At 33.3% G+C, this 557,422-nt stretch overlaps 1 protein-coding gene and 1 long non-coding RNA gene across 2 annotated transcripts; both read left to right on the forward strand.

The window, feature by feature from the left end:
- The first annotated feature begins 8,658 nt into the window (after nt 1–8,658).
- On the forward strand, nt 8,659–483,578 carry LOC118186924 (monocarboxylate transporter 10-like). The gene is made up of 7 exons (XM_085827308.1): nt 8,659–9,646; nt 364,154–364,311; nt 373,133–373,308; nt 375,941–376,217; nt 453,385–453,766; nt 475,213–475,414; nt 483,137–483,578. Exons 1-7 carry the CDS (start codon nt 9,235–9,237, stop codon nt 483,546–483,548), a joined length of 2,019 nt encoding a protein of 672 aa, XP_085683434.1. The 5' UTR covers nt 8,659–9,234; the 3' UTR covers nt 483,549–483,578.
- Nucleotides 483,579–541,356: 57,778 nt separating this feature from the next.
- LOC146994418 (uncharacterized) lies at nt 541,357–545,793 on the forward strand. Its single transcript, XR_015043873.1, has 2 exons — nt 541,357–541,493; nt 545,648–545,793. It is a non-coding gene; the product is annotated as an uncharacterized LOC146994418 (long non-coding RNA).
- Nucleotides 545,794–557,422: the final 11,629 nt, after the last annotated feature.

The raw sequence follows: 557,422 nt of genomic DNA on the forward strand, positions 1-557,422 counted from the left end.
CAACACGATCAGTGAGTCAAAAAACCATGATAATATTAATTAAGAAACAAAAAGTTTATAAAGTGCAATTCTGAAAAAAAAAAAGAAATTAATGTGTCATGAAAACAGCAAACTAAAGCTACAAAAAAGAAATGAATTGTAATTAATCGATTTAATGTATCGTCAAAACAGCAAACTAACGCTAGAATAAAGAAATCAATTGTTACAATCGAACGTTATTTGAAAACAAATAATAATATCAGTGAGTCAAAAAAACCGTGATTAATTAATTATAAATAATTTTTTTTAAATTTTTCTAATTCAAAAATCGAAAATCGGGCTTCGAGGTCTGGTGGCCAGCCCCTTTGTGCTTCCGTATAAAAAATTCCAGGTCCCTGCGTGCGATAGATTTGGCTGGAGAGCTCGGTCAGACAGACAGACAGACAGACACATTACACTTGCTTTTATTATTATAAGAATAATTTTTTTAAAATTTTTCTAATTCAAAAATCGAAAATCGGGCTTCGAGGTCTGGTGGCCAGCCCCTTTGTGCTTCCGTATAAAAAATTCCAGGTCCCTGCGTGCGATAGATTTGGCTGGAGAGCTCGGTCAGACAGACAGACAGACAGACACATTACACTTGCTTTTATTATTATAGATAATGTTCTTTGCACTTAAACCATAAAATGCATTTCAACAGCAATATAATTTAAAAAGAGCATATCTTTAGAATTTCCGATACACCAGTCTCACACGCTGGAAGTAAAAATGCTTTCCCTTCCCCGTACAGTGTTGCCATTGCTTTGAAATCGTCGAGTTTGTTAATCAAAATTCTTTAATCTCTGAAAAACTGTTAAATAGATAATAAAACAAATTTCATATTCAAAATTAGGGATTTCACAGGCCCATATTCGGTATAGGATTACGTTATTCAAATTTAGATCGCCCTAGGTACCGTTGTTTTATCACAATGCGAGAAACGTACATACATTAATGCAGATTCTGCATTATTTATTTAAATATAACACAGGGCGACAATATTTGGTGGCAACAATTTGAAAAGTTAAACGGACATTTAAAGTTTTCTGCGCAAAATACCAAAACGAAATTAATAGTCCTTCTGGGCTAACACCTTTTTGGTCTAAATAATTATGAAAGATTTCAGATTTTATGTTACGTCCAAAGGGACCTTTTTTCAACGTTTTTTGTGTTACCTTTATTTATTAAATATCATGCATGTTATTCGCACTCCAACCATAAAATTCAATTCAACAGCAATATCAAAAAGTATTAAAAAAGAGTATATCTTTAAAATTTCCGATACACAGTCACGCGTGCTGGAGATTAATTTTTTTTTCGGTACTGTATTGCCATTACTCGCTTTGAAATAACGAAATCTAATTTTTACTGCAGTCTCCTGGTTCCTGTACTTATATTTTTGAAAGTTTTATGCTCTTTATCTAAAAATGAAAGGGCAAGAAATTTGATTCCCATTTCATAAATTTGATATCATTTTCGACTTGCCTGGAGGTATTGGTAAATTGAGTTAGAATAATTCGAGGAAATAAGTATAAATAAAGTGGAGGAAATTTGTGTATAATTTAATCGGCCCTTAGCGGAAAGACATATAACGTCAACCATCAGACCTTACCTTAACAGTTTCATATTTTCACTTCCACACGGAAAACCGTTTGAGGTCAAATAACCAGTCATTTAAGGGGGCTTAAACCCTTTTGATCTTCGAATATGTGACCGTTGGAAGAATTAGGATGTTTTATTTATTTTAAATGCAATTACTTTTACAGCTGACTGCATAATATACGTGCTTTGGAAACTTGTAACAAGAAGGTTTGTGTTGCCGCAAATATTTTTGTAATTTAATCCGCTTTGTGACCAAATAATTCGTCACTTTTCCACCTTGCGCGCATGATATTTTAAAAATGGCTAAAGGTACATACTTGAAATTGGATGGAATTCTTTATATGGGCAGTATTTTCTAACTGAACCAAAAATCTGATGAATATTTTAATAATAAAAAATTTTATGCACGAAAACATTGCAGATTTTTTTAATAAAATACATTTTATAAACTCAACTCCTAATAAAATAAAAATTCAACATGAAATTCTTAGAACTTTTGGTTCATAGTGGTTTCCAAATGTTATAAAAGCTATATATTAAATATGGAATTAAATTATGCAACAGAATGTTTTAAATTGTGCGCGCAAGATGGAAACATGCCGAAAAATATTTTCACAATGCCGATAAATTATAAAAGTATTTGTGGCAACACAAACTTTGTGATTATTGTTTCAGAAAGCAGCTATATTATGTAATCAGCTGTATAAAGTTGGAAGTAATTGCTTTTAAAATAAATAAGTTATCCTAATTCTTGCAACAGTCACATATTCGAAGATCTTATGGGTTTTAAGGTTATGAGTCCCCCTAAACACCTGGGCAACGCAACACAATTCTTATCTTATTGTTTAATATCCGTTTTTCATAAAAACAGAAACTCTCTCAATAACTGTACCTAATTTGGGAGACTTAAAATAAATTATGTCAGTTTTCGTTGCAATAATGCAGATCCAATTATTAATATCGAAGTTTTTATTTTTTTTTCACCTCTACAAATCATGTATATTTTGACAAAATAACGAACAGTACTTACGGAAATTACAAAGAGTTTTCCGTATTAAACGGATATGAAAAGTTCGCCGCCTGTATATTTAACAAGCTTCTTTTGTTAGAAGGTGAATTAAAAATATGAATACGACGATTAATGAAGCTTTTGGGAAGGAACCAGACTCGTTTTCAAGTGAATAAGTTACTACAGTTCGTGTTTTATGAACATAAAGTAAAGTGCTCTTAAGTTTATATGCTGTTTCTTTGTTGCCTTGTTCTTTTTTTTTTGCTAGCAATGTTTTTCATTTTATTTTTTCGGTGTTGCAATAGAGCTTCTTTTTTTTCGCTGTTCAAGGCATAATTTAACCGTTTTCTCTCTAAGATAATCATTTTAATGCATGATAAAGATAATATTTTCAAATGGTTCATTCATAAATAAGACAATTGCTAATCTAATTCACTCATTAAAGCGATGTTTAATTAAAACTAGGGAAAAATATCATTTAAATAAAAACCAGTGTTGTACTTCATACTCCATGTTATTATAAACGATAAAACATAAACGTATTTCCTCGAATCTCATAGATACATTTCTCATTCAACTAGAGAGATTAGTTATTGTATAAGGTATTTTTCCCACCTTCTTTGCATGCCTTCGTGGTGTGGTGGTCTGCACGCTCGGCGCGTATTCCAGAGGTGCGTGGTTCGATTTCCGGCGAAGGCGTTGCTAATTTTTCATCTTCCCCGCTTCCAAAAATACCTAATGTCTCTACCATTCAATTATTCAATTTCAGAGATACATTTCTCATTCAATTAATTCAGTTTTCGCGATAAACAAAAATACATAAAACTCAAAATATCTTCATTAAAAATTGCAACATAGAGAAAAACATGAAACACCAAATACAGTTAAAACAGTTGTAAAACAATTTTTTAAATTAAAGTTTCTACGCAAGAACTAGCGATTCGGTGAGCGGGCAAGGAGGCGGACTTTTCGGTGCACAAAACTGAAAGTTTGACACTAAAGAAAATGGACTTAATTCACCATTCTATTAAGAGTTTCAAATGTAAACAAACGCCGGTTCATTAGGCTTAACTCGCCACTTCTAAATTGTTGACAATTCTACAACTATTGCATGCAGATTAACTAAGGGCATAAAAACCTTAATCTGAGCATAAAACCAGCACTTTGAAGCAAAAAAAAAAAAAAAAAAAAAAAAAAAAAAAAAAAAAAAAAGCACAATATACCAACATATAAGAACAAAAATACTAGGCAGGTAATAAAGTAGGAATATATATCTATGGATATATAATCTTAAATTAACTTAGTGCGAAATTGAGTTATTCTACTACTTGCGCAATTGCCGCAAAGTAAGCTAATAATAATTTATTTACTAAAGAATATTGATTATATTATGTCCTAAGATTAATTTTAGTAGAATTATCTGGAAGGGTGAATCCGTATTTAGTATATTCAATTTCGAAAAATGTTAAAAATGTAACGGGGACTTGAATTAAATCATGAATAACAAAATTTCAATTGTAAAAAGAAATAAATTAAAAGCAAGTAGTTAAATTAAATGCGAGTAATCATTGCCATTGATCGGAAATTAGTTGACTTTTCAAGGGGAACAAACCAACTCCCGTTCAATGAACAATAATTAAAAAATAAATACGAAGGTGTTTCGTCCTTTACTCGAGCAATAAGGCGATGCCAAACCGGCAATTCAAGCTAGGCCAAACATTTCCTTGAATAGAAGGGATTAAGAACTAATGCAGAGAACCAAAGAACTCATTCCGATTAAGCATTTTAGCTAATTCAATTTTGAGTGAAAAACAATTTCTGCAGTAAAATTGATATCGCTTGAGTATATTTATACACGATTGGTATAGCCGATTGCAAAGAAAAAGGGAAGTGCATAGCTACAATGTTATAGCAGTTCCAAATACTAAATTTTAACGTTCTATGGCTACTCATTTTTGAGTTAGGCTACTCGTTTTAATATATATACATACACACCTAAGTACAGACTTGAAGAAAAATTCTCTTTTGAATCCATTTTAAATCTAGTTTACAATCATTTTTAGCAAAAACACGTACGTACAGATGTCACACGTACGTACAGATGTCCGTACGTACAGATGTCAGACAAGAATATCCTTCAAATGCTTTTGAGAGCAGTTCAAATGGATATTTTCGTTGAAATACGATACCCTGAATATTTCGCCATTATAATACTTCCTTTAGTTCTTACAAGGAAGTAAAAGCAATATTAAACATTTCCTAACTTCGTTTCGTGTTTAACGATATATTACGGTAGTTTTTACGGCAGATAATCCTCGTGTGTTTTACCGTAATCTGCTAAAAATGTCTATTTTTAGCTGCAAGAGATTTTTGACTTCCTTGTACGAATTAAAGGAAGTACTGTAATCGCTAAAACTTCGAGTATCATATTTCAAGGAACTCTCGCGAACTTAACGAACTGAAATTTGTTCAGAATTCTTTATAGTTCTAAATTAGTTTATATAAATTTTGTATTATAGAATTCTATAAAAAATCCAATTTTCTATAAACGGAATCTGATATTTTTTATAGAATTCTATCAATTGATTTTAGACATACTACAAATTTTTATACAGTCAATAAATATAAATTTTTATACAATTTCTATACTGCAAATTTTTATACAGTCTCCGAGCAAATCTCTAGAGAAATATATCTTCCTATAGCTCTAAAGAATCCCTATGTATAAATTTGTACACGCTGTATCTAAAATTTTCCAAGTTTACAATTTTACAAGGGAATTACAAGCTGTATCTAAAATTTTACAGCAGATCTCACACCTAGTTTATAACAAATTATTAAATATTCTATAGGATTCTAATAAAGTTTAAGATCAGACTTTCGTTAGGAAATTCCATTGGAGATTTTTTAAAGAATTCATTGCCACTTAACAAATGTAATTAGTTGTATTTCATATTTAACAACAAGCTTATCCACTTAAAAGAACGGAATTTCCACGCACCAACGTGTTGTTATTCGGCAAAGCGTAAGATATTTAATTTTTTCTTCAAATTGAATCTATGTTATTGATAACAATCTAAGAGATTTAAAAGCTATAAAAGAAGATTCATTTCAATTATTATTAGGTACTAGCAGGCTAGCCTACCAGATGAGCGGGCTGCAGCGAAACAAAATTTATAAGTTCTATGTACACCTGAAGTGAAAATGTGTAAAAACATTTCAATATGAATGAATTTAGTTCAGTCTTTCCAAGCAACAACCAAGTCGTAAATTACTTTTTTTGTTGCCAAACCAGGAAACAAGAAACATCTCACACTTAGGTTAATAACTATACGTATGATGTTATGATTTAAATTTAATGTAATATAACAACCTTTTCTCAATATCAATAAAAGAATTAAGGTGGCGATAACATATCGTCTCAATTATCCTAACCTGAAACATAAAAGTTGCCGACAGCAGCTATTTATTTAAAATGCTGACATTAAAGAAGAATTTTAGATATACAATGACGTCACATGCAATTGCGTGCTTTCTTCAACGTCAGAATATGACCTTATAATGTTTAATGTTTGGAAATGCTATTTTTATTTCATATTTTGTAAAACTTACACATTTTTTATTAACAAACTCTATGGTTTGAAAGCGAATAGTGGCAACACTTTCGAAATAAAGCATTTTTATTTCCAGCACGTGAGACTGTTGCCATTCAGAAAAATGAGTGGGAAATATAACATTTTCAGAGTTTTTAATTAATATCTCGGATGATAAAAGTCGGACGAAGGTGAGAGTAGTCGAAATGGTTTCCCGCGAATTTTTCGAATCCGAAATAATATATTTAATGTTTGGAAATGTTATTTTTATTTCATATTTAGTAAAACTTGCAAATTTTTTATTAACAAACTCTACGATTTGAAAGCGAAACAGTGGCAACACTTTTCGAAATAAAGCAGATTTTTATCTCCAGCGTGCGAGATTGTTGCCACTCGCCAAAATAAAGAGAAAAATTAGCGTTTTCAAAGTTTTTAATTAATATCTAGGCTGAATAAAATCGTACGAAGATGAGAATGGCCGAAATGGCTTCAGATGATACCATAAACAAACAAACAAATAAACAGACGCGCATAGATTTTTTTAATAGCATATATTAGCTGAATCAGTAATATGACACTAGCTGGGTTCATTAAAATCATAATATATATATATTTTCTTTTTTTATAATTACTATTGAAGTGGCTAGACGAGCTCGCTGCTAGTTCGTTTTGAAACGAATTATGATAATCGTTAAATTATGTAACAAAAGAAGTTATAATGGAAGTAAAGGAAAATATATTTTCTTTAACGTTTTAAAGAATTATTGTTAATAATAAATTGCTTTGAAAACTGGCTGAGAAATATTTAACTTGTAGAGCATTGACGTAGAATATTTGTTAGTTTCTCCAAGGAGCAACAGAGTATTTGTATTTTTCATCTGTGATGTAATAACTATAATCCACCGTTAAGTTTAAGAAGAATCATCCAGCTGTGAGAATTCTTCCACCAGCTAACAACACAATCGGCCGCTGAGGGCGTTACGCTCTCTCTCCGCAAGCCCGACCACCCCTGACTCGCGTGCAAGTCGTCTGCCGCCTCCAAAAAGTCGTCTGCTCCGAACCAACATCGATGGCTCATACTCACCGCCCTAAGAACAAACACATTGGATTTTTCTTCTCTAACGCACGTGGCTGTAATTCCTGCAGACGATTTCTTGCTACTCCCGCTGTTTCTCTCAACTCCACTTTTGTATTCTCAGGATAAATTATTAGATTTATGTGCTTTTTTTTCGAAGAATATATAAAGTAAAATTGTTCTAAATGGCTTGTTTATACGCTTATATATTCGCTGGTGATGTAATTGCCACGTAAGTTGCACTGGATTACTTTATAAGTGCTCTGACCAATCAAATCAAAGGGTTTGTGATTTATTTACTCATCTACATAATAGCTGAGATACTGGAAGTGAGATTTTGCATTCGTGTTTTGATTGATTCAGTGATTTTTTTCTGGCAAAGTTTTAAAGAAAATAATGGTTTGTGAATATTTTAGCGAAAATGGAAATTTAATATTTAAAGCACTTTATAAGAGGTCAGTTTTAAGCGCTAGATTACTGATAGAATATTTGTTTGTGGAAAAAGAATTTCAAAGTGATGAAGTTATAAATAAGTTTACAATTCAAGAAATTGATTAAATACTTTTTTTGCTGAAGAAAAGCTTTCGCTTAATATTAAACACGACATTATGAAATAAAAGTAATATTTTTATATTGATTGATACTTGGAATACCATGAGGATACAAAAGCAAAACGTTTTAGCTTCCTTCTATGAAACAAACTTATTAAACGGTATTTTTAATGTTTTTTATTGTAATAGACTAATAAATGTAAATAATTAATGCGGAATTTTAATTATTTAATTAAAAGAAATATATTTATTAAAACTTCTAAAACAACTTCGTTTCACTATTCTTTGATTATTTTAACTATTTAGTTAATGTTGTTTTGTTTATTTATTAGAATAATATTTTTCGATAAAACACTTTTATGTTTATTTATTTATTAATGAAATAAAGATAATATAAGTTTTAATATTTATATATTAAATATTTATTGAAATAAAAAGAGAAGTTTATTGTTTTGATAGTATATATTTACGAAATTCTATCTATTATACCTGTAGAAATTAAACTAATTTCGTAGATATTTGGAGGTTTAATTTATTGATATTAGCTATTGGTTTAGATAGTTAGCTTTTTAAATTATTAAATTAACTTTAAAAATTGCATTTTTTAAAAACATTTATAATAATTAGAGGCAAAGCATGCATTTAATTTAAATTTATTTCTCGCTTCATAGTGTAGAAACTTTCAGAATTTTATGCGACATAGAGTGTTATATTTTAAATTTATAATTTTTTTATTAATAATGATTATTATTAATTATTAATACTAATTATTTATGCATTTTAAAGAAAACATTGAGTGCGTGAATTTTATTGTGAAATTTATTTTAAATAATTTAGTTTAATTTAAATATAATATTATTTTTTGGTTTTAAAAAATTTAGCTGAATAGCTTTTATGCCAAAGAGAAAATGATATGTTTATTTTTTAAATAAAAAGACTGAAAAATAAAATAATTTTACATCAGAAATGAAGAGGAAAAAATAAAATTCAAGAAACAGAGTTAAAAACTGCAATTTTTAAAACAAACGAAAATTTTTCAACTAATGCAGAATTTTCCTAACAATATTTAACGATGAAAAACTATCAACTTTTAGAAAATTTGCGAAATGAGCACTGAATAATCTGTTCTGTACATGAAATGAAATCATACAATTCATGTTTTATTAATAAAAAACAGGTAAACTATGTGGTAAATATCAGTGAAATGCAAATAAAATCTGTCTTTACCAGTGCTCCAGCTGTTAATAGAACAACTGACGAAGTGCCATTTTGTTTTGATTTAATGCTGCCAAAACTGATTGCAAAATAATTATTGCCATGTGCGTCAATCATTAGTTTATGCAATGTTAAACAAAATGTGGTTCATACACCACGTGATGGGGAACAATGAGTGACGTCATAGCACCTATTGTTGCAGACACAGATGAACTGTCGTCGGGAGATGCTCCAGGGGCTGGATTGGCAGCTCTTGGTCAGCCACAAGAGGCCCCCAATGGGGCCCTCACCGAGAAGGTGGAACTATTGGACAGAGACCAGAATGGAGGGGCTCCAGTCCGAAAGATGCGATCTGGAGCATCCAGTGCCGGATCTTCCACAAAGCCTTCATTGTCCAGCAGGCTGGACAATCTGAAAATTTCCACCATCCGGCAGCATTATTATCCTGAAGGTGGTTGGGGTTGGGTCATCTGTGCATGTGCTTTTGCCATCAACTTGCTGACAAATGGATTATTGCTATCTTATGGTATTCTTTACCAAGAAGTCATCAAGGAATTTGGAGAAGAATACACCGAGCAAGCGAGTAAGTGATTGATCTTTTTTTGATTGTAAATGTAGCTTCGGAATATGTAAAATAAGTCAAATCCATAAGCGTCTTAACGTAAAGATTTGAATAATTTGATTACCAACTAGTATTGTAGCTTCAGAAGATGTACGGTCAGTCAAATCTTTTCCTGATTATACTTAAAAATTTGACTTCTGATAGCCGAACAGTATGTTTATAAACTATAGCTTTAGAAGATGTAAGATCAATCAAAGCTATGACTAATCTGATTACCAAACAATTTTTACAAGCAATCCTATAGTCGTTTTAACAAACAGTGTTATATCTATAGTAGATATAAGATCAATCAAATCTTAAGTGTCTCTGCGTAACGATTTGACTAATCTGACTACAAATAGTATTTTATAAAACGGAGCTATAGCTTTAGAAGATATAAGATCTCCTAAAGGTCAGTCAAAGATCTTACTAATCTGATTACAAACAGTATTTTAATAAGCAGTACTACAGGTTCAGAAGATGTAAGCTCAGTCAAATCTTTTAAGTGCCTCTACTTATTAACTAATCTATTATTGACTATCTATTATTGACTGTATTTGACTAATTTGACTTCCAAATTGTATTTTAAAAAACAGCGCTATAGCTTTAGAAGATATAAGGTCAGTGAAAGATTTGACTAGTGTGACTACCAAATAGCTTCTTAACAAACAGTACTGTAGATTCAGAAAGTGTACAGTCAGTCAAAGCTTTTAGCATCTCTACTTAAAGATTTGACTAATCCGATAACAAACAGTATTTTAACAAGCAGTACTGTAGGTCCAGAAGATGTAAACCAGTGAAATCTTTAAATGCCTCTACTTCAATATTTGACTAATCTGTCTGCTATACAGTATTTTAAAAAACAGTGCTATGGCTTTATAAGTTTTAATGTCAGTCAAAGATATAGCTAATCTAATTACCAAAGAATATTTAAAAAAAGTACTGTAGATTCAGAAGATGTGCAATCAGTCAGTTCTTTTGGGATCTTTACTTTAAGATTTGACTAATGTGATTACAAACGATATTTTAACAACTGTTCCTGCAGGTTCAGAAGATGAAAAGTCACTTAAATCTTTAAGTGCCTCTATTTAAAGATTTGATTAATTTGACTGCCTAAAAATATTTTAAAAACAGTGCTATAGCTTATTAAACTCAGTAAATATATAAACTGAGTAACTTAAGTAGCTTATTAAACTCAGTAAATATATAAAACTCAGTAAATATATAAACTGAATAGCTTATTAAACTCAGTAAATATATAAAATATATAAACTCAGTAAAAGATTTGACTATTCTGATTTGAAAACAGTATTTTAAGAAACAATAGTGTAGGTTCAGAAGATGTACAGTGAATCAAATGTTTTAGCGTCTGTACTTGAAGATTTGACTCATCTGGTTAAAAATAGCGTTCTAATCAAAACTGTAATTTCAGAAGTCGTAAGATCAATGAAACCTTTTAGTATCTGTACTTGATCACCAAACGGTAATTACAGAAGTACGATAAGACAAAAAATGGTTCAGATTTTTAGTTAAAGAAAGGCAACTGTTTTACCAAATGAATAGTTTTTTTTACAAAAAAGGATGTATACGTTATCGTTTTAAGTTTTACGTGTACTTTTTATAAACTGAGTTATTTGAGTCTAAACGTTCGCTGATTCTTCAGTTTTGGGGGACATAAACTTACGATTTATAAAAGAGTTCAGACTTTACTGAGTTCAATGACATAAAGGTTCTCAACCTTTAGACTCAACCATCTAAACAACAATTGAAAAAATTTAGTACCACTATTAAATTTTACATTGATTATCCTTCAGTTTCCGAATAACAATGTTAAAAAAAATCTGATATGTAGACCACATGACTTCCTTGTACGGAATATTAAATTATACGCATTTTTTCTTGCATTTCATTTAAACTTATTGGATTTAATTAAATCTACTTCGCCGACAGCGCATAAACCACAATAGAATAAATGCATTCTTTAAAATTTACTCTAGTATTTGTTTACCATAGCGACACTCTGGTGCTAGATTCACTTAACAGTATTATATTTCGTTCATATTATAACTCACAATGCACAAAATTTATATCATTTAAAGAATAGAATTATCTAATCGTTGCCACATGTTCTATTCAAATACTATAATAAAGCTAGAATGATGTATAAAAGAAATTAAGCAAACAAAACAAAAAAGAAACAGTTTTCACAGACGATTGAGTATTTCTCATTCAATTAATTCAGATCTCACTTAGCGAGAAGGCAAAAATGCATAAAAATTCAAAATGTCTATATTAAAAATTACGAAGTAAATCTTAAACACTGACTTCCTCCAAAAAATTCCAGAAAGGATTAAGCATGATTTAATTGGCAATAATAAATGAAGGCGTTATCCTTGTTGTTGCGAAGTTAAGTTTCTCTAGATTGGCAACAAATCCACTATTCTGCTGTTTCAAATGTAAACAATCAATGGCCGCCATCATAAAAAAGGCTTAGTGGCACTTAAAAAACTTTAAAATTGTTGATAATTCTAAAAATATTGCATACAGATTTACTAAAGGCATAAAAACCTTAACCGGAAGATAAAAACAGCATAATTCAATCATTTTTAAAGCAAAAAATGTACAATTTACAAACATATAAGAGTAAAGAAACTGAGATCACTGAGCCGGGTAACGGAGTGGATATATATATAAATATATTTATATACGTTTGGTGCAACCGATTGCAACCAAAATACGAGGGGCACATCTACATGTTATAGCAGTCCTATATGCAAAATTTCAAAGTTCTGAGGCTATTCGTTATTGAGTTATGCGAGATACGTACGTACATACATACGTTCGTACAGACGCCACGGAAAATTCTCTTCAGAATTAATTTTAAAGCAGTTTTATAATTTTTTTGGAGGAAAGGAGTCTTTTATTCTGTCCTTACGTACGGATATTACGCAAAAACATCGTTAAATTACATTCGATAGCGGTCAAAATGGATATTTTCGTTGAAATATGCTGCCTGAAACTTTTCGCGATATCAATACTTCCTTTTTACTTCGTACAAGGAAGTAAAAAAAGTATTTTGCCATTTGCACAACCTATTGGCTATTTGTATTAAATGTGCACACATAAAAATATTAGATTAAAAATTGGTTACCATTTTAATTATCAGAATTTGAGTTATAATATTTAATTCTGAAAATTTAGTATGAAATTTGGTTGCCAGTTTAAGAGAGATCATTTTCTTTATGTCTGGCCATATTTCCGTAAAGCTTTAACCGTAAATTAGGATTCACTTTTAATTTTGTTCTGTACTTTTTTTTAAATATAACATAAAAAAAAAATTCTTGTTCATACATATAGGTTGTGCATTCTCTACATATAATAAAAGAAAGTGTCTGTGTGTGTGCCTTTTGTTTGTGTTGCGCGTAAGATAATAGACCCAGGTCTACGAAATTTCGTATATAGGTATATCTAGACAAGAGTCAGTGCCCTTCGAAGCGATTTTTTCAAAATTCGAATCAGATTTTTTTAAATTTTACCTTTTTTAATGAAATTGCATCATTTTGAATAATTTCATTCTTTTAGAAATGTGGTTTTGGCAGCAGTTTTTCATTCAATGTTTTGTATACTGGACTGCTGACTGTTGAAAATAAGAGATAAAATATTATTAATTATACACGCAACACGCACATAGTAATCTTCTTATTCTGACGTGCATGTATCTCGCGACGCACAACAGAAATAATTTCTTTTTTTTTTTCTCTCTCTCTTTCTCTTTATTAGCTAATGGCAAAGAGATTTGTATATTATGAATTATGTCATCCAGAAAGCGCAATTTTGATTGGTTATTGCTTTCTGATGATAATTTCATTCTTTTAGAAATCTAGTTTTGGCAACAGTTTTTCATTCATTGCTTTGCATACTCGACTGCTGACTGTTTTCTCTTGAAAATATCATATTTATTGCGTATTTCATTGTATTTTTTATATTATGTTTTAATTATATATAATTTTAATTATATAAAAAGTTTTGCACGATTGTTTTAGGAAACAAAGTCTTTAACTTTCTTTATACCATTTGAATTCTTCAGATTCTGCAACGTGAAGTTGGTTAATTTATTTATTAGGATAATTAATATTTGTGTTAAGGTATATTGCTTATTTCATTGTCATGTTTTTACATATATAATGCATTTCTATTGAAAGTTCTGTTTTACTTTTTTTTTTTTAATAAAGTTATTCTGCAGAGTAAAATTCTGTGCAGTTTTTAAATTTAATGTTTGGTGCTTTCTTTAGGCATTTTTACGTTACATTCCGAAGGAATTCAGGAACTTTATTCCAAAGTAACTTTTTTCCGAAGGAATAAAGTTACTAGTCATTTTGCCTTCATTCACTATAAATGTCGGTTCACTTTTCAAATTGTTGCAACCGAATATTAGAGCTGTGTATTATATTTAAAGAAATTAAATAACGAAGAATCTGCATAAATATATGTATGTTTCTCGTATTGTGATAGAATAACGCTACCTAGAGTTATAAAATTTTAAATATTGAACCTTTCTACAAGAATATGGGCATCTAGAAGCCCAAATTTGTAATTTGTAATTTGTTTTATTATCGATTTCATATTTTTAAAAGTTTAACGGATTTTTCGTTCAGAAGCTCAACGATTTCGAAGCAAGCAATGGCAACACTCTGCGGAAAAATTATTATCTCCAGCGCGTGAGATTGTGTATCGGAATTTCTAACGATATGCTCATTTAAAAGTCTTTTGTGATATTGCTGTTCAATTGAATTTTATGGTTTAAGTGCGAAGAACATGATATTTAATAAATAAAGGTAACACACAAAAAGTTTTAAAAAAAAAGCTCCTGTGGGCGTTTTATAAAATCTGAAAACTTTCAGATTTTTATTTACTTATTTATTTATTTTTTAATTTTGTTGACCCCTTTGGGAGTTTTACTATTAAAGCGCCAACTTTGAAAATATTTTCCCTATTAATATTATTCGTCCGGTTGGGGAGAAATGACCTAATTGTAAACTTTCTTTTCGTGATGTGAAAATTATGAAAAATTTCATTTAATTATTAATTTTATAAAGATCAGATATATAATTCCAAATTTTACTGAATAGTATTTCGAGCGTTTTTTCATCAATTAAAGTATTTTTCTTCGAAGTTTTCATTAATTTTTCCTCCCGTTTTTAATTTTTGAATCTTAACTCATATTTTTTCGCACTCTGTTCTTACCTGTTTTTAAGATTTACATCAGTCCCAATAACAACATATAATAATTATGTATACAAAACTGTACAAGAGGAATTATTTTTAAATAAAATTTATTGTATATTTTCTCATGCACTAAATAAAATACTATATAAAATAATATTTTCTCATGCACTAAATAAAATACTATATAAAACAAACTAAGACTATATTTTACAAATAATTTTACTAAGCGTAATGCAAAATGGATAAGAAAAATGTAAAGTGTAATGTAAAAGCGAAGTCGAATGTTGTATAGAATATCAGCGAAACGTTGTACAAATAAAAAAAAAACACGCATTGTTGTGACTTATCTCACTTGTCTGACAATGACATCAGAACAAGCCTACCAAATTCTTCGTGTCAAGGAGTGCAAGATTGCACCTGTCGTTGGCAACAGTCTTGAGCACCATACAGGTATGACTTTGCTCAGTCCCCCCCCAGTTTTGATGGGCATCAACCAAGGAGAAACGGGATTGAGGTTCTTCCACCCCTTTTCCACTACCACCATTTTCTCGAGGAGACTTTTGGCTCGTCGCATATTTAGAATGCTCCCATGTCGAACAGAGTGACTGGAAAAATGTCCATACGAAAAATGCTCACAGATATAAAATCTCACAGGAAAAAAGCCCACATGGAAATATGCCCGCATAAAAAAAAGCTCGCACAGAAAAAAACTCACATGAAATATGTTCACATGGACAAATGCTCACATTAACCTTTTCAAGAGTGGTAAATAAAAGCATGAAAACTGTAGAGAGAGATTCGAATTCCAAAGAGCCCAGATTCGAATCCCGGTGTTCGACGGTTCTAGGAAAAAAGCCCACAGGAATAATGCTCACAGGAAAAAAGGCCCACAGGAAAAATGCTCACAGGTCTAAATGCTCACAGGAAAAAAGCCCACACAGAAATATGCCCACATAGGAAAAAAGCTCACATGGAAAAATGCTCACTTAGAAATATGCTCACAAGGAAAAAAGCTCACATGGAAATAAACCCACTGATAAATAATTCACATAGGAATATCCTTACATTAATGAATCAATAATTAATCGAATTGAACATCGTTCACCTACTTGAATTTTCTAAAGAAAAATTATTTAAATTACCAAAACATTTATGGTATACTATATTTCAAAAACTTTATAACTTATGTGTAGATTCAGTTGCTATATAAGATTAACAAATGGGCCGTTTTGAATTAAGAAAAGAAGAGGAGAAAGGAAGTAAACATGAAACAGAATTATTGTGAAAAATTATTACAATTTTAATTGTTAAAAAAATTTCAAAAATAATAAATATAAGTTACACATTTTATAATATAAACATATAATAAAGAAGAATAAAGAATGAATAAGAATTTAGAATGATTATTTTATTTAAATTACGTAAAAAGTTTATTTTTAGCATCGATTTCATCATAGTTTCTTACATGATTCACGATTACCAAATGTAAGTTTTCATGTTTTCTTTTTTTTACTTCAGTATATCGTGTATTTACATTAGCTAATAACAAACGTTGAGAGACTAAATCTTTTTTCAGACCGTCAAATAAAAACCATATACTGAGATGGCTACAATTAAATAAGAATTTAGTGCGTTATGAGAGCCTTCGCAACAATTTGTGAAAAATGTTAAATTTATTTCTAAAATTTTAAATTTCTGCAGAAATTTTACAACTTTTTTGGCTCCAAACTTAAATAACTACACTCAAACGTCAATTTCTATCGATACACAACAAAAGTATGCAAAAATAAAGTGAAGAAACAAAATTTAATTATTGCACTTACAGGAAAAAAAAAATGTCATATAGGGGAAGTGGCATAAAATATTTCAGTACATGCAAAATTTTACTACAGTTTTCATGCTTTTATTTACCACCCTTGAAAAGGTTAATGTGAGCATTTGTCCATGTGAACATATTTCACGTGAGCTTTTTTCTGCGCGAGCTTTTTTTTATGCGGGCATATTTCCATGTGGGCTTTTTTCCTGTGAGATTTTATATCTGTGAGCATTTTTCGTATGGACATTTTTCCAGTCACTCTGTGCGACATGGGAGCACTCTAAATATGCGACGAGCCAAAAGTCTCCTCGAGAAGCTGGTGGTAGTGGAAAAGGGGTGGAAGAACCTCAATCCCGTTTCCCCTTTGTAGGGTTTATATTTATTTTAACTAACATTTATTTTAAATTTAAACTATCTTTCCTCTCAAGCCTTACTTTCCCCTGGAATTGCCAATGCCAGAGTATGTAAATTTTAGTAAAACGCGCAAGGATTCAAAATAGTCAGCGGAAGTATTCTGAGTTAAATAGAAGGGAAACGAGTTCGAAAGTGTGCTTTCTTGCTTCACGAGCGTGGAGGTGGCTAGTTAGAAATTGAAGAACCACGCGTTTCGGCCTGTGTGCTTGCGTCGGCAGATTGTTAAATCGTTCAACGTAATATTCAGAAGTTTGCTGAATTATCAGCGGTATTTTAGAACGCGGTGAGGTTAGTTACGTTTAGAGAGCCTCGTAGTTAGTCACTTGTTAATATTCTTTTCTTAGTTTCTTATTATTATTTTACCGCCGGGTCGGCGTAGTTTGTGAGCGTCAAGAGCACGCATTTGTAATTTCTAAAGTTGAATAAAAATTGATTTAAACACTTCTCAAGATTTTGTCTACTTTCCAGTTCTTAGCAGTCACCACTATTGTTGCGTGCAGGTTGGAAGCGCGCAACATCACACCTTGATTGATAACCATCAAAACTGGGGGGGGGATTGAGCAAAGTCGCACCTGTATGGTGCTCAAAACTGTTGCCAACGACAGGTGCAATCTTGCACTCCTTGACACGAAGAATTTCGTAGGCTTGTTCTGATGTCATTGTCAGACAAGTGAGATAAGTCACAACAATGCATTTTTTTTTTTTTTTTTTTTTAATTTGTACAACGTTTCGCTGATATTCTATACAATTAGTGTCGCTACACACTCTCTTAGTTGGGCGCTATTAAAAAACATATAGAACACGTATAGTTTTTTTTTTTTGGTTGTTGTTTTATTTGTTCAAAGTAAAGCGCTCGAGGGTTATCTGTCTAAAGGAAGGGATGTCTTCGTGGAGGACTTTTAAGTGGAATTGGCTCGTATACAAGTTACACATAGGTAAAACCACGAAAACGCCCATGCAAACAGCGCTTTCGCCGGGATTAAAAGCTCACACGGACAGAACTCCCAGTGTTCAGCGACTTTACCGCTCGGCGGCTAATGAGCAACAAGGGCATAATATAAGACGCAGTAAATCAATTTTTAATAAAGGGGAAAATTTAAATAAAGATAGCTTTAAATAAAACAAAACTTCGGAAAAACGGAAATCAGATTCCCGACATGCTATGATTATGCGCGTACTTTTGACCATCTTGTTTGAGCATTAAAATAGTATTACCAGTTTCTGTGCTACAAAAAAGGATAGTGTTTCCTATATGGCTGGTATTTTCCACCAACAACGCATTTCTTCCTTACCAATCGTACCGCCGAAGTGGTGACCCGGACGTAATCAGCAGGCTTACTATGTCGTTTATTGAAGCTATTTATATTTATTGATAAGCTTGCAGTGTCATTAAGTTATTTTTGAAGCAGAAGATGTGAAAAATGTGCAATGCCCTCACCGGGACTCGACCTTTGGAGCTCTCGAATACGCGTCGAGTATGCTTCCAGTTACACCACCAAGGCATGCGGAAAAGAAGGACAAAGTGCCTTATATACTCCCCCTTTTAAAGGGCGAATGGGGACTTTTAGTTCGGGCGCCACTTGTCCACTCATTAGGGTTTTCGAAGCAAAAGACGTGATAAATGTTGAGTGCCTTCGCCAGGATTCGAACCTGGATTTCTCGAACAAACACCGCGCGTGCTATGCTGGACGGAGGGAGAAAATACTTATAAGCTTTCATGGATAATACATTTGATACTTAAAATAAGGCCTGTATGATTTTGGTAATTAATTGTGCTAAGCCAAATTATTTTCTCACCAGATGGCGCCACCTTTGCAGTGCTCATTCTTCGCCCAAGTGTTTGAGAAACTTTCGCTTTAAGTTTTCCTTAACGCTTCATTTAATTTCTTTTTACTCTAGCTCTTCCTTCCGTTTTAAGTTAGCAATAGTTAGTACTTAAAATTCGGTGGATTTTAGTTAAATAATAATTGAATTTAAAGGTTTAAATCAGTTTAGGTCAACAATCTATAATAATAAAAGCAAGTGTAATGTGTCTGTCTGTCTGACCGAGCTCTCCAGCCAAATCTATCGCACGCAGGGACCTGGAATTTTTTATACGGAAGCACAAAGGGGTTGGCCACCAGACCTCGAAGCCCGATTTTCGATTTTTGAATTAGAAAAATTAAAAAAAAATTATTTATAATTAATTAATCACGGTTTTTTTGACTCACTGATATTATTATTTGTTTTCAAATAACGTTCGATTGTAACAATTGATTTCTTTATTCTAGCGTTAGTTTGCTGTTTTGACGATACATTAAATCGATTAATTACAATTCATTTCTTTTTTGTAGCTTTAGTTTGCTGTTTTCATGACACATTAATTTCTTTTTTTTTTCAGAATTGCACTTTATAAACTTTTTGTTTCTTAATTAATATTATCATGGTTTTTTGACTCACTGATCGTGTTGCTATTATTTATTTTCAAATAACGTTCGATTATAACAATTGATTTCTTTATTGTAGCGTTTTCTTCAGTTTTTGTAATCATTCTTCTGTTGGTTGCTTAACTTTTGCTTTTCAGATTTTAGAAGAAATATGCCGCAGCCACCTCGAAAAAAGAAATGTTTGGAAAATAAAAATCGACAAGAGAGAGAAAGAAGTCGAAGAAGGAGACAAGAAGAAACCACTCCAGAAAGAGAAGCAAGGCAGCGACATGACACAGAAAGAAGTCGAAGAAGGAGAGAAGAAGAAACCACCCCAGAAAGAGAATCAAGACAACGACAGGATGCGGAAAGAAGTCGAAGAAGGAGAGAAGAAGAAACCACCCCAGAAAGAGAATCAAGACAACGACAGGATGCAGAAAGAAGTCGAAGAAGGAGAGAAGAAGAAACCACCCCAGAAAGAGAATCAAGACAACGACAGGATGCAGAAAGAAGTCGAAGAAGGAGAGAAGAAGAAACCACCCCAGAAAGAAACTCAAGACAACGACAGGACGCAGAAAGAAGTCGAAGAAGGAGAGAAGAAGAAACCACCCCAGAAAGAAACTCAAGACAACGACAGGACGCAGAAAGAAGTCGAAGAAGGAGAGAAGAAGAAACCACCCCAGAAAGAAACTCAAGACAGCAACAGGACGCAGAAAGAAGTCGAAGAAGGAGAGAAGAAGAAACCACCCCAGAAAGAGAGTCAAGACAGCAACAGGTGAGAGAAATTCATCAAAGAAGAAGAGAAGAAGAAAACATCCCAGAAAGAAACTCAAGACTGCAGAGAGTTACAACTGCAACAACTACTGCTCGAATGCGTCTCTGGAGGCATTTAGAAAATGCGGCATTCGATGAAAATGCGGCCAGAAGAAACAGGAATCCGGTCTACTGATGCTCTTGGCCGTGTCTACACCGTCCATCCCAACAACTCCGAATGCTTCCACCTTCGCCTATTACTACATGAAGTTAGAGGCCCAACATCATTCACGGATTTGAGAACCGTTCAAGGAAGAGTCTGCAACACTTTCAAAGAGGCCTGCCAACTTCAAGGACTTCTGGAGAATGACGAACACTGGAACACGGCGTTAGAAGAAGCAGCTGCATCTCGATCACCCAAGATGATGCGTAATCTGTTTGCTGTAATGCTTCAAACGTGCTCCATGTCGGACCCTGAACAGTTATGGATGAACCACAGGGAGAACCTGTCTGAAGACATACTGCATCAAGCAAGGATCCAGCAGCAGAATATGGACCTGGACTACAATGACGACATCTTTAACAGAGCCCTAATCTACATTGGGAACAAGATAATATCTCTAGGAGGATTGAACCTGAAAAGCTTTGGACTTCCCCAACCTAACAGAAACAGCGATTCTGCCAATTCCAGTGAAGTAATTAGAGAACGAAGTTATAACATGGATGTGCTCGCAGCTTATATACAGGAGAATGAGCCTAAATTGGTCCAAGATCAAAAAGAAGCCTTTGACAAGATTACTAGAGCAGTTTTTGATAGGCAAAGGGGTATATTCTTTTTGGATGCTCCAGGCGGAACCGGGAAGACGTTTCTTATCAACCTTATTTTGGCAAAGGTGCGGCACAGAAATGAGATTGCCCTGGCTGTCGCTTCATCCGGCATTGCTGCTACACTCTTGACAGGTGGTAGGACTGCTCACTCGGCGTTCAAGTTACCCTTAAATCTGACAAGCACAGAGACTCCAACGTGTAACATCCCAAGGAATTCAGGAAAGGCAAAGGTTCTACAGGATTGCAAGCTCATCGTTTGGGACGAGTGTACCATGTCCCACAAAGCCGCATTCGAAGCATTAGATGTCACCATGAAAGACCTCAGACGGAACAATGACAGAATGGGAGGCGTCGTAATGGTTTTGGCAGGCGATTTTCGACAGACGCTACCAGTTATTCCGCGTGGAACGAGGGCAGATGAAATGCAGGCCTGCATAAAATCTTCTTACATCTGGAATGGCATTCAAACACTTGGATTATCGACTAACATGTGAGTTCATCTCAACGGTGATCCCTCTGCCCAGCAGTTTGCAAATAATCTACTGAAACTAGGAAATGGAGCCCTTACTTCAGAAAATGAAGATGGATATGTAGCGATGCAAGGCATTGGAAGGATTGTGACTACTGAAGAAGAACTGAAAGAGGCTGTGTTTCCGAATGTGATTCACCACTTCACTGATCACGCATGGCTGTGCGAAAGAGCAATTCTTGCCCCAACAAACGAAGCCGTCAGTGTTATCAACAAGGAACTTTTACAGAACTTACCCGGAACTCTTCATATTTACAAATCTATAGACACGACATGCAATATTGACGAGGCTGTCAACTATACGACAGAGTTTCTCAACAAATTAGAGCCACCTGGAGTACCCTCCCACATATTGGACTTGAAGGTTGGAGCACCGATAATTCTCCTCAGGAATCTGGATCCGCCTGCACTTTGCAATGGAACAAGACTTTCTATCAAGAAACTGATGCCAAATATTATAGAAGCCACCATCATGACCGGACATGCTGCAGGCGAAGATGTGTTTATTTCAAGAATTCCTATAATCCCTTCCGATCTCCAGTTTCAGTTTAAGCGTCTACAATTCCCTGTTCGTTTGAGTTTCGCGATGAGCATTAATAAGGCACAAGGACAATCTCTCAAAGTTGTAGGGCTCGACCTCCGTAAGCCGTGTTTCTCCCATGGTCAACTGTACGTGGGTTGTTCAAGAGTTGGTAATGCCGATAATCTACACATCTTAGCTCCGAATGGAAGAACATTAAATATAGTTTATCCCGAGGCTCTCTAACGAAAAGGACAATCTAACGAAAAATTATTGCCACTCTCCCAAACTAACTCTGACTATCATGCTTTAAATAGTGATGTTATTGTTTAGTGCTCTCTTGAGAGCATGAGCAATAATCCGAATGGTGCTGCCGTACCAACAGACATTAATCGGTCAGGGTCCCTTGCGACCCCAGCCCGAGCTCCACAAACATACACAAACACTCTCCTCTTCTAATTCATTGTCATCTAAATTTAACTTACACTTAAATTAAAAATTTAATTGGTTCTTAACTCCAAATTTCCTGTAAGCAGGATGTTTTATTTCATCCATGTTTTCGTTACTTTTTATTTTTTCTGTACTGTACTCTCTATCTTTCCCTTTCAACTCTTTCCTATCTTTGATTTTGAATTTTTTATGTTTACTTTTCTTTATACTTCAGACCAATGATTATAACCACATGACTACGGTTTCCTAGCATGTGCTAATATGAGGTCTGTTCTCATTTAAACTAATTTTTTAACAGATGGCTCATGGTTAGGATATATTGTTCCTTTTTATCGACGGGGAATGTTGTGTATGTGGGGGGGGGAAGAGAGAGAGACAGTCTACATGTCCTACACTACTATTCCTGCGCTATTCACTTATCTGCATTTTCTAAATGCACGGGCAACGCCGGGCGGGTACAGCTAGTAAGTAAATAATTAAAGCAAACTCAGAGGTTTATACTGTTTAAAAGATGATAACAGAAACTAACATTTTGCTTTATTGCAAATCGTAAGGCATATATTTGGAATTGAGTTGAGTGGTAAAACTTGAATGCAAAAGTAAAGTTGAACTGTATAAAACAATTGTTGAGGAAAGTTAAAAGCAAAGGCACGGTAAGAACTTTTGTGATTAGAATGTATATATATATATTTGTAATAATAAAATTCCATAGTCAAGAATACACTTAAAATTCTAACTGTATGTTCTTTTCATTTTTAATGGCGACGTTCTCTTATTTGAAAGGACGTGGAATTAAATCCACAGCCCCGTAGTCAAGTTGTTTTTCCGCCTTTTCTACACGTACAGTTATAGAATGTTCTGGAACTGTTTAAAGCGAACTGGATTGGCTGACGAGGCCGACGTCATTTCTTGGAAGCTCCGCCTTTCCAGAGGCTATAAAAGGACTCGCAAAGGAATATCGGGGGCTTTTTCTTGAATGTCACGATGCAGTAAACTTCATAGAAAAAGTTATTAGTAATTCTTTTTATTTACTCCGGATATCTGATTTTGTAACTGCTATTTCTCCTGAATAATAATAAATGGATCCTGTTTTTTAAACTTATCGTCTGATAATTTAAGTTACGACAAAAGCTGGTATATCATATATATATATATATATATATATACTTTGTCCTCATGCGGTCCTTAGGCTCACAACCATTTGGTGCTGGACACATATATACTTCCAACTACAAAAATGTTTTTAATGCCTAAATATTCATATTCTGGCATTAAGAAAAATTGTAAATGCTACGAAATCTAACTTTTCATGCGAAACCATGTAGTCGAGGTCGAAAGTGTTCGGCATTTGCTAATAATTATCAGATATAGGCGAAAACTTAGTAGCAAAAACATCGCTGAGAAAACAACACAAAGGGAAAACGTCGCGTGAGAAAAGAAAGAAAGGAGACAACATCGCAAATCTGAAACATCGTCGGAGAAAGCAACTGTCGTTCCGAAGGGCCTGCGTTCGAATCCCAGAGATGGCATGAATGTTTGTGAATGCATATAGTGTCTGTGCGGCATGGGGTACTCTAAACATGCGGCGAGCCGAAAGTCCTCTAAAGAGGTTAGCGGTAGTGATAGAGAGGTGAGAGATCTTCGGGCCCGTCCTCCGGGGGTTGCTGTCTCTCAAAATTGGAGGGGGGACTGAGCTAAAGTCGTGCTGTCACCTATATGATGCTCAAGGCTCTTGCGTTAAATTTTGTGATTAAATTTGAAATATAAATAACTTAGCTCTGCCGAATGGCAACGTATTGCTTTTAAATGACGGAGTTTGGTAATCAAGATTGCATTAATTTGATTTAATTATTAGTCCAAAGGGGCAATTTGCCCGGAAGGAATATTAATTTCGTTTTGGCATTTTGCGTTGAATCACTACAAGCGTTGTTTCACTTTTTCAAAATGTTGCCACCAAATATTATCACCCTGTATTATAGTTGAAGAAATTAAATAACGAAGAATCTGCGTAAATGTGTGTATGTTTCTCGCATTGTGATAAAACAACGGTACCTAGAGCCATGCAATTTTGAATGACGTAATGCTGCTGCGATTATGGGCATCTAGAAGCCCAGATTTGAAATTTGGAATTTGTTTCATTATCGATTTCATATTTTGTGAAACTTTAACGAATTTTTGATTTAAAAACTCAACAGTTTCAATGCAAACAATATCAACCTTGTACAGAAAAAACATTTTTATCTCCAGCGCGCGAGACTGCGTATCGGAACTTCTAAAGATATGCTCATTTTAAAATTATTTTGCGATGTTGCTGTTGAACTGAATTTTATGGTTTCAGTGCCAAGAAATGATGTTTAATATATAAAGGTAGCACACAAAATGTTAAAGAAACTCCCGTTTGGACTTTATTTAAAATCTGAAAAATTTAAGTTTTTTTACTTCCTTGTACGAAGTAAAAAGGAAGTATTGCAATCGCGAAAAGGTTCAGGCAGCATATTTCAACCAAAATATCCCATTTTGACCTCTTTCCAATGCAATTCAACGATGTATTTCCGTGATATATGTACGTAAGGACAGAATAAAAGACTCTTTTCCTCCAAAAAAAATTATAAAACTGCTTTAAAATGAATTCTGAAGAGAATTTTTCGTGGCGTCTGTACGAACGTATGTACGTACGTATCTCGCATGACTCAAAAACGAGTAGCCTCAGAACGTTGAAATTTTGTATATAGGACTGCTATAGCATGTAGATGTGCACCTCGTATTTTAGTGGCAATCGGCCGCACCAAACATATATAAATATTAAATATATCTTAAATATATAAATATATTTATATATATATCCACTCTGTTACCCGGCTCAGTGATTTCAGTTTCTTTACTCTTATGTATTTTTAAATTTTACATGTTTTGGTTTTAAAATGATTCAATTATGTTGCTTTTATCTTCCGGTTCAGGGTTTTATGCTTTTAGTAAATCTGTATGCAATATTTTTAGAATTATCAATAATTTTAAAATTGTTTAAGTGCCGCAAAGCCTAATTTAATGGCGGCCATCGCTCTTGTTTACATTTGAAATAGGTGAGTAGCAATTTGTTGCCAAACTTAGCTTCGCAACAACAAAGATAACGCCTTCATTTATTATTTAAATCATGCTTAATCCTTTCTGGATTTTTTTCGAGGAAATAAGCGTTAAGATTTGCTTCGAAATTTTGAATACATATATTTTGAGTTTTTATGTATTTTTGCCTTGTTGCGAAGTGAAAACTGAATTAATTGAATGAGAAATACTCAATCGTCTGTGAAAACTGTTTCTTTTTTGTTTTGTTTGCTTAATTTCTTTTATACATAGTTCTAGCTTTATTATAGTATTTGAATAGAATATGTGGCAACGATTAGATAATTCTTTAAATGATATAAATTTTGTGCATTCTGAGTTATAATATGAACGAAATATAATACTGCTAAGTGAACCTGGCGTCAGAGTGTCTATATGGTAAACACATATAGGGAATTTTAAAGAGTGCATTTATTCTACTGTGGTTTATGCGCTGTCGGCGAAGTAGATATAATTAAATCCAATAAGTTTAAACAAAATGCAAGAAAAATGCGTATAATTTAATATTCCGTACAAGGAAGTCATGTGGTACACATCAGTTTTTTTATATATATTTTTTAATGATTTATTTTAGTTAAAATATGGAATAAGTCAAGAAAAAAAACAAAATCGAATTTTTTTTTTGTTCTAAATGGCGCATTTTTTTTCCACAACGCGCGGCTTGTGCATACAGACTCTTGATTACTTCATGATAAAGAAAACGCATTGGACAAAACTCCACTTAGCTCATTAAGAATCAAAAATCTCGTGTGAGGAAACAGATTGTTATCTAAATTAAGGCAGACAAAGATATGTCTCCAGAACACAATGGAAACAATGAAACAAATGTCGCGGATGTTAATGTCAAACCTTAATACATATCTATGAATCTTAAGTCATTCCATTGGTGTGTTTTGTGTACTAAATATACATGAAAATACATTGATTTGTTGGTCTTGTTTATTGCATTTTATTACTTAATCAGATGTCATGATGATCTATGCGTATCATGCTTTAGGATGATGTTTTAATACCTGCATAAGAATGATGTTAGCTAACGAGCCAGGATAGTGGTTAGAGACGTTAACTGCTAACTAAGGTTTGAACCCCAGAGAAGGTATGGATGTTTTAAATGTATAGTGTCTGTGCAGCATGGGGACACTCTAAATATGCGGCGAGCCGAGAGTCCTCTCGAGAGGTTGGTGGTGAGGAAGAAGGGTGGAGTGGAACTGAGTTAAAATCGGGCTGCCACCTATATGATGCTCAAGGCTTTTGGCAACGACAGGCGAATTTGGCTCCTTGCCAAGATAAATGTCATGAGCTTGCGCTGACAGTTGTCAAACTAGTGATTATTAACAGCAACAGCAAGTGAGATTGGTTAACAAAATGATATTGAAATTATATCCGTTTATCTGAATTTTTAGATATTGGAAACTCCAATCATCAGCAGTCAGAAAATCTAATGAATCGACTTGACATATCCGAACCCCAGTCATTCGGATAATGAATCGACTTTACATATCCGAACGCCAATTGTTCGGATAATGCATCGATTTTACATATCCGAACGCCAATTGTTCGGATAATTGACCGACTTCACATATCCGAACGCCAATTGTTCGGATAATGGATCGACTTCACATATCCGAACGCCAATTGTTTGGATTTCTTATACCCAGATTAATTATCTCAGCTCCTTAAGTTCGAAGCTCAAATTATCCAGATTTTGCATATCCGGAAACTCTGTTAGCTCCGGATAGCAGCTTTGAAGCTCCAGTCAACCGGATTCGATACTTCTTAACTAATATAATTTTGAATGAATCCCCGTATCCGAACCTCTAATCATCCGGTATTCTACACGTCCGAAAATGCAAGGTTTCGGACTCCACATATCCGAAACTCCTTTATATCTCGATTTTAAGCAGCCGAATCCCTAATTATTCGGATTCCGTGTTACGAAATGTCAATTATCTGCATTCCATTTATCCAAAACTCCAATTATCAGAACTTGAAATGCTTGAAAGCTGAAGTATTCGGACATTCTATACATTCTAAAGTTTTCTTATCTCGGCTACGAAAAACCGAAATTCTAATCATTCGGACTACTCAACCTCACATAGTCAAAACTAAGGGCTCCCATAAGCCTCAAAATTCAATTACTTTCACATATCCATAATTCTAATTATCCGAATACCTGTTTTTTTCTTTTGGTGTTAAGTTGCTAAGTGAAATTAAACTCGACCTTAATTTGTTTACATATTTATAATTTTTTTGGCTGAATTAAATAATGTAAAATGATATATGTTTGTTATACAGTGCAACATATTTTTAAAGAATATATTAATTTAATTTCGAAATATACGTACGTACAGCAAATGCGTAGTGTTTAAGCATTAATATACACTGGTGTGCAAAACTTAAGCAACAGATGTTCTTTTTTGCATAACTCCACGAAAAATCATCCGAGAGACATGAAATTCGGAATAAAGAGACAGCATTTTGTATTTAAACGATGACAAAAGCATAATTGCGCTAAAAATAAATACAATGCATACAGTAGGAAATCAAACAAAAATAGGCTTTATTGAACACATAGTATCGTTATACATGATTGTCCGTACAAGAGGAAAAGCAACAAGCAGATGTTTCTTACTGCAATGGTTGCTTCGAACGGTCTCTACCCAGCACCAGATTGTCCAACAGATCTTGAGGTAAGACGGCTCATTCCTCAATCAGCATCTGTTTCAGTTGCTGGGTGTTCCCCGAAGAATGTAATCTCCCCAAAGCATCTCACACATGTTCTACGGGATTTAAATCAGGGGAGCACGCTGGGCAATCCCTTCGAGCGATATCTTCACTTTTCAGTAGCTTCTGAACAGCAGGAGTCTGGTGTGGCCGAGTATTGTTATCCATAAAAACGAAGTCTGCTCCAATGACACCGCGGAACAGACGCACATGGGAAAGGATCACTTCTTGACAATAGCCATCTCCGGTTACAGAACTTCTGTCGAAAACGTGGAGCTCTGTACGCCCGTTCAGCGTCATGCCTCTCCAGACGAGATCTTCAGGACACCGTAACGGTCTCTTTCCGTGATGTTACTGAGATTAAACCGTGTCCCGCCCTCTCTCCAAATCAATTTGTGTTGAGAATTGTTTGTGGCACTAAAGCGATTCTCATCCGTAAAAAGGATACGACTCCATTGATAAGATGCCCAGTTTTTGCGCTTTGCTGTAAACGGTGACACCGATGGCCAACTTTTAAAGTGATGCAGCATTCAGGACGGCAGGCGAATAAGCCACCTTTTTGAAGGTGTCTGCACACAGTAAACCGCGACACTTGTCGCCCCATTGCTGTACACAGTATGGAGTTTGGTGACTGGTTTCGGGCTCTTTTTGCCTGCAGGACAATATATCGGTCATCCACTGCAGTTGTTTTCCTTGGGCGGCCATCACCAACCTTTCTAACAGCCGTACCTATGGTTTGTAAGGCTTTCCAAGAGCGCAAAAAGACACTTTTGTTGATTCCGAACTCTTCAGCTATACTGGTCACACTTCGCCCCTTCTCCAGATTTTCGATCGTTCTTCCACGTGTGAAGTCATCCAGATCATTTCTTCTAGCCAATATTTCACGAAAGAACTTCTTGCACTTGCAATTGCGTCTCCATCCTTCCTTTTATGGTAGTCTTGAGTTGAGCGCGCCGACTGTACGCGTTTTGCGTACGCTCACGTAGCCTGTGACGTTTTTTTCTTGACATTTTCATACGCACGACCTTTCTATTGAATTGCGTGTTCATTGTAATGAACGTATGAGCCCCTTTTCAACAATTTAATGGCTATCTGATTAAAATTTACATTGTTGCTTAAGTTTTGAACACGAGTGTAAAAGCAGTCACACATTGTACTAGGCATGCCGTTCATACTGATTTTTACATCAATTTTCGTAACAGCATGATGTTATGAACAACATTTCAAAAACATTATTTTTTAAGTAGCTTCTTAAATAACGTGTAAATGGTTAAGACCGCTGAATATTGGGAATGAGACCTGGCAAACAAGTTGGCTGTAAGGTTAGCTTTCGTGGTTTTCCCCCGTGTAACAGGGAGACGAACAGGGTTGCCTTAGAAAGTCCTCCACGAAGGCATCCCTTTCCTTTGACAGGTTTTGGCATGTGCTGAGTTCTTTATTGACCCGCTTCTGATGGATTTTATATATGAGGATTTTGCTTGTTGCGTTTCGAATATTCAGTGCATTCATGATATATAAAATGGCGGTTTGTATTTTATTTCATATTTTAATTAGAACGCTTTACATTTAAGGAATTAATTGAAATAAATTGTAAGGATTATGTTAATTTTATGAACAGTTAAATTTTAAATTAAACTCCCTTTTCTATCGCTTCTTGATTTCAACTTACCACTTCCGGCCAGAACGTAGATTTAGAATCACGTCTGAATGCTAATGAGGAAGAGCGGTATTTAACCGTGAAATTCTACTGTCTTAGAGAGAGAGAAAGCAGATATTCTGGCTGCACGCGTCCGCCTTTTTAGCCTACTCTCTCGCAAGCTATTATTACGCTCGGCCGTACTTTAGGCCTTTGATAGCTTCGCAGTCAATTAGCGTTAAAGGGCCAACTCTGTTAGAATTTGGATAGCTTCGGCCATATTTCTTTAGTTAAGATTAGTTTAGTTTAAATCTTAGTCTCTTAAGTTCAAACCCAAGTGTCGGCTTTATTGTACAACTCCAAGATGGAGTTCTGTTACACTTGATTGGAATAATAAAGGGTTATTTTACCCTTCTATCTTGTTGTTTCCTGTTACAAGAACTCAAGCAATTATTCGCTTATCAGTTCTTAAGATTTTTCACTTTCATCTGTAACTTAGAAGTACACAGTGGAGAATTCTACAAAATGAATATCGAATACCATCTATAAATATTTTTTTGCCTTATATCATAAAGCACAATTATTTTCACAGTGTAGCACCAATTTAATATCTTTAAAAAATTTAATATCTTCAAAAAAGTTAGAGGAGAAGGAATGAAAACGGAATTAAACGTGCTGTTAAGAACGAAATAGAACATTAATTTTTATCGAATAAAAATTTTCTCCCTCCTGCATGCCTTCATGGTATGATGATTAGCATATTCGGCGCGTATTCAAGAACTCCAGGTTCGAGACTCGGGGAGGGTATTACACACGACTCTACGAATATATTACAAGCTTTGTTATAAATAAATAAAAAATAGTTTACGAATTTGGTATTTAAAAAGCTAATGTTAGTTCAATTATAAATTAAATGGTTTTATTTCTCGCGCAGTGAAGCGCGTGACGAATATTAAAAGAAAGCTAAGCCGGAAAATTGAAAATACATGAGCGCGTGCATTAAATAAATAAATATCTCTTTTTGATTTCGAGAAAGTGCTGGAAAATTCTAGCGCGTGATTTTAAAATCTTATAAAAGGAGGAAAACATCTCAGTTCGTAGTTGTTGCTTAGTTTGTTGTTGTTTAGAAAACTGCTCTTGTTGATTGTAGCGAATTCGCGGATTAGCGTTCTTTAGCTGTTTTGAATTACGTTCTATTGGACATTTGAGTAGTTAAAAGATAACTACTCTGAGATATTGTAATACTGAATGATAATTTGAGAAAATTTAAGCATTTTTGTTCTGATAATAATAAATTTCTGTTCATTTTTCATCGTACTTGTGCATTCATTTCTTAACGAACCCGTACGCACGCAACAATAGCTTTTGGGTTTAATTTTGGTACAATATTGTTCGAAATGTACAGGAGCGGTAAGATATAGCTTCCCGCAAAGTAGGTTTAGGGTTGCCATAAAATGGCAATTGAAGGTAGGGTTGCCACATTTGGCGAGAAATCGCCCATTTGCCGACAGTTGGCGACAAAATCGGCGATATGCCATGGACGGATGGAGAACCTTCTGGAACGAATTCTTACCGGTTTAGCCCAGAATGTTCTTGAAAACAAGCCCAAAAGCTATATAAACCCTGCTGGTCCTCAGTCAGTGTGTGTCTCATCTAGCGAGCTGGTAGTCAGTCATTGAGCGAGTGTCTCGAAGTCTAGCGCCGAGTTGGTCGTCGAGTGCATCCAGACAGTCTTTTAGTGCATCGTCGAGTTTTGTCTTAGACTGTGCTGAGTCGAGAGCTATACTCTTGTGTATCGTCGAGTGCATCGCGTGGAGAGTCTCGAGAGTACGTGGAGTTCCGAGAACAACCAAGCAGAGTTGGAAGCTGGAGTCGGGTGCTTTGCAGTGAAGCTCTCTCCACCGCTATTTTCTGACAGTGCGAAGGCTGTGTCGCTGAAGGTGTTAGCGTGTTTATAACAGTTCGACGACTGTAAAAGTGATTTTGGAGCTGTCCTGAGAATATTGGCTAAATAAAGTGTGTTTCGATACTTCATCTAGTTTCGTCGTTATTCACTCCAAATCTACGAACCCCGTACGAACGCGAAGGAAGAAAATAACGCAACAATATTCATAAAACGATAATAAATATATGTAAGAAAACTGCAATTTTCAAGACTTTAATGTGCACGAACAACTCTAAGAATTTATCGAGAAACATTTTCAGAATATTAAAAATTTTAAAAACTATAAACTTGCAGAAAAGTTTTATAAAATACTTCAGTGACTTAACAAAGCTACAAATGTTCATAAAACCATCACTTAGATAAATGATAAATTACAGAGCATTATTACAATACATCACAACAAATTACAATAGTGTTGCGTGCTTACGGTTTCGTAATAGATTGAATGCACACATCCGCTAATAGGTTAATAAATTTTATTTTTATCAAAAGAAATATACCAGAACTCTGGAATTTTTCTCAGATATTCGTACAAGTGTTCACAATATCACGCATTAATTGTTGCCATCAGTAGTTATCTTCAAACTACTAAAAGCGTTAAACACAATGCAATGCAAAGCGCATCTAAAGAGAAAGCTCTTAGTTCTCGCGGAACTGAACAACTCGCAACAACAGTAACTCAGCAAATGAGCTGAGATGCTCTCTGTTTGGCTTTTTATAGATTTCAACCTGTCGCCAGAAATTTCTAGAACTTTCTGCTTCTCGAGATTTCTGAAAAGTAAAAAGAGGATGGAATTACGGTTACAGACAACATAGTTGTCAATTACATTTATTCAATTCGAGTACAAATTACCGAGATATCCATTTAATAAATATTAAATGCACATTGCTCCCCCCCCAAAAAAAGGGACAGTTTGGTAATGTATAATAAATTGATTAAATTTTAAAGATAATTATTTTATTGTTTGCTGCTTGGCAACACTTTTAAAATTCTATGCGTGTTGTATGCCACGTAAAAGACAAAGTTTTTATGTTTTAATGCCCTGGAAGCATTAATTAAGGCTTAGGCATGAGCTTTTCGTAACTAGACGTAGAATATTTGTTTAGGATTTGCGTTGATATATCAATTTTCACTCTTCAAAACAAAGAAAACAAACAGAACAAAAACAGCAGCAACAACAACAACAACAACAACAACAAAAAAAAAAAAAAAAAAAAAAAAAAAAAAAACTGAAAGGTTTCAGATTTTAGATTACATCCAAAGGGGCGTTTTTTTGAACATTTTGTGTTAAATATTATTACGATTTTATATGATTTATTTATTATTATTATTAAATATCATGTTCTTCGCACTTAAACCATAAAATTCAGTTCAACAGCAATGTCAAAAATAATTTTAAAATGAGTATATATTTAGAATTTCCGATACTCGCGCGTTGGAGATAAAAAGTCCCCATCCCCCCCGTAGAATGTTGCCATTGTTCGCTTTGAAGAATGTTAAATGTTGCCATCGCTCGTCTTTTGAAGTCGCTGAGTTTATTAATCAAAAAATTGTTAAAGTTTTGAAAATATGAAACCGATAATAAACCAAATTCCAAATTTCTAATTTGGGCTTTCAGATTCCCATATTCGCAGTAAGATTACGTCATTCAAAATTCGATAGCTCTACGTAAGTTGTTTTATCACAATTATGATAACGTTTTATCACAATGCGAGAAACATACGTACTGTTATGTTATTTTTTTCTTCTTCTTGACGTTACGTACGTTCGGCGTTCGTGTGGATTTGGAATGAATAAACACTTCTTGATGACGTATCGAAACACACTTTATTTAGCCAATATTAATCAGGACAGCTACAAAGTCACTTTTTACAGTGGTCGAAGATCTACTGTAAACACGCTGGAACAATCAGCGACACAGCCTTCACAATGTCAGGAAATAACGGTGGAGACAGCTTCACTGCAAAGCACCAGAGTACAGCTCCCGACTCTGCTCGGTCGTTCTCGGAACTCTACATACTCTCGAGACTCTCCACGCTACAACTCGCGATGCACTCGACGACACACTGAGCGTAACTCTCGACGCTTCGGTTCACTCGTTCCCGGAGCTCAACACACTCTCTCGACGATGCACTAACCGCGATACACTAAGAGAGTCTTCGATGCACTTAACGACCCACTCGACACTTGCTGCCCGGCTGTCAACTCGATCGACTCCGCGCGGATTGACTAACTCGAGACTAATTATCTCGCACTCTAGACGAGGCACTCTGACTCGCCCTTTTGACGAGGCACACTAACTGACTGCGGACCAACAGGGTTTATATAGCATTCGATTTGTGTTCGAGAACATTCTGGTCTAAAACGGTAAGAATTCGTTCCAGAAGGTTCTCCATCCGTCCATGGCATATCACCAATTTTGTCACCAAATGAGCGATTTCTCGCCAAATGTGGCAATCCTGCGTTCCTTGCTATTTTATGGCAACCCTATAACTGCTTTGTGGGGAAGCCATCTTACCGCCCTTGTACATTTCGTAACAATACATTTATGCAGATTCTTAATTATTTAATTTCTTCCAATATAGTACAGGGCGATAATATTTGGTGGCATTTGAAAAGAGAACCGACTTAAAATTTTAAACACAAAAATGCCAAAACGACGAATTTATGTATGCAAAACGAACGAATTTTTATTGGGTACCGACGCCAAACCGGAAAACGAAAACAACAGTCCTTCAGGTACAAAGCTCCTTTGGACGAATAACGCTTCATATATTTTTTTTCTCTATAAAATTTACTTTGCTAACGAATACCAGAGATATAATTACCAAGCAAATGGAGCACTCGGTATTATTCTTTAATAGTTAAATTTCAGTTTGTTATAAGCTTTCAAATCTGGCACAATTTTTTATTCACCACTATACGAATAAAAAAAATCTGATATGTACACCACATGACTTCCTTGTCCGGAATATTAAATTATACGCATTTTGCCTTGCATTTCATTTAAACTTATTGGATTGAATTAAATCTACTTCGCCGACAGTGCATAAACCACAATAGAATAAATGCATTTTTTAAGATTCACTCTAGCATTTGTTTACAATAGCGACACTCTGGCGCTAGATTCACTTAACAGTATTATATTTCGTTTATATTATAACTGATAATGCACAAAATTTATATCATATAAAGAATAGAATTATCTAATCGTTGCCACATTTTCTATTCAAATACTATAATAAAGCTAGAATGATGTATAAAAGAAATTAAGCAAAGAAACAAAGAAGAAACAGTTTTCACAGACGATTGAGTGTTTCTCATTCAATTAATTCAGTTCTCACTTCGCGAGAAGGCAAAAATACATAAAAACTCAAAATATCTATATTAAAAATTACGAAGTAAATCTTAAACACTTATTTCCCCGAAAAAATTCCAGAAAGGATTAAGCATGATTTAATTCGCAATAATAAATGAAGGCGTTATCTTTGTTGTTGCGAAGCTAAGTTCCTCTAGATTGGCAACAAATCCACTAGTCTGCTGTTTCAAATGTAAACTAGCAATGGCCGCCATCAAAAAAATTATTAGGCTTAGGAGCACTTAAACAACTTTAAAATTGTTGATAATTCTAAAATTATTGCATACAGATTTACTCAAGGCATAAAAACCTTCACCGGAAGAAAAGAACAACATAATTTAATCCTTTTTAAAGCACAAAATGCACAATTCACAAACATATAAGAATAAAAAACTGCGATCACTGAGCCGAGTAACAGAGTGGATATATATATATACATATATATATATATATATATATACTTTAAATTTAAACAGCTTTTAAATTGTTCATAATTGTAAAAATATTGCTTCTAGAATTACGAAAGGCATAAAAACCTTAACCGGCAGATAAAAACAACATAATTCAATCATTTTTAAAGGAAAAAATGTACAATTTACAAACATATCAGAGTAAAGAAACAGATCACTGAGCCGGGTAACAAAGTGTATATATGTATAAATATATTTATATACGTTTGGTGCGGCCGATTGCAACCAAAATACGAGGTGCACATCTACATGTTATAGCAGTCCTATATACAAAATTTCAACGTTCTGAGGCTATTCGTTTTTGAGTTATGCGAGATATGCACGTTCGTACAGACGCCACGAAAAATTCTCTTCAGAATTCATTTTAAAGCAGTTTTATAATTTTTTTGGAGGAAAAGAGTCTTTTAGTCTGTCCTTACGTACAGATATCACGCAAAAACATCGTTAAATTGCATTCGATAGCGGTCAAAATGGATTTTTTCGTTGAAATGTGCTGCCTGAAACTTTTCGCAATTACAATACTTCCTTTTTACTTCGTACAAGAAAGTAAAAATGTCCACAACAAATTGTAATGTTTTTTTTTAATGCACCACTGTAAGTATACAAAAAAAGTCCAGGAAAAAATGAGCGTAGACACAATATAGGCAGCGGTAGTGAATTATAGAAGCATTATCTGTGATTAATCATTAGATGTTATCCATGCTATAACCCTTAGATAAAAACGAAAACAAATAAAAAACCAGCTCTGTGATTACAAAAATGTAATGGCTTTCCTTTGCCACTGAATGGCAGACGAATGACTAATAGTAATTCAATCATAGCAGCTGTCTACTGTTCATTCATCAGATATAGGTTAGTAATTTCGTTTTGGGTCAAAAGAAGCCTTCTTGTGGGCACTTATAATTGCAGTTCTTATTAAATATACAATTGCTGCAATCTGTTGAATTATCCAAAATAAAGATAAATGTATTGTGGAAAATATTATATATGAGACTTAGTTGCAGGTATTGATAATATAAAAATGAAGCAAAATCTTTTCTTCGAAGTGTAGTATTTATTCTCTGGTAAGATAATTTTTCAGAAGTAGAAGGAAGATAATTGTTAAGGAAAATTTAGAAGAAGATAATTTAAGAACAATAATTTAAGCGACTGTAGAGAATATTTTATTATTATAATTATTATTTGGTTTCTTTTTTCTTTACAAAGACGACGAAAAAAGTGTAGATATGTTAGCTATTTTCAGAGCTGATTTAATGATTTCTGTTATAATTCTTGTGCGTGAGTATATTTTCTTCCATAAGTTAAAAATATCTGATGTGTACACTTAATGACTTTGCTGTACAGAATATTAAATTACACTAAATTTTCTGAATTTATTTAAACTTATTGAATTGAATTACTTCGTCGATAGCGCATAAACCACAACAAGAAATGCATTTTTTAAAATTCACTATATTTGTTTACCCAAGCGACACTTTGGCGCTAGGTTCACTCAACAGCGTTATACCTCATTCATTTCATAACTCAGAATGCACAAAAAATATATCATCTGAAGAATTATTCTAATCGTTGCCACATGTTCTATTGAAATGCTATAATAAATCTAAAACGATGTATAAAAGAAATTAAACAAATTAAAAAGAAACCGCTTTTCACAGACAAATCAGCGCCGCTTACCTAATGCGCATGCACTGCTCGTAAACATTCTCATCTGTTTACGAGCAGCGCATGCGCATTCGGTAAGACTAATATTTGCTGGTAATGCAAAACACTTATTTCTTCGAATTTCCTTAGAGATATATTTCTCATTCAATTAATTCAGTTCTCACTTCGAGGCAAGGCCAAAATACATAAAAATTCAAATTATCTTCATTAAAAATTGTAAAATATAGAAAACCTAAAACACCAAATACAGTTTAAAACAGTTAAAAGGAAGTTTGACAATTAAAATTAGAGTTTTTAAGCAAAAACAAGCAATTCGACCGGCGGGCAGGAAAACATGGTTTTGGTGCACCAAACTGGAAGTTTACTTTGGGTCCCACTCGGCAAAAATACACTGAACTTGGTGCAGAAACTGTCTTAATTCACTCTTCCAGTAAGTCTTTTAAATGTAAATAAATGGGGGCTTCCTTAGGCTCAGAAAGACTTACACAGCTTTTAAATTATTGATAATTCTACAACTATTACATGCAGATTAACTAAAGGTATAGAAGCCTTAACCGAAACGTAAGAAGAACATAATTCAATCACTTTTAAAGAAAAAAAAGCGCAATTTGCTAACAAATAAGAATAAAAACACACAGAGAGAGCATATATATATATACAGTGGATGGACAAAAATAAGGAAACATTTTGTGAAATGCATGTTTGAAAAGAAAGATTGATTTTAATGAAATATGTAGGCGGCGCTGGCATTTTTGACTACTGACGCCACCTATACAACTTCGTAAATGTGCTAAACAGTTCAGTTGTTGTCGGAGTACTGTTATGTGAGGTTGTCATTGCATTATGTCAGAGTTAACAGACTTCGAACGTGGGCAAATTGTTGGATCACGTATGGTAGGTGCTTCCGTAAGCAAGGTAGCCGAGGTGTTTTGTGTTTCAAGAGGTACTGTATCGAAGATTTATTCCGCATATTTGAAAAGCGGAAAAACATCATCTGCTAAATCACAGCGCGGATGAAAGTGTGTCCTGAGTGATCGTGACAGACGATCATTAAGGGCAATTGTGACGAAAAATAAGAAGACCACAGCTGCAAAAGTTGCTGCTGAAATGAATGTTGTGTTACCGAACCCTGCGAGTACCAAAACAATTAGAAGGGAGCTTCATAAACAGGGAATTGCTGGCCGTGCTGCAATTGAGAAGCCACTCATCAGTGATGCTAATGCCCGTAACAGGAAAAGGTGATGTTTAAGTCATAAAGCCTGGACTATAGAGCAGTGGAAGCGAGTAATATGGTCTGACGAGTCTTCTTTCACATTGTTTCCTACTTCTGGCCGAGTTTACGTCTGGAGAACGCCATCTCAAGCCTATAATACAGACTGCTTGTTGCCAAGAGTGAAACATGGCGAGGGTTCTGTTATGGTTTGGGCAGCCATATCGTGGTTCTCTGCTAGCCCCATGATAACTGTGTCAGGGCACATGACTGCCAAGACTTATGTGAACATTTTGGCCGATCAAGTTCATCCCATGGTACAAACTTTGTTCCCCGATGGTGATGGTGTCTTCCAAGACGACAAAGCCCCTGTTCACACAGCTCGCATTGTCCAGGACTAGTTTTCTGAGCACGAGGATGAGTTGTCCCATCTTCCCTGGCCACCACAGTCACCAGACCTGAATATTATCGAACCTTTGTGGTCTACATTGGAACGGAAAGTGCATTCTCATTATCCACCGCCAACATCGTTATCTGAACTTGCCACCGTTTTGCAGGAAGAATGGTATAATATTCCCTTGGCAAACATACAGGAACTGTATTTATCTATTTCGAGAAGACTGCAAGCTGTTTTGGATGCCAACGGGTTTCCTACACCATATTAAGCAAAGAAACATGTTTTTTTAAAGGTGTTTCCATATTTTTGTCCAACCCCTGTATATACAGTGGTGGCCAAAATGTGGACACTTTTGGAAATTTTTATGTTTTTGAACTTTGTATGCTTATAGAAAACGTTACGTTTCACAAAATACAAACTTGTATATATCATTTTAAAGAGAATTTATTACTGAATTCAATACAAAATACAAAATTCACTTATTTGCAATACAAAAAAAGCTAAGCGATAATAGTTATGGATATACATTAGATAGTGATGATTGCAGTGAGTTATCAGTATTTAGTAGGGTAGCCTTTATTTTTGATTACAGCTTCACATCGACGTTTCATTGAGCTGACAAGAGTTTTAAGCTCTTCTTTCGTTATTACATGATTCCAGGAAACAATTATAGACTCAATTAGTTCCCTTTTATTTGATGGGCGCCTCATTGGGGAAAGAGTTTTCAAACGGTGCCACAAATTTTCGATAGGATTGAGGTCAGGACTGTTTCCTGGCCGTGACAACAAGTTAATGCTCTTTGTACGAAACCACTCTTTCGATATTTTGGCCGTGTGGCAAGCAGCAGAATCCTGCTGAAAAATAAACGAAGCATTGTTGGGGGAGAGATCTCTGATGGAAGGTAGAAGTTTTGGTTCTAGAATAGTGTCAATGTATTTTCTGGCATTCATTGTCCCATCGATGACATGAAGGCGACCAATACCATCTGCTGACATGCATGACCAAATCATAACACTAACTGGGTTCTTCACAGTTGCTGGAATGTAGTCAGGATGTAGCTCTTCTCCTATTCTACGTCTTACATACTTTCGCCCATTACTACCGAATAACGATATCTTAGTTTCATCACTCCATATAACTTGTGACCACAGATAATCTGTCCAATTAATGTGTTCCTTTGCCAACTGTAGTCTTTTTTTTTTTCGTTGCTGAAAATTAAGATAAGGCTTTTTTCATGGAATTCTACCTCTCAGTCCAACATCTGTTAACCTTCTCCTGATTGTTCTTGAACTGACAGAAACACCAGCATCATTCAGATTACTTCTGATGGCCGCTGATGACATTTTTCTATCTTGGAGACATAGTCTTTTTATGCTTCTGTCATCAATAGATGTGGTGCATCTTTTTCGGCCTTTTCCTTTTTTTTTTTTTTTTTTTCTTCTTGAATTTGTCTCCTGATATCGGAAACAAAACTTTCGGACTCCAGATGTAGTCACTGAACCACCCACCTGTCTTGCAATTTCAGCATAGAAAAGACCACTTTCTCGTAACACAGTATTACATCTCTTTCTAGGTGTCCAATCTATTCTTTTATTTGATGTCATTGCTTCTTGATTAAATATTACAATTTTCTACAAAAATTTCTACTTGTAATTGCAGTGTATAAGAAACAGATCCTCCTTCTACAGAACAAAGGAAATTAATGAATTGTTTCAAGTGTAAACATGATGTCAGCTTCTATTGGCAGTTACTAATATTTGATTGGTTCTCAGAACAAGAACAGTGATTGGCCAGGAAAGCTAGACATTACAAACCACTTCATAACTATGTTTTTTATTTCTATTAAAGTACACATAACTTTTTTTGTATTGCAAATAATTGAATTTTGTGTTTTGTATTGAATTTAGTAATAAATTCTCTTTAAAACGATATATACAATTTTGCATTTTGCGAAACGTAACATTTTCTATAAGCATACAAAGTTCAAAAACATAAAAATTTCCAAAAGTGTCCACAATTTTGGCCACCACTATATATATATATAAATTGTAATAAGCTCGCCTAAAAGTTACCAAGAGCTGCTGTTCCAAAAAGTTTGTAAGGATCTTAAGTTTTACTAACGTTTATTTTATTTTAAATCTTTACTATCACTTCTTATTTTCTACTTCCGGCCAGAATTATAAGCGTTAAAGTATTTATGCAAAGTTTGTCTGGCGAACGCCAAGTACTTAAGTTGTGGCTTTTTGCCAAGCGAGAGAGAGGAAGCAGTTAGTCGAAGCAGGCCGCTTACCTTAGAAGTTTACTCAGTTGCTGGTTGCCTTCCAGGCCAGAGGTTTTAATCCTCTTGATAATTTTTAAACGTATTGTAGTGTTCACAGTTCTCTGTACTACATACGGCTTCCTGTTAATATAAGGCCAATCTTCCACGTTATTAGTTCAAAGTTAAGTTAGTGTTTGGTTATATTTTTTATATTCTTACGTTTAGACCACAAGTGGTGGGTCATTGTATTTCGAAGTACGGAAATTATTGTAAATAGAGAAAAATAAAGGGTTTTGTATACCCTTCTTGTGTATCCTGTCTACTTCCCACAGTTTTGAACATAGCTTTAGTAAGCTCTCTGTTCCGAGTCAGGTCCTTGCATGTTCCCGAAGAAGGAAAAGACGGAACATTGAACCTGATAGTGGCCCCCAACGAAGAAGAATAACCATGGCCGAGTTTCAAGAAGAACCTGTGCTGCCTGCAGAAACGGCTCAGAATCCAGAAATGCCAGCTGCCGCCCTGGAAGGATTTGGTTACATCGTCCAGACCATGCGCGCTTCGATGAAACCAGAAGCAACATTTAATGGAAACTTACCGGTAACCAGTTTTTTGGAAAAATTGGATGACCACTTCATGCTCTACCCCGTGCACGAATTTCAAAATGTTACCTTAGCTACCAGCGCTTTGAGGGGCCAAACGCTTAATTGGTTCAAATGTATAGGCAGAAGTCTCTTGGGTCAAGCAGGAAGTCCCACTTATACTTACGAGAATTTCAAGACTGCCCTACTAAAAGCCTTCCCTGTTGTAAGGGATCGTGCGAAATTAGAAACGGAACTTTTTAGTATATATCAACAAAGAATCGAAAACCTCTCAAGCTTTATTTTAAGAAAAATTCACGTCTTCAAGCTCGTATGGAAACCGTCCGGATCCTGAGATAATTCAAGTGATTTTGCCGAGGTTACTGCCCCAAGTGCAAGACTTTATTGAATTAAAAAATCCCACTACACTGGAAAAGTTATTTGAGCTAGCAATCCAGTTTGAAAGTAGAAGAACGGCGGACGTCGAAAGAAGACGCCAATATCAACAGCGAAACCAATTTGGTACGCCAAGACTACAGCAAACTCAAGCACACGGCTACGGAAGCAAAGCAAATCAGTGGGCAAGGAAACCCGAGCATTCAAAAACAGCCGGCGAACGTCGACAGTTCAATAGCAATCCAGGAAAAATGTCTCAAGGCCAGTGGAAAAAGAAGGAAAGCACGGAAACAAAAAAGGATTTAAACTAAAACGGATTTCTGCTGACGGGAGGGTGCGGAAATCCGAAGGCCAAGAAAATCCCTTTTTCTTTCAAGTTAAATACAGTAATGGTGAAAAATTTGACTCTTCCGAAAATTGAAGTGTTGGTGAATAATATCCCAGCCACCGCACTCCTGGATACAGGCGCGCAGTGTTCCTGTGTGGCAGAAGATTTTTTTAGGAAGTATTTTCGGAAATACCGCATATATAATTCGGATAATACGACAGTGTTAGCGGCGCAAGGAGAAAAATGTAAGTGTATAGGTAAAGTACCGCTTTATGTCCGTATCAAGGACGAACAAGTAAAGGTGATGTTTTTTATAGTAAAGAATCTGCAAGCACATATAATTTTAGGAATAGATTTTCTTTCAGGCGCACACGCAACGCTGGATTTTAATGAAGCGTCCCTTAAGCTGACAATGAAACCAGTTCGTGCAGAAAAGGCTGAACCGCCGATGTTAAATCTTGACCACCTGCCTAATGACGAGCAAGGAAGAATCCGACAAGTGATCTTTTGCAGGATCCGGCACGGCAGACACCGCAGGCACAAGCTCCAGAGGTGGAAAAACGACAAGTACAAGGGCAAGCTATTAAGAGGCAGGAGCAAGTGAAAAGAAAGTTTCCCCGCGGAAAAATTGAAGGTAGCAAGAAAAAGAAGCCGTTCCACCGTCCAGAAAAGAGAGCTAACGATCACCCCCAGAATGAAGAAGGGAGAAGGACGACGTATGCAAAGAGAACCAGGAGAAATGACGGCAACTATAACCCGGCTCTAAAACGGAAGATCTACTCATCCGACAGGACTCTCCGCAGCAAATGTCGCCGAACTGCGGAAGGGCCATCAGCGACGGAGGAAAAGTTACAAGGAAAATTTGAACGGCCAGCAACGAGGTCCAAGCAGGAACACGAAAGAAGTTTCCCGGTTCCGCCAAGACCAGCTGCCATCAAACGGCCAAGACCACAAGCAGAGGAGAAAAAGAAGGTATTCAAGGGTGACCGAACTGGTGAAAAAAGGAAGCTTCCAGAGGAAGGCACTGAAGGGCGAGCCCGTACAAGAAGGAGGATAAATCAAACAACTATCTGCACTACCTTTAAGGACTGGGCCCAGAAAAGAATGTCCGAATATCACAAAGATAAGTAAAATTTTATGTTACTTTGCAAACTTAAGTTAATCTTTCATTCTTACTGCAAATGGCAGATTTCAAGAAGTTTTACCTCATGCGAGGTCTACCTTTATCGCCAAAAGGCCGAGAAATGAGTTGTTACCGATTTTGGTATTATGTTTTTCAATTACTCGCGTGTAAAACTAAAGTTGATGTATAATAGCGTTGTGTAAAGACTTAAATATTGTAAAATGTTATTGTATAAATATTATTTAAAACATTCTGGCAAGAAAGAAGTGTTAGTCTGAAAGACTTTTTGAAATGTATTATTTCAATGTAGAAAGAATTGGCACTTGCTTTGAAAAGAATAGAAGTTAACAATGTACTACTAATGTATGTTTTCAAATGTATAAAATTAACGGCATGTTAATATGTTCTTATATACAATGTGAACTGTTATTTTAAATGTTAAGAAATACCGTGATATGGTAAAAGTGAAAGTAATGTTAAAAAAATTTTTTTTATTCGTGTGACTGTAAAAGACTAAATCATGGTGAATATGTGTTAAAGGTTGAATGATGTAGTTAGGCTCTCTGACGCTACACTTCAGAGTTAGCCACTTTCAGAATAGTACCTCAGGGTTTAGAGTTGAAATTAGGGCGTGTTACGAGGTCTTGGTATGTTGAATTTTAACACGTTAGTGTTTTGATTGTAGGAGGAAGTGTTGAACACGTAGACAGACGAAAAACACATTCGTGTAAAAGAAACCAAAAAAGAATTGTTTGGTATAAAAGAACACCAAACACATTCGTGTTTGGTGTTCTTTTACAACACATGTCAGAGAGCACGGGGAGAGATAACTAAAATAGTCATGAATGAAATAAGAATGTTAAGAGAAATATAATTATACATGTTACTTGCCATTTCATTGTGTAACATTTCATTAAACTAGTTTTCCTTCCAGATCTCTGGAAGGAACCAGATTTGAATAAAAGCTCCTGTTTAGATGCAGTACAGATGAAAAAATTGTGTCCTGGGAGCTGCTATTGTAAAAACAAATTTCTTTCTTTTAAATTTCTAGTTTCTAGCGAAAAATGTTTGTAAAAGATTGGCCTCGCGTTAGATTCTAGAGCTAAAAGTTTTCAACAAGGTCGTTTTAGACCTCAGTTTCAAACTAATTAACTCTGGCGGGAAGTATGTAAGGATCTTAAGTTTTACTAACGTTTATTTTATTTTAAATCTTTACTATCACTTCTTATTTTCTACTTCCGGCCAGAATTATAAGCGTTAAAGTATTTATGCAAAGTTTGTCTGGCGAACGCCAAGTATTTAAGTTGTGGCTTTTTGCCAAGCGAGAGAGAGGAAGCAGTTAGTCGAAGCAGGCCGCTTACCTTAGAAGTTTACTCAGTTGCTGGTTGTCTTCCAGGCCAGAGGTTTTAATCCTCTTGATAATTTTTAAACGTATTATAGTGTTCACAGTTCTCTGCACTACATACGGCTTCCTGTTAATATAAGGCCAATCTTCCACGTTATTATTTCAAAGTTAAGTTAGTGTTTAGTTATATTTTTTATTCTTACGTTTAGACCACAAGTGGTGGGTCATTGTATTCCGAAGTACGGAAATTATTGTAAATAGAGAAAAATAAAGGGTTTTTATACCCTTCTTGTGTATCCTGTCTACTTCCCACAGTTTTGAACATAGCTTTAGTAAGATCTCTGTTCCGAGTCAGGTCCTTGCATGTTCCCGAAGAAGGTTAGACGGAACATTGAACCTGATAAGTTCAACACGTTTTAAAAAATTAATACATATGAAAATCAACCCATTAAACATGTAAAACATTAAAAAAACAGAATCAGATAAAAAAGTAAGCGGAAAATAGTAAATTAGCCCAACTCGACTTCCAAACTGGCTTTTCAAGGGAAATTTAATTTATTTGAACGTCGAATCAAGCTAACCCCATTACGGGTTTCGCCGAAACAGTGGATATCAAACGAAGTTCATCCAATTATCATCTTTATTTCCAGATATCCAGGCGCACTAGAATACTTTCTCGTAGACAGCATACTCCTTAATAATACAATTACAATAGTTCTTTATACACATTGTTTTTTTTTTTTAAAGAATCACTCAGGCATTTTAAAGAAGCGAAGTGAGAAGATATTTTCAACGTAGAAGCTAGCAGAATAATGACGTAATTAGCTCGCCAGAGGTATTTATACCAAAGTACATGCGATTCTAAAGACAAGCTATGATTGGTTAAAATTAGTTTAAGTTGCCATTTTTCAGTAGCGTTACATAATGTAGATAGATTTCAAATTTGGGAGAACAGATGAATTTAGGGACAGATACCAAATCTAGAATGTTAATTTTGAGGTAGCCAATTATTTTTAAAGCAGCCATCGTATTTTGTTTATATCTCACATATTGCTAAAGTAAGAAATTTAGAACTAATATTTCACAAAAACTAGAAATTTAAATACATAATTAATAAATTTCGTTTTTACTTGCTTTGAGGAAGGGCCAGAATTTCCGGGTGAACTATTATAATTAAAATACATTGAAAAAATTCTGGATACAGAAAAGCAAGGATTCTTGTAGAAGAGAGATTTCAGTTGATTTCAATGTTCCTTCCCTCTGATGAAGTGGCACTGAGGTTGATTGAATTCATCTTATGTTTTTTTTTTGTTCATTTTTCTTTAAATTTCCTTAATTTTTGAAATGGGATTTTGCTTGTTTGAAATGTTTCCGCTCTAACATTTTCAAATTCTTTGTTGCATTTATATAATTGCTTGAATTGTATAAATTATGAATTTCAGTTTTCAGTTTCTGGTCTTTGTGAAATATGAGTTCTAAATTTCTTACTTTATGTCTTGAATGATAATTTTTCTGCAGTTTTTAATGCCCGAAAATGCTAGGGATGTTATTTAGATTGTTACGAAATGTAAAGGCGCGGTGAGATGGCTTCGCCGCAAAGCAGTTTTAGGGTTTCCATAAAATGGCAAGGGAAGGCAGGGTTGCCAAATTTGGCGAGAAATCACCCATAAACCCTGGTGGTCCGCAGTCAGTTAGTGTCTCCGATTGTGCCTGAGAGAATGTGTGAGTGTACGAGAGATTTATTCTAGTGATTTTTTTCATATTCTATAGTTATTTTTATTCTATCTTATTTTATTTATCGTTTGCATCTATTTCTGAGTCTTTTCGTTCTATAAATTATGAAAACAAATTATGTGAAATAGAAATAAATATTCCAGTTTCAGCTGGAAAGTTCGAGTTCAGATTCTTTTTTTTTTTTTTTATTTAGGGGGAGTGGGTCTATAATTTTCTATAGATTTACTCCAGTAATTTTTTTCATATTCTATAGTTTTTTTTTATTCTATCTTATTTTATTTATCTTAACATTATTTTATTTTCATATTGTATTTTATTCTACACTATGTTTTATTTTTCTATATGTTTTTCTATTTCATTTATAATTTTTTTCAGTTTTATTCTACTGTTTAGTTTATTATAGTTTATTTTTTCTCAGTCTATAATTTAATTTTATGAGCTTTAAAAGAAATTATACGAATTCTGAGTAAATGTTCGCATTTTATCTCAATAATACTAGTTCATATCTTTCTATGGGTCCCTTTATTCTATAAGTTATATAAAAAAGGAGTTGAGAATTTTGTGTAAATATTCCAGTTTTCGCTATATAACTTCAATTCAGGATGTCCTTATGATATTTTGTTTCATAAATTATAAAAAATAACACGAATTTTGAATAAATATTCCCGTTTTGGGTATAAAACTTATATTCAGAATTCCGTTGTTGGTTTTTTTGTTGTTTAAGTTACCCGTTTACTAAAAAAAATACAAATTTTATGTAAATATTTCCATCGTAGTTATAGAATCCAGTTCAGAATCTCTTTACTTTTTTTTTTAATCCCAAAGGGCGCTAGCCTAGAAAGGCTATTAATTTGTTTTATTATCGATTCGATATTTTGTGAAACATTAACGAATTTTTGATTAACAAACCGAACGATTTCATAGCGAGCAATGGCAACATTGTACAGGGGAAAAAATTATCTCCAGCGCGCGAGACTGTGTATCAAAAAATTCTAAAGATATGCTCATTTTAAAATTATTTTGCGATATTGCTGTTGAACTGAATTTTATGGTATAAGTGCGAAGAACATGATATTTAATAAATCAAGGTAACCCACAAAACGTTAAAATAACGTCCGTTTTGGGCGTAATGTAAAATCTGAAAGCTTGCAGATTTTTCTCTTTTTAAATCTAAAAGTTAAAAAAAATAGCTGTGAATTCAAAATAAACGTTCTCGTTTGAGCTATAGAATTCAATTTCGAAATTTCGCTGTTTTTATGTTAGATAACTCTACTCCGAAGAAATAAAAAAAAGAATTTTATATATTCACATTATAGCTATAGAATTCCAGTTTGTCGTTCTTTTTATGCTAACCCGAGAACTATAAAAAAATGACATAAATTTAAAAAAAAATCACAAATCGCGTTTTTTGCTCTTGTATTTCAGGTTAGAATGTCTTTATCGCAATTGCATAGAATTTGTATTTGTATTCGCGAAAATTTAGAATTTGTTCCACCTGTAAATTAAATCTAATTTTGGTAATAAATTACGTATAAACAAACATACGCACTTCAGTCGTCCTTATATTTCTTCTGTCAAATTTATTTAAACGACAAAGTTTTAGTTTTATCAGCCAGCAATACTCGATTTTGTTTTTATTTAATTTATTTTCCCCAGTCATTTCGTCTGCTAAAAGAAAACTGCCGCGCCGAGCGGGATCGTGTAAGCCTTGTTCGAACCGCCGAGTGACAGACAGCCAGGACAGATACGTATCACCGGCGACCGACGAAAAGAAGTGCCGCGTTCATCCCTAAATCGTCTGCGGAGAAGAAACGCTGTCCTGTTCACGGAAAGAATACGCGGAACTGGGAAGAACTTCCACGTTCGTTCGTGTAGAAATGAAAAGTGATTTTGACAGTCGCCTGACAGTTTAAATATGTCGAACGTATGCCCGACCGCTCTGTATTTTCGCCAATATCAGTAATTATCCTTGAAACAACGAACTAACTCGGTGTTCGTCTGACAGTCTCATTAACGATATGTTGGTTCCGAAAGGAGACCACCTTTAATTTTTTTTGACAAGATAAAACTCCTTGTCAGTTTGAATCGCTGACAACAACTTCGGGTTAAATATTATCTTACCATTACGTTTTCTTTTAAAAGTATGAAAATTCTTTTATAATTATTGATACCTAGAAATTAATCGAAAGAAAGTTTTTGGTGATAGCTAGTGTCCCTAGGGATGTTAAATATGCTGATTAAAAAGGCATATTATTAAAATCTGTGCACGTCTGTTTATCTGTTTGCTAGTTAGTTTATTTGTTTGTGGCACTGTCTCCTTCGGAACGGCGGGAAGTTGAGTAAGGTATACTCCAACTGCGCGAATCATAATTTCTCCCCCCCCCGTCTTGGTATACTCCAATTGCGGGAATCAAAATTTCTGCCTACGGGATTTTTTCTGTTAATTATTAAAATTCTGGAGGTGCTCACAATTATCAATTTATTAATTAAATGTGAGTAAGGAATTAAATGTATGCCAAAGTACATCAGGTAGAGTAACTGGAAAACAGAATAAATATTTAAACGTTTCCAATATTAAAATATGGAATTTGTAAGAAAGTTAAATAACTTTAAAATAGCCAATGATTAAAAATGGAAAGCTCAATAAGGCATATATTGCAATAATATTAGTGTGAATTTAGAACCACGTACGAAATCCAATTTTTAGATTTAATAAAGAGAATTGCTTAAATTAAATTAGACCGGTTTACCTAAAATGGTGAATTTGAAAGTTAAAAACATTCTGCTATCTAAGAAGATTTGTTAATAAGTATCTAGACCAGAAAACTTATTTAAGGTCCGCAACAAATCCGATATTTGATAGGTTGATTATGCATCAGTTTTATGCATGTCATTAATTAATCTATCAATTTTATTATTCAAAACTGATATATATATATATATATACACATGTAATAATAAAATTCCATAGTCAAGAATACACTTAAATTTCTAACTGTATGTTCTTTTCATTTTTAATGGCAACGTTCTCTTATTTGAAAGTACGTGGAATTAAATCCACAGCCCCGTAGTCAAGTTGTTTTTCCCGCCTTTTCTACACGTACAGTTTTAGAATGTTCTGGAAAGTTTCTGACTTACACCGGTAAATGTCGACATACACCATGGTGAATGTTGAACATATAACAATATATTTTCTTCTCCGTAATTCAGTGGCCAAAAAACGCACTCGAGACTTAAAATAAGAACTTAGAACATAGAACTTAAAACACACAGTACACTCAGAATGAGAAAGGAAAATAATAGAAGCTAAAAACTTACTAAATTATGTGTTCCAAATCTTATTTATTGCAGCAACTTAAACTATTATGGCACTTTGAATTGCACAAGAGGCCCTTACTTTTACCACTGCATTTATTTGTGGAACACTTCCTTTTGCAATGACAGCGTGTACATACACTCCTCTCTTTTCGACCTACACCAGAGCATATCTGTGATTGTCGACATACACCGGTGAGGGTCCGAATGTAAAAGAATGTAATACAATATTCGATCTATCACCGAAGTATTTGGTGAATGTTGACGTTCTCCGGTGAAAGTCGACATTCTACAATTTCGGTCTTTCACGGTAACATATATATATGTGATGTACCAGCTTTAGTCGTAGCTTAAATCATCAGACGATAAGTTAAAAAAAAAAAAAAACAGGATCCATTTATTATTATTCAGTAGAAAATAGCAGTTACAAAAATCAGATATCCGAAGTAAATAAAAAGAATTACTAATAACTTTTTGTATGAAGTTTACTGCATCGTGACATTTAAGAAAAAGCCCCGATATTCCTTTTGCGAGTCCTTTTATACCCTCTGGAAAGGCGGAGCTTCCAAGAAATGACGTCAGCCTCGTCAGCCAATTTAGTTCGCTTTAAATACTTCTAGAACATTCTATAACTGTACGTGTAGAAAAGGCGGGAAAAACAACTTGACTACGGGGATGTGGATTTAATTCCACGTACTTTCAAATAAGGGGCCGTCGCCATTAAAAATGAAAAGAACATACAGTTAGAATTTTAAGTGTATTTTTGACTACGGAACTTTATTATTACATATGTATATATATATATATATATATATATATATTATTTGCGCATTTTTTGCTTTAAAAATGATTGAATTAGGTGTTCTTATCTTCCGGTTAAGGTTTTTTATGCCTTTAGTTAATGTGCATGTGATAGTTTTAAAATTATCAACAATTTAAAAGTTGTTTATCTGAGGCTAAGCCTAATTTTTTTTTACCATAGCAGCCATATTTGATTACATTTGAAACTTAGCAGAATAGTGAATTAAGTCAATTTCTACACCTTTAGTCTCTTTTCGCCGAGTGGGGACAAAAATAAACTTTTACTTTTGTGCACCTAAAAAGCTGATTTTTTGCGCGCTGTTTGAATTGCTCATTTTTTGCGTACAAACTCTAATATTAATTGTAAAAATTACTCTTCTAATTCTTTTAACTGTATTTGGTGTTTTGTGTTTTTCTATAATTTACGACTTTTAATGAAGATATTTTTAGATTTAATGTATTTTGAACTTGCCGTGAAGTCAGAACTGAATTAATTGAATGAAAAATCTATCTCTAACGAAATTCGTGGAAATACGTTTAAATGAAAGGCAGCAAAAATGTGTATAATTCAATATTCCGTACAAGGAAGTCATGTGGTGTACACATCAGATTTTTTAATTATATAATACGAATATTTCCGTTTGGCAAACACAGAAATATATGCATGAATCCACAGCTTTTTTACATGTGATATTTTGAAAGAAGAATAAATTTAAAAGGAGCAGACGATATTTCTCACTTCAAATAATAAGCTACTGATAGAAGGTTTCATTCTAAAACATTTGCTTTTTTAAAATTTTCGGTCAAAATCGTTATAGAAATGTGGAAACAACCTCTGCTGTGTAACGCTTCACACAGAAGTACGCTTTAAAAGCATGTAAATTCGTACGTAACGTAATTTATGAATAGTATATATTTGAACTGTCCAATTAAAAGGGTATACTGTTCATGAACTCCGCTTGTAATTTTGTGCGGAAGAGTTTCTGTACTTCATTCAAAGTGGAAAGAAGAGCAAAAGAAAACGTGTATGTCTGGAAGGTGCGTGTTTTATTATCCGGCTACTTCTAGTAAACTGGAGTTAAGAGGCTCGTAAACTGGAATTAAGAGAGAAGTTACTTTCTCATATAAAAGCTCATTCGTGTGCTCGTAAAGTACAAGAATGCTGTAGGAAGATTTGCGCCTGCTCCAATCAAAGTCAACTTCCTTAAAAACAAAAATAAAAATGAAATAAATAAATAAATAAAATATTAAAAATGCTTGAACAATAAATGTAAATTCATCACAGCTTTGTTGCCATATTGTCATATGCGAATCGAGGCATATCAGATTGCGATAAAGATGTTAATTTAAAATAATGCCGCGTTGTTAAAGAATAAACGTCGTTAAAGAACCGACGGATTTTAAGTACCTACACAAAACAAAATCACTACACGCTTACAAATATTCATCTCCGGAATTAGGACCCGGGTAGGTAAACTGTAATCATTTGCAAATTTTTACTTTCATAATTTTTTTTAAATAACAAAAATTTGGGATTATCAGATGGCAGCAGTGAATGTTACTTTTAAATCTACCATTGCCACCTTATAAAAGGAACTATATTTCGTTCATAATTTTTAGTCCAAGGTCTTTTTTTCTCGAGATGGGATTTTGCGTCCGTTACTATAAACCGCGTATCACTTTACGAATTGTTGCCACCAAATATTAGAGCCCTGCGTTATATTTAAAGAAATTAAATAATGAAGAATCTGCATAAATGTACGCATGTTTCTCGTTTTCCGATAAAACAACGCTACGCAGAATCATCCAATTTTAAATAACGTACGTTTCCATCCAAATATGGGCATCTGGAAACTCAAATTTGGAATTTGTTTTATTATCTATTTCATATTGTGTAAAGCTTTAACAAATTTTTGATTAACAAACTGAAGGATTTCAAAGCGAACAATGGCAACGTTGTACAGAAAAAACATTTTTATCTCCAGCGCGCGACACTGCATATCGGAAATTCTAAAGATATACTCAATTTAAAATTATTTTGCGATATTGCTGTTGAACTGAATTTTATGGTTTCAGTGCGAAGAACATGATATTTAATAAATGAAGGTAACACAGAAAATATTAAAAAAAGTCCTTTTGGACGTAATTTAACAGATTTTCTTTTCTTTTTTTTTTCCCTAATTATTATTTTTATCTTTTTAACTCATTCCGCCACAAAGTGTTTTTAAAAACATCATTCTTATTTGCTTTTAAGTTGAAGTTTATGTTTTGCTTCTTAAAGATGGTAATGCTTAAGTGGTGTTTAGGCGTAGTCAGAATTTAAGTGCCAGTCTTTTCAAACTTGCTACGCTTTTAAGAGTCCCACCTTGTTTCTTTCATTAAGAGATCTTAATAGCAGATTAGAAAAAAAGTGATTTAAAGACATATTGTTATGAATGGGAGTGAAATGTCATTTTAGTGACGTACGTCGGTTTCTAATGCTTAGCTCTTTTTTTTTTTTTTTTTTAGTCCAAAGGGATTTGAATCCCGAAGGACTATTAGTTTCGTTTTGGCATTTTGCGTCGGACGGATAAATGTCGGTTCACTTTTCAAACTGTTGCCATAAAATGTTAGAGTCCTGCATTATATTTGAAGAAATTAAATAATGAAAATCTCCGTAAATGTATGTATATTTCTCACATTGTCATAAAATAACGGTACATAGAGTCATCGAATTTTGAATAACGTAATCCTCCAACGAATATGAGCATGTGGAAGACCAAATTTGAAATTTGAAATTTGTTTTATGATCGATTTCCTATTTTTTAAAACTTTGACGAATTTTTGATTAACAAACTCAAGGATTTCAAAGCGAGCAATGGCAACGTTGTGCAGAAAAAACATTTTTATCTCCAGCGCGTGAGTCTCTGTATCGGAAATTCTAAAGATATGCTCGTTTTAAAACTATTTTGCGATATTGCTGTTGCACTGGATCTTATGGTTTAAGTGCGAGGAACATGATATTTAATAAAGAAAGGTAACACACAAAATGTTAAAAAACGCCCCTTTGGACGTAATTTAAAACCTGAAACATTTCAGATTTTTTTTTTTTTTTTTTTTTTTTTTTTGGTCTTTGTTTAAGGAGTGGGGATTAATTGAAGAAGCATGCAGAGTGCAAATCTTTGTACACGTGAACAGTTTTTGAGACGTTTTTGCATTCACTTTTTACGTGCAAATAAAATTCTGTAGAGAATTTATATTTCATATTTAGATGTATTTTGGGGACGTTTGATTAAAATGTAAAGAGTACTATATTTTTTAAAATGTAAAGAGTACTATATTTTTTAAACGTGGCATATGATAGCCTTTTTTACTTCCTTGTACGAAGTAAAAAGGAAGTATTGTAATCGCGAAAAGTTCCAAGCAGCATATTTCAACGAAAATATCCATTTTGACCGCTATCGAATGCAATTTAACGATGTTTTTGCGTGATATCTGTACGTAAGGACAGAATAAAACACTCCTTTCCTTCAAACAAAATTATAAAACTGCTTTAAAATGAATTCTGAAGAGAATTTCTTGTGGCGTCTGTTCGAAAGTATGTACGTACGTATCTCGCATAACTCAAAAACGAGTAGCCTCAGAACGTTGAAATTTTGTATATAGGACTGCTATAGCATGTAGATGTGCACTTCGTATTTTGGTTGCAATCGGCCGCACCAAACGTATATAAATATATTTATATATATATCCACTCTGTTACCCGGCTCAGTGATCTCAGTTTCTTTACTCTTATATGTTTGTAAATTGTACAATTTTTCCTTTAAAAACGATTGTATTATGTTGTTTTTATCTTCCGGTTAAGGTTTTTATGCCTTTAGTAAATCTGTATGCAATATTTTTAGAATTATCAATAATTTTAAAGTTGTCTAAGTGCCGCTAAGCCTTTTTTTAATGGCGGCCATTGATGTTTACATTTGAAACAGGAGACTAGTGGATTTGTTGCCAATCTAGAGAAACTTAGCTTCGCAACAACAAAGATAACGCCTTCGTTTATTATTGCCAATTAAATCATGCTTAATTCTTTCTGGAATTTTTTCGAGGAAATAATTGTTTAAGATTTACTTTGTAATTTTTAATATAGATATTTTGAGTTTTTATGTATTTTCGCCTTCTCCCGAAGTGAGAACTGAATTAATTAAATGAGAAATACTCAATCGCCTGTGAAAAACTGTTTCTTTCGTATTTTGTTTGTTTTTGTGTTTTATACATCATTCTAGCTTTATTATAGTATTTGAATAGAACATGTAGCAAGGATTAGATAATTCTATTGTTTAAATGATATAAATTTTGTGCATTATGAGTTATAATATGAACGAAATATATAAGTTAACTGTTATATAATTATTGGATTATATAACAGCTAACTTAGTTTCCGTTATATAATTATTATATAAGTTAACTCTTATATAATTATTAATACTGTTAAGTGAATCTAGCTCCAGAGTGTCGCTATGGTAAACAAATACTAGAGTGAATTTTAAAGAATGCATTTATTCTATTGTGGTTTATGCGCTGTCGGCGAAGTAGATTCAATTCAATCCAATAAGTTTAAATGAAATGCAAGAAAAAATGCGTATAATTTAATATTCCAATACAAGGAAGTCATGTGGTGTACACATCAGATTTTTTTATTGTAGCTCTGCACAGTGATTACTACACACACACAAAAAGGGGACTGTTTCTAAAATTTACGGGGAATAGATTTCCGTAATCCATCAGTCGTGGTGGAATTGCGCTTGGAAAGTTCTCTCTTCCTGTCTGACATTAGTTGCTATAATGTCTGCTGTTTATTTTTTAAAGTATTTCTACTCGGACGTCAATTGTGTGAAACTTTAAGCCCTCGTGTTCTAACTCAGCGGAAGGCCCATTTGAAAGTCTGGACTACTGTTGAGATTTGAAACAGGATCTCTAAGAACTATTATAAATGTTCCCTTTTTCTTGGTCAGAAGAAGTAAACTCGAATGATTCGACCTTGATGAGGCGACTTCTGTAACGTTAATGATTTAAGTACGTATAAACGGGACAAGAAGGTATAATGGTTGGAGAAGGCTACTGCGAAACCGACGGGCCCGGGTTCGAATCCCGGAGAAGGCATAGATGTTTGTAAATGTATAGTGTCTGTGCGGCATGGAGGCACTCTAAATATATGGCGAACCGAAAGTCATCTGGCTTGGTTTGGTGGCAGGGGAGAATGGTGGGAGATCCTCGACCCCAGGCCGTGGTGCTCTCCTTCAAAACTGGGGTGGAAGTAGAAGTCCAACGTCCCTGATGCTTTGGTAACCGTTCTTCCATGAAATTCGTGGACAAGATAACAACAACAACTAAATAAGATGCGCGCCACGCTATCTCACATATTTGTCATTTTCTCTTCTGTTAAATACAGTAAATGGAGCTATGATATTTCATTACTTGGGCAATGTAACAAAAACCTCCTGAAGAAAGGAGAAACCACCATTATGTCTCTCGAAATGCTCTACCTATTTCAATTTGAGAACGGTGCTTGAGTTTTGGAAATAAAGAAAACACTTGTTTAAATTAAAATATTTCAAATTAAATTATTAAAACGTATCTTGAATTCCAAGTAATACTAAGAAGTAATAGTAATCGAAATAGTAAAAGAAAACTGTAATTCAGAAAACCGAGATTAAAAATTGTGTCGTATAAAAAAGGATAAATATTACAGAAACGACAACTAAAACCATAATATTAGAACAGCGAATCATCAGTTAAAACAATTCTCAACATCCCTGTAACCGTGTCTTCGAAGACAATATAAAGGTAGCAAACTAGAAATGTTAACGTTTTAAACATCACTTACACGCCTCTTAAAACTGCATAGAGGAAGGTTTTAACCTTTCTGACATATTTTGTTACCTACCTCTCAAACTTTGCGAAGTATCAAATAGTTTGACAGATAATGTCATAGATTCAACAAAGTTCCAAGTTCTTTTTGAAGCGTGTCATTTTGAAGCATCAAACTTTTAGTAACTATTCGTTTTGGTGCAGATAAGGCGTTTCCTTAGACAAACTAAATAAAATTTTAACGGTTTTACTTCATTTATTTATATTTTGAAATAAAATCTTACCGAATTTATTATTATATATTACCCCAAAGAGCGTTAGTCCAGAAGGGCTGTTAATTTCGTTTTCACATTTTGCGTTGAAAACTTTATATGTTCGTTTCACTTTTCAGATTGTTGCCACAAAATTTTATCGCCCTGTGTTATATTTAAACAAATTAAATAATTAAGAAGCTGCATCAATGTATGTATGTTTCTCGCACTTTGATAAAACAACGGTTCTTAGAGCAATCGAATTTTGAATAACGTAATCCTGCACCCAATATGACCATCTGGAATGCCTTTTTGGAATTTGGAGTTTGTTTGATTATGTATTTCTTATTTCGAAACACTTTAATGAATGTTTGACTAACAGACTCAACGTTTCAAAGCGAGCAATGGCAATACTCTATGGAAAAAAAAAAAAAAAAAATTATTTCCAGCGCGCGAGACTGTGTATCGGAAATTCTAAAGATATGCTCATTTCAAAATTATTTTGCGATATTGCTGTTGAACTGAATTTTATGGTTTAAGGGGTCTCCAGAAATCCCTATACCGACAATGTTAAATTGGCCATTTTCGATGTACCTTTTCTCAAAATCTGCGGTAGATACAAGCTTGAAATATTTTCTGTAATTAAAGTATACCTATCTGATTATACTGAAATGAGCTTTTGAAACAGTTTGAATTTTAGAGTAAATTGCAGAATATTTTGTTAGGCATAGTAAAATTTAGCACTTTTCTCACACAAAAAAATTTAAAAAATTCTTTTTCTAAGTTTATTACAAAAAGCTCATTTCAGTAAATATTAGGGCACCTAATAAATAAGCCATAAAAAGTTTAGATACCTGTGAGCAGTAGTTCCTGAGAAAAGGTACATCGAGTATAAAAAAATCGCGTTTGGAGAAAAACGCGTTTTTATGTAAAAATCCTCATTGATGAAAGCAGTAGATGACAAATTAAAACTAGATTTTTTTACAGTTCTAATTTTCATAGAGATTAAAGAATGGTATTTTTAGAAAGATAAAAGTGTAGAGAATTTGAAAATGCAAAAATCCGAAATCGCAATTTTTTGAAGATTTTGGGGTTCCAACACCCCTTAAGTGCGAAGAACGTGATATTTAATAAATAAAGGTAACACTCAAGATGTGTTAAAAAAAAAAAAAAAAAAAAAAAAAAAAGAAGCCCCCCTTTGGACGAAATTTAAAATCTGAAACCCTTCAGATTTACAGATTTAATCTTATCTTTCTTTTAAGTATTATTGAAGACATTTCGTATAAGATATTTCTAACTCCATATTCTATATCTGGTACAAAACGATTAGGACTTAACGCATTTCCTGTTATATTCTGCTGAATAATTTACTATGAAGCAGTTTTTTGTGTTCGAATACTATGTTTAAGAGTAGAATTTTAGCCCAAATTAAGTTAGAAACGTTTTAAATTCTAATCGTACCTTACTAAATGGTACTCTGGTCGTGTTATAAATTACAGTTTAGCATTATCTCTGTGTAATTATATTCTTATTACTCATGAATTTAGCATTACTCTATATTGTAGTAATCTAGTTAGAGTGTGAGAAGTATCTTAGTTTTGGCAGTTGGACAGAAATTTGCCAACTTAACCCGAAACTTGTCACATTACTTGTGACAAACTTCTGTCGCGTTATACTTTCTTCGTCGTTACTCTCTCAAAACGGAATCAAAAATGAATGAAAGGCGTAATAATTTAATGACTTAAATCAGATACTTGGCACGAGGGGTCACCTTGATGGAATTCCTCCTGTTGCCAAATCCAGGCGAGGAATTCACGTTAACGAAGTGTGAAGTTCCGATTCGCGTTTGAGGAAGCTCCGCAGACGATGAGAAGCATAATTCGAACGTTGCCGGAGGGAGGGATGAGAAGCATAATTCGAACGTTGCCGGAGGGAAGGATTTTACCACTCCTACTGTCGCCAAATCTAAGAACCTTCTGTCTGTTGTAAAAAAGGAAAAAAAAAAAAAAAAAGTGAACTGAAGATTTTAGATAATTGAGATTCTAGAAGAGCAAACAACCAATACCCCAATTTATGATGACAGTAGAAATAAAAGATTTTAAATGTGCAGATTAAGTTGCAATCTGCATGCAAAAGTTGTACTATCTCTAAGTAAATTCTTCAGTAAAGTTTTATATCGGAGTTTTATATGGGACTGCTTCCGAAAAAAAAAAGTGGTACAGGCTGCACTCTAAAAAAAATGGGACAGTTCTATATCTCCAGCATTACTGGGTCAATTGACGAAATTTAACATGCGTTTTTCATGTCTCGAAACCACGACTTAGGATATATATTAGATTTATTTATAGTATTGTTCAAACGTTGGTAATTTGGCACAAAATTGAATTTTCTGGGAAATAACATACCAGTTGTTTTTACATATTTCAATTTTACGATTCAAATTATGTCAGAATATCAAATGCTGTCAAATTTACAGAGTAATATCAAAATTTATCTTGGCGAATTTTTTTCAGTTTACGCCAAGAATAATTCACTTGACGAACTTCTCAATTTATAGCAACCTATTTTCCTTTGCCTTTCTTTATTGCGCACAGGAAAAAAAAAAGTTATCGTTCATATTTTCAAATAATTTTAACAAAATGCGTAAATCACAGGCCGATTTTTTTTCCATAGTTCGATTCTAAGAATCATAGTATGCCAAAATATAAATATTTGTAAATATTGCACGAGTAGTTTTTTAAAAAAACTGCCTCTCAAAATGTTAGCACCTCTGTGTTAATTGAATTGGAGATATATTTATTATTAATATCTCATTTTTCATTAAACTTATTTGATTCCTTCTTTCATAGTTCGATATTTAAGCTCAATCAAAATAAAATTCGCAGATATTTTCTGATTTAATTTTAAAATTTGTATTTTTTATTCATTTTTATAAATTTTTCGAAAACATTTTTGAATCGCTTGTAGAGTTCCTCAGTTTGGAATTTCTAAGTTAATGTTGGAAGTGAAGAATCTAAGAACTGATAAGCGAATAATCGCTAGAGTTCGGTGACAAGAAACAGCAAGATAGAAGGGTAACTAACCCTTTATTATTCCAATAAGATTTAACAAAACTCCGCCTGGGAGTGTACAAGCAAAGCCCGCACTTGGGCTTGAACTTAAAAGACTAAAAATTAAACTGAAACTAAGATTAACTAAAGAAATATAGCCGAAGCTATCAAGGTTCAAACTGAGCTGGCCCCTTAACTTATTTGACTACGAAGCTTAGCAAGGACCTGAGTACGGCCGAGCGTAATAACAGCTTTGAGAGAGAGAGAGTGGCCAAAAAGGCAGACGCGCGTAAATCAGAAACTCTGATTCTCTCTCACTCAGTAAGTAACTTCGTGGTTTAAATACCGCTCCTCCTCATTAAATATTCAGCAAGATTCCAAAACTACGTTCTGGCGGGAAGTAGTAAGTTGAAGTTAAGAATTTGATAGGAAAGGAACTTTAACTTAAAATTTAACTGTTAATAGAATTAACATAATCCTTACACACTACTTACACAATTTCTGTCATCGCCTTAAAGTAGGTAAGTAATTATTGGCTTCCCTGTTCCGGGAACTAAATCCCACTACAGGTCTACTCCCCCTTTGGGCACGTCCGTGGCGGTTCAACCTCCACTATTACCCTCCAAGGGAGCAGCGCACCACCTGGATATGAAACCAGGCAGCACCGGTCGTCTAATGCTCCTACCAGTCGCTTGGGCCAAAGAATCTCTAAGGAGAAGTAAAGGTTTCCCGGGGCAAATGTGGCTCCGTCAGACCGAAGAGACACATTATGTATATCCCTGAAGCTTACTTTAAAGGGGCAAACCATTCCAAAGCTATCCACCCTCCGTACCTGACTGCGCATGTGCGAAATAACATCAGGAGGCAACAAAGCAGCATCAAAGAATGCAGCATGCCGTCGGCCATGTTAGCAATCTTTTACCACGTTGTTCGAAAACGTTTTTTGTTGTTGTAGTCAGAGGTACTTGGTTTTAGCTATGTGAAATTCTTTTAAAGACTTTTTAAATGTAATGCTGTAAGTGAAATGGTTTTGGCTATTGGGTGAAAACTTTGCTCTTGGTTTTCACAATGGTCATTCCAAATAATTGTCTAAACGTTTTCATGGTAATTTGTTTTTAAAGTTGTTGTCGGATAATTATAATGTATTTCAGTGTTTTCAATTTATTTAGGGGTGCCTTTAATTGTCTTTAAATATTTTTTTCTGTTTAAGTTAGTTATTGCAAATTTTGGATCCATAAAAATTTATTACGCTTTGTATGGCATGTGTTTTCCCCCCTTTTTAAGTTTACAGAAGAAAAGAATTAAGAAATTTACTTCATTTAAATTTTGTCTTCCTACGGCTCGCTGTTTAAATTGAAAGTAAAAATTGGACAGGATTTCTATAATTCGCCCCAAAATTCCAACTAACATCCTTTTGCTAATAAAACTCCAGAAATGTATGAAAATAAAACATTTTGAGTTATTTCAAAGTAAAAAATTTACTATCTCCTCGAACTGCGCTGTTTAAATTTCACCCTGCGCTGGTGTTTCACTGTATAGCCGTGGCTCTTCGGTATAGCGGCGCAGAGGCGAAACAGGTTTACATTGCGTCTATGGAAGCTTTCATTCTTCTCCTTAGAGATTCTTTGGCTTGGGCGAGCCCGTCGCAGCGGGACATTACCCAGCGACCCCGGGGGAGACCCCCGGGTTACTAGAACCACGCCGCGCTAGGACGTGCCAGACTCCGAGGCCGGCCAATAAGTGACCTTTCCCAGAGCCTTCAGAACCACCAACTTCATAAATTTTATACTCCCGTGGCCGAGACTGCCTAGGTACAGATCCTAGCCAGTAGCTTCGCAGAGTTCTCTACGTCGACCCTCGGGGGAGGCATATGCCGCCCCCCACAAAATAGAGTTTTTTTTATTAAGAATTTCCGAAAATATAAGGGAATTTATATATTTGGCGCGTTTTGAAATTTGGCGTATCTGTTATAACTAGTTTATTATTAATCCGTACCGCAATCTCATAATCTACATATACCGCAATAATATACCGCATAATCTATCGGTACCGCAATCACACTAGTCTCACAACCGCTCCTAATCCCAACTTAAAACCTCCATATTAGAGAGAAGGTGTATCTATCAGACGTAAACACTCTCTGTGATGGCTGAACTCCTCTAACGGGGTCACTATTACTGTCCCCAGAAAGTGCGGCTCTGTAAGCCTGGAGATTTGACTGGTCGTCAAAATGCTACCTGCCAGTACTATGCGGGACGTCTGATGCCCCACTGGTCTTACAACAAGCCTTACATCACCTTGGTCTGTGGGCCACTCGAATAAACCCGATCAGGACATCTGCTAATACCCCCAGATAGCGGGAACCGCCAGGTTCGTGATTTTATTTCCCCGTAGCCGAGACTGCCTAGGTACAAATTCCAGCCAGTGCCTTCACACGTTTTCCTACGTCGACCCCCGTGGGGATATCTGTTATAAACGATAATAACGTCAATATTTTTTACGCACTTATTAAAGTTATTTGAAAGAATGATGGGGGTTACTTTTTCCACTTGTGCGTAGTGAAAGGGAAAGTAAAATAGGTTACCATAAATTAAGAATTTAGCCTAGTGAATTACTCTTGAAAAAAAGTGCGCAAAGATAGGTTTTCTTCAATTGCTCAGTAAATTTGTCACCAAATTTTACTTAATTTAATATTTAGGCGTATTTTGAGTCGTAAGATCAAATATAGTAAAAAAATCGTTTTGCCATTCCAGAAAAAAGTCCGATTTTGTTTCAAAATACCCATGTTAGAGCAAAGTTATATATAAATCTAATGTATATCCTGATAATAATATATAAATACATGTTATATATAAATCTAAAATATATCCTAATCTAATCTAATATATATTATGTAAGAAAAGTAAAGAATATGTAAAAGATTAAATTCGCAGAGAAAAATAATTCTCTTCTGTATTCTAAAAATAGTAACCTCTATATGCACTGCGTCATTTCGAGAAAAATCTGTCATATGACTCTTCCATAATTCTGATGATGTGAATGAAACTAAAACTCAAACAGCCAATAGTAAATTTACAGCATTTTTAACCATCCAATCAAAATGCATTGAGAACGAAAACCAACTCAGTCTGAATTAAGATTTCACTCTGAACATAACACACTAGCTTTCAACGCTTTGGCTTAGCTAGACTGCTGTCTGCTAATTCATTTTTACTGCAAATTTATCAAAAATGTAAGTTTTTTTTTTTTTTTTTTTTTTTGAAATAGGCACAATAAATGTGCCAACTTGATTGTGGCCACAACATGTTTACTGAAATAGAAGTTAAATTAAATATACCTTGACTGCCAAGTTACCAAGTTAAATATACCTTGACTGCCAAATTTCTTAATCCTTGCGGATCGGCATTTCAGCATTCTACAGCATCAAAATTCTATCTATTATTTTCTTTATTTTGTTCATTGTGGATACAATCACCTGCGTTCTACTATAGAATGTATTACAGCAAAGTCGACAGGATAAAAAGAAGCTGACAAACATTATGCAGTTTTTTCAATGAATATGGTTCCATAATAAGTTTTGAATAGAAGATGTTTAATATTTTTGCGGGGAATATCTTTTCATATAAAACTTAGAACATATAAATTTATGCATAATGTATTACGTGCATTCATTCTTCTCATCGTAGGTAATTAACAATGCATTGACATATTTTTAAGTAATTTAAAAATTCAGTACAAAACATTACGATATAATACTTTTTACTTCCTTGTACGAAGTAAAAAGGAAGTATTGTAATCGCGAAAAGTTTCAGGCAGCATATTTCAACGAAAATATCCCATTTTGACCTCTTTCAAATGCAATTTAACGATGATATCTGTACGTAAGGACAGAATAAAATACTCTTTTCCTTCAAAAAAATTATAAAACTGCTTAAAAATTAATTCTGAAGAGAATTTTTCGTGGCATCTGTACGAACGTATGTACGTACGTACGTACATATCTCGCATAACTCCAAAACGAGTAGCCTCAGAACGTTGAAATTTTGTATATAGGACTGCTATAACATGTAGATGTGCACCTCGTATTTTGGTTGCAATCGGCCGCACCAAACATATATTTATATATATATATATCCACTCTGTTACCCGGCTCAGTGATCTCAGTTTCTTTACTCTTATATGTTTGTAAATCGTACATTTTTTGCTTTAAAAATGATTGAATTATGTTTTTATCTTCCGGTTAAGGATTTTATGCCTTTAGTAAATCTGTGTGCAATAATTTTAGAATTATCAGCAATTTTAAAGTTGTTTAATTGCCGCTAAGCCTGTTTTTAATGGCGGCCATTGATGTTTACATTTGAAACAGGAGACTAGTGGATTTGTTGCCAATCTAGAGAAACTTAGCTTCGCAACTACAAAGATAACGCATTCATTTATTATTGCCAATTAAATCATGCTTAATTCTTTCTGGAATGTTTTCGAGGAAATAAGTGTTTGAAATTTACTTCGTAATTTTTAATACAGATATTTTGAGTTTTTATGTATTTTTGCCTTCTCGCGAAGTGAGAACTGAATTAATTAAATGAGAAATACTCAATCGTCCGTGAAAAACTGCTTCTTTTTTGTTTTGTTTACTTAATTTCTTTTATATATCCTTCTAGCATTATTATAGTATTTGAATAGAACATGTGGCAACGATTAGATAATTCTATTCTTTAAATGATATAAATTTTGTGCATTTTGAGTTATAATATGAACGAAATATATACGTTAACTGTTATACAATTATTGGATTATATAACAGTTAACTTAGTTTCAGTTATATAATTATTATATAACTGTTATATAATTATTAATACTGTTAAGTGAATCTAGCGCCAAAGTGTCGCTATGGTAAACAAATACTAGAGTGAATTTTAAAGAATGCATTTATTCTATTGTGGTTTATGCGCTGTCGGCGTGATTTAATTCAATTCAATAAGTTTAAATGAAATGCAATAAAAAATGCGTATAATTTAATATTCCAATATAAGGAAGTCATGTGGTGTACGCATGAGATTTTTTCAATTATGTGAAAAAGATCATGACTAATCATGATCATGGCATAGTCAACGCTTGTAAGCTATATCCTGGATGTTTTTCTTCATGTCTTTCCTCATACTTCTTGCTCCATTAATGTACTAATGCTTTGCTCGCCCGGACTCTTGTTTTGGGGGGGGAGATGTATAATATAAAAAAACATGATGGCTGAACAAGCAACCGCTAATTAACTTTCCGCAATTTCAGGATCTCCCCCCCTAGTCCAGTACTTTCGAGAACATTCGAGCCTATTACGTAACCGCTTCTTTAAATAGAGGTTACTATTTTTAGAATACAGAAGGTAATTAATTTTCTCTGCTAATTTAATCTTTTACATATTCTTTCTTTCTTTATTTTTTTTACATATATTGCTGTAATAGATTCTGTAGTAGAAGGCTGTTTATTGTGATTATATCCACAATAAACAGCTAGAATTTTGATGCCGTAGAATGCTGAAATGCCAATCCACAAGGGGCCAAGTCAAGTTGGCACATTAATTATGCCTATTTCCAAAAAGCTTGCATTTTTGATAGATATGCAGTAAAAAAGAAGGAGGTCCAGCTAGGCCAAAGCATTGAAAGCAAGTGTGTTATGTTCAGAGTTAAATCTTAATTGAGACTGAGTTAGTTTTGGTTCTCAATGCATTTTGATTGGATGGTTAATATTGCTGTAAAATTACTATTGGCTGTTTGAGTTTCAGTTTCATTTACATCATCACAATTATGTAAGAGATATACTCATCTCTATACCTGACTTAAACGCCCTTAAAGAGCTTTTATTTTCGCAGTTGTTGGCCACAGTCAGAAGTGTTTTAAGACGAAAATATTCGTGATACTGAAGAAATAAATGTGTTACATTTATTTATTTAATATCACGTTCTTCGCACTTAAACCATGAAATTCAGTTCAACAGCAGTATCGCAAAATAGTTTTAAAATCAGCATATCTTTAGTATTTCTGATACAAAGTCTCGCGCGCTGGAGATAGAAATGTTTTTTCTGTACGTCCTTGCCATTGCTCGTTTTAAATTCCTTGAGTTTTTTACTCAAAAATTCGTTAAAGTTTTACAAAATATGAAATACATAATAAGACAAATTCCAGATTTCAAATTTGGGCTTCCACATGCCCATATTCGCAGTAGGATTACGTAATTCAAAATTCGATGGCTCTGTATGTACCATTGTTTTATCCCAATGCAAGGAATATACATACATTTATGCAGATTTTTTATTATTTAATTTTTTAAAATATAATGGAAGACTCTAACATTTGGTGGCAACAGTTTGAAATGTAAAACGGACATTTATAGAAAGCCCTTTTAGACTTAAAGAAAAAAAAAAAAAAAAAACTCCAGCGCGCGAGACTCTGTATCGGAAATTTAAAGATATGCTCATTTTAAAATTATTTGGGATATTGCTGTTCAACTGATTTTTATGGTTTAAATGTGAAGATCATGATACTTAATAAATAGAGATAACATACAAAACGTTAAAAAAAAAAAAAAAAAAAAAAAAAAAAAAAAAAAACCCGCCGCTTTGGATGTAATTTAAAATCTGAAACCATTCAGATTTTATCTGTCTTAAATTTTTTTTCGCAATGTACAAGTATAGTCGTTAATATCAAAAAGAAAATTCTTCCAGTTTTTAAAATTCTTTCCTTAGGACCAAGTCTCGGAATTTTGTTTAAAAGGTTTTCTTATATATTCTTTGTTTATCTTTCAGCAGCATGCAAATGAGTTAAAAATACATATTCAGAACTGTATTCTTCTGCACCTTTAATATCAGATGCAGAATATAATAATTAAGCTACTTATTTAACCCTTTCAGAAATTGACTCCAATTGAAATTGCCACCCAGTTATTTGATAACAATACCCACAATCATATCTGCTAAGTTATCGATATTGAATCGTTTATAACTGGGGTAATAATGGCTTCCAGTCTAATTATCATATTTCAAGTCTTCTCCACCTTTTAATGAGCCTGTTATAAAATGTCTCTTTCCAGCGTTAAGTAATGAAGACGTACTGCACATTTAATTTTATCCCTATAGTTATTGCATATATGTAAATTCATGTAGTTGTTGTGCACATGTATATTTCACATGTATTTATTGTGAAGTGCTGAAAAGTATACCTATCAATTCATTGTTTTAGTAGTTCAATAATTTTCACATCCGAGTTTGTTTTCTTTTTTACTTCCTTGTACGAAGTAAAAAGGAAGTATTGTAATCGCGAAGAGTTTCAGGCAGCATATTTCAACGAAAATATCCATTTTGACCGCTATCGACTGAAATTTAACGATGTTTTTGCCTGATATCTGTACGTAAGGACAGAATAAAAGACTCTTTTCCTCCAAAAAAAATTATAAAACTGTTTTAAAATGAATTCTGAAGAGAATTTTTTGTGGCGTCTGTACGAACGTATGTACGTACGTACTTATCTCGCGTAACGCAAAAACGAGTAGCCTCAGAACGTTGAAAGTTTGTATATAGGACTGCTATAACATGTAGATCTGCACCTCGTATTTTGGTTGCAGTCGGCAGCACCAAACGTATATAAATAGATTTATATATATATTTAATCTGTTACCCGGCTCAGTGATCTCAGATTCTTCATTCTTATATGTTTGCAAATTGTACATTTTTTGCTTTAAAAATGATTGAATTATGTTGTTCTTATCTTCCGGTTAAGGTTTTTACGCCTTTAGTAAATCTGTATGCAATATTTTTAGAATTATAAACAATTTTATAGTTGTTTAAGTGCCGCTAAGCCTAATAATGTTTCTGATGGCGGCCATTGCTTGTTTGCATTTGAAACAGCAGGATAGTGGATTTGTTGCCAATCTAGAGAAACTTAGCCTCGCAACAACAAAGATAACGCTTTCATTTATTATTGCGAATTAAATCATGCTTAATCCTTTCTGGAATTTTTTCGAGGAAATAAGTGTTTAAGATTCACTTCGTAATTTTTAATATAGATATTTTGAGTTTTTTATGTATTTTTGCTTTGTCGCGAAGTGAGAACGGAATTAATTGAATGAGAATATACTCAATCGTCTGTGAAAACTGTTTCTTTTTTGTTTTGTTTGCTTAATTTCTTTTATACATCGTTCTAGCTTTATTATAGTATTTGAATAGAACATGTGGCAACGATTAGATAATTCTTTAAATGATATAAATTTTGTGCATTCTGAGTTATAATGTGAACGAAATATAATACTGTTAAGTGAATCTAGCGCCAGAGTGTCGCTCTGGTAAAGAAATACAGTGAATTTTCAAGAATGCATTTATTCTATTGTGGTTTATGCTCTGTCGGCGAAGTAGATTTAATTCAATCCAATAAGTTTAAATGAAATGCAAGAAAAAATGCGTATAATTTAATATTCCGTACAAGTCATGTGGTGTACACATCAGATTTTTATCTATAGCAGTTTTTAATTAACATGAGAAAGGTACCATGATTCAAATAATTGACAATTGATATAAAAACAAATTTATAACAATTGATATAAAAACTAAAGGAAGTATTGTAATCACGAAAAATTTCAGTATCATAATTCAACGAAAATATCCATTTTGGCCACTCTCGATTCCCTTTGAATGATTTTTATTACGTGATATCTGTACGTACGGATGGACTAAATGCCCGTCTCGGTTACCTCAGCATTTTTCTTCTCATATGTTGGTATATTGTGCATTTTTTTTTTTTTTTTTTTTGCTTTGAAAGTGGTTCAATTATCGTATTCTTATATTTTAGTTAAGGTTTTTATGCATTTAGTTAATCTGCATGCTAACAGTTACAGAATTATCAACAATTTAAAAGTCGCGCTAGGCCTAACGTGGCCGCCGTTTGTTTACATTTGAAACTCTTAGTAGCATAGTGAATTAAGTGAATTTTCGCACCAAATTCAGTGTCTTTTTGCCCTTTGGGACCAAAATTTTAGTTGCAGTTTTGTGCACTGGAAATTTTATTTTCCTACCCTTTAGACGAATTGCTTGTTTTTACATACAAACTCTAATTTTTTTTCTAAAATTTGTTTTTTACACTGTTTTTAATTATATTTGGTGTTCTAGTTTTTTCTGTTTTTTTTTTTTTTTTTGTAATTATTTTAAGGAAGATGTTTTAAGCTTTTGCGGTTTTCGCCTTACCGCGAAATGAGGACTGAACAGATTGAATGAGAAATATATCCCTAATGAATTTCGAGCGAATAAGTTTATACGAAGTTCAGCAAAAATTATATATAATTTAATTGGCCGTCCAAAGAAGTCAATGTGGTGCCCACACTATCAAAGTCCTTTTAGCAAAGCTTTCCCTCAATGCATAACTAGAAACTGATTCAATAAATAAAACGCAGGTTCAATACTTAGAACAAAACGATGAAAAGTTGACGGTGAAAAATTTCTTAATATTGTTGGAAAAAAAAAAAAAAAAAAATCTGAAAGGTTTCAGATTTTAAATTAGGTCCAGAATTGCGTTTTTTAACGTTTTGCGTGGTAGCTTTATTCATTAAATATCATGTTTATTGCACTTAAACCATAAAATTCAGTTCAACAGCAATGTCGCAAAATAATTTTAAAAATGAACATATCTTTAGAATTTCCGATACACAGTTCCGCGCCCGCTGGAGATGAAAAGGTTCCCCTCTCGTAGAGTATTGCCATTGCTCGCTTTTAAATCGCTGAGTTTGTTACTCAAAAATTCGATAAAGTTTTACAAAATACGAAATCGATAATAAAACAACTTCCAAATTTCAAATTTGGTCTTCCAGATGCCCACATTCGGCGGAAGATTACGTTATTCAAAATTGAATGGCTCTAGGTACTGCCGTTTTGTCCCAATGCGAGAAACAAACATTTATTTATTCAGATTCTTCATTATTTAATTTCTTTAAATATAAGACAGGGTGATAATATTTGGTGGCAACAATTCAGAAAGTGATTCTCCGTTTATAGTGAATCGACGCAAAATGCCAAATCGAAATCAGTAGTCCTTCTGGGCAAACTGCCCGTTTGGACTAATAATATTATGAAATTTTAAAGTTGCTAAAACAACATAAATATTTTCGTGGATAATTTATCTAATCTTCATTTAACTAAAATGAGAAAGGCTACGTATATGGATTGCTTTTATTTTACATAAATTATGCACAACGGGACGGTTAAGTGGGCGGGGGAGAGAAAAAAGAAGGAAAAAAACTCCGGTTCTTTTTACCGTTGCCACAAAAGACAAATACCAGCTGAAAAATCGATTCCCTACTGGTATTATATGTCATCCTTAATGGCAAAATTTCCTGAGAAAAGAACACGCCGTGCATTAATGAAAGTTGAAAAAGTTTCTACTCGAATTCCCGCCTTCCATTATGAAGCCGTAAATGAAAACACTGAACTCGAGTGTTCTAAAAATGGTGGAAACACGTAGAAGAATAAATTGTTTCCCACAAGTCGCCGAACTGTCGACAGATATTCGGAATCAATTTTTCAAACAAAAGTTCGGGTGCTAGACAATCGCTACGATTCATCAACCCGAAATTTCGAGGTTTGGAACAATAACGCCATTCGTCACTAAACTGTAATTATTTTTTACGACTTATTACTCACATCGCCGAATACTTTCCAGCTCTTAGCGAAAGAAAAATGGCGCAGATGATAAAAATAAAAAGCTGGGAAACAAAAATAAAAATGAAAGGTTTTGGATAAAAAGTAACATCATTTAAAGGCTTAAGCCGTGATGTTATAATAGGAGACATTTTTTTTCTCTTGTTGTTATGGTAACAAGGATTTATTTCTGCAGACGATGGCATCTTTTTAAAAGCCTTCCATCTTCCTTTCTCATGTTTTAATTTCATTGTTTCAGACGCCATTTTTCTTTTTCATTTTAAAAATGACAAGAAGCAATGTTTTAAACTTAGTTTTTTTTATGCATGAAATTGGTTAATAATTTAGAAGAATATTTATTTAAATGAAATGTTTTTATGAATTCATTTCCATTATGTTAAGGATACATAGACTTCTGAAAGTTTGAATAAAGGATCAGTGAATAAGTGAGTCTTCATATTCTAAATTATATTTTACTTTCCTTGTGTTTTTTAATGCCGCTTTTGTTTAAAATGCTAATGAAACGCTGTAAATTTCAACTATTAGAGTAATTCTAAAAAGTGAATATGCAGCCATATTATGTAGAATTCTTCTTAAAATTATTGATTGTATATAATAATAACTGAATTGAAATTAAAATACCAGTTCTATATCTGTTTCTTGGGTACAGTGTCTCACAAAAGTGATGGGACACTTGTGCTTTACAAAAGGAAACTGTAATAAAATAAATTTAAAAAACATGTAAAAATTCTTTGTGGGTGTGTTTCATACTTAAATTTAGTAACAATTATTACATAAGATACATTTTCTCAAAATATTAATTTAATAAAAATACAATTGTTCAGAACGGAGCAAAAAATGGCTCACATAAGTGATGGGACACCATTAGATACTACTACGTACTACAATAAAAATATTTTTGGGGGTTTTTATTTTTACTCAAAAGCAATTGGCAATAATTTATAAAATCGTTTGCAGTATTTTTCTCCAGTCTGTTTTGGAATTTTTGTGTGTTTTAGCTCTGTGCAGCCATGAATGCTAAACAAAAAGAAACTTTGCCTGAAATTCGAAAATTAGTTATTAATTTGGATATTGAACGTGGAAAATCTATTAGAGAAACTGCTGAAACAGTTAACGTGAGTCATTCAACAGTTTTCAATATCATTAAACGATATAAAAAGAATCATATGATTCAGGATAAAAGAAGACCTGACCGAGCATTAAAGCTATCCAATGGAATAAAGCGAATTATCGTTCGAAATATTAAAAAAAAATAAATAAAAGAATGAGTGCTCCTAAAGCTGCTGCTGATTTACAAGCATTATATGGAGTAATTGTTAATCCTGAGACTATTAGAAGAGTAATTCGATCTGCTGGATATCACGGTAGAGCAGCCAGGAAAAAATTCTTCGTAAGTGAAAACAATAGAAAACTCAGACAGGTCGCAAAATCCAACATAAATAAGAATTCTGATTACTGGAATGAAGTTATATTTGCTGATGAGAGTAAATTTAATACATTTGGTTCTGACGGTAGAATCTTGGTGTGTAGAAAACCCAGGGAAGAATTTCGCAAACAGAACTTGGTGCCAACATAGTGGAGAAGGAGTTATGGTATGGGGGTGTATGTCGTCCGCTGGAGTTGGTAATCTCGTTTTTATTGACAGTATAATGTATCAATACAATTATATTGACATTTTAAATCAAAATTTGAAATCTTCAGCACGAATATTGAACCTTCATAACGATTTCAAATTCTACCAAGACAATACCCCCAAGCACACTGCTTTGAACGTTAGACTCTGGCTGCTGTATAACTTTCCTGAAATAATAAAAACACCACCACAATCTCCAGACTTAAATCTCATAGAGAATATTTGGCAAGAATTGGAATTAAGAATTCGCAAACACACCATTTCTTCAAAGCAACAATTAGAATCGGTGCTTCAAGAAGAATGGGGTAAAATCGCTCCAGAAATCATAAAAAAATTAGTCGAATCCATACCAAGAAGATTAAATCATGTTTTAAAAGTAAAAGGAAATCCAACAAAATATTAAAACCTTTTAAAAAGTAAAAGTTTTGGATAAATATGTGATGGAAAAGTAAGTGTCCCATCATTTATTGTATTTTTATTAAATTAATATTTTAATATTTTGAGAAAATGTATGTTATGTAATAATTGTTAGTAAATTTAAGTATGAAACACACCCACAAAAAAATTTTACATGTTTTTTTAATTTATTTAATACAGTTTCTTTTGTAAAGCACAAGTGTCCCATCACTTTTGTGAGACACTGTATATGCTGTAATATTACAATTGCTTTTCGTTAAAAAAAATATTCTGCTTTATACTGTTTTCTTCTTTACAAGGAGCATATATTTGAAATTTAAAAATAAAAATGTGTGAGATTATTTAACATGTAGCATGAAATCACATTTAATAATTATCAGAAGCAATTTAAAGCAACCTCTTTTTTAACTTGTCGAAGAATTATTATACTTTTTTTTGGTCCTAAATGACAGCGTGCAACGTTATTGCCAGTTTAATAAAGTATTTCATTTATTTTTTAAATATACGTAAGGATTTAAGAAGTTAACCTAGTGTAACATAAATTACATGTCAAAATTTTACCATCTCTAAAAGGTTGTTGTTCTTTCCATTTTTAATAACATTTTACCTGACTTAAATAAACGTTGCAAATGGACGATGGGAGCATTCTTTCATTTGTCTTCAATATTATAAAACTAAATTTACTGAATGCAGCTTTAAATTAATCATTTAAAAATTCATATTCATTAAACTTCTTTAAATAACATTTTTCGGCAATTTTTATTTTACACTATGAACTTTAAAAAAAAATTTAAAAAAAAAAAAAAAACGAGATTCTGTCACTATATTACAAAATTTCTACTTTTACTACTTGCGTGCATTATCGTCTGTTATAGAATAAAGTAAAATGTTTATGGCAGATAATACATAGTCTTTATACGTTATTCTTTGTATACTTGTTTGCTTATGTTTTCAAATATTAAAATTTTTGCCATTTTTTTTTCACTGAAAAAATGTTTTACCTATTTCATTAAATAGGTAACGTTTTACAAAATATGAAATCGATAATAAAACAAATTTCAAATTTGGTCTTCCACATGCCCATATTCGTGGTAAGATTACGTCATTGAAAATTTCATATCTCTATGTACCGTTGTTTTATCACAATTCGAGAAGCATACATATATTTATGCAGATTTTTCATTATTTAATTTCTTCAACTTTAATACAGGGTGATAATATTTGGTGGCAACAATTTGAAAAGTGAAAAAGAATTTTTAGTCCAAAGGAGAAATTTTCCAGAAGAACTATTAATTTCATTTTGGCATCTAGCGTTGATTCACTAAAAGATATGTTTCACTTTTCAAATTGTTGCCACCAAATATTATCACCCTGTATTAAAGTTGAAGAAATTAAATAATGAAAAATCTGCATAAATATATGTATGCTTCTCGCATTGTGATAAAACAACGGTACAAAGAGATATGGAATTTTCAATGACGTAATCTTACCACGAATATGGGCATGTGGAAGACCAAATTTGAAATTTGTTTTATTATCAATTTCATATTTTGTAAAACGTTAACGAATTTTTGATGATCAAACTCAAGGATTTCCAAGCGAGCAATGGCAACGTTGTACAGAGAAAACATTTCTGGCGCGTTAGACTGACTGTGTATCGGAAATTCTAAAGATATGCTCAATTTAAAATTATTTTGCGATATTACTCTTGAACTGAATTTCGTGATATTTAATAAATAAAGGTAACACACAAAATGTTAAAAAAATGCCCTTTTTGACGTAATTTAAAATCTGAACCTTTCAGATTTTCTTTTTTAAAAAACAGCACTTTTAATTAAGAAACGTTGTAGATGTAACTGCATGTTGTAAATATATAACCCATATCACTCTCACAGTTTTGCCATTTTCGTGAAACATAAATTTAACCTAATTGGGTTTCTATCTTCTTTCGAAACTGAGCAATTTAAAAACAATGAATAACTTTTGATAATTCAGATCTTTATTCTACTTTTTTTGAATAATTTATGAGACTAATTTCAATTTATATATGTGTACAATCGATAACTTTTATGAACATTTGTAAAATAATTAATCAAAAATGACTTTGTAGTGGAATGAAACATTTAGTGTCTTATTTTCTGTCATTGGCTTGCTCGGATTAGAATTTTTAGAACAAAATTTTGTTGATGCCGCTGTCTAAACTGCAACCGAAAAATAAATGAATTAATAAAGAATATTTACAAAGCAATCAGAATATGTAAGGGTAATAAAAATTCGGCCCCAAACGCTTTACCAGCAAAAAAAAAAAAAAAAAAAAAAACTAATTTACATATCCCTATACACATGAAACTGATAACTTAACGTAGACCTTAAATTCTTTAGCTCCGATAGACATGTACGCTTTATTTATGAATGCGGAAACTCCAGTTAATCCAAACATAAATCACCGAACTATCTGAGCTCTCTTCAAAAAGGTGACGCAAGCGCCATAAATCTGATCGCTATTCACGACCTCTTTCAGGCGCATGCGCATTAATGTCACTCGTCAAAGAGAATTGCTGTGCGAGAGAGCGCACGGTGTTGCCACATGGTCGAGCAGAAAATCTACCAAATATATTTACAAATAGCTCCATTCATGACCATTTGTAAAAGAGGCTATCGAATATGTCTAGATAAATAAATATTCGCTTGGATATTTCAGATAAATAAGAAATGCATTAGCCCTTTTATTCATATCGTTTTTCAGAAGATTCTCGGAATAAATATATTTGTGCATGCAATACTGAATAAGTTTTAAGAGGTTTAAATTATTTTTTTACTCATGGAACAAATTTTTTTTTTTTTTTTTTTTTTTTTTTTTTTTAGGTATCGTCTGCAGTCAAGATGGCGCGGAGCTATTCAGTTAAAATAGAGAGAGAAAGAACAAAGTATAAACAGAGCTTTTGAATTTTTAAAAATAAGATAAAGAAAGAATAATTGCATTGTGGTTTTATAGCGTAATACGAAAACATATACTAGGAATTTTGCCAAGTGCTAAATTTACGTACTGGAACATTTCTTTTTTAAGACATTCTGTTGTACTGGAGGCAGTAAATATTCTTAGTCTCTTCTTCTTTCCGCGTAATACACTATAGATAATGCAAATTTTGACAGTTAATATTAGGGGAAGATTTCTTTGACCTTGTATTTTATTATTCTGGCACATAAAACGTAAAAATATTCGAAATTGTTTGGCAATTTTCCCTTTTGCTTTAGAACATAAGAAATTCGTCATGCATATGTTTTTAATCTGTGTAATATGTAACATTTTTATTAAATCTGTTTAATGAATAAAATATTACAGTCACACACATTTATTTTCCAACGCTTGTTATTTTCGCTTTTATTTGCAAATATAAATTGCTAACTATCATTGAAATGACTTTATTTTTCTTTCACGTATATTATTGATGATCTTTCCTAAAATCTGCTTCTTTTAAAAAGGTTTTTGATTAAAAAAGTATTTTTAAAGTTTTGAAAATGCCCTCAGATAAATATTCGGAAACTTTGAACAAACAGTTTATATTTAACAAACACATGAAAATAACGGATCATTCACTATTTCGTTGGATATCCTTTAACTATAATTACAATTTTCATGCGATTTGTCATGTATTCAAGTAAGTAATTTTTTACTTCCTTGTACGAAGTAAAAAGGAAGTATTGTAATCGCGAAAAGTTTCAGGCAGCATTATTTCAACGAAAATAACCATTTTGACCGCTGTCGAATGAAATTTAACGATGTTTTCGCGTGATATCTGTACGTATGGACAGAATAAAAGACTCGTTTCCTCCAAAAAATTATAAAACTGCTTTAAAATGAATTCTGAAGAGAATTTTTCGTGGCGTCTGTACGAACATATGTACGTACGTATCTCGCATAACTCAAAAACGAGCAGTCTCAGAACGTTGAAATTTTGTATATAGGCATGTAGATATATATAGCATGTAGCATGCAGATGTGCACCTCGTATTTTGGTTGCAATCGGCCGCGCCAAACGTATATAAATATATTTATACATATATCCATTTTGTTACCTGGCTCAGTGATCTCAGTTTCTTTTACTCTTATATGTTTGTAAATTGTACATTTTTTGCTTTAAAAAGGATTTAATTATGTTGTTCTTATCTTCCGGTTAAGATTTTTATGCCTTTAGTAAATATGTATGCAATATTTTTTGAATTATCAACAATTTTAAAGTTGTTTGAGTGCCGCTAAGCCTAATAATTTTTTTGATGGCGGCCATTCCTTGTTTACATTTGAAACAGCAGACTAGTGGATTTGTTGCCAATCTAGAGAAACTTAGCTTCGCAACAACAAAGATAATGCCTTCATTTATTATTGCGAATTAAATAATGCTTAATCCTTTCTGGAATTTTTTCGAGGAAATAGGTGTTTAAGATTTACATCGTAATTTTTAATACAGATATTTTGAGTTTTTATGTATTTTTGCCTTTTAGCGAAGTGAAAACTGAATTAATTGAATGAGAAATACTCAATCGTTTGTGAAAAACTGCTTCTTTTTTGTTTTGTTTGCTTAATTTCTTTTAAACATCGTTCTAGCTTTATTATAGTACTTGAATAGAACACGTGGCAACGATTAGATTATTCTCTAAATGATACAAATTTTGAGCATTCTGAGTTATAATATGAACGAAATATAACACTGTTAAGTGAACCTAGCGCCAGAGTGTCGCTATGGTAAACAAATAGAGTGAATTTTATAGAATGCACTTATTCTATTATGGTTTATGCGCTGTCGGCGAAGTAAGTTTAATTCAATCCAATACGTTTAAATGAAACGCAAGAAAAAATGCGTATAATTTAATATTCCGTACACTGAAGTCATGTGGTGTACACATCAGATTTTTTATATAAGAACAATCCATTTTTGTCCATTCTTCTATAAGAATTAGTTTTAGTAGAGCTTCCGAAGAGATTTTATTCTTCCTTATTATTTTTTCCAACTCATTCCATACATGTCTAAGTCCGGAGAATATGGACCGGGTTTTGGACTGTTTGTGGTATAACCTGCAGACGAACTGAATGTTTCTTTCCAATTATTATAATTATCATACAGCTGAGTGTTTAGGATCGTTATCCTGGTAAATCTTGGATGTGTTGGGCATCCCAAGTTTTCATTATGGTTTTCCCGGCATGTAACGTGTATACGAGCCAGGTTTCCTCAGAATGTCCTCCATGAAGGCATCCCTTCCTTAAAGCCCTCGAGGGCTTTACCGTAATTAAGTAAACCAAACCAAAGTCAAGCGAGTTTTCATTAGGGATACTTATATAGGTTGTCCCATAAATATTGGTTGAAAGTTTAAGGGCAAGTTTTTTTCAACCCTTCAAAAGACTTGCGAATTGCATAGAAAACCATGATCGTCAACATCATTGTACGCCGCTAGGTGGTGCTGTTCACGATATTTGGGCTGGTTTGGTCTCAGTCAGTGTGTACTCTACATTTCATTTACACTTATTTCCTCGAATCTCATTAGAGATATATTTCTCATTCAATTAATTCCGTTCTCACGTCGCGGCAAAGCAAAAATATATAAAACCTCAAAACATCTTCAATAAAAATTGTAAAATGCAGAAAAACATAAAATACAAAATACAATTAAAAAAAATTCTCCAATTAAAGCTAGAATTTCTAAGCGAAAACCAGCAATTCGCCCAACGGGCAAGAAGGCAGATTTTTTGGTGCACAAAACTGAAAGTTTAGTTTTGGGGCCACTAGGCAAAAAGACTTTGCAGGCGCAGAAAGTCGCTTAATTTCCTATTTTACTGAGTTTGAAGTGTAAACAAATGGCGTTTCGTTAGGATTAAATCTCCACATAAATTTTAAAATGCTGATAGTTCTACAACTATTGCATGCAGATTAATTAAAGGTATAAAAACCTTAACCGGAACATAAAAAACACATAATATAATCACTTTTTAAAGCAAAAATTGCACAATTTACCAGCATACGAGAATAAAAACTAAGCTCACCGAGCCAGGTATCAGGGATATATATGTATACATACATAATATATACGATTGGTGCAGCGGATTGCACCAAAAAAGGGAGGTGCACAGCTGCATGTTATAGCAGTCCTATATACAAAATTTCAACGTTCTGCGTCTACTCATTTATGAGTTATGGGTATGTACGTATGTACGTACGTACAGATGTGAAGAAAAAATGATGTTCTGAATCCATTTTATATCGGTTTTGGTAAAAGCAGTCCTTTAGTCTGTCCTTACGTACAGATGTTATGCGAAAACGTCGTTCAGATGCTTTCGAGAGTCGGTTTGAAATAGATATTTTCGTTGAAATATGATACCCGAAATTTTTTGCGATTACAATAACTCTTTTACTTCATACGATTAAGTAATAAGGCTATTCAACGATTTATATTTCTCATCAGACAACAGTAATTTTGTTTATTGAACAATTCACGGAACTTTTCCGTGTATAAAGAAATTAATTTTAAGTTCAAAGGAAATGACACAAATTACCATTAAGTGAATAACTGTAAACGCTTCATTAAGGATAGGAAATTTTATGCGTTTTCGGAAAAGAGAGACGGGATGTATTTAACAGTCATAAATTACTAAAACAATTAGCTAGAGATAATTGGCGTTTCATTTCTACGTACACAGGAAACTCTTCGAAACAGCTGACTCGGAAATGATTACAGCTTTAAATTCTCCTGGTGTTTAAAAGGCATCTCTATCAAATTAGCGTAGATAACTCCATCCGAAATTGCAAATCAAATAATTGAAAATAATGGCCTTTGCGTTTTATTCTCAGATGCTTAAAGAAAGTGTAGAATTTATGGCTTGGTTGTATTTCAAATTTTTCAGGAGAAAAGTCCAAAATTTATTCTGAATCCTTTTCCCTAAATATTACTGCGTATGCACGGGTTTGTAGTAGATTGAATACACAAGTCCGAAAATAGGTTAAAAAAATTTATTTTTATCAATATATATATATATATATATATTTCAGAATTCTGTAATTTTCTACAGAAATATTCCTACAAGTGTTCACTGTATCACACAGTACGATCAGTTAGTCGTAAGTCAGATCAGTAGTCAAAACACTAACAGCGTTAAACACAACGCATTGCAAACTGTATCTGAACACAAAGCTAACTCGGTTACCTCAGTTCCTGCGGAACTCAACAACTGGCAATAACAGTAACTAAGCAACCGATGCTGTCTCTTCAGCCTTAAATAAATAGTGTTCAACCGGCCGGGAGATATTTCTAGTACTTTCTGCTTCTCGAAATTTCTGGAAAGCAATAACAGGATGGAATTACGATTACAGCTAACATAGCGGTCAATTACATTTATTCAATTTCGGTACATATTACAAAATAAGTCGCCAAAACTGTTGTCAGCTTGGAGATATAGCGCACCAAATTATCGAGATACCCCATTTACTCAATATTAAAAGCACCTGTATTCTTATTTTCCCGGCATAGCTTTCTCTTAAAATTTGTCTCGCGCTGCATTGCACGATGATATACGACAATTTTAATTATAATTCTTACAAAATTATCTATTTCAGTACAAAATTCGTAAAAATATAATTATATTTTCCTTTGATTATTTCCCAACTGCAGGAAATTCAATTTAATCTTAAAGCTTTTTACCTGTTAAATATATTAGTATTTTACCTAGCAGTCTAATTAGCAAATTGTTAGAGTTTTCGTTTTTACGAGAAACATTCGATATATTAGCCACCTTACAGGGAAGCCGCCTAAAAGTAAGAACAATTTTTACGGAAATGAAAAAGTCTGGAAACTTGTACGGCCTAGCGCCCACCAGCGGCCGAGCGGTTAAGTCGTTGAACACTGGTAGTTCGGTTCGAGATTTGAATCCCACGAACGGGCTGGCTGCATGGGTGTGGTTTTCCCTATGTGTAACGTGTATACGAGACAGTTTCCCTTAGAAAGTTCTCCACGAAGGCATCCCTCAGACAGATAGCCCTCGAGGTTTTGCCGTAATTAAAATAACCTAACCTAACCTTGTACGGCCTATTTAATTTTGCACATTTTTGCAGCATTTCATTTAAACTTATTTCCAGGAATTATTCTAACTTAATTAACTGGCAAGCTGAAAATGACATCAACGACTGAAAATTTTCAAATTAAGTATTTCAGTCAATTTTTGTTGTACGGAAGTAAACTTCTTACATTTTTTCATAACGAGTATAAAACGTTCTCAAACATAACTGTACGAACTGATAGACCGCATAAAATGTTCCATTCCGTTATTTGTGCAAAATTAATATTTTTAAAAATTCGACATCCCCAAAACATGAATACTTTTGTTATTTAAAACACTTGAATAACACTGGAAGTATATGAGTACGACCAAGAATTGCGAAAATAAAGGCTGTGTAAGCACTTTTAGCCCCGGTAAAAGGGTGGATGATATATATATATATATATGTGAGATTTATCTAAGACATTCTCAAGACAAGAGTTCTCTAAGACATTTTTGTAAGGGCTAAGTTTGCAGTTCGTAAAGGTTCATTTCCTGTAGTCGGTATGTTCTTCTTTTCTTAACCAACCCAGACAATGTGTTCTTCAGTTTGATGTGGCTACTTCAGGATATTGACACACGTATCTGCCAGACTAATTAGCATTTGCTGGAAATTTACTGGATTTTTGTTTTCGGGGGGTGGTGAAATTTGTATTGAAGTATTTGCTGTCCCATTAGGTAAGTATTCTTTTTTTTCTTTCGTTGTTTGACTTCGGAATGCACACCTCTGTTTAACAGTTTGTGTATTACTTTAGATAGAAGCAAATTTTTTTTTTTTTTTTTTTTTTTTTTTTTTTTTTAGTTCAGTGTAAAGAAAATAAAATACGTGAATATTAGTATGTTCGTGTGTAATTCACTTTTGTGTAAACGTTTTAAAATTGATTTTATGATTTTTTTTATTTTTTGGATTAATTAGTTAGGAACTTTTTTAAAATCAAATAACAAATATTTCATCTTGCAAGGGAGGTTTTTCCTTGTTATTTTTGCATTGAGTTCATCAACAGTATTTAAATTTCAATTTTAGATTTGACAAAGTAAATTATCAAACATATTGTTTGATAATTTACTTTGTCAAATCTATAATTAATAAATCTATAATAAATAAATTTTAGATGATGAATTATTTCATTTTTTATAATTCGACTAGCAATTTTAAATTAAAAAAATCACGTGCTGCAAAGTATACAGGGAATTCATGAAATATTTTTTTTTATTTCGCTTAATAATTTATTATTTGAATTTCGAGTTTTAAATTTTATCGCAAGAAAAATATGTGATGGGGACACCATCTGACTTCATTTTACGGCCTATTAAATTATGCACATCTTTTGCTGCACTTCATTTAAACTCATTTCCTCGATTTTCATTAGAAATAGTAAGTATCTGATTCACTTAAATCACTTCTCACTTCGCTGCAAGGCAAAAGTGCATAAAAACTTCATTAAAAATTGTAGAATACAGAAAAACGTAAAACACCAAATAGCGTTAAAACAGTTAAAAAGACCATTTTTGCAATTAAAATTAGGGTTTGTACTCCAAAGCAGTCAATGCGGACAACAAGTAAGAAAACCAAATTTTTGGTGCACCAAACTGAAAGTTATCGTTTGGTCCCACTGCGCAAAAAAGACACCGCATTTGGCACGCCAGCTCACTTAATACACTCTTCTACTAATATATCACATGCAAACAAATGGTGGTCTCATTAGGCGTAGCGCCACTTAAATGTTTAAATTGATAATTCTACAACTATTGCATGCAGATTAACTAAACGCATAATAATGTTAACTGAAACATAAAATCAACGTAATTCAGCGACTTTTAAAGCACAAAAGGGCAATTTAACAATATATAAGTACGTTTGGTGCGGAACATTGTAATAAAAAAGAGGAAGGTGCACAATTCGGTGTTATAGCAGTCCCATATACAAAATTTCAACCTTCTGCGGGGAATAGTTTCTGAATTGTGTGAGATACATACATACGTACGTACGGTACAGACATGAAGAAAAAATATTGTTACGAAATGTACATGCGCGGTAAGATGGCTTCCCCGCAAAGCAGTTTTAGGGTTGCCATAAAATAGCAAAAGGAAGGTAGGGTTGCCACATTTGGCGAGAAATCGTCCATTTGGCGACAAAAATCGGCGATGTGCCATGGACGGATGGAGAACCTTCTGGAACGAATTCTTAACGGTTTAGCCCAGAATGTTCTCGAACAAAAGCCGAAAGCTATATAAACCTTGCTAGTCCGCAGTCAGTTAGTGTGTGGCCTCGTCTATGGTGCGAGATAGTGTGTCTCATCTAGTTAGTCCGTGCGGAGACGATTGAGTTGACAGCTGGCCAGCGAGTGCCGAGTGAGTCGTCGAGTGCATCGAAGAGTCTCTTAGTGTATCGCGGTTAGTGCATCGTCGAGAGAGTGGGTTAAGCTCCAGGAACGACTGAACCCAAGTCAGGAGTTGTGCTCTGTGTATCGTCGAGTGCATCGTGAGTTGTAGCGTGGAGAGTCTCGAGAGTACGCGGAGTTCCGAGAACAACAGACCAGAGTCGGGAGTTGTACTCTGGTGCTTTGCAGTGAAGCTTCTCCACCATTATTGCCTGAGAGTCTGAAGGCTGTATCACTGATTGTTCCAGCGTGTTTACAGTAGATCTTCGACGACTGTAAAAAGTGACTTTGGAGCTGTTCTGATTAATATTGGCTAAATAAAGTGTGTTTCGATACTTCATTATCAAGTGTCGTCATTATTCACTCCAAATTCACACGAACCCCGTATGAACGTGAAGGAAGAAAATAACGTAACAACTGGTGTCAGAAAAGGAGGAAAAAACGCAACAATATCTTCTGAATGCGTTTTAAATGCATTTTACAATCCGTTTTGGTAAAAATAGTCTTTTACTCTGTCTGTACGTGTCGGCATTATCCCACACTGCGAAGATTATGTTGACGTACATACAGGCTCCGTATTATTTATTCTCGCTTGTGAGAAGGAAGTATCGTAATTCCGAAAAATTTCGGGTATCATATTTCAACGAAAATATCTATTTTGACCTCTCTCGAATGATCTGTAGATTCAGAAGAAATTTTTTCTTGCCATCTGTACGTAGGCATGTACGTACGTATGTATGTATCTCAATTAATTCATAAACGATATTAGCCGTAGAACGTTGAAATTTTGTATATAATATCTAATTGTGCACATCCCTTTTTCGCTTCAAAAGACTGCCCCAGTCATTAATTGTCTTCAGACTTATGCTGTTACTAAAAAAATGGGCCTATTTCATAATCTTTAGTCTGTCAAATAGCTCTTTGACAGAGAAAATTCCTTTTTTCCTTTTCTTAATTTTCTTAATTTCTTAATCGTTACGACACGGCAATTAGCCAGAAATTAATTAATTTACATTGAGTAGTATTTTTAAAAACATTTTTTACAGACGGTTTCACTCAAATAAGAGCTCCACAACATATGTCCCTCAAGAATTCCTAGTCCCTCCCACTACCATAAATTACTTCACACAAGTCTTATCGACTGATATATAAGCCCCCGCTGCCGATAAAGATTTCGGAAACACAACCCTCCTGAGTCGGACGCGGAGACAACACTTTGCCCACTCCCCACTAGACAGAACGTAAGTTAATTAATGCTTTTTCTGGCCTTTATATTTTCGTGTATATTCCCTTTTCTTATTATATATTAAAAAAATTAATTTTTAATTTGTTGTTGCAAAGATTGCATTATTTTTCTTATATTTTGTTAATTTTCTAATGTTTATTTCAATTACTTTGAATTCTATTTCATAATGCCAATTTCCAGAGTTTAATTTGTACAAATAGTTTTGAAATAAAATGCATAAACACGAGGGTGTCGGGGGACAGTTACTCGAGCCATATCAATTTTACTGCAGAAATTGCTTTTCACTCACAGTTGAATTGGCTAAAATGCTTAATCGGATTATGTTCTTTGGTTCTCTACATTAGTTCTTAATCCTTTCTATTCACGGAAATGTTTGGCCTAGCTTGAATTGCCGGTTTGGCATCGCCTTATTCCTCGAGTAAAGGACGAAACACCTTCGTATTTATTTCTTAATTATTGTTCATTTATTGTTCATTGAACGGGAGTTGGTTTGTTCCCCGTAAAAAGTCAACTAATTTCCGATCAATGGCAATGATTACTTGCTTTTAATTTAATTACTTGCTTTAATTTAATTTCTTTTTACAATTGAAATTTTGTTATTCATGATTTAATTCAAGTCCTCGTTAAACATTTTTAACAATTTTCATTCAAGTTACTTTAAAACATTTTTCGAAATTGAACTTACTAAATATAGGTTCACTCTTTTAAGATAATTCTACTAAAATTAATCTTAAGAGATAATATAATCATTATTCTTTAGTAAATAAATTATATATGTACATATGTTACGGTGAAACACCGAAATCTGGAGAATGTCGACTTTCACCGGTGAATGTCAACATTCACATAGTCTCTTGGTGTATGTCCGAAATATTTTCCAAATACTCTTATTTCTGACTTACACCGGTCAATGTCGACATTCACCATTTACTGATGGTGAATGTTGAACGTATAACAATATTATATTTCCTTCTCCGTAATTCAGTCGCGAATAAACGCACTTGAGACTTGAAATAAGAACTTAAGAACATGAGAACCTAAAACACACAATACATTCAAAATGAGAAAGGAAAATAATAGAAGTTAAAAAATTTACTTAATTATACAGTACGTTCTAAATGAGAAAATAAAATAACAGTAATAAAAATCTTACTAAATTATGTGATTCCAATCTTATTTATTGCAACAACTTAAACTATTATGGCACTTTATGACCTCTCTTTCCGACTTTCACCAGAGCATATCTGTGATAGTCGACATACACCGGTGAGGGTCCGAATATACAAGAATCTACTGAAATATTCGGTCTTTCACCGACGTATTTGGTGAATGCTGATATTCTCCGGTGAAAGTCGACAATCTCCAATTTCGGTCTTTCACGGTAACATATGTTTATATTCTCCACCTTGTTACCCGGCTTGGTAAGTTCCGTGTTTTTATTCTCATATGTTGGTAAATTGCACATTTTTTTTTTTTTTTTGTTTTAAATGGGATTGAATTATGTTGTTCTTATAGTCCGGTTAAAGCTTTTATACCTTTAGTTGATGTCCACACAACGGTAAATGATTTATGAACACTAAAAGTTTAAGTTTCGCTTGGACTAACGAGGCGACGATTTGTTTGCATGTGAAACTTTTAGTAGTATAGTGAATTAAGTTATGTGGTGCACCAACTTCAGTTTCTTTTTGCACAGTGGGACCAAAATTTAACTTTAAATGTTTGCTCACTGAAAATTTTGTCTTTCTACCGGTTGGCCGAAATACTTCGTTTGGCTTAAAAACTCATAATTTTTAAAACTGCATAATGTTTTAAAGTGTATTTGATGTTGTAAGTTTTTCTGTGTTTTGCAAGTTTTAATGAAGATGTTTTGAGTGGTCGCGAAGTAAGAACTAAATTGATTGAAGGAGAAACATATCTCTAATGAAATTCGAGGAAATAAGTTTAAATGAAGAACAGCAAAAATTGCGTATAATTTAATAGGCCATATTATAATGTAATGTAATATACGAGTGTGCTACAACGCTGCTGGCTGATAATAATCGACCTCATATTTAGCGCAGCCCACCCAACACAGACAAACAAAAATACAGTTAAAAGATTAAAACAAAACAAAAAAAATCTGATGTGTACACCAAATGACTTTCTTGTATGGAATATTAAATTATACGCGTTTTTTCTTGCATTTCATTTAAATTTATTGGATTGAATTAAATCTACTTTGCCGACAGCGCATAAACCACAATAGAATAAATGCATTCTTTAAAATTCACTCTAGTATTTGTTTACCATAGAGACACTCTGGCGCTAGATTCACTTAACAGTATTATATTTCGTTCACATTATAACTCAGAATGCACAAAATTTATATCATTTAAAGAATTATCTAATCGTTGCCAAATGTTCTATTCAAATACTATAATAAAGGTAGAACGATGTATAAAAGAAATTAAGCAAACAAAACAAAAAAGAAACAGTTTTTCACAGACGATTGAGTATTTCTCATTCAATTAATTTAGCTCTCCCTTCGCGACAAGGCAAAAGTACATAAAAACTCAAAATATCTGTATTAAAAATTACGAACTAACGCTTATTTCCTCGAAAAAATTCCAGAAAGGATTAAGCATGATTTAAATAATAAATGAAGCCGTTATCTCTGTTGTTGCGAAGCTAAGTTTCTATAGATTGGCAACAAATCCGCTACTCAGCTGTTTCAAACGTAAACAAGAGCAATGGCCGCCATCAAATTAGGCTTAGCGGCACTTAAACAATTTTAAAATTGTTGATAATTCTAAAAATATTGCATACAGATTTACTAAAGGCATAAAAATCTTAACCGGAAGATAAGAACAACATAATTCAATAATTTTTAAAACAAAAAATGTACAATTTACAAACATATAAGAATAAAGAAACTGAGATCACTGAGCCGGGTAACAGAGTGGATATATATATAAATATATTTATATACGTTTGGCGCGGCCGATTGCAACCAAAATACGAGGTGCACATCTACATGTTATAGCAGTCCTATATACAAAATTTCAACGTTCTGAGGCTACTCGTTTTTGAGTTATGCGAGTTACGTACGTACGTACATACGTTCGTACATACGCCACGAAAAATTCTCTTCAGAATTCATTTTAAAGCAGTTTTATAATTTTTTTGGAGGAAAAGAGTGTTTTATTCTGTCCTTACGTACATATATCACGGAAATACATTGTTAAATTGCATTCGAAAGAGGTCAAAATGGGATACTTTCGTTGAAATATGCTGCCTGAACCTTTTCGCGAATACAATATTTCCTTTTTACTTCGTACAAGGAAGTGAAAAATTAAAACATTGATTGGAACAAAAATGTAATTTAAAAAAGTCAAGCCAAAATGCCCAATATTGTTGTTCTATTGCAATTTATAAATTACAAAAAATCTTTTGCAAATCTAAACTCTTTCTTGTGGTAAAAGAAATCCTTCTTCTTGCATAATTTAATAGACCGGACAAGGCAATCATGTGATGTCCACAACAAATACATTTTTTAAAAATAAATCATGGCGGCAACATTTGTTGGCTACAATTTGAAAAGTGGTTCGCAGACGAATGCGATACGAACATAAAGTGAGTTTCGAGGTAATAGTACTTCTGATGCTAATGATATATTAGTTTTTTAATATTACGCTCTTTTTATAAAAAATATTCCACCTTCTGAAGTGTTCAGTGTTCAAACTAGTAGGGATCTGTTTTATTGATATATGGAAAAACACTTAACAGTATTATAAATTAAAAAAAATTAAAAAAATTAGCAGATATATAATTGCAGTATTATTTGCATGTTGCTTGGTAACACCAAGGAACCAAATATGACATTTACCAACAAGAAATTGATTTTTCATTCTTTGTTGCGAAATATTTTGACGAAAATTAGAAAATGTACTTAGCAAATTGTATTGAGACGTTTTTCTTGGTTATTGATTTATATAAAGGAGCAGTTATATCGTATTCCGTTATTTGGAATTTGCTCCAGAAATGGTCGCTATGGCAGACATATAAACAGGTTCATATATTATTGAAAATTCATCTTACCGTGTTCATTTTGGCTCATTCGTAATCGAAACTGTTGAAATCAATCAGAGATATCGAGTTGATAAAAAGCGAATGATGCATTAGCAATTGACTGTCAAGGAACGCTTTTGTCATAAATTTACACAGTGCTATGGATTTCGCTCGACCTACAGGACGAAACGTGAAAGATACTTGCAGTTCAACCACAGAATCACCAAGAACTTCCCTCTGGCCTTCTTTCTTATTTTTCTACGTTATTGGGTTACCTGTCCCGTCTGGAAAAGCAGTTGTATCTAAATCTACTTCAAGAACTATCCAAAAAAGTGCATTTATTGTTCTTTTTACAATGCTTACCTTAACCGTAGTTTTAATCGTAATTTTTATGTACAAAGCAAAATTAGCAGCGTCTGTAGTATTCCAAATAATCTGGGAAATATTCATTCTAAATTCTCTTTATAAGAAACAGAGACACATTCTAAAATTTAACAGAAGACTTTCTGAAACGTGTGAAAATCTCCTGCCTGCGGATTACTTGACAAGACTCAACCACCGTATGAAAATCGTCACATTTTGCATGATAGGATACGTTATGGCGAGGATTGTTCTTCATGTTTTCGTAACAACAAAAATCATATTCAGAAATGAATCGTCAAAAGGAAGTTTAGCGCAAGATGTTCATAAAGTCGGTCCTGGTTATTTAATAACGGTCGCGCTACTTTTTCTGCGGCTGCGGTCTGTATATATAGAACTACTTTTCGGGTCTCTTGTTATATCCTATTTTTACTGCTGCTGGATTCTTGTAGACCTTTTTAGGAACCTTAAGGTGTTCCTGCAGTGTTTTCGTACGGTAAAAAGGCAAAGACATTTGTTTCAATTTTATACAGAAATTAATAAGCTGTTAACATCGATGAACAATCTGTTTTCTTTTCCTATATTTGCAGTTATTTTATGCAGTCTTGCTATATCGTTTCGTCACGGATATCGATTTTTAACAGCAGGCCAATTCAGTTTGAGTTACGTTATGTATATTTCATGCCAGCTGCTTTATTGGGCATCGCTAATATGCATGCCCATCATGTCCGGATCTGCGGTAAATGAGACATCCGAAGAAGTCAGCATCTTTTTGCAAACCTTGCCGGGTCGACTACCGAAGCAACACGCGGAACTGAAGATTTTTTTAAGGAGACTTCCAATGAAACCGACGGCGTTAAAACTGTGGAATTTGTACACTATCCACAATTCACTTATTGTCGCAGCTTTTGGATCACTCTTGACTTATGGAATTCTCATAGCAACTTTGGCAAAACCGCCAAGTAAATAGTAGTTGTTCTCAAGCAATCATAAACGAAGTTAAATGAAACAGCAGTTGTGTCATGTCTTTCGGGAAACCTCTGGACTTTTATAATAGACCTTTGCAATACAGATGAACAGATCCCTCGAATTGGATCTTTGTTATTTAATATTATGCCAGTTAATGACGCGTACGGAATCTTTGTTACTTAATATTATGCCAGTTAATGTCGCGTACGGAATCTTTGTTACTTAATATTATACCAGTTATGTCGCGTACGGAATCTTTTTTACTTAATATTATGCCAGTTAATGTCGCGTACGGAATCTTTGTTACTTAATATTATACCAGTTATGTCGCGTACGGAATCTTTGTTACTTAATATTATGCCAGTTAATGTCGCGTACGGAATCTTTGTTATTTAATATTATGCGAGTTAGTCTCGGGTATGGAAGCTTTGTAATTTAAAATTATGCCAGTTAATGTCGCGCACGGAATCTTTGTTATTTAATATTATGTCAGTTACTCTTGCGTACGGAATCTTTGTTACTTAATATTATGCCAATTACTCTCCTGTAGGGAATCTTTGTTATTTAATATTATGCCAGTTAATGCGAGTGCAGAATCTTTGTCATTTAATATTAGACCAGTTAATCTCTCGTATGGGATCTCTGGTATTTAGTATTATGCTAGTTAACGTCGCGCATTGAACTTTTGAAATTTAATATTATGCTTGTTAATCTCGCGTACGGAATGTTTGCTATTTAATATTACTCTAGTTAATCCCGAGTATGGATCCTTTGTCATTTAATATTATGCCAGTTAATGTCACGTACGGAACCTTTCTTACTTAACATCATGCCAGTTAGTCTCGCGTACGGAATCTTTGTTATTTAATATTACGCCAGTTAATGCCGAGTTCGGAATCTTTGTCATTTAATATTAGACCAGTTAATCTCTCGTATGGGATCTCTGGTATTTAGTATTATGCTAGTTAACGTCGCGCATGGAACTTTTGAAATTTAATATTATGCTTGTTAATCTCGCGTACGGAATGTTTGCTATTTAATATTACGTTAGTTAATCCCGCGTATGGATCCTTTGTCATTTAATATTATGCCAGTTAATGTCACGTACGGAACCTTTCTTACTTAACATCATGCCAGTTAGTCTCGCGTACGGAATCTTTGTTATTTAATATTACGCCAGTTAATGCCGAGTGCGGAATCTTTGTCATTTAATATTAGACCAGTTAATCTCTCGTATGGGATCTCTGTTATTTAGTATTATGCTAGTTAACGTCGCGCATGGAACTTTTGAAATTTAATATTATGCTTCTTAATCTCGCGTACGGAATTTTTGCTATTTAATATTACTCTAGTTAATCCCGAGTATGGATCCTTTGTCATTTAATATTATGCCAGTTAATCTCGCGTATGAAACCTCTTTAATTTAGTATTACGCTAGTTATGTCACCTACGTAATCTTTGTTCTTAGCCCAAAAGGACAATAGCCAGAATGGGTTCTTATTCTCAAAACGGAATTTTGCGTCGTCCATTATAAACGGTGAATCATTTTTCAGATTTTTGCCACCAAATATCACCACTTTGTATTATTTTTTGAAGAAATTAAATAATGAAGAATCTGCATGTGTGTGTGTACGGTTGCTCGCATTGCGAAGAAACGACAGTACCTAGAGCCACTAAATTTTGAATAAAGGTGTAATAATTAGGATTAAATAAAACAAATAAATAAATTTAGTCTCTATTTATAATCACAGCATAAATAAATAAATTTAGTCTCTATTTATAGTCAAAACATAAATAAATTTATTCTCTATTTATAGTCAAAGCATAAATAAATAAATTTAGTCTATATTTATAGTCAAAGCATAAATAAATAAAATTAGTCTATATTTATAGTCCAAGTGTAAATAAATAAAACTTAAGTAAAGCATAAATAATAAAGCATAAATAGATAAAGTATAAATAAAGCATAAATAAATTTAGTCTTTATAGTCAAAGCATAAATAAATAAATTTAGTCTCGATTTATAGACAAAGCATAAATAAATAAATTTAGTCTCTATTCAAAGCATAAATAAATAAATGTCTCTATTTATAGTCGAAGCATAAATAAATAAATTTATTCTCTATTTATAGTCAAAGCAGAAATAAATATATTTAGTCTCTAATTATAGTCAAAGCAAAAATAAATAAAGCATAAATAAATAAAGTATAAATAAATTTAGTCTCTATTTATAGAAAAAGCATAAATAAATAAATTTAGTCTCTATTTCATGTGGGTTTTAGTATGGAAGTCTTTTGCTGGCAACGCCTAGACTTGTATATTTCACAACCGCTGGATTAAACATAAGGTTGTTGGTCTGCCTAAATTTGTAATTAATTAATAACATCATTTTCGGGTATCGAACCACTTACAAATAATTGTTACACTCGTATAGGAGCGTGCACCCAAACTTAAGAGTAAAAAAACTGCTAACTATCTTCGACATAAAGAAGGAAATATGCGATAATTACTAATCCAAAAAAGAACCCGAGTAGAAACGTAGGAAGCTTCCATAATTAAGAATTTCTACAGCAGGGGTTCTCAACCTTTCTTGCTCCATGCACCCCTATCACCGCATGCTAAACGATCATTCCCCCCTCCCTCAATCCCAAATTTGGAAAATACATATGCATTTATTTAAATTTTTATTATTAAATTATTGTAACGAATTTTGTATTTAGATAGGTAATATTAGTAGAACTATAATTAAAATAATTGTAGTTTCCCGTGCAATGCAGCGCGAGACAAATCTTAAGAGAAAGGTAAAAGGAAAAGTAAAAAAAATAAATAAAATAAAGGGGCGTGTGCATTTAACATTGAATAAATGGTTATATCAGTAATTTGTATTGAAATTAAATAAATGTAATTGACCACTATGTTCGCTACAACCATAATTCCATCCTGTTATTGCTTTCCAGAAATCTCGAGAAGCAGAAAATGCTAGAAAGATCTCGCGATCGGTTGAAATGTATATACGGCCGAAGAGAGAGAGTCTGAGTTATGTTGTTTAGTTACTGCTGCTGCATCTTAAATAGTTGCCTATGTTCATAAAACAAAATAAAATGCTTAACAGATAAATAAAAGACCGACTATATATCACCCGCTGAAACTATGAAATTCGCCTCTTGGTTGAGAAACTCTGCCGCAAGTTTTTTTAAACTGAAAAGTGTTTTTTGTTTTAATTTAATTATTGTTGCGAAACAATATCATGAGTCCAAAAGAGAAAGGAAAATTACGGATATAATAAAAGACACGCGTGTTTCTCTTTTGTCAGTAACAATAGAATTGCTATGAAGAACGACCCCATTAATGTGTCACAAGAATGATAAAAGGAAAAAGAGGGTTTCGATAGTATATGATATCTAGGTAGACAATTTAGCTACGGATTTCACTTTAATTTGTAATGTCATCTCCAAGCGATCTCCTATCTTTGTTCCAAGAAAATAAAATCTAATTAAATAATTTTCTTCCATTTTTTATAACAACGTTATTAGCATACCTGTTAATGAAACGTTGTACCTATAAAAGCAGAACTTAATACAACTAAACTACGGCGCGGGTATCAAACCTAACATTCTTTTAATGAAAATAAGCAAAGTAGGACTTTAATTATCCGAATCAAATGGAACCGGACCCCATTCGGATAATCAAAAATCCGGATAATTGGATTTTTTCCGAGGAAAGGGCCTACGTACACCTTCATTAATTACTGTATATATTATATAATAAAAATGGGAGAAAATACATTTTTAAAGAAAAAGAAGTTTTAATTAATTAAAATGGAAAGGCAACACATTTACGTACATGTTATATAGCGGACTGTACAGTACTTATATAACGGACTGTATAGTACTTACAAGGGCTTTGACTAGTGATGGGCAACTTCGGTACATTCTTGTACCCGGTACGAGAGTAACGGGTACAGACAAGTACCCAGTACAAAATACCCGTTACTCAAGTAACCGTTACTTTGAAAAGTACCGAAAACCGATTTCAAGTACCGAGTAACCAAGTAACGATTTGGAGTACCGAAGTAACGAAATACCGGAGTAACGGTTTGCTGTACTGGAGTACCCTAGTAACGATTTGGAGTACCGAAGTACCCGGTGTCCGCCGATAACATCGCGGCAAAAACATCGCGGACGAAAACATCGCGGAGAAAACAACGCAAGGCGAAAACGTCGTGGGAGAAAACTTCGCAAAGAGAAAACATGGCAGTTCTAAAACATCGTGGTACAAAACATCGTCGTCGAAAATAAAGCCGTTCAAAAACTTCGCAACATCGTCGTTGAAAACATCGTCGTCGAAAATATCGTGGTAAAAAATAAAGTATCTACAAATCATCGCATGACGATAACATCGCAGACATGCTTTTTTTTTCAGGTTTTAATAATTGTAAATAGATATTCCCATAATGATTTGTGAGCGCAAGGTATAAAGAAGGATAATTTTTACTTTCACATTTATTATTAACCAATAAATTTTTTGCTGAAAAAGTAAGAAGGAAACTTAAGTATAGAAAATTAAATGCAAATTATAGGTTATACTTTTCATGAAAAATTACCAGTAAAAACTTCATAAAAATGATTTATTAATGGCCTTTGTTAGTTAACTATGCCGATTTAAAATTCTATTAAGGGGACTCATACACCTTAAACCCCTTATGATCTTCGAATAGGTGACTGTTGCAAGGATTGGGATATTTTATTTATTTTAAAAGCAATTACTTCCAACTTTTTACATCTGACTACATAATATAGCTGCTTTGGAAAATAGTAACCAGAAAGTTTGTGTTGCCACAAATATTTTTGTAATTTAATTCTCTTTGTGACAAAATATTTCGGCACGTTTCCACCTTGCGCGCATGATATTTAAAAACTGGCTAATGCTACATGCTTGAAATTGGATGGAATTCTTTATATGGGCACTACTTTCTAACTGAACTAATAATATGATGAATATTTTAATATTGAAAAATTTTATGGTCGAAAATATTACAAATTTTGTTAATAAAATACATTTTATAAACTCAACTCAAAATCAAATAAAAATTTGACATGAAATTTTTAGAATTTTAGGTTCACAGTCGTTTCCAAATGTTATAAAAGCTATATATTAAATATGGAATTAAATTATGAAACAGAATGTTTTAAACTGTGCACGCAAGTTGGAAACATGACGAAAAATGTTGCCACAAAGAGGACTAAATTATAAAAATATTTGTGGCAACACAAACTTTATGATTACTCTTTCAGAAAGCAGCTATATTATGTAGTCAGCTGTAAAAAGTTGGTAGTAATTGCTTTTAAAATAAATAAGTTATCCCAATTCTTGCAACAGTCACTTATTCAAACATCATATGGGTTTTAAGGTGTACGAGTCCCCTTAAGTGCTATAAGTTGCATTAATTTTCTATGCTTAAGTTTCCTTTTTATTTTCTCAGGAAAAATTTATTAATTAATAAAATATATGAAAGTAAAAGTTATCCTTCTTTCCATCTTGCGCTCACAAGTCATTATGGGAATATCCATTTACAGTTATTAAAGCATGTCTGCGATGTTATCGTCATGCGATGATTTGTAGATACTTTATTTTTTACCACGATATTTTCGACGACGATGTTTTCAAACTGCGAAGTTTTTGAACCGCTTTAATTTCGACGACGATGTTTTGTACCACGATGTTTTAGAACTGCGATGTTTTCTCTTTGCGATGTTTTCTCCCACGATGTTTTGTAGGACGACGTTTTCGCCTTGCGTTGTTTTATCCGCGACGTTTTCGTCTGCGATGTTTTTGCCGCGATGTTTTCGGCTGTAACCTAAGTACCCAAGTAACGATTTGGAGTACCAAAGTACCCTAGTAACGATTTGGAGTACCGAAATATGCAGCTAACGATTTTGCGCACTGAAGGAACTCTGCCACGTCACCACGTGTTTGATTTTATCTGTACGGAGTAAGATTTTGAATATCAGAAAACATGTCAACTACGGAAGTGTCTGAGGAGCAGACCATTCATGGACACAAGGAGCGCATATCACCATTTCGCAAATACAACCAGATACTACTGACCTCGTACCAAAACCGAAGTGAGCTGAACCCTCATCGATCCTCCAGTAACGAATACCGAAATACCGAGAAGAGACGCATATTTTCGTTACAAAGTAACGAATACCGAAAAGCACCCGTTTCGGTACAAAAGTAACGAATACGGAAAAGTGCCCGTTTCGGTACAGAAGTAACGAATACCGAAAAGCACCCGTTTCGGTATAGAAGTAACGAATACCGATAAGTACCCGTTTCGGTACAGAAGTAACGAATACCGAAAAGTACCGATTTCGGTACTGAAGTAACGGGTACTTGGATGTACCGATTTTTAGTACCCGTTACAACTAAGTACCCGTTACAAAATACCCGGTTCGGTAGTACCGACTCATCACTAGCTTTGACTAACTGATGGTCCAGTGTATGCTTCATCTTTGACATTAAGGTCCCCTTCTTCCTCGAAACTTTCTTCTCTCACATTTTCAATACCTTCATCATCATTTAGAATTCGAAGCACAGGGTCTGACGAATCACACACCTACTGCATCCTCAGCACTAAGTTCTGAACATTCAAGAATTTTCAAAAGGATATTTCTTAATTTCTCAAGTGACACCATCTTCTCATCATCTCCTGTCTCTTCCCTTTACTTTTCTTGAGTATTTTTTTCCTTTTCTCATTTCTTTCTCTTCTTCAGTTGATTCTGAAAAATTCTGAAATTCTGAAAGGGATTCGGATAATCAGTGATTTGGATAGTCCGAGCTCGGACAACCGGAGTTGTAGTGTAGTTGAAAAAACACCGAACTTTAAAAAAAGCCTCTGTTCGTGAAAAGGAGTAGTTGAAAAACAATAGACTTGTAAGAAATATTCTTTTAATAAAAAAGTAACTTAAAAGTTACGGAACTTTATGTAATATTCCTGCAATGAGAGGAAATAGTTGAAAAGCAACACAACATCATGAAATATTCTTTTAATAAAAAATCTGATGTGTACACCACATGACTTCCTTTCACGGAATATTAAATCATACGCATTTTTTCTTGCATTTCATTTAAACTTATTGGATTGAGTTAAATCTACTTCGTCGATAACGCATAAACCACAAAAGACTAAATGCAGTCTTTAAAATTCACTATATTTGTTTACCATAGCGACACTCTGGCGCTAGGTTCACTTAACAGCGTTACATTTCGTTCGTATTATAACTCAGAATGCATATAAATTTATATAATTTAAAGAATTATCTAATCGTTGCCACATGTTCTATTCAAATACTATAATAAATCTAAAACGATGTATAAAAGAAATTAAATAAACAAAACAAAAAAAGAAACAGTTTTGGCAGACGATTTAGTATCTCTCATTCAATTAATCCAGTTCTCGCTTGGAAACAAGGCAAAAATACATAAAAACTCAAAATATCTAAATTAAAAATTACGAATTAAATCTTAAACGCTTATTTCCTCGAAAAAATTCCAGAATGGATTAAGCATGATTTAATTCGCTATAATAAAAGTAGGCGTTATCTTTGTGGTTGCGAAATTTAGTTTCTCTAGATTGGCAACAAATCCGCTATTTTGCCAAGTTTAAAATGTAAACAAACATGTCCGCCATCGCAACATTAATTAGGCTTAGCTGCACTTAACCAACTTTTAAATTGTTGATTAACTCCACAAAGATTTACCAAAGGCATAAAAAGCTTAACAGAAAGATAACAACAACATAATTCAATCATTTTTAAAGCGAAAAATGCATAATTTACAAACATATAAGATTAAAGAAACTGAGACTACTGAGCCGAGTAACATAGTGGATATGCAGATATTTATATACTTTTGGTACGGCCGATTGCAACCAATATATGAGGTACACATCTACATGTTATAGCAATCCTATATACAAAATTTCAACATTGTAAGGCTACTCGTTTTTGAGTTATGCGAGATATGTTTGTACAGACGCCACGAAAAATTCTCTTCAGAATTCATTTTAAATCGGTTTTATAGTTTTTTTGGGGAAAAGGAGTCTTTTATTCTGTTCTTACGTACATATGTAACAATCTTAACGCAAAACCATCGTTAAATTGTATTCGGTAGCAGTAAAAATGGATATTTTCATTGAAATATGATGTCTCGAAATTTTCGCGATTACAATACTTCCTTTTTACTTCGTACAAAGCAAGTAAAAATAGTTGTTGAAAAGACGCAGACATTTATAAAGCATTCTCTTGAAAAAGGAAGTATGTGAAAAAAACCTCAGATTGTTTATAAAACATTTATTTTAATAAAAAGCGCTAGTTGAAAAGCCACAGAACGTTACAAAGTATTCTTTTAATGAAAAAAGTAATTGAAAATTTGCGGAACTTTATATAATATTCTTGCAATAAGAGGACATAGTTGATAAGCCACAGGAATGTTATGAGCATGTTTCCTCACCCTGTTCATGATTTTGTTTTCCTGTGCTATGTGTTGCCACTGCAGCGCTAGGAAAGAGTTTTCCCCCCTGCACTGCTGTGTGGTTGTGCTATGCTCTAGGTTACTCTATCTCCCTTGAAAATTTGTATTTGATTTGATAAAACATACCGTATACAAAACTCTTAGAAGGATAATACTGAATTGTAATCAAATTTTAAAATGGTTGATATGTACACCACATAACTTCCTTGTAAGGAATATTAAGTTATACTCATTTGTTTCCTGCTTTTCATTTAAACTTATTTTCTCGAACTTCATTACAGATATGTTTCTCATTCAATTAATTCAGTTCTCACTTCGCGGCAACTCAAAAATGCATAAAAACTCACAATATTTTCACTTAAATTTGAAAGATATGAAAAAAACATAAAGCACCAAATACAGTAAAAAACAATTAAAAGAAAATTTTTTTACAATTAAAATTACAATTATTATGCAAAAACAAGCAATTCGGCCATCACGCTAGAAGGCAAATTTTCGGTGCACGAAACTAAAAGCTTCCTTTTGGTTCCACACGGCAAAAAGACACTAAAGGTGCAGAAAGACTTAATTCACTGTTCTGCTAAGTTTCAAATGTAAACAAATATGGGTGCTATGGTAAAAAAGAGGTTAGTCTTAGCCGGACTTAAACAGTTTTCAAATTGTTGCTAATTCTACAACAATTGCATGCAGATTAACTAAAGGCATAAAAACCTTAACCAGAAGAAAAGAACAACATAATACAATCACTTTTAAAGCAAAAAAACCGCACAATTTATCAACATATAAAAACTGATTTCACTGATCCGAGTAACAGATTTGGTGCTGCCGATTGCAACCAAAGAGGGAGGTGCACAACTACATGTTATAGCAGTCCTATATATAAATTTTCAAAGTTCTGAGCCTACTCTCTTTTTAATCCGCGAGATACATACACGTACGTACAGATGCCATGAAAAAAATCTCTTTTGAATCCATTTTAAATCAGTTTTATAATTCGTTTGGTGCAAAAGAGGTCCTTTATTCTGTCCTTATGCACAGATTTCACGCAAAAAATCGTTAAATTTCATTTGACAGCAGTCAAAATGGAAATGTTCTTAACCTACCCTATAAAGTAAGGCTTAAGTAGCCCGATTTTTTTAAAAAAAAACATCAAATGGGAAATTTGAAATAGAACGTAATGATTTTCGAGGCTTCAGGGAACATAAATTAAATCATATCGACAATATTTGAACAACAAAAATCTCTGGATAATAATTGCATGGTAACATACCGTAGCAAATGCAGCAGGTTTTTAAAAAAGTTTTTTAAAAATCTCTGCTAAAGGATGTTTCTCATGTCAAAAACATACTAAATAATTTCAAAGCTATTCCTTTCTTCATAGGTAGTCGGTGACGAACATTATGAATCAACAGCTTCTATTTTTTACGTTCCTAAAATATAACGGAAAATCTTCAAACTCTTATTTACGGGTATACATTTATACCTATTATTATCACTCCTCTTAAGCTTGTTTTGGTCACTGCAATTTTTCACATGGTTAAATTGAGCTGTAACTGCACATTCGAGTACATTAGTCAACCAACTTCCGCCATTTTCCTAACTATCGCGCCAGTCAAGAAAACTTCAATCCATTTTAATCTCGCGGAACATTTTCTTCTGTCTTCCTTCTAATACATGAACTTAGCCATCAAACCTCCTTAGTCTTTACTATATGATTATTATTATTATTATTTTTTTTTTGTCGGTTGCCCCTTTTGACTTGAACCTGTGCTTAGCTGTAATGTGTAATTATCCACACCCAGTGCAGCTATGAAAAGAGATTTTGGCTCGCGTCATATCGAGGAAGAATAGTAGTATATTATTACGCACGGTTGAATGGCAACACACCTGTTGTTGAACAAGAACTAGCATAATCTCTTTCATTTGAGAGAGATACGGAGATAATGCAAACAACTTTAAGGGTAGGTTGTAAAAATTACTTTTGAAGTGGCCCTTTTGGGTTTAGCTTCCCTCGTTGTCACCACTCCTTCGGTGAATTTGAGTTGCCCTTCCTTCGTTTAAACATCCGCCCACTTGGAAGCTTTATTTGCTTTGTTCTATTGTTTTTCGAAATGCGGTTTGGGGGTATTTTGCTTTATTTTGTTTTGGTTTATAACTTTTTTTCTTTACGGGGTACTGAAACCGAAACAGTATTTTATTACGCAAGTAATAATTTCCTAATGCAGATGATAATTCTAGCAATAAAATTTCATTTAAAATTAAAAAAAAAAATGATATTAAAAATATTTGAAAAAAATCTGCAGCGTTTCAGATTTTAAATTACGTCCAAAGGGGCATTTTTTAAACATTTTTTTCTGTTACCTTTATTTATTAAATATCACGTTCTTCGTACTTAAACCATAAAATTCAGTTCAAGAGCAATATCGCAAAATAGTTTTAAATTAAGGCTATCTTTAGAATTTCCGATACGCAGTCTGGAGATAAAAATATTTTTTCTGTACAACGTTGCCATTGCTCGCTTTGAAATCATCGAGTTTGTTAATCAAAAATGCGTTAAAATTTTACAAAATATGAAATCGATCATAAAACAAATTCCAAATTTGGGCTTCTAGATACCCATATTCGCAGCAGGATTACGTCATTCAAAATTCGTTGGCTCTATGTACCGTTGTTCTATCACAATGCGAGAAATATACATACATTTATGCATATTTTTCCTTATTTAATTTCTTCAAATATAATGCAGGACTCCAACATTCGATGGCAACAGTTTGAAAAGTGAAACGGGCATTTATAGTGAACCAACGCAAAATCGCTAAACGAAAACAGTAGTCCTTCAGGAACAAAGCCCCTTTGGTTAATAAAAAAAAATCTGAACACTTCTGAAAAATCTGAATCTTTATTTTACACCCAGACGAGCACTTTTTGACTGTTTTCTCTTGAAAATATGAAATTCATTGCTTATTTCATTGTAATTTTTCTATATTATGTTTTAATTATATATAATTTTAATTATATAAAAAGTTTTGCATGATAGTTTTTAGGAAACAAAGTTGTTAACTTCCTTTATACCTTTTGAATTCTTAAGATTTTGCAACGGGAAGTTGGTTAATTTATTTATTAGGTCGTGGTTTTGGTGTTCATGTGTTGAGTTATGGCTAAAGCACACGAGGGCTATCTGCCTAAGGGGAGGGATGCCTTCGTGGAGAACTTTCTAAGGGATACTGGCTCGTATACACGTTACACATAGGGAAAACTACGAAACCGAATATGCAGTCGGCTCGTTTGCGGGATTCGAACCTCGGACAGAACTACCAGTGTTCAGCGAATTTACCGCTCGGCCGCTGGTGGGCTTTGTTTATTAGGTGTTTGGTGTATTTAATTATGGCAAAGCACACTAGGGCTATCTGCCTAAGGGAAGGGATGCCTTCGTGGAGGACTTTCTAAGGGAAACTGCCTCGTATTGTTTATTAGGATAATTAATATTTGTGCTAAGAGGTATTGCTTATTTCACTGTAATTTTTTTTATATAATATATTATTATTGAATTTTCTGTTTTTTTCTTTTTCTTTCTTTCTTTCTTTTTTTTTCTTTTTTCTTTTTTTTTTTTTTATAAAGTTTGTTTTGCAGAGTAAAATTGTGTGCAGTTTTTAAATTGAATATTTGGTGTACCCTTTAGGCATTTTTCTCGTACATTTAAAAGCCAGACAAAAGCTGGCAGTATAGCGGCTAATAGGTAATAAAACAAATTTCAGATTCCAAATTCGGACTTTCAGGTGCCCATATTCAAGTGGCAGACTACGTTATTCAAAATTTGGTAACTCTAGGTACCGTTTTTTCACAGTGCGAGAAACATACATACATTCCTATAGATTCTTCATTATTTAGTTTCTTTAAATATAACACAGGATAATATTGTATGGCAACAATCTGAAAAGTGATTCGGACATTTAAAGCGATTCAACACAAAATGCCATTTTGAGACTAATTGCCCTTCTGGGACAATGACCATTTGGGCTAATGAAGAATTGTAACATGAACCATCGTCTACGAATAAATTATTTGATTCATCGGAATGTTTTAGTAATATTTATTTTTCAGCAAGTGAGGTTTAAAACGAAGAAAAATAATACAGAAGGCCTTTACACATTAGAATATTCTTTACACATTTTTAGAACGATTTCGAGCAGTTTAATTAATTTAAAATATTCTACCCGACCACTACTTTTCTGAACTTTTAACTTTTCGCCTTATGTTTACATCGTTTAACTTAATTTTTATCGTGATTTCCACAATGGAATTGCTTTTCGGGAAATTTCCAGGGTTTTCGATTTCCTTTTCTCTTCCATTACGTTCCAGAGTCCATCGAATGGGTTCGGTTTGCGCTTAGAACACTTTTCAAGAGATAAAAGGCAAAATAGTCCACAGGTGAAATTTCAGGAAGATTTAGCATTTTCCCAGGAAGTTGGGACATATATGTCCTCGCGCATTCACTACTTTAAATGTTTCTTAAAGAATATTATTAGTAAATTATGAACATTTAAAATTTACTCTTTAATAGTGAGTAGGAAGGAAAAGACGCTGTTGATTTGTTTTTATGCTTCTTCCTCTTAAAGTAGCTGACTAAATGGTCCTAATGAATAAATAATTGGTCCCATAGCTCGAGGGGAATGGTTAACAGAGACGTTGAAAAGATATATGCATGCAATACCTTTATCAGTTTTTCTTTTGTGAAGGAATGCAGTGGTGCTTTCCGAACTATGACTTGTCGCTTTATCTTGAGGAAATTTCACTTTTTGAAAGTCACTGGGATATAGAAACGGAATTTCTTCTGTAAATATTGGGCGTGGGACATATACCTGCTTACCTTTGTCAGACACCAGATGTCCCCGTTCTTCGTCACCTCTCACCTGTAAATATCGGGCGTGATATTTTCTATTGATAATTCGTGGAGCTGATGTTAGCATTTTTTTTTTGCGCTCTCCTTATTTTTCATTTTCCACTGTAGGAGAATCGTAGGTGATCCCATGCTTCATCAAGGGTTACAATGTAGTTCCATTTGTCTCTTGCTAAGTAGTTTTCATATAGCGTTCTACAAATTGTACTGCGATGAGCCGCATGTCTTGGCAGAATTTGGTGAACATAATGTTTTTTAGCTTTTATAAGCTGTAAATCTTGAAAGCGGAAGAGAAACACGCCAAGTCAAACATAAAATTAGTAACACAACAGCATTTTGGAGTAGATTTAAGTCGAGTTCTCAATCGATTTCAAGGACAAACAGGCACAGGTCCCTCTTCATCAGGAGCAAAGAAATCTGCAAGGGACGTAACGGTCGGATTTATACTCCACACTAAAGCGAAATGAGAAGAGCGCCATCTATCGGCAAAAATAGTAATTTGTATAAATGTATTGTAAGTTTTGGGTTATTATTTTAATCATTGTTGCTACATATATTTAAAGACTTCTCAACTGACTTTTACGGCCGTGGATATTCCCTTATTACCAATGATTTAACTTTAGAAACAGTACGTACCTTTTTCGGGTATTCGTTTCAAGTATTCTTTCCATATAAAGGTGCAGTTGAGGGTTTTTCCTTATCCGGTTAAAAATGTTGCTTATTTTGCACCTAGAAAATTTTAATATCATGCATATAACTATGTTTTCTAATTATGAAATAGGAATATTTGCCTTAGAGAGGCGCGAAATCAAGTTCTTTAATCCGAAGCTTGCTTGCATGCAGCATTTTCATAGAAAAATAAATTTGAAAGTAGCAGACGATAGTTTTCATTTCAAACAGTGAGTTGTCAGAAATTCCTATTCAAAATATTTGCTTTTTAGACCAAAGGGGCGTTAGACCCAAAGAGCTATTAGTCTCAAAATGACATTTTCCGTCGTGTCACTTTCTGCGTTGGTTCACTTTTCAAACTGTTGCCACCAAATGTTATATTCATGTGTTATATTTAAAGAAACTAAATAATGAAGAATCTGCATGAATGCATGATTCTCAGAATAGTCAAATTTTGAATAACGTAGTTCTCCAACCGAGCATGGGTACTTGGAAGTGCGAATTTTAAATTTCGAATGTTTTATTACCTATTTAAAATTTTGTAAAACTTTAATTAATTTTTGATTAACAAACTCAACGACTTAAAAGCGAGCAATGGCAACACTGTACGAAAAAAAAAAAAAAAAAAAAAACATTTTTATCTGCGACGCGCGAGAAAGTGTATCGTAAATTCCAAAGTTATGTTGTGTTTAAATTATTTTATGATATTTCTGTTGAATTTCATTTTATGGTTTAAGTGCGAAGAACGTGATATTTAATCAATAAAGGTAACAAACAAAACGTTAGAAAACGCCATTTTGGGGGTAATGTAAAATCTGAAAGCTTTCAGAATTTTTTTTCGAAATCGTTCTAAAATATGTAAACTCCCTGTACATTTATCGGAAAATATTTATTTTCATGTTTTTATTCAATATTTAATATCTGTGATTACGAAAACATCTCAGTGACTAAAAGCGATCATGAATGAGAAAACAAATTATGAATCGCTACTGTAGAAAACTGCCTCTCTATAAAATTCTATGAAAATTTTACATAACCAGAATTCTATAGAAAGGACGGTTGGAAAAATCAAATATTAACTATATAAATATCTTACGTTTTATGGAATGGCAACATAGAGTGCATGAAGGATAAAAATATTATATTTTTAGAAGTGACGGTACATTTCTTTTAAATCTCTGAATTATGAAAGAATGTGCTTTGCCAATTCGGCAACACACTTCTTTTATATCGTTGAGTTTTCTGATTTAATTTAAAACATGAATTTCTTACGTTTTTCTAAGTGGCAACACATTGCTTTTAAAATCCAGAGTTTATTAAAGAAAATTTCATTAAATTGACACAAAATATTATATAATGGCAGTAAACTGGTCCGTGGATTGATAAAACTATTTTATAATTTATTGACAATGAACTTCTTTTAAATCGCTGACTTCTTTTATTAAATTAGAAAGATAAATATCTTATACTTTTTGGAGTGGCAGCATACTTTGGAAAAATTGAGATTTCTGATTAAATTTGAAAGAGGAATATTTTACGGTTTACCAATCACCAAAAGACTGTTTTTAAATCACCGGGTTTGTTAATCAAAATTTCGTAAAGTTCCAGCAAAATGTGAAATCAATTAAAAACAAATTTTTGAAATTAATTAACAGGTGTCATTAAAATCAAATCAAACCTGATACCCACCAATATTGCATAATCTATTTTTCTTCGCAATTTAACTTAATAATCCATTTATCTTGGCAAATATGTGCAACAACCATTTTTGCGAAGATAAATGGAATGAATATAAATGCGCGATACCATACCGTAAGATAAACTATAATCGTAGCGTAACATTTTTTAGAATGACCAAATTTTTAGGATGTTTTGACTTTCTAATCTAAGTAGATTTTTGACATCAGAATACGAAAATACTTAAGATAACCAGTTTGTATACCGCCGTAACATAGGCAATTATGTAAATGTTTTAAACAAACACAGTTAATTATGATTACGTATTTTAAAAAGCGATTCTCATAAATATTAATATAAGAAGGTTCCGGTAAATAATTGCTGTATGTTAAATGGATATATGTTTTGTTTTTAACTGTATGTGCGCGGATGCTGACGTAAAACTTCACGTAGCGTCTAAATTACTTTCGTCACGATTCTCGTGGTGTCTTTATTGTTATTTTCTTTAATTTGTCGTTGCCTAGCAACGTTTCGAGGGTTTTTTTTATTAAAAAATAACAGTTAATTCGAAATAGGATTTTGCGTTGGTTCACTACAACGCCATGCCACTATTGAAATTGTTGCCACCAAATATTTACCGCTCTATATTATTTTTAAAGAAATAAAGTAATGAAGACTCTGCATGTATGTACGTATGTTCCTCGGAAAACAACGCTACTTAGAGCTATCGAATTTTGAATAACATAGTCTTCCTCTCGAACATGTGCACCTGGTAGCTAAAATTTTGAATTGTTTAGTTTTTCCGATAAAGTGATGATGCTTTGACATACATTTTAATATTTCTTTAAATGTTTTTACTTCCTTGTACGAAGTAAAAAGAAAGTATTGTAATCGCGAAAAGCTTCAGGCAGCATATTTCAACGAAAATATCCACTTTGACCGCTTTCGAATGCAATTTAACGATGTTTTTGCGTGATATCTGTAGGTAAGGACAGAATGAAAGACTCTTTTCCTCCAAAAAAAACTAAAAAACTGCTTTAAAATGAATTCTGAAGAGAATATTTCGTGGCGTCTGTACGAACGTACGTACATACATATCTCGCATAACTCAAAAACTAGTAACCTCAGAACGTTGAAATTTTGTATATAGGACTACTATAACATGTAGATGTGCACCTCGTTATTTGGTTTCAATCGGCCTCGCCAAACGTATATAAATATATTTATAAATATATCCACTCTGTTACCTGGCTGAGTGATCTCAGTTTCTTTACTCTTATATGTTTGCAAATTGTACATTTTTTTCTTTAAAAATGATTGAATTATGTTGTTTTTATCTTCCGGTTAAGGGTTTTTTGTCTTTAGTAAATCTGTATGCAATATTTTTAGAATTATCAACAATTTAAAAGTTGTTTAAGTGCCGCTAAGCCTAATTTGATGGCGGCCATTGCTCTTGTTTACGTTTGAAACAGCTGAGTAGTGAATTTGTTGCCAATCTAGAGAAACGTAGCTTCGCAACAACAAAGATAAACGCCTTCATTTATTATTGCGATTTAAATCATGCTTAAACCTTTCTGGAATTTTTTCGAGGAAATAAGTGTTTCAGATTTACTTAATTTTTAGTAATTTAATTTAGTAGAGATATTTTGAGTTTTTATGTATTTTTGTCTTGTCGCGAAGTGAGAAGTCAATTAATTGAATGAGAAATACTCAATCGTCTGTGAAAAACTGTTTCTTTTTTGTTTTGTTTTCTTAATTTCTTTTATATATCGTTCTAGCTTTATTATAGTACTTGAATAGAACATGTGGCAACGATTCGATAATTCTTTAAATGATACAAATTTTGTGCATTCTGAGTTATAATATGAACGAAATATAATACTGTTAAGTGAACCTAGCGCCAGAGTGTCGCTGTGGTAAACAAATAGAGTGAATTTTAAAGAATGCACTTATTTTATTGTGGTTTATGCGCTGTCGGCGAAGTAGATATAATTAAATCCAATAAGTTTAAACAAAATGCAAGAAAAAAGGCGTATAATTTAATATTCCGTACAAGGAAGTCATGTGGTGTACACATCAGGATTTTTTCAGTTTGTCATATCAGTATTATGTTTTCTTACAAGATGGCTTTGTGATACTTTGTTTTATACTGCTGCGGGAGTACGTGTTCGTAAAAGATTGAATGCACAAGTCCGATAAAATATAAATAAATTTTGTCTTATGACATAACAAAACGCTGGAGTTTTCTGAGATATTCGTACAACTACACAATATCACGTAATATAATCAGTATTTATTTTCCAAACTACTGGAGGTATTAGACTTCGACGCAATGCAAAGAGAAAGCCAATCCGTTCTCACCGCGATTTCGCTGCAATCAGCAACAACAACGCTTTAAACAACTACTAAGATGAGATGTTTCTTTCCTGCCTTTTAAAGCTTTCAGTCATTCGCGAGAGAGTTCTAGTAATTTCCTTTGCTTCTTGAGATTTCGGGAAACTAAAAGAGTAGAATTATGGTTACAGCTAATACAGTAGTCAGTTACATTTATTGAATTTTAATATAAATTTCGAGATAAAACTTTATTAAATGTTAAATGCACGCGCTCGCGTGTTTTTTTTTACTTTTTCGGCGGAGCTTTCGGTACTATTCGGTTTTGAGGGCCGTAAAATATCGCCAAACTCTTGTTGATGCCAGTGCTGCCAAAAATAACTGCGGCAACCCTAACGCAAGAAAGGAAGTCTAATAGTAAATAACTAAGATTGATGTTTTAATTTAGATGAAATGTTAATTTCGTATAATACTTTTTTATTATTATAATTTATATAAAAAAGGCTAAACATGACTGAATGGATGACTGAATCGCTATTTCGCTACAGAGTTATCGCTAAAGCATCATTTCATCTCGTTGGTTGTTCAAACATAATTTTCTATAATGAATGATGCCTTTTCTATGAAAAATCTGATGTGTACACCACATGACGTCCTTGTACGCATTTTTCTTGCATTAAAATTATACGCATTTTTCTTGCATTAAAATTATACGCATTTTTCTTGCATTTTATTTAAACTTATTAGTTTGAATTAAACCTACTTCGTCGACAGCGCTTATTTCCTCGAAAAAATTCCAGAAAGGATTAAGCATGATTTAATTTGCTATAATAAATGAAGGCGTTATGTTTGTTGTTGCGAAGCTAAGTTTCTGTAGATTGGCAACAAATCCACTAGTCTCTTGTTTCAAATGTAAACATCAATGGCCGCCATTAGAAAGAGTCTTAGCGGCAATTAAACAACTTTAAAATTCCTGATAATTCTAAAAATATTGCACACTGATTTACTAAGGGTATAAAATCCTTAACCGGAAGATAAAAACAACATAATTCAATCATTTTTAAAGCAAAAACTGTACAATTTACAAACATATAAGAGTAAAGAAACTGAAATCAGTGAGCCGGGTAATAGAGTGGATATATATATAAATATATTTATATACGGTTGGTGCTGCCGATTGCAACCAAAATACGAGGTGCACATCTGCATGTTATAGAAGTCCTATATACAAAATTGCAACGTTCTGAGGCTACTCGTTTTTGAGTTATGCGAGATACGTACGTACGCACGTACGTACATACGTTCGTACAGACGCCACGAAAAATTCTCTTCAGAATTAATTTTAAAGCAGTTTTATAATTTTACGTGCAGATGCCAAGAAGAAATCTCTTTGAATAAATTTTAAATAAAATTTATAATTTTTTTTGAGGAACAGAGTATTTTATTCTGTCCTTACGTACAGATATGACGCAAAAACATCGTTAAATTGCATTCGATATCGGTCGAAATGGATATTTTCGTCGAAATATGCTGCCTGAAACTTTTCGCGTTTACAATACTTCCTTTTTACCTCGTACAAGGAAGTAAAAATTCTCGGTAAAGTGCAGAATCGCCCACTTATTTGTTTGCCGCTTTTTACAAGGGTCAAAACAATTGGATTTTTGTCAATTTTCTTTTACTTTTTAAGTGAAAATAGGTCGATGTGTACATAGATAAAGTCAAGGGTGTGCTCAGTGCCATTATTGTGCAATTCTAGGATTTTTTTTTTTAAGTGAAAATAGGTCGATGTGTACATGGATACCGATTATGTGCAATTCTTAAAAACTCGTCAAGAAGTGGATGATTCTGCACTTAACTCAAAATTCTATTGCCAAGTTTTCGTCGTGGGCAATTCCCATATTGTTAAATCCATAGGACATCAAAAAAGGATTTAAAAGTTAAACTAGTATTTCAATGGCGTCTTAAGAAATATAGAATTATATAAACTTACGCAATCTGAAACCAGCGTGTACGCTAGATTTGGCGCGCTGTTAAATGGGCGCGTTTGCTAGATTTGGCGCTTTTGCGCATACATTTTCGCTGCAATTTTTTAAGGTCCCCAAAACGGAATAGTACCGAGCTTTCTCTTAAAATATGTCTCGTGCTGCACTGCATGGGGAAATAAAATAAATTTAATTATAATTGTAATAAAAATATCTAACTAAATACGAAATTCGTAACAATACAGGATGTCCATAATTAAACTTGAAATTTGCGAGAATTCTGTAGCAAAAACTGTACAGCGGAATTGCATGAAAATTGGGAAATGGCAAAATGAAATGATGGGAATTTTATCGATGAAAAAAAAAAAGAATGAGTTAAAAAAACAACCCTAATTGGCGTATCATAGCTTTATTGAGAACATATAAATAGTCTACAAAAGTTTACAAAACATGCTCGATATGATGTCCACTATTGTCTGCTACCATTTGAAAGCGTAAGGTTCGATAGTATGGACAATTCTGATTCCACTCACCAATTTTTTATTAGATGCTTGTTTTTTTTTTTTTTTTTTTTTTTTTGTTGTTGTTGTTTGTTTGTTTCGTTTGTTCTTTCTTTTTTGTTTGGTTTATCTGAGAATAAAGAAAAAGAATTTAGAATGCAAATGTCGATTGTACTGTGTTTGAGAAGAAACGTAATTTTTTATACAGGACACAGTCGTCTAATTTTATTTGCAACCTAATAATGCACTGGACAAAAAAAGGGTTATGCAATTTTTAGAAGACAACAATATCCATACGGATAAAGAGAGATAAAAACTAGCCAAAACAAAACTTCCTCCCGCTCGTTTCTGTTTTTAACGCTTTAATTTGAGTAAGTGAATTGCATCATTCAACTTTTTCTTTCTTTTTTAACTAAAAGTTCTTAGAGAGAAACATTTGTGAGAGCGGTAATTTGAAACTTGAATGTATGTTATAAAATTTTCATCAACATTTGGGTGTACTCAAAGGCAGCCTTTATCGTTTCCCTGCTTTTGCATAATAGGTTAAAAGTTTTGCTTTTCATCAAAACCGCGAGCAGCGAGATGGGGGGGGGCAGAAATGAGCGTTGCTAAAAATATTTAACGGTACAAATGTACCAGTTTTTAATACAATTTTCCCAAGTTTTTTAAATATTTATATTTTTAGATTAAAAGGGACTCGAGTTGGTCTCGAAACGCCATTTTGCATCGATTCACGATAAATGGCGTATCACTTTTCAAGCTGTTGCCACCAAATATTATCGCCCTGCATTATGTTGAAAGAAATTAAATAATGGAAAATCTGCATGAATATACCTAGAGGTATCAAATTTGAATAACGTATTCCTCCGCCCGAACATGGAAGACCGAATTTTGAATTTCGAATTTGTTTTATTATGTATTTCACATTTTGTAAGAGATTCCTAAAGAAGATTTTCTAAAGACCGGAGATTAACCGAAAGATAAGAACAACATAATTCAATCATTTTTAAAGCAAAAAATGTACAATTTACAAACATATAACAGTAAAGAAACTGAGATCACTGAGCCGGGTAACAGAGTGGATATATATATATATATATATGTGATGCATCAGCTTTAGTCGTAGCTTAAATAATCAGACGAAAGTTTAAAAAAACAGGATCCATTTATTATTATTCAGGAGAAAATAGCAGTTACAAAATCAGATATCCGGTGTAAATAAAAAGAATTACTAATAACTTTTTGTATGAAGTTTACTGCATCGTGACATTTAAGAAAAAGCCCCGATATTCTTTTGCGAGTCTTTTTATAGCCTCTGGAAAGGCGGAGCTTCCAAGAAATGACGTCCGCCTCGTCAGCCAATCCAGTTCGCTTTAAATATCTCCAGAACATTCTAAAACTGTACGTGTAGAAAAGGCGGGAAAAACAACTTGACTACAGGGCTGTGGATTTAATTGCACGTACTTTCAAATAAGAGAACGTCGCCATTAAAAATGAAAAGAACATACAGTTAGAATTGTAAGTGTATTCTTGACTATGGAATTTTATTATTACATATATATTTATATATATATATGCAACCAAAATACGAGGTGCACATCTACATGTTATAGCAGTTCCATATACAAAATTTCAACGTTCTGAGACTACTCGTTTTTGAGTTATGCGAGATACATACGTACGTACAGACAGCATGAAAAATTCTCTTCAGAATTCATTTTAAAGCAGTTTTATAATTTTTTTGGAGAAAAAAAGTCCTTTATTCTGTCCTTACGTAACATCGTTAAACTGCATTCGGTCAAAATGGATATTTTCGTTGAAATATGCTGTCTGAAACTTTTCGCGATTACAATACTTTCTTTTTACTTCGTATATGGAAGTAAAAACAGGAGCTGCAAATGTTACAAAATTTCAGTATTTTGAGGCGAATCGTTTCTTGTGTTATGCGGGATACATGCGTACATACATACGTACAGGCATGAGAAAATCCACTTTTAAGCCGTTTTATAAAAAATCTGATGTGTACACCACATGACTTCCTACGGAATATTAAATTATACGCATTTTTTCTTGAATTTCATTTAAATTGATTGGATTGAATTAAATTTACTGCGTCGACAGCGCATAAACCACAATAGAATAAATGCAATCTTTAAAATTCACTATATTTGTTTATTATAACGACACTCTGAATGCACAAAATTTATATCATTTGAAGAATTATCGTTGCCACATTAATACTATAATAAAGCTAAAACGATGTATTAAAGAAATTAAGCAAACAAAACAGAAAAGAAACCGTTTTTCACAGACGATTTAGTATTTCTCATTCAATTAATTCAGCTCTCACTTCGCGACAAGGCAAAAAAAAAAAAAAAAAAAAAAAAAAAAACCTCAAAATATCTGCATTAAAGATTACGAAGTAAATTTTAAACACTTATTTCCTCGAGAAAAGTCCAGAAAGGATTAAGCATGATTTAATTCGCAATAATAAATGAAGGCGTTATTTTTGTGTTGCGAAGCTTAGTCTCTCTAGATTGGCAACAAATCTACAATTCCGCTGTTTCAAATGTAAACAAATATGTCCGCCATGTTATTTAAAACTTAACCGTACAGCTTTTAAATTGTTGATAATTGTACAAATATTGCTTCCAGAATTACGAAAGGCATAAAAACCTTAACCGGAAGATAAAAACAACATAATTCAATCATTTTTAAAGCAAAAAATGTACAATTCACAAACATATAAGAGTAAAGGACCTGAGATCACTGAGCCGGGTAACAGTGTGGATATATATATAAATATATTTATATACGTCTGGTGCGGCCCATTGCAACCAAAATATGAGGTGCACATCTACATGTTATAGCAGCCCTGTATACAAAATTTCAACGTTCTGAGGCTACTTTTTGAGTTATGCGAGATACGTACGTCAGGGTTCGTAGCGGTCCTTATAAGTGCTTATAAGTCCTTATATTTGAAAATAAAATATAAAGGCCCTTATAGGTGCTTACTTTTTCTTTAAAGCCCTTATTTTTTTTGCTTTTAGTGCTTTTTTTTTTTTTTAATGAACGCGCTATTTTCCCCCGTACCAAAGCCGAAACTAAATAAACAACTTTTCTTCCTAATATGGAATGTCAAATGGTGAGTCATACTCCCGGAAATAGCTTTTCCCCCTTTCTCTGCATTAACATAACCTTTCGTGTGCACGAAGAGTACAGACAGGTGCCCGTCGTTCTATTGGTCAAAGAATTGAGAAAGCAGTAAAAAATTCCGCTACATTCGGCATTCTTTTCCCTCCACCCAAATACTACACACGTTTGAATTTCTGTCAAGATCTTAAAAATTCGCATTCTCGTTCCGCTTGGTCAGTTCATATTCGTGTTTATTATGATCGTTATGCTTATATTATGAGCATATGTATGAATGTTTATAATAACAAAGTTGCAGTAACTGCTGAAGTATAGTAAACTTCCAAAAATGGTTGTGTTTTAACACAGATTAGCTTTCTAAGGAATAATATTCGGAATGGCTTAAATAAAGGGAAAGTAATCGAATAGTCAAAATAATTTCATTTTTTTGGCCAATACATTATACAGTACGAAGGTTGGGAGGTCTCCCCTTTCTCCGCAAAATCATGAATATTTAAACTGTTACAGTTCGCTGCAAAACAAGCAACGGACCTTTTTTTTTCGGGGGGGGGGTCACTTTCCAATCTGGATTGAATAGGACTAAAAGTTCTGCGGTCTACCAAACCAAGCGAAGAATGATTCTATTCCGGAAATTTAACGCCGTCTGTTTAAAATTAGAATGAAAAACACCCCAGTTATTTAGTTCTTTATTTTCCCAATACCGGCAGTTTTTGATTCCGATTGCGTAATATCACGTAGGGAAGAATTACGGCGCACGTATTGCGCAATAACGTTTGCGATATTTTGCAGAGATAATTAATTTTAATGTGCAGTCCGAGATTTGTTTATGAACACTTGAGTTTTACTGTGCTTGCTAAGCAGGATATTTTTTAGTTCCGTTGGTTTATTTTTATATGATGCACATATTGAAATGTCAAAAGCATTTATTTAGCGGAAAAATCTAAAGAGCGGCTACAGTCTATCTCCCCTTCGCTCCATCAAGTTACGCTCGACTGTCCGAATATTCGCCATTTCCAAGTATGCGGGTTAGTTAAGCTTTTACTGTTAAAGATGACTGCATGAAGCAAATTTCTGTCTTCTGATTTCAGAAATGTTCCTCTTTCTTACTTAAATTGCTTTGCTTGCAATATCTGTTAAGAGAAAACTGATATACAATGAAAATTTAGAAAATGTTCAGAATTTAGATTTAAACTATTTAAATATCAATATGAGTGGAAAAATAAATTGTATTTATCATTAGGTTCCAAGCGAATACAATAAATATGCCTTATTATTATTTATTTTCTCTATTTTAAACTGAAATTTCATCATTAAATCTTGTAATATAGTTTAGTTCTTCATAGTTTTCTTTCTTATCTCATTGTAAACTAGTTCAGTAAATTGAACTATTATTTAAAATAATAATAAAAAAAAAAAGTAATTATTTTCCATGGTTGAGGTAATGCTTGTTCTCTCTTAATAAGTACTTCATTTCTCATTGTGTATGATGTAATAAGACAGGTGCTTATTTTTTTTTTTCTTAAAATGTGCTTGAAAAGTGCTTACAGGTGCTTATTTTTTTAACTAAAATGTGGCTATGAACCCTGGTACGTACGCACGTACGTACATACGTTCGTACAGACGCCACGTTACAATACTTCCTTTTTACTTCGTACAAGGAAGTAAAAAAAGTCCTTTATTAAGTACCTACAGACGTCATGCAAGAAAAACGTCCAAATAGATTCGGGAGTGGTCAAAATGGATATTTCCGTTGAAATATGATACCTGAAATTTTTACTTCGTACAAGGAAGTAGTAATGATTCGAGAAAGATCACTGATGATTATGATTGGTGTGGCGGTCTACACGCTGGGGGCGTATTTATGAGGTTCGTAGTTCCATTTCCGGCGAAGGCATTGCCCATTTTTCACTTCTTTTGCTTCCAAAAAATACCTGTTGTCTCTACAGTGGCACCCGAACTAAAAGGGTGGTGGATGATGAAATCTCTACAGCCAGAATTTGGCGATTGGGTTTCCTAAAAAGCCCAGTTGCTCTTTAAAAAGGGGAGTATATAAGGTATTTCTCCCGCCTTGTTGGCATGCCTGCGTCGTGTGGTGTCTGCACGTTGGGCGCGTATTCGAGAGGTCCGTGGTTCGATTCCCGGGGAAGCCGTTGCTGATTTAAAAGTTGCAGTCCTAACTTTATAATGTGTTTCGAAATTTATTGAGTGAGTGTGAATTCTTCAATTTTAATTTAAGCAATTTTCGTTTTGTCTGGCGTTACTAGTAAGTGACAGAACAGCTGAAAAATAGTTAATTTAACACCGCAGGAAACAGCACCTCAGTTTACTCCCACTATAAGGATCTTAAGTTTTACTAAAGTTTATTTTTATTTTAAATCTTTACTATCACTTCTTATTTTCTACTTCCGGCCAGAATTAAAAGCTTTAACTTATTTATGCAAATTTGTCTGGCGAACGCCAAGTACTTAAGTTGTGGCTTTTTGCCAAGCAAGAGAGAGGAAGGAGTTAGTCGAAGCAGGCCGCTTGCCTTAGCAGTTTTTACTCGGTTGCTGGTTGCCTTCCAGGCCAGAGGTTTAATCCTCTTAATAATTTTAAACGTATGGTAGTGTTAACAGTTCTCTGTACTACATACGGCTTCCTGTTAATATACGGCCAATCTTCCACGTAGGCCCTTGTTTATTATTTCAAAGTTAAGTTAGAGTTTAGTTAATATTTTTATATTCTTACGTTCAGACCACAAGTGGTTGGTCTCTGTATTCCGAAGTCCGGAAATTATTGTAAAGAGTGAAAAATAAAGGGTTTCGTATACCCTTCCTGTGTATCTTGTCTACTTCCCACATTTATTGAACATAGCTTTAGTAAGCTCCCTGTTCCGAGTCAGGTCTTTGCATGTTCCCAAAGCAAGTAAGGAGAAACACAGAACCTGATACCACAACCAGGAGCTCACACACACTCACACACTCGTGCAGTATTTGAACTTTTTACACATTGTTCGATCCGAAACAAAACAACAAACAAAACAAAAATCAAATAAAAATGTGCAAAGCGAAGAAAAACAAAAACAACACTGAATGTCATAACGCTATCCAGTCAGCAGTTTATGGAATACACCGATCCTCTGTTCCTTCGTTTAAAGTAACAAAAGAGAGAAGAAAGAAAAAAAGAAAACAAAAGGAAGAAGAAAAAAAAAAAAAGAAAAGAAAAGAAAAGAAAAAAAAAAAAGTAAATACTACTACGGAAAACATCGAAGTTCTAATGGATTTGGGTCGTAAATCTGATCCAACAAAAGGGCAAAAAATAAACAAGCAGGAAGAGTTATAAAACGGACAGGGAAATGAAACGAAAATCGCCATTTTATAGCTCTAATGGACACAAATGTTGCCATACTTAGAATTCAAATACAGTGTTTCAAAGCAGCTATTCTTGGGATTCGATTATGATGATTACGATTTGAATGCATCGTTATAACAGATTAAGGGGCGAGATTGTTCTGAGCAAAGTAAATATGCTTCGACTTCTTTTATTTTGAAGAGTGAGTATAATTTAGTTATCTGCCAGTAAACTTTACAACAAATCCTTTAAGTTTACGAAATGTGTGTGTTTTTAAGGCATTAAATAAACTTCATAAACAAGCGATGCACTTCACAGTTATTTAGAAAATATAATGCAAAGAATCATGGTAATTATGAGACTAATCAGCTATGATAATCATCTGATAATTATAATCATTAGAAAACATCTATAAATTAATATTTCTATTTATCTTGCTGCCTTAATTTACGCTACCACAGTTTTGATCATGTACGATCGTCAGTTTTAGAAGGCGTTGCCAATCCACGCGCACAAAGTTTTAAATTTATATTTTCCTTTGTAACAGTGCATTTCTCATCACGACACAAAATACGAGCACTTTAAATATAATACCTTTTTAATACCACCGCTGCCAAGAATTTTTTAATAATAATTCTAATCTCTTAAGTTTTGGCGACCTTTGTGAAGCAAATTTATTATTCACGCAGCTTGGGAAGAAGTGCGACTCAGAGACACAATATGTTTAATTTATCTTGAGTTCTACAAATAATCACTTTCCAAACGGATGCCATTCGACGTGAGATATGATCTTTAATTTTTCTTTCAAATTGTAATTGCTTAAATTTGGCGATTTGTTAGAGATAAGTGCATTTCGTATTAACTCAAGTGTTTACATTGTTACGGTTTTTGTATTTTTTAGCTATTTTTAGTAGAATTTGTAGTTAAAATTGTTTTATATTCCCGTACAATGCAGTACGAGACTTATTTGAAGAGAAAGCTATGCCGGAAAAATTAAAATTCAGGAGCACTTGCATTTAACATTTTAATAAATAGATATCTTTTAATTGTATCCTTTTCCTATCCAGAAAAATCGAGAAAATACGTGAATATTCTGTTACATATTTAAAAAGCTGCATCAAAACATCTCAGTTCAGTTGTTTAGAAAACTGTTGTTGTTTACTGTAACGAATTCGTGGTGAATTCGGATTACCTTTCTGTATTTTGAAATAAGTTTGTTGATCGTTTTAGTTAGTTTTAAAGATAATTGTGAGATATTGCAATACTGTACGAATATCTGAGGAAGTTTAAACATTTTGTTTTATTTGTTGGAATAATAATAAATTTTGTTCACTTTTCATCGGACTTGTGCATTCAGTTTGTTACGAACCCTCATGCATGCAACAATATGTATTGTAATTATTAAAATTTATATGTATTGTACTTACGGTGTATTTGTATAAAACTGTGCACAAAAACATTTTAAATATCATTTTATATGAAATGTTTATTAAATTAAATGAAGTTATTAAACTAAATTAAATCAACTTAATAAAATACGGCAAGATATAATACACTCATGTTATAAGGTATTTCTTCCCGCCATTTTGGCATGCCTTCGTGGTGTGGTGGTCTGCACGCTAGGCGCGTATTCCAGAGGTCCACGGTTCGATTACCGGCGAAGGCGGTTGCCCAATTTTACATCTTGTGTGCTTCCAAAAAATATCTAACCTCTCTACAGTGTAAAGAAAAATATGTCTTGACGGCGAAACGATCACGGTGATAATCCCATTCCCTACGTACGTGCAGACGCCTAGGAAAAAATTTCTTCTGAATCCTTTTTAAATCAATCTTACAATCCTTTTTGGCAAAAAACAGTCCTATATTCTATCCGTACGCACAGATTATTCTGGAATTTTTCCCGTTCGTTTACTTTATAAAAGGAAGTCAAAATTTGGGGTTAAAAACTTCATCTGTTAAAACACATCAACAAAAGTTTGAAATGTTCGAACTATTATATGAATTGCAGACTAATACGTTTTGAATGCATAATCTCGTTACATAGAATATTTTGGTGATAATGTTTGGCAGCAAGCATGGTTTAAAATAGAGAAAAAATAATGTATTAAGAAAATATTTAGTGTTTATATTTCAATATTTATATTATGAAATGTATGCAAATAAATTTCAAAGAACAAGTTTCCGAAATCAAATGTATATTCATATGTTTGTAATTTGTATACTCATATTCACAAAAGCAAACATATTTTTTTTTACTTCTTACTTTTTAAATATTCTGTTTCTTATTCTATTTACACAGCTGCGAATAGTTATTGGTGTTAGGTGTCTATAGATGTACAAACGAAATGATCAATCAAACGTTTTGATTTGCTATTTTTTTTTTTTTGTAGTTTTTCTGCTGTCAAGTCATTTAACAGAAATAATTTTGGGTGTTTTCGTGGTTTTCCCCATGTGTAACGTGTATACGAGCCAGTTTCCCTTAGAAAGTCCTCCACGAAGGCATCCCTTCCCTTAGGCAGATAGCCCTCGAGGCTTTGCCATAATCACACACACACAAACAGAAATAATTCAAATGCTAATTAATTTCTTATCACTTTAGAGGTGAATTTTTCTGCTTGCACTTTTGATGTAATTAATGTTTTCGACTTTACCGTACTCTGCTTGCCGTTATTTAACAATAATCACTAATTAACTTGATTTTTTTAATATTATTGTTTTCTTTGTTGCGACCAATCATTCCTAATTCATTTCTTTTGTCGTCTACATTTCAAAATTTTTTCTTCTACTATCGCAGTTGCCAAAAATATAAGAAAAAAAAAAAAAAAAAAAAAAAAAAAACAATTGAAATGTTTCAGATTTTAAATTACGTCCAAAGGGGCGTTTTTTAACATTTTGTGTGTTACCTTTCTTTATTAAATATCATGTTCCTCGCACTTAAACCATAAGATCCAGTGCAACAGCAATATCGCAAAATAGTTTTAAAACGAACATATCTTTAGAATTTCCGATACAGAGACTCACGCGCTGGAGATAAAAATGTTTTTTCTGCACAACGTTGCCATTGCTCGCTTTGAAATCCTTGAGTTTGTTAATCAAAAATTCGTCAAAGTTTTAAAAAATAGGAAATCGATCATAAAACAAATTTCAAATTTCAAATTTGGTCTTCCACATGCTCATATTCGTTGGAGGATTACGTTATTCAAAATTCGATGACTCTATGTACCGTTGTTTTATCACAATACGAGAAATATACATACATTTATGCAGATTTTTCATTATTTAATTTCTTCAAATATAATGCAGGACTCTAACATTTTGTGGCAACAATTTGAAAAGTGAACCGACATTTATCCGTCCGACGCAAAATGCCAAAACGAAACTAATAGTCCTTCGGGATTCAAATCCCTTTGGACTAAAAACTGCTTTTTAGCCCAAAAAAGTTTCGTCGATTCGCTTTTTGCGCTGATTCACTTTTCAAACTGTTGCCACCGTCACCAATTTCGCATTAGAAATGAATGTACTGTATATATTTCTGAGCTTCTGTGTATTAATTTTGCAATCAAGTGGATAATTAGCCAGAATGGAAGTTGTTCCAGCTACTTAATCTGTACGGATTCACTCTCTTCCCTGGAATCTCTTAAAAATACCTCTTTATGTAATGATATTATTGTCAATATACAGCAGTCTCTCGGAGATCTGGAGAAGAGGGGTATTTCAGTGTTTTTTACATTTGTCCGTGGTCATTCGGGTAATCATGGAAACGAGAGAGCTGACTGGCTTGCTAAGAATGCAACTAAAAATGATATTAACGTTGATGTAAATATTCCAAAATCTTATTTAAAAAAACATTCCAAGCTAAAATGATCGAGCGGTGGAACTGTGATTATATCTCTTCTGATAAGGGATCTGTTACAAAAACATTCTTCCCAACTATTTTTGAAAGACTGAAAAGTAAGGACATGTTGCTCAATTTTAAAGTTACGCAGTTTTTGTCTGGACATGGTAAGTTTAATGTTTATCTTGAACGATTTAAGCTGACATCTTCCAATTTGTGTAATTGCAGTCTTAGCGTTCAGCAAAGTGTTTTCCACCTGCTTTTTGATTGCCCACTGCTTGATAAAGCAAGAAATCTTTTGAAATGTAGATTGAAATTCATTGGAATTCATTGGCCGCCGAAATGTTATGATTTTGTATCCTCGACTTCGGCCTACCGAGCTTTCAACGATTTTGTTGACTTTTATTTTAAACACTGTTAATGATTTCTTTATACATTTTTATACTTTTGTATTTACTTGTGTTTTTTTTTTCCTTGTTATGATTTCATTGTATTGTTGAAAACTGATGATATTACTTACTATTCTGCCTTTTTTACTTACGATTTGTAAGTCTCGTGTGATACTTTGTGGTGCACGAGGATTTCTTTTTATTTAAATAAATAAAATAAAAAAAAATAAAATAAAAAAAAAAAAACTGAAATTTTTCAGATTTTAAATTACGTCCTACCTTTATTTATTAAATATCATGTTCTTTGCACTTAAACCATAAAATTCAGTTCAAGAGCAATATCGCAAAATAATGTTAAATTAAGCATATCTTTAGAATTTCCGATATACACAGTCTCGCGAGCTGGAGATAAAAGTATTTTTTTTATATATAACGTTGCCATTTCTCGCTTTTAAAGCATTGAGTTTGTAAATCAAAAATTCGTTAAAGTTTTACAAAATATAAAATCTATAATAAAACAAATTCCAAATTTGGGATTTCAGATGCCCATATTCGCAGTAGGATTTCGTCATTCAAAATTCGATGGCTCTATGTACCATTGTTTTATCACAGTGCGAGAAATAGACAATCATTTATGCAGATTTTTCATTATTTAATTTCTTCAAATATAATGCAGGACTCTAACATTTTGTGGCAACAGTTTGAAAAGTGAACCGACGTTTATGAGTCCGACGCAAAATGCCAAAACGAAAGCAATAGTCTTTCGGGACTGAAATCCCTTTGGACTTAAAAAAAAAAAAAAAAAAAAAAAAAAAAAAAAAAAAAAAAAACTGTTGCCACCAAATATTATCGCCCTGTGTTATATTTAAAGAAATTAAATAATGAAGAATCTGCGTAAATGTATGTATGTTTCTCGCATTGTGATAAAACAACGGTATCTAGAGCCATCGAATTTTAAATAACGTAATCTTCCACCGAATATGGGCATCTGGAAGCCCTAATTTGGAAGAGATATGCAAGCGGTATGGGGCGTAGCATTATCTTACTGGAAAATGCCAGGCCATGAAGGGTAGCCAGGATAACGTGCCATGAAGAGTAATGCAACCGGCCGCAGGATGGTATCTACATATCGTTGAGCTGTTAAAGATGTACGGAGGATGACTAAACCTGCTGTCATAAGAAATAGTGCCCCACGCCAGGGGTTATGGTTGTATTCCTTTGTAAAACAAAGGCTGATTGATACCTCTGTCCCCGTCCTCTCCAGACACGAGCACGGTGGATCATCTACTTCAAGACTGAAGCGGGATTCATCGCTGAACATTATACGATCCAATCTGATGGCAGCCATGTTGATCGGCTGCAACACCACTCTGGACGACTCCGACGATGTTGTGGGGTCACGGTCGCCTCAGCCAAGCGCCGTGAGATGGTGGACGGTACCACGGGAGGTATAGATGTGGCTGTAGGGCGTTGAATAGTCGACAATGATACCGTTGGGGCAGTTCGGGCATGGCGAACAATCGTCCTATCTTTCCTCGCATTTGTGCTCCTTGGCCATCCAGAGCTTTGATTTCGTCGGCAATTTCCTTGTAGCAACCATTGCTGCCAACATCTTTGCACAGCAGTGTCTGTACGCTGCAGGTGGCGACCTGTTGCTCGGTATGACCACTCAGCTTCAATCAATCCTACAATGCGACTACGTTCGAAGTCGTTTAGTTGTCTGTAAGGTCTTCGATATCGTCATAATGCCATCTTTAGTTGCTTCTTTACGGAATTACAATGGCAGCAACAAACTTTCCGCCTCTGTTACTGGTTTAATACTTTGCGAATTGCGCACTAGAAATGCGCATTATGATAGCAATTCCTGTTCACTTGCCTTGAAACTTTGATCATTTGCATGTTCGATGAAGATGTTTTTTGCATACCAAATTTTGTCACTATCGCAAAAGTCCTTCTTTTTGTTTCGATGTTTTTGCAAAAGAGTGTATTTTAAAACAGGCACTTCAAGGTCCTAGCTAAACTTTCTTCGTTCACGATCGTCGCTTCTGTCGTCATCACCACGAAGAGGGAATTAGGCGATTAGCAAATTAGAGAATTCGATCTTTTTCCCAAGCAGTTGTTCCTATAGTTAAGAGTTATAACCTGAGAAGCGAAGGGAAATGACCTTGAAGTGACGATTCTAAAGTAACAGACATTAATGATATTACTAGTAAGTTTGCAATATACTAGCTAGATTGTAGTAAGAAGTTTTGTTGTATCTGTTACTGGTAAGGCTACCCAGTACTTTTCTGAAAAAGTCCTTCCTAGAACTTCAAAAATGTGCGTTCTACAACATTCCAGAATTGCCAAATGTCGCCAAACTGGCGACAGAAATTGTCTTTATACGTTTCTGCCTATATTTTAGTTTGGAATTGGGCTGTTTTCACATTATAAATGTTCACTGATTTCTAATTACAAGCATAATATAAAAAATAACATTGCCAAACGTAATACAAGGTCACAAGTTAAATTAAACTATATAAAAAATTACATAATAAAAAAAATAAAATGCAATCAAAAAATAAATAAATAAAGATGTGTAAATTTGTAGAAACATTCGGCTATTTCAAAGCAGGAGATGTGAAAAATGAGCATTACCCTCGCCGGACCTCGAGCCACGGACCCCTCGAATACGCATCGAGCGTGCTGACCACTGCACCACGAAGGCATGCTAAGAAGGCGGGAGAAATACCTTATATACTCCCCCTTTTAAAAGGCGACTGAGGTTTTAGGGGACCCAATCGCCAAATCCTGGTGGTGAAGAATCATCATTCACCACCTTTTAGTTCGGGCGCTACTGTAGAAACGTTAGTCTATTTCGAAACAGGGGATGTGAAAAATGAGCAATGGCCTTACCGGGACTCGAACCTCTCGAATACGCGTCGAGCGTGCTGACGTCACAAAATTTCATAAAATCCAAAAAACAATCAAATAAACACAAATGTTTACATAAACTTAAAATATCATGAAACGCGTTATTGCGTTGTTCATAAGTGAATCCAAATTTAATAGCTGTTTTCGTACCGTTTTTTCCTCTTTAAATAAAACGTCACAGCATTTTTTAAAGTCTATCTTTATCTATTATATCAGCTCTGCTGTAGAAATAGCCACAATGTATTTTATTATTATTCTTTAGAATGGTATAAATCTTAAAAGCATTTTAATATGCAAAAGAATAATTCAAAATCTCCTCTCAAGCTGATAATATGATAAAAAATGTCCTTTTATTGGATAAATTCTCTTATGCAAAGGAAGCCCTTTACATCCATGCTTACTTATATAAATAACTGTTCGAACTCCGACAATATATTGAAAAAAGTATTCCAAACGATCATAAAAACTAAATGGTTTCTTTGATGTCCAGCTATGTTTAGAACTACATAGAAATATTCTCTAAACTTTATTGTGTATGCATTTCAGAGATACTAAAATTTCATAAACTCTGTGCCTCATGCAATTTGATCCTAATGGTTTCGGCTCGTAAATTTCATTTACCCAAATTAAGTGCTTCCTGGAATCAATTTTACGATAATTCATGAATCCTTTAATAAATTTATCAAAATGGCGTCGGAACTTCAACTGCCGCATTTACTCATTGGCGAACGAATTAATTGATATTGCTATCCCGTGATGCTTCATTCCGTGGAAGTTATCCGGAGTCGTAAAATTCGGAATGTTTCGAATATGTTATGCGCATAGTTTTGAAAGATTCTTCGGAATTTTGTTTGACATTTCAATTGAGCGCATATTTAGCTAATGTATATGCATATTAGCTAGTTTTCTTTATTTGTGTTGTATAAAGGTTTAGAAATTTCATTCTTAGTTAGGGAATAGTTAAGAGTGAACTAATAATACAGTGAATAAATGCTTTCATAGAATAAATATGCATTTATATTAACACAAGCAACTTATTTCGCTAAAATTTAAACATAATTGGTCTTATATGTTTAGAATCCGTTACCAATTTCAGAAAGATATTTTTTTAAAATTATACAGTATTACCCTTTATTGTCAGACGACAAATTAAAGGCTTCATTTATTATTATTTCATTATTCATTTATTGTTATGTTATTCATTATTTCATTTATTGTCAGACGACTTTTGTGGAAGCTTCTGGAAAAGGCTTTTCCAGAACTTCAAAAATGTGCTTTCTGGAACATTCCAGAATATCGCCAAATTGCAAGAGATTGCCAAATGTCGCCAAATTGTCTTCATAAGTTTCTGCCTATATTGTAGTTTGGAATTGAGCTATTTTCATATTTTAAATGTTCACTGATTTCTAATTACAAGCATAATATAAGAAATAACATTGACAAACATAAAAAAGGTCACAAATTAGTAGTTTCGAAATAAGATTTTATGTTAATTCACTATAAACGACGTATTACCTTTCAAATTGTTCCTACTAAAACCCATCCCTGTATTATTTAAAAAAAAAAATAAAAAATGAAGACTCTGTATGTATGTATGTATGTATGTATGTTTCTTGCATTGTGATAAAACATCGGTACCGAAAGCCATCCAGTTCTGGATAACGTAGTCCTCCACCCGAACATGAGCACCGGGAAGCCGGAATTTTAAATTTAAAATTCGTTTTTTTACTTAATTCCTATTTTGTAAAAATTTCATGAATTTTTTTAAAACAATCGTTACGATTTGAAAGCCAGCAGTGGCATCACTTTTCGAAATACAGTAGGTTTTTTATTTCAGCGCACGAAACTGTTGCCACTCGGAAAAATGAAGGTTTTTCAGAGTTTTTAATTAATATCTCGGCTGATAAAAGTCGTGCGAAGATGAGAATAGCCGAAATGTCTAGCAATGAAATGTTGGAATTCCGAAGTACCTCTCTGAAAACTCCGAGATAACACACAAATATACACACAAACATATACACACAAAAGAAAAACGAACAAACGGACAGACAAACACAACTTTTAATAGTATAGATTATTTCAGACAAATAACGAAAATGAACTTTGACTAGAGTGTCCCGATTTCTATACCTGTGTTTGGGAAAGATTTATACTCTTTGAAAAAGAAAGTAAAAATACACCAAACTTGACTCCCCTGCAACAAAAATGGACCGATATTTAATTTCACATTTACAGTTTTTGATGTTCTTTTCAACTTGCCATCAGGAATCGGATAATTAAGTCAGAATAATTTTACGAAATAAGTTTAAATGAACTGCAGAAAAAAAAATTTATATAATTTATAAGGCATGCAAAGAAGGTCATGTGATGTCCACAAGAGATTTTACTTGCTTGGTACGAAGAAAAGGAAGTATTGTAATGACGAAATATTCCAGGTACAATATTTCGACGAAAATATCCATTTTGACCTCTATCGAATGCAACTGAACGATGTTTTTACGTGACACCTGCACGTAGGGACAGAATAAAGAACTCTTTTTCCCGGAACGAATTATAAAACTGATTTAAAATGGTATCAGAAGAGCGTCTGTACGTAAGTAAGTAAGTATCTCGCATAACTCAAAAACGAGCAGCCTCAGAACTTGCAATTTTGTATATACGATTGCTATAATGTGTAGTTGTGCATCTGCCTTTGTGGTTGCAATGGGCTCCGCCAAAACTATATAAAGATAAATATTAAAAGTAAAAACATATATATATATATATATAAACACACTCTATTATTTGGCTCAGTGTGCTCAGTTTTTACTTCCTTGCACGAAGTATAAAGGAAGTATTGTAATCGCGAAAAGTTTCAGGCAGCATATTTCAACGAAAATAGCCATTTTGACCGCTATCGAATGCAATTTAACGATGTTTTTGCGTGATATCTGTACGTAAGGACAGAATAAAAGACTCGTTTCCTCCAAAAAAATTATAAAACTGCTTTAAAATGAATTCTGAAGAGAATTTTTCGTGGCGTCTGTACGAACGTATGTACGTACGTACGTATCTCGAATAACTCTAAAACGAGTAGCCTCAGAACGTTGAAATTTTGTATATAGGACTGCTATAGCATGTAGATGTGCACCTCGTATTTTGGTTGCAATCGGCCGCTACAAACTTATATAAATATATTTATATATATATCCACTCTGTTACCCGGCTCAGTGATCTCAGTTTCTTTACTCTTATATGTTTGTAAATTGTACATTTTTTGCTTTAAAAATGATTGAATTATGTTGTTTTTATCTTCCGGTTAAGGTTTTTATGCCTTTAGTAAATCTCTGTGCAATATTTTTAGAATTATCATCCATTTTAAAGTTGTTTAAGTGCCGCTAAGCCTAATAATTTCTTTGATGGCGGCCATTGCTTGTTTGCATTTGAAACAGCAGACTAGTGGATTTGTTGCCAATCTAGAGAAACTTAGCTTCGCAACAACAAAGATAACGCCTTCATTTTTTATTGCCGATCAAATCATGCTTAATCGTTTCTGCAATTTTTTTCAGGAAATAAGTGTTTAAGATTTACTTCGTAATCTTTAATATAGATATTTTGAGTTTTTATGTATTTTTGCTTTCTCGCGAAGTGAGAACTGAATTAATTGAATGAGAAATACACAATCGTCTGTGAAAAAGTTTCTTTTTTGTTTTGTTTGCTTAATTTCTTTTATACATCGTTCTAGCTTTATTATACTATTTGAATAGAACATGTGGCAGCGATTAGATAATTCTATTCTTTAAATGATATAAATTTTGTGCATTGTGAGGTATAATATGAACGAAATAAAATACTGTTAAGTGAATCTAGCGCCAGAGTGTCGCTATGGCAAACAAATACTAGAGTGAATTTTAAAGAATGCATTTATTCTATTGTGGTTTATGCGCTGTCGGCGAAGTAAATTTAATTCAATGCTATAAGTTTAAATGAAATGCAAGAAAAAATGTGTATTATTTAATATTCCGCATAAGGAAGTCATGTGGTATACACATCAGATTTTTATTCTTATATGTTGGTAAATTGCGCAATTTTTTGCTTCAAAAATGATTGAATTATGTTGTGTTTATTTTCCGGTTAAAGTTTTTATGCCTTTATTTAATCTGCAAGCAAAATTTTTAAAATGATCAACAATTTAAAAGTTGCATAAGTGCGGCTAAGCGTAATTTTTTTTACCATAGCAGCCATATTTGTTTACATTTGAAACTTAGCAGAATAGTGAATTAAGTCAGTTTCTGCTCCATCAGTATCTTTTTGCCGAGTGAGGCCAAATTATGCCAAACTGCTACGTTTTGTAAAAATCGCACGAGCAGTTTTTCAAAAATTAGGTCTCAAAGTTTTGGCTCCTGAATGTTAGTTCATTTTGTATATATTTGTTAATCTCTCTTTTCTGTTAAACTTATTTTATTCTTTCTTACACATTTGGAATTTTAGATTTTTCAGATAAAGTTAGCTTTTTTTAATTATTTATTTTTTGAAATTTTTATTTTTAAACAATTTAAATAAATTTTGCGAAAAGCATTTTGAATTATAACCTATAAAATTTTTACCATGATCTTAAAGCAGATGTGTTTCTAGACGCACCTACAAAACATTAGAGTTTTTCATTCAAAATTTCCTAAGATATACGTAAATTTACATATTGGTGTGGTTTGAAATTTCGCATATTCGTTATAAGCGATAATAACGCTACATGTGGTTTACGCACTTTGTTAAAATTATTTGAAATAATGAACGCTGACTTTTTTCCACTCGTCTGCAATGAAATAAAGGAAAGAAAAATAGGTTGCCATAAAATTAAGAATTTCGCCAAGTGAGTTATTCTTGGGGCAGACGGAAAAAAAGGCATTTTGCCATCGTAAATTTTAAATTTATCCGTAAATTTCGCACCAAATGTTAGAAAATTTAATATTTAGGTGTGGTGTATTTAATTATGGCAAAGCACACGAGGGCTATCTGCCTAAGAGAAGGGATGCCTTCGTGGAGGACTTTCTAAGGGAAACTAGCTCGTATACACGTTACACGTAGGGAAAACCACGGAAACGCCCATGCAGCCAGCCCGTTCGCGGGATTCGAACCTCGGACCGAACTACCAGTGTTCAGCGACTTTACCGCTCGGCCGCTGGTGGGCCAAATTTAATATTTAAGCATAATCGAAATATGGATAAAATGGGCACGCCATTTCAGAAACAGTCCAATTTCATGTTAAAATACCTATGTTGGAAAAATGCTATATATAAATCTAATACACTGGTGTGCAAAAATTAAGGACGAAGTCGAAAAATTAGCATATCAGCTGAACGAAGAGGCAGAGCGGACAGAAAGACCAATCAGGAGATTAAGTAAGGTGATGTACGATAGCACATGCGCAGATATACAGGTAGACGTAATGGGGGAGTGTCTGAGTAGTATAAAGCATGTTGTCGGTGTAAGATCAGTATTTCTGGCAAAGAGATTGCACGCCGTATAGCAGTTAAAATCACACCGAGTTGCTGCCTCAGCGAGAAATGGCGAATAATCAATCTGTTAGACGACATCTGGATGCTTTTACCCGAGGTCGAATCATTGGGAAGTCGGAGGAAGGCCGCAGTGTAACAAGTGTGGCTGCAGAGTTCGGAATTGCTCACAGCATCGTTTCACGACTTTGGAGACAATTTCAAACTACAGGAACAGCTATCCGGGGGTTTAGTAGTGGTCGTCCACGAGGAACCACACCCGCAGATGACCGGTATATTGCCTTACAGGCCAGAAGAAACAGGCGGCAGACAGCGGGAGAAATCGCTAGACACACGACACAGGCGACTGGACGACCGATATCGCGTTTTACCGTGGCCAGAAGACTGCACGGTGGTGGTCTGTTTGCACGACGCCCTGTACGGTGTGTACCTCTAACGCCTGCCCATCGGAGAAGGCGTTCTCTGTGGTGCCGGGAACACCGGAATTGGAGAGACAATGAATGGGGACGAGTACTCTTTACAGATGAGAGCAGATTCAGTCTGAGTAGCGATTCTCATCGCATACTCATCTGGAGAGAGCGGGGAAGCCGCAATCATCCCTCGAACATCATTGAAAGGGACAGGTATGGAGGTGGCGGTATTCTCGTTTGGGGAGGCATCATGCTTGGTCGTCGTACAGACCTTCACATCTTCGACGCAGGTTCAGTCAACGGGACCCGTTATTGTAACGAGATTCTTCTTCCATATGTGCGTCTTTTTAGAGGCGCTATGGGTCCGCAGTTCGTTTTCATGGACGGCAATGCACCATGTCATCGCACAGTAGCTGCCAAACAGCTCTTAGAGAGTGAGGATATTGGACGTATGGATTGGCCGGCACAATCTCCGGATCTCAATCCCATCGAGCATGTATGGGATTTTCTAGGCAGACTCTGGGCAGCTCGTACCTTACCACCAGTAACGATTCCGGAGCTTCGATTGTCGCTGCAAGACGAATGGGCAGCAATGCCTCAACAACTGATTGACACCCTCATTCTCAGCATGGGCAGACGCTGTGAAACCTGCCTAGCAGTCAGGGGAGATCATATCCCCTATTAAAGACCGGATGTTTCTTGCTTGACACCCATCACAGGGATGTTTCGGCCTTCAGTCGCATTGCGCTCCATGCTACTTTTTCAATAAAGCTTCTTTTTATCCCTCTGATTTCTCTTTTAGTAAGTGTTGCTTACATTACTCATGTCTTTACGTATTGGGGATCTTACGGTATTAAATGTGTTGATTTGGAAAGCTTTTATACAAAGTTATATTGAAAAAACCGTCTCGTTTTTAATTTTTGCACACCACTGTATATATATCCTAAGTCGCGCTTTCGAGACATGAAAAACGCAATTTGAATTTCGTCAGTCGGCGGAGTAGAACGGAAGATATAGAACTGTCCTTTTTTGCGCAATGTACCTTCCTCAAATAAAGAAAGGTTTCTCGACTTCTTAAAAATTTAATACCATTGATACGTAAATTATACATTTTCATTTCCCCCTACAATTCTCCAAAGACTCGTTTTGAACGGCGTTACTCTAACTTACCTCCGAAACGATAACAATTACCGTCATCGTCATCTTGCTCTCGAGAATTAAATAAGAAAAAACGCTAGCAACTATCACGCCATAATTATCGATTATGCAACCAAACGCGAACCTATTTTTCATAAGTCTCAGGGTAATTACGATCTGCTCCTTCAGTGAGTCGATTTTTCCGAAATCGTGAGTAATTACGGAAAATAACTACCTTTGATTTTTCTATATTTTCCGTAATGGTGTTATTATTTCCTAGGATACGGATATCGATATTAGTCATCAGTTATGGAATTTAATAATGCTTGAATGGCAAATAGGAAAACGCTGTGTTTGTATATCATTAATTAAGTCGTTATAGTATGTACAGTATGCAATCTATAAGCAATTATTTCATCGTTGATTTATGTTTGTTACCTAATTAAATAGACGATATATTGTTAGCGTTTATGTTTTAAAAATAAACAAATATCTAAAGCGAATGAAACACCTTTTTTCGTACCAGATGCTAGATGAGATATCTCTTATTTATTCGACCACTTTCTGATAATTTTCAGCAAGAATTCTACACCAATTAATTTCTCACATTTTTTAATTCGGTTGTGTTAATATAATATTGAATTAAATAATTAAAGCAAACTGCGTTGAAAATTGTGTATATAGATAGATAATTTTTGTAAAATTAAATGCGAAATTGCTTTAGTTTTCTGTATAATGTATCATGAAAATCTAGATGAAATCATGTGTATCATGAAATACACATAATTCACAATAAGGTTTTTATGAATTAGCTACGTCATCAATGTTGTGACAAGTCATGTGATATGGATTGTTAAAGAAATGACGCAGTCCACAAATAGTTATAAGTATTTTATGTATATATTATATATAATTATTTATATGTAATGATATTTCATCTAGATTTTCATAATATAAGCCAGCTTGGCGATTTGGCGAGATATCGCCAAGCTGGCAACGGTTTTGGCGACAAATTTATATCACCAAATTTGGCGAGAAATCACGAAAAGTCGCCAAATTTCCGCTTCCCTGTAATATATATCATCCTGTATATTGTAATTGAGTAACTGACATTGATGTTCTCCGTAACTGTAACCGTATTCGGCCCTCATACGCCTTCCAGTAATTTCGAGCAGAAAGTACTAGACATTTCTTGGCGGCCGGGTAAAAACTATATAAGAGAGGTCAGTTGTTTAGTTGAGCGTAAGTTCTAAGTATTGAGATATCTCCGTGTTAGATTCGCTGTTTAGATGCACTATGCAGTGCGTTGTGCTTAACGTTTCTAGTAGTTTGAAGTGTAAATACTGATTACTTATTACACTCTGTGATACTGTCAGCAGCTGTGGATTATTTCTGTGGAACGTTCCAGAACTCTGAATTATTTTTTTTAATAAAATAAATTTTATCAATCTTCGATCATCGAAATTGCGTGCATTCAATCGATTGCGAACCTGAACGTACGCTTGTTTAATATAATTTTGAATGAAGACTTAAAACAAACTGTCACTCTTATCCAAAGTTGAGTACTTTATTTCCCACTATTATACCATTTTTTTAAAATTTATAACTTTGTTTATTTAATAGTTTTAATTTAAAAATACTTCAATTGACTAGAGTTGTAATTTTCTTTCATTAACTATTATATATTGTTGCGAATTGATCTCAGGTTCTTTACTCTTATATGTTTGAAAATTGTACATTTTTTGCTTTAAAAATGATTGGATTATGTTGTTTTTATCTTCCGGTTAAGGTTTTTATTCCTTTAGTAAATCTGTATGCAATATTTTTAGAATTATCAACAATTTTAAAGTTGTTTAATTGCCGCTAAGCCTGTTTTTAATGACGGCCATTCATGCTTACATTTGAAACAGGAGACTAGTGGCTTGGTTGCCAATCTAGAGAAACTTAGCTTCGCAACAACAAAGATAACGCATTCATTTATTATTGCCAATTAAATCATGCTTAATTCTTTCTGGAATTTTTTCGAGGAAATAAGTGTTTAAGATTTATTTCGTAATTTTTAATATAGATATTTTGAGTTTTTATGTATTTTCGCCTTCTCGCGAAGTGAGAACTGAATTAATTGAATGAGAAATACTGAATCGTCTGTGAAAAACTGTTTCTTTTTAGTTTTAGTTGCTTAATTTCTTTTATACATCATTCAAGCTTTATTATTTATTATAGTATTTGAATAGAACATGTGGCAACGATTAGATAATTCTTTAAATGATATAAATTTTGTGCATTCTGAGTTATAATATGAACGAAATATAATACTGTTAAGTAAACCTAGGGCCAGAGTGTCGCTATGGTAAACAAATAGAGTGAATTTTAAAGAAAACATTTATTCTATTGTGTTTTATGCGCTGTCGGCGAAGTAGATTTAATTAAATCCAATAAGTTTAAATGAAATGCAAGAAAAAAATGCGTATAATTTAATATTCCAATTTTATATTCCAATACAAGGAAGTCATGTGGTGTACACATCAGATTTTTTGATTTGAAAATCCACAAGAGCTGTTAATCTCGAACTGGAAATCATAAGGGTTTTAAGGTGTATGAGCCCCCTTAAGTCTTTTTATTTTATATATTTATTTTTTACAATAGAGTGGAAATTTTATTGTTACTCTTTAAGAGTAGAGAACAAATAAAATGAAACAAACAAGGATAGAAAAAGGCCTTTGTTGAGGAACTTGGAAAACAAACTTTCGAGATTGAGGCAGAAATTGTAAGTCCCATGTTGCCCATCTAACTCTCAGTTTAGCACTCCCGAAGTGCCTGTGGCAATGTGTTGGCAGATATATATGCTTCTTACATTTTCTAAGAGTATCGAAGTAATAAACGAGTTGAAACACATTTCTTAAAAAAGGAAGACAACACTTCCCTAGATTTGCGACCGAAAGCTTTTCGAGTTTGATCAGAAAAACGTCAGATATATTCTCGAGATTTTTTAAATCGTCATTCTAAGTTTAATAAGAAAATGCAACAATTTGTTTCGAGAAGAAAAATCCCATGTTTTGAGATATTCATAATTATTGCCCGTTATTAAATAATGAAGAATGTGTATATGATTTCCCCCGGAAATGTTAAAAAGTAGCACAATCTAGCACCACCCCATTTCGATGTCCTCCTTTCGAACATGTGTGCCTCCGGATCTCGAATTTTGAGTTTCAAATTTGCTCCTTGTTCATTTTATAATTTGATGAACGTAATGAACTTTTGATTAACAGACTCTGCCACTTAAAAGAGATGTGTAATTATCACTCGAAATGGAATTTTTTACTTCCTTGTACGAAATAAAAAGGAAGTATTGTAATCGCGAAAAGTTTCAGGCAGCATATTTCAATGAAAATATCCATTTTGACAGCTATCGAATGCAATTTAACGATGCATTTCCATGATATCTGTACGTAAGGACAGAATAAAACACTCTTTTCCTGAAAAAAAAAAAAAAAAAAAAAAAAAATTTATAAAACTGCTTTAAAATTAATTCTGAAGAGAATTTTTCGTGGCGTCTGTACGAACATATGTACGTACGCACGTACGTATCTCGCATAACTCAAAAACGAGTAGCCTCAGAACGTTGAAATTTTGTATATAGGACTGGTATAACATGTAGATGTGCACCTCGTATTTTGATTGCAAACGGCCGCGCCAAACGTATATAAATATATTTATATATATGTCCCTCTGTTACCCGGCTCAGTGATCTCAGTTTCTTTACTGTTATATGTTTCTAAATTGTACATTTTTTGCTCTAAAAATGATTGAATTATGTTGTTCTTATCTTCCGGTTGAGGTTTTTATGCGTTTAGTAAATCTGTATGCAATATTTTTAGAATTATCAACAATTTTAAAGTTCTTTAAGTGCCGCTAAGCCTAATAATTTTTTTGATGGCGGCCATAGCTTCTTTACATTTGAAACAGCAGATGGATTTGTTGGCAATCTAGAGAAACTTAGCTTCGCAACAACAAAGATAACGCCTTCATTTATTATTGCCAATTAAATCATGCTTAATCCTTTCTGGAATTTTTTCCAGGAAATAAGTGTTTAAGATTAACTTCGTAATTTTTAATACAGATATTTTGAGTTTTTATGTATTTTTGCCTTGTCGCGAAGTGAAAACTGAATTAATTGAATGAGAAATACTCAATCGTCTGTGAAAAACTGTTTCTTTTTTGTTTTGTTTGCTTAATTTCTTTTCTACATCGTTCTAGCTTTATTATAGTATTTGAATAGAACATGTGGCAACGATTAGATAATTCTTTAAATGATATAAATTTTGTGCATTCAGAGTTATAATATGAAAGAAATATAATACTGTTAAGTGAACCTAGCGCCAGAGTGTCGCTATTGTAAACAAAGGGAATTTTAAAGAATGCATTTATTCTGCTGTGGTTTATGCGCTGTCGGCGAAGTAAGTTTAATTTAATCCAATAAGTTTAAATGAAATGCAAGAAAAAATGCGTATAATTTAATATTCCTTATAAGGAAGTCATGCGGTGTACACATCAGATTTTTTATTTTCTGAGCGCCAGTGTGTTGTTCTTGCTGTCGTGTGTTTTAAATAAACACAGGGGTAAATGTCGTTCACATATAACAGGTAGAGAAGGGGTCTCTTTCGGCTACTGGAAGAGAAGGGGTCTGTCGCCCAACCACTATAGTGGTTAGCGTGGCTAGTCGTGCCGGAGGGCCCGGAAACCAGTCCTGGAGAAGGCATGGGTGTTTGTAAATGCATAGTGTTCGTGCTGCATGGGACACTCTAAATATGCTGTGAGCCGAAAGACCGGTGGAGAGGTTGGTGGTAGGGGAAGAGGGATGGAAGACCCATGGACCCGTCCCTCGGGCGCTCTCCATCAAGATTGGTGTCGGAACTGAGCTAAATCGCCCTGTCACCTGCAAGTTGCTCAAGGCTGTTGCCAACGACAGTAGTAAACTTGCACTCCTTGCCACGAGGCATTTCGTGGACTTGGGCTGAGCGTAGGTCAGACAACCGAGCATTAGCAACAAAAATAACAGCAACAATATAGAAGAGGTATTAAAGCAGAACCCTGCGGAACACCTGCAAGTAGTTTCTTGCTCTTGGATAAACATTCGTTATAGTGTGCTTTAATTTTTGTGTCCCTCAAAAAATAATCTATAATCATCTATCATCTACAATAAGATCATTTCCTCCAATACAATAATAATGTATGTGTTTCTTTCCCCACACTCTATCAAATATCCCAGAAAACATATCAAGAACGCCATAGTTTTATTGCTATTTTTCTGTTGCCATTCGATAAGTGTAAGATATTTAATTTTCAAATTTAAACTCTCTGTTATTGATTAGCAAATTAAGCCATTTAATATCTCTGATTTTAGCTTCTTTTTTTTTTTTTGAAAAAAATGTGGACGTCGACATTTTCCAGGACCCAGAAAAAAATCCTAGAAAGTTTGGTGACGATAGCTGTAGTAGTAACTGAGTTATTAGCGAACAAACACACAGACTTTCTACTTTATATATATATTATATAGTGTAGGTAGAAATATTTTAAGGTTGAGCAAAGAGGTTTAACTACTAAGAACATTTGATGCTTGAGGAAAGAGGGGGGGGTGGAGAAACAACGTCGAAAACTCAAAATTAATTACTGTCTTTTTTACTGAGCAAACCTTCCATACCACTTTTAATTAATAATTGAGACATTCTCAGTGCTTTTTTGAGGTGCGTTCGACCCACAGCACACACAAAAGTTTGATAAAATTTTCAGTTGGTAAACGATCCATCAGAACTGCACAGAGCACCACCCTCTTTTTTCCCCCGAACTTTACTTCCTAAATAACAACACAGATCGCATCTATCAAAATGGCGAACAAAAATGTTGGCGCAACCACAAATCCGCTTTTATTAGAAATAGCACAAAAATAAAATGGCTGAAACACTTAAAGCCGGTTTGACAAAAGAATAAACTGTTCAGTAAGAAGTTTTAACATTTGGGAGGGCAGATGGTAATGGATTGACGACATACGTTTTTCTGACGGCAATATTGAGATTTTCTGCATGATTGAAAGCGCATGCTTTGTCTTACGCCTCCTCGTTTTGTTGGGTAATTTATTAATATAGTTTATTGCCTTCCTTGTGGCAACAGCTTAAAAAAATTCCATGGGAGGAATACATTTTCAAAATATATCCGCCAAGCGCATATCTTCAGTGTATGAAAGTTTGGAAACAATTAAAACATTTAATGTTAAGAAATATTATTATTAGAATAAAAGAGCGTTAGATCAGAAGGGCTATTAATTTCCTTTTAGCATTTTGCGTTGGTTCATTATAAAAGTCTGAATCACTTTTCAAACTGTTGCCACCAAGTATTAAAGCCCTTCATTATATTTAAAGAAATTAAATAATTAAGAATCTGCATCAATGTATGTATGTTTCTCGCATTGTGATAAAACAACGGTACCTAGGGCCTTCCAATTTTGAATAACGTTCGTTTCCACCCGAATATGGATATTTGGAAGCCCAAATTTAGAATCTGGAATTTGTTTTATTATCTCTTTCCTATTTTTGAAAACTTTAACGAATTTTTGATTAAAAAACTCAATGATTTCAAAGCGAGCAATGGAAAGTTGCGTCGATTCACTTTCTGCGCTGATTCACTTTTCAAACTGTTGCCACCAAATATTATCGCCCTGTGTTATATTTAAAGAAATTAAATAATGAAGAATCTGCGTAAATGTATGCATATTTCTCGCATTGTAATAAAACAACGATATTTAGAGCTATCGAATTTTAAATAACGTAATCTTCCACCAAATATGGGCATCTGGAAGCCCTAATTTGGAATTTGGAATTTGTTTCATTATCTATTTGATATTTTTTCAGACATTAAAGAATTTTTGATTAAGAAACTTAACGATTTCAAAGAGAGGAATGGCAACACTGTAAAAAAAAAAAAAAAAAAAAAAAAAAAAAAAAAATTATCTCCAGCTCGGCGAGACTGTGTATCGGAAATTCTAAAGATGTGTTCATTTTAAAATTCTTTTGCATATTGCTGTTGAATTGAATTTTATGGTTTAAGTGCGAAGAACATGATATTTAATAAATAAAGGTAACACACAAAACGTTAAAAAAAAGTCCCATTTGGACGTAATATGAAATCTGAAAGCTTTCATATCTTATTATTTTTATTTATTTATTTATTTGTTGCAATAGTTTTAATTACGTCCGCAACTGGAAATATAAAATAGTATTACAGTTTTATTCTTTTGCTTCATGCCCGCATCTTCAAAGAAGGAGATTTACTAATAAATAATGGGATATTTTGAGCTTAGAAATTTCGCTTTAGTAACATTTAAATAAATTGTAAGGAAGGAATATATTTGAAAACATGCATGCAAACCATTAATCTTTTATTACTTCCTTGCACAAAATAAAGGCTGTAATCGCGAAAGATTTCGGGCATCATATTTCAAAGGAAATATTCATTTTGACCCGTTCTGGAGTACATTTGGAAGATTTCTTGCATAATGGAAAGCATAACTAAACCAACTTTTTTTTTCTCCAAAACGTAAATTGGATTGGGCCCGCCAGCGGCCGAGCGATGAAGTTGCTAAATACTGGTAGTTCGATCTCAGATAAATATTCGGAAACAAACAGTTTATATTTAATAAACACATAAAAGTAAAGGAACATACAATATTTCGTTAGATATCCTTTAGCTAAAATTATTACGATTTTAATGCCGTTTGGCATGGATTCAACTACATTTTTTTCATGTAAGAACAATCCATTTTTGTCCATTTTTCCATAAGAATTAGTTTTTAGTAGAGCTTCCGAAGAGAATTCATGCTTCCTTATTATTTTTTCCAACTCATTCCATACATGAGTCACGGACTTAAAATCCGGAGAATATGGACCAGTTTTGATAATTTAAGGACTGTTTGTGGTATAACCTACAGACGACCAGCGAACTGAATGTTTCTTTCCAAGTATCATACAATTTAGGATTGTTATCTTGGTAAAGCTTGGAAGCATTTTGCACCCCAAGTTTTCATTATGGTTTTCCCCATGTATAACGCGTATACGAGCCAGTTTCTCTTAGAAATTCCACCACGAAGGCATCCCTCCCCTTAGACAGGTAACCATCGAGTGCTTTACCTTAATCATATAAACCAGACCAACCCACAATGGATTGTAAAAGGGGATTTCAAGTAGATTCAAAAGGGATTTTTTCCCCTGACATCTGTACATACTTATGGGGAAAACCACGTATGTATAAATCGCGCATAAGTAAAAAACGATTAGACGTAGAATGTTGAACATGAGACTGATATAGTATCTAAAGCTTTATATTTGACTGCTAATAGCATCTATCTAAACATTCCCTTTTTTGCTGCACTCGGCAGCACCAAAAGTACATATATTTTGTTACCAAAATGCCCAGCTGCGGTAAGATAGCTTCTCCGCAAAGGGCGATTAGGGTTGCCAGAAAGTGGCAGGGAAAGGCAGGGCTGCCTGTGGCGCGAAATCGCCCATATGGCGAAATGTTTTAGATGGAGAGAGAATACTCTAGAACTCATTCTTAGCGGGATTCCTCTGGAATGTTCTCGATACTTTGGTGTTTTTCCTCGCATTCAGCAGGATGATTCGTTCCTGCTCTTGCCAGTATCCTCAGAGACTGGCCTGACATATGATGAAGTCCGAAGATGAGAGTTGTCCATACGAGATAGAATTGAAGAGGTGATTGAATGTTCTCTAAGGTGGGTTAAAGCTATATATAACCTGCCTGGACGCGGAGAGAGTAGTGAGTATGCTGAGTTCAGTAGTAGTGTCCTGAGTTCCGAGATTAGCTCGAGAGCGATTGAACTGAGTCGGGAGCTGAACTTAAGTGCTTTGCCGTGAAGCTGTCTTTACCGTTATAGCCTGATAGCGTGAAGGCTGTGTCGCTGATTGTTTCAGCGTATTTGTCGTAGTTTTTCGACGAATGTAACGCGTCTTTGAAACTCTTCTGTGTAATACTGACGAATGAATTGTGTTTTGAGCTTTCATCAAATGTTGTCATCAATCACACCAAATCTACGAATCCATAGAACGCAACATATAGGTACTTTTCTATAAATTCAAATTTTCATTAGTAGAATTTTATTCTACAGAACTAATGCCCTGGAAGAGTAATGCTTTTTGGTAACACTTTAACTGGAGGCTGCTGATTGATGCCATTCCATGAAAGCATAATTTTTGACTTAATCACATTCAAATTTTCAATTACAATACACAATGCCTAAAATAATATGATTTTATTAACTTTATATTCCTTTAAGGCTTAGAAAACAACATAAATAAATTCGCTATTTTGTGCAGTCATGAACATAATGTGTTCATTTTTTCCGAAACCAATAAAATTTCATGTGTCTTATATGTAATTACTTTCTGCGTTACGCAGAGAAAAGATTAATGGGTACATGTTATATGAGAAAGCGTTATTAGAGACGGGAAAGGATCATTATCATTCTAATTCCCGAGTTAATTATAATTAATTGTCGTAGGTTTTCGCGGTCACAGTCAACATTAGTAATCATAAATCCTGGGCTAATTTGCCGCGTCGTTTGGCTAATGTAGAATTTCTCAAAGTGTGTCCGGTTTCTGGTTGTTGCTTAAGAAAAAGAATTGAAGTTCAAGAGTTATTAAAAAGATCTTATTATCTTTCTAGATTTTTATCTTTTGATTGAGTTATAAGAATGAAAGAGTGTAGTTATTCGATGGAATTATAAAGTGATCACGGTAATCTGTAACAGCATAGAATTTTAATCCATCTTATCTTTCTCAATAGCATGATGATAATAATTATAGATAACAGGCAAGGTAACCTGAAATTTATAAATAACAAAAATTGAGTATTAAACTGGTACTCGTTATATACGAAAGCTTTACAAAATCTAAAGGTTAATATTTTAAAAAAAAAAAGAATTCGAGTAATTTTCCATACGATTATTGACAGCATTTATAAGTACATCATCTTAGTCTTTTCTTAAAGTGTTGCCATAATTTTTTTATAAATTTAAATTCACTTGATTGCGTTGTTGTTTTTGTGTATTCTTGTAATATTTTGTATTGTTTTATTCAGCAGTTTATTCATTTGTTACCTTATTTCTCCCGCCTTCTTAGCATGCCTTCGTAGTGTAGTGGTCTGTACACTGGGCGCGTATTCCAGAGATCCGTGGTTCGATTCCCGGCGAGAGCGTTGCTCATTTTTCATCACTCCTGCTTCCAAAAAATACATGATGTCTCTACAACCTTCTAGGGTGACAGTTTTGAGATTTATTTCGTATGTAACTGAATTTGTGGTCACATGTTTCGTACATAAGTGTTTGTGTCTTATTTGTAAGTATAGATTTGTTAAAAAATTTTAATTACTACAACTTTTAAATGATGAAAATAATGAAATAGAACGTGAGGTATGGATAAATATACTCTGAGGGACAATTTCTGTTGGCAAGTTAGCGGAACTTGGCGACTTCTCGCCAATTCAGCAAGAAATTGGCGAAATTTTGGAAGATTTGGAAAAGCACGTTTTGGAAACCTTAGTACCGATATTTTTTCGGACGCTTCCAGAAGCTTGTGCTACACCATACCCATGCATTATGTGTATGAACCTGTTTTATGTGTTCTCTGTTTATGCATTTTGCGCTTTGTGTATTATTTGCTTATGTGTATTTATGTGTTTTTTATGTGTACGTCTTATTGTATTTTTAGTTTAACTACCTACCATCTGTAACACCACAGCCTGTATCTTCAATCTGTTATACAATCCTACTAATGCCCTTGAAAGGCCATGTACTTCTCTTTGACAACCTCAATAATCTTCTGATGCAGCCTCGTAGGGCTCCAGGGAGCTTTTGCTGTAGTTAGAGGGACCTCTGTTATACACCAGGCGTTCCAGTTCTCCGTAACCTATATACCTACCATACCCGTGCCTATGAAGCACTATGTAAATATGGCTCCAACAGTTAATCAATTGGAGACAAAACAACTCGATGGCTCCGTGTCTATGGGGAGTGATGCTTCATGGAGGAATTTCTAAGGAAAACTCGATGCATGACTAAAACTACGAAAACGCCCGTGCAGCCAGGCTTTCGCCGGGTTTGAAGCCTGGTCGAACTACCAGTGTTAAGTGACTCTACCGCCCAGCACACCCGAGAGAGTTGTTAATCACCTACGAGATTGATTTAGCGGATCAAGGAGCTGAGTCAAGGCCTGAGTTGCTCAACGAGCTGAATTGGTATTTAGGGTTTACTAAGAGATCTATTTTGGGAAATAACGATATTTTTCGTGTGCTAAGGTAAGACCGCTTAATATCTGCGTTCCTTTTGCGCTATTTAATGCGCTGGGTGCCCTGAATGTTTGTTATATATTATCGAATGGTTACTGCTTACTTGGAGTGTTTATTTAAGGAGATATCAACAAAAATCATATGTCCATAAGCTACCGAGTCGTAAGATCGCTGAACACAGGTAACAGGACTCGGATTCAGATCCTAGCGAACAAGCTGGTTTTCGTGTTTTTCCTCGTGAGTAACGCAAAAACGATCAGTTCCTTAAAAAAATCTTCCCTTTCGATGGTTAGCTTTCTTTAAATACACTCATGTCCATAAATTAAGGATAATTCGGAGTCACGCGGAAATCGAACTCTAAAATAAATATATCACCTGTAAAATCACTACACACATCTTCAAGAATCATATGCAAATTTCAGGAAGTAACCAGATTACACCAATGGTACGTCACAATGACGAGAGTGTAAGAGAGTGATATATAAGGAATACGGGCAAAGAAGTAAAATTGTTCGCAGGCGCTTTATAAGTATTTCAGTGCAATAACCGAATAATTATGACACAAAGGACGCATTTGGATGATTTTTTACGTGGTAGAATTATCGGCCGTCTGGAATGTGGGCGTACCCAACTGGAAGCATCAAACGAACTTGGAATTGCCCAGAGTGTCATCTTTAGGCTTTGGCAACGATTCCAAGATGATGGTAATGTGAGTAGACGTTACAGCACAGGTCGCCCCGGAGTTACAACGCCGAATGAGGACCGGTATTTGGCAAATACTGCCAAAAGAAACAGGCGGAGCACAGCCTCAGACCTGTCTCGTCAGCTCTCTTCAGCCACTGGTACGACAATTTCAAGGCAGAACGTGTACAGACGCTTAGGGCAGATTGGTCTATATGCTCGTAGACCTGTCAGATGCGTTCCACTTACTGCAACTCGCTGTCGCCTGCGGTTAGCCTGGAGCATGCATTGTGGACACCGCAATAGTGGGCTTGTGTGATGTTTTCCGACGAGTCCAGGTTTAGCTTGCAGCAAAACGATGTTCAGATATTTCTTTTGTGGAAGACAGATTTCCACAGACACTTTTGTTTTATCAGTCCATATTGGTGAACCATATTGTCCATGGAATATTGTCCGTGGTATTGTTCATTCATATTTCTATGGAATCCCATATTGGAGTCAATGTTTTACATCCATATTGTACACAGAATTCCATATTGATGATCTTTCGTGAAGGTAAGGTATAATACACCTCTTGTTCCTGAGAGACAAGAGGTGAGCTGGATATTTTAAAAAACATACCTCTGGAAAATTTAAACTCAATTAATCATGTGGATCAACAGTCGACCTTAATTTCGTGCAATTAGCGCTGCCAGTTTACAAAAATCTAAATTTATTTACATATATTTCTTGCCTCGTTTCTACTAGTTCAAATTAGAATGATGCTCCCTCTTTGAGTTCAGTGTCGATACAGTACTGAAAACCTCTTCAGGAATTTGCACACAATATCAGTGTACATCCTCAGAACATCCCATAATGCCATTGATTTTCCAAATGGGCCCTCTTGGGTGTTTAATGTCACATCTTTTGAAGTCCCTAGGACATAGCCCCTCACTCAAAGAAACATCCGCAATAGCCTCTTCATATTCCAAATATATCCTCTTGGGTGCTGAATGTCACATCCTGGAATGTTCTTAGGACTCCCTCTTTAGGTTTCCCAAGCAACAGGACATCCGCCATATCCTCCTTGTCTTCCAAAATGTATCCTCTTGGGTACTTAATGCCACATCTTTGGATGTCTCCAGGACTTTCTGGTTAGGCTCCCCACGCAACAGGACCTGGCAATATCCTCCTGATTTTACAAATGTATCTTCTTCGATGCTTAAATCCTTGGATATTTCCAGGACTTCTTCGTTCAGTTTCCCACTCAACACGACATTCGCAATATCCTCTTGTTCCATCCTATCATAGCTTGGGACCTCAGCACCTCCTCGTGAAGTCGCCACGCAACGTTTTATTAAGCAAAACAGGTGCATTTTAACTAAATTATCTGCAAGTGTTAAATCAATGTTACTTCATGCTGAATTCCTTGCAGTTTATGGTAGAATGGTTCTCACAAGACAGTATTTAATTATACATATAATTGAAAAGTGATTTATTCACGTGACTTTTTTTAATGACTATGCATAGTAAGATACACAGCTAACTAAAATATAAAAAATTGCTACAAACTTTAAATAAGATTAGATATCTGCCATATTCATTCAGAATTTCTTGAGAATGCAAAACTCTCAGTTGTGATTGACTGACAAAATGAACCAAAAATTCTGGCACAGTCACAAACACTCTTCCAATATCCACATGATAAAAATAATGCAGCAAAAACGTCTCAACTTTGCTCTATTGAAGAGCAACTTAATAAATATGAAAAGAACAAAACTAGAAATGCAGATGATAATAGATTGACGACACATGGTTTTGTGACGGCAATATTTGGATTTGTGCGTGATCGAAAGCGCACGCTTTGTCTTATGCTTCTTTCTTTTGCCAAGCCAATTTATAATGTTATTTCTTTCTCTTGGCATGGCAACAAACCAGTGCGGTGCCTCGCTGGAAGAATGAGTCATTTCATGCTGGCTTAATCGTTTATCTTTACAACAGACGATCATGTATCTAAGGCTCGAAATGCTGTGGAAAAAATCTCTGATTATTTTAGATGACAAATTGCAGATAAAATTTGGGCATAGAAGATATGTTGATAAATATTTGAAAAATGTATTTTTTTGTTTTATTTTTGTGTGTGTTTTGTTTTTTGATTTTGAGTTTTTTCCTTCGTAAGTGTTTGTTTTTTATTTTCTGCTTAATTTTGCTTGAAGAATCGGAATTTTTCTCTGGTGAGATATTGCATGCGAAGAGAAACTGTTTGTAGAAGAATATCTCTTAACTTGTTTGTAATTTGGCGGATATTATAAAATTCTTGATTTAAAACTATTCGTTTGGTAATTGAATTGTGGAATTTGTAGTGATAAAAGGTTTTACGGTAAATTGTTATTATACTAGTGCAGAAATTTGTAATTACCATTTAAAATTTGTTAACTCGTTTATCTCTCTGATACTTCCTCGTACGAAGTAAAGGAAGTACTGAAATCGCGAAAAACGTCGGGTGTCTTATTTCAACGAAAATATAATTTTCGACCGCTCTTGAAACCATTTGAACAGTGTTTTTGCGTGCCATCTATACGTACGGGAAAGTACTGTTTTTGCCAAAACGGATTTAAAATGCATTCAGAAGACATATTTTCTTGATGTCTATGCGTATCTCTCATAAGTCAAGAACGCGTAGTCGTAGAACGTTGAAATTCTGTATATGGGATTGCTACAAGATGTAGTTGTGCATCCCTCGTTTCCGTTGCAATTGGCTGCACCAATCATATATTAACTATATATATTCTCCCTCTGTTATATCTGGCTCGGTAAGCTGAGTTCTTTTATTCTTATATGCTGGTAAATTGTTCATTTTTTTTTTTTTTTTTTTTTTTTTGCTTTAAAAGTGATTGATTTAGTTTCTGTGTTCTTTTAGTTAATGTGCATGCAATAATGCAATAATGTGCATGCAATAAAGTTTTTATGCCTTTAGTTAATGTGCATGCAATAATTGAAGAATTATCAACAATTTAAAAGTTTAAGTGGCGAATTAAGCCTAATAAACCGCCATTTGTTTACATTTGAAATTCAGTAGAATAGTGAATTAAGTCAGTTTCTGCATCTTCAATGTCTTTATTCCGAATTCGACCAAAAGTAAACATACAGTTCTGTGCACCAAACAATCTGCCTTCTTGCTCGCTGGCCGAATTGTTTGTTTTTGTATAGAAATTTTAATTGTAAATTGTTTTGACTGTTTTAACTGTATTCGGTGTTTATTATTTTTCTGTATTTTACGATTTTAAATGAACATGTTTTGGCTTTTTATGTACTTTTAGCCTTGTCGCAAAGTGAGAACTGAATTAATTGAATAAGAAGGATATCTCTAATGAAATTCGAGGAAATAAGTTTAAACGAAGTGCAACAAAAAATGTGCATAATTTAATAGGTCGTACAAAAAAATTATGTGGTGTCCACGTATTATATTTTAGTGCAAATTAATGGTAATTTTAAAATAAATTACTAATCATTATCAATCAGTAATGAATCAAATTAGTTAATAATTTGTAATCCAAGCAATAGCGAATTCGAAGACATGTCTATCTTAATCAGTGCTAAATTAATTCAAATGCTGTCTATGCAAAATCCAAAGCATTTTAAACAGATGAAGAGATATTTTGTCATCAGTACACTGAACAAAATTCCTAGGGTAATTTTAAAGTACGATGGAAAGGTTGTAAAAATGTAGCTGAAATATCTGTTAGCGAAGCAATTTCGGGAGACACAAGTAGCTATGAATATGCAAATGGTATGAACAGATGTTGCTGACAAAAATGTTTTTTTAAGCTATCCACATTGATTATAACATTTTAAATACATACAACATAAATACAAAAATAAAAATGACACTTTTATGAGCAGCTGTGTTAAGGTATTCGTAAAGTGTTTATTTTATTTTTTACTAGCGGAAGTACTCGACACCAGTTAAGTTAAATTGAGTGTGATGTATCTAACAACAAAGAGCTGCAATCTTTCTCTAATAACGATGCAAAATATACGATTCATAGTCATACATTTTTCAATATGATGCGATATGTAACCACATTTTTATGTTGATTATGTGTTTAATGTCCATAAAAAATAAACGAATTCTCTCTCATTATATCAGCAAAAATGACACGCAGTTTTTAATGATTTTCGTCTTTCTAATTAAATGGTCGTAAAAGCTAAAGTTACATTCTATATTTTACCTATATTCAATTTTAGTTGATTAAATGTGGCAAAAAATCTTTATATATATAAGCGGCTAAAGTGTGTGTCGCTGATAGTTTATTGTTGCCACTCGGAAAAATGAGCGCATAAATTAACGTTTCCGCAGTTTTTAATTAAAATCTCAACCGATTAAAGTCGTACGAAGATGAGAACGGTATCGATGGATTCGGAGAATTTTTTGGGATCCCAGGATACGCGTCTCGAATTTCAACTCGGCGCCGTTCCGCAGATATTCGAGAAAAAATAATTTGGCACGTAGCCAAATCCTTCTAATAGGGAAAAGCCAAGAACGAAAGTGGAAAATGTAGGGAAAATGTAAGGGAAAATTAGTTTTTTTATTAATTTCTCGGTTATTTAAAGCCCCAAGAAGACGCGAATGGTCAAAATGGCGTGTCACGGACCTGCGGAATCCAACGGTGGGCTTCGCTAAGCCCGGAAAGCAGCTGTTTCGGAGGAGATGATGTTACTTCACCCCATATATATATATGCCGCTTAGGTGTCTGTTTGTCGCCGATAATTTATGTTTTGCTTGCATAACTGTACCAGCCAATGGGGTGAAGTTGCCACGGCACAGGGTTGCCGTTTCAATTGAGACGTAGACAATTTCCTGTAAAACTTGCCTTTGCTATGACCATCCATAAGTCTCAGGGCCGAACGCTTAAGCGTGTTGGCATTTTTTTTACCTGAGCCTGCATTTGGACACGGTCAACTTTATGTTGCCTGTTCAAGAGTTTCTGAAAGAACGGACGTAAAATTAAAAATATTGGATGGTCCTCTGCAAGACGAGGTTAAAAATGATGGTAAGATCTACACAGACATGTTGTGTACAAAGAGAATTTTTGACGTGTGAATTAACATTTTATTATTTAAATCACCTTTGTTTATTGAGCTTAAGAAATGTACCGTTAGTGATTTCCTTCATTGCACTCTACTTTAAGCAGTTAAGCAAGTAGAAGGGAAAACCCCGTGGGGCAGTAAGCAAAGGGCCTGCCTGGGTAATTCAGTTTAAATTAGCAGACATCTTTGCACAAATCATTTTAAGTACAATTTATAATATCTAGAACAGCGGTCATTTCGTATGACCGCCGGGCTTTCTAGTTGACCATAATTGATCAGAATTGTCAACAACTCGAACAAGCAAACAAACACACTAACAGGCATTCTTCTTTACAAAATCAGTTTTACAAAATCATCTCTCTCTCTCTCTATATATAATATATATATAGAGAGAGATGATTTTGTAAAACTTACAAATTTTTTATTAACAATTTCTACGATTTGAAAGCGAGCAGTGGCAACACTTCTCGAAATAAAGCAGATTTTTATCTCCAGCTTGCAAGACTGTTGCCACTCCGAAAAATGAGGGCGAAGATTAGTGTTTTCAGAGTTTTTAATTAATATCTCGGCTAATTAAAGTAATTTTAGCCTCGAAGGGGGTTCTAGCCGTGAATTCCTTGACAGGGAACTGGTCGGTAAAAAATGGGCCTAAATGCGAGTTAAAAGGTAAAGAATGAAACCATTTCGCTTTTCATCTGTTTTCTGTTGACAGTGGAATTATTTCCCTTTCCCTAATGGCATCTTGGCCACTGGGTGGTCTGCAGGAACGGCGTTCGCGATGGCTGCCACTAGTCGTTATTAATTCGAACGAGTAGTTTTTAAAACATCGGCTCTTTAATATTAATTGAATTTTTCCTATATTTATGAATCTCTCTTTTTTATTGAGCTTAATTGATTTCTTCTTTCATAATTCGGAAATTTAGGTTCAGTCCTAATGAAATTCGCAGATATTTTCTGATTTATTTATTTAAAGTTGTATTTTTTAGTGATTTTTATTTTGGATTATAAAAACCATATTTTTTTTTTTGAATCATTGAACGTGGATGCGCATTTTGAAATTTAATATATTTCTTCTGACCGATAATAACACCAAATGTGGTTTGCGCACTTTGTTAAAATTATTTGAAACTGGGAAAGAAGCATCTTTTTTCCACTCATGCACAATGAAATAGAAAGGAAACTAGGTTACCATAAACTGAGGGAAATCAAGAATATTTTACCATAAATTAAGAATTTCGTTAAGTGAATTAATTCATCTTGGCGCAAACTGGATGTGTGTGTCAAGACAAATTTTTTATTTTCTTGGCAAGTTTCTCACTGAATATTACAAAATTTAATATTGTTACATTTTTTTTGGCTTCTGTTCACGTTCATAAGTACGGGTTTGTGAGGATTTGGAGTGAATAACGACGACACTAGTTGATTAAGTATCCAAACATGCTTTATTGGCCAGTATTCTTCAAGACAGCTCCAAAGACAGTCGTCGAAGAATTACTATACACACACTGTAACAATCAGCGACACAGCCTTCAGGCTAAAAGGGTGAAGACAGCTTCACGGCAAAGCACCAGAGTACAGCTCCCGACTCTGCTCTGTTGTTCTCGTAACTCCGCGTACTCTCCAGACTGACCACGCTACAACTCGCTATGCACTCGACGATACACTAGAGTACAGCTCCCGACTCTTCGCTTCAGTCGCTCGGAGCTGAACACACTCTCTCGACGATGCACTAACCTCGATACATTAAGAGACTCTTTCGGTGCATTCGACGACCAACTCGGCACTCACTGACTGACTATCAACTCGATGGACTCCGCACGGACTGACTAGCCGAGACACTTAACTAACTGACTCTTCGCCTACTAGCAGGGTTTATATAGCTTTTGGTTTGTGTTCGAGAACATTTTGGGCTAAACCGGGAAGCATTCGTTCCAGAAGGTTCTCCATCTGTCCATGGCATATTGCCAATTTTTTCGCCAAATGTGATAACCTTGCTTTCTCTTACCGTTTTCTGGCAACCCCAAACCTGCTTTGCGGGGAAGCTATCTTACCGCGCCTTAACATTTCATAACAATATTTAGACATAATTTAAGTCTTAGAATCAAAATATGAAAAAAAAAATCCGTTTTGCATGAAAATACCTATTTAAGAAGAAGATACTGTGTAGCTTAAAAAGAGTGCAGTTGGCAACAGCTATTTTGGTGACGTCATCCCACACACCCCATCTATCCACGCGGCCAGTTTCAACTTAATCGACCACGCCAGTGAGGAGTACTGCGTCATTGAGTGAACACGTGCAACAGCATTCTGCCGGAAAAAGGGTAATGCAAAAATCGAATAGCAAATCAACATTAAGTTTCTTGTGAAACTTCAGGAATCAGCCACGGAAACATTTCAAATGTTAACTGAGGCGTATGGAGATGAAACTTTGTCTCGTGCACGTGTGTTTGAATGGCATAAGCGGTTTTCAGAGGGAATGGATAAAACACGCATGGCAAAATCAAATCTCAAGGCAATGCTAATTGTCTTCTTCGACATTAATGGAATTGTAATGATTGAGTGTTTTCCCTAGTGATCAGATTGTTAATCAACACTACTACATTAAGTACTGAAAAGATTTCATGAAAAATTAGGGGAAAACTCTGATGGGGCATCCTCCTTATTCACCTGATTTGGCTCCATGAAACTTTTATTTTATTATTTCCTAAAGTTAAATCTTGCTTAAAGGGAAGTCATGTTACCTCAGTTGAAGAGGTTCAGGCAAAAACGGAGAATCTCCTGAAGGGCTTTCCAAATACCCCGTTCCAGAAGTACTACCAGTAAATTGGAGCAACGAATGCTGAAGGGGACTACTTTAAAGCTGATAATGTCACGGAGATTTGATTCTGCAAGTATAATGATTTATTGGAGCGGTCTCCTTCGTGTGTGTGTGTGTCACACCTCGTATAACGTAAGTAGCGGTTTCTAACCATGAAAAATGCAAATTAACTTTCGTGAATCAGCCCAGGAGCTTACTTTAAAGTTAATGTCACGGAGAATTGATTCTGTAAGTATAATGATTTATTGGACCGGTCTCCTTCTTTTGTGTTTGTGTCACACCTTGTATAACGTAAGTAGCGGTTTCTAACCATGAAAAATGCAAATTAAATTTCGTGAATCAGCCCAGGAGCTTACTTTAATGTCACGGAGAATTGATTCTGTAAGTATAATGATTTATTGGACCGGTCTCCTTCTTTTGTGTTTGTGTCACACCTTGTATAAAGTAAGTAGCGGTTTCTAACCATGAAAAATGCAAATTAAATTTCGTGAATCAGCCCAGGAGCTTACTTTAATGTCACGGAGAATTGATTCTTTAAGTATAATGATTTATTGGACCGGTCTCCTTCTTTTGTGTGTGTGTCACACCTTGTATAACGTAAGTAGCGGTTTCTAACCATGAAAAATGCAAATTAAATTTCGTGAATCAGCCCAGGAGCTTACTTTAATGTCACGGAGAATTGATTCTTTAAGTATAATGATTTATTGGACCGGTCTCCTTCTTTTGTGTGTGTGTCACACCTTGTATAACGTAAGTAGCGGTTTCTAACCATGAAAAATGCAAATTAAATTTCGTGAATCAGCCCAGGAGCTTACTTTAATGTCACGGAGAATTGATTCTTTAAGTATAATGATTTATTGGACCGGTCTCCTTCTTTTGTGTGTGTGTCACACCTTGTATAACGTAAGTAGCGGTTTCTAACCATGAAAAATGCAAATTAAATTTCGTGAATCAGCCCAGGAGCTTACTTTAAAGTTAATGTCACGGAGAATTGATTCTGTAAGTATAATGATTTATTGGACCGGTCTCCTTCTTTTGTGTGTGTGTCACACCTTGTATAACGTAAGTAGCGGTTTCTAACCATGAAAAATGCAAATTAAATTTCGTGAATCAGCCCAGGAGCTTACTTTAAAGTTAATGTCACGGAGAATTGATTCTGTAAGTATAATGATTTATTGGACCGGTCTCCTTCTTTTGTGTGTGTGTCACACCTTGTATAACGTAAGTAGCGGTTTCTAACCATGAAAAATGCAAATTAAATTTCGTGAATCAGCCCAGGAGCTTACTTTAAAGTTAATGTCACGGAGAATTAATTCTGTAAGTATAATGATTTATTGGACCGGTCTCCTTCTTTTGTGTGTGTGTCACACCTTGTATAACGTAAGTAGCGGTTTCTAACCATGAAAAATGCAAATTAAATTTCGTGAATCAGCCCAGGAGAGAGGGAGATATAGAAATGTCCCCCTTTTTTTGGGTGTGTGGAGAGTGTGCGTTGCAAACTGAATTGTTTGAATTCCACAATAAAACGTTACCTTAGAATTATGACAATATATCGGAAAATGAGCAGCGCAAGTTTAAAATAATGAAAAATATCTCGGAATGGTTTGTTGCTTCTAGCTAACGGCGTTTCCAGCTCATTATCCTGAAAAAAAAAAAAAAAAAAAAAAAAAAGGGTCGATTTACCTCTTGGGCCTCATTATTCCAGGTTAAGGACCTTAAAATAAGCGAATTAAAAATGGCTGTTTTGAAACATCTAGTCAGTGTTTCGTATTCGATTTTTAACTTGTGTTGTGGGCATAAGTGAAATAATAATTAAACATTTCTTATCATCATTGCGATTTTTCATCATCATCGGGTTAATCATTTTTATCATTATTGGGGGTTTCATCAGCATTATTCCCTGCTAATTTCTCTCTTTATTAATGGAGTCTACATGCATTAAAATTAAATAAAAGGTAACAAAATTAATTTTAAAAAAATCTGATGTGTACACCACATGACTTCCTTGTACGGAATATTAAATTATACGCATTTTTTCTTGCATTTCATTTAATTTATTAGATTGAATTAAACCTACTTTCGCCGACAGCGCATAAACCACAATAGAATAAAGGCATTCTTTAAAATTCACTTTGTTTACCACAGCGACACTCTGGCGCTAGGTTCATTTAACAGTATTATATTTCGTTCATATTATAACTCAGAATGCACAAAATTCATATCATTTAAAGAATTATCTAATCGTTGCCACATGTTCTATTCAAATACTATAATAAAGCTAGAACGATGTATAAAAGAACTTAAGAAAAAAAAAAAAAAAAAAAAAAAAAAAAAAGAAAACGAAAAAGAAACAGTTTTCCACAGACGATTGAGTATGCGAAGCTTAGTGTCCCTAGATTGGTAACAAATCTACAATTCTGCTGTTTCAAATGTAAACAAATATGTCCACCATGTTATTTAAAACTTAACCGCACTTTAACAGCTTTTAAATTGTTGATAATTGTACAAATATTGCTTCCAGAATTACGAAAGGCATAAAAACCTTAACCGGAAGATAAAAACAACATAATACAATCATTTTTAAAGCAAAAAATGCGCAATTTACAAACATATAAGTGTAAAGAAACTGAGATCACTGAGCCGGGTAACAGAGTGGATATATATATAAATATATTTATATACGTTTGGTGCGGCCGATTGCAACCAAAGTACGAGGTGCACATCTACATGCTATAGCAGTTCTATATACAAAATTTCAACGTTCTGAGGCTACTCGTTTTTGAGTTATGCCAGATACGTACGTACATACGTTCGTACAGACGCCACAAAAAATTCTCTTCGGAATTAATTTCAAAGCAGTTTTATAATTTTTTTGAAGGAGAAGAGTATTTTATTCTGTCCTTACGTACAGATATCACGCAAAAACATCGTTTAATTGTATTCGATAGCGGTCAAAATGGATATTTTCGTTGAAATATGTTGCCTGAAACTTTTCGTGATTACAATACTTCCTTTTTACTCGTACTTCGCACAAGGAAGTAAAAAAGGAGTAATAAAATCTGAAATGTTTCAGATTCACTGGAAAGGGTTTGTTAAGGTTTTCTACACCCTCACTGAGCCCGCTGTCTACCACTCTGTTCTTACACTCACTTCTACTAATCTCCCTCCCTCCTTTTTGCCTTTTTTGCTTTATTACTAAGCATCATTTTCTTCGCACTTACGCCATATACAGCTAGTTCAACAGCAAAATTGTAAAATTTTTTAAAGCAACTTAGCAGTATATATTCAGAATTCCGGATGCAGCGTTGAATGTAAAAACCGAAAATGTTGGCATACATTTTCGGTTTTTACATTCAACTCAATTCTACTTCTTTCAACTCAAGTCTACATTCATTTCTCAATTCAACATGTTAGTGTTCAGGTTTCTTACTAAGATCGCTTTACAATTTTTTTTTTGTCTTTTAATTTTAAAGTTTTAATTCTTTACTTTATTTATTAAATATCACGTTCTTAGCGTGATAACTAACTTTTTAGGGGAAACTGGCTCGTGCACACGTTACACATGGGGAAAAACGGGAAAACCCCCACGCATCCCGCCCTCTGGTAGGCCCTTCGGTACGTGGTAAATTTTCCCTTTGGTCAACGTAGCAATGAAATACCCGTGAAGCGGATTTTTTTCCCAAGGTCTTCCGATCTATCCAATGATGTAAGGTTACATAAAATTCAATTAAATTTCAGTCAGATTTAAAAACCCGATCTCGTCGCTTATTAGAATTTTATACCTGATAACAATATATATAACAGAGTTGGCCAAACTTCATGTCAGTAAGAGCCGCATGTTTGAATTCAGGAATGTTCTAGAGCCGCATCTATATTCTCTAAAAACCACAAGTTCATATTTACATCATTGTAGAAGTACTGGAGGAGGTTTTAAATAGAAAGAAATCCATGATAACTTTGTAAAAAGAGTCTAAACTTGTAGGGTTTATATTTATTTTAAGTAACATTTATTTTAAGCTATCTTTCCTGTCAAGCCTTTAGTTTCCCCTGGAATTGCCAATGCCAGAGTATGTAAATTTTAGAAGAACGCGCAGAGTATTCAAATTTTCAGCAGAAGTAATTTTGAGTTAAATAGAAGGGAAACGAGTTTGTAGGTGTGCTTTCTTGATTCACGAGCGTGAAGGTTGCTAGGTAGAAATTTAAGAACCGCGCGTTTCGGCCTGTGTGTCTACTTCGGCAGTTAGTTGAATCTTTCAATTTCTTATTCAGAAAGTTTGCTGAAATCTCAGCTGTATCTTAGAACGCGGTTAAGTTAGTCACGTTTATAGAGCCTCGTAGGTAGTGACCTTGTTATTTATTCATCCTGATTATTTATTTTTAGTTGTACTTTTCGATTTTTAGTTAACCGCCGGGTCGGCGTAGTTTGTGAGCGTCAAGTGAACGCATCTGTAACTTCTAAAGTGGAATAAAAAGGGAGTTAAACCCTTCTTAAGAGTTTGTGTAATTTCCAGTTCATAGCAGTCACTACTACTGTTGCGGGCAAGTTGGGGCCACTCAACACCACAAACTAATTAATTACTTCTTTTTGGACACTGAACAGTTTTAGTTTTTCATATTTCATACATATATTTTAAATGCACGAGCCGCACAAATTGACTGCGAGAGCCGTATCAGGCTCGCGAACCGCACTTTGGCCCACCCCTGATATATAATTATATACTTCATAATACATTGAAAGAAAAAATACGTTGAAAATTCATCCCATATTCAATTCGGAGTGAAGAACATAGAGGGAAAAAAAATCCAGAAGCACAGTGCAAAACTGAAACAAAAAAGGGGTTAAAATATGAAAGAGTCAAAAATGAAAATGAAATTTATATCGTTAGCTGTGTAATCCCCCAGCGGCAAAACGGTAAAGTCGCTGAATACTGGTAGTTCGACCGGGCTTCGAATCCCGGGACGGGCTGAATGCATAGGCATTTTCATGGTTTTCCCCATGTGTAACGCGCATACGAGCAAGCTTCCTTTAAAAAGTCCTCCACACAGATATCACTCCTCTTACTCAGATAAGTCTCATACTCTTTGCTGTAATGAAATAAATCAAACCAAATCACATTTCGCCGCATCGTTAAGGGGACTCATACACCTTAAATCCCTTGTGATCTTCGAATATGTGACTATTGCAAGAATTGGAATATTTTATTTATTTTAAAAGCAATTACTTCCAACTTTTTACAGCTGACTACATAATATAGCTGCTTTGGAAAATAGTAACCAGAAAGTTTGTGTTGCCACAAATATGTTTGTAATTTAATCCTCTTTGTGACAAAATATTTCGCCACGTTTCCACCTTGCGCGCATGATATTTTAAAAATGGCTAATGGTACATACTTGAAATTGGATGGAATTCTTTATATGGGCCCTACTTTCTAACTGAACCAACAATTTGATGAATATTTTAATATTGAAAAATTTTATGGACAGAAACATTAAAATTTTGTTAATAAAATTCGTTTTATAAACTGAACTCAAGATAAAATAAAAATTTAACATGAAATTTTTAGAATTTTAGGTTCACAGTAGTTTCCAAATGTTATAAAAGCTTTATATTAAATCTGGAATTAAATTATGGAACAGAATGTTTTAAACTGTGCGCGCAAGTTGGAAACATGATGAAAAATGTTGTCACAAAGCGGATTAAACTATAAAAATATTTGTAGCAACACAAACTTTCTGATTGCTATTTCAGAAAGCAGCTATATTATATAGTCAGCTGTAAAAAGTTGGTAGTAATTGCTTTTAAAATAAATAAGTTATCCAAATTCTTGCAACAGTCACCTATTCGAACATCTTATGGGTTTTAAAGTGTATGAGTCCCCTTAAGAGGGGTTGGTGCAAAGAAAGAAGAATATAAATAAAAAAAAAAAAAAAAAAGCCTCTTTCTGGACCGATGAAGCTATACAAATTAAAGTTTAAAATTTGACATTTTTAAATAAAAATAAGAATAAGAATAAAATAAGAATGACAGATGTCTTATTTTGTCTAATAAGAATTGCTGAGTAAAATTGTAGTTTGCAAATTAGTGGCTCTGCAATCAGAAGATCTAGTAGAGTAATAAAATTGTAATAAAATTAGTAATAAAATTGTATGTTTGAAAGAAAGCCTGCAAATTTCGCTGTGATACTGAGATAAGAAATTTGGAACAGCCATGAGCATTTGGAATGTTCCAAATGTTCTTGGCTGTTCTTGGCTGTTAGAGGTATCATCTGCTCTAAAAACAACATTCGAGAGCTATTAGAAGACTAGAATCAGAACAAAGTCAGAGAGAAATGACTAGATGGCTAAATATGAGTCCTTCTGTGGTTCATAAACAATTCTAACCACGAACGACGAGGAGGACCTTTCTAAGCAGAAGGTTCAGCCAACGAGATTTATTATACCTGCTTCGTCCAGTCTGAAGACTATAAACTTGGCACTACACGGCCAATCCCACCCCTCAGAACATTTCCAGTGGTTCAACTTGGTTCTTCGCTCCTTGGAGAGAGAGGCACTAATTCGCCGTACGGCGACACTGGTCGTCAATTCGCTACCTGCCAATCGCTTGGGCGGCCCGTCGCAGATGGACATTACACAGAGAAACCGGCACCCTACCTCCCGGGCTACTAGAGCCACCCTGCTCTAGGAATCGCTAGACCCACGGGGTTGGCCAATAAGTGACCTTTCTGGGGCCTCCAGAACCACTAGGTTCATAAATTTTATACGCCTGTGGATTGCCTAAGTACAGACCCTAGCCAGTAGCCTCTCTGCGTCGACCACCGGGGGGGGGCGGAGGTTCAGCTAAAGACGACTAATCGCTACGACGAGCGCTGACGACCGATATTTGTTGTTATGAGTATGGAGGAATAGAAACTTATCTCCGACTCAAATCAGATCTTCCCTTGCTTCAGCCACCAGAAGGCTGGTGTCAACGTCCAACCTGCGTAGAAGACTTCACGAATGAGGTCCATACTCGAGGCGATCAGCCATTTGCGTGACGCTCATGCCATGTCATAGAAGTCGTGTCATGTTGACTCCATTGGACGGCTGATCAATGGAGGGCTGTTCTGTTTACGGATGAGTGCCAGCTTTAGCCTCTAAAGCGACAGGAGCGTTATTTGATTTAAAGAGAACATGGAACCCATTATCATCCATGACACATCTGTAAAAGAGATGCACATGGAGGAGACAGGTGTATGTGTTTGGCGTGGCATCTCTTTGTGTGCACACACAGACCTCCATGCCTTTCCACGTGTAACCGTGAATCCTCATACCTATTGAGATGGCATCCGTTATGCTTATTACGTGGCAATCGGTGATGATTTTCTGCTACAGGACGATGACGCTACATCGTACAGAGCTCGCATCGTGGATGATTGATTATCTTCAGCAGCAAGCAATCTAGCGCATGGAGTAGCCAGCTCGATTACTGGACCTGAATCCTATCGAGCATGTTTGAAATGCTTTAGGAAAAATGTATAACAGTTCTTAGTCCTCCTTTCTTCAGACCGTTGCCACGCTTGCAACTGCTTTATAAAAGCAATGACTCTCACTTCCTACCGAACGAATAAACCGCATAATTAAGAACATCACACATCGCTGTATGTAGTACATTGCTGCTAGGGGCCATCATACTCCATGGTGAAGGTAATTTTTCTGTACCAAACTAACACATCCATATTTGTTCATTTTATACATATGCTAATTTTATAATACCATAACTGCCTGTTAATTTCTTTTTATCTTACTTTATAGCTTAGTATGTGCTGTATTCTGTGAGTCAGTTTCACTAAATTCTACATATAACGTTTAGAGTAACTGCCATTTTTGTGATTTTTCCTTAATGATAACCAGTGCATGTTAAACGGAAACTACAAACAAAAAATAATACTTTTGAATTTAACTATTTTATAACAAAGGGAGAAAACAGCATTGCTCATTCATATTAGTTTAACCGACAGATCAGAAATTGATCTACTACTAAGGATGACCTCTTTGGGAAACCTAAATACTCTTAATACAAACGTCAGCCCTTTTCCTGTACCACAGACAGCCAATTTGCTTAAAGACAGATTGCTGTGGAATAATTACAACACCTATAACAATCTGAATATTAAACCTATTTCTTATATATTATTCCGAGGCAGAAGGGTTAATTGTAATTCGGGCAAACTAGAATTATGCTTTGTAATAAATGCTGAGGAATTTTGAAATATTCTTAATAAAATATTTGCGAGAAATGCATTTATACAATCAGTAAAGTGTTTCTATAGATTCTTAAATTACAAAAATAAATCATAATTTGATCTTCTAGCAATAATTAAAACATCAGCATAGGGAGGATAAAAAATATCCTTAATAAATTATTTCCGAAAACCCCTTTGTGTAATCAGTAGTGTTTAAATACATTCCCAAAATACGACTACAATTGCCAGCGTGAATCATTTGTAAACAAGAAATTTTTAAGCACAATTGACAACACAAGACCAGAGAAGTGGGGAGGGAACATTTATTAGAATCACAAGCTTAACAACATGTGACGCTTTCTAGGTAAAGTCACCTCTTGTAACTTTGCAGTTTCGCGACCACCGTGATCTCCCGATCTGACTTCGATGGACTTCCGGTTCTGGGCATGATTGTTGTCAACAATCTCCCTTACGCAATGCGTTGTCATTTGCGGAGGTGGGCATGTTCTTCTCCTCCCTTGTGTTGTCATTGGTTCTTTGCACATGTTTTACACCGGGGATTGTCCTACGTTGTACCGTGTCAATGTCATTTACCGTTTTTCAATGCGCTGATGAATTTGGGCAGGAAAAAAGTACATACTGCCGTTCGAAAATTTCAAAGTTTTTCACTCTAACCGTAGCCGTGAGTATTCTGTTATAGGGCTGCTAGGGGTTCATATGTTGTGGAAGTACTGTTTATGACTACTTTGTGTGCTTTCTACGAGTTCGTGAATTTGGAGCAATTGATGGTAACACTTGATGAAGAATCAAAACGCAATTTATTCGTCAATATTACAAAGGACAGTTCCACAAACACGTTTATAGTCGTCGAAAAACTACGGTAATCGCGTTGAAACAATCAGCAACACAGCCTTCAGGCTATAACGGTAAAGACAGCTTCACGGCACAGCACTAAAGTACAGCTCCCGACTCGGTCTATCGCTCTCGAGCTAATCTCTGAACTAAGTAACTACTACTAAACACAAGATACTCCTGCTCCGCTTACAGGCACGATAATATAGCATTAATTCAACCTCGAGAACATTCTCAGGAAAACTGCTGAGAATGAGTTCTAGAATGTTCTCGCTCCGTCTATGCCATATCGCCAAACGGGCGATTTCGCGTCAAATATGGCAACCCTGCCATTTCCTGCCACTTTATGGCAACCGAAATCCTCCTTTGCGGTGAAGCTATCTTACCGCAGCTGGGCGTTTCCCAACAATGTATTATTAAAACTTACGATTTTTAGAATAGAAAAAGGGAATACCCAAATTTAAATTAACGATATAAGGGCTGTCGCCAGTTAAAATCAGAAATTTCCTTTTTAAAAATTTTTATCTTATATTATTGTAGCTTCTCTACATATATATATGTATATGTTAGATCTTAAATTCATTTAGTGCGAAATTAAGTTATTCTACTACTTGCGCAATTGCTGCAAAGTAAGTTAATAATAATTTATTTACTAAAGAATATTGATTATATTATCTCCCAAGATTAATTATAGTAGAATGATCTGAAGAGAGTGAATCCATACTTAGTAAGTTCTATTTCGAAAGATGTTTTTAAGTAACCTGAATGTAAATTGTTAAAAATGTTTAACGGGGACTGGAATTAAATCATGAATAACAAAATTTCAATTGTAAAAGGAATAAATTAAGAGCAAGAATTAAATTAAATGCAAGTAATCATTGTCATTGATCGGAAATAAGTTGACTTTTCAAGTGGAACAAACCAACTGCCGTTCAATGATATATATATATATATATATATATATATATATATATATATATAATATTCAATATATATATATAATGAGGCCAGCTCTTGTCATTTCCAAGATCTAGATCGTGATTAGTAATAACACATATGAAGAATTGTGTTTTTTTGCTTTGAAATAGCAGTGGCGCGTGGAAGATAAAAATATTTTACATCGGGCAGTGGCGACACGTTTCTTTTCAATTACTGAGACTGTTGACTGAATTTTCTTGAGCTTTGGCAACACTTTTAAATCGCATACTTTACTGATTATTTTTGAAACATGAATACCTTGCATTCTTCCAATTGAAATTCCATTGCTTTTGCATTTTAAGTCTGATTTTCAAAATTTAATTTCGCACGAAATACGAAACAAATGATTTAAAAAAAATTTCAGATTTTACATTACGTCCAAAGAGGCGTTTTTTTTATTCGCACTTAAACCACAGAATTTAATTCAAGAGCAATATCGCAAAGTAATTTTGAAAGGAGCCTTTCTTTAGAATTTCCGATACACAGTCTAACGCGCTAGAAATGTTTTCTCTATACAACGTTGCCATTGCTCGTTTGGAAATACTTGAGTTTGATCATCGAAAATTCGTTAAGGGGGCTCATACACCTTAAACCCCTCATGGTCTTCGAATATGTGACTGTTGCAAGAATTGGGATATTTTATTTATTTTAAAAGCAATTACTTTCAACCTTTTACAGATTACTACATAATATAGCTGCTTTGGAAACTAGTAACCAGAAAGTTTGTGTTGCCACAAATATTTTTGTAATTTAATCCTCTTTGTGATAAAATATTTCGCCATGTTTCCACCTTGCGCGCAGGATATTTTAAAAATGGCTAATGGCACATACTTGAAATTGGATGGAATTCTTTATATCGGCACTATTTTCTAACTAAACCAAAAATATGATAAATATTTTAATATTGAAAAATTTTGTGGACGAAAACATTACAAATGTTTTTAATAAAATACATTTTATAAACTCAACTCCAAATAAAATAAAAATTCAACATGAAATTTTTAGAATTTTAGGTTCACAGTATTTTCGAAATGTTATAAAAGCTATATATTAAAAATGGAATTAAATTATGCAACAGAATATTTTAAACTGTGCGCGCAAGGTGAAAAACATGACGAAAAATGTTTTCACAAAGCGAATTAAATTATAAAGATATTTGTGGCAACACAAACTTTCTGGTTACTAGTTTCCAAAACAGCTATATTATGTAGTCAGCTGTAAAAAGTTGAAAGTAATTGCTTTTAAAATAAATAAAATATCCCAATTCTTGCAACAGTCACCTATTTAAAGATCACGAGGGGTTTAAAGTGTATGAGTCCCCTTAACGTTTTACAAAATATGAAATCCATAATAATACAAATTCCAAATTTGGGCTTCCAGATGCCCATATTCGCAGTAGGATTTCGTCATTCAAAATTGGATGGCTCTAGGTACCGTTGTTTTATCACAATGCGAGAAATATACATACATTTAATGCAGATTCTTCATTATTTAATTTCTTCAAATATAATGTAGGACTCTAACATTGGGTGGCAACAGTCTGAAAAGTAATTCGCCGTTTATAGTGATTCAACGCAAAATCGCAAAATGAAAACAATAGTCCTTCAGGGCAATTTGCCTCTTTAAAATAAAAATTCAAAAAGGGAAATTAGGATTGGGGGAGTACATATTCGGGTGGAAGAATACGTGGATTCGAAACTGGGTGACTGTTAGCTGCCGATATTTCGACACAGTGCAAGAAAGATACGCACACAATAGTGTGATTAAAATTAGTTAACAATTTATGGCTCTTTCGAATGCGACATAGGTGATGCCACAACTGTGGTTTATAGTTACAAATATATACTTTTTTATTCTCGAAGAACATGTCTCATAAATATGCTTTTGTTATGGTCTCAGAAATATCATATCAGTACCTTTCGAATAACACGCAAATGTTTCGTTTAATTCTCACCTTCGTGTTATGACAGCAAATAAGAAATAACTCCTTTTCCAAAGGACGTGTTGCTGTCAAGACATTTTTAACTTCCCGATTGACAACGTAACATGAATCCCGATAAGGGGCATTGTGTCCAAGCAAAATCTAGACACTTTTTCTTTTGTTTCTTCTTCTTTGCGGGTGAATAAATTCAGACATCGTCCGAGTTTCGGATCAAGGAGTCACGTGACTCCATTTCGACGTCGACAGCGAGCTTGATGAATGGGTGTTACGTGAGGTGCCAAGCAACCGGTGTCTCTTCCACCACCCCTTTTTTTCCGAAGAATATAGCGTCCAAGTTGACGCAGCATGAATCTCGCGTATCCTTTTTGCCGGAAAAGGTGATCTTGTTTCTCGTTTAATGAAATCAGTGCATGATTGAGAAATTGGAATTCTGTTATTGTATTGGTTGGGAGAGACTAGCAGGTTTTTATACAGGGGGGAGGCTCTTGTCGATTCTAATCATGTATAGATAAACTGTATTTCCAGTAGTCATTATAGCAGACATGATGTTGACCTTGATGGACACCTAAAACTAAATTATTCTTTTATACGTATTTGTTAAGAATTTAAATTTGTTTAAATTTAAATTTCATTCCTTGCAGCAATGGCGCAAAGAATATTTAATTAAATATGTATTTAAATGTAATTTTTTAAAATTAAATTAAATTTATTCTTATGAATAAATAAATATATATATATATATATTATTTATTCATAAGAATAAATTGAATATATATATAGATGTAAAATATAAAAAAAAATACGATGACTTTGCTCTTTGCGAACCAGCAACCTTTAATTAATTTTCTGCAATTCAGGATCGTCCCCTAACCCAGTACCTGCTAGAACATTCACGCCTATTACATAACCTCCTCATATAAATGCTGCGTCATAAGTTTTCTACATTTTTCTAGAAGCTACTCTGTTACATAACCATTCATATAAATGCTGAGTCATAAGTTCTCCTAGACAGATGCCTTCTCGCCTTCGTCCTGCTAACGCTTCCGCTATGCTCCTCTTTCTTTGTTAGAACGTTATGATGTATTAAACGTATCTAATAGTTCAATTACTGAATAAGTTATTTGATTAACTTCATCTGGAAAAAGTCATCTGCTATAAATTAAAATAAAGATATGCTTGCTGTTAAAAGTGAAAAGTCCTGAGTCGTCATTTTTCTCCGTGATTCAATCATCCCAGCTTCGTCAACCATCTGCCAGAACGTGTAATGGAATAGCCTCACCATTCGCCCACGATGTGTTGGAATAACTGAAAACATTACAGTTATTAATTAGCCGGTAGGATGTATCCTCTACGTGGGAAAAAAGATCCTGTATTTATTAACGCTCTTCTAAATTCAACAGTGGGTCAAGGACAGTGTGTGATCGTCTGATGCTTGTGCTTCTTTTCCGGCGATTCTTAAATACTTACCCTCGTCTCCAAAGTTATGCGTTTTATCAAGTGCTTCTAAAGTTATTGATTTTAGTGTTCAAATTGATGTGTATGCGAACTCTTAAATTCAAGATTTTGTGATTGGAATGTTAACACGCTCAAAAACGGCAAAAATGTCAACTGATAAGAAAGAATCCGTAGCTATTGTGGATACAATAAAATTCCAATTTCCTATTTTTGATGGCACAAGTACAAATTTTCCAATAGACTATAATAGACTTCTATTGTTTGAAGAGAAATGTGCCGCAAAGAACATACCAGAAAAAGAAAAGAAATTTGTTTTCTCAGAGTGTATTAGAGGAGAGGCTTTAGCCCTCTATTTACGTGATTGTTTAGATAAAGACTGGGACAACATAAAGGTTATTTTCGAGACATACTTCACAACATCGGAATCTGTTACTTTTAGTGATTTTGTGTCTTTAAAATACGAGAAATTTAATAATATTGATGTTTATTTTCGTAATAAGTTGAAATTAGGAGCCAGCTTGAAACTAACAGATTCCACAATGGTGTAAGCACTTACGGAAGGACTTCTTGAGCCTCAAAGAATGCTGTTAACAGTGCAAAAAATAGACACACCGAAAGACTGGATTACTCTTGCTAGGAAACTGTTTCCAGTTAAGATGCCGTTAGATGGTCTAGAAAATAGTAATTACCAATTTGTTTCTCCAAGGCAAACTGTTCCGAAGTGCTATTATCCCAGACCAGTGCAAGCCACTCCTTATCAAAGTTTTCGTAGTGTGAGACCTTTTAATTATCAACAAGTGCAATACCGACCTCTACAGTATGCGTATCGGCCAATTCGATATCCACAATTACCTGCTATTAATTATAACACGGTTCCTAAAAGAGAAGTTAAAAAATGGTATTACTTTAAAGTGAATGTCCAAATTGGACAGGAAAAAATTCCCAGTATTATTGATACGGGATCGCAAATTAACGTTTTACCGTTAAAAAGTTTTAGTAAAATTGGTGATAAATTTAGAGAAATTTCAGTGAAATCCCATGATAAAATATTTTCAATATCTAGTCAAGTCCATATAGAGAAAATAATCAAAGTAAAGTGTAAAGTAGGTAAAATAGAAAATAATGTGATATTTTATGTAGTAGATTCAAATTTGAATTATTTATTGCTTTCATCACCATGTGTTTCATTATTTAAATTACAATTGAATTTTCATAATTATGACGTGTATCAGTTTGGAAAACAGGTAAGTAAAAATGTTAAAGTAGACAAGTTTTTCCAAAATAATTATGTATGTAAAAATGATATCAGTGCTGAACAATCTAGTAAATATTTTGATAATAGCGAAAATTTTGTATGTAAAAATGATCTTAGTTCTAAAAATTGTGGTAATTATTTTGAAAATAGTAAAAATTCTGATAGTAAATTACAGAAATTGTTGAATGATTATAACCATATATTTGCAAAAAGTAAATATGATGTTGGTTGTATAAGGGTTGAACCTCCCAGAGTTATATTAACTTCTGAATTACCAATAGCCTATAGACCATATAGGGCATCTCCTAAAGATAATAGTGAAATTAAAAAACAAATAGATGAATTGTTAAAAGCTGGAATTATTAAACCTTCTTATAGTCCTTATGCTGCTCCTGTAACTTTAGCTTATAAGCGAGACGAGCAGTCCAGAAGCAGATTGTGTATTGATTTCAGGAAGCTTAACCAAATTACTAAAACTGATTCTGAACCTATTCCTAGAATTGATGCTGTATTAGATCAATTAACAAATGCAAAAATCTTTTCTACATTGGATTTGGCATCAGGCTATTGGCATATAAAATTAAATGAAAAGGATACTGAAAAATTGGCATTCACTACAAATTTTGGACTGTATGAGTTTACTAGATTACCTTTTGGTTGGAAAAATTCCCCAGCTGTTTTCCAACGCGCTCTTAGACAAATTTTAAACAAATATCAGATTCAATTTGCTTTAAATTATTTTGATGATATTATAGTATTCTCTCCAAATTTTGATGAACATTTAAATCATCTTAAAATAATATTTGATATATGTGAGAAAGAGAATATAAAATTAAAACAATCTGAATGTAATTTTGCTAAAGAAAAAATAAATTTTCTAGGATATGAAATTCAAGCAGGTAAATACCAGCCCAGTAATGCAAATATAGAGGTTATTAAGAAATTGCAACCCCCTAAAAATATCAAAGAATTACAAAGATTTTTAGGAAGTATTAATGTTTATCATAAATTTATTCAAAATTATGCTAAAATTAGAGCCCCATTAACAAATTTACTTAAGAAAGATACTCCTTATAATTGGACTGATGAATGTCAAAAAGCTTTTCAAAAATTAAAAGATGCATTGATTTCTAGACCTATTTTAACTTTGTTTAATCCTAAATATCCCTGTCATGTATTTGTTGATGCGTCCAAAGAAGCTGTTGGTGCTGTTTTAAGACAAGAACATCCTGATGGTAGTTTATATCCAATTGCTTTTCATTCTAGAAAATTAAGATCTTATGAACAAAATTATGCCATTACTGAGCTGGAATGTTTATCTATTATTGATGCAATTGATAAATTTTATTATTATTTACATGGTAACCATTTTACTGTACATACTGATCATGCTGCTTTAGTTTGGCTTAAAAATATAAAACACCCTACTGGTCGTCTATTTAGGTGGTCTTTAAAATTATCTATGTATGATTTTGATATAAAATATAAAAAAGGATCTACTAATGTTGAAGCTGACATGCTCTCTAGAAATCCTATGTGTCAACATTTAAGATTGCAAGTTAATTTATTATCATTAGAAGAAATAAAAGAATATCAAAATTTAGATAATGTTTGTAATACTAAGTATAGGAAAATGAATGATGTCTTAACTATTAAAAAACAGGGATTGTACAAAATTGTGATACCCATGTCTCTACGTACGAAATTACTTGAAAAGGCCCATATGCAATTTGGTCATATTGGTGTATCATCTATGCTAAATTTGTTATCTCCACAATATTATTGGCCAGGAATTGTTCAAGATGTTAGAAATTATTGTAAACATTGTGAAGTATGTCAGTTTAATAAGAAAAGTAAACAAAAGAAATTTGGTTTAATGCAAAATTTACCATCAGTTAGTGAACCTTTTGACATATTATCTATTGATACTGTAGGTGGTTTAAATTATTATAATTCTACCAAAAAGTATATTCACATAATTATTGATCATGCAACTAGATATATCTGGACTTTTGCTTCCAAAAGTGTAACTACAGATACTTATATAAATTGCTTAAAACAAATTTTCCAAATTCAGGTCCCTAAAAAAATTTTAAGTGATAGGAACACTGCTTTTACATCTTCAAAATTTAAGCACTTTTTAAGGAATCATAATGTAAAACAATTGCTAACTACTGCAAATAGACCCCTAACTAATGGTAAAATTGAACGTGTTAATCAAACTATTATAACTAGATTAAAATGCAAACTAAATTCTTATCACGGTAATATAGCATGGACAAAATTATTACCCCAAGTAACTGAAGAGTATAATAATACCCCTCATTCTGTAACAAAATTCCCTCCATCATATTTAATGTATGGAAAATTACCTTATGATTCCTTAATTCAAAATCAAGAATTGTATCCGTCAATAGAAGAAGCCAGAAAAATAGCTCAAAAGAGATCTGATGATTATCATAATGTAAATAAAGAAAGATATGATATTCATTTTAAACCTAGTAATTTTAAAATTGGTGATTTAGTAATGTATGAAGAATTTCAATATCCTAATACACGTAAATTATCTCCTCCATTCTCAGGACCTTATAAAATTTTAAAACAATATTCTGAAGTTACTTATGAAATAGATAAACCTAATCCTTTAACTAAAAAGAAATCAGAAATTGTTCATTCAACTAGATTAAGACCTTTTAATCCAGCAAGTGAGTTTAAGTTAACTGTCCGAAATAGTAGAATTCCTATCTCTGTTCAAAATTAAAATTAATTTTTTTTTAAAAATTCTCTTTTAAACATTTTCCTGATTATGACCTTTAATACCTGATTTAGACTTAAACCCTAACTATGACAAGTTATTTTCCCGACTATGACAAATTATTCTCCCGATCTTGACCTTTTATATCTTTCACATAATTTGAAATATTTTGTAGCAAAAATTTTCTTCTTATTGTAGGATAATATTTGTTTCTACTTTACAACATTATAAAAAAGACTTTAACTTGATTATACAAGTTATCTGTCTTATGATTTTGATTTTATATGATCTTTTATTTTTCTAAAACCACTTTGAGGTAATGTACAATGCCAAAAACCAGTTACCTTCTATTAGGCAACAGAGGTTTTTCAATATTTGTACTTAGCACCCCCCAACCATCAGCAACTAATCACGCTGATCTGTTGGCGAGGACATGCTATAGTTTTAAAGTCAAAGTGTTCATGTTCTAGTGTATAATTGTATTATTTATATTGAATTGTTTTTTGAATAAGTATAATATTTTGTATTGAAGTGTAAAACATGTCAATCTTTACGATGAGAGGAAAGAATGCATCATATTTATGAACTATCTGGCATTTAGAGATTTTACCAGATATTTTCATTCTATTCGAACTCTTTTTATGAAAAAGACTAAAAAAAAAAAAAAAAAAAAAAAAAAAAAAAGGGACATTTTTTAACAAAATTGAGGAGTTTTGTAGTTATAATTTATTTATTTATCAGTATTCCATATTTATTATGTTATAGTCTTAAAATTAGTCATATATTGTATATTTATTTATAACTCATTGTTTTAATGTTCAAAATTTCATATGCTATAAAGTCAAAATTTTATATGAGAAAGTCATGAACTATGATAGGCCATAGTTAAAGCTTGTACGCTATGTTCTGGATGTTTTCATGTCTTTTCTCATACTTTTGCTTCACTCCTGTACTAATGCTTTTCTCACCCCGGCCTCTCGTTTTGACGGGGGGGGGGGAAGATGTAAAATATAAAAAAATACCGATGGCTTTGCTCTTTGCGAACCAGCAACCTTTAATTAATTTTCTGCAATTCAGGATCGTCCCCTAACCCAGTACCTGCTAGAACATTCACGCCTATAACATAACCTCCTCATATAAATGCTGCGTCATAAGTTTTCTACATTTTTCTAGAAGCTACTCTGTTACATAACCATTCATATAAATGCTGAGTCATAAGTTCTCCTAGACAGATGCCTTCTCGCCTTCGTCCTGCTAACGCTTCCGCTATGCTCCTCTTTCTTTGTTAGAACGTTATGATGTATTAAACGTATCTAATAGTTCAATTACTGAATAAGTTATTTGATTAACTTCATCTGGAAAAAGTCATCTGCTATAAATTAAAATAAAGATATGCTTGCTGTTAAAAGTGAAAAGTCCTGAGTCGTCATTTTACTCCGTGTTTCAATCACCCCAGCTTCGTCAACCATCTGCCAGAACGTGTAATGGAATAGCCTCACCATTCGCCCACGATGTGTTGGAATAACTGAAAACATTACATATATATATATGATGTACCAGCTTTTGTTGTAGTCGTAGCTTAAATTATCAGACGATAAGTTTAAAAAACAGGATCCATTTATTATTGGTCAGGATAAATAGCAGTTACAAAAAATCATATTTCCGGAGTAAATAAAAAAGAATTACTAATAACTTTTTGTATGAAGTTTACTGCATCGTGACATTTAAGAAAAAGCCCGCGATATTCCTTTGCGAGTCCTTTTATAGCCTCTGGAAAGGCGGAGCTTCCAAGAAATGACGTCAGCCTCGTCAGCCAATCCAGTTCGCTTTAAATATTTCCAGAACATTCTATAACTGTACGTGTAGAAAAGGCGGGAAAAAACAACTTGACTACGGGACTGTGGATTTAATTCCACGTACTTTCAAAAAAGAGAACATCGCCATTAAAAATGAAAAGAACATACAGTTAGAATTTTAAATTTATTCTTGACGACTATGGAATTTTATTATTACATATATATATATATAAATAAATAAATAAATAAATAAAATTATTATTATTATTATTTTGTGGAACTCCTAAAGATAGAATCTTTTTTCCCCCAAAGGGACAATTTTCCCGTAAGAGCTATTAATTTAGTTTTGGCATTTTACGTCGTCCACTATAAAAGCCTGAATCATTTTTCATATTGTTGCCACCAAATATTACAGCGCTATGTTATATTTAAAGAAATTAAATAATGAAGAATTTGCATGAATATCTGCACGAATGTATGCATATTTGCAGCGCTGTGAAAAAAACAACGGTGCTAAGAGACATCAAATTTTGAATATCGTAGTCCTTCACTTGAATATAGGCATCTGGAAGCCCAAATTTGGAATTTGTTTTATTAATTTCATATTTTGTAAAACTTTAAGGAATTTTTTATTAAGAAATCAACGATATCAAAGGGAGCAATAGGAACTCTAAAAGAAAATATATTTTTATCTCCAGCGCGCGAGACTGTGTATCGGAAATTCTAAAGGTAGGCTCATTTTAAAATTATGTTGCGATACTGCTGTCGAACTGAATTTCATGGTTTAAGTGCGAAGAACATGATATTTAATAAATAAAGGTAACACACAAAATGTTAAAAAACGCCCTTTTTGGACGTAATTTAAAATCTGAAATTTTTTAGACTTTTTTTTTTTTTTTGTGTGTGTGTGTGTGTGTGTGTGTGTGTGTATTGATAAAATTCTTAAAACTATCATTTTCTTTTAAGAAGCACCTAAAACTATATTTTTTATGGAACACGTAAAAAACTAAATTGGAATTTTTTCTTACGAATTCCTTAAATCTGTAACTTTCTTTAAAAAGAGCAATTGTAATTTCCTTTTAAGAAACACATACAACTAATTTTTTTTTCCTAATTTAGCCGTTAAAACTTTAATATCTTTTAAGGAACTCCTAAAACTATAACATACTTTTACGAATCTGTAAAATTATAGAAATTTCTTTTTTTAGAATAACATAAAACCAAAATTTTCTTTTAAGGAACCTCTAAAACTGTAATCTTCTTTCTGAAACCCCTAAAATTATAAATGTTTTCTTGGAATCAGGAAAATTACGAGTATGATCAGGCGCACCGCCAGTCACCGAGCGGTTAAGACCACTGAATACTGGTAGTCTGACGTGGTTCGGAAAGGAACAAGTGTACGTGTTGGCCGCATAGTTGGTTTCCGTGGATTTTTCCGTGCGTAAAAGGAACATGCGTCCCTTTCCCTCAGGAAGTCCCTTATGAAAGCACTCCTCATCTCAGACAAATAGCCTTTACAGCTTTGCTGTATTTAGATAACCTAACCTAACCCAAATTATTATGGTGAGAAAATTAAATATACGAATTAAATATACTGAAAATATACGGATATTACGTGCAATTTATAATTTGGTTTGGTTTTCTAAGGATTAATGGATTAATGATAAATATGCTATATAAAAATAATTAAATCATATTGGAGCGGTAAGATAGCTTCCCGTAAAGCAGGTTTAGGGTTGCCATAAAATGGCAATTGAAGGTAGGGTTGCCACATTTGGCGAGAAATCGCCGATTTGCCGAGAGTTGGCGACAAAATTGGCGATATGCCATGGACGGATGGAAAACCTTCTGGAACGAATTCTTACCGGTTTAGCCCAGAATGTTCTCGAACACAAGCCGAGAGCTATATAAACCCTGCTGGTCCGCAGTCAGTGAGTGCCTCGTCGAGTGCGAGTGTGTCTCATGTAGTTAGTCCGTGCGGAGACGATCGAGCTGACAGCTGGCTAGCCGGCCAGCGAGTGCCGAGTGGGTCGTCGAGTGCACTGAAGAGTCTCTTAGTGTATCGCGGTTAGTGCACCGTCGAGGAAGTGTGTCAAGCTCTGCAAACGACTGAACTGAAGATTCGGGAGCTGTGCTCTGTGTGTCGTCGAGTGCATCGCGAGAGCGTGGAGAGTCTTCGAGAGTACGTGGAGTTCCGAGAACAACCGAGCAGAGTCGGGAGCTGTACTCTGGAGCTTTGCAGTGAAGCTGTCTCCACCGTAATTGCCTGACAGTGTGAAGGCTGTGTCGCTGAACGTGTCAGCGTGTTTATAACAGTTCGGCGACTGTAAAAGGGATTTTGGAGCTGTCCTGATTAATATTGCTAAATAAATTGTGTTTCGATACTTCATCAAGTGTCGTCGTTATTCACTCCAAATCTACGAACCCCGTACGAACGTGAAGGAAGAAAATAACGTAACAACTGTTGTCAGAAAAAAAAACGCAACAATATTATTTTAGGCAGTGTGTATTGAAATTGAAAATTTGAATGTGATTAAGTCACAAATTATGCTTTCATAGAATGGCATCAATCAGCAGGCTTCAGTAAAAGCACTGCTAAAAGGCATTACTCTTCCAGAGTATTTATTAGTTCTGTAGAATAAAATTGTAATAATGAAAATTTGAATTTATAGAAAAAGTACCTATATGTTGCGTTCTATGGATTCGTAGATTTGGTGTGATTGATGACAACATTTGATGAAGGCTCAAAACAAAATTCATTCGTCAGTATTACACAGAACAGTTTTAAAGACGCGTTACAGTTGTAGAAATACTACAACAAATACGCTGAAACAATCAGCAACACAGCCTTCACGCTATCAGGCTATAACAGAAAAGACAGCTTCACGGCAAAGCACTTAAATACAGCTCCCGACTCGGTTGATCGCTCTCGAGCTAATCTCCGAACTCGAGACGCTACTACAGAACTCAACATACTCTCTCCGCGTACAGGCATAGTATACATATATATATATTTTTGTATATATATATATATAGCTTTAACCCACCTTCAAAAACATTCCCGAGGAAACCCGCTAAGAATGAGTTCTAGGATGCTTTCTCTCCGTCTGTGACATGTCGCCAAACGGACAATTTCGCGCCGCATCTGGCAGCCCTGTCTTTCCCTGCCACTTTCTGACAACCCTAAGCGCGTTTGCGGAGAAGATATCTCATCGCAGCTGGGCATTTTGGTAACAATATACTATATGTTCTTCGGATACTGCCGAGTGCAGTAAAATAGGGGTTGCACGACTAGATGTTATAGCAGTCCCATATATAATTTTAACTTTCTGCCTCTAATTGTTTTTGAATTATGTGCGATTTATACATATAGATGTCATGAAAAAATCACTTTTGAATGTACTTGAAATCCATTTGGGCTAGGTTTGGTTTATATGATTACGGCAAAGTCTCGAGGGCTACCTGCCTAAGCGCAGAGATGCCTTCGTGGAGAACCTTGTAAGGGAAACTGGCTGGTATACACGTTTCACATTCGAAAAAGCGCGAAAACACTCATGCAGCCTACCTGTTCACGGGTTTCCAATCTCGGACCGGACTACCAGCGTTCAGTGACACTACCGCTCGGCCGCTAGTGGGCCTCGTGCAGTTTACGAAGAAAAAGGAAAAGAAAATATTTATTTCATTAATATTTTACTCAGAAAAGTAAATTTCCTTTCTATTGTTTTAAGCAACACTAGACATGATAGACACTAGACCATAACCTTGTAACTTTGCGTGCCTCCAACTTACACGCAACCACGAGGTGACTGTGAAAACTGGATAAAACACAGAGTCTTGTAAAGGGTTTAAGTCCCTTTTTATTCAACGTAATAAATTACAATTGCGTGCTCTTTACGCTCACAGACTGCGCCAACTCGGCGGTCAAATAAAAATAATAACCTGAAAAGAAACTAAAGACAAGACTCTAACTACGAGGCTCTCTAAAATAACTAACTCACCGCGTTTTACAATACCGCTGCTAATTCAGCAGACTTGAAGCTCACTTGAACGATTAACACTACTTCCCGCCAAGCACATAGGCCGAAACGCGGGGTTCTTCAATTTCTCGCTAACTACCTCCGCGCTCGTGAAGTAAGAATATCACACACCGAACTTGTTTCCTTCCTATTTAAATCACAATACTTCCGCTGATAATTTGAATCCTTGCGCGTTCTACTAAAATTTACATATTCTGGCATTGGCAGTTCCAGGGGAAAGTAAGGCTTGACAGGAAAGATAGTTTAAACTTAAAATAAATGTTAGTTAAAATAAATATAAACCCTACAACCTTTTGTTTAGTTAATAGCTTCAGGCGAATAGGTTTGTTGCAAATCCCTTGATATAGTACACACACACACACACACCAAAAAAAAAAAAAAAAAAAAAAAAAAAAAATTTATATATATATATATATATATACCCTTGAAAAGTCAACTAATTTCCGATCAATGACAATAATTACATGTTTTAATTTTTACTTTTACAATTGTAATATTATTCTTCGTGATGATTTAACTCCAGTACCCGTTAAAACATTATTCACATTTTGCTTTCAAATTACTTCAAAACATCTTTCAAAATATAACTTACCAGTATGGATGCACACTTTTAAAATAATTCTACTTTAATTAAACTTAGGAGATAATATAATCAATTAATCAATACTGTTTAGGAAATAAATTATTATTAACTAACTTTGCAGCAATTGCGCAAGTAATAATAACTTGTATTCGCACTAAATGGATTTAAGTTCATACAACATTATATATATATATATATATATATATATAAAATCTGAAATGTTTCAGATTTTAAATTACGCCCAAAGGGGCGTTTTTTAACATTTTGTGTGTTACCTTTCTTTATTAAATATCATGTTCCTCGCACTTAAACCATAAGATCCAGTGCAACAGCAATATCGCAAAATAGTTTTAAAACGAGCATATCTTTAGAATTTCCGATACAGAGACTCACGCGCTGGAGATAAAAATGTTTTTTCTGCACAACGTTGCCATTGCTCGCTTTGAAATCCTTGAGTTTGTTAATCAAAAATTCGTCAAAGTTTTAAAAAATAGGAAATCGATCATAAAACAAATTTCAAATTTCAAATTTGGTCTTCCACATGCTCATATTCGTTGGAGGATTACGTTATTCAAAATTCGATGACTCTATGTACCGTTGTTTTATCACAATACGAGAAATATACATACATTTATGCAGATTTTTCATTATTTAATTTCTTCAAATATAATGCAGGACTCTAACATTTTGTGGCAACAGTTTGAAAAGTGAACCGACATTTATGAGTCCGACGCAAAATGCCAAAACGAAACTAATAGTCCTTCAGGATTCAAATCCCTTTGGACTAAAAAAAAACACGAACACTATGGTAAAGTTGTGGATTTCTTCGAATGTTAAATATATGAATCATTTCCATGGTTTAAAGTTTTTCCAGTAACATAATTTCACAATCCAATCATCTATTTTCCTTGACGCCATAATCGCGAATGTTTGATTCATTATTCATACGAAGGAGAATAATTTATACCAAGTAGCTGTTGCCTTATTTACATAATTTCTAAATGAAGAAGAACATTTAGAATTTTAAAAGAAACATGAACACGGTCATTTTTCATTCAGAGCTGTCTCTGTTTACGAAACTTCATGCCTCTTCCTCTTCTTTGTTAAATGCGGTAATAAGTACAGCCTTTAACTGTGGTTAAATTGCAGTAGTAGGTGCTATAGACCTACCATTGCAACAGACCAACAGCAGTTATAGACCTAATATTGGTCTATTGCAGTAGTAGACCAGGTAGTCTAGGATATAGAATGAAAAGAAGAACACAAAATTACATTTCTTTAAAAAGCTGAAGAAGGTGACGCTAAGTAAAATCTAAACCTTAGACCTGGGATGGTCAACCGTTTTAAGAGGAGTGGCACTATCTGAAAGAAAAAAAAAAAAAAAAAAAAAAAAGAGCTATGCGTGCCACTTCCAACTTTTCCAACATACTCACAAATATTAAAAAGCGAAAAAAGTGTTATTTATTGACCGATTATGAGATTTTTATGTAAATAGCACATTTTTCTATGTACGTGTGAGTAGTGGACATTTAAAAAATAATATAATAAATAAAACAAACGTACGAAGTAGAGTTTCATGGTTACTAAACATTTCTAAGTATTCAGTCAGTTAAGTTATGTACAAAATAAATATCTGATGTGGACATCACATCAACTCCTTGTATGGCCTATTAAATTATACACACTTTTTTCTGTATTTCATTCAAACTTATTTCCTCGAATTTCATTAGAGATATATTTCTCATTCAATGAATTCAGTTCTCACTTCGCGGCAACTCAAAACAACCTCTTTAAAAAAATGTAAAATACGGAAAAACATAAAAAACCAAATACGGTTAAAACAGTTAAAAAACAATTTTTATAGTTAATATTAGAATTTCTACGCAAAAACAATCAATTCAGCCAGCGGGCAGGAAGGCAGATATTTCGCTGCATAAAACTGACAGTTACCATTCGGCGAAAAACATCGAAGGTATAATTTATAATACCTTAAATTAATGTATAATTTAATAAGAAACTGTTTTAATTCATTATTCTGCTAAGTTTCAAATGTAAACAAATCTAGCAACTATAGTAAAAAAAATGTGGCTTAGCCGCACTTGAACAACTTTCAAATTTCTGATAATTTTACAACTATTGCATGCAGATTTACTAAGGGCATAAAAACCTTAACCGGATCATAAGAACAACATAATTCAATAATTTTGAAAGCAAAAATTGCACAGTTTAACAACATATAAGAATAAATAAAGCTAAACTTATAAGGTATTTCTCCCACTTCCTTAGCGTGCCTTCGTGGTGTAACGGTAGCACGCTGGGTCGGTATTCCAGAGGTCCGTGGTTCGATTCCCGCCGAAGGCGGTTGCATATTTTTCGTCTTTTCTGCTTCCAATTAACCTAATGACTCTACAAACTCACGGTGCCGAGTAACAGAGTGGGTACACACACACACACACACATATATATATATGTTTTTGGCGTTGTCGATTGCAACCAAAAAGGGAGGTGCACAACTACATGTTATAGCAATCCTATATATAAAATTTCGACGTTCTGAGGCTATTCGTTTTTGAGTTATGCGAGATACATGCATACGTACAATCGTTACAAAAAAGTCAATTCTGAGTTCAGCGTTCTTCTATTCGTTTTTGAGTCATGCGCATGTGTATGCACACTGCGAGGGGGGGACAGGGACAGTTCTGTATCTCCCGTTCTACAGGTCCTATTGACAAAATTCAACAGAAAACTTGCGTTTTTCATGTCTCGAAAGCGCGACTTAGGATATGTATTATACTTATATATAGCATCGTTCTAATATGGATATTTTGACACAACATCGGACTTTTTCTGAAATGACATGCCATTATTTTTGCCATACTTCGATTCTACGACTCAAATTATGCCAACTCGCCAAATTTTGTAAAATTCGCACCAGTAGTTTTTAAAAAATTATCTCTCAAAATTTTAGCTCCTCAATGTTAATTCAGTTTGGTATATATTTATTAATTCCTCTTTTTTATTAAACTTATTTGATTCTTACTTTCACATTTCAAAATTTAGGTTCATTCCAAATAAAATTCACCTATTTTTATGTTTTATTTAAAAAAAAAAATTTTAAATAATTTTTATAAATTTTTCGAAAAACATTTTGAATTATAACCTATAAAACTTTTACCATCATCTTAAAGTAGATGTATTTCTAGACACACCTACAAAACATTAGAATATTTTATTCAAAATTTCCTAACATATACATACATATGCAAAATTCCTAACATTACATATTGGTGTGTTTTGAAATTTGGCATATTCGTTATAAGCGACAATAACGCCACATGTGGTTTACGCACTTTGTTAAAATTATTTGAATTAATGAACGATGGACCTTTTTTCCCCTCGTGCATCAATGAAAAATAAGGAAAGCATGTAAGTTATTATAAATTAAAATTTCTGCCAGAGTGAATTATTCTTGGCACAAACTAAAAATGTAAAATCGCCAAGATAAATTTCTAATATCTCCCTCAATTTTTCACCAAAAATTACAAAATTTAATATCTAGACATAATTAAGACACAATAACACGCCGAATAAATACTAATTCAGAAGTCAAACAACAAATTGACAACTATTGACAGGGGCTTTTCACCCAACATTATTAATCAAGCAGTTAAAAAATTCTCATCTCAACACACTAAAAGCCACACTCTTATTTTAGGAGATTATAAAAATTCTGTTGTTATTCCCTTCTTTCCATCAATTAGCTATAAAGTTGCACATATTTTGCAGAAATTTAACTTTCGGGTTGTTTACTCTCCCATCAATAAAATTCCAACTTCTGTACTCAAGGACCCCATTCCGGATATGAATTCCTGGGGTATTTATAGGATTCCTTGCCAGTGCGGTTTAATTTACATTGGCCAAACTAAGAGAGCCTTAAAATTTCGCGTCAAAGAACATGAGGCATATGTTAGAAAAAAGGAAACACAGAAGTCTTCTGTTGCTCAACATTGTCGTTCCGAAAATCACACTTTCAATTTTTCTGCTGCCAAAATTATTCAAAAAACATCTTCCATTGGAGAACTGGATTTTCTAGAGGCATTTCACATTCATAAAAATCTTTCTGTTCTAGTTAACGATCCTAATTCCAATCCAAATTTGCCTTCGGCTTTTAGAGAAATTATGTTTTAGTTCTGGTTTCGCCAACAGATGGCGCCACTTGCTTATTCTTGTCCAGGCTTTCTTATCTTATCTAAACATTATTTCCTATCTTGTTCATTTGCGGTTTTGCAGCTGAAGATGATGGTTCGGTAAAACCATCGAAACTAGTCCTGTGAAAATTTTGTAAATTAACGCTGATTTTTGTTGTTTGACTTCTGAATTAGTATCTAGACATAAGTTGAGTCGTGGAATCGAAATATGGAAAAAAATTGGTATTTTTTTTAGAAAAAGTCCGATTTTGTGTCAGAATACCAATGTTAGAATAATGCTATATAAAAATCTAATACATAATCCTAAGTTGCGCTTTCGAGGTATGAAAAACGCAATTTAAATTTTGTTAATCGGCCCAGTAGAACGGGAGAAATCGAACTGTCCCAGTTTCAGTGCAAAGGGGCAATTTGCCCTGAAGGACAATTAATTTCGTTTTGGCATTTTGCGTGGAAAACTTTAAAAGGCTGTATCACTTTTCAAATCGTTGCCACCATATATTATCCTCCTGTCTTATATTTAAAGAAATTAAATAATGTAGAATCTGCATCAATGTATGTATGTTTCTCGCACTGTGATTAAACAACGGTGTCTAAAGCCATCGAAATTTGAATAACGTAATCATCCATAGAATATCGGCATGTGGAAGCCCTAATTTGAAATTTGGAATTTGTTTTATAATTGATTTCATATTTTGTAAAACGTCAACGAATTTTTGATTAAAAAAGTCAACGATTTCAATGTGAGTAATGGCAACACTGTACGAAAAAAGAAACATTTTTATCTCAAAGGCGGTAGATTCTGTATCGGAAATTCTAAAGATATGCTCATTTGAAAATAAATTTGCGACATTGCTGTTAAACTGAATTTTGGTGTGGTGTTGGTGTATTTAATTATGGCAAAGCACACGAGGGCTATCTGCCTAAAGGGAGGGATGCCTTTCGTGGAGGACTTTCTAAGGGAAACTGGCTCGTATACACGTTACACATGGGGAAAACCACGAAAACGCCCATGCAGCCAGCCCGTTTGCGGGATTCGAACCTCAGACCGAACTACCAGTGTTCAGCGTCTTTACCGCTCGGCCGCTGGTGGGCTAAACTGAATTTTGAGTACGTAGAACATGATATTTAGTAAATAAAGGTAACCCAAGAAACGTTAAAAAACGCCCCTTTGGACGTAATTTAAAATCTGAAACTTTTCAGATTTATTTTTAGTTCAAAGGGGCTTTGTCGCTGAAGTTTGTATTGTTTAGTACTGTTTTCGTTTTGCGATTTTGCGTGGAATCACTATAAATGTCCGTTTCACTTTTCAAACTGTTGCCACCGAATGTTAGAGTCCTGCATTATATTTGAAGAAATTAAATAATGAAAAATCTGCATAAAAATATGTGTAACTCTCGCATTGTGATAAAACAACGGTATATTAGAGCCATCGAATTTTGAATGACGTAATCCTCCTACGAATATGGGCATGTCGAAGCCCAAATTTGAAATTTGGAATTTGTTTTATGATCGATTTCATATTTTGTAAAACGTTAACGAATTTTTGAGTAACAAACTCAAGGATTTCAAAGCGACCTATGGCAACACTCTGCGGGGGGAAAAAAATACCTTCTCATATCCAGCGCGCAGAACTGTGTGTCGGAAATTCTAAAGAAAGGCTCATTTTTAAATTATTTTGCGACATTGCTATTGAACTGAATTTTATGATTTAAGTGCAAAGAACATGGTATTTAATAAATAAAGGTAACTTACAAAACGCTAGAAAAACGGCTCTTTGGATGTAATTTAAAATCTGAAACTTTTCAGACTTTTTTTTTCCGCAGTGTACATACATAAATACAGACGTCACGAAAAATAACTCTTTTGAATCCATTTTAAATCCCCATTAGATTCCGTTTTGGGAAGAAGTGTCCTATATTCTGTTTCGCACGTACGAATGTAACGCATAAAAGTCATTCAATCGAAAGCGGTCAAAATGCCTATTTTGGTTGAAATAGGATACTCAAAATTTTTCGCGATTACAATACTTCTTTTACATCGTAGAAGGAAATAAAAGGGCTTGGCTCATTTCTTCTAATTGCAGTCCCGAAAATAATCTCTGCACATCGGAGAAATCATTCGAATTATTTAATGATTTCCAGAAAAAGAAGGGACCAATTTACTGTGTTATGAGTCAGTGTGTATTAAACCTTAAATTAAGGGCCACCTCGCTTAGTTTTACTTACAAAATGCGGGTTTTGTGACATCCAAATTCTGTAGTTGATTGGATTGGATGTAGTTGATGAGATTGCTCAATTGATTGGTTGATTGATTGGTTCAATCAATTGCTCAATTGATTGGTTGATTGGATTGGATGTAGTTGATTGGATTGCTCAATTGATTGGTTGATTGATTGGTTCAATCAATTGCTCAATTGATTGGTTGATTGGATTGGATGTAGTTGATTGGATTGCTGTAGTTGATTGGATTGCTCAAATTATGCATGCCATTTTTTGTCGACGTTGATCATCATAGACGGTGCAGAATGTCTGCAAAAAACTGCTCACGAATGATTGGATCATTAGGTTTCATTTGTTGACAGGTGACAGGTGACGGAGGACGGAGGACGGGGACGCCTGGCGTATAACATAGGTAAACAGGCATATGTCCCACGTCCTCCACTATCTCGAAGAAACAACTCGCTGGAGCCCCGTGGGGCTGCACCGGGAGTTTACATGGTCATACAGGGGCTAGAGGTCAAGTAGATTTTACACAGGACGTTGTTTATAAAACAAAGTAACTTAAAAAGAATGTAAAGGATAGCATTAAAACACTAAAACACACACACATATAAGCTGAAACACATAGATATACAAAATTAAACGTAAAAGCATAAAAACACACTCGTAATTACGTAACATAAAGACATAAAAACACACACGAGAATACATAACATGACACATAGAATACATACGGAAACACGTAGAGCACATAAATGCAAATATTGCACACAGAAGAAACATATGAGACACAGTAAGGTGTGCGTAAAGCAGAAGCGCTATGCGGAAATATGCTCAGTACCCATAATACATAACGTACATACTTTCATTAGAGGCTTCTGTTGCATGATTTACGTATTTCGTTGCATACACTATATTGGTGCATTGTACGGATATTATATATTTCGATTTGGGATAATTACAGTTATGCAATTCTGGAAGGATTCATGGTTACATTAGAGACATACAATACATTGGATAAATACACTACATTAGAGACATAAAATACATTGGATAAATACACTACATTAGAGACATACAATATATTGGATAAATACACTACATTAGAGACATACAATACATTGGATAAATACACTACATTAGAGACATACAATACATTGGATAAATACACTACATTAGAGACATACAATACATTGGATAAATACACTACATTAGAGACATACAATACATTGGATAAATACACTACATTAGGAACATACATTACTTCATTAAACACTTGCATTGTATTATTTACATATGTTACTTCATTTGTTGACAGATACGCAACTTATAAACAGTCAGTTTCAACTGCTCATGAACAACTTTATGAATATTCGACTTGGGAATTACTGTTCGCAGGGTGGTACGAGGGATGGATTTACTGGAATTGCACACAAACTCATCTCAACATTTTCAGCGCTGACGCTTCGCGTATCCCCATTCCTTTAATTCTTTGAAGGGCGGTGGTTATCTACAGTAACCACCTTTTCTATTGAATGTCTTACTCGCTCGTGTGAGTGCTTTTCAAGACTGGCCGTTTCTGAAGTTCCCTTTTAGCTCACTAGATGCAATCAAGAAATATAAGCCCATCAAGAAACGTAAGCCAGTACTTGATGCAGCAATTCGTCTTCAAGAAAATAAGCATCAGCATCGAAGACAACATCACCACGATGTTCACTCTGCAACACCAAGAAAGCGGCCTGTAAGAACAGTGTGGGAATGCAGTACGTGAAAAGTTACACTGTGCTTGAAAAACTGTTTCCATGAGTGTTACAGAGACTGATTTGTAGGGATGTGTTTTGAAGGCGGTGGTCACTGGCGCTAACCACCAGAAGTGGCCATTTTTTTCACGCGTCTTGTACAAAATATATGTAATTGTCGCAAATAATTTCATTATAACACCAGGTTTTATTTACATAAAACAAGAGTTTTGCTGAAAAAGTTAATTGCCTTTTTCTGCTCCTCAAAGAATTAAGCAAAATATGCCCGGTCTTTAGAAAGTGTTTTAACCGTCTTTAGCTAATCGTTCCATTGGTGGATAAATTGATAAGGTATTTTCTACTTCCTTCCAGCATTCCTTCGTGGTGTAACGGTAGCAGACTCGCCGCGTATTCGAAAGGTTCGAGTTCGAGTCCCGACGAAGGAATTGCTTATTTTTCACGCCTTCTGCTTTAAAAAACCCTAATGAAACTACAATGACGCCCGAATAGGCGAGGTTGTGGATGATGATTCTTCATCACCAAGATTTGGCGGCTCTTTGATACAGAAGTTATACAGGGGTTCTACTGGTTTTGCAGTACTTCCCTGTAAACCTGAAGTAAGTCCACAATGGGCATGGTGATGACAAAATCCTGAGTGAATCCCATGGAGGGCGCAGTGAAATGGAGGAAAAAAGATGTAAAATCCCCAGTTTGCCCTTTCAAGAGCTGGCGAGAGAGTGGGAAAAAAGTCCAGAAGGCGAACGGGGTTGAAATCTTCGTAGCTCGCGTGCTGCCATCTATTGGTCATTTCTTAAGTAGGCTCAAATCTTGGATTTAGGCTGAGTTGACGATTTCTGTGGCGCCATCTGTATTTGACGGCCCTAATTCCTAGTCGCCCTTTAAAAGGGGGGATATAAAGTACCGGGTGGCCATAATTAAACTGACAGTGCTCACAGTGTTCTGTAGCGCGATCTATTTGCGAGAATGACGCCACATTTTGTAGAAAGATTAAACAAGACGAGGGACGAAGGATTCCGCGAAAAAAAATTTAGTTCTAAAAGTCACCGCTAGGGGAATACTTGGCGCTGTGTAATAGAAAATAGAGTGTTAACAAATGCAAATTAATGCGGAATAAAATTTATCGTAGGTCCATTCTTATATAAGAACATTACCTCGACAGGACCGGAAACCTGTTGTGTTACCGGAGAGAAATATCGCCACATGTTGAACAGCTTTGTCATTCCGGCACTTCAGCAAAGACAATGACTGGGGGAAATCACTTTCATGCAAGATGGAGCCCCTCCACACGTTGCTGTACGGTTGCAACAGATGCTGCGACAGTAATTCACAACAGAAAGAGTCATTAGCCGCTACTTTCCAACTGCATGGCCACTTCGGTCGCCCGATCTTACCCCATGCGACTTCTGGCTATGGGGTTACCTTAAGTGCAAGGTCTATCAAGGAGTGGTCCAGGACCTGGCTACGTTGAAGGATAGCATATCACGGACTGCACGGGAGATTCCTGCAGACATGTTACTTTCTGCTGTTGTGCATACTGTGCACAGAATGCAATATGTGGTCCACAACAACGGCAGCCACATTGAACCTCATTCGAATGGTAATTTCCGTCTTCATTTGCATTTGTTAACACTCTATTTTCTATTACACAGCGCCAAATATTCCCCTAGCGGTGACTTATGGAACTAATTTTTTTTCGCGGAATCCTTCGTCCCCCGTCTTGTTTAATCTTCCTACAAAATGTGGCGTCATTCTCGCAAATAGATCGCGCTACAGAACACTGTGAGCACTGTCAGTTTAATTATGGCAACCCGGTATTTTCTTCCTGATTTCTGCATGCCTTGGTGGTCTAACGGCAGCACATTCGAGAGGTGCACCAGGTTCGAGTCCCGGAGAGGGTATTGCTCATTTCTGACGTCTCCTGCTTTAAATAATTCGAACGACCTACAATGTTGAAATCGCTTCTTAAGTGTTTTCGGAGATTTCGTTTCTTATAATCAGAGAACGTACATCGCTTTTCTGATGCATGGTATATTTAGTCCGTAAAGAAACAGGTTCCCAAAGTGTAGTTATTCCCAAAAATTAGAACAAATTCCTGAAAATAAAGATTCCTTGAACTAAAACTTAGCTTCATACAAATTATGCTCTGCTGTTTTGTAGCAATTTGTTTCAATTTAACTTTGTTGTCCGGGGATAAAATTAATCACCCCGTGCACATATAGAGTGACTGGGGTCAACATTCTGAAGAGTTTCCCCTCCTTCTCCCCAAAAGTCTAATTTCTTGCTAGATAACTAATTTCTTCTTCAGAAACATCACTGAAGTATCATATTAAAAGCTGACGCTAGCAATTATTTATTACAAGGCACCGCTCGTAGGCGAATGCATGTTCCAATTAAGTACCTATTACCGGTCCACAAACCGAAGTCACTTAACGTACACCATCTACTTAAATCGCCGCGCGCACCCGTCACTCCTTCGAACGCGAGTTGATGAATAGTGACACATCTTCTGTCAACTTACCCTCACAAAGAACTGACATTCGCAGATCTGGGAGGGCCTAACTGGCTTAATGGATCAAGATCTTTCCTCTTGGCTTCTTCTCCTGACTCATTCCCCTTGACAACAAGGCTTGCCGTATCCACTTTAAGAAATGCAAATTGAAAAATCGGATTTCTCCATGTTCTTTGTAATTGCGCTTTGAGCAATCAGCTTTGAAGACTGGAATTTTTTTTTTTTTTTTTTTTGAAGAGATTGCAGTTTGGACGGAGGGATTTAATTGAAATTCGGGTGTTTTTGACGCTTAAATAGGTAGCATGTAATTTCGAAGGCATTTTTTATTTCTTATGATCTAATTTTCGTTTGTATATAGAAGATGCAGAATGGATTACCAGAAAGGTGAATTGATCGGTTTTGAACTGTTTACATTTTCGTATTCGATCAAATATCCTTAATTGGATAGGAGGGTGTGATATGCATTATAATTCTTTTTCTTGCTTGCTTGTTATGTTTCATACGAAGTGAAATTAAGTATGGGTATTTGGTTTATAAATACCCATACTTAATTTAGTATAATTTAGTAGTAAAGAAAAGTCGTTTGTTAAAACCAAAGAATTCTCTTTGAATTATACACCAGGAGTGACCACACTGCAGGTCAGTGAGAGCCGCATGTTGCAATTCAGGAAATTTCGCAAGCCTCGGCTAGAGTTTCAACATTTTGAAAACAATGAAATAAGTTTCAAATGAAAAGCAACAACAAAAGCATTTTTAAAGCAGTGAAATAGGCTTAAAATGGAAAGAAACTTCTGATTAAAGCAACAACAAAAACATTTTAAAAGCTGTGAAATAGGTTTAAAATGGAAAAAAATCGTTTGATTTAAGCAACAACAAATATTTTAAAAGCAGTGAAATAGGTTTAAAATGGAAAAAATCGTCTGATTTGAGCAACAACAAAAACATTTTAAAAGCGGTGAAATTGGTTTAAAATGGAAAAAATGTGTTATTTAAGCAACAACAAAATCATTTTAAAAACGGCGAAATAGGCTTAAAATGGAAAGAAACGTCTGATTTAAGCAACGACAAAAACATTTTAAAAGCAGTGAAATAGGTTTAAAAAGGAGAAAAAGTCTGATTTACGCAAAAACAAAAACATCTTTAAAGCAGTGAAATAGGTTTAAAATGGGAAAAAAAAAGTCTGATTTAAGCAACAACAAAAAACATTTTAAAAGCAGTGAAATAGGTTTAACAAAAACATTCTAAAATCAGCAAATAGGTTTAAAATGGAAAGAAATGTCTGATTTGAGCATCAACAAAAACCTTTTAAAAGCAGCGAAATAGTTTTAAAATGAAAAGAAACGTCTGATTTAAGCAACAACAAAAACATTTTAAAATCAGCGAAATAGGTTTAAAATGGAAAGAAATGTCTGATTTGAGCAACAACAAAAACATTTTAAAAGAGGTGAAATAGGTTTAAAATGGAAAGAAACATCTGATTTGAGCATCAACAAAAACCTTTTAAAAGCAGCGAAACAGTTTTAAAATGGAAAGAAAAGTCAGATTTAAGCAACGACAAAAACATTTTTAAAGCAGTAAAATAGGCTTAAAATGGGAAAAAAAAGTCTGATTTAAGCAAAAACAAAAACATCTTTAAAGCAGTGAAATAGGTTTAAAATGGGAAAAAAAAGTCTGATTTAAGCAACAACAAAAAACATTTTAAAAGCAGTGAAATAGGTTTAACAAAAACATTCTAAAATCAGCGAAATAGGTTTAAAATGGAAAGAAATGTCTGATTTGAGCATCAACAAAAACCTTTTAAAAGCAGCGAAATAGTTTTAAAATGAAAAGAAACGTCTGATTTAAGCAACAACAAAAACATTTTAAAATCAGCGAAATAGGTTTAAAATGGAAAGAAATGTCTGATTTGAGCAACAACAAAAACATTTTAAAAGAGGTGAAATAGGTTTAAAATGGAAAGAAACATCTGATTTGAGCATCAACAAAAACCTTTTAAAAGCAGCGAAATAGTTTTAAAATGGAAAGAAAAGTCAGATTTAAGCAACAACAGAAACATTATAAAATCAGCGAAATAGGTTTAAAATGAAAAAAAAAAAAAAAAAAAAAAAAAAAAAAAAATTCTGATTACAGCAACAACAAAAACATTCTTAAATCAGCGAAATAGGTTTAAAATGGAAAGAAACGTCTGATTTAAGCAACAACAAAAGCACTTGAAAAGCAGTGAAATAGGTTTAAAATGGAAAGAAAGGTCCATATGTACAACATTTGAAAAGCAGTGAAATAAGCCTCAGATGGAAAGAAACGTCTATATTGTTACGCGAGTGCGAGTTCGTCATAGATTGAATGCGCAAGTCCGATAAAAGGTTAATAAACTTTATTCTTATCGCAAGAAATTTAACAAAACGCTGGAATTTTCTCAGGGATATTCGTACAAGTACACAGTATCACGCAATATAATCAGTAGTTATTCTCCAAGCTACTAAAAACGTTAGAATACAACACAATGCAAAAAGAAAGCTAATCCGATATCACCGCGAATTCGCTACAATCAACAAAAACAGCTTACAAAACAACTAGAACTAAGATGAGATGCTTCTGTCTCTGGTTTTGTAAAGCTTTCAATAGGCCTCGAGAAAGTTCTTGTAATTTTCTTTGCTTCTCGAGATTTCTGGAAACTAAAACAGTAGAATTACGGTTACAGCTAACATAGTAGTCAATTACATTTATTCAATTTAAATATAAATTACGAGGTAACTTTTATTCAATGTTAAAGGCACGTGTTCGTGTGTTTTTACTTTTCTAGAGTAGCTTTCAGCAATCTTTCCGCTCGGTCAGGGGCATTCTGGTAGAGGCTACGGGAAGAAGAAGAAGAAATTGTAGGAAAGGTTCAAATCGTAAACAACTGTTGTATCATGCAAATCAAGTTTTTCAGAATTTTAGATCCCGACCCTACGTTACGTTCTTGCTACAAGTGTGTTTCATCCAAATGAAGTCTTACAAAAATTTTTAGATCTTTGCATCATGTTACCAAATTTGTGTCATCCAATCAAAGTCCTTTAAAAAAGTTAAAGTTTTAAAGTTATATTTTCTGCTAGCAAGTATATATTATCTAAATTAAGTCTTTTCAATGTTTGAGATCTTTCCATCACGTTACACTATTAAGTGTATATCATCCAAATGAAGTCCTTGCGAAATTTTAATTTTGCAACTTAGATTACGTTAAGCTGTAAAACAAGTATTATCTAAAAAGCATCTTTCCCAAAGATCTTTACATCGTGCTACCAAATACCTGTCATCCAATCAAAATCCTTTAAGGGAAAAAAACACTCTTCGTTACGTTATGCGACAAAGTATATACATTATTCTAAATGGAGTCTTTTCACATTTGAGATCCTTAGATAAGTTACACTACCAAATATCTAATAATCCAATCTAAATAATTATCCAATCTAAAGAATTTCGTAAAGTGCAAGCACAATTACACAAGTATCTCCCATTTTTGAGATCTTTACATTACGTTACGCTATCAAGTGTATATCACTCAAATGAATTCTTTCCGAAATTTTAAGTGTTTAAATCATGTTAACAAGTATGCGTCACCCTTTCGAAGTTCTTTAAAATAGTCAGAGCTCTACGCTACGTTACGTTACACTGTCAAGCGTGCATCATCTAAATAGAATCTTTCCGAAGCTTTAAAACTTTACATCATGTTACCAAATATGCGTCATCGAATCAAAATCCTTTAAGAAGGGAAAAAAACCTTCTCCGTTATGTTACACTGCAAAGTATATATTATCTAAATGGAGCCTTTTCCATATTTGAGATCCTTACATAAAGTTACGCTACCAAATATCTAATAATGCATTCTAAATAATTATCCAATCTAAGTAATTTCATAAAGCGCAAGCAGACACAAGTCTCTCTCATTTTTGAGATCTTTATGTTACGTTACGCTATCAAGTGTATATCATCCAAATGAATTATTTCCGAAATTTTAAATGTTTAAATCAGGTTACCAAGTATGTGCCACTCTTCCGCAGTCTTAAAAAAATTAGAGCTGTACGCTACGTTACGTTATGCTATCAAGCATGGATCATCCAAGCGAAGTTTTTCCTTGTGTAAACGGACTGGTGCAGGAGCCTCAGACGTCAGGAGAAACTTGCTTGGCAACAAGTTGCCTTTTACAAATCTCTGCTTTTGCAGGGAAATGATTCAAATTTCTTATTCACTAATGAAGTCTTCAGCTGGAAAAGAATTTGATATGGTCTTTATATATAAAAATGCCAATCTGGAAAAAGTGCGCTCAGCTATAAGCCCTGAGAAATAAAACATGAAGAAGCGCTGTTGATAAAAAGTTAGAAGAAGAATGGTAGTTATTACAAAAGTTTATGAAAATTAATGACCTTTTCTTTCAGTCAGACAGAAGAACATATTTTAAGGTAAAGCAAAATTATCGCTTTTAGTTTGCCGCTCGATGCGTATATATTTATTTGCAATACTAGTACTTAGTTTTAACTCTGGTTTTTGACCTGCAGTAATTTGTAGCCAGTCTAGAAAGAGGAAATAGATACTTTTGGGGAAACGGATACTTTAATATTAATTCCTTAGGATCAGCCATAAATTCAACACTAGATCTTTATGAAATTTATGATGTCTAAGAGTTTTACTTGTCACAACAAAGTTGCAACATATAAGGTCTAAAAACGTATCAGAGAAATATTTTCTTTTCTTTTTTTGTTGCCGTTCTTGTTGCCACAGGCAGTTTAAAATCTACGTCTTAAAAGTGGCCGATTAGTTAAGACCGCTGAATGCTAAGAGTTTCACCCAGATTCATTCCTAAACGAATGGGGGACTGCTTAATTGGTTTTCGTGGCTTTCTTTGTGTGTAATAAGAATACCAGTTAGTTTCCTTTAGAAAATCCTCCACGAAAACATCCAACAGATGGCTTAAATACAGCAAACAGTTTGATTAACAGTTTAGTAAGTGTTCAGATTAACTTTAATTAATTAAACCATTTCTTATGTTAAGTTCCATCGTAACACCAGAACGACGCCATTAATGGGTACTTTTGCAGCGATAGGTGAATTTCTCAAGAAATCAAAAGCGATATTTTTTAGTGAAAAATATTTGGCATGTTTAACATGTAATCTAGATATTTATTAATTTTGAAATAATTAAATAATGTATTTTTGATATTCAGTTCTATCGTAACACAACGACAACATTAATGGGTATTTCTGCAGCCAGACATAGGCGAATTTCTCAAAAAAATTAAAAGATACTTTTTAATCAAAAACATTTGGCACGTTTAATATGAAAACTAGATATTAATTCATTTTAAAGTAATTAAATAATTTATTTTTGATAATCAGCTGCATCGTAACGCGTAAAAGACGCCATTAATGGGTATTCCTGCAGCGAGGAATAGGTGAATTTGTCAAAAAATCAAAAGACATGCAAACTATACATTAATTAATTTTCAAATAATTAAATAAAATATTTTTGATATTCAGTTCTATCTTAACACATGAACAACGCCTTTAATTGGTATTTCTGCAGAAAAAAAATGGGTGAATTTCTAAAAAAATCAAAAGCGACGTTTTATAATGAAAAATACTTACCACGTTTAATATGCAAACTAGACACTAATTCATTTAAAAATAATTAAATAAATAGTAGTAATATTTTTGACAGTTAGGTCTATTGTAACATCTAGAACGATGCCTTTAATGGTTATTCTTTCAGCGAGAAATGGGTGAATTTTTCAAAAAATCAACAGCGGTAATTTTTTAATGAAAAGTATTGTTACGGTTTTTGTAATGATTTACGTATTTTTAAACGGAATTAATCAAAATTGTTTTATATTACCGTGAAATGCAGTACGAGACAGTATGAAGAGAAAGATACTCCGAAAAAATTAAAAATACAGGAGCACGTGCATTTAATAATAGATATCTCGTAATTGTACTCTTTTGGTATCTAGAAGAGTCGAGAAAATAGGAGAAGGTTCTCGTGCGTGATTTAAAAAGCTTATAAAAGGAGGAAAATATCTCAATTCAGCAGTTGTTTTATGAGTTGTTTAGAAAACTGTTGTTGTTTACTATAGCGAATTCGTGGTGAAATCAAATTAGCTTTCTCTATTCTGAATTAGATCTGTTGAACGTTTTGGTAGTTTAAAAGATAACTACTGCGAGATATTGTAATATCGTAAGAATATCTGATAAAATTTAAGCATTTTGTTTTTATTTGTTGTGATAAAAATAAATTTTATTCACTTTCATCGGATATGTGCATTCAACTTATTTAGGAACCCATACCCACGCAACAGTATATACAACGTTTGATATGCAAACTAGATACTAATTAATTAAAAAATAATTAAACAAACTATTTTTGATAGCCTTTTCTGTCGTAACATCTGGAACGATGTCTTTTAATGAGAATTTTTGCAGGAAGAAATGGGCGTATTTCTGAAAAAATCAAAAGCGATACTTTTTAATGGAAAATGTTTACCATGTTTAATATGGAAACTAGATGCAAAATCAAAAGCCATAATTTTTAATGGAAAATGTTTACCATGTTTAATATGGAAAATAGATGCAAAATCAAAAGCGATACATTTTAATGGAAAATATTTACCATGTTTAATATGGAAACTAGATGCAAAATCAAAAGCGATACTTTTTAATGGAAAATGTTTACCATGTTTAATATGGAAACTAGATGCAAAATCAAAAGCGATACTTTTTAATGGAAAATGTTTACCATGTTTAATATGGAAACTAGATGCAAAATCAAAAGCGATATTTTTTAATGGAAAATGTTTACCATGTTTAATATGGAAACTATATGCAAAATCAAAAGCGATACTTTTTAATGGAAAATGTTTACCATGTTTAATATGGAAACTAGATGAAAAATCAAAAGCGATACTTTTTAATGGAAAATATTTACCATGTTTAGTATGGAAACTAGATGCAAAATCAAAAGCGATACTTTTTAATGGAAAATGTTTACCATGTTTAATATGGAAACTAGATGCAAAATCAAAAGGGATACTTTTAAATGGAAAATGTTTACCGTGTTTAATATGGAAACTAGATGCTAAATCAAAAGCGATAATTTTTAATGGGAAATGTTTACCATGTTTAATATGGAAACTAGTTGCAAACTAATTCGAATTCAACCAACAGACTGAAATACAAAAAAGTTGAAATCACGTGCAGAATACGAGAGAGCAGAAATAATTTCAAAATTCGGAAGAAGTTTTATCTTTCTCCTGTATGAGCATTTACTATAATAAAAGGTAAAGAATTTAATTTTTTCATTTACCCGATTTTATGTCAGAAAAGATTACGTAATTTATGGGAACCATTAGGTAGTATTTGTGAGTAAATTATGAGGGCTTAAATGTGCTTTTACTATGACCTGAAACAGGGATCTTCTGTTTGTTAGTTGGATATGCTAACCACTCTCAAAGCACACTGAAGGAAATGTGATAATTCCCTAAATGTTAAAAAAGTATTTTTTCCCACTGAAAACTAAGCACGAAACCAACCCTTTTCACGAAATCAAATAATGAAATTATTTATTTATTTGGACGCGCACCATAATTTTACCATTCTGTTCAATACATGTACCAGAAGGGCAGATATTTTACATTCACTTTGAATATTCATTTAAATCTTTGGTTTAGAAATTATACCACTAAAATAATGTAATGTACCATTAGTGGTACATGTACATTAAACTGAGAAACTCTACAAGGTAATTTATAATAATTTTTATTCTGAAAATAGCTTTTAAAATATTGTTACGTTTCTCTTTTCTGACACCAGTTGTTATATTATTTTCTTTCTTCATATTCGTACAGGGTTCACGTGGATTTGGAGTGAATAATGACGACACTTGAAGTATCGAAACACACTTTATTTACCAGTATAAATTTTGTCACCAAATGGGCGATTTCTCGCCAAATGTGGCAATCTTGCCGCACCTTTGCTATTTTATGGCAACCCTAAAACTGCTTCGCGGGGAAGCCATCTTTCAGAGCCTGTACATTTCGTAACAATACATTACATACAATACATTACATACAATACATACATACAATATAACAATACATACATTACATACAATACATACATACAATACAACAATACATACATTACATACAATACATACATACACTACAACAATACATACATTACATACAATACAACAATACGTACAATACATTACAATTTTAAGAAATTAAAAACAAATTCGGTAAATATAATGCTAAATTATATCTCAATTAGTTTCGAAAGGAAAGCTTAGCTGAAGAAAACAAAATTAGCTTTGACATGTTTGGAAAACGAAACTTTTATATTTAATAAAGCTTTAAAATTTGGAGAAAAAAGAAGGAACTTTAATTGTAGTTAAGCATATCAATGCATTATATTTTTTAATCGAAAATATTAATATTTGATTGGACAATAAATATAAAAAAAATAATAAATAAAGTAAATAGGTGTGGAACGGAAAAATGCGGAACGGTTTTACCATTCTATAAAAGCAATATTCTCTACTGAACTAAAATGTAAACACAAATAAACTAAGAAATGAAAGAACAAATGAAAGAACAGCATATTCAAATTTGACGAGCTTGCAGCTTCTGTAAAATTAAAATTTTATAGCTTGCGAAATTCTTCTAATAATCTGCAAGATAGGAATATTTATTCTCTACCCTTCTCCCCTCTGAAAGTAATACTTTTTAATAAAAAGACTACTTTTCCCACAGGGGATGTGGATTCTCGTATATTTTTACGGCTTTTAACATCGTAAATTGCAATTTAATATTCGATATATTTAATTATGCACTTTATGTTATATCTGAGAGACAGTAATCTTTAAGAAAGTAAAATAAATGACAGTTTTTTTTATTTAATTGGTAAGGAAGATAGTTTTCAATGATTTATATTTACGAGTTGTGTTATCAGAAGCTTAGCTTAGGAAGGAAAAATGTATCAATTGTTAAGGAAAGTGAAAGAAAAAGAATTATAAAATGCTTCGAAGCTCTTTGCGGAAGCTATGAATATTTGCTTCACTATTTTATGCACAAGGAGGTAAATTTTTAAGGATTTATCGAAATTGACAGACATAAATTTTGAGTGCTGAGGCAGTTTTTAATTGCTATATTTTAGTAAAATAACACATGTACACTGCGGGGGGGGAGAAAAAAAGGGACAGTTATTTTGACATGAAATTGGACTTTTTCTGAAATAACACACCAATTTTTTTTACATATTTCGATTCTACGACTCAAATTATGCCTAAATATGAAATTTTGTAAAATTTGGTGCGAAATTTTAATGGAAAGAAATTCAAATTTTGAGAATTCATAATTTGAGAAATTCAAAAATTTATTTAATGTATTTTATATCAAAAAAAATTTTTTAAACAGTTATTCGAAAGAAATCATGTAACTTAAACAATTAAAATGAAATTCGAAAAAGAAAAAAAAAATTAAAATAATAACAATTGTAATTAAAACTATAATATGAAGAACAAACATTATTTGAAAAAAGGAACGATTGTGTCTTTTTTTCCGCTCACGGGAAAGAAAAATAGGTTGCCATACATTAAGAAGTTCGCCAAGTGAAGTAATCTTGGCGCAAACTGGAAAAAAAAGCGCCAACATAAATTTGTGAATTTCTCCGTAAATTTCGCAACAAATTTTACAAAATTTCATATCTAGGCATAATTTGAGTCGTGCTATCGAAATATATAAAAAAATTGGTACGTTATTTCAGAAAAAGGTCGATTTTGTGTCAAAATACCTAAGTTAGAATATAGCTATATATAAATCTAATATATATCCTAAGTCGCGCTTTCGAGACATGAAAAACGCAATTTGAATTTAATTTTGTCAATCGGCACCCCCTCCTTTTTTTTTTTTTTTTTTTTTTTTTTTTTTTGCTCAGTGTACTTTTAATTAATTTCTCTGATCTTATACTTATGTTTCAAGATTTGTATCTTGATATAAGTGTTACTGGTATTTTAAATTTAAATTTATGTTCATGTTTATGTTTATGTTCAAAATTATGTAAAAATATACAGGATGTCTCTAAAATCTTGACACATTTTAAAAACTTCATACGTTTTTGGTTTGGTTTGGTTTATTAGATTACGACAAAGCACTCGAGGGCTACCTGCCTTAAGGGAATGGATGCCTTCGTGGAGGACTTTTTAAGGGAAACTGGCTCGTATACACGTTACACATAAAAAAAAAACTTCTTAAGAAAAGTGCGGTTTACACACAGACTTTTCACAGAGGAGGGGGACGTTTTATAAGTATAACATATAGTTTAGCATAGATTTTCACAGATAAATGACGTTGTGCTGTTAAACGGGGAAAATTTGAAATTTCCAGGCCTTTAAAATGAGATGGGCGATCGAGATTTTATGAATATGCTCAAAAATACAAAGGAATAAATTCTGCAAAGTTTCAAGTTTTCTCATTCGGTTTATACGGTGTAGTGTATTCAATTCAGTGTATTTTATACACGTCTGAAAAAAAAATCTGAAGGGATTCAGATTTTGATGGTCACGCAAAGGGTTTGTTAAGGTTTTTTACGCTCTCACTGAGGAGCTCGCAGTCTATTAGTCTGCCACTTCACTTCTCTCACTAACCGTTTCTTTTTGTCTTTTTACGTTTATTAAGCATTATTAGTAGTATAAAAATGGGGATTCTGCGGTACGCAGTGTCGGCGTGGTCACTGACGTCACACAGAGGGCGGGGCCAAAGGCAACGTCATCACACTAGGAGGCGTGGTCACGAGTTGAGTCGAGTTGTTGTTAGACTGCTGGTTGAGTTGTAAACCTCCTGCTTTTCATTTAAAGTTAGTTTTTTAAATTGGCAACGGGGTATTATTGCTCATGGCGTCCTCTAGGGATGAAAAAAGAAAATAATATATTTTGAATAATAGAACATTAAAAAAAAAAAAAAAGAAACTTCTGAAATAGATTATTTTCTTTTTTCGTCCCTAAAGGTCTCCATGAGCATTTTCAAAATATACTATTTTCCATTTTCATTCCTAGAGGACGCCATGAGCAATTGTACCCCGCTGCCAATTAAAAAAAAACTACCTTTAAATGAAAAACAGGAGGTCTACAACTCAACCAGCAGTCTAACAACAACTCAACTCAACTCGTGACCACGTCTCCTAGTGGGATGACGTTGCCTTTGGCCCCGCCCTCTGTGTGACGTCATTGACCACGCCTACACTGCACACCGCGTGCCGTAGAATCCGCATTTTATGCTACTATTATTTTCTTCAACTTACCATACATATTTCAGAAGCAAAATTACAAAAATTTTAAAAGCAGCATCGCAGTATACGTTTAGATTTCCCGACGCAGCTTTATGTGTTGGCAAACATTTTTTTTAACAAAATTATTTTCTCAGTTCATCATATCACTGTTCAGTTTCCTTACTAAGATGGCTTTACAAAACCTTTTTTATTCGTCTTTTTATTATTACCGTTTTGTGTGTTTACTTCATTCACTAAATATCACGCTCTTGGCGATTACGCCACATAAAATTCGATTCAACAGCAAAATTACAAAATATTTAAAAACAGCATATCTTTAGAATTTCTGATACACAGTCTCGAGCGCTGGAGATAATTTTTCCCCCCGTACAGTGTTTCCATTGCCTTAATAAAAAATTCGTTAAAGTTTTAGAAAATATGAAAGAGGTAATAAAAAAAATCCCAAATTGGTTCTTCCATGTGGACATGTTCAGGTGGAGGACTACGTTATTCAAAATTTGATAGCTCTAGGTACCGTTGTTTTCTCGCAATCCGAGAAACATCCATGAAGATTCTTCTAATTGAATTTTTTTTAAATATAATACACGGCGATAATATTTGGTGGCAGTAGTTTGAAAAGTTATACGCCGTTTTTAGTGATTCAGTTCAAAATGCCCTAATAATGTTCCTTTGGGCTTAAAAAAACAAAACACTTCTGGGGTAAATCTTTACATGCTAACCGCATTTTGACTCCTCCGTTTTGCTGAAAGTATACAATATTTAAAAATTCTTCCAGATTTATAGTGCACCTTGTATATGTATCTAACTTAATTGCTTTAATATGTGTTTATAAGATCGTTAGCGCCTTAAAGAGAGGTTCTTATTTCTGTTCAATGAAGGGAAAAGAAATAACATTCAAATGAGAAAGCTCAAACTTTTTTTAAAGCCAAGCTGGCGGCCATTAATGACCACGCCGAAATAACAATATGGAAAGTGAATAGAAGTAAAATTCTATTAGAAAGTTTACCATGAAGCATCTTTTACTCTAGCGAGAATTCCCATAGTGTGTTTTTCCTTAACCGAGTAATTTAATTCAGTTCAGTTTCTCATATTTATAACAGTACCTTTTTTTAATCACTGGAACTGTACATTTACAAAATTTCTAAGTACTTCAAAGATATATTTGTTATTAAGCAAATTTAGAGACCTAGTGTAATTTAAAAAAATAAAAGGTCATTTAAGAGAAATATTTCTTTCAAATCTCCTACGCAAGCGATCCAGTAAAATATAGGCACAGCTATATTTTTTTTTTATAAAAACTCAGTTCTTTATTAAATAAATGTACGAATCTCCACGTGACGGTTTTTGATGCAGTGTCACAAATTAGTAAAAATGTATTAAATATTTATTCTAGCATATTTATGTATTGCTTTTTTTCTGAAGGATAAAGAAGATTTTAGAATATTCTTTGATTATTCATTAACAATTTGCTCTACATTACAGTTGTTAAATCATAAAAATTTATTAAATATTCAATGTGTACTGATATTGATTCTGATGCATTTTAGAATTCTTTATTCTTTACAGAAAGTTAAACATTTGAATTCTCCAAAGCAATAGCGTTAGTTTATTATTTATGCAAAAACCATTTTATTTTTCTAATTCATTCGCAAGCACACAAACCATTACAGGGAGGGAGGGAAAAAAAATCAGAAACCATTTTTTTTTTCTTTTTGTATAACAAACATTACTCGAACGGAAATAGAAGCTAGGAAGATGAACAAACCCGAAACAAAGGGAAAAAAAAAATAGTAGTGATGCAGACGATCTTTTTTGTATCTTCTTACACCGGACTTCAGATACAAGATCCATGAAAGCGCATTCCATTGCTCATTTTATGTGTTTTTCCGAGCGAATTATTGACGCCCTCTTTGGAACAGTAATTCTTTTATCTAATCCCGAGTGCCTAAACAGACAGCTTTTTTTTTTTTTTTTTTTATTCATGCTTCAGTTGAAGTTGCAGTTACGGCATCGTGTTTCTTTACTTTTCATTTGTCTTTGTTTTTGAAGAAGATTGTTGTTCTTTGATCCTATACTGATGGCTCTGGTTTGAAGTGAATGTATGCTTTCATTTCATAGCAATGAAATTTTGTTTCGAAATGCAAACGAAAGCACATGAACATTTTCGATTCATGAATTTAAATCTAGTATTGATTCTGAATTAACATTTCTTTTTCATTCTTTTTAACTTGGTAGCTTGATTTTTATTCCGGAACTTATGATCTTGTCAAAGAAATGTTCCATACATAGACGTTTAAAGTTTAATATAAGAAAGTTCTAAAATTTTTGGACCATTACGTTACGTTATAATGTATGTAACATAAAACTGATTTTGGTTAATGTTATAACAATTCGATGAATATTAATTTAAGTTAACTTTTCATTCGCATTCGCGTGATGGTATTTTGCGAAACGGGAGGTTTTTTTTAAATTTGTCTTTCGAATTTGATCAATCAGTATCTATTTAAAAAACTGAGCGATTTTAAATCAAAAACATGTATTTCTTTGAGTATTCCTATTCGGTAAAAATTGAGAATTTTCAGATATTTTTCGAATTTCATGTTAGTCCTTATGTGTTTTAAAAACTTGAATAATCTAAAAAAAAAAAAAAAAAAAAAAAAAAAAAAAAAAAAAAAAACTGAAAGTTTTATATTATGGCCAAAGTGGAATATTTTTTAACCTTTTTGTGCGTTACCTTTATTTATTAAATATTCTTTATTAAATATAAATTATAAATATTTAATATTTAATAATATTAAATATTATTAAATATTAAATAAATTAATTAAATATGAAATATTTAATAATATTAAATATTATGTGTTCTTCGCACTGAAACTATAAAATTCAATTCAACAGCAAAATCACAATATAATTTAAAAGAGCAAATCTTTAGAATTTCCGAATACACAGACTCGCGCGCTGGAGATTAGCCCAGAAGGGCTATTAATTTCGTTTTGGTATTTTGCGTTGGTTTCCTATAAATGTCAGTTCACTTTCCAAATTGTTGTCACTAAATATTAGAGCCCTGTAGTGTATTTAAAGAAATTGAATAATAAAGAACTTGCATAAATGTATGTATGTTTTTCGCAGTGCAATAAAACAGCGGTATCTAGAGACATCGAATTTTCAATAACGTACGTTTCCACCCGAATGTGAGCATCTGGAAGCCCAAATTTGGAATTTAAAATTCGTTTTATTATCTATATCAAATTTTGTAAAAACTTAACGAATTTCTTATTAACAAACTCATCAACTTCAAAGCGAGCAATGGCAACACTGTACGGGGAAAAACATTTTTATTTCCAGCGCGAGAGACTATGTATCGGAAATTCGAAAGATATGCTCATTTAAAAATTATTTTGCGATATTGCTGTTGAACTGAATTTTTATGGCTTAAGTGCAAAGAACATGATATTTAATAAATAAAGTAACACACAAAACGTTAAAAAAATGCCGTTTTAGGCGTAATGTAAAATCTGAAGGCTTTCAGATTTTTATACTTTTTTTTTGTTCCGTACAGTGTTGCTACTGCTCGCTTTCAAATCGTTGAGTTTTTTAATCAAAAATTGTTTAATATTTGAGAAAATATGAAATGGGTAATAAAACAAATTCCTTATTCTTATAATTTGGGCTTCCATATGCTCATATTCGAATGGAGAACGACTTTATTCAAAATTTGATTTCTCTAGGCAGCGTTATTTTTTCACAGTGCGAGAAAAATACATAGATTCCTGCAGATTCTTCATTAGCCCAAAGGGGTTTTATCCCTGAAGGACTATTGTTTTCGTTTTGAGATTTTGCGTTGAATCACTATAAATATCCGTTTCACTTTTTAGACTGTTGCCACCAAATGTTAGATTCCTGCATTATATTTGAAGAAATTAAATAATGAAAAATATGCATAAATGTATGTATATTTCTCGCATTGTGATAAAATAACGGTACATAGAGCCTCCGAATGTTGAATGACGTAATTCTCCTACAAATATGGGATGCGGAAGACCAAATTTGAAATCTGGAATTTGTTTTATTATCGATTTGATATATTGTAAAAGTTTAATGAATTTTTGATTAACAAACTCAAGGATTTCAAAGTGAGCAATGGCAACACTCTACGGGGGGGGGGAACCTATTTATCTTCGCGCGGATATTCTAAAGATATGCTCGTTTTAAAATTATTTTGCGACAGTGCTATTAAACTGAATTTTATGGTTTAAGTGCAAAGAACATGATATTTAATAAATAAAGGTACCACTTTACAACGGCGTTTACACTGGGTTGATATTTGCAAATAAAATTGAAAACACAAGTGTACGGAAGCAAATGCAAGTTATTGTAAGTGTTAATAAGCTATATTGAACTGCTATATGAAGCATGAATTTATTCTACTAAAATGTATAGGAAAATGTTGCTACAGTCTATTCTTTGCTTGAGTAATGATGGCAGAAGAATTTCCATTACTTTTGCATCCATACGTATAGAGTTGATAATATTTATACACTTGCATTTATAGTTATTGATACAAAAGCGCTAAATAAATCACACGAAAACTGTAATTTATTTGTGTTTCTCATTAAACATTCTTTTCGTACACATCACGCAACACTGAATCGAAAATAAATGAAGAAGTGGCAGACAGAATTTCTTTAACCATTTACAAGTTTTAACTTTCTTTCTTTCAAACTACACATTCAGATTCTTAAATTCAACAGCTGAAAAATTCGATTAAAAATGCATCACTAAAGCAAACAAGTTTAGTGATAAAAAAAGAAAAAGAATAGTAAAATGAATTACAAATGATCTTTGATTTTATTATTCCCCTGACGCCTCATGTTTTTAAGAATAATTATGCCGCTTTACAGACTGTTCTAAGTATTCTCACATGAAATATTTATTGCCATTACCTTCCTCAAAACTTTGATTTCATTCCAAAAGATTCCCGCTCTATGCGATGAATTTGCATCATAGAACTATTATGCAAATCAGAGCCATCATAGAAGAAAAATTTTGCATCATTGATCGCTGCACATCTGGGAAAAAAAAGTTTAAGTTTTGAATAGAAACAAAAACGTTAAATAAATATCAGATCAATATCGCTTAACTTGGCTGTGTTCACTTTATTGCTAGGAAATTATTCGCTCTAGGCTCTGTTTTGTATCAAGATAAGTGGTTCCGACAGAAAACAATCGTCTGCGACTTCTGTGGAGGGCGTGGCATCGTATAAGGGACGTCATTAAATCGGCTATGTGGGAACCAATAAGGTTTAATCCCATTTTTGTTTAATGGCGTTATGAAGCACGAAATGCTATTAAGTGTTCGGTAGTTATTATTGATTGCATAGCCCTCGATCAATTAATAAAAGTTCGATTTCGTGGCGAAAAGTAGTTGTAAGTTTCACAAGTAAACAGCTTTTGATCAGAAAACCTGAGACTTTTTAAAACTTTTTTGTCTATTGCAAAGAATACTGAAGCCACGTTTGATAAATGGTTATTCTTTACAGATGAATTATGGGTAATGATGCTATTCGCAGTAATTGTTTGCATGTTTTGGCTTTTGGTGTTTGATAGCATGGCATAAAACAATAAACTATTAATTTATTAAAATTACAGCTTTTAATTTTTTGAACAAGTTAGAATGGGTTTCTGACTTTGTATTTCGAGTTTTAAAGACCGTAGAAATTCGAATTAAAAGCATAGCAATTAATTTAATAATAAATCAAAGTAATTGAATAATAAGTTACCGATATTAGTCCTAAACATAATTAGTGATAAAGAGAGATGAAATAATAATATAGAAATCAATTTAGCGAAAATACGGAAGAATTAGAATTATTACTGACTTTCAATAAATACTGCTTATTAAATTTAAGTAATTACTTAATTAATTTAATAATTATAACGGTATCTAATTTTTTTACAATTATACATTATTATATTTTACATTATTTAAAAATGTATTTAAAACAGTATAATATAGTGTTATTAAAATATAAAAATATGAATACCTAAATACGTATTAAATTTCGATAAAATATTTTTAAAACATTTACAGTTTTTATGTTTGTTTAAGAAATTATAAAAAATATTTTCTGTTTACCACGCAAAATATTCTCTGCGTATCAAGCAAAAATAACATTTTTGATTATTAGTAGTATTTCTTGATAAATGTTAACAACTGGATTTCTAAGATAAATATTAATATTCAGTCAAGTTGCCAACTAATTTTTAACTAAATATCGATAATGAGCATTTGAAAAAGAAGAGGATAAGAAATAATTTTTGATTTTGTGGTAACATATGTTAAGTTTTACTTTATTAAACGTATATAAAAAAGACAGGAAAAAAAATCTGAAAGCTGTCAGGTTTTAGGCACAAATGAGCCTTTTCAAATTTACAGACACATACACGTTTCGAGATCAATTGCTCTAACGCCTCACTGTGCTGTTAAAAATATTTAAAAACAGCATATATTTAGAATTTCCGATCGACAGTCTCGCGCACTGGAGATAAAAATGTTTTATTCCCTACAGTGTTGCCACTGCTCCCTTTGAAATTGTTGAGTTTTTTAATCACAAATTCGTTAAAGTTTTATAAAATATGAAACAGACGATAAAACAAATTCCAAATTCAGGTTTGACTGAAGGACTACGTTATTCAAAATTTATTTGACTGCAAGAGAATGTCATATAAATATTAAAATTCGGTTTTCATGGCTATTAAATTTTACTTGATAAAACTTAGATAATAAAAACATTTGGAACTGTAGAAGATAAGCATTAATTTTCAATTTTGATGTAAAATGAAATTTACTTGATTAGACATAGATAATAACACTTAAGAATATCAAGGATAAATATTAAGTTTCAATTTTCTGTCCAATTAAATTTTAATTGATTACAAGAGAAAGTGAGATAATCATTAGCATTCGGTTTGGTTGCCAGCTAAATTTTACTTGATTAAATAATAACATTTGAAAATATAGCGGGAAAACATTAACTTTCATTTTGTTTCCAACTAAGTTTTAGTTTAAACATACATAATAACATCTGAAAATGTAGTAATATTATTCTTAATTTCAAGTATTTTATATTTTGTATGTGTTTAGTTATTTCGTAAAATTAACTTAAACTTTTCGTTGTTAATATTCATATTTATATTTCTTTTATGCCGGGTGGCAACAAGTAGTTATTCATATTTGTATTTATATTTGTTTTATGCTGAATGGCAACTAGTAGTGATTCGTGATTATTTTGTTTTTGAATGTTGATTCTGTTGTTATTTTTATTCAATTAGCATTTAATTTTGATAGTTAAAAAATGAAAGCATTAAACTTAGCTATTCGTTAGTGTTTCTTGCTGTTTGTAATTATAATTTAACTTAAATATCTGTAGGCAAGACTACATATTAAATTTGTCTTCTATGCATAAATAAAAATACATAAGCTGTATGTAAGTAATTATAAACTTGTTTTATTTTCGTGTAAAACTTGATATTTTATGGCATTCTGATTCTGATAAAGCTTGTAGCCTTTTGGAGAGAAATTACTAGAAATGATCAAATTCTAGCAATTTCTAGAATACTGGAAATTATTCATCCACTCAAGTTCAAATACATTTTTTTAAACTTGTTAGATACGACAGTAAATGTACACCATTTGGTCCATTCAACTCATTTCTACCTAAATAATCTCTCAAAAATTTAAACACATCCAAACAAGTTTATTCTACCAAAATAATAATGTTTTACAGCTGTTGCCACTCAAGCAAATTACACTGGTTGAATGCAGATGAACAATGCTATACTTTAAACTTGTAGTGGATGACACTTGATGTTAATACCGTTTTTCACATATTAAAGATAATTAAAATTTAAAATTTCACATATTAAGACTTACAAATAATGACCGTTTATTAGGAATTCTCACGTGCTGTAAAAATTAATTTTATAATAACTTGTAAATAATAGTACATGACTGTGATAAATGGGATTGTAATAGTTAACAAAATAAGTGGCAACAGTGAGACAGAGGTTCTAAAGATTTTTAAAGTGTATGGAATTAAAGAATTGTAGTTTTATAGAGTTGGATGAAGCGGATGTAATGTCCCATTATGTAGCGAAAATTCTCATAAGTAGGAATTGATTTAAATTTTTTTTATATTACTTGTTAACTTTCATTTGTGAACATAAAGCTGTTCATATTAATTAATTAAGATAATTAATAATTAAGAATTAAGATATAGGTTATAAAAGTTAATAAAATCTGTATCTTCAAATCTTTGAATATGATTTATATTACACTGTAAATTAATCCATGTATATATTTTTCTGGTAAGTTTTTCATGTTCGTATTTAATGGCAATGAAAATAATATAGACACAGACTTCAGATAACTAAAATATTGAAATATTTATGACACTATATTGCAACAAACGCATAACAGATATGTCTTCTCGGACCTCACAAAATTGTTTCGGGGATGCTAGGTTGAGACCATAGAATGTCCAAAAAGCCACAGTTTTGAACCATGAAGTTAATGAAAGAGCTTACAGAATCTTTGAATCAAATTCATAACCGAGCCCAATCCTTTCTCGTAATTTCCAAACTATCATGAACCCAATCCTTCAGAAATAACAATTAATTCCATTGCCCATTCAGGACGTAAAGCCAACAAGTGGGCTATTCAAACATCATCCATTAAGCTTTCCCGGCTGAGAAAACACCAATCTGTGGAGCAAGTCTTGACCTCAAGCGGCCAATACATCATAATCAATTATCCAGTTAAAAATCTCAGTCGTCAGGGTTGTCAATGATATTAATGAACAGTTAATAACTTTGTCCATGCAAGTGTGGTATTCTCTGCCATGTTCTTGGTTTTTTTAACATCCAACCTGCCATGATGGAAATGAGATATTCCATCAAGTGAGACTTCATCGATGTTGTCTTAGGCCGTATCGGTATATCTGACGAAAATTACTTCCATATGACAACAAAACGGCAAGAGGGGGGGGGGACTAGCCGAAATAAGATGTGACAACATCTGGGAGAATCAGTGAAGATGATTGCGGGAAAAAAGACTCGTGGAATGCTATCTGATTGAGTATTGGATGGAAGTTCGTGTCGTAGATTGCTATCTGGTGGAATATCCTAATTGGTGTGGTGTTTGGAACAACACAATGGCGAGAATACGCCTGAGGCGGGTTTGGCGATCATGCTTTTGTTACTTGGCGATGGCAAGAAAGTACTTGGCGAAAGAAAATTTGCAATTGGCATTAAAGAAGATGTTGCTTTGTTTTTCATTCCTTAAAAGTCAATAATTGAAAATTTTGCTTTGAACTTCATGTTTTGGAACTTAAGAAAGACCAGTAGAAGCAATCCTTGGAAAGGTTGCAACTAAGAACCTTCATAACATTACCATATACTGTCCAGAGGAGCTAGCGAGGATGTTCTGAGGATATACTGGGAAATAACATTAAACATTCGGTGGATGTGATTATGAAATTTGCGGGACGTTCCAGACGGAGCGCTGTAGATCATGAGATCAATTTCAGGATATGCTGGAGAGATTTCTCCGCTCCGCTTTCTGGACGTGCGCTATAGCAGGAGAACATTCTCAAGACATTCTGGGAAGATTCTTACGTTGCGTGGATGAACGCTAGACATAAAAACATTATCAGGACATCGTGGGGAGATTTTTCTGCTGTGCGGATGTACGCTTCGACATGAGGACTTTCTGAGGATATCGTGGAAAGATTTTTTTTTTTTTTTTGCTATGTAGATACACGCTACATTATGAGGACATAAATGTCAGTATACAGTGAATAGCGGCATAGAACATAAAGTACTTATATTTAGCAGCGGAGCATAATCAAGAGAGGGGGGAGAAATGGTTAAATTATCATTTTTAATCATACCTGACTATAATCAAAAAACCAGATTTAAGCTGCCGTGTTCATCGTGTGCCCGCAACGAATCTGGCAGTCTTACACGGTTTCAACCCTACATTTCCTTCCTCTCAAATATTGCTAACCATTCCCCGTTTAAAATTTCCTTCCCTAAATTAATATACGACCCCCTTTAATTTCGTCAGTCATTTGGAATTAAACGGGACCAAGCATGAAAGAGCTGCATCAAAGAAGAAAGCCCCTTCTGAATACAGCCAACTATAAACGCAAAACCGCACGAGTTTCGAGAAATGCACCTCTTTATGAGGTGTAACGCAACACGCACGTGCAGGTGAAGAAGTAATTGCTTCCGAGAGCGGCACTCCGATCTCTTTCAACTCCGTTTCCTTCTTAATTTGTCAGTTAAATTTGAGGGAGGATTCGAGTTTCATTTTTGGCCGCACAGCGGTAAATACAACTCGGGTATTTTTTCTCTTCATTCTCCAGCTTTTTCAGCCAAGCGTATCTCCTGCTTTTACCGTCTTTAAGAGTGAAACAGAACTTGTAGAAGAACCATCAAAAATCGTTTCCTAAAGTGATTATTTAAATCTAAAGCTAGAATTTATTTCCAATCTACAATCTCACGGACTTTATACTGTTGCAAATTTCTTGTCGATATCATATGGCACTATCATTGTACGGTACTGTAGACTACTGTACTTAGAGACATCTTTAAATTTTACAAGATCGCAATTTTGATTTCATTAATTTTATGATTTTGATTTCATTATAAACCTTTCCAGCGATTAGGGACTACAATATAACCTTTAAATTGTAAGAGAGTATAATTTTGAGTCTTATGTGGTTTTTGCCAGTCAATGAGGTACCTTTTGTGTACAAAGAATAACTTTCAGTTATATAAGATTACAATTTTGATTTCATTGTTAACTTTTCCATCAATCAAGGTATCTAATGTCCTACAAGCAATATCCCTTAATTATATAAGAATATAATTTTTAATTTATGATAAGTCTTGCCATTAAGTCAAGGTACTTGCTGTCTATAAGGAATACCTTTCAATTATATAAGATAGTAGTTTTTGATTTCATTATCAACCTTTCCAGCATGGTAGTACCTGTCTACAAAGAATAACTTTCAATTATATAAGATTACAATTTTGATTTCAGTGTTAACCTTTCCAGCAATCAAGTTATCGAATGTCCTACAAGCAATATCTTCAAATTATATAAGAATATAATTTTTAGTTTATGATAAGTCTTGCCATTCAGTCAAGGTACTTGCTGTCTACAAAGAATAACTTTCAATTATACAAGATTACAATTTTGATTTCATTGTTAACCTTTCCAGCAATTAAGTTATCTCATGTCCTGCAAGCAATATCCTTAAATTATATAAGAATATAATTTTTAGTTTATGATAAGTCTTATCATTAAGTCAAGGTACTTGCTGTCTATAAGGAATACCTTTCAGTTATATAAGATAGTAGTTTTTGATTTCATTATCAACCTTTCCAGCATGGTAGTTCCTGTCTACAAAGAATAACTTTCAATTATATAAGGTTACAATTTTGATTTTAGTGTTAACCTTTCCAGCAATCAAGTTATCGAATGTCCTACAAGCAATATCTTCAAATTATATAAGAATATAATTTTATGATAAGTCTTGCCATTCAGTCAAGGTACTTGCTGTCTACAAAGAATAACTTTCAATTATACAAGATTACAATTTTGATTTCATTGTTAACCTTTCCAGCAATTAAGTTATCTCATGTCCTGCAAGCAATATCCTTAAATTATATAAGAATATAATTTTTAGTTTACGATAAGTCTTATCATTAAGTCAAGGTACTTGCTGTCTATAAGGAATACCTTTCAGTTATATAAGATAGTAGTTTTTGATTTCATTATCAACCTTTCCAGCATGGTAGTTCCTGTCTACAAAGAATAACTTTCAATTATATAAGGTTACAATTTTGATTTTAGTGTTAACCTTTCCAGCAATCAAGTTATCGAATGTCCTACAAGCAATATCTTCAAATTATATAAGAATATAATTTTATGATAAGTCTTGCCATTCAGTCAAGGTACTTGCTGTCTACAAAGAATAACTTTCAATTATACAAGATTACAATTTTGATTTCATTGTTAACCTTTCCAGCAATCAAGGTATCTAATGTCCTACAAGAAATATCCTTAAATTAAAAAAATATAATTTTTAGTTTATGATAATTCTTATCATTAAGTCAAGGTACTTGCTGTCTATAACGAATACTTTTCAGTTATACTTGACATTATATTGAGAGTATAGTTTTAAGTTTACTGTTGGCTTTGCTACTGAGTACGAGACTTGCTGTCTTTAAGAATTATCTCTAAATTGAGCAATTCTGATTTTTTATGAGACATTCTAACGAGTAGGGTGTCTCATGTCCTAGATGAAGTACCTTTCAATTATGTAAGAGTATAATTTGGAATCTGTCGTGGACTTTGCCAGTGAGCAAGGCACTTGCTGTCTGCAAGGAATACCTTCATATTATACAAAATTATACTTTTCTTTTCATTATAAAACTTTTAATCAGTAACGTGTCTAATGTCCTGCAAGGAAATATATTTTAATTGAATAATTATGAGTCTATTGTGTGCTTTCACAGTGAGCAAGACACTTGCTGTGTACAAGAAATATTTTAGATGATGCAAGATTAAAATTTTGATTTTATTAAAAACCAATCATAAAAACTTATCATAAAACTTATCAAACTTATCATAAAAAATATTAAACTTCATTCTATAAAATCTTTAAAATAAATGAGAGTATAACTCTGTGCCCACTATGAGTATACTCAATAATGTGTAAAGCCCTTGTTGTCTATGAAGAATGTGTTCAAATTATCCAGACTTATAATTTTGGTTTCTTCCGACCCTTTCCAGCCGGTAAGGAGTTTGGTTTCCTGCAAGATATATTGTTACATTATATGATAATATTGCTAAGAATTTTGTATATATGTAAATAATTTTAGTAAAATTATATTTCAAAGCACTGAAGATTGAATTTTAGCCAGAAAAATAAAGTTACAAGGGCTATTTACCATTACTATTTACCATTTAAGTAAGTAGATACACCAAGCTGGCAATGGTTTTGGTGACTAATTTTTGTCTCTGAATTTGGCGAGAAATCGCCAAGTGGTCGCCAAACATGGGGACCACTTGGCAACATTTGGGTCCACTTGGCAACATTTGGGTCGTGTCCCTGTGTAACTGCAATTGGTTCCGCAATTAAGTAATCGTAATTGATATCAATTGGTAATTGTAATCATTTCCGGCCTTTATACGTATGTAACTTTAACCGTATTGGCGTTCTAGTAATTTTGAGAAATTGAATGTCTAGAATCTTCTCAGCGGCCGGGAAAACCTATACAAGACCGGACCGGAGAAAGCATTAGTTCTCAGTTTTAAGTTCAGAGCAGACATCGGAGAATTGAAAGGTTTCTGTGCGATCTTAGCTGTTTACACGGTGTCCTCCTATAACATCGCGGCAAAAACATCGCGGACGAAAACGTCGCGGAGAAAACAACGCAAGGCGAAAACGTCGTGCTACAAAACATCGTGGGAGAACACATCGCAAAGAGAAAACATCGCAGTTCTAAAACATCATGGTACAAAACATCGTCGTCGAAAATAAAGCGGTTCAAAAACTTCCCAGTTTAAAAACATCGTCGTCGAAAATATCGTGGTAAAAAATAAAGTATCTACAAATGATCGCATGACGATAACATCGCAGACATTCTTTTTTCAGGCTTTAATAACTGTAAATGGATATTCCCATAATGATTTGTGAGCGCAAGATGTAAAGAAGGATAATTTTTACTTTCATATTTTTTATTAAATATTAAATTTTTGGTGAGAAAATAAGAAGAAAACTTAAGCATAGAAAATTAATGCAACTTATAGCATTTAATAGAATTTTAAATCGACATAGTTAACTAACAAAGACCATTAATAAATAATTTTTATAAAGATTTTACAGGTAATTTTTCATAAAAAGTATAATCTATTAAGTTGCATTTAATTTTCTATGCTTAAGTTTCCTTCTTATTTTTTCAGCAAAAATTTATTAGTTAATAAAAAAATTTGATTAGTTTTGATATTTTGATTAAAGGCTTTTCCTTCCTTGTATAGGGTGGCCCAGAAGTCACTTTACATTTTGAAAATTAAATAACGTTTTCTTAAATTATTTAATTAATTCTTTTTTATTTTTTGCTTATTCACATGTCCATTCAAATGGAAATGAGCTTCATCTCCCATGATCAACTTGTGAATAAACTCATTGTCATTTCTTGCAGTTCTCTGAAACCTGACAGCATAATTTACTCGTTTCTGAAAGTCTGCTGGTTTTAAAGATTGCACTAATTGAACCTTGAAAACGCGTCACTAAGTTCCTTATTGCAGGCCTACTAGGGGGATGTCGAACATTAAAATGGCGCATATAACGATCTTTGCGTTGCAACAATTGACCGTCCATTTTCAAAGTAAAATTCAATTATCTTCACTCGTTGTTCTGTTGTAAACTTATCCATGCCAAAAATTTCCAGGGATTATATTTTTTAATTCTGAAAAGAGAAAAAGAAATATATTAATAGAAAAAAAGTTATTTAATTTTCAAAATGTAAAGTGACTTCTGGGCCACCCTATACGAAATAAAGGAAGTATCGTAACCGCGAAAAATTTCCGGTATCACATTTCAACGAAAATATCCATTTTCACCGCGCTCGATTCCACCTAAACGATGTTTTGGCGTAACATTAGTACCTTCGGACAGAATAAAACGCGCTATTTCCCAAAACGGATTGTGAAAGGGATTTAAAATGGATTGAGAAGAGATTTTTTTCTGACGTCTGCGCATACCTGCGTACGTACGTACGTACGTATCACGCATAACTCAAAAACGAGTGGCCTCAGAACCTTAAACTTTTGTATATGAGGCTGCTGTAATATGTATATGTGCATCTTGCTCTTTCGTTGCCATTGGCCAAACCAAAAGTATAGAAATATGTATATCTTATATATATGCGGCTTAAGTGTTTATTGGTTGCTTGCGTAATTGTAAATTGTTTTATTCCCCATGCAGTGCAGCGCGTGACGAATATTATAAGAAAGGTAAGCCGGAAAAATTAAAAATACAACAACACGTGCATTTAGCATTAAATAAATAAATTTAACATCTATATATAATAGAATTCGGAAATATGCAACCGGTAAAAAACAAATAAAATGAAATAAATAAATATCTTTATTATATGCGGCTTAAGTGTCCGTTTGTCGCCAATAGTTTATTGGTTGCTTGCGTAATTGTACTAGCCAATGGGGTGAAGTTGCCACGGCGCAGGGTTGCCGTTTCAATTGAGACGTAGACAATTTCCTGTAAAACTTGCCTTTGCTACGACCATCCATAAGTCTCAGGGTCAAACGCTTAAACCTGTTGGCATTTTTTTACCTGAGCCTGCATTTGGACACGGTCAACTTTATGTTGCCTTCTCAAGAGTTCGTGAAAGAACGGAAGTAAAATTAAAAATAATGGATGGTCTTCTGCAAGGCGAGCTTAAAAATGATGGAAAGATCTAAACAAGAAATGTTACGTACAAAGAGATCTTTGACATGTGAATTAACATTTTATTATTTAAATCACTTTTATTTATTGAGCTAGCGGTGGCTTTTAAGAAATGTACCGTCAGTGGTTTCCTTAATTGCACTCTAAGCAATTAAGCAGGTAGAAGGAGGAAACCCTGTGGGGCAATAAGCAAAGGGGCGTCCTAGCCGCCTGCCCTGGGTAATTCAGTTTGAATTAGCAGACACCTTTACACAAATCATTTTAATTACAATTTATAATATATAGAGCGGCGGTCATTTCGTATGACCGCCGGCTTTTCTAGTATATGTATATAGTGGATGTATCTATCTATCTCTATATATGTATATATATGCAGAATATATATACCCAATTTGTTACACGGCTTGGTGAGTCCAGCATTTTTATTCTTATGTTGGTAAACTGTGAATTTTCTGCTTTAAAAAGTGATTGAATTATATTGTTTTTATGTTCCGGTTAAGGTTTTTATGCCTTTAGTTAATTTGAATGCAATAGTCATAGAATTCAGTAATTTAATATTGTTCAAGTTCCACTAAGCCTAACGCCGTCATCATGTGTTTTACATTTGAAACTTGGTAGCATTTGGAAATTAATTCAATTTCTGCACCAATTTCAGTCTCTTTTCGCCAAATGGGGCGAAAAGTTTTGCGCATCGAAAAATCTGTCTTTTTGTATAATTAATTTAAACTTTAATTTTAAGTGTAAAAATTGTTTTTTTGACGGTTTCTAACTCTATTTGGTGTTTTAGTTTTTTCTGTATTTTACAAATTTTAATGGAGATTTTTTTATTTTTTAGGCGTTTTTTCCTCCTAGCAAAGTGAGAACTGGATTGATTGAATGAGTAATATATCTCTAATGAAATTCGGGAAAATAAGTTCAAATGAAATGCAGCAAAAAGTGTGCATAATTAAATAGGCCGTACAAAGAAGTCATGTGGTGTCCGTATCAAATTTTTGTAAATATTCACAAAGTATTATTAGGTAATTAAAGAATTTTTATTAATGCCCTATTAGTAGCCATATATTAATTCTCCAATTTTGATATAATTGGTTGAATAATTCGTACTATACATTATTACAAACATTTTTATTCGCTGCAGAAATTATATAAATCTTAGTATAATCAAAGTAGCTTGATCTACACTCATGTCCATAAGTTAAGGCTAATACAAAATCAGGCAAAGGAAGAGTTAGAAGCAAAACAAATTTGACTTATTTGTAAAGCTTATATATTAAACAAAAGAAGGTAAAGAGCAAAAAAAGATGCTATATCTTTGATATTATTAAAAAAATTAGCGATTTTTTCTCCCTGGAACAAATTACAAAAAAAAAAAAAAACCTATTTACAAAAAAACCAATATTACATGGTTGGTATGATTGTTAATACATTGTATGTCTCCCAGACGATGCAATACAGTCTGTACAACGCCTAGGCATGCTGAATATCAAATTATCGATCTGATCTTGGGGGATATTACACCACTCCAAAAGCAATGCTCTCCGAAGTTCCGGTAGACATGTAGGAGGAGGTTGACGGGCTGCAACTCGTCGGCCAAGCATGTCCCACACGTGTTCTACTGCATTCAAGAATTGAGAATGCTGGCCAGTCCATACGGGTGATATCTTCCGATTGAAGGCATACGCTTACGATGTTCGCACGGTGAGGACGGGCGTTGTCATCCATAAACACAAATTGTGCGCCCATGGCGCCCCGAAACAAACGTACATGTTGTTCCAGAATGACATCCCGATATATTTGGCTTCTCATGGTTCCAATTTGAACATGCAGGTCAGTTCTGGAACACAGAATAATTCCATCCCAAACGAGCACTCCTGCACCACCGTAACGGTGTCGTTCAATGATGTTTTCTTGGTGGTAACGGGTACCATATGAAAGTCCGGCGAGAATCAGACTGCAAGCTAAACCTGGACTCGTCGGAAAACATCACACAAGCCCACTGTTGCGGTGTCCACAATGCTTGCTCTCTACTGCAGGCTACCCGCAGGCGGCAGTGAGTTGCAGTAAGTGGAACGCATCTGACAGGTCTACGAGCATATAGACCAATCTGGCCTAAGCGTCTGTACACGGTCTGCCTTGAAATTGTCGTACCAGTGGCTGAAGAGAGCTAACGAGACAGGTCTGAGGCTGTGCTCCGCCGGTTTCTTTTGGCAGTAACTGCCAAATACCGGTCCTCATTCGGCGTTGTAACTCTGGGGCGACCTGTGCTGTAACGTTTACTCACATTACCATCATCTTGGAATCGTTGCCAAAGCCTGGAGATGACACTCTGGGCAATTCCAAGTTCGTCTGATCCTTCCAGTTGGGTATGCCCACATTCCAGACGGCCGATAATTCTACCACGTAAAAAATCATCCAAATGCGTCCTTTGTGTCATAACTATTCGGTTATTGCACTGAAATGCTTATAAAGCGCCTGCGACAATTTTACTTCTTTGCCTGTATTCCTTATATATCACTCTCTTATACTCTCGTCCTTGTGACGTAAAATCGGTGTCATCTGGTTACTTCCTGAAATTTGCATATAATTCTTGAAGATGTGTGTAATGATTTTACAGTTGGTATATTTATTTTAGAGTTCGATTTTCGCGTGACTCCGAATTATCCTTAATTTATGGACATGAGTGTATTTTTCAAAACAAAAATAGAAGTATTTGTATGATTGTACAAAGCGTTTAATAAAAAATTAATAAAAGAAAGAAAAAAAATCTGAAAACTTTCATATTTTACAATACGCCCAAAGGGGCACTTTTTTAATGTTTTGTGTGTTACCTTTATTTATTAAGAGTTTTTTCTACTTAAAGCATAAAATTCATTTCAACAGCAATATCGCATTTAAAATGAGCATATCTTCAGAATTTCGGACACACAGTCTTGCCGTCTGAAGATAAAAATGTTTTCTTTTCCCCGTACAGTGTTGCCATTCCTCGCTTTGAAATCGTTGAGTTTATTAATAAAAAATTCTTTATTGTTTGACGATATATGAAAGAGATAATAAAACAAATTCCGGATTCCAAATTAGGGCTTCCATATGCCCATATTCGCTGGAGGATTGATTACGTTGTTCAAAATTGGATGGCTCTAGGTACCGTTGTTTTATCACAATTCGAGAAACATACATGCATTTATGTAGATTCTTCATTATTTAATTTCTTTAAATATAATACAGGGCTGTAATAGTTGGTGGCAACAACTTGAAAAGTGATTCACCGTTTATGATTTTCAACGCAAAATGTGAAAACGAAATTAGTAGACCTGGGCTAACGTCCTTTGGGCTAATAAAAGTTTTTGCCCAATTTGACTGAAACTTGATATAATACCATGTTCCTGATTTTTTATTCATTATATATATTAATGCTGAAACTGCTTAAAACGTAACTGATATTTGCAAACAATTTGTTGCCAAATTTCTGAAGCTAAGTTTTTCTTCTGTAATGTTTACGTTTGATAAATAAAAATGCAAATGATTTATTGCTTAAGTAGATATATCCAGTTGCCACTAATTTTATAGTAACTTTACAGCTTCTTTTATTTAAAATATTTGACATTTAAAAATACTATCACACTATAGACATTAATTAAGTCAGCAATTTATTACTCTTCGTGCAAATGACGAAAAAATTACTGCACGAAACCAAAAGTTCATATATCAAATATTCCATTAATAATTTTGATGTCATTATAGGTATCAAAAGATACTATTAATAAATATTTCATTTTTGATAGCGGCTTTTGTTAACCGATAAGCAACGTGCTATAATAATTCGAAAGTTAGATCAAAGTTTTTTTCGCGGAGATTAACAAAACGTTATTAATAAGAGCTCCGCCAATTAATCTTGACGTGTCGTGTTGTTCGTGTCTGAAAAAACAAAAGTAGCTAAAGCTGTTTCTAGATTCACCATAACAAGAGATGTATTTCCTTTGAAAAACCTTTCTCTTTACGTTTTAAAACGAGCAGTTAAAATCAAAAATAATTAACAAAAATTCTGATGTGGATATCACGTGATTTCCTTGAACGGCCTATTGAATTTTTGCTGCGTTTAATTTAAACTTATTTCCTAGAATTAGTCTAAATTAACAGATACCTCCAGGCAAATTGAAAATGACACCAAAAATTGCAAATTTTGAAAATAAATATACCGTTTATCGGTTGTAAGGATCCTAAGTTTTACTAACGTTTATTTTATTTTAAATCTTTACTATCACTTCTTATTTTCTACTTCCGGCCAGAATTAAAAGCTTTAACTTATTTATGCAAATTTGTCTTGCTAACGCCAAGTACTTAAGTTGTGGCTTTTTGCCGAGCAAGAGAGAGGAAGGAGTTATTAGAAGCAGGCCGCTTGCCATAGTAGTTTTACTCGGTTGCTGGTTGCCTTCAAGGCCAGAGGTTTAATCCTCTTGATAATTTAAAACGTATCGTAGTTTTAGCAGCTCTCTGTACTACATACGGATTTTGTTAAATAACGGCCAATCTTGAAGTTAGGCACTTGTATATTAATCCAAAGTTAGTTTTAGTTAGAGTTCTTAGTTAGTATTTTTATATTCTTACGTTCAGACGACAAGTCGCCTCAAAATACTGAAATTTTGTAACATTTGCAGCTCCTGTTTTTACTTCCATATACGAAGTAAAAAGAAAGTATTGTAATCGCGAAAAGTTTTAGACAGCATATTTCAACGAAAATATCCATTTTGACCGAATGCAGTTTAACGATGTTCTTGCGTGACATCTGTACGTAAGGACAGAATAAAGGACTCTTTTTCTCCAAAAAAATTATAAAACTGCTTTAAAATGAATTCTGAAGAGAATTTTTCATGCTGTCTGTACGTACGTATGTATCTCGCATAACTCAAAAACGAGTAGTCTCAGAACGTTGAAATTTTGTATATGGAACTGCTATAACATGTAGATGTGCACCTCGTATTTTGGTTGCATATATATATATATAAATATATATGTAATAATAAAATTCCATAGTCAAGAATACACTTAAAATTCTAATTGTATGTTCTTTTCATTTTTAATGGCGACAGTCTCTTATTTGAAAGTACGTGGAATTAAATCCACAGCCCCGTAGTCAAGTTGTTTTTCCCGCCTTTTCTACACGTACAGTTATAGAATGTTCTGGAAATATTTTAAGCGAACTGGATTGGCTGACGAGGCTGACGTCATTTCTTGGAAGCTCCTCCTTTCCAGAGGCTATAAAAGGACTCGCAAAGGAATATCGGGGTATTTTCTTAAATGTAACGATGCAGTAAACTTCATACAAAAAGTTATTAGTAATTCTTTTTTATTTACTCCGGAGATCAGATTTTTGTAATTGCTATTTCCCTTGAAATATAATAAATGGATTCCGTTTTTTAACCTTATCGTCTGATAATTTAAGCTAAGACCACATCTGTGATTCTTCACCAATCTATTTATTCCGGACAAAAGCTGGTACATCACACACACACACACACACACACACACACACATATATATATATAGCTTCTTCGCAATCAAACCATAAAATTCATTTCAACAGCAATATCTCAAAAGAATTTTTTAATGAGCATATCTTTAGAATTTCCGATACAGAGACTCACGCGCTGGAGATAAAAAAGTTTTTTTCTGTACAACGTTGCCATAGCTCGCTTTGAAATTGTTGAGTTTGTTAATAAAAAATTCGGTAAAGTTTTACAAAATAGGAAAGCGATAGTAAAACAAATTCCAAACTTCAAATTTGGGCTTTCAGATGCCCATATTCGCAGGAGGATTAAGTTATTCAAAATTGGATGGTTCTATGTACCGTTGTTTTATCACAATGCGAGAAACATGCATTCATTTATGCATATTTTTCATTACTTAATTTCTTTAAATATAATACACGGCAATAATATTTGGTGGCAACAGTTTGAAAAGTGAAGCAACGCTTGTATTGAACCAACGCAAAATGCCAAAACGAAGTTAATAGTCCTTCTGGGTAAACTGCCCGTTTGGACAAAATAACCCACCTAATGACTCTACAAGCGATGAAATAGGAGGTGTAAGAAGGTGAAAAACCAGGGTTATTAATAGCGAAAGAATTAATAGCAGCATTTCCAAGTTGAATAACGAAGATTCAGAATGGAAAACGTGCACAGAATACAAATAAATACCGCAAAGAATACCGTTCGTATCCTGCGAGCCACAGAAACGCAAGTATCTTCAGACACAAAAGAATTATTACATTTCTGTGAAATTATTTTAATTTAGCTGTAAAGAAATTCACAAATATGTGGAAAATCGTCTGCAATTGCCAGTTCTCCCGAGCGAAAACCGTCTCCAATGCAAAGCGTTTAAAACATTCAATAAATATTCTCTACACGATTATATAGAAGTACTTTTCAGTGATTTCATATGCAAAATTGCTATAAATAACGGCAACTTTGCATCTGCCATTTAATGTACAAATAAGAATTAGTATAGCATACACATATTATCGCTCTATATTAAAGGTAAAGAAATTAAATAATGAAGAATCTCTATAAATGTATGTATGTTTCTTGCATCGTGATAAAACAACTGTATCACATCTGTTAAATTGAATTTTATGCTGTTCAAGTGAGAAAAACATGGTATTTAATAAATAAAGGTAACACACAAAGCGTTAAAAAATGTCCTTTGGGGCGTAATATAAAATACGAAAGCTTTCAGATTAAAAAAAAGATTTTGTTTTACTTTTTTTTTTCTTCTATACCACTTTCAAGTAAAATCTTTAACTACTTTTGTTCGAAGTTCAGTATTTAGCAAAGCAGAATATTTTCTAAGATAGAATTGAATAATTATTAAAAAATGTCGTGCATTATGAATGTTTAAACGACTTCTGCGATTGAAGACATCTTGCACAAAAAGTTCATTTGTCATAAAACCTGGCAACATGCTAGCAAAACTCTGTTTCTGTGTATGATCACAAAATACCAACTAAAGAAACATCACATTTCAGGTAACTATGCCTTGAGGGCCATGTACTTGCGAAAGATCAGGCATAAAGCGCCGACAACAGACATTGAAAAACTGAGTACCATTTCTCACCGCGGAAAATTGTTCTCTTTTGGACGTTTAAAAGTCTAATTTATAAAGGCTAGGTCATGATCAAAGAGAGACATTTCCTTCTTCCTTGACTTAACGGTATTAATGAAGCACTATTATGTAAAAGTTTAAGTAGAATAACATTTAAGATGTCTCAATAGCAAAGTGAAGTAATGTGCTGCATTGATTCCAAGGCACATCCAGTATATAATTTAATATCTTATGCTACACCATTTGTGTGTCTTCAGGCCTCAGGCCTTCTACCTGCGTTTTCCTAGTGTTAAACAGAAAACATCCAAACAAAAACATTCCGAACGGAAAAGCTCAAGACGAAAACATTTACGTATAAGACATCGTTTTGCAAAACTTCGTCTTCGAAACTAAAGCGGTTCTAAAACTTGGCAACTTAAAAACAACGTCTTCGAAAACATCCTGTTGAAAAAAAAAGCACCTACAAATCATCGCATGGCGATAATATCGCAGCAGTGAATTTTGGAGACTTTAAAAGTCGTAAATACATATTCGCACAATGTTTCTTGAAAGCAAGAAGGAATGAGGAATATTTTTACTTTTACATTTCCTATTTTTGAATTGAGTAAAATATGTTTCTTAAAAGTAAGAAGGAAATTCAAGCATTTAATACTTTAAACTTGCATAGTTTAATCCCTCGCCGGGACTCGAACCTCGGATCTCTCGAATACGCAGCAAGTATGCTGATCATTACACCGCGAAGGCATGCAAAGAAGGCGAGAGAAATACCTTATAAGTTAGCTAATAAAAGTCAATAAATAATTAATTAATAAAAAGTATATAAATAATAGTCAATAATAGTATATGAATTATAGTCAATAAATAGTATATGAATAGTCATTAATACTACATTAATAATAGTCAATAAATAATTAATCAATAAATACTTAATCAATAAATAGTATATGAATAATCAATCAGTAATGATCAATAAATAATTAAAAATAATTAATCTCTATTATCAAGTTTAATTGATAATTTTTTATGAAAAATATAGTGTTTTCTTGGTGTATATTCATAATTTAACCTTCTTATTTTTACGGTTTTATCAACTTCTCAAGTTAAGTTCGTAAAGTTAACTTTGGTTCCCAAGGTAAGGGTACCCGGTTTTAGGGGTATTTGATGTGGACACCACGTGACTTACTTGTACAGCCCATTTATACCCATTTTTTGCTATAGTTCATTTAAACTTAGTTTCTCGAATTTCCTAAAGATATATTTCTCAGTCCATTAATTTAGTTCTCAATTTAGGGTAAGGAAAAAAATACATAAAAACTCAAAGCTTCTTCATTAAAAATTGTAAAATAAAGAAAAACATAAAACACCAAACATGTTAAAAAAGCAATTTTAAAATTAAAATTAAAGTGTCTACGGAAAAATTAAAAAAATAAAATAAAATAAAATAAATAAAAAATAAAAATTGGCCAGCAGGCAGGAGAAGAGACTTTTCGGCGTACAGAAAGTTAACTTTTAGTATCAGTGGACAAAACGACACTGAAGCTGGTCGCAAAATAAATTAATTCACTATTCTATTAAGAGTTTCAAATTTAAGCAAATGGCAGCCACGTTAGGCTTAGCACCACTTTTAAATAGTTTATAATTTTACAGCTATTTCATGCAGATTAACTAAAGGCATAAAACCCTTAACCGAAACATAAGAACAAGATAATTCAATTCGTTTTTAAAGCATAAAATGCACAATTCATCAAAATATAAGAATAAAAAACACTGAGCTCATGTTACATGTTATAGCAGTCTCATATAGAAAATTTCAGCGTTCTAAGGCTATTCGCTTTTGAGTTATGCAAGATACATATATACGTACGTACGAATAGACGTCCCGAAACAAAATTTCTTCTGAATCCATTTTAGAATCCGTTTTGGGAAAAAGAGCCTTTTATTCTATACGTACATACAGAAATCAAGCAAAACTGTTGCTCAAATGGATTCCAGAGCAGTCAAAATGGGTATTTTCGTTGAAATAGGATGCCCGAAATGTTTCGCGATTGCAATATTATAAGGAAGTAAAAAAATAAGATAATGAAGCTAAGTAACTGCAAAAGATTACTTCTATTAAATTTGTTTAGTTAACTATCGAATTATTTTTCTACCCCTTTGTCAATGTGGTATTCTTTTAGTGAAAATTAAATATTGTTTTGTTTCAGTTTATTAGTTTTTTAAAGCGTCATTAACATTTTTACAATCTTATAAAAGATATTAATTGATTAATTATCTTTATTGTTTTAAAGTTAATTAAAGTTTCATCAATTATCTTTATTGTTGTAAAGTTAATTAAAGTTTAATTAATTATCTTTACTATTTTAAAGTTAATTAATTTTTCATTAATTATCTTTATTGGTTTAAAATTAATTACGGTTTCTTTAATTATCTTTATTGGTTTTATGTGAGTTTAGAAGTCTGTTAACTGCTATAAGTAGCTTTATTTATTTATTTTTTTTTATTTATTGCCAGTTTATGAACGCTTAAGTTTCGCACTACATTTTCGGCAAAACAATTTTAGTTAATTAAAAAAATGTGAAGTATGAAAATAAAATTAATCTTCATTCTTTCTTGCGCTCATAAATCATTACCATTTACGAATGTTACAGCCTGAAAAATGCACGTCTGCGATATTATCGTTATGCGATGATTTGTAGGTGCTTTATTTTTATCATGATCTGTTTTACTGCGATGTTTTCGAACTGCTGTATTTTCGACGACGATGTTTTATATCACGATGTTTTCTCCTTGTTTTCTTTTCTCTCACGATGTTTTGTACGAGGAAATTTTTGCCTTGTGTGTGAAATTTTGGTTCGTTTTCATCATTAACAGCAAGCTTTGTTTTCATTCTTCAGCCTAGAGTTTGCTTTTCGACAAAGCAGATTCTCGATTAATCGATGAAATACCAAGAGCATAATCGATATTAATCCAAAGTCAGGGTTAATCGGGCAGCCATAAGCCAAAACAAATATTACAGATATACAGAACAAACATACAGAAAAATAAAAATATTTTGTTAGATCGTGTACCATCCTTCCCTTGCAACCGATGTTGAACAGGATATTTTTTGGCTCTTTTATTCTCTTTTTAGTAACGTTTTAGTTTGTTTTCCGTGAGCTCTAGAAATTTTAATTCTTGTTCCTGGCTTCATTTTTTTGAGACATGGCCGGGTCGCTGATGCCTTCGTTTGTCGAAGACTTTCTTGAGTGGCCAATTTAAGGTCACATGGTCGTTGAGTTGACCAAGTGGACCGGTCCTCTCTGCACTTGCACTTGAGCCTCTTTCATTAGTAAATATTGAATTACTAACATTTGATGATTTTCGAATACTTGAAACATGTTTCGCGATAGCTCGTGATCGATTTTTTAAAGTTTTTATTTGTCTATTTATAAGACAGAGAACTTCCTATTTGTATAGCGCTATTTCTATGACAGAGAGATGAAGTTCCCAAATGAAATAAAAATAAAAGAGTTTATAATTAATTAACTTTAGAAGTTTGCTTGCATATTTTTTATTTTACACATTCCCCCTTTCAAAAGAAAAAGGCACAGCGACGAGAAAAAGCATTAGAGCAGCAAAATATGAGGTATAATATAATTTTGAAATTACCAAACAAGTTGTTGAAGTAATAAAAAATTGTAATACGTAAAATTTTGAGTTCAATAATAATTTTAAGCAGTATAATTCTTTTAAAATAATTGCATACTTTAAAATTTATTTTATTTTTAAATTTTTGCCTTTTAATATTTGAGTCCAATTTGTACAAAGTTATTGTTCCTTGAATATTCACATCACCATCACAACTTTGATACTTCAAGGAAGGATTTAGAAAAATTTTTGCATACACAATATCACAATTATAAAAACTTTATATACCCATTAATTATTACGAATAATCATAAATCTTAAAATTTTCCACCATACTAACTTTCACATTTACAAGTAATATTTTATCATTTGTGATAGCATGATTGAAATCATAGTTTTTACTTTTATTACTATATTTTACAATTTTCTTATTTTACTTAAACTGGAAGACCCCACAGCATTTTACCAGCACACACATACTCAGCTATTTGGGCATTTGGTTTTATCACACACACACACACACACACATATACTATATATATATATATTTGTAATAATAAAATTCCATAGTCAAGAATACACTTAAATTTCTAACTGTATGTTCTTTTTCATTTTTAATGGCGACGGTCTCTTATTTGAAAGTACGTGGAATTAAATTCACAGCCCCGTAGTCAAGTTGTTTATTTCTAACTGTATGTTCTTTTTCATTTTTAATGGCGACGGTCTCTTATTTGAAAGTACGTGGAATTAAATTCACAGCCCCGTAGTCAAGTTGTTTAGTTCTAACTGTATGTTCTTTTTCATTTTTAATGGCGACGGTGTCTTATTTGAAAGTACGTGGAATTAAATGCACAGCCCCGTAGTCAAGTTGTTTTTCCGCCTTTTCTACACGTACAGTTATAGAATGTTCTACACGTACAGTTATAGAATGTTCTACACGTACAGTTATAGATAGAATGTTCTACACGTACAGTTATAGAATGTACAGTTATAGAATGTACAGTAATAGTATGTTGCCACATACTCAAAAAGAAGAAGTGACAAAAAAACGTAGCAAGCTGAAAACTCCAGTTCAGGTTTTCGACAAGGAAAATATACGATACAGGCGATGACAGAGTTTTAAAGGAAACTTAGGTTTTGAAAAAAAAATTATAGCTCTTGTCATCTAAATTATTTTGAAAGAAATAGTTTGAGGTATTAAGATATTTAAAGCAAACTGGAGTGGCTGACAAGGCTGACGTCATTCTTGGAAGCTCCGCCTTTCCAGAGGCTATAAAAAGATACGCAAAGGAATATCGGGGTCTTTTCTTTAATGTAACAATGCAGTAAACTTCATACAAAAAATTATTAGTAATTCTTTTTTATTTACTCCGGAGATCTTAATTTTTGTAACTGCTATTTTCTCCTGACCAATAATAAATGGATCCTGTTTTTTAAACTTATCGTCTGATGATTTAAGCTACGACTACATCTATGATTCTTCACCAATCTATTTATTCCGGACAAAAGCTGGTACATCATATATACGATTGGTGCAGCCAATTGCAACGAAAAAAGGAAGATACACCATTACATGTTACAGTAGTTCCATATACAAAACTTCAACGTTCTACGGCTACACGTTCTTGAGTTATGCGAGATATGTACGTACGTACGTGCAGACGTCAAGGAAAAAGTTCTATTCTGAACCCATTTTAAAATCCTTTTATCAAAAATAATCCTTTATTCTATCCATACCCAAGTACTTCGTACAAGGAAGTAAATACTTGTAGAATAGTAAAATACCTTCATTTCGTACATTTTTGTGGCATTTGGAGAAAAATATCATGTTTGTAAATTTTTTAGAATATCTTAATATTTGCCAAGATGATCACAAGAATTAAGATCCAGATTAATCACAGTTGCTCCTGCAACGTAAACTTGCAATATAAATTACATTACACGAATTTAGATGCAAAACAAGAGGATTAAAAACTCTTGATTAAATTTTCAAAGACACGGATACTAGAGTTAATTGAGTATACCTTTAACCCATTAACCGCCAAAAGTACAAGGAATGTTACATTTATAACATAAATTTACATTGAAAATAAAATAAAAAAAAAATCTGAAATGTTTCAGATTTTAAATTACTTCCAAAGGGGCGTTTTTTAACATTTTGTGTGCTACCTTTCTTTATTAAATATCATGTTCCTCGCACTTAAACCATAAGATCCAGTGCAATAGCAATATCGCAAAATAGTTTTAAAACGAGCATATCTTTAGAATTTCCGATACAGAGACTCACGCGCTGGAGATAAAAATGTTTTTTCTGCACAACGTTGCCATTGCTCGCTTTGAAATCCTTGAGTTTGTTAATCAAAAATTCGTCAAAGTTTTAAAAAATAGGAAATCGATCATAAAACAAATTTCAAATTTCAAATTTGGTCTTCCACATGCTCATATTCGTTGGAGGATTACGTTATTCAAAATTCGATGACTCTATAAACCGTTGTTTTATCACAATACGAGAAATATACATACATTTATGCAGATTTTTCATTATTTAATTTCTTCAAATATAATGCAGGACTCTAACATTTTGTGGCAACAGTTTGAAAAGTGAACCGACATTTATGAGTCCGACGCAAAATGCCAAAACGAAACTAATAGTCTTTCGGAATTCAAATCCCTTTGGACTAAAAAAAAATGTTCTTACCTGTGGAAAAAGCGAGTGTTGTGTTCGCGCAACGTCAGCGGAATAAGACTACGGATGTTTAGTGAGTAGGATTGTACTCGTGTGATGTTTCTTTTAAGTGGAGCGCAGGATTACTTTTTAGCTGTATAACGTTTTATAAATCTACAAATCACTTTACTTGTAATTAATTTAATATTAAAATATACATTGTATTTCTTTTACAAATACAGATTATTTCACTTGAAAGATTCAAGCATGAAAAGCTTGTTTACAATCATGATGTAAAGCTACATTACATACTCTGCATCTATAAACAGTCTGGCTATGGTACTCTTTACAACAAAGTCTTTTGTTATCAACGGACTTTACGATAACATGTCTACCATCTCCATGCAATGGTTTCTGAATGCTGAATTTACTAGGTCTTCTTGTTGCTGATCTATTTCTGGCTAATTCTACACTCTCAATAGGAGTTTGAAAAAGGAATAACGCATTCTCGAGTCTGGAATCTAAAAGTTTCAGTAGTAAAAAGTGGTGATATTTAGTAAGTTTAGATACGTTCTCACCTCATATTATTTATCAGTACTGTAAATTTGAATTTTGTCAAATGCAAATTCTGCTTCATATTCCTGTACAGCAAACGTGATATCAATTCACGTACTTTTCTACAGGAACAGAAATGTCCTTATCAAAAGACCAATACATTTTTTCTTGAGGTAAAGAATGATATCCTGTAAGCAATAATATTCCAATAAATCTTCTCATATAGGCTTCAGAAGCAATAAATTCTGGGGATTTTTTTCCTGAGCGTATATATTTGTCTGTTCGACGAGAAGAGAGGAAATGTCTAAATCAAAAAGAAAATCGAAAATCTGTGCACTAGTTTTACCTTATCTTTTGTCTTTTATAATTTCTATTCTATCTCTTTCTTCTCATGTTCTTCCTGAGACATAACTAACAGTTCCTTTTTTATCCACTTCAAGATTTCAGTTTTCTGCTTTTTAAACTTTTTAGTATGACTATAACTGCTTTTAGAAGGCTGAAACTTACTTCTTACGTGAATTTCAACTTCCCCAGCAGTATCATTTGGTAAAATATCATTATCATTATTTAAAACATTGCTATCCCTTTCTTCTTCGTCACTAGCCTCTGCAATTTCTGGGGGAACAACAACAATATCAGTTTCATTCTGGTCATTATTAACATTATCATCATCTGTTTCTTCATTAAAAAAATCTTTGAAGGGCTTCTTCTAATGTAAGATACCTCGTTCTAGGCATTTTTAAGCAACCAGAACATGAATCAGAACATCGAAGAGAATGAGTGAAAAAGGACTTTGACTACCCGTTTCCTGCTGACGTTGCGTCAACGCAACACCTGTTTTCCCTCCCTTCCCAACACAAATATAGAAATGTGACTGATGTAATGTTCTGATAAACGGTGACCTTGACTAAAAATAGATCACTCATAAAGACGGCAATTCTTTCGTTAAATATTTTCAGCAAAAATACGCGGTCGAAAATTTTGCTTCAAGTATGAGATTAATTATTATAAACAAAATGACTGCTAAAGGCAAATATTTTTTTACAGAAATAATCTTCATAATATTCCCCACACAAAATTATCTGCTGGTATAAAATATCTTAGGTAGTTATATTTATATACGCATTTATTTTGACCGTTGCGTCAACGCAACACCAGCGGCTAATGGGTTAACTCGAAATCAGACACTTGTCTTTATCTTCTGATGTTGCCACATACTCAAAAAGAAGAAGTGACAAAAAAATGTAGCAAGCTGAAAACTCCAGTTTTTGAGTATGTTGCCACATACTCAAAAAGAAGAAGTGACAAAAAAATGTAGCAAGCTGAAAACTCCAGTTTTTGACTATGTTGCCACATACTCAAAAAGAAGAAGTGACAAAAAATGTAGCAAGCTGAAAACTCCAGTTTTTGAATATGTTGCCACATACTCAAAAAGAAGAAGTGACAAAAAAATGTAGCAAGCTGAAAACTCCAGTTTTTGAGTATGTTGCCACATACTCAAAAAGAAGAAGTGACAAAAAAATGTAGCAAGCTGAAAACTCCAGTTCAGGTTTTCGACAAGGAAAATATACGATTCGGGCGATGACAGAGTTTTAAAGGAAGCTTAGGTTTTGAAAAAACAATTATAGCTCTTGTCATCTAAATTATTTTGAAAGAAATAGTTTGAGGTATTATTATTATATTAAAGTACTGTAATTGTCAAAATTTTTGACTGGCATTTTTCGGCAGATTTCGAAACTTTTGATCTTAAAAAAATTAAGAATTTTTTTTTTAATTTTATTACTGCCATTTTTAACTATTCTATTTTTTTATGTCTTTTAGTGTTTCCGCTAATAATGCATTTGTGTTAATAATTAGTAACCTGAGAATTGAAGTATTTCGGGTAACATTAAAGCAAAATTCAGCAATTATGGATAATTGTGATTTTTATAAATTAGAGGATTACGTTTCTGACGAAATATCTTCTATGGTTATTATAAATGTTGCGTTATGTTTTACGAGTTGTGTAAATAATGATAGGTTATCAAACAATCGCAAAGTCCGAATGACAGTTTATCAGATAATTAATGTTACCAGTCTCCAAGATTGACAGCTTATCAGTTAGTGACGTGACCGTTATAATTGAAAAGCTATGTAAGTAACATTTCATCTTACCTTCCGACAATAATAATACAGGGTAGCTGCAAAGCTCCCGAAATATTTCTAGATAGTTAAAGAAGCTTTTTTTTGTTTTCGGACATTCGCATTTTTGAAATGTATTTGCCTAGATCGTGTAATAAATGTTGAAATACAGATTCCAAATGTTATTCTAACATACTATTTTTTTCTCAGTTTTAAGCCTTGCATGTTACAGAATAAAAGTTGTTACAATATTCCATATGACAAAATAATTTAATCAAAAAAAAAAAAAAAAATCTGAAAGGTTTCAGATTTTAAATTACGTCCAAAGGAGCTTTTTTTAACGTTGTGTGTTACCTTTATTTATTAAATATCTTCTTTGAACTTAAACTATAAAATTCAGTTCAATAGCAATGTCGCAAAATAATTTTAAAATGAACATATCTTTAGAATTTCCTGCACACAGTTCCGCGCGCTGGAGATAAAAAGTTTTTTTCCTCGTAGAGTGGTTGCCATTGCTCGCTTTTAAATCGTTGAGTTTGTTATTCAAAAATTCTTTAAAGTTTTACAAAATATGAAATTGATAAATAAAACAAATTTCATATTTCGTCTTCCGCATGCCCATATTCGTAGGAGGATTACGTCATTCAAAATTCCATGGCTCTATGTACCGTTGTTTTATTACAGTGCGAAGAATATACATACATTTATGCTGATTTTTCATTATTTAATTTCTTCAAATATAATGCAGCACTCTAACATTTGGTGGCAACAGTTTGAAAAGTGATTCGCCGTTTATAGTGATGCAACGCAAAATCGCAAAAACAAAAACAATAGTCCTTCAGGTAAAAAGCCCCTTTGGACTAAAAATCTCAAACCATTCAGATTTTACGTTACCTCGAAAGGGGCGTTTTTTTAACTTTTTGTGAGTTACCTTTATTTATTAAATATCATGTTCTTCGCACTTAAGAGGACTCACACACCTTAAAACCCATAAGATCTTCGAATATGTGACTGTTGAAAGAATTGGGATAACTTATTTATTTTTAAAGCAATTACTTCCAATGTTTCACAGCTGACTATATAATATAGCTGCTTTCTGAAATGGTGATCAAAAAGTTTGTATTGCCACAAATATTTTTATAATTTAATCCGCTTTGTGACAAAATTTTTCTTCATGTTTCAACCTTGCGCGCCCAGTTTAAAACATTCTGTTGCATAATTTAATTCCATATTTAATATATAGCTTTTATAACATTTGGAAACTACTGTGTAAGAAATTTATGTTAAATTTGCATTTTATTTCGAGATAATTTTATAAAATGTATTTTATTAAAAAAAAAACCTGTAATGTTTTTTCGTGCATAAAATTTTTTAATATTCAAATATTCATCAAATTTTTAATCCAGTTAGAAAATAGTGCCCATATAAAGAATTCCATTAAATTTCAAGCATGTTGCCTTATCCATTTTTAAAATATCATGCGCGCAAGATGGAAACATTACGAAAGATTTTGTCACAAAGCGGATTAAATTACAAAAATATTTTTGGCAACACAAACTTTCTGTTTATTAATTCCTAAAGCAGCTATATTATGTAATTAGCTGTAAAAAGTTGGAAATAATTGCTTTTAAAATAAATAAAATATCCTAACTCTTGCAACACTCACATATTCGAAGATCATAAGGGGTTTAAGGTGTATGAGACTTCTTAAACCATAAAATCCAATTCAGCAGCAATATCAAAAGTTATTGAAAAACAGCATATCTTTAGAACTGCCGATACACAGTCTGGCGACCTGGAGATAATTTTTTTTTTTTTTTTTTTTTGAAATCGTTGAGTTTGTTAATCAAATCTTCGTTAAAGCTTTACAAAGTATGAAATTGATATTAAAACAAATTACAAATTCGGGTTTCAGATGCCCATAATCGAGTGGAGATAAACGTTATTCAAACTGGAATGCTCTAAGTAGCGCTGTTTTATATCAATGCGAGAAACATACGTACAATTATGCAGCTTCTTCATTGTTAAATTTCTTTAAATATAATACAGGGCTCTAATATTTGGTGGCAACAGTTTAAAAAGTGATTCCCGTTTATAGTGAATCCACGTAAAATGCCAAAACGAAATTAATAACCATTCTGTGCATATGCCCTTGGGCTAAAAAACGTGTTAAATAAAACTCATGTAAATAACTCGCAAAAAAGTTTAATTGAAATGTTGCAGAATACTGTATTTCTTATCAAACATTTCACTTCCTTGTATGAAGCAATGGAAGCATTGTAATAGCAAAATATTTTGAGCATGAATATTTCAAAGAAAATATCCATTTTGTTCGCTCTCAAACCCAAAATCTCGAATTGTAAATTTAGATTTACCCAGGTGAAAAAGAAATGGTGTATGTTAAATGAAAGCAGAATTAACTACGCGTAAATGATGAAAATTTGGTGTCAAAATCAACTCTTGGCAACGAAAATTCTAAATAAACACTTAACTTGACTGAGGAAAATACAACACGGTCGGTATTAACCATAAAATTCAATACTCTCGTCGGCAGATAAGCGCTAAAACGCGTAATCTCAAATCAAGATGTTTGAGGAAAGCTTGACAGACGAGATATTCAAAGATTTGATAAATTACTCTCTTTAACTTTAATTGCTTTTAATGAGAACATAATTCTTTTCAGCAGTGTTCGCTTTGAAACGATATTTTTATATCTTCCAAAAACATAAGGAAAATTACATTTAAATGTAGGCAAAAAATGACATTTGGTTATTATGAAACGAGATAATTATGTGTTTAGTTTTACCGCTTATGTTTTTAAAAAATCTGATGTGTACACCACATGACTTCCTTGTACGAAATATTAAATTATACGCATTTTTCTTGCATTTTATTTAAACTTATTTGATTGAATTAAACCTACTTCGCCGACAGCGCATAAACCACAAGAGATAAATGCATTCTTTAAAATTCACTTTGTTTACCATAGCGACACTCTGGCGCTAGGTTTACTTAACAGTATTATATTTCGTTCATATTATAACTCAGAATGCACAAAATTTATATCATTTAAAGAATAGAATTAGCTAATCGTTGCCACATGTTCTATTCAAATACTATAATAAAGCTCGAAAGATGTATAAAAGAAATTAATCAAACAAAACAAAAAAGAAACATTTATTCACAGACGATTGAGTATTTCTCATTTAATTAATTCAGTTCTCACTTCGCGAGAAGGTAAAAATACATAAAAACTCCAAAATATCTGTATTAAAAATTACGAAGTAAATCTTAAACGCTTATTTTCTCGAAAAAATTCCAGAAAGGATTAAGCATGATTTAAATAATAAATGAAGGCGTTATCTTTGTTGTTGCGGAGCTAAGTTTCTCTAGATTGGCAACAAATCCGCTACTCCGCTGTTTGAAATGTAAACAAGAGCAATGGCCGCCATCAAATTAGGCTTAACGGCACTTAAACAATTTTAAAATCGTTGATAATTCTAAAAATATTGCATACAGATTTACTAAAGGCATAAAACCCTTAACCGGAAGATAAAAACAACATAATTCAATCATTTTTAAAGCAAGAAATGTACAATTTACAAACATATAAGAGTAAAGAAACTGAGATCACTGAGCCGGGTAACAGAGTGGATATATATAAAAATATATTTATATACGTTTGGTGCGGCCGATTGTAACCAAAATACGAGGTGGACATCTACATGTTATAGCAGTCCTCTATACAAAATTTCAACGTTCTGAGGATACTCGTTTTTGAGTTATGCGAGATACGTACGTACGCACGTACGTACATACGTTCGTACAAATGCCACGAAAAATTCTTTTCAGATTTTTATTTTAAAACAGTTTTTTAGTATTTTGGAGGAAAAGAAACTTTTATTGTGTCCTTATGTACAGATATCATGCAAAAACATCGTTAAATTGCATTCGAAAGCGGTTAAAGTGTATATTTTCGTTGAAAGATGCTTCCTGAAGCTTTTCGCGATTACAATACTTCTTTTTTACTTCGTACAAGGAAGTAAAAATGGAAACCTAAATTTAAAACGAGGGAAAATCGCTTGTTTGATATTTTTAACTACTTAGAAATTCAAACTTTATAGTCCGAATTCAGGGAAAATGTGTTATAGTCAACATTCAATTTTAAAATATTACTTAAATTAAAGCAAATTTTTAATTTTTCAATAAATATCTGAAAGGTTTCAGATTTTAACGATTGCCCAAAAGGGTTTGTTAAGGTCTTTTATGCTGAGTACGCAATCTCGCACTCCGCTGTTACACTCATTCCTAAAAACTCATTCTTTTTTTGTCTTTTAAGCTTTATTATTAAACATCATTTTCTTCGCACAAACACCACATAAAGTCCAACAGAAAAATTACAAAAAATTCTACAGCAGCATAACAGTATACTTTTATAATTCCGATGCAGCGTTGGCATACTTTTCCCGTCTTTTCTTTCAGGCTTTTCTCAATTCATCATATCAGTGTCCAGTTTTCTTAGTAAGATGTCTTTAAAAACGTTTTTATTGTCTTTTTATGATTAACGTTTTGTGTGTTTGCTCTATTTATTAAATATTACTTTCTTGGCGCTTAAGGCATAAAAAATTCAATTCAACAGCAAAATCACAAAATATTTAAAAGCAGTATATCGTTAGAATTTCCGCTCGCACGCTAGAGATAAAAGTGTTCTTTTTTTCTTTTTTTCGTATAGTGTTGCCATTCCTCGCTTTGAAATCGTTGAGGTTTTTCATCAAAAACTCATAAATGCTTTACAAAATATGAAATAGATAATAAAAAAAATTCCAAATTTAGGTTTCCAGATGCCAGTATTCGGGTGGAGACGTACGTTGTTCAAAACTAGATGCCTCTAGGTACCGTTGTTTTATCCCATCGCGAGAAACATACATACATTTATGCAGATTCTTCGTTATTTAATTTCTTTAAACATAATACAGGGCTCTAATATTTGGTGGCAACAGTTTAAAAAGTGATTCCCCGTTTATAGTGAATTAACGCAAAATGCGGAAAGGAAATTAATAGCCCTTCTCAGCAAATTATTCCTTTGGTCTAAAAATTAATATTCTTAACAGCTGCATTTGTTGGATTTTAATAGTTTGTTAATCAAAAATAGGCAGACTTTATATGAAAGCATAATACCTTACGTTTTTCCAATTGCAGTTGACTCGAATGAAAATTGAAATACAACAATTATGTGAAGAAACAATGCAAAAATCGTATTTTGAGTTTAATAGCCGTTTTGGACTTTAAAAAAAATATTCATCGTATCATTTTGAACTACTTAAAAATAACTTTAAGCAAATTTGCAATTTTTTGGTTTTATAGAACTTATTTTTTTGCTACTTTAAGTCATATTCCCCTCAGGGTAAAGATATTGCCAAGTATGTCTTATTTTCAAACGGCAAAAATAAGAGTTTTTTTCGATGAATACTACAATATCCGCATAAGGACTTTTATGTGGACTTTATTTTCACTTTTGTAATGCAATCTGTAAACATTTTGGGAAATGAAAAGAAAAATTTATAAATTCATCACGAATAAGATAAAATTTTCCTCTATACGAGCTCAATTTATTAAACGTTCTGTATATGGTAAAATTGTATTATTTGGATAGAAAATAAAGAGCAAGATAAAGAATTCGAATCTAATTAAGATAAAGCAAAAATTAAAGCATTTTAATCTGTAAATTCAACAAAATAAATTTTAAAAAGTTGTAGCGTGTTAGCATAAATGAATTATTAAAGAAATACATTCTTCAATTCTGATTTTACAACACAAGCATCATAAACATCATAAATGAAAATGACAAATGGAAGAAACTTCAAAAGTAGACTAAAAACAAAAAAAAAAACAAAAAAAATCATTCTAAATAAATAATTTTAGAATTGTACGCTGATTTAATGGTACATTACGTAAAGAATAATAAGTCATGTTAAAAATCTATTAATGTTCTGTATAATAGAATATCACACTCTAAACTGGAAGTTTAAGAACAGTAATAAATGCTCTACCAGATCTGCCACGCTAAAAGCGTGGCAAAAAAACGCAAGCTGCGTGACGGAAAGATAGATGCAGAAGGCGAAAAAAATAATGGCGGAAGGAACAAAAACAAAATGGCATAGAACAATCTATCAAGCTGTGTCATTTCCGGTGCTGAAACCGCACCTCTCTGCTTCCTTGCCAAAAACGTTTAAATTATTTTATTTTTTTTCCGAGTGAGAATAGGGTATTTCGACGTTTCTGAAAACTTCAAGCTACTGAATCTGCAAGGTGTCAAAATGATGTTGAGTTAGAGCTATTCGTTTAAGCTTTCCTAGTAAAAGACATTTGCAGTGACAGAGATTCATTGTTTTTTAGTCACAAAGTTATGTCCGCCTTTTTTAAAGAAAAAGAGAATGTTGTTGGCGCATTATAAGGCAGGTTTTAGTTTGCTTTTCAAAGAATTAAGACATTTTAAACGCTTTTGAAGATGATTCTCTCTCACTTAAATATCAGCTTGTCTGGAATTAATTTTAAATGCCATACTAGATGAAGGTTTACAAGTGAATAATAAACTACGACATATTTTCTTTCTACGAACTCAACTTTAAGATGTTCTTCAAAATTTCAAAAATAAGTTTTGATTTCAGAAACTTTCATTTTCCAGAAATTTACATGAAGTATTGGCACTGCTTGAAAATAATATTTATTATTTATATTCCATGCCGTTTCTTGTTCAGCCAGTTCTCAGAATGTTGCCATTCGCTAATGGGTAAACGTCTGATTTATCTTTCACGGTTGGTGAACCTGTAACTGCCTAAGAAATGGAGCTTTTAAAAAGCAATAAACGCATCTCCGAGTAATTTAAAACTTTACTTTATTTCAAACTAGCGGAAGTACTTGATGCTAGTCAAGTTCGATAGAAAAATAAACTAATTCTATCTCATTATATCAACAATAATTGCACGCAGTTTTTAATGATTTTTGTCTTTCTAATTACATGGTCATAAAAGCTCAAGTTCCATCCAATATTTCACCTGTTTTCAATTTTAATCGATTATAGGCTCCTGGAAGTCCGAATTTTGAATGTCAAATTTGTTTTATTATCTATCCCTTATTTTGTAAAATTTTAACGAATTTTCGAATAACAAATTCAATGATTTGAAAGTGAGAGTGGCAACACTGTACAGAATAAAACATTTTTATATCCAACGCATAACACGCTCTATCGGAAATTCTAAAAGTGTACCGTTTTGTGATTCTGTTGTTGAGTGGAATTTTACCTCGCATTAGTGCCAAGAACATGATATTAAATAAATAAAGTAAAGACTCAAAACAATGAAGTGAGAAAAGACTGAAAAATAAATAAATAAATAAAAATCTGAAAGTACATTACACCCAAAGCGTCTTTTTTTAAAGTTTTGTGTTACCTTTATTTATTAAATACTATGTTCTTCGCACTTAAACCATAAAATAAAATTCAGTTCAACAGCAAAATCGCAAAATAATTTTAAAATGAGCATATCTTTAGAATTTTTGGTACACAATCTCGTGCGTTAGACATAAATTTTTTTTTTCGTATAGTGTTGCCATTACTCGCTTTGAAATCGTTGAGTTTGTTAATCAAAAACTCGGTAAATTTTACAAAATATGAAATAGACAATCAAACGAATTCCAAATTTGGTTTTCGAGATGCCCATATTCGGTGTAAGAGAACGTTATGCAAAATTTGATGGCTCTAGCTACCGTTGTTCTGTCACATTGCGAGAAACATACATACATTTATGCAGATTCTTCATTATTTAATTTATTTAAATATGTTACAGGGCTGTAATATTTACTGCCAACAATTTAACGTGAAAAGTGAACCGACATTTAAAGTTTTTAACGCAGAATGTCAAAACGATTATGCTGCTTTTAAAGTTTTTGTATTTTTGCATTTAAATTGCATATGGCATAAGTGCGAAGAAAATTAGGCTTAATTATAAAGCTAAAAAGACAAAAAAAGATGTGTGTTAGGAGGAGCGAACGTAGCAGCAAACTGGTAGACTGCGAGCTATACGAGAGTGTAAAAAACCTTAACAAATCGTTTTGGATAACCATTAAATTCTGAAACCATTCAAATTTCTTTTAAAATTTAATATTTTTATTTGTTTATTTGAGCTACCTTCAATTACTATCTCGATCTCTCTCCAATTAGTTTAATTTCCGAATTCTGTGTTAGGAAGACTCATTCTCCATGCTTACAGTTTGGTGTGTTTGTTTTCCACACACTCTCGCGCATAGTGTTGAGTGTGCTTACGAGGGCACAGCTATGCACGGATAATACGAAAACCGGATAAGTCGCACTCGGATAATCCAGAGTATACTACACATTAAAAGCGAAAGTTTTCTACATCTATGAGTTAATACATGTTACGTAAATAAATTAAAATCTAAAAATACACATATCATATCTATCTCAAGCACAGAGAAAGACACCAAAAGTACTTGCATCCATGTAAACAATATCCGGTTTTAGAAACATCTTTTAGTAATTACGTTATTGCGATACCTATGTTTTAGTTTACATCAATTACGAATATTATCTAACATATGTTAACGTGAAAGACCGAAATTGGAGCATGTCAACTTTCACCGGAGAATGTCAACATTCACCAAATACGTCGGTGAATGATCGAATATTGCTTTGCATTCTTGTACATTCGGACCCTCACCGGTGTATGTCGACAATCACAATTATGCTCTGGTGTTGGTCGAAAAGAGAGGTCATAAAATATTGTGCATAGAAAATTTGGTGTTCCTGTCCATTGCCCAAATTGCTTGTTTTGGCTTAGAAATTCTAAATTTAATTGTAAACAAAATCTCTTCTAACTGTTCTAAACAGTATTTGGTGTTTTAGGCCTTTTTTATTTTACAATTTTTAATAAAGCTGTATGTTTTTTTGCCTTTCCGCGTAGTGAGAACTGTATTGACTGAATACTAAATATATCTCTAATGAAATTAGAGGAAGTAAGTTTAAATAAATTGCAGCAAGAAACGTTTAATTTTATAAGCCGTCAAAGAAGTCATTTAATGTCAACATCAGATATTTTCAGTTCTTCGTATAAGAAGATCCATTTGAGTTTATATTCTTTATTGTTGCCACACTCAATTTGCTAAATGTAAATATTAATAATTATTTGATTGTAATGTTATTTCAAATTTTATACGTTAAAATTATATGGAATGATCTGAAAACTTTCTTGTGAATGTGATATTTTCAGTAAAAAATTTATGCATGGAATTGCATGAATTATTCAACAATTATCTGAATAAAGAATTTTTTTTTTCATTTCTTGTAAGACGATTCCTTTCATCTTACAGCCTTTATTGCTGCCGTACTCTAATTGCCAAATATAAATATTTATAAGTCTTTGAATTTATCTAACATTATTTCAAATTTTAAACGTTAAAATTATACTGAAAACTTTCTTGGGAATCTTATATTTTCAGTAAAATATTTACGCATGGAATTACGTGAATTATTCAACAATTATCTGAATAAAGAACATTTTTTTAATTTCCTCCTACAAGAAGATTCTTTTTGAGGTTACAGTCGTTACTGTTGCCATGCTTTAATTGCTAAATGTAAAGTTTATAAGTCTTAATTTTTTTGAACGTTATTTCAAATTTTAAAAGTTAAAGTTATATCGAATGATCTGAAAACTTTCTTGTTAATGTTATAGTTTCAGTAACAAGTTTACACATAGAATTACCCGGATTATTCAGGAATTATATGAATAAAAGATATGTTTTGTTTGTTTGTTTTTTTCATTTCTTCGCATAAGAAGATTCCTTAGAGTTTACGGTCTTTACTGTTGCCACACTCCAATTGCTAAACGTAGATACTTCTGAATTTTTTTTTATTGTGGTTTCAGATTTTATATGTTAAAGTTATATCGAATGATCTGAAAATATTTCTTATGAATGTCATATTTTGATGATCAAATTTACAAATAAAATACCTGTGGTATGTGTTACTAAATAACGAACGTATTTTTAGGAAGATGCCATCCATAAACCGATTTTTCCCCTCTATTGCCACATGCCAATTGCCAATTTTAAATTTTCAGCAACTGTGATTAGTGTTTCCACTTACTGCAAGAACAGGAAGTTCAGAACAGCGTTATAAACTTTGCGCGTTCATTGGGCCGAAATACTAATAGAACTGACCAACAATTAACTTGCAATTCCGTGCGTCGAAGAACTACCCACCTAATTACAAAACAGGAACTACCAGACATTTTCAAGGCGTGGCAACACCTTCTAACTTCCCCTGACACCAATCATAAATCTAAAACGTTCCCTCGTCCGGACGCAACCATTTCATCATCCTTAATCCAAATCCTATAGCAGAGAGCGCAACGCTTGCACAACTTTCGACGTTGCCATCTAAATGGATTTTCATGGATAATTTTTGATTACGTGATCGGACATTGATCTCTCTGACAGAGCTGGTACAGTGCGGTTAACAGTTTTGCTGGGAAGATAATGAAATGCTTGTTGAGTGTTAGGTGATCGGTAATAGGTTTTTCTTGTCGAACCCTCAACATGTTGAGTTATTTTGGTAGCTCAGCTGAGTGATCAATTAAAGTGCCGTGATAAGAAATTCGATGAAAATTTAAAAGATAATCTTATTCATAGTTTTATTTATTTATTTATTTATTTGCTGTAAATTTATAACAGGATCATTTTAATTAAAAAACTAAGGGACCACCAAGGTATTTGGCTGTTATGGTATGCTAGAAAAATTTTATTTGTAGAAATTGCTGGAATAGCTTTTGAGAAAATGGGAAGCGGAGAATCTGGGGGCCCCAGGGCAACTCCTTTAAGGGTTCCGCATTTGAAAGTAAAATCTGGAAAGAAATGTTAAATATTATGCGGATTATACAGTGGATGGACAAAAATATGCAAACACTTTGTGAAATGTATGTTTGAAAAGAAAGATTAATTTTAATGAAATATGTAGGTGACGCTGGCGTTTTTGACTACTGATGCCACCTATATAACTTCGTAAATGTGCTAAACAGTTCAGTTGTTGTCGGAGTACTGTTATGTGAGGTTGTCATTGCATTATGTCAGAGTTAACAGACTTCGAACGTGGGCAAATTGTTGGAGCACGTATGGTAGGTGCTTCCGTAAGCAAGGTAGCCGAGGTGTTTAGTATTTCAAGAGTTACTGTATCAAAGATTTATTCCGCATATTTGAAAAGCGGAAAAACATCATCTGCTAAATCACAGCGCGGACGAAAGTGTGTCCTGAGTGATCGTGACAGACGATCATTAAGGGAAATTGTGACGAAAAATAAGAAGACCACAGCTGCAAAAGTTTACTGCTGAAATGAATGTTGTGTTACCGAACCCTGTGAGTACCAAAACAATTAGAAGGGAGCTTCATAAATAGGGAATTGCTGGCCGTGCTGCAATTGAGAAGCCACTCATCAGTGATGCTAATGCCCGTAATAGGAAAAGGTGGTGTTTAAGTCATAAAGCCTGGACTATAGAGCAGTGGAAGCGAGTAATATGGTCTGATGAGTTTTCTTTCACATTGTTTCCCACTTCTGGCCGAATTTACGTCTGGAGAACGCCATCTCAAGCCTCTAATGCAGACTGCTTGTTGCCTTAGAGTGAAACATGGCGGGGGTTCTGTTATGGTTCGGGCAGCCATATCGTGGTTCTCTGCTCTCTGATAACTGTGTCAGGGCACATGACTGCCAAGACTTATGTGAACATTTTGGCCGATCAAGTTCATCCCATGGTACAAACTTTGTTCCCCGATGGTGATGGTGTCTTCCAAGACGACAAAGCCCCTGTTCACACAGCTCACATTGTCCAGGACTGGTTTTCTGAGCACGAGGATGAGTTGTCCCATCTCCCCTGGCCACCACAGTCACCAGACCTGAATATTATCGAACCTTTGTGGTCTACATTGGAACGGAAAGTGCGTTCTCGTTATCCACCGCCAACATCGTTATCTGAACTTGCCACCGTTTTTCAGGAAGAATGGTATAATATTCCCTTGGCAAACATACAGGAACTGTATTTATCCATTCCGAGAAGACTGCAAGCTGTTTTGGATGCCAACGGGTTTCCTACACCATATTAAGCAAAGAAACATGTTTTTTTAAAGGTGTTTCCATATTTTTGTCCAACCCCTGTATATAAGCATATTAATGAGCACAAAATATATGTATTTTAGTTAAATTTATAAAATATATATAAGCGTAAAATTTTTAAATTAAAATAAATTAAAATTTTGAACATATATTTTATAAACTGATGTTATAATATGTAATGTGTAAAATTTCTTGTTGAAAACACAAGAACTTAAAAAACTAATTTTTAAAGTTCACCGTCCCCTTAAATGAAAACCAAATGCCTTTGGGTACAATATATATAATGCCTATAAAGAAGAATGCGAATTTGACCGTGTGTTTGTTTGCAATTAACTCAGTCACTACTATAGCTATCGTCTGCAAACTTTCTACAGTTCTTTTCTGGTCCTGGAAAAGGTCGACGTCCATATTTTCCCCCAAAAAACAAGATAACTAAAATCAGAGATATTAATTAAAAGCTATGAAAACACTTATTACTTTGCGAAAGATCAAATTTTTAATATCGTAGTCTTCCATCCAAATATGGGCACTTTAAAGACCGAATTTTGATTTTCTGATTTCCTTTATTATCTCTTTCATATATAGTAAAACTTTAACGAATTTCCGATTAGCATACTCAACGATTTCGAAGCTAGTATTAGCTATACTATACGGAATCAAATATCTATAGAAAATTCTGAAGATGCTGTATTTAAATATTTTTAGCCCAAAGTGGCGTTATCCCAAATGCTCTGGAAACGCTATGTGTGTTAAATGAAAAACAAATGCCTTTGGGTATAATATAATTTCTGAAAGGTTTCAGATTTTTTAGTCCAAAGGGTCAATGCCCAGGAGGATTATTAATTTCGTTTTGGCATTTTGCTGTTGATTCACTACAAGCGTTGTTTCACTTTTCAAATTATTGCCACCAAATATTATCGCCCTGTTTTATAGTTAAACAAATTAATTAATAAAGAATCTACATAAATGTATGTCTGTTTCTCGCATTGCGATAAGACAGCGATACCTAAAGCCATCCAGTTTTGAATAACGTAATCGTTCTGCGAATATAACCACCTGGAATCCGAAATTTGAAATTTGGAATTTGTTTTATTATCGATTTTATATTCAGTAAAATTTTAGCGAATTTTTTATTAACAACCTCAAGGATTTCAAAGCGAGCAATGGCAGTAGTGTACGGGGGGGGAAATTATCTCCAGCGCGCGAGACTGTGTAACGGAAATTCTAAAGATACGCTGTTTTAAAAATTTTGCGATATTGCTATTGGACTGAATTTTATGGTTTAAGTGCGAAGAACATGATATTTACTAAATAAAGTTAGCACAGAAAATGTTAATAAAAGACCCTGTGGACATTATTTAAAATCTGACACCTTTCAGATTTTTTTCATCTTAATTCATTTTTTAAAAATTATATTTCATATTTTGTAAAACTGATGGATTTTTAAAAAACTCAATTATTTGAAAGCGAGTGGTGGCAACACTGTACGGAATAATGTATTTGTATCTCTAGCATGCAAGACTATTTGTCGAAAATTTTGAAGATATGCTTTTTTTATACATTTTGAGATTTTGCTGTTGAATAGAATTTTATGTGGGGTAAGCCTGAAACATCTGATGTTCAACAAATAAATTTTAAACAGAAAACGTTAATAATGAAAATATAAGTTTTGGAAACGATCTTACTCGGAAAACTGTTCACTAATCAGATAATCTGAGAAAAGATTGGAAAAAAAATATTAAAAGAATAAATCTATCAAATCAAATCTGAAAGCTTTTAGATGTTACATTATGCTCAAAGCGGGTTTTTTTAACGTTTTGTGTGTTACCTTTATTTATTAAACATCATGTTCTTTGCACTTAAAGCATAAAGTTCAATTCAACAGCAATATCGCAAAATAATTTTAAAATCAGCATATCTTTAGAATTTCCGATAGCGCGCTGGAGATAGAAATGTTTTATTTTTGTACAGTATTGCCATCGCTCGCTTTGAAATCCGTGAGTTTGTTATCAAAAATTCATTTAAAGTGTTTACAAAATATGAAACCGATAATAAAACAAATTTCAAATTCCAAATTAGGGCTTCCAGATGCCCATATTCGGGTGGAGATGTACGTTATTAAAAACTGGATGGCTCTAGGTACCGTGGTTTTATCACAATGCGAGAAAAATCGTTACATATATGCAGATTCTTCATTATTTAATTTATTTAACTAAATTATTTATAACAAAATTTATTTATAACAAATGGCTCCAATATTTGGTGGCAACAATTTGAAAAGGGAACCGACATTTATAGTGAGTCAGCGCAAAATGCCAAAACGAAATTAATAGCCCTTTTGGGCTAACGCACTTTGGGCTAAAATAAATGCCTCTACTTCATGGGAAATTCTAAACTCTTTAAATTCTCTTTTAAAATGTTCTCTTTTAAACTTATTTTCTTTTAAAATGTTCTCTTTTAAACTTATTTTCTTTTAAAATGTTCTCTTTTAAGCTTATTCTCTTTTAAACTTATTCTCTTTTAAACTTATTCTCATTTAAAATGTTCTCTTTTAAACTTATTCTCTTTTAAACTGTTCTCTTTTAAACTTATTCTCTTTTAAGTTTATTCTCGTTTAAACTTATTCTATTTTAAAATGTTCTCTGTTAAACTTATTTTGTTTTAAAATGTTCTCTGTTAAACTTATTCTCTTTTAAAATGTTCTCTTTAATCTTATTTTCTTTTAAAATGTTAAAATAGCCCTTTTGGGCTAACGCACTTTGGGCTAAAATAAATGCCTCTACTTCATGGGAAATTCTAAACTCTTTAAATTCTCTTTTAAAATGTTCTCTTTTAAACTTATTTTCTTTTAAAATGTTCTCTTTTAAACTTATTTTCTTTTAAAATGTTCTCTTTTAAGCTTATTCTCTTTTAAACTTATTCTCATTTAAAATGTTCTCTTTTAAACTTATTCTCTTTTAAACTGTTCTCTTTTAAACTTATTCTCTTTTAAGTTTATTCTCGTTTAAACTTATTCTGTTTTAAAATGTTCTCTGTTAAACTTATTCTCTTTTAAAATGTTCTCTTTAATCTTATTTTCTTTTAAAATGTTATCTTTTAAGCTTATTCTCGTTTAAAATTATTCTATTTTAAGCTTATTCTCGTTTAAACTTATTCTCTTTTAAAATTTTCTCTTTTAAACTTATTCTCTTTTAAAATGTTCTCTTTTAAACTTATTTTCTTTTAAAATGTTCTCTTTTAAGCTTATTCTCTTTTAAACTTATTCTCATTTAAAATGTTCTCTTTTAAACTTATTCTCTTTTAAACTGTTCTCTTTTAAGCTTATTCTCTTTTAAACTTATTCTCATTTAAAATGTTCTCTTTTAAACTTATTCTCTTTTAAACTGTTCTCTTTTAAACTTATTCTCTTTTAAGCTTATTCTCGTTTAAACTTATTCTCTTTTAAAATGTTCTCTTTTAAACTTATTCTCTTTAAAAATGTTCTCTTTTAAACTTATTTTCTTTTAAAATGTTCTCTTTTAAACTTATTCTCTTTTAAAATGTTCTCTTTTAAATTTATTCTCTTTTAAAATGTTTTTAATTTTGCTGTCGGAATACATATGCTGTATGTGCGAAGAAAACGATGCTTAATAATAAAGTTAAAAAGACAAAAAGAAATGGGTTAACAGGAGCCAGTTGAACAGCAGAGTACTAGAGTGTGAGAGCTAGAAAAGCATTCGCAAACGTTTTGGGCGATCGTTTAAATCTAAGGCCATTCAGATTTTTTTTCTTAAATTATTTGTGAATTTTATAAAATTATTTAATGAGCCTTTGGCGGGCCGTATTGATTGTATTCACGGGCAGTAATTTGCCGGCCTGTGACGTTGAACACTCTCAATGAATTGAACCTAAATGCAATCGTGTTGCAATATGAGACTTTCCCTCATTAGCAAGTGAACCAAATATCATATTTTCTGCTTGTTGACATCGAAGTAATTACAAGATAAAAAAAAAGAAGGAAATCATCAAAATTAATCGACTTTTCACCACAATATCAATTACCTTTATAGCCCAGATTTTAGTATGCACTAAATTTAATTGATGATCACAGTTTGAATGCATGGGAATATGTGTTTTGCTTGCTAATTAAATAGGTTAATCGAACGTTAATATTCATTTACTGAGTTGATTTGTGCTTCTTGTAAGTCACTTGCGTACCGTGACTGTAATGTTAAATGCTGTGTAATTCGAGATTAATGTTTTCCTTGTGGATAAGTTCGTCTTTCATATCGCTGCCGTTGGTGCTGTAGAATTTTAGATGACGTACTTGTATTAAAACGGTTACGTTCCGTTGGCTCCGCCCCTTGACTTGATTATGGCCAACCTATTTTACGCGTATTTCTATTTCCCGTCGTTACCCGTTATGCAGTTCATTAGCATAAAATTAAGAAGATCATTTTGTATTCAAATTATTGCAGGATAGATTTAATTTTAGTTATGTTTCATTAGTTAAGAGGTAAGAGCTGTGGAAAAAAACTAAAGTTTTTATCCGCTTTCCATTCGCAGTATAGTATAGAACAGGGCTTCAAACGTTTTTCAATCGCAACCCCTCTTTTATCACTGAGATTTTTTTCGCGACCCCAGGACCCCCATAATATTTACGAAAATTTTGGGGGACCCCATAAGCATTGCCTAAATCCGGCAAAGCAAATTTTCTCGCTTTAGGTCATTAGCTTTAATTTTTAATTTTAAGACACTGAACAATGGGAAAATTTTAAATAAGTAGCAGATAAAATAACAGCTTCACGTCCAAAGCAAGTAAAATGAAAGTTTATATTATAAAAAGAATGCATCAAAACGTTTTCGTTTTTTCCTTTGTCTGTATTGTTTTATCTTTATCTATTTTCAGATACATTGTTTTAGATACATATTTGGTAATTGTAAAATTATTATAAGGTAAATTGGAAAATTGAAAGGGAAAATTGGTTGCCATTTATTAAAAAGTTCGCCGTTAAAAAGTAAAGCCAAAATTATTTGGAAATAGGAACGGTGTGACTTTTTTTTTCGGTTATGCACAATGGAAGGGAAAGGAAAACAGGTTGCCATAAATTAAGAAAATCACCAAGTGTATTATTCTTGGCACGTTCTTGGCGCAAACTGAAAAAATTGCGCCAAGATAAATTTTTGAATATCTCCGGAAATTTCGAACCAAATTTTACAAAATTTAATATCAAGCATAATTTGAGTCTTAGAATCGAAATATGGAAAACATTTGGTATGTGATTTTCACTATTTTTCAGTCCGATTTTGTGTCAAAATACCTACGTTAGAACAATGCTATATGTAAATCTAATATATATACTAAGTTGCGCTTTTGAGAAATGAAAAAGGAAATTCGAATTTTGTCAATTGACACAGTAGAATGAAAGTTATAGAACTGCCACCCCCCCTTTTTTTTTGGCAGTGTACATAGACAGAGGGCAATTAAGCATTTCAGCGGAAAAATTTTCATTATTTTATGCAAATTTGAATTTTTCTTTCTAAAAATATATCCGAAGCCGGTTACAGTTGAATTTTAATTCCAATTAAGTTATTATCATGCGAAATATGCTGAAATATTTACCAAAATATTATTTATGCTATTGCTCCGGGTGCGTGTATTTGGAATAACTGATGGTTAACACTTGATGAAGAATCAAAACACAATTTATTCACAGCGAACACTGTTACACAGAGCAGTTCCAAAGACACGTTACAGTCGTCGAAAAAGTACGACAAACTCACTGATACAGTCAGCAACACAGCCTTCTGCCATTGTATCCTCTGATTCGGTGTCGGGGGTTTCAGCTATTTGAGTTTGCAATAAAATGCTCAAGGGGAAGAATTGCTGTTCTTAAATGCGCTCAAAGTTAAGGAAATACAGTGAAATATTGAGATAAATGTTTCTAACAACGTCCAAAGGTAAACACTTCTGTTGGAAAAGAGAATGTGCAGACTTTCTGGAAGCATGTAGACAAATATAGGGGGATAAAAATGGTTTCTTCTTTCACAAGCTTACTTTTATTCTCAGCTTACGGATCAATCCTCGAATTCGAGGCCACTATTTTTCCCTTGTAACATTATGTTTGATAGCTAGAATTATCGCAGCACAGGCTGGTGGTAAAACATTATTGGATTCATTTTCTCTGTTTGTTTTCACACCTACATAAGTCAAGTCTTTTCTAGCTTTCATATTGTTTCTGAATTTATTTCTATTTTCATTAGTGACGTTTTGGTCGTTTTGACTTTCCTCTTTGATGTACCGAAAATCAAATTATTAATTACTATATCCAAATTAATCTAAAAATTATATTATCCAATACTAAAAATTATTGGATTCATTTCACTGTTTGTTTTCCCACCTGCACATGTCCGTTCAAATTTTTCTAGCTTTAACATTATTTATAAATTTGTCTCTATTTTCATTAGTGACGTTTTATTCGTTTTCACTTTCCTCTTTGATGTACTCAAAATTAAATTATTAATTAATATATCCAATACTAAAAATTATATTATCCAACACTAAAAATTATTGGATTCATTTCATTGTTTGTTTTCCCACCTGCACATGTCCGTTCAAATTTTTCTAGCTTTAACATTATTTATAAATTTGTCTCTATTTTCATTAGTGACGTTTTATTCGTTTTCACTTTCCTCTTTGATGTACTCAAAATTAAATTATTAATTAATATATCCAATACTAAAAATTATATTATCCAACACTAAAAATTATTGGATTCATTTCATTGTTTGTTTTCCCACCTGCACATGTCCGTTCAAATTTTTCTAGCTTTAACATTATTTATAAATTTGTCTCTATTTTCATTAGTGACGTTTTATTCGTTTTCACTTTCCTCTTTGATGTACTCAAAATTAAATTATTAATTAATATATCCAATACTAAAAATTATATTATCCAACACTAAAAATTATTGGATTCATTTCATTGTTTGTTTTCCCACCTGCACATGTCCGTTCAAATTTTTCTAGCTTTAACATTATTTATAAATTTGTCTCTATTTTCATTAGTGACGTTTTATTCGTTTTCACTTTCCTCTTTGATGTACTCAAAATTAAATTATTAATTAATATATCCAATACTAATTATATTATCCAACACTAAAAATTATTGGATTCATTTCATTGTTTGTTTTCCCACCTGCACATGTCCGTTCAAATTTTTCTAGCTTTAACATTATTTATAAATTTGTCTCTATTTTCATTAGTGACGTTTTATTCGTTTTCACTTTCCTCTTTGATGTACTCAAAATCAAATTATTAATTAATATATCCAATACTAAAAATTATATTATCCAACACTAAAAATTATTGGATTCATTTCATTGTTTGTTTTCCCACCTGCACATGTCCGTTCAAATTTTTCTAGCTTTAACATTATTTATAAATTTGTCTCTATTTTCATTAGTGACGTTTTATTCGTTTTCACTTTCCTCTTTGATGTACTCAAAATTAAATTATTAATTAATATATCCAATACTAAAAATTATATTATCCAACACTAAAAATTATTGGATTCATTTCATTGTTTGTTTTCCCACCTGCACATGTCCGTTCAAATTTTTCTAGCTTTAACATTATTTATAAATTTGTCTCTATTTTCATTAGTGACGTTTTATTCGTTTTCACTTTCCTCTTTGATGTACTCAAAATTAAATTATTAATTAATATATCCAATACTAAAAATTATATTATCCAACACTAAAAATTATTGGATTCATTTCATTGTTTGTTTTCCCACCTGCACATGTCCGTTCAAATTTTTCTAGCTTTAACATTATTTATAAATTTGTCTCTATTTTCATTAGTGACGTTTTATTCGTTTTCACTTTCCTCTTTGATGTACTCAAAATTAAATTATTAATTAATATATCCAATACTAATTATATTATCCAACACTAAAAATTATTGGATTCATTTCATTGTTTGTTTTCCCACCTGCACATGTCCGTTCAAATTTTTCTAGCTTTAACATTATTTATAAATTTGTCTCTATTTTCATTAGTGACGTTTTATTCGTTTTCACTTTCCTCTTTGATGTACTCAAAATCAAATTATTAATTAATATATCCAATACTAAAAATTATATTATCCAACACTAAAAATTATTGGATTCATTTCATTGTTTGTTTTCCCACCTGCACATGTCCGTTCAAATTTTTCTAGCTTTAACATTATTTATAAATTTGTCTCTATTTTCATTAGTGACGTTTTATTCGTTTTCACTTTCCTCTTTGATGTACTCAAAATTAAATTATTAATTAATATATCCAATACTAAAAATTATATTATCCAACACTAAAAATTATTGGATTCATTTCATTGTTTGTTTTCCCACCTGCACATGTCCGTTCAAATTTTTCTAGCTTTAACATTATTTATAAATTTGTCTCTATTTTCATTAGTGACGTTTTATTCGTTTTCACTTTCCTCTTTGATGTACTCAAAATTAAATTATTAATTAATATATCCAATACTAAAAATTATATTATCCAACACTAAAAATTATTGGATTCATTTCATTGTTTGTTTTCCCACCTGCACATGTCCGTTCAAATTTTTCTAGCTTTAACATTATTTATAAATTTGTCTCTATTTTCATTAGTGACGTTTTATTCGTTTTCACTTTCCTCTTTGATGTACTCAAAATTAAATTATTAATTAATATATCCAATACTAAAAATTATATTATCCAACACTAAAAATTATTGGATTCATTTCATTGTTTGTTTTCCCACCTGCACATGTCCGTTCAAATTTTTCTAGCTTTAACATTATTTATAAATTTGTCTCTATTTTCATTAGTGACGTTTTATTCGTTTTCACTTTCCTCTTTGATGTACTCAAAATTAAATTATTAATTAATATATCCAATACTAATTATATTATCCAACACTAAAAATTATTGGATTCATTTCATTGTTTGTTTTCCCACCTGCACATGTCCGTTCAAATTTTTCTAGCTTTAACATTATTTATAAATTTGTCTCTATTTTCATTAGTGACGTTTTATTCGTTTTCACTTTCCTCTTTGATGTACTCAAAATCAAATTATTAATTAATATATCCAATACTAAAAATTATATTATCCAACACTAAAAATTATTGGATTCATTTCATTGTTTGTTTTCCCACCTGCACATGTCCGTTCAAATTTTTCTAGCTTTAACATTATTTATAAATTTGTCTCTATTTTCATTAGTGACGTTTTATTCGTTTTCACTTTCCTCTTTGATGTACTCAAAATTAAATTATTAATTAATATATCCAATACTAAAAATTATATTATCCAACACTAAAAATTATTGGATTCATTTCATTGTTTGTTTTCCCACCTGCACATGTCCGTTCAAATTTTTCTAGCTTTAACATTATTTATAAATTTGTCTCTATTTTCATTAGTGACGTTTTATTCGTTTTCACTTTCCTCTTTGATGTACTCAAAATTAAATTATTAATTAATATATCCAATACTAAAAATTATATTATCCAACACTAAAAATTATTGGATTCATTTCATTGTTTGTTTTCCCACCTGCACATGTCCGTTCAAATTTTTCTAGCTTTAACATTATTTATAAATTTGTCTCTATTTTCATTAGTGACGTTTTATTCGTTTTCACTTTCCTCTTTGATGTACTCAAAATTAAATTATTAATTAATATATCCAATACTAATTATATTATCCAACACTAAAAATTATTGGATTCATTTCATTGTTTGTTTTCCCACCTGCACATGTCCGTTCAAATTTTTCTAGCTTTAACATTATTTATAAATTTGTCTCTATTTTCATTAGTGACGTTTTATTCGTTTTCACTTTCCTCTTTGATGTACTCAAAATCAAATTATTAATTAATATATCCAATACTAAAAATTATATTATCCAACACTAAAAATTATTGGATTCATTTCATTGTTTGTTTTCCCACCTGCACATGTCCGTTCAAATTTTTCTAGCTTTAACATTATTTATAAATTTGTCTCTATTTTCATTAGTGACGTTTTATTCGTTTTCACTTTCCTCTTTGATGTACTCAAAATTAAATTATTAATTAATATATCCAATACTAAAAATTATATTATCCAACACTAAAAATTATTGGATTCATTTCATTGTTTGTTTTCCCACCTGCACATGTCCGTTCAAATTTTTCTAGCTTTAACATTATTTATAAATTTGTCTCTATTTTCATTAGTGACGTTTTATTCGTTTTCACTTTCCTCTTTGATGTACTCAAAATTAAATTATTAATTAATATATCCAATACTAAAAATTATATTATCCAACACTAAAAATTATTGGATTCATTTCATTGTTTGTTTTCCCACCTGCACATGTCCGTTCAAATTTTTCTAGCTTTAACATTATTTATAAATTTGTCTCTATTTTCATTAGTGACGTTTTATTCGTTTTCACTTTCCTCTTTGATGTACTCAAAATTAAATTATTAATTAATATATCCAATACTAAAAATTATATTATCCAACACTAAAAATTATTGGATTCATTTCACTGTTTGTTTTCCCACCTGCACATGTCCGTTCAAATTTTTCTAGCTTTAACATTATTTATAAATTTGTCTCTATTTTCATTAGTGACGTTTTATTCGTTTTCACTTTCCTCTTTGATGTACTCAAAATTAAATTATTAATTAATATATCCAATACTAAAAATTATATTATCCAACACTAAAAATTATTGGATTCATTTCATTGTTTGTTTTCCCACCTGCACATGTCCGTTCAAATTTTTCTAGCTTTAACATTATTTATAAATTTGTCTCTATTTTCATTAGTGACGTTTTATTCGTTTTCACTTTCCTCTTTGATGTACTCAAAATTAAATTATTAATTAATATATCCAATACTAAAAATTATATTATCCAACACTAAAAATTATTGGATTCATTTCATTGTTTGTTTTCCCACCTGCACATGTCCGTTCAAATTTTTCTAGCTTTAACATTATTTATAAATTTGTCTCTATTTTCATTAGTGACGTTTTATTCGTTTTCACTTTCCTCTTTGATGTACTCAAAATTAAATTATTAATTAATATATCCAATACTAAAAATTATATTATCCAATACTAAAAATTATTGGATTCATTTCACTGTTTGTTTTCCCACCTGCACATGTCCGTTCAAATTTTTCTAGCTTTAACATTATTTATAAATTTGTCTCTATTTTCATTAGTGACGTTTTATTCGTTTTCACTTTCCTCTTTGATGTACTCAAAATTAAATTATTAATTAATATATCCAATACTAAAAATTATATTATCCAATACTAAAAATTATTGGATTCATTTCATTGTTTGTTTTCCCACCTGCACATGTCCGTTCAAAGTTTTCTAGCTTTAACATTATTTATAAATTTGTCTCTATTTTCATTAGTGACGTTTTATTCGTTTTCACTTTTCTCTTTGATGTACTCAAAATTAAATTATTAATTAATATATCCAATACTAAAAATTATATTATCCAATACTAAAAATTATTGGATTCATTTCACTGTTTGTTTTCCCACCTGCACATGTCCGTTCAAATTTTTCTAGCTTTAACATTATTTATAAATTTGTCTCTATTTTCATTAGTGACGTTTTAGTCGTTTTAAGTTTCCTCTTTGTTGTACTGAAAATTAAATTATTAATTACTATATCCAATACTAAAAATTATTGGATTTATTATTCTGTTTGTTTTCACACCTACACATGTCCGTTAAATTTTTTCTAGCTTTCATATTCTTTCTAAATTCGTCTCGATTTTCATTAGCGACGTTATAGTTGTTTTACCTTTTCTCGTTGATGTACTGAAAATTAAATGATATTAATCTTGTGTCTGTTATTCTTGGAAATAGAACATTGTATTGTATATACGGGACATAAAACATTGTATTAATATATCATTGTATTACATATTCAGTATGTAAGTAACTCGTGTAAGTAATCTTAATGCTATGTAAATTAGCAGCAATCCGCTAAATCATTAATGTTCTTTGTAAAGGTAGCATTAGCCGTATTCTTCTTATATGCATTTTTTTCACATGAAATAGGTTAATACTGAACTAAAAGAAAGCATAAAAAAGTTTCACTGAGAAATGCTTTCATTTAGTTTATTATTAACTAAATTCGTCTACTAGAATATCGGAATGATGACTCGTTCCATTTAGTTAATGAAATGGCTTCGTTAATCTGCATCTGAAGCTGGAATTAAAGTCTCCCATTTCTGTGATTACATTTAAACGTGCTGTGCCAATAACGATGATCAACAAGGGAAGTTTTAACAGTTGTTGTCAGTTTTATGGTTTCTTTTTTCATTCACGCAGACACGCTATGAAAAAATGGTTTCATAGCGAACCATTTATGGTGAAGATTTCACTTTTTGAAGTCAAAAACACTCGAATTTCCCAAATGTATTTTATTTATTTACTCGAAAGAGCGTTATCTCAGAAGGGTTATTAGGCTCAAAATGGTATTTTGTGAAGTTTCACTATAAACGGCGAATCACTTTTTAAATTGTTGGCACCAAATATTATCTCCCTGTATTATATTTCAAGAAATCAAATATAGAAGAATCTGCACGAATTTATGCATGTTTCTCGCATTGTGAAAAACCAACCGTACCTAGAAACCTCCAATAACGTAGTCCCCCTCTCGAATATGGGCATCTGGGGGGGGGGTCCAGATTTTGGAATTTGTTTTATTATCTATTTCACATTTTGTAGAACTTTAACGAATTTTTTATTAAGAAACTCAACGATTTCAAAGCGAGCAGTGGCAACTCTGTACGGAAAGAACAAATATTTTTATCTCTAGCGCGCGAGATTATCTATCGGAAATTCCAAGGTTATGCTGTTTTTAAATATTTTGTGTTATTTCTGCTGAATTGAATTTTATATGGTTTAAGTGCGAGGAACATGATATTTTATAAGTGACACACAAAATGCTAATTTGGGCGCAAAATGAAATCTGAAATTCCTCCAGTTTATTTATTTATTTATTTATTTTGGTAATGCTTTGTTTTTGTTTGGTGGTAATGCTACTTTTCTAAATTAGATGTTAGTTTAATTATCTTTCTAAACCCTGTCATGCATTATGTGCTTTACCTTTTTTACATTGTCTAACCTTTTTTACAAGATTTTACCTTCTAAATTCGGTAAGAGTAGAAACTTCAGTTCTTTTTTTTGCATTTAAAACGCCTCTTTCCGGAGGCTAAGCAAGCAAAGAAAACACAATCGCCCTTCAAACCCACCGATCGATCTCCGTGCCCACACCACCTACTCAAAAATGTCGCTATTTCTTCTAAGCGACTGGCAGCACCGAAAGGCTTGCCGTAGTGATTTATAGAACAGAATTTATTGCCAATGCTCGGTACCTAATTGGACATACATTACAAGCAGCAGCGCTTGCGGCGACCGGGAAATCCGTAGCATAGATTCTAGCTTCATTTGCAAAGTGATTAAATTTTGTATGACGCCTCTTATTCCATTAAGTATTTTGCGAGTTATCACTTTTCTGTGAATCTTTACAATGAGGCCTTGTGTTCCATCAGTAAATCATGCAGGTGGTGAAATGAGATTTATATTGTGTTTGTTCATTGAATGCCTCAGGTAATGATTAGATGTTCCGCCTGTGATGTGGAAGGCTGTGCAATGAGCTGTCACGATTTTATGAACTTCTAGAGACCCTTAAAAGAATCGTAAAATCTGGATAATGGCTATAAAAATGTACAATTTCAACTCACATGTTGGAGACTGTAAAAAACATGTGTGTTTCTTCTCTTGACTACACTGATAAAATTCTACGTAGGAATTCTACACCCCTTTTTGGAAAGTTCAGCTTTGAAAGGAAGCTATTGTACTTTCAAACAGCAGTCGCAACGAAACTTTCGCAAGTGGTCAAGACTGCAAACAAAAACAACAGCTGTGATTTATGGCCTTTCTCAACAGCTGGCAATTCTCTGAATTTAGCGCATAAAGTATGGTCAGCGCCTGCTGTATTTGCAGCTGCGGACTGGGAAATGTAATGTAGGTTACGTGAGAGTAGGTGAGGTATAAGGGCGGGGGCCAGCTGTTGCTAACCTTGAGTAAGATAAGATAAGATATTGGCTTCCCTGCTGCGTGAGACTGAACCGTAGTACAGATTCTCTCGCCCATCAGAACCAGGCACAGAGGTTCAACCTCCAGCCTCGTACCTTGCAGAGGGAGATGCACCACCTGGGACACGTTGCCCAGCACTGGTCATCGATTTGCTGCCTGCCAGTCGTTCGGGCTGTCCGTCGCAGTGGGACATTACCCAGCGAACCCACCCGAGGGTGCTACCCCCGGGCTATTACAGCCACACAGCTCTAGGACTTGCCAGACCCCCGGGCCGGCCAATGAGTGACCGTTCCGGAACCTTTAGAACCACCAAGTTCATAAATTTTATACCCCCGTGGCCGAGCTTGGCTAGGTACAGATCCTAGCCAGTAGCATCGCAGAGTTCTCCACGTCGACCCACGGGGGGTAACCTTGAGTAAGTGCGTAAAGGTTCTTTACTCTAGCTATCTAGATTAACATCACCTTCCTGGGGCCCTCGGCCTAAGTAGCACATGTCGTAGCAAAGACGTTGCAAACTGGTCCGAGGGGTCGTGGTAACGTCTTTGTTACGTCATGTGCTAGTTGGGGGTGTTGTTCTACTACTGTTTCCTGGTTCAATCGACATTGTAAGCTCCGCCACAGCTGATGGTATCACTTGCTGTCCCGTCTTATGGGTGGAATATGATCTGGTCTTATTGAAACAATTATGGTATAGCATTTGCATTCAGTTGCTACGTAGCTGTAATATGATTCAGATTCCACCATTGCAAATTTGATCAGATTGGACTTTTTTAAATGAAACATATGTATAAGACCGTGATTGTTTGCTGCATCTTTGTTGTATGCCAGTGATTACTGCTTGAGTAGTGTCTCGCAGGACAGGGCGTGTTCGCTCACTAAGGGTTGTGAAGCAATAAGTAAGTTGTACCAAATGGTGTTGTGGTGCAAATATCAGGGAAATCTCTCAAAGTAATTGCATATATTAATGCTAATGCTCATAATATGTAGGTCCTCCGCACAACACATTACTCAGAACGGTCTAGTGCCAAGTACATTACTCAGTCTCACATAACACTTAATCTGACTTAACGTTTTCGCATCGAAGTCGCCCCAAACGCCCAAACATTCAGACATCGGCTGGACGCCCGAAACGCCTGAATAATTTCCTACCCAGTGCTTTCCCCCATCAAGTTACTGCATTACTCATTGTTTTCAGGTGTTGTTAAATCACGTGTCAATCATTCTTTTGAAGCTACTAAAAGTAGCTTCCTTGTTTCCTTTGTTCCTTCCTTTCCTTTGTTTACTGTCAGTGTTTAGCTTTTGATGCCCGAAGTTGCAATCCCGTCCCAAGGGGGAACTTCACACAGTGTCAAAGCGTCGAAGAAGGAAGTTCTCGCTTTACTTAAGTAAGGCTATTGTTAGCGCTGTAGTATTCAACTTGTCATGGGGGAAGGAAAAGCATTCCAAGAGAAATTCTTAGATCCGGGCGTTTTCTATGTTTGGGGAATTGAGATTTTGCCCTCTCTCGATGCGAAAGAGTTAATCTGTAACGTGCGTATTTTATTCGTGTAGTTTAAACCACCGTTATTTTATAAATAGTATTGTTGCGGTTTCGTGGAGTTGGAGCGATTGACAAAAACATTTTATAAAGAATCAGACACAATTTATTTAGCCAGTATTACTCAGAACAGCTCCAAAATTACGTTTACAGTCGTCGATAAACTACTATAAACACGCTGAAACAATCAACAACAAAGTTTCAGATTATAACGGTGAAGACAGCTTCACGGCAAAACACCAAAGTATAGATGCCGAATCGGGTTTGGTCGTTCTCGGAACTCGACGTACTCTCGAGACTCTTCACGCTACAACTCGCGATGCACTCGACGCTAAGCACTAGTACAGCTCCCGACTTTGTTCAGTTCGTTCTCCGAGTTCAAGACACTCGAGATAAAACTCGACGAGGCACTAACTCGCGGTCAACTCGATAGACGAGACACTGACTCGCTGCTAGACTAAGAGGCACTCACTCACTCACTCACTATTAACTGATTCCCTGCGTACCACCAAGGTTTATATAGATTTTGGTTTGCGTTAAAGAACATTCTGGGCCAAACCGGTAAGAATTCATTCCAGAAGATTCTCCATCTGTCTATGGGATATCGCCAATTTTGTCACCAAATAGTCACTAATATATGTCACTAAAAGATATCGGTTTGTGTTGGATCATGATGATGACTGCACAAAACGATATTATGCAGCAGAAAGCAGACGTTTGCCAGAGAGGTACCTTTGATCAGAATCGGTGTTACAATTATACATCACTGAAAGCCATTGGTTTGAAATGGATGATGATGAAAGCTGCACAAAGTGATGTTATGCAATACACAGCAGACCTCTGCCAGAAAGGCATCTTTCACCAGGGTCATCAATGATACAATTGTACGTCACTAAAAGATATCGGTTTGTGTTGGATGATGGTGAAGACTGCTCGAAACGATATTGTGCAGTAGAAAACAGACCTGTGTCAGAGAGGTATCTTTCATCAGAATCGTATTAAACATCACTGAAAGCCGTCGGTTTGAGCTGGATGATGATGAAAGCTGCACAAACCGATGTTATGCAATACACAGCAGACCTCTGCCAGATAGGCATCTTTGACCAGGATTGCCAATAGTGGAAAGACTTCCGTTTGTATCGGAAATTGATAAGAGGTCCACAGGACAATTTCATGCAGCATATAACAGAATTCTAACAGAAATGTATCTTAAACCAGCATCTCCAACCATGCAATTCATTCTACGCCAATGAAACGTACCAGTTTGAGTGACACAATGAGAAAGACAATACAGAAAGATATCATGGAGCAGAAAACAGAATTCTTCCAGAAAGGTATCTTTAACCAGGATCATCAACCATGCAATTCATTCTGCATGAATGAAAGGTACCAGTTTGAGTGACACAATGAGGAAGGCAGTACAGAACGATATCATGGAGCAGAAAGGATCTTTAATCAGGATCATTAACTATGCAATTCATTTTACATCAATGAAAGGTACCTGTTTGAGTGCCACAATGAGGAAGGCAAGTACAGGATGATATCGTGGAGCAGAAAGCAGAATTCTTCCAGAAAGGTATCTTTAACCAGGATCATTAACTATGCAATTCATTTTACGTCAATGAAAGGTACATGTTTGAGTGGCACAATGGAGAAGGCTGCACAGAACGATATCATGAAGCAGAAAGCAGACTTCCATCAGAAAGCCATCTTTAACTAAGCTCGTCAATATCACAAATTTATACCTCTTAAAAGCATCGGTTAAAATCGGACGTTAATGAAGGCTGCATATGGTAATTTTATGCAGCACAGAGCGTATGTCTGCTAGATAGGTATCTTTTAACCAGGACCATAAATGGTACAATTACTTTAACCCTACCAAGCATTTTTTTTCCAGAACATATTATATACGTATATCAAGCTTTGAATGGAACCTGTTTTATCTCCGTCACTCTTTCATAGTCTGTATCAAAAATGTTTTAAAGACTACCATTTCAAGATAATGCAATGCCATTAAACCGATAACGGATTGAAAACTGTACAATCATATATAAACGTTAAAAGCTAAGATCGTTAGTTTTCGTATGGCGTTCAATCTGAAAGAATGGTTCCATTTCCATACATTATTTTAATGGCAAAGTATCTGAAGGTCACACAAAAGGTCACGGGCGCCCAAACTGACAGACTTCCAATTAATCACAAATGCAAAAGAAGAGACGATAAAGAAGAGAATGATGAATTGTTGCCAAATATATGGAACTATAAAGAAAGAAATTCCGATAATTACCGTAGTTGGAAAAAGAAGTAAATGAAAAATTATAAAAAAAAGTACTAGCTGTAACACACCTGCAGCAGCTTCCGCGGAATAGAACGTTATTTTGAAGTATTCATGGGTCACACGGATGCGGTCACAGCGGTAAAATTTATTTACTTCTCACAGCGGGAAACGAATGCAGAGGAAAAAAGGGGATTTATTCTCAACCTCTCAACTCTCCTTCATTGTTTGAACTGCTCTGCACGATTCTTGTTAACAGTGATGAATGTGGCTAAACTTCAAACGGATGCAAAGCAACTCTCAGACTGCCTATTCGGATGCGAAAGTGATATGTTTAACTGCAATTTTAATTTTGTTGCAGTCAGCACGAATTTTGCTTTTATGTGTTTATCTTTAGAGATGAGTAGAGAAATATAGGAAGGAATTGTGCTTCAAGAACAAAGCTAAAATAAAATATCGGAAAGAGGGTAACTCTTTTCCTAAATTTCAGCATTCACACATCTAACGATAAAAAATTTTTAAAGAAATTAATATTTAAAATTCATCTGTAAATTTTTGCGCTGACATATTTAATGAAAAAAACAAAGAGCATTCGTTTTTCTTTCTTAACAAATTTCGTAATTTTCTCTATTATTTACCGAATAAATTTTAGCAATTAACAATTTATTGATTAAAAAACAAGTATCACAATTGGTTTTCTTTCATTTTTTCTGCAGAGTAAAATTCTGTGCAGTTTTTAAATTTAATGTTAGGTGTTCCCTTTAGGCATTTTTCCGGTACATTTAAAAGCCAGGCGAAGGCTGGCTTTAAATGATAAACTGCGTTATTCCTTTATAACTCACCATTTAATTTCAGCAGTTAACAATTTAGTGATTAAGAGAACATCTAACAGAACTTATTTTCATTCATGTTCAAAGAAACTGGTTTGCAATTCATCTGTATTTACTTATTCCGAAGATAAAAAAGAAAGGCATTTGTCTTTCGTCTTCATCGAACTACGTTATTCCTTTATTATCCATCACTAAATTTCAGCACTTACAATTTAGTGATTAAATTGACTAAGAACAGAACTTGCTTTTTGTCACTATTAAACAAATTTCTGGGTTAAAATTTAGCTGTAAATTTCAAATATATTTATCGATAGAAAGAAAGGTATTTGATGTTCTTCCTTATTAACGTAGTTCTTTATCACTCACGAGTAAATTTTAGCAGCTAAAAATTTAGAAAGGAAAAGAAACAAGTCTTTTATTTTCAAATATATTTTTAGTTTATAATTTATCTGTAAATTACAGCGTTAGGGTATTTAATGATGAAAAACAAAGTTTTTTTACTTATCCAATTTTGTTATTTCTTTATTATTTACGAATAAATTTTAGCAATTAACAATTTAGTGATTAAGAAAATAAGCATCCAAACTTTATTTATTTCATTTTCAAACAAACTACTAGTTTGAAATTTATCTGCAAATTTGAGCTTTGAGATATTTAATGATAAAAAATAAAGAAATTTTTTTTTCCTTATCAAACTGCGTTATTCTTTCATTTCTTGCCTTTAAATTTCAGTAATTAACAATTTAGTAAATAAGAAAAGGAGCAACAGAACTTGCTTTCATTCATTTTCAAACAAATTACTAGTTTATAATTTATCTGTAATTTTCCGCGTTAAGACATTTAATGATTAAAAAAACGAAGGCACTTGTTTTTCTTCCTTATCGAACTATGTTATTCTTTTATGACTCACCATTAAATTTCAGTAGTTAACAATTTAGTGATTAAGAAAACAAGTATCAGAATTTGTCTTCTTTCATATTTAAACAAATTACTGGATAAAAATTCCTCTGTAAATTTAAGTGTCGAGATATTTAATAATTTATTTTTATCAAACTATGTTATTTTTGTATTGTTCAACATTAAAGTTCAGGAGGTAAAAATTTAGTGATTAAATAAACAAGCTTGTTTTCTCTCACTTTTAAACAGGTTACCGAGTTAAAATTCAGCTGTAAGTTTCAGACTTAAGATATTTCATGGAAAAAAAGGTATTTGTCTTTTTTTTACTTATAAATCTACGTTATTTCTTTTTTACCTATCACTAAATTTCAGCAGTTACAATTTAGTGATTAAGTAAACCACCAGAACTTATTTTCTGTCACTTTTAAACAAGTTACTGGGTTAAAATTCAGCTGTAAATTTTAATGTTTAATGATAAAAAAAGGAAAGGTATTAATTGTCTTTCTTCCTCATCAAACTACGTTATTTCTATATTACTCATCACTAAATTTTAGCAGTTACAATTTAGTAATTTATTTTTCTAAACTGAGTTAGTGATTTATTTATTTGTTTAAATGTGACAGAAACCAAACAACAGAACTTGTCTTCTCTCACTTTTATATAAATTACTGAGTTAAAATTCAGCTGTAAATTTCATAGCTAAGATATTTAGTGCTAAAGAAGGAGATTGTGTTTGTTTTTCTTTAACAAAGACATTAACATTAACATTTTTTTTACGCTCCTTAACAGGGCCTGATATCTGCATGAGCAAATGAAGCACAGGCCGCTGGCCTCTGTCTTATGGTTTTCAAATGTAATATTGTAAGCGGGAATGAAATGGCAAAATTCATGTTTTTGGTAATACGTATTTCGTAAAGTTTGCAAATTCTCTTTTTATATGAACTTGTTGTATGGTAAATTTTCTTATTTATTTTTAAATGAACTTTTATATTTGATTTAAATAATGCTTAACTTCTGAGGGAAACATGTACAAAAGTGAAATATAGATGTTTATTTAAAATTAGATATTATTAAATTATGATTCATAGTAAGAAAGATAATATGAATATTTAAACATTTCTAAAACTAATTCTTAAATTTTCGGGTATAAATACTGCGGAATAACGAAGCAGAAGAAATATGATTTTTTTTTAAATTATTGTTATTTTTCATGTTGGGGGTGGGAACTTAATTTTTTTAAATTTACCTTTATTTTTAATTATTATTATTATTTTATGTTTGAAAAAAACTAATTTTTTTAAATGATTTCTACATTCTGTTCATATATCTAATTATAAATTTTGTAAATAGTTTAATTGCGCTAATTAACTTAATTGTAATTTTTAGTAAAACTTGAGGAGAGATAAAGGTGTTAGTTTTCAAGATGTAATATTACACAACACATAGTAAACTTACAGCTGAAAAACAAAACATGCAAAAAGATTAAATGAATTTTTCCGTTTAAATAGCTCTGAATGAAAAATGTTGAATTACACAATTATTTCACGACATGAAAGAATAATTTACTGAAGTACTTGCAATTCTAAAAATTGAATTAGTACATTTTTAAAAATTCAATTAATACATATTTCATTAATTTGGAATAGTTTTTCCACATGCACCATTGATTTTCGGTTTGGTAACGACTCAACAATCAGTCAGTGTGTTTAATATCTTAAACCACACAGTGTCAGTGTGGTTTAAGACATATCGGCCAAACGAAAAGAGCGTTGAAGTTTCGTATCAAGGAACATGAATCTTATGTCAGAAAAGGCGAAATTAACAAGTCTTCAATAGCGTATCATAGTTAGACTTTTAACCATAATTTTGATTTTGGATCTGCAAAAATTATCCAAAAGGCTTCTTCCATAGGTGAATTGGATTTTCTTGAGGCTTTTCACATTCACAAAGATTTATCAGGTTTAGTTAATGATTTGAAGTCCAATCCAGTCCTTCCTAATGCCTTTAAAATTCTACTATCATAATTCTGTTATTTTTGCCGATATATGGCGTTACCTCTTCGCGTTTGGTACTACCAGAGGGTATAAAAATTCGTTCAGTGATTGCTTTCCATTATTTGAAGTTCAGATTTTGAGCGTAAGGTGCATTTGCCCCTCGCTCCCTATTTTAACTTCGCTAATTTTTCATGCTCGATCAGACAGCCTGGCTCAGTAAAAGTAGGCGGCCAGTGCAACTCTGATTAAAAATCCAGTTATAACCACGTGCAGTGCTGATAAGGACCACGTGTTTCTGTGACTCCTTCTCCTTTATTTTCTTTCTAGGTATTTCTTTCTCCTGATGAGGAGGGACCTTTAGCTGCCCTCGAAATCGATTGAGTGTTTCATTATACCTACGCTAAATACAAGGTTGTTTTTACGATTTTGATTACTCAACAATCTCTCAACTATGGATAAAATTGTGCCTCAAGCATATTTGTTTTTCTGATGTTACACTCTGTTAATTTAAATTAGAAATAGGCGCTTTGAGGTCGCACCAACTCTTCCTCATTTACGATATCGTAAGGTATGTCATCAACATCGCACAGAATGGATTAGAGGATTTCGGCAAATTAGAGAACACTAGTAGCAGATGTTAATATGGTTACGAGGCAAGTTAATTCGGGGGGTGACCTTGAATTACCTAATCTAAAGTATTGCACTGTAATGAAGTTTTCTATTTATGCCTTATGACACGTTCATATACAAGGTAACCAAAGAAGTTCTTACCTTTTCTGATATGACATTGGAAGAGTGAACCGCAACATAAAAATAGTTGCCAAACCTAGCGATGAATTGGTTAGGATGGGATTTCGGACATTGACTTATAAACATTGACTATGACATTGACTCGGACGTTGACTTCAAGAATATAAAAACGCGTTGCATCGGTACTTCAAACATAACTCACACAGCGACTGATTGAAATGGACGCCTCAAAGGCGCTCGTTCGGGGTTGTTTGCTGTATGATTTTAAATTTGGCCTCTAAGCAATAGAAACAAGTTGCCGAATTTTCCTAACCTTTGGTGATGATGCCGTTAATGAACGAACCCTTAGGTAATGGTTCCAGAAGTTCAGGTCAGGGAATATGTCTCTTAGTAATGCACCACGCAGCGGTTGGAACGTGTGCATCAGGCACTGATGCATAAAGAGCCAGCATATAAAAGGTCAATCATAAAAAAAGCAAAGGTCGATAAGGGTGTACTCCTCCTCTATGACAATGTTCAATGGTAGAGGAACGGTGCCCATGTCTCCCGTCTCTCACTCACTCCATGACAATCCGAAGCCGAATGTGGTTCGGGAGGATTGGGACACTATCCAGAGACTGGGCTGGAAGACACTACCCCACCACTATACTCCCCAGACCTCGCGCCAACAGACTACCACATTTTCCATTCCCTGGACAACCATCTTCGTGGGACATCCTTCAATCACCGGCCTGAAAAATTTCCTCACGGACTTCTTTGCGTCCAAGACTCTTGAGTTTTAGCGCGATGCATCGGACAGCTAGCCCCTCGTTGGCAAAAGGCACTGGATACCGATGGTGATTGCTTTGAGGATTAGCTGTGACTATTGTTTGTGTTATGACATTTTCTTTCTGATTGTCCAAAACGGCAAGAACCTTTTTGGTTACCATGTAAAGGCTTTGCGAGCCTCAAGAAGCATAAGACAAACTGAGCGAAAACAGACTGTTACGCCATAAAAATTGGTGTGAAGATTTTGTCTAAATAGTTTGAACTATTGAACTTTACCACATCTTAATATAAGAACTAACCAATCACAGCGAAGCGAATATGAATTGGCATTCGATGTACGATCTTCTCGAATCAGCTGCATATTCACCCATGCGCAGCTTCACCTTCCGATTTTAACCTTTGTTAACGAAGCTAATGACCTAGGAGTATGATAATAATGATCGCCAAACCATCCTTTAAATGTTTCTATATGCAGTTTGTACCTCTAAGTCCTCCTATGAACACTACCGTAAGGTCTTGTTGCATAGCACCGAAGTTCAGATTATGCCATTTTTGATCGTTAAAACGTATTGTTAAACGCTTCCTTATATAGGACATTAGCAATAAGAGACACAACTATATTTTGAGTATCTAGTCAAAATAGCCCAAGACTAAATAGCTAAACAAAATAGTTCTGAAGAAATAGTTCGAGGCTTATTAGCTCGACAAAATAGCCCAAGACTCTATAGTTCGACACAATAGTCTCCAAGAAATAGTCCAAGTCTAAATAGCTTGGAAACATACTCCCGAAGAAACAGCCCGACATTAAAATAGCTCAACAAAGTAGTCCTCAAGAAGTAGTCCAAGACAAAATAGCTCGACAAAATAGTACCGAAGAAATAGCCGAAGACTAAATAGCTTTTATCTAAAAGAATCCGACAAAACAGCGCAAATTCTAGTCCTAAACGTTTATTGAAAAACTTATTTTAAGAATTATAAATGCTAATATAGAAAGCTCGGATTTCAAGATTATGTGAAATGTACGAAGAAAATCCGCATGTTTCATGCTCGCATAAATTTCCATTAATGCTTCCAGGCGTCGATTTAGTTTTGCTTGGATCTGGGAACATCCCTGCAGTAAGGGAGCCTCCACGAACTTTCACCACATCCTGCTGTTCCTAAAAATGGTCGATGAGTCTGTGGACGGATGGATTTTTGCAGTCGCTTGTTTTCTAGAATGCCCCATGCCACGCTACTACCGAATTGTTTGTCCTGGAACACCCTTACATATCCTCTCTTTCCAGAAATGGTCGATGTGTTTGGTTGACGGATAAATGATGGTAGTACACACTTTCATGGAGTGCCCTATGCCACGCTTCTATCGAATTGTTTGTTCTCGAAGACTATTCCAGATCCTGATTTTTCTCGAAATGGTCGACAAGTTTGTTCATGGATGAATGCTGGCATTCGACAGTTTGCTGGAATGCCGTATGCCACCCTTCTGCCGAATTCTTTGCCCTCGAAAATCCTTTTGTATCCTGCTCTTTCCGGAAGTAGTCGATGAGTTTGTTGAAGGATGAAGGATGGCAGTCGGTAGTTTTCTGGAATACCATATCCCACCCTTTTATCGAATTGTTTGTTCACGAATACTATTCCCTATCCTACCTTTTCTAGAAATGGTCGACAAGTTTGTTCATGGATGAATAATGGCATTCGACAGTTTGCTGGAATGCCCTATGCCACCCTTCTGCCGAATTCTTTGCCCTCGAAAATCCTTTTGTATCCTGCTCTTTCCGGAAGTAGTCGATGAATTTGTTGAAGGATGAAGGATGGCAGACGGCAGTTTTCTGGAATATCATATCCCACCCTTTTATCGAATTGTTTATTCTAGAATACTATTCCCTATCCTACCTTTTCTAGAAATGGTCGACAATTTTGTTGATGGATGAATGCTAGCATTCAACAGTTTGCTGGAATGCCCTATGCCACCCTTCTGACGAATTCGTTGTCCTCGAAAATCCATCCATATCGTATCTTTCCAGGAATAGTCGATGAGTGTGCTGAAGGATATGATGGCTGTTTACTGGAATGCCCTATACCACGCTTCTATCGAATAGTTTGTTCTCGAAGACTATTCCACATACTGCTTTTTCTAAAAATGGTCCATAAGTTTGATGATTGATGAATGACGGCATCCGATAGTTTGCTGAAATGCCTTATGCCACCCTTCTGCCGAATTCTTTGCCCTCGAAAATCCTTCCGTATCCTTCTATTTTAGGAAATAGTTGATGAGTTTGTCAAAGGAGGAATGACCGGAGTCGGCAGTTTTCTGGAATGCGACATCCCACCCTTCCACCACATTTTTTGTTCTAGAAGACCATTCCATATCCTGCTCTTTCCGGAAATGATGGTCGAATTTGTTGATGGACGGATGATTTCAGTCGGCAGTTTTCTTGAATGCCCAACACCGAATGGTTTGTCCTCGAAGGCCTTTGACAACGCACTCATGAACATTTTATACGCATATTGCAAACAGTGGTTGTAATCGGAAATTACGTCTTATTCGTCACATATATATATCTTCCTAGTAGGTTTTACAATTTTAACTGAAAGAACTATGGAAATGCATTCCTAATTCCCTTCTTTTTAAGTGAAATCTTTCGAAACTTTACCGCCATTTAAATGTCAGCGCAGCCGTTGATAAGACCGGCTGGGACGATTTTATAATATCTGCAGTGAACCATTATCGCCTATTGTCTGTAATAGTAATTATTTTCTCTTTCGTAATGGCTGACATTAATCTACTGTTGCATAAAAGCCGTTAGTATTCTCTAATATTATTAAGCAATAAACATTAAGCCATTTTATTGGGGCTCTTTTGGCACGGGCAAGTCTTGGGCTGTTCGTCGTCAGGGCTTTTATGACTTTCGACAGTCAGGGCTGGCATTCGACAGTTTGCTGGAATACCCTATGCCACCCTTCTGATGAATTCGTTGTCCTCGAAAATCCTTCCATATCGTATCTTTCTGGGAATAGTCGATGAGTCAGGGATTTATGACCAAACTTCTATCGAATAGTTTGTTCTGGAAGACTGTCTCACGTCTTTCTTTTTCTAGAAAGGGTCCACCAGTTTGTTGATTGTTGATTAACGGCATCCGATAGTTTGCTGGAATGCCCTATGCCACCCTTCTACTGAATTTTTCGCCCTCGAAAATCCTTCCGTATCCTTCTATTTTAGGAAATGGTCGATGAGTTTGTCAAAAGATCGGAGTCGGCAGTTTTCTGAAAGGCGATATCTCACCCTTCCACCGAATATTTTATTCTAGAAGACCATTCCATAACGTGCTCTTTCCGGAAATGATGGTTGAATTTGTTGACGGACGGATGATGCCAGTCGGTGATGTTTAATACCTATTTTGACGTGCCCCGATATATTTTGTTATTTTTCATACCTGTTTTGTTCACTTTTAAAATCATTTCCTCTTTAAAGCTAGACTTTTATTAGTTCTGTAATAATGAGATAAATGAGGTTCTGTCGTTTTGATACTCTCCACCAGATGGCAGAATCACGGCTAAGAATTTGAATGAATTCAAAAGAACAGTAACCCATTTTCCTTTCTTCATTAGTCAGAGCGAACATCGTCTGCACTGACTGACAAATCTATGAGAGGGGTAGGTAAAAATAAATTCGGTTACGGTTAAGAAAGAAGCATAACTTACTTCAAAAATAAACATTACTTTTACTCCGCTTTCCGCCCCCCTTCTGTATTTTCAAACGAAAGCTCTCCTCCGAAGAATGAATTCTAACCCAGATAATTAAATCTCGTTAAAGAATAATTCTGCAACTCATCCGTTTGTTGTCTCGTTATCGCTTTCTTGTGTCATGACACGCTCTCACTGAAATCGCCAGAAAATGCAACTCATTAAGAGTTAAAAAAAAAAAAAAAAAGAAATTCAGAAGAGTTTTAAAATAACTCAGCAGTGTTAAATATGGGGTCGTTCACAGCGCCTCACTGAAAGCAACTGATGCCACCAGAATAATAACAAAAAAAAAAGTTTTTCCCTTGAGTATATGGTTTTGCTTAATGAGTAACCTAGTTTTAAACCATATTTTTTTTCATCTTTTGTTCTTTTCTTTAGGGGGTGTGTGTGTAGAATGTATCACGTGAGTGAAAAATTGGCCAAAACAAATACAAAGTAGATGATGGTTTCATATTTTTTTTTTCGTTGTTTTGTTTATTTTGAAATGGTGCGTTAAAATAGTTGGTAACATTACTGTCTGCAAAAGTAAAGTGAAATGAAGAGATCGCTTGAAAGAAAAATGGTTTCGGCTTTTTTTTCCCCTTCTTTATTTTTGTGTATTTGTAGTTGATAAGAAAATCGTTCAAGACCAACTCGATTCGGTAAGGAATTTGACATGTCAAAACTGGTAAATAGAAATTATATTATTGGTAAAGAAAATCACTAAAAATAGCTTAAAATTATTTTCGTAAATTAGTATTAGTTTACCGGTAATTAGCTAAGTAATATATATCGTTTGATCCATATATAGATGTATAAATACATCTATATATGATTTGTTATTTCTCAAACAGTGCGCTAGAAAAACTTAAAAACGTTTAAATTTTGCATATTATATTGTTGTGCACCTCCCTTTCCTTCAATCGGTAGGACCACAAGTATATATATATGTATATATAATGTTGTATGATCTTAAATTCATTTAGTGTGAAATCAAGTTATTCTACTACTTACGCAATAGCTGCAAAGTAAGTTAATAATAATTTATTTACTAAATAAAATTGATCATATTATCTCCTAATATTAATTTTAATAGAATTATCTAAAAACAGTGAATTCATATACATTTGTGTGTTGTGTATATAGTATATATGTTACCGTGAAAGACCGAAATTGGAGAATGTCGACTTTCACCAAATACGTCGGTGAAAGACCGAATATTTCACTACATTCTTGTATATTCGGACCCTCACCGGTATATGTCGACAACCACAGATATGCTCTGGTGAAAGTCAAAAAGAGAGGTCATAAAGTGACATAATAGTTTAAGTTGTTGCAATAAATAAGATTTGAATCACATAATTTAGTAAGATTTTTATTACTGTTATTTTATTTTCTCATTTAGAACGTACTGTGTAATTAAGTAAGTTTTTAACTTCTATTATTTTCTTTTCTCATTTTGAATGTATTGTGTGTTTTAGGTTCTCATGTTGTTAAGGGGACACATACACCTTAAAACCCATAAAATGTTCGAATAGGTGACTGTTGCAAGAATTGGAATAACTTATTTATTTTAAAAGCAATTACTAACAATTTTTTACAGCTGACTACATAATATAGCTTCTTTCTGAAATAGTAATCAGAAAGTTTGTGTTGCCACAAATATTTTTATAATTTAATTCGCTTTGTGACAACATTTTTCGTCATTTTTCCAACTTGCGCGCACAGTTTAAAACCTTCTGTTTCATAATTTAATTCCATATTTAATATATAGCTTTTATAACATTTAAAAACTACTGTGAACCTAAAATTCTAAAAATTTCACGTTAAATTTTTATTTTATTTTGAGTTAAGTTTATAAAATGTATTTTATTAACAAAATTTTTAATGATTTCGTCCATAAAATTTTTCAGTATTAAAATATTTATCAGATTGTTGGTTCAATTAGAAAATAGTGCCCATATAAAGATTTCCGTCCAATTTCAAGTATGTACCATCAGCCATTTTTAAAATATCATGCGCGCAAGGTGGAAACATGGCGAAATATTTTGTCACAAAGAGGATTAAATTACAAAAATATTTGTGGCAACACAAACTTTCTGTTTATGATTTCCCAAAGCAGCTATATTATGTAGTCAGCTGTAAAAAGTTGGAAGTAATTGCTTTTAAAATAAATAAAATATCACAATTCTTGCAACAGTCACATATTCGAAGAACATGAGGGGTTTAAGGTGCATAAGTCCCCTTAGGCCCCGTTCAGACGAGGGCGAAATTAAGTTCTTATTTCAAGTCTCAAGTGCGTTTTTTCGTGACTGAATTACGGAGAAGATAATATAATATTGTTATATGTTCAACATTCACCATGTCGACACCATGGATCATTTAAGATCATACACCATGGTGAATGTCGACATTGACCGGTGTAAGTCAGAAATAAGAGTATTTGGAAAATATTTCGGACATACACCAAGAGACTATGTGAATTTTGACATTCACCGGTGAAAGTCGACATTCTCCAGATTTCGGTCTTTCACCGTAACGTATATATATATATATATATATATATACACGCACAAACCCACCTCTTATCCGGCTTAGAAGTCCTTACCCGATCTTTATTTTCGCAATCGTTGATTGTAGAAATATACTTCTAGTTACAGAAGTGTTTTAAATGACGAAATTATTCGTGTTTAGCAATCTGAAATATATATAAAAAATTATTTTTTAAATTTACAATTTTTGACGCCCGTTTACACTCTTCTGGAGAGTTCGGTTAACTTGAGAAAATAATTGAATTAATGAAAAATGTGTACAATTTAATAGAAGGTAGAAGAGAGTATCGTTGGTCCCACATCAGCTATTTTTACAAATAGTTTTTGCGAATCTGAAGCTCACACTTATACAGTTTTGCAACTTTCTTTTAATGGATGACTTTACCTTAAAGAAAAACTGAAACAAACATAGGAAGAATGAAAGTAAATCAATAAATTCCTTTATTAATCCAAAAGGGCTTTGTCCCTGAAGGATTATAGTTTTCGTTTTGCGATTTTGCATTGAATCACTATAAATGTCCGTTTCACTTTTCAAACTGTTGCCACAACATGCTATAGTCCTGTATTATATTTGAAGAAATTAAATAATGAAAAATCGGCATAAATGTATGCATATTTTTAGCATTGTGATAAAACAACGGTGCATAGAGCCATCGAATTTTGAATGACGTAATCCTCCTACGAATATGGGCATGTGGAAGACCAAATTTGAAATCTGGAATTTGTTTTATGATCAATTTCATATTTTGTAAAACTTTAACGAATTTTTGATTAAAAAACTCAAGGATTTCAAAGCGAGTTATGGCAACACTCTACGGGAGGAAGAAAAAACCTTTTTATCTCCAGCGCGCGGAACTGTGTATTAGAAATTCTAAAGACACGCTCATTTTAAAATTATTTTGCGACATTGCTACTGAACCGAATTTTATGGTTTAAGTGCAAAGAACATGATATTTAATAAATAAAGGTAACACGCAAAACGTTAAAAAACGCCCTTTTGGACGTAATTTAAAGTCTGAAACCTTTCAATTTCGTTTTCATTAAGTTTATTTTGCTATAAAAATTAATTTCTTCTTTATAATTGCTTGTGTAACAAGCCTCACGTGTTTCCCTCACAGATAGGAGTTGTTTTCCTTCACAGGAAATTATCCCCCCCTGAAACTGGCACTAATGTTGTTAATTAGTTTGAAGGTCTTGAGGTATAAATCTTAAAGCATGTATTGTTACGAATTTGGTATTTAAAAAGCTAATGTTGGTTCAATTATAAATTAAATGGTTTTATTTCTCGCGCAGTGCAGCGCGTGACGAATATTAAAAGAAAGCTAAGCCGGAAAATTGAAAATACAAGAGCGCGTGCATTAAATAAATAAATAACTCTTTTTGATTTCGAGAAAGTACTGGAAAATTCTACCGCGTGATTTTAAAATCTTATAGAAGGAGGAGAACATCTCAGTTTGTAGTAGTTGCTTAGTTTGTTGTTGTTTAGAAAACTGCTGTTGTTGATTATAGCGAATTCGCGGATTAGCGTTCTTTAGCTGTTCTGAATTACGTTCTATTGGACATTTGAGTACTTAAAAGATAACTACTGTGAGATATTGTAATACTGCATGATAATTTGAGAAAATTTAAGCATTTTGTTGTGATAATAATAAATTTTTGTTCATTTTTCATCGGACTTGTGCATTCATTTCATAACGAACCCGTACGCACGCAACAGTATAAACAACAAAGAGGCTGACAGATTTTAACATGAGCGGTTGTAAATACTTTTGGACTTTCAAGAAAATTTCAGTCAAGAAGAATTCAGCTTTAGGAAAATGGTTTGCAAAAGTCGCGTGATGTTGCAGAGTAATGTCGCCTGCGTTTCTAAAAGGCGATAATACGAATGATCTTTAAATGTCCTTCACAATCTCACAACCCCAGTTTAACATTTTGTCAATAACAGGGTCATTTCTTCAGTTTTCTACGGCAACGTAATCAATTTTGAATGCAAAACTGATGCTAAAAAACTTCATTTCATATGTCTTTTTACCATTTATACAGTCATATCTTACATATATGAAGATAGAGACTTGAATTTTATATTCAGAATTAAAAAGAAGTGCCCCTAGTCTTCGAAATCTCTAGTATAGTGAGGTTGGCAAGAAAGTCGGAAAAATTGTGGTCTTAGCCTGTTAGGAGAAAACTTTAAGTTTACAGAAAAAAAAAAAAAAAAAAAAAAAAAAAAAAAAAATTGCATGCTTTAAAAAATTTAAATAAATTATTTCTGAGAATGTATGATTCAGAAAAGAGGTATTTGAAAGTGTTTTTTACCCTGATATTATAAATTATTAAAGATATCTCATGTGGAATCACGTGACTTCCTTGTACGGTCTATTAAAATATGCGCATTTTTTCCCTGCATTTCATATAAACTAATTTCCTCGAATTTCATTTAGAGATATATTTTTCACTGAGTCAGTTCTGTTCTTCCTTCTCGGCAAAGCGGAAATACATAACACCTCAAATAATCTTCGTTAAAAATTGTAAAATAAAGAAAAATATAAAACACCAAATACAGTCAAAAACAGCGAAAATATTCTACAATTAAAATTCGAGTTTCTTCGCAAAACAAGTAACGGGACCAGTGGGCAGGAAGACAGATTTTTCAGTGCACCGACTTAAACCACTATTCTGCTAAGTTTCAAACGTAAACAAATGTGGCAGCTATGGTAAAAAAATTAGGCTTAGAAGCACTTAAACAAGTTTTAATTTAAGATAAAATAACTCGCCGAACAAGTATTAATTAAGAAGACAAACAACAAAAAAATCAGCGTTATATTTTCAAATTTTCACAGAACTAGTTTCGATGCTTTTACCGAATCATCATCCTCAACTGCAAAAGTGTAAATGAATGAGATAAGATATAATGATTAGATAAGAAAGACTGGACAAGAGTTAAGCTACTGGTGCCATATGTTGATGAAACGAGAACTAAAACATAATTTCCTGGCTTAATGGCTGAAGCCAAAGATGGATTGGAATTAGGGTCGTTAACTAGAACAGAAAGATTTGTTTGAATGTGAAATGCCTCTAGAAAATCTAATTCACCAATGGAAGATGTTTTTTGAATAATCTTGGATGCAGAAAAATTGAAAGTGTGATTTTTGGACCAACAATGCTGGGCAACAGAAGACTTCTGAGTTTCCTTTTTTTCTAACATCGAAACTAGTCCTGTTAAAAGTGGAAAATATAACCCTTGTTTTTGCTGTTTGACTTAAATTTTAAATTGTCGATAATTCTACACCTATTGCATGGAAATTAAGGTATAAAAACTTTAACCGGAAGATAAGAACAACATAATTCAATCATTAATCAAGCAAAAAAGCACAGTTTACCAACATATAAAAGTAAAAAAACTGAGCTCACGGAGCTGAGTTATATATATCCTTTTAGTGCGGCGGATAGCGACCAAAAAGGGAGGTGCACAACTACATGTTATAGCAGTCCTATATACAAAATTTCAACGCTCTGAGGCTACTCGTTTTTGGGTTCTGCGAGTTACACACATACATGCCATACATGCATACGTACGTTACGGGGAAAAACTCTTCTGAATCCATTTTAAATCTTTTTTGCAACCCGTTTTGTAAAAGAGTCATTTATTCTGTTTGTGTCTACGGATGTCACGCGAAAACATTGTTAATGCCTCTAGAAAATCGTTAATGCCTCTAGATTATCCGTTATCCATCGTTAATGCCTCTAGATTTTCTAGAGGCGAACCTGTATATCTTCAAACACTTTTTTTTTAAAATTTTTAAGTTTGTGAACTTAATTTTGGCTTTAAAATAATTAATGATGAAAAAAAATAAAGAAGCTGAGTTATTTAATGACTGTTAATTTTGTATTTTTGGAGTAAAGTAAGAAAACAAGAAAAAAACAGCAATATTTACTATAAATTAGAAACACTCTGATGAAAAACGTATAACATATTTTCATATTTTGTAAAATGCAAACCCATCATAATGATATTCTCAAGGAGGTAGGCTATTATTTTAAAGCTAGGAAGTTATTTTAAAAAGTTTTAAGCTAGAATGTGTAATATAACAAAGAAAAAGCATATTTTCTCATTAAAATTCATGTTTAACACGTAATAACTTTATACAAAATGCATTTATCAACTAGTAAATAGACTATCTCCTTACATGATGTGTTCTAAACATTTATACCAATTTGCATTTATCAATTAGTAAATAGACTATCTCCTTACATGATGTGTTCTAAACATTTATACCAATTTGCATTTATCAATTAGTAAATAGACTATCTCCTTACATGATGTGTTCTAAACATTTATACCAATTTGCATTTATCAATTAGTAAATAGACTATCTCCTTACATGATGTGTTCTAAACATTTATACCAATTTGATTTCAATCATAATGGTTAGAGATATTGTGTTTCATATTAGCGTTAAAACACGAGAAATGAAAAACGAGATAAACGCATTTAAAGAATTCAAACACTGGATTACATACTTTTGATCAGTTTGTAAACTTAAAATTCCGCTGATTTATAACTAATGTCTTCTTTTTTTTTTTTTTTTTTTTTTTCCCCCCCAGAATATACATTTTTTTTTTTTTTTTTTTTTTTTTTTTTTTTTCTTTCCAGCAGCTTTTAAAAGTTTTCTGTGCTCTTTAAAGCCAAAACAGGGAATGTCGTTTTGCATTGTCGATACGGTTAACATCAAACCTTTCATACTCGTTTGCAGTGTAGTAACCAGTGTCTATACCTAATTTACAATATCTATACCTAATCTATATCAGTATCTATCTATACCTATAAAAATTAATGAATATTACTTTTTTTATATTATATAAGCGGCTAAAGTGTGTGTCGCCAATAGTTTATTGTTGCCACTCGAAAAAATGAGCGCGGAAATTTACGTTGCCACAGTTTTGAATTAATATCTCAACCGATTAAAGTCGTACGAAGACGAGAACGGTATCGATGGATTCGGAGAATTTTTTGGAATCCGAGGATATGCGTCTGGAATTTCAACTCGGCGCCGTTCCGTAGATATTCGAGAAAAAGAATTTGGCACGTAGCCAAATCCTTCTAATAGGGAAAACCCAAGAAAGTGGAAAATGTAAAGAAAACGTAGGGGAAAATTAGTCTTTAATTAATATCTCGGCTAATTAAAGTCCCAAGAAGACGCGAAGGGTCAAAATGGCGTGCCACGGACCTTCGGAATTCAACAGTGTTCTTCGCTAAGCCCGGGAGCCAGCCGTTTCGAAGGAGATGATGTTACTTCACCCCATGTATATATGCGGCTTAAGTGTCTGTTTGTAGCCAATAGTTTATTGGTTGCTTACGCAACTGTACTAGCCAATGGGGTGAAGTTGCCACGGCGCAGGGTTGCCGTTTGAATTGAGACGTAGACAATTTCCTGTAAAACTTGGCTTTTCTATGACCATCAATAAGACTGAGGGCCAAACGCTTAAGCGTGTTGGCATTTTTTTTTTTTTTTACCTGAGCCTGCATTTGGACACGGTCAACTTTATGTTGCCTGTTCAAGAGTTCGTGAAAGAACGGACGTAAAATTAAAAATAATGGATGACCCTCTGCAAGGCGAGCTTAAAAATGATGGAAAGATCTGTACAAGAAATGTTGTGTTCAAAGAGATCTTTGACATGTGAATTAACATTTCATTATTTAAATCACATTGATTGATTGAGCTAGCGGTGGGCTCTTAAGAAATGTACCACCAGTGGTTTCCTTCATTGTACTCTACTTTAAGCAATTAAGCAAGTAGAAGAGGGAAACCCGTGGGGCAGTAAGCAAAAAGGCGTCCTCTCCGCCTCCCCTGGGTAATTCAGTTTAAATTAGCAGACCCCTTTGCACAACTTGGTTTTAAAATGCAATTAGATAAAGTTTTAAGCCCCGAAAATAAAAGTAAACAACTCTGACACACCCTCTTCGGCCTTTTAAATACTTACATCTTGTGCAGTTCTGGTATGCTTTTCGAGGATAAGGTGTCAAATAAAGAATCATAACTTCGGTTTAAATGAACGTAGGAACAAAATTCAAACAGTTTTGGAAACATAAGAAATAAGACTTTCATTGCGAGTAAGAAAACGAAAAGGAGTTTTTTGACCAAAATCTCGGTTTCTAAGGTATACAGCCCCCTTAAATTGTATTCAATAGAGGTCAAATTGGATATTTTCGTTGAAATATGATACCAGAAAATTTTCGTGATTACAATACTTTATTTACTTCGTACAAGGAAGTAAAAATGAATTCTCAAAAAGCGAATGTGAAGCTCTCTATTTATCATTAGCCACTTACGTTATAATTTAGATACTTAAATTAGCATTACATAATTAAAATTTTCATAAAATTGCTAACGAATCCGGTAGGCTCTAGCTTCAAACATGAAAAGAAATTACAGTTAAGATTAATGTTCTATGAGTCGGCCTGAAGCCTGAAGACCGTGCCCATAAACTGGACGATGTTTTTTTTATCCTTTCCCTTATTAACCAATCATATTCCAAGTCCATTTTTACATATCTAAGAGAAAGAGATTTTATTTCATATTTTAAATGCATCTCCATTTTCTTTCATAACAAAACTCATGCCATCCACGAAACACAAATAAAAAGAACTCCAGCAAACGATAAAAAGAAAGAAAGTTCATGCGTTTTGACACAAAAGAAATAAGTTACTCGTCAACAATATTCCTTTATAATTAATGGCAACGTGTTAAAGGTGGAATTGGTTGGGAGAGGAGTTTTGAATACGGGAGTTTTAATTCTAATGAAGCTTGTTGACGTTGAAGAAGAAAGTTGCTTGTTATGGATGAATATTATTGAAGGATTTGTCTTCTTAAGCAAGCTGTTAAATTGGTAAACATGTTTAATCTCACGCAACGAGCTAATTTTAATTAGCAAAATCTCATATTTTTAAATGCTATATTAAAATAGCATGTTGTTTCACGCAACAATGAAAAGGAGGACTTTCATAAAGAAGGCATGTTTTTGTATGTGAAAAAGCATTTTGGATGAAATTTTTAGATCTGAAGGTTCATAATCTGTTGCAAGTTCGACAGTGCAATGATCAAGTCAATTTTTCAATGTAATTAATCACCTTAATATTTCTGATAAACTTATTACTAATAATTAGTTATGATAAAGCTCTAGTTAGGCTTATTTTCATGAAAAGTTTTGAGTTTATTTTTTGAGATTTTGATAAATGTTTCGAAGAGCTTGTAAAATTTTTAATTTTTTAGGCTATTAGTCAACTCTGATTTAGCAATGTAATTGCAGGGTTTGCTAAATAGATGGTAGTTAAAAAACATAGGAAACAAGAATAATCTGCTGTATTACATTTAACAGCAAAATGCTGCTAAGTATTTATATCTTTTCAAGCAATTTATTCTGGAGAATTATTAGATGAAATTGCTTTATTAAATTAAGTCTGTATTAAAGAATAATAATTAACAATTTTAGAAATAAAAGTAAATAAATAAATAAAAATATTTAAAAAATAAATAAAGCATGAGAGGTTTCAGATTTTTTAAACGGTCGCCTAAAACGGTTTGGGTCGCAGTCTACCCTCATATTTACTTCTAATAAGGCATTTTTTTTTGTCATTTTAGCTTTATTATGCCGTTATTGTTGTTGTTGTGACTTGTCTCATTTGTCTGACAATAACATCAGAACCAGCTTACGAAGTTCATCGTGACGAAGAATACAGATTGCGCCTGTATTCCTTGTCACGATGAGCCTTGAGCACCATAGAGGTGACTGTACGACTTTGCTCTTTTCCGCCCCCAATTTTGATTGGGGGGGGGCGGAAAGGAGCAAACTCGACCCAATTTGATTAGGGTGCGGAAAGAACACTTCGACCCGGGGGAACGGCTCGAAGTGTCTGCCAAACGTCTTTCCCTACCAGCAACCTATCCAAAGGACGTTCGGCTCGCTGCATATTTGGAGTGCACCCATGCCGCTGTTTGGGATTCGAACCCGGAACTTTCGGTACGGCATCGCAGCATCGCTAACCCCTATGCCGCTTGGGCTGCTAGCTTTATTATTAAGCATCAGTTTCTTGGCACATACGTCACATATTATTCAACATCAAAATTACAAAAATTTTAAAAGCAGCACAGCAGTAAATTTTGCCTTCGTGGTGTAACGATAGCACACTCAGCGCTTATTCGAGAGGTCCAGGTTCAAGTCCCAGAGCCAGCATTGCTTATTTTTCATGTCTTCTGCATATATATATATAAAGTCTCTACAGTGGCGCCCAAACTAAAAGGTGGTGAATGATGATTCTTCACCACTAGTATTTGGCGACTGGATCCCTTAATCCCCAGTTGCCCTTTAAAAGGGGACGTAAATAAGGTATTCTTCCCCTTCTTCCAGCATGCCTAGGTGGTGTAACAGTCAGCACACTCGGCGTGTATTCTAGAGGTTCAGGTTCGAGTCCCGGCGGAGGCATTACCGATTTTTTCAGTTTCCTGATATTGAAATATTCTAAATGAACTCTACAGTGGCGTCGGAACTAAAAGGTGGTAGATGATGATTATTCACCACCAAAATTTTGCATTTCGGCCCCTTAATTACCATTCGCCTTTTAAAAGGGGGAGTATATAAGGTATTTTCTCCCTTCTTCCAGCATGTCTTCGTGGTATAACGGTTAGCACACTCGGCGCGAATTCGAGAGATCCAAGTTCGAGTCCCGGCGAGGGATTTGCTCATTTTTCATGTCTCCTGCTTCATAAAAACCAAAATGACTATACAAAACGATAAGAAAACGTATTTTTTTAAATAACAAAATTGGACTAATTTTACTAATAATAGTTGAACTCGTTCCAGCGTCAAGTGTTGGCATATATCTTTCTGCGTGTGTTTTAGTCTCTTCCTAGTATATAATATCAATGTTCAGTTTTCTTACTTAGATGGCTTTACAAAACAATTTTTGTCTTTTTATTATTAACGTTTTGAGGTTTATTTTATTTATTATACATCATGTTCTTGATGCTTACGTCACATAAAATTTGATTCAAATCACAAAATATTTAAGAACAGAATACCTTTAGAATTTCCGTCACACAGTCTCGTGGGCTGGAGATAAAAATATTGTATTTCGCACAGTGTGTTGCTACTGCTCGCTTTGAAATCGTTGAGTTTGTTAATCAAAAATTCGTTAAAGTTTTAAAAAATATGAAATATATAGGAAAACAAATTCGAAATTCAAAATTCGTGCAATAAATACGTTAATTAATAAGGCACATTAATACCTCGTATTAACACCAAAGTGTATGTGCTTAAATAGTATATTTAACGAAGAGATATAGGAATTATTCCATATACTGACACTGAAAATTATTTCTGTGTGTTAAAAATGCTGAAGAACCGTTCAAATTAAGAAATTTAAAACTTTTTAATTCCTTGTATGAGACAAAGGAAGTATTGTAATGAGGAAAAATCCCGAGTACCATATTTCAAAGAAAATATCCATTTTGATCGCTATCGAATGCAATTTAACGATGTTTTTGCGTGATATCTGTACGTAAGGACAGAATAAAGGATGCGTTTTCTCTGAACGAATTACAAAGCTGATTTAAAATGGATTCAAAAGAGGTTTTTTTCGTGACGTCTGTACGTACGTATGTATCTCACATAACTCAAAACGCTTAGCTTCAGAACGTTGAAATTTTGTATATAGAACTGCAATAGCACGTAGTTGTGCACCTCCCTTTTTGGTTGCAATCAGCCACACCAAAAATATATAAATATATCACTCTGTTACTCGGCTCAGTGAGCTCAGGTTTTTATTATTATTATTATTATTTTTTTTTTATTTTTATATGTTGCTAAATTGGGCATTTTTTTCTTTAAAAATGATTGAATTATATTGTTCTTACCTTTCGGTTAATGCCTTTAATTAATCTGCATGCAATATTTGTAGAATTATTAGTAATTTAAAAGTTGTTTAAATGCGGCTATGCTGAAGTTTTTTTACCATAATAGCCATATTTGTTTAGATTTGAATTTTAGCAGAATAGTGAATTAATTCTTTCTGCATCTTCAGTGTCTTTTTGCTGAGTGGGGCCAAAAGGAAACGTTCAGTTTTGTTCACCGAAAAATATGCCTTCTTGCCCGCTGGGCGAATTCCTTCTTTTTGCGTAGAAACTGTTATTTTAAGTTTAAAAATTTTTCTTCAATTGTTTTAAGTGTATGTGGTGTTTTATGTTTTCTATATCTTTCAATGTTTGATGAAGATATTTTGAGATTTTATGTATTTTTGCCTTGTCGCGAAGTGAGAACTGAATTAATTGAATCAGAAATATATCTCTAATGAAACTGGAGGAAATAAGTTTAAATGAAATGCAGGAAGAAATGTGTATAATTTAATATTCCGTACAAGGAAGTGGTGGGATGTACACATCAGCCTCTTTTCCCTCTTAAATTTGTTTATCCACGGGAGGATTAACAGAATACTTCTGCAATTCTAGAAGTACACCTTATTTAGCAAAATCGTGCGCTGCATGTATCTATGCTACTTCTGGTGTGTGATTTCCTTTATTACACATACTAGTAAGCCTCCATGTCACTAAGGGATCTAATAAACAAACGCGTGAAACTCGCTATGTTATGAATTTCGTGGGAATGAGATCGGGATTATCAAAATGTACAGAATGAGTTCCACTTTAAAATTGTTTATACATTTTCAAGCTTGACAATAAAATTAAATGAAACTGAATGATAATTGAAAAATATTAAGGTATCTGCCTACGTTAAAAAAACGATTTCGGCGAAAAAATTCGATTTTTTTTTATTTGCCCAATTTGAAAGGTAAGTTTTTGTAGGATTCCGAAAATGGTTCATTTTTACGTTTGTGATAATTAGAAGAGAAGATATAGCCAATTAATTGCATTGGAAGTGAAAGCAGAAAGACCGGAAGTGCCATTTAAAAGGCTCAACTTAAAGGTAAACAATGTTGTTATCCGTGCTTTTTTTTACCTGTTTGTGTGTAAAATTGTGCTAAAACATTTCATTTTACTTCTGGGTACTTTTTTTTTTTTGTTTCTGGCAATAATTATTTGCCTTAATGTTTTGAACTGGGACTGGCAACATTGCGATTAGGTATAAAGACTATGTTGCTGGGTGCATATATAGCAGTTTTAATTTTTAATTCAGGGTATCTTGGATTACTTCCTGTGTTTGAACATTTAGGCATATCAATTGAACAAGAAATGATTAAAAATTACTTTGGAAATGATAACAAAAGAATAAAGAACTCGAAACGTCATTCGTCGCCCATTTCGAAAATAGCCAGAAAAAAATTAAAAGCAAATAGGAAATCAAAATTACTTAAGTATAAAGATATGAAGGGTGTGATGTACAAATGTGGAGAATTTTAAGTCTGTAAATACAACAGAACAGTTTTTCTGTTAATGTGAAATCTTTAAATGCGTTTTCTGAAAAACTAATTTTTCTAGTGTTTTTACATACAAGAAATGTAATTACTCAAAATGTTCTAAAGGTATCTCGATTACATTTCACTAAAGTGTTTTCTATATTATTTACTAGGTTTTAAGCTACAATCTAAGTTATATTTATTAATTTGATTGTTTTATAAGTATTTCTATATAAAACGATAAGAAATATTTTACAAAAAACTGTGTTTTTTCATGTAATTACACATATTTTAGTAAATTTTAGAAATATCATAAACATTTTAGTTCATAACACAGATGAGTGTTGTAGTAATATACAGTATAAATAAAATTGAAATATATGCTGTGGGAAAAAATATACGACATTTAACGTAAGTGTTAAATTCTCCTAAAAATATGCATAAAATTGCATATATTTCAAAAATTTATGAAAATATTCCTAAAATTTTACCTATTTTCATGATTTGATATCATATTTTGACTAAATAAATATATATTTCATCAGAATTCTATGTTTTTAAAAAAAGTGCTCCGAACGTAGGCAGATAAATAGCTCGTATCTTTACCTGTATATTTCCGATTTCAGTGTAAATATTCAAACGTAACATGGCGATGATAATATTTTCTCAAATAATGCAATATTTAGTAAATGCAAACATTTTATTTATTTGGAAATATATTAGAGTAAGTTTCAAAAACCCGAAGAAGAAGTAATTAAATAAAGAAAGTCGTAAAAGCCGTCTTTAGAAAGCAATAAAGTTACCTGTAGCGGAAAAGTCATTTTCAAAACTTTTTAATAACAACTAACTGCTTTAAAAAATATTCTATGCAACATTTTAAGGGAAGAACATAACCTTAAAACGGAAACAACAACAAAAAAATAGTACAGTCACGGGTGAAATGTAAAGAATTAAAAAAAATGCAAAATAAAAAGTTGCAGCGAAAAGGAAAAGTTGGACGAAATTAGCTGCGACCGTAGCTGAAGTAGCAACTACCCAATTATAAAACCATTACTCATAACAAATGTCACGCATTTCCGGCGCAGATTCTGCAGATTTAGAACTTTTTTTGGGGTAACATAAAGCGTCGAATTGCAGGTGAGACAACAAGAAAAATCATTGTTCGAAAGTTTTGCGACATTTTGTCGTCTTGTACAAGAATATAAATGACAAACATAAATCGAATATCAGCACCGTTATGTCGAAGAAAGTAAGAGCTGTTCTTTATTTTTGTGGTGGAAGAGAAAGGGGATGAAGAATTAGTTACCTTAAGAGAGCGCTGCTAAAAAAGAACCTGGAAAAAAAAAAAAAAAAATTACTGCCATTTTTAAATATTGTTTTTAGCCAACATTATGTCTAGAATATTAAATATATTGTCATAACGCTTTCCACGGCTGTTTTGATGACATTAACCGATTATATTAACATTAAGCTATAAGGCATTTTCTCCTTCTTTTCTACATGCTTTCGTAGTGTAATTGTTAGCACACTCGGCGCGTATTCGAGAGGTTCAGGTTCAAGTCTCAGAGCCAGCATTGCTTATTTTTCATGTCTTCTGCATATATATAAAAAAAAAAAAAAAAAAAAAAAAAAAAAAACCGTATTGACTCTACAGTGGCGCCCAAACTAAAAGGTGGTGAATGATGATTCTTCACTACTAGTATTTGGCGATTGGATCCCTTAAACCCAGTTGCCCTTTAAAAGGGGGCTAAATAAGGTATTCTTCACCTTCTTCCAGCATGCCTAGGTGGTGTAACAGTCAGCACACTCGGTGTGTATTCTAGAGGTTCAGGTTCGAGTCCCGGCGGAGGCATTACCGATTTTTTCAGTTTCCTGATATTGAAATATTCTAAATGAACTCTACAGTGGCGTCGGAACTAAAAGGTGGTAGATGATGATTATTCACCACCAAGATTTTGCATTTCGGCCCCTTAATTACCAGTCGCCTTTTAAAAGGGGGAGTATATAAGGTATTTTCTCCCTTCTTCCAGCATGTCTTCGTGGTATAACGGTTAGCACACTCGGCGCGAATTCGAGAAATCCAAGTTCGAGTCCCGGCGAGGGATTTGCTCATTTTTCATGTCTCCTGCTTCATAAAAACCTAATGACTATACAAACTGGTAAGAAAACGTAATTTTTTAAGTAACAAAATTGGACTAATTTTACTAATAATAGCTGAACTTTAACTAATAATTGGAAACTTTAACTAATAATTGAAATTTTACTAATAATAGCTGAACTTTAACTAATAATTTAAAGCATTATGAATTCTTCATAATGCTTTAAATTAAACATTCATTTTTGAACGGTTAAGAATGTTTCTGGAAAATATTTTCACTATACTCTCAATCATAATACTCGGAGGCCATCTCTCATTGGAAGAGAACAAGCATGTCGTTGTAAAATTCACAATTAGGCAAAAAATACGTTTTCGGGAGGGAGGGAAACAACATTCTACAGACATTTGTTTTGCTACAAAAGAGGAGGGACCTATGTCTGATCTCTTAAAAATCAATGTAGGTGAAGAAATTCTAAAACATCATTGGAAAAATCAATGTAGTTATTGAAAGTTTAGGTAATTTTAAGTAAGGTTGCTTTCTTTGCCTAATTTTAAATGGTTTATGAAATCGAAACCAAAGTGTTTGGCGAATGAATCCCCTACTTGGCGACATTTCTGTGGAAATTGCTGTACTTTTTAATGCATTTTAAACATTTTTGGCCAATTTATCTTCTATTTGGCAATTTTATTTCAGCTAAAAAATTATTCTAGGATACTTTTATTATATTAAAGAGATTGTTGTGATCCAAACGAAGTGGACTTCAGCAAATCCATAACAATATCCGAGTGTTAATATTAACCGCGCTCAGTTTAACCGTCGTGTACTTTACTTCAAAATTATTACTAAAAAAATTTAAAGTTTTCTGATTTTATAATACTTTCAAAGGGGCTCTTTTTACCGTTTTGTGTGTTACCTTTATTTATTAACCCTTTAACTGTCAAGTTATTTTAATGATTTGGGTACACAAATTGTCAAATTTTTTTATTGGAAAAAACAAATGTAGCCGAAATAAACATCTCCCGATATATATTCGGGTTATGAAATACGATGCACTCAAAAAAAAAAAAAAAAAAATACCCCGAGAAATACTCAGGCGTGACATTTTCGAACACCAGTGATCTCAGGCATGACAGTTAAAAGGTTAAGTGTCCTGTTTTACGCGCTTAAACCATAAAATTCAATTTAACAGCAATATCACAAAAAATTTGTAAAGAGTATATCTTTAGAATTTCTGATATACAGTCTCTCACGCTGGGGATAAAATTGTTTTCTTTCCGTGCAGTGTTGCCATTGCTCTGTTTTCTTGTTTCAGTGAACCCCTGTGTGAGTGCTGTGTCGAAAAGATGGAAAAAATTCTCGAGAAACAATACGCGATAAAGTTTTGTTTGAAACTTAAGAAGAAAACCCCATGGAAGACTTTTGCGTTGCTTCACACCTGAACGGGCCCCACCCGACTTCTTTTTGTTCCCCAAGATTAAAAAATCCCTCAAATGACAGCATTTGCGGACCCTGAGGAATATCAAAGTGTCTACGGCGAGGTTACTAGAGGACATCCCTATGACGGACTATGACATCCCTATGACGGACGATGTAAAACATGGAAATCGCTTTGGAACAGGTGTGTTAAAGAAGTGTCGGAAACTTTTGCGTTGTTTCAGAAGCATTTGTCCCCGCGCGACTTCTTTTTGTTCCTCAAGATTAAAAAATCCCTCAAAGGACAGCATTTGGGGACCCGCCACAGTGTCTGGCGGGTAGTGGTCGCTATAGCAACAGGACTAGTGTATTTCAAATAGGGACGAACCAAGGGTTGACAGTTGATCTTTAAATGCGCCAAAATGGCAAACTGAAAAGTAAATCTTCAAGACACCCCTACGGAAAATGGGTCAAGACTCGTTTCCACGGCAACAGACAGCTGCAGACTAACTGGCGAGAGCTTGTTGATTGTGGCTACGACGAAAGTGGCTACGACGAAAGTGGCTACGACGAAAGTGGCTACGACAAGGTTACTAAACGATATCCTATGACGGACGCGGCTACGACGAGGTTACTAAGTAACATCCAAAGAACGCATATAAAGCATGAAAATCGCGTTGGAACAAGGGTATTAACACTAAAAGCGCCAAGCTTTCTCCCTAACTAGAAGCGCCAACGGCAGTCAAATTGACTGCTCAACGAATTAATGTATATATTCAAATGTAAATGCTTTATAATGCTTTTAAGAATATTAATTACAGTTGTTGAAGTACTTTAAAGAATAACAGATTATTTTAATAAAAAATTAAGGATATTTTATTATAAATTTCAGCCTACCCTTAATAAAACACATTTTACAGCTTTTCGCAATTTTTACAAAACACAACTTTTTCAATATTGGAAGCGCATTTTCCACACACATAATATGAACATTTTTTACACATATCACTTGTTTTGTTGTTGTTACAAAGTCCAATCTGGCATTGATGTCTTTTCTTCGAGAGTCTATTGCTAGATTTGGAAATTTCCTGGGACAATTTTCCGGTTTTTCTTGTGTTTAAATAAAGCTCTCTTAATTCCTCTGCTTATTGAAATAGTAAGTCGTGCCTTGTAATATTTTTATCACTCAATTTATGGTAGACAATGTAGGCATTCGTCCCTGCTAAATCCAGCATATTATAGAAAACGTGCACAGGCCATCTACGTGAAGCAGCGCGAACAGAATATTTACGTGTCATCTTGTCAACGATATCAACTCCACAGTTGGTTTTGTTGTAGAACTCTACTGTTTCTGGAAGCTTTTTCTTATTTTGTGAGTCTATATTTACACTTTTGGATGTAAGGTACTTAGTAGGAGGACATCATTATTCCTTCTTTCCTGATAGACAGTGAGCGTAGTTTCACCATTCCTTAGCAAAACTGTTGCGTAGTTTCACCATTCCTTAGCAAAACTGTTGCGTAGTTTCACCATTCCTTAGCAAAACTGTTTCAAATAGCCGGGTTTTTGATTTCCTTACTTCATTCGAAATTTCTTGTCGATGTCTTCTTACTGTGCCGACAAAACTTGTGTTTTTCATTTTAAGTCTTCTAGCTAATGATAGTGAGGAAAAATAATTGTCCGTTGTCAAATTTCGACCTGAATTCAGATAATGGCTTAGAAGACGGATTACTACATTTTCAGGAAGACTTTCAGTTTCACCTCTCGATGTATTTCCAAGATATGGAAAAGATATGGAAATTGCACATATACTTCGAGTCTACATCAACTAACATCCAAAATTTGATACCGAATTTATCCGGTTTATTCAGCATATACTGTATAAACTTACACCTGGCTTTGGATGGAAATAACTGCTCATCCACAACTAGATTTTCTCCTGGTTTATAGGAAATAGCACAGTTCTCTATAAATTTATTCCAAATATCGGAAAAAAGTGCAAACTTATCACTTTCTAAACGCTGAGTCCTAGTTGACTTCAAGTCAAATCTTAGATATTTCATAATGTCTCGAAAACGATTGCGAGACATTGTTTCTCGGAAAATAATGTAATTCTTCTGTGAAATAATGTAATTCCTTCTGTAAATAATCAGTGAATGAAAGGAATGTATATGTAAGCCAGATGTTTTCCAAGAAAAATATTTTCTGAGCGAGAATACCATATATATCTACTCAGTATTACTAGCAGTCATTATGACTGTTCGTGGCGCTTTTAGGTATAACTAATAATATATCCGTTAATTTTAATTTCATTCGATTTATATTTGGTACCAATAATTTTCGACATCTTTTAAGAAAATACCAAAATTTTTTGACTTCTTAAGATAAAGGGGTTTTAAGGAATCCAAGGTCAAATGACGAAAGCAGTCAAAATGACTGCTCTGGCGCTTCTAGTGTTAAAGCAGGATAAATTCATTTAGAAGAATATTGAGTAATTGTATGAATCGGTTTAATAAATGTCTTTAAAAAAATGGGCGCATTACTTTGGGGAACAGACCTTGTATTTCTTAATATCCTACAAATATCGATTACGATTCACTGTCTATTTCGATAAATCAAGAAGCTACTATGAAGACTATTGCAATTTTATATAATAATCCATCGGTCTTTTTCAGAATTTCCCCTGTATACTTCCCCTCTTTTTAAAAAGGTAATGGTAGCACAATTATGACTGTAATTATTCCCAGATATTTCATAGTGCAATTATCCGCCCTGTCTGTGGTAACATTTGCATACGAAAGGTCATGAAACTCCGTAAATTGCAGGGAGTTTTTCGTCCTTCGATAACAATAGTCTACCAGTGATTATTCCAAGAGTTAATTCAGGAATTATCGTGATGGCTCTTTAAAAGATAAGAGATAAGTCTGTTGAGATAAGTATTTAGTTTTTCATTACGATATCTAGCACTTAAAATTGGAGTATGGGTTTAAGTGAATAAACTTCTTATGTAAGGCAATTTTTTTAATGTTTTTTATTTTTTTTAACCGACATTGGGTTTAAGCTTTTCTGTTAGTTATGGCCAAGTCTATTAATCACTTAACCTTCCTATTCTGCACTGGGAGTCATCACAGGAAGTTAAGGATATTATGTTCAACGGATGGAGAGATGTTATCGTTTATTTGTGTAATGCTTGAAGATAAAATACAAACAAAAAATAAAAAGCCGACAAGCCATTTTTTATTTTGAAACATTTGAAAGGAAGACTTCTTGCGTGGTGTTCCATATACCTTACCCAATCAGAAGCAATGCAGAAGATGACTGCCAGCAAATTTCTGCAGTTGCAAGTAGTAAAGGGCTTCTATTGTATGTCTACGAAAAGAACAGATCCCGTCACAGTGTCTGCCGGGTAGTGGTCGCTATAACAACAGGGCTAGTATATTTAAAATAGGGACGAACCAAGGGTTGGCAGTTCATCTTTAAATGCGCCAAGATGGCAGACACACCGGGCGAAGGACCTCCATCCCAGGTCCTCATTATACGGGACCCATTCAGAGTTTGAAATATCCAACGCCCGTGGGACCTCGTTCTCGCAGGCGCAACCCCCACAGTCCCCGTCCGGCTTTTACTAAGCATTGGCCAGAACAATTCGTTGCTAAATTAAAACGCTGTCACCTTGCCTCCGGGCACCACTCCATCAGCAAAACCACATTGTAGTAAGGTGCTCTGTCCGCTTTGTCAGTCCCCGCCACGAAAACTGAATGGGGTCAAACCCCCGGGAACTCAGTCGATATGACAAACGGAAAAGTAAATCTTCAAGACACCTCTACAGAAATTGGATCAAGACTCGTTTCTAAGGTAACAGACAGCTGCAGACTAACTGGCGAGAGCTTGTCTTATGATAAACAGTTAATTGAGCTGCAGCTACTGACTGTTTGAGATCAAAACCTTGAACACATAATAATTATAGAGACAACTTCCAGCAGTACTTTATCGAACAAAGCATTTGCAAGAATTTCTCTGACGTTGCAATCTTTAATCAGTATCTTGAGGTGGACACAAAATAGGATTCCTTTTCTACTTACGAAGGCTGAAAAGACCTGCTCTTGCTGTCCTCTGGCATGCTTCTGATTGGTTAACCTAACTATAACAAACAATGTTTTGGATTTTGAGGAAGATCATTGCGCGTCGAAACCTCCTCTTGAAACCGGTTCTCAAACGGCTCGTTTGTCCAAAATGTTGCTTTTTGTATCTCGCATCATTCCGCTTGATAGCTTTCTGAAGAACTAAAAGGGACAATCGATTTCCTATTGGAGACTAAATATATGCTTGAGCAACAGCCAGAAACTCGTAGCAAAAGAGCATAGACACTTGTTGAATTAGAAGCTTAAATTTTGAAATGTTACTTTCAGGTAAATGAAATGAACATTATCAGCCTTCCTCGAACAGCATTTGCCGGAACTGCAATGTTCCTTGCGTAATCCATAGGGATTCCGCTTGAGACTGCAATAGCTAGGTTAATCAGTTATGTAAGGCTAATAAAGTACATAGTTTACATCGTGACATGAATATTTCTTCAAGGACTCCGCACTAGTAAAAAGATTGAAAACATTGCTGAATATTATCCACAACCTCCGTGTAATATGTTCCCCTAGAGCTGAATATTAGTAGCTAGCTACCATCTCTTCACTGAAGATTACTAGAAAGAAACCAACTTGAAAATTAGAGAACCTAAACTGAATAGCTGAGCCTAAACTGAATATGAGAATCGAATCTAAACTGAATATTGGTTGAGTCTGAACTGAATATTAGAAGAGATTCTAAACTGAATATTAGTTGAACCTAAACTGAATATTAGAAGAGAACCTGAAATGAATGTTAATTGACCCTAAACTGAATATCAGAAGAGAGCCTAAACTGAGTATTAGAGAACCTAAAATTGATAAGTTAAACCTAAACTTTACGAGTTCAATCTAAACTGAATATTAGAAGAGAGCCTAAAATGAGTATTAGAGAACCTAAAATTGATGAGTTAAACCTAAACTTTATGAGTTCAATCTAAACTGAATATTAGAAGAGATTCTAAACTGAGTATTAGTTGAACCTAAACTGAATATTAGAAGAGAACCTAAACTGAATATTAGAAGAGAACCTGAACTGAATGTTAATTGGCCCTAAACTGAATATTAGAAGAGAGGCTAAACTGAAGATTCGAAGAAATTCTAAACTGAGTATTAGTTAAACCTAAACTGAATATTAGAAGAGAACCTGAAATGAATATTAATTGACCCTAAACTGAATATTAGAAGACAGCCTAAACTGACTATTAGTTGAACCTAGACTGGATATTAGAAGAGAGTCTAAACTAAATGTTAGTTGAGCCTAAACTGAATATTAGAAGAGAACCTGAACTGAATATTAATTGAACCTAAACTGAATATTAGAAGAGAGTTTAAATTGAGTATTAGAGAATATAAACTCTAATAATTGAACCTAAACTGAATATTAGAAGACAGCCTAAACTCTAATAATTGAACCTAAACTGAATATTAGAAGACAGCCTAAATTGAATATTAGTTTAAACTATACTAAATATTAGAAGAGAGTCTAAATTCAATGTTAGTTGAGCCTAAACTGAATATTAGAACAGAACGTAGACTGAATGTTAATTGACATTAAACTGAATATTAGAAGAGAGCGTAAAATGAGTATTACTTGAATCTAAACTGCGTATTATTTGAACCTAAATGGAATATTAGAAGAGAGTCTAAACTGAATATAGAATGACTAGAATTATTCCAAAGCTGTAATTCGACAATTGATGGCTGAAATTGTTTGATGGCTGCCTTCGATGTCCACTATACTTGAAGGCAGCAGCTAGTAGTTGGACATTACTGACTTTCGTCAAGTTGTTTGTATTAACACCCAAGATCCTACGTGTATATGTTTAGATATTATATTTGAAGAAGAAGGATAGGAATTATTCACTGGAAAATATTTCATTACGTTGCAAATGTTGAAACATTGTTAAAACTAAGTAATTTAAACTTTTATCCCCTCGTAAACATGTTCATATACGGGAAGAATGTAGCAGAATGCATGCTTTTCTTACATTGTTTCTTATAATGTTCGTAAATCACTGTTACGTCACCCATACGGTATAGTGGTTTCGGGTGCCTACTGCGGTCCCGCGTTCGAATCCTGGAGAAGACATGGATGTTTGTAAATGTATAGTGTCCGTGCGGGATGGGGTCACTCTAAATATGCGGCTAGCCGTGTGATTCGGTGGAAGGGGAGAATAATGGGAGACGAACCTTTTCCCGAGGTGCTCTTGCTCAAAATTGGGTGGGAAATAGAAGTCCAGCCTTACTTTGGAGTAGTGCTGCCAACCATTCTTCCATGTCATATAGACACAATAACAACAAAAGCAACAGCAACAAATTACTGTTAAATGATGAAAGTTTCCGTGTCCGAAATTTGTGCATGTTCCCCTTCCAAGAATTAAAAACCAACGGAATAATTACATCCACAATTCATCTCCGTTTCTTTCAGCTACAGTCTTTATCAAAAACGTGCACAGACAAGTTCGCACTCAAACTGCATCGTGGGTTTGCACTGGAGATATCCACTATCGGTATTTTAAATCGAGCGCCGCCCGGCATTTCGGACCTAATGACTGCACTGTTAAACAAAGAAATTAACGAATGTCCCGTTTTATCGGCTGGCAATCGAGAGTATTTCTCACGGGGCGAATGCTTTTATCAAGAAAGTCGTGTTGCCACTCTCGCAGGTGAAATAATGAAGAATACGTTCCGATAACTTCCGACCATCTATCTTGGAACGGTTTGGAAACACCCTCGTCTAAGTTTGGGGGCCGACAACCGTCTTGATTAGTATTTTCATTACACAGCTTGTAAAAGCAGCACGTAAACGCTGGCAGAACCCGATAGCAATTTAGATAAGTAGTAGTATTTTTTTTTATTATTATTATTTTATTTTTTGATTTAGTTTGCTTTATGTTGGCAGCAGATCGAGACCAATTAGGCACCGCCAGCTACTAAACTCTCAACGCATGTCAAGACCGTGTCTGCTTGCAGAAACACCCGCGCAAATGCTGATGGGAGCGTGTAAGGGACCATCCACAAAGTGTACAAACTCAGCTTATTGTCCATAGAAGTAGTATGATAATTTCTAGTTTTGTCACGTGATGCGAAAGCTGTTCCAAATGAAATGTTAATAACCTGCTGAAATCACGCAATATTTGTACAGTGGTATATAATTATAAATTCAGAAATCTTACGATATTTTGCATATATAGCTAAGACAAATAATAAGATAAATAATATAAGATAAATAAATCTGAAAAGTTTCCCAAATGTTTGTAACGGTTGCCCAAAGTTAAAAGTTCTTTCTTCCCTCTCGCTGAGTTTGCAGTTTACTTAGTTGTGCTGACTATTGCTGACCCATTTGTATGACCTTTTTAGTTTTTTCTTCACTCTTACGTCACGTACAATTCAACAGCAAAATCACAAAATTTTTATTTAACAAAATGTAGTTTTTCCGAAGCAGTGTTAAGTGTTGGCATATATTTTTATATATATTTTCACTCTCTTCTCAGTTCACAATATCAGTGTTCAGTTTTATTTGTAAGATGGCTAGCAAAAAAAAATTTTTTTTTTTTTTTTTTTTTTTTGTTTTTTGTCTTTTTAGTATTAACGTTTTGTGCGTTAACTTTATTTATTGAATATCACGATCTTCGCACTCGCGCCGTATGAAATGGAATTTAACCAGATATTTAAAAACAGCTTATCTTTAGAATTTTTGATAGATAGTCTCGCATGTTGAAAATAAAAATGTTCCGCAGTGTTGCCACTACTCGCTTTCAAATCTTTGAGTTAGTTAATTAAAAAATCCATTAAAGTTTTACAAAATGTGAAATAAATAATAAAACTAATTCGAAATTCAGGGTTCCAGCTCCACATATTGCGGGTAGAGGACTACGTTATACAGAATTTGATGACGCTATGTACCGTCTTTTTCTCACATCGCGAAAATAATTCATACAGTCATGCAAGTTCATCATTATTTAATTTCTTTAAAAATTATACAAGGCGATAGTATTTGGTGGCAACAGTTTGAAAAGTGATACATAATTTATAGTGATTCAATGCAAAATCCCGTTTCCAGACCAAGAACCCTTTTGGTCAAATTGGGCAAATTTGGGCAAATATTCAAAACAACATTAGTAATAGATTTGTAAGGTAAAAAACAAAATTTCTGATGGACATAAGGGCGTTTCAATTACCAATGAGAAATAAATTTGTGTAACACTGCGGGGGAGGAAAAAAAGGGGGGACACTTCCTATATCTCCCATTCTACTGGGTCGATTGACGAAATTTAAATTGCGTTTTTTATGTCTCGAAAGCTCGACTTAGGATATATATTAGATTTATGCATAGCATTAATACATAATTATATACATAGATTGATACATAGTTCAAACATATGTATTTTGACATAAAATCGGACTTTTTTGAAACGAAATGCCAATTTTTTTCCATATTTCGATTCTACGACTCAAATTATGCCTAAATATGAAATTTTGTGAAATTTCGTGTGGAATTTACGGAGAAATTTATCTTGGCGTATCCGCTAGTTTGCGCTAAGAATAATTCACTTGGCTAACTGCCTAATTTATAGCAACCTATTTTCCTTTCCTTTTTTTCACTGTACACGAGCGGAAAAAAGGTTCCGTTCATTACTTTCAAATAATTTTAACAAAGTGCGTAAACCGTATTATGTTATTCTTGCTTGTAACGAATATGCCAAATTTCAAAACGCGCCAATATGTAAATATCGCCAATATGTAATATTGTAGGAAATTTTTAACAAAAACTCAGTTTTTTGCAGATGTGTCTAGAGATATATATACTTTAAGATGACGTTGAAAATTTTATAGGTTATAATACAAAATTATTTTCGAAAAATCAATAAAAAATATATTTAAAAATGCAAATTTTAAAAATAAATCTTAAAAAAATGTACGAATTATATTCGATTAAGCCTAAATTTCTAATACTGAGAGAAGGAATCAAATACGTTTAATAGAAAAAGAGATGTTAACAAATATATATCAAATTCAATTAACTATGAGGAGCTAAAATTTTGAGAGCTAATGTTTTAAAAACTACTCGCGCAATTTTTACAAAACTTGGCAGTTTGGCATAATTTGAATAAAATAATATATGAATAAAATTTTTCTGCATTATTTATTATTTTTCCTCCTCGACATTAAATGAGGTATACAGAAATGCATTTGAATTTCGTTTTAAAAATAATATGTGGCAAATGGAAACATAATCATCGTCAACTTGACGTTACTATGCAAGGTATTCTTCATAACTCATACTAGAATTTCGATTTATGATTTTTGAATTGCTCAGCGAATGGTAACTTTAAAGTGCTGCACAGATCGTGATACATTTGCTAGTATACATCCTTATAAGGACTCCGAAAGGGTGGTGTAGTGTATTGAGAATGCGGCAAAGTACACTAAGGCTATCTGCCTAAGGGAAGGGATGCCTTTGTGGAGGACTTTCTAAGGGAAACTGGATCGTATACATGTTACACATTCGGAAAACCACGAAAAGCCCATGCAGCCAGCCCGTTCGCGGGATTCGAACCTCAGACCGAACTACCAGTGTTCAGCGATTTTACCGCTCGGCCGCTGGTTTGCACCCCGAAAGGGAAAAAAAAATCTGTTGTTGTTAAATCTAGCAATCGCGATGACTAGTTAAATATATAAAAAGTCGGGAAATTCAGCGATTTTCAAACATTTCTGTCAAGGTAGATATTTTTTGCTGCGCAAATAATTGAAGCAATTCGATCACTAAGCGTATTCCAGCCTTAAAGAACTTGTGGTACCCATATTGCACAAAATTCTCCCAGAGATGTCCCGAAGATGTTGCTCACGGATTCGGCATATACCCTCAGTACATCCCGAAATATCCTTTTAACGTCCCAAACACATCCTCCCAGTATACCTTCAGGACATCTTTTCTAAGCCCCTTCAAAGATTATGAGGGTGTTGCACAGTGTTGTAGCGATTTCAATTCGATCTGAAGCATCCCCAGGACATTCCGAACGATTCCCTTAACGTTCCAAACACATTCTTCGTAGTGCTTAAGGTCGCATTTCAGTATATCTCCTGGATATTATTGCTAAGTCCACCAATAGTGTACGGGACGTTGTGAGGATTTAAAGACCTATGCATTACAGAGCATTTCCGAATAACCCCTTAATTTTCCAAACACGTCTTTCCCAGTGCTTAATATCACATCCTAGTATTTCTTCATGACATCCTTACTAAGTCCTCTTTGTGGTGTATAAGACGTAGTACCTACTTACCACATCTTCAATACATCCAGAAATATCCTATTAACATCCCAAATGCATCCATTTGAGTGCTTAATGTGACATCCCAGTATATATCTAGGGTTTCCTTCGACAATGTATGGGATGTCGTGAAGATTTAAAGAATTTCTTACGATATCCCAAGAAACTCTCAGAATATTCTCCTAAAACGTTCTGTTGAATGCTTGAATGCTTAATATGTCTGAAGCAGTTTTTAAATTGTTGGTACTTCTATAACTATTGCATGTAGAGTTATTAAAGGCATAAAAACCTTAATCAGAGCATAAGGACAACGTAATTCAATCACTTTTAAAACAAAAAATTGCACAATTTATCAACATGTAAGAATAAAGATGAGAATGAAAAAACTTGAACTCACCGAGTAACAGAGAGGGTATATATATATATATATATATATAATAATTTATTTACTAAAGAAATATTTGTTATATTATCTCCTCATATAAATTTAGTATCAAAAAAGAGTGAACCCATATGTAGGACGTTTAATTCCGAAAATTGTGTTTTACACTAACTTGAATGTAAATGATTAAAACTGTTTTACGAGGAGTTGAATTAAATCATGAATAACAAAATTTCAAACTTTGAAAAAGAAATTAAATTTTAAGCAAGTAATTATCGCTATTGATCGGAAATGATTTGACTTTTCAAGGGGAACAAACCAACTCCCGTTCAATGAACAATAATTAATAAATACGAAGGTGTTTCGTCTTTTACTCAAGTAAGAATGGTATGCCAAACTGGCAAATGAGGTTAAGCCAAATCCCACATAGCACAAAAACATCCTTGAAATATCCCGAGGATGTTGCTCTCGGGATATCCGCACATCCTCAGGACATCCCGGAATATCCCGCGAATTTCCTAAACACCTCCTACCGAGTGTCACATCCCAGGATATCCTCAGGACATCCTAACTAAGTCCCATAGACAGCGTGCGAGACGTTATTAGGATATGAACTCCTACTTACTACATCCTCAGGACATCCCGGGATATCCCATTAACCTCCTAAACACATCCCATTATATCCTAAAAACATCCTATCTATGTACCATCGACAGCGTATGGGTTGTTATTAGGATTTAAAGTCCTACTTACTACATCCTCAGGACATCCCGTAATATCCCAGTTTTCTCCTAAACTAATCCTCCTGAGTGCTTAATGTCACATCCCAGTATATCCTTAGGACATCCTATCTAGGTCCCACCGACAGCGTAAGGGATGTTATCAGGATTTGAAATACTTTATGGGATTTATAACCATATACCCGCTCTGTAGATATATTTATATACTTTTAGTGCGGTCGATTGCAACTAAAAACTGAGATCTACAACTACATGTTATAGAAGTCTCATGTACAAAATTTCAACGTTCTGAGGCCATTCGTTTTTGAGTTACGCTAGATACGTACATACCTACGTACAGGCGTCACAAAAAATGTCTCTTCTGAATTCATTTGAAATCCATTTTTAATACATTTTGGGAAAAAGAGACCTTTACTGTCCGTACATACAGATGTTATGCAAAAACACGACTTAGATGGTATAGTGAACGGTCGAAATGTGTATTTTCGTTGAAATATGACACACGAAATTTTTCGCGATTACAATACTTCCTTTACTTTGTACAAGGAAGCTCTAAAAATCTCGTTCGTTAGGTGAACTTGATACACGTTGATTAAATTTGAATGTTAAAATAAGAATTTTATGCGTTATCTGTGGCAACAGTCTAAGAACTGGCTATACGCAAACGCATGAAAACAAAAGGTTTTATATTTTGTGGTTTTGTGCAGTGGCAAATCTTGGAAACAGCTACATCTGCATTCTTTTATCTCTTTTCGTGAGTATCAGTTTCAGAGGCATGATGGGTTTTACACATTTTATTTCAACAAAACCCGCATTTTACATGCTAAATGAAAAAAATCTGATGTGTACACCGCATGACTTCCTTGTACAGAATATTAAATTATACGCATTTCTTTTTAATAAATGAAGGCGTTTATCTTTGTTGTTGCAAAGCTAAGTTTCTCTAGATTGCAACAAATCCACTACTCTGCTGTTTCAAATGTAAACAAGCAATGGCCGCCATCAAAAAAAGTATTACGCTCAGCGGCACTTAAACAACTTTAAAATTGTTGATAATTCTAAAAATATTGTATACAGATTTACTAAAAGCATAAAAACCTTAACCGGAAGATAAGAACAACATTATTCAATCATTTTTAAAGCAAAAAAATTTACAATTTACAAGCATATAAGAGTACAGAAACTGAGATCACTAAGCCGGGTAGCAGAGTGGATATATATATTAATATATTTATATACGTTTGGTGCGGCCGATTGCAACCAAAATACGAGGTGCACATCTACATGTTATAGCAGTCCTGTATACAAAATTTCAACGTTCTGAGGCTACTCGTTTTTGAGTTATGCGAGATACGTACGTACGTACATACGTTCGTACAGACGCCACGAAAAATTCTCTTCAGAATTCATTTTAAAGCAGTTTTATAATTTTTTTGGAGGAAAAGAGTGTTTTATTCTGTCCTTACGTACATATATCACGGAAATACATTGTTAAATTGCATTTGGAAGAGATCAAAATGGGATATTTTCGTTGAAATATGCTGCCTGAAGCTTTTCGCGATTACAATACTTCCTTTTTACTTCGTACAAGGAAGTAAAAATCTCCACTATTGTAATTAGTTGAGGATTCCTTACTGATTGTCTTGGCAGCTTTGTTATTAATTTGCACATATTTACACAGATCTTTTTATCAAAGGTGACCTTCAACTAAAATGCAGCATTTTACTTTTCCCCTTTTATCCATGACAAAATGCCCACTTCGGAATACTCAAGAGCGGTTGCTCTGATATGCTTTGTTGGATAGAATTCAATCAGCATAAATCAAGTTTCTCGACTTTAACATTCAACGAAAATGATTCTGATGTGGTTGTTTCCCGAAAGAATATAAATCAGTCTGCTTTCGTCAGAACCACTTCGGGAAGTGTCTTCCCAAATTACAGACAATAGGAAGTGAATTAGAACTTTTCAGTCATTGATAAAAGTAACCATTTTAACCATCCTTAAGGATTTATTTAAAAGACTTTTATTAATTTTAGGTTCGTTCTGAATTAGAGTAAGGCGCTAAAAGAAATGCATGCTTGTAGAAAGATAAAAGCCTTATCAGTTTCGAATTTAAGAATTTAAAAAACAAAAATTCTGAAAGCTTTCAGATTTTACATCACGCCCAAAGGTACGTTTTTTAACTCTTTGTAGGTTACCTTCATTTATTAACTATCATGTTCTTCGCACTTAAACCATAAAATTCAATTCAACAGCTATATACGAAAATAATTTTTAAACCAGCATATCTTTGAAATTTCCGATACACAGTCTCGCGCGCTGAAGATAAGTTTTTGTTTTTCCGTACAGTGTTGCCATTGCTCGCTTTAAATTAATTAAAATTTTAATTGAAAATTCGTTAAAGTTTTAAAAAATATGCAATAAATAATAATAATAATAAAAAGTAAATCTGAAGAATTTCAGATTTTAAATTGGCGTAATTTAATTTTTTTTAAATTAAAATTTTTTTAAACAGTTTGTTAGTAATTTTTAATAACAAAATGTTTTATTTTTAATTTAATTAATTAAAAATAATAATTTAATTAATTAAAAATAAATGTTTTATTTTTTATTTTATTTTATTTTTAATTTATTTAGTCATTTTAATTTAAAATTTTTTTTAACATTTTGTGTGTTACCTTTATTTATTAAATATCATATTCGTGGCACTTTACCCATTAATTTCAGCTCAAATGCAATATCGCAAAATAATTTTAAATTGAGCGTATCTTTAGAATTTCCGGTACACAGTCTCGCGCGCTGGAGATAAAAATATCTTTTCTGTACAACGTTGCCGTTGCTCGCTTTGAAATCCTTGAGTTTGTTAATCAAAAATTCGCTTAAGTTTTACAAAATGTGAAATCGATCATAAAACAAATTCCAAATTTGGGCTTCCAGATGCCCATATTCGCAGGAGGATTACGTTATTCAAAATAGGATGGCTCTAGGTACCGTTATTTTATCACAATGTGAGAAACATACATAAATTTATGGAAATTCTTCATTATTTAATTTCTTAAAATATAATACAAGGCGATAATATTTGGTGGCAACAGTTTGAAAAGTGAAACGGAGATTCAGAGTGATTGGACGCAAAATGGCAAAACAGAAGCAATAGTCCCTCAGGAACAAAGCCGCTTTGGAGCAACAAATTCCAGATTCTGAATTTGGGCTTCAAATGCCCGTATTCGGGTGGAAACGTATGTTATTCAAAATTCGATGGCTCTAGGTACCTTTTATTACAGTGCGAGAAACATAGATACATTTATGCAGATTATTCGTTATTTAGTTTGTTTAAATATAATACAAGATTGTCATATTTGGTGGCAACATTTTGAAAAGTGAACCGACATTTAAAGTTTTCAACGCAAAATGCCAAAAGGAAATTAATTGCCTTTCTGTGCTAATGCCGTTTGGGCTAATAATTTCCAACAGAAAGAGTGGAATATATATATATAGGTAGGTTTTACGTTTATTTGTATTAATATGATAATAAATATAGCTCAGGTATTCCCTTCAGGCATTTTTAAAGTACATTTCAGAAGACACATCAGATTTTTACTTTCTTATACTAAGTAAAAAGGAAGTTTTGTAATCGTGAAAAATTTCGGGTATCATATTTCAACGCAAATATCATTGTTTCTGCGTGACATGTCCATGTAAAGACAGAATAAAAGACTCTTTTTCCCCATAAAATTTATAAAACTAATTTAAAATGAATTCTGAAGGGATCTTTTTATGGCGCTTGTACTTACGTACATACGTATCTCGCGTAACTCAAAAACGAGTAGCTTTAGAAAGTTGAAATTTTGTATATAGGACTGTTATATCATGTAGATGTGCAGCTCTCATTTTGGTTGCAATCGGCTGCACCAAAAGTATCTATCTATCTATCTACACTGGTGTGCAAAAATTAAGGACGAGACGGTTTTTTCAATATAACTTTGTACAAAAGCTTTCCAAACCAACACATTTAATACCGTAAGATCGCCAATACGTAAGGACATGAGTAATGTAAGCAACACTTACTAAAAGAGAAATCAGAGGGATAAAAAGAAGCTTTATTGAAAAAGTAGCATGGAGCGCAATGCGACTGAAGGCCGAAACATCCCTGTGATGGGTGTCCAGCAAGAAACATCCGGTCTTTAATAGGGGATATGATCTCCCCTGACTGCTAGGCAGGTTTCACAGCGTCTGCCCATGCTGAGAATGAGGGTGTCAATGAGTTGTTGAGGCATTGCTGCCCATTCGTCTTGCAGCGCCAATCGAAGCTCCGGAATCGTTACTGGTGGTAAGGTACGAGCTGCTGAGCGTCTGCCTAGAAAATCACATACATGCTCGATGGGATTGAGATCCGGAGATCGTGCCGGCCAATCCATACGTTCAATATCCTCACTCTCTAAGAGCTGTTCAGCAGCTACTGTGCGATGACATGGTGCATTGTCGTCCATGAAAAGGAACTACGGACCCATAACGCCTCTAAAAAGACGCACATATGAAAGAAGAATCTCGTTAAAATAACGGGTCCCGTTGACTGAACCTGCGTCGAAGATGTGAAGGTCTGTACGACGACCAAGCATGATGCCTCCCCAAACGAGAATACCGCCACCTCCATACCTGTCCCTTTCAATGATGTTCGAGGGATGATTGCGGCTTCCCCGCTCTCTCCAGATGAGTATGCGATGAGAATCGCTACTCAGACTGAATCTGCTCTCATCTGTAAAGAGTACTCGTCCCCATTCATTGTCTCTCCAATTCCGGTGTTCCCGGCACCACAGAGAACGCCTTCTCCGATGGGCAGGCGTTAGAGGTACACACCGTACAGGGCGTCGTGCAAACAGACCACCACCGTGCAGTCTTCTGGCCACGGTAAAACGCGATATCGGTCGTCCAGTCGCCTGTGTCGTGTGTCCAGCGATTTCTCCCGCTGTCTGCCGCCTGTTTCTTCTGGCCTGTTAGTGAATATACCGGTCATCTGCGGGTGTGGTTCTTCGTGGACGACCACTACTAAACCCCCGGATAGCTGTTCCTGTAGTTTGAAATTGTCTCCAAAGTCGTGAAACGATGCTGTGAGCAATTTCGAACTCTGCAGCCATACTTGTCACACTGCGGCCTTCCTCCAACTTCCCAATGATTCGACCTCGGGTAAAAGCATCCAGATGTCGTCTAACAGATTGATTATTCGTCATTTCTCGCTTAGGCAGCAACTCGGTGTGATTTTAACTGCTATACGGCGTGCAATCTCTTTGCCAGAAATACTGATCTTACACCGACAACATGCTTTATACTACTCAGACACTCCCCCATTACGTCTACCTGCATATCTGCGCATGTGCTACCGTACATCACCTTACTTAATCTCCTGTTTGGTCTTTCTGTCCGCTCTGCCTCTTCGTTCAGCTGATATGCTAATTTTTCGACTTCGTCCTTAATTTTTGCACACCAGTGTATATCTATCTATCTATCTATATCTATCTATCTATCTCTCTATCTCTCTATATATATCCACTCTGGTACTCGGCTCACTGAGTTCAGTTTCTTTATTCTTATATGTTTGTACATTGTGCATTTTTTGCTTTAAAAATGATTGAATTATATCGTTCTAGTTAAGATATTTTGCCTTTAGTTAACCTGCACTCAATAATTGTGGAATTATCAACAATTTAATTTAACAACAAGTTTTTTTAAGTGCGGCTAAGCCTAATTTTTAGTTGCCATGACAGCCATGTTTGTTTACATTTGAAACTTAGCAGAATAGTGAATTTGTTGCCAATCTAGAGAAACTTATCTTCCCAGCAACAAAGTAGCATCTTCTTTCATTATTGCGAATTAAATTACGCTTAAATCATTCTGGAATTATCAATTAAGTCATTAGCTTGGCTTTGCGTAGAAACTGTAGTTTTAATTGTAAAAATTGTTTTGACTGTAGTTGGTGGTTTATGTTTTTCTATATCTTTCAAATTTTAATGAAAATATTTTAAATTTTTATGTATTTTTGCCTTGCGGCGAAGTGAGAACTGAATTAATTCGTAGCGCGCGCGCTTTATAAAAGCGGCGCTGAATCGTCTTCGAAAAACTGTTTCTTTTTTATTTGTTTAATTTCTTTTATACATCGTTTTAGACTTATTGTAGTATTTTAATAGAACTTGTGGTAAAATGATGATATAATTTTTGTGCACTCTGAGTTATAAAATAAATTAGATGTAACGCTTTTATGTGAACCTAGCGAAGTTTGAAGTTATCTATGGTAAATAAATATAGTGAATTTTAAAGAGTGCATTTATTCTGTTGTGGTTTATGCGCTATCGACAAAGTAGGTTTAGTACAAAATTCGTTAACTGTTAATTCAATATGTTTCAATAAATTGCAGGAAAAGTGCGTATAATTTAATATTCCGTACAAGAAAGTCATGTGGTTTACACATCACATTTTTTTCACATTTAGTGCTGTTCACATAATTTTTGCAACAGTATGATACGTGTAAGAACGCACTGATTTAATTCGTTAAGCGATTTGGGGTAGATCCCCCAGCCAATAAAAAATAACTGCTCTTAGCACGCAAGTTGGTGGTGAAATTCCTAATACAGTAGGACTATTACAATCCCTAGCGGATTGACTTAAGAACCTTTACGTGAAATACGGGACAGTGGGACATGTGACCCGTGAAGGAAAAGTAAAAGATCCTTTAACAAGCGAGAAAAAAAGCGGAACAAAAAAACAACACTCTCACTAAAAGGAATCACGAAAAACCGATTTAGGACAAAAGCAGCCATAATTTAGTGTTTTAAATTGGCAATGATTTGAACCCACAGAATGTACACGCACTTGAATGAACCGGATAGCGAAGACCTTTTTGTTCATTCTGTGGGACAAAATCGATAATTTTTAAGGTAAATTAGGATAATTTGGATATTATGTGGGGTATTATTTTTTTTTCCCTCTTTGTAGCCGGTGGCTAGCAAAGGTTTTTATCGGTTACGTAAGTTTAAAATATTCTGTGGAGGAAGTAGTTTAAAATGCTCAGAGGATTGAAAACATAGTTGTCTTTTACTACTTATTACAGTAAATTGCAACATGTAGTTTTTTTTATCCACAGTAAAGTTATTTTGTTTCGACATTTGATTTGCTCGCAAATTTGTAACATTGAAAACAATAGAATTGCTTCAGAACAAAGCAAATTTGGTCAACTTTATATTGCCTGTTCAAGAGTTCGTGAAAGAACGGACGTAAAATTAAAAATTATGGATGGTCCTCTGCAAGGCGAGCTTAAAAATGATGGAAAGATCTAGACGAGAAATGTTGTGCACAAAGAGATGTTTGACATGTGAATTAAAATTTTATTATTTAAATCACCTTTATTTGTTGAGCTAGCGGTGGCTCTTAAGAAATGTACCGCCAGCGGTTTCCTTCATTGCACTCTACTTTAAGCAATTAAGCAAGTAAAAGGGGGAAACTCCGTGGGGCATGCAAAGGGGCGTCCTCGCCCCCTGCCCTGGGTAATTCAGTTTGAGTTGGAAGACACTTTTGCACAAATCATTTTAATTACAATTTATAATATTATCATTTCGTATGACCGCCGGGCTTTCTAGTATACATATATTCATGGTTGTCTGGTTATTTGAAATACAAGCCAACTGGGATAAATTTTGAAGCGCAAGATATCTGTTGAATTCATTCTAAATTTAATATTTTAATTACTTTCGAATAATACGTAAATTAACCTTCGAAATGACACTTTTGTCAATGAAAGACGCTTGGCATCAACAGCCTGACTATTTAGCCAAAATTTTTAACCATTCATCATTTGACGGAAGTGCAGAAACCTGGAAAAAATTAACTTTTCGTCTTTAAAAGGAGCCAATTAATCTGAGTCAATTAAATGGAAAATTAATCGCAGTGCTGCCAAACCAGAAACTCAAAGAGGACAGTACCGGCCACGCCCTCCGGTGGTGACGTCACGTCGGAAGCGATCGTCTCACGTGCCCGAACGCATGGAGTGCTTATTTTCCACGTCCTCAAATCATAATTCAAAAGAAATTGAAAGGAGGGAGAGGAGAACTGCCACCCGCAGACGACATTTTACGCTGTCGTCGAAGCTCACCGAATCGCGTTCGTTTATTTTGAAACTGATTGAAAAGAGCTATGCAGAAGGAAAAAGTTAAAAATAATAATAATAAAAAGTAATCAGTAAAAGGTTTCTTTGACATGATTTTAACTCATGCTGCAGCAGCGGATTTCAAGGGATTTCCACCCACCCCTTCATATTCTAATCATACAGTTGTTTGGACATGTGCTAATTAGATATTCCTTTTTGTGGTATTAGTTTCTTCACAAAAATTTTTTTTCACCCGTAAGCGCTATTAATTTCGTTTTGGCAATTTGCATCCATTCACTATAAACGGCGAATCATTTTTCAAATTGTTGCCACCAAATATTATCGCCCTGTGTTATATTTAAAGAAATTAAATAATGAAGAATCTGCATAAATGTTTCTCGCATTGTGATACAAGAACGGTACCTAGAGCCATCCAATTTTGAATAACGTAATCCTTCACCGAATATAGGCATCATATACATATATATATATACCTAATTTGGAATTTGTTTTATTATCGATTTCACTTTTTCTAAGTTTTTAACGAATTTTTGATTAAACTCAAAGATTTCAAAGCGAGCAATGGCAACACTCTACGGAAAAAAATAAAACATTTTTATCACCAGTATCGGAAAGTATATCGGAAATTCTAAAGATACGCTCATTTTAAAATTATTCTGCGATATTGCTGTTGAATTGAATTTTATGGTTTAAATGCGAAGAACATGATATTTAATAAATTAAGGTAACACACAAAACGTTAAAAAAAAGTCTCTTTGAATGCAATGTAAAGCTTCGAGATTATTTTTTATTTATTTGTTATTTTTTCATTTAAACAACGAATTCTTCTGCTTAAAAGCAATGTGTTGCCACTACCTGAAACGGAACACTTTTATCTTTTTCTCGTCTGCGTGTTGCCATTCAGAAAAGCGTAATGCAACTTTCAGTCAATTTTTTTGTGTTCGTTACTGATTAACAAATAAAGCGATTTAAAAGCAGTAAACAGAGTACTTAATTTTTTTTAATCTAAAAACTTTAGAAATAATGATGTTTGAAAAAAATGATTCGTAAAATGCAGTATATTTTATGAAAGACTTTTGAGTTGTTATACTTCTGCAAAACGGTAAGATGATGACTAACGAATAGCTCTTTAAAGCCCTATAAAGCCCTAGGACCGGATAGGCTTGAGACTGGCATTCTTAAAACAGTACAGTATACGCACCTAGCAGTGGTGTTTTCATATATATAGGTCTGCTGGAGAATTCGAAACATTCCGAAAGTTGCAGATGTCGCCTTGTATTTAAAGAGTAACAAGGATCCGTACGAGACAACCTCATATATGCCAATCAGCTTTATTCCTGCCACAGGGAAAATTCTAGCCATAGAGAATATTCTAGTTTTACATTATTTTCATTGCCAAAAATGAACGTGAGTAACGCTCCAAAAATATCGAGAAATGTAGTTAATTAATTTACAGCGTAATATAAATCTTATTCATATTGCTAATTTTTCATCTTGTCTGGCTCCAATATATATTTGTAATAATAAAATTTCATAGTCAAGAATACACTTAAAATTCTAACTGTATGTTCTTTTCATTTTTAATGGCGACGTTCTCTTATTTGAAAGTACGTGGAATTAAATCCACAGCCCCGTAGTCAAGTTGTTTTTCCCGCCTTTTCTACACGTACAGTTATAGAATGTTCTGGATGCGAGTTCCTCAAACAAATTAAGCAATCATTTAAAATATTTTTTTCTATTTGGAATGTCTTGTGGTCGAGGCGCCCGGCTTCAAGCCTTTTCAGATGGGGGGAATATTTGTATATATATATATAATAATATAATAAAATTCCATAGTCAAGAATACACTTAAAATTCTAACTATATGTTCTTCTTCTTCCATTGTAATTTCTTTCCTTTTGGGTACACCTATTCTGTCGACTCCTTGTGATGTACCAGCTTTAGTCGTAGCTTAAATTATCAGACGATAAGTTTAAAAAAAAAGGATCCATTTATTATTATTCAGGAGAAATAGCAGTTACAAAATCAGATATCCGGAGTAAATAAAAAGAATTACTAATAACTTTTTGTATGAAGTTTACTGCATCGTGACATTTAAGCAAAAGCCCCGATATTCCTTTTGCGAGTCCTTTCATAGCCTCTGGAAAGGCGGAGCTTCCAAGAAATGACGTCAGCCAATCTACTTCGCTTTAAATATTTCCCGAACATTCTATAACTGTACGTGTAGAAAAGGCGGGTAAAACAACTTGACTACGGCGCTGTGGATTTAATTCCACGTACTTTCAAATAAGAGAACGTCGCCATTAAAAATGAAAAGAACATACAGTTAGAATTTTAAGTGTATTCTTGACTATGGAATTTTATTATTACACACATATATATATACATATGTACTTAATATCTCTACATATGTACATATGTACATATGTACTTAATATCTCTACAGTGGCTCCCAAACTAAAAGGGTGTTGGATGATGATTCTCCTCACCCAGGATTGGCGATTGGGTCCCTAAATACCCCAGTCGCCCTTTAAAAGAGGGAGTATATAAGGTATTTCTCCCGCCTTCCTAGCGTCCCTTCGTGGTGTAGTGTTCCAGAGGTCCGTGGTTCGATTCCCGACGAAGGCGATTGCTAATTTTTCATCTCTTCTGCTTCCAAAAACAGCAAACTGATATTTGAAGCACATTGATATTTAATTATTTATTTATATTAATTATTTATATTAATAAATATTTAATTATTTATATTAATTATTGATATTAATAAATATTTAATTATTTATATTAATTATTGATATTAATAAATATTTAATTATTTATATTAATTATTGATATTAATAAATATTTATTTATTTATTTTGCGATGTTAAAATGTTATAAACACTATTTAAGAAATCCTAAATTAATACTAAAATTTGAAATTAATCAAGATGGAAATTTAATATTATTCAAATAAAATAACATAATACTTGAGCAAAACTTAACAATTACTAAATGCAAATATCAGAAAACTTTTATTCTTCTCTGCCGTGAATGTATCATGAACAATTTGTTTTCAAAGTTAATAACACTGGATATTTTTTTAATAAATTCTTACTACCTTAGAATAGAATTTATTGAAAATCTGGGATTTAATAAAAACGAAAATGAAATATCTAATGCTCTGTTTGCATGTTCAGTAACGATAACAAAAGGAGAATAGCGATATAATAAAAATCTTTATAAATACTAAATGCACTGTGCGAGGGGGAAGAGAGTGCAATGTACGCATATAATCGAATGTTCTTCGTAAGATAAGAATATAACGGTCGGTTTGAAGTGCCGTCTATTCATGAGAACTTTAATGAAAACCACGAGTGTGTATAAATATTTATATAACTCACTTTCTATTTCTTCATGGTATTGCTTATCCTACAGAAAAATATCATGTATGAGTTTATGTACCAAGTTTATATTTGATGAATAGGAAAAGGATTATGGTGATGAGAAAATCTAATTTGAAAATTAATTCGCATATTTAATGCGAAAAGTATTTTAATAAAATTTAATATTTCGTGCCACGTGATAAATGGTTTAAGGTAATAATAACTGATAATGAAATTTATAACCGTGTACTCATATAGCGAAAAAATAAGTAATTTCGGTACTATTCGGTTTCGAGCGCCGTAAAAAATCGCCAAACTAGTGTTGATGCCAATGCTGCCAAAAATAATTGCGGAAACCCTAATAATTGCGGCAAGAAAGGAAGTATAATACACGCATGTCCATAAATTAAGGATAATGCAAATCAGGCAAAGGAAGAGTTAGAAGCAAAACAAATTTGACTTATTTGTAAAGCTTATATATTAAACAAAAGAAGGTAAAGAGCAAAAAAAGATGCTATATCTTTGATATTATTAAAAAAATTAGCGATTTTTTCTCCCTGGAACAAATTACAAAAAAAAAAAAAACCTATTTACAAAAAAACCAATATTACATGGTTGGTATGATTGTTAATACATTGTATGTCTCCCAGACGATGCAATACAGTCTGTACAACGCCTAGGCATGCTGAATATCAAATTATCGATCTGATCTTGGGGGATATTACACCACTCCAAAAGCAATGCTCTCCGAAGTTCCGGTAGACATGTAGGAGGAGGTTGACGGGCTGCAACTCGTCGGCCAAGCATGTCCCACACGTGCTCTACTGCATTCAAGAATTGAGAATGCTGGCCAGTCCATACGGGTGATATCTTCCGATTGAAGGCATTCTCTTACGATGTTTGCACGGTGAGGATGGGTGTTGTCATCTATAAACACAAACTGTGCGCTCATGGCGCCACGAAACAAACGTACATGTTGTTCCAGAATGACGTCCCGATAGATTTGTCTTCTCATGGTTCCAATTTGAACATGCAGATCAGTTCTACAACCCAGAATAATTCCACCCGAAACGAGCACTCCTGCACCACCGTAACGGTGTCGTTCAATGACGTTTTCTTGGTAGTAACGGGTACCTAGAGCTTCCCATATGAAAGTCCGGCGAGAATCAGACTGCAGGCTAAACGTGGATTCGTCGGAAAACATCACATATTCTCACTGTTGTGGTGTCCACAATGCATGCTGTCTGCTCTAGGCTAACCGCAGGCGACAGTGAGTTGCAGTAAGTGGAACGCATCTGACAGGTCTACGAGCATATAGACCAATCTGCCCTAAGCGTCTGTACACGGTCTGCCTCGAAATTGTCGTACCAGTGGCTGAAGAAAGCTGACGAGACAGGTCTGAGGCTGAGCTCCGCCTGTTTCTTTTGGCAGTAACTGCCAAATACCGGTCTTCATTCGGCGTTGTAACTCTGGGGCGACCTGTGCTGTAACGTCTACTCACATTACCATCATCTTGGAATCGTTACCAAAGCCTGGAGATGACACTCTGGGCAATTCTAAGTTCATCTGATACTTCCAGTTGGATACGCCCACATTCCAGACGGCCTATAATTCTACCACGTAAAAAATCATCCAAATGCGTCCTTTGTGTCATAACTATTCGGTTATTGCACTGAAATGCTTATAAAGCGCCTGCGAACAATTTTACTTCTTTGCCTGTATTCCTTATACATCACTCTTTTACACTCTCGTCATTGTGATGTACCATCGGTGTCATCTGGTTACTTCCTGAAATTTGCATATGATTCTTGAAGATGTGTGTACTGATTTTACAGGTGATATATTTATTTTAGAGTTCGATTTCCGCGTGACTCCGAATTATCCTTAATTTATGGGCATAGTGTAGTAAATAACTATCTAAGATTGATGTTTTAATTTAGATGAAAGGTTAATTTTATATAATATTTTTTTATTATTATAATCTATATGAAAAAGGCTAAACACGACTGAATGGAAGCATAAGAGTAAATAACTAATTCAAATCATTATTATAATTTATATAAAAATTGCTAAACATAACTGAATGGATGCCTGCATCGCTATTTCTCTACCGACTTATCGCTAAAGCATAATTTCATCTCGTTGGTTGTTCAAACATAATTTTCTATAATGAATTATGCCTTTTCTTTGAAAATATTCTCGGTAAAGTGCAGAATCGCTCCCTTAATTGTTCGCCGCTTTTTATAAGGGTAAAAACAATTGGATTTTTGTCAATTTTTGTTTTGTTTTTTAAATGAAAATAGGTCGATGTGTACATAGATAAAGTCAAGGGGGTGCGCAGTGCCTTTTTTGTGCAATTCTGGGATTTCTTTTTAAGTGAAAATAGGTCTATGTGCACATGGATACCGAGTATGTGCAATTCTTAAAAACGCGTCAAGCAGTGAGTGATTCTGCACTTTACCCAAAATTCTATTGCCGACTTTTCATCATGGGCAATTCCCAAATTGTTAAATCCATAGGATATCAAAAAAGGATTTAAAAATTAAACTAGTATTTCAATGGCGTCTTAAGAAATATAGAACTATATAAACTTACGCAATCTGAAACCAGCGCGTACGCTAGATTTGGCGCGCTGTTAAATGGGCGCGTTTCAAGATTTGGGGCTTTTGCGCATACATTTTCGCTGCAATTTTTTTTACGGCCCTCAAAACAGAAGAGTACCGTAATTTCGTATTGTATGACGTTATGGATAATGCTATAATGATAACTGAGTTAGCAAGCGGCATATAATTTAAATAATAAAAAATACATAAAAATTCAAAATATTACAATTTGTAAGACATAGAAAAATATAAAAAGAGAAGAAAATCTGAAAGGTTTCGGATTTTAAATTACGCCCCAAATGGGCGTTTTTTAACATTTTGTCTGTTACCTTTATTTATTAAATATCACGTTCTTCCCACTTAAACCATAAAATTCAATTCAACCACAAAATAATTTTAAAATCAGCCTATCTTTAGAATTTCCGATACACAGTCTCGCGCGCTGGAGATAAAAATGTTTTTTCTGTACAGCGTTGCCATCGATAGCTTTGAAATCCTTGATTTTCTTAATCAAAAATTCGTTAAAGTTTCACAAAATATCAAATAGATAAAATAAATTTCAAATTTGGGCTTCCACATGCCCATATTTGCAGTAGGATTACCTCATTCAAATTTCGATGGTTCAATGTGCCGTTGTTTTATCACAATGTGAAAAATATAAATACATTTATGCAGATTTTTCATTATTTAATTTCTTCAAATATAGTGCAGGACTCTTAACATTGAGTGGCAACAGTTTAAAAAGGGAAACGGATATTAAAGTGAATGAACGCAAAATCGCAAAACGAAAACAATAGTCCTTGAGAGACAAGGCACCTTTGAACTAATAAATAACGCGTATAAATAAAATGCATAAATAAAAAGTACGTATAATTTAATATTCCGTACAAGGAAGTCATGTGGTGTACATATCAGCTTTTTTAACTTAATTTTAATTTTTATGGTTATATTCTGAGTTGCAGCCAGAGGTATTGGCTCAGTCTGTAAGCACCAAAAGTACCGTCCTTAAATTCTTTCTTGAGTTCAATAAAAGAGTCTTTTCCCACTTGTCGAGTCTTGTCACTGATGCAGTTTGAACTTATCAAATAATAGCTTCAGAGTTCAAGTAAATACCTAGCCAGCAATGTGATTTTAACTTAACTAGAACCGTACAATCTTATTTAAGCGCTGATTCAGAGTATTTTTGGAAGGAAATGACTTTGCATTTTAAAGCTTATAAGGTTTTTCTCCCGTCTTCTTAGCATGCCTTCGCGGTGTAGTAGTCAGCACACTCGACGCGTATTCGAGAGGTCCGTGGTTCCAGTCCTGGCGACGGCACTGCACATTTCGCATCTCTCATGCTTTCAAAAAATACCTAATGTCTCGACAGTGCGCCTGAACTAAACCACCAGGATTTGGCCGGTTCGAGTCGCGGCGAGGACATTGCGCATTTTTTACATCCCTTGCCTTAAAAGCTAAAGAGTAAAATGCGTTTAAGACCTATTTGCTAGGTCTCGGAGTGGGTCAATATCTTGATTAAACGCATTTTACTCTTAAGCTTTCTCGGAGTGGGTCAATATCTTGATTAAACGCATTTTACTCTTAAGCTTTCTCGGAGTGGGTCAATATCTTGATTAAACGCATTTTACTCTTAAGCTTTCTCGGAGTGGGTCAATATCTTGATTAAACGCATTTTACTCTTAAGCTTTCTCGGAGTGGGTCAATATCTTGATTAAACGCATTTTACTCTTAAGCTTTCTCGGAGTGGGTCAATATCTTGATTAAACGCATTTTACTCTTAAGCTTTCTCGGAGTGGGTCAATATCTTGATTAAACGCATTTTACTCTTAAGCTTATAAGCTTAAGAATAAAATGCGTTTAATCAAGATATTGACCCACTCCGAGACCTAGCAAATATTATTATGTTATGTAATTTTTGTCGCTTCTTTTTGGCAACACAGATCAGTTTCGATAGTAAAGCAATCCCTTACAGACGACAATCTGACCTTATTTTCTTTTGCCCTTAAATCCTCTAACCAAAACTGGAAGTAAAATAACAATAATGACAGGAAATATATTAAAAGACATCCACAGATTTTAAGCCTTTTTTTTTTCAACCCCACGGCCATGTTTTTTTTTTTTTTTTTTTTTTTTTTTTTCATACCCTAGTCTCCAGTTACCCCCCCTTTCAAGCATTATCCTGGGTCTCAAAAAGAGGGCATAAGCGAGTGAATTGCGACCTAATCCATCAAATATATTGAGTGGAAAAGAACCCAGATTTGGTCCTTCACGCTCTTAGTTTCCTGTTCTTTTTTTACTTTATAAAGTACAGTCGCTGTTTATATTTTAAAAAACCGTTTTCTTGTGATACTTTTTCGATGAAGTTTTTCAATATAGTTGTGAAACTTATAATTCAGTTGCTAAGTTCCTGAACAGGAAAGTGAATGGTTTTTATGTCACGTATTTTCAAACCGTTGCCACCAAATATTATCCTCTTATATTATTTTTAAAGAAATTAAATAATGCAGAGTTTGCATATATGTATGTATGTTCCTCTCATTTCGAAAAAAGTAATACCGTCAAATTTTGAATAACATTGTCTTCCACCCAAACACGTGCGCTTGTAATTTGTAAGATAGAATTTCAAATTTTATATTTCACATTTGTAAAGCTTTAACAAGTTTCTGAATAACAAACTTTGAAAACGATCTGTGGCAACACTGTACAGAGAGATAAGTTTATCTCCAGCGCGCGAGACTGTCTTTCGGAAATTCTAAAGATATGCTGTTTTTAAATATTTTGCGTTTGAATTGAATTTTACGTAGCACGAGAGCGAAGAATGTGATGTTTGATTAATTAATTTAACTCAAAAGATTTAAAAAAAAGTTTTGGAAGCCATATGTTTGTAAGAAAACTGAAATTTCGTATGATGAACTAAGAAAAAGCTGAAATAGGAAAATGTTTGCCAAAGCTTAACACTGCATCGAGAATTTTAAACATAAGCTGGTATGCAGCTATTAAATTGTAAATATTTTACAAATGTAATTTTACATTGTAAATATTTCACAAATGTAATCTTAAATTGTAAATACTTCACAAATGTAATTTTACATTGTAAATATTTTACAAATGTAATTTTAAATTGTAAATACTTTTACAAAAGTTTAGTCTTCTTTCAAAGTATTCGAAACTAACATCAGCATGGCTCAGTTGCTTCTTAAGAATTTTCTTTATCAGTGGAATAGAAGAAAGTCGTACTCAAAAAGAATTTAGTGAGTAGCGTTGAGTGAGATAAATGGACTGTTTTGTTATTTATTTAGATATAATTTCTTAATTTCTAATTAAGTTTATTTTTCTAGAATATACTGTTTTAATTTAATTTAATTTAACTTATTGCTTAGTTTTACGTACTTTATCAGCGCAAAGGGGCGTCAGCCTAGAGAGGGTATTAGTTTCGAAATGGCATTTTGCGTCAATTCGCTAAAAGCGTTGAATCACTTTTTAAATTGTTGCCACCAAATACTATCGCACTGTAATATATTCAAAGAAATTATATAATGAAGTTTCTGCATAAATGTATGTATTTTATCGCATTGTGAAAAAACAACGTTACCCAGAGCAATCAAATTCTGAATATCGTAGTCCCCCACCCGAATATGGGCATGTGGAAGCCCGAATTTTTAATTTGTTTTATTATCTCTTTCATATTTTGCAAATCTTTAACGGCGTTTTGAGTAACAAACTAAACGATTCAAAACCCAGCAGTGGCAACACTCTATGGAAAAATTATTTTTACTTCAGCGTGCTAGATTCTCTATCGGAAATTCTAAAGGTATACTGTTTTTAAATATTTTGTGTTTTTGCTCTTGAATCGAATTTTTTTGTGGCGTAAGCGCCAAGAACGTGATACTTAAAAAAAATAAAGTAAACCCAGAAACGTTTAATAATAGGAAGACAAAAAAAGCTTTCTTAGAAAGCTGGACACTGATATCATGAACAGAGAAAAGACTGAAAAAAGAAACAGAAAAATGTATATCACCACTTAACTTTGGATGGAGAGTTTTAAACGTATGCAGCTAAGGGCCCACCAGCGGCCGAGCGGTAAAGACGCTAAACACTGGTAATTCGGTCCGAAGTTCGAATCTCGCGAACGGGCTGGCTGCATGGGCGTTTTCGTGGTTTTCCCTATGCGTAACGTGTATGCGAGCCAGTTTCCCTTAGAAAGTCCTTCACGAAAGCATCTCTTCCCTTAGGAAGGGGTGTGGTTCTCCCCTCATGTGCTTTGCCATAATTGAATAATCCAATTCAATCCGTATGCAGCTATGCTGCTTTCAACATTTTGTAATTTTGCTGTTGAACTGTATACGGTGTAAGTGCGAAGAAAAGAATGTTTAATAATAAAGCTAAAAAGACAAAAAGAAATGAGTCTGCCGGAATGAGTGCAACACCAGACTGGTAAACTTGGAGCTAAGTGAAAGCTTAAAAAACCTTAAAGACTTATGGACTATTCTTAAAATCTGAACACTTTCAGATTTTTTTAAAAGTATTTTTTACAGTTTAAAGTTGAAACTATAGAGTTGTTATAATATATGGTGTGTTGCGGGGCTAAATGTAAAAATGAAATAGAATTAAGTGTAGTGAATTAGAATTACTTGAGCACCAAAAATAGTCACTTGGCGTTTTTTGAATTAAAGGATCCACAAATGTAAATCAAATGAATTGCTTACTTAGCAAATCGCGTTTTGTAGCAATAACCCATAAATACTTACTCACGTGCAGATCAAAATGTGTAATCAAGAAGGAAATACGAAATGAAAGTACTCATCCCAAAGTTTGACAACTGTATGTTACCAAATCAATTATATTATATTCTTCATCTTTGATATTAGAATAAGCGTTAATAGAAATAATTTTATCAACCAGACAGACGAATAAATATGAACATCAAGCACGAGTGATGCGCATCACCAGAATTAATGTTGCACTCAGAATAAACTCAATCTTTCTCCATCCGCTCGAAACAAAGTCTTGGTGTAAAAGGAACAATCCAATTTTGATGGCAGTCATTAAGATACTGGATCAATCGTGGTATTTCTGCTTTTCTTTAAATCAGGAAGTTTCAGATCTCACAAACACGTGCGCGCGAAGAGTTCTCGAAAGAAATAAGAAGCTGAACAAAAATTACTTTCTGCAATGATGTACAGGAAGCAGGAGTAATTATTTTCTTGAATCTTCATGTAAAACCAAAAATTACTTTCTGCAATGATGTACAGGAAACAGGAGTAATTATTTTCTTGAATCTTAATGTAAAAACAAAACTTTCTTTCTACAATGACGTACAGAAAACTGGAGTAATTATTTTCTTGAATCTTCACGTAAAAACAAATATTACTTTCTGCAATGATGTACAGGAAACAGGAGTAATTATTTTCTTGAATCTTCATGTAAAAACAAAAATTACTTTCTGCAATGATGTACAGGAAAGTGGAGTAATTATTTTCTTGAATCTTCATGTAAAAACAAAACTTTCTTTCTACAATGATGTACAGAAAACTGGAGTAATTATTTTCTTGAATCTTCATGTAAAAATGCCGCTAAACGGATTTTCATGTATGGCAGACAGCATCGAAGGAACAGCAAAAGCGAAGCAGAAAAAAAGTGGCACATCGCATCCGCCAGGGTGAGGACAGACCGAAGCCCGTCCTACACCCTCGAACGCCAGCAGCAGAAGAGCGAGAAATCGGTTGTTGCAATCTTTTTCGTTGTTGTCCTTGAGCGGTTGCGGATAGCACATCTGACGCTGAATAATGTGGAGGCTTGCCCTGCACAAGAGTTTGAAGAGACTTTACTTTAGAGATATATATAGGAGCTTTTGATATATGCAATGCATGGAATTACTCCTGCACTCTACCACAAATTTTAAATTCATGATTTATGTTGTTCGAAAAAAAATGTGTGTTTTTTTTTTTTTTTTTTTTTTTTCAGCTGTTATTAGAGATGATGGGCTGTTACTCTCGAAACGGTGCGTCCAAGGCGGTATAGTGGGTAGAGAAGCTTAATACGATTCCGAAGGGACGAGATTTGCATCCTGGACAAGGCATAGTCGTAACTGTCCGTCCCTTCATAGGAGGCAAAGGTGACCGCCTGTTAAATGCCAGCACAATAAAATGGTCACCACTTCTGGCTTTAGGAGTGGCTAATCCTGAGTATCCTAGTGTCCGCCATTAGATATTTATTTAAGTCTCGAAACGATACTTTGCGCCGTCCGTTACAAACAGTGAATAACTTTTGAAACTGTTGCCACCAATAATTAAAAAAAAATTAAATAATGAAGAATCTGCATGTATGTAGGTATGTTCCTCTCATTGCGTAAAAACGACCGTGCCTTCAGATTTTGAATAACGTTCTCCTTCACCCAGACACGTGCGCCTGGAAGCCCGAAGGTAGAATTTCGAATTTTATATTTCATATTTTTTAAAACTTTACCGAATTTTTGATTAACAAGCTGAACAATCTGAAAGCGAGCAGTGGCAACACCGTACGAAAGAAGACATTTTTATCTCCAGCTCGCGAGAATGTATATCCGAAATTCTAAAGATATGCTGTTTTTCAGTATTTTGTGATTTTGCTGTTGAATCGTAAGCACCAAAAGCGTAGTATTTAATAAATAAAATAGATATACTAAACGTTAATAATATAAAGACAAAAATGTTTAGTAAAGCCAACTTGGTAAGAAAACTGAGCATTGATATGATAAACTGAGAAATGACTGAAAGAAACAGAAAAATATGTGGCAACACTTAAAAGTCATCGCAGCATCGAGAATTCTAAACATATGCTGTTTTTAAAATTTTTGTTATTTTTCTGTGCAATTGCATGTGAAGTAAGTGCGAAGAAACGGATGCTTAATAATAAAGCTAAAATGACAAAAAGAACAGAGTTAGCAGGAGTGAATGCAGTATAGCTTACTGTAAACTGTGAGCTCAGCGAGAATGAAAAAAAAAAAAAAAAAAAAAAAAAAAAAAACTTTAACAAACCCTTTTGGGCAACAATTAAAATCTGAAATCTTCCAGATTTATTGTTGTAGTTGTTACTAACTATTCACTTATTTTATTATTCACTCAAATTGAACGAGCTTTGAGACGAACGTGGCGTATCGAGAACACAGAAAATATGCCGCTTTAAAGACGCGTCTAGTATCAAAATGGAATAAGAAATTTTCCATTTGAATTATATTATTGCCTGAGGAAAAATTCGTTGAACACTCAAGCCATTATAAGAATTTATTTTATTTTCCAAAAGCTGAAATAATAAATTTATGCTCATATACGCAGACGAAACACATTAATAAATAAAACTAGAAATTTATTTTACCTTTACTTTTAAACGGATACAAAAATCCTATTGCATAAAAACTTTCTTTATGAACTCTATTGCCTCCGAAAATTATTGTGTAGTGTTATTACATTATTTTACAAAACTATTTCTTTTAAATTAATAACCATTTTCTTCTTAATACACTGGGCAGCTATTTAGTATGCAAAACGATTGCATGTACACTGCGTAAAAAAAATCTGATGTGTACACCACATGACTTCCTTGTACGGAATATTAAATTATACGCATTTTTTCTTGCATTTCATTTACACTTGTTGACTTGAATTAAATCTACTTCGCCGACAGCGCATAAACCACAATAGAATAAATGCATTCTTTAAAGTTCACTTTATTTGTTTACATAGCGACACTCTGGCGCTAGATTTACTTAACAGTATTATATTTCGTTCATATTATAACTCAGAATGCACAAAATGTATATCATTTAAAGAATTATCTAATCGTTGCCACATGTTCTATTCAAACACTATAATAAAGCTAGAACGATGTATAAAAGAAATTAAGCAAACAAAATAAAAAAAAGAAACAGTTTTTCACAGACGATTGAGTATTTCTCATTCAATTAATTCAGTTCTCACTTCCCGACAAGGAAAAAATACATAAAAACTCAAAATATCTGTATTAAAAATTACGAAGTAAATCTTAAACACTTATTTCCTCGAAAAAATTCCAGAAAGGATTAAGCATGGTTTAATTCGCAATAATAAATGAAGGCGTTATCTTTGTTGTTGCGAAGCTAAGTATCTCTAGATTGGTAACAAATCCACTAATCTGCTGTTTCAAATGTAAACAAACAATGTCCGCCATCAAAAAAATTATTAGGCTTGGCACTTAAACAACTTTAAAATTGTAGATAATTCTCAAAATATTGCATACAGATTTACTAAAGGCATAAAAACCTTAACCGGAAGATAAGAACAACATAATTCAATCATTTTTAAAGCAAAAAATGTACAATTTATAAACATATAAGAGTAAAGAAACTGAGATTACTGAGCCGGGTAACAGAGGGGATATATATATAAATATATTTATATGCGTTTGGTGTGGCCGATTGCAACCAAAATACGAGGTGCACATCTAAATATTATAGCAGTCCTATATACAAAATTTCAACGTTCTGAGCCTACTCGTTTTTGAGTTATTGGAGATACGTACGTACGTACATACGTTCGTACAGACGCCACGAAAAATTTTCTTTAGAATTCATTTTAAAGCAGTTTTATAGTTTTTTTGGAGGAAAAGAGTCTTTTATTCTGTGCTTACGTACAAATATCACGCAAAAACATCGTTAAATTGCATTCGATAGCGGTCAAAATGGATGTATTTGTTGAAATATGCTGCCTGAAACTTTTTGCGATTACAATACTTCTTTCTTACTTCGTACAAGGAAGTAAAAAGGAGGGGCCACTGTTTTATATGTCCCGTTCTACTGGGCCAACTAACGAAATTCAACATTGCGTTTTTTATGTCTCAGAAGCGCGACTTAGGATATGTATTAGATTTATATATAGCATTGTTCTAATATAGGTATTTTGGCACAAAATCGGACTTTTTCTGAAATGGCACGCCAATTTTTTTTTTTTTTTTTTTTTTTTTTTTTTTTTTTCATATTTCAATTTTACGACTCAAATTACGCGAAACTGCCAAGTTTATTAAAAATCGCACTAGTAGTTCTTAAAAACTTAGCTTTCAAAATTTAGCTCCTCAATGTTAATGGAGTTTGGTATATATTTATTGATCTCTCTTTGTTTTATTAAACGTATTTTATTCTTCCTTTCACATTTCGAAATTCAGGTTCATTCCAAATAAAATTCACCTATATTTTATGATATATTTAAAAAATTTGAACTTTTAAATTTTTCAAAAACAATTTTGAATTATAATCTATAATATGTTTACCATCATCTTAAGGTAGATTTATTGCTAAGCATACCACTAAAAAATTACAGTTTTTTTATTCAAAATTTCCGAAGATTTACTTGAATTTATATATTGGCGCGTTTTGAAATTTGGCATATTTGCTGAAAGCGATAAAACGTCAAATGTGGTTTAGACACTTCGCTAAAATTATTTGAAAGTAGGAACGAGGTCCTTTTTCTTCCTCTTCGGCATAGTGGAAGGGAAAGGAAAATTGGTTGCCATATATTAAGAAGTTCGCCAAGTGAATTTTTCTTGGCGCAAACCAGTGTTCAGCGACTTTACCGCTCGGCCGTTTGTGGGCCTTTATGATATGGAAGGCGATAACTTTATTTGAAATGATTGTCAGAAACACCAAGGATGTTTCAAAAAGTTGGATGCTTTTTAATATACTTCCTAAAGAAAAAGAGCAAGAATGAAGCAGAATGCCTGAAGAAAAAATAAATTTTTGCGTAAAATTTAGTATTTGTACTTTTTTTAATTTAAAACTTTTTAACCTTATGATATTTGATTCTTGCAATTTCAAAAATAAAATATTTCACTAAAATATGAATAACATTTTAAGAAACCAAATGTAGGATAAAATTGTGTAAAGCAATGGACACAATGATAAAACTGTTTAAAGCAGTGTATGCAAGTCATCCTAAATTAAAATGTCGGTTATACATCTCTCTTATTTATATATATCTTTTTGGAACGGAACATTGAAAGGCGTGTTAAATGTGCTTTACTGTATTTTCTCTTTTAATATATGAGGGCCTACCAGCGGCCGAGCGGTAAAATCGCTGAACACTGGTAGTTCGGTCTGAGGTTCGAATCCCGCGAACGGGCTGGCTGCATGGGCGTTTCCGTGGTTTTCCCCATGTGTAACGTGGATACGAGCCAGTTTACCTTAGAAAGTCCTCCACGAAGGCATCCCTTCCCTTAGGCAGATAGCCCTCGTGTGCTTTGCCATAATTAAATACACCATACACCACACCATCTTTTAATATATGCAGTTTTCAAATGCATCGTAATCTGGGTTACAAAATATTCTTCCGAAAGAAACGCAATTCAAATAAATAAAATTAAATTCTGGAAAATTTATATTAATAAATATATTTAAAATGCTCCGTTCGAATGAATAAATAAAAAAAAATTAAAATAATTATCTGAAGAGACAATGCAACACTAACAATTAAAACAAAAGTCTAAAAATTTAAAAATTACCTAAAATAGTAACTATGACTAAAAATGTAGTATAAAGAAAACTATTTGAAAATAAATAAATAAATAAATAAATAGAATTAAACGATACACCTTTGGTTTAAACTACGCAGTTCGAATGAGTAAATAGAAATTTTTAAAACAGTTATTCGAAAGAAACCATGCAACGTAAACAATTAAAATAAAAATTCGAAAAATAAAAAAAAAAAAATTGCTTAAAGCTTATAACAATTATAATTAAAAATATAAGATAAAGAACATTATTTGAAAGAAGGAACGATTGTGTCTTTTTTTTCCTCTCACGCACTATGTAAAAATGGAAATGAAAATAGGTTGCCACATATTAAGAAGTTCGCCAAGTGAACTAATTTTGGCGTAAACTGAATAAAAAGCGCCAACATAAATTGTTGAATTTCTCCGTAAATTTCGCACTATATTTTACAAAATTTAATATCTAGGCATAATTTGAGTCGTAGAAAAAGAACTGGTATGCTATTTGAGAAAAAGTTCGATTTTGTGACAAAATACCTATATTAGGACGTGCTAGATATAAATCTAATACATATCCTAAGTCGCGCTTTTGAGACATGAAAAACGCAATTTGAATTTTGTCAATCGGCTCTGTAGAACGGGAGATATAGAAATTGTACCATTTTTGGGGGGAGGGGGCGCAGTGTGCCTTTTTTAACGTGGGATCAATTTCCCTCCATAATGGGTCCGATGTCAAAGCAAAAATTAAGCCGATATTTGAAGTGTGGGCTAATATAATACGCTTATATCTTCGAAACTATAAATGTTAGAATCAATCTGAATACAGAATTAAGTAGGATACATCGAAATGTGGGGGGAAATTGGTAGATTATTTGAGAAAAAGTACGATTTTATGTTAAAATAACTACGTTAGGACAATGTTATATATAAATCTATTACATATCCTAAGTCGCGCTTTCAAGATATGGAAATCGCAATTTGAATTTCGTCAATGAATCCTGTAGAACGGAAGATACGGAACTGTCGCATTTTTTTGTGTGCAAAGCGTATACGTAGGTACGTACGTACAGACGTCACGAAGAAAATGTTTTCTGAATCCATTTTAAATGCATTTTACAATCCGTTTTGGAATAAAGAGCCCTTTATTCTGTTCTTACATATTGAAGTCACGTACAAAATAGCCCAAAATAGATTTGGGAACGGTCAAAATTAGTATTTTCTTTGTAATATGATACTCAAAATTTTTCGCGATTGGAATATTTCCTTTACATGGTACAAGGAAAAAGGAAATAAAAAATCAAACTTCTTATGTAAAGAAAATAATAATTATCAAAGAGATATGATGTGTAATTTGGGTGTCAAACGGTTTCCATCAATCGCCTGTGCTACTAATATATTAACTAACAGACGTTCTAAAATTACACGATAGTAAGTATATATTTAGACAGTCTGAGACCGACGAGGTTTACTTTAAGATGTTTGATTTATTTGATGCTTTTTCCTGAAAATGTCTGGCTTTCTTATTTAAAATGTCTGTTATAATGACTGATATAATGACTTTAGTACATATATCCGCTTCATTCGGCATACTAATTACATGTCTGCTTAAATTCTTTCGTCAAAGAGGCTTAACATATGTGAAATCAGCAAAAGGTTTCCTAAATTTGTCATCTAAGAGGCTGAACATCATTTCAGGAGCCTAACTTCATTCAACTCGATACTAGATAAATCTGCAGGATCTGTCAAGTAAACATCGGCCACCAGTATTTAAATTAAATGTTTTAGTAAATGCGCGCTAACCTTTTAATGCGTGTAAGTTCCCATTTGGCAAGATACTCATAATTAGTCACATAAATCGAATCAAAACACAAATTTTAGCTTACTGCATAGTGTAACCAATCGGATACATACCATTTACGGGCTAATCTTTAGAATATGGTAACAGGTAGTTTGGCGACATTTTGGTAAGGCGATAAAGGTTACTAGCTAGGACTTTAGCAATAATCTAAGAAGAACACAGTTCGAGTCACAGATTATTTTGTCTCAGAGAAATGAGAGATCATGAGACATATCATGAGACATTTTCCGGAAAATTCCGATCGTGATTTTAGCTAATAAGCACTTAGAAACAATTTCGCTGCTAAAGTGCAGAATCGCCCACTTATTTGTTTGGCGCTTTTTACAAGAGTAAGGAGAATTGGATTTTTGTCAATTTCCTTTGACTTTTTAAGTGAAAATAGGTCGATGTGTACATGGATAAAGTCAAGAGTATGCGCAATGCCATTTTTGTGCAATTCTGAGATGCTTTTCTTAAGTGAAAATAGGTCGACGTGTACGTGGATACCCTGTATGTGGAATTCTTAAAAACACAGCAAGCAGTTTGCGATTGTGCACTTTCTCCCAATTTCGCACCTAATCTCAGTCATGATTAAGCACTTTTGTTGCATAAAAGTTCTAGCTTAAGCGTAATTCGGTTAGCAGATTGTTGGAAAAAATGTTGAGTAAAAAAAAAAAAAAAAAAAAAATGCCTTTACTTCGTGAAAACAAAATGGCGTTCAAAACAAAACTAGCAGGTTGCTGTAGCAGAGTTGTTCGCCAAATTTTCGCCAAAAAATCGCTAAGTTACCATAATGTGAAGATTCACCAGTTTACGTATCATAATTTTGAAAGTTTCAGTGTGGTCGCACCACTAATCGTATAACGGTCATTATTGTGTGAGTTGATGTGTTGGGCGTGGACATGATTTGTGCTTACGGATTATTGATTTTCTGTTTGTTGATATATTGATGCATTCAAAATTTTTAAATTGTTTGAACAAGTTTGCAAGCTGTGTATTATTAAATAAAATTGTCATTACACATTTGCCTATCATATTGTTTTATAAAAGCTAATTTGTAAAAGTTGATAATATTTTTTTAAAACTTGGAATAAAAACTTACTTTAGATTTGTTTAGTATTTTTCCTATTTTATTTGATATCAATTCCAATGCATTTTTGACTTAAATTTAAAATAATAAAAACTAAAATTCTTACATTTAAGGGTTAACAACATGTTGTATTACTACTGCGAAAAAAAGGTTAAATGCTTTTAGCCAAAAAATTTTTACATAAGATACGGATCTGTAGTGGCATAACAGGACATTTTACATTTAACTGCGCATGCGTCAAAAATTTGCATAACTTTCGCGAAGTGGAATTTGTTACACTAAATCATATCGTGATTGTGGGTTAACATGAACTTTTCAAAGAGGGATATCTGCCGGAAACAAGACAGCTCTGTTATAAAAAAATCTGATGTGTACACCACATGACTTCCTTGTGCGGAATATTAAATTATACGCATTTTAATTGCATTTCATTTAAACCTATTACACTGAATTAAATCTATTTCGTCGAGAGCGCATAAACCATAATAGAATAAATGCATTCTTTAAAATTCACTCTAGTATGTGTTTACCATAGCGACATTCTGGTGCTAGATTCACTTAACAGTATTATATTTCGTTCATATTATAACTCATAATGCACAAAATTTATATCATTTAAAGAATTATCTAATCGTTGACACATGTTCTATTCAAATACTATAACAAAGCTAGAATGATGTATAAAAGAAATTAAGCAAACAAAACATAAAAGGAAGAGTTTTTCACAGACGATTGAGTATTTCTCATTCAATTAACTCAATTCTCACTTCGCGAGAAGGCAAAAATACATAAAAACTCAAAATAACTGTATTAAAAATTACGAAGTAAATCTTAAACACTTATTTCCTCGAAAAAATTCCAGAAAAGATTCAGCATGATTTAATTCGTAATAATAAATGAAGGCGTTATCTTTGTTGTTGCGAAGCTACGTTTCTCTAGACTGGCAACAAATCCACTATCCTGCTGTTTCAAATGTAAGCAAGCAATAGCCGCCATCAAAAAAATTATTAGGCTTAGCGGCACTTAAACAACTTTAAAATTGTTGATAATCCTAAAAATATTGCATACAGATTTACTAAAGGCATAAAAATCTGAACCGGAAGATAAGAACGACATAATTCAATCATTTTTAAAGCAAAAAATGTACAATTTACAAACATATAAGAGTAAAGAAACTGAGATCACTGAGCCGGGTAACAGAGTGGATATATATATAAATATATTTCTATAGGTTTGGTGCAGCCGATTGCAACCAAAATACGAGGTGCACATCTATATGTTATAGCAGTCCTATATATAAAATTTTTCTAGGTTAGTTCTGAGGCTACTGGTTTTAAGTTATGCGAGATACGTACGTACTTCGTACAGACGCGACGAAAAATTCTCTTCAGAATTCATTTTGAAGCAGTTTTATAATTTTTTTGGAGGAAAAGAGTATTTTATTCTGTCCTTACGTACAGATATCACGCAAAAACATCCTTAAATTGCATTCGATAGCGGTAAAAATGGATATTTTCGTTGAAATATGCTGCCTGAAACTTTTCGCGATAACAATACTTCCTTTTTACTTCGTACAAGGAAGTAATAATGAAGAATCCTGCATGCGAGTATGATTTCTCCTCAAGTTTTTGAAAACGGTAGCCTTTTGAACCCACCACACTTTGAATATACATAATCGTTCATGCAAACACGTGCATCAAGAAGCACTAAATTTGAATTTTCAATTTCTTGTTATTTATTTATTTATTTATTTTTATGTTTTATCGGAACTGAATGATATTTTCATTAACAAACTTCGAAATTTGAAAGCAATGCGTTGCCACTCAGCAAAGAATTATATATTTTTGTTTCAAACTTAATTCTAAAACATGGAAATTAAAAAAAAAAAAAATAGTTTGTTGCCACTCTCGACAAAACGTGATTTATAAAAATGTGTTGGCACTGATCTAAGATTTAGAAAAAAATGTTTTGCTACTCGACAAAGCATGATTTAAAAGAATTGCCATTAAAAGATATGTGTTACCACTGATCTGCGATTTAAAAGAATGTTTTGCCACTTGACAAAACCAGCGGCCGAGCGGTAAAGTCGCTGAACACTGGTAGTTCGGTCCGAGGTTCGAATCCCGCGAACGGGCTGGCTGCATGGGCGTTTTCGTGGTTTTCCCCATGTGTAACGTGTATACGAGCCAGTTTCCCTTAGAAAGTCCTCCACGAAGGCATCCCTCCCCTTAGGCAGATAGCCGTCGTGTGCTTTGCCATAATTAAATACACACACACACACCCACTTGACAAAGCGTGATTTGAAAGAAATGCAATTAAAAGAAATGTGTTGCCACTGATTTGCGATTTAAAAAAATCTGTTGCCACTCGACAAAGCGTGACTTAAAAGAAATGAGATTAAAAGAAATGTGTTGCCACTGATTTGCGATTTAAAAAAATCTGTTGCCACTCGACAAAGCGTGATTTAAAAGAAATGAGATTAAAAGAAATGTGTTACTGATCTGCGATTTAAGAAAAATGTTTTACCACTGCCCGAAATGAAATACGTTTATTTTCGATTTGCTAGTATGTTCCTGTTTTGCAAAGCCTAAAGTATTTAATTTTTTTTTCCACGTGTAATGTGTTTATTATTGATAAACAAATTAGTCAATTAAAAATTAATAAACGCATTTTTTTCGTTTTTTAAGTGGTAGCTGGACTGATTAAAATCGTTTGACATATTTTACTTCTTTTTATAACTATTTTAAGCAGCTGTTCGTACAGAATCTAGTTAACCCAAACAACAAATAATTAAAACAAATTAGAAAGTAATTAATTAAACATTATAACTTACATCTTAACTTCATTGTACGAAATAAAGCAAGTATTATAATCTCGCAAAATTTCCGTGTTCTGATGGTATAAGGTATTTTATCTCTCCTTTCTGCATGCCTTAGTGGTGTAACGGTAGCTCACGGGACAGATATTCGAGAAGTGTAAGTCCGAGTCCCGGCGAAGGCATTGCTCCTTTTTCGTGTTTTCTATTTCAAAAATTCTAATGATTTCACAGTGGCGCCCGAACGGAAAGGGGGTGAATAATGATTCTTCACCATCAGGACGTGGCAGTTAGGTCCCCTAATCCCTAGTCGACCTTTAAGAGGGGGGAGTACCTATATAAAATATTTTCTCTTCCTTTCTGCATACCTTCGTGATGTAACGGTAGCATACTCGGTGCGTAATCGACAGGCGCAGGTTCGAATCTCGGCGAGGACATTTGCACATTTTTCATGTCTCTTGCATCAAAATAACCTTGTCTCTACAACGTCTGTACGTACGGACAGAATAAAGGACTCATTTTTCGAAAAGGAATGTAAAATAGATCTAAAATTGATTCAAAAGGGATTTTTTTCTTGACATCTGGATGTACGTGCTTACATATGTATGTATGTTTGTTTGTATCTCGCATAACTCAGAAATGATTAGGAGTAGAACGTTGAAAGTTTGTATAGGGTACTGCTGTAACCTTTTGTTGTGCACCTCCCGTTTTTTATTGCAATCGGAAATATATACCAAAACTGTATATATATATTAATATTTTTACTTTAATTTAATCTTTGATATATATATTAATATTTTTACTTTAATTTAATCTTTGATATATATATTAATATTTTTACTTTAATTTAATCTTGATATATATATTAATATTTTTACTTTAATTCAATCTTTGATATATATTTATTAATATTTTTACTTTAATTCAATCTTTGATATATATTTATATTTTTACTTTAATTCAATCTTTGATATACATATATATTAATTTTTCTACTTTAATTCAGTCTTTGATATATATTTATTAATATTTTCACTTTAATTAAATCTTTGAAATATATTTATTAATATTTTTACTTTAATTCAATCTTTGATATATATATATATATATATATTAATATTAATTCAATCTTTAATTCAATCTTTGATATATATATATATATATATATATATATATATATATTTTTACTTTAATTCAATCTTTGATATATATATATATATATATATATATATATATATTAATATTTTTACTTTAATTCAATCTTTGATATATATACACTCAATCTGCTTATCGGCCTTAAAAGTCCTTACCCGTTTTTTATTTTTGCAATCGCTTGTAGTTATCATATACTTTCTAGTTGCAGAAGTGTTTTAAAATAACGAAACTATTCATGTTTTGGCATTGCAAAATTGTAAAAAAAAAAAAAAAAAAGATTAAATTTCGACAACTACCAAAATCTAATTTTTAATGCGATCTCCCGGTTTGGATTTTTGTATATTTGGGAGGTTTGTATATTTGGGAAAATTTTATATTTCTTATGAAAAATAAAAATACAAGAGGTTTGACTCCCGACGATAAAAACTGGCCGGGAAATTTAACTTCCAAATCTGCAATTTTTGATGTCATTTTCAACTTGCTTTGAGGAATCGGTTAATTAAGTTAAAACGATTCCCGGAAATAAGTTTAAATGAAATGCCACAAAAAAAAAAAAAAAAAAAAAAGTGCATATTTGAAAAGGTCGTACAAGGAAGGTATCGATATCAGATTTTGAAATTAAAATTTACATTAAAAATCAATCAAATTCAACGTCATTACACCAGATCAATGTAATTCTTTAATTTACATGTTTTTATGCATCATATTTTATATTCCTTTTATTAAATAATTATTTAATTTCTCGCATTGTCTAGATGTCGTATCTAGAGAAACCATACTTTCAATACGCATAATTCTCCACCCGAATATATACATATCAAAGTTTGAATTTTGAATTTCGAATTTACTTTTGATTTATTTCGTATTTTGGGCAAATTTAATGAACCTTTGATTAAAAATTGAACGATTTAAAGACAATAAGTTGCCACTCTGAAAAACCGAAGATATTTATATTTCAAATTTAATCATAAAACTCAGCGATATGAAAAAAAAGTGTTGCCACTCTGCAAAATTATACATATATATCTTCCTAATTTAATCAACAAATTCAGCACTTCAAAAGAAAGTTGTTGTCGCTGACCTAATTAAAATACTTTTATCTTTCATGCGGCAGTGTGTTGCATCTGGAGGAAGCGTAGGGTTTTCCATTCAAATTTAATGTCTGATTCAAATTTAAACTCAGCTAAGTATTTAAACTCAGTAAATATAGTTCTTTAGATCTAGCATTACTAATTACTAGCTGAACTTGTGAAATTACACTAAGGCTGATAGTAATATAAGAATGACATCACTTAAGCCAACATTACAAGTTTGATTTTGAAAATTAAGGCTCTTAAAAGCGTTATTTACAAATTAAAATTTTAACGTTACTGTGCTTTTGCTTTTAGTTGAATAGGCTTCGTATGTTCCGATAGAAAAACAGTCTTTCTTCTTCTGTTGCAAATTATAATTAAAATACAAAAAATAATAGATATTTATATCAGTTTTTTTTTTCAGATAGAAACAGCTTGAGCTCTTCTATCTCTGCAATAATAATTTTCAATTTATATTAATATCCGGAGAATGTTAAACTTTATCCATAGCAGTTACCCTCTCTAAAACGACCACCAGTACCCCGTCTCCTGCGATATTGCGGTCCCATTTTTACGTCCTTGCACGAAGTAAAAGATTCGGGAGATTTAAAATGTATTCAGAAAAGATATATTCATGACGTCTATACGTACATGCATACATACATATATACGTATCTCGCATAAATCAAAAACGAGTAGCCGTAGCCTCAGAACGTCGAAATTTTGTATATGGGAATGCTATAACACGTAGATGTTCAGCTTTCTTTTTGCCTGCTATTGGCTGCACCCAAAGCATATAAATATATGAAATATATGTGTATGTATACACACTCTGTCACCCGACTCGGTGAGCCAAGTTTTTTATTCTTATATGTTGGTAAATTGTGCATTTTTTGCTATAAAATTTCATTTTGTTCCGGTAACGGGCTTTATGCCTTTAGTTTATTTGCATGCAATAGTTGTAGAATTAGCAACAATTTAAAAGTTGTTCAAGTTCCACTAAGCCTAATGACGCCGCCATTTGTTTATATTTGGAACTTAGTAGCATGGGTTAATTCTAATTTTAATTGTAAAAATTGTTTTTTAACGGTTTTTAACTCTGTTTGGCGTTTTAGTTTTTTCTGTATTTTGCAATTTTTAATGAAGCTGCTTTGTGTTTTTAAGTATTTTTTCTTTGCCGCGAAGTGAGAACTGAATTAATTGAATGAAACTCGAGGAAATAAATTTAAATGAAATACAACAAAAATGTGAATAATTTTAATAAGTCGTACAAGGAAGCGTCCGCATCAGACTGTTATACAAGAAGGAATGCTGGTCACTTTCAGAGATGGTCATCTTAGGGAGGTAGTTATTATCAGTACTGAACTGTAATATTTAAGTTCGCACCAGAACTATTTCTTTCCTTCTAAAAGCATTGCGACAAATAAAAGAATACTATTGAACGGAACACATTTATATTATATAATTGTATTTTTTGTCCTGGTACCTAATTTGCTGTTTTTTGTTGCCGGGTTATTCATTTTTCAAAATGGTATCCAATTTTATAATATTTATTATATAATAGCGGTATTCTATAATATATCACTTTACTTCAAGGCATCACGGGAAATAAAAGAAATGCACTTAAAGTGAATCGAATGTCGTGTTCACCACAAAAAGAGGTACGGAAATTTATGAGTTAGTTTGAAGATTGAAGATTTAGAGTTTTAGGAAAGAAGTTGTTAAATTAAATGCATCTCTGTGACTATACGTTCTCTGTTTAATGGTATAAATGTACCATCTATGTTCAGGAAAGTTTTCTTTAGGGGACAGTGTTTAATGCAACAGTAAGTCCCATTTTTCATGCTTGAAGTTTAGTAATAAAATATAAATTCACTTCGGTAAAGGCAAAAAAAGGTAATGATATGGAAAATAATAGTTACAGGGATCAGGTATTTATTTCTTTGTTTGGTTTCGTCTTTCATATATTATTTTCATTGCACGGATTACAAATCTTTCTGTAAATTTAACTTCGTTTTACTCTCTCCCCAATCTCCTCTTTTATTAGCCCAAAAGTGCTATTAGTCTCGAAATGCGATTTTGCGTTGTTTCCCTTCTGTTGCCATTCTGAAAAATATAAGGTATTTATTAACCCAAAGGTGAAATGTGGCCAGAAGGGCTATAATTTCGTTTTGGCATTTTGCGTTGGTTCACTATAAGCGGCTTTTCATTTTTCAAATTGTCGCCACCAAATATTATCGCCCTGCATTATTTTGAAAGATATTAAATAATGGAGAATCTGCGTGAATGTATGTATGTTTCTCGTATTGTGAAAAACAACGGTACCTAGAGACATCAAATTTCGAATAACATACACCTCCACTCGATCCAAATTTGGAATTTCTTTTATTATCTATTTTATAAAACTTTAAAGAATTAATTTAAAGGACTTTAAAGAAAGAAAAGGACTTTTATCTCCGCGCGAGACTGTGTATCGGAAATTCTAAAGATATACTTCATTTAAAAATTATTTTGCGGTATTGTTGTTGAAATGAATTTGATGGTTTAAGTGCGAAGAACATGATATTTAATAAATAAAGTAATCACACGAAACATTCAGAAAACGCCCCTTTGGGTATAATATAAAATTTGAAAGCTTTCAAGTTTTTTTTCTTTTTTTATCTCACAAATTGTATCTGCCCGTTATTGATGAACAAACTAAGCAATTTAAAAGCAATAATATTCAGGTATTAAAAATAGTATTTTTTTGGTTTTGAATCTGACTCAGATCAATAAAAATGCGTTTAATTCATGACATAACTAATTAAAAACATTATGTTTTATTATTTTATTATATTTTACATTACAATTGAATTAAGTTAAGTAATTTCTTACTTTTTCAAATACATTCAAGTTCCTTTTCTACTTTTTATTCGAGTGTATTGTCATTCTGAAAAACATAAGATATTCTCTCATTTTTAATCTGTCTGTTATTTATACATGAACTATTTGTAAGAAAGTTCTTAAGGATATTATTCTTTTTTTTTATCATTTTAATCCGAATGACTTCAACAAAAATGAGTTTAATTTATATTATAATTAATTAAAAAAATTAAATATTTTTATACAATTACATTAAACATTTTTTCGCTTTTCAAATATGTAAACGATATATAATGTTCCATTCCTCTAATATCATACAAAATGTCCTGCTATTTCACGTGACCAATTACTGGTGATAATCTCTGTTAGTAAACAATATAAAGACTTTAAAAACAGACTTTTTCGGCCATGATTAAAATCTGAACCTTTTCAGATTTTATTTCAGTTGTTTTTACTTCCTTGTACGAAGTAAAAAGTAAGTATTATAATCGCGAAAAGTTTCAGGCAGCATATTTCAACGAAAATATCCCATTTTGACCTCTTTCAAATGCAATTTAACGATGTTTTTGCGTGATATCTGTACGTAAGAACAGAATAAAAGACTCGTTTCTTCCAAAAAATTATAAAACTGCTATAACATTAATTCTGAAGAGAATTTTTCGTGGCGTCTGTACGAACGTATGTACGTACGTATCTTGCATAACTCAAAAGCGAGTAGCCTCAGATTGTTGAAATTTTGTATATAGGACTGCTATAACATGTAGATGTGCGCCTCGTATTTTGGTTGCAATCGGCCGCACGAAACGTATATAAATATATTTATATATATATCCATTCTGTTACCCGGCTCAGTGATCTCAGTTTCTTTACTCTTATATGTTTGTAAATTGTACATTTTTTGCTTTAAAAATGATTGAATTATGTCGTTCTTATCTTCCGGTTCAGATTTTTATGCCTTTAGTAAATCTGTATGCAATTTGTTTTAGAATTATCAACAATTTTAAAGTTGTTTAAGTGTGTCTAAACCTTTATTTTCATGGCGGAAATTGATTGTTTACATTTGAAACAGCAAACTAGTGGATATGTTGCCAATCTACAGAAACTTAACTTTGCAACAACAAAGATAACGCATTCATTTATTATTGCCAATTAAATCATGCTTAATCCTTTCTGGAATCTTTTCGAGGAAATAAGTGTTTAAGATTTACTTCGTAATTTTTAATATAGATATTTTGAGTTTTTATGTATTTTTGCCTTCTCGCGAAGTGAGAACTGAATTAATTGAATGAGAAATACTCAATCGTCTGTGAAAAACTGTTTCTTTTTTGTTTTGTTTGCTTAATTTCTTTTATATATCATTCTAGCTTTATTATAGTATTTGAATAGAACATGTGGCAACGATTAGATAATTCTATTCTTTAAATGATATAAATTTTATGCATTATGAGTTATAATATGAAAGAAATATAATACTGTTAAGTAAATCTAGCACCAGAATGTCGCTATGGTAAACACATACTACAGTGAATTTTAAAGAATGCATTTATTCTATTGTGGTTGATGCGGTGTCGGCGAAGTAGATTTAATTCAATCCAATAAGTTTAAATGAAATGCAAGAAAAAATGCGTATAATTTAATATTCCGTACAAGGAAGTCATGTGTGTACACATCAGATTTTTTTTATTTCTTTTTTTTTACTACTTTTTACTAATTAAATGGTGAGTGTAAATCGCAGCATTGCAAATGAAATAATGCCGCAAATAGTGCAGTACGCAATTTTTAAAGGAGATTTTTTTTAATTAAAATCAGAAAACAATAAGGATGTTGCCAATTAAGCTAGTCGTTTGTTAATAATTTTCCTTCATATTTTATATCTTACAAACACACACAGTATATATATATATATATATTTATAGAGAGAGATACATATACATATATATATATATATAAACAAATGTAAGGAAAGAATTTTAAGGTTCCTGCGTCTAGATTTCAATGATTTAATTAATCATAATTATAATTAAAGGGGAATACTCCTATTAAAATTCCTATATGTCAAAGTAAAATTAACAAAGCCAATAAAATAAGATTTACAATTTGATGTCTAAATAAATTATAATTTAGAAATTCGTAAATTTTAAGCAACATTTAAAATTTTAAAAAAATTTTTAAATAGTCATAAAAACATTTTTAAAAGTATTAAACAATAAAATGAAAATCGGCATGGAAACATTTCTTTGCGAGTTATGACTAATAGTAGTGGATATGTATAAAGTTGTAACACAAAAACTGCTAATAATAATTATAGCCAAATAAAGAAAATTACCTAAAAATGAACAATTCAAAAGATATTGAAACAATACTCATTATTCGTAATCGGTAATTGTAGTCATATAATTCCACCTGCAGAAGTGTTTTAAATGACGAAAATATTGATACTTGCAATATCAAATCTGAAAAAAAAATTTTTTTTTCTTGGACAAGTAGTAAAGAAATTTAACTTTTAATTCGGTCTACCGGTTCTTATATTTATATTTAGAAAATTTTTATACTCGTTGACAACAAAAAAATAAAATTATAAGTTTGACTCACGAACGACAAAAAATGGACCGCGATATTTAATTTCAAAATTTGCAATTTTTGATGTCATTTTTGACTTGCCCTGAGGAATCAGTTCATTAAGGCAGAATAAATCGAGGGCAGCAGAAAGTGTGTATAATTTAATAGACCGTAGAAAAAAATTATGTGGGGTCCACATCAAATTTTTTATTTTTTTTTTATATATATAGCACAAACTTTAAAAAGTTTTACAACCACTGCTTTACGATAAAGCAAATTCTTATTTGCGACTATTTGGAAATATTTGTAGCTATCTGAACTATTTGTAACTATTTGATTTATACTTATTTGTAATTATTTTAACTACTTGCAATTATCTATGTATATAAAGAAGAAAGTTTGTGTGTTTGTTCGCAACTCAGTCGCTATTATAGCTTCCGCTCCCCCCCCCAAAAAAATAATAGTTAAAATCAGAGACATTAATTAAAAACAGTTGAAAACGCCAATTTTCACCCTCATTTTTCCGAGTGGCAACAATCTCGCACGCTGGAGATAAAAATCTGCTTTATTTCGAGAAGTGTTGCCACTGCTCGCTTTTAAATCGTAGAATTTATTAATAAAAAATTTATAAGTTTTACTATAAAATAAAAATAGAATTGGTAAACATGAAATGCATTATTACCGATTCCAAAAACTTGTGGGAAGCCATTTCGACGCTTCCCGTTTTCGTACGACTTTAATTAGCCGAGATATTAATTAAAAACTCTGAAAACACTTATTTTCGCCCTCATTTTTTCGAGTGGCAACAATCTCGCACGCTGGAGATACAAATCTGATTTATTTCGAGAATTGTTGCCACTGCTCGCTTTTAAATCGTAGAATTTGTTAATAAAAAATTTATAAGTTTTACTATAAAATAAAAATAGAATTGGCAAACATTAAATGCATTATTCCCGATTCCAAAAATTTGTGGGAAGCCATTTCGACGCTTCCCGTCTTCGTACGACTTTAATTAGCCGAGATATTAATTAAAAACTCTGAAAACACTTATTTTCGCCCTCATTTTTTCGAGTGGCAACAATCTCGCACGCTGGAGATACAAATCTGCTTTATTTCGAGAATTGTTGCCACTGCTCGCTTTTAAATCGTAGAATTTGTTAATAAAAATTTATAAGTTTTACTATAAATAAAAATAGAATTGGCAAACATTAAATGCATTATTCCCGATTCCAAAAAATTGTCGGAAGCCATTTCGACTCTTCCCGTCTTCGTACAACTTTAATTAGCCGAGATATTAATTAAAAACTCTGAAAACACTTATTTTCGCCCTCATTTTTCCGAGTGGCAACAGTGTCGTGCGTTGGAGATAAAAATGCTTTATTTCTAAAAGCGTTGCTACTGCTCGCTATCAAATCGTAGAGTTTGTTGATAAAAAATTTGTAAGTTTTACAAAATTTATTTATATATAATTTATATATAAAGAAGAATGCCTGTTTGTTTGTTCGCATTATTGATTTCTGATCAATTATGATAAATATTTTGCCACATCTAAAATTGAATGTATGTGAAATATTGGATGGAACTTGAGCTTTTAAGACAGACCATTTGATTAGAAAGACGAAAATCATTAAAAACTGCATGCCATTGTTGCTGTTAATGAGAGAGAATTAGCTTATTTTCCTATCGAAATTTTTTGTGGGAGTTCCATATCCCATCGGAATGAAAAATTTATGACTATGAATCATATTTTTTGCATCGTTATTAGAGAAGGATTACAGCGGTATCGTTCTCTCTGTTGTTACATAAATTACTCTCAACCTAACTTAACTGGCATGGGTTACTTGCACTAGTTTTAACTACTTATAATTATTAGTAACTATCTGAACTATTCTTATTTGTAGTTATATGAACTATTTGTAACTCTTTGAGGAAATCTTCCTCGAATGGAAGCGGCGACTTTTATCTCAATTTCTACAATAGACGCCTGCTACTGAAATCCGTACGCCCCCAGGGGCGTACATATCTGATATCGGCGGCACGGAATAAAGGGCATCTAATACCATTCATCCATTATGCCACCAACAGCTTGCTGAATATCGGTCGGCAGACGCAGAAATTCAGTTTTCCTGAGAAATCAATTCTCTCAGCAGCACGGAACTAATGTGCAGGCATAATCTTCAACGAAACTTCTCCATTAGCGTAACTCTGGCGTGATATACAGAGAATTTCATTAAATATTGTGGTATCATACCCACATCGGGCCTGGGGGGGGCGCGCATTGTTGATGATGACCGTGCTGTCCCTATAGCGGAAGTTATTTTTTACCTTCCGTCTTGCTTGATGCGGGTAGATTTTACGAGAAATAAATACCTTAAAGTTTCAAAATACGAATATAACTGGAGTTTTGTTTTAGTTTGATTGTTAATTAATATTTGCGATGGTATACGGTATGTTCAAAAAATCGTAGTTTTTATTTTCTTAAATTTTGATTCCAGATTTGTGCATGCCTTATTAGGTTATAAAATTTCACAAAATTAAAAAAAAGAAAAGAAAATCTGAAAGGTTAATTTAATTTACGTCCAAAGTCGCGTTTTTGTAACATTTTGTGTGTTACCTTTATTTATTAAATATCATGTTCTTTGCACTTAAACCACAAAATTCAGTTTAATAGAAATATTGCAAAATAATGTTAAATTCAGCATATCTTTAGAATTTCCGATACACAGTCTGGCGCGTTGGAGATAAAAATGATTTTTTCTGTACAACGTTGCCATTGCTTGCTTTGAAATCGTTGAGTTTGTTAATCAAAAATTCGTTAATGTTTTACAAAATATGAAATCGATCATAAAACAAATTCCAAATTTCAAATTTGGTCTTCCACATGCCCATATTCGCAGTAGGATTACGCCATTCAAAATTCGATGGCTCCTATGTACCGTTGTTTTATCACAACGCGAGAAATATATATTCAGATTTTTCATGATTTAATTTCTTCAAATATATTGCAGGACTAGGAAAATTTGATGGCAACAGATTGAAAAGTGGTACGCCGTTTCTAGTGATTCGACGCAAAATCGCAAAACGAAAAGAATAGTTCTTCAGGGATAAAGCCCCTTTGGAATAATAATAAATTAATTTGCAGGCTGAAATTTCAGTCTAACATAATGGTTTAACTTCTAAATTTCGAAGCGTTAAAAAAAAAAAAAAAAAAAAAAAAAAATCTGAAAGTTTCCGGATTTTTACGATCGCCCCAAAGGCATTTGTTAAGGTTCTTTACACTCTTGGTTAGTTCGCGTCTGCCAGTTTGCTCTTATGCTCACCATATAAGGCATTTCTCCCACTTCCCTAGCGTGCCTTCGTGGTGTAACGGTAGCACGCTGGGCCGGTATTCCAGAGGTCCGTGGTTCGATTCCTGGTTGCATATTTTTCATCTTTTCTGCTTCCAATTAACCTAATGACTCTACAAACTCTAGTCGTTTTAGCTTTATTAATACGCATAAGTTACTTCGCACTTACGCTTTATACAACTGAATAGGAAAATTATAAAAAAAAATTAATTAGCAACATAAGAGTATACACCCGATGTCACGTTAAGTCTCTGGAATACATGTTTCAGTTTTTTTTAATCTGTCTTCTCTCAGTTTATCATATCAATGTTAAATTTGGCTAGTAAGATGGCTTTAGAAAACTTTTTCGTTCGTTTTATTATTAAAGCTTTGTGTGTTTACTTTAGTTATTAAAAATCACGTTGGCGGCGCATTCGCCAGATAAAATTCTATTCAGCACCAAAATCACAAAATATTTAAAGTAAAATTCTATTCAGCACCAAAATCACAAAATATTTAAAATAAAATTCTATTCAGCACCAAAATCACAAAATATTTAAAATAAAATTCTATTCAGCACCAAAATCATAAAATATTTAAAATTCTATTCAGCACCAAAATCATAAAATATTTAAAATAAAATTCTATTCAGCACCAAAATCATAAAATATTTAAAATAAAATTCTATTCAGCACCAAAATCACAAAATATTTAAAATAAAATTCTATTCAGCACCAAAATCACAAAATATTTAAAATAAAATTCTATTCAGCACCAAAATCACAAAATATTTAAAATAAAATTCTATTCAGCACCAAAATCACAAAATATTTAAAATAAAATTCCATTCAGCACCAAAATCATAAAATATTTAAAGTAAAATTCTATTCAGCACCAAAATCAAAAAATATATAAAATAAAATTCTATTCTGCACCAAAATCACAAAATATTTAAAATAAAATTCTATTCAGCACCAAAATCACAAAATATTTTAAAACAGAATATATATATATAGACAGTCCGATAGACAATCTCGCACGCTGGAGGATTAAAAATATTTTATTCCGCACAGTGTGTTGCCACTGTTGGCTTTGAAATCGCTGAGTTTTTTAATCAAATATTTAGTTAAATGTTTCCAAAACATGAAAGAGAAAATAAAACAGATTCTAAATTCTAAATTTGGGCTTTTACGTGTCCATGTTCTGGTGGAGGATAGCGTTGGTTTTTCACAATGCGAAAAGCAGGAGTACATTTATGCAGTTTCTTTATTATTCAATTTCTTTCAATATAATACAGGGCGATCATATTTGGTGGCAACAATTTGAAAAGTGATATGCCGTTTTAAGTGATTCAATGCAAAATGCCGTTTCGAAGCTTACATCCCATTCGGATTTAACGTTCTTTTGGGGTTAAAAACATTTTCTACAATGAAAAAATGAGAAACTTGACTTCGACGTTCGACTATATGATAACTCCGATCAAATAGCCTTCTAAAAGCTTGTTGTAAATAAACAGGCGCGAGCGTAAAATACATTTGCATCACTTTTGGATAGAATTCCTTCAACAGGACAAAATGTTTTCATTTGTTTCCATAAATAGACCGCGGGAAATTGAAACTGTTGAGGAAAATGCCAACTTCGAACAGGAAATTACTAGGAAATGAGAAACATTACCTTTTTTGATTCCCAAATCTTAACTTCGATTCTTCGAAATATCTGATTTCGTTTTACTCTACCTTAAACTAACGCAATGAAACTATGTTTCGTTATTCAATTGTTGTTAAAAAGAATATAAGATAATATATGCCTACGCGACATATCTCTTTATCATATAATAATTTTGACTGAATTTATTACACACTACTCGTAAGCTGAAGTGCAAAAATGCTATGTGCACTGCAGGGGGGGGAGGGTGAAAAAAAAACAGTTCTATATCTCCCGATCTACTGTGCCGATTGACGAAATTCAACTTGCGTTTTTCATGTCTCGAAAGCGCGACTTAGGATATCTATTAGATTTATATATAGCATTGCTCTAATACAGGTATTTTGACATTTTTCTATCTTGGAGACATAGTCTTTTTATTCTTCTGTCATCAATAGATGTGGTGCACCTTTTCTTGAATTTGTCTCCTGATATCGTAAACAAAACTTTCATACTCCAGATGTAGTCACTGAACCACCCACCTGTCTTGCAATTTCAGCATAGGAAAGACCACTTTCTCGTAACACAATAATATTACATCTCTTTCTAGGTGTCCAATCTACTCTTTTATTTGACGTCATTGCTTCTTGACTATATATTAAAAATTTTACAAAAATTACTACTTGTAATTGCAGTGTATAAGAAACAGATCCTCCTTCTACAGAACAAAGCAAAATAATGAATTGTTTCAAGTGTAAACACGATGTCAGCCTCTACTGGCAGTTACTAACATTTGATTGGTTCTCAGAAAAAGAACAGTGATTGGCCAGGAAAGCTAGACATTACAAACCACTTCATAAGTGTGTTTTTTATTTATATTAAAGTACATATAACTTTTTTGTGTTGCAAATAATTGAATTTTGTGTTTTGTATTGAATCCAGTAATTGTATTTAATTCAGTGTATATCGTCAGTAATAAATTCTCTTTAAAATGATATATACAAGTTTGCATTTTGCGAAACGTAACATTTTCTATAAACATACAAAGTTCAAAAACATAAAAATTTCCAAAAGTGTCCACAATTTTGGCCACCACTGTATATCACTCATGCAATTCGAGGAAATAAGTTTAAATGAAATGCAGCAAAAAATGTGTACAATTTAATAGGCCGTACAATGAAGTCATGTGGTACCTGCAGATTTTTTAATTTTAATTTTAACATCAGCAAAGCTAATGTAATACCTATACATTTCTTAGAGATAGAAATAATAGTTAGTCTTAGCCACGGTTTTAAGCTTCGTATCTGGTAGACATTTGACATTTTTGAACTACAGCCCCAACAAATCCCACAATTCACTTTCTGGCATTTAATCGGACATCCCCGATATGAATGATCGATGAAAAGTAAGAATTTCTCCAGATTTTGTTTTTGCCTTTGGCTTTGTTATGTTTACCACATGTATTAGAATGGGTGATAAAGAAAGTAATACTGTACTTTGAAGAATATGACGATACAAGAACATTTATTAAGGAAGATACTTCAGTTATGTTTCAACGATATCGGAAGAATTTTTGAAAATTTTCTATTATCTTGACTTAAGGATTAATGTATATTGTTTTATATTTTAGAAGTGACATTATTGAAGTAATATTTGTCATTCCATGACTAATAACATGACAGAATTCTCTCGTCAGCTTGCTTCGTGGTGCTTTCTCATTTTTGGTGTCCATGGTTATAAAACGGTTACATTCTCTTTGAGATCGAAGTTTTGGTAAGTAATTCTCTTGTTTATAAATTTCAGAAACACAGATCAAAGCTGCTGCTTAGGAAAGAACTTAGGGCTTCGCGAATTTTAAAATAAGTTTTTCAGCCTGGGGCTTGAGGTAGTTAATAGCTGGGAAGATTGCTATCAATCGAATACTATGTTGCGAAGGAGTAGTACACCATGTTTTGCTTTGTTTGGCTCTTTAGTTGGTTTTGAAACAAGCTTGCGAATTATATGCCCTCTATGTTACTTAAAATTATACATATTGCACACTAAAATGCATGATCCAAGATTGATAGATTGCTGTTAACGTGTATCGTAAAACAGGGTACTAACAGTTCTATTTTATGATGTTATCATTCTTTCAATTACCTAGTTTGAAATCCCATGAAAGAAAAAAGACATCGACAAGTTCTTACACAAAAAAGTTTGTAAGCCAGTAAACTCCATACAGAGTTGCCTCGCTGCAAAATGATTTTCTTCACTCACCATTTTCTAAGCTGCCAGACTTCTGCGATGTATGCGGGAAAACATGTTACTAAGACTGCTGGGAAATTCTCCAATGTATGATCCAAGATTGCTGTGACGTATACTGCAAAACATGATACTAAGATTGCTGGTGAATATTAAAATGCATAATCGAAGATTGCTTTACGTATATTGCAGAACATATTACCAAGACTGCTGGGAAATACTAAAATGATCCAAGATTATGGATACCCTAAGGCACATTACCAAGACTGCTGGTGAATACTAAAAGGCATGATCCAAGATTGCTGTAAAGTATGCAGCATAACAAGTTACCAAGACTACTCGTGAATACTAAAATGATTTATTCAAGATTGCTGTTACGTATATTGTAAAACATGTTACCAAATCTGCTGGTCAGTACTACAATGCATGATCGAAGATTGCTGTTACTTAAACTGCAAAATATGTTTTAAGATTCCTGGTGAATACTAAAATGCATGATCCAAGATTGCTGTTACTTAAACTGCAAAACATGTTTTAAGACTCCTGGTGAATACTAAAATGCATGATCCAAGATTGCTGTTACTTAAACTGCAAAACATGTTTTAAGACTGCTGGTGAATACTAAAATGCATCATTCAAGATTGCTGTCAAGTATGCTGCGGAACCTGTTACCAAGACCACTCGTGATTACTAAAATGCTTTATTCAAGATTGCTGTTACATATATTGTAAAACATTTTAGCAAATCTGTTGGTCAGTACTACAACCGCATGATCCAAGATTGCTGTTACTTAAACTGCAAAACATGTTTTAAGACTGATGGTGAATACAAAAATGCATGATCCAAGATTGGTGTACAGTATGTTGCGGAACCTGTTACCAAGACCACTCGTGATTACTAAAATGCTTTATTCAAGATTGCTGTTACATATATTGTAAAACATTTTAGCAAATCTGTTGGTCAGTACTACAACCGCATGATCCAAGATTGCTGTTACTTAAACTGCAAAACATGTTTTAAGACTGATGGTGAATACAAAAATGCATGATCCAAGATTGGTGTACAGTATGTTGCGGAACCTGTTACCAAGATTACTCGTGAATACTAAAATGCTTAATCCAAGATTGCTTTACGTATACTGCATAAATATTACCAAGACTGACTGGAAATACTAAAATGCATGTTCCAAGATTGCTGTAAAGTATGCTGCGGAACCTGTTACCAAGACTACTCGTAAATACTAAAAGGCTTTATTCAAGATTGCTGTTACGTATATTGTAAAACATGTTAGAAAATCTGTTGGTCAGTACTACAACGCATGATCCAAGATTGCTGTTACTTAAACTGCGAAACATGTTTTAAGACTGCTGGTGAATACTAAAAGGCATGATCCAAGTTTGCAGTAAAGTATGTTGCGGAACCTGTTATCAAGACTACTCGTGAATGCTAAAATGCTTAATCCAAGATTGCTTTACGTATACTGCAGAAATAATACCAAGACTGCTGGGAAATACTAAAATGCATGATCCAAGATTGCTGTAAAGTATGCTGCGGAACCTGTTACCAAGACTACTCGTGAATACTAAAATGCTTTATTCAAGATTACTGTTACGTACATTGTAAAACATGTTACAAAATCTGCTGGTCAGTACTATAACGCATAATCCAAGATTGCTGTTACTTAAACTGCAAAACATGTTTTAAGACTGCTGGTGAATACTACAATGTATCATACAAGATTGCTGTTACGCATATTGTAAAACATGTTACCAAGACTGCTGGTGATTACTCGAACGCATGATCCAAGATTGCTGTGACATATACTGCGAAACATGTTACCACGACTACAGGTGAATACTGCAAGGCATGATCCGAGATTGCTGTGACGTGTTACTGCAGTACATGCTTATTATAGTTGTCTATTGCGAAATTCATTAAAAACAGCAACCAAAAAATGTGAATAACCTAGTGTGTAATAGTCAAAGGTTTGGTTCTGAATGTATACAAGACATTTTGTCTTGGATACAAAGTTTGGATCAATAGATATAAGACTATAAAATAAAATTTCATGGTGATGTTATATTTATCTACTTTTTGATCTTGCCGAATTGAAGAACTTCAATGAATTTCATCCGTCTTAAACGATGAGGAGTTCTTCAGCAAATGAATGTCCATTGTTGAACTATTTTCCGCTGTTTAAATAAAGTAAGAAATTAACTTATGTGGCTGCCAATAAACATATAGCAGCAACATAAAGCCATTACTTTCGGATATACCGATTTATTCTGAGTAGAAATAAATAGGACAGACTTCTTCTGTGTACTTATAACCATAGACGAAGGGTAGGCGTTATGCAACAATCGCTGACATTCTCTCAGAATAAAGAAAGTATCGAGACGAAAGAAAGTTCCATGAAGAATCACGAAAGCACTTTTACAGCAAAAACGATAGTTTTCATATACTTAATAGGAACTAATGAGCATTTTTTCTTCAATGCAATTATGATTACTGACGCAAAACATGCGCACGATCATGCGCATAGCGATTCTTCAGACAAAAATCATGCTCATAAAAATCTTTCAGTGAAGAAACTATAAGGTATTTCTCCCGCTTTCCTAGCGTGCCTTCGTGGTGTAGTGGTCAGCACACTGAGCCGGTATTTCAGAGGTCCATGGCTCGATTCCCAGCGAAGGCGTTGCTAATTTTTCATCTTGCTTGCTTCCAAAAATCCTAATGTCTCTACAAAATTTCGCCATTTTCGCAGGCGTTCTTTTGCTGTACAAAAGCGGCTTTTGTGAACAAATCGTGATATTTTATGGCTTCATTTTAAAACATGCGCTTTTGGAATTTTCCAGCGATGAAAGAAACTGCGTTGAAATTTCTTCAGGAATGTTATTCTGACGCAAAATCTCTAAAGGGAAGAACAGGGGATGCGTTCGGTATATAGGTAATGTTACCAGTGTTTACGCAATGCCGTATACCTGCAATTCTCTGATGTTTTTTAACTCGTAAGTGTAAACAGATCGCTGTGTACTTGGAGAGGAGAGTACCACAAAAAAAAATTACAGAAAGATTTGAAGAAAAATAAAAGCGTTTTATTTTTTAATGTATCACGTAATACATATTTAATGATTAAAATATGTATTTTAAATTACTAAAGTATGTTTTCTTTTCATGTGTAGATACTATTCGGCAACTCCCAATAAATATCGATAGTCTGAGAATCTCTTTAAGAAGAAATTCGCGAAAACCACCAACTCGCACCCTGTGCTTTAACTTTTAATTTTTTCATCGGTAAAAAAATCGCCAAATTACGCCTTAGTGCCTAAGTACCAAAAAATATACAGCAAAATACAAAGTTCATTTAAATTTAAAAAAAAAAAACGTACGCTTTGAAAAGAAAAATGTTTCTTTCTTGGCAAAATAAACTATGCTGGTCTCAAAATGCATCTGTTTTATATTGCATCTATTTGATATTGAAACTGAAACCCACATTATCTTTCTATTTTGCTACACTTTTCTAAAAGATCTCCTTTTTAGCAATATTTTGTTCCTCTTAAGCGAAAATAGATTGTTACTATCGTTATTATACTCTCATAACAGAGCACTTAAACGACAATATATCTCTGCAACAAAACCCTTTTCATAAATATATCTCCTATCAATTTTATTCAGAAAAGCCAAGAAAAATAAACTATTATTAAAAGTCTAAATAAATCCACAAAGCTTTTAAGAACCATTAGCTTCATATATATCTTTTTTGTCAATATAATGAACATATTATAGTGGCATCTAGCTCTTAGCCATTTTTTCCGCTTTTACGTAAATATTATTCCCATATAAGCTTCAGCCGGATCAGCAGTACGTGAATGATAAGAATAAAGCAAACAAAAACAAAAAGAATCTTTTCTTAATAAAAATAAATACGTGTCTTTTTTTTCGTGTGGGTACATGTGTCCATTTTTATTTGTCCGCGTGCCAAGTTCTTGAGTAGGAGCCTCTTCGAGAAGTACATTTCGTAAACAGCGCTGTCAGCTGTTTTTATTGTAACGGAAATGCGAGATTGAAGAAATGCATTATGGGAGTCTTTAAGGATAAGAAGTATACTGTAATGGAGTCTGGTCTTCGACATTGTTCGCATTTGAAATTTTTTTTTTTTTCTCATTTTTCTTTTTCCCGTTGATTTATTGCAATGATTTTATGCTTATGCGGACTTCAGAGAGACACACAAAAGTTACGCTTTATGAAAATAGTCAGCGTTAATGCTTAAAGCGTAGAGATTGTTTTCTGACGGCATTTTGCCAGATGTTTGACTAAGTAAATATGAGTAAATATCTTAGTTGGAATTTTGGCAATCTACTTTTCTTGAATGAAATGATAAACTCGGTGTTCTCAGAATTGAATTGCAAGTGGACTGAATGTACAATCTGAAAATTATTTTTTTAGTTTTAGTTTTTACAAAAGGAAAATTTCTACAAACGAAATAAAAAGTATTTCAACTAAATTTAAAAGCCTGCTTCCTAAATATTGATCAATACATAAGCGAAATAATAAAAATAATAAAAAAAAGAGCATCTGAAAGCTTTCACATTTTATATTACTCTCAAAGGAGCGTTTTTTAACATTTTGTGTGTTACCTTTATTTATTAAGTATCATGTGCTTCGAAAACTTTTCATATATATACTCTAGAAAATGTTCTTCAGCTAAATTTTAATAGAGATGATCTCTAAAATTATCTTTGTGACAAATATTGATAGAAATGTTTTCTGTGATAATGAACTGGATGAATATCTTTAAAAAAAATCTGATGTGTACACCACGACTTTTTTGCACGGAATATTAAACTATACCCATTTTTTTGCATTTCACTTAAACTTATTGGATTGAATTAAATCTACTTCTCCGATAGCGCATAAACCACAATGGAATAAATGCACTTTTTAAAATTAATTATATTTGTTTACCATAGCGACACTCTGGCTCTAGGTTCACTTAACTGTGTTACATTTCGTTCATTTTTTAACTCAGAATGCACAAACTTTATATCATCTTAATAATTATCTGATCGTTGCCACATATTCTATTTAAATAATATAAAAAAATCTAAAATGATGTATTAAAGAAATTAAGCAAAGAACAACAACAAAAAATCTGATGTGTACACCACATGACTTCCTTGTACGGAATATTAAATTATACGCATTTTTTCTTGCATTTCATTTAAACTTATTGGATTGAATTAAACCTACTTCGCCGACAGCGCATGAACCACAATAGAATAAATGCATTGTTTAAAATTCAGTCTAGTATTTGTTTACCATAGCAACACTCTAGCTCTAGATTCACTTAACAGTATTAATAATTATATAACAGTTAACATATGTAATAATTATATAACGGAAACTAAGTTAACTGTTATATAATCCAATAATTATATAACAGTTAACTTATGTTAGTTAATATGAAATTATGTTAGTTAATATGAACGAAATATAATTATTTCGTTCATATTATAACTCATAATGCACAAAATTTATATAATTTAAAGAATAGAATTAGCTAATCGTTGCCACATGTTCTATTCAAATACTATAATAAAGCTCGAAAGATGTATAAAAGAAATTAATCAAACAAAACAAAAAAGAAACATTTATTCACAGACGATTGAGTATTTCTCATTTAATTAATTCAGTTCTCACTTCGCGAGAAGGCAAAAATACATAAAACCTCAAAATATCTGTATTAAAAATTCCCAAGTAAATCTGAAACACTTATTTTCTCGAAAAAATTCCAGAAAGAATTAAGCATGATTTGATTGGCAATAATAAATGAATGCGTTATCTTTGTTGTTGCGAAGCTAAGTTTCTCTACATTGGCAACAAATCCTCTAGTCTCCTGTTTCAAATGTAAACATCAATGGCCGCCATAAAAATAGGCTTAGCGGCATTTAGACAACTTTAAAATTGTTGATAATTCTAAAAATATTGCATACAGATTTACTAAATGCATAAAAACCTTAACCGGAAGATAAAAACAACATAATACAATCATTTTTAAAGAAAAAAATGTACAATTTACAATCATATAAGAGTAAAGAAACTGAGATCACTGAGCCGGGTAACAGAGTGGATATATATATAAATATATTTATATAGGTTTGGTGCGGCCGATTGCAACCAAAATACGAGCTGCACATCTACATGTTATAGCAGTCCAATATACAAAATTTCAACGTTCTGAGGCTACTCGTTTTTCAGTTATGCGAGATACGTACGTACGTAGGTACGCACGTACGTACATAAGTTCGTACCGACGCCACGAAAAAACAGATATCACGCAAAAACATCGTTAAATTGCATTCGATAGCGGTCAAAATGGATATTTTCGTTGAAATATGCTGCCTGAAACTTTTCGCGATTACAATACTTCCTTTTTACTTCGTACAAAGAAGTAAAAACTTAATTATGGATTTTCCTTAAATTTTGACATCAACCAGCTTTTCTATATAGCCAAGTCTAGATTCCCATTTAGGTATAAATGCGTTAAAAAATTGGTAAATGTAAATTTATCTAACGTTTATTAAATATATTAAAATTCTTAGCGAGTTCACATTTTCGTGTGCGTTATAAAACTTCATATATCTGTTGCACCGTTTGTTTACTATGAATTTTTAAATTTTTAACGGAATTATGAATGAATACCGTAATTTGACTGATAAATTTAATTGACTAACTCAAGGAACATGCTCGCATCAGCGTCAAGGCTAAATAGCTTCGTATAGGTCTTACTGAAGGGAGCTATCTCTTACTCCCTTTAAATTACGTAGCCAACCCCTTCTTTGGGATTTGAACGTAGGTCAAACTACCAGTGTTCAACGATCTTACAGCTCAGTCGCAAGTGGGCGGAAATATAAATATTAAATCTAGGTCTTAAATCCTATGTCAGTAGTAAAAGGTACTTTTATTAAACAGAACAACAATTAGTTTTAATTAGAGCAACAATCTCTGAAGGTTTTTGAAAGATTTTGGGTTAAAAAAAATCGGGCCCGACAGCAGCCGAGTGGTAAAGTCACTGGTACACAGACCCTGGCCAATGAATTAGAAACCTTTATGATTTTCATTTGAGTGCGTGCTAGGAATGAAGTATCCAAATTACTTTTATTACGTGGGTTACACGTGGTTAGAATGCTAGTGTAAGTGATGAGTAAAAGTGCTTTTCATGATGAGTGAAGTAAAATGGGAAAAACGACAGATCTTTCACCTTGAAAAAAGCTTATTGTTGGTGCCACAGTTCGAGCACAGCTTTCTAAAAGAATAATCGGCGTCGTCTCTGACGAAATGTGCTGCAAGATAGGGATTCCACCGTACTTCAATTGACACAGATCGTCAACCACTTCTCTTTCCAACAGTTTTCAGCTCGAACCATGCGCAGAGAACTGCAGGGATCTAAAAAGTTTCATAGCCAACGCATGGTATTCTCTGGACATAAATGCACTCCAGAATCATGTAGACTCGATGGCCATACAGAAGGTGGACCAATAAAATATTGGTCTTGGGTTACTTATTTGTTAGTCAGTGTGTGTAGTTTGGTTCGAGGTTCGAATCCCGCGAAAGGACTGGCTGCATGGCTGTTGTCGTGCTTTTTCCCATGTGTAACATGTACACGAGCCAGTTTTGTTCATGAAGGCCATGAAGTCCATGAAGGCATCCCTCCCATTAGGCAGATAGCCTTTGAGGCTTTTCCATAATCACAAACCAACCATTAATTAAAGGAAAAAAATCTGAAGGGTTTCAGATTTTAAATTATGCCCAAAGGGGCGTTTTTTAAACATTTTGTGTGTTACCTTTATTTATTAAATATCACGTTCTTCGCAGTTAAACCATAAAATTCAGTTCAAGAGCAATATCGCAAAATCGTTTTAAATTGAGCATATCTTTACAATTTCCGATACAGAGACTTACGCGCTGGCGATAAAAAAAGTTTTTTCTGTACAACGTTGCCATTGCTAGCTTTGAAATCCTTGAGTTTGTTAAGCAAAAATTCGTTAAAGCTTTACAAAATATGAAATCGATAATAAAACAAATTCCAAATTTCAAATTTGGACTTCCACATGCCCATATTCGCCGTAGGATTACATCATTCAAAATTCGATAGCTCTAGGTGCCGTTGTTTTATCACAGAGCGAGAAATATACATGCATTTATGCAGATTTTTCATTATTTAATTTCTTCAAATATAATGCAGGTTTCTAACATTTCGTGGCAACAGTTAGAAACGTGAAACGGACATTTATAGTGAACCAACGCCAAATCGCAAAACGAAAACATTTGGACTAATAATCTCCAAAATGACTATAATAAAAGTTTAATTGTAGAACATGAAAACATTATTTAAAACCTGTTGTCTAATTCTTCCTACTTCCGAATTTTTTATGTTTTCCATTAACTGAAATTCAGAAAAGGGAACTACATCCATCCTGTTTCCTAGAAGAATTAGATTAGACATTTTTGGCTTTTATCCAACTAGCTATAAGTAAAACCAAACATAAGTTTAACAGATAAATTTATCAGAAACACTTTGTCTGCTGTTCTTTCAAAATATATTATGTGTTAGTAATTGCACTTTTGTTTTACGATAACTTAAACTATTTATTTTAAACATCACCCATTTGTTGCGTTTCTAGAGTTCTGTAAATGCTACGCATTTAATGGTCATATAGTGAATTTTAGAGTATTTATTCGGAAGTCTGAGATGCATTTCTCAAAGAAAATTGAGAAAAATGATCTTGCGTGATATTTTCTTTTCTTAGTGCATGAAGATTAAATATTTTTGTTGTTAGGAGTGAGTCATTAGTGCTGTAATATAAAAAAAATCAATTTTTATGTAGCTTAGCTTACATATCTTAAACGCAAAATGTTTATGTGGAAAAGAAAAACATCCTTTTTAATCATCTAACAATTAAAATCCCTTGTTTAAAATTATATTTTGCACATATCTGAATAGGGAGTAGAATATTACTAATACAAAGAACTTAGAATATAACAAACGAACATGGAATAATTTATGAAATAAAACTTATCATAGTTGACACAAAGAAATGTAAAAGCTTAATACTATAAGAATTCTATTTTTTACTTCCTTGTACGAAGTAAAAAGGAAGTACTGTAATCGCGAAAAGTTTCAGGCAGCATATTTGAACGAAAATATCCATTTTGACCGCTATCAAATGCAATTTAACGATGTTTTTGCGTGATATCTGTACGTAAGAACAGAATAAAAGACTATTTTCTTCCAAAAAAATTATAAAACTGCTTTAAAATGAATTCTGACGAGAATTTTTCGTGGCGTCTGTACAAACATATGTATGTACGTATCTCGCATAACTCCAAAACGAGTAGCCCCAGAACGTTGAAATTTTGTATATAGGAATGCTATAACATGTAGATGTGCACCTCGTATTTTGGTTGCAATCGGCCACACCAAACGATAGATATATTTATATATATATCCACTCTGTTACCCGGCTCAGTGATCGCAGTTTCTTTACTCTTATATGTTTGTAAATTATACATTTGTTGCTTTAAAAATGGTGGAATTATGTTGTTCTTATCTTCCGGTTAACGTTTTTATGCCTTTAGTAAATCTGTATACAATATTTTGAGAATTATCAACAATTTTAAAGTTGTTTAATTGCCGCTAAGCCTAATAATTTTTTTGATGGCGGCCATTGCTTGTTTACATTTGAAACAGCAGAATAGTGGATTTGTTGCCAATCTAGAGAAACTTAGCTTCGCAACAACAAAGATAATGCCTCCATTTATTATTGCGAATTAAATCATGCTTGACCCTTTCTGGAATTTATTCGAGGAAATAAGTGTTTAAGATTTACTTCGTAATTTTTAATACAGATATTTTGAGTTTTTATGTATTTTTGCCTTCTCACGAAGTGAATGAATTGAATGAGAAATACCCAATCGTCTGTGAAAACTGTTTCTTTTTTTTTTTTTTTTTTTGTTTTTGTTTTGTTTGCTTAATTTCTTTTATACATCGTTCTAGCTTTATTATAGTATTTGCATAGAACATGTGGTAACGATTAGGTAATTCTTTAAAAGGTATAAATTTTGTGCATTCTGAGTTATAATATGAACGAAATATAATACTTTTAAGTGAACCTAGCGCCAGAGTGTCGCTATGGTAAACATTTAGAGTGAATTTTAAAGAATGCATTTATTCTATTGTGGTTTATGCGCTGTCGGCGAAGCAGATTTAATTCAATCCAATAAGTTTAAATGAAATGCAAGAAAAAATGCGTATAATTTAATATTCCGTACAAGGAAGTCATGTGGTACATCAGATTTTTTTTTCATGAATACATCAGATTTTTTTTCATGAATTTTGCAGTATCGTCGTAAAAATCGTATTATTCAAATAACAGTTATTACTTCATTGTACAAAGTAAATGGTTTATCGTAATCGCGTAAAATATCGGGTGTCATAATTCAACGGAAATATCTACTTTAATTGCTTCTGAATCTAATCGGACGATTTTTTTGCGTGACGTCTGTTCGAAAAAACAGAATAAAGGCGTCTTTTTTCTTTTTAGTCCAAAGGGATTTGAATCCCGAAGGACTATTAGTTTCGTTTTGGCATTTTGCGTGGGACTCATAAATGTCCGTTCACTTTTCAAACTGTTGCCACAAAATGTTAGAGTCCTGCATTATATTTGAAGAAATTAAATAATGAAAAATCTGCATAAATGTATGTATATTTCTCGTATTGTGATAAAACAACGGTACATAGAGTCATCGAATTTTGAATAACGTAATCCTCCAACGAATATGGGCATCTGGAAGCCCAAATTTGGAATTTGTTTTATGATCGATTTCACATTTTGTAAAACTTAAGCGAATTTTTGATTAACAAACTCAAGGATTTCAAAGCGAACAACGGCAACGTTGTACAGAAAAGATATTTTTATCTCCAGCGCGCGAGACTGTGTACCGGAAATTCTAAAGATACGCTCAATTTAAAATTATTTTGCGATATTGCATTTGAGCTGAAATTAATGGGTAAAGTGCCACGAATATGATATTTAATAAATAAAGGTAACACACAAAATGTTAAAAAAAAATTTTAAATTAAAATGACTAAATAAATTAAAAATAAAATAAAATAAAAAATAAAACATTTCTTTTTAATTAATTAAATTATTATTTTTAATTAATTAAATTAAAAATAAAACATTTTGTTATTAAAAATTACTAACAAAATGTTTAAAAAAATTTTAATTTAAAAAAAATTAAATTACGCCAATTTAAAATCTGAAATTCTTCAGATTTACTTTTTATTATTATTATTATTTATTGCATATTTTTTAAAACTTTAACGAATTTTAATTAAAATTTTAATTAATTTAAAGCGAGCAATGGCAACACTGTACGGAAAAAAAAAACTTATCTTCAGCGCGCGAGACTGTGTATCAGAAATTTCAAAGATATGCTGGTTTAAAAATTATTTTCGTATATAGCTGTTGAATTGAATTTTATGCAGTAAACTTCATACAAAAAGTTATTAGTAATTCTTTTTTATTTACTCCGGAGATCTTGATTTTTGTAATTGCTATTTTCCCTGAAATATAATAAATGGATCCTGTTTTTTAAACTTATCGTCTGATAATTTAAGCTACGACTACATCTATGATTCTTCACCAATCTATTTATTCCGGACAAAAGCTGGTACATCATATATATATATATACAGTGTCTCACAAAAGTGATGGGACACTTGTGCTTTACGAAAGGAAACTGTAATAAAATAAATTAAAAACACATGTAAAAATTTTTGTGGGTGTATTTCATACTTAAATTTAGTAACAATTATTACATAATATACATTTTCTCAAAATATTAAAATAGTAATTTAATAAAAATACAATTGTTTAGAACGGAGCAAGAAATGGCTCACATAAGTGATGGGACACTTACTTTTCCATCAAATATTTATCCAAAAATTTTACTTCTTAAAATGTTTTAATATTTTGTTGGATTTCCTTTTACTTTTGAAACGTGATTTAATCTTCTTGGGATGGATTCGACTAATTTTTTTGTGATTTCTGGAGTGATTTTACCCCATTCTTCTTGAAGCAATGATTTTGATTGTTGTTTTGAAGAAATGGTGTGTTTGCGAATTCTTGATTCCAATTCTTACCAAATATTCTCTGTTGGATTTAAGTTTGGAGATTGTGGTGGTGTTTTTATTATTTCAGGACAGTTATACAGCAGCCAGAGTCTAACGTTCAAAGCAGTGTGCTTGGGGTCATTGTCATGGTAGAATTTAAAATCGTTACGAAGGATCAATTTTCGTGCTGAAGATTTCAAATTTTGATTTAAAATGTCAATATACTTGTACTGATCCATTTTACTGTCAATAAAAAGAAGATTACCAACTCCAGCGGACGACATACACCCCCATACCATAACTCCTCCTCTACCATGTTTTACTGTTCGCACCAAGTTCTGTTTGCGAAATTCTTTCCTGGGTTTTCTCTACACCAAGATTCTACAGTCAGAACCAAATATATTAAATTTACTCTCATCAGCAAATATAACTTCATTCCAGTAATCAGAGTTCTTATTTATGTTGGATTTTGCGAAAGCCAGTCTGAGTTTTCTATTCTTTTCACTTAAGAAGAATTTTTTCCTGGCTGCTCCAGCAGATCGAATTATTGTTCTAATAGTCTCAGGATTAACAATTACTCCATATAATGTTTGTAAATCAGCAGCAACTTTAGGAGCACTCATTCTTGGATTTTTTTAAATATTTTGAACAATAATTCGCTTTATTCCATTGGATAGCTTTGATGGTTGGCCAGGTCTTCTTTTATCCTGAATATATGATTCTTATTATATCGTTTAATGATACTGAAAACTGCTGAATGACTCATGTTAACTGTTTCAGCAGTTTCTCTAATAGATTTTCCACGTTCAATATGCAAATTAATAACTAATTTTCGAATTTCAGGCAAAGTTTCTTTTCGTTTAGCATTTATGGCTCCACAGAGCTAAAAAACACAAAAGTTCCAAAACAAACTGGAGAGAAAGACTGCAGACGATTTAATAAATTATTGCCAATTGCTTTTGAGTAAAATTAAAAGCCTCCAAAAATATTTTTATTGTAGTACGTAGTAGTATCTAATGGTGTCCCATCACTTATGTGAGCCATTTTTTGCTCCATTCTAAACAATTGTATTTATATTAAATTACTATTTTAATATTTTGAGAAAATGTATGTTACGTAATAATTGTTACTAAATTTAAGTATGAAACACACCCACAAAAATTTTTACATGTTTTTTAAATTTATTTTATTACAGTTTCTTTTTGTAAAGCACAAGTGTCCCATCACTTTTGTGAGACACTGTATATATATATATGTGTGTGTGTGTGTGTGTGTGTGTGTGTGTGTATATACAGGATGATTAAAAAATGTTTTCAAAATGATATGGCAAATGAGGCGTACAACAAGGATAAAATATGACAGGATCACAAACGCTATCCGGAGCCGCTAGGGGGCGCTTAAAATAATTCATACTACAAAGACAAGAAATAAAAGCTATTTCAGATTTTTATTTGTATTAGTTACATGGTACAAATGTGCGACCATTTTTATTGTAATTGTAAAAACTGCTTTTTTAACCGTTTTAACTGACTTGCTGTTTTATGTTTTCCTGTATTTTACAATTTTCATTGAAGATGCTTTGAGTTTTTATGTACGTTTGGTTTGCAGCGAAGTGAGAATTAAATTAATTGAATGTGAAATATATCTCTGATGAACTTCGGAAAAATATGTTTAAATGAAATGCAACAAAAAATGCGTAAAATTTAATATTCCGTATTAGGAAGTCATGTGGTGTACACGCGCGATTTTTTCTTTTTAGTGCAAAGGGATTTGAATCCCGAAGGACTATTAGTTTCGTTTTGGCATTTTGCGTCAGACTCATAAATGTCGGTTCACTTTTCAAACTGTTGCCACAAAATGTTAGAGTCCTGCATTATATTTGAAGAAATTAAATAATGAAAAATCTGCATAAATGTATGTATATTTCTCGTATTGTGATAAAACAACGGTACACAGAGTCATCGAATTTTGAATAACGTAATCCTCCAACGAATATGAGCATGTGGAAGACCAAATTTGAAATTTGAAATTTGTTTTATGATCGATTTCCTATTTTTTAAAACTTTGACGAATTTTTGATTAACAAACTCAAGGATTTCAAAGCGAGCAATGGCAACGTTGTGCAGAAAAAACATTTTTATCTCCAGCGCGTGAGTCTCTGTATCGGAAATTCTAAAGATATGCTCGTTTTAAAACTATTTTGCGATATTGCTGTTGCACTGGATCTTATGGTTTAAGTGAGAGGAACATGATATTTAATAAAGAAAGGTAACACACAAAATGTTAAAAAACGCCCCTTTGGACGTAATTTAAAATCTGAAACATTTCAGATTTTTTTTTTCTTTCTTTTTTCTTTTTCTTTTTCTTTTTTCTTTTTTTCTTTTTTTCTTTTTTTTTTTTTTTTGTCAAAACGAATTGTAAAATGGATTTAAAATGGATCCGAAGCAGAATTTTTCTTGTCGTCTGTACGTACGTATGTATGCCGCATAATTTAAAAAAGATTACCGGTAGAACGTTGACATTTTGTATATGGGACTGCTATAACATCGAAATGTGCCTCGCCCTTTTTTTTATTGAAATCTTCAATACAAAAGGTATTTACATTTATATATACATATACATGCAATGAAAACAAAGCATACATCCAATATGGCAGTCTATTAATTGAAAGGCTAATTAACGTTTTACAATGAATGATGTTCATTATTTCCATTTTTGTTTTAAAAGAGTCAGAATTTACTTTAATTTCATTCAGTTAATAAAGTGATCTATTTCTCTGCAAAATTAAAAATTTTCTTTGAAGTATTTAAAAGTTTTTCTTTTGGTTCCAAAATTCCACCTTTTGTTTCAAATTTTAGCCTTTTGAGCGATTATTTTCCCGCGAAGGTTTTTTTTTTCGTTTCACCAATGAAGACAAAATGGCAAACCTGTATAATGTTGTCTAATGAGAGTGCTGGAAGTTTTTAATTACTTCTTGTGAGTTATAATTAGGTCTTTTCAAATATGTTTTATAATTTCACTAAAGTTTTAACTTCTTTGAATTATATGCTATATGTTTAAAGGTAAAAATTTTGATTCAAATTTTTCACTGATATTTTTCACTTACGTTTTCAATTCTTTAAATAAAATAGAATTCTGTTTTTTTTTTAAGGTACAAGATAATTAGAATTTACTTTGTTTTTTCTTTGCTTTGAGGAAGGCCCCGAATTTTTGGGGTGAACTATTGTAATTAAAATACATTGAAATGGTTCATGGGCTAATTCTGGATACAGAAATGTAAGGAATTTTATAAAAGAGAGATTTCAATTGATTTCAATGTTCCTACCTCCTGACGAAGTTACATTGAAGTTCATTGCATTCCTCTTTTTTCATTAAATTTCGTTAATTTTTTTTTTGAGTTGTGGTATTGCTTGTTCAAAAGTTTTGGTTTTTAACATTTTTTAAAATTCTTTGTTGCATTTATGGGGTTATTTTAAATTTATTAATTATGAATTTCAATTTTTGGTCTTTGTGAAAAAATAGTTCTAAATTTCTTACTTTATGTTTTTATATATGTGCGCTCACTCCCTCCCCCTTGCCCGGCCTAAAGGTCAGGCGCAATGTTCTAATACAAAGACCTATGTGGACCTCGTTGGATGGCTTTTCCAAATCTTCTGTAGGAATGGATGGCTTTTTCAAATCTTCTGTAGGAATGGATGGATCTTATGATGGTTTTTTCCAAATCTTCCTTTTGTAAAGTGTGCAAACCTTCATCAAGTTCGGAAAGAAACTGTAGATTTCTATGAAGTACACACACACACACAAAAATGGTACTCTTCGTTTTCTATATAAGATTATTTTAATGAATTCGGCCAATGTAAATTCGCGGGTAAGTTAGTAATTAATAATAATTGAAATCAATCTGAGTTTATCACTTTTAAATCTCTTAGCTTGTTAATTAATAATAGAATAAATCTGAAAGAAAGATATATAACTTACGCTTTTCCGTACGACAACTGCATGGAGGATAAAAATATTTTAATTTGAGAAGTGGCAACATATTTCTATTAAATTGCTGAGTATGTTTGTTAAATTCGAAAGCCAAATACATTGCTTTTTGAAGAGTGGCATTATATTGTATCTTTTATACCGCTGAGTTCTCCCAAGTTTGAATCGTAAATATATGGCAACACAAGCCTTTTAAATCGCTGAGTTTTTAATAAAAGGTTAGTTAAATTTGCGCAGAATCTATGTATATAAAGAGTGTGGAACCCGTGGAATGGTTTTTGAGAAATTTTATGTAGACATGTTTAAAAATTCAAATGCGCCAGATTTCATGAAAATCGCTATAAAACTGCAGATTTGTATGCAAAACAAACACACTATTTTATTGGTATAGATTTTTACATGAAATATGAATATACAAGAATATCGATTATTAATAATGTAAGTCAGCATTACTTCAGAAAATGAATTTTTTTCGATTAATTGATTAAATCATCGTCATCTTAACTAATAAAAAACAATTTTGTTTCAAGCAATACATATATTATTTCAACCCAAAAATCATATTTTGCTATCAAAGTTTTAATGGAATAACTAATAATTGACTAGTAAGTATTAAATTAAAATAATTAATTAATCCAAAATAATTTTAATTAATTAGTTAATCTAAAAATTACTTGTAAAACAATATCATATGCTTTCAAACAATTCCGGAAATTTAAAATTTAAAAAAAGATAGAGTTTTCAGAAATTCTATTTTATAAAAAGTAATTTTTAAGATGCGAAAAAATTTTTATTTAAAAAGAACAAATAAAGAAATAAAAATAAATAAGATTCTTGTATTTTATGAGTGCATAATAACGGAAATAGAGTGGAAAATAAGACATAAAATAGCAAAAGAAAAAAAAAAAAAAAGGTGGTACTCGTAAATAGAAAAACCAAATCAATGTTGGCAACAGAAATAAGACCTCGACAACTTTTATTAATTCCGATGGATTACGTCATTCACGTGTCTTGTTGACGTCATGACTGAAGTTAACCAATCTGGCGATAGCAGCTGTGTTGTTTTTATTTCGGATCGCATCTAGCAGTCTCAAGGCATTAAATGGATTAATTAACTCATGAAGAGGCTTTAGTTGCTTTTTGCCATAATCCCATCCAACGCGTAGGGTGAAAAAGACATTTTTAGGTGGTGGATTATTTTGTGACTAAAATTAGATTGAAAGAAATTGTTTCAATCAAAGCAAGTTGTCTTGCAAGACATGCTGATTAAAGTGAGGAAATAACTAATTTGTGACTGACGTGAAAGAAATTGACAGTAATCTCGACTTGGCTTGACTTTTGTTTGCCTGGGTTCTGTTACTAAGGGACTTAACTAATGCGCGAGAAGTTAATGCTACCAGTTATTAAGATTACTCTACAGAAGAAATTTAATAAAATATGAGTTTTATTTACTGTTTATCAAATGGTTTTTAAAATTGATATAGAATAAAATACTATAGAACTAATATTGTAAATTTCTGTAATTCCATCAATGACTCTCATAACGCTTATAATTTGTTTTTATAACGTAAATAACGCATATAACGCTTATTTTATAACGCTGTTAGCGATCAAAAATACCATGTTGTCAAATATTCGTGTTTTAGACGATAACGTGTATCTTTTATACCGCTTATGACGCATGTACTACTTTTAACATATTATCACTTTTGGGGTGTAGCACTTTTCAAATAACTCGTAGGCATTTATAACGTCTCCTAACATTAACGGTGTATCGCTTTTCAAATAACGTTTATAACGCATAAAGCCTTAATAATGCTTAAAATATTATATGTCGAATGTTTATGTTTCGGGTCGAATGTTTATGTTTCAAGTCGAATGTTTATATTTCGAATGAATGTTTATGTTCCGAATGAATGTTTATGTTTCGAATGAGTGTTTGTTTCAGGTCGAATGTTTATGTTTCGAATGAATGTTTATGTTTCGAATGAATGTTTATGTTTAGAGTGAATGTTTATGTTTCGAATGAATGTTTAAGTTTCGGGTCGAATGTTTATATTTCGAATGAATGTTTATATATCGCTTATAACGCTATATATATGTAATAAAATCGGTAATATTTTGATGATTGGAGATTGTAGCATATTCACAACTTGGCAAAGACTTTTTTGTGTAAATTAAAAGATGACATTTACAGACAGCGGCACCGAAGATAAGATATAATTTATTTCTGGACAATTAATTCTTGATGCACATATTTTTCTTTACACATCATCAAGGTCGAAAAAGGCACCTCGCAGTTTTTGGAAGCTTACGTTTTCAGGTAATGAACAAATACAGTTATTAGTCGCAATGTGTTAGGGAAAAGGAGAAAGTAACTACATATTCAACAGCAACAAGAGATAGAGAATTGGTGTTTTTTTTTAAATTTTGATTTATGATTGGATAAAAGATATCCAGTTACGAGTATCCTGCTCTCTAAAGCTGTAAAGTAATAAAAAGTTTTCTAATTATTCATTATATATATATATATATATATATGTGTGTGTGTGTAATAATAAAATTCCATAGTCAAGAATACACTTAAAATTCTAACTGTATGCTCTTTTCATTTTTAATGGCTACGGTCTCTTATTTGAAAGTACGTGGAATTAAATCCACAGCTCCGTAGTCAAGTTGTTTTTCCCGCCTTTTCTACACGTACAGTTATAGAATGTTCTGGAAATATTTAAAGCGAACTGGAATGGCTGACGAGGCTGACGTCATTTCTTGGACGCTCCGCCTTTCCAGAGTCTATAAAAGGACTCGAAAAAGAATATCGGGGCTTTTTCTTAAATGTCACGATGCAGTAAACTTCATACAAAAAGTTATTAGTAATTCTTTTTTATTTACTCCGGAGATCTTGATTTTTGTAATTGCTATTTTCCCTGAAATATAATAAATGGATCCTGTTTTTTAAACTTATCGTCTGATAATTTAAGCTACGACTACATCTATGATTCTTCACCAATCTATTTATTCCGGACAAAAGCTGGTACATCATATATATATATATACAGTGTCTCACAAAAGTGATGGGACACTTTTGCTTTACGAAAGGAAACTGTAATAAAATAAATTAAAAACACATGTAAAAATTTTTGTGGGTGTATTTCATACTTAAATTTAGTAACAATTATTACATAATATACATTTTCTCAAAATATTAAAATAGTAATTTAATAAAAATACAATTGTTTAGAACGGAGCAAGAAATGGCTCACATAAGTGATGGGACACTTACTTTTCCATCAAATATTTATCCAAAAATTTTACTTCTTAAAATGTTTTAATATTTTGTTGGATTTCCTTTTACTTTTGAAACGTGATTTAATCTTCTTGGGATGTATTCGACTAATTTTTTTGTGATTTCTGGAGTGATTTTACCCCATTCTTCTTGAAGCAATGATTTTGATTGTTGTTTTGAAGAAATGGTGTGTTTGCGAATTCTTGATTCCAATTCTTACCAAATATTCTCTGTTGGATTTAAGTTTGGAGATTGTGGCGGTGTTTTTATTATTTCAGGACAGTTATACAGCAGCCAGAGTCTAACGTTCAAAGCAGTGTGCTTGGGGTCATTGTCATGGTAGAATTTAAAATCGTTACGAAGGATCAATTTTCGTGCTGAAGATTTCAAATTTTGATTTAAAATGTCAATATACTTGTACTGATCCATTTTACTGTCAATAAAAACAAGATTACCAACTCCAGCGGACGACATACACCCCCATACCATAACTCCTCCTCCACCATGTTTTACTGTTCGCACCAAGTTCTGTTTGCGAAATTCTTTCCTGGGTTTTCTCTACACCAAGATTCTACAGTCAGAACCAAATATATTAAATTTACTCTCATCAGCTAATATAACTTCATTCCAGTAATCAGAGTTCTTATTTATGTTGGATTTTGCGAAAGCCAGTCTGAGGTTTCTATTCTTTTCACTTAAGGAAGAATTTTTTCCTGGCTGCTCCAGCAGATCGAATTATTGTTCTAATAGTCTCAGGATTAACAATTACTCCATATAATGTTTGTAAATCAGCAGCAACTTTAGGAGCACTCATTCTTGGATTTTTTTAAATATTTTGAACAATAATTCGCTTTATTCCATTGGATAGCTTTGATGGTTGGCCAGGTCTTCTTTTATCCTGAATATATGATTCTTATTATATCGTTTAATGATACTGAAAATTGCTGAATGACTCATGTTAACTGTTTCAGCAGTTTCTCTAATAGATTTTCCACGTTCAATATGCAAATTAATAACTAATTTTCGAATTTCAGGCAAAGTTTCTTTTCGTTTAGCATTTATGGCTCCACAGAGCTAAAAAACACAAAAGTTCCAAAACAAACTGGAGAGAAAGACTGCAGACGATTTAATAAATTATTGCCAATTCCTTTTGAGTAAAAGTAAAAACCTCCAAAAATATTTTTATTGTAGTACGTAGTAGTATCTAATGGTGTCCCATCACTTATGTGAGCCATTTTTTGCTCCATTCTAAACAATTGTATTTATATTAAATTACTATTTTAATATTTTGAGAAAATGTATGTTACGTAATAATTGTTACTAAATTTAAGTATGAAACACACCCACAAAAATTTTTACATGTTTTTTAAATTTATTTTATTACAGTTTCTTTTTGTAAAGCACAAGTGTCCCATCACTTTTGTGAGACACTGTATATATATATATATGTGTGTGTGTGTGTGTGTGTGTGTGTGTATATATACAGGATGATTAAAAAATGTTTTCAAAATGATATGGCAAATGAGGCGTACAACAAGGATAAAATATGACAGGATCACAAACGCTATCCGGAGCCGCTAGGGGGCGCTTAAAATAATTCATACTACAAAGACAAGAAATAAAAGCTATTTCAGATTTTTATTTGTATTAGTTACATGGTACAAATGTGCGACCATTTTTATTGTAATTGTAAAAACTGCTTTTTTAACCGTTTTAACTGACTTGCTGTTTTATGTTTTCCTGTATTTTACAATTTTCATTGAAGATGCTTTGAGTTTTTATGTACGTTTGGTTTGCAGCGAAGTGAGAATTAAATTAATTGAATGTGAAATATATCTCTGATGAACTTCGGAAAAATATGTTTAAATGAAATGCAACAAAAAATGCGTAAAATTTAATATTCCGTATTAGGAAGTCATGTGGTGTACACGCGCGATTTTTTCTTTTTAGTGCAAAGGGATTTGAATCCCGAAGGACTATTAGTTTCGTTTTGGCATTTTGCGTCAGACTCATAAATGTCGGTTCACTTTTCAAACTGTTGCCACAAAATGTTAGAGTCCTGCATTATATTTGAAGAAATTAAATAATGAAAAATCTGCATAAATGTATGTATATTTCTCGTATTGTGATAAAACAACGGTACACAGAGTCATCGAATTTTGAATAACGTAATCCTCCAACGAATATGAGCATGTGGAAGACCAAATTTGAAATTTGAAATTTGTTTTATGATCGAGTTCCTATTTTTTAAAACTTTGACGAATTTTTGATTAACAAACCCAAGGATTTCAAAGCGAGCAATGGCAACGTTATGCAGAAAAAACATTTTTATCTCCAGTGCGTGAGTCTCTGTATCGGAAATTCTAAAGATATGTTCGTTTTAAAACTATTTTGCGATATTGCTGTTGCACTGGATCTTATGGTTTAAGTGCGAGGAACATGATATTTAATAAAGAAAGGTAACACACAAAATGTTAAAAAACGCCCCTTTGGACGTAATTTAAAATCTGAAACATTTCAGATTTTGTTTTTTTTTAATATTTTTCGTGATTTGAAATATAAATAAAATATTTCTTTATTTCGTTATTGAGGTATTCTATATCAGCTTAAAGGGATTTCACGTTACTGCGACCAATTTAGTAAGAACTGAACTACTCTTTCGTTATTATTTAAGTCAGAAGAAACAGCAACAAATTAGATGGTACACTGAAGCTGACGTTAATTCATTTATATAAACGTGAACTAATTTGAGGTTTTGTTCTTTCCGCAGTGTGGCTTGGATCCTTCAGCGTGGCTTTAGGTCTGTTCCTTTCACCCTTTATTGTGGCCTTCTGTCGTCGTAAAAGTACTCGACTGACAGCTGTCTTCGGTGGACTGACCGCCGCTTTGGGATGCCTCTTCACATCGTTTGCGTCACAGATGCATCAAGTAAGCCAATCACCATACAGTATTATTGTTTTCCTCTCCGACTGCTGTACTTGTAGCTTTACTTTTTCCATACATATAAAAAATCAAATGTAGTATTTTGAACTGAAATTAATTTTAGACAAGGGAAGAAGTCAACACTTCTGCATACGAACAGTACTCAAGGAGGCAAATGTTCTTGAGTTTTAGAATGAAAGTATTCCATTATGTTGCAGAAAATGCTGATTAGCTCTCATCTATGTAATATTTCTCGTTATTGTTTATTAAGTGTTGTCTTTTATTGGATAAGAATTTCATCCTCTTGTATAGAATTTCTCTTATTCTATACTGAATTCCCCAGTATAGAATCCCCAGAGTCCCTGGGGGAATCTATAGTCCCCTGCGTATCCAAATCATATCCAGCATCATCGAGCTCTTGTTCCTGAAGAAAATTTGTGTTATGAAGGAAAAAAAAACAGCATTTTGTTGCACAGTTGTAAGGATTATGTTAATTTTATTAACAGTTAAATTTTAAGTTAAAGTTCCTTTCCTGTCAAATTCTTAACTTCAACTTACTACTTCCGGCCAGAACATAGTTTTGGAATCTTGCTGAATATTTAATGAAGAGGAGCGGTATTTAAACCACGAAGTTACTTACTGAGTGAGAGAGAAACATAGTTTCTGATTTACGCGCGTCTGCCTTTTTGGCCACTCTCTCTCTCAAAGCTGTTATTACGCTCGGCCGTACTCAGGCGCTTGCTAAGCTTCGCAGTCAAATAAGTTAAGGGAGGCAACTCGATTTGAACCTTGATAGCTTCGGCTATACTTCTTTAGTTAATCTTAGTTTTAGTTTAATTCTTACTCTTTTAAGTTCAAGTCCAAGTGCGGGCTTTGCTTGTACATTCCCAGGCGGAGTTTTGTTAAATCTTATTGGAATAATAAAGGGTTAGTTACCCTTCTATCTTGTTGTTTCTTGTCACCGAACTAAAGCGATTATTCGCTTATCAGTTCTTAGATTCTTCACTTCCAACATTAACTTAGAATTCCAAAGTGAGGAACTCTACACAGTAGTCAGTGAATACGGGCAGAACAGTACTCGATCCTCTTCTACAGAACTCCTCTTTTCTGTTCAGGAAGAAGTTCTACAATCGACCTCAAAAATTCTTTTACATTGTCACTTTCTTGTTCTTGAAGAAACTTTGTATTACGATGGAAAAGGAGTGGTATTTTGCTGCAGCAGCTCCACAGAATAAGGGCAGTTTAGTAAGAGATTTGAAACAAACTCCCGCAATCTTTGAATTCCATACCTATATGTGGTACTGCAGCTTTCCTGATGTAAGACATTACTTGATGATTCATCAAGGATGGGCGCTTTTCTGTAAGGCCTTGCGAAAAAGGTCAAGTTACGCGCAGAAGAACCAGATGAAGTTGTGTAGTAGAAATTCCAAATGCATCTTCCGTGTGAAATACCACTAGCGGCTTAGCAGAAATTTGTTTACATAGGATCCTTGTTTTTGGAAGGGATCCTGGAGATATATCTCTCCTACAAGCTACCTGACTATTTTTGATGTTATTATAAAAGTAAACATATTTTTCATCATTAGTTACCCTTTTTGACGCAAAACTCGGCTGCATCATGCTTAGCAAGGTTTAAACTACAGCAATCCACTCTTCTTTCCCAATCCCTGTTCGATAAATCGTCTGGTAAGAAGTGTTCATATCTACCACAAATCCGAAAATATGAATCTGCGTTTCCAGTATCATCTTACGAACCTCATTAACGTCATTACCATTACTTTAGCAAAGATCTTCGGTTTTCAGTTTATAAGGTTGTCGTTTGCTTTCTGCTCTTCGAGCTGTCACCATTAAGGAAGCGCCAAAATCACTACTGATATGTACTACATGACTATATTGCCATATATACCACATATGCTTGGACATGCTTCCGCCGCCGTTTACCTATATCATACACATGTAAAAGCTAATGTTTGGTGTACTTTTTTCTTACCTTCATTTTTAATTTAGCTTTCACCATTTACAGTAAGACCCCGCTTAACGCTGTTTCGTTTAGCGCTGTTTCGGTTTAGCGCTCTTTTATTTCAACCCGGGGATTCCACGAAATCGCTCGCAGCATACGGGGATTCCCCGAAATATTATGCAGCGATAGGTTTCAAATACATATCCGAAAGAGTGTACTTGTATTTCTTGTTTGGTGCGGTATTGTACAGACATATTTTGAAGGGGTAAATGTGGAAGATGTCGAAGAAATAATTCAAGAAGCAGCGGCTAGTCTTTCTAATGATGAGCTCAAGGAATTAACTGAACAAGAAGAAAACAAAAATGTTGACAGCAGTGATTCAGAAGAAGAGCAAAAAGAACTTTCGATGGCGTTTGTAAAAAGGAGTTTGTCTACCATAACTGAAATAATGGATCAATTCATTGAAAATGATCCGAATTTTGACTGGAGCTCAAAAGTAAGGCGTGGTGTTAGAGATGCTCTATCCGTTTATGAAGAACTTTTAAGAGAACAACGCAAAAGAGAAAGGCAAACAACATTAGATGCTTTTGTCACAAAAAGGCAGAACACTGAAAACGCGGAAGGCTAACTAAATATGACTGAGAATTTTATTTGTTTTTTTAAGAATATTTGTTTTGTTATTTATATTTTGTTTTTATTTTTGCAAGAAATAATAATGTGGTATTAATTTGGGCTTTAAGAAATAAATGTTTGGTTTTATTTTTATTAAAAAAACATACTTTTTAAATTTAATACCTAACCAATTTCCTAGCCATCTTCCCCTAACCCCAATATTTACATGTAAAGATAGCCTCGTTTAGCGCTGTTTCGCATTACGCTCTACTTTGATGGAACTTATCCCCCGCGTTAAGCGGGGTCTTACTGTATATATTAAGTGCAATGCCTATGCCAATGCCTTTTAGTACTCAGTCCCATATACCCTTGTCCCCAAACAATACATGCAGGTATAGAAAGGGAAGCAAGTAAAAATACAGGCAAATGAAATAAATCAAAAATATTACAACCTAAGAATTTTTCATATACCAATACTACAAACAAACTAAGTGTGCGAAACTTAAGCAACTTTCCTGCTTTAGGCCATAATTCAACAAACAATCAACTGCGAAAAATGAAATCCATAGCACAGAGGTATAGTGCAGTACTTACAGGAGAAGGAAAATATAGTAGCAAAAACATTAATAGGACGCATACAGTACGGAACGAATAGAAAAAGATTTTATTAATAGAACGACGTTGGTATGAAAAGTGTTTGGTCAAGAGGAAGAACAACAAACCGAAGGATCTCAATAAAAGATATGTCCTCCCTAACTGTAATAGTTGCGTTGCACCATCTATCGATCCTCAACACCAGGTTAGCTAGCATTCGGAACAAGAGTTCCTAATTTTCAAGAAGCATTTGCTTCAGTTGTCTGATGTTCTCCGGAAGGTAATGTTGTGCCGCCAGTACCCAACAGATGTTCAACGGGATTTAAACCAGAGGAACGTGCCCTCCACTCTTTTCTGCGGATATCTTTCGTTTCCAAGAGTTTCTCAATAACATGAGCCCTGTATGGCCGTGCATTGTCATCCATAAGTCGGAATCAATGACATCCAGGAAACGACGCACATGCTGGAGGATAAATTCATCACAGTAACGATTTCCGGTAAGTAAAACCTCCATAAAAATATGGAGCTTTGTCCGTCCGTTCATCATAATGCCCCCCCCCCAATACAAGCACTCCATAGCCACTACATAGGTCTCTTTCCCGGATGTCAGTGGGAAGAACGTGCGTCTCTACCTCTCTCCATATCAACTGGTCCCGAGAGCGTAATGGCAGACCGCACATTGAGTTGAACAGTGTTAAGCGAATTTCGCTTACTGCGCATGCTTGATGGTGTACCTTTGGCGCGGGGAGAAATATTGGCGACTAAGCAACCCTACGTTAGCTTATTCGTGATCTCCATGGCTGTCGAGTGTGTTCGAGTGATGTTTAAAATTGCAATGTTGTGGAACTTTGCTTATTCGTTATTTTAACGTCCATGCCGATTGCACTTGCTTATTTTTCTAATATATGTTTCATTTTAATTTGTCAATAACGGTGCATTTAATATTTGTTAACATATGTTCGTAATAATTCGTTATTTAAATGTAATTTGTTTACATGTTATAATTCAGTAATTCTAAACTGGAGTACCTCGCTTAGTTTGTTAGCGTATATTCGCGCTTTTATTTTCTCATTTCAAAGAATTTAATAACTAGCATTAAAGAATTGTAAAATTTCTTTAGTGTTATTTGCAAGCACTTGTTATATTCCTCATTGTTTCTTTATGTATGTACGGATGGAACGTATGGTAAATCCTGAATTGTAAAAAAAATAATAATAAAAAAAAAAAAAAAGTATAATGAATAAATAAGTATAATGAATTAAAGTATAATGAATAAAAGTATAATGAATAAAAGTATAATGAATAAATAATGTATAATGAAAAATTTAAAAGTATAATGAATAAATAAAAATAAAGTATAATGAAAAAATTAAAAAAGTAATAAAAAAATAAAAAAAGTATAATAAATAAATTAAAAAAAATTATTAAAAAAGTATAATGAATAATGAATAAAAAGTATAATGAATAAATTTTCATAATTTCCTTAAAAGTATAATGAATAAATTTTCAACTAATATATCCTAAATTTCAGTCTTTTTCTGAACGAAAATTTGTACAGTTCCAAAGGAATGTGCAGAATTTCATAAGTATTATATTTTACATTTTGAATGTAAACACTGCTTCACATTACTTCGCAATAATTTCAACTTTCCCATTTTTGGAGCAATACAGGAAAAAAAATCTAATTTTACACAGTAATTACTTTACATTGCACGTATACTCTACGAAGACTTAAACGCCGGATGTGTTCACAATCAGATGGCGGTACATCTACCACATACCGTATTTATCTTCTTTTCAAATCGCGCCAACATAATAATTACGCTAAATTTGTTTCTGGGCATGCGCAGTATGCGACATTCGTTTAACACTGTTCAACTCAATGTGCGGTCTGCCATTACGCGTCCCGAGAATCATTTGTCAGATTGAAACGACTCTCATCAGTAAAGGGAATGTAACTCCATTGATATGATGTCCAGTCTTTATATTTTTTACATCACTGTAAATTGTGCCACTGATGATGAGCTGCTATCAATGGGAGACAGCGTTCAGGACGGAGGGCGAATGGTCCACCTTTGTAAAATGATCTTTTTCCAGTAAACTAGGACACCTGTCGTACGCAGCTGCCGAGCAATGTCGCCCGTTGTATGTTTTCGATCTGCAGGGAGATATGTCAGTTACCAGTCAACGTTGTTTTCTTTCGCCAACCACCACCAAACTTCTTACAGCTGTACCTGTCGTTTGGAAGACTTTCCGAACTCATGAAGCAACACTTATCATCCAAGCTGTTGGCCGACAGACGTCAAACTACACCGCTCCACAAGTTTGCCAGTCATTCTGCCACGCGTGAAGGCGTCCTAGCGTTTTCCTGTAGTTATTTTACTTTCACGTGCATAACACTTGAAAATGTTCCTAGTTCCGCTGATATGCAGGAATTATCATGCGAACTTGCATGACGTGATCCGGCTCTCTGAAGTAGTGTCGTTCGACGCCTGGCTATAGCATTTCTTGACTGACTGCTGCCGTTGATGAAAGAGCGCTGACGGTGCGGTAAGGAACGTGACCATTGCCACGTTGGGTGTTGAAGTTTTAACTCATTGGTCTGGAGGACTCTTGATTTGCTGTCCTGTGTCTCATGAGTTGATAACGTCTCCTGATTTGTGGTGAGGTTAACATACAGGATTTTTTACAAACAGTAATATAATAAGAAAATTAAGACGGAGAAGATAAATTATATACACTATATACAAGTACCGATAGCATTTTAATATTCGTAATTTAGGTAGGAAAATTTGTGTCAATCATATGAGCTGCAAAGGGCCTTAGCAATCGATCTTCGTATAACAGTTCATAATGGAAGGTACCGAAATAACTCAGTTTCCCACGCAATGGCTTTTCTTAAAAAAAGCGTTCATTAGTTCATTTGAGATATTTGTCTAGAAAGTCTAATTTGAGGTCTTTATGCAGCTGGTCATTACGCACGAAATAGTGTGCATTAGTCATCAAACGGAGAAACTTAGATTGCACAATTTGCAGTTTGCCGAAACCCGAAAATGAGCTTTCGTTTTTACATCCTTGTACAAAGTAATGTAATCGCGAAAAATTTCAGACAGCATATTTCAACGAAAATATCCATTTTGACCGCTATCGAATGCAATTTAACGATGTTTTTGCGTCATATCTGTACGTAAGGACTGTACGAACGTACGTACGTTCGTACAGACGCCACGAAAAATTCTCTTCAGAATTCATTTTAAAGCAGTTTTATAATTTTTTGGAGGAAAAGAGTCTTTTAGTCAGTCCTTACGTACAGATATGACGCAAAAACATCGTTAAATTGCATTCGATAGCGGTCAAAATGGATATTTTCGTTGAAATATGCTGTCTGAAATTTTTCGCGATTACAATACTTCCTTTTTACTTTGTACAAGGATGTAAAAACGAAAGCTCATTTTCGGGTTTCGGCAAACTGCAAATTGTGCAATCTAAGTTTCTCCGTTTGTCTAAGTTTTACGTTTAATCTAAGTTTTACGTACGTACGTATCTCGCATAACTCAAAAACGAGTAGCCTCAAGAACGTTGAAATTTTTGTATATAGGACTGCTATAACATGTAGATGTGCGCCTCGTATTTTCGTTGCAATCGGCAGCACCAAACGTATATAAATACATTTATATATATATCCACTCTATTACCCGGCTCAGTGATCTCAGTTTTTTTACACTTATATGTTTGTAAATTGCACATTTTTTGCTTTAAAAATGGTTGAATTATGTTGTTTTTATCTCCCGGTTAAGGATTTTATGCCTTTAGTAAATCTGTGTGCAATATTTTTAGAATTATCAGCAATTTTAAAGTTGTTTAATTGCCGCTAAGCCTGTTTTTAATGGCGGCTATTGATGTTTACATTTGAAACAGGAGACTAGTGGATTTGTTGCCAATCTAGAGAAACTTAGCTTCGCAACAACAAAGATAACGCATTCATTTATTATTGCAAATTAAATCATGCTTAATTCTTTCTGGAATTTTTTCGAGGAAATAAGCGTTTGAGATTTACTTAGTAAATTTTAATACAGATATTTTGAGTTTTTATATATTTTTGCCTTCTCGCGAAGTGAGAACTGAATTAATTAAATGAGAAATACTCAATCGTCTGTGAAAAACTGTTTCTGTTTTACTGTTTCTGTTTTGTTTGCTTAATTTCTTTTATACATAGTTCTAGTTTTATTATAGTATTTGAATAGAACATGTGGCAACGATTAGATAATTCTTGAAATGATATACATTTTGTGCATTCTGAGTTATAATATGAATGAAATATAATACTGTTAAGTAAACCTAGTGCCAGAGTTTCGCTTTGGTAAACAAAGTGAATTTTAAAGAATGCATTTATTCTTTTGTGGTTTATGCGCTGTCGTCGAAGTAGGTTTAATTCAGTCTAATAAGTTTAAATAAAATGCAAGAAAAAATGCGTATAATTTAATATTCCGTACAAGGAAATCATGTGGTGTACACATCAGATTTTTTCTTTTAAAGTTGGTTGAACTGCACGCGTCGACCCATCGCGTTTTGCGTGTCCTGACGTACCATCTGCGTCACCTTTCAACTGAGTTGGCCTTTCACTGTATTCTTCGCAAAAAGTTCTTTTCAACAATTTCATGGTTGTATATGTTGTTGCTTAAATTTTAGACACTAGTTTTATAAGACATCTCGTTGCTGAATTCTGGTGTTTCGACATCTTAATCCTGTCATTTCAGAAACCACTGACTGTATTCACTAAATACTACCAAGCTACTTAAATATCTTGCATTATAAAATATTTATGATGTTCTACAGCAAAATCTATCATAGCACGTTATAGCATATAAGTATAGCACACAATTAAGTAGCATACAAGCATAGCACACAGTTTTTCTGAAAGCACGTTTCCACTTTTGTTTTGAAAATTTATGACTGTTTTCTTTACTCTGTTTGGTATAAATTTCATATTTATTATAATTTCTGCACTATAGCAAAGAAACTGGAATTTTAATATTTATTTCATTTAGTTTTTTAATTAACTTTTAATTTTAAAATTTCATTCATTTTACCTATTACAGAAGCCATAATTACGAATATTTTGCTGATTTTAGTGAAGAATGATACGAACGTGGATAAGACGTTTCGAATGAAAACAATTCGCACTAAGTGCGGCCGTGTTTTAAATTAACATTTTAACCCTCTGCGTACGGCACGATTTGGACATATTGTGGTTCTGAAATACGGGGCTTTTTTTAATATTTTCTATCTTTATATATTACTATTTACATCTTTATAAACAAAATTAGAGTAATGCAGAAATTTTAATTTTTTTTTAAACATACAATATGGCTCAGATTTTAGAATACATGGAATAAAAATATAAAAATGCAAACAATGGTTCTGAAATACGGGGCTTTTTTTTTATATTCTCTATATTCATATATTACTATTCACATCTTTATAAACAAAATTAGTATAATGCAGAAATTTTACTAGTTTTTTTTTTTTAATTTTAAAAACAATTAATAAGCAGGAATATTGTTACTTCAATTTACGAGTGTATGTTAAAACAGAAATGTTTTTATTTTAAATTTAACAAGTAATTCATTCGCAATTATGGCTCGTTTTATATTTTATTAGGTATTCCTCAGCTACGGTTTTGTCATGGCCTTGGGTCTAAGCTTAGCACGTGTGACGTCATCTCTGATGATTGGCCAGTACTTCAAGCGAAGACGGGAGAAAGTGGAAGTTGTAGTCACATCTGGGACGGGCTGCGGAGTCATCGTTTTTTCTTACAGCTTCGCGAAAATCATCAGGTAATAGAATTGGATTTGTGTAATAATGTTTTTCCTCTAATAAATTTGATAATTAAAAGGACGTTTATGTGAAAGCTACCGATGTCAAATTATCGTTCGCCATGTTGTAAAATTTTCTTATTGAACCTTTTTCGCAATATATAATGAAGTAGCGTTTATACGTATTTCAACGGAAGGTTCACAAACGACGTATAAATGAAAAAGACGTATGAACTGTTCACAATTTCTGTTCTTTCTTTAATTTCTTGAATCATAAACAATCGATATTAGTATTTTCGCAGGAATATCCAGTTTCTTTGCTATTCAACTTTCGACAAAACAGTATTCTCATTAATTCTTTCAAGATATGAACATTATTTTTTAACGAGAGTAACTATGGCTTTCGTGACATTTTATATCAGTTAATTCTACTCCACATAGTTCACTTAACACAGCATCCTGTCCGAAGAAAAAACCGTATTTGTTTTTCCTTACAGTACCTCCTCTGATTCATGAACTGTTTTTCAACTCCAGACTGCGATGTTTCATGCCTTTGTTCCTTCTCCTAGCCCCATTTCTAGGAAAAATACATGAAGAGTGGTACTGCAAAACGTATAACCAAATGCAGCAAATCAAACAAAAGCGACGTATAACTGAATTTACGCTATGTACAAAAGAAATATTTTACTATTCAAATATATAAACCTTAGTTGGGACCAAGATGAAACGACATATAAATGTAAAAAACGTATAAACTAATATAATACTTTTAATATAATTGTGAAAGAAGTATAAACGAGAAACGTATAAATGGTGCTTCATTTTTTTTTTTTTTTTTTTTTTTTTTTTTTTTTAAATTATGCAGTGTTTTGGATTTGAGATTTTGAGGGGGGGGGAAAGACGTGGTACAGTTCTATATCTCCCGTTCTACTGCGTCGATTGACGTAAGTCGAGTTGCGTTTTTCATGTTTCGAAAGTGCGACTTAAGATACGTATTATATTTACATATAGCAATGTTCTAATATAGGTATTTTGACACAAAATTGGCCTTTTTCTGCAATGACATGCTGAGTTTTTTCCATATTTCGATTCTACGACTGAAATTATGCCAATTTGCCAAGTTTTGTAAAAATCGCACTAGTAGATTTTAAAAAATTAGCTCTCGAACTTTAGCTCCTCCATGTTAATTCATTCTTGCATATATTTAATAATATCCCTTTTTATTAAATTTATTTGATTCTTCCTTTTATATTTCGAAATTTAGGTTCATTCCAAATAAAATTCGCCCATTTTTTATGCTTTATTTTTTAAATTTGTATTTAAAAATAATTTTTATAAATTTTTCGAAAAATATTTTGGATTATAACCTATACAATTTTTACCATCATTTTAAAGCTGATGTATTTCTAAACATACCTGCAAAAAGTTAGAGTTTTTTTAATGCAAAATTTCCTAAGATATACGTGAATTTACATATTGGCGCGTTTTGAAATTTGGCATATTTGTTATAAGCGATAATAGCGCCAAATGTGGTTTACGCATTTTGTTAAATTTATCTGAAAGAATGTGCGATGACTTTATAAGGTATTTCTCCCGCCTTCTTAAGGAGCCTTCATGGTGTAGTGGTCTGCACGCTCAGCGCGTAGTTGAGAGGTCTGTGGTTCGATTCCCAACGAAGGGGTTGCATATTTTTCATCTTGCCTGCTTCTAAAATACCAAATGCCTCTACAACGTTTTTTCCGCTCGTCTACAATGAAGAAAAGGAAATGAAAATAGGTTGATATAAATTAAGAAATTCGCCGGGTGAATTATTATTCTTGACGCAAACTGAAAAAAAAAAAAAAAAAAAAAAAATCGGGCCAAGATGAATTTTAAAATTTCTCCATTAGTTTCACACCAAATTTTACAAAATTTAATATTTAGGCATAATTTTAGTTGTATTATCGAAATATGCAAAAAAAATGGCATGCCATTAAAAAAGTCCGATTTTGTGTTAAAATTCATATGTTAGAACAATGCTATATCTAATGTATATTCTAAGTCGCGCTGTGGAGACACGGAAAATGCAATTTGAATTTTATAAATCGGCCCAGTGCAACGAGAGATAGAGAACTGGCCCCCCTTTTTTTTATCTTTTTACATAAGCTATTTTTAAGATATATTACGGTTGATTTCCGATATTCCGGATACGGTAACTAATTAACCGGAGACTACGACGACGGTTAATGAAGTCACACTTCATATGAGAGCAGAAACAAAATGGCGAAAAAGAGGAGTGACTCATATTATTATTATCAATAAACCACTTCAAACAGTTTATTTGTATTTTCAAACACTTAAATCCCTAAGGAAAAGAGTGGTTGTTAACATTCAAAAATTTCGAAATGTTTTCACTGTAACTGTAACTGTGAGAGCTCTATTGTTTTTAAATCATCGCAATCTCGAGGGCGACCATCAAATAACAACATCTAAAATTTCATTTTGATTGCTTGAGCGAAGAGGCAGCTAGGAGTTCATACATCCGGGAAATTTTTTATGACCTCCCTGTAGTATACACAAACTCTTCCGTTTAAAAATCATGAAATCACATGCAAGAAACAACCATCTGTGATTACATGTGTAATGATAAACACCTTTTTATTTTAACCCTCAGGTTGCTGGGCTGGCGTCTCGGCCTCCACGCCATCACTGGCATGGCAGTCATTCCGTTCTTCGTAGGCATCTGCTACCGCTCTGCGTCCCTCTACCACCCTCAGCGGCGGGCAATCCTCCATCTGAAGAACCAGAGGAAGAAGATCAAAGACAAATCCGGGGTTTCAGACAAGCCTGCTTTCTTTGACTGGGCACCCCTGCGCAGCGGACCTATTCTGGTCGCCATGGTTTCGGCAGCTCTCTGCGCCTTTGGACTGTATGCCCCTTTCTTCCATGTAGTGAGTGTGATCTTTGTTTTATAAAGTGTATTTGGTATGCTGTTTTGCGGAAAGGGGCAAGGCAAGGTGGGCAACTTAAAGAACCTGAAAGATTTCATAGATAAAACAAATACATGAAGTGTTCCCAAATAATACTTATATTCTTTGAGCATTGATGGCAAAGATGTGGAGCAAGATGTTTTGCTTTGCAAAATCTAGCCTTCTTTGCTATCATACACTGTAACTAGATGTACTTGAATGTCTGTGTTGCGACGTCTTGCTAAGACTGGAAGATGTATACAACAGGAGAAGGGTGTAAAGCACCCTTTTATTGGTCACAATTATGTACGGATGGCACGGATTACGTACTTACACTATCACCAATCACTTGTGCTGAGGAGCTTAAAGATAATATAACACACTATATTTAAAGGTAACTAGTAGCGTAAGACTTAAAGGTAATACAATAAACTAAATTTAAAGGTAACAAGTAGCGTAAGAGTTAAAGATAATATAACAAACTAAATTTAAAGCTAACTGGTAGCGTAAGACTCAGAGGTAATATAACAAACTAAATTTAAAGGTAACTAGTAGCGTAAGACTTAAGGATAATATAACAAACTAAATTTGAAGGTAACTAGTAGCGTAAGACTTAAAGGTAATATAATAAAGTAAATTTAAAGGTAACAAGTAGCGTAAAACTTAAAGATAATATAACAAACTAAATTTAAAGCTAACTAGTAGCGTAAGACTCAGAGGTAATATAACAAACTAAATTTAAAGGTAACTAGTAGCGTAAGACTTAAGGATAATATAACAAACTAAATTTAAATATAACTAGTAGTGCAAGACTTAAAGATAATGTAACAAACTAAATGTAAAGGTAACTAGTAGTGTAAGACTGAAAGATAATATAACAAACTAAATTTAAAGGTAACTAGTAGCGTAAGACTCAAAGGTAATATAAAAAAATTAATTTAAATGTAACTCGTAGCGTAAGACTTAAAGATACTATAACAAACTAAATTTAAAGGTAACTAGTAGGGTAGACACAATTCAATTTAACATAGCAGGTTGACTCAGGAACCTACACCGGCGAGATACTAATTTCGGAGGCAAGAATGCAAAGCCGAGATTCAAAACTCAGACAGCTGGTAACAATATCAACGTGCGTACCCAACAGCGAAAAACGCTCTGACTAACCTTTTCGCTACTTCAGTTTAAATACGCTCTCGTTCAACCTAACTCATTTACATCCTGGCGGTTTCGTTTTGGGAATTTTGCGTTGGTTCATTATAATCGCGTTTCACTTTTCAGATTGTTGCCGCCCAAATATTAGAGATGCCCTTGTTTTTTTATATTTCGAGAAACATACATACATTCGTGCAGATTCTTCAAGATTTAATTCCTTTAAATTTAACACAGGGCTATAACTTGTGGTGGTAGCAAACTGAAAAGTGTTTCAACGCTTTTAGTGATGTCGTTTCAAGGATGGGCTAACACCCGGGTTAGCGACGCTGATTGCCGCACCGAAGGACTTCGGTTCGTATCTCGGAAAGCATTGGATGTTTAAAAATGTGTGGTGTCAATGCGGCATAGAGGCACCCTAAATATTCGGTGAATTAAATGTCCTCTCGAGAGGTTGAGTGTAGGAGAAGAGGGGTGGAAGACCCAGGGACGGGTTTCCCCGGGGTGCGCTCAATCAGAATTGGAGGAGGGACTGAGGTAAGTCACAACGGCAACATCAGCACAACATATATTATGACGTATGATTCAAGAGTTTCTTAAATATTCAACATTAAACAGAAAACAAAACAAAAAATGTCTGAAAGCTTTCAGATTTTATATTATGCCCAAAGGGGCGTTTTTTAACGTTTTGTGTGTTATCTTTACTTATGAAATACCATGTTCTTCGCACTTAAAACATAATATTTATTACATCAGCAATATCACAAAATACTTAAAAGAGCATATATTTAGAATTTCCGATACACAGTCTCGAGCGCTGGAGATAAAAATAATTTTTCTGTACAACGTTGCCAGCGCTCGCTATGAAATCCTCGAGTTTGTTAATCAAAAATTCTTTAATGTTTGACAAAATATGAAATTGATAGTAAAACATATTCCAAATTCTGAATTAGGGCTTCCAGATGCCGATATTCGGTGGAGGATTATATTATTCAAAATTGGATGGCTCTAGGTACCGTTGTTTTATCACAATGTGAGAAGAATATATACATTTATGCAGATTCTTCTTTGTTTGTTTCTTTAAATAGGGTGATATTATTTGGTGGCAACTTTTTTGAAAAGTGAAACGGACATTTCAAGTTTTCAACACAACATGCCAAAACGAAATTAATAGCAGTTCTGGGTTAACGCTCTTTGGGGTAAAAAACATATTTGTGTATTTGATTTTAAAGTTTTCCAGTTCTTTCAGCTCTTCAGATGCCATAAGTCTAATGCATAAGAATGTAAATAAATTCTGTCTGTATTCATTAGCTGACACGCATTTCAATTAGTTGATATGCATGAAAAGTAACTTTATTTTCGCAGCTAGTCAAAGACACGAATCTGTTTCCAAGCCATTTAGCCAATCCATCAATTTCTCCGACACGCCATCCGTCATTTACCTGTCAAACAATTAATGCAGCTTTTACTCGCCAAACATTTTGCATTCATTCATAATTTAATCCAAGTTGAGCGCGAACTGGAAAGTCAAAATTGACACAAAAAATAACCCATATAATTCATATTTATTTAACTGATTTACAAACAGACACTGGCGAATACTCTGGAAGCAGTAGTAGATCACGTACTCGACGTCATATATATGCTGATTGCATATATTTCAGACGCTTTTGATTGGACTTACAGAAATATTTTACCGCAAACTTTTGTGTTTTAAGTATTCTGTTTGATAAGCCTTATTCTGCACTGTAACTTCCGCGACAATAAACCTTTTTACTTCGTCGAAAAATTTCGGGTATCGTATTTTAACAAGCCCACCAGCCGCCAAACGGTGAAATCTCTAAACACTGGTAGTTCGGTACGAGGTTCGAATATCGCGAACGAGCTGGCTGCATGGGAGTTTTCGTGGTTTTCCCCATGTGCAACGTGTGTACGAGCCAGTTTCGCTTAGAAAGTGCCTCAACGAAGGCATCCCTTCCCTTAGGCAGATAACCCTCGCGTGCTTTGCCATTATTAAGGGGTGTTGGAACCCCAAAATCTTGAAAAAAATTGTGATTTCGGATTTCTGCATTTTAAAATTCTCTACACTTTTATCTTTCTAAAAATACCATTCTTTAATCTCTATAAAAATTAGAACTGAAAAAATCTACTTTTTAATTTGTCATCTACTGTTTTAATCAATGAGGATTTTTACATAAAAACGCGTTTTTCTCCAAACGTGATTTTTTATACTCGATGTACCTTTTCTCAGGAACTACTGCTCACAGGTATCTAAACTTTTTATTGCTTATTTATTAGGTTCCCTAATATTTACTGAAATGAGCTTTTTGTAATAAACTTGGAAAAAACATTTTAATTTTTTTTTTTTTTTTTTTTTTTTTTTTGTGTGTGTGTGTGTGAGAAAAGTGTTAAATTTTACTATGCCTAACAAAATATTCTGTAATTTACTCTAAAATTCAAAATGCTTCAAAAGCTCATTTCAGTATAATCAGATAGGTATACTTTAATTACAGAAAAATTTCAAGCTTGTATCTACAGCAGATTTTGAGAAAAGGTATATCGAAAACGGCCAATTTAACTTGTCGGTATAGGGGTTTCTGATTCTTAAATACACCAACGTATTTCAACGAAAATATTCATTTTAGCCGCTCTCGATTCCATTTGAATGACGTTTTTGCGTCACGTATGTGCGTACTAACAAAATAGGACTCTTTTTTTCCCCCAGAATGGATCGTAAAATGGATTTAAAATGGATTCAAAAGAGATTTTTTTCTTTGACGTCCGTCCGTACGTACGTATGGATCTCGCATAATTCAAAACCCAGTAGCCATAGAACGATGAAATTTTGTATATACGACTGCTATAACGTGTAACTGTGCGTCTCCCTTTTTCGTTGCAGTCCGCCGCACCAAACATATCTATCTTCTAGATATGTAATTATATTTTAAGTATTTATTTGTTTTTATAAATTATGAATTAGGTGTTTTTAGTTTCTTCTTGGTTTATATAAATTATGTATAGTTCCTTTTTAGTTTCTTTTTGATTGATATGCATATTCGTGTCGGGGAGGTTTCTGTAGACAAGGGTTTATAAAATGCATTGGTTTCTAAATTAATTTTTCTGAAAAATTTAATTAAAAAAATTTTTATAAAAAATTTAATTTAATACTAGACTTTACATTGCTTAATTGTCAAAATACTTCATTATTGGTATTTTCCTTTTAGGCCTTTATTTTAATTGCTAATTTCTCAAGGTACCACTTTATTTGTATTTCTTTTTGGGCATTCTTCACTATGTATTTACTTTTGGTTTTGACTTTTACCCTTGCCTGCATGAATGACGAAACACGAATTGAATGATTGTGGAGTTAGGTTTAGAGGCAACTTCCCCTCTCCTGCCTACTCAACGGTCATTCACTTAAGCATTTTTTAAAAAAATTTTTTAGATTTATTTTAGTTTGCTAAATTGGTGAATTTATTTTCATGGTTTGGTTTTGCACTTGATTTACTTATGCTATCTGAATTTAAATGATATTGTAGATTAGTTCGAAAATTAAATATTTTATATGTTTGCACACTTTTTAACTTTTTTAAAATTATTTTAACTTTAAATTTGCTTTTTACGTATATGCATGTTTGTTAAAATATCTATCTATCTATATATATATATAGATATATATTTTAGGATTAAAAAATTATTGGAATTATATATTATACATTTATTATATATTTATAGATTTTGATACTTGCACTTGATTTACATATTCTCTCAGAATTTAAATGATATTGTAGATTAGTTCGTAGCAATAATTAATCATTTATTTGTAATTCCATTTCATTTAAAATTTAATTAACGTTAAATTTGCTTTTAACGAATAGAGAATGTTTGTTAAATTTATATATATATATAGATAGATAGATAGATAGATAGGTATTTTCGAATAAATTATTATAATTAAAACACATTGAAATGGTTCATCGGCTAATTCTGGATATAGAAAAGTAATGATTTTGTGGAAGAGATATTTCAATGTTCCTCCTCCTGACAAAGTGGCATTGAAGTTGATTGAATTCCTCTTCTGTTATGTTCGCTGTTCTTTACATTTCTTTAAATTTTTTGATTGGGGTTGCCTGTTTGAAAAATTTTGGTTTTAATATTTTTTAAATTCTTTATTGTATTTTTAGGATTTTTTGAAATTTATTAATTATGAATTTCAATTTTTGGTCTTTGTGAAAAACTAATTTTAAATTTCTTACATTATGTCTTTACTGATAATTTTCAGCAGCTTAATGCACGAAAATATTAGGCATGTTTATATATATATATATATATATATATATACATATTGAAACTCTCTTATCCGGCTGGGTGAGCTCCGTATTTTATTCTTATATATTGGTGAATTGTGTATTTTTTTCTTTGAAAGTGATTGAATTACATTATATTTATGTTCCGGTTAAGGTTTTTATGCCTTTAGTTGAGTTACATGCAATAGTTGTAGAATAATCGACGATTTAATAGTTTAACTGGGGCTAAGCCTAACGATACTTTTCCGTTACATTTGTACGTCTTTTTCTCAAAACGAATTGTGAAATGGATTTAAAATGGCTTCAGAAGAGATTTTGTTTCCTTAAAGTCTGTACGTATGTACATATGTATCTCGCATAACTCAAAAACGAATAGTCTTAGAACGTTGAAATTTTCTTTATCGGACTGCTATAATATGTATAATGTTCACCGCCCTTTTTCGTTGGAAACGCCCTACCAAATGTCTATAAATATATGTATATATAGCTATATATATATAGATATAGATATATACAATTTAAAGTAAAGTAGAAAGAACAAACGGTGAAAGACCTATGTGGTCAAAAATTTCGCGAAAATTAAGGAAAATAAAAGATAAATTTTAGTACTTAAGCTAAAAAGCTGCTAAAATACTGTAGTTCCTTGAAAACTTTAAAATAAGCAAATTTAGTTGCAATGGATTGTGTTAAAAGAGAAAAATACAACATTTGATTATTTAGAAGTAAAAATCAACAATAATAGTAAGCTATATGCTAAACTAATCAAGTATATTTAAAACATATTAAAAGTACTAACTAATTAAACGAGTTAAAAATAAAATTAAGAAGAGGTAAATGGTTGATTAGCCCAATTCGAAGTTCATTATGGCACGTCAAGGGAAATATTTTTTTAATGAATTTTGAATTAAGCTAACTCCATCACGCGTTTCGCCGAAACAGACAATTGAAACTGTACGCGACACATTTTTCAATGAATTAAATAAACTATGTCAAAAACTTTAGTCTCAATTCTTATATATCTATATATATGTATATATAGATATACATACATATATTTATATATATGTGTATATATATATATATATATATATAGATAGATAGATAGATAATATATCAAGCAAAGTAGTAATTATAATTTTTAAAAAACCAATTTTGGTCTAGAAAACGTCTTGCGCAATATGCTGCAAAATAAGTAAAATATAAAAATTGTAGTAAGCTCGCCTAAAAGTTACCAAGAGCTGCTGCTCCAAAAGGTTCAAATTTAGACAAAGTGTCTTGGAAATTTTAACCTTTTGGAGCAGGTCTAAATTTAAAAAATTTTTTAGCGAAAAAGTGTCAATTGTCTGTTTCGGCGAAACGCGTAATGGGGTTAGCTTGATTCGACGTTCAAATAAATGAAATTTCCCTTGAACAGCCAGTTTGGAAGTCGAATTGGGCTAATTTACCATTTTCCGATTACTTTTTATCTGTTTCTGTTTTTTTTTTTTTTTTTTTTTTTTTTTTTTTTTAATGTTTTACATGTCTAATGGTTTGATTTTCATATGTATTAATTTTTTTAAAACGAGTTGAACCTTTTGGAGCAGCAGCTCTTGGTAACTTTTAGGCGAGCTTACTACAATTTATATATATATAGATAGATATATATACAGCAATTCTGTTACCCGGTTCAGTGAGCTTTTTTATTCTTATATGTTGGTAAATTATGCCTTTTTTTACTTTAAAAGTAATTGATTTATATTGTTCTTATGTTCCTGTTAAGGTTTTTAAGCCTTTAGTTAATGTATTCAATAGTTTTAGAAGTATTAACAATTTAAACAGATTATTTTTTGGTATAATAAAGCAAATATGTACGAGGAACATTTGTATCTTGTTGTGGTCTCTTGAAAAGAACTCTTTTTTTAGTGCACACACTCGACGATTGATGGTTTGGTTAATTATGGAAAAGCCACGAGAGCTATCTTCCAAAGGGAAGGGATACCTTCGTGGAGAAATTTCTAAGAGGAACTGGCTCGTATATACTCTACACATGAGATATTCCACGAAAACGCCCATAGAGCCAGCCCTTTCGCGGGAATCGAACTTCGGATCGAACTACGACTCGTTCAGCGACTTATGACTGACAACTTATGATCAGCAACTGACAATCGAACGCTGGTTGCCCCCTCCCCCCCGCAACTGACAGACTGTGGAACGTATTGGAAGGAAAATGGAAATCCCTACAGTTGGATATTTTACGAGAAGCCTTCCTAGAAATAACGATGCAAACATTAATTAAACATTAACATTAAACAATTAATTAAACATAAACATAATTAAACTTTAACATTAATTAAACATAACATTTTAGACATTAATTAAACAACCCCGAAATCATTCTTAATATGTATAAACATTCTCTGTACATCAAAAAAGAATTTAACTGTACACAATGCGCAATTTATTTATATTTATTTCAATTATTCAAATTAAATTTATTATTTAAATGCGCAATTTTGCATTTTGCTGCCCGAAATGCTATAAAAAATATTACCAAACGGTTTTTGGAAATATTTGCAAACTGCTAACAAATTCGTAAATTTTGTATTTGGTATTATTTGATACAAATATTTAAAGTAAGTTATAGTAAACAAAAAAACATTTATAATAAAAAATCACAAGAATCTGCGTCAAAGTAACTTTTTTCATGTTTTAAAGTTCCACTTTAATATTCACAAAGACTTATATATTTTCCCTTGTGTACGCCTTTTCCCTGGAATTTTCGCCGATGAGGCGATTTTGACTTTCCTTGAAATCTCGCGTATATTTATGTTTCATCTTTCTCGGAGTCAAGAAACTTATAAAAGGCCCACTGATATACGACGCAATGGAGAAAATCGAATTCTTCCAATAGTTTTTTTTTTATTTTTTTTTTAATTTTTTTTTTTTATCTGCAGTTCGGGGTTTAAAATCCGGGTCTTCTTTTTAGTAAGCACAAATCTTTGTCTCTTGCGTACTTTGAGGCATTTAGTAATTCTGCTTCAAAATTGGCAATACTGTCTAAGATTTTTATAGTAGACCTTGAAATACTTATTTTACATGGTAATGTTTATATTTAAACAATTATTTGCATTATGACCCCCAAATGCGTAAATAAATTTCATCATTTAAAAATGTTTAATTATGCATAACCTAACTGACATAAACCAATATTAGAATTTCATTTTTACATCCTTGTACGAAGTAAAGTGAGTATTGTAATCGCGAAAAATTTCGGGTATCATGTTTAAAGGAAAATATTGTTACAGATTTTATACTTAGTTAGATATTTTTGGTAGAATTGTAATTAAAATTGTTTTGTTTCCACGTGCAGTGCAGCGCGTGGCGAGTTTTAAGAGAGGGCTATGCCAAAAAAGTAAACATACAGGAGCACACTCATTTAAAAAACAGATATCTCGTAATTTAAATTTAAACTGAATAAATGTAATTGACTGCTGTGTTAGCTGTAACCGTAATTCTACTCTTATGCTTTCCAGAAATCATGCGAAAGCGGAAATTATTAGAACATTCTCGTGCACGATTAAAAAGCTTTAAAAAGCTGGAGAGAAACATCTCAGTTCAGTTGTTTCGATAACTGTTTGCTTGTTGATTGTAGCGAATTCGCGTTGAGACGGGATTAGCTTACTCTGCGCTTTGGATTGCGTTCTATTTAATGTTTTAGTAGTATAAAATATAGCTACTGATTATATTAAGTGATATTGCGATATTCTACGAATATATTTGAGGAAAACTCCAGCGTTTTGTAGTATTTCTTGTGATAAGAATAAATTTTATTAACTTTTTTATCGGACTTGTGTATTCAATCTACTACGAACCCATACGCACCCAAAAATATCTATTTTGTCCGCACTCGAACCCATTTAGACGACTTTTTTGGCTTGACATCTAATAAATAAAAGGACTTTTTTTGTTGACATCTAATAAATAAAAGGACTTTTTTTTGCTTGATATCTAATAAATAAAAGGACTTTTTTTCTTGCTTGACATCTAATAAATAAAAGGACTTTTTTTTGCTTGACATCTAATAAATAAAAGGACTTTTTTTTGCTTGACATCTAATAAATAAAAGGATTTTTTTTGCTTGACATCTAATAAATAAAAGGACTTTTTTTTTGCTTGACATCTAATAAATAAAAGGACTTTTTTTCCAAAACGGATCGTAAACTGGATTCAAGCCGGAGTCAGAAAGGAATTTTTCTTAATGTCTCCCACAACTATATATCTCCCACAACTCCGAAACGATTAGCAGCAAAACGTTGAAAATTTGTATATGGAAATATATAACATCTAGTTGTGCACCTCTCTCTTTTCCTGCAATCAGGAATAATAAAAAATACGAAAAATATATACATATATTAAGAAAGAAAGAAATTTCGAACTAATTTTTCGCAAAGACCAAAAATTGAAATTCATAAATTTAAAAGCAGTCCTTTAAACATAGAGCAAAAAATCTAAAAAATGTTAAAAGAAATTTTAACATAAACCATCATGATAAAAACCAAAAATAAATGAATTAAAAACAGAAAGGGACACGAAAGAAGAGGAATCGAATTAACTCCGATGTAGCGTCGTCAGGAGGAGGATACACCGGAATCAATTACAATTCCTCTTCCTTAAGGAAAACCTTGATTTTCTGTATGCGAATTAGCTAGTGAACTGTTCCAGTATATTGTTACGAAATGTAGCCTGATGTAATAATGGGCCAAGATGTAATAAAAATGACGTGTGTGATCTGGAAGAAATATAAAATTAAAGTAACTTACCCCCAAAGGATGACACTTCAAATAATGCGAATTAAGAGAAATTTATTATATCTTGACATCTTGAAATTTTAAATTAATACCAGCATAAATCAAGAAAACATCGCCAGATAATAGACCGGGATCAAACAGCTGCAGTAAGTATCAGTCCTACCATTTTGAATCCTAACAAGAAATGCGTAATATTCATCAAAGTAAATCTCAGTTCATCTTTGTTAGACAAAGTTTCATGATAACAAAAATCAAATTTTATATAGGAGGAAATTGAGTTGACTGGTTATTCAAATATATTTTTGAAGAAACACAAGGCTAATTTCCGTACCATCAGGAAGGTGTAACACGTGCACATGAAGTCCTTTCGAGGATATTGCAAGTCTTAGAACATCATTAATTTACTGCAGAAGTCAGCATTTAGATAAATTTAGTTGAATCTTCAGTACCAATTTCTAGAGCTGCAGAAAGAAGTAAAATCAGTTGTAGTCGTCAAATTCCAAGGAGGTTAGAATAGAAAGAGGGAAGGTTCAACTCAAACGGTGAAGCTTGGTGGCCATATTCCTGTTATCACTGTGACTTGTGCAAGGAAGTCTGTAATTGCAACATTTTTTTCCTTTTCTTTTTGAAGCATGTCAGCTTGTGTTGTATATGGATGCACAAACAGATTGTCGAAAAAGATTCCTGGGATTATTTTTCACGTGTAAGTATTGATTTTCTTTTTTTTTTTTTTATGTAATTTGATAACTATGGTAAAAATATCACAATGTCATGTTGTTGTTTTTCCAGATGTGAAAAAAAGGACTTAATCAAAATATGTTAAATACATTTTAATGTTTCTCTTTATAGCTGCATCTTTGTTCCTTAACATACAATGATGTATGCTAGGATTAAACTGTATAATTTGAACGTTTTAGGTAATTCGTTTGTTGATTTTCATGAAAAGTAAGACACCAATTGTTACTATTTTTATGAATTGTAAAGGTATTAAATAAAGTAATGCTTTTCTTTATGTATTAATTATTATTCATTTTTAACTTTTGTGAACTGTTAGGAATATAATTTATACATTTGATCAAGATAAACTAAGTTTTCTGTTGTTAAAATTTTTTTGCATAAATTTACAAATTTGTGGGCAGTATAGCGATAAAAGTAAGTAAAATATTTACACAACTGGAACCTGTGGAAAGATGTATCCAAAAATATAGGTATAGGTATATTTCTGTAATTCAGCTTAATTCAATGCTGATTTACAGAATTCTTTGAGATTCATAAATATGAAATGCGCATAAACTGAATTCACAGAAATATGTTTTATTTTATTAATATTTATTTTCTTGTTATTATAAGGTTGTTGGTTGTGAAAAGAATCTATTTAAAACTTTCATTTTTAAAAAAATGCAACCTGTGACTATTTTTTTAGATCTGCTATTAATTTCAGGTTAAAATATTTTAAATGATTCTTTAATAAATTACAATATTGTGAATAAATCAGAAATATCACTTCTTAAAGAAAAAATTGGAAAGTACATCCAACAGGGTGCTAATAAAACCTAAATATGCAGAAACATTATTTTTAAAGGCTTTAATGTTATGCACATGCATTTAGATTTAGAACTATTTCTTAATGATTTTCTGTATGTATCATCAAAGGATATCATCTTTATAACTTTAAAACAAAACAAAAAAAAAAAAAAAAAAAAAAAAAAATCGCAATAGAAAAATATTTCATTATAAATGTTAAATATTTTTAGTGGAAAATACATGCACGGAGCAGCTTAAAAACACATATGCTTCATTGCCGTAATACAATGTTTTGAAGTTACAAACATGGACACCGCTTGTTCGGCGGAGTTTCATTCCCCGATAGTGGAGGAAACTGCGAACCCTCCCTCCTTTTATTCTAACCTCCTTGTCAAATTTGCACTGTCATTGAGCGGTCGCAGTGAACAGACTTGATGTTGAATAAATGTGGAGGCTTGCCTGTACACCTGATAACCTGAAGGCTGCATCCTTGACTGTTTCAGCGTGTTTTAGTAGTTCTTCGATGAATTGTAAAAGTGTTTTTGGAGCTGTCTTGAATAATACTGGCTAATAAATTGTGTTTTGATGCTTCTTCAAGTGTCGGCGTTATTCACTTCAAATCCGCGTACCCTTAACTTGAGAATAAAAACGAAATATGCAATAAAAAAGCATTGTCAAACAGTAAAAATATTATTAAAGTCATGTTCTAACGTGCACGATTTCATGTGGCGTCATTGTATGTCGAAATTTTTATTTAATGTCAGCATTTTAAATAAATAGCTGTTGTTGGATTCTTTTTTTTTTCGCTTCAGATTAAGGTAATTGACATGGTACGCTATAGCCACGTTAATTCTTTTATTGATATTGAGAAAAAGTTGTTATATTACATTAAATTTAAATCATGACATCATACGTACACCAATAAAGTGTCAAAAGTTTTTGCTTCCTGGTTTGGCAACAAAATTATTTTTGAATTGGCTGTTGCTTGGGAATAATGAATTGACTTATTCTTGTTGAACTTTTTTTACACTTTCTTTTCAGGTGTACATAGAACCCATAAATTTTTCTTTCCAATTTAGTATGCAGTACATTAAATTAATAGTTCATTTTATTTACAATTTTTCAGTACATAGAACTTGCAAATATTGCTTTGGTCGCTCGTAAATTTATAAACCAGGGTTTCTCAACCAAGGACAGAATTTCATAATTTAAGGGGGGAATACAGATAGACTTTTATTTAACTTTTAAGTATTTAGTTTTATTTTATGTACATAAAAAAACGACTTTTAGTCATGTTTTGGTATTTATTAACATTTTCTATACTTATTTAATTTCTAAAACACATTAAAAATAATCTAAATTTAAATAAACGTTTATGCATTTTTCTAGATTTGAAATGAAGGGGAAATGATCGTCTAGCAGTGGTGAAAGGGGTGCATGGAACAAAAAATTTGAGAACCCGTGTTATAAACTGATGCATTCTTATTGCTAATTCTTTTTATTCCAGAAGAAACTAAGAAGGGCTATTAATTTCATTTTGGCATTTTGTGTTGGTTCAATATAAAAGTCTGAATCACTTGTCAAATTGTTGCCACCAAATATTATCGCCCTGTGTTACATTTAAAGAAATTAAATGATAAAGAATCTGCATGAATGCATGTATGTTTCTCGCATTGTGAATAAAGCGACAGAACCTAGAGACACCAAAATTTGAGTAACGTAAGCCACCACTCAAAAACCAGACATCTGTTAGCCCAAATTTGGAACTTGTTTTATTATCTGTTTCATATTTTGTAAAACGTTAACTAATTTGTTATTAACGAACTCAACGACTTCAAAGCGTTCCATTAAGGGGGCTCATACACCTTAAGCCCTCTATGATCTTCGAATATGTGACTGTTGCAAGAATTGGAATATTTTGTTTATTTTAAAAGCAGTTACTTCCAACTTTTTACTACTGACTACATAATATAGCTGCTTTGGAAACTAGTAACCAAAACGTTTATGTTGCCACAAATATTTATGAAATTTAATCCGCTTTGTGACAAAAGTTTTCGCCATGTGTCCACCTTGCGCACATGATATTTTAAAAATGGCTAATAGTACATAATTGAAAGTTGATGGAATTCTTTATATGGGTACTATTTTCTAACTGAACCAAAAATCTGATGAATATTTTAATATTATAAAATTTTATTCACGAAAACATTACAGATTTTTTTTTAATAAAATACATCTTATAAACTCAACTCCAAATAAAATAAAAATGTAACATGAAATTCTTAGAATTTTTGGTTCACAGTAGTTTCCAAGTGTTATAAAAGCTATATATCAAATATGGAATTAAATTATGCAACAGAATGTTTTAAACTGTGTGCGGAAGGTGGAAACATGACGAAAACTTTTGTCACAGAGCGGATTAAATTATAAAAATATTTGTGGCAACACAAACTTTCTGATTACTATTTCAGAAAGCAACTGTATTATGTAGTCAGCTATAAAAAGTTGGAAGTAATTGCTTTTAAATTAAATAAGTTATCCCAATTCTTGCAACAGTCACATATTCGAAGATCTTATGGGTTTTAAGGTGTATGAGTCTCCTTAACATTGACATTGTGTGCATTTTCAAGCAAGAATATTTTATGCAGAAGGTTTCTTTACATTTCTTACTGATATTACGTTTCTAGAGTGGCAACGCAAAGACGTTACAATGTTTAACGGTATAATGACTTTGAATGTCTTTATCACTTTTCAAATCCCGCTTTGAATACACCGTGAAAGAAACGCTCCTTTGAGCGTAAGATAAAATCTGAAAGCTTTCAGATTTGTTTTTAAAAAATTTTTCTTCGTTAGATCACAGTTTTGCTTCATTTTTAAGGAATTAAAAACAACATCTAATCCTGTTACTCTCTTAATTCTTAACCGTGCTGCATCTGAAATTTTATTTTGCCCAATCCATCATATTTAGATTAAAAAAAATCAACATCGTAGAGAAAGAGCGAGAAAAGGAAAATGCAATACACTTTTTTGTCTCTTTTTTTCCCGCCAAACACTTTCTTTTATTCTTAAGAATGATTGATATGTGAATTATATGCCTCCAACGAATTTTTATAAAAGTTCTCATTTGCTTATTACGGTGGGAAGTGTTACGATAAAAAAAATGGCGCCGAGATAGATATGGGCACTTTTTATAGTGTCGTATAAAATCCATTTTCAAAATCACTTTCAAAATTTTATGCGAGATACATTTTTGTCGCTTACAATAAATCTAAATCGAAAGGAAAATGTGTAGAGATACAGAAATTTTATGGAGAGTATTCTATTATGATAGGCTGAATTTGAAAACATTTAACAAAGTGCTTTCTTTTTCTTTGCTTTGAAAAACTGTCTAAATTTTGGAATGATACGGGTTTTTATTGAGCTGGCTTTTAAATATCTATTTCGATTTCACCTGCATAAATTTCTAACTCATCGTAAAACCGTTATGTGCTTAGTGGATGAAGGATAGTTTAAGAATAAAACTATAAAATTTTGAGATATGATGAAAGTAAAGTTGTTTTTCTTTAACCTTCTGTGTGAATTCTTGCTAATGTTATTCGCGTCTTTAGCGTTCCTTTAAAGCGCTGTTCTATCAACGCAGTGCGTCAGCTAATTATAGCACTAATTTTTTATCACACAGCAAAACTGCCAAACGGTAATTAAGAGAGCATTTGTTTTTATACATCTCAACTTGATAAAATATCGTCTGCTTCAGAAACAATTTTCTGAGCAGTTAATCGTTTATTTCGATTCAGTAAACATCTACTATCATTGATTCGATAGCAGAGCAAAGAATAATAGACATGTTCTAATGTAGAACCGGAATAAACAGCAATAGAGACATTTAAACTATTGTAGCACACAACAAAAATTGCCAAGCGATAACTGAGAGAGCATTTGCTATCATACATCTCAACTTGAGGTTGATAAAATATCGTCTGCGTATGAAAGAATTTTCTGCGCAGTTAATCGTTTCTTTCGATTCAATGAACATCTGCTATCATTGATTCTGTAGCTGAGCAAAGAATAATAGACACGTTCTATTGTAAACCGGAATAAACAGCAATAGAGCCATTTAAAATATCGAAATATATTATAGCACACAGCAAAAATGGGCAAACAATAACTGAGAGTGTATTTGCTATCATACATCTCAACTTGCGTTTAATAAAATATCGTCTGCTTAAGAAAGAGTTTTCTGACCAGTTAATCGTTTATTTAGCAGTTAATCAAAATTTTCGAATGGAAATCCTCTGTTTTTATCCCACGCAAACTGATCTGCGGATTGAAAAGCTGCAAACGGAGTTGAGCGTTACACATACGGCCAAAACTTTCGGCGTAAAATGTTCATAAATAAGAGTATTCCAAAAGACCAATGATAAGAAAGTAAAGGAAAAAACGATTCTTCTTAGAATTACGACTTTTTACGTGCAAAATGTTTCGAAATAGAATCATCTCTCGTGACGTTGCAGTTTCTTGGCCACAGCAGTCTCCCAACCTAACTCCGATGAATTTTTTTTTTCTGGAATTTTCTGAAATCTAATAGTACACATCAAATCCGCAAGATTTTCAGAATTGAAAGATGCCAAAAAAGTGAAGTTATACTGATTCCTCCTGCGATGTGACGTTCGTCATTGTTTTCAACAATCTCTTGCTCGCAATGCGTTATCGTAAGCACGCTAAAAACTCGTAATTTTAATAAAAGTATTTTCCATTCCCGTCTTGTGTCTTCATTTGTCCTTTACCATGCTGTTCTTTGCAAATATTTTACGGTGGCAAATTTCGTCATAAATGAATACTTCCATCGCCATTTGTGGTTTTTCAGTGCGCTGATCAGTTTAACGAGGAAAAAAAGGTTGGTATCGCCATTCGAAATTTTCGAAATTGTTTCATTGCAACCGCAACCGTGAGAGCTCTATTATTTTAAATCATCACAATCGTGACAGCATGCCTTAAAATAACAATAACTGAAATTTTATTTATATTAGTTGAGCGGATAAGGCAATAGGGGTTCACATATCGGGCATTTATGTCCATCCTGTATTACAAATTCCATTCTTTGTGCCTACAAGACCATTTGATCTAAGTAATGACCTAGAGGTTTGCGCTAGAAAGTTATTTGGTTTTAAATGGACATTTATATTAGAGAATAAGCAAAAGTTTTACTTGGCTCGTATAATACCTCGTATAATAGACCCGTAGTTCGTATAATAGTAATTGAATAATCTAATCTTGTTCCAGACAATCATATTGTTACATTCTACGGGTTCATGGATTTGGAGTGATTGATGATAATACTTGTTGAAGAATCAAAACACAATTTATTCGTCAGTATTACACAGCAAATTTGCAGCCGTCGAAAAACTACGATAAACACGCTGAAACAATCAGCAACACAGCCTTCAAGGCATCAGACTACAACTGTGAACACAGCATCACCTCAGAGTACTAAAGTACAACTTCCGACTCGGTTGATCGCTCTCGAGCTCATTTCTGAACTCAAGACACTCAAGATACTCTTCACGATAAAAGTGCTACTCCTCGTACAAGCAGGGTGTTCAGAGCTTTTGAGAACATTCTCGCGAAAACCGGTAGAATTCGTTCTAGAATCGACAATTTTGTCGCCAAATGAGCGATTTCGAGCCAAATTTGGCATTCTTGCTTTTCCTTGTCATTTTCTGGCAACCCTAAACCCTTTTGACGAGGAAGCTTTCTCCCGGCAGTTAGGCCATTCGTCACAATTGTTATGTTACGCACCAAAAACCCGAGTGATCAAAATTTCTGAAGACTGGTAATTCGACACGTAGCCAGTCGCATGGGTATTTTTGTTGTTTTGTTGTTGACAGCATTTCTTCTCTTTAGGCAGATATCTCATGACTGGTCGCTCGTAATCAAAAAGGCATTTCAGGAATGCATGCTATTTAAGTAACTTTTGGTTATACATGCTCCGCCCAGCCCAAAGACTAAATTTGGCACTACATGGCCAAACCTCCCTTCTGGAGGTTCAGCCTCCTTCTTCGCTCACTGGAGAGGGAGGGGCATTAATCGCCATACGGCGACGCTGGTCGTCTATTTACTACCTGCCAGTCGTTTGGGCTGCCCGTCTCAGAGAGACATTACACAGCGAACCCGGGACGCTGCTTTCGGGCTACTAGAGCCACTCCACTCTAGGACTCGCCAGACCCACGGACCGGCCAGTAAGTGACCACCTTTCTAGGCCTTCAGAACGATTGAGAGGGTGGACTCCCTGGCAAAGGAGGCTGCCCTGGGGGATGAGATCTCTGATGGTGATCTACAACATTCTAAAAAAGTTACAATTAGCAAAATGAAAGATCACATGTATAAAACCTGGTCTGATCAATGGAATGTGTCTCATAGAAGATCAGAGGCCTTGTCAAATATAATACAATTAGTAACAGGGCATGGACGCTTTCCTACGTACTTACAGAGATTCCATCTCCAGGGGGTAAATTTATGTCTTAAATGTGATACTGCCGGTGACTGCATTCATTTTATTGAAAGTTGTACACTTGCCGGGGAGGGGGGGGAGGTAAGAGCCTTACATGGATGTAAATGTAAGAGAAATGATTCGAAATTATAAAAAAAGGAGTAAAATTTGCACAAGACATTATGAAAGTCATCAGTTCTCATAAACATGTGATCAGTATCTCTGATTGATCTAGCTAACATACTGAAAGCGTTCAATTTATGGAAACTACCCTTAAAGGTAGAGAAAGACTTTGTATGCAAAGGTGCAGGGACAGCTTAAATGTTTTTGTGTTTTTATGTGCCGTGTTATTTTTTGTTAAGCGGCTAAATTGATTTTGTTTTTATTTGGACACGGCCAGCTCGTGTCGTTTGTTGCTCGAAGGGTTGCGCCCGCTTTTCTTCATAAGGTTCAACAAACCAGGAGGAAGGGCTGCGCCCGTATAAAACAAAACTAACAAAACCCATATATTACCCTATTATGTAAATAATATATACACATATATTATTTACATAATAGGCCCATAGGCATGTTTTATATTTAGAGGTTACTTATTTCTACGTAATAATCAAATGGAGAAACAGATACTTCGTAGATTTTTGTGCATCATACGCTCATATGTTATTTACGTCATAGATTATTTAGGTTTTACTTTTCCAGGTTAATTATTTGTGGCGGTTATGAAACAGACAGCTGATACATTATTTACGGCGTATCCTTTTATGTCGTTTTCGTCATAAATTTTTAATGTTTTATATTTGCAGTTAATTAGCTCTTTGCGATAATCAAATAAAGAAACAGATAGCTGATAGGTTATTTACTTCATATGCTTATATGTTGTTTAACGTTTAAATATTTGCGTATATTTATTTCTAAATCAACTTTTTTTGTCAATGCTACAAGACAATGATCTACGACTCTGTGAGTTATTTCCCAGCGGCATTGAGTTTCCCTGAAAAACTATAATTAAAGCCTGTTTCCATCTCTTTGTTACACAGAATCAATCTATCACCGGGGAAAATCACTGGGGAAAAAGCTGAAAGTCATCTGGACATATTGCATTTCTAATTCCCAACCACCAAATGCCGCTATTAAAATCTAACGTCTCCTGTATCTTCCTGATGAAGATTTATCCCAAACCAGACAAACGATGACAAGAACTGACATCTTTCCAGACATATTCCATCTCCGTTTCTGCCGGACAACCACTTTTACGACTTGACCGATCGACGAAAGCGTTTGTTGTCCGTTTTATTACAGCCAATCTCTCCAATTCAGTTCCCTCTTTGCAAGCGAAGTGGCCTACGCAGTGAAGTCATATATTACAATACATCAAACTTGTAACTGTCCTATTTCAGATCTTCCCAGAAGACATTTCTCTTCCCGTGGAAAGGTCTAGATTTCTGAAATGACAATTTGAGTTATGCCGAAGATCGGAAGAAGAATTGGACTTATTTTCTTCTTTCCTCCTCTTTTTTGGGGGTGTAGAGGAGCTATCGGACACGCCTTTTGGGGGGTTTCTGTAAATGGGGCGGGGGTCACAACGTAAAGGATTCTAAATGGGAATATTGCCAAAAACATTCGCGTTCTTTTCTTATGCATTTCCGCCTGCTATAAATATGGAAAAAGTAAAAAATAAAATAAAATAATAAAAGAATTGAAAGGGTAGATGGGAGAGGAGAGGGTTTAGCTATATGTCATTGATCATTTTTTTTTTTTCCTCCTTCTGCCTTTTTGTGACTTCGAGTATTTATGATGAAATCGATAATACTTACAATTCTTTTTAACTGCTGCTGAATTCTATTTTATCTTATTCTCATATTCTTAAGTAATTCAGTTTCATGTCTATGTAAAATGCAACATTTTGGATTATTTTAGAACATATAGAGAATGCATAATCGTTTTATGACAGTCATCGATTATTATATGTAATCACATTCAAAGATCTTGCATTTCCACTGCAAGTCAGTTATTATATCGGTCCTAAGTTACTTAGTTAACAAAATTGGCCGAGTGGCTACGATCGCAGGATATTGGTAGTTCGACCCAAATTTGGTTCTTAAGGCATGGAGCTGGATGTATAGGCATTTTATAGTTTCCTCCATACGCAAGGCGAATACAAGCCAGTTTTCCTTAGAAAGCTCTCCAAGATAGGATCCCTTCACTTCGACAATAGTCCTTGCGTCTTTGGGGATGATTAAATAAGTAGCTTAGAGCTTACACCATAGAATCACAAGTTATTCATGTCATATCTTCATAGGCTATTTAGGTTTCATATTTACAGGTTATTTAGTTCTTTGCGATAATCAAATAAAGAAACAGATAGCTCATAGGTTATTTACGTCATATGCTCGTATATTATTTGTGTCATAGGTTATTTAGGTTTTTACGTTTGTATGTTAATTAGCTCATTACGGTAATCTAATCAAGAAACAAACAGCTCATGTGTCATTTGCGTTATATAATCGTATGTTACTTGCATCATAGACTCGTAAGTTATTTAGATTTTACTTTTACAGGTTACGTTGCAATAATCAAATAAAGAAATAGGTAGCTTATATGTTAGTTATGCCACATTCTCATACGTTATTTATGTCAGAGGTTATTTAGGTTTTATATCTGAAAATTAATTAACTTTTTGTGATAATCAAATAAAGAAACAGGTAACTCATAGGTTATTTACGTTATATATGCTCATATGTTATTTACGTCATAGATACTTTAGGTTTTACGTTTTCAGGTTAATTAGGTCTTTGCGTTAATCAAGTAAAGAAAGAGATAGCTGGAAGTTTATTTACGTCTTAACTTATTTAAGTTTTACGTTTGCAGGTTAATTAGCTCTTTTCAGTGATCAAATCAAGAAACAAATAACTCAATGGGTTACACCATAGGATCATAAGCTATTTAGGTTTGCATTTACAGGTTACTTAGTTCATTGCAATAATTAAATAAAGAAACAGATAGCTCATATATTATTTACCTCATAAGTTATTTAGGTTTTAATACGCAGGTTAATTACCTTTTTACGGTAATCAAATAAGGAAACAGAGAGCTGATAGATTACTTACGTTATAGACTCATATATTATTTACGTCAGAGATTATTTAGGTTTTATACTTGCAAGTTACTTAGCTCCTTGTAAACAATTAAGTAAACAGATAGCTCATAGGTTATTTACGTCATATATTATTAACGTCACAGGTTATTTAGGTTTTAAATTTTGCAGGTTAATTAGGTCTTTCCAATAGCCAAATAAAGAGCTCAGAAGTTATTTACGCCACAGGTTATTTAGGTTTTACGTTTGCGAGTTAATTATCTCTTTACGGTGATCAAATCAAGAAACAGATAGCTCAATAGGTTATTTATATCACAGTCTCATAAACTATTCAGGTTTTACATTTACAGATTGCTTGGTTCTTTACAATAATCAAATAAAGGAACAGATAGTCCACAGGTTATTTAAGTTTTACTTTTGCAGGTTAATTATCTTTTTCGGTAATCAAATAAGGAAACAGATATCTCAGAGGTTATTTACGTCATATATTCATATGTTACTTACATAATAGCCTCATAGGCTATTTACGTTTTACATTTACATGTTACTTATTTCTTTGTAATAATCAAATGAAAAAACAGATACTTCACAGATATTTTTACGCCATATGCTATGTTATTTACGTACAGATTATTTAGGTTTCTCGTTTTAATTAGTTCTTGCGATTTTCAAATAAAGAAACAGATAATTGATCAATTATTTATGTCATATCCTTATATGCAGGTTAATTAGCTTATTTAAGTCATATGCTCATATGTTGTTTACGTCACAGGTTATGAATGTTTTATGTTTGCAGGTTAATTAGCTCCTTGAGATTGTCAAATAAAAACAGGTTTTGATAGATTATTTACGTCATATGCTCATATATTGCTTATATAGTAGGTTATGAATTTTTTGTTTGTTTGCAGGTTAATTAGTTCTTCGCGATAATCAAATACAGAAACATAGTATAGCTGATAGGTTATTTTATTTAAGACACAATAACACGCCGAATAAATACTAATTCAGAAGTTCTTTTTTTTTTTTTTTTTTTTTTTTTTTTTCCGGTTTTGCAGCTGAGGATGGTGGTTCGGTAAAATCATCGAAACTAGTCCTGTGAAAATTTTTTAAATATAACGCTGATTTTTGTTGTTTGACTTCTGAATTAGGTTATTTTATGTTATATTTTCATACGCTATTTATGTCACAGGTTTTATACTTTTATATTTGCAAGGTAATTAGCTCTTTGCGATAATTGCAAAGTAATTAGCTCTTTGCGATAATCAAGTAAAGAAACAGCTGATATAGGTTTTTCGTGTCATCTATGCTAGATTGGTATTTACAGTATAGGTTTTTGAGGTATTACGTTTGCAGGTTAATTAGCTGTTTACGTTAATAAGTAATTTACATCAGTGGTTCGTAAGTTACTTAGGTTTTACTTTTACGGAATACTTAGCATATAAATTCGGTCGTACGTTATTTAATCATAGTAATCTATGTTACGAGGTAAATAGCATAAGAATGTAATTACGGAAACTGTTCTGATAAGTTTAAAATCCAATTAAAGTATTGATAAACATATACAAGCCAAATTAAAAAAAAAATTAAAAAAATCTGAAATGTTTCAGATTTTAAATTACGTCCAAAGGGACGTTTTTTAACATTTTGTGTGTTACCTTTCTTTATTAAATATCATGTTCCTCGCACTTAAACCATAAGATCCAGTGCAACAGCAATATCGCAAAATAGTTTTAAAACGAGCACATCTTTAGAATTTCCGATACAGAGACTCACGCGCTGGAGATAAAAATGTTTTTTCTGCACAACGTTGCCATTGCTCGCTTTGAAATCCTTGAGTTTGTTAATCAAAAATTCGTCAAAGTTTTAAAAAATAGGAAATCGATCATAAAACAAATTTCAAATTTCAAATTTGGTCTTCCACATGCTCATATTCGTTGGAGGATTACGTTATTCAAAATTCGATGACTCTATGTACCGTTGTTTTATCACAATACGAGAAATATACATTTATTTATGCAGATTTTTCATTATTTAATTTCTTCAAATATAATGCAGGACTCTAACATTTTGTGGCAACAGTTTGAAAAGTGAACCGACATTTATCCGTCCGACGCAAAATGCCAAAACGAAACTAATAGTCCTTTGGGATTCAAATCCTTTTGGACTAATAAGAATGTCTGGAGTTCGAATCTTGCCAACAGCATCCCTTATTTCTCATGATGTGAAAAACAGGCTGCAATGGGGATAACAAACTGTGAGTGTATTTTATATAAATCACTGCTAATTATATTAAAATTTGACTGGACACGAGAATATTTTCAAAGACAGCAGAAATATAACTGCTACTATACAGTAAGAAGTTTTCGGTATCCAAAAGTCATCGAATAATAAAACTGGCTTTTAAGCTATCGCTTTAAAAGAAAATAGAACTTTGAGAAAGGTCTTTAATCTTTCTCCAACTTCTTCAAACTTAAAAGCCATCGTCTCGACTGTTCTGTGAGATCATAAACTTTTATTGATTATGGAGCGTAAAGTCCAGCATTTGATACTAAATACCAGATTCCAGGACTTTTATTTTCCTGGAAATCGGAAATTGCAACTTAATGGCTCCAATAAAAGAGTTCGGATATATTTATTGCCAGAATGTGAAACCTGAGTTTTAGCAGCACTCAGAATTAAAATATCCTGAACTTCAATTTTGTTCTTTTTTTTTTCAACTTCCTGTGATGTGCTTTTACAGTTTTTTTTAATCCATATCGTTTTTGCAGAATTTTAGCGTATTCTTTAGCATTCGTGCAATTTTAAGAATGGCTAGCCTTTTAACTAGTTCGCTTATGAAGGCACACTAGCATATTTTAGATTAATAGCTGCAGTGTTTTTAAAAACGTAAGGTACAGTTTTCCTTGTAAATGTGTCAGGTATTTTCTAGTGTGCCTTCAGGTTTTAATTGGAAGCACATCCGCCTAGTAGTCAGAGATACAAGGTTCGAATCCCGGCAAGTACATTGCTGAATCTTCACGTTTTTCGGTTTAAAAAAATGATGGATCTACATTTGACGCCTAAATAAAATATGATCAACGATATTTCCGCAACTAGGATTTTGCGATTGTGTATATTCCTCTTCAGGGGAAGAGAATGTAAGGAATTTTCTCCTTCCTCCCCACGTGCCTTCGGGGTGCAACTGAAAGCATACCAGACTGGCAAACGGGAAATCAGGGATTCGAATTTTATCAAGGGTACTGCTGGTTTTTCGTGTTCTCTCCCTCGGTCGATAAATCCCGTCGGTGAATAGAGGACTTCCAAGTGACCTCTCACTTCGCCCCTTAACGCCCCTTTTGGTCGATTAAGAGTTTTTTCCTGTACCTGATTTAAGTTGCAGATGGACATAAATAAAGATTTCTGGCAATAAAACCGCAATACTTACGATACAAATACAATTCCGATCGGCCGAGGGGTAAAGTCGCTGAACACTTGTATTTCGGTCCGAGGTTTGAATCCCGCGAATGGACTGGCTGCATGGGCGTTTTCGGGGTTTTCTCCATGGGTAACGCATATACGAGCTGGTTCTCCTTAGAAAGTCCTCCACGACGGCATCCCTCTCCTTACGCAGATAGCGCTCAAGGCATTGCAATAATCACATAAACCAAACCAAACTGATGTAACGACCACAAACAAATGAGGAAAACTTCTGATTTGACCTAAGTTAAATCTAACTAATCCTTCTGTTTTTTTTTTTTTTTTTTCTGTAATTTAACTCTTGTCTTTTGAAATCATCATGTTGATTTTAGAGCCAGAAACAGGAAAAATCAGCAATGCTTTGCAGGGGTTCAAACTCCGAAACTCCTAGCCGTACGTGATTCCAACTACGTAACAAAAGCACACGGTGAGCAAGGGAAAAAATTCCTTTCATTCTTTCCCACCCCACACTTAAGGGCAATTGAGGAGGAAGAAACCTATTTGCTAAGTCCAGCTGGTGACGACTATTGTAGACCACAGTTTGGTAGAGTGCAACTTGTAGAGTGATTATGTTTATTTCGAAGCAGGAAACAGGAAAAGTCAGCTGTGCTGTCACCGGGATTTGAACTGAAGACCTTTCGAGTCCTAGCCAGACGTGCTCCCAATTACACCTTAAATGCACACGCAAATGAAGGAGAAAATTTCTCGCAGCAGCTCTCGCTACTTTTCTTTCGCTACTTTAACGCTGTCTTCTTTCCCTCTCTTTTCTGTCTCTATTTTAATTCTCGTTTTCTGTTATTCTTTCTTTTCTTCTCAAGCTCAATCATCTGTCTCCTTCCCTCTCTTTTTTCCCTCTATTTTATTTCTCGCTTTCTGTTATTCATTCTTTTCTTCTCAAACTTATCCTTTTCTATCTTTCCTTCTGTTTTTCCAGTGTTTTAATTCTCGCTTTCTGTTATTCCTTCTTTCTTCTCAAGCGTAATCATCTCTCTCTTCCCCCCTCTTTTTTCTCTTATTTTACTCTCGCTTTCTGTTATTCTTACTTCTTTTCTAAAGCTCATCATCTTCCTCTTTCCTTCTCTTTTCTTTATTATAATCCTACTTTTCTGTTACTCTTTCGTTTCTTCTAAATCTTAATCATCTCTCTCTTTCACTTTCTTTTTTAACCTTAATTTTAGTTCTCGTTTTCTGTTATTCCTTCTTTTCTTCTCAAGCTTAATCATGTCTCTCTTTCCCTCTATTTTATTTCTCACTTTCTGTTATTATTTCTTTTCTTCTCAAGCTTAATCATTTCTCTTTTTCCCTCTCTAGCTTAATTACTTTTCTTATACATTTTTCTTCCTCGGGTTTAATTCTGTTTGTTTTTAACGTTATTTCTTTTTCCGATTTTACTCACTGTCTTTTTTTCTCTTCTACTTTTACTCTCCGTACTTTGATTTTTGCTCTCTTCACTTTTTATCTTGCTCTAGTTCAGGATTCCTCAACCGGGGGGATTTCCCTCATGAGAGGAATTTCATGGTTCGTTTTTTTAGGGGGGGCAGAATGCGGCCTTCCTTTTAGTTACGTCTTAAGTATTTCATTTTCATTTATGAATATAAGAAACTACATTCATTCAAGTTTTGGTATTCACCCACATTTTTTTGTTTAGTTAATAAACTTCCTTTTTTATCTTATTTAGTTTACAAAACATATTAAAAACAATCTAAATTTAAATAAATAACTACATATTTTTCAATTTGGGAAAGAAGAAAGGGTTTCTTGGAACAAAATAAAGGTTGAGAACGTTTAATCTAATTTAACTATACTTTTCTCTTTGTTTCTCTTCTCTAGTTTAATTGTTCTCATACCTTTTTCTTTCTCGAATTTAACTCTACTTGTTTTAATATTCTCTCTCTCAACTTTCTTTCTCTCTTTTTCTTAATTTTAATCCTCTCTTCCCTTTCTTGCTCTTGTTTAACTTCATCTTTCCCTTGTTTTTTTTCTTACTTCCGCTAGTTTATTTAATTTATTTGTGTATTTTTCTTTCTGTACACTACGTTTTGTAACGTTCTTCCTTTCTCCGGTTACTCTACATGTTTCATTCTTTTCTTCTTTTGCTTTCCTTTCTTTCATCCTCTCTGCCTTTCTCTACTTCGACTCTTTGCTTTCGCTCTCATTTCTCCAGTTTATCTTCTGTTTCCTTTTCTCTCTTTTCAGTTTAGCTCTAATTTTTATGTCTCTGGTTTATTCGAGTCCATTTTTTTCTTTCATTTCTTTTTCTCTGGTTTAGCTCTATTTTCCCTCTCTTTCTTTCTCCGACGTTTTCTTTCTTTCCTCCTCTAATTTTAATTCTCTCTCCCTCGCTTCCTTTCTCTTGTTTAACTCTTTTTTTCTCTAATGTAATTCTACGTCTCCTTTTCTTTCTTCTCCATTTCACTTAAAATTTTGTACGCTAATTTAATTCTACATCTCCCTCTTTTCTTCTCTCTCTTTCCCTATTTTAATTTCCTCTCCTTTTTGGATTAATTTAAAGTCATCGTTCTGTTTCTTTCGTTTTTTTCTCTGCTCAATTTTTAAGTTCCTTTCTCTCTTACGAACTCTTGTTTATCTCCCTTTTATGCCTTTTCTTTTTTTAATTCTACTTTTTTGCCTTTCATTCTTTCTCCAATTTTAATTCTCTTTCGTTGTGTTTCTACTGAAAATTTAACTCTGTGTTTCGTTCTCTTTGTTTTCTCTAGTTTAACTTTATTTAGCACTTTTTTCGTTAATTTAACTCTTTCTTTCCCTATTTTTTGGAAGTTTAAATTTTTATCTTTTCTTTAATTTAACTCCCTTTCGCTCTCGAATTTAATGCCACTTCTCTCGTTAATATAACATGCTCTGGCTCAGCATTTGGATCATAAATTTTGAAGTACTTTAACACTAAATCTCCTTCACTTTTTTTTTTTTTTTTTTTTTTTTTGTAGTGTAAATTTATTTCTCTTTTTATTCGGTAATTTTAGTCTTTCTTTCACTTTTTGTTTTTTGCAAGTTAAAAATTTGCTCCTCTTTTCTTTAGTTTAACACTCTTTCTTTCTCTAATTTAATGCCATTTCTCTCATTAATATAAAAAGCTTCAGCTTAGTATCGTAAATTTCGAAGTAATTATGCAGAAACTTTTATTTTCCTTTAAGGGCTCGAAACATAGATTTAAATCACAGTTAAATCTCCTTTAATCTTGGCGAACTTTTTATCCTTCATCTCTAAGATACGCTGAAGACTTTAGTTGCCGAGATTTCTCATATAATTAGCTCTTTGAAAGTTTAACTGCATTTTCTTTGTCCGAGGATAACAATGTTGAAATCCAGAAAAGAAATTTTAAATTGATGTTTAAAACAACTTTAAGTGAAACTAATAAAACCTTATAAGACATGGAAAGAGAGATAATATTTTAGTTAATAATTTAATAAAATAATAATTGATTTTATAATTACGTGTATGAGACTGTGTATCCTTTTAGAACCAACAAAAAAGCATAATGGCAATTATGTTTATGATTTCCTGTTTTCCCTTTTGTTTCTTAGATGTTTTTTAATTAAAATTAAATTAATTAGGATGTCCAAAAATAATTTATTGCTAATAACAAGAAAGTTGCTATCATCCAAAAGAAAAGTTTACAAAATAAAATTGTGTAATTAAAAAAAAATAATTATACCCACTGTGTCATTCACTGATCATTAATACTGTTATGTAAGTGAATTAGAAGCAATTATTTTTTAATAAGCTACATCCATCATTTAAAAAAATCAAAGAAAACATTAATGAATGGCTATAATTTATAATCTAGTTAAAGAAAGCATTCTATAGTTATTGAATAAATTAAAAGAAAATAACCCTAATTTAGTTTGCTGCAATCAATTACTTGTTACTTAGGTAAATTAACTGTTTTAATGGTCACGCTTCTACATGCAGTTTAACTCATCTCTCTCATCACATAGAATTATTTCTTATTTCTTAAGAAGAAAAGAATGGGAAGGAATGTCGCATTTTAGTTTAATGAAAATAAAAATGTTAGATGTTCAAAAGTGTACGTAATTTTGCATTGTACGTAACATGAAATATTGCTCCTTTTAGGAGTTCTATATTCAACATGTTTGTGAGCTAATTTACAATTTTATTTATTACTAGAGAGCACGCCGGCCAGATGAGCGGCTTGCAGCCAAACAAAACTTATATGTTCCATGTACACGTGAAAAAAAAATGCACAAAAGTATTTCAGTATAAATGAAGTTCTTTCTTTTCAAGCCACATCCTATTTGTAAACAAATTTTTTGTTGCCAAACCATGAAACAAAAACTTTGGATTCTTCAGGTTAATACTCATACGCATGACGTCATGATTTAAATTTAATGTAATGTAACAACTTTTTTCTCAATAACAATAAAAGGATTAACGTATCATTAATATATCATGTCAATTAATTTAATCTGAAACAAAAAAGTTACCAACAGTAGCTTTTTTACTTCCTTGTACGAAATAAAAAGGAAGTATTGTAATCACGAATATATTCAGGCTGCATATTTCAACGAAAATATCCATTTTGATCGCTATCGAATGCAATTTAACGATGTTTTTGCGCAATATCTGTATGTAAGGACAGAATAAAATACTCTTTTCCTCCAAAAAAATTATAAAACTGCTTAAAAATGAATTCTGAAGAGAATTTTCCGTGGCTTCTGTACGAACGTACGTACGTACGTATCTCGCATAACTCAAAAACGAGTAGCCTCAGAACGTTGAAATTTTGTATATAGGACTACTATAACATGTCGATGTGCACCTCGTATTTTGGTTGCAATCGGCCGCGCCAAACGTATATAAATATATTTATATATATATATCCACTCTATTACCCAGCTCAGTGATCTCAGTTTCTTTACTCTTATATGTTTGTAAATTGTACATTTTTTTGCTTTAAAAATGATTGAATTATGTTGTTCTTATCTTCCGGTTAAGGTTTTTATGCCTCTAGTAAATCTCTATGCAATATTTTTAGAATTATCGACAATTTTAAAATTGTTTAAGTGCCACTAAGCCTAATAATGTTTTTGATGGCGGCCATTGCTCTTGTTTTCATTTGAAATAGCAGGATAGCGGATTTGTTGCCAATCTAGAGAAACTTAGCTTCACAACAACAAAGATAACGCCTTCATTTATTATTGACAATTAAATCATGCTTAATCTTTTATGGAATTTTTTCGAGGAAATAAGTGTTTAAGATTTACTTCGTAATTTTTAATACAGATATTTTGAGTTTTTATGTATTTTTGCCTTGTCGCGAAGTTAGAACTGAATTAATTGAATAAGAAATACTCAATCGTCTGTGAAAAACTGTTTCTTTTTTGTTTTGTTTGCTTAATTTCTTTTATACATCGTTCTAGCTTTATTATAGTGTTTGAATAGAACTTGTGGCAACGATTAGATAATTCTTTAAATGATATAAATTTTGTGCATTCTGAGTTATAATATGAACGAAATATAATACTGTTAAGTGAACCTAGCGCCAGAATGTCGCTATGATAAACAAATAGAATGAATCTTAAAGAATGCATTTATTCTACTGTGGTTTATGCGCTGTCGGCGAAGTAGGTTTAATTCAGTCTAATAAGTTTAAATAAAATGCAAGAAAAAATGCGTATAATTTAATATTCTGTACAAGGAAGTCATGTGGTGTACACATCAGATTTTTTTACAAACGAATTATAAAACTGATTTAAAAAAAAATTCAGAACACAGTTTTTCTTGGCATATGTATGTACGTACGTTCCGTATGTACGTACCTATCATGTATGTATCTCGCATAACTCAAAAACGAGTAGCCTCAAAGCAATGAAATTTTGTATATACGACGGTTATAACATATAGTTGTGAACCTCCTATTTTAGTTGCAGTCGGCCGCACCAAAAGTATATAAATACATATATGTATATCCACTTTGTCACTATGCTCATTCAGTACTTTTAATCGTATATGTTGGTAAATTGTGCATTTTTTTTGATTAAAAATGGTTGAGTTATGTTATTCTTATTTCACGGTTAAGGATTTTATGCCGTTAGTTAATGCACATGCAATAGTTGTAGAATTATCAACAATTTAAAAGTTGTTTAAGTGCGGCTAAGCCTAATTTATTTTTACCATAGCGCCATATTTGTTTGCATCTGAAACTTGGCAGAATAATGAATTAAGTCTTTCTGCATTTTCAGCGTATTTTTGCCGAATGAGACCTTAAGGAAACTTTTAGTTTCGTGCATCGAAAAATCTGCCTTCTTACCTGCTGGCCGAATTGCTTGCTTTTGGTTACTGTAGTTTTAACTAATTTTTTTAAAAATTGTTTTAACCGTATTTGGTATTTTATGTTTTTCTACATCTTTAAAATTTTAATGAAGATATTTTGAGTTTTAAAGTATTTTTGTCTTTCGGCGAAATGAGAATTGAATTAATTGAATGAGAAATGTATCTGTAATGAAATTCGAGGAAATAAGTTTAAATAAAACTCAGGAAACAATATCTATAATTTACTATTCCGTACAAGGAAGTCATGTGGTGTATACATAAGATTTGTATTTCATATTTGTTTTATTAGCAAACTCAGGGATTTCAAAGTGAGCAATGGCAACGTTGTAGAGAAAAAACATTTTTATCTCCAGCGCGCGAGACTGTGTGTCGGAAATTCTAAAGATGTACTCATTTTAAAATTATTTTGGGACATTGCTATTGAACTGAATTTTATGGTTTAAATGCAAAGAACATGATACTTAATGAATAAATGTAACAAACGAAACGTTAAAAAAAACGCCCCTTTGGACGTAATTTAAAATCTGAAACCTTTCAGATTTTTTTATTTATTATTTTTTATAACTATATTTATTATGAATAAATTATGTGAACAAAAAATAACTTAGGATGCTCCATTTTCAATGAAAGAAAACAAAAATACTTTTTTCAAAATAGTTTATTGTAGTTACGGATGATATTTAATAATTAAACAAATTTTCATACATGAATTAACGTAAATAACATCTTGTGACAAATAATGTGACAACATAACTAATGGGAAAGGTAACTTTTATTTTTCATCATACGCTTTTCAATCTGTAATACTGCTTTCTTACGAAACTGATTGAATGTCTTTTCTTATATTTGCTCTAGATCAGCTCTGTTATTGGTAAACCAATTAGCTAAGGAATGAGACCGTACTCTATCTAGAATTGCCAATCATTCAGCTTTCTGTTTTAGATGAAAGATTATCTTTTTCAAAATTATCAGTTAAAACAGTTATCAGTTAAACATTTGTTTGTTTAAATTTTATGTAGGTTAAGATAAAGTGGAATAGCTTGAATTTAAGATAAATCTTTAGTACGGCTTTAAGCACTATGTAAATTGAAAAATTTAAGAGTCATGAAACAGTGGAATAGCTCGAATTATTGGTAAACCAATTAGCTAAATAAATAAAACAAAAGAATGTGTTTGAAGAAAGATTTATTCTAACCAAAATTCGTTAAAAGTAAAAGGTTAACTATTCTGCAACTAAAACCGTACTCTATCTAGAATTGCCAATCATTCAAATTTCTGTTTTAGATGAAAGATTATCTTTTTCAAAATTATCAGTTAGAACTGTTATCAGTTAAACAATTGTTTGTTTAAATTTTATGTAGTTCAAGATAAAGTGGAATAGCCTGAATTTAAGATAAATCTTTACGGCTTTAAGCACTACGTAAACTGAAAACTTTGAGTCATGATACAGTACGCATTACGTAAAATGGCAAATTTACGAATCATGATGTATTTGGTTCAAGATAGAGCGTAATAGCTCGAATTTCAAATAAAATTTTGCTATGGCTTTATGGATTACGTAAAATGACAAACTTACGAATCGTGATGTATTTAGTTTAAGATAGAGTGGAATAGCTCGAATTTAAGATATATTTTTGCTGCGGCTTTACGCATTACGTAAAATGATAAACTTAGGAATCATGATGTAATTATTTGTGATATACTTACCAAGAAATAATGTTTCAGCTAATATAATATTCTTCAATATAATAGTATATAAAATATAATAGTGCGACTGCTAATATTGCAGGTTTGTAAATTAAAACTGTCAACGAGAAATGTATGTAACCATTTTTCTAATGTAACATAATAATAATTTTCTTGTAAATATAACATATGCACGTAAGATAAAGAATATATAACTAAAAATTAGTTTTTTTAATTTAGGTGCTTCCCCTCTTTACTTTAAAAACAGTAATAGCTTTTTTTAAACTGCGCCACTGAGAAACTAATGTGCGTTACGACATCTGTATTCATATGCAATGCGTTGAACTCTCGGCCAATCGCCGTTCAAAACTTAAATATAGGATTCCGATCTTATATATAGGCCCTGCTAAAGTGTGCATTCAATTTTCCTAGTCTTCTTGCTTGGCGGGCTTGAAAGAACAGTTTGCACTGATAACTTTAATTGGATTTGTGTTAAATTTTAGCACTTAAGTTAATTTTTAATTTTAGTGATTGTAAATTTATTATTTGTTTATACTTATTTTTATTTTATTTTTAATTTTAGCTTAATTTTAATATCAACTTTCGTTTAATAGTGTTATTTTATAGGTTAGGCTCTAAAATTACATGTTTACTTAGAACACCCACTTGCCTTTTGTAAGACCAAACTGCTCATCAAGTACTAGGAAAAGATAATAATACGTTCTGTATCATTTATGTACTCTCTTATTTGTCTGGCCATGTATTATTCTGCTCAAAATTATTGTTGTTGTGATAAACTCCTGATAAGAGGATTAAGACAGTTTTTGCTAACCTTTGGTAGCCACCAGGAGTTTTCGTTCTTCGTCACCTGTCACCTGCTTGGATAGCTTCTATCTCCTTGTTTCGCTATCTTGTCAATTGTTTCAAAAATATGATAATTGTATATAAAACTGTCAGGTACCTGTCACACGCGTAGTGACAGAAAAAGGAGAATATATGTCAGAAGAAATTATTAATCAAGGTACTAATCCTTAGAATGCCAAGGAAATCTTTGAAAACTTATCTTTGAAAACCCGAAACGTCTGAAATTCCATTTGAGATTAACAACAATTTCTTCCTTCCCCGTTCAGCGTCCCCCCAAGACACCTCGGAGGTCGACATAGAGAACTGTGCGAAGCTACTGTCTAGGATCTGGGTCTGGGTCATAATCCCGACAGCCGAAGTCCCGACAAGCCAGAATCCCGACAGACTGTCCAAAACCCCGACAGGGCCGAAATCCCGACAACCCAAAGTCCCGACACGGTCGAAATCCCGACAGGGTCAAAATCCCGACAAGCCAGAATCCCGACAGGGTCAGAATCCCGAGTGTCCAGAATCCCGACAGGGTCGAAATCCCGACTGTCCAAAATCCCGACAAGTTAATATCTAAATACAAACACTCAATTTAGCTTAATAAAATACAATTTTTAACTAACTATTACATATTACTAATTAAAAGTTTAAATCAAAAAATCATAAAAATTATGTCATTACTTAAAATAATTTTTATCAAATTGAAATGACCGTTAAAATTTGAAATGAAGATTTATAAAATTATTTTTATTAAGAAAAAGAAAACATCACTTACACATGCAAACGACATATTTACAGTGACACATTGTGAGCGATAGCACGAAGATATTCCATCACAGGTCGATTATCACGATCGTCCACAACAGTCATAATTCTCCTTTCTCTGTCATCATCTACCTTCCTACGTTTTGGTTGTTGTTCTCCGCGAAGAATGCATTCAACTTGGTATTCCACGTGCTTCTGTTCGTTTTGAAATCCTTCTATGATGTTATAAACGCCAACATGGCCCGTCCAATTAAGGTCTCCCATCTTCTGTGCCAATCCTCGACAGCATTTTGAGTGCGCGGAGCATTTATAGCTGCCTTTTCTAGATCACTAATGATTCTAGATGGCCTCAGTTCAATATTATTTTCTTCAGCGAAATCAATTAAATCTTGGAATAATCTTTTGTAATTTTCTTCAGATTTGCTAGTCATCAAAGCATATACTAGTTGCAGCTGTGGAAGTATGTTAAGGGGTCATTAGGCCTTATTGGGATTTCGCCCATGTCGGTATTTTGACCCTGTCGGGATATTGGACAATCGGGATTTCGACCCTGTTGGGATTCTGGCTTGTCGGGATTTCGGCTGTCGGGATTATGTCCGGATACCCTAGGATCTATACCTAGGCAGTCTCGGTCTTGGTGGTATAAAATTTATGAGCTTAGTGGTTCTGGAAGCCCCCGAGATATTGGCCGGCCCGGTAGCCTGGCGAGTTCTAGAGCAGAATGGCTCTAGTATCCCGGGGGTAGCGATCGTGTCGGATTCGCTGGGTAATGTCCCTCTGCGACGGGCAGCCCGAGCCACTGGCAGGTAGCACTTGGACGACCAGCATCGCTGTATGACGATTAGTGTCCATGTCTTCAAGGTGCGGGAAAGTGGGTTGAATGTCCGGAACTGTTCTGAAGGTGCATTGGCCGTGTATTTCCTGCACCTGGCAAGGTAAAGCTCGTAAATAGAGAACTAGTTCTCCTCCCCTCCAAGAGGTTTCACTGTATAAGGGCACTAGGACTTTATTTTAATAGTACACTCTATAACATAAAAAGTGACGCATCCAGAAGAAGTTAACCAAATGGGACGAAATTGACCATGCCCGTATCTTACAACAGAATATACAAATGATTAACTTTAGGCGGGATCGATGACTAACTAGCTGGAATACCACACCATGCGTTACAACGGAGCATCCGATAGCGCCTATTTAATTTATGTGCTCTCCCACTTCTGATTCTGGCACTACATGCATGGACCCCTCACCTCCATATAAGACGAGAGGAAAGGAAATCGTCAAAAAATTCCTTTATTTTGCACAAGGAAGTAAAAGAATGAAAACAACTTTGATACATTTAATAAGAAAACGAAAATAAAGGGACATTTAATAGTTTGTACGATAATTATTGCAATATCATTTTGTTAAATATGTATACAAAAATATACGAAAGGAAAAAAAAAATGACCAAACTGTTATTCTTCAGATAAAATCCTTTGATACAGGTGGGTATCATAACACGTTTTTAAAACGTAAATAAATCGCGTGCGCTAATAACGCAGAGATATGTCTCTGACTAAGAATATGTATACAGATATCTGGCACACGAACCTAAGCCTGAAAGATAGCAAGCCGAAGAAATGATGTGCTAATTATAGCTTTTTTCATAAATCGCCAACTCGTTCTATGAGCATCAGTATAATTTAGTAAAGAAGAAACAAAAAAATCCTTTAACAAGAACAAGATCTGGACGTATGTAGCCATTCCATAATTTATATAATCACGAACTTAATTTTCGCTCCGTTGGCAACAATAAAAATTACACCTACGAGGGCTCGTGGTGAAATTTATAGCACCAATGTATCAAAGCTCACTTATGAATTCTCGCAACGGCAGCCATCTTACATGACGTTTGAAAGAGAGATACATACCGAACAAAACAAAAACAACAAAACATAACTCTCGCCAATCTTTTACGACTAAATTACCACCGATAAATTTCGAAAATAAAGAGGCATTTTATATTGGCCATTACAAGGCAAACGGACGCCACCACCGGCAAAAAATAAATACTAACATAATAAGCACATCATGCGAGATTTAAAAGCGGTAAAAACAAAATGGCACAACAGAAATTAAGAGCGATCACGAAACGATTTGTTAAAGGAGTAGACACAATAATTACTTTGCAAGACGAATTTTCGCTTGGGAAAATCTGATTCGTGGAGGTGAAAATCGTGAAGGATTGTTTCGATGCTTTTTCCCCTACAGGGAAAATGCAAGAGGGAATTTGATAAATTTCAATACTGCTGCAGTGTTGAGAGCTGCAGCTGACGTTGAAGGCTCATATTTGAGTTTTGTAATTTATGGCCTTTACTCCACATTTCCCATCAACGCTTTCGCATTCACAAAAGTCACAGTATAGGAATAGGTTTATTTTCCTAGAATATCTAATGAATAAGTATAAACGTATATCTTAGTTTTCGGACTCTTTGTGTAATTTCAGCGACTAGAAAATGGTCTGGAAACTTCAGTAACTGAATTTAAAATGGTAAAACTTCCATGAAATCCGAAAGGTTAAAACACTTCTTCCACATTGCCTTCTAGATTCAAAATAATTGAATCGAAATCGAATCGAACTGAATGCGTTATTCATTTCGAAAATAGCGGAAATATGAATTAGTATAAGCACGATTGTAAATTATTTAATTGTTATTAGACAAAATATCTATTGAGAAAATAGCAACAGCTAATTTCTGGATGTCGTTCTATTTATAATTTAAAAAAAAATATACATTGAGATATTGAGATGATGTACGCTTGAAATGTTTAATGGTACGATGCAGTAAGTACGTTTGTTATGTTATGTACGTTTAAGAATACGTTACGTGTAGGTTATTAAGATTTATCTTTAAATAAATGTTTGTCTTTTACAACCATTTTACGAGTGATTAATTTAACTACAAAAGGAAGTTAACATAAATCAGAAGTGGGATTATTCTGAAACCTAAGCCTAAAGCTACTAGAATTTGCTATATGTAAATAAATTGAAAAGCATTTGAATTTCAAGGTATGTGCATTGATTGATGTAACATATTTATAATTTTAAAAAATGTACACTGAGATGATATACACTTGAAATGTTTAATGGTACGATGCAGTAAGTACGTTTGTTATGTTATGTACGTTTACGAATACGTTACGTGTAGGTTATTATGATTTATCTTTAAATAAATGTTTGTTTGTCTTTTAAAACCATTTTATGAGTGATTAATTTAACTACAAAAAGGAAATCAATATTCATTAATTATACAACTGTATTAGTTTAGAATTTATTGTATCGAAACAAGGCTTGAAATGAGTTAAATCGGCAGAAAAAAAGAACAATGGTGTTGTAACTATGCAAAGGACGCAGATTAAGCAAATATAACGTAAATAGAATTAAAAAAAAAAAACAAAAACAAAAAACACAGAATAAAAAAAAATTAAAAATTACATCCAAAGGGGCGTTTTTTTTAATGTTTTGTGTGTTATCTTTACTTATTAAATATCATGTCCTACGTACCATAAAATTCGGTTCAATAGCAGAATCGCAATATAATTTTAAAATGAGCATATCTTCAGAATTTCCGACACAGAGTCTGCTTTTAAATCCTTCAGTTTGTTAATCAAAAATTCGTTGAAGTGTTTCAAAATTGGAAATTGATAATAAAACAAATTTTAAATTCCACATTTGGGCTTCCAGATGCCCATATTAGGTGGAAGATTTCGTTATTCAAAATTCGATGGCTCTAGATACCGTTGTTTTACCTCAAATATACATATATTTAAACAGATTCTTCATTATTTAATTTGTTTAAATATAATACAGTTCAATAATATTCTGTGGCAACAATTTAAAAAGTGTTATAACGTATTTTCAATTCAAAATGTCAAAACGAAATTAATAGTCCTTCGGAGCAAACTGCCCTTTTAGACTAAAAGGAGTCCAATTATTATAAACAATAACAACAAACAGCTCAGTTACCATATATGTCCTTACGATGAGGAAAATTAAACTTTGATGTTCAAGTTTCTTGTTACTTTTTATAGATACTATAAACAAAGGATTTTCACGCATTTTTAGAAGTCTTTTCTTTGCTATAAAAAATCGTCTGCTTGGAAATTTTTTTAACATCATCAATATTTTTGAAAGTATAAAATATCGTCTGCTAATTGGCAGTCTTATATTCATGCAAAATGGCACTTTGAAAGTAGCAATGGATGGAAGACTATGTTTCTTTATTCTTACCGAAGAAAATTATTCGTCTCTTGTTACTCAAAAGCGGTGACAAAGCCATGGTGTTTCGACATCTAAAGCTACGACAGGTAATATTGTCAACAAAATATCTGTAGTGTGCCCCACATGACTTCCTAGTACGAAATATTAAATTATAGACCTTTTTTCTTTCATTTCATTTAAACTTATTTTCTATAATTTCACAGAGGTATTCTTCTCATTCAATTAAAGTTCTCACTTCGCGGCAAGGAAAAAATACATAAAAAATCAAAATATCTTCATTAAAAATTGAAAGATATAGAAAACACAGAACGGAAAATACAGTTAAAACAATTCAAAAACAATTTTTACAATTAAAATTACAGTTTGTACGCAAAAGCAACTTTGTTCTTATCGAAACTCAAAACTGCAATCTAGAAATTTTAGATTGGAATTAATCAGAAAACATCTTGCAGAGTTTACTTATAAGCTCTCAAAATTAAAAGAAAATGTTTTTAAAAGATTAAAATGATCTAAAAATAACCTTGGTCTTATCGAAATACAAAACTGCAATCTAGAACATTTGGACTGCGATTAATCAGAGAACATCTTGCAGAATTTACTTATAAGCTTTCAAAATTAAAAGAAAATGTTTTTAAAAGATTAAATGATCTAAAAATAACAAAATTTGAATGAAATTGAATTAAAAGAATATTTATACTAAGTAGTCACAATTGGCTTACAAGTATATGATTAAAAAAAATCTTTCATATTTTATATAACGCCCAAAGGGGCGTTTGTTAACCATTTTGTGTGTTACATTTATTTATTAAATAAATTCTTCGCACTTAAACCACATAAAATTCAATTCAATTGCAATATCGCAAAATATTTAATAACAGCATATCGTTAGAATTTCCAATTCACAATCTCGCCCGCTGGAGATAAAAATGTTTTTTTTTATTAGGCCAGTGGGCAAGAAGGCAGATTTTTCGGTGCACAAAACTAAAAGTTTACATTTGGTTCCACTCGGCAAAAAGACACTTAAGGTGCAGAGAGCCTTAATATACTATTCTGCTAAGTTTTAAATGTAAACAAATATGGCTGCTATGGTAAGGAAAACTACATTTGGCAGCACATAAACAACTTTTAAATTGTCGATAATTTTACAACTATTGCATGCAGATTAATTAACGCATGAAAATCTTGACAGGAAGATAAGAACAACATAATTCATTAAAGCAAAAAATGCTCAATTTGCCAACATATAATAATAATAATATTAATAATAACCCAAGCTCACGGCGTCGCGTAATAGAATGGGTATATACTGTTACGAAATGTACAGCCGTGGTAAGACAGCTTCCCCGCAAAGCAGGTTTAGGTTTGCGGATGGAGAAACTTCTGGAACGAATTCTTACTGGTTTAGCCCAGAATGTTATCGAACACAAGACTATATAAACCCTGCTGGTACGCGGAGAGTCAGTACGAGATAGTTAGTGTCTAGTTAGTTAGTCAGTCTGTGCGGAGTCGGTCAAGTTGACAGCCGGGCAGCGAGTGCCGAGTGGGTCGTCGAGTGCATCGAAAGCGTCTCTTAGTATATCGCGGGTAGTGCATCGTCGAGAGAAGGTGTTGAGCTCCGGGAACGACTGAACCGAAGGGGCGGGGGCTGTGCTCTGTGTGTCGTTGAATGCATCGCGAGTTGTAGCGTGGAGAGTCTCGAGAGTACGTGGAGTTTCGAGAACGACCGAATAGAGTCGGGAGCTGTACTCTGGTGCTTTGCAGGGAAGCTATCTTCACCGTGATAGCCTGATAACCTGAAGGCCGTATTCCACAGAGTGTATAGTAGATCTTCGACGACTGTAAAACGTGACTTTAGAGCTGTCCTGATTAATATTGGCTAAATAAAGTGTGTTTCGATACTTCATCAAGTGTCGTCGTTATTCACTCCAAATCTACGAACCCTATACGAACGTGAAGGAAGAAAATAACGTTAATATTTATATATAATAAGTAGTCGATGAAGCGTGAAGTAAGTTATTTATATATGTTTTGGTGCGGCCGATTGCAACCAAAAAGGGAAGTGCACAACTACATGTTATAGCAGTCTTATATACAAAATTTCAACCTTCTGAGGCTAGCAGTTTTTGAGCTACGCGAGATACATACATACGTATGTACATATGTACAGACGCCACGAAATCAGAATCCCTTTTAAATCAATTTTATAACTCATTTGGGGAAAAAGGTGTCCTTTATTTTGTTCTTACGTACAAAAGTCACGCAAAAACATCGTTAAATTGCATTCGATAGCGGTAAAAATGGATATTTTCGTTGAAATATGATACACCTAATTTTTCGTGATTACAATACTTCTTTTACTTCGCGCAAGGAACTTAAAAAAAAAAAAAAAAAAAAAAAAAAAAAAATATCTCCAGCGGGAGAGATTGTGAATTGGAAATTCTAACGATATGCTGTTATTAAATATTGTGCGATATTGTAATTGATAAATATTCTTTTAGTTCAATTTCATTGAAATTTTGTTATTTTTAGATCATTTTAATCTTTTAAAAACATTTTCTTTTAATTTTGAAAGCTTATAATTAATTTCTGCAAAACGTTTTCTGATTAATGGCAATCTAAAATTTCTAGATCGCAGTTTTGAGTTTCGGTAAGAACAAGGTTATTTTTAGATCATTTTAATCTTTTAAAAAGATTTTCTTTTAATTTTGAGAGCTTATAAGTAAACTCTGCAAGATGTTTTCTGATTAATCGCAATCTAAAATTTCTAGATCGCAGTTTTGAGTTTCGATAAGAACAAAGTTATTTTTGAATTATTTAATCTTTTAAATAAAAGTTCTGCGAGATGTTTTTTATAATAAATCGCAATCTAACATTTCCAGATTTTCAGTTTCGATAAGAATAAGGTTTATTTGCTGTAGTATGAAATACATCTGCTTGACAACCATAAAAAAAAAAAAAAAAAAAGGATGAATAAGTGTTTTGGCAGCTGAACTGATAAACTAACCAATCAGCAATTAAGACAGCCGCTGATCCGAAATCTGACTGCAAGATTGTTATGAAAGATACCTTATCGTGACAGCACATCACTTAGAATGATATTTTGTCGTTTGTTTATTCTCACCTACGTTGTGTTCCTTGCCGTGTTATGTCTGACAGACATCTAATGGAATAATATTACGATTTTAATCGTACGTTATTACACATATTGCTCTGGAATAAATGGCTTCGGCTGAAGTATTTGGACAACAAATTTATTGCAGCTTATATAAATTCGGTAACGAAAATTTATTCTTGATGTTTCCGAAGTCTTATTTTATTGAGTTGTTAGCGCATGTTTTCAACTAGTACTTAATACTTACATAAACACGTACGAAAGACAATGTTTTGCAAAATGTATGTGCTTAAGTTTTTGCTGTTACAAGCACCTGTTGTTTTAACAGCGCCATTTACGCTTCAGATGCTTCGTTTCTTAAGAGGACTCATACACCTTAAAACCCATAAGATCTTCGAATATGTGACTGTAGCAAGAATTGGGATAACTTATTTATTTTAAAAGCAATTACTGCCATGTTTTTACAGCTAACTATATAATGCTACTTTCTGAAATAGTAATCAGAAAGTTTGTATTGCCACAAATATTTTTATAATTTAATCCGCTTTGTGAAAAAAATGTTTCGCCATGTTTTCACCTTGCGCGCACAGTTTAAAATATTCTGTTGCATAATTCAATTTCATATTTAATATATAGCTTTTATAACATTTGGCTGTGAACCAAAAATTCTAAGAATTTCATTTTACATTTTTATTTTATTTGGAGTTGAGTTTATAAAATGTATTTTATTAAAAAAATCTGTAATGTTTTCGTGCATAAAATTTTTTAATATTAAAATATTCATCAGATCTTTGGTTCGGTTAGAAAATAGTGCCCATATAAAGAATTCCAACAAATTTCAAGTATGAACCATTAGACATTTTTAAAATATCCTGCGCGCAAGGTGAAAACATGACGAAAAATTTTGTCACAAAGCGGATTAAATTACAAAAATATTTGTGGCAACACAAAATTTCTGGTTACTAGTTCCCAAAGCAACTATATTATGTAGTCAGCTGTAAAACGTTGGAAGTAATTGCTTTCAAAAGAAATAAAATATCCCAATTCTTGCAACAGTCACATATTCGAAGATCATAAGGGGTTTAAGGTGCATGAGCCCCCTTAAAGAATGCTCCTACAAAATTTTAGAATAATCTTTTTAGCATAAATCTGGGTTAGCATAGAAAGGCTATTAGGCTCGAAATGGCATTTTCCGTCGAATCACTTAGAATGTTCAAATCATTTTTCATTTTGTTGAAACTAAATATTATCGCCCTGTATTAAATATAATAGATAATACTAAAATAAATGTAATTAATTTCTTGAAATTTAAAGAAATTATATATATTGTTTAAATACTTACTTTTCTGTTTATTATTAAATAATGAAATTATTAATGTTATCTATTAATTAAATAATGAAAAATGAAATTCTTAATTAAATAATGAAAAATCAGCATGCATGTTTGTATGTTCCATGCAGTGGGAAAAAACGAAGGCAACAAGGCCTGTGAAATTTTGAATAACGTAATTCTGCACCCAAACATATGCACTTGGAAGCCGAAATTTTAGATTTTGAATTTTATATCTCATATTTTATAAATATTTAATGAATATTTGATTAGCAAACTAAATGATTTGAAAGCGAGAAGTAACAAAACTACACCGAATAAAATAATATTTTTTTATCTCCTGCGCGCGAGACGGTCTATCGAAAATTCTAAGGATACGCTGTTTTTAAATATTTTGTAATTTTGCTGGTGAATCGAATGGCATAATTGCCAAGAACTTGATATTTAATAAATACAGTAAACACACAGAACGTTAATAATTAAAAAAAAAAGTTTCGTAAAGCCATCTCAGTAAGAAACTTGAACATTGATATGGTGAACTGGGAAAAGATTGGAGAAAAAAAAAAAAAAAAAAAAAAAAAAAAAACACAGAAAAGTACATGCCAATACTTAACGCTGCGTCTGGATTTCTAAACGTATATTGATATACTGATTTTAAAATTTTTGCTATTTTGCTGTTGAACTGTATACGGCGTAAATGCGAAAAAAATGCTGCTTAATAATAGAGCTAAAAAAGTGTTTAAAAAAAAAAAGTATGGTAAAGAAAATTGGTTTAGTGAATGCAGCAGCAGATTGGTAGAGTAAAAAAACAAACTCTCTACAAACTCTTTTGGGTGACCATTTAAGGTATAAATCCTTTCGGATTTTTCTTATTCTTCTTCTTCTTTTTTTTTTTTTTTTTTGGTTGCTATTGTTGTTAATTTTAGCGAATTTCTCAAACGATAAAAGACGACTTTTGATTTTATGACATCTCAACTTGCTTTTTGTAAACTATCGTCTACTGATGGAGAAAATTTTTTGCGCAATTAATCCCCTCCCCCTATGTTTGGATTTAATGAATATGATAAAATGATAAGTCGCTATGGGTTCGAACATTCATCAAAGAATAATGTTTTGAGCAAAGAATAATATTTTGAGCAAAGAATAATGTTTTGAGCAAAGAATAATGTTTTTTGAGCAAACAAAAATGTTTTGAGCAAAGAATAATGTTTTGAGCAAAGAATAATTTTTTTTTTTTTTTTTTTTTTTTTTTTTTTTTTTTTTTTGAGCAAAGAATAATGTTTTGAGCAAAGAATAATGTTTTGAGCAAAGAATAATGGTTTGAGCAAAGAATAATGTTTTGAGCAAAGAATAGCAAAGAATAATGTTTTGAGCAAAGAAAATATTTTGTGAGCAAAGAATAATGTTTTGCTGTAAAACTGGACAAAGGCAAGAGATGCATTTGAAACTTGGGATAAAACCTGCGATTATCAGGCAATAACACAAATCACCATTTACTGTTAGTATTGGATGATTTCGTGATTGCTGCGAAAACGTTGACGATAACACCATACTTTGCATTTCGAACAGATGAGAATATCAATGAAGGTAGAGTATTATTACCGAAAAAAAGTCACTTGTCTCGTCGTCGAACGATATATGATGAACTTATTATCAACAAAAACAGCGCACACAAAACGTGGAAGAAGATCTTGAAAAAAAAAATTTTCTTGTTTTGTCTCTCATGCATTGTCTACAGCACAGAAGACAGAATATTTTAGCGTTATGATTGCCTCCAAATAACTGATATTAATTCTGTTATTTAAAAAAAAACTGTGAATGGCGATAAATCTTTCTGGATTTCATCTGAGAGATAAAATGGTAATGTTTTCCTTTAGTTGAAGTATGCTCGCCAAGAGAACATAAATTTTGGTTTTGGAAATATCTAGTAAAGACTATATAAGCGACGTTTTATGACTGTATTGGATTTTGATTGACGTTTTCTGATTTTTAATCAAATTTTTTTGATTGATTTTAGATTGATTTATTTAAAATTGAAGTTATAATAACTAAAAAAAAAAACTATAAAAATCTGAAAGCCTTCAGATTTTATATTACCCCGAAAGGGACGTTTTTTTCGTTTACACATATATACACGTTTCGAAAGGATTTGGACTAACGTTCGTTTGGGCTAAAAATATTTAAAAATAGCCTATCTTTAGAATTTCCGATAGACAGGCTCGCACATGGAGATAAAAATATTTTATTCCGTACAGTGTTTTGCCACTTTTCTCTTTGAAATCGTTGAGTTTGTTAATCAAAAGTTCTTTAAAGCTTTGCAAAATATGAAATAGGCAATGAAAACAAATTGGAAATTCAAGATTCGGGCTTCCAGGGGCCCATATTCTGGTGGAGAACGACGTTATTCAAAACTGGATGGCTCCAGGTATCGTTCTTTCTTCACAATGCGGGAAACATGCATACATTGATGCAAATTCTTCATTATTTAATTTATTTAAAAGTACTACAGGGAGATAATATTTGGTGGCAACAATCTGAAAAGTTTTACAGCCGTAAATTTGCCCTTTGGTGACTAATAGACCTTCTGGGCTAGCGTCCCTTTGGGCTAATAATAATAAATAATAAATAATAATAGTAAGTTGTAAAATTATTGAGCTACTACGTTTGATATAACATATATTTTTTAAAATAATAAAGCCACCACTTTTATCGTAACAACATTCCCTACAATTATTAAACCTCTACGGATGGTGTGACAGGATTCCAAGCATTATCTTCGACGTAATAATATCCATCAAATTATTAAGCCACTTCGCTTGGCATAGCAGTATCCATTAAAATTTATTTATTAAATTTTTCGTAAGAGTATTCTCTAAAATTATTAAGCCACTATGTTTCGTGTAACGATACTTCTTAAAATGATCAAGTCATTACTTTCGAAGTGACCGTAACCCCTAAAATTATTAAGCAACTATGCTCATGGTGATAATATTCTTTAAAATTATTAAGCTATTGCATTTAACTTGATATTAACACTAGATTTACCAGACCAGTCATTTTGACTGGTCGTGCAATTTCATTTCAAAATTCTTACTATATATAACATTTGCTTTTCGAAATAATGTTATGACTTTTGTAGCTGTAAATAGAGAAAGCATTTTACGAACTTAAAAGGGGACTCATACACCTTAAAACCCATAAGATATTCGAATAGGTGACTGTTGCAAGAATTGGGATAACTTATTTATTTTAAAAGCAATTACTACCAACTTTTTACAGCTGACTACATAATGTAGCTGCTTTTTGAAATAGTAATCAGAAAGTTTGTGTTGCCACAAATATTTTTATAATTTAATCCGCTTTGTGACAACATTCTTCGTCATGTTTCCAACTTGCGCGCACAGTTTAAAACATTTCGTTTCATAATTTAATTCCATATTTAATATATAGCTTTTATAACATTTGGAAACGACTGTGAACCTAAAATTCTAAAAATTCCGTGTTAAATTTTTATTTTATTTTGAGTTGAGTTTATAAAATGTATTTTATTAACAAAATTTGTAATGTTTTCGTCCATAAAATTTTTCAATATTAAAATATTCATCAGATTGTTGGTTCAGTTAGAAAATAGTGCCCATATAAAGAATTCCATCTAATTTCAAGTATGTACCATTAGCCATTTTTAAAATATCATGCGCGCAATGTGGAAACATGGCGAAATATTTTGTCACAAAGCGGATTAAATTACAAAAATATTTGTGGCAACAGAAACTTTCTGGTTACTAGTTTCCAAAGCAGCTATATTATGTAGTCAGCGGTAAAAAGTTGGAAGTAATTGCTTTTAAAATAAATAAAATATCGCAATTCTTGCAACAGTCACATATTCGAAGATAATGAGGGGTTTAAGGTATATGAATTCCCTTAATGTTACTTTATATATATTAGTAACAAATATATTTTTTGTTATGAACATTTATATCAGTACCAGTTAAAATGACTGGTGCATGCAAGAACCATAAGACCGGTGCGTATAGCACATATACGCAATGGCGCCGGCCGCCCATGCGTCTCATGCGTCTTTCGTTCGTTCCGTTATTGGCATTGAACAGATTACGGCGAGTACAGCATTTTTACGAGATGTTTACTTACTTCGTAAATGCACGAGGCACGAACAGTCTTCTTTCGAGCTTCGTTTTCAACACACGAAATAAAATCTTACTCCAAGCGTGATCATTCTTCTTTACCCGCACACACAGGTACACAGGTAAGAAACATTTATGTTGATATGGAAAATACAAGATCTTGTCTCTTTGTACTTGGCCGAGACAATACCTTGTCTCTTGATATTCAAAAATATATTCTTCTTTGTCAAATAGGATATTGCAATAATAATAAGACTACAAATATTTGCAATACATGTAAAAAAAAGTGTACGCGGAAAGTGTACACACAGCAAAATCTACATATGTAGACACTGTCACCAACAAACTGTAAACAATTAAGTGTTTTGTTATTTGACAATATCTATAAATTCATTTACCTATTACAATTAATATTGTTCAACATTTTTGTCATATTTTAAGACGGAATAATGAGTGAAAGCCACAATAACCATTTTTTCTTATACACCAGTCATTTTGACTGGTTTCGGTAGATAAAGGTATATTTAAATAGCTGGTAAATCTAGTGTTAAGCCAGAACTTTTAACATTAGCTAAAACTATTAATCCACTCCACTGTAACAGCATTCCCTGAAATTATTACATTAACGTTTGCCGTGGCAAAGTTCAGAAAATTACAAAGGTATGATATTTTGGTGTGGCATTGTTTTCTGAAATTCTTCTGATACTATGTATTTAACAAAACCAGCAATGTTCTTAACACCTTCTAATTGTGTGTCAATATTATTATGTAAATAACCGCAGCAGTGATGAAGGAAACTGTAGAAAGTTCAGAACTCATTTCTCGGAAATAATTTGAAATTGAAGATTTTATATATTTCTTTTAATAAATACCAGAAGGACACAAAAAAGTTCAAATCTTAGAGTCATTAGGTTGTAAGATTCCTGCCTTTAAGTTACAGCTCAAAATGAGGAACATTAAGAAATGGTAAGCGAATAATTGCTTAGTTCAGTGGACAGGGAGCAGAACTCAAGAAGCGTTAAGTACCCTTTATTATTCAAAATAAATTTACCAGATGACTCATTCTTGGAGTTTTACAACAAAGCTCGCACTTAGGCTTGAACTCAGGCATACTAAGAAGTAAAGCTTAATTAAATTAAAAAGATATAGTCGAAGCTATCAAGATTCTAACAGAGTTGGCCCCTTAACGCCTAAAGTACGGCCGAACGTAATAATAGCTTAAGAGAGAGAGTAGCCTAAAAGGTGAACGCGCCCTGCTCCGAATATCTGGCTCTCTAACAAAGCCAGTAGAACTTCACAGTTAAATACTTCTCCTCCTCATTTACATTTGACTGTGATTCTGAAAATATGGCCCGGAAACTGTAAGCTGAAATTAAAAATGGGCAAGAAAGTAACATTAACTAAAACTTAACTAATTAAGACACAATAACACGCAGAACAAATACTAATTCAGAAGTCAAACAGCAAAAATCAGCGTTATATTTTCGAAATTTTCACAGGACTAGTTTCGATGGTTTTACCGAACCACCATCCTCAGATGCAAAACCGCAAATGAACAAGATAGGAAATAATGATTAGATAAGATAAGAAAGCCTGGACAAGAATAAGCAAGTGGCGCCATCTGTTGGTGAAACCAGAACTAAAACATAATTTCTTTAAAGGCTGAAGGCAAAGTTGGATTGGAATTAGTCTCGTTAACTAGAACAGAAAGATTTTTTTAAATGTGAAATGCTTCTAGAAAATCCAGTTCTCCAATGGAAGATGTTTTTTGAATAATTTTGGCAGGAGAAAAATTGAAAGTGTGATTTTCGGACCAACAATGTTGAGCAACAGAAGACTTCTGTGTTTCCTTTTTTCTAACATATGCCTCATGTTCCTTGACGCGAAATTTTAAGGCTCTCTTAGTTTGGCCAATGTAAATTAAACCACACTGGCAAGGAATCCTGTAAATACCCCAGGAATTCATTTCCGGAATGGGGTCTTTGAGTATGGAACTCGGCATTTTATAGATGGGAGAATAAAGTTAAATTTCTACAGAATATGTGCAACTTTATAGCTAATTGATGGAAAGAAGGGAAAATCCTGTTAAAATTTCGAAAATATAACGCAGATTTTTGTTGTTTGACTTCTGAATTAGTAAAACTTAACTGTTAGAAAACGTAGCATAAACCTTACAAGGTTTTTTGAAGCAGGAAATATGAAAAATGTGCAATGTCGTCGCTGGGATCCGAACCTGGCCCTATCGAATGCGCGTCCAGTGTGCTACTGTTAAACCACGGAAGCATGCTGAAAGGAGGGGGAAAATACCTTATATACTCCCCCGTTTAAAGTGCGATTGGGATAATGGGATCCAATCGCCAAATGCTGGTGGTACCGAATTATAATCCATCGCCTTTTGGTTCGAGCACCACTGTAGAATCATTAGGAGTTTTTTTATGTAGTAGAGGTAAAAATGAGCAGTGCCCTCTCCTGGATTCGAACCTGAACCTCTTGAATACGCGTCGTATTCGCGTATTCAAAAGTATTAAAATTCGGAAATAAAAACTGTTCATCAAAAACTTTAACAAGCATTTTAACATAAAACTCATCATTCCCTTTTGTGAAACCAAATCGAACACACACAAAAAAAAAAAAAAAAAAAAAAAAAAAAAACGAACTAACGAAACTACTTTCCTCCAGTCTCGATTTTGATGTTAATTTGTAACTATTGGCAACTAACAATTTATGATAAAATAATGTTAAAAAATCTGAAAGGTTTCAGATTGTAATTACGTCCAAAGGGGAGATTTTTTTAACGTTTTGTGTGTTGCATTTATTTATTAAATATCATGTTCTTTGCACTGAAATCGTAAAATTCAGTTCAATAGCAATGTTGCAAAATAATTTTAAAATGAGCCTATCTTTAGAATTCCCGATACACAGTTCCGCGCGCTGGAGATAAAAAGGTTTTTTTCCCTTCGTAGAGTGTTGCCATGCCTTGCTTTTAAATCGTTGAGTTTGTTACTAAAAAATTCGTTAAAGTTTTACAAAATAGGAAATCGATAATAAAACAAATTCCAAATTTCAAATTTGTCTTCCACATGCGCATATTCGTAAGAGGATGACGTCATTCAAAATTCGATGGCTCTATATACCGTTGTTTTATCACAATGAGATAAATATACATCAATTGATGTAAATTTTTCATTATTTAATTTCTTCAAATATAATGCAGGACTCTAACATTTGGTGGCAACAGTTTGAAAGGTGAAACGGACATTTAAAGTGATTCAATGCAAAATCGCAAAACGAAAACAATAGTCTTTCGGGAACAAAGCCCCTTTGAACTAATAAAATATGGAATAGAATAATAATATGCAAAAAATTCCGTAATCTTTTGCCATTCAAAATTGAAAGAAAATTTCCAATCGCATAGGAGATACATCGTCTGTATAAAAGGAGGCGGAGAGTCTTCAACCTGGCAACAGAATTTTCGTGACTGGGCGCGCACGGTACGATGGGTAAATTCCACGGCCTCACAGTGTTGAGCTTAACGCCTGCAAGGGACAAAATTGGTCTTAAATGCTTAACCACTACATGAATTAATGTGTGAACGGAATTTGATGCATGGAAATGATCGCCGTCTGATGTTTCGGTAATCGCAATTGAGTATCTTTCAGAAACCTACAATTACGTTTTTACGTTTTGTCGCGTCGTGAACCAGTTGAAGTTTTTTTGTTTTGTGCTGCTGCGCAGTGGGCTTTGTTTTTCAGCGATGCGTCGAAGAAGCACTGTTTTCTGTTTTTCAAATTGGCAATGGGAAGATTACTCGTTTCGCTTCGAATAGATCTTACTATTGATTACACAAGGAAAACAAATTTGAATTTTTTTCTTGTGCTGTTTTTTAAAAAAATCTGATGTATACACCGCATGACTTCCTTGTGCGGAATATTAAATTATACGCATTTTTTCTTGCATTTTATTTAAACTTATTATATTGAATTAAACCTACTTCGCCGACAGCGCATAAACCACAATAGAACAAATGCATTCTTTAAAATTCACTTTGTTTACCATAGCGACACTCTAGCGCTAGGTTTACTTAACAGTGTTATATTTCTTTCATATTATAACTCGGAATGCACAAAATGTATATCATTTAAAGAATTATCTAATCGTTTCCAGATGTTCTATTCAAATACTATAATAAAGCTAGAACGATGTATAAAAGAAATTAAGAAAAAAAAAAAAAAAAAAAACACAGTTTTTCACAGACGATTGAGTATTTCTCATTTAATTAATTCAGTCGTCACTTCGCGAGAAGGCAAAAATACATAAAAACTCAAAATATCTATATTAAAAATTACGAAGTAAATCTTAAACACTTATTTCCTCGAAAAATTTCCAGAAAGGATTAAGCATGATTTAATTCGCAATAATAAATGAAGGCGTTATCTTTGTTGTTGCGAAACTAAGTTTCTCTAGGTTGGCAACGAATCCACTAGTCTCTGTTTCAAATGTAAACATCAATGGCCGCCACATAAAAAAGGCTTAGCGGCACTTAGACAACTTTAAAATTGTTGATAATTCTAAAACCATTGCACACAGATTTTCTAAAGGCATAAAAACCTTAACCGGAAGATAAAAACAACATAATACAATCATTTTTAAAGCAAAAAATGTACAATTTACAAACATATAAGAGTAAAGAAACTGAGATCACTGAGCCGGGTAACAGAGTGGATATATATATATAAATATATTTATATACGTTTGGTGCGGCTGATTTCAACCAAAATACGAGGTGCACATCTACATGTTATAGCAGTCCTATATACAAAATTTCAACGTTCTGAGGCTACTCGTTTTTGAGTTATGCGAGATACGTACTTACGTACATATGTTCGTACAGACACCACGAAAAATTGTCTTCAGAATTTATTTTAAAGCAGTTTTATAATTTTTTTGAAGGAAAAGAGTATTTTATTTTGTTCTTACGTACAGATATCGTTCAAAAACATCGTTAAATTGCTTTCGATAACGGTCAAAATGGATATTTTCGTCGAAATATGCTGCCTGAAACTTTTCGCGATTACAATACTTCCTTTTTACTTCGTACAAGGAAGTAAAAAAGGATTTTTGCTGTTAAAATTGCGAAAATTGTTGCTTTTCTGATCAAATCGGCCCTACTTGCAAATTTACTTTGTTCTAGCAAGAAATTAGGCCAGTCAAGAATACACATCGCATCCAGTGTTTATTAAAAATAATGATTTAGGACATAAAGAGATTACAATGTAGTTTCAATATGTTATATTTTCTGGTGTATAACTCACATCTATAATTTGTGATTTAAAATTCTGACAATGATCTACAATTTGACGAAATTAAAATTGTGTTCTTCATGTCTCGAAAGCGCAACTTAGAATATATATTTCACTTGTTCACTTGCATATAGCATCATTCTAATACAGGTATTTTGACACAAACCCGGACTTTTTCTGAAATAACATATCTATTTCTTTCCATATTTCGATTCCACGACGGAAATTATGCCAAAATGCCAAGTTTTGTAAAAATCGCACGAGTAGTTTTTAAAACATAGCTCTCAAAATTTTAGCTACTCAAAGTTAACTGAATTTCACATATATTTATTAATATCTCTTTTCACTTCCTTGTACAAAGTAAAAAGGAAGTATTGCAATCGAGAAAAGTTTCAGGCAGCATATTTCAACGAAAATATCCATTTTAACCTCTATCGAATGCAATTTAACGATGTTTTTGCGTGATATCTGTACGTAAGGACAGAATAAAATATTCTTTTCCTCCAAAAATATTATAAAACTGCTTTAAAATGAATTCTGAAGAGAATTTTTCGTGGCGCCTGTACGAACGTATGTACGTACGTACGTATCTCTCATAACTCAAAAACGAGTAGCCTCAGAACGTTGAAATTTTGTATATAGGACTGCTATAACATGTCGATGTGCACCTCGTATTTTGGTTGCATAATCGCCTATGCGCATGCGTCAACGCGACGCATGCGCAGAAAGGTTTGATGTCCGGATTATAGATCATTCCGGATTATGGTTGTCCCGATTATAGATCATTCCGGATTATGGGTATCCGGATTATAGATCATTCCGGATTATGGGTGTCCGAATTAACGACTTTTGACTGTATGAAGTTTTAATCTTCTCAGTTCAACTCTTCAAACAGAACTTGTTAAGGTAAAAGTGTTTTGAAGCCTTTCCTTTTAATCATTTGAGATTCTAAACCGTTCTTCTCGAAACTAATTTTCAATTTGAGTAAACTTTCAGTGGCTCCGAAAAGCTCAGATGTTTTTTCTACATGCATTCGTAATCCCTTAACTACAAAAATAAAACACATAAGTAGAAGCAGAAAATAAAAATGCAATTTAAGATGTAAACATACATACACACACGTAAGATAACCTTGCCGGGGATTTTACATATACAGTTGCTGTGGTTATGCTAGTTTCTTCAGAATGTTCATGTACGGGATTCCATCATACATATCGGCTGCACGCAGCAAAGCCGAGTCTAAAATATCTAATGATCTAAAAGTAAGTGCCTAGCACATATTTTCAAGTACAGAGCTACTTGCAACTTGCGGCATAAACTCGTTATTGGCGTAACCCGCTCTAAGCGTAACTAGCTGTTTTACTATGAACTGTTACTTAAATAATATTTCCCAACTCACTGAGATTTTGCATGTACATAATTTCAATTTGCTTTCTGGCACGAAATTGAAATCATAAGAGAAAGAAAAGTATCTTAAAATAAAAATAACTGATTACTACAAAATAAGGTTTTTAGTGTATAATAACAGCAAGTTCTTTAAATTCAGCACTTTCCGTTCTTAAGAATGCATTGATTTTACCATGTATTTATTACTTTTATAAGTATATAAAATTAGAAAGCCCGGCAGTCATACGAAATGACCGCTTTTCTAGATATTATAAATTGTAATTAAAATGATTTGTGCAAAGGTGTCTGCTAATTTAAAGTGAATTACCCAGGGCAGGCGGCGAAAACGCCTCTTTGCTTACTGCCCCACGGGGTTTCCCCCTTCTGCTTGCTTAATTACTTAAAGTACAGTACAATGAAGGAAACCACTGGCGGTACATTTCTTAAAAGCCCACCGCTAGCTCAATCAATAAAAGGTGATTTAAATAATAAAATGTTAATTCACATGTCAAAGATCTCTTTGCACACAACATTTCTTGTGTAGATCTTTCCATCATTTTTAAGCTCGCCTTGCAGAGGACCATCCAATGTTTTTAATTTTACGTCCGTTCTTTCACGAACTCTTGAACAGGCAACATAAACTTGACCGTGTCCAAATGCAGGCTCAGGTAAAAAAATGCCAACACGCTTAAGCGTTTGGCCCTGAGACTTATGGACGGTCATAGCAAAGGCAAGTTTTACAGGAAATTGTCTACATCTCAGTTGAAACGGCAACCCTGTGCCGTGGAAACTTCACCGCATTGGAAACTTCACGCGAGCAACCAATAAACTATCGGCGACAAACAGACACTTAAGCCGCATATATATATATATGGGGTGAAGTAACGTCATCGCCTCCGAAACAACTGGCTTCCGGGCTTAATGAAGCACACTGTTGGATTCCGCAGGCCCGTGGCACGCCATTTTGATCATTCGCGTCTTCTTGGGACTTTAATTAGCCGAGATATTAATTTAAAACTAATTTTCCCCCTACGTTCTCCCTACATTTTCCACTTTCTTTCCTGGGCGTTCCCTATTACAGGGATTTGGCTACGTGCCAAATTCTTTTTTCTCGAATATCTACGGAACAGGGCCGAGTTGAGTTTCGAGACTCCTATTCTCGAATTCAAAAAAATTCTCCGAATCCGTTGATACCTTTCTCATGTTCGTACGACTTTAATTGGCCGAGATATTAATTAAAAACTTCGGAAACGTTAATTTCCGAGCTCATTTTTTTAGTGGCAACAATAAACTATCGGCGACACACACTTTAGCCGCTTATATATATAAAGATCTCTATGCTAATCTATAGTATGTATAATGAAGAATGCCTGTGTGTTTAATTGTCCTGTAATAACTCAGTCACTATTTATAATTATCGTCACCAAACTCTCTACAATTCTTTTCTGGGTCCTAGAAAAGATCGACGTCCACTTTTTTCCAAAAAAAGTAGCTAAAATCAGAGATGTTAATTAAAAACTCGAAAAAACGTAAATTTTCGCTCCCCCATTTGTACGAGTGGCAACAGTCTTGCAAGGTGGAGATGAAAAATCTGTTTTATTCCAAAAGTTGTTGCCACTACTCGCTTTCAAATCCTACAGCTTGTTAATAAAAAATTTCTAAGTTTTACAATGAAATAAAAATAGCATTGCCAAAAATTGAATACATTATTCTCGATTCCAAAAATTCGCGGGAAGCCATTTCGACCATTCCCATCTTCGTACGACTTTAATCAGCCGAAATATAAATTAAAAACTCTGAAAGTACTAATTTTCGCCCTCGTTTTTCAGAGTGGCAACAGTCTCGCGAGTTAGAGATAAAATTGCTTCATTTCGAAAAGTGCTGCTACTGCTCGCTTTCAAATCGTAGAATTTGTTAATTAAAATTTTTAAGTTTTACAAAATCTATCTATATAGAAAGAAAAATGTCTTTGTTTGTGTTTGTTGTTTTTTCGAGTTATTGATTTTTGATCAATTATGATCCAATTTTTGCCACATTTAGTCGACTAGAATTGAATAAAGGTGAAATATTGGATAGAACGTGAGCTTTTACGACCATTTAATTAGAAACACGAAAATCATTAAAAATTGCGTGCTATTATTGCTGATGTAGTGAGAGAGAATTAGTTTATTTTTTTATCAAAATTTTTTATGTGGTTTCCAGATCACATCATACTGAAAAATGTGTGATTATGAATCGTATTTTTTGCTTCGTTATTAGAGAAGGATCACAGCGGTATCGTGCTCTTTGTTGTTAGATGCATTACACTAAATCTACTTTAACTGACCTCGTGTATTTCGGCTAGTAATAAATAAAAATAATTTCTTAATATTTTTCTTCGGCTGATCGAAAATATCCCAAATATTTCACCCACAGAATACGTTTTCCTGCGATCAGAGAGGGTCACGTGAGTGAGTTGTAGGGAAATTTTGCAGATGCCAAGCAGATTGCACAGTTTTATAAAAATGTCAACGAAGATCTAAACATACAACTTTATTAGCCAGAACCGACTATAAATTCCCGTTTCCTCCAGTTCGAGTTATTATTTTTCAGAACCGAAGATTGCGTTTCAGAAAGTGGCATCCTAAATGTTGGTCACGTATCATATAGGTGGATAATAACTTCGAATTATAGGGCACTGTATAAATGCTTGACTCCCCAACCTCAAGTTCAAAAATAAAAAAAAAAAAAAATGTTTTAAAGATAAAGGATCTCAGAAAGGGGGTTATACTTAAGTTTTAAATGCCATTGCATTGTTATCATTCAATGCTCTGATGAGGTTCTCAGCTAACAGTCATGCATAATAAGAAAGTTGGGGATAATTGAAGAGGCTTGTGGCTAAATTATCATTTGTAATAAGCTCATTAGATTTTTTTTTTAATTCTGGTAGGTAAAACTCACGGCAAAAATAATAAAAAAACAAAAGAAAGAACCCTCAAGTAATACATGCTAAAGTCTTTCAAATATATTCTTATCCTTATCATAACATATAAAACACATAAAACTTTTAACAGAATAGTGTTAATTTATAAAATAATAAGAGTTTACACAATAAGATGTTGAAGTAAAACGTAAAAACACATTTTAGTACAATGCGTGAGTAAAGAAAGTATTGTAATGGCGAAAATTTTCGAGGTTCATATTTCAAAGAAATTATTCATTTTGATAGCTATCGAATGCAATTTAACGATGTTTTGGCGTGATATCTGTACGTACAGACAGAATAAAGGACTGTTTTTTCCAAAAGGATTTGTAAATCGGATTTTAAATGGGTTCAAAAGTGATTTTTCATGTGGCATCTATACGTAGGTATGTACGTACGCATGTAGTATCTCATATAACTCAAAAACGAGTAGTTTCAGAACGTTGAAATTTTGTATCTAGGACTGCTATAACATGTAGTTGTGCACCTCTCTTTTTGGTTGTAACCAGCCGCACCAAAGGTATATATATATATATAAATATACCCACTCTGTTACTCGCCTTCGCGAGCTCAGTATTTTTAATCTTATATATTGGTAAATTGTCTATTGTTTGCTTCAAAAATGATTGAATTATGTTGTTCTTATCTTCCGGTTAAGGATTTTATGCCTGTAGGTAATCTGCATGCAATAGTTGTAGAAATAACAGCAATTTAAAAGCTGTTCAAGTGCGTCTAAACCTATTTTGTTACCATAGCAGTCATATTTGTTTACATTTGAAACTTAGCCAAATAGCGAGTTATGTCAAATTTTGCACCTTCAGTGACTTTTACTGAGTGGGACCAAAAACGGAAAACTCTACCTTCTTTCCCGCTGGTCGAATTGCTTGTTTTTCCGTAGAAACTCTACTTTGAGTTGTAAAAATTGTTTTCTTTTAATTGCTTTAACTGTATTTGGTGTTTTAAAGTTTTCTATATTTTTCAATTTTTTTATAAAGATATTTTAAGGTTTTATGTATTTTTGCCTTCTCGCGAAGTGAGAACTGAATTAATTGAATTAGAAAATATATCTCTAATGAAATTCGAGGAAATAAGTTTAAATGAAATGCAAGAAAAAATGCGTATAATTTTAAAATTCCAAGGACGTCATGTGATGTACATATCAGATTTTTTTAAAGAGCAAGAAAATCAACATGTGCTAAAATTTTTCATATTGATTCTCTGGCATTTAACTAGATACTAAAAGTAAGGAACTAATAATTAAAATCTTTTTGCAAGAAATTATTTCAAATAAAGTGGCTCAGTACAAGTGCAGAAAGAGAAATAAAAGGTTTTATGTCTTCAAATGCAAATAATATTTCGACGGTAATTTTGTTTACGCAGTACTTTTGCAAAGCTATAAAACTAATTTTTAATAATTTACAGCAAACTTGCCAAGCGACTATTGGTACATACATTTCTATAACATCTAAACTTGCTCTTCGCAGATTCTCGTCTGCTTAAAAACAGAGTTCTCGTGTAATTAATGGATTTCTTGGGTTCATTAAACATTTGTTATTACAGATTCGAAAGTTGCGCCCCCCCCCAAAAAAAAAATAACTCAAAGCTGAAAAAATAGCAACGAAGACATCTAAAAGTTAGTTCTCAAACATTTTTAATTCCTTGCACGAAGTAAAAGGGAAGTATTGTAATCGCGAAACGTTTCAGGCAGCATATTTCAACGAAAATATCCATTTTGACCGCTATAGAATGAAATTTAACGATTTTTTTTGCGTGATATATGTACGTAAGGACAGAATAAAAGACTCTTTTTCTCCCAAAAAATATAAAACTGCTTTAAATATGATTAAATTATGTTGTTCTTATCATCCGGTTAAGGTTTTTATGCCTTTAGTAAATCTGTATGCAATAGTTTTAGAATTATCAACAATTTTAAAATTGTTTCAGTGCCGCTAAGCCTAATTATGTTTTTGATGGCGGCCATTGCTCTTGTTTACATTTGAAACAGCAGGATAGCGGATATGCTGCCAATTTAGAGAAACTTAGCTTCGCAATACAAAGATAACGCCTTCATTTATTATTTAAATCATGCTTAATCCTTTCTGGAATTTTTTCGAGGAAATAAGTGTTTAAGATTTTCTTCGTAATTTTTAATACAGATATTTTGAGTTTTTATATATTTTTGCCTTGTCTCGAAGTGAGAACTGAATTAATTGAATGAGAAATACTTAATCGTCTGTGAAAAACTGTTTTTTTTTTTTTTTTTTTTTGCTTAATTTCTTTTATACATCGTTCTAGCTTTATTATAGTATTTGAATAGAGCATGTGGCAACGATTAGATAATTCTTTAAATGATATAAATTTTGTGCATTCTGAGTTATAATATGAACGAAATATAATACTGTTAAGTGAACCTAGTGCCAGAGTGTCGCTATGGTAAACAAATAAAGTGAATTTAAAAAATGTATTTATTTTATTGTGGTTTATGCGCTGTCTTCGAAATAGGTTTAATTTAATCCAATAAGTTTAAACGAAATGCAAGAAAAAATGCGTGTAATTTAATATTCCGTACAAGGAAGTCATGTGGTGTATACATCAGATTTTTTTATTTTTATTATTAAACTTTCTGAGTGTTTACATTATTTATTAAATATCCTGTTCTGGGCGATTACGCTGCATAATGTTCTATTCAACAGCAAAATCACAAAATATTTAAAAACAGCTTATCTTCAGGATTTCCGATAGACAACCTCGCGCGCTGATGATAGAAATGTTTTATTCCATACAGTATTGCCATCGCCCGCTTTGAAATCCTGACGTTCGTTAATCAAAAATTCGTTAAAGTTTTACAAAATGGGAAATATATAATAAAGTGAATTCAAAATTCGAGCCTCCAGCTTCCCATGCTCGGGTGGAGCACTACGTTATTCAAAATCGGATATCGCTAGGTACCGCCATTTTTCCACAACGCAAGAAAAATTCTTACATTCATGCAGATTCTTCTTTTTAATTTAATTTTTTCAAATATAATATAAGGCGATAATATTTGGTGGCAACAATTTGAAAATTGTTTCGACGCAAAATGCCGTTTCGAAACAAATATCGCCCACCAGTGGCCGAGCGATAAAGTCGCTGAACACTGGTAGTTCGGTCCGAGGTTCGAATCCCGCGAACGGGCTGGCTGCATGGGCGTTTTCGTGGTTTTCCCCATGTGTAACGTGTATACGAGCCAGTTTCCCTTAGAAAGTCCTCCACGAAAGGCATCCCTCCCCTTAGGCAGATAGCCCTAGTGTGCTTTGCCGTATTCTCAATACACACACACAATACACACGAAACAAATATCCCATTTGCGACTAATGTCCTTTTTGAACTAATAAATAAATAGTTATTCATTAATTTGGATGTCAATGATTTTTGTACTGAAAATTTAAAATTTTCGTCCATTGCCAGATCTTTCCTTCCGATATATTTTAGCAACAATAATAATAGCAACCGGAACAGGAAATAAAGCTATAAATATCTTTAAAATTCATGACATAAATGCTATTATACGATATATATACATCCCATTGGCCCTTGTTTAGTTGTTGGGGCACAATATACGTGAAAGAATTGTTCAATAAAAACAATGTGCTCAAAAATAGGGCTAGGCTCGTACAGAGAGGTGTGTGACTGACGCAAAATATCTGTGTATTATGTATAAAAAGTATGATAATTACAAGTCCACTATTCGTGATAGATTCCGATACAGGTTTGCGAAGCGAGTTGCACGGAGGAGCGGTATTTAGCTTTGGCAAAATCAAATAAAATGGGCTTCAAATTGGTCTCCTTACAGCCAAGCCTCTTTGGAAAATCCGTGAGAGACAGTTCAATCACTCGAAATTGATTTCGGTTTTCCGTGGTGCATTTGAAAGTGGAAATGAAGTTATCTTGAAGAGAGATATGTTTTGTTTTGTACTGTCCTGATCAAGATATGAAGAACTGTATTGGATTCCTAGTGTATAATTTATAAGCATAATAAAGGTAGTATTTTTCGTCTTTCACGTTGTCGTTTTAACATGGATAAATAATGGTATTGAAATTTTGTACAGGGCCATAAAATGCGTCTCTAAATCTTGAAATAATACGTTTCTCGCATTTTAAAACGATACTCTGAAATACATTCTTCCTATCACATAACAAATAAACCACTCGTCTGGCTTTTAAATGTACCGTAAAAATGCCTAAAGGGAACACCAAACATTAAATTTAAAACCTGCACAGAATTAATTGTATTCTGCAGAACAACTTTATGAAAAAAAATTTCAATGTATCACATATTAAAAAAATTACAACGAAATAAGCAAGATCACCTTAATACAAATATTAATTATCTTAATAAATAAATTTGTAAGGATCTTAAGTTTTACTAACGTTTATTTTATTTTAAATCTTTACTATCACTTCTTATTTTCTACTTCCGGCCAGAATTAAAAGCGTTAACTTATTTATGCAAAATTTGTCTGGCGAACGCCAAGTACTTAAGTTGTGGCTTTTTGCCAAGCGAGAGAGAGGAAGGAGTTAGTCGAAGCAGGCCGCTTACCTTAGAAGTTTTACTCAGTTGCTGGTTGCCTTCCAGGCCAGAGGTTTAATCCTCGTGATAATTTTTAAACGTATTGTAGTGTTAACAGTTCTCTGTACTACATACGGCTTCCTGTTAATATAAGGCCAATCTTCCACGTTTATTATTTCAAAGTTAAGTTAGAGTTTAGTTATATTTTTATATTCTTACGTTTAGACCACAAGTACTGGGTCTTTGTATTCCGAAGTACGGAAATTATTGTAAAGAGAGAAAAAATAAAGTGTTTTGTATACCCTTCTTGTGTATCCTGTCTACTTCCCACAGTTATTGAACATAGCTTTAGTAAGCTCTCTGTTCCGAGTCAGGTCCTTGCATGTTCCCAAAGAAAGTAAGACGGAACATTGAACCTGATAAATTAACCAACTTCCCCTTACAAAATCATAAGAATTCAAATGGTATAAAGGAAGCTAAAAACTTTGTTTCCTAAAACAAATGATGCAAAACTTTTTATATAATTAACATCATATATAATTAAATGCAGCAGAAGGAAATGCTTTTCTGGTTGTAAAATAAAACCTGATTTCAGGTTTTTTTAAATTATTTTTTAAAAATTTAAATGAAATTTTATTGCTAGAATTATCATCTGCATTAGGAAATTATTACTCGCATCGCGAAATACTTTTTCCTTTTTAGCACCACAAAAAGTAAAAAAATTCTAAGCCAAAATAATATGGAATAAAATATATCCAAATCGCATTTCGAAAAACAATAGAACAAAGCAAATAAACAAACCGATTAGAAAGTAAAACAGCTATGACGGATTAGACATTTAGTACCCCAACTACAGCATGAAAGAGTAATGGCGAATTAGACAATCAATAACCAATTAGAGTGTGAAAGAGCAATAACGAATTAGACATTTAGTAACGAATTAGAGCGTGAAACAGAAATAACGAATTAGACATTTAGCAACCAGTTGGAGAGTGGAAGAAAAATGGCGAGTTAGACATTTAGTAACCAATTAGAGCCTGGACAAGCAATGGCGAATTAGACATTTAGTATCCAATTAGAGCAGGAAAGACTAAGGGGGAGTTAGACTTTTAATAACCAATTAGAAAGTAAAAGAGCAACAACGAATTAGAGATTTGGTAACCAATTAGAATCTCAAAAAGCATTTTAGACTAGAAACCTGGAAATGTCCGTATTTTATGCTATTTCATAGCTGCAAACGTTTGCACATTGTTTCGATTGTTTAGCTACCATATTTTGGTTGAATTAAGGAATTCTGTTACTTTAGTTAAATGTACTTTAGTCCACACTATACATATATACATATATACAGTCAAAAGTCTTTAATCCGGACGTCCATAATCCGGAATGATCTATAATCGGGACCTCAAAGCTACAAACTTTCTACGCATGCGCGTTTAATGTATAACGGACGGTGTAAGCTAAGCTAAAATTATCTAATTATCTATTTCAGTTAATGTTGCAGATTGCGTTGTTGCTTAATCTTCGAATTGGATCCGGCTAATTATTTTTTACTGACTGTTAGAGCAATTTTATAAAAGTAAGCTTGAACTTTCGATTATGTCAAAAAGAATTTCCGATTCTGGAGCTGACAAAGGATCTACAAAGCAAAAGCATGTTTCGATGTCCATCAAACAAAAAGTGGAATTGCTGCAACAAATGGATAAAGGCATATCCTTTGTTTCTCTAACCATTCCGAAATCTGTTTATCAATTTCACGCTGCTCTGCGGGAGGGGGGGGGAACGTCGCGGGGCGCAATGAACTGGAAGTTAATCTGTCAGCACTATCCTTATCTTCAGGGCAGATTTTTTATTTTATTTGGCTTATAATTCCTTACTAAATGTAGTATTTAATCTCGATGTACTCCGTCTTTGATATGATTTAAATCAAATTCCTCGTCATTATAAACATCACGAATACACATCAAATAGTTTTCTGGTTGCAATTTTCTAATTTCGACTATGCGTAATGTATGCTTTACGCATGCGCGCGTTTAAAGAAATGTATAATAAAGTAAACAAATAAATATTAAGCTTTTTCTTTTTGTAAATTTTGATACCCTTTAGATCATAATTGCTCTTTATTTCATAAATTACGGTTTCATACTTTTAATTTTATAATTTCTGCATGCCATCTTACCAGATGTAAATTGATGATTTATAATCCGGCAAAACCGATAATCCGGAATCGCCGAAGTCCCGACGAGTCCGGATTAAAGACTCTTGACTGTATACATTATATATATATAAATGACTTTGTAGAATCATTGGGTTATTTTGAAGCGGAAGACGTGAAAAATGAGCAATGCCCTTGGGATTCGAACTTTGATCTCTCGAATATGCGCCGAGTAAGTTAGCCTTACACCACGAAGGCATGCTAGAAGGAGGAAGAAATTATCTTATATATTCCCCCTTTTAATGGACGACTGGAGATTAGGGGACTCTGAAGCCAGATCCTGGTGGTGACTACAGAGCCTGTTCACACATTTTTTTGGACGATGTATATTGTATTCACAAAACTAAATTACATAGAATTCTTGCGTTTTAAATGTTCTATTTGGCATACCTTATTCTGAACTATCTTTCGACACCACAATTTCCAGGATAATAATGCCTTTTGTAGTGGCAGAAGAGATATTCTAACCCATTCCTCCCGAACAGCTTTCCGGAGTCCTGTTAGGGTTTTGGGACAACGTTTGGATAATGCAGTTTTTAAAAGTCCGAAAGCACAAAAATCCATAGGTGACACATCGGGAGATTGAGCAGGGATATCAGTGAAGGGTATGGCCTTGATACCAGTTTTCTGTTCCATTTCTTGTAGGAAATGTACATTGGATTTTGATGTGTGACTGCTAGCTTTGTCTGGAAGTCCGATGGAGTTTCACAGATTGATGGCACTGTGGGTGAAGCGATGGTATTTTATTCAGAAAAATTGGCAATAAAATATGTTCCTGATAGTATTTGGAGTTAATCTTGACATTGTTTTGCACTCTCTTTATTTTTAACTTGCTATTATAAGAAAAACCAGCAACATTCATGAATCCCTTAGAAAAACTTTCTTTCGATTCTTTGAACCATGTACTTAAATTTTTTTCTCGTCTTTTATGATAATAAATGGCTCTTTTTTTTTTTTTTGTTATTATTATTTAAAAACACCCATGCATTATCTATTGTGACAATCGTTTTGCATTTTTCTTTGGATAAGTGTTTCTCACATAGAATTCTGCAGCGTGTCCTGCGTTGAGCGATATGCTTTGGAAGATGACGATGCGCACTGCGTTTTTTTCGCTTTCTTAAGATTTAAATTAACGTTTATCGTTTTGTTTACAGTGGACACCGAGCATTTTAATGATTTTACAACTGTTTTTGACTAGGGGGATTTTCTTTTAAATTAAACAACGTACCTTTGCAATAGTCGAAGATGTCCGTTTTTTCCTTGGATACCTGTTTGCAATTTTTGCTCCACTTGAGGCTCCAATTTGGCGTTTTTTTTTTTCCTTTCTTGTTGATGATATTACCTATCGAGGCTTTAGATATCACAAAACCATGACTCTCGCATCGTTTTTGGATAACGGAGTATGCATATTTGTCTTCGGAAAGAGCGTAAATGTAGCCTTCGAACCACGGCTCTGTTAAATTGGCCATTTCTAATAAAAACAAAACTTTCAAGCCACATGATAATTTTGACTAAAAACATAGTACAATTGCAATTACTTCTTTTGCAGCAAACGATTTTTTTATTACCGCTTACCAAAATCGTCTAAAAAATATGCGAATTGCCTTTGTAATTATTGTCCACCACCTTTTAGATGGGGCGCCCCTGTAGTGTCATTAGGTTTCTTTCTTTTTCTCTTCTTTCTTTTTCTTTCTTTCTTTTTTTTCCTGAAGCAGGAGATGTGAAATATACGCAATGCCCTCGGGAGACTCGAACCTGGAGCGAGTATGCTTCAGATTAAATCACGAAGGCATGCGGACAGAAAGGAGAAAATAAGCATATAACTTTATACATGTATTGCAGATAATATTGTTACTAAACCCTTGCTGAGATTTAAAACAAGAATCTTCCAAATGCTAAGTGGGCATGCTACCACTTACACTACGAGAGCAAGCGCGGATGAATATGAGAATATCTTTATTACAAAGGATATCATTCCATGTAACATTTATACTAACTCAGTTAATATATGCTAAGCAAAGGCTGGAAGTGCTTACAAAACTTTACGTAAATATTGCTACCATAGGCGTAAAAAGAACTAGAAAAAGTAGCACAGAGTGTACGTGTACTGGTGGAGACGATAATGTCTGGTTGGTAAAGAAGTTAAAGCAATTTTGTTTTAAAAAAAGAACTTCGATATAGGAAATCTTATCTGTAGAAAGAACTGGCAAATTATCTTATTCTGCAATTCTGGTTCACGATTTTATTGTTTGGTAACAACGTTTTCAAGTCAAACATAAAACCTCTCGATTTCAGAAGCAAAGCAGTTTTGTCAACCCAGGTGAAGTAAAATGGCTTGATTTGGACAAAAATATTATTCAGTATGGAAGGTAAAATATTGTGAAGACTTCCTTTTTCTGATGAGGCTCATTTTATTGTCCACAGTTCCGTTCATGGTACATAAAGAACTCATATAAAGATAATACCTTATCAAAATACGGTAGACTTTAAAACACCCGAAAAAGAATTGCTTTGTGTTTCTTTTACCTGTCCATAGTAGAGGATTCTGTGTATACATGACTAGAATGATGAATTCAGAAGAATGTGTTGATATTGCCAAACAGAGCTTTATTCCAAATCTGACAAAAGGTTGTGTTGAATATAAGGGAATTTTGCGCTAAATCTTGCATCATGCAACAAATGAAGAACGTTTGCTTTTTGAAAGCATCAAATGTACATCCTTAAATGGACGCGCAGTCCACCTGCCCTCAACCAATCGAAAATCTCTGGTATAAGGAAAGACAAAAACAAAAAAATGGCACAACAGTATATCCCTCTTACTTCAATGTTTCCTCAACAACGTTCCTTGTGCTTCAAGTCTCACCAGTACCGGAGTTCACACAGCTGAATATGAACAGCGTTATATCTTAGGCCAATGGGCTAGCTTATAGACCAGGGATCGCCAATCTAGTCCCTACCCCCTACTAGCGGACGGTTTAAGCTTTAGGTTACAGCCGAAAACATCGCGGCAAAAACATCGCGGACGAAAACGTCGAAGAGAAAACAACGCAAGGCGAAAACGTCGTGCTACAAAACATCGTGGGAGAAAACATCGCAAAGAGAAAACATCGCAGTTCTAAAACATCGTGGTACAAAACATCGTCCTCGAAAATAAAGCGGTTCAAAAACTTCGCAGTTTGAAAACATCGTCGTCGAAAATATCGTAAAAAATAAAGTATCTACAAATCATCGCATGACGATAACATCGCAGACATGCTTTTGTCAGACTTTAATAACTGTAAATAGATATTCCCATAATAATTTGTGAGCGCAAGCTGTAAAGAAGAATAATTTTTACTTTCACATTTTTTTATTAACTAATAAATTTTTGCTGAAAAAGTAAGAAAAAGGCATAAGCATAGAAAATTAAATGCAACTTATAGATTATATTTTTTATGAAAAATTACCAGTAAAAACTTTATAAAAAATGATTTATTAATAGTCTTTGTTGGTTAACTATGTCGGTTTAGCTTAAGTTTCCTTCTTATTTTCTCAGCAAAAATTTAGTAGTTAATATAAAATATGAAAAACAAATTATCCTTATTTCTATCTTGCGCTCACAAATTATTATCGGAATATCTATTTACAGTTATTAAAGTCTGAATAGATATTCCCATAATAATTTGTGAGCGCAAATTATTATGGGAATAATTCTGAAAAAGCATATCTGCGATATTATCGTCACGCGATGATTTGTAGATACTTTATTTTTTACCACCATATTTTCGACAACGATGTTTTTAAACTGCGAAGTTTTTGAACCGCTTTATTTTCGACGACGATGTTTTGTACCACGATGTTTTAGAACTGCGATGTTTTCTCTTTGTGATGTTTTCTCCCACGATGTTTTGTAGCGCGACGTTTTCGCCTTGCGTAGTTTTCTCTGCGACGTTTTCGTCCGCGATGTTTTTGCCGCGATGTTATCGGCGGACACCAAGCTTCAATGGTAGTCGGTAGAAGTTCTATGAAATAGTTTGGCGGTAGGGAAAGAATACTTCTTGAGCCCGTCTCTTTGGGAATTCTTCTTTAAAACTGAGATGGACAGACACAGAAGCAATCCTCCCTTCATCTCCACGGTAAAACTTGTGGACTTGTTTAATATTACAGTCAGAAAATTGAGATAAGTTGCAACAATAAAAATTCTGCTTTTAAAGAGAAAGAACAATATTTTATCTACTGCTTTTTATTTTCTGCCATCATGCGAAACTGTCTACCCTTTCTGAAACCTTTTACAGTTGCAATGATTAATAAAGTTTAACCGCAACTGTATTGTGACAGAACTCAAGGGTTAAATAATGCCCGTAATAAGCTTTTATATATTAACCAGCACTAAATATAATCAGAGAGTTACATCATATGGGATAGCAAAACAGATTCTACTAATAAAAACAGAACACCAAAATTTCGAAGATTGCTTTGCTAGATTGCTCAAACTTCAAAAATAATTAGATTGGGTGAGAAAGCGGATGCTACCTTTATTTAGTTGCAATAACAAATACCTGTATTTAAGCGTAATAAGAAATGAGCTATCTGATCATCTCAAGATAGGCTGGGAGTTACAAAATATAGAAACTCGCGGATACGATTTCAATAACGATTATCACGCGAAGTACAGTGCACATGAAAAGCATTCATTAAAATTCACGTGACAGCAGATTCTAAGAAAGCGAAGAAATAGTAATTGTAATGAGCTTTTGAATTCAGTTCTAAGAAAGGAAATCATTGAATAAGTTCCGCTACATCTGATTACATAAATTACATCCTTAATATACATATATTCATCAATTATTTTGTTGAATCCCTTATTAGATCCGATCGGTGATGCTAAGTTTTTTAGCTTAGAGAAAAACGCTTCCTGTAGTTCGTAAGATTTTTTTAATCCCTTAATTTAAATCCTTATTTGAAGCCGTTCAAATTTATCTTACAGTTTTATAAAGATCGGGTAGGGGATTTAACCCGAAGCCGCAAAAAATATACCATATTTAAGGGGACTCATACATCTTAATACCCATAAGATCTTCAAATATGTGACTGTTGTAAGAACTCGGATAACTTATTTATCTTGAAAGTAATTACTTCCAACTTTTTACAGCTGACTACATAATATAGCTGCTTTCTCAAATAGTAATCAGAAAGTTTGTGTTGCCACAAATATTTTTATAATTTAATCCGCTTTGTGACGAAACGTTTCGTCGTGTTTCCACCTTGCGCGCACAGTTTAAAACATTCTGTTGCATAATTTATTCCATATTTAATATATAGCTTTTATAACATTTGGAAACGACAGTGAACCAAAAATTCTATGAATTTCACGTTAAATTTTTATTTTATTAAGAGTTGAATTTAAAAATGTGTTTTATTAAAAAAATGTGCAACGTTTTCGTCCATAAAATTTTTTAATATTCCATAAAATATTCATCAGATTTTTGGTTCAGTTAGAAAATAGCGCCCATATAAAGAATTCCATCAAATTTCAAGTATGCCATTTTAAAAATATTATACGCACAAGGTGGAAACATGACGTAAAATTGTCACAAAGCGAATTAAATTACAAAAATATTTGTGGCAACACAAACGTTTTGGTTACTAGTTTCCAAAGCAGCTATATTATGTAGTCAGCTGTAAAAAATTGGAAGTAATTGCTCTTAAAATAAATAAAACATCCCAATTCTTGTAACAGTCACATATTCGAAGATCATAAGGGTTTAAGGTGTATGAGCCCCCTTAAGGAAATAATGCTCACGATGTATAAAACTGAATTCAAAATATTATTACTGAGTTATTTATTTGTCAAAATCATTTTTTCTCTTCTGGTGTTTTGTTAACATTTTTTCCCCTCAAGAAACTCCCCCCCCCCTTCCTGTAGCCGACGTAGAGAACTCTGTAAAGCTACTGGCTAGGATAAGAACATTACGGAGGAAAAAAATTAGACAGTTCGATATCTCCCGTTCTACTGTACCGATTGATGAAATTCAACTTGCGTTTTTCATATCTTAAAAGCACGACTTATAGTATATCTATTAGATTTATATATAGCATTGTTCTAATATAGGTATTTTGACACAAAACTGGACTTTTACTGGAATGACATGCCGATTTTTTTTCCATATTTCGCTTCTGCGACTCCAAATGTGCCAAAGTGCCAAATTTTGTAAAAATCGCAAGAGTAGTTTTTAAAACATTTTATCACAAAATTTATTCACAAAATTTTATCTAATCGATGTTAATTGAATTTGATATATATTTATTAATATCTCTTTTTTTATGAAACTTAATAGATTCCTTCTTCCAGAATTGGAAAATCCAAATGTAATTCGCATATGTTTTATGATTTATTTAAAAAATTTTTATTTTAAAATATTTTTTATAAATTTTTCGAATTAAATTTTGTATAACCTATAAAATTTTTAACGTCATCTTAAAGTAGATGTATTTCTAGACACACCGGCAAAAATATTAGAGTGTTTTATTCAAAATTTTCTAAGATATACATGAATTTATATACTGGAGCGTTTTGAAATGTGGCGTCTTTTTTTTTTTTTTTTTTTAGCGATAATAACGCCAAACGATAATACGCACTTTGTTAAAATTACTTGAAATTATGAACTATAACTTTTTTCTGCTCGTCTGCAATGAAAAAATGAAAAAAAAAAAAAAAAAAATAGGTTGCCATAAATTAAGAAGTTCGCCAAGTGAATTATTCTTGGCGCAAACTGAAAAAATTGGGCCAAGATAAATTTTTACATTGCTCAGTAAATTTCGCACCAAATTTCACAAAATTTAATATTTAGGCATATTTTGAGTCGTAGAATCGAAATATGAAAACACATTCGCATGTCATTTCAAAAAGAGTCCGACTTTGTATCAAAATACCTATGTTAGAATGATGCTATATGTAAATGCTATATGTACTTCCTTGTATTGGAATATTAAATTACACGCATTTTTTCTTGCATTGCATTTAAACTTATTGGATTGAATTAAATGTACTTCGTCGACAGCGCATAAACCACAATAGAATAAATGCACTCTTTAAAACTCACTATATTTGTTTACCATAGCGACACTCTGGCGCTAGGTTCACTTAATATTTCGTTTATATTATAACTCAGAATCTGCAAAATTTATATCATTTGAAGAATTATCTTATCGTTGCCACTTGTTCTATTCAAATACTATAATAAAGCTAGAACGTTGTATAAAAGAAATTAAGCAAACAAAACAAAAAAGAAACATTTTTTTCACAGACGATTTAGTATTTCTCATTCAATTAATTCAGTTCTCACTTCGCGACAAGGCAAAACTACATAAAACTCAAAATATCTGTATTAAAAATTACGAAGTAAATCTTAAACACTTATTTCCTCGAAAAAATTCCAGAAATTATTAAGCATGATTTAATTCGCAATAATAGATGAAGGCGATTTTATGTTAAAATAACTACGTTAGGACAATGCTATATATAAATCTAATATATATCCTAAGTCGCGCTTTCGAGACATGAAATCGCAATTTGAATTTCGTCAATGAATCCTGCAGAACGGAATATACAGAACTGTCCTTTTTTTTTTTCGCACTGTACCTAGGTAGTCTCGACCACGGAGCTATAGAAATGACGAACCTAGTGGTTCGAAAGGCCCCGAAAAGATTGCTTATAGATCGGCCTGTGAGTTGAGTAGTGCTATGTGATGATTCATAGGTTGCTGATTTTCTGTGGGTTTAGTAGTTCTAGTAGCCCGTGGGGTGATGTCCCCAAGTAGGTTCCTGGACGTGGCCTTTGGGTATGTTGGGTAATGTCCTTGGGCGACGGGCAGCCCGTGTGACTGGTAGGTGTCATTTTTCACGACCAGTGCCGCTTTTGGGTAATGGCATCAATCCTCTCCAATGTGCGAGTACAGGAGTTGAACCCTTGGGCCTGGATCTGCGTATGGATTAGAAGCGTCGTCATGTAGCCATGAAGAATATTCCGTCGACATACATCTAACGTCGACATATGTCTGACACTGACACACACACACATATATGATGTCCGGAATAAATAGACTGGTGAAGAATCATAGATGTAGTCGTAGCTTAAACTATCAGACGATAAGTTTAAAAAACAGGATCCATTTATTATTGTTTATGAGAAATAGCAGTTACAAAAATCAGATATCCGGAGTAAATAAAAAGAATTACTAATCACTTTTAGTATGAAGTTTACTGCATCGTGACATTTAAGAAAACGCTCCCGATATTCCTTTTGCGAGTCTTTTTATAGCCTCTGGAAAGGCGGAGCTTCCAAGAAATGACGTCAGCCAATCCAGTTCGCATGAAATATTTCCAGAACATTCTAAAACTGTACGTGTAGAAAAGGCGGGAAAAACAACTTGACTACGGGGCTGTGGAATTAATTCCACGTACTTTTCAATAAGAGAACGTCGCCATTAAAAATGAAAAGAACATACAGTTAGAATTTTAAGTGTATTTTTAATTATGGAATTTTATTATTACATATATATATATGCCGACGTCAGACATATAGACATATGCGTGACGTCAATATATGTCCGATTCATTCCGTCGACATATGTCTGACGGAATGTGGTGACGAAATAGTTACTTGCTTACCTTAAGGAAAGAAAATCCTTTATTATGTGAGAGTACCGAACTTAAGTACAAGTTAATATAATAGTGCATATCATACATAAAGCCAGGTTTAATGCAGTCTGCCTGAACCTACACGCTTACTTGCAGTTCTCAGATTACCAAACTATTAACTGCCAGACGCATACCGCAGCGGCAAGAGTTTGCTGGAACAAACTGGCCAGTGTCCAGCAAGATTGCTGCATATGCCACTGTAATTTCTTGACGAAGGGGACTTCTAGATAACCGATCTTTTGCATTACGCGATGTTCTTCAAAGTACTCCAAGGTCATTTTAATTCCCTATTACACGTCTTACGTCATATACACTCATGTCCATAAATTAAGGATAATTCGGAGTCACGCGGAAATCGAACTCAAAAATAAATATGTCACCTGTAAAATCACCACACACATCTTCAAGAATCATATGCAAATTTAAGGAAGTAACCACATGACACCGATGGTACATCACAATGACGAGAGTGTAAGAGAGTGATATATAAGGAATACAAGCAAAGAAGTAAAATTGTTCGCAGGCGCTTTATAAGCATTTCAGTGCAATAACTGAATAGTTATGACACAAAGGATGCATTTCGACGATTTTTTACGTGGTAGAATTATCGGCCGTCTGGAATGTGGGCGTACGCAACTGGAAGTATCAGACGAACTTGGAATTGCCCAGAGTGTCATCTCCAGGCTTTGGCAACGATTCCAAGATGATGGTTATGTGAGTAGACGTTACCGCACAGGTCGCCCCAGAGTTACAACGCCGAATGAGGACCGGCATTTGGCAGTTACTGCCGAAAGAAACAGGCGGAGCACAGCCTCAGACCTGTCTCGTTAGCTCTCTTCAGCCACTGGTACGACAGTTTCAAGGCAGACCGCGTACAGACGCTTAGGGCAGATTGGTCTATATGCTCGTAGACCTGTCAGATGCGTTCCACTTACTGCAACTCACTGTCGCCTGCGGTTAGCCTGTAGTAGAGAGCAAGCATTGTGGACACCGCAACAGTGGGCTTGTGTGATGTTTTCCGACGAGTTCAGGTTTAGCTTGCAGTCTGATTCTCGCCGGACTTTCATATGGAGGGTTCCAGGTACCCGTTACCACCAAGAAAACATCATTGAACGACACCGTTACGGTGGTGCAGGAGTGCTCGTTTGGGGTGGAATTTTTCTGGGTTCCAGAACTGACCTGCATGTTCAAATTGGAACTATAACAAGCCAAATCTATCGGGGCGTCATTCTGGAACAACATGTACGTTTGTTTCGGGGCGCCGGGGTTGTTTCGGGGCGCCACAATTTGTGTTTATGGATGACAACGCCCGTCCTCACCGTGCAAATATCATAAGCGAATGCCTTCAATCGGAGGATATCACCCGTATGGACTGACCAGCATTCTCACCGGACTTGAATCCAGTAGAGCACGTGTGGGACATGCTTGGGCGAAGAGTTGCAGCCCGTCAACCTCCTCCTACATGTCTACCGAAACTTCGGAGAGCATTGCTTTTTGAGCAGTGTATTATCATACGTCATACCATATCCATAAGATCAGATCGATAATTTGATACTCAGCATGCCTAGGCGTTGTACGGACTATATTGCATCGTCTGGGAGACATACAATGTATTAACTATCATACAAACCATGTAATATCGGTTTTTTGTAAATAGTGTTTTTGTAATTTGCTCCAGGGAGAAAAAATCGCTAATTTTTTTAATGATATCAAACATATAGCATCTTTTTTTGCTCTTTACCTTTTGTTTAATAAATAAGCTTTACAAATAAGTCAAAATTGTTTTGTTTCTAACTCTTCCTTTGCCTGATTTTGCATTATCCTTAATTTATGGACGTGTATTACAGTTATTGGGATACTGATATATGTTGAGCATGCTACACATTGTAAAGATAATGCAGTTTAACCCATACTGGACCTCTCAAAACGTTCCGTCAGTAAAATGTAACACTTTAGAGACATCAATAATATATGAGATGTTAGCACGTGTAAAACAAAAATTTTCAGACCTGCTCGTTTTGATTTTATTAACCCTCTAACCGGCAAGGCCGTATATATACGGCCCAGAATGTTGTTTGTGATATCTGTAAGAATTTATATATACGGGAATCTTAAAATATGTCAAAGAAATTACGGCAATATATTAAAAGTACACAAATCCAGATATAAAATACCAGGCGAATTTTTACATTAAAATCAAGAAAATAATTTTTCCTCACAGTAGTTTTGGGAAATCTGTGCTTTGTTAGCGAAAACCCGGCCAGTTAGAGAGTTTTAAGATACAAGCCGTATTATTAACAGGACAACGGTAAAATACATTACTAAATTTTGAAAAAGTTGTGTATTCAACAGGCAATTAGGAATGAAATTTGGGAAAGCAGTCAATACAAAGTTCAATATTGCATAATTTGCAAAGTTGTTGGTTTTTTTTTCTTGCACGTTTTTAACTGTCATCTTCTCTGGCGCCCCACGGAATATTTTACCAGCACGTGTTCTGTGCCGAGACGAAGGTATTTTTATTACTTCGCAGGGAACCTCGTTGCCTGATGTTGTTCCTAGATATTGCCTCGCCGAAATAATTTTATGCTAATGGAGCTTCGAATTGTTAAAATCTCCTACGCTTCCTCAGGACAAAACGGTTTGGTAATTTCCCATGCTGCGATGAGAGTTTATAAGGTATTTATCCCGCCTTCTTGACATGCCTTCGTGGCGTGGTGGTCTGCACGCTGGGCGTGTATTTCAGAGGTCCACGGTTCGATTCCTGGCGAAGGCGTTGCTCATTTTTCGTCTCTTTGGCTTCGAAAAAATCCTAATGTTTCTACAAGTTGTTTCAAAGCAGTTCAAGAAAAGGGGCCAGTATTTTTTTCTTTCTTGGATAGAAGTAAATAAACTTCTGACAAGTAAATCCACCTCATTTCTATATTTGTTTTATGGAGTCACACAAAATGGATTTCCTTCTGGCTTCCTTTTCCTCTGCATTTCACTTTATTTATTTTTGTTGTTGTTTCTTCGAAATTTGTCAACGAAGGTACACAGCACTGCAGCTATTTTGTTGGCTTCACCAAACAGTGCATCAGAAGAGCCTCTCTCCATTTTACTCAATGTTTTCGAGGGCACAAGTGAACATTTTACCCTTCTATTGTCTCGTACAGTTCCAACTACACAGTCTTACAATATTCTTTTTTTTTTTTTTCTTGTTTGTTTGTTTGTTTGTTAAACGAACATTGGAGAAAAATTCTCCATGTATATCCTGGTGAATTTCGGGTTTTGCACTATTGAAAGCAGGCTTTCCATAACTGAGAGAAAGAGAAGAAGAGGAAGAGAAAAAAGAGAAAGAGAGAGAAGAGAAAGAGGTTCCTTGCACTGTTCTTGAGCCCTTTGATAAGAAATAAGAGATATTGTGAGGACGTAATGACGACGCATGCGCAGTGGCGCGCAAGGCCTCTCTCTCTCACGTGACTTACATTAGAAGAGAAGAGACTGATAGTAAGGAAGTAACGAAAGCAACACGCTGTATGCCAGCGTAATGATAAACGTGGTTCTATTTCTATTGTTGTGTCAAATATGTGTTTTGTTTGTGTGTTAGTAAAGTGTTCGTGGTGTTAAATGTCTATTTTATGCAATGCCCACATTACATTCACGTCTACGTTAGGAATGTCTAAGTAGTTAGGTGTTAAATGTCTAAGTAGGAAATACATATATCCAGAACCCACGTAGAAGTAATGTACGACAGGTATCCATCGGCATCTTTGCATGTCCGCATCCGTAATTTGTATTCTAATTTCAGACACAACGATAATTTGCTTAACATCTATTACGGTTTGCAACTAGTTTATGTTCCCAGAGCAAACCAAACTCTATACATTGATAACTATAATAACATGTAGTTTCTCTACTAATTAAGAGTGACTTTCGGCAAGATTGTATGCATCTTTCAACACATATATTCAAGCCTGTAACCTGTTGATCACTGGTAATTCCAACCTGGGTTCGATTCCAGGCAAATGGACTGACTGAATGGGCGTTTTCGTGGTTTTCCACATCTATAACGTGTATACAATCCAGTTCCCCTTAGATAGGTTCTCCACGAAGGCATCCCTCTTCCTATGCAGATAGCCTTAGTGTGCTTTGCCATAGTCAACTAAGATCATAGTTTTCATGGTTTTCCCTATGTGTAACGTGTATACAATCCAGTTTACTTTAGAAAAGTCCTCCACGAAGGCATCCCTCTTCCTACGCAGATAGCCTTAGTGTGCTTTGCCATGGTCAACTAAGACGAAACCGAAACCATTTTTATTACTATTTAACAGCTTGTGTAAAATGGCAAGCTAAAAAATTAAAAATGTTAAATAATGTCAGTACAAAAGCACAATTTAGAGAATTTATTCGTTGATTAGTTAAAAGATCAAACTGACATCTTCTGGACACTTTATGCAACGTGTTTTGTAAATATTACCAAATCTACTTTTTACACATTCTTCAGGTCTATATACATTTATTTAGAAAAATTTTGTATTATTCGTTATAAAAAATAAAATACAAAAAGTTTGACTCCCATACGAGAAAAGCCGACAAAGATGGTATTTGACATTAAAATTGGGAATCGCATTCAGGGACCTTACACAAATGGAAGACAGAAATATTTGCAGACCTAAATGTATGTAACTGAAAATAAAACGTACGTAACGAAAAAAAAAAAAAAAAGTCTACTTTAAAATAAGCTTGCATTTTCTGTCCAGTTAAAATTACAATGAAATTTCTATAATCTTTAAAAATGTTATCTTTGAGTAGGTCCCCCTTGCTGAATCCGAGGGTCTAGAAGAAGATTCCATCCTTCAGCTTCAACTTCACTTAGGCTGCGCCTTCGCTGTAGGCTGCTGGATCTTCGGCCTCCTCCTGGTGAAGAAAAACGCCGAATGTATTGTGGGAAAGCAATACCTCTGCCAAGCAGCCATGATAGCCATAGGACTCAGTTTTCTTTCTGTTCATACTGCACACGAATTCTACGGCTTTGTGCTCTTTGCTTGGATGTATGGTGTTCCTTGTGGAGGACTCCATTATTCGCTGAAAATGTTAGTGTTTGAAAAAATTCGTGCCAAGAGTTTTAGCAGAGCTTGGGCGTACGTCGAATGGGCACAGAGTATACCTGTTCTTGTTGGAATTCCTGCCACAGGTAAGTAAATTTTACAATACTCCGGCGATTAAATGGTAATTTATTTTTATTGAATTTAATTTTATTTTTATTGAGAGACCGATTTAGTTTTATTGAGCTCAGATTTATTTTATTTTTTACGGAGAGGTTGAATGATAATTTATTTTTATTGAATTGAATTTTATTTTTATTGAGAGGCCGATTTAGTTTTATTGGGCTGAAATTTATTTTATTTTTACTGAGAGATTAAATGATAATTTATTTTTATTGAATTGAATTTTATTATTATTGAGAGACCGATTTAGTTTTATTGAGCTGAAATTTATTTTATTTTTACTGAGAGATTGAATGATAATTTATTTTTATTCAATTGAATTTTATTTTTATTGAGAGACCGATTTAGTTTTATTGAGCTGAAATTTATTTTATGTTTACTGAGAGATTGAATGATAATTTATTTTTATTGAATTGAATTTTATTTTTATTGAGAGACTGATTTAGTTTTATTGAGCTGAAATTTATTTTATTTTTACTGAGAGATTGAATGATAATTTATTTTTATTGAGAGACCGATTTAGTTTTATTGAGCTGAAATTTATTTTATTTTTACTGAGAGATTGAATAATAATTTATTTTTATTGAATTGAATTTTATTTTACTTTTATTGAGAGACCGACTTATTTTTATTGAGCTGAATTTTATTTTATTTTTATTTTTATTGAGAGACTGAATGATAATTTACTTTTGAATTGAATTTTATTTTCATTTTTATTTACAGACTGAATAATAATTTCTTTTTATTGAACTGAATTTTATTTCCTTTTTATTTTTATTAAAAGACGGAACGATAATTTATTTTTAGCCCGAAGGAGCGTTAGCTCATAAGGGCTATTAATTTCGTTTTGGCATTTTGCTGTGGTTCACTACAAACAGCGAATCACTTTATTTGATATTGTTGCCACCAAATATTATCGCTCTGTATTATATTTAAATTATTATATTTAAATTATTATATTTAAAGAAATATGTATATTGCATTTATTTATTATATTTAAAGAAATATATATTATATTTATTTATTATATTTAAAGAAATATATATTATATTTAAAGAAATTACAGAGGCTGTTCACACATTTTTTAGACGATGTATATTGTATTCATAAAACTAAATTACATAAAATTCTTGTGTTTTAAATGTTCTGTTTGACATCCCTTATTCTGAGCTATCTTTCGACGCGCAATTTCCAGGATCATAATGCCTTTTGAAGTGGAGAAGAGATATTCTATCCCATTCCTTCCGAACAGCTTTCCAGAGTCCTGTTACGGTTTCGGGACAACGTTTGGATAATGCAGTTTTTAAAAGTCCGAAAGCACAAAACTCCATAGGTGACACATCGGAAGATTTAGTAAGGATATCAGTGAAGGGTATGGCCTTGATACCAGTTTTTTGTTCCATTTCTTTTAGGAAATTTACAATGGATTTTGATGTGTGACTGCTAGCTTTGTCCCGATGGAGTCTCACAAATGGATGGCACTTTGGGTAAAGCGATGGTATTTCATACAGAAAAATTGGCGATAAAATATGTTCCTGATAGTATTTGGAGTTAATCTTGACATTTTTTTGCACTCTCTTTATTTTTAACTTGCCATTATAAGAAAAACCAGCAACAATCATGAATCCCTTAGAAAAACTTTCGATTCTTTGAACCATGTACTTAAATTTTTTTCTCTTCTTTTATGATAATAAATGACTCTTTTTTTTTTGTTACAATCATTTAAATACACCCATGCTTCATCCTATTGTGACAATTGTTTTCCATTTTTTTTCGATAAGTTTTCTCATAAAGAATTCTGCAGCGTGTCCTGCGTTGAGCGATATGCTTTGGAAGAAGACGATGCATATTGTGTTTTTTCGCTTTCTTAAGATTTAAATCAACGTTTATCATTTTTTTTACATTGGACACGGAGCATTTTAATGATTTTGCAACTGTCCTTTGACTAGGAGGATTTTCTTTTAACATTAAACAAAGTACCTTTGCAATAGTCGAAGATGTCCGTTTTTTCCTTGGTTACTTGATTGGAATTTTTGTCCCACTTGAGACTCCAATTTGACGTTTTTTCCCTTTCTTGTTAATGATATTACCTATCGACGCTTTACGTAGATATTACAAAACCATGACTCTCACATTGTTTTTGGATAACGGAGTATGCATATTTCTCTTCGGAAAGAGCATAAGTGTAGCCTTCGAACCACTGCTTTGTTAAATTCGCCATTTTGAATAAAAACAAAACTTTCAAGCCACAGACGATAATTTTCACATTTAAAAACATAGTACAATTGCAATTACTTCTTTTGCAGCAAACGATTTTTTATTACCGCTTACCAAAATCGTCTAAAAAATGTGCGAACAGCCTCTGTATTGTATTATATCGTATAATATTATATAATATTATATTTAAAGAAATTATTATATTTAAAGAAATATTATTATATTTAAAGAAAATTAATAATGAAGAATCTTCGTGAATGTATTCATTTTTCTCGCATTGTGATAAAACAACGGTACTTAGACGTATCGACTTTGAATAACGTACGTCTCCACACGGATATGGGCATCTGGAAGCCCAAATTTGAAATTTGGAATTTGGTTTACTGTCTATTTTATATTTTGTAAAGCATTTATGAGGTTTTGATTAAGAGTTAAACGATTTCAAAGCGAGCAATGACAACACTGTACGGAAAAAAAAAAAAAACATTTTTATCTTCAGCGCGCGAGACTGTGTATCGGAAATTCTAAAGATGTGCTGTTTTAAATATTTCGCGATATTGCTGTTGGATTGAATTTTATGGTTTAAGTGCGAAGAACATGATATTTAATAAATAAAGGTAACGCACAAAACATTAAAAAACCCTTTTTGCGTAATGTAATCCGAAAGCTATCAGATTTTTTAATTTTTTTTATATTGAGAAATTGAATGATAATTTATTTTTATTGAATTTTATTTTTAGTCCAAAGAAGCTTTGTTCCTGAAGGACTATTGTTTTCGTTTTGCGATTTTGCGTTGAATAACTATAAATGTCCATTTCACTTTTAAAACTGTTGCCACCAAATGTTAGAGTCCTGCTTTATATTTGAAGAAATTAAATAATGAATAATCTGCATAAATGTATGTATACTTCTCGCATTGTGATAAAACAACGGTACATAGAGCCATCGAATTTTGAATAAACGTAATCGTCTTACGAATATAGGCATGTGGAAGACCAAATTTGAAATTTGGAATTTGTTCTTTTATCGATTTTCTATTTTGTAAAACTTTAACGAATTTTTGATTAACAAACTCAAGGATTTCAATGTGAGCAATGGCAACACTCTACGGGAGAAAAAAAAAGCGCGCGGTTCTGTGTATCGAAAGTTCTAAAGATAACCTCATTTTAAAATTATTTTGCGACGTTGATATTGAACTGAATTTTATAGTTTAAGTGCAAACATGATATTTAATAAATAAATCTATGTTTTGAGAGACTGAACATTAATTTCTTTTTATTGAATAGGATTTTTTTTATTGAGACCGTGAAGGATAACTTATTTTTATTGAACAGAATTTTGTTTTATTTTTATTTTTATTTTTATTGAGAGACTGAATAATATTTATTTTTATTGTATTTTGGCTTATTTTTATTTTCATTGAGAGATTGAATGATAATTTAATAATACACTTTACTTTTTATGGAGACACAAATTAAATTCAGAAATTGAAATACAAAATTTAAGTTTTAGAATGTAACGGAATGTATTATTTTCTTAATATAATTTGGAAAACATTTCACTAAATGTTCGAATTTTTTGGAGTTTCCAAAACACTTTAAATTAAAGCATCTATAAGAAGGACCAAGAAGGTTCTGGCTTGTATAAACACAGCTAAAAACTTAGCTTGGAACGCTAGTCTCTTCAAAAACGTAAGAATGTTGAATTCAGTACTAAGTAAAATATGTGATCCAGCTTTACGAAACTGCAACAAGTGCGTTATTTTCTTCAATGGACTTTTCTACCAGACTTCAATTAGACTAATTTTTATGTAGAGTTAAACCGTTTAACTTTTAGTAAAAGTTGTGATTTGGAAGATTTGAAGAGACGATTCCTAAGTCGAGTTACGAAAAAGGTGGGAAGATATGAACTTCAGAATTTCGAATCTCTCTTTTTTTTTTTGGTTTTTTTTTTAAGATTTGTGGAATTAAATCTCCATCCCCTATTTTGATTATATTTTTTCCGTTTGAATCCATTTTGCAATAAGTTTTGGAAAGAAAGATTATTATTTATTATATAATTATTATTTTATAATTACTATTACTTTATTCTGTCCGTACGTACAGACGTCACGAAAAAAAAATCGTCCAAGTGAATTCGGGAATGGTCAAAGTGGATATTTCCATTGAGATACGATACCCGAAATTCTTCGCGAGTGCAGGTCTTCCTTTTCTTCGTACAAGGAAATGAAGAAGGTTATAAATTTAGAGAAAGTGGGCAAAGATATTTTCCCAAGATAAAACAAATATAAAGTTTAGAGCTCTTTTAGGCACACAAACATTCGTAAGCTTAAAAAAATATCAAATTCTCTACAGGCCACTCTACCATCCTTCCTTAGAATGGTAAATGAAACTCGCAGGATGCGAGTAACGACCGTCCTTGGGCGAAGTCTACAAGAACTACCTCTTCGTTTTGAGTAATCAGCGTTCTTTCGCTCAGCAAATTGAATGGGTTATTTGAATCAGTTTCTGCATTTCTAATTATTACTTAAAATAGTACCGGTAATGAATGAAATTTATAAACAGTTTAATAGCATGTAGAGACATTAGGTATTTTGGAAGCAAGCGTGATGAAAAATGAGCAACGCCTTCTAACTACGGACCTCTGGAATACGCGCCGAGCGTGCAGACCACTACACTACGAAGGCATGCTAAGAAGGCTGGAGAAACACCTTATATACTCCCCGTTTAAAAGGGCGACTGGGTTTTTAAGGGATCCAGTCGTCAAATCATGAGTGTGGAGAAACATCTTCCACCACACTTTTAGTTCGGTCGCCACTGTAGAGAAATTAGGTATTTTGGAAGGAGGAGTGATGAAACATCAGCAACGCCCTCGCCGGGAATCCAACCACGAACCTCTGGAATACGTGCCCAGCGTGCAGATCACTGCACTACAAATGCATGCTAAGAAGGCGGAAGAAATACCTTTCAAGTAAATATGTTTATCAGAAAGAATGCAACTTCTGACATTATGATATTATGATTCTTCTGATATTATCATTATTAGAAAGAATACAACTTCTGATATTTCTTATATACTTCCAGAAAAATAATATTAACTTTATGTTATTTAAGAATGATTTCAATTTGAAAAAATCTGATTTGTACACCACATGACTTCCTTGTACGGAATATTAAATTATACGCATTTTTTCTTCCATTTTATTTAAACTTATTAGAGATTGAATTAAACCAACTTCGCCGACAGCGCATAAACCACAATAGAATAAATGCATTCTTTAAAATTCACTTTGTTTACCAAAGCGACACTCTGGTGCTAGGTTTACTTAACAGTATTATATTTCGTTCATATTATAACTCAGAATCCACAAAAAGTATATCATTTAAAGAATTATCTAATCGTTGCGACATGTTCTATTCAAATACTATAATAAAGTTAGATTTATGTATAAAAGAAATTAAGCAAACAAAACAAAAAAGAAACAGTTTTTCGCTGACGATTGAGTTACTTCTCATTTAATTAATTCAGTTCTCACTTCGCGAGAAGGCAAAAATACATAAAAACTCAAAATATCTATATTAAAAATTACGAAGTAAATCTCAAACGCTTATTTCCTCGAAACAATTCCAGAAAGAATTAAGCATGATTTAATTGGCAATAATAAATGAATGTGTTATCTTTGTTGTTGCGAAGCTAAGTTTCTCTAGATTGGCAACAAATCCACTAGTCTCCTGTTTCAAATGTAAACATCCATGGCCGCCATTAAAAACAGGCTTAGCGGCAATTAAACAACTTTAAAATTGCTGATAATTCTAAAAATATTGCACACATATTTACTAAAGGCATAAAATCCTTAACCGGAAGATAAAAACAACATAATTCAATCATTTTTAAAGCAAAAAATGTACAATTTACAAACATATAAGAGTAAAGAAACTGAGATCACTCAGCCGGGTAATAGAGTGGATATATATATAAATATATTTATATACGTTTGGTTCGGGCGATTGCAACCAAAATACGAGGTGCACATCTACATGTTATAGCAGTCCTATATACAAAATTTCAACGTTCTGAGGCTACTCGTTTTTGAGTTATTTGAGATACGTACGTACGCACGAACGTACATACGTTCGTACAGACGCTACGAAAAATTCTCTTCAGAATTAATTTTAAAGCAGTTTTATAATTTTTTTGAAGGAAAAGAGTATTTTATTCTGTCATTACGTACAGATATCACGCAAAAACATCGTTAAATTGCATTCGATAGCGGTCAAAATGGATATTTTCGTTGAAATATGCTGCCTGAAACTTTTCGCGATTACAATACTTCCTTTTTACTTCGTACAAGGAAGTAAAAAGAGAAAAGAAACACTGAAAGGTTTCAGATTTTAAATTACGTCCAAATGGGCGTTTTTTTAACATTTTGTCTGTTACCTTTATTTATTAAATATCACGTTCTTCGCACTTAAATCATAAAATTCAGTTCAAGAGCAATGTCGCAAAGTAGTTTTAAATTGAGCACATCTCTAGAATTTCCGATACAGAGTCTCGCAGGCTGAAGATAAAAATCCTTTTTCTGTACAACGTTGACACATGGCTCGCTTTGAAATCCTTGAGTTTATTAATCAAAAATTCGTTAACGTTTTACAAAATATGAAATCGATCATAAAAGAAATTCCAAATTCGAAATATGGTCTTCCACATGCCCATATTCGCATTAGGATTATGTCATTCAAAATTCGATGGCTCTGTGTACCGTAATTTGATCACAATGCGAGAAATATACATACATTTATGCAGATTTTTTATTATTTAATTTCTTCAAATATAATGCAGGACTCTAACATTGGGTGGCAACAGTTTGAAATGTGAAACGGACATTTATAGTGATGCAACGCAAAATCGCAAAACAAAAACAATAGTCCTTCAGGGACAAAGCTCCTTTGGAATAATAAACGGAAGTAAAATTTTGCGTAGTGCGTATTCAGTTCATACGGAATAACCATTGACTGCTTTGTATTCCATACTTATGGGTTTCACGTTTTCTTTCATTCCTGAGAATAATACACTAGCGAAAAAGAGAACAAACTGATTATATGCGATTTGACAACAGCGTATAAAGGGAATGGTCACAAAAACGGGGAAAATGAGATATGAATGCAACCGTGAAATATATCCCAAATCGCAAATTACAGTGATTTCTCTTCTTTGAAAAATAACTCGATCACATTATATTTCAAAGAAGAAAAAACTAAGTCTGAAACTGTGAAAATTTAATTCGCTGTAGCTTTAACCCGTTCTGTATATAACGACCACTCACCCAATTCACGCCTCTTTCTCGGGCGATCATTGAACGCGATTACGATTATATTTTTTTTTCTTCTATCCTCATCGCATTTCCATCGCCGCTCGCACAGCTTGATGCCAGATGTTTCCAATCCAATAATCAATATTTTTTCCTTTTCCACTGCGCGGCACGTTTCTAGCCTGGTTAATGATTTCTTCGTTCATGCTATTTTTTTATTCGCTTTTTACCCCTCTTTGGGTAGTTCCAAAGACTAAGTTTAAGAGGTAGAAGCAATTGAGTGAAATTTGTAATTATCTTCAATTATATCGAACTATAGGTGCGGAATTTTGTATCTGCTTGGTATTTAAACGGAATAGCTTGCTAGCCTCGAGCATAAAAGTGATTCTTATTATTAGATTTGCTAGTACGAAATGCGTGAGTTGTGAATTACAAATACACGGTCATGTGTTCTAGCTAATGGAGCTATTATGATGATGGCAATTTGATGTTGAAATCACAAACTGAGTTGAAATCACAAACTGAATAAACATGGGAACTGTTTATTCAGTTACAGCCTTTTAGAGACGCAAGCGTTGAATGCATGTTAAAATTCATATCGGAAAATTTAGTTTCGAAACGGAATAAGTTTCGAAACGGAATAAAACTGCATTGCAAAATTAATTTTGAAAAATATGATGTATACACCACATGACTTCCTTGTATGTAATATTAAATTATATTTTGCTGCATTTCATTTAAACTTATTTCCTCTAATTTCATTTAGAGATATGTTTCTCATTCAATTAATTCAGCTCTCACTTCGCGACAAGGCAAAAATACATAAAAATAAAAAACTAAAATCTGAAAGCCTTCATATTTTACATTACGCCCAAATAGGAGTTTTTTAACGTTTTGTGTGTTACCTTTATTTATTAAATATAATGTTCTTCGCGCTTGAACCATAAAACTCAATTTAACAGCAATATCACCAAATAATTTTAAATGAGCATATCTTTAGAACTTTCGATACATAGTCTCGTGTGCTGTAGATAAAAAGTTTTTTTTTTTTTAGTCCAAGGGATTTCAGTCCCGAAGGACTATTGCATTCGTTTTGGCATTTTGCGTCGGACTCATAAACGTCGGTTCACTTTTCAAACTGTTGCCACAAAATGTTAGAGTCCTGCATTATATTTGAAGAAATTAAATAATGAAAAATCTGCATAAATGATTGTCTATTTCTCGCATTGTGATAAAACAATGGTACATAGAGCCATCGAATTTTGAATGACGAAATCCTACTGCGAATATGGGCATCTGAAATCCCAAATTTGGAATTTGTTTTATTATAGATTTTATATTTTGTAAAACTTTAACGAATTTTTGATTTACAAACTCAATGCTTTAAAAGCGAGAAATGGCAACGTTATATATAAAAAAAAAAGAAAACTTTTATCTCCAGCTCGCGAGACTGTGTATATCGGAAATTCTAAAGATATGCTTAATTTAACATTATTTTGCGATATTGCTCTTGAACTGAATTTTATGGTTTAAGTGCAAAGAACATGATATTTAATAAATAAAGGTAACACTCAAAACGTTAAAAAAACGCCCCTTTGGACGTAATTTAAAATCTGAAAAATTTCAGATTTTTTTTTTTTTTTTTTCAGTAGAGTGTTGCCATTGATCGCTTTAAAATCGTTGAGTTTCTTAATAAAAAATTCGTTAAAATGTTACAAAACATGAAATAGATAAGAAACCAAATTTCAAATTCCAAATTAGGGCTTCCAGATACCCATATTCCGTGGAAGTTTACATTATTCGAAATTTGATGGCTCCAGGTATCGTTGTTTTATCACAATGTGAGAAACATAACATTCATGAAGATTCTTCATTGTTTAATTTCTTTAAATAAAACACGGAGCTCTGATAATTCTTTAGAACAGTTTGAAAACTGAACCGACATTTATAGTAAACCAACGCAAAATCCCAAAACTAAATTAATAGCCCTTCTGGGCCAACGTTCTTTGGGCTAAAAACTCAAAATATCTCTAGTAAAAATTGAAAGGTATAGAAAAATATAAAACACAAAATACTTTTAAAACAATTTTAAAAAGTATTTATACAATTAAAATTACAGTATCTACGCAAAAACAAGCAATTCGCAAGAAGGCACATTTTTCGGGGCACATTTCGGGGCGCAGAACTAAGAGTTTTGTTCAGGTCTCACTCGACTGTAATTTTGGTTCAATAATATTTCTCCCTGTTTTGCAAAGTTTGTTTTTAGTTGTTTTATGGACTCTTCAAAATTAAGAAAATCCTCTAAATGTACGCTTTCTCAACTACTCATGACTTCTAGATCGCAAAGTTAGCTGCTGATAAAAAGTTAAAACTTTTTATCAGCAGCTAACTTTGGAAACAATCTCAATGTTGTAAAATTTCTGGAATTGCGCTGCTCTGCATTTATCATCACAAAACTTAGCAAATATTACCGCCCAAGTCACCACAATTTTGCGAAGAACCACTGCAGGAAGCATTACATTACCTCATGCCAATGACTATCAACTGGAAAAGCTTGCAGTCACCAATGACCTATGGCCTTAATTTTTGGCATTAAAGCATTTGGCAAGAGCCGGTCTATGAAGCACTACAATGCTTGACACCAATGGCTGTCAATCATCAAAGATACCAGTCACCAAAATGTTGGTAAGAACCACTGCACGAAACACTACAATTTTCCACACTAGCAAGTCGGTTGGTCAGCAATAGCCAAGGGCCTTGACGATTCAGTTTAATTTTGTTTTAAAACTTATTCTCTGTAATTAGGCCAATGACTATCAACTGTAAAAGCTTGAAGTCACCAATTACCTGTGGCCTTAATTTTTGACATTAAAATATTTGGCAAGAGCCATCGAAGTACTACATTGTTTTACACCATGGCTGTCAATCATCAAAGATACCAGTCACCAAAATGTTGGCAAGAATCACTGCGCGAAACACTACAATATTCCACACCAGCACCACTGTTGGTCATCAATAACCAAGGACCTTGACAATTCAGTTTAATTTTTTTCTAAAACTTATTATCTGTAATTACGCCATTGACTATCAACTGTAAAAGCTTGATGTCACCAATTACCTGTGGCCTTAATTTTTGACATTAAAATATTTGGCAAGAGCCATCGAAGTACTACATAGTTTCACACCATGGCTGTCAATCATCAAAGATGCCAGTCACCAAAATGTTGGTAAGAACCACTGCACGAAACACTACAATGTTCCACACTAGCAAGACTGTTGGTCAGCAATAGCCAAGGGCCTTGACGATTCAGTTTAATTTTGTTTTAAAACTTATTATCTGTAGTTACTGTGCTGCTTCCATGGTAAATATCAACAGATAATTAGCTCTAATAGTTACACTGGTTTCTATGAACCCACAGTTAGCTCCAAACTATAGCTCTAACAGTTACTGACGTTTCTCGATTTAATTTTGAAGTCATAAATCATACTACCAACTTTACTCCAATTTCGATTGTTACATTCATTCATTCCTAGGAGGGAGATCCAGCCCATCTTTATTGCTGTTATGTTACATTGCGAAGCATTTACCACACACGTGATTTGCAAAGTATCCATTGCGTGAAAGCAGGATCTCTTTTTTTCAACTTCACCGGTGATTCTGCGTATAGACTGAGTGGTTTATTATACATAAAGTTCTTGATATTGCCTTCATTCCAATTTTGTTAATATAAAAAGAGAGAATCTGAAAGATTTCAGATTTTAACGGTACCCTTAAAGGATTTTTGAAGGTTTTTTACGCCTTTCGCTGAGCTCGTGGTCTACCAGTCCGCTGTTTCAATTACACCTATAAACCATTTTCGTTTTGACTGTTTAGCTTTATTATTAAGCATCATTTTCTTCGCATTTACGCCATTTCTTCGCACTTACACCATCATTTTCTTCGCACTTACACCATCATTTTCTTCGCAATTACGCCATTTCTTCGCACTTACACCATCATTTTCTTCGCATTTACGCCATTTCTTCGCACTTACACCATCATTTTCTTCGCATTTACGCCATTTCTTCGCACTTACACCATCATTTTCTTCGCACTTACACCATCATTTTCTTCGCAATTACGCCATTTCTTCGCACTTACACCATCATTTTCTTCGCATTTACGCCATTTCTTCGCACTTACACCATCATTTTCTTCGCACTTACACCATCATTTTCTTCGCATTTACGCCATTTCTTCGCACTTACACCATCATTTTCTTCGCAATTACGCCATTTCTTCGCACTTACACCATCATTTTCTTCGCATTTACGCCATTTCTTCGCACTTACACCATCATTTTCTTCGCAATTACGCCATTTCTTTGCACTTACACCATCATTTTCTTCGCAATTACGCCATCATTTTCTTCGCACTTACGCCATTTCTTCGCACTTACGCCATCATTTTCTTCGCACTTTACAAGCAGCTTAGGAGTTTAACTAGAATTCCCGATGCAGCGTTAAGTGTTCGCAGACATTTTTCTTTCCCCCCCCCCCCGAGTTCCTTCTCCGTTCTTCATACCAATATTCAGCTTCTCTTACTCAGATGGCTTTCACAAAACTTTTCTTTTTGTCTTTTTCTTATTACGCTTTGCTTGTTTACTTTATTTTTTAAATATCACGTTCTTGGGGTTTACGCCACATATGTATGGCCTAGATACCAGTCTTTTGTTCCATTTCTTTTAGGAAATTGACAGTAGATTTTGATGTGTGACTGTTAGCTTTGTCCCGATGGAGTCTCACAGATGGATGGCACTGTGGGTAAAGCGATGGTATTTCATTCAGAAAAATTGGCGATAAAATAGGCTTCTGATAGTATTTGGAGTTAATCTTGACATTTTTTTGCACTCTCTTTATTTTTAACTTGCCATTATAAGAAAAACCAGCAACAATCATGAATCCCTTAGAAAAACTTTCTTTCGATTCTTTGAACCATGTACTTTAATGTTTTCTCCCCTTTTATGATAATAAATGGCTCTTTTTTTGTTACAGTCATTTAAATACACCCATCCTTCATCTGTTGTGACAATTGTTTTCCATTTTTCTTTGGATAAGTGTATCTCATATAGAATTCTGCAGCGTGTCCTGCGTTGAGCGATATGCTTTGGAAGAAGACGATGCACATTGCGTGTTTTCGCTTTCTTAAGATTTAAATCAACGTTTATCTTTTTGTTTACAGTGGACACCCTGCATTTTAATGATTTTGGAACTGTCCTTTTATTAGGGGGAGTTTCGTTTAACATTAAACAACGTACCTTTGCAATAGTCGAAGATGTCCGTTTTTTTCTTTGGATACTTGTTTGGAATTTTTGTCGCACTTGAGGCTCCAATTTGACGTTTTTTTCCTTTCTCGTTGATGATATTACCTATCGACGCTTTAGATATCACAAAACCATGTCGTCGTTGGATAACGAACTAGGCATATTTCTCTTCGGAAAGAGCGTAGCCTTCGAACCATTGCTTTGTTAAATTCACCATTTTGAATAAAAACAAAACTTTCAAGCCACCGACAATAATTTTGACATTTAAAAACATAGTACAATTCCAATTACTTTTTTTGCAGCAAAGGTCCACCAGCGGCCGAGCGGTAACGTCGCTGAACACTGGTAGTTCGGTCCGAGGTTCGAATCTCGCGAATGGGCTGGCTGCATGGGCGTTTTCGTGGTTTTCCCCATGTGTAACGTATATACGAGCCAGTTTCCCTTAAAAAGTCCTCCACTAAAGCATCCCTTCCTTAAGGCAGATAGCACTCGAGCGCTTTGCCGTAATCTAATAAACCAAACCAAATAAACCAATCTTTTGCACCAAACGCGTTTTTATTACCAAAATCGTCTAAAAAATGTGCGAGCAGCCTCTGTAAAATGAAAATTATCTGCAATCGTGGAAGATCCTCATAAAGAGTTTTCTCTGTTCTGACGTTTTGTAAATTAAAATGCATTTATTAGATAATACCCTAAAATTATTAAGTATTAATCACTTATACCCTAAAATTATTAAGAGAAAACTTTCTTACAGATATACTACACAAATGAACTTCGTTAAGCTGAAATTGAAAAAAACTAGACGACAAGAAAGATTAGCATATTGATTATTCGGAAATTCGTCATATCGGAAAAAGTTAACATTAACTATCGATTATTAAACTTCCATAAGTTCAGTAATCGATATTTTCATATTAGCCCAACGAGCGTTAGCCCAGAAGGGCTATTAATTTCGTTTTGGCATTTTGCGTCGAAAACTTTAAATGTCCGTTTCACATTCCAAATTGTTCTCACCAAATATTATCGCCCTGTGTTATATTTGAATAAATAAAATAATGAAGAATTTGCATGAATGTATGAATGTTTCTTGTATTGCGATAATACAACGGTACCACGAGCCATTCAATTTTGAATAACATAATCCTCCACCGAATATGGGCAACTGGAAGCCCTAATTTGGAATTTCTTTTATTATCGATTTCACGCGAATATTTGATTAAAAAATCTTATGTGTACACCGCATGACTTCTTGTACGGAATATTAAATTATACGCATATTTTCTTGCATTTCATTTAAACTTATTTGATTGAATTAAATCTACCTCGACGACAGCGCATAAACCACAATAGAATAAATGCATTCTTTAAAATTCACTCTATTTGTTTACCATAGCGACACTCTGGCGCTAGATTCACTTAAAAGTATTATATTTCGTTCATATTATAACTCAGAATTCAGGAAATTTATATCATTTAAAGAATTATCCAACCGTTGCCACATGTTCTATTCAAATACTATAATAAAGCTAGAATGATGTTTAAAAGAAATTAAGCAAACAAAACAAAAAAAGAAACAGTTTTTCACAGAGGATTGATTATTCCTCATTAAATTAATTCCGTTCTTACTTTGAGACAAGGCAAAAGTACATAAAAACACAAAATATCTGTATTAAAAATTATGAAGTAAATCTTAAATACTTATTTCCTCGAAAAAATTCCAGAAAGGATTAAGCTTGATGTAATTCGCAATAATAAATGAAGGCGTTATCTTTGTTATTGCGAAACTAAGTTTCTCTAGACTGGCAACAAATCCACTATCCTGCTGTTTCAAATGTAAACAAGCAATGGCCGCCATTAAAAAATTATTAGGCTTAGACTTACTTAAACAACTTTAAAATTGTTGATAATTCTAAAAATATTGCATACAGATTTACTAAAAGCATTAAAACCTTAACCGGAAGATAAGAACAATATAATTTAATCATTTTTAAGGCAAAAAATGTACAATTTACAAACATATAAGCGTAAAGAAACTGAGATCACTGAAACGGGTAGCAGAGTGGATATACATATAAAAATATTTATACACCTTTGGTGCGGCCGATTGCAACCAAAATAGGAGGTGCATATCTACATGTTACAGCAGTCGTATATACAAAATTGCAACGTTCTGAGGCTACTCGTTTTTGAGTTATGCGAGATACGTACGTACGTATGTACATACATTCGTACAGACGCCACGAAACATTCTCTTCAGAATTCATTTTAAAGCAGTTTTATAATTTTTTTGAAGGAAAAGAGTATTTTATTTTGTCCTTACGTACAGATATCACGCAAAAACATCGTTAAATTGCATTCGATAGCGGTCAAAATGGATATCTTCGTTGAAATATGCTGCCTGAAACTTTTCGCGATTACAATACTTCCTTTTTACTTCGTACAAGGAAGTAAAAACTGAAAGATTTTAAAGAGAGCAATGGGAACTCAGTACTGAAGAAAATTTTTTTGAAAGGTTTCATATTTTAAATTACATCCAAATGCGCGTTTTTTTTTTTTTTTTTTTTTCTCCTTCATAAACCGTAAAATTCAATTCAAGAGCAATATCGCAAAAATAATTTAAAAATGAGCGTATCTTTAGAATTTCCGATGCACAGTTTCGCGCCCTGGAAATAAAAATTATTTTCCTGTACAGCGTTGCCATCGCTCGCTTTGAAATTCTTCAGTTTATTAATCAAAAATTCGTTAAAGTTTTACAAAATATGAAATTGATAATAACACAAATTCCAAATTTGAAGTTTGGTTTTCCAGATAGCTGTATTCGTGGAAGGATTACGTCATTCAAAATTGAACGGCTCTAGGTACCGCCCTTTTATCACAATGCGAGAAACATACATACATTTATACAGATTCTTCATTATTTAATTTCTTTAAATATAATACTGGGCGATAATATTAAGTGGCAACCATTTGAAATGCGAAACAACGCTTGTAGTGAATCAATACAAAAAGCAAAACGAAATGAATAGTCCTTCTGGGCAAATTGCCCCTTTCAACTAAAAAAAATTTTATTTCTAGTGAGGGGGACTGTGTATCAAATAAAGATAACTAACAAAACGTGAAAATAAACGCCCCTATGGACGTAATGTAAAAATCTGGAAGTTTTCAGATTTTACATTATGCTCATAGGTTTGTTCTGAAAACATTCAGATTTTTTGTTTTGTTTTGTTGTTATGTAATTTTTACAAAGTATTCGTTTTTGTAGTGATTCTGATTGTCTTGCTATTAAGTTGATTTGATTAACTATCTTTGGTAATAGTTAGGCAAGTGAAATGATTTCATCAAAATGCCAAATACATCATGTCATTGGGTTTTAAAATTCGCATTCATATCTTGTAGCAAAACATATATCATAGAGTAGCATATTCATGACTATTTAATTTCTCGTCTGACACAACCTCAACATTACTGCCTCACCGATTCAATACATTTGCATTTAATATTCCACGACTTACTTAGTATTCTAAAAGAACATGCAATAATTTTAACCATTTCTCGCCACTTCGTACCTCATACGCGTTGCATATCAGATCAAAACCACTATTAAAAGACTATTAGACTTCGACAAAAGAATACAAATCAACAAAAGCTTCAGTAACAATCTTCTAAAACAAAAAACAGAAAGAATAATCGTGTATCTTTCGAGCGCCATCTACCGGCAGAGTTCCTTGTAAAAGAATTTGTGGTAACTATTGCTTTGATGCTTTGTGGTTATTTTTCCATGATGGCAAACAGTTAGTGATTGAGTATAAATGTAAATGTGATGTTTTGACCAGGAACCTGTCAAAGGAGTTGGGTTATTGATGATGCAGTAAATTGAAAAAGACTTAATAAACAGGGCCATCAAATGAAAATCGATATTTGCGTGTTGATAGGAGGCGTTGTTTTGGTAACCTTTCCATCAAGATGGCAACATAAGCTTTGATAATCAATCTGGTTATGCAAAATGGATGTGCGTAGAATGACACTGGCATTTTCTTTGATTGATATTACAGCCTACTGGCAACGTTTGTGGTGGATCACATAAAGCTGAAACACCTTGGATTAATTTTTGGAAAATTTTTAGCATTGCCAAAAATAAGTGGCAGGCGGAATTCGTATTTAATTGTGATTGCCATGTACTTTACAATTTTCTGTTCACAAAATATTACGGTATATTCCGAAAACGCTAATGATTTGATTAAATTTTAGCTACATCACTGATCATGAATTTCGATTGAAGACTAGTCATTTTTCAATGTTCTGATATATCTTAGTAACAATACAATTGCCTTTTTATTTCCTTGTACGAAACAAATGAATTATTGCAGCCGGGAAAAATTTCAGACAATATATGTTAACGAGAATATCCATTTTGACAGCTCTCGCATCCATTCGAACGCTTTTTTTATGTGATACTGTATGTACGGAAAGAATAAAGGACTATTTCGGACAGTAAAATGGACACAAAATGGATTCAGAAGGAATTTTATTGTGACGTCTGTACGTACGTATGTATATGTACGTATGCGGGAAAACTCAAAAACGATCAGCCGCAGAGCGTTGAAATTTTGCACATGGGGCAGCAATAACTGGTATAAGATATAGTTGTGCACCTACTATTTTTGTTGCAATCGGCCAACGTATATACATGTATAAAATAGACACCTACATTACCCTCTTACCCGGCTCGGTAACCTCCGTGTCTTTTTCTTATATGTTGGTAAATTGTGCATTTTTTTTTCATCAAATTGATTGAATTATATTGTTCTTATCTTCCAGTTAAGGATTTTATGGCTTTATTTAATTCGAATGCAACAGTTATAGAATTATCAGAGTTTAAAAGTATAAGTGGCGACTAGGCCTAACGTGGCGGCTGTTAGTTTACATTTGAAACTCTTAGTAGAATAGTGAATTAAGCTAGTTGGTGCACCAACTTCGGTAACGTTTTTCCCAATAGAAGCAAAATTTAACTTTAATGTTTTATGCACTGGTAAATTTTATCTTTGTGCCTGTTGACCGAATTGTTTGTTTTGACGTATAAACTCTAATGTTAGTTGAAAACACAAATTAAACTTTTTTTTAACTGTATATGGTGTTTCAGTTCTTTTTTTTTTTTTTTTTTTTTTTACAATTTTTTACATGTACATATTTTGAGTTTTTCTGCATTTTTTCCTTGCCGCGAAGTGAGACCTGAATTTGTTGAGTGAGAAGCATGTTTCTAATGAAATTCGAGGAAATAAGTTTAAACGAAGTGCAGCAAAAGATGTGTGTAATTTAATAAGCAGGTACAAGGAAGTAGGAAGTATATGGTGTCCATACCGGATATTTTGAAGTCGAAATGATGCTCTTAAAATTTTACTTATTATAAGAAATTTATTAAATTAGAATTCTTAAAAATATAAGTAAAAATTCTTAAGTTTATGAAAATTAATATAATTGTTTTTAATATTTGTCTCTTTGAGGGTTTCTCAACCTTTTTTGATATAGGCACCCCATTTACCATGGTTAGACGATCAATTACCTCTCCCCATTCTAAGACTGAAAAAAATACATGTATATTTATTTAAATTTAGATTATGTTTCAATATGTTCTATAAATTGAATATGAAAAACAATAGAAATTTTAATAAATATCAAAACCTAAATTAAAATAGTGTTTTATGTTCATAAAATAAAACTAAATACGAGTATTTAACATGAAAGTAAACGAAAGGCTGATTACTCCATCCTCTTTAAACAATGAAATTCCCCTCCGGGGGAATTCCCTTCTTGAATGAGAGCCCCTGTTCTATATAATCAGAATAATATCATGTATAGGGTGCTTCAAAAATTTGAATTCCTTGTATAAAAAGCAAAACGTATGCCCAATAAAAATGTAGGGCTATCCATGACGTCATCTGACCGTGCCTTTCGTGTTTCAGCAAAAATCCCCCCTTTTTTTTTCTTTACTCGTTAGAGGAGGAAGATTGTTATTAGTTTCAATGAATAAAACAATGTCTGATAAACAGACGTTGTTAACAGTCTGAAATGGATAAGATCTTTCTTTTACAGTCAAATCCCTCCTGACAAACTAGAAAGGAATTGTTTCGAATGAATCGGACCCTACTGGAAAAAGCTTATTTATTGCAGAACGATGATGAAAAATCACAGTATTTTCTTATTGCTATTTAAATGTCCTCAAGCGCCCTCATATCTGGGCCATATGGTGACAAATCTTTTCATGGCAGACGGATAACAAATGTCCATATTTAGGAACTGTTATCCGTTTGGCGATGGTTTGCAAAATAGTACCGTTTCCCAGTGACGCAGTCCATTAGCAAGAAAGTTCTGAGCACCAGTTAAATAAAGGGGAGCATAATAATAAGGAAGTACCAAAATTATTATCAGAAACGATCAGCGTAAAACGTAACTTTCTATGGAAAATATAGAAAAGAAAGGGAAAGTAACTCGGTTAACAGTAGTGACATCAGATGATGTCTTAGTATTTGGGAGTTGTCATTTTTTACAATATACGCAATTTAAGTGTACGTAACCTTGAACAGATAAACATTGTACGACAAAAAAAAAATAATAATAATCTAATCAATTATTTTCTACACGGCTTTGAAACCAACGAGATTTAAGTTACTTTGAAAATTATGATCTTTAATCAGCCAAACATTATGAACAGTACATAAATTTTGCATTATTCCAATGAGGGATTCCCTCCGAGTATTGAGATTCAGGCTACAACTTCAGTCAAATGAACGTAATGAACGTCATAAATTAACCTGTGCATTCTTCCATAGAGGAATGCCCTCCGAGTATTAAGATGAGGGGTATAGAATCAATTAAACATTATGAACAGTACATAAATTAAATTTTGCATTATTCCGATGAGGGATTTTCTCCGAGTATTAAGATTAGGGCTACAACTTCAGTCAAATGAATATAATGAACAGTTCATAAATTAACCTGTGCATTCTTCCATAGAGGAATGTCCTCCAAGTATTTTGATTAGGGGTACATAATCAGTCAAACATTATGAACAGTACATAAATTAAATTTTGCATTATTCCAATGAGGGATCCCCTACGAGTATTAAGATTAGGGCTACAACTGCAGTCAAATGAACGTAATGAACAGTTCATAAATTAACTTGTGCATTCTTCCAATGACAGAGGCCCTCCGGATATATAAAGATTAGAGGTACGGCGTTGGTTAAATAAACGTTATGAACAGTTCATAAATTAACTTTTGCAGTCTTCCAATAAAAGATATCCTCCGAGTATTAGGATTAGGGGTACAACATGGATCAGATGAACGTTATGAAAAGTTCATAAATTAAGCTTTGCGTTTTTTTCGATCAGGGATGCCCTCCCGGTATTAAGATTACGTCTACAACTTCGGTCAAATAAATGTTATGTTTCATTCTTGTTTTTTCACAGTGCGAGAAACATACGTATGAGTATACTCATGCAGTTTCTTTATTTCATAATTTCTTTAAATTTAATGCCGGGCTCTAATATTTGGTGGCAACAATATGAAAAGTGAAACGCAGTTTTATAGCGGACAATGCAAAACGCCGAAACGAAATTAATAGCCCTTCTTGGCAAACTGCCTCTTTGGGATAAAAATAAAAAACAAAGCCGGAATTTTTAATTTTTTCAGTTGAATTTTTATATTATTCTTTTTAGTATTATTCAACAGGAAAAAAAAAAAAAAAAAAAAAAAAAAAAAACATAAAATGCCCGAAAAATTCAGGTTATTAACAATCGCCGGAAAGGGATTTTAGGGTTCATTTAACACTTCGTTTATCAGTAGAGATATCTTAGGTGGCACAGAGAAATATATTAGATGAATATGCATTTAGACTATCATGGGGACTTTATGTTTTATATATTTAAAAAGTGAAAAATATGTTATGAAATTCTGTAAAATTATTTCATGTTTATAAAGATATGTCTTGTGAATTCAATGCATTTTTTCTTGCCAAAAAAAAAAAATATATATATATATATATATATTTAAGAAAAACATCTACTTTTAAATAGATTAGTTTGTTAATTAATGACAGACAAACAAACCTTGAAAGAATAATATCCTGTATTTATCCGAATTGTAACAGAGTCGAATGAAAAGTGAAACAACGCGTTTCGAAACTAACAGGCCTTTTAGGCTGATAAAGATTTAGTTTTATAAGTTATTTCTCCAGCCTTTTTAGCATGACTTCGTGGTGTAGTGGTCAGCAAACTCGGCGCGTATCCGAGAGGTTCATGGTTCGAGTCCCGGTGAGGTCATTGCTCATTTTTCATCTCTTTAAAAAAGTACTTAATGAATCTAGAAGAGAAAAATTTGTATGTATTTAAAAACATTTATAATGTTTTATACACTTTGTAAATGTTTCATAACCAGCTTTTCTCTTTACCGTTACACTGTCATTTGAAATACTCCGATTGCAAATTTTCAAGTTTTATTAATGTTCCTTTAATCTCATTTTATATAGCTGTAACGTAAAATTGTTATCTATTGTGGCATTGTTTAATTTACGTGACATCTTTTTCAGGTTACATTAACACTTATCATGGTTCAAGAACAGGTTTTTATTTCTCCGCCGCCTGTTCTATCGCCGGCGCTGCTGTTCTGTTCCTAAACAACCTCACCTCCAGGTATCCTTACACCAGGAACAGGGGCCATGGGTCTTGCAGCACGTGCACCTCGCAGACGCCATCTTGTTGCTGCACGCAGGATTTCAATTTACCCCAAAGGTAGTTTGTCTCTAACTGAATCTTGTTTATATTTATTGGTATGATACTCAATGCTCATATTACTCAAATGAACACTGATGTGCAGGGTGAAAGGACATTGTGCAATAAGAAATGTCATAAGAAGTGCCATAAGAAAACTTCAATAATATATTGTTACGATTTTTCTTTTCTGACACCAGTTGTTACGTTATTTACTTCCTTCACGTTCGTAAGGGGTTCGTATGGATTTGAAGTGAATAACGACAACACTTGATGAAGTTTCGAAACACACTTTATTTACCAATATTAATCAGGACAGCTCCAAAACACTTTTACAGTCGTCGATGAACTACTATAAACACGCTGACACGATCAGCGACACAGCCTTCAGGTTTTCAGGCTAGGTGGAGACAGCTTCACTGCAAAGCACCAGAGTACAGCTCCCGACTCTTCGGTTCAGTCGTTCCCGGAGCTCAACACGCTCACTCGACGATGCGCTAACCGCGATACACTAACAGACTCCTTCGGTGAACTCGACGACCCACTCGGCACTGGCTGTCCGGCTGTCAACTCAATCGACTCCGCAGGGATTGACTCGCTAGACGAGACAACAACTCGATACTGACTATCTCGCACTCTCACTCGAACACTCTCACTCGAGGCATTCTCACTCGCCCTCTCGACGAGGCACATTCGGAGACACTAACTGACTGCGGACCAGCAGGGTTTATATAGCTTTCGGCTTGTGTTCGAGAACATTCTGGGCTAAACCGATAACAATTCCTTCCAGAAGGTTCACCATCCGTCCATGGCATATCGCCGATTTTGTCGCCAAATGGGCGATTTATCGCCAAATGTGGCAAACATGCCTGCCCTTGCCATTTTACGGCAACCCTAAAACTGCTTTGCGGGGAAGCTATCTCACCGCGTCTGGACATTTCGTAACAATATGAACCCGAGCGGCGTATCCGCTCAGCCAATCGTAATGAAATTTCAGATATTGTCTTTTGAAGGTATGCACTCTTGATTGTGATGATTGAAAACAATAGAGCTCTGATGGTAACGGTTACAGTGAAAACATTTCGAAATTTTCGAATGGCACCACCCATACTTTTCCTTCGCAAATTGGTGGGTGGAGTGAAAACTCATAAATAACGTTGGAATCTTACACGTATATCGAAAATTTCCGGAAAGAAGAACATTGTAAAGGAAAAAAATAAGGACACAAGAAAGGACAGGGAAAAAACTTTTATTGGAATTACAAGATTTCAACGTGTAAATTACGCAAAACAAAAAACAAAACAAAACAAAAGACAGTTCTATATCTTCCGTTCTACTGGGACGATTAACGAAATTCAGCTTGCGTTTTTCATGTTTCGAAAGCGCGACTTAGGATATGTATAAGATTTATACAGAGCATTATTCTAATATAGGTATTTTGACACAACATCGGCCATTTTCTGAAATAACATGCCATTTTTTTTCCATAATTCGCTTCTACGACTCAAATTACGCAAAACTACCAAGTTTTGTAAAAATCGCAAGAAAGTAGTTTTTAAAAAATTAGCTCTCGAATTTTTAGCTCCTGGATGTTAATTGAGTTTGGCATATATTTATTAATCTCTCTTTTTATTATTAAACTTATTTGATTCTTCCTTTCCCATTGCGAAATTCAGGTTTGTTCCAAAAAAGAATTCACCCATTTCATGATTTGTTGATAAAATTTGTATTTTAAATAATTTTTATAAGTTTTTTAAAAACTATTTCTATAAAAATATTCTATAGAAAATTTCTATAGATTATAGAATTATAAGCTATAAAAATTTTACCATTATCTTAAAGTAGACGTATTTCTAAGCATACCTGCAAAAAATTACACTTTTTTATTCAAAATTTTCGAAGATATACGTGAATTTTTATATTGGCGTGTTTTGAAATTTGGCATATTTGTTGAAGGCGATAAAACACCAAATGTGGTTTAGACATTTTGCTAAAATTATATGAACGAAGTGACGTTTTTTCTGCTCATGCACAATGTAAAAAGGTAGGAACGAGAGGCCTTTTTTTTCCGCTCTGGCAGAATGGAAGGGAAAGGAAAATAGGTTGCCATATATTAAGAAGTTCGCCAAGTGAATTATTCTTGGCAAAAACTGAAAAAAAAAAAAAAAAAAAAAAAAAAAAGACTAGATAAATTTTACAATTTCTCCGTAAATTTCGTACCAAATTTTACAAAATTTAATAATTTGCATAATTTGAGTGGCAGAATGGAAATATGGAAAAATAGGTATATTATTTCAGAAAATGTCCGATTTTGTGTCAAAATACCTATATTAGTACAATGCTATATATAAATATACATATATATCCTAAGTCGCTCTTTCGAAACATGAAAAATGCAATTTGAATTTTGTTAATCGGCACAGTAGAGCAACCATCTCCCATAACTTTACAGTTTTGTGGCCACTTTGATCTCCCGATCTCCCACCGATTGATTTCCGGTTTTGGGATTATCTGAAATCTAAGATTGTAGAGACATTAGGTATTTTGGAAGCAGGCAAGATGAAAAATGAGCAACACCTTCACCGGGAATCGAACCGCGGACTTCTGGAATACGCGCTCAGTGTGATGACCACTACACTAGGAAAGCATGCTAAGAAATATTTTATAAGATGCACTCGTCAAATCCAGGAGATTTGCTAGAATTGCAAAATGCCATAAACGTGAAGTTATACATATTTCTCTTGCGACTTTTGATTCATCATTGTTGTCAACAAGTTCTCTCATGCAGTGCGTTATCGTCTGCGTAGGTTGGCGCGTTGAAAATTTGTAATTCCATAAAAAAGTTTCGCCCCCTTTTCTCTTTTGTATTGTCATTAGTAAGTTTCGTGACATGTGCATTGTTCCAACTCCATTCATGGTTTTCCAGTGCGCTGATCAATTTGCGCAGAAAACACGTCAGTGTTGCCATTCGAAAATTTCGAAATGTCTTCACTGCAACCATAATCATAACCGTACTGTTTTAAACGATCACAATCTCGAGCATATAGGCCAGCAGGCGTTCCTATATGGGGGAAGTTGCTTAAGACCAATCTGTGTATTATTAACTTCAGTTCTAAAATTAAGACACAATAACACGCCGAATAAATACTAATTCAGAAGTTAAACAACAAAAATCAGCGTTATATATTCACAATTTTCACAGGACTAGTTTATGGTTTTACTGAACCACCATCCTCAGCTGCAAAACCGCAAATCATTATTTCCTATCTTGTTCATTTGCGGTTTTGCAGCTGAGGATGGTGGTTTGGTAAAACCATCGAAACTAGTCCTGTGAAAATTTTGAATATATAACGCAGATTTTTGTTGTGTAACTTCTGATTCAGTTCCTAAACCCCTGCAATTGATTGATTTAAGATCTCAATTAGTTAAAGCATTAGAACAAACAATATAACTTTCACCTAAGTAACCAGACTTCAACAAAGCTTAAAAGCTTTCGTTGCTGCTAATCCTAGTTGCCTGATCTAATCAGAACAAGCCCACGTATTTTACTATTATAACAAAAAGCACAAGATTTCATTTGTTGCTGGCACGAGTCTTGAGCACCATATCATGAGCAGTATGATTTTGCCCAATTCCGCTGCAATTTTGAAGAACAGCATCCTGTGGTACGTATCCAGGGGTCTCCTACCCCTCTTCCCTTACCACTAAATCTAAAATAGAACCTTGTTATAATCAAGTGCTGCATTTTCTTAAAATGTTAAAAGCTGTGGGTACTTTAATTCCAAAAGTTGTTTTAACAAGTGCCAGTTATACTTTTTTTCTATCTAAAGCGTTTGAACCACATTGCTAAGATTTTTAGGCGGTAAAAGGTTCAAAGCTTAACCCTTAAATGCATGAATTTTTATTTTTATTTTTAGTCAAAAGTACATTAGAAATGATATCGAATAAAACAGGAAAAATGCTAAACATGCTTAAGTCTAAACTAAGTTTTTATTCCAGTTTTTGAAAAATATTACTAATTTTTACAAATTATCTTTTGCAAAAAATATAATAGGCAAATGCGTAATAATAATTTTACTACACATTTATAAACTTGTTCAAACAATTTATAAACGTTGCATGCATCAAAACAATAATAAATACAAAATCAAAAATTCGTAAATACAAATGATATTCACACCCTGCACATGAACTCACGATAATGACTGTTACACCTTTAGTGTAACACTGAAACTTTCAAACCTATATGCGTAAACACTTTGTATTCAATTGGTTACACTATGCAGTAAGCTAAAATTTGTATTTTGATTTGATTTACATGACTAAATATGAGCATGCTGCCAAATGGAAACTACATGAAGTTAAAGATGGTATCTTAATTTATCGGATTGGCAAGAAGGTAATTTCGGTTTTTTAGTACAAATAAAACTCAGTTTTTTTTTCTATACAAAAAATGAACTAAGTTATAATAAATTAATAACTAAGTTATAATAATTAATAACTGAATAAGTTAAATATATTCCGTGCTGTTCGATGACCTTTTGCCCTCTTTCTGGTAACTTTATGATTCCGCTGATTTAGATCTTATGGTCTTTATCAGCAAAAAAACCCAACCAAGTGCGATTTGACATCGTCGTTATTACCAAACTTTTTACCTCTTATAAACTTCGAAATAAATGATAATCCGATAATGCAGGTTCAGAGCTATGTGTGTGTATGGGGGGCGACATCACTTTCCAACGAAGCTCGAATATTTTCGTATATGTTGTAGGGTTTATATTTATTTTAACTAACATTTATTTTAAGCTATCTTTCCTGTCAAGCCTTTACTTTCCCCTAGAATTGCCAATGCCAGAGTATGTAAATAATAGTAGAACGCGCAGAGTATTCAAATTTTAAGCAGAAGTATTTGAGTTAAATAGAAGGGAAGCGAGTTTGTAAGTGTGCTTCTTGAATCACGAGCGTGAAGGTTGCTTGGTAGAAATTTAAGAACCGCGCGTTTCGGCCTCTGCGCCTATTTCGACAGTTCGTTGAATCTTTCAAATTCTTAATCAGAAAGTTTGCTGAATCTCAGCTGTATCTTAGAACGCGGTTAAGATAGTTACAATTATAGAGCCTCGTAGATAGTGACTTCGTTAGTTATTCATCCTGTCATATATTTTTAGTTGTACTTTTCTATTTTTGTTTAACCGCCGAGTCGGCGTAGTTTGTGAGCGTCGAGTGAACGCAACTGTGATTTCTAAAGCGAAATAAAAAAAGGAGTTAAACCCTTCTTAAGAGTCTGTGTAATTTCCAGTTCATAGCAGTCATTACTACTATTGCTGACAATTTGGGGCCTCTCAACATCAGAATATTGCTAAATGTGTGTAAGCACGCAACCATGGCGTGTTTCAACCATTGCCATGGTTGAAACAAGATTCCTTTACGATTTGTCAACACTAGCCTTTTATCTTTGGTTGCTTCCTCCAGTTTCAAAGGGTGTTTGGCAGTAAGCATCTCAGTTGATCGTTTGGTTGCTTGGAAGCGCTTAAAATACGCAACACGTTTGTAATCCCACCAAACTGATAACATGCTCTTTTCTGATGCAATTTAGATTTCGATACGATTTGTGCTGATTCATCATGCTTGGACCATGATCGTTTTCGATTAATGTTACTGTAATCGATTCATTTTTCATTACCAGCGATAATTCGTTACAGAAAAAGGGTCTATTGCGTTACGTTTGGAATGCGCATCACACATATTGACTCATGGTGTACCGTGAATTTCTTTCAGTTTCATGGGGAACCCAAATATCGAGCTTCTTAACGAGTCCAAGACATCTTATGCTATTTTAAATTGCTCTGTGTGATGTATTTAACCATTCTGCAATCTCTCGCGATTTATATGATGATTCGTTTCAGTTATGGCTTTAATTTTATTACAAACTTCAGACGGTCGGTCATAACGTTGGTCATCTTCAAGCAAAAACTCTCCAGATGAAACTATTTCAAACCAAATCTGACACGCATATTCTGTTGAGCAATCAGTACTGTTACGAAATATACAGGCGCGGTAAGATGGCTTCCCCACAAAGCAGTTTAGGGTTGCCATAAAATGGTAAGATAAGACAGGGTTGCCACTTTTGGCGAGAAATCGCCCATTTGGCGACAAAATTCGCGATACGTCATGGACAGATGGAGAACCTTCTGGAACGAATTCTTACCGGTTTAGCCCAGAATGTTCTCGAACACAAGCCGAAAGCTATATAAACCCAGCTCGTCCACAGTCAGTTGTCAGCGAGCTGATAGTCAGTCATTGGTTAGGAATGAGCCGCCTTAACTTTGTGTGATAAACTCTTTGGAACCAGCTTTGAACTCTTTGAGTATCTCGAAGTCTAGCGCCGAGTTGTTCGTCGAGTGCATCGAACAGTCTCTTAGTGTATCGCGGGTAGTGCATCGTCGAGAGAGCGTGCTGAACTTCGAGAACGACTGAACCGAAGAGTCGGGAGCTGTACTCTGTGTGTCGTCGAGTGCATCGCTAGTTGTAGCTTGGAGAGTTTCGAGAGTACGTGGAGTTCCGAGAACGACCGAACAGAATCGGGAACTGTACTCTGGTGCTTTGCAGTGAAGCTGTCTCTACCATTGATAGCCTGATAACCTGAAGGCTGTGTCGCTGATCGTGTCAGCGTGTTTATAACAGTTCGACGACTGTAAACGAGATTTTGGAGTTGTCCTGATTAATAGCGGCCAATAAAGTGTGTTTCGATACTTCATCAAGTGTCGCCGTTATTCACTTCAAATCTACACGAACCCCGTACGAACGTGAACGAAGAAAATAACCTAACAACTGGTGTCAGAAAAAGAACGCAACAATACCATAAACTTCACATATCTCTTTGCAAGTCTCAGCCGTTTTCTTACCTTTCTGAAAATAAAAAAAGTAAAATATTTCGGAAACTTTCATTTTTGCACGCCATGTAAAATTGATCGCAAATTAAGGGGAATCGGAAATCCCTATACCGACAATGTTAAATTGGCCATTTTCGATGTACATTTTTTAAAAATATGCTGTAAATACACATTTGAATTTTTTTGTGTAATTAAGGTATACCTACCTGATTATACTGAAATAGGTTTTCTAAACGTTTCGAATTTTAAAGTATTTATAGAATATTATATTACGCATAGTAAAATTTAGCACTTTCCTCACAAAACTAATTGTGAAAACTTCTTTTCTTAGTTTATCATAAAAAGCTTATTTCAGTAAATATTAGGAAATATAATAAATAAGCCATAAAAAATTTACATACATGTGAGCAGTAGTTCCTGAGAAAAAGGTACATCGAGTATAAAAAATCACGTTTGGAGAAAAAAGCATTTTTATGTAAAAATCTTTATTTATCAAAGCATTCCATGATAAATTAAAACTAGGTTTTTATCTAATTTTCATTGAGCTTAAAGTATGGTACTTTTAGAAAGCTAGAAGTGTCGAATCTGGAAATGAAAAAATCCCGAATCACCATTTTTTGAAGATTTTTGGCTTCCAAAAACCTTAACAGTTTGTAAACAGAAATACTCGGAATTTGTTTCTATCGCAACTTAAAAATGTCAGCTTCCAAATCTCAAATAAAAAAAAAAAAAAAAATAGAAGATTATGAGAAGAACAACAAAACGAACATAGCGCCATTTATTTGTACAAACTGAAATTACTTTCTTGCCAACTACATAAAATTGCTGATATATTTTATGGTTTCTTCAACAGTCGCCAAGAATCTTCTGGAGGACACCCAAAGTGCCAGAAAACGATCTCCTTCAGTGACACGGTCGACATTGCCGACGATGACAGCCCACCCAGAAGATATCCTTTGAACTCCAAACCATATGAAGCACAAAATGAACCAATGAGGCCTATTTCCGACACAAATAACGCCTGGGCATGCGCAAACGACTTCGAGGAGAACATTGATGTGGACAATCTGGACGAGAACATTGTCATTTGCTACGACAACTACGACAATCGACCCACAAATAATGCTGTAGTTGTTGTCGAAGATCGCAAACCCGTGATCCGTTACGGTTGCGGTCATTACGAAGGGGAACTCGAGGACCCCGTCGCTGTACAACTGCCTAAAAGACAAATGACAGTTATCGAAGAAGTGACCAGTAGTGTATGAGATATTGTAATAAAATGTTGAATTTATGTAGTTTTTATTACTTTGTGTGGCTTCTATTTAGAGTTTTCTAAAAATTTAATGTGTTTAACTAACGAAACATATCTATGCCGAATGTTTTCTGCGGTATAAAGGTACCACTATATCGTACGGTGGTGCCACTACATCGTAGTGGAAAATGATAAAAGTAGTTAAAGAACGACAATGGAGGAGGTCTAGCTGAGCTATTTCTAATTCTTGATGTTTCCAATTCTTTAAGACAGACGACATTTCTTTGTTTTGACAGTTTAATCTATTCATGTCTCAGAATTTTGATTCACCACCATTTATTAATGGTAAAACAATGTTAACTGTAATAATGCTCGATTCCTGTTGTATCATAGGAATTACTGAGACTTAAAAATTTGAACCTTTATGCTGGTTCCAAAGCGTTTATCACACAAAGTTAAGGCGGCTCATACACCTTAAACCCCTTATGATCTTCGAATATGTGGCTGTTGCAAGAATTATCTAATAGTTGCCACATGTTCTATTCAAATATTCAAATATTATAATAAATCTAAAACGATGTATAAAACAAATTAAACAAAAACAAAAACAAAAAACAGTTTTTTACAGACAATTCAGTATTTTTCATTCAATTAAATCAGTTCTCACTTCGCTGCACGGATAAAAAACATAAAACTCAAAATACCTGTATTAAAAATTACGAAGTAAATCTAAAATACTTATTTCTTCGAATAATAAGACCCAGAATGGATTAAGCATGATTTAATACTCAATAATAAAAGAAGGCGTTATCTTTGTTGTTGTGGAGCTTAGTTTCTCTAGATTGGCAACAAATCCACTATTCCGCCACGTTCAAATGTAAAAGAACATGGCTGCCATGGCAAAAATAATTAGGCTTAGCCAGATTTAAACAACTTTTAAATTGTTGATAATTCTACAAATATTGCGCGCAGATTTACTAAAGGCATATAAGTCTTAACCGGAAGACAAGAACAATATAATTTAATCATTTTTAAAGCAAAAAATGCGCAATTTACAAACATATAAGAATAAAAAAAACTGAGATCACTGAGCCGAGTAACAGATTGGGAGTATTTATATACGTTTGGCGCGGCCGATTGAAACCAAAATACGAGGTGCACATCTACATGTTATAGTAGTCCTATATACAAAATTTCAACGTTCTGAGGCTACTCGTTTTTGATTTACGCGAGATACGTGCGTGTGTGTATACGTACGTCGGCAGAGAAGCCACGAAAAATTCTCTTCGGAATACTCGTTTTCGAATTATGCGAGATACATACATACCCACATATGTAGGCATGAACGTCACGAAAAATTCCCTTTTGAATCTATTTTAAATCCTTTTTGCAACCCGTTTTGGGGAAAAAAGTCCTTACGTAGAGGACAGAACAGGATAAGTATATGTACACAAATAAACAAATAGAATTGAATGAAAAAACGTTAAACATTATTATCTTGGTTAAGTTATAGAGTATTAATGTGATGTTTTTGCGACAGTGGTAGCAGGTCACAGTTCAGCAGTTCAGGACAGTGTAGCAGTTCACAGTTCATGAAAAGTTCATGTATTGAATCAGAGCTCATACATACAGTAGAGTTCACCAGCTCCAGTTATGTCATCTTTGATGTGCATAACCGTGGTCGTATTAGTACCGGGATGTGCATAACCGTGGTCGTATGAGGTCGTATTAGGTTTGTATCGTTCGGGGCTAAATCAGTATTGACCTTGATACACTAAGATAATCTATTGCAATGACTATAAAGGCACCCCCATTGGAAAACTGGCGTTTGTGCCAGAGAAGAAGAAGCAGTTATAACAGTTATGGTGCACGCAGTTATAGTGCCGTGACGATGGAGTGTGTCAATTATGTTTTTGGTACTAATGTGGACTTTACAATGATTTATCAGGAAGCGTTTGAAGTCTGTTCTCGGTGTTGTGGGGCGACAGATATGATGGTCGGCCGTTATTGGGCATTGAAATAAATAATGGTTTGGATCATCCGAATTGCCACAAACGCATATATCAGTCTCTGAAAGGTTTCGTTCAAAGAAGTACTTTGGGTACGGTCCATAACCAGAGATATATTGAGAGATATAATAATTATAAATGGTGCGCTCAGGCAGAAGGACGCATTCCTTCTGCCTTGAGGTCCTTGGTCCCATTGTCTCTGCCACTGTTCTTAGGCCATCACTTTTAGAGTAAACTTCAGTGTGGAGCGTGGGCATGGAATGCGGATGGTAGTGACTGACTGTTCGAGCGCTGCCTGCTTTGCCAGGAAGTTTGCTCTTTCATTCCCGGCGCAATTGCTATGACCTTTCGTCCATGTAAGAATGAAGTTCTTTTGGCTGGAATTGATAATTGCTTGTATTTGTTGGGCTATTGGTGAATTTGTGCAGGGATTTTAAATAGCATAGATTGATGATTGGCTGTCACTGATGATATGGACTGTGTCCGTTGGTAGATGGTGGAGCTCTTGCATATTGTACAGGATTGCTGTCAGTTCAGCTTGGTGCACGCTATTTAGATCTCTAAGGTTCTCTTGCCATTCTGTGTGTGAGCTAAGGTTGAATTGATGGTGGAGCTCTTGCATATTGTAGAGGATTGCTGTCAGTTCAGCTTGGTGCACGCTATTTAGATCTCTAAGGTTCTCTTGCCATTCTGTGTGTGAGCTAAGGTTGAATTGATGGTGGAGCTCTTGCATATTGTAGAGGATTGCTGTCAGTTCAGCTTGGTGGACGCTATTTAGATCTCTAAGGTTCTCTTGCCATTCTGTGTGTGAGCTAAGGTTGAATTGATGGTGGAGCTTTTGCATATTGTAGAGGATTGCTGTCAGTTCAGCTTGGTGCACGCTATTTAGATCTCTAAGGTTCTCTTGCCATTCTGTGTGTGAGCTAAGGTTGAATTGAATGGTTGCAGCACTGCCAACTTTCATTCGATCTTTGAGCCGTCAGTGAAAGCCGAGATGTTATGCAAAAACATTCTTAAATTGCATTCGATAACGGTGGAAATGGATGTTTTCTTTGAAACATGATGCCTGAAACTTTTCGCGATTACAATACTTCCCTTTTACTTCGTACAAGGAAGTAAAAAGGAAAGAAAGTGTACAACTAGTAGCTCTGCAAATAAACTAAAATCCAATTTAAATTTCCCCTGTGGAAGAGATTATTAATGAGATTTTTAATACTAGGAAATCTAAATCCTTATCCAAGAACTAAAAACTCGGATCTTCGTAGCAGGATCGAGATTTTTTTGCGGAAAGCAGGATTCGAAGGAGGATTGAGTTTCAAAATTATTTGCTTAGGATCCTGCTAGGCATTTAATGAATCAAATACAAGCTCGAAATATATGACGTTTTATAAAGTCATATAGTTCGAGCCCAGATGATTTCTCTGAATATATGATTTCTTTCGTGGTTTTTCCCGTGTGTCATGTGAATATGAGTCTATTTCCCATATAAATTTCTCCTCGATGGTATTCATTCGCTTAAGCGTACAGCCTTTTTGTGCTTTATCATATTCAGATAATTTAAGTGGAGTTGGAACCCCAAAATCTTCAAAAAATTGTGATTTCGGATTTTTGCATTTTCAAATTCTCTACACTTTTATCTTTCTAAAAATACCATTCTTTAATCTCTATGAAAATTAGAACTGTAAAAAAATCTAGTTTTAATTTGTCATCGATTGCTTCGATCAATGAGGATTTTTACATAAAAACGCGTTTTGCTCTGTAGTGAAAATATTTATATGTAGTGAAAATAATATTAAGAAGAGCTATATGTAGTGAAAATACTTATATATTTTAATTTCTTATGTAATAAAAATGTGTTAATTTCTGTATGCTATGAGAAATATCTAATATAATTATTCAGGTGTATAAGTGATAACCAAAATTTCGAATATCAATTTTATCAGCGATGAAATTATAACAGTGATTAAGAGTACATCACGTTGTTTCCGCAATAACCCGAATGATAGGGATAAAATATGTGACCCACAGAGGATAGCAAAATAAAGTACTTACCCCAGACGTTGTGATAGTTGAAGAAGAAAATACAAGTTATACATCTACAATTCACTCTATTTATCTTTCCTATCAAAATTTTTATTGCTGAGCTCACACAAATAAACAAGAAAATTAAATAATCAGATCATAACTACAGTCCTACTAAAAATACAGAGCGTCCACTCGTATCGATACACTACAGAGCACTATCCATTTGCATCACTTTCTATAAATCACAAAAAACCTGGAATCGAAGATATATGTAGACCAGGAGTATACTCATCTTGAAATTTCTTTTGATTTTGAAGCTTCTACCAGTGGATTAATTTGGAGCAGTCACCACGTGGCGATAGACAATGGATGAGTCTTAAATTCATGAAACGAGGTTGTAGGTGAAGAGACAGTCCGTGAAGAGACAGTCCGAAGCCCGTCCTTCACCCTTGAACTCCCAGCAGCAAAGAGAAAGAAACCGGTCCAACAACTGCCACCAAGGGCTAGTACGAAACAATGACGATTCTTGAAGCGATAGTTTGATGATAGATGCCGGCTTGCTAGCACATTCTCCAAACGTGATTTTTTTATACTCGATGTACCTTTTCTCAGGAACTACTGCTCACAGGTATCTAAACATTTTATGGCTTATTTATTAGGTTCCCTAATATTTACTGAAATGAGCTTTTTGTAATAAACTTAGAAAAAACATTTTTTTAAATTTTTTTGTGTGAGAAAAGTGCTAAATTTTACTTTGCCTAACAAAATATCCTGTAATTTACTCTAAAATTCAAAATGTTTCAAAAGCTCATTTCAGTATAATCAGATAGGTATACTTTAATTACAGAAAAAATTTGAAGCTTGTATCTACAGCAGATTTTGAGAAAAGGTACATTGAAATTGGCCAATTTACATTGTCAGTATAGGGGTTTCTGATACCCCTTAAAATACTGATGTGCCCGGATTCAACCGAGGCAACACATTGCTTTCATAAAAGCTAACTTGTTAATTAAAAGTGAAAGATAATTTACATTTTTCCGAATGGCAACAGTCTTGCGCGCTGCAAGTACAAATGCTTTATTTCGATCAGATTTGCCACTACGGCTTTCAAATTGTTGAGTCTTTTAATCAAAAGTTAATTAAAGTTTGACAGTATATGAAATAAATAACAAAACAAATTAAAAATTCAAAATTGTTTTTTTGGTGCCCATATTCGGGTGGAGAATTAAGTTACTGATAATTTAATGGCTGGTTGATACCGTCATTTTTCACAGTGCGAGGAACGAACATCATATATATGCAGTTTCTTTCATTATTTAATTTCTTTAAAATTAATACAGAGCCATTATATTCGGTGGCAACAATTTCAAAAGCGATGCTCTGCTTATAGTGAACCAACCTAAAATCCTGGTTCGAGACTAATTAGCCCTTTCGGGCTAGTAAAGTAAAACTGGTTAGGTTAGGTTAAATTAAAACCGCTCAAGAAAATGTTGCAGAAAATTTATAATTCATAACATTACATTTAGTTGAGATTACTTTAAATCTCTTACATTTCGCATATGTTAGAGCACAAAACATGGATTTTGTATTACTAGAAATGATTCCATGCTTCCATGCATGCGTTTGTTAACTGGTTAGCGTATCCATCTAGCAAGAGAAAGATCGGTAGTTCGAATCCTAGTGAAAATACAGTTGTTTATTTTCCATTTGTGGCTGCAAAAAACCTAATAGCCTCAGTAATGGTTCTGGAACTAAAATGTGCTGGACGATTATTCGTCATTACTTGGATTTAGGTGTCTGGGCCTTTCGCCCATTAAGTGGGGGAGAATATAAAGAATTATCGCATTCTCCAATGAGTGCTGTTATGATGCGGTTAGCAGATACGGTTAGCAAGTGGTTTGAATCCACGTTAGGGTACAATGTAATTTTAACATTTCTATGTTAACTGGAAAGCCTAGTGAGTCTCAACAGCATTTTTCTTAAATGAATCTTAATCTTTTCTTAAATAAATCTTAATCTTAAATTAAATCTTTCTTAAATGAAAAGTAATTATTAAAATTTAAAAATTAATGCAAGTGTTATTTTATATTTTTATGCATCTAAACACTTAATTTAACTTAATTCTAATAGTTAAATTAAGTGTCACTTAATTTAACTCAATTTAACTTAATTAGTCACTTAATTTTAATAAAAGTCTCATGTCATTTTTGGAATGAAATTTACGTATATAGTATTTTATATAAGATATCACTAAATTTTTTTAAATGCATGTTTTCGTTTTATTTTCAAGCTTGTTCAAACAATATTGCAGATAAAATACAAGGTTGTTTAAACAACGGGGGTGGACTATATTTGCATTTAAAGGAACAGTGAATAAAGTTTGAGCAAACTTTAGAAAATTCTGTTGCTGATTTGCATTTTGCAGAAATTTTTTTGCTGTTAGAAACTCAAAAATCATTTTAAAAGCCTAAAAGAAGTGACGTATCATTTTAAAGTTTAATGAAAAGTACGAATTTATGAGGAAATAAAAAATAACGGCAAATATCTACATTCAATTCATTGAATTTTTGAAGAAGTAACTATTAAAAGTTACTTCTGTTAACTTAACGACCCATAACTTCCCTTCTTTGGACTTCCTTGTATGTATTCACAAGGAAGTAATGTAATATAAAAAAAAATTGGGTATCATATTTTAACGAAAATAACCATTTTTACCGCTCTCGAACCAATTTGGACAATTGTTTTCGGGGCATCCGTACTAATGGACAGAATAAAGGGAGGACAGGAAACTTTTCTTCCAAAATGGATTTTAAACTGGATTTAAAATGGATTCAAAAGAGGTATTTTGGGCGACATCTCTACCTCCCCCCGTACGTACGTACCTATGTATGTATGTATCTCGCATTACTCAAAAACGAGTAGCCGTACAAGGTTGTAATTTTGTATATGGTACTACTAGAACATCTAGTTATGCATGTGCCTTTTTCGTTCCAATTATCCGCACACACACACATACATGTATACATTCCCTCCTCTCTCCTCCGCCGTCGAGCTGTCTGTTTTTATCCTTATATGTTGGTAACTTTTGAGTTTATTGCTTTAAAAGCGATTGAAATATGTTGTTCTTATTGCTACGGTTAAAAGTTTTAAGCGTTTAGTTAATCTGCATGCAATAGTTGTAGAATTATCAACATTTTAAAAAATTTAAGTGGCGCTAGGCCTAATGAATCCGCCATTTATTTGCATTTGAAACTCCTAGTACAGTAGTGAAATATGGGGAAAAAAACTACGTATGTGGTTTCAGAAAACGTTCGGTTTTGTGTCAGAACACCTGTGTTAAAACAATGTCTTAAATAAATCGAATACACATTCTAAGTCGTGTTTCGAAAAATGCAAGTTAAATCTTCTGCTTTTCTTTTCCGCTTAATGGCATCGAAATTGCTTCTATATTTCTGGACAAAAAGTAAATCAGATTAATTCTTGCAGTTGTTCAGAAGTAATTTATTATTCTCAATACATTATTTAACAGTTACTGTAAAGAAAGATAAATATAAGATAACAGACTTTTATTCTCCATTTGTTAGTCCAAAGGGGCCTTTTCCTTGAACGACTATTGTTTTCGTTCTGCGATTTTGCGTTGAACCACTATAAATGTCCGTTTCACTTTTCAAATTGTTGCCACCAAATGTTAGAGTCCTGCAATGAAATTGAAGAAATTAAATAATGAAAAATCTGCATAAATGTAGGTGTATTTCTTGCATTGTAATAAAACAACGGTACATAGAGCCATCGAATTTTGAATGACGTAATCCTCGTACGAATATGAGCATGTGGAAAACTAAATTTGAAGTTTGAAATTTGATTTATTATCGATTTCATATTTTGTAAAACTTTAACGAATTTTTGAGTAACAAACTGAACGATTTGAAAGCGAGCAATGGCATCAATCTATGGGAAAACAAAACCTTTTTATCTCCAGCGCGTGGAACTGTGTGTCAAAAATTATTTTGCGACATTGCTATTCAACTTAATTTTATGGTTTAAGTGCAAAGAACATGGTATTTAATAAATAAAGGTAACACACAAAACGTTAAAAAAACACCCCTTTGGACGTAATTAAAAACCTTTTAGATTTTTTTTCACAGTGTACAAAATGGAATGAATTATATACTCTTTGTATTCTCAAAAGCAAATACATTAAAAACAAATAACAATTCAATACATTTGACTTGTATGATAAACAGACTTGAAATATCAAAATATGAACATCAAATAGCTTTGCAAAAGACAAAATACTTTAATTCTCTATAACCAAACTTCCCAAGCTTCAGAAAATAATTGCAGTACTTCTTTCACCAACCCAAACGACATTTTTATTCCTGATTTAAACAAGCAGCTTTCTCAGCTAACCCCTAGAGACAACTCAACTCGATGAGTTAGCACTCAAAACTTTCGTCTGCGAGAAGAGTTATCGGAGCTATCTTTGTGGATAATTTCGTCTGCGTTCAACAGCTTGCATAAATATGACCGAGAAGTGGAAACTTTTATTTTTAGCGAGAGAATTCTCTCTGCAAGTTGCTTCTACCAACAAAATGAGTTGTTGAATGTCGCGTCGGAAAGGGGCGCTTGTTCGGTGCCTGGAAGAGCGCTTTCCAAGTTTTTACTAAGGGGACTGGGTAAATATATTTACAGGGGCTATTTCGGTCCGAAAAGTTGCAGTTAGTGTCTAAGTTTATAAGGATTATGTTGAAACCACATATGCGAAACTTCTTGTAAACATATTTCAATGGAACTACGTTCTGAATATAACTTTTAAGTCAATGGAACTACTTTTAGAATTTAACTTTAATAAATATTTTAATTATAAGGGAAGACTTAAGCATTTATGCACAAAATGCAACAAAACTAAGTTTATCTTAGGGGTACATGGAACGTCTCGACAGGAGATATGAAGCAGTTTTTGCAAAAGATTCAACAACATGTCCACTGCGGGAAGAAAAAGGGAGAGTTTTTTATCTCCCGTTCTGCTGGGCCGATTGATGAAATTCAAACTGCGTATTCCGTGTCCCGAAAAAAAAATATATATATATTAGATTTATATATAGCATTGTTCTAACAAAGTTATTTTGACACAAAATTGGGCTGTTTCTGAAATGGCATGCCAATGTTTTTCCATATTTCGATTCTACGACTCAAATTATGCCTAAATATTAAATTTTGTAAAATTTGGTGCGAAATTTACTGAGCAATATAAAAATTTATCTTGGTCCAATTTTTTTCAGTTTATCCGTATAAAAATGGCATTCTTTATGAGAAACATTTATCCGTATAAAAATGGCATTCTTTATGAGAAACATTTTTTCGTATAAAAATAGAATTCTTTATGAGAAACATTTATCCGTATAAAAATGGAATTATTTATGGAGAAAACGTTATCCGTATCAAAAGAGTTCTTTATGAGAAACATTTACCGTATGATAATGGAATTCTTTATAAGAAACATTTATTCGTATAAAAATGGAATTCTTTATGAGAAACATATTCCGTATAAAAATGGCATTCTTTATGAGAAACATTTATCAGTATAAATATGAAACATGGCATTCTTTATGAGAAACATTTATCAGTATAAACATGAAACATGGCATTCTTTATGAGAAACATTTATCAGTTTAAAAATGGCATTCTTTATGAGAAACATTTATCCGTATAAAAATGTTCTTTATGAGAAACATTTACCGTATAAAAATGGAATTATTTATGAGAAACATTTATCCGTATAAAAATGGAGTTCTTTATGAGAAACATTTATCCGTTTCAAAGGAGTTCTTTATGAGAAACATTTATCCGTATAAAAATGGAATTCTTTATGGAGAAACAGTTATCCGTATCAAAAGAGTTCTTTATGAGAAACATTTATCCGTATAAAAATGGAATTCTTTATTAGAAATATTTATCCGTATAAAAATGGAGTTCTTTATGAGAAACATTTACCGTATAAAAATGATATTATTTATGGGAAACATTTATCCGTATAAAAATGAGAAACATTTACCGCATAAAAATGGAATTCTTTATGAGGAACAGTTATCCGTATAAAAATGGGAAAATGTGGTCATAATATATGAGTCTTGAGTGTATTTAAATGATTGCAATAAAACGAGATCCATTTATTATCATCAAGAAAGAGAAACAAAATCTTAAAACATGGTTCAAAGAATGAAAGTTTTTCAATGGGATTTAGGATTATTGCTGGTTTTTCATATAACAGCAAATATAAATTAAAGAGAGCGAAGAAAATGTTAACATCAACTCCACATATTATCAGGAACATATATTTTACCTGGTTTTTAATACGAAATAGCTTCTTTGCCCACAATGCCATCCATCAGTAAAACTGCATCAAAACAAAGTCAACAGAGACACGTCAAAATACACTGTTAATTTCCTGCAAGAAATGGAACACAAAACGGGTATCAAGGCCATGCCATTCATTCACACTCCTACTAGTTCTCCTGATGTATCACTCATGAATTTTTGGGCTTCTGAACTTTTAAAAGCGGATTGTCCAAACGTAAACCTCTTTGGACCTTGGAAAGCTGTTCAAGAGGAATGGGATAAAATACTTCTTCCGATACAATAAAAGGCTTTATTGTCTTCCAAACTAAGTTGTTGAAAGATTGGTAAAAATACTAGTTCAGAAGTCAAACAACAAAAATCAGCGTTATATTTTCAAAATTTTCACAGACTAATATCGATGGTTTTACCGAACCACCATCCTCAGCTGCAAAACCGCAAATGAACAAGATAGGAAATAATAAGTAGATAAGATAAGAAAGCCTGGACATAAATAATCAAGTGGCGCCATCTGTGGTGAATCCAGAACTAAAACATAATTTCTTTAAAGGCAGAAGGCAAAGATGGATTGGAATTAAGATCGTTAACTAGAACAGAAAGATTTTTTGAATGTGAAATTCCTCTAGAAAATCCATTTCTCCAATGGAAGATGCTTTTTGAATAATTTTGGCAGCAGAAAAATTGAAAGTGTGATTTTTGGACCAACAATGTTGAGCAACAGAAGACTTCTGTGTTTCCTTACTAGTTATCAAGCAGAACATTTAAAATGCAAAAACTTTGTGTAAATACAATAAAAATAATCTAAAAATGTGCTAACAGCTTTTATTATAGGGACTTCGAATCCAACAATACTGAAATCTAATTTTTGTGAATGCTATATATCATTTCTTTAAATGCCGCCCAACCAGGATAGTGGTTAACGTCTCTGAAGGGCCCTGGATCGAATCTCAGAAAAGGCATGGTTGTTTGTAAATGTATAGTATCTGTGCGGCGTGGGGGCACTCTAAATATACGGTGAGATGAAAGTCCTCTCGAGAGGTTGCTGGTAGGGAAAGAGAGGTGGGAGATCCTCGGACCGTCCCGGGGGGAAAGTCCGAGGATCTCCCACCTCTCTACTTATCAAAATTGGGGGGGGACTGAGAAAAGTCACCTTTATAGTGCTTAAAGCTGTTGCCAACGACAAGCACAAACTTGCACTCCTTGCCTCGATGAACTTCGTAGGCTTGCGCTGATGTTACTATCAGACAAGTGAATAAGTGGCAATAATATCAATTTTTAAAACAAAATAACTGTAAATCTCTGATAATGATTTCTTAAGCTGATCACGATATTCGGCCGAATAACATTTAAACAAAATTATATGCTACACTTTTAGCCATTTTAATAAAGTATTGTAGTTAGTTTCAAGGAGAATTATTATGGCATAATAAATATCAGCACAAATGTTCACTTAAAATCCATTATTCTAATCTCCTTAAATGCCTCAACGACCGCTAATGTGAGCGATATCTCTGCTAACGTAGCAAGGAGATAAACTGAACGTCAACATTAACTGTAACCGTTGAGAATAAATGATACAATTTAGAGTGAGAAAATTAAGATAAATTAACAGAACCTTTGCACATTCACTTAGCTGCGTTGTAAACAACGACACAAAATATATTTATTCTGAAGAAAATTATAGTGATAAGAGTTTCTGTAAGCTTCAAAATTTATTAAACTTCAAGTGATGTGTATTGCTTTCGGTTGTTATGTCAAATCATGTCTTGGTAAATTAAAATCATAACAACAACATAAATGTGAAAATGGGGCCGAGTTCGGAAGAAACAACGTTCGGTCACGGCCAAAAGAGTTGAGATCTAACAGATTTGATAAGATCCATATCAATTCCTTTAATCATAACCGTAGGAATGTACAACGTTCTTCAATTCATTTAAAAATAATTTATTACTTTCTTTGATATCGGATTTTGAACTTGTAAGTTTTAATTGTCAATAAATTACTTTCAAAAAATATGACTTCGCCAATTGGAGATTAATTTGCCAAGTTAAATCCGCTGTCCAGCACTAAATAACTTCTGAAAACAACATATGCATATAATTACTATGTACCATTATATATGCGGCTCACTTCTAAATAACTTCCGCGAACAAACTATTCACAGAATTATTCTCCCTTTAATGTGCCCTCCATTTTTACATAATCACTGAAAGGTATGCACAAAATTATGTATTCTTAAATATACAACAAACTTCTAAATCGAACGCCAGCCCTCTTTAATTTAACCCTCAATAATGGTTCCTCTACTGATTTACGAACATTATCATTAGAATTTGAGTTTTTCCCCTGGTCCATGTCGTTAGAATTTTCAGTTAACACCGACCGCTGCGTGGCGTAAGTACGCCCTGTGGAGGAGTTCTTCTCAAGACGAGGAGAACGAAAGGAGCGACACCAGTTCTGCCAATGGCGATGCGTTGGCGCTTCCCACACTTAGTTCTGTCCTGTCCTGCTCCATGTCCAAGTTGTTCCAGCTAGATTTATGTTATTTATTCTGCAATGCATTCTGGGCCATCTGTCTTAGAAAGGATACACTTGTGGAAGGTTTGAAAGACACTGGTTAATATTTATGCTTAATATGGTAAAAAAATATTGAAAACGCCATGCAGATAGGCCTTTTACAACCGATTCGGTACAAACGACGATGTAGTACTCGGAAGAATTATCCTTTCTGTCGCATTCTGGACCATCTGTCTTAGAAAGAATACTTTGTGGAGGGTTAGAAACACACTGAATAATATTTATGCTTAATATGGTAAAATAAATCTTGAAAACACCATTACAACCATGGGGACTCGGTACGAACGACGATGTAATATTAGGAAGATATATCCTTCGGCAGCATTCTGGGCCATCTGTCTTAGAAAGGATACTTTGTGGAGGGTTTGAAGGACACTGGCTAATGCTTAATATAGTAAAAATATCTTGCAAACGCTCTGTAGTTAGGCCTTTCAACCACAGAGAAGGGATCTCGATACTAACGGCGATGTATATTCGGAAGATATATACTTTTTCAGCCACATTCTGGGCCATCTGTCTTAAAACGAATATTGTGTAGAGAATTTGACAGACACTGACTTACATTTATGCTTAATATGGTATAAACAAAATCTTCAAAACGCTGCGCAGATAGGCCGACGATATAGTATTCAGAAGATATATTCTTTTGGCTACATTCTGGGCCATCTGTCTTAGAAATTATACTTTCTGGAGGGTTTGAAAGAAACTGGCTAATATTTATGCTTATTATGGTAAAAACATCTTGAAACGCTGTACATAGAGGTCTTTCAACCATGGGGACTCGGTACGGACGACGATGTAGTATTCAGAATATATATCCTGTTGGCAACATTCTGGGCCATCCATTAGAAAGGATACTTTGCGGAGGGTTAGAAAGACACTGCATAATATTTATGCTTAATATGGTAAAACAAATCTTGAAAACACCATGAAGATAAGCATTACAAGCATGCGCACTCGGTACGAACGACGATGTGGTATTCGGAAGATACATCCTTTCGGCCGCATTCTGGATCATCTGTCTTAGAAAGGATGCTTTTTGGACGGTTTGAAAGACACTGACTAATATTTGTGACTAATGTGGTAAAGTAAATCTTGAAAACATCATGAAGATAGGTCTTTTACAACCGACTCGGTACAAAGGACGATGTAGTACTCGGAAGATATATCCTTTCTGTCGCATTCTGGACCATCTGTCTTATAAAGGATACTTTGTGGAGGGTTAGAAACACACTGAATAATATTTATGCTTAATATGGTAAAATAAATCTTGAAAACACCATTACAACCATGGGGACTCGGTACGAACGACGATGTAATATTCGGAAGATATATCCTTTCTGTCGCATTCTGGGCCATCTGTCTTAGAAAGGATACTTTGTGGAGGTTTAGAAACACACTGAATAATATTTATGCTTAATATTGTAAAATAAATCTTGAAAGCACCATTACAACCATGGGGACTCGGTACGAACGACGATGTAATATTCGGAAGATATATCCTTCGGCCGCATTCTGCGCCATCTGTCTTAGAAAGGATACTTTGTGAAGGGTCTGAAAGACATTGGCTAATGCTTAATATAGTGAAAATATCTTGCAAACGCTCTGCAGTTAGGCGTTTCAACCACAGAGAAGGGGACTTGGTACGTACGACGATGTATATTGGGAAGATATATCCTTTCGGTCGCATTCTGGGCCATCTGTCTAAAAAAGAATATTGTGTAGAGAGTTTGACAGACACTGACATTTATGATTAATATGGTAAAAACAAAATCTTGAAAACGCTGCGCAGATAGGCCTTACAACCATGGGGACTCAGTACGAACGACGATATAGTATTCAGAAGATATATTCTTTTGACCACATTCTGGGCCATCTGTCTTAGAAAGGATACTTTTTGAAGGGTTACAAAGACACTGAATAATATTTATGCTTAATTTGGTAAAAATATATTGAAAACGCCATTCAGATAAGCCTTTTAACCACAGAAAAGGAGACTCGGTACGAACAACGTTGCAGTATTCAGAAGATCCTTACGGCCACATTCTGGGCCATCTGTCTTAGAAAGGATATTTTGTGTAGGGTTTGAAAGACACTGGCTAATATTTATTCTTAACACGGTAAAAAAACAATCTTGAGAACACCATGCAGGTAGGCCTTGCAACTATGTGTACCCGGTACGAATAACGTTGGTGTCTTTTGCTGTTGCAAAATTTGTTAATGACAGCTGTCAGCCAATCCCAAATGGTGTTTTTATTTCAATTTGCTGTTTGGGATTCGACCTTGAATTGCTTGATTCTGGCTCTGATTTCTTTAACGATCGTTCTTCACAATGAACTCCACTGTTATTAGCACAGCTACTTTGGTAAGTTAAAAATAAACCAGTGTATCCACATTCCTTCAATTAAGGAACCATTTCTAAGCTAACAAATCTTTCAATAGATACGTTCCTAGAGCTATTAACATTACACATCCATTTTAAAACACAATCCGCCATTATGTATGGCTTATAGATCAGCAGATGTTGTTACGGAAACGAAAGATCGTTGAAAGAAGTTTTTCAACTTCCGAAACGCAGGAGACACGCTCGGAACAGATAACTGCTTACGAAAACAATAACTGTAAATGGATAAACGAAGCGAATCTGGCAACAATACCTCATCTAGAGCGATGTTATCAGAGCCGAGATCCTAGAGATAAGAAAGAGGAAACAGTAGCGAAAGGAAAGAAGAAGAAAATGGTTCCGCTGATAACATCGGCAGTTTAGAAATGTCATCTTCCAACCAATCAGCGTGGTAAAGAATTCTTTCTCCTCCTACACCGCTCAGAAGTACACAGCTGGAGATTCCGAAATGTTCATTAAAACCCTCTTTATATTTATCCCTGTGGCATTATAGTATACATATATGTATTCTCGCAGAGAAGTGTTAGATAATTCTTATACTTAACAAATCGCCTTTGTCACTTCGTTCTTACTGCTGTTGAAAATAATATTTTTAAATCATCAGAACAATAATAAGGAAAAAAAGAAAAGGTTTCAGGTTTTAAATTACGTCCGAAGGGGTGCTTTTTTAACGTTTTGTTTGTTACCTTTATTTATTGAATATCATACTATTTGCAATTAAACCACAAAATTCAGTTCAACAGCAAAGTCGCAAAGTAATTTTAAAATAAGCGTATCTTTAGAATTTCCGATACACAGTTCCGCGCGCTGGAGATAAAAAGATTTTTTTTTTACTTTTTCATCTCTCCGTCCTCAAAATTACCTAACATCTCTACAGTGGCGCCCGAACTAAAAGGGTGTTGGATGAGGATTCTCCACACACAGGATTGACGACTGGGTCCCCTAAAAAACCCCAGTCGCCCTTTAAAAAGGGGAGAATGTAAGGTATTCCTCCAACTTTCCTAGCGTGCCTGCGTGGTGTAGTGGTTCTGCACGCTGGGCGGAGGTCCGTGGTTCAATTTCCGACGAAGGCGGTTGCTAATTTTTCATCTCTCCGGCTTTTTCAATTAAATTAATGTCTCTACATACGTATCGTGTCCATACAATATAAAGAAAGTATTTTTTTTATTGAAAATTTTAAATCCTTGTGCACCACATAGTATTACACAAGGCTTACAGAGGTAAGTAAAAAAAAAACAAACAAATACAACAACACAACACAAAATAAAATAAACTTACAAATTCACAGATGATACGTAAGAGATAAATTTACAGAAAAAAGAGAAAGCCATTTTATGTTGAACAAAAACATGAAGAGGGGGAGGAAATGAAATATTCACAGAGTTTAACTTAGAAATGAGTTCCTTTCGTCCTTCCTTGAGCTTTGAACAATAGAACAACAAATGTTCGACATTTTGCACTCCCCCGAAACTGCATGAACACAAGTCTGTACTAGATAATCTAAATCTCTTCAGATATGAATTGAATTTACCATGTCCAGTTAGAAATTGAGTAACTTCAAAATTGCAGAAAAAGTGTTTATTATTCAGTCTGTGAGGAATGGAAGGAAAATATAGTTTAGTCAAAGAGGCAGTAGTAGAATTCCTGTATAGTTCATTCCACTCGAGTATTGTATCATCCCTACTTTTGTTCTTGTAAAATGACTTAGGAAGTATCATTGGAGTAATTACTTGAAGATGTGTAGCTTATTTTGCCAACCAATCAGCCCGTTCATTTCCTAGATTGCCAGTGTGGCCACGTACATGAGAAAAGATAACATCAACACCTTTATTATTAAGGTCTTTAAGAAGACCATGGGAAGTCACAATTAATTTATTATATGAGAAGATATTCCTAAGAGAAAATAAGGATGAAAGAGAATCAGTGCGAATAAGAAATTTAGCACTTAGCGAACAGTTGTTAGATATCCACTTAATTGACTCACTAATGCACAGTAATTCGGCTTGGAAAACACTGCATTCATTGGGAATTCTAAAGAGTTTGTATTCCAGTTCAGAACCATTATGGAAAACGACATAAGCTAATCCAACTCGATTATTAATTTTACTGCCATCTGTATAACACACAACAGGGAAATTATCATCAACAGAATTGTCATAAATGATAGTTTGATTTGGCAAACGATTGGCAGGATGAGGAAGATCTTCAAACAACACCTTGGCATCGAACATAAATTTGCTGATGGTATCTTTAAACTTTTTGTCATTCAAAACATGAAGGTCAATCGGAGGAAATCCTGAAATTGCGAAACAGGCTTCATAGCTAATTGTTCTGTAGCCACGCACAACTCTTAGTAAAATTCTTCTTTGAATTCTGCGAAGTATACGGGAATTAATCTTCTTTTCTAAAGCTGTTCCCCACACTCTAGAAGCATAGCAAATAAAGGGGACAATACCCTGCTTATAAATCATATCAATAACATTAACTTTTAAACCAAAAGTATTGCAAGAGACACGATTAAGTCCTCTAAGTATATTTTCACACTTATTGGATAAATACATAATATGATTTTTCCAACAAAACTTATGATCAAGAATAACGCCTAAATATTTAATTTCATTCACCGTTTCGAGTAAGGTATTATCCAAGTACAGTTGTTGGTTTGTATAGCTGACATGCTTTCTTTTAATTATCATAATTTTAGATTTATTAGGATTGAATTCCAATTTCTGTTCTCTGGACCAATTGGAAATAATAGTAAGGGTGTTTTGAGCCGTATTAAAGAGAGTAATGGGACACTTCTCTTGAAAGCAAATTAGTAGATCATCAGCAAAAGCAATTGTTTTACAACTCGGACAATGTGAGAGTCTATTGAGTAGATCATTCATAATTAAATTCCACAATAAAGGTCCGGAAACCGAGCCTTGAGGGCAACCTCTTTCCAAAATGCGGGAGGAAGAAACGTGGCCAAGGGAGAGCAATGCAGATCTGTCATGCAGAAAATCTTTAATAAGGTGGTAAATATTACACGGAACACCAGCTTTCCTTAAAAAAAACAAGTATCCCAGGACACCAGGCGTGGTCGAAAGCACCTTTGATATCAAGAAACACTAAAACTGTGTGTAAATTTCTCTTCTTACCTTCGTCCACTATGTCTTTTAAGTACAAAAGAGCCTCTTCACAACTCTTATGAGGGGTAAAACCAAACCGTGCTTTATTTAGCAGTTTTTTATTATGCAAGAACCAGGTAATTCTATTAACAAACAGCTTTTCTAGGCATTTTCCTAAACTGGGAAGAAGACTAATGCATCTCAAGTTATCTAAATGCGGGATACGAGGACCACTATTCTTAGGGATTAAAACGACATTCGCTGTTTTCCAGCAACGAGGAAATGAACCAAGCCTCAGACAAGTATTGAAGATTTTGGAGAATAAATTTGGAAACATTCTATGAACTTGCTTCAAAATTTCGTTTGAAATAGAATCAAGACCAGGAGCTTTATTGCATTTAAGTTTTTCTATAACACTATTAATTTCTGACATAGTAAATGGAGGATCTGGATTAGCAACATAATTTAACGAAGCTTCAGCCCTAATCATTCTATGAAACGAATTATCCGTGCTAAAATGGTCCGTGGGAAAGCTTCTGTTAAGAACCTCATTAACAGTTTCTTCAAGCGACTTTGTACAATTACCAGATGGGAGATAAATTCCACTGACTTCAATTCCTTTCATAAAATTTTTCTTTATACCATTCGTATATATTTTTTTCCAAACATTCCTTTCATTTATACTCATTAGGAATTCTCTCCAAGACTTAAGCTTTGCATCCTGGAGCTTTAAACTGTAACTATGCCTTAAGTGAAGATATTTTTGTTTATATAACTCTCTAAGAGTAGGGTTACGATTTCGTTGAAACCTACGTCTAGCAGCGTTAACCTGTTTTCTCATACAATCGATTTCAGTAGTCCACCAAGGTACCTTATGAACCCGTGACTTTTTTAGAGGCATGGAAGCCTTAGATGCGTTATAGAGAATCGAGACAAAATTTTCTAGTCGAGAGTTTAATGCATGCTTATCCGTACAGCACTCAATAAACTGCGAAAACTCATCAATCGACTGCTTACATGTGTTGTAAAAAATATTCCAGTTAGCTTTCTTTACACTGAAGACAGTTTTGCTGTTTTTTCTGTCATAGAAAGTGTTATTAGAAGCTACAGAAAGTTCAAACTCAATCGCACAGTGATCAGAAAGGGATTCATAGTCTGGTTGACACCAACACAAAATATCTGCAAGAAGATCAGATCCCACAACCGTAATGTCAATATAGCTTGAACCTTGAGTACTACAGAAAGTAGGACCACAGTCTTCGTTTAGAACGAACAAATTATTCATACTTAAGAATTCACAAAGTTTAACCCCTCGAGAATCTGAAACTGGACTATGCCAAATTTCAGATTTGCTGTTGGCATCCATAGCCCAAATCAATCTATTACAATTTTTTGAAGCTAATGCTACATTAATTTTATGCAGATCCAAGTCGATATTTCTATTAGGTTCAAAATAATAGGAAAAAAAGATAAAATCTTGAGTATTGAGAGTAACATGAATAAACACCATATTATAATCAAGATTATTAATATCAAGCAGAGTAGACAGCTTTTGATTTCGTACAATAATAGCAGCTTTAATGGTATCACTATTAGCATCAAAGTAAACCCGGTAAGAGGAAGGCAAGTTGGGAAGAGAGCATTTATAAGAGTGAGGCTCCTGAACAAGAGCGATATCAATGTTAGAATTTTCCATATTTAAAACAAGCTGCTGAGTAGCCATTTTCGAACGATGAAGATTAAGTTGAATAATTTTAAGAACAGAAAAGGGAAAGTTAGCCATAATTAATTTGAGAAATTATTCTATTCTTCATAAAAATGTGAGAAGGACAATTTTCCGAGAAAGGCTTATGCTTGACATCAACTTTCTTGCCAACATCCTTGATTTTGCTATTATAACGAATGCAAAGAAAGTATTTGCCATACGATACAAAGATATTTGCCATACGATACAAAGAAAGTATTTGCCATATGATACAAAGATATTTGCCATACTATACAAAGAAAGTATTTGCCATGCGATACAAAGATATTTGCCATACGATACAAAGAAAGTATTTGCAATACGATACAAAGATATTTGCCATACGATACAAAGAAAGTATTTGCCATACGATACAAAGAAAGTATTTGCGTAGAATTACACAGTGCAGACTGTTGGCATGGCTCGCTTTTAAATCGTTGAGTTTGTTAATCGAAAATTCGTTAAAGTTTTACAAAATATGAAATCGATCATAAAACAAATTCCAGATTTCAAATTTGGTCTTTCAGATGCCCATATTCGTAGTAGGATTACGTCATTCAAAACTGGACGGCTCTAGGTACCGTTGTTTTATCACAATGCGACAAGAATACATAGATTTACACAGGTTCTCAATTATTTAATTTCCTCAACTATAATACAGGGCGATAATATTTGGATTGGAAAGTGAAACGAACATTCACAGTGATTCGACGCAAAATCGCAAAACAAAAACAATAGTCCCTCAGGGACAAACACCGTTTGGACTAAAAACAAAATCTGACGTGTACACCACATGACTTCCTTGTACGGAATATTAAATTATACGCATTTTTTCTTGCATTTCTTTTAAACTTATTGGATTGAATTAAATCTACCTCGTCGATAGCACATAAACCACAATAGAATAAATGTGATCTTTAAAATCCACTATATTTGTTTGCCATGACGACACTCTGGACTTAGGTTCACTTAACAGCGGTACATTTCATTCATTTTTTTTTAACTCAGAATACACAAAATTGATATCAAATTAAAAATTGTATAATCGTTGCCACATGTTCTATTCAAATATTATAATAAATCTAAAACGATGCATAAAAGAAATTAAGCAAAGAACAATAACAACAGGAAAAAGAAACAGTTTTTCACAGACGATTCAGTGTTTCTCATTCAATTAATTCAGTTCTCACTTCGTGACAAGGCAAAAATACATAAAAACTCAAAATGTCTGTATTGAAAATTATGAAGTAAATCTTAAACACTTATTTCCTCGAATAAATTCTAGAATGGATTAAGCATGATTTAATTCGCAATGATAAAAGAAGGCGTTATCTTTGTTCTTGCGAAGCTTACTTTCTCTAGATTGGCAACAAATCTCTATTTCTGTAACAACAAATGTAAACAAGCAATGGTCGCCATGGCAAAAATTATTAGGCTTAGCGGCACTTAAACAACTTTTAAATTGTTGATAATTCTACAAATAGTGTATGCAAATTTACTAAAGGCATAAAAACCTTAACCGGAAGATAAGAATAACATAATTCAATCATTGCTAAAGCAAAAAATACCCAATTTACAAATATATAAGAATAAAGAAACTGAGATCACTGAGCCGGGTAACAGACTGGATATACATATAAATATGTTTATATACGTTTGGAGGGCCAATTGCAACCAAAATACGAGGTGCACATCTACATGTTATAGTAGTCCTATATACAAAATTTCAACGTTCTGAGGCTACTCGTTTTTGAGTTATGCGAGATACGTACGTACGTACAGACGCCGCGAAAAATTCTCTTCAGAATTCATTTTAAAGCAGTTTTGTAATTTTTTTGGAGGAAAAGAGTCTTTTATTCTGTTTTTACGTACAGATATCACGCAAAAACATCGTTAAATTGCATTTGATAGCAGTCAAAATGGATATTTGCTTGAAATATGCTGCCTGAAACGTTTTGCGATTACAATACTTCCTTTTTTACTTCGTACAAGGATGTAAAAATCTGAAAGTTTTTAGATTATATATTAAGCCCAAAGTGACTTTTTTTAACGTTTTGTGTGTTACCTTTATTTATTAAATATCATGCTATTCGCACTTGAACCATAAAATTCAATTCAAGAGCAATATTAAAATAGAGCATATCTTTAGACTTTTCGATACACAGTCTCGAGCGCTGGAGATAAAAATAATTGTTTCTGTCCTGTACAGTGTTGCCATTTCTCGCTCTGAAATCGTTGAGTTCGTTAATCAAAAATTCACTAAGCCTTTAAAAATTTGAAACAGACAATAAAACAAATGTGAAATTCAAAATTCGGGCTTTCATGTGCCCATGTTCGGTTACATTATTCAAAATTTGATGGCTCTATGTGCCGTCGTTTTTTCTCCGCAAAGCGAGAAACATTCATGCATTCGTGCAGATTCTTCATTATTTAGTTTCCTTAACTGCAATACATGGCGATAGTGTCTGGTGGCAACAGTTTGAAACCTGAATCGACACAAAATGTCGTTTCGAAATTTATAGCCCTTCTAGTCTAACGCCCTTTGGGCTAAAAATGTTTAGCAGTTACAGTTTTGGATAGTATCCAAATCATCATTATCATTTGAGGCTTGTTTTTGGCTCCGCATAGACTTCGCGAAGATTGGAGAAAACGTCTGTCGGTGGATTTTATTTCAACATTTTGATCTTCTTAAGATGCGTTCTATATTGCATTGAAAGCTTTGAAAACTAATTAAAAGTCATTAATCGCTTCAGTTCAGTTCATATTTGCGATCTTATTGTCTCTATACTTGCGATCCTAATGTCTAATCAAAAAAATCCTAATGTCTCTACAGTTGTCCCGGTTCGGGCGCCACTGTAGAGACATTAGGATTTTTTGAAGCAAAAGAGATTGAAACATTAGCAACCACCTTCGCCGGGAATCGAACCACGGACCTCTGGAATACCGGCCTAGTATGCTGACCATTACACCACGAAGGTACGGTAGGAAGGCGGGAGAAATATACCTTATACACTATCCACCTTATACCTTATACACTATCCTTATACTCTTATAAGGAGTATATATACACGTATATATATACGTATATATATATACACGTATACGGAGTATATATACACGTATATAAGGAGACTCTTATTTAATATCCAACTGGCCTCGTCACAACTGTCGGAAAAATACGATAGCAAAAATTTTTTCACCTTATATTTTTAAAGCAATTTGCAAAAAATTCGTTTGGTTTGAAATTTCAAAACGTAATGATGACTAATAAAATATTTATTTTTAGATAAGTAACTTAAGTATAAATTAAATTCAAAAATCTTTCATCCGAAAATTTTCTAAATCTCTGAATGTACTAGAGGAATATATTACAATAATATATAACAATAATATGTAACAATACTAGAGGAATATTTAACTTTCATATTTTATTCATCCCAACTTTCCGCACATAATCAAAAAGTGTTGGCTTTATTTCACGAAATGCAGACGATACATAATAAATACTTATGGAAAGTTTAATTTTAATTGACAAAGCACCACATTGGCAGAGAATATTACTAATAACATTTCCAGGCTTGGCATCTGACGTTACGCGATATCTCAGACATGAAATTATGGCTTTAATAAACCTGTATTCTATTCGTAGAATCTTTACATTCGCTTCCCTGTTCTAAAATTCCCAACTGAATGGACGCTTTTTGATAACGCTGCTTGGTGCGATAGCTCCACTGATTTGGAAGAAAGCTATCTATTTACAACTCGTGTCTGCTGCCAGAGGGCGTTGTCGTCACTTCCGATAAAATCTTAGTTTCGGAATGTGTCAATATATGAAAGAAACATTTTTCTTTTTGGTGGCTTAATACACTCGGCATTATTCATTTACCTTTAATGTCATTCACTATACCATTCCATTAACTGAACTGCATCCCCGGATCTTAATGGTTGAAGCATGTTTCACGTTTTGTACATTAAAATAAAAACGGAATCTTTCATTTTTAGCCCGAAGGGGCGTTATACCCAAAGGGCTACTAATCTTAAAAAGGCATTTTGCGTTTTTCACTTTCCGCTTTGATTCGCTTTTCAAACTGTTGCCACCAAATATTATATTAAATATGCATTATATTTAAAGAAATCTAAATAATGAAGAATCTGTATGAATGCATGAATGTTTCTCGCATTGTGAAAAACAAGGATACCTAGAGATATCCAATTTTGAATAAAACAGTCCTTCAACTGAACTTTCAACATTATAACAGTTTTCAACAACAGTTTCCCATTTTTATCAATGTAAATGTTTCTCATAAAGAATTCTGCGTTCGTCGATATGTCGTAGAGAAAGACTATGCACAATATGCTCTTTTCGCCTCTCTAAGATTCAAATCGGCATTAATTACTTTTCTTACAGTTGCCACTGAACGATTTAATGATTTTGCCAAGATCTTTATGACTGGTGAATAATTTTTTAACATTATAGATCTTACCTTTCCAATATGCAAGACATTCCGTTTCCTCCTTGGATATGATTTCGGAACAAAATTTCCACTTGAAGCCAAACTTTGACGTTTGTTTCGTTTCTTGTTGATAGTATTACCTATCATATCTTTAGTAACGGAAAATCATAGCTTTCAAAGAGTTTCCCAATAACTACATACGAAAAATTTTTTTCGGAATGAGCACAAATACAGCGTTTCATCCACTGCTTATTTAAAAGTGCCATTTTGCAGAAAACAAAAATGTCAGGAAACAGGCGACAATTTATGCTTTCAAAAATACATCTGCAGTTAAAAACGTTTTACGAGTAGACGATTATTTTTATAGCAAAGCAAAATCCTCCAGTAAATGTACGAACATCCTTCCACCCACTGCTTATTTAAAAGCGCCATTTTGCAGAAAACAAAAGTGTCATGTAGCAGACGATAATCCGTACTTCCAAAAACATATCTGCAGTGAAAAAATATTTTCTAAGCGGACGATTTGTTTTTTGGTAGAAAAGCCGAATCATCCAGAAAATGTACAAACATCCTTCCATGTACTGTTTATTTGAAAGTGCTATTTTGCAGAAAACAAAACTGTCAAGTAGCAGACGATAATCTGTCCTTCCAAAAATATATCTGCAGTAAAAAAATATTTTCTAAGCAGACGATTTTTTTTTTTTTTTTTTTTTTTTTTTTTTTTTTTTTGGTAGAAAAGACAAATCATCTACGAAATGTACAAAAATCCTTCCATCCACTGCTTATTTAAAAGCGCCATTTTGCAGAAAACAAAACTGCAAGTAGCAGACGATAATCGGTACTTCCAGAAATATATCTGCAGTGAAAAACATATTTTCTGAGCAGACGGGTTTTTTTTGGGGGGAGGGTCTACAAAAGCCAAAACATCTAGAAAATGTACAAACATCCTTCCATGTACTGTTTATTTAAAAGTGCTATTCTGCAGAAAACAAAAGTGTCAAGTAGTAGACGATAATCTATACTTCTAGAAATATGTCTGCAGTTAAAAAAAAAACTTTCTAAGCAGACAATATTTTTTGTAGGAAAGCAAAGTCGTGTAGAAAATATACGAACATCCTTCCATCCACTGTTTATTTAAAAGCGCCATTTTGCAGAAACCAAAACTGCCAAGTGGCAGAGGATAATTAAACATTCAAAAATATATCTACAGTTAAAAAATATTTTCCAAGCTGACGACCTTTTATAGCAAAGCAAATCGTCTAGAAAACTAGTAGCCTGTGCCGTATTTCTTTTCAAGTTTGATGTTAAGCATTATCACAAATATGTTTGGAATTTCTTACAAAAATAATTCTTCATATAACATATCAACCAAGTCTATCAAAAACGTGTACTGAAATCGATTATCCATTAAACTTTGCTCTATAATCTCCAAAAACCCATTTACTGAAAATAGCTAAAATGCCTATATATAAGCCACTTGCTTCATATTTCAGACTCATTTGATCATTTTTCAAAAACTCATTAGCACAATAATGAGGCCAATCATTCATCAACATTCTTCCAGTTTCTTCTATCGCTGCCAATCTCTAACTAAATGTTCATCTTATCGCCTTACGATATTTCTAGCTTTTAACAACAACTATTAAATGTTATTAACTCAGATAGTACTTTAGGGTGGCGAGGTGTGTAATCAGCACCCCACAGACTCATGACCTTGAGTTTGAACCGATCGAACACCTTATCCATCAAGAAACTCAAAGATGTAATTGGCGCAGAGACAGTCGTCTGCGGTAATTAACTTTTCCGCAGCATCTGATAGCGCGATGAAAATTGTCGATGATTTCGACAGTCCGATATGTACTTAAGACTCTGATACATATTTGTTTTTTGCAGATGGGTGTTGTTTATACTTCGTCTTTATTAGTAGTATTATGCTTATTATCGTCGTTTATTTTTTCTTGTTACCTTCTCCCATAAATGGTTTGACCTGTCGTCTTTTTCTCGGATGAACCTTGTGATGGGTTCAATGTGGGTATAAATCTTAAAGGATTAATGGTTTGGCGATATTATATATATATATATAAAAGAATGAATTCTGAAGACTATCTTTACACCAAATCTTTCTTAAAGTAATTAAAGTGTATTCTATAAAGAGCAGTTACATGAAAATTACACTTGAATAAATGAATATTATACAGATGAAACGCTTTACAACAAATTTCGAGGAACGGAAAATTTCTTTTGGTATTGGATTGGCCTACAAGCCCTGGCCTTTTGTTGAGGCTCTTTTGCGTGAAAATTAAATTGTTTCGGCGGCGTGCTTTATGTTATTCGATAAAGAATTATATGCTGTACATGATACTGCGTTTAGATTATAAGGTATTTCTCCCGCCTTCTTAACATGCCTTGGTAGTGTAGTGATCTGCACGCTGGGCGTGTATTCCAGAGGTACATGGTTCGATGGTACATGGTACATGCGTTGCTCATGTTTCTTTCTTCCTGTATAAAAAAATATATAATGTCTCTGCAGTGGTGCCCGAACTAAAAAAGTGGTGGATGTTGATTCTCCACCCCCATGATTTGGCGATTGGGTTCCCTATCTCAGTCGCCCTTTAAAAGGGGGAGTATATAAGGTATTTCTCTCTCTTTCTTAGCGTGCCTTCGTGGTGTAGTGGTCTGCACGCTGGGCGCGTATTCCAGAGGTCCGTGGTTCGATTCCCGGCGAAGGCGTTGCTCACTGCAGCCTAATGTCACTGCAGGACCAACTCAATATATACGATTTGCTACCAAAAAATTTATCATTTTGCGAAATAATGTACAAGTTGATTGAAGAATCCCACAGAAAGTATGATCAGCATTGCCACATCTTCCAAAAGACCTTAACTGTAACTTTAATTTTTCTTTTTTTAAGATATTGAAAGTTGGTTATATTTATTATTATAGAAATTACTAAATTTTTCTTTTTTTTTTCCCTGTTTCGCCGTGCGGCGGTAATAATTTTGTATAAAAGATTACTTAGTTTAATAGTCGTGATTTAAGCAGTCCAGACACATTTCCATCTAAAATGCGGATTTACAAGTACAGATAAGCATCAACTTTGAACAGAGTTCATTGATAGCTCATTGATAGCTCTTGATAGTTCATTGATAGCTCTTGATAGCTCATTGATAGCTCTTGATAGTTCATTGATAGCTCTTGATAGTTCATTGATAGCTCTTGATAGCTCATTCAAAGAACTGAAATGGGTTCAAAGAACCGATTCGAGCTCTTCGCCTCAATGGAGGACAATGGTGCCTCAATGGTGTTTGTTCTTCTAAGATATTTTGCTTGTTCTGGTTTTTCAGAACTCAGTACTGCGCTTGCCTGGTATAGCCTTCCCTCCCGGGGTACGACGCCGGTAAAGCAAGAAAGCTACTGGCTAGGATCTGTACTTAGGCAGTCTCGGCTACGGGGCATATAATCAGTTTTCACAGGACTAGAACCTCTGTTCATTCCGGGGATTGGTTCAGGCTCGCCAAGGATCGTACTGGTACTATATCGTCTGCCCCTTGGCTATGGGGTCGCAACATTGTTAGATCCTGTGGCTATCCTTGGGAGTTTGGTCCAATTCGGTCCTCTCGAGCGGGACTGGCAGAGTGGAAGGAACACTGACAGAGATGTCATGGAATTTTTAATTGCCCGAGCTTTTCTTTATTAAGCTTTGTTTAGGGTCCACGCTAATTTCCGAATGGTATAAACTGGGCCGGGAATTCGTTCTGGTGTTCTGCCTAGTATAACCTGTTGTTGTTGTTGTTACCAATCTCACATGTCTGACAATGGTGTTGTGCCTGGTATAACCTGTTGTTGTTGTTACCAATCTCAGGTGTCTGACAAAGCTGTTGTGCCTGGTATAACCTGCTGTTGTTACCAATCTCAGGTGTCTGACAAAGCTGTTGTGCCTGGTATAACCTGCTGTTGTTGTTTTTGTTGCTGTTACCAATCTCACGTGTCTGACAATGGTGTTGTGCCTGGTATAACCTCTTGTTGTTGTTACCAATCTCACATGTCTGACAATGGTGTTGTGCCTGATATAACCTGTTGTTGTTGTTACCAATCTCAGGTGTCTGACAAAGCTGTTGTGCTCGGTATAACCTGCTGTTGTTGTTTTTGTTGTTGTTACCAATCTCACGTGTCTTACAATGGTCAGCAAAAGCCCACGACAATCATCTTGGTAATGAGTCAAATGCGCCTGTCATTGGCAAAGATGTTGCCATATAGCATATAGGTGACAGCATATAGGTGATATATAGCATATAGGTGACAGCCCGACTTTAGCTCACTTCCGACCCCAATTTTGAGAGAAATACTTATTGATGCATAGAACCTAATGGTTACACTGTTTACAATGTACAATTAAATACAGTTCACATATTATATGGACATACAATATGTTATTTACATGGAATGCGCAATATAGTACAATAGATGCAGACAATTTACACACATAATATACAATTATATATAATATATAATTCAGCAAATAAAATCGTGATATTATTGCGCAAAGCAAAGAGGAGCACCCCTGGGGTACGCGTCCGAGGGTCTCCCACACCTCTTTCCCTACCATCAATCTCTCGAGAGGACTTTTGGCTCGCCTCATATTTTAAGTGCCCCCATGCGGCATAGATACTATTCATTTACAAACATCCATGCCTTGTCCGAGATTCGAACCCCTGCCGTTGGAACACTTTATCAAAGTGTTTCGTATGTAGTATCAGTATCAAAATATTATATTATCTGTTTAACAGTATCAAAGCATTTCGAATATAGTATGCCTTATCAAATATTATATTCAATATTAAGTAATGTATTATATGTTATATATATGTTTGTGTGTGTGTGTAATGATTTAAAATTGCGTAGATGAAGGCATTGGAACTTTTAACAGTTTACGGTATTGCGTAGATGGCTGTGAAGACCGTAGTGGCTTGACGGTGGGACAGAGTGGAGAAACAAGCTGATGCATTTAGCACAACTGAACTTGAAGAATCACAATGTTTATTTTTTACGTATATCAAATCATCCTTTTGCAGACAAGATATTTCTTAATTATATTTGAATACAATAAGTTCCATTTTGTACTACGACGTTATCTTAAAGAAATAAGCAGCAGCATGGAAAAGTAGCGTGTTGCCACCACGAAAGCGTAAGCGAAAAAGGAACAGTGTCGCAGTACTTCAGAGGGGGTCGGAAAAGTTTCAGTTCCGAGTTTTGTTTTACAATTAATTTGATTGGACAAGGGGTATCTGCATTAAAACGTTACGTAACTTAGAAAAATCTGGAATTTTGGAGAACAGAGGAATTTAGGGGGACATCACCAAATCTAGAATGTTAATTTTGAGATCGCCAGTTATTTTTTTTAAAACAGCTATGATATTTTGTTATATCTTACACACACACACATATATATATATTTGTAATATATATATATATATATAATATGGGATACCTCCTAATATTTTATCATGGGATACCTCCTAATATTTTGTCGGTCTGCCTTTTGCCCGGCGAAGTGCAGCAACTCGACGTGGCATGGACTGACAGCACGACATTGCCTGCAGCGACTCTCGTGGGCTCATGAGCATATCGGTTGGTCCCTAAACGAATGAAAAAGCGTGGCTTGGTCAGATGAGTCATGATTTCAGTTGATAAGAGCTGATGGTAGGGTTCGAGTGTGGCGCAGACCCCACGACGCAAAGTCCTTGGAAGTCCTTTGCAGGAATATTGAGCCATGCTGCCTCTATAGACGTTCATAATTGTGAAAGTGTTGACGGTGCAGGGTTTTGGGCACGAACTGACCTCTCGATGATGTCCTATAAATGTTCGATGGGATTCATGTCGGGCGATCTAGGAGCCAGATCATTCGCTGGAATTGTCCAGAATGTTCTTCTAACCAATCGCGAACAATTGTGGCCCGGTGACATGGCGCATTGTCATCCATGAAGTCCATGAATGGCTGTAAGTGATCTCCAAGTAGCTGAAGGTATCCATTTCCAGTCAATGATCGGTTCCGTTGCACCAGAGGACCGAGTCCATGCCATGTAAAAACAGCCCAGACCATTATGGAACCACCACCAGCTTGAACAGTGCCTTGTTGACAACTTGTGTCCATGGCTTCGTGGGGTCTGAGCCACACTCGAACCCTACCATCAGCTCTTATCAACTGAAATCATGACTCATATGACCAAGCCACGCTTTTTCATTCGTTTAGGGACCAACCGATATGCTCACGAGCCCACGAGAGTCGCTGCAGGCAATGTCGTGCTGTCAGTAAAGGCACTCGAGTCGGTCTTCTGCTGGCATAGCCCAAGGAAGACAAATTTCGCCGCACTGTCCTATCAGACACGTCCCTCGTACGTCCCACATTGATTTCTGCTTGTCTGTGAACATTGACAACTCTACGCAGACGTCGCTGGTCTCGGTCGTTAAGTGCAGGTGGTCGGCCACGCTGTCCAGGGATCTCGGTATGTTGAATTCCCTAACGATATCCGAAATGGAATGATCCATGCGTCTAGCTCCAACTACCATTCCGCGTTCAAAGTCTGTTAATTCTCGTCGTGCGGCCATAATCACGTCAAAGCCTCTTCACATGAATAACTTGAACACAAATAAAAGCCCAAAGCACTTCGCATTTATACATTTTCTACGCGATACTACTGCCATCTGTATATTTGCATATTGCTATCCCATGACTTTTGTCACTTCAGTGTATATATATATATATATATATATATGTAAGAAAAATAAAAAATATGTGAAAGATTAAATTAGCAGCGTAAATTAATTTCCCTTCTCTATTCTAAAAATAGCATTATCTGTTTGCACTGCGTCATTTCGAGAAAAATCAATGTGATATGACTCTTGCGTAATTCTGGTGATGTAAATTGAACTAAAACTCAAGCAGCCAATAATAATTTTACAGCAATATTAACTATCCAATCAAAATGCTTTGAGAACCAAAACTAACTCAGTTTGACTTAAGATTTCATCCTGAACATTACGCAGTTGCTTTTCACGCTTTGGCTTAGCTAGACTGCTGTCTGTCTGCTGCTGCTTTCTTGCTACAAAGTTATCAAAAATGTAAGCCTTTTGAAACAGACACATTTAATGTGCCCACTTGTGTGTAGCCACAATATGTTGCTGAAAATAAAACAGAAGATTTAATTTACCTTCGCCTCCAATTTTTTAGTCATTATGGATCAACACTTCTACGTCATCCAAATTCCTGCTTCTGAATATATTACACACACACACACACACACACACACACATATATATATATATATATATATATATATATATAATTAAAGAAAAGAGAACAAACTATAAAAGAACTATGTGGTCAAAACTTTGCGCATTGAGCTTCAAAATTTAGAAAAAAGTTAAAAGAAAATTCCTAGTTCATACGCTAAAAAATTATTTAGATACTGTTGTTCCGTGAAAAGATTAACATAAGTAAAATAAAGTGCAATGAAATGTGTAAAAAAGATTAAATTGTGATGTTGCGTGGCTTCAACTTGCCCACAACCATAGTAGTGACTGCTATGAACTGGAATTACACAAACTCTTAAGAAGGGTTTAACTCCCTTTTTATTCCACTTTAGAAGTTACAGATGCGTTCACTTGACGCTCACAAACTACGCCGACCCGGCGGTTAAATAAAAATAAGAAAGTACAACTAAAAATGAATAAATAACAAGTAACTACCAACGAGGCTCTATAAACATGACTAAATTAACCGCGTTCTAAGATACAGCTGAGATTTCAGCAAACTTTCTTAATAACAAGTTGAAAGATTCAACTAACTGCCGAAGTAGGCTCACAGGCCGAAACGCGCGGTTCTTAAATTTCTACCTAGCAACCTTCACGCTCGTGAATCAAGAAAGCACACCTACAAACTCGTTTCCCTTCTATTTAACTCAAATTACTTCTGCTAAAAATTTGAATACTTTACGGGTTCTACTAAAATTTACATACTCTGGCATTGGTAAAATAAATGTTAGTTAAAATAAATATAAACCCTACAAAATAAATAATATAAACACTTGAATATTTACAAATAAAATTCAATACTAATTGTAAGCAATATGCTGATCAAAGTAAGGCATATTTTAAAGATTAGAATTAAAGTGCGCAAAAGACTTAGAAGCAAAAGTAAAAAAAAAAAAAAAAAAAAAAAAAAAAAAAAAAACGGTAAATGATAGATTAGCCCAATTCGAATCTCATTAAGGCTTTTCAGGGGAAATAATTTTAATGATTTTCGAATCCAGCTAACTCCATATCGCGTTTCGCCGAAACAGACAATTGAAACTGTATACGAAACACTTTTTATAAATTAATTGAAAACATTTTGCCATAAACATTAGTCTCAATTCTCTGTTCCAATTTCCCGATGCGTTCGCTTGAAGAAACGTGTGTGTGTGTAATATTTTGGCAGTGGGACACATCAATGAAGCTTGGCATGAAATGATGACACAGAAGAAGTTAGTTATTTCCATTTCAAATGGCAAATCGTTATTCTTTTAGATTCTCCAAGATTACATACGCGATAGGAATTTACACTAAATAGGATTAACTTTAAATTTAAAGCGTCATACTATTCAAACAAAAGGATGCAGATAGCAAGAGCGGCAGAAAAGCTCTGATAACGGTAGGAGAAGAAAGCAGTCAGATGAAAATGGCGCAAACTCTACATTTATACCAGCAGTTACCTAACATGCCAGAATATTCTCGAAAGTAATGGAGAAGACCTTGAAATTGCGAAAAGGAAACTCATACACATTAAAACCCATAAGATCTTCGAAGATGACTGTTGCAAGAATTGGGATAACTTATTTATTTTAAAAGCAATCACTTCCAACCTTTTACATCTGACTACATTATATAGCTGCTTTCTGAACTAGTAATCAGAAAGTTTGTGTTGCCACAAATATTTTTGTAATTTAACCGAAGTTTGTGACAAAATTTTTCGTCCTGTTTCCACCTAACGCGCAATGTTTAAAACATTCTGTTGCATAATTTGATTCCATATTTAATATATCGTTTTTATAACATTTGAATACTACTATGAACCAAAAATTCTAAGAATTTCGTGTTAAATTTTTATTTTATTTGGAGTTGTGTATATAAAATATATTTTATAAAAAAAAGTCTGTAATGTTTTCATGCATAATTTTTTTTAATATTAAAATATTCATCATATTTTTGGTTCAGTTATAAAATAGTGCCCATATAAAGAATTCCATCCAATTTCAAGTATGTACCATTACCCATTTTTAAAATATCGTGCGTGCGATGTGGAAACATGACGAAACATTTTGTCACAAAGCGGATTAAATTACAAAAATATATGCGGCAACACAAACTTTCTGGTTACTAGTTTCCAAAGCAGCTATATTATGTAGTCAGCTTATCAAAGTATTATACCGTATTGCTTATCAACGTAATCAGTACATTGTAGGGCTTATCAACAAAATTTTGTATATAACAGAGATTTTAGAGTAAACAATTTAATCAGTATATAGTACGTCTAAATAAAGCAATCCGTATACAACAGGGACATCAAAGTATTATATTATTAGTATGGCCTATCAATTGAATCAGTATAGACTGTGGTTTATCAAAATATTATATTACATGACTTATCAATTTAATAAATATATAGTATGGCTTATCAAAATAATATATTATATGGCTTATCAGTTTAACCAGTATAGTGTGTGGCTTATCAAAATATGATATTACATGGCTTATCAATTTAATATGTAGTATGGTTTATCAAAATAATGTATTATATGGCTTATCAATTTAATCAATGTAGAGTGTGGCTTATCAAAATATTATATTACACGGTTTATCAATTAATAAGTATATGGTATGGCTTATCAAAATAATATATTATATGGCTTATCAATTTAATCAGTATAGAGTGTGGCTTATCAAAATGTTATATTACATGGCTTATCAATTTAATTAATATGGCTTATCAAAATAATATATTACACGGTTTATCAATTTAATCAGTATATAGTATGGCTTATCAAAGTATTTCGTACATACTATGGATATCAAAGTATTATAATCGATATTAAGGAATATATTTTGCGTTATATATATATATATAGATTTATACAAACGATATATTATATGACTTCTCAAAATATTTAAATGTTTAGTATGGCTTTTGAAAGTTTTAAAGTATTTAGTATGGCTTTTGAAAGTTTTAAAGTATTTAGTATGGCTTATCAAATATTATGGATATCAAAGTATTATAATTGATATTAAGGAATATATTTTGCATTATATATATTATAGGTTTATACAAACGATATATTATATGACTTCTCAAAATATTTAAATGTTTAGTATGGCTTTTGAAAGTTTTAAAGTATTTAGTATGGCTTATCAAATATTATGGATATCAAAGTATTATAATCGATATTAAGGAATATATTTTGCGTTATATATATTATAGGTTTATACAAACGATATATTATATGACTTCTCAAAATATTTAAATGTTTAGTATGGCTTTTGAAAGTTTTTAAATATTTAGTATGGCTTATCAAACATTTTTAACTCAAAAAATATAGTAATAACCTAACTCAAAAACGTAAGAAAATTACATCATCTAAGTACTTCAGAAAAATCAATAACCTCCAGTTTTTCAAGCAGAATATGTCGCTGCTTGTTAAAAACTACAGGATGTATCCTTTGATCCGAGATTCACCAACATGTAATTTGCCAACCACGTGCGATTTTGATTTGTGGCAATATATCATTTAAGTTGAGACAAAAATCCCGACTAATCTCAATCCTTAAGCACTTGAGACCTAAAAGAAGCAATTAAGGTTTGATCTTCGATTGGAGCCTAATCATTTCTCTGAATCTGAGTGGGCTTCTGAATCGGCTAATAACAGACCACCAGCTCTTGATCTTCCACTTAGGCTGTCGATTCGTTCCGGCGCTCATTAAAAGACAGAAAAATTATCTCGCATTTTAATCTGAAACGTATTGTGAAAGAATGGGAAAGTAAATTTTCCTTGTAACGTTTCACTTGTTGTTTAACTGGAACCACGAGAATTATATTTAGTAGACAAAAAAAAAAAAAAAAAGAAAAGAAAAGAAAAAAAAAATATTATTTAAAAAAATATATTTTTCCCCTTTTTCTTTTTTTCTTTCTTTTTCTTTCTCTCTGTCGCTTTTTTTTTTAAGTCCAAAGGGGCAATTTGCCCAGAAGAGCTATTAATTTCGTTTTGGCATTTTGCGTCGATTCACTACAAGAGTTGTTTCACTTTTCAAATTGTTGCCACCAAATATGTATTATATTTGAAGAAATTAAATAACGATGAATCTGCATAAATGTGTGTATGTTTCTCGCATTGCGATAAAACAAGCCTCTAATTTTGAATAACGTAATCCTCCTGCGAATATGAGCATCTGCAAGCCCAAATGTATACAAATTCCAAAATATTACATGACTCTTTCTCTGAAAACGCAGGTATTAATACCAAATTTAATCTCTAGTTTTATATCAGGATATGATATTTAAATTTATTTTTTTAATTGGCCATTTTATTTGTATTGCATAAAAGACGTGATTTAATCTAGAACTTCCATTTTTTACAATAACTGTGTCTTTAAATTGTTCTAAACTCTATTGTAATTTTGTATTTGTATAATTATTGATGTTAAATTTTCGATAACTGAAAACATGTTGGAGCAATCTCTTGGCTTTTTGATCCATCCATATGACTCTAAGTTTTATTTGTTGTTAGCCCAAACGAGGGGTATCCCACAAGGACTATTAGTCTCAAAACGGCATTTTGTGGCGTTTCGCTATAACGGCGAATCGCTTTTATAATTGTTGCCACCAAATATTATCTAACATAAATTATATTGAAAGAAATTAAATAATGAAGAATCTGCATAAATGTATGTATGTTCCTCGCATTGTGGAAAAACGACGGTACCTAGAGCCATCCAGTTTTGAAAAACGTAGTCCTTCAATCGAAAATGGACATTTGAAAGCCCAAATTTTGAATTTTTATTTTGTTTTGAAATCTATTTAATATTTTATAAAAATTTAAAGAATTTTTTATTAACAAACTCAACGATTTCAAAGCGAGCAATGGCAACAATGTATGAAAAAAAAAATCTTTTTATCTCCAGCGCGTGAGACCTGTATCGGAAATCCTAAAGTATGCAGTTTTTAAATATTTTGTGATATTGCTGCTGATTTTATGTGTTTAAAAGAGAGGAATATGATATTTAATAAATACAGGTAACATACAAAACGTTAAAAAGACGCCCTTTTGGGTGTAATATAAAATCTGAAGGATCTCACACTTTCTTTTTCTTTTTTTTTACTTCCTTGTAAGAAGTAAAAAGGAAGTATTGTAATCGCGAAAAGTTTCAGGCAGCGTATGTCAACGAAAATATCCGTTTTGACCGCTATCGAATGCAATTTAACAATGTTTTTGCGTGATATCTGTACGTAAGGACAGAATAAAATACTCTTTCTCTCCAAAAAAAATTTATAAAACTGCTTTAAAATGAATTCTGAAGAGAATTTTTCGTGGCGTCTGTACGATCGTACGTACGTACGTATCTCGCATAACTCAAAAACGAGTAGCCTCAGAACGTTGAAATTTTGTATATAGGACTGCTATACCATGTCGATGTGCACCTCGTATTTTGGTTGCAATCGGCCGCACCAAACCTACATAAATATATATATATATATATATATATATATACACTCTGTTACCCGGCTCAGTGATCTCAGTTTCTTTACTCTTATATGTTTGTAAGTTGTACATTTTTTTGATTTAAAAATGATTGAATTATGTTGTTCTTATCTTCCGGTTAAGGTTTTTATGCCCTTAGTAAATCTGTATGCAATATTTTTAGAATTATCAACAATTTTAAAGTTGTTCATGTGCCGATAAGCCTTAACAGCCATGTTTTTGATGGCGGCCATTGCTTGTTTACATTTGAAACAGCAGAATAGTGGATTTGTTGCCAATCTAGAGAAACTTAGCTTCGCAACAGCAAAGATAACGCCTTCATTTTTATTGCGAATTAAATCATGCTTAATCCTTTCTGGAATTTTTTCGAGAAAATAAGTGTTTATGATTTACTTCGTAATTTTTAATAAAGATATTTTGAGTTTTTATGTATTTTTGCCTTCTCGCGAAGTAAAAACTGAATTAATTGAATGAAAAATACTCAATCGTCTGTGAAAAACTGTTTCTCTTTTGTTTTGTTTGCTTAATTTCTTTTATACTACGTTCTAGCTTTATTATAGTATTTAAATAGAACATGTGGCAACGATTAGATAATTTTATTCTTTAAATGATATAAATTTTGTGCATTCTGAGTTATAATATGAACGAAATATAATACTGTTAAGTGAATCTAGCGCCAGAGTGGCGCTATGGTAAACAACTAAAGTTAATTTTAAAGAATGCATTTATTCTATTGTGGCTTATGCGCTGTCGGCGAAGTAGATTTAATTCAATCCAATAAGTTTAAATGTAATGCAAGAAAAAATGCGTAGAATTTAATATTCCGTACAAGAAAGTCATGTGGTGTACACATCAGATTTTTTATTTTTATACTAATTATTTTAAGCGGTTGGTCTAAGATGTGGCTCCATGTTTCAAAAAACCTGAAAGTCAAGCTACTTGTTAATTTATCATTCACTTCCAAATCAGGGAGTTCAGCATTTTTCTTTAGATTAACTTCGCTTTTAAACACATCAAAGAAGACATAGAAACCAATGTTAAGCCAAAGTAATTACGTTTTCTTCTTTTATCGCTCGGCTCTTAAATCCTCGTTGATTGGAGCCCGTGTGTGGTTTATTCAATCCAATATAGGAAAGACACAATAAATAAAGCTTACTTTAAGATATTTTAACAAACAGCTGGGTAATCGAACGTTCGGTTTTACAGAAATCTTTATATAGTAGGTTTCGCTAGAGATAAGTTTTAATTTAAAAAAAAAAAAAAGAAAAGAAGAAGAAGAAAGGAAAAAAGGAAGAAAAAACGTTTTCTTTATTTGAGATAAAATTAATAATATATTTCGTGGAAAATAATTTTTTGAGGGAAGGGGAAGATCATAAAATATAAATTGCATGAAGCATTTCCCCCTTTATACTGAAGAAAACATTATTTCATATCAATAGCTGAACACTTTACAACGAATGACAGCTTTTCCCCAAGCGTTATCTCGGGGTGTAAGTGGTTAATACCTCCAGTATTGGAAAATCTTAGTTATAAGCTCATTTAACTTTTACTCTTTTTTTAATTTAATTATCTCCTTCAGGGATGATAGAGAGAAAAAAAATACAGTTATTCGTTTTTACTCACTTGTAAAGAAAATTTTATAAATCGAAAACTTTCGGGTATCACATATAAATTTTTAAATAAATATATAAATTTTGGCCGTTCACGAATACATTTGGACGACTTTTTGAATGACATCTGCACGTGAGGACAGAATAAATTAATCTTTTTTTTTTTTTTTTTTTTTCTCCAAAACGGATTGTCAAACAGATTTAAAATCGATTCAAAAGGGTTTTTTCGTGACTACTGTATGTACGCACGTATAAATCAAAAATGATTAGCGCTAGAACGTTGAAATTTCGTACATGGGACTGCCGTATCATCTGATATGCAACTCCTTTTTTTATTGCCATTGGCAGAACCAAACATATATACATACACACACCCATCTCCTTAACGGACTTAAAAGTCCCAACCCGACTATTATTTTCACATTCGTTGGTTGTAGTGATACACTTCCGGTTACAGAAAAGTTTTAGAGGACAAAAATATTTATTTTGCAAAGTTTTCAGAGCCATTAGGTATATTTTTGGAAGCAGACAATATGAAAAACGAGCAAAGGCCTTCGCCGGGAATCGAACCACTGACCTCTGAAATATCGGCTCAATGTGCTGACCACCACACTACGAAAGCACACTAGGAAGGCGGGAGAAATACCTTATATACTCCCCATTTTAAAGAGCGACTGAGGTTTTTAGGGGACTCAATCGCCAAATCCTCGGTGAGGAGAATCCTCATTCAACACCCTTTTAGTTCGGGCGCCACTGTAGCATCATTAGGTATATTTTTGGTAGTAGGCAAGATGAAAAATGAGCAAACACCTTCGCCGGGAATCGAACCACGGACCTCTTAAATACCGGCCAAAGATAGTCTATGTAAAGAAGGAAAGGCTCCATAGACGTAATATAAACCAGTTTGTCTTCGACGCCGCTAGAAAGAAGAGGGAAAATTCACCAAGGGATTTGGCGACGGAACCTGTTGGCGAGTATTTCCCCTCTTTGTGATGTACCTGGCCGAGACTTTCCACCTCCGCCACGTGTACAGGAAATTGAGGAACACGGGTTAAGATGAATCGTTCTTTGACTTTTCGCGATAATTTAAACTCGAATTTTCGTGCTTTTTTGCTTTACTAGTTGAACTTGTATTATCCATATCGCAGTTTGATGTCTGATTTTATATCTGTCAATATGTAGGAAAAAAAATGGAGTCACACAGCTTTAAACGCTTGATAAACGTGACCATTGAACCTGTTCGAACTTCGACAACAGCTTCGAGCTTTGGCGCTTTTTGGCGACAGATATTTCACGCATGCACAGTTGTGTCCCTTTTCGTTCGGAGGGAGCCAATCCGAAGCTTTCCTTCTTAACAATACATATTCTTTGTACCGGCTGAGTTTGCTGACCACCACACCACGAAGGCATGCTAGGAAGGGCATGCTAGAAATACCTTATAAGTTTAAAAATAAAAATGTTATTTTCGACAGGTAAAGAAATCTATCTTTGAATGATATCTACAGGTGTCCATGCTTATACTTGGAAAAGTTTTGTACTTGTTATGGAAAACAAAATATTTAAAATAAGGTTGACTCTCGTAAGATAAAATTGACCGGGATATTTAATTTTAAAATTTAAAATTTTGATGTTATTTTCAACTTGCTCTTGGAATCGGTTAATTAAGTTACAATAATTCGAAAAAAAAAAATAAGTTTAAATGAAGTGCAGCAAAAATGTGTATAATTCAATATGCCGTACATGGAGGCCATGTGGTGTCCCCATCAGATATTTTTAAATATAATTTTATGTTTCCAAACAATTAATACGCTTAGTCTTTTTTTAATTATTATTTTCTTTTCAGTTGCTTACTTATTAAAGTAATACAGTGACAGTAATACAGTGTTATAGTAATACAGTGACGCCACCCAAACAGAATCCACGATTCCGTTTTCCATAAAGATGGTCGTGTTAGAGAATATGGTTGTCCATATTGTTTCATAATACAAATGTATATTTATTTTCTCAGAAGCATTATTCACATTTTTAGTACTGGGCATAATGAAAGGTTTCTCTGCATTTAATATAGGAACATAAAGTGTTGTGAAAAATGTTTACAGTAAATACAGTTTGGTTTTAAGTTACAGATTTGAAAGAAATGTAATTGACCTATTTATGAGAAAATCTCTTTCATTTTCACTCTGATCGGACAATTGTTTCCTTTTTTAGGTTCACTCAATTTATAGATATATATATATATACGAATTAACTCAAAACATTATTTTAAATTACCTTGTTAAAATAACTTATTTCTAAAGTTACAGAGGCTGTTCGCACATTATTTAAACAATTTTGGCAAGCGGTAATAAAAACTCGTTTGCTGCAAAAGAAATAATTGCAATTGTACTATGTTTTTAATAAATAAAAGATAAAATAAAAGTCAAAATTATCGTCTTTGGCTTGAAAGTTTTGTTTTTATTCAAAATGGTGAATTTAACAAAGCAGTGGTTCGAAGGCTACATTTACGCTCTTTCCGAAGAGAAATATGCATACTCCGTTATCCAAAAACGATGTGAGAGTCATGGTTTTGTGATATCTAAAGCGTCGATAGGTAATATCATCAACAAGAAAGGAAAAAAACGTCAAATTGGAACCTCAAGTGGGACAAAAATTCCAAACAAGTATCCAAGGAAAAAACGGACATCTTCGACTATTGCAAAGGTACGCTGTTTAATGTTAAAAGAAAATCCCCCCCCTAAGGAAAGGACAATTGCAAAATCATTAAAATGTTCGGTGTCTACTGTAAACAAAATTATAAACGTTGATTTAAATCTTAAGAAAAATAAAAAACGCAATGTGCATCGTCTTCTTCCAAAGCATATCGCTCAACGCAGGACACGCTGCAGAATTCTAATGAGAAACACTTATCCAAAGAAATATGGAAAACAATTGTCACAATAGATGAAGCATGCGTGTATTTAAATGACTGTAACAAAAAAAGAGCCATTTATTATCATAAAAGGGGAGAAAAAAATTTAAGTACGTGGATCAACGAATCGAAAGAAAGTTTTTCTCAGGGATTCTTTATTTTTAAATAAAGAGAGTGCAAAAAAATGTCAAGATTAACTCCAAATATTATCAGGAACATATTTTATCGCCAATTTTTCTGAATGAAATACCATCGCATTAACCACAGTGCCATCAATCTGTTAGACTCCATCTGCACAAAACTAGCAGTCACACTTCAAAATCCACTGTAAATTTTCTAAACGAAATGGAACAAAAAACTGGTATCAAGGCCATACCCTTCACTGATATCCCTACTAAATCTCCCGATGTGTCACCTATGGATTTTTTGTGCTTTCGGACTTTTAAAAACTGCATTATCCAAACGTTGTCCCAAAACCCTAACAGGAAAGCTGTTCGGGAGGAATGGGATAAATTATCTCTTCTGCCACTTCAAAAGGCATTATTATCCTGGACATTGCGGTGTCGAAAGAATAAGGGATGTCAAATAGGACATTTAAAACACAAGAATGTATGTAATTTGATTTTGAGAATACAATATACATCGTCTAAAAAATGTGTGAACAGCCTCTGTAAACCCCTCCACGTGTTTGCATTCTATAATATTTTCAAGAAGGATCCATTTAAAATTTCACTGTCAGTTTTTCAAGTACGAAATTCAATTGAAATAGAAATCGAGAAATTCTATCACAAAGCGGTCTTTTTTGTGTCCATAACCTATTAATTTGCAGAGTCGTTAGGTTATTTTAAAGAAGAAGACATGAAATAAGAACAATGCCCTCGGCTGGACTCGTACCTGGATTTCTCGAAGTGTGCTAACACTTACACCACGAAGGCACGCAGAAAGGAGGGAGAAAATACATTATATAATCCTCCTTTTAATAGGTGACTAGGGATTAAGGGAGTCGCCAAATCCTGGTGATGAAGAATCATCATCCATCACTTTCTAGTTCGGGTGCCACTGTAGAGGCATTAGAGTGTTTTTGAAGCAAAAAAATGTGAAAATTGTGCTATGACTCCGTCGGGACCCGGTCCTCCCACCATTTCAGGTTCTTTATATGTTGATGATCTACAAATTAGCTGTAGAGGTGTGGATATGAGACATGTAGAGAGACAGCTCCAGATCGCCTTGAACAGGATCCAGGAATGGGCAAAAAGACAAGGATTTACGTTTTCGAAACAGAAGAATGTCTGTGTGCATTTTTGTAGAAAGCGAGGTCTCCATCCTGAGCCTGAATTATACCTTAATGGGTCTGTGATTCCAGTAGCATCTGAAGTAAAATTTTTAGGGGTGACGTTCGACCAAAAATTGACTTTCCTTCCTCATGTCCTAAACTTGAGAAAAAAGTGTACAAAAATTTTAAATATTTTAAAAGTCCTTGCGAACACCTCCTGGGGTGCAGAGCGTTGCTCCATGCTTCGCATTTACAGAGCTCTTGTTCGCTCTAGACTAGACTATGGCTCAGCTGTTTATGGATCCGCTCGGTCTTCAGTGTTGTTAAAACTAGACCCTGTTCATCATCAGGCTCTACGGATTTGTTCTGGAGCCTTCAGGACGTCTCCTGTCCAGAGCCTTTATGTTGACTGTTACGAACCATCACTCCGTTTGAGGCGTGAGGAATTGTCTCTTTTACAGTATTTTACTATTTTATCTCAACCTGACTATCCTTATAACTTGTGTATACGTGACAATAGCTGTGACCTTTTATTTGAGGCACGTCCATCCTGTGTGCCTTCTTTTCCTGTCAGAATTCGTCCCCTCATTGAAGAATTCTCCCTGTCTGATATTTCCCCACAGGCAGTACAGCATTTTGAAATTGCACCTTGGGAAAATGCACAAATCCACCTTCTTGACATTTTCCACAATTACGGAAAAACAACTACTAATGAGAGCATCTACAGACAAATATTTGCTGAGCACAGGCAGATTTACAGGAGTTATGTTGCGATATATACGGATGGCTCTAAGTCAGCTTGCCATGTTGGCATGTCATTTATAATTGGTGACCGCATGGAAGGCAGACGTTTACACGACGCTTCCTCTGTCTTAACCTCCGAACTGACTGCCATATATTATGCGCTTTTGTACATCTCAACGCTGCACCATCGAAAATTCATTGTATTTACGGACTCCTACAGTGCATTGAAATCTTTAGAATCCTTTTCTAGCACTGAGAATCCTGTGATAGTGGATGTTCTCAAGTTGAATATTAAATTGACATGTCGTGGATTTGACCTTCTGTACTGCTGGGTCCCCGGACATACAGGAATAAAGGGCAATGAGCTGGCGGACATCGCAGCGAAATCTGCTGTTGAAATGTCTGGCCGCCTCATCCCTTTTAAAGATATCAGTTGTGTCATAAAAAAGAAGATCCGAAAGAAATGGCAGCAACTTTGGGACATTCAACTTCATAACAAGTTGAGAAGGGTGAAGCCTAAAATAGAGCATTGGGATACTACTAGCAATCGCAGGGAACAAGTTCTTTTAACTCGCCTTATAATTGGTCACAGTAGAGTGACACATAACTACCTTCTGAAAGCTGAGAACGAGCCTATTTGTGCAACTTGTAATGTTTGTCTTTCAGTCATTACTCACTTCAGTCATTAGTCAGAGGTCAATAATAATTTGTTTCACTACCTCAAGGAAACAGGTTTCTATTATTTAATTTGATTTTTGTCCTGAGATTTTATGTTGGAATTTTAATTAATCAGATGTTTTAGGATTTTATATCTATACTGCATATCTCATTATCAAAGTTATAATCAGCATTTTCATCCCATCATTTAAATATATTTTTACTTGCCTCGATTTTAAAAGTGTGCTGTTGTCTTTATATTTTTTATTCCTTTAGTTTGTATGTTAAAAAAGAATCCTGTGTTTGGCGCATATGGCCTATTGAGCTTTGCGCCATAAAACTACTACCACCACCACCACCGTCGGGACCCGGACAACTTCGACCTCTTGGTACGCGTCGATTGTGCTACTGTTACTACACGATGGCATACTGGAAGGGGGGGATAAAATACCTTATAACTTAAAAATAAACTTTAAAAAAAAAAAAAAAGAAAAGAAAAGAAAAGAAAGAAAGAAAGAAAGAAAATCTGGAAAGTTTTTTTTTATTTTAAATTACGTCCAAAGGTGCGTTTTTTTTTAACATATATTAATTAAATATCGTGTTCGTCGCACTTAAACCATAAAATTCAGTTCAAGAGTTACATCGAATTAAATAAAAAATAATTCAGTTCAAGAATAAACCATAAAATAAGTAAAATAAGTTCCATAAAATTCAGTTCAATAGATCGCAAAATAATTTTAAATTGAGCCTGTCTTTAGAATTTCCTATACACAGTCTCGCGCGCTGGAGATAAAAATGCTTTTCGTGTACAAGGTTGCCATTGGTCGCTTTGAAATCATTGAGTTTGCTATTCAAAAATTCGTTAAAGTCTTACAAACTATGAAATCGATAATAAAACAAATTCCAATTTCAAATTTGGGCTTCCAGATGCTCATATTCGCAGGAGGATTACGTCATTCGAAATTCGATGGCTCTAGGTACCGTTGTTTTATCACAATGCGAGAAACATACCTACATTTATGCAGATTCTTCATTATTTAATTTCTTCAAATATAATACAGGGCGATAATATTTGGTGGCAACAGTTTGAAAAGTGAAATGAACATTCAGAGTGACTCGACGCAAAATCACAAAACGAAAACAACAGACCCTCAGGGACAAAGCCCCTTTGGACTAAAAATAACAAGTTATGATTAACTGTAAAAGATTTGTTCAGTTTTTCTACAAACGTGTTAACTGTTAACTAAAAATTACATTTAAAAGTCTCACCAATTACTGAAAATACCTGAAAATCTTTATACAAGTAACTGAGAACAACTTTCATAAATTAAAAGAACGATTAAGAACTTACACGACTGTTTTCAACGAGGGAAAAAATAATAAATAAATAAAAGTGCAGTTCTTAAAACTCAGCTCTTAATCTCGAACCCAACTTACATGAGATCTTGATTAATTCGTAAACGTCCACGGAATTCGTGACTCACATGTAATTCATTCTTCCTTTGACTTTATGACTGATTTTTCCTTCATTTTGGGAGCACCTTTTCATCAATAATCCGCCCACGACTTTGACTTAATAGCTCGGTTAGCAGACGATCGAGAAATACCCCCCCCCACGCGCATAACTCCTGAAAAATAAGTACAACTTAACTATGGACTTTAACCTGTGGTCGGTCACATAAACTAAGGGACTATTTTGAAATTAAGTTAAGTAATTTTTAGACAGGAATACTCTACTTTATGGAAGGTATGTAATAATTTTAATCAGAGCTGCATTTACGAAATTAGGAGACCCTAAGGAAAACATGTTGCTTGTATATCCCCAGTTCTAGTTTTCTCATCATGGTCACTGTTGCAAGTTATATATCATTTAAAGAATTTTTTCAAATGGTCTTGAAATTCAATGTTTTTATTATGTAAACAAACAAAAATAAAAAGGGAAATTTCATCTTTTTGGTACTTTGGTTTTATGATTTTAGTTGAGTTGTATGAAAAATAAAATTACAGGACTTTGTTTTCTGGACGGGAAAAGGACAAGTAGTTGAAAAATCCTTCTTGATTTTACATATTTTAAGATAAAATCAACATTCATTTTGTTTTTGCTTTCTCAGGGGAAGAGGGAAGGAAGAAAGTAAAAGAAAGCCCTGAAGAGATTAGAACATTTTTAATTTTACAACATATTATATGACAAAACCAGAAATCTTCCCCCTTGAAAAAAACAAGTTAATAGCTTAAAGAATTCGTATTGATTATACTATATATTTTACAACAAAAACAATGTTTTTTTGTGGGAAAAAAGAAAAATATCAAGAAAGAGAGAAAGAGATTTTGTGACATTTTAAAAGTCCACCCCTTCGAAAAAATAGGGGGAAAACAGAAAGTTTTTTAAAAAAGAGAAAAGAGCTTTAAAACCTTTTATTGGTTTTACGGCATATTTTATGAAAAAATCAAGTCCCTCTTCCCTTAGGAAGAAAAAAACGAAAAAAAATAGGAAAAAGTGAAACTAAAAAACAGAGAGAAGAGCTTAAAGAATTCTTAATGATTTTTGCGATATATTTTAGGGGGGAAAATGAGGGGGAGGGAAAGAGAAAGGCATTGAAAAAGAGAGAGGGAAAAAAAAAGAGAACAGATTGCTTTAAGAATTCTTACTGACATATTTCAGAATTCCACTTCCTGGAAAAAAAAAAGTGAAGAAAAAAGAGCTTAAACAATTCTTTTTGATTTTGGCGCACATTTTGGGAAAAATAAATCCCCCCCCCTAAAAAAGGGAAAAAAAGAAAAAAAATCGGAACTAAAAACCAGAGAGAAGATCTTAAATAATTCTCATTGATTTTACGACACCTTTTAGAACAAAATCAGAGTTTTGTTCCCCGCCCCTCTATAAAAAATGGGAAAAAAAAAGAAACTAAAAAACAGAGAGAAAAACTAAAGCAATTCTTATTGATTTTACGATATATTTTAGAACAAAACCAGAATTTTATCTCCCCTGGAAAGAAAGGAAAGGAAAGGAAAGTAAAAAACAGAGGGAAAAGCTAAAACAATTCTTATTGATTTTACGGCATATTTTAGAAAAAAATGGAATTTTTGTTTTTCCCCCTTCTGGAAAAAAAAAGGAAAAAAAGATAAAAAAAATGAAACTGAAAAACAGAGAGAAAAGTTAAGACAACACTTTTTGATTTTATGACATATTTTAGTTCAAAACCAGAATACTGCTTTCCCTCCTCTGGGGAAAAAAGCGAAAACAATTAAACTAAAAAATAGAGAGAAAAGCTAAAATAATTCTTTTTACGACAAATTTTAGATCAAGATCAGAATTTTGTTTTCTCCCTCTGAGGGAAAAAAGGAAAAAAAGAGGGAAAAAAGCTAAAAAAACTTTGAAAAGCTAAAACAATTCTTTTTGATTGTACGACATATTTTAGAACAAAGCCAGAATTTGTGTTTTTCCTACTCTGGAAAAAAAGAGAAAAAAAAAAAAATGAAACTAGAAAACAGAGACAAAACCTAAAACAATTCTTAATGATTTTACGACATATTTTAGAACAAAACTAGAATTTGGTTTCAACCCTCTGGGGAAAAAAGAGAAAAAATTAAGCTAAAAAACAGAGAAAAAAGCTTAAACAGTTCTTATTGATTTTGCCACATATTTTGGAACAAAAACCTGAATTGTGTTCCCCCTCCTCTAAAAAAGAGAAAAAAGAGACAGCGAAAAGGTTATTTCTTGTTGATTTTATACCGTACCTTAATTTAATTACGGAAATATTATCAGGACTGGTATTCCTTTTTACTTGCCTTGGAAACTCCTGACTCGGAACAGGGAGCTTACTAAAACTATGTTCCATAAATTGTGAAGTAGACAATACACATAGGAAGGGTATACGAAACCCTTTATTTTTCTATCTTTACAGAGATTTCCGGACTTCGGAATACAGAGACCAACCACTTGTGGTCTGAACGTAAGAATATAAAAATATTAACTAAAACTCTAACTAAACTAACTTTGAATTAATATACAATTGCCTACTTTAAGATTGACCGTTAATTAACAAAAAGCCGTATGTAGTACAGAGAGCTGCTAAAACTACGATACGTTTAAAATTATCAAGAGGGTTAAACCTCTGGCCTTGAAGGCAACCAGCAAACGAGTAAAAATACTATGGCAAGCGGCCTGCTTCTAATAACTCCTTCCTCACTCTTGCTTGGCAAAAAGCCACAACTTAAGTACTTGGCGTTAGCAAGACAAATTTGCATAAATAAGTTAAAGCTTTTAATTCTGGCCGGAAGTAGAAAATAAGAAGTGACAGTAAAGATTTAAAATAAAATAAACGTTAGTAAAACTTAGGATCCTTACAATATAACCAAATTAATAAAATTAAATTTTTCAGGGCCCCCCACCTGCAGTGGCTAAGCGTTTAAATACTAATTACATCTGAATATTGGTAGTTCTTCATGGGTTCAACCCTATGCAAACGCGTTGGCTAGGTAGTTGATATTTGTAGTTTTTTTTTTCATATGTAACATGAATAAGACCCAGCTCGAGGGAATAAATACAGGTGGTATTACCTAAGGTCCCGGTTTCGAACCCAGACTAACGGGTTGCATGGTTGGTTCTCTTAGTTTCTGTCATGTTTACGGTGAGTATGAGAGGCTCCACGACAACATCGCTCCTGTTAGAGAGATAGCGGGGTTTGCCATACACAAACAACCTAACCTAATCTAGAATGAAGCAGAACTAAGGCAAAGATCTTATTCTAAATTGCGACCAATTTATTTAAAGCTCTGCAGTTATTAATAAATAAATTTATGGAAGTCAACTACCCAAGCTTAATTTTTGACGTGAGAAACGAACTCACTGGCAAATATAGGGTAACTGAGGAGCTTGAAATTATCTTCTTGTATTGAATTCATTAACGGCTTCATTCTGAGTAATAAAGGATTCTGCTCCGTTGAGGGAGAAAATGTGCTTAAAAGCTCGAGAGAACAGCCTTTAATTAATCCCAGGGGTCGGTCAGAGGATTAATGGTTGCCTCCAACCTAATTTTCTGTTCTTGGCCAATCACAAAGCCTTTCAACAGGTCCACATCTTATCTTAATTCTGTATCTAAAGCTCTCGGATTTGGATATGCAGAAAAGAACTATAAAAGTTTTAATGCTAAATCTCTGCAATAATTCTAAGGTGTTCATTCAATCGCCTGGCTTTACAGAGGCTGTTCACACATTTTTTAGAGAGTGTATATTGTATTCACAAAACTAAATTACATAAAATTCTTGTGTTTTAAATGTTCTATTTGACATCCCTTATTCTGAACTATCTTTCGACACCGCAATTTCCAGGATAATAATGCCTTTTGAAGCGGCAGATCAGTGAAGGGTATGGCCTTGATACCAGTTTTCTGTTCCATTTCTTTTAGGAAATTTACAGTGGATTTTGATGTGTGACTGCTAGCTTTGTCCCGATGGAGTTTCACAGATGGATGGCACTGTGGGTAGAGCGATGGTATTTCACTCAGAAAAATTGCCAATAAAATATGTTCCTGATAGTATTTGGAGTTAATCCTGACATTATTTTTAACTTGCTATTATTAGAAAAACCAGCAACAATCATGAATCCCTTAGAAAAACTTTGTTTCGATTCTTTGAACCATTTACTTAATTTTTTTCTCCCCTTTTATGATAATAAATGGCTCTTATTTTGTTACAATCATTTAAATACACCCATGCTTCATCTAGTGTGACAATTGTTTTCCATTTTTCTTTGGATAAGAGTTTCTCATATAGAATTCTGCAGCGTGTCCTGCTTTGAGCGATATGCTTTGGAAGAAGACGATACACATTGCGTTTTTTCGCTTTCTTAAGATTTAAATCAACGTTTATCATTTTGTTTACAGTGGACAACGAGCATTTTAATTATTTTGCAAATGTCCTTTGACTAGGGGGATTTTCTTTTAACATTAAACAACGTACCTTTGCAATAGTCCGTTTTTTCCTTGGATACTTGTTTGGAATTTTTGTCCCACTTGAGGCTCCAATTTGACGTTTTTTTTTTTTCCTTTCTTGTTGATGATATTACCTATGGACGCTTTAGATATCACAAAACCATGACTCCCACATCGTTTTTGGATAACGGAGTATGCATATTTCTCTTCGGAAAGAGCGTAAATGTAGCCTTCGAACCACTGCTTTGTTAAATTCGCCGTTTTGAATAAAAACAAAACTTTCAAGCCACAGACGATAATTTTGACTTTTAAAAACGTAGTACAATTGCAATTACTTCTTTTGCAACAAATGATCTTTTATTACCGCTTACCAAAATCGTGTAAAAAATGTGTGAACAGCCTCTGTATATGTTTTTATCGTTTGAGAACAGAGAACGGCATACCAACGTTTTAGTACTAGGGTAACAGTGAGTAGTATTAAAAATTATAAAAATTAATTTATTTGGAGAGCGGTGGTGATGTAGTAGACTAAGCCTCATCAACTGCAGGATAATGATATATTTTCGAAAGGCACTTTGAGCAGGTAGCAAATTATATGATAGTGTGATTGAAAAGTATCGAGGATGGTTTGGTAAAACGTACAATTTCAATTAATTAGTCAGTATTTATAATATCTTCTTAACAGTGATCCAACTGGAAATAAGTCTATGGCAATGATTTTTGGGGACTCTAGAAACGTTTAAACGTTTGGAAGCAGGAGAAGTGAACAATGAGCAACGCCTTCGCCGGGAATCGAACTAAGGACCTCTGGAATACGCGCCCAGCGTACAGACCATCACACCACGAAGGCATGCCAAGAAGGCTCGAGAATACCTTATAAAGGCCATGCCCTTCGCTCACAATCCTACTAAATCTCCTGATGTATGACTCATGAATTTTTGAATGATGACTCATGAATGTATAACTCGTGAACTTTTGAATAATGACTCATGAATGTATGACTCATGAATGTATGACTCATGATGTATGAATCGTAAATTTTTGAATGATGACTCATGAATGTATTACTCATGATGTATGACTCATGAATTTTTCAATGAGACTCAAGAATGTATGACTCATGATGTATGACACGTGAATTTTTGAATGAGAACTCATAAATGTATGACTCATGATGTATGACTCATGAATTTTTGAGCTTTTGGACTTTTAAAAAGCGGATTGTCCAGATGTTTTTGTAACTGTGTTGGGTGTTTTAGGTTTTTCCATATTTTACGACTTTTTTGTTTTGAGTTTTATGCATTTTTGCCTTCCCACAAAGTGATAATTGAATTTATTGAATGAGAAATATGTCTCTAATGAAATTCGAGCAAATAGGTTTAAATGAAGTAAAAAATGTGCATAAGTTAATACACCGTACAAAAAAGTCATGTGACCGCATCAGACCTTTTTTTTATAAATTTAATGTTCAAACGCTTTTATGAACGTGTCTTCTTTTAGCAAACAAATTAAAAATCTCATAATTTTACCATTTGCGCTATCGGATAAAGGAACGGATCGGATTATGAGATTTTAATGTAATTTCTGATTTTTTGAAAAAATTCGCTGATTTTGTTTTTCTACCCTTTGGCTTAATCGACTGTTTTAAGTAAAGGAACAATTTTTTAATTATTGAAAAATGATTTTTTAGTCATATAATTTGATTGATAACCTGTCATTGACATTAAAAAAAGATGAATATAAAACAATTAAGTAGTCAAAAAAATTTTAATAGAATAAGTTATCTTTAAAGCTAATAAAATGATCAATGAACTAAAAGTAGAAAATTCCTTATCATATAGTTTAATGGAAGCAAGAGATTAAATAATTTTGTTTACAAAATTCCTCTACAAATTTACACCATAAATAATAAAAGCATAGGCACCTATAGAACGAAATCATATAATTGAAGGAGGTATATTCCGCAAAAGAAGAAGAAGAATGAATTCGTTTATATTAGCTATGCATAAGTCACGTGATCTCTGCGATTATCCGTCTCTTTTTATATTAGTTATACATAAGTCACGTGATCTCTGATGTCATCGAAATGCATCTCATTGCTTTGTGAAAAACCATTAGCTCATTAAATTTATCATGTTCCGCCCATGTTTTTTTCTTATTCGTGATATAAAATCGTAGATGGAAAAGGGATCCCATTAAACTAATACTAAATTATTTCCCTACTTTTAGTTCAATGATTATTTAATGTTTTAAATGAATTTTATTTTATAAAAAAAAAAGCAATTTTTATTTATTACTCTTTTGCTTGTATTGTAGAGTCATTAAGCTATTTTGAAGCAGCAGCAGACGTTGAAAACGTACAATGCCTTCGCCGAGACTCGAACCCTGAACCTTTCGAATATGTGTCATGTTGAATATGTTTCCGATTACACCACGAAGGCTTACGAAAGAAGGGCGATAATGCGTTATAATATTCACTTTTATTCCTCATAATTATTCCCCCTTAAGAGGTATGCGATTCTTGGTCCTTTGAAGTTATTTTTAATAAGATTTTATTTTATTTTCAAGAAATGAAGCAATTTATATTAGCAAGCATGCTTTTATTTGTGCACAAGAAGAACTGTACAACAAAAGATGTGTAACTAATATTATTAATGACCATCTAATACAAACAAACCTCATTACATATTAATTTTCAATCCCGGATTTCTCGTCGGGACTTCGGCGATTCCGGATTATAGATCATCAATTTAAATCAGGTAAGAAGGCATGCAGAAATTATACAATTAAAAATATGAAACCGTAATTTATGAAATAAAGAGCAATTATGATCTAAAGGGTATCAAATTTTACAAAAAAAAAAAAAAAAAAAAAAAAAAAAAAAAAAAAAAAAAAAAAGCTTAATTTGTTTATTTTATTAAACATTTCTTTCAACGCGCGCATGCGTAGAGCATACATTACGTGCATTCGTAATGCGCGTAATGTATGTGCGAGCATTCTTTACGCGCAAAAAGTTTGTGGCCTTTGAGGTCCGGATTATAGATCATTCCGGATAATGGACGTCCGGATTACGTACCTTTTACTGTATGTATTACTAAAAGTCTTGGACTTCATTTCTTGCAAATTTATTAATTCCCTCTTCATTATTTATCTATAACTTATCAGGACTCTTGTGTTTCTCTTGATTTGCTTTGAAAACATGATGTGGATGTGTCCTGAATAGGAACAGGGGGCTTACTCAAGCTTTGTTCAAGATTTGTGTGTAACAGACGACACAAGCAGGAAGGGTATACGAAACCCTTTATTTTCTATACTTTTACAAGTACTCCCGAACTTAGGAATACAAATATAGGGATACAAATAGGAATAGGGATACAAAGATAAACCACTTGTGGTCTGAACGTAAGAATATAAAACTACTAACTAAAACTCTAACTAAAAGCTAACTTTGAATTTAAAAGGGTATGTATGTAGTACGCCGAGCTGCTGAAACTACAATACGTTTACAAATATCAAGAGGGTTAAACCTCTGTCTGGCCTTAAGGCAACCAGCAACTGAGTGAAAACTCGTAAAAATGCAGTGGCAAGCGGCTTGCTTCCTAAATCGCTTAAGTACTTGGGCGTTAGCAAGACAATTTGCATAAACAAGTTAAAGCATTTAATTCTGGCCGGAAGTAGAAAATAAGAAGTGGTAGTACAGTTTTAAAATAAAATAAACGTTCGTAAAACTTAGGATCCTTACAAACTATTACAGTATAGTAAATGATACAACACAAAATATAGCTTGCAACTCCACGCAGGTTAGCTACGTTTATTCTACAATAAAAAACTCTCGCCATCTCAATGATAAATTGTGAAATTTGCATTGATGCCATTCAACTAAAACTAAATATCGTCAAATGTTCTCTGTGCCTATTATCATACTAAATGACACTTGGTACTGTACTAAAAAAAAAAAAAAAAAAAAAAAAAAAAAAAAAATTAAGAAAAATTAAAAACCAGAATCTCCGAAACAACGAGAGGCAAGTAATTTAGATAAAAAGGCATTTATATCTGAAATAAAAATAAAAATTTGTCCCTTTTGGCACGTTTTATTATCGTTCATTTAGTTGGGAGGGGTAGTTGTAGCTCCAGGTAATTTAAACATCACTTATGCATTGAGCTTTGATGTCAGATCTGATCAACCTCTAGTTGATTTATGGCAAAACTTGAATTTTTTGCGTGGGTTAGAGTTTGATACAAACTATTATTACCTAACATGCTTATCAGACTGATTTCTATCTATGCTCGCGGAAAAAATCGTTTTTGTTTTCCTTTCTAATAAAGGTACTTTCGAAAGAGATTTTGGTAATAGGTCTTCATTCCTTTATTAAATTTGTAAAATAAAATAAATTTCACGTTTTAGTTACACATATAGATGGCCTGTTTCGGGCTTTCCCAATTTTCCGAGCCGTCGGAAGGTGGCAACAAAAATCGAGTCACTTCAGGCCTTACGTAGGTGCTCCCGATTAGAACACGAAACATCGTACCATTTTAGCCTTTCTGTTTTCAATTCTATTGGTGAGACACATTGGACTGGTAAAATTCGTGTATTTTGAGTTACTCCGGAAACGAAACAAGGGAAACTGAAGGCTTCTTATAGTACAAAAAGAACAATTAGTTCAGAGCGAAAATAAGAAATATCTTTTGTTTTAATACCATATAAAAGAAATCTGAATGCTTTCAGATTTTATACTACCCCCTTTTTTTACGTTTTCTGCGTTACCTTTATTTATCTACTAGCAGCTTCGCTGCCAGCCTTCGTCTGGCTTTTAAATGTACCGGGAAAATGGCTGAAAGAAACACCAAACATTAAATTTAAAAATTGCGCAGAATTTTACTCTGCAGAACAACTTAAAAAAAAAGTTATTAGCTATAACAAAATTACAATGAAATAATCAATATCCCTTAATACAAATATTAATTACCAACTTCCCTTCGCAAAATCTTAAGAACTCAAATGGTATAAAGGAGGCTAAGAACTTTGTTTCCTAAAAAAATCACTCAAAACGTTTCAATATCTTAAAAACAGTGAAATGAGCAATAAATAATATGAAAAAATACAAAAAACAAAAAATTCTGAAAAGCAAAGTTTAATTAATGATATTTTATCTTATATTTTCAAGAGAAAAATATTACAATGAAATAAGCTATATCCCTTAATACAAATATTAATTATATTAATAAAAAAATTAACCAACTTTCCGTTGAATAAAAAAAAAATCATGCAAAACCTTTCAATATCTTACAAACAGTTAAATAAGCAAAAAATAACATGAAAGCAACTCAAAAGACATAAATTTACTCTACAGAACAACTTTTTTTAAAAAAAATCAATAAAAATGTAGTATATATATATATATATATATAAATGACAATGAAATATGCCAATCTCTTAAAAACAGTGACATGAGAAATACGATGAAAAATTGTTGCCAAACCCTTATTTCTAAAAGAATGAAACAATTCAAATGATGCGATTTCATCAAAAATCTATCAACAACAATAAGACAGGAAAATTGTTGCCAAAATCACATTTTTAAAGATGTGTGAAGTGAAAAGTGTACTCGGAAGCTTCATTTAAAAAATATTTTAAAAATACAAATACTATCGTTTTAATAAAATTCTTTTTGTAAAAGCAGTCGCAAGGATGAAAGTTTAACGTGTCCAAAAATCAAAGAAAAATAAACTGTACATTTTTAAAAATAAACTTTTTTAGAAAAAATCCCGTTGAAAAGGTGTTAAGCTCCCTTTGTTACATAAATTCGTATTTAATCGATTTATTGAAACGTGAAATTTATTTTAAGTTCGTAAAATAACTAAGTGCCTACGTTTCATGACGATGTGAAAATGGAGTGTGTAGAGTAAAATCTCGCTTTCCTATAGCCCATTATGTCTCAAAATGGCGCGATTTCGTCACAAAAATATAAAATTAAACAAATTTGAATTCGAATTTCAAAAAATCGCTTAGAGGTTCAAAAAATCGCTTAGAGGCTCTTGTCTAGATGCACCTACGTACCAAATTTCGAAGCCGTGGGTCTATTAGCTTACGCGTAGCGCGAACGAAAGACACACACACACAGACACAGATTCTTTCTTTTATTATATGCAGAGACTATCGAAAATACCCGATGCCAGTTAAGTTAATTGAGAGTAATGCATCTAACAACAGAGAGAAAGATACCGCTCTAATTCTTCTCTAATAACCATGCAAGAAATGTTACTCGTAGCCATACATTTTTCAGTCTGATGCGATATTTAACCCACATTAAAAAAAATGTCGACAGAAAAATAAACTAATTTTCTCTCATTATATCAGCAACAATGGCAACAAGTTTTTAATGATTTTCGTCTTTCCAATCAAATGGTCGCAAAACCTCAAGTTCCTTCCAATATTTCACCTATATTCACTTTTAGTCGATTAAATATGGGGGAAAATAAATCATAATTCATCAAAAAAGCAATAAAGCGAACAAACAAATACGCAAAGAGACATTTTTTCTTATATATATTATATATATTTTGTAAAACTTACAAATTTTTGATTAACAAATTCTACGATTTCAAAGCGAGCAGTAGCGACACTTTTCGAAATAAAGTATTTTGATCTCCAAAGCGCAAGACTGTTGCCACAAGGAAAAATGAAAGCGAAAATTAATTAAATTTCAGAAGTTTTTAATTAACATCTCGACTAATTAAAGTCGTATGCAGTCCAAACGGCTTCCCAGGAATTTTTGGAATCGGGAATAATGCATTTAATGTTTGGCAACGCTATTTTTATTTCATTGGTACAACTTGGACATTTTTTATTAACGAACTTTACGATTTGAAAGCGAGCAGTGGCAACAACTTTCGAAATAAACCAGATTTTCATCTGCGGTTTGCGAGACTGTTGCCATTCGGAAAAATGAGAGCGAAAATTATTTTTTTTCCCGAGTTTTTAATTAATATTCCTGATTTTAGCTAATTTTTCGGGAAAAATCCATCTTTTCCAGAACCAAGAAAAAAATCGTAGAAAGCTTGACGACGATAGCTACAGTACACTGTAAAAAAAAACCTCGAAGTTTACAGACAAAAGTCTTGTATAGTTACAGAAATGCGAACAATTACGAAGGAAATACCTGTAACGAACACAGAACCAAACGAAACTGTAAACTCTACAGTTTTTCAAGAAGTTTTGCTTGGATTTTGTCCGTAGCGTGTGATCACGTGGCTTAAAACGGCTGAGAGAGAAGAACCAATCAGGAAGAAGGTGGAAAAACAGCGTCTTAGCGGGAGAGTTCAACGATAGTCGCCATGTTAGCCATTATTTTTGCTATGGTCGAGGTAAGTTCGAAATAGTGTTTGACGTGTATTTTACTAATTTTATGTAATGTATTTGTTATGTTCTTTACACTATCTATAATTAAATTCTTTTAATGTTTCGCTTATAATTCTAATGCTCCTAAATAAACCTGTGTTGAATTATTGTTAGAGTTCAAATCACAGAGCTTGTGTTCCATTTAGTAAAATAACAACTTTTATTCGTTACATCTGCAGGTGTCTGCAGTTAAACTGCTCATATTTATAAACAGAAACAAATTTGTTAATATGTTAGTTTAAAAACAAATAAGCTTAATATTAATGTTCTATCTATAGTCTAATAATTTCTCATGTTAAATATTTATGTATCTTTTAAAACATATCGCGTTAGAATATTCATATTTTTCATTTTGTTGACAGATGTAACATTATTATTCCATACATGTTATCATTAATCCCAGCGTGAGCTGCTTTAGAATATTTTTCAGAGCATTATTACACTATGTATGTTATTATTAATCTCAACGAAAAAGAAAAAATAAATGTAATATATTTAAAAAATTCGACAAAATAACTTAACATACATTAAAAATGGAATATCATTTCATTAATACATGCGATAAGTTCGCCTTAAAAGATTATACAGTCGGATAGCAATTACATATTTGTAAAAGTATTCAATGTATATTATTTTTTGTGTTAAAGATAGTTTTAATCCAGGACAGTCTTTACCAACTTATAAAGCATCTATTAAGTTGCATTATAACCAACATTTACAAAAGGCAATCGAAATGCCGTGACTTTGACATATTTTTAACTATGATGTAACATACTAGGAACATTAAAGAAAAAAAATTCTATTTTTTCCTTTATGCTTGTTGAAAAGTAAAATATTAATAAAATGGTACAACATTCATTCTAGTACTTACAATGTAAATTTGCATATAAATTTACTATAAATTTTGGTGCAAAGTTCATTATAAAATGCATTTGCTAATATTTAATAGTTATAGCATTCAATATCAAATCATGGAAATATTAGTAATGATACGTCAGTTGCATATATTAATTTCAATACTCAGCTCAATGCCAAATTTCTTCTATATCTGAGATAACATGTATTTTTTGAGAATAATTCTTTTGTGTCATCTTTTCATTTAAAAATCTCTTTGAGATATATTTTAATGTGAATTATTTTCAAAATTATCCTCATTAGAATGAATGTTGTTCTCTTTATTATGTTTGAAACTGCCGTTACGCTAAAAAATATATTCAGAAAACTATTTATTGCTGAATGTTTAAAAGTTCTACTGCTCCTTTTTGACAAAGAGTATCCATTTGAATTGCAGTTGGTTTTAATTAATCGTTGGTTGTATTTTTAAGAACTACTTGATAAAATTCAACAAATTAGTTCAATCTATGAGTTCATCTGAAAAACCTAAAATTTTTATTCCAATTCCGTCGTGTATATATTTCAAGAATGAAAAAGAATTACAAATTCACTATCCAACAATACTGAGTAATATGTTGTTGATATAGCCAAACTTAAAATGACCCATTTTAAAACCAGATTAAATAAATCATCGCGTATTTTCGGTCATCGAATTTCTTTGGCGTTAAAAGTGTCATAGATTTAGTAAATCCAAGGGTCAAGGTAAGCTCAAATATTTTTTTTCATAGTTCATATTTGCTAAGTTATAAATTTTGCTGATGCAAAAGTTATGTAACTTATGCAAACATATGCTTAGAGTATTTGAACTAGTGTTGAAAAATCACTCGAATTTAAAATGTAATTGACAGTATGCCTTAAAGCTTGTTTTGGTAAAAGCATATTTATGGGTGCCCCTTGGCAAAATTTGGCGATTTTTGGCAGTACATGGATACCGAGTTTGTGCAATTCTTTGACTATGTTATTTTGGCTTGTGTAGCGACGATTTGTGTGCCAAAAACCGCCGCTACACGAAGACAGATTGCACATACTCGGTATCCATGTACACATCGACCTATTTTCACTTAAAAAAATCTGTGAATTGTACAAACTTGGCATCGTGCACTCTCTTGACTTTATCCATGTACACATCGACCTATTTTCACTTAAGAAAACATCAGAGAATTGCACAAACTAGCGCTTCCTTGATAATACAGGGAGCACCCTTCAATATACTCTAACTGCTGTTTTTCATAAATTAAAGCATTTTAGGCATTTAAGATATCTTCCTGTAAGTTACAACTAAATGAATGACTCTTAAGCATAAAAATTTCAAATTTTTATGCTTAAGAGTAGAAGGAGTTATACACTTTTTAAATAACAGTGTCAGAAAAATATACTTTTTAAAATATGTAAACCATTGTTTGAAGTATAGAAAAACCTTCCTTAGCAACTATACCTCTTTAAGTAATTATGTCAAGTATTCTGGTGATACAAACATTGATATTAATTATCACTGAGAATCATGCTTTGTGAAGTAACCACCTCCATTAAATATCAAAATTGTACAAAATTATGGAAAAGTTATAGAGTGGTTTTACTGTATACTTAAAGTATATCATATCACTGTTAGATATTGATGATGTAAAAGATATTATCTAATCATAAATATTTCAAGCATTAAATAGCTTAGTGTAAGTCAATAAGTTTTCAGATTCTGACTTTGTACCCTGTCTTTCACTATGTAATATTTTTCTAGCAACTGTGTTAAGTACCAGTAAGTAAGTTTCTGTCTTAAATACCACTTAATGTAATCAGGTATCATCTGTTCTGTCTGTAAAACTTAATCGTAATAAGTGAACAAATGAATATCTGTAAAACTAAAGATGACACTCTATGTAAAAAATACAAGTATTAAAATGTCTATGAGAGGAACATTTAAAATATTAAATCCACGATCAATTTTTGCGACATCTAAGATAGAAAATACCCAAACTGACTAGTTAATTCAGAGGATGAATGCATGTAACATCATTGTTCATGTGTTTGTTAATTGTGTAAGTATTGAAGTTCATGCATTAATTGTTGATAACTATATTATTGGCCTTATATATATATACTTATATACTTGCATTTCAAAATTTTGTATATTTTGCCAGTGAGCTAAGTATTAAATGCTGTTACGTATAAGTTCATATTATGTGGAAAAGTAGTTTTTGATCTAACACTTTCTGAGAATTTTTTAATGTTGATCATCAAGCTTAAAGCATATGGCTGAAATTACCAGTATTAACCATAATTTAATTATTCTCCTGTTTCAGCGTTTCTCAAACTTTTTTCGAATAGAGATTATGTGAATTATCATAATTTGTGAATCACCTTGCTGCTGTTCCCTTCGAAAGCAATTTTTTAGCATATATTACTACTAATACACTTATATTTTAATATATAATTAAAATCCATTATATTTCATAATTAAGTCCATTGAAGAAAAGTTATATTTCTAATATTTCAAGATTATTAATGAGAAGGATGATTTGTAATTCTTGCATGGCTCTTCTATATTTGGATATATGATGGTAAGACCACAGTCTTAGTGGATATATGATAGTATATTTGGATATATGGTGGTAAGTACCACAGTTATAGTGCTTTAAATCCATCTTTTACTGCTAAGACTGAGTGGGAAGTCTGTAAGTAGGGTAACCAATAATAAATTTCATAAAATGTCTATCTTACGAGAAAAGGTGATAGATGATTGTCATATGTAACTTTTTAAACTCTGATATTTTTCAACTAAATTTTTTTTTTCTCCTTTGGAAACTTCGGAGGACCATGAGGGCAAGCTGAATGATCCACAGATTGAGAAGTGCTACCTTAATACATTTCAATTTCTAGAGAAATTAATCTTAAAAAAAATCTGATCATTATTAAAACTACTTTACAGATTTATTTTATATTACAAATAAATATAGTAAATATCTAATAAACCTCAAATTATTTTCTGCAAAATGAATTATTTAAATTTGTACTGTTTTTGCTTCAAAAATGGATGATACATGCAATTTATGATTTCATGAAAGGACCAAAAGGAATCTTGTTTGTAATTTAATTTAAAAAAAGATTTAAATCATTTGGAATATGTGCAAGTGCATGCAATTATTATGAAGAGATTCTAAATTAAAATGTCACATGACAAATTTAGAATATGTTATGTACTTCTAACGAATGTGATTTTTTCTTTATTTAGGAGCCATGCTTTGAATCCTAAGAAGAAGAGGACTGCACCTTCACAAGAATAATTAAAAATAACAATAATATAAATTTTACCTATTTTTTTATTTTATTTTCCTTTTGGATAGTTTTCAAATAAAAATAAACCTATTTTTGTTTCTATATTCTGTGTATTGGAATAAAGAGTCGAAATCCATTGCAATAGCCAATATTTTCAAAATATATTTTTTGAAATAAAATATATGATTATGGAATATTACGTTAAAATGAAATGGTTCCTTATGTAACCTGTATGTTACACTAAAAGGCTTCATCGAATACTTGTAAAGTAATGAGCAAATACTAAGTTAATAATCTTGTGTGAATGAATATTATCTTACAGAATTTTTTATTCCATAAAAGTCTATCTAAAAATATAATTTTGTTGAATGAAGATTTAAACATTTTCCCCGAAGATTTAAAAAGTCGTTTGAAATAATGATAACAAAAATATTAATCTGAACCATTTAATAAATGAATAGAAAATTTTGAGAACAATTAAATCATCCACAGGAATTTTGAAATAATCATCGTATTTTTGACATCAGTTAAAGAAAGAAAATCTGAGTCATTTTGATTATAGTGATAAATTAGTTCCATTAATAGTAGGATAGAAAATTAAAATTTGAAGGAGCCATTATGCATTATCAATTTTTCATTAAAAAATTTTTAGTTTATTACTACTATCATATCAATTATTAATGCTGAATTCTTTATCTTCAGTTTTTACATTCTTTTCTTAATTTTCTAGGCATAGCAGAGAAAAATATAATTATAGGATCAAGGCATTTCCAAATACATTATATTTTCTTCTTTAAATTTTTAAGATCATTCTATATTCATCATGTATTATAGACACAGTATCAGGGGATTCTGTTCAATTTTTCAGTTAGAATTTGGGATGAAGTTGTGAAGTCATACCTACATTAAATGCTTGAATTGATTATTTGAAATATGACAAAGCAAGAGAGGGCCATCTGTCCAAGGAAAGGAATATTTTAAGGAAAACTTCATGTTATACAAACATTTACACCGGCAGCCCATTCTCTAGGATTTAAATCTAGAGCCAAATGCTAGTGTTCAGCTTACTGTCTGGCTGCCTGTAGGCAATAAATGTTTTAGTAGAAGGAATACTTGAAAAATTAAATTTAGGACTAACTAATTCTTCAATTTTGTATTCAATGAGAAGAATGTAATTTATTAATAAAGTTTTAAATCTGGGAAAATACCTGTACAACTGTCCGATTAATTAATCTATTATTTCAATTAATGGTCAGTAGCAGAAGAGATTAAAAAGCATTTATGCCTAAAAGAATTATATGTTGTAATTAAAATGAATAATGCAATTAAGCATGAAAATAATTTTGGATAACTTGTGATAACTGAATTTAAGTTCATTGTTGAGTTACATAAGTAATTTTTTTTTAGAATTTGAAAAAATATTTAGAATTGTTTATTGAAACAATTTCATTAAAATATTTTTTTACTGTAATCATATCCAATTGCAGTCTCTTTAGATTACACTGTTGGGTATAAGGAGAATGATTTGGTTTAGTTTACTTAAGTATGGCAAAGCACACTAGGACTATCTGCCTAAGTGGAGAAATGCCTTTGTGGAGGACTTTCGAAGGGAAACTGACTTATATACATGTTACACATGGAGAAAACCATGAAAATACCCATACAACCAGCCCATTCGCGAGATTTGAACCTCGGACCAAACTACCAGTGTTTAGCGGGGGAATTCTAGAACATTACTAATTTATTGCCAAAAAACCATTAAGTCTAATACACAAGTTTTTTTTTCCAGCTATTTCGTGATGCATATGTAACTTTGAGATGTCTTAAAATTCAATAAAGGAAAGTAATGCAGATGTAAGAAAAACATAAAATTTGAGCTTCTTTTTAACATTGGGAATATTTTGAAAGAAAATGTATATCTTTTAGAAAATCTAAGGTATTTTTCCTTAAAAAAAAAAAAAACTTAATATTTAAAGTTACATAACTTCCCTTTCCCCACAAATAAATAAATGCAGCATATTTTGTTACAAGCAGTAGCTGTAGACATTTCACATAAAACATACGTTCTACATGTGTAATTATTTATAGTAATATTACAATCAAAATATTTAATATTTAGGAATACATCATTTTTGTATTTTGTATAAGACAAATATGTTCTATATGCATAATTATTTGGAAGAACTTTTAAGTAAATTATCTACAACTTTTACATATATATCCTTTAAAATTTCACATGAAAATACATGTTCTTACATAATCACTTGCAATAACCTTACAAGCAGAACACTAGTAATCTACAAATATTCCCTTTAGTAATTCACATTCAAAAATTACGATCTACTTACATTATTATTTCCTGTAATCTTTACAGATGTTTACATTGGTAAATCACATATGAAAAACATGTTATACTTACACGATAATTTCCTGTAACCTTTACAGGCATATGCTTCGGTAATCAACATACAAAAACTTTGTTATGCCTACAGAATAACTTCCTGTAACATTACATGTCAAACATCTGTAACCATTACAGGTATAATCTCTGTAAAGTTACTAAGAAAATTCCTGTTTTGATTACTCAAATAATCCATGGCATCCCAGTTTCCACGACTTTTCTTAGTAACTTTACAGATTTTTTTTTACAGTGTAGTGACTGAGTTATTACAGGACAAGAACACAGACTTACTTCTTTATATATAGAGATTAAATATCATGTTCTTCGCACTTAAACAATAAAAGCTAATTCACAGAAATATCACAAAAAAAAATCTGATGTGTACACCACATGACTTCCTCGTACGGAATATTAAATTATACGCATTTTTTCTTGCATTTCCTTTAAACTTATTGGATTGAATTAAATCTACTTCGCCGACAGCGCATAAACCACAATAGAATAAATGCATTCTTTAAAATTCCCTCTATTTGTTTAGCATAGCGACACTGTGGCGCTAGGTTCACTTAACAGTATTATATTTCGTTCCTATTATAACTCAGAATGCACAAAATTTATATCATTTAAAGAATTATCTAATCGTTGCCACATGTTCTATTCAAATACTATAATAAAGCTAGAATGATGTATAAAAGAAATTAAGCAAACAAAACAAAAAAGAAACAGTTTTTCACAGACGATTGAGTACTTCTCATTCAATTAATTCAGTTCTCACTTCGCGACAAGGCAAAAATACATAAAAAGTTAAAATACCTGTTTTAAAAGTTACGAAGTAAATCTTAAACGCTTATTACCTCGAAAAAATTCCAGAAAAGATTAAGCTTGATTTAATTCGCGATAGTGAATGAAGGCGTTATCTTTGTTGTTGCGAAGCTAAGTTTCTCTAGATTGGCAACAAATTCACTATTCTGCTGTTTCAAATGTAAACAAGCAATGGCCGCCATCAAAAACATCATTCCGCTTAGCGGCACTTTAACAACTTTAAAATTGTTGATAATTCTAAAAATACTGCATATAGATTTACTAAAGGCATAAAAATTTTAACCGGCAGATAAGAACAACATAATTCAATCATTTTTAAAGCAAAAAATGTACAATTTACAAACATATAAGAGTAAAGAAACGGAGATCACTGAGCCGGGTAACAGAGTGGATATATATATAAATATATTTATATACGTTTGGTGCAGCCGATTGCAACCAAAATAGGAGGTGCACATCTACATGTTATAGCAGTCCTAGATACCAAATTTCAACGTTCTGAGGCTACTCGTTTTTTGAGTTAAGGGAGATACGTACGTACATATGTTCGTACAGACGCCACCGAAAAATTCTCTTCAGAATTCATTTTAAAGCAGTTTTATAATTTTTTTGGAGGAAAAGAGTCTTTTATGCTGTCTATACGTACAGATATCACGCAAACATCGTTAAATTTCATTCGATATCGGTCAAAATGGATATTTTCGTTGAAATATGCTGTCTGAAACTTTTCGCGATTACAATACTTCCTTTTTATTTCGTACAAGGAAGTAAAAATTCTAAAAGGGCAACGCTTATAAACGCTTGTAGTGAATTGCAAATATAGTAAAACAACTAGTGTAAAGGCAATTGTAAGGATCGTATAGTGACTTGTAAACTCTGGGCTAGAACTTACTGGCATCGTATTGCCTTTAATAAATGCAATTCAATTCTGATTGCGAATTGTAATCAATGATAACCTCACCACCCTTTTACATCGACTTTACTCTTTTAAATTAAATTACAACTTCTAAAATGAATTAGTCGATGAATTGTATGCAAGAAGTTTTAGTTTTTCTCTTCAACTGCGCAACAATAACCACTGATTAAGAACATTCATTCATCTGTCGACCCTGCCACCCTTGGCGATATTGTTATTATTATTGTTATTATTATTTGCGTGTTTCGCTCTAAAGCAGGCACTACACGGAAGGAATGTCTTCATGAAGGACTTTCTAAGAGAAACTGGCTCATATTAACATGTTACACATATGAAAAACCACGAAAACGCAACTGCAATCAGCCTGTTCACGGGTTTCGAACCTCAGACAGAACTACCAGTGTTCAGGGACTTTGCCGCTCGGGCGGGGGAGGGCATATATGCATTCTGTACATATTCTACGCACATAGAGAAAAATCCCTCCGTGTGATTGGATATGGCTTTCGATGACATCATTTCCACTACACGTCGGAATGCCTTTGTTTGGTTTGGATGGGTACACCTCCATATCGTTTGTTTACATTTTGATAGCAGTACCGAAAAAATTGTTACGTTTGTTGTATTTTTGTTGCTATGAGATTACACATCTTACAACATCGTAGTGTGGTGAATTTAATATAAAATATGACGTGTTTTTTTTTTTTTTTTTTTTTTCCCCCGGAGAAAGAAAAGTATTTCTTCCTGTGCTATCCCCGTAAATATGTATTAATATCAAGTGCAGTTAATAAATGTTCACTTAAAACCCTTCATATTAAAGATGTTATGATTATTAAATTATTGTTTCATGTTCATTATATATCCCTTCTCCGAAAGCATGAGACATGTCAGTTTTCGGAAATATCAAAAAAGGTGTATATTGTTATTAAAATAAAGGTGTTTACTGTTATTATAAATATTGTGAATTTACTGCCTACCAGCATAGTATACAGTAAATTCACAATATTTATAATCAGTGTGAAAAAGCAAAATTTAGTTTTGAAGTTAGACTAATATAGATTTGGAACAGAGAAAGAGAGATTCCTTTTTTAAATTGAACAATAATACGTTATGAATATTGCCCATTTTTTAATGAGTAACATCTTTTGTACCTTTGCATAACATGGAAATAAAATAGCATTTGCAAAGGAAATATTTTCTTCAATGTGAAAAAAAAAAAAAAAAAAAAATAGAATGCAACAAAATTTCAACAATAATACAGTAAGACCCCGCTTAACGCTGTTTCGTTTAGCGCTGTTTCGGTTTAGCGCTCTTTTATTTCAACCCGGGGATTCCACGAAATCGCTCGCAGCATACGGGGATTCCCCGAAATATTATGCAGCGATAGGTTTCAAATACATATCCGAAAGAGTGTACTTGTATTTCTTGTTTGGTGCGGTATTGTACAGACATATTTTGAAGGGGTAAATGTGGAAGATGTCGAAGAAATAATTCAAGAAGCAGCGGCTAGTCTTTCTAATGATGAGCTCAAGGAATTAACTGAACAAGAAGAAAACAAAAATGTTGACAGCAGTGATTCAGAAGAAGAGCAAAAAGAAAGAGCAAAAAGGAGTTTGTCTACCATAACTGAAATAATGGATCAATTCATTGAAAATGATCCGAATTTTGACAGGAGCTCAAAAGTAAGGCGTGGTGTTAGAGATGCTCTATCCGTTTATGAAGAACTTTTAAGAGAACAACGCAAAAGAGAAAGGCAAACAACATTAGATGCTTTTGTCACAAAAAGGCAGAACACTGAAAACGCGGAAGGCTAACTAAATATGACTGACTTGGAATTTTATTTGTTTTTTTTTTTTAAGAATATTCGTTTTGTTATATATATATATATATATATATATATATATATATATATATATTTTTAATTTTTGCAAGAAATAATAATGTGGTATTAATTTGGGCTTTAAGAAATAAATGTTTGGTTTTATTTTTATTAAAAAAACATACTTTTTAAATTTAATACCTAGCCAATTTCCTAGCCATCTTCCCCTAACCTCAATATTTACATGTAAAGATAGCCTCGTTTAGCGCTGTTTCGCATTACGCTCTACTTTGATGGAACGTATCCCCCGCGTTAAGCGGGGTCTTACTATAATATACTTACGAGCACACAATGCCTTTACAATTGCATCGAGATCGTCGTTTTTGGTATTTGCTCTAAATTCACAACTCAAGCTACTAAGATTGCTTTTGATATTAAAGAAGATAGAGATAGCTTACAATTTTATCATTCCATGAAACCGTAAACCATTTGCAGAACGCTTCTGTTAACTGTTTTCGTTTCAAAATAAACAAACGATAATTTTCACGCTTCTATGTCACTCATAAGCGTCATTCAACGAAAACAAAACCCGCCTAAACGTCATTACACCATGTCATCTGAAATTGTGTCCAATCACAAGTATGGATTTTTTTCCTATGTGCGTGGCGCGGTACAAAATGCTTATATGCGGGCGGGGGAGTCTGTTGGTTAGTAGATTTTCCACAGCCATTATTCCGTTCCACAGCCATTATTCCGTTCCACAGCCATTATTCCGTTCAATTTTCGCCTTACATTGAAAGTCTCCTCGATAGCGTTACAGGGTGCTTTCCTTCAAAATTGGAAGGGGGATTGACCGAAATCATACTGTCGCCTGTAGGGTGGCCCTTGCCAACGACAGGCGCAATTTCCACTCCTTACCACCATGAGTTTCGTGGGTTTGATCTGATTTTAGATAAAGGAGGATAGTCACAACAGCATTTCTGTACCAGTATCTTTATATATATAAGCGGCTAAAGTGTGTGTCGCCGATAGTTTATTATTGCCACTCGGAAAAATGAGCACGGAAATTAACATATCCGCAATTTTTAATTACTATCTCGGCCGATTAAAGTTGTAAGAAAATGAGAACGATATCGATGGATTCGGAGAACTTTTTGGAATTCGAGGATACGCGTCTCGAATTTCAACTCGACGCCGTTCCGTAGATATTGAAGAAAAAGAATTTGGTACGTAACCAAATCCCTCTAATAGGAAATGTAGTGAAGAAGAAAGAAAGTGGAAAATGTAGGCAAAACGTAGGGGAAAATTAGTTTTTAATTAATATCTCGGTTAATTAAGGTTCTAAGAAGACGCGAATGGTCAAAATGGCGTGCCACGGACCTGCGGAATCCAACGGTGGGCTTCGCTAAGGCCGGGAGCCTGCCGTTTCGGAGGAGATAATGTTACTTCACCCCATATATATATGTAGCTTAAGTGTCTGTTTGTCGCCGATAGTTTATTGGTTGCTTGCGTAACTGTCGCCGATAGTTTATTGCTTGTAATGGGGTGAAGTTGCCACGGCGCAGGGTTGCCGTTTGAATTGAGACGTAGACAATTTCATGTAAAACTTGGCTTTTCTATGACCATCAATAAGACTGAGGGCCAAACGCTTAAGCGTGTTGGCATTTTTTTTTTTTTTTTTTTTTTTTTTACCTGAGCCTGCATTTGGACACGGTCAACTTTATGATGCCTGTTCAAGAGTTCGTGAAAGAACGGACGTAAAATTAAAAATAATGGATGACCTTCTGCAAGGCGAGCTTAAAAATGATGGAAAGATCTACACAAGAAATGTTGTGTACAAAGAGATCTTTGACATGTGAATTAACATTTCATTATTTAAATCACATTGATTGATTGAGCTAGCGGTGGCTCTTAAGGAAATGGACCGCCAGTAGTTTCCTTCATTGCACTCTAAGCAATTAAGCAAGTAGAAGGAGAAAACCCCGTGGGGCAGTAAGCAAAGGGGTGTCGTCGCAGCCTGCCCTGCGTAATTCTGTTTAAATTAACAGACAACTTTGCACAAATCATTTTAATTACAATTTATAATAGCGGTCATTTCGTATGACCGCCGGGCTTTCTAGTAGTAAATAACCCTAGACAGAAACTACTTACCACCAGCATTGTAAATAATTCTAGAAAGGATATTCTCTAAAAGGCAAAGTGAGGTTCAAGTCAGGTTAAAAAAAAGAACCAAGAAGTAATTTCAAACCTTTTTACCAAACAGGCTGACAATATTTGAACTTTTCTTCTAACAGAGTTTTATAATGGCGAAGTTTTTGCAGCATTCCTAACAACACGTGCATCTTTATTCTTTGATAATGGAACTGATAACAACGCGTAAGAACAATCCCCAGTCATTACTGGACGAGCGATCGTCTGACGTCTCATTAAACGTGAATGGATGGGCCTCAAGTCAAGCCAATTTGAAGGAAATCCATTAGTCTAATATTTTTCCTGTTAGAAAATAGCGATTTGCAGAGATTTCAAGATTTGGCTTTCCTTGCAAAGTAGAAACTTGTTCAAGCGTAAATGTCAATGAAGATTTGTCTTTCAATTTTACAAATTTGACGTCTGTATGATAGCTCTAGGGTTCCTCGAACTATTCCTAACTATTCCTTTTACACAAAATAGTATAAATCCATCTTATATATATATATTAACAAATGACAGCCTAACCTTCGGAACAAATATACACACACACACACACACGACTCTTCATCTTCGAAGACACGAAAGTCACCCGAGGCGCAGTGGCATAGCTAGCAGGGAATGGAGAGGCAAGACCGCCTTGGGCAGCCGAGTTTTAAGGGCCACATTTTTCGCCTCAAATGTTATTTTAATTAATCTTGCACACAGTGAAAGCAGGTAAAGAATAATGAGATTCTCGTGGTATTATATTGAGAACAAAAATACAGAAAGAGTCTACACGATTTTAGAATGATATCGATAAAGAAATTTTAAAAAGAAGTTTTGGAATCAAAATATCTGCCAACAGGTTATTATTCAAAATATCGTCTATCGAGAACTATCGTCTGCTGCTTTTAAATTTATTCTTCTTTCAAAATGTTGCAAAAAACAAGATGTGGATTGAAGGATATATTTTTTCGCTTTCCGTAGACAAATATTCCTATTCCATTATTCAGAAACATTGTCAAATGCGTGGCATAAAAAACTTTAATTACTTAATAAACAGTATCATTAATTGGAAATCGGAAAAACGTCCATTGCAATGACGTCAATTGCAATCAGCAATTGCAATCGCAATAACGTCCATTGCAATCGCAATAACATCCATTGCAATTGAAAAACGTCCATTGCAATCGGTAAAACGTCCATTGCAATCGGTAAAACGTCCATTGCAAGAACAATTGCAATATTCGTAAAAGGTACGTACTGTTTCTAACATTTCTAAACCTAAACCATTTACAACAAGAGAAAAGCCGTCGACGCAGAAATCAATCGCAAAGTCCTTAAATATATCTCTAGTCACAATTAAAGCAATAATAAACCGAGATTTAAACCTTAAAAAAAGCTAAAAACGTAATGTTCCCCAACTTTTTACAAGGCATGTAGTGGCTCAACGCAAGAGCCCTGTATGAAAACATAATAAATGGAAATAAACTTACAGGAAATAAATGGAATTGCATTGCACCCCATGATGAAGCTTGGATTTACCTAAATAACTGCAACAGAAAAAGGTCTATTTATTACCAAAAGGGAAGATAAACTGTACAAACATAATTCCTCAATGCTAAAAAAAACTTCAATAAGGAATTAATGATTGCCGCAGGACTCTCTAACGGTGAGAAATAAAAAATAAGAAAAGTGGGAAAATGTTAACATTAACTTAACGTACCATTAGGAGAAAGCTTTAAGTCCGATATTTACGGAACAAATTGCATTTCTTTATCCCAATGACATTCAAAGAGTGAAACCTCATCAACCCAAAGCAACAAGTCCTACTTTGGAAAGCACCACTGCATTCCTGGATGAAGACTGATACAGGTATTGCATATATATATTTCAACGTATTCTTGCGAAGTCTCTTGACGTTTCAGCTATGAAATATTCTGCTTTGTTCTCTGGAAAAGAGCTCTTTCTAAGCGTAAGCCCATCACGATGGATAAACTCTGGGATGTAGTGGAACAGAATTGGGAATCAGTTCCCGAGAAATTTTACGAAAATCGTTTCTATCATGGATATCACACTGCAGACTGATAACCCAGATAAAGGCCGAACTGAAACTTTAATCTACACTTTTTACATTTCAACAATTACAACCTTGGGAGTGAAAGTACAATCTCCAGGGCAACAATTACAACCTCCAGAACCTCCAAGATAATTGCAACAATTACAACAGTACTCCAGAACAATTGCAATAATATAAACTCCAGAACAATTTCGACCTTCAGAACCTCCAGAGTAATTACAACAGTACTCCAGAACAATTGCAATAATATAAACTCCAGAATAATTACGACAGTAATCCAGAGCAATTACAACCTCCAGAGTAATTACAATAGTAATCCAGAACAATTGTACTAATATGAACTCCACAACAATAACAAGAATCTCCAGAGCAAGTATAACGTCCAGAACAACAATTACAACCTACACAGTAATTACAACAGTACTCCAGAACAATTGCAATAATATAAAGTCCAGAGCAATTACAACCTTTCAGAATCTCCAGAGTAATTACTACATTACTCCAGAACAATCGCAATAATGGGAACTCCAGAATAATTACAACAGTACTCCAAAATAATTACAACAATACTCCAGAGCAGTTAAACCTGCAGAACTTCCAGAGTAGTTACAAGATTACTCCAGAACAATTACAACAGTACTCCATACGAATTACTACAATGCTCCACAACCTCCATAAACTCCAGAGTAATTACGACAATTACTCCGGAACAATTATAGCATTACTCCAGAACAATTGCAATAATATAAACTCTATAATAATTACAACAATATTCCAGAGCAATTACAACATCCAGTGTAATTACAACAGTACTCCAGAACAACTGCAATAATATAAACTCCAGAATAATTAGGACAGTAATCCAGACCAATTACAACAGTACTCCAGAACAATTGTACTAATATGAACTCCAGAACAATTATAACAATACTCCAAAGCAAGTACTACCTACACAGTAATTACAACAATTACATCGGAACAATTACAACAGTACTCCAGAACAATTGCAATAATATGAACTCCAGAGCAATTACAATAATACTCCAGAGCAATTACAATAATACTCCAGAGCAAGTACAACTTCCAGAGCAATTACAATAGTACTGCAGAACAATTGCAATAATATGAACTCCAGTATAATTACAACAATACTCCAGAGCAATTTCAACCTCCACACTGAACCTTTTTACATTTCAAACATTAATTAAACGGCCCTGAAGTAGTTCTAAATAAGTAGAAACCCCAGCTTTAGATTTAACTGTAGATTAAAAACTCAAAGTAATCATGATAAGACTGCAACAGCTGCATATTTTTGTTATGCATTTTTTTATTCCGTTGAAATTTTGAATGAAAATTATGAATATCAAGTTAATTATGATCATAGCGGAATTAGCAAGAAAGAATTTGTTCTTAAGAGAGAAATATTTCAGATTTTTCTTTTGCTATTTCTATAGGAATTGAAACAGACATTTAGAAGGAAAGCTTTGAATTTTTGCAGTTATCAGTAACGCAGTCTCCGGAACAATC

Source organism: Stegodyphus dumicola, chromosome 11 (assembly GCF_044657685.1).
Source record: "Stegodyphus dumicola isolate Sdum_Otavi_A_Nest chromosome 11, ASM4465768v1".
In the NCBI taxonomy this organism is placed as follows: Eukaryota; Metazoa; Arthropoda; class Arachnida; order Araneae; family Eresidae; genus Stegodyphus; species Stegodyphus dumicola.

Bases quoted from the DNA above. Each gene is read 5' to 3' on its own strand.
- LOC118186924 (XM_085827308.1), top strand. From the start codon at position 9,235: ATGAGTGACGTCATAGCACCTATTGTTGCAGACACAGATGAACTGTCG. The intron at 364,312-373,132 runs GTAAGCCAATCA...ATATTTTATTAG, and splicing joins TTGCGTCACAGATGCATCAA to GTATTCCTCAGCTACGGTTT. The intron at 453,767-475,212 runs GTAAGTAAATTT...CATCTTTTTCAG, and splicing joins TGTTGGAATTCCTGCCACAG to GTTACATTAACACTTATCAT.